The sequence below is a fragment of the Schistocerca cancellata genome, chromosome 5, assembly GCF_023864275.1.
Source record: "Schistocerca cancellata isolate TAMUIC-IGC-003103 chromosome 5, iqSchCanc2.1, whole genome shotgun sequence".
Lineage (NCBI taxonomy): Eukaryota > Metazoa > Arthropoda > Insecta > Orthoptera > Acrididae > Schistocerca > Schistocerca cancellata.
In genome coordinates, this window is record NC_064630.1 from 154138519 (window position 1) to 154715234 (window position 576716).

At 42.3% G+C, this 576716-nt stretch overlaps 4 protein-coding genes, 1 long non-coding RNA gene and 1 pseudogene across 15 annotated transcripts; 2 read left to right on the forward strand and 4 right to left on the reverse strand.

Moving 5' to 3' along the window:
* Positions 1-37484: 37484 nt before the first annotated feature.
* LOC126188885 (synaptic vesicle membrane protein VAT-1 homolog) lies at positions 37485-191254 on the reverse strand. Of its 6 annotated transcripts, none has more exons than XM_049930562.1 (8): positions 191243-191254; positions 88352-88406; positions 87617-87691; positions 86559-86750; positions 86277-86487; positions 41274-41531; positions 37869-38113; positions 37485-37795 (listed from the first exon to the last, which is right to left on the reverse strand). In XM_049930562.1, the coding sequence occupies exons 2-8, from the start codon at positions 88388-88390 to the stop codon at positions 37520-37522; spliced, it is 1296 nt and encodes a 431-aa protein (XP_049786519.1). In that variant the 5' UTR covers positions 88391-88406; positions 191243-191254; the 3' UTR covers positions 37485-37519. The 6 variants fall into 6 exon arrangements, with proteins under 6 accessions (XP_049786519.1, XP_049786518.1, XP_049786517.1 ...); XM_049930561.1 differs by lacking the exon at positions 191243-191254 and adding an exon at positions 139586-139597; XM_049930560.1 differs by lacking the exon at positions 191243-191254 and adding an exon at positions 89804-89815.
* LOC126188887 (uncharacterized) lies at positions 43372-45558 on the reverse strand. Its single transcript, XR_007537871.1, has 3 exons — positions 45504-45558; positions 44763-44837; positions 43372-43426 (listed from the first exon to the last, which is right to left on the reverse strand). It is a non-coding gene; the product is annotated as an uncharacterized LOC126188887 (long non-coding RNA).
* LOC126188886 (synaptic vesicle membrane protein VAT-1 homolog) lies at positions 124966-189901 on the reverse strand. Its single transcript, XM_049930567.1, has 7 exons — positions 189853-189901; positions 189117-189191; positions 188068-188259; positions 187786-187996; positions 183757-184011; positions 125353-125597; positions 124966-125281 (listed from the first exon to the last, which is right to left on the reverse strand). The coding sequence occupies exons 1-7, from the start codon at positions 189889-189891 to the stop codon at positions 125009-125011; spliced, it is 1290 nt and encodes a 429-aa protein (XP_049786524.1). The 5' UTR covers positions 189892-189901; the 3' UTR covers positions 124966-125008.
* A 6812-nt stretch (positions 191255-198066) lies between the features above and the next one.
* Positions 198067-310708, forward strand: LOC126187868 (synaptic vesicle membrane protein VAT-1 homolog). Of its 6 annotated transcripts, XM_049929191.1 has the most exons (8): positions 198067-198079; positions 252194-252248; positions 252900-252974; positions 253839-254030; positions 254102-254312; positions 258406-258660; positions 309998-310242; positions 310316-310708. In XM_049929191.1, exons 2-8 carry the CDS (start codon positions 252210-252212, stop codon positions 310586-310588), a joined length of 1290 nt encoding a protein of 429 aa, XP_049785148.1. In that variant the 5' UTR covers positions 198067-198079; positions 252194-252209; the 3' UTR covers positions 310589-310708. The 6 variants fall into 6 exon arrangements, with proteins under 6 accessions (XP_049785148.1, XP_049785149.1, XP_049785150.1 ...); XM_049929192.1 differs by lacking the exons at positions 198067-198079; positions 252194-252248; positions 252900-252974; ... (2 more) ...; positions 258406-258660; positions 309998-310242 and adding exons at positions 199421-199469; positions 200131-200205; positions 201063-201254; ... (1 more) ...; positions 205311-205565; positions 209239-209483; XM_049929193.1 differs by lacking the exons at positions 198067-198079; positions 252194-252248; positions 252900-252974; ... (1 more) ...; positions 254102-254312; positions 258406-258660 and adding exons at positions 199421-199469; positions 200131-200205; positions 201063-201254; positions 201326-201536; positions 205311-205565.
* On the forward strand, positions 262343-263103 carry LOC126187870 (uncharacterized). The gene is made up of 2 exons (XM_049929198.1): positions 262343-262578; positions 262650-263103. The coding sequence occupies exons 1-2, from the start codon at positions 262381-262383 to the stop codon at positions 262920-262922; spliced, it is 471 nt and encodes a 156-aa protein (XP_049785155.1). The 5' UTR covers positions 262343-262380; the 3' UTR covers positions 262923-263103.
* A 56962-nt stretch (positions 310709-367670) lies between the features above and the next one.
* LOC126189435 (5S ribosomal RNA) lies at positions 367671-367789 on the reverse strand (annotated as a pseudogene).
* Positions 367790-576716: the final 208927 nt, after the last annotated feature.

Consider the following 576716-nt stretch of genomic DNA (forward strand, 5'->3'; position numbering starts at 1 on the left):
CGAGTGTAGATTTAAGTGTCAGGAAGTCGTTTCTGAAAGTATTTGTATGGAGTGTAGCCATGTATGGAAGTGAAACATGGACGATAAATAGTTTAGACAAGAAGCGAATAGAAGCTTTCGAAATGTGGTGCTACAGAAGAATGCTAAAGATTAGATGGGTAGATTACATAACTAATGAGGAGGTATTGAATAGGATTGGGGAGAAGAGAAGTTTGTGGCACAACTTGACTAGAAGAAGGGATCGGTTGGTAGGACATGTTCTGAGGCATCAAGGGATCACCAATTTAGTACTGGAGGGCAGCGTGGGGGGTAAAAATCGTAGAGGGAGACCAAGAAATGAATACATTAAGCAGATTTAGAAGGATGTAGGCTGCAGTAGGCACTGGGAGATGAAGAAGCTTGCACAGGATAGAGTAGCATGGAGAGCTGCATCAAACCAGTCTCAGGACTGAAGACCACAACAACAGAGGTAATGGAAATCAAGATTGGTTAACGCCTGTTAGATGCGCACAGTGTAACTGTGAGGGCCATTCAGCGCCATCTAAGGAATGAGTCCCTCTGAAATGATTAGATGTAAGAATTAAGTTAATGTATCTTGTTTTCTGTCTTGTGAGTGTTTGTTCTCAAAGTGAGAGTTGTCAAGGGCGAAGCTTCGACAGAACCAGAGAGGCAAGGTGTGCAGGGCCAGAAGCAGTAGACATAGCAACGGATAATACAAAACTGCGTGGGTTGGTAGAATCGCTATCATTACAACAGGGTGTAGATTTGTCAGTCGCAAGTTTAATCGTTCCTTTTTCTGGTAAGGTATTGTGGGAGTCCCTGTAAATCTAGCTGAGATGGAAGGTTATCCTGATAAGGAATTAGCGACTGTTACAAAATTGAAACAACAGAGGAAGCTAAAACTTCATTCTACACAACATTCTAAGAATTTAAAGAAGGGTTAATTCAGAGATATGAGAAACAAAATATTGCCTGACACTATAGGGAGCAATTGGGGGTAATAACTAAGAAGAATGCGGGAACTGTGGGATAATTTGGAGATAGGATAAGGAAAATGAATGAATGTACCTCTGAATTAAGACAGGATGCAGCCGTCAATGAAATTATTTTTCAAGAAGCTGGCAGTGGGCACTCGATGCTTTTTTTTTAAGAGGATTGCATGCGGAAATTTCAAGACGCGTACGGCGAGGGGGTCCGACAGATTTGGCACAGCAGTGCTGATAGCTGCAGAGTGTGAGGGGATCTATTTATCGATTGGAATGCAGCGTAAATAGGTAATGTTTGCAGCTGGTATAAAATGGTTCAGGGGTGGACGAACGGGGCATGTATGGACGCAGTGTCGCCAGCCTGTGTCATCTGAATAAAGTAAAAGGAAATAATAGTTTCAGAAGTAGAAGACCATAGATTCTGATCTTCGCAATCGGCTACTGCACCTGATGTTTCTTGCAAATTAATGCTGCTTACACCCCCTTCATTTTCTGGTACCGTATGTGTATTATCTTTCTGTTCATTAGTTTCCATTCGCATTTTGCCTTCAGGTTCCTCTGCCTCCTCATCGCACTGTTTTTGCTTGCGAAGTGAGGGAGTGGGATAAGACAGCTCGTCCTCTGAACAACTATCAGTTATCTCCAGAGGTCGTTTTTTCGGTTGCGTTTCAGTTTCACGAGTAGTGGCACCAGGGTTTCCTTTTGTTGTTAACGGGGGAAATTGACTGTTATCGTGAAGGGAGACATCAGCTTGGCCCGCTGCGTTAACATCCTCAACCAGTTGTTCCGGCCTATTCTTTGGTAACAGATCATTTAAGGTAAGCTTCTGACGCTGTATCAAATTACTTTTAAGAACAACAGTTCGCCGCGGACATTCCTGTCTGAAGTGGCCGGTTTCGTTACATATATGACATGTAGCTTCCTGACCTGTATAAACAATTTGTGCCTTATACCCACAAACAGTTATGTGAGACGGAATATTCGTCTTAACGTCCATCTCTACACAGCGGACCCCGTTAAAACACTGCAGTTTAAAGCGAGGCGACCATCTTTCATTTGCAATTGATTTAACGTCTCCGTAGTTTGAAAGAGCTTCCTTAATCTTATCATTTTCAATTTCAATGGGAAGATTCAAGACACGAAAGGTTTTGTAATGAATGTCCGCTCTATAGATGGAAACCTTACTTTTATAACCATTTCTATGCACAAAATCTACTTCATAGCCCCACTTTCGTAACACTTTATCAACAGTCGAAGCACTGATTAACTTGACAAAAACACAGTATTTTTCCTGATCCAGTTGCCAGGTGTGAACGGTTTCAGAATTTAGACCAATTACCTGTGTAATCCAGTCATCTATTTCCAGGGATGTCGGCTGAACAGGACGGGATTCCTTGTCAAAAGCAAATACCAGAGTATTCTTCCTGAGGTTTGTAGCCATGGTTAATCCAGCGAAGCAATTTCGGTTAAACAACCGAAATTCCAAGTAGCAGCAGCAAGACGAGAAAGAGCGATCAGATCACAAGGAACAGGAACGAGCACGGAGATTAACGGACGGACGGCACTCGGCGGAGCACAAGTACAGCGATGTAAACACTGAAGTGCAGCGCAACAGTTAACAGCGGCCACTCGCGAGCGCGGCTGAAACGGAACGGCACTTACTGGGGAGATGCGCTGACCACTACGCCATCTGGACACTGTGGTCACCAGAACCTCACGGACTGTCCTAGCACACCTCCCGTGAGACGCAAATTCTCAGCTTATCCCACACACTACCGATGTGGTACCCCTGCTCATTAGCCTCGTTACTCTCGGCTATTCCCGTAAGAGTTCAGGCCCAAGCCAGTTGTGCATCTGCCGTCATTGTCATCGGGAGATGTGCTAGGGTAGTCCGTGCAGTTGTGATGCCTACTGTGTCGGGACGGCGTAGCGATCAGTACATCTACCTACTAAGCAGGAGACCTAGTTTCGAATCACAATCTGCCACAAGTTTTCAACCGCCCTGCTGATACGAGGTCTATTCACAAAGTACATTACGTTTTGGAATTAAAAATAAATAAAGTATTGGAATTTTTTTAATTATACACAGATGAAAGCCACACTTAAATACTACTTTTCTACATAGCTGCCATTAAAATTAAGGCACTTATCGTAGCGATGGACGAGCTTGGAATTTCCTTCGTCGTAAAATTCTGCCGCCTGCGCCTTCAACTACGTGGTTACCTCTTCTTGAAGGTGTGCGTCGTCATCAAACCGCTGCATAGCCAACCACTTCTTCATTGTTGGGAACAAGTAGAAGTCGCTCGGTGCCAGGTCGGGACTGTACGGCGGATGAGGTAACAACTCCCACTTAAAAGATTCGAGAACTTCACGAGTGGCATTTGCAGTGCGGGCCCGGTCGTTGTCGTGAATCTGCAAGATCTTTGAGCCCAACTTTCCCCTGCGCTTGTTTTGTATTGCTCTTCTGAGGTTGTGCAAAGTTTGGCAATACCTTTGAGAGTTTATTGTAGTGCCTCTTTCCAGGAAATCCACAAAAATCACACCTTTTCTGTCCCAAAAGAGGTAACCACGTGGTTGAAGGCGCAGGCGGCCGAATTTTACGACGAAGGAATTTCAAACCTCGTCCATCGCTGCGATAAGTGCCTTAACTTAAATGGCAACTATGTAGAAAAGTAGTATTTAAGTGTGGCTTTCATCTGTATATAATTAAAAAAATTTCCAATACTTTATTTATTTTTAATTCCAAAACGTAATGTACTTTGTGGATAGCCCTCGTACAAACCAATGCCCACTGGCAGCTAATAGTATTAATTCCTTCCCGTTGATTCATGGTGTCTGCAGGATCAAATTGGTGTCTGTTCTTTTGGACATATCTGGAAGAACAGCCACCACATACATAGCGTTCATTTTAACTGAAGACATTGAAATATCTCGAAAACTACGCATCGGATGGAAAAGTTATGATTCCAATTCTTTTGTCTGGGAGGGTAACATCCAATGATACCATACTCGACGCCTCCCCCTACCCCATGCGTGGGTGGCGGGGGCAGCTGCGAAATCTTCAATGGAAACCCCTTTTCTGTTGCATATTACGATTCTATGGTAAAATCTACATACACTTCGTCTGAAGCATTGCTTCGTTTCGCCACAGATGGCGCTGTAATCGGAGGAATAGAAATGGCTGCACAATCGTAGTTTACGACTTGCTACTCAATGGTCTTTGAATTTCCAGTGGCGTGTGAGACCCCACCTACATGATTACATGCTGCGAGAGTACAACAGGCCAGTATTTCATAACATCTAATTGGAAATCCCATTCGCAACGTTGTATTACTCCGACATATCGAACAGGGGACTACTCTATGCGACACTGTGGCCGTGGCTTGAGGCGAAAACTGCTATACTTTTTCAAACATATAGCATCAACGTCAGTGCACTTAGAGATCCACTTTTCAAAGGATCGCACACAGGACGGAATCATACCTGCGGGAATGTCAGCACAGGCATTTCTGATGCGGTCGACCATGTCTTCATGGCCTGTTGGCACTTGCTGGTACGTCTTATTTTATAAATATTCCCATAGAAAGAAATCCGGCAACCTTGTGGGTCAATTAATAGGGCCACCTCTGCCGATCTACAAACCAGTGTAAACACGCCCTAATACCTCGTGTGTTTCAACTGCGTAATGTGCTGGGCAAGTGTCTTGCTGAGAAACCACGTAGGTTGTCGAACGTTCAGGGTGACATGTTGCAGTAGTACCGGTAGTTGCTGTTCAACAGAGTTCGATATTAGCGTCCATTCAAAGTTCCGTCGATAAATTACAGACCAATGAGTTTGTTACTCATGGTGCCATACCATACATTAACTGAACAAGGACTCTGATGGTCAACTTTCCGTAACTCGTTGGGATTGTCTGCACTCCAGAAATGCATGTTATACCGGTTAACGCTACCATGGTTTGTGAATACAGATTCACCGGAAAACAGAACCTCAGCAAAGAACATGGGGGTCCTCTGCATTTGTTGAGGAGCCCATTAACGAACTGTAGCCCAGTGGTCTATGGGTAGCGTCTTTGATTCATAATCGTCTTCAGTCCCGGGTTCGATCCCCGCCACTGCTTAAATTTTGATAAATAATCAGCATTGGCGGCCGAAGACTTCCAGCATAAGAAGTCAGCCTCATTCTGCCAACGGCCTTGTCAAAGAGGGCGGAGGAGCGGATAGAGGTTCAGGGCACTCTCTTGTCCTAGGGGTGGGAAATTGCCCCTAAAGGCGGAAGAATCAGCAATGATCAACGACATGAGGATGCAGAAGGCAATGGAAACCACTGCATTAAAGACACTTAAAGTGTATCCACAGGACATGTGGCCTGTAATTGAAGAAGTGTCATGATGATCTCTCCATTGGCAAAAGATTCCGGAATAGTCCCCCATTCGGATCTCCGGGAGGGGACTGCCAAGGGGGAGGTTACCATGAGAAAAAGATTGAATAATCTACGAAAACGTTCTACGAGTCGGGGCGTGGAATGTCAGAAGCTTGAACGTGGTAGGGAAACTAGAAAATCTGGAAAGGGAAATGCAAAGGCTCAATCTAGATATAGTAGGGGTCAGTGAAGTGAAGTGGAAGGAAGACAAGGATTTCTGGTCAGATGAGTATCGGGTAATATGAACAGCAGCAGAAAATGGTATAACAGGTGTAGGATTCGTTATGAATAGGAAGGTAGGGCAGAGGGTGTGTTACTGTGAACAGTTCAGTGACCGGGTTGTTCTAATCAGAATCGACAGCAGACCAACACCGACAACGATAGTTCAGGTATACATGCCGACGTCGCAAGCTGAAGATGAACAGACAGAGAAAGTGTATGAGGATATTGAAAGGGTAATGCAGTATGTAAAGGGGGACGAAAATCTAATAGTCATGGGCGACTGGAATGCAGTTGTAGGGGAAGGAGTAGAAGAAAACGTTACAGGAGAATATGGGCTTGGGACAAGGAATGAAAGAGGAGAAAGACTAATTGAGTTCTGTAACAAGTTTCAGCTAGTAATAGCGAATACGCTGTTCAAGAATCACAAGAGGAGGCGGTATACTTGGAAAAGGCCGGGAGATACGGGAAGATTTCAATTAGATTACATCATGGTCAGACAGAGATTCCGAAATCAGATGCTGGATTGTAAGGCGTACCCAGGAGCAGATGTAGACTCAGATCACAATATGGTAGTGATGAAGAGTAGGCTGAAGTTCAAGACATTAGTCAGGAAGAATCAATACGCAAAGAAGTGGCATACGGAAGTACTAAGGAATGACGAGATACGTTTGAAGTTCTCTAACGCTATAGATACAGCAATAAGGAATAGCGCAGTAGGCAGTACAGTTGAAGAGGAATGGACATCTCTAAAAAGGGCCATCACAGAAGTTGGAAAGGAAAACATAGGTACAAAGAAGGTAGCTGCGAAGAAACCATGGGTAACAGAAGAAATACTTCAGTTGATTGATGAAAGGAGGAAGCAGAAACATGTTCCGGGAAAATCAGGAATACAGAAATACAAGTCGCTGAGGAATGAAATAAATAGGAAGTGCAGGGAAGCTAAGACGAAATGGTTGCAGGAAAAATGTGAAGACATCGAGAAGATATGACTGTCGGAAGGACAGACTCAGCATACAGGAAAGTCAAAACAACCTTTGGTGACATTAAAAGCAACGGTGGTAACATTAAGAGTGCAACGGGAATTCCACTGTTAAATGCAGAGGAGAGAGCAGATAGGTGGAAAGAATACATTGAAAGCCTCTATGATGGTTCAAATGGCTCTGAGCACTATGGGACTTAACTTCTGAGGTCAACAGTCCCCTAGAACTTAGAACTACTTAAACCTAACTAACCTAAGGACATCACACACATCCATGCGCGAGGCAGAATTCGAACCTGCGACCGCAGCCGTCGCGCGGTTCCAGACTGTAGCGCCTAGAACCGTTCGGCCACTCCGGCCGACAAAGCCTCTATGAGGGTGAAGATTTGTCTGATGTGATAGAAGAAGAAACAGGAGTCGATTTAGAAGAGATAGGGGATCCAGTATTAGAGTCGGAATTTAAAAGAGCTTTGGAAGACTTACGGTCAAATAAGGGTGAAGGGATAGATAACATTCCATCAGAATTTCTAAAATCATTGGGGGAAGTGGCAACAAAACGACTATTCACGTTGGTGTGTAGAATATATGAGTCTGGCGATATACCATCTGACTTTCGGAAAAGCATCATCCACACAATTCCGAAGACGGCAAGAGCTGACAAGTGCGAGAATTATCGCACAATCAGCTTAACAGCTCATGCATCGAAGCTGCTTACAAGAATAGTATACAGAAGAATGGAAAAGAAAATTGAGAATGCGCTAGGTGACGATCAGTTTGGCTTTAGGAAAAGTAAAGGGACGAGAGAGGCAATTCTGACGTTACGGCTAATAATGGAAGCAAGGCTAAAGAAAAATCAAGACACTTTCATAGGATTTGTCGACCTGGAAAAAGCGTTCGACAATATAAAATGCTGCAAGCTGTTCGAGATTCTGAAAAAAGTAGGGGTAAGCTATAGGGAGAGACGGGTCATATACAATATGTACAACAACCAAGAGGGAATAATAAGAGTGGACGATCAAGAACGAAGTGCTCGTATTAAGAAGGGTGTAAGACAAGGCTGTAGCCTTTCACCCCTACTCTTCAATCTGTACATCGAGGAAGCAATGATGGAAATAAGAGAAAGGTTCAGGAGTGGAATTAAACTACAAGGTGAAAGGATATCAATGATACGATTCGCTGATGACATTGCTATCCTGAGTGAAAGTGAAGAAGAATTAAATGATCTGCTGAACGGAATGAACAGTCTAATGAGTACACAGTATGGTTTGAGAGTAAATCGGAGAAAGACGAAGGTAATGAGAAGTAGTAGAAATGAGAACAGCGAGAAACTTAACATCAGGATTGATGGTCACGAAGTCAATGAAGTTAAGGAATTCTGCTACCTAGGCAGTAAAATAACCAATGACGGACGGAGCAAGGAGGACATCAAAAGCAGACTCGCTATGGCAAAAAAGGCATTTCTGGCCAAGAGAAGTCTACTAATATCAAATATCGGCCTTAATTTGAGGAAGAAATTTCTGAGGATGTACGTCTGGAGTACAGCATTGTATGGTAGTGCAACATGGACTGTGGGAAAACCGGAACAGAAGAGAATCGAAGCATTTGAGATGTGGTGCTATAGACGAATGTTGAAAATTAGGTGGACTGATAAGGTAAGGAATGAGGAGGCTCTACGCAGAATCGGAGAGGAAAGGAATATGTGGAAAACATTGATAAGGAGAAGGGACAGGATGATAGGACATCTGCTAAGACACGAGGGAATGACTTCCATGGTACTAGAGGGAGCTGTAGAGGGCAAAAACTGTAGAGGAAGACAGAGATTGGAATACGTCAAGCAAATAATTGAGGACGTAGGTTGCAAGTGCTACTCTGAGATGAAGAGGTTAGCACAGGAAAGGAATTCGTGGCGGGCCGTATCAAACCAGACAGTAGACTGATGACCAAAAAAAAGCCCAGTTATGGAAATCAGCTCCATGAAGTTGCAGTGACACGTGGTTTAGATGATAGTTACTACGATGCGGTGTTGTGACAATACTATCTACGGACGCCCCGGACTCGCGGTGTAAATGGTTCAAATGGCTCTGAGCACTATGGGACTTAACTTCTGGTACATCAGTCCCCTAGAACTTACAACTACTTAAACCTAACTGACCTAAGGACATCACACATATCCATGCCCGAGGCAGTATTCGAACCTGCGACCGTAGCGGTCGCGCGGTTCCAGACTGTAGCGCCTAGAACCGCTCGGCCACCTCGGCCGGCCGCGGTGTAATTGCGGGGCGCTTACCTTTGCATTGTTGTGAACCCGCCGCTGGTATAGCTACTTTATTAGCTTCTCCCGTAACGCGTTTGCTTCCTTTCCTTTTTCCGGTTTGTGCGTTGCCATCACACATAAAGCAGTTGACAACCTTGTAAAAGAACGAACAACATCTAGCTTTCTCCGGAAAACGCTCGGCGTACAAGGCAACAGTAGCCTCAAAATTTTTCCTACATTCCCCGTAAATCAGGATCATTTCAATTTTTTCTTTTGAGGCTGTTCTCCAAAAGAAAGATAGATGTGCAGGCAATAAACATTGCGCAAGTATCTTAATGTTTAGAGTCGCTGTCTGTTCTACGTCTACATTATACGCGAGCTCCGGTCGCAGTGTGTTGCCTGTTAAGGTACACCGTAGTTCGCTACATGGGAACGTTGCTGCGTCGAGTAACCTCCTGTTCGATATGTCGGAGGAATACAACGTTGCGAATGGGGTTTCCAATTAGATGTTTTGAAATACTGGCCTGTCCTATCCCCGCAGCATGGAAGGCGGGTTCCACGTGCCACTAAATATTCAAAGGCCATTGAGTAGCATGTAGGAAATTAGGCGCCACCTGTAGCGAAACAAGGACAAATGGTTCAAATGGCTCTGAGCACTATGGGACTTAACATCTGAGGTCATCAGTCCCCTAGAACTTAGAACTACTTAAACGTAACTAACCTAAGGGCATCACACACATCCATGCCCGAGGCAGGATTCGAACCTGTGACCGTAGCAGTCGCGCGGTTCCGGACTGAGTGCCTAGAACCGCTAGACCACCGTGGCCGGTAAACAAGGACAATGCTTCAGACAAAACATATGTAGATTTAGCGGTAGAATCTTAATCTACAATAAAAACGGCGTTGCCATTGAGTATTACGAAGTTACCCCTCCCGCCACCCACGCACGGGCTGGGGCGGGAGGTGAGTTTGGCATCATTGGATGTCCTCCTCAGAGGCAAACAAATTGGAATTATAACTTTTTTTGAGCTGGTGTGTTGTTTTCGAGATATTTCAATGCCTTAAGTTAAGTGTTATTCTAACGAAAAAGATATTGAAGTATCACAGCGGTTTTTTCACTTCGTATCGTATTTCATTTCTTCCTAACGGAACAAAACTTTTCCCGAAAACTTATTAGTTCGAAACAGCATGTGTGCTTATCGACTGGAGATAGTTTTCATTCCAAGCAATTTCAAAAGCTTGCTGATTTCCCATGTTAATTCTCTGCTCTCTATCCTTAGGTATGTGACAGCGCCACAGGTGTACACATTCCGCTTTTAACCTGCACATGCGTGCCTGTTAAACAGGCAGGCAAGCAAGCAAGCTGCCGCACATTGGCAGCAGAACGGGAAGGCGGCTTTACTCCCATTCAAGCGAAGCAACGCTAAATCCAAGCAGGCTGAAGGACGCTTGCCTGCCCGTCATCGGCTGTGCTACCTTATGTAGCTGTTTATTCTGTACGCTTTCATTGTAGTGTTATGAGAAGGGTTCGGAAGCTGATAAAAAGTCTTTTTTACCTCAGTGTCACAAGATGAGGATCAATGAAAGATATATTCGTTTTTGATTATTGTAGGTCAGAAAATGGTGGATTTTATTTGTCCTTTTTTGCTTTTTGGTGTATTTCTGGCGAAACTTTCCCGTCGTCTCCTCTATACCTCTTTTGTTAATGATAACCTTCCCTGTTACAATAAACTATGAAACCTTTCCTTAGGATTTCTATCTCTTGCTTAATAATAACAAATGAAATCTTCCCTTTGAAATTTATTCTCTTTCTCTATCTTCGCATACAAATTTAACTGCTGCTTATTAAAAGTGATTTTCTGATTATTTCGACGAAACATAGAATGTGTCGTCGTCGTGGCCCTCAGTCGTTATCTGCAATACCCAAAACTGTTCCTTACCATTTTTACTGTTACTGCATCGCCATCTGACTGCTACATTGAACTGAGACATGAATATACTTACTCTGTTTTACTATACTCTATTAGCTGCTGGTGGGCTTTAATAATAAGTGGCTGTATTTATTACCAAAGCTGACGTTATTCTTTAATAGCAAAGCTGACGTTATTCTTTAAATAATTTGACTGAAGTTACGTAATTCATAGTTAAACTTTTTCTTGACAACAATAAAATTTTGCATAGTTTTACGTTGATGGATTTTGGGATGGATTATAATTAGAAATGTAATATTGCTGGCAAAAGTTAATTATATTCTGAGTGAAATTATATTACAAACGTTCAAATGGGACTTACTTTTTACAATAATCTTACAACTAGCAACGCGCAAACATACCTTCAGTAGTCTTGAGTTTCTAAAAAAAAAATTAATTCAATAATATTAGTTCCTCTTATTATAATAGTTACTGATGTCTCTGTACATCGGTTTATAATCTCTTGTAAATCATACCTAGTGGCTGGCAGGCACACCGCTCCTCTCAACCTCTCGCTTCAGACCTGCTACCTACTCGCTTCACTTCTCGCTTACTACTGACATCCTACGAACGCTAAAGTGCGGTCTCTCCTGCCAACAATGCTTTCTGGTGCAGACAATACCTGCTACCATTACAAAATGTATCAATGCGTGGTCTTTCCCGCTCTTTTCTTAAAATGTATCCATACGCGGTCTCTCTTGTCAACAATACTTCCCTGCTACCACAGTTATTTCCAACATGACAAATATTAATTATTCCTACTTAATCCTATTAATAAAATATAAACATCTTTCATAAATTGTGATTTGACAATAAACAATAGAAATATACATGTCTTACATAACCCTCCACTGGGTTTCCTTAAAATTTTCCTACGTCGTTAAGTCATTTGGACTTTACGTAAGGAGAAAATTTGATTATATAAATATGTGTAGTAATAAGTTAATGATAGAATATTTCTTTCAACAAAGCACATACATATACTGTCATAAGAATTTGTTTTCCTAATTCTAACAAAGAGGATATTCAAGAGAGTATACATCTAAACATACAAATAATATGATTCAGTAAGTTAGAAGTGTACATCAGGTAGTAAAAGTTATTTATATTTCTAATAGTAATGGATGGCAAAAATTAGAACATAGTTCATGTTTCATTATAAATTGGCATCTATTAGTACCATTTTCAAGGAAGGAAAAAAAGAAATTGGATAGCATGGTCAAAGCACTGGCAACTGTCTGTGAATGCGCTCAAAACTCCGTTTCTTTCCCTCACATAGCACAACACCAGGATTCGCCATGTGATTCCGTCGTCTCTTTGATCCATAGTTTTAGTGTAACCAAACACTAAGTTAACCATCGAATTGCCTGAGTTTCCGCAGCTACATCAGGTACAAGTTCCAACTCCAATTGTCCATTAGTAGTGATGGTGTGCATCTTGGTATGCAAGCACCTATTGACGTACATCATGACTGTGGTGTGCATCTTGTTATGCCGACACCTCATAGAAAACATATAGATAGAAGTAACGTGGGTCACTATTCACTATGTTTGTGCTCCATAACCATGGGGATGCATAGGAATTAAGGTACAGGTGTAAGCATTTTGTCAAAAGGTTCACGGATATGGCTGATACCGTTATTACCAAATTTTACATCATCTCTTTCCTCTGTGCTCATAAAAATTATCTTACCGTATTCTTATTTTACGTTTAAAAGGACAAAGTATGTCACCTTGTGTGACTGTAGGAAAAGTTTATAGTTTTAAACAATTACATAAAAAACACATTTTCCATCTGTAGTGAATTCAGCCTAGAATACATATTACATTACGTGACGGTCAATAACATAAACAAATATTTCTGTAAGTGGAATTTACTAGTGCATTTAGGCATCAACATTTTAAATAAAATAGACAAGTACCTTTATACAAACTATGTCACTTTCTGTGACTCTAAATAAATCATAATCTGGTGTTCGTCAGTTACAAGTCATATTGTCAGCCAACTATATATTATGTTTGAGTTGTGTAGCACACATTGTCATTGTTATTTAAGAGAAAACATCTGTATTTTATGTAGAGTGCGAATCGGTATGCTGACATTTGGTGTGATCTGTTTTTCCAATGTATGTATCTAATGTAAAAGATATCATGTTCAATGCAGAAAAAATTTTTAGAATAGCAAAGTACATATAGTAAGCAATTTAATGTGGTTTCTCCATCCATAGTGCTGCGCTGCGCTGTGTCACCTGTTATCAAAATAAACCATTACTACATTATATTCCTTACATACTAATATCTTCATTCTCCTCTCTCCTTTGTACCTCGTGTCATCTCTCTGCATAGCCTATAATAAAATATTCATTGTTAAAAATCATCAGCGCACGGCATGACTTCAATATCTCTCTATATTACCTATAGCAAAATATTCGTGGTTAATAATCGTCAGCGCACGGCATGACTTCAACATCTCTCTGCTTCTGGAAAACCGCGTCAGCTCTCGGCATGACCTGTAAAGCATTTATCCACATTTCTCCATATTCAATACTTATATTATAATTAAAACTACGTTTATTTTGGTGAACTATGACAACAATGTTGCATACACGGGTTAAAGAATACATCTAAGTGCTACTACTGTATGAAAATTATTTGTAAGTGTTATACATTTACTTTTAAAGTAGCGCTGTTAATTGCTTCACTTACCTTACATAATGTGAAATAAATGTCCTGCGAGAACGCTTGTAAGACTGCTATTAATGTTCAGTGTATTTATCTGCGGTCGAATTGAGGCGACCTGTTGTGCACGTAAATAACCCATTAGTAGCTCACTGTATTCGGGCTTGCTCGAATGTGTCAAAAAGCTCATTGTTATACTCTGCCTATATGTAACCCTGTAAGAAGGTTTTTCTATTTTAAGAATTTCTTTATGTTTGACATATGATGGTTTCCTCTCGATTTTTTTGTTCTGAGTGTCTCAATGTGTACTACATTAGCGTGCGGAATATTTCGAATTCTGTACGGTCCTGCGTATAGAAGTTCAAATTTTTTACATCGTTTCTTCCCTTTGTGTGACAGATAATGGGTACGAACTAGTACTTTTGAGAGGCACCCACATGCCTTGCTCATACTGTGGCATCAAGCAGTCAGGCCTGCAAGATGAGTGGTCTGCCAAGCGAGTGGATTCATTCTTATCTGTCGAGTAACATGAACTCTAGTACTCACAATAAAGTTACAAATTATCCTCCTGTATGAATAATGCGCAACGGAAACGCACATCTGACTATCAGTAATTTACAGAACTCTGACTGTTCACTACGCACTGGCAATACCACATTTTCTTTTTTTATTTAACGGCTTTTATCAACACGTGGCCATCGCACTGAATATGAGTGGCGCACACATTATAAATTCTGGATATCATGACAAAATAGAATTCGAAGGAAAAGGCCACCAATCTTTTTCTTTTCACTATCTTATTTATTTCGATAAATTCTATAACCTAAACACACAAATTCTATAACCTACAACAATGACACATGAGAAATTCCGCCCAGTGGGCATGGCTTTACATTGGTGATTCTCTATCTTATGGTCTCGTAATCATTCAACGCTACAGTGCACTTTCTGGATAGATTGGCGGATCTTTTTGCTATATCTCACACTTCGACTCTCACAACCATCCTCACCAAACTTTCCTCCAGACCGAGCGGTACAAAAGGAACACGCATAACCCACTACCTCTGCAACTACCTAGCTACTCTCCCATGTAAACCACACATACCCAAATTACATGACATACACCACACTACAACATGGAATACAACACAATAAATAGTCACAACACAATCACTTTCAGCTTTCCCACTTCAATTAGTATTTATCCCAGTTTCACACGACACTGCCCCACTTCGTAATTCTTCTTTCCTACTATGAACTCTGGAGATATATGCACGTCTTCCTGTGCAATGCAAGCCAAGTGGCGTTGCTGGATAGATGGCTGACTCACCTTGCTTCTCTCTCAGAGTATTATACACTCCTGGAAATGGAAAAAAGAACACATTGACACCGGTGTGTCAGACCCACCATACTTGCTCCGGACACTGTGAGAGGGCTGTACAAGCAATGATCACACGCACGGCACAGCGGACACACCAGGAACCGCGGTGTTGGCCGTCGAATGGCGCTAGCTGCGCAGCATTTGTGCACCGCCGCCGTCAGTGTCAGCCAGTTTGCCGTGGCATACGGAGCTCCATCGCAGTCTTTAACACTGGTAGCATGCCGCGACAGCGTGGACGTGAACCGTATGTGCAGTTGACGGACTTTGAGCGAGGGCGTATAGTGGGCATGCGGGAGGCCGGGTGGACGTACCGCCGAATTGCTCAACACGTGGGGCGTGAGGTCTCCACAGTACATCGATGTTGTCGCCAGTGGTCGGCGGAAGGTGCACGTGCCCGTCGACCTGGGACCGGACCGCAGCGACGCACGGAAGCACGCCAAGACCGTAGGATCCTACGCAGTGCCGTAGGGGACCGCACCGCCACTTCCCAGCAAATTAGGGACACTGTTGCTCCTGGGGTATCGGCGAGGACCATTCGCAACCGTCTCCATGAAGCTGGGCTACGGTCCCGTACACCGTTAGGCCGTCTTCCGCTCACGCCCCAACATCGTGCAGCCCGCCTCCAGTGGTGTCGCGACAGGCGTGAATGGAGGGACGAATGGAGACGTGTCGTCTTCAGCGATGAGAGTCGCTTCTGCCTTGGTGCCAATGATGGTCGTATGCGTGTTTGGCGCCGTGCAGGTGAGCGCCACAATCAGGACTGCATACGACCGAGGCACACAGGGCCAACACCCGGCATCATGGTGTGGGGAGCGATCTCCTACACTGGCCGTACACCACTGGTGATCGTCGAGGGGACACTGAATAGTGCACGGTACATCCAAACCGTCATCGAACCCATCGTTCTACCATTCCTAGACCGGCAAGGGAACTTGCTGTTCCAACAGGACAATGCACGTCCGCATGTATCCCGTGCCACCCAACGTGCTCTAGAAGGTGTAAGTCAACTACCCTGGCCAACAAGATCTCCGGATCTGTCCCCCATTGAGCATGTTTGGGACTGGATGAAGCGTCATCTCACGCGGTCTGCACGTCCAGCACGAACGCTGGTCCAATTGAGGCGCCAGGTGGAAATGGCATGGCAAGCCGTTCCACAGGACTACATCCAGCATCTCTACGATCGTCTCCATGGGAGAATAGCAGCCTGCATTGCTGCGAAAGGTGGATATACACTGTACTAGTGCTGACATTGTGCATGCTCTGTTGCCTGAGTCTATGTGCCTGTGGTTCTGTCAGTGTGATCATGTGATGTATCTGACCCCAGGAATGTATACTCCTAGCTCACTCATTTGTTACATAGTTTAATTCTTAATTTCTTTGCGTGTTTTTGGTACTTGCATTGTTAAATTCATAAATTTCGGGCGTATTATAGTATTTGAGAGTTGTAGCATCGCGTTTTAGTACCTGAATAGTGTAAATTCGCGTAGTCGTCTGTCTTCTGTTTTGTTTTGAACGGCCAGTGTCGGTTGGTCACAGTCAGTGTGCTCCCTGCCGCCGTTGGATAAGCAGCTGCAGCAGCAAGTCGTATACTCCTAGCTCACTCATTTGTTACATAGTTTAATTCTTAATTTCTTTGCGTGTTTTTGGTACTTGCATTGTTTAATTCATAAATTTCGGGCGTATTATAGTATTTGAGAGTTGTAGCATCGCGTTTTGGTATCTGAATAGTGTAAATTCGCGTAGTCTCTTTCCGCCGCCGAGCAGTGTGTCAGCAGTGCACAAGTGGCAGCATTACTGCATTTACTAGGCAATCTCGTATTTTAATAACCGTTTAAATTTTGTGTCAATTTGTTTGCACTCTCTGTAGATTAGTTCAGACGTTCTTTGCACAACAGTTTTTAGCATGGATAGGGACTGTAACTGCTGTGTTCGGATGCAGGCTGAGTTGGCATCCCTTCGCTCCCAGCTTCAGGCAGTGTTGGCTTCGGTCACACAGCTTGAGGCTGTTGCCAATGGGCATCACTGTGAGGGTCCGGATTGGGGTTTGTCGGAAACGGCCAGCTCGTCCCACGCATCCCCCGATCGGGCTACAACTGTGGTTGCCCGGGATACTGCCCGCATTGAGGCTGATCCCTCACCTGTGGTAGAGTGGGAGGTCGTCTCAAGGTGTGGCAGGGGGCGAAAGACATTCCGGAGGGCTGAACGGAAGGCCTCTCCAGTTTGTCTGACGAACCGGTTTCAGGCTCTGTCTCAGGCTGATACTGATCTTCGGCCTGACATGGCTGCCTGTCCTGTTCCAGAGGTTGCCCCTCAGTCTGCAAGATCCGGGCGGTCGCAGAGGGTGGGCTTACTGGTAGTTGGGAGCTCTAACGTCAGGCGCGTAATGGGGCCCCTTAGGGATATGGCAGCAAGGGAGGGGAAGAAGACCAAAGTGCACTCCGTGTGCATACCGGGGGGAGTCATTCCAGATGTGGAAAGGGTCCTTCCGGATGCCATGAAGGGTACAGGGTGCACCCATCTGCGGGTGGTCGCTCATGTCGGCACCAATGATGTGTGTCGCTATGGATCGGAGGAAATCCTCTCTGGCTTCCGGCGGCTATCTGATTTGGTGAAGACTGCCAGTCTCGCTAGCAGGATGAAAGCAGAGCTCACCATCTGCAGCATTGTCGACAGGACTGACTGTGGACCTTTGGTACAGAGCCGAGTGGAGGGTCTGAATCAGAGGCTGAGACGGTTCTGCGACCTTGTGGGCTGCAGATTCCTCGACTTGCGCCATAGGGTGGTGGGGTTTCGGGTTCCGCTGGATAGGTCAGGAGTCCACTACACGCAACAAGCGGCTACACGGGTAGCAGGGGTTGTGTGGCGTGGGCTGGGCGGTTTTTTAGGTTAGATGGCCTCGGGCAAGTACAGAAAGGGCAACAGCCTCAACGGGTGCGGGGCAAAGTCAGAACATGCGGGGACCAAGCAGCAATCGGTATTGTAACTGTAAACTGTCGAAGCTGCGTTGGTAAAGTACCGGAACTTCAAGCGCTGATAGAAAGCACTGAAGCTGAAATCGTTATAGGCACAGAAAGCTGGCTGAAGCCAAAGATAAATTCTGCCGAAATTTTTACAAAGGTACAGACGGTGTTTAGAAAGGATAGATTGCATGCAACCGGTGGTGGAGTGTTCGTCGCTGTTAGTAGTAGTTTATCCTGTAGTGAAGTAGAAGTGGATAGTTCCTGTGAATTATTATGGGTGGAGGTTACACTCAACAACCGAGCTAGGTTAATAATTGGCTCCTTTTACCGACCCCCCGACTCAGCAGCATTAGTGGCAAAACAACTGAGAGAAAATTTGGAATACATTTCACATAAATTTTCTCAGCATGTTATAGTCTTAGGTGGAGATTTCAATTTACCAGATATAGACTGGGAAACTCAGATGTTTAGGACGGTTGGTAGGGACAGAGCATCGAGTGACATTATACTGAGTGCACTATCCGAAAATTACCTCGAGCAATTAAACAGAGAACCGACTCGTGGAGATAACATCTTGGACCTACTGGTAACAAACAGACCCGAACTTTTCGACTCTGTAAGTGCAGAACAGGGAATCAGTGATCATAAGGCCGTTGCAGCATCCCTGAATTTGGAAGTTAATAGGAATATAAAAAAAGGGCGGAAGGTTTATCTGTTTAGCAAGAGTAATAGAAGGCAGATTTCAGGCTACCTAACAGATCAAAACGAAAATTTCTGTTCCGATACTGACAATGTTGAGTGTTTATGGAAAAAGTTCAAGGCAATCGTAAAATGCGTTTTAGACAGGTACGTGCCGAGTAAAACTGTGAGGGACGGGAAAAACCCACCGTGGTACAACAACAAAGTTAGGAAACTACTGCGAAAGCAAAGAGAGCTTCACTGCAAGTTTAAACGCAGCCAAAACCTCTGAGACAAACAGAAGCTAAACGATGTCAAAGTTAGCGTAAGGAGGGCTATGCGTGAAGCGTTCAGTGAATTCGAAAGTAAAATTCTATGTACCGACTTGACAGAAAATCCTAGGAAGTTCTGGTCTTACGTTAAATCAGTAAGTGGCTCGAAACAGCATATCCAGACACTCCGGGATGATGATGGCATTGAAACAGAGGATGACAAGCGTAAAGCTGAAATACTAAACACCTTTTTCCAAAGCTGTTTCACAGAGGAAGACCGCACTGCAGTTCCTTCTCTAAATCCTCGCACAAACGAAAAAATGGCTGACATCGAAATAAGTGTCCAAGGAATAGAAAAGCAACTGGAATCACTCAACAGAGGAAAGTCCACTGGACCTGACGGGATACCAATTCGATTCTACACAGAGTACGCGAAAGAACTTGCCCCCCTTCTAACAGCCGTGTACCGCAAGTCTCTAGAGGAACGGAAGGTTCCAAATGATTGGAAAAGAGCACAGGTAGTACCAGTCTTCAAGAAGGGTCGTCGAGCAGATGCGCAAAACTATAGACCTATATCTCTGACGTCGATCTGTTGTAGAATTTTAGAACATGTTTTTTTCTCGAATATCATGTCGTTTTTGGAAACTCAGAATCTACTATGTAGGAATCAACATGGATTCCGGAAACAGCGATCGTGTGAGACCCAACTCGCTTTATTTGTTCATGAGACCCAGAAAATATTAGATACAGGCTCCCAGGTAGATGCTATTTTTCTTAACTTCCGGAAGGCGATCGATACAGTTCCGCACTGTCGCCTGATAAACAAAGTAAGAGCCTACGGAATATCAGACCAGCTGTGTGGCTGGATTGAAGAGTTTTTAGCAAACAGAACACAGCATGTTGTTATCAACGGAGAGACGTCTACAGACATTAAAGTAACCTCTGGCGTGCCACAGGGGAGTGTTATGGGACCATTGCTTTTCACAATATATATAAATGACCTAGTAGATAGTGTCGGAAGTTCCATGCGACTTTTCGCGGATGATGCTGTAGTATACAGAGAAGTTGCAGCATTAGAAAATTGTAGCGAAATGCAGGAAGATCTGCAGCGGATAGACACTTGGTGCAGGGAGTGGCAACTGACCCTTAACATAGACAAATGTAATGTATTGCGAATACATAGAAAGAAGGATCCTTTATTGTATGATTATATGATAGCGGAACAAACACTGGTAGCAGTTACTTCTGTAAAATATCTGGGAGTATGCGTGCGGAACGATTTCAAGTGGAATGATCATATAAAATTAATTGTTGGTAAGTCGGGTACCAGGTTGTGATTCATTGGGAGAGTCCTTAGAAAATGTAGTCCATCAACAAAGGAGGTGGCTTACAAAACACTCGTTCGACCTATACTTGAGTATTGCTCATCAGTGTGGGATCCGTACCAGATCTGGTTGACGGAGGAGATAGAGAAGATCCAAAGAAGAGCGGCGCGTTTCGTCACAGGGTTATTTGGTAACCGTGATAGCGTTACGGAGATGTTTAACAAACTCAAGTGGCAGACTCTGCAAGAGAGGCGCTCTGCATTGCAGTGTACTTTGCTGTCCAGGTTTCGAGAGGGTGCGTTTCTGGATGAGGTATCGAATATATTACTTCCCCCTACTTATACCTCCCGAGGAGATCACGAATGTAAAATTAGAGAGATTAGAGCGCGCACAGAGGCTTTCAGACAGTCGTTCTTCCCGCGAACCATACGCGACTGGAACAGGAAAGGGAGGTAATGACAGTGGCACGTAAAGTGCCCTCCGCCACACACCGTTGGGTGGCTTGCGGAGTATAAATGTAGATGTAGAATGTGTCAATGAAGTTTCCCCTTCCTGGGACAATGAATTCACGGTGTTCTTATTTCAATTTCCAGGAGTGTAGTTTGAATCAAGCGTCACACGGAAACATAACATGCAAAGTAATATTAAGTGCATATTCATCACACACGCGAGTCCTCAACTGATACCATGGACGAGTAATTCTCTTTATCCTTTGTTTCATACACAGATTGAGACTCACACAGTACTCACCACGTGGAAGTACTCGTCTCTAATTTCAAGTCCTGCACACGCCATTCCTTAAATATTTCAACTTATAGTACACACGCTAGTAATTCAGCTTAACTTAAGCACACGGAAGTATTTCAACTTATTGCTACACGTGGTTTCATTGTGACCGTTGGTCACTTCCGAAGATTACTACAATCCCATTAATATTACCTGCCTGACATTTAATTCTCCCCACAAAAGTTCCTGAAATAGAGAAATTATTATTTCAAACTACTCTTAAATATTCCACATGCATACCATGTCTCCACTCTTTTATCTTTACGGAGCACACCTAAGACAGGTCTTAACAGCACAAGATCCAGCGGCAGAGTGCTGAAACATGGCCGTTCTTCAGGTTCTCTCGCACCTCTGCCGAAGTGGGGGAGCACCTTGCTACCGTATTGTTCAGCCACATTTCAGGCGCTCAAAGCTCAGGTAAATTTCATCTCTTTGGTCCCACCAAAGGTGGCCAAAGGATCGTCTCAAAGATGATCATATATTCACATTCACTATCTGCGAAGAAATTGAAGAAATGTATGATATAAAAGAAATTATTCAGATAGTGAAGGGAGACGAAAATTTAATAGTCATGGGTGACTGGAATTCGAGTGTAGGAAAAGGGAAAGAAGGAAACGTAGTAGGTGAATATGGATTGGGGCTAAGAAATGAAAGAGGAAGCCACCTGGTAGAATTTTGCACAGAGCACAACTTAATTATAGCTAACACTTGGTTTAAGAATCATGGTAGAAGGTTGTATACATGGAAGAACCCTGGAGATACTAAAAGGTATCAGATAGATTATATAATGGTAAGACAGAGATTTAGGAACCAGGTTTTAAATTGTAAGACATTTCCAGCAGCAGATGTGGACTCTGTCCACAATCTATTGGTTATGACCTGTAGATTAAAACTGAAGGAACTGCAAAAAGGTGGGAATTTAAGGAGATGGGACCTGGATAAACTGAAAGAACCAGAGGTTGTACAGAGTTTTAGGGAGAGCATAAGGGAAAAATTGACAGGAATGGGGGAAAGAAATACAGTAGAAGAAGAATGGGTAGCTTTGAGGGATGAAGTAGTGAAGGCAGCAGAGGATCAAGTAAGTAAAAAGACCGGGGCTCTTAGAAATCCTTGGGTAACAGAAGAAATATTGAATTTAATTGATGAAAGGAGAAAATATAAAAATGCAGTTAATGAAGCAGGCAAAAAGGAATACAAACGTCTCAAAAATGAGATCGACAGGAAGTGCAAAATGGCTAAGCAGGGATGGCTCGAGGACAAATGTAAGGATGTAGAGGCTTATTTCACTAGGGGTAAGACAGATACTGCCTACAGGAAAATTAAAGAGACCTTTGGAGATAAGAGAACCACTTGTATGAACATCAAGAGCTCAGATGGAAACCCAGTTCTAAGCAAAGAAGGGAAAGCAGAAAGGTGGAAGGAGTATATAGAGGGTGTATACAAGGGCTATGTACTTGAGGACAATATTATGGAAATGGAAGAGGATGTAGATGAAGATGAAATGGGAGATACGATACTGCGTGAAGAGTTTGACAGAACACTGAAAGACCTGAGTCGAAACGAGGCCCCTGGAGTAGACAACATTCCATTGGAACTACTGACGGCCTTGGGAGAGCCAGTCCTGATAAAACTCTACCATCTGGTGAGCAAGATGTATGAGACAGGCGAAATACCCTCAGACATTCATTCATTTCACAGATCTCACCAAACTGGATGTAGGGATTTGTTTTGTGGGAGTGCACATGTGATCAATTGAATAAATGAATTGTCATTCTTTCCCTCACTGGTATCCGGCTTCGCTGTATTAATTGAAATTGAGTTATTTTACAAAAAAAAGTGTTGTTCTGACAAAAATTATGAAGTATGTTGTACCCATTTTCAATGTCGGGCGGTACTGTACCCTTTCACTTTATCACCAATCTCGTACTTACGTAATCTACTTACCTGCTTCTTCTGTCGCTTCCGATGATCTGCAGCTCGTTTAATGTTCGCTAGTGCCATGTCTATTATCTCACAATGACAAAGTCTACGCTTCTTTGAAAAAGTAATCGTTTCAGTAAGTTTATTCGGTGGGTCTTTATTCGTCAGTATTACAGTTGGTGAGAGCATCGTTGACTCATTAGGTAATGCATTTATTACTTCCTGAAACTGTGAAATGTATTCGTCCCATGTTGTATGCTTTCTGTGTCAATAAATTCTACAAAGTTACCCGATCTCTTTCATTATTCTTTCTGCTGGGTTAGAAGAACTGTGATATCTTGATATGTAAATTGGTGTTATGTTCTTACTCTCCAACATTTGTTTCCATATGTCTGACCTAAACTGCGGTCCGTTATCTGAAATAACCTTCTGTACATGTCCTACTATTGATAGAAAATCTCTTACAAATGCTCTTGATACTGATCTAGCTGTTGGTTTCCTTAGTGGAGAAAATGTTACAAATTTGGATGTCAGTTCTACGGCTACTAGAATAAGTATAACCTTTACTTGTTCTGCCTACAGGAAAATTAAAGAGACCTTTGGAGGTGCCCTCCGCCACACACCGTCAGGCGGCTTGCGGAGTATGGATGTAGATGTAGATGTAGATGTAGATTTGACCAAAAAGATCTACTGCTGCCACGTGTCTTAACTTACCCGGTATGATGGGATACAGTGGTGGAATATGTGATACTGTAGATGATTTAACTTTCTGACATATCTTGCAGGATGCTATAACTTTATGAATGTGTTTTTCCATATTGTTGAAGTGACAATTTTGTCGAAGAATTAGAAAGCATTTCCTAGCTCCGTAATGTGCATAGCTTAGGTGCATATACCATATCAATTTGTTTCTGATCCCTTCTGGAATGCATAAAAGCCAATTGTTGCCGTCTGGGTACGAGCGAATAAACAGAATATTTTGATGTATAGTGTAATTATGTCTGATCTTTGCGTTGCTCTTGTCTCGCCAAAGCGTTAAAATCTCTTTTAGTGTTTCATCTTTCTGCTGTTCTCTCTCTATGTCCTGTAATGCTGATGATATAAAGTTTTCGAAAGCTACTTGTTTGATGTACATAATACTGTGGTTGTTGTAGCAGAAGGTATTTTCTTTCTCTAGTCGTTCATGCTGATTAGATCTCGATAGTGCGTCGGCAACAATATTCTGCGTGCCTGGAATGTGTACAATAGTAAAGTCGAACTCATGTTGATATAATTTCCAACGGCTTAATCTATCATGCGTAAGTTTTGCTGATAATAAAAACTGGATTACTCGGTGATCGGTATATACTGTGGTGTGTCTTCCATATAGATAATGACGGAATCTCTTAAATGCCCATACTACACATAGCGTCTCTAATTCTGTTACAGAGTAATTGCGATCTGCTGGAGAAAGTATCCTGCTTGAAAACGCAATATGTTTAACGATTGTCTTACCGTCCTCCTCTACTTCCTGGAAAATATGTACTCCTAGTGCTGTAGTTGAACTATCTGTTGCAATGGAAAAGTTTTGTGTTGGGTCAGGATGCGATAACAAAGGTGCCCTTAGTAAAGCTTCTTTCAAATTCTAGAATTCAGCTTCAGCGTCTTCATTCCATGACCAAATCGTGTTTTTACTTGTGAGCTGGTATGGGTGTGTCTAACGCTTTATAATGAATGAATTTTCTAAAATAATTAAGGCCTAAAAAGCTCCGAAGTTCCTTCTTATTTGTTGGCACGTCAATATCTTTCAATGCTTGCAATTTGTCGGAGTCTGGTGCAATACCTGTTTGTGAAATGATATGACCTAGAAATTTTATTGAGGCTTTTCCAAATTCAGATTTACCGAGGTTTATAGTTATACCATTTTGCTCGAATGCATTCAGTAATTGTTGAAGGGTATGGTTGTGCTGTTCCCAGTTTTCTGCTGCGATTAGAATGTCATCTACATATGTAGTAATTTTGTTTTTAAGATCCTGTGGGAGAATTGTATTCATGCTTCGTATAAAGGCTGCAGACGAAATCGTTAGTCCAAACGGAAGTTTACAAAATTGGTAACATTCACCAAAGCAAAGGAATGCCGTATACTTTGGGCAATTTGGATGCAACTGGATTTGCCAAAATCCTGATTTGAGATCGAGGGTGGTATATATAGAGGTGCCATGAAACTTTTGCAGTAACTCTTCTAACTCTCTGTGGTCGGTCAGTTTCTGTAATGATTATTTTATTAACCTCACGTGAATCTAAAACTAAACGGAGTGATGCATCCTTCTTTTCAACGATGTGTAATGGATTTATATATTGGCTTGCTGGTGGTTCAAATATACCCTGATCAATCATTGTTCGTAACTCTTTCTTAACTGCTTCTGTGTATATATGCGGGATTGGATAGTGTTTTGCTTTTAAAGTCTCGTGTGGTTTCGCCTGAAATTCGTACATAAATCCTGTCATCGTTCCTGGAACATTGTTAAAAACTGTTTCATGTTGCACAGGAATATTTTATAATTCTGTGCACTCTGTGTCGTCTTTTGCTATACTGTCTCCAACCTTGCGTGTAATTGTCTCTAATACATGATACTCCTGTTCCTCTGCCATGTCATTATGTGTATTCGTGTATAGTGTGAGATAACAATCGTTATCTTTAGTATCAGCAATAATCACGATCCTGTGCATATTTTGTTCCACTACCATTTCACAGTCTTCCTTCTGTAATGTCATTCCTAATATTATATCAGTTGTTAAATGTGGAACTATCCAACAATTGCTGTGGAAAGTTCGCCCTGCAAAAACAAACGTTAAGTGTGTGTGTTTTTTGGCTTCAATGATTTTTCCTGGAAATGCTCCCCTAACTTTAGTTTTGTGTAACGGGAATACTGGATAATCATTATCGCTATTGCATCTGTTAAATGTGTCTTCGTTAATTACGCACATTGGTGAGCCTGAATCAATTATTGCTAAAATATTTTGTGACTTTATATTTATCTGGATTATTAGGTGGCATATAGTTTTTTGCATGATCGGTTTTCCTTGTAACAATGTGTCTCGCACGTCATCAAATGTAATGGCATTCTCTATCGTTATCTTTTCTCTGTCCTTATCCACAGTGTCGTCATTTAGAGATTCATCACAGGCTATCTCTAGTCATAAATGTTCTGACATTTTATTTTTTGGTGGGGAGTGTTGTGTGTTTTCTATGAGCTGCACTGTTCTACCGTTTTGATTATTAGCGGTAGGTGGCAGATGAAATCTTGTGTCTGGTACATTCATACGATAGCTTGGTTGTTGTGCACTGTTTGAATTTCTATGAAAATTATCATTGTAGAATGTCCTTTGCGGCCGGTGTTCGTTTTCTCTCCGTCGGTCGTCATAACTGTGGTTATGCGGCGGGGCACGCGTGTTTCTCTGAAAAGGCTGTCTTTGTTCGTTTTGTGTATTTTGCCGCTGACCCATGTAATTGTTTGCACCTGTCGCCTTTTCTTGGCGATGAGTTATGTGAAAGTTTGACCGGTTCGGAATTTCCTGTCGTATATGTGTCGTGTTATTTGGAAAGCTTTGTTGTCGTCTTTAATTGAAATGTACATTGTTATTATACTGCTGTTCATTGAATCCCTGTGTGTATTCTCGACTAAAGTTTTCAGTTTCGCTGCGAAAGCGTTTATTATGATCGTTATTGCCAAATCGTGTTTGCTCAAAATTACTATTGTTTGTCTGGTTTGCGTTATGTCGTGAAAAGTTCTTATTAACAAACGCATAATCTGCCTGGTGTACCTCTAGCAATTGCAGGATGTCTCTAAATGCGTACACGCTGTCCTTTTGCTGGCCTGTTAATAATAACACTTTCAATGCTCTGGGGAGTTTTGAAATGCACAACTTTATCTATGCGGATTGACTGTATGGCTCATTGAGGTATTGGTTTTGTTCAACCATATACTCGAAAAATTGTGTGATTGTTGGGAAAGTAGAATTCTCGTAATTTGGTAGACTAATTAGCAGACCTTTAATGCTACTCAGTGTGGTATCTGACCAATATGCTGCTAGAAATGCTTCCTGGAATGCTTCTACTGAAAAACACTGTCTAGCAATTGGTCGCATTCTTCTCGCTGGTTCCCCTTCAAGAAAACTAATAATAAAGTCTAGCTTATGTTGAACTGGCCATGATGGTGGGAGTGCCGCGTTGAGTTGTTGGATCCAGTCCAGTGGATGTATTTGCGTCCTGTCGTTTTTAAATGTTTTAAACTTTCTCACTGAAAGGAAATGCTTGTGGTCGAAACCATCATGTCTTTGTGTGTAATTATTTTCGTAATGTCGTGAATATGAATTTGTGTGTCTTTCTGCCTGGTTAAGATCTCTTACTCTCTGAAGTCTACCGACATTATATGTATTGTGCATCTGAGGCATGTCATAATGGTGTGTGTTCTATTGGAATTTATTGCTTGCAGTTGTTTCTTGTGTGTCAGCTATCCTTTGCTGTAAAGAATTTGTTTTCAGATGTAACAAATTATTACGTGATTATAGGTCTGCGATTGTTTGTTGCACATTTGTAATTTGCGTATCTTTACTATTAGAAATCTGTTGAACTGAGACTGGTGTAGTGTCATGTGATTTACTGTCATTGGTAGTATCTAACAGGTCTGTTCCCTTAGTGAGTTCGTTGATCTTTTCTGTCAATTCGTTTCGTAATTTACGATTACTTTTGGTTACTTTCTTAAAATCTGTTTTCAAATATTCTGAGTTTTGATTGATTTCTGTGTGTTCCATTCTGTCAATTAGTGTCAGAATTTCTTCTGTTAATTTATCCCTAATATTCTGGATTTCAGTGTCTGTAGAAATTTTCTCCTCAATTGTGTGTGATTGGATTTCCGTGAGTCTCTCTTGTATTTGAATATTTGTCTCCTTAACCGTTTCGATTTCTTCCGAAATCGAGTGTATGTAATTGTCCACGTAAGTTTTTCCCTGAGCAAACACTTTCCTTTCGTCGTCCTGTCGCTGTTTATTAATTGTTTGTAATAGTTCTTTTCGTTCTTTATCCTGTGATCTCACCAGTTTGCGGTGACGTATCAAACAGTTTTCTGTGTGATTGTTAAAACGTTCATCAATGTGAGCGTTTTGTTTACAAAAGTTCTCTGTCATAGTTTCTCGTATGCTAACCGCGAATGCTTCTTGTTTATCTGTTATTTCTCGAATCTTGGCGTGTAATTCTTGGTTTGATTTTTCAGCGACTACCTTGATTTGGTTTTTTAGGTCTGCTGATTCTTGTGCCCTTCTGTTAAAGTTTTGATTCATGTCTTGTCTCATTTGTAGCAAAAATGCCATTATTGGATCCGCTTCGGATTGACTTCTGTGTGTATTTGTATTCGTTGTTAAAGGTTGTACATATGTGTTTATTTGAACATCCTCAGACGAATGTAATCGTGTCACCTCCTCCGTGGTTTCGGAATTTTTGTCAATAAAACTGTGATACCTGTGTACCGTTTGAATCTGTTTCGGCACGTAATGGAGTCACACTGTTTGACTGCATTATAGTGGTTTCGTTACTGAAACTATTATGTCTGCTACGCGTAATTTGTGGCTGTGGAGCGTCTGTTGTATTTAAAAACAAATTATTTTGCACTAATGTCTCATTATCAGTTGGCATTTCTGAAGTTGATTGTTCGTCAAAAGATTCCGTATTATTCCTGCTCTCGAATGTCTGTTCACCTAATGTTTCACTACCGCGTTTTTCACACGTATTATTTCTGTCTATTCCTGAAAAGAATTTCTCGTCACTATTTTCTACACTTTTATCGCTTTGAGAACGAGTAATTATTCTGCGGGACATTGTCTATAATTAACACATGCAACAAAGTATATCACTGTTCAAAGCGGATTTAACACTGAACAAACACTTTTCAACGCAGAATCAATAGAGCAAACAGAATTGCCGATGGGCTGTGAATTAAAGGTATACAGTTTAGTGTAAGCGTTGCGCCACTTAACACTAGCTTATTCATACAATTGTCAGAGTCAGTATATTCATTTTCGCAGTAGATTCACTAAAGAGTCTTACCGATTGGATGTCGCCAAGTGAAACCTTCCCGTCGTCTCCTCTATACCTCTTTTGTTAATGATAACCTTCCCTGTTACAATAAACTATGAAACCTTTCCTTAGGATTTCTATCTCTTGCTTAATAATAACAAATGAAATCTTCCCTTTGAAATTTATTCTCTTTCTCTATCTTCTGGTAAAAATTTAATTGCTGCTTTTTAAAAGTGATTTTCTGATTATTTCGACGAAACATAGAATGTGTCGTCGTCGTGGCCCTCAGTCGTTATCTGCAATACCCAAAACTGTTCCTTACCTTTTTTACTGTTACTGGATCGCCATCTGACTGCTACATCGAACTGTGACATGAATATACTTACTCTGTTTTACTATACTCTATTAGCTGCTGGTGGGCTTTCATAATAAGTGGCTGTATTTATTACCAAAGCTGACGTTATTCTTTAAATAATTTGACTGAAGTTACGTAATTCATAGTTAAACTTTTTCTTGACAACAATAAAATTTTGCATAGTTTTACGTTGATGGATTTTGGGATGGATTATAATTAGAAATGCAATATTGCTGGCAAAAGTTAATTATATTCTGAGTGAAATGATTTTACAAACGTTCAAATGGGACTTACTTTTTACAATAATCTTACAACTAGCAATGCGCAAACATACCTTCAGTAGTCTTGAGTTTCTCAAAAAAAAAATTAATTCAATAATATTAGTTCCTCTTATTATAATAGTTACTGATGTCTCTGTACATCGGTTTATAATCTCTTGTAAATCATACCTAGTGGCTGGCAGGCACACCGCTCCTCTCAACCTCTCGCTTCAGATCTGCTACCTACTCGCTTCACTTCTCGCTTACTACTGACATCCTACGAACGCTAAAGTACGGTCTCTCCTGCCAACAATGCTTTCTGGTGCAGACAATTCCTGCTACCATTACAAAATGTATCAATGCGCGGTCTTTCCCGCTCTTTTCTTAAAATGTATCCATACGCGGTCTCTCTTGTCAACAATACTTCTCTGCTACCACAGTTATTTCCAACATGACAAATATTAATTATTCCTACTTAATCCTATTAATAAAATATAAACATCTTTCATAAATTGTGATTTGACAAACAATAGAAATATACACGTCTTACACTGGTTTATTTATTTATTTCCATATGAACCATTTTCTCTGCAAATTCATCCTCTTTGGACTGCTACTGGCTATTCTCAATTCAAATAAGCCTCAGGTCACTTCTAATACCGTTTTTCTGTAGTACTTCTGGAAGTCGAGATATTTCCCACATAAGAACTTAAAGATGCGTATTCCTCTGTAACTGAGGCAAAGTTTCTGTAACTTCATTGCGTTTCAGCCAAATTTAACTCCAGTTATACCAAGCTGAGTTACTTTTCCAGGACATGTGCGCCAGCGGGGGTGGCCGAGCGGTTCTAGGTTCTACAGTCTGGAACCACGCGACCGCTACGGTCGCAGGTTCGAATCCTGCCTCGGGCATGGATGTGTGTAATGTCCTTAGGTTAGTTAGGTTTAAGTAGTTCTAAGTGACTGATGAACTCAGAAGTTAATTTTGAACCAGGACCTGTGTTGTGTATTCCTTATGAATCTAAATTCCCGAAATGCATTTTAGGAAACACGAAGTTCGTTTTTTATTTTATGTTAGTCAGAAAACTACATATCTGAAAGAAGCAACTTTTCTTTCATACTATGCTTTCTTCGCATTATGTAGCACGCCACAAGAATGTGTTTTTTAGTATCCACTAAGCCATATTTTTTTGTGTTTCAATCAACGTTTGCCATAAATTTAGAAACCTTTATACCTGCTACTTGGCCTCAAGTCCTTAGCACGTATTTCCACATACTTGGCAGCCACCAAATCTTTGTCCTCTTTCAAAAATTTTATGGTGTGAAGAAACTGCTTGTCAAAATTACAAACATGTCTTAATATTCAGAATGAAAGTTTCACTCTGCAGCGGAGTGTGCACCGGTATGAAACTTCCTGGCAGATTAAAACTGTGTGTCGGACCGAGTCTCGAACTCCCGAGTTCGAGTCTCGGCCCGGCAGACAATTTTAAAATATCAGGAAGTTTCATGTCTTAATATATTCGAGGTTCCCATATCAGTGTCTAGCAAGGTTTTACAAAATTTACAATGCGAGATACTTATTTATTTGAAGCTGCCTCATAAACACACTAAAACTTTCCTCTGCTGGACCATGGTGACCATGCTGGACCATCGTGACTGGTGTATATATTCCCCTGTTATTAATTTCTCTTCAATATTCTGTAAGTTTGGTTTGTCCATTTTTCTGCAGTGAAACTATATCTCGAGTCATCAGTTTTCTGACTGATCCAATGCGGCCCACCACGAATTCCTCTCCCGTGCCAGCTTCTTCATCTCAGAGTAGCACTCGCAACCTACGCCCTCAACTATTGCCCGAAAGTATCTCAATCTGTCTTCATCTGGAGTCTCTATAGCTCCCTTGGAAGTTATTCCCTGATGTATTAACATAGTTGTTCCCGACCTTTCTTACACCATGGCCCCTGAGTGCAATCAGACATTAGCTAGTACCCGCTCTCCTGTCCCCCCACTCCCCCCACATATCACCAACTTTAGAACCTAAACCAAACTGTTGAATGGAAGACTTTTCTCGGAACACTTATTTTTAAAATGATGGAAGATGAATGTTATATAGTAGTAGTATGTATGTATGTATGTATGTATGTGTGTGTGAGAGAGAGAGAGAGAGAGAGAGAGAGAGAGAGAGAGAGAGAGAATGACGAAGGAATTATGGCGTGTTGCATCGCAAGTGCTACCTACAACTCCTCAGAAAGGAAAGCTAACTATCCACAGTGAGGTTACATAATTGTTACAGAACATGCTTCCCGCGCATCATTACGCCTCTCCATTGCGGCTCTTGCATGACCTGCACATTGCAACCCAATTTAAAATCAAGAAAGTTAAGATGTGTGCATTATACTTACTGCTCCTAAATTACTTCATTGCTGCACTCCTGACTTCTGAACTGGCAGAAATTGGACAACTTCAGGGTGTTGATGCGTTGTGTCTAATCATGCTACTACTACTACTACTACTACTACTACTACTACTACTAATAATAATAATAATAATAATAATAATAACACTGTGTACAGCATTATAATGGCCATGGTGCAGTTACTGCTGTGTTATTGTCTCAATTCATTTATCTGTTTCGAAGCGAGTTATGAAGCAATTTCTGAACTACTGCAGGTACTATCTACAACTTGGAGAAGACATTTTCTTCAGATATTTAGCATCTGTTACGTATATATCTCACTTTTATCATCAGCTATGTACAGGAGAAAGCGCAAAATATGTGTGTAATATGTGGACTATATGAGGAACCTGTAATCACCACATTAGTACTTCTAATTGAGAAAAAGTAGTTATTGATAACTTATACAATCAATATTACAATCTTACAAAATTGTGATATCTTTTGAAAATAATATAGTTTAGTGACAAACAACCAAATAGTGTAGTTTTTACACCTCACAAAATTTCATTTTACTCTTCACAAGGGGGGTGGAGGGGGGTAATTTACCCCCAGGTTGAGAACCACTGTCTTAACAGATGTCCTACCACCTCTTCCCTTTTTTTCGTCGGAGTTTTCCATATATTCCTCTCTTCACTATTCTGCAGTGAACCACCTCATTGCATACCTTATCAGTTCACCTAATTTGCCAACATTCTTCAGTAGCACCATATCTCATATACTTCGTTTCTCTTCTGTCCCGGTTTTTCCACAATGTTTCACTACCATATAATACTATACGCCAAACGTACAGTTATATAAAGTTCTTCCTCAATTTTAAGTCTTATGTTTGATACCAGTAGACATCTCTTGGTCAGGAACGTCCTTTTTGCCAGCGATAGTTTGCTTTTTACGTCATCCTTGCTACGATCGTCATTGGTTATTTGGCTGCCTAGATATCAGGACTTTCTAGTCGTTCTCGTTTCTGCTACTTCTCATTACTTTCTTCATTCTTCGATTTACTCTCCGACCATATTCTCTACCCACTACACTTATTCCATTCAGCAGGTCCTGTAATTCTTCCCCTTCACTGGGACAGCACTGTCATCATCGAATCTTATCACTGATATCTTTCCATCTTGAATTTTAATTCCACTCTTGAACCTTTCTGTTACTGCTGTCATTGCTCCTTCGGCATATAGACTGAACAATAGTTGCGAAAGACTATACACCAGTCTTACACCTTTTTTAATCCAAGCATTTCATTCTTGGTCTTCAACTCATTTTTGCCTCTGGGCTCTTTTACATATTGTATATTACCCATCTTTCCCTATAGCGTACCCCTCTTTACCAGAATTTCGAAAATTTGCGCCATTTGACATAATCGACAAACCCTATGAAAGGGCCTATGTTTCTTTAGTCTCTCTTCCACTATCTCCATGTCTGAATTGCCACCCTGGTACCTTTACCTTTCCTAATGCGAAACAATGCAACAGAAAATTTATGCATAACATTCTTGTCACCAACTAGGATGTATGAGGTGTTAAGCTGACTAGAGTAATTCTCGCACTTGTCGGCTCTTGCATAGTTCGGAATTGTGTGACTTTTCCCGAAAGTAAGGTAGTATATCGCCAGACTCTTACATTTCGCCGGCCGGTGTGACCGAGCGTTCTAGGCGTTACAGTCTGGAACCGCGTGACCGATTCGGTCACAGGTTCGAAACCTACCTCGGGCATGGATGAGTGTGATGTCCTTAGGTTAGTTACGTTTAAGCAGTTCTAAGTTCTAGGGGACTGATGACATCAGAAGTTAAGTCCCATAGTGCTCAGAGCCATTTGAAACTCGTACATTTCACACACCAACGTGAATAGTCGTTTTGTTACCACAATCCCACAGTGATTTCAGAAATACCAACGGAATGGTATCTATCTTTGCCTCATTTGATTTTGAGTCTTCCAACGTTCTTTCAAATTCTGATTCTAATACTGGAGCGCCTCTCTCCTATATGGGTTTCTGTTTCTTCTATCCCGTCATTAGACAAGTCTTCCCCTCAAAGATCTTCAGTATATTCTTTCAACCTATCCACTCACTCCTCCGCACTTACCAACGGAATTTTCATTGTTCTCATAATGGTAGCACTCTTGCTTTTAATTTCGCCGAAGGTTGTTTTGATTTTTCTGTACGCTGAGTCAGTCCTTCCGACAATCTTTTTTCGATCTATTCACTTTCTTCATGCAGCCATTTCGTCTCAGCTTCCCTGTACTTCTGATTTATTTCATTGTTGAGTGACTCGTATTTCTGAATTTCTGTATTTACCTGGAAATTTTTGTACTTTCTTTCATCGATCTACTGAAGTATTTCTTATGTTACCCATGGTTTCTTCGCAATTACCTTCTTTGTATCTTGTTTTTCTTTCCAAATTATGTGACTCCCCTTGTACAAAGTTCATTCCTCTTCAACTGAACTGCCTACTAGGTTATTCATTGCCGTAGTGTCTATAGCCTCTGACAACTTCAAGTGCATCTCTTCGTTCCTTAGTATTTCCGTATCCCACTTCTTTGGATACCGATTCTTCCTAACCAATCTCAAACTTCAGATTACTCTTCGTCACTACTAAGCTGTGATCCAAGTCTATTTCCTCCTGGCTACGCCTTACAAACCAATATCTGATTTCGTAATCTTTGCCTGCCTATTATGAAATATATATGAAATCTTTCCGTACCTTACCAGGTAAACCACCACCTCTTGTGATTCTTTAACAGAGTATTCGCTATTACTAGATGAAATTTATTGCAGAACTCAGTCCTCTCATTCCTAATTCCAATCCAATAGGCTCTGCAACCCTTTCTTCTACGCCTTCCCTTACAACCGCATTCCAGTTCGCCATGACTATTAGATCATCATCTCAACGTACTGTAATACACCTTCAATATGCACATACTTTCGCCATCTTCAGCTTGAAACGTCGGCACATATACCTTAACTACTGCTGTCTGTGTTAGTTTGGTGTCTGATGAGAACACACTAATTCACTCTTTACCATAACTTCCTATTCATAATTAATCCTACTTCCGCTGTACCCTTTTCTGCTGCTGTTGATGTTACTCTTTATTCGTCTGATCATAAATCCTGCTTTTCCATTTCACTTTACTGACCATTTTATAATATCACTTCCATTTTCAGATTTTCTGCCTTCCACAAAACGTTCAGACTTATGGCGTTTCACGCACGTGTGCGGGGAAACTAACTGCGAATTATTTTGTCGTAACGGTATGAGCTTTAGAAGTACCGTATTGTTTGCGTGTTTTCATTGACACTAATACAAGGCATTCTATCACTACCACTCATTTCATCACAGTCATTTAGTCAATCGTATTAAATATTACCGTGTTACGCCATACATTCACGTAAGTGAAAAGGCAATTCAAAAGCGTTTGGAGGTGTATCATCGTAATGAATTTTCCCTGTTCAGCATGGTTGGTTGTTCTAGTGGAGGTATGTACTAGAGACAAGGCAAAGTCCAGCTACAGCACACTTACGGCATGTGTCATCAGTTCAGTTCCGGTGCTTTTTTAGCCAGTATACATCCCATGAAAAAGTATCATACTTCCTTTACAGCAGCACCGATCCTCTACCACGTATCCGCGCAGCGTTCCAAGGCTCGGTAGACAGTTTCACCCCCTTGTAACGAGCTACGATATCGTCTGTATCGATGCAAGGTCACTGCAGACATCTATTGACATCCGGGTTAATTTAACTAAGATTTGCTTTATGTGTGGGGCTTTGCTGTGAACACTCAACAGTCAGCGTGTTACGTATAATTACTTATGGCTGGAACTAATTTGAAGTATGTAAAAAATTGAATAAGTAGACAACAACGAATGATTAAGTAACCTACAGCATAAAAGCTGTAGTATATCAGGAAGTGGATTGGGTCGGACACGTTCTACTGGATAACCCTTCGAAAACCAGTGTCATTGCGAGAAACATTAGAAGTGTGGCATGCTAACATTTAAGGGAAACACTATCCTAGAAAAAGAGTAAAACGTTCTGCATCTTTAAAGGCACTTCAGCTGTCAACTGTTCTAGCCGATAGACGTTTATTACGTCTCGACCTCTACCGTTCTGCTCTGCAAGAGCGTCACGAAGCTAACTGAAGGCCTAACCTCGTGTGGCCACTACAGTCCGTTGTTACATGTTATGTTGTCTTACTTTTCAACTCCACAGGTCTTGTTTTCATTTTCATTTGTATTGAAGTAAACCTGAATACCTTTTATTCCCGTATGCCTTTTACTGACGCTACGAATTTGATCGTACCAGTATGCACCTTAAAAAGGGGTGAGTGTGCAACACTGCAATCAAGGTAGATGCCCACATGATCTTATTTATCTAGATAGAGTGGAAGAAATGAGAGGAAGGGGTAGAAGATAGTTGGAATGTCGAACGACTAGAATAGAGACAAAAGCTTAAGGAACGTGCTCAAGGCTACGATACGACGGAAAGCCTTCAGTTGAAACGTCAGACACGCCAAAGAGAAAGTGGGATTACTTTACTGATACTACGTTATGAATACGAATAAAGCTGTGAGAGAATAGCTCTCAGCTTGAGTGTGTGTACACAAATACAAGAGAAGGCGGAAACAATTGAGCATATGGGATAGGAAAACTAGAATTACTTGTTCTAAGCAGTGACTAACATTTTTCGCTTAAAAATCATTTTAGCTACGACACTTAGACTGCCCTGAGAAAATTTATGTTTGCAACATGAAAGATATGCCACACCAGTGAGCTTAAACTTACAGGCTGCGCGGCCTGAAATTACTATAAGGAATGACGTTGCACAAGTAAATACTACTTTCTAACAATTAGCTCTGTTCTCATGAAAAGTTTCGACACCACTATATCACTGTACAAGAAAGAGTGAAGAACGCTATGATAAGGAGTAAAGCATTCCCATTAATTTTTAAGACTTAACTATTTCCTGTTTGAGCAACGGATATACATTAACATACGTCATGTGCAACCTACAGTCCACAAAGAAAGTAATCTGGAAAAACTTGCTGTATCGCAGAAGAATGTCTAAGATTGAGTACAGGCAGGGAAATGGATCTAGTTGAAGGAGAAAGGGAAGCAGGACTCCCTACGGGGTTTTATCACCACGAACAAGATTTGCAAATTCTTTAAGTATCCAGCATTCGCAGAGTGTCATCCATTTACCTGTTTTTCACACTCAAGGTAACTTAGCTGGGTTTACACACTGGTCTAGCTTTACATGTTAAAATTTTTTGGCCAAAAGTTAGACATGTATTACTTTGGGAGAACCGGTACAGATCTGTACCTCATGTTCAGTAAATGAGAGGTTTGTTGGGTGGGGTGTTTCACGCATAGAATCGGTAACTTCTGCTGCTAAATTTTGTTTATTATTAATCTTCATTAAAAGTGCCATTTGGCTTTATAAATTTACAGCACCGGATAATTTGCAATTGTTGCTTTAGCACCAAGAGCCATTAAAACCTTAAAACCTTAAAACTTCAGCTTATATATATTTATACTGGCAGCACTATATAGCCTGAAATTCCCAGCTGCGCCTTATCAAGGAGAGCTGACATCAGTCGTACCCTCTGGGACAGTCTCTTCTGCTTGTTCCAGATGAGGGGGTTCGACCACCGTTGGTTCCGCAGAAGACGCGGAGTCTCCCTTCGGCACTTCTGGGTCAGCTTTTTCTTTTGGCTCTTCCACTGCTCCTGGCTGTGGCTCTACCGCAGTTTGAACTTCCACAGCTGGTGTCTCCGCTGCCTTCTGCTTGACCTCCAGTATCACTTTTCCGAAGTTCTCACGGCTGCATAGTTGCGTCATACCTTCAGCCATCTGAAAGTATCCAAATGTTACAGAGGAGACTTTTTCCTAGGAAGTTTCTAAATACTTAGCACAGTGTACTCACTCTTTCGAAGGGCAGAACAGCGTGAATACAGGGCTGTATTTTGGCACTGGAGTACAGCTTAAATATTTTATTTAGGGATCGCTGCACTGCCTCCGGATGAAGGTCTAACCATATGCCAATGTTCACTCCTGCTATGCAGTAGTTTTTACTAACTACATCCGCAGATGACAACGATCCGCTATCCCATTTCGGTCGCATTAACCCCCATGATGTATATTTTGAGTATGTAGCTGTGCTGTTCGACCCTGAAAAGAATTCATTAATATACTATGTTAGAAGAGCATACAGCATGAATGCTTGCAGCCTAACTACACCTAATTTTCAAGAAACATTCTACGCTTTCAATTTATCAGGAAGGAGATTAAGCAGGAAATTGACACGGGGCTATAAACAACTAGTTCCAAACAAGTGGACGCAGCAACGGAAACAATCGTGCGTGGACTAACGCTATGGCTGAAAGGAAGACCAACAGTTATTAGTTTCGCTTGGTGCTAGCGCCCACTACTGAAAGAACAATCTGTTGAGTATAGTCTCATTCAATAATTTCATTTCATGCTCCAAATTGTTTTACCTTTCCCAATTCATGTTAATACTGTTCGTATCTTTTGTTCCATTATTTTTCTTTTAGCCTTTGAGTCCCAACAATACAGAAGATTTGAGAAAGTAACTTTTGGTATCAGTAACATCACATACAAGAAGAAATTGTCGAACAAACATTCGTGTTAACCACTGACAGTTATCAGTTACCCAATATTTTACTTTATGCATTTCAAAGCAAATTTGGTTTTGCCTAGGAAATTCCACATCTCGTTGCGGCCATGAACATGCTTTAAACTGATCATAAGCCTGAGTAAGCAAAAATGGATGTAAAATTTGTTCAATGTTTTTTCAGAACTGCATGATGCTTCAGAGGTTTCATTTCGGAATCACAGCAGAAGTAGCTACTCAAATTTACACTACAATAACTGAACGACAGGATCTTAGTCACATAGCAAAATCATTGTAGAAATACCTCATATCCCTATCTGTCAAAAGCATCAGCTGTTATACTGAAGGCACCGGTATTATTTAAAAATGGTGATCAGGCGGAAACCACCGGTACTCGAAGGATTAACGAGTCCCTGGGGAAAGGTTTGCAGAGTTCTGAAGAAGTTTTCAAAGCCCTAGTTAGACCAGTCTGACCCGTACCTGATACGACTGGTAGAAGAAAGAATATGGAAAGGAAAGTAGCACGTTTCCTTGCAGGTTCGTGCAAGACAAAAGCATCAGAGTCTCAGTTCCCGTGGCAGACGCTGCAAGATGCTTACTGTTCAGCTTCCAAGGGCGAACGTTCTTAGAGTTAACCAGTAAACTACTTCTGTATATCTTGATGGAAACTAAATGTAAAATTACAAAAGAGTTCACACAGACTTACTAACAATCTTTGTGCCCACGCATTATTCGCGCCTAGGAGAGCAACCTGGTAAATTTAGTACCCTCGGCCACACGCGGTAAGACGGCTAGCGTAATATACTGCAGATGTTTCTGTAACATGCGGTTGCACCGAGTGACGTAGTTGATCTCAACCTATTTAACCATCGAATGATATCTATTCGCTAATTTTGTCTCCGAAATAGTGGATTTTTATCGCCTGTACAGTAATTATGAACTCGTCAAAATACAACAGATCCTACAAACATGGATCACAACAGAGCCAGAATATATTCTTCGAGAATCAGGCCAAAGGAACGAACTTGCTAGTGAAGCAATCCGTTTTTCTTCACAAAAGGCTTATACGTGTCACGCCAAATGTGACAGCCTTGTCCTGGACTGTGACATGAGGACACCGACACCGCCTTAATTTAACTGTACCAGAACCCTTCCCCAATTGGGGAGGGGTGAGCCACACTTTCTGCACAGTGGCTCCAGGAAATTATTGCTGCACTGAGCTGAAACGAATGCCGGCGGACATAATAGCAACATCTATCACGTACTCATCGAATTTGTAACAGTTTTAGGAAGGTTAACACCGCTTTCCACCCTTATTGGACCACCGTTTTCTACACTGGTTAGACTACGCCGTTGTTACCTTTGACTTTAAATTCTCTATTACAGTTTCGACCTATAATCATTTTTGTAGTGGAAATTTGTGAAGATCTTACTTTTGCTGACGCCTGAACAATATCAGAGTATTGCATGTCATCACATGCTCCGTGGAGGCTACGTTACCACGTTATACTTATGAAGCTCTTCGGCGCTAAATACAACGGTCGTAATACAAAAGTTCACAGCATTTTCTACACGAGTTGGTAGGCCACGTTATCACAGATCAATTTCCTACTGAGCATACACTATTTTACAAGTTGCTAAGTGCCCTGTTCAGCAGTACAGGATTTCAAATCCTATGTAGTGTGACGGCCCTTAATTGAATCGTCTATTAGACAAGTTTCCTTTGTCGCAGATTTAGTCTGTGGGTCTTATAAATATGGACATATCCGAGTGGATGTAATTTAACCACTCACAGGACTTGCAATTTTCCACTAAAGTTACATCATTCTAAAACGATGGGTTGTAACAGTGCGGTAATTTTATTTCGTCCTCGGATACATCATGTTTATGACAGAAATATTAATACATTTAAAATCAAATTTTGTATAACTGTACCGTTTAGGAACCCCTTTATATTTTAGTGTTGACTACATGTTAGTATGCAAATGAAACGGAGCTTCGTAAATTGAAGTAGAAATTTTATGCGTTTGAAACCTGAGAACGTTGATAATTAAGGGGACAAGAGACACTGAGCATCTGAAAGTTTAGGTGAGAAAACCGGTCGATTGCGAAAACCCTTACGAGTAGAAAGCTAATCGTAAGGAGATATCGACGGCACCTAACTAGTTCACCTGGAGCCCAAAAATTAGGGGAGCTTAATTATAATCCTAACAGATATTTGACGTAAGTTATGCAGACATGGAGAGAATGATAGAGTGAAAGCAGTCTAAAGAGAAACGGTGTCCCCTTAGATTCCGTCCTAAGTTATGGAATTTCAGCTGCTCTTTGCCTGTATTGGTAGTACTTTATCGTTACCACAGCACACCCAACGTTGTGCGATGCATTGTGTCATACCAGTAACAATTCACTTTTGTCTCCAAGATAATCACTAGCAACGTGTATTATTTATGACAGTAATACTAATGCAAGGAATTATTTAACTGATATTGTAAATATCACATTGTTTTACAACGGACCTGTACCATATCAGGAGATTAAGGAAAGCGTTCTGCCATTTGAGCTATTATATTCGGAAAAGGTATAATGACCTCTTAAATTTTTGGTGTCTTATGACAGCACTACTGTTCATAGAATAGGTTCTAAAAGTAGCAACTGGCAACACGATTGTTATTAATATGTTCCTCTTTTTGTACTTACCTAGCAGTACCAACTTTCCGACAGGTTTAAGAATTTTTAAGCACTTCTCAAGGTCACTTCCACCATTGGTGTTTACCACGATATCAACACCTTCAGGGTAATCTTGCAATATTTCATTTTCATAGTTTTCATCATGACGGAATACCCGCTTTACGCCAAGAGAACGGAGCTTTTCGTGCTTTGATTCTGAAGCTGTTCCTACAACTTCCACATCGTCCACGGTCTGAGCAAGCTGGATGAGTGCCGTGCCGACACCACCTGAAATGAGACGGGAATTTATATCGAAGTAACGAAGGTACTAAAAACTGACTTCAGCGTCAGTGAGCTGAAGTAATGCAAGTAAGTATTGAGCAACAAATTCTGAGTATGCCAGACCTGGCCACAAGAACTAATACCAGAGCTTGTAATTCTGTTTTGTAGCTGGTTGTAGAATTTTTATTTATATTTAATGCGATTTACATCCAAATATTCCATACCGAAATCGCGAAGCTGATGTGTGAGTAATGCTGCACAATTAAGAGTCCTACATATCTGCTTTTTTATTTTATAGTAAAATATTTCAGTTCACTAGGTCGCTTAGTCCATTAAACGTTTTATGTTATGAACGTTAATTCCCAATTTTTCGGCAACGTTTAAGCCCACTTCTAAACACCACCATTAAAGTTATATTAACTATTACATAATCTAGGTACCACATTAGCGCAGTCGCCTTCATCTAGTGTACCTAGTTGTACTTTATCGAAGCACACCGTTAACATGATCTCATGAGTACTTAGAAAAAGCTCTTACAAAATTTTGCTTCATACTGTGCCCATGGGTGGAAGCTAATTAGCAATTTAAAATCGTTAAATAATTATTCGAAGTCAACCGCAGTGAATTTTGAAACAATTATCTTACAGGATACTCGTGCAACTTGTCCGAAGGACTTAACCCTAATGCCAAATTTAGCACTTACAATGCTTTCTCTTAAAACGTCTTACAAAACTAATTTGAATAGTTTCAATCAAATTTACCACAACGATCATTACACCATATAAACTGTCTGCATTTGCTATGCCTGTTCTTGTTTTAAACGGTCTACTTACGTTCAATTTTCGTAATTTGTCAGGCGGATTTATACTTTCCCAACACGTAACTCTGAACCAACATTTCCGCATTACCAGCCTGTTTCCATTGTTTCAACCGCCCCATCTTGAATCCTTCTGACTAATGACTGCTGCACTTCATAATTATTTTGTGGCTGTAATCTACAGCTGCGATGTTTGGTAATGACAGGTGGTAGATTACACTACCGGTTATGATGAAATGAAAATTTCGGTGGCAGGCGAACGTAATGTTGGACAATGTGTCAAATTCGCACAGTTATATTTTGTGCTCTGGCAGTCTCAGCGTGGTCACTGGTCCAGTTTTCTTCTGTGATGTCAACGAGAAAGAAAACTATTTACTATAGTTGAATCCCTTTGTCCCAGTTAATTTATGCTAGGCGTCATACCAGAATATCTCGTTCCACTGTTACGCTACGGTAGGTGTGTGTACAATCAAACACAGCGACACCACCGCACATGAAAATGGTAGTAGGCTAGCCACCTAATGATTAAGTAATCGAAAATGGAATAAAAATATGCACTAGCATACGAGAATGAGCCTAGTGAAAATTGCATCACGTAATTAAAGTTTACCTGCGACCGACTGCATAAATACTTTCTCCGCGTTCGCAAGGCATCCGAATTTATACAGGCAGAAGTAGGCCACAACGAAGTTTAGACCAAGACTGACGGCATCCTTTAGGCTAATATCTTCCGGCAGCAGAAAGCAGTACTTGCGTTGGACGTGGACAACATGCCTAAAGAGACCACCTTGCATTTGCAGACAGAGCACTTTCTGGCCCGCCTGTAACAGAATATCAGAACATTAGCTTTACTCCCGAAAATTACAGAAATGCTGGAAAAAGCGTGTCTTACCTGCAGATCGGTGACTGCATTGCCCACACGTGTTACGATGCCGGAACATTCACTGCCCATGATAACCGGGAAGAGTCTGTTCCTTATTAAACCCAAGCGCAAGTAGTGGTCAGTGAGGTTTAGGCCACAGTAATGGACTTCAACCTCGACGTGGTCGTCGCAAATAGCTTTCTGCAATGGCGCCTCTGTTACCTGCAACACGAATATGCAACTGTATTTCGAACCTATCACGATTGAACATTCGTTGGAACATTTGGAGGTTAACAGGGTCTCGAACTCAGGTTATTTGCAGAAGTAGGCAAGATTACTACTTTATAATGTTGTTGTTGTGGTCTTCAGTCCTGAGACTGGTTTGATGCAGCTCTCCATGCTGCTCTATCCTGTGCAAGCTTCTTCATCTGCCAGTACCTACTGCAACCTACATCCTTCTGAATCTGCTTAGTGTATTTATCTCCTGGTCTCCCTCTACGATTTTTACCCTCCACGCTGCTCTCCAATGCTAAATTTGTGATCCCTTGATGCCTCAGAACATGTCATACCAACCGGTCCCTTCTTCTAGTCAAGTTGTGCCACAAACTCCTCTTCTCCCCAATTCTATTCAATACCTGCTCATTAGTTATGTGATCTACCCATCTGATCTTCAGCATTCTTCTGTAGCACCACATTTCGAAGGCTTCTATTCTCTCCTTGTCCAAACTATTTATCGTCCATGTTTCACTTCCATACATGGCTACACTCCGTACAAATACTTTCAGAAACGACTTCTTGACACTTAGATCTATACTCAATGTTAACAAATTTCTCTTCTTCAGAAACGCTTTCCTTGCCATTGCCAGTCTACATTTTATATCCTCTACTTCTACCATCATCAGTTATTTTACACCCTAAATAGCAAAACTCCTTTACTACTTTAAGTGTCTCATTTCCTAATCAATTCCCTCAGCATCACCCGTGTTTAGTGGGCAAAAAGTTTCGTGCTTGCCTCCTGGAATTCATTGCGATGAAGACATTCGGAAACATTCAGTAATTTACTGTTCGTGAATACAAAGCGATTACGGGCAAGCGGCGCAGCAGCAAACTGACAACTATCACCATCTCACATTTACTGTAGTTGTAAAGTTGGAAAACTCCTACAGTTGCCCATATTTCATTTCGATGCAATTCATTCTGAAGGTTAGTGAGAGGTTATAGTGATGAGGTCTGAATTGACAACATTTGAATGAAACTGGGGTAAATAGCGTGGCAGCTCGTTGAGAAGGGAGTCCCTGTAAAAAAATACAAGTTATTCCTAACACAACATGTCACCAATTATGCCACAATTGAAGTATTGCGTCTGAGGACAAACTATTTTGCTACAACGCTGATTTACGCTTTTCCTATTCGTTTTAAGGAGACAGTAACTCATTCAGGAGCAGAGTAGCTAGTCCATTTAGTATCTACGGTTCTTGAAAGGCAGCTAATTACATAAACTCGTATGTGGCAGAAGAAACATTTTACCATTTAAGTGAAATACGGTACGTTGGTTTACCTTTATTCTGCTGATACTGCCATGCGCTGTTAGTGTGACTGACGGTACCGGACGTGTGAGGTCAGTTGAACGAATCTGCAAACATTTTTCTTATACCACTATTTGCAAACAATTAAAAATACATTATTTTATATTCGAACCGCCTGCAACTGAACGAAGGCTGTATTTGTTCTACCAGACTTTTCTACTCCATTTAGTAAGGAATCAGAGGTCGTGTACGTTCTACACAGCCACTGTGGGTGGGAGGGGGGGGGGAGGAGGAGGAGGAGGAGGAGGAGGAGGAGGAGAAGAAAGCAAAATGCGTAGGCAAAGCTAATACTGATTATTCGGTCCAAACGTAAACATTGAGGTCCATAGATAAACACTTCAGAAATTTAAGTCAGCTTCAACACATTCTTAACTATAGCGTATTTCTACATTATATCTATTGTTAGAGTTTATATGAAACTGCGTACTATCTTCGACACTACCACAAAAGTTTTGCAGGCGGCTCGAGACGCAGTTAAATGGCCCTGTAGGTTGTTTAGATACGAGCTCTACGTTCTACACTAGAATTTTTGACTACGTCAGCATTACACAACGTTAAGCCATTGAAGACACGTGGAGCTGCTAAATTAAATTATCCACAACGGAATGTTGCAGAAACAAATAACATCAATAAATAACCGATATTAAACTTCTCTGGCATAGTATTTTAAGTGAAAATTAAATATTCTGTATTGTTACATTCACGTGTCTTACCACACTAGGCGCGGTAAACTGCAGAGGGAGCAGATCCATGGCTGCCGGTAATCACCTAGAAAAACAAACCAGTCAGCGTAAGTAATGGTGAAGAATCTATTACATACTGCGTATGAGCTTTGCAGCCTCATGGTTTGTGGGAATGAATGCTGTGTGTTCCACCAATTACGGATTTGTAAAATTATGTCATGGACCTGTTCCATGAAAGCGTGTTGAATTTTGGCCGTCCAAAGCCTTGAAGGCGGGTTTTCAACAGTCCCATAACAGCAAGAACATTACCCGCCCAAGGCACACCACGTTTGAATTCTGTATTTGTACATAAATATTCTCCAGAACCATACGTCTATATCTAAAAACAACTCAAACGAAATGATGTTAAGCTGACGGACTGTCAAAGCACCTGAAGATGAGCCCCTTCGCTGAAATACATCTTGCATTTCGTGCATTTCGGTTTGTGTCGGAAGGTGGTTGTCCGGTTTGACGAAGAAACAGTTTCGTATATTTTAGTACTATGATCCAATACACAAGTCTCACACAGTGGATATCTGGGTTCTTTCAGTCACAGAAATACCTACTTTATTCCCACGTACAAGTTTTCCCATCTCTGAGTTCCAGGTTTTTGGTAAAATGTCTTTCTACTAGTACCGAGCGTAAGCAAGATAGAGATCGCGTCTCAATGTGAAGCATAAAGCCATTTCTTCTTCCAGTCAACGCTGTTTTATTCGTTTATCAATCTTATTTCGTGACGACTTGATAGTACGAATCAGTAATTCGTTAAGTGGTGTCTGTGAAACTCGTTTTCATATTATAAAATACATCATATCACACAATTTGCAATGATGCTTTGGCCTTTTGTATGATGTACAAGTGTAGGATTTTTATATCCTATCTAAAGATTGTTCTGTACCACATTAAAATGACCACACGATCGTAGCAATCTAGTCTTCCAATCGAAGAATAAAGCAGCCTAGGGAGAAGAAATAGTTTCCTCCTTTAGAAGACTTAGGTTCGTTAATTGTCAGGAAAAGGAAGCCACGAATACTGTGGCAAAATTTCGTTATCAGATATGAATACAACCAGTTTTTATTTTTCTATCATCAAGATAATCAGATCAATGAATCTTTCACTGCACTGCTACGGTATCGTAAAGCTGCCCAACAGAACAGAACTGCGAGCTGAACCTCACGATCAACTTTTTCTTACAGCTGTATTATGATCACAGTAAAATATAGCCCTACTTAGACATTTTAAGCACTTCCAAACCAAAATACCGCTAATCCAGTTTCTTAAGTGACCTTAAAATTTCAAAGACTAGCCTATACACTCCATCATAAGAGTTCATCGTAAAAAAACCAAGGCACTACGTTACATCGAAAATAATACTTACAGTGGAACTGGGCACTAAGACGCAACTGCAGAACAATGTTTCCGTGTGTACCTTTATATATCGTGCATACTGGGCGTGTCCGGGCTACGATGATTCGACGACGGGCAGTCATGTGACAGAAAACTGAGTTTCCCGTCAAAACAAGGCAACTGCCCTCTAGCGCTGAGGAAGTTACCCAGTGTACAGCGGGGTATGTGCTGTCAACGGCCGTGTAGAAGATGCACCGATTCCGTTGTAATTGAGCACGGAATTCCTACTGTATTTTTGCATCCACCTTCCATAGTGTACTGGGATGCATCTTCTGTTTTAAGGAGCAGTAATCACAAAAAATGGATAACATCTGCAATCCTGTAATGAATATGTTTTTGCTTTTTCGTCTGAAGAATTTTACGGGAGCACTACGCTTAGAAATTTAGTAATCATAGAGTGAAAGTTCTACAAGAAATGGCAGGCTATATTTCACAGTTTTGATACCGATAATTAATGTTAACTTGAATTCGACATTAAGCTGTTAGTTAGTTTGAGTAAATAATCATCTTTTGGCCATACAGATCTAAAACAACACTTTTTAGTTTACTAAAACAGTTTATTGAGACTTTGTTGCTACCGTACAGTGCATCATCCTAAGCTGTATGAGAGAATTTTACGTACTTGTGTAGTGCACTGTGTGTTAGAAACTGTGTCTCGATGAGAATATTCTTTATTTGAATAAAAGATCCTGTTCGATTTCTGTCTGTCGAATGATGGTATATGATCTGTTAGCCAAATGAAGTTGTCAGTTAAACCAGGTAGATTAAAGGTAGTCATACAGCTCATATCTTCCTTCAGCGTATATTTAGATACTTGGAACGTAGAATGGCAAGATTAGGAAAAAATTGAAACGGCATTTGATTCTCTATATAAAGACACATCGATGTGGCTTGCAGATATTCCAGATAATTCGAAGATACATAGATAGGGCGGCGTACTGCTTAGTGCATCTGCCTAGAGAGTAGGAGGCCTGGTTTCGAATCCCAGAGTTTGTACAAATTCTCATTCATTGCTTCAGTCTGCACATACACATCGTAGGTGTTGGAGACTTGAAGGTTTCTAGAACCATGTATTTTCATTTGTGTATGGCTAATAGTTTCGTGGAGCAAATCGGCGTAAAGCACTGTTTATTTCCCGACTGGGGATATTTCCACTCTACTGCAATCAGCGACTTGCTGTTGCAACGTATTTTTTTCTGAGCTATTTTGTTGAACTTGCCTGCCGCACTTTATAAATTACAGGTATGCTGCATTTGCTTAGTAGTCTATTATTACACGGGCGGTACCCGTTCGATTATAATCTATTGCAAGTAAGAGGTTTTATATGCATAAAATTCATCTCTGCAGAAGTTAACGATACTAAGATCTACATCTTCAGCAGGTGACGTCACTAGGGACGCCGCTTTAATAAGTTTGTGGAGACTAGGGATGTTCCCAGGCTATCAAAGTATCGATGCTTACCATATGAGTAGTAAAGTTCTACTCATAGGAGTATTCCAGAAGTATACAGCTACCGGTGTATCGGACCTTGGGCTAAAATAAGTTTTATCCGCTGGAAAAAATCTTGCTTCGTTTGGATTTTACGTTCGAAAAGAAAAAAAAGAGAGAACCACATTTTTGTGGGAGGTTTTGAAGCGCGTCACTCTTATATCTCAAACTCGTACGAATCGGTTCAGACTTAGCACGAAGGTAGATAAAAGAAGAGCCAAACGGAATTTTTTTATTCCGTTATATGTGTCTGTTGTCAAGATGCGTTGGTTTAAGGTCGAGCTAAATGTAACGCGTAAAACTCTTTGCGTGAACTGAATGCGTGTAAACGGTTCAAAATAGGTCAAATAAATAAAAAGTGCATACTTTGGATAAAACTGCTATCTCGCTTTCAATCTGGTTTCACGTGCCAAAAAAAAAAAATAAAAAATAAAAACCAATTTATTGGGCTTTTACTCGCGCCACCTTTGTGTTTCAAACTCGTGTGAATCGGTTCATATTTTGTAAGAAGATAGACAAGTACATGTAATTAATGGTTGTCCTCTCGTTTTGTGGAAGCTTTACCCCTTGCCACGATACAAGAAACATGGTTCGAAAGACACTAAAGAGACTTATAACGAGTTAGTCATTGCCAGAGTCAACAAAAATCTGAATCGGTTGCTGGGGTATGATAGTTTAATGTCAAAATTATGCTAGAGTAAAAGGTTGGGAACCAGAATGAAAAATGCTTCGATCACACTCAGAAAAGGCGAATATGTCCGGGGAAGAAGCAAAGATGTAAATGGTGGGAAATAGCTATTTAACTTAACAGGCAGCTTCGAAGACATTTAAATCAAAACGTCCTGATGCACTCGTGCTTTTTCACGAGTTAACCCACCTAGTTAGTGCAGTGTGCCTCTTAGCTGAATGGTGTTGGCACACCTGCATCTTGCAATTTTCAGCTCCAGGATCCTGATCCGGTGCATAAAATCCGGAAGGTTCGCCAACCAAAGTAAAGATGCCATAATGGCATGTGTCATGTTATAGATGACATCATGTATCATGTGGCTCTTCAGTTTATCCAGGCGTATTTCATGACGAAATAAGTCTCGGGTGAAAGCCTGGTGTGAGTGTACAAAGGACACAATATTTCTGCAATCGACCTTGTTGCCATCATCAGGTGTGCTGATGTACTTCCAAGGGACGGCAGGCGTGAGGTATATATCAGGTTCCCCCTCCCCTCCCTCGGGCGCTCCGTCCGCCGCCCGCGCCGCGGGCGCTCTCTCGGCCATCCGCGTCGTGGTTCGACTCCCGGCTTGTGGCCCAGCGTCTGGGTGTTCCCTCGTAGGTCCGCGCCCAGAGAGGTTTTCCGGCGGCCCTTCGGAGATTCCTCCCTCTGCCCTCGAAGTCAGTACATTCTGGGATATTTCTGTCTTCTCCTTAATCTGGGTAATGGCTGGTACTCAAGCTTGGTTAAGGGAATGGCCGCTATCACGATTCAGTTCGGGTTTTCTTACTCTGGTCTCTATAGCTTCCATGATGATACAGTCCCAATATTTCGAATCCTGAGTTAGGACCTTGGTCTCGTCATAATCCATGCCGTGAAGTTCTGACAAGAAATGCTCGGCGATTGCAGACTTATTAGGCTGTTGCAATATCGTGTGTCGTTGGTGTTCACGGCATCGGTCGTCATCAACACACCTGATGATGGCAACAAGGTCGATTGCCGAAATATTGTGTCGTTTGTACACTCACACTACGTTGTTCACCCGAAATTTATTTCGTCATCGTGTATCATGTTACATGACATGACACGATGCGTTACATTGCGGACTGCGCTGTCGAAAGTCAACACTGAGCGTGCTAAGTTCAACGTGCTGCTGAACGCTCAGAAACCATGCGACTTGTGCATACGGTACATGGGACCCAACGTGGTACACGCCATCGCAACGCGCTCCGGTGTCAGTTTCCGGAAGTTTCTTGTTCGTAAATTACACTGTTTACTAAACGGGCACGCGTAAAATTCCCACGTCAGCTCTATTAAAACGCACATTTCCTCCATTGCCCACGAAAAGGAAAGTACCATGTTCAATCAATAAGGTCAGAGGTTTATAACCGTTCCATTACAAACAGTGCGATACAAATTTGCAACACTTCTTCACATAAGATAAACATTGTTTCATCATTGCTACATTTTAGTAAAACCCCTAGGTCAGTCTTGATCACTGTCCCTGCCCAGTAGCAGAATCTTTGCAACACGTGAATTATGAAGCGTATAAGAAAAAGGAGCAAAATAGCTTTACACCAGCAGCGCAAGGTATCCTGTAGATCGAGCCAATCGAATACCCAAAGAAAGTTGAGCTTATGTTTACATAACATCAAAAATTATAGTATATACTTATATTAAATTAATAATAAAGTAACAGAACATAATAAAAACGCGAATGTGAAAGCTTTAATCGTAGCTATGTTACTAACTGAAATTTAATTATAACAAATTGTACCAAGAACAATGCGTTTTGACTGTACACTCGGTGTATTGCTGCCTCCAAATAGCATACTCTCATAATACGCAAGTTACATAGTTCTTTTGCCACGAATATGATGTTTCTCATTATTTTATTGCAACGGATTACACAGTCAACAATGGGTTTTCCAATGATTCTCAATTTGTTGGTTTTTTCTTCTTTATTGATTTTCAATTCCCCCCCCCCCCCCCCAAAGGGGGCGGGCTGGCAGCGGCTTAGTACGCTGCTCTACAGCCTACAGACTTTTTCAAAAACGGAAGAAGAAAAGAAACAAGAAAAATTGGCGATAAAACGGTGACTTAAAGTGTAAAATGGAGGAAAAATGCGGAAAGTTAAAACAGAAAGCAAAGGGGTTGGCAAAGTTAATAAAATACACAGTAACATAATAGACACACAATTAAAAAAACGTGGTGACAGTCTGGTTTCTGTTCGCAAGAGATAAAAAAATCACACCCAGCGACAGTATGATGGCCGATCGCAACACTCCCCAAAAGACACAACGCGGAACACTCACTGTAAAACACTGCACGAAAATGGTGGCACAAAGATGAAACTCCCAAGCCAAAGGCAGATGGGGGAGGGGGGGGGACCTGGAGGAGGGGGAAGAACAAGGAGGGAGGAAGGAAAAAAACTAAAAAGGGGGGGGAACCAAGGAGGGAGAGGACTAATAAAGGGGGAGAAGGGCAGACGTGAGAGGGAATGAGAGGAGGCAGAGGAGGGAAATGTAAAAGGACTCGGGGGAGAGAAGGGGGCAAAGATAGGGGAGGTGTGGAAGAAAGAGGATGGAAGGGGGGGAGAGGGATCCTGGGAAAAGGACAGAGGAAAGGAGGGGGAGTGAGGATCAGAATTGATAGGAGGGATAAATGGAGGGAGAGAGGGCATCATCCGGGAGGGGGAGTTGATGGAAGCCACCTTGGGAAAGGAGATGTAGGGTGTAGGGATGGAGGGTAGGGCGGGACACAACAGTGAAGACGTGGCAGGGGGCGGGGATGGGAGAGGAGAGGTGCAACCAGGGGGTGATGGGGTTCACGGCGGCGGGAGGTGTAGAGGATGTGGATATGTTTGAGGAATAGGAGCAGATGGGGGAAAGGAATGAGATCATAGAGGATCCGCGTGGGGGACGGGAGGCGTATACGGAAGGTGAGGCAGAGTGCACGACGCTCAAGGATCTGGAGGGACTTATAGAATTAGGGGGGGGGGGGGCAGATATCCAGGCAGGACTGGCATAACAGAGGGTGGGACAGATTAAGGATTTGTAGGTGTGGAGGATGGTAGAGGGGTGCAACCCCCATGTCCGGCCAGAGAGGAGTTTGAGGAGTCGGAGGCAGTTGTGGGCTTTGGATTGGATGGAGCGGAGATGAGGGATCCAGGTGAGGTGACGGTCAATGGTGAGGCCAAGGTAGGTGAGGGTGGGGGTGAGGCGGACAGGACGGGCGCAGACAGTAAGGGAGAAATCCAGGAGCCGGAAGGAGCGAGTGGTACAACCTACGATGATTGCCTGGGTCTTGGAAGGATTGGTTTCAGGAGCCACTGGTTACACCATGCAGCAAAAAGGTCAAGGTGATTCTGGAGAAGGCGTTGGGACCGTTGGAGGGTAGGAGCGAGGACGAGGAATGATGAGGGGGGGGCATATCTGCCGTGTACAGGAGGTAGAGGAGAGGGGAGAGGACAGAGCCCTGGGGCACACCTGCAGAGGTGTAGAAGGTGTGGGAATTGGCGTTATGGATGGAATTTGTTGGTGCTCAGAAACGGTATATATACGTATAGGCTTGAAATGAATGCCAATATGGCGCCTCACATCTTTGTGCTGAAGGGAGATGGCGTGCATATGACGTAGGTGGCGTTGTGCCATCTCATTGGTCAACGCTCAGACGCACGCTCAGAATACCTGACATGCTAGATATTGCTCTACACGTCCGGAAAGACTCCCGCAGGAGCTATTCCACGCTATGATGCCAGAAACTCGGCACGTCAACTCTCAACGTTCGCATGCACGGTCCGTGTGTCGACGGCTTAACGCAGGTAGATTTCTCACACGTATCACAAACCTATTCGCCTACATGACCACTATCAGATCTGGCTATTCTGTACAACTGCTGCTGAATCTGTGCTACTATCACAGACTTTCTGCAGCAGAGTACGACACCATCTAGCAACGTGACACACAACCACATTCATTCAATCAGTAATAAAAAAAGAGAAACAAGGAAAAGAAAGAGAAATGCTAGTAAAAGTAGGCTACCAGACTAATGAAAGGTGGCTACAGGAGCCTTTCAGTGTTGCCACTATCTATGATGTTTAAGACATTGGCTATCTTGTGAATGAGTTGAGCAAGGAGCAGAGCATCACACAATTCCAGTCGTGGAAGAGACTGTTGTTTTACAGGGGCAACCCGAGATCTGGCTGCAGCCAATGAGACCAACACACTGTTATTGGGAAGAACACATCTGACGTATACACATGCACCATGTGCCAACTGTGAAGTATCACAAAAACCATGAATTTCTAATTTAACATTCTGAGGACAAGGAATGATCTTCCTGTTAATCAAAATATCATTTAGGGAAGGCAGTTGCACACAAACAGCATTCCATTCATTAGTGGGGTTGGATGGAAGAATTTCATCCCAATCAAGGCTTAGTTACCACAAGCACAACAAGAACAATTTACATCTTATGACTGTTGGACCTAGAAGCCCCAGTGGGTCATAGATTGATGCTACTGTAGACAGGACATTGCGCTTGGTAATGTTTGAGAGCCGATGACTCTTCAGCTGCACATGGCACTGGAATGTGTCAGAGCCAGGGTGCCATAATATCCCTAACGTTTTTATGGTTTGTTCACCAGTAAGATGACAAGGCAAAGACGTTTCTCTGTCCTGCACAGGGATTTTTTCCATGACCTTGTCACTATTGGAAAACTATTTTCTCAGTGGAAACCCCCAGAAGCGAGTAGCTGAGTCAGCTGAATTGAAGTTCCTGAGCTTCAGCTTCTGTAGCTGATCCACCTAAGAAGTCGTCCACATAAAAGCTAGACATCAACACTTGTGATGCCATTGGAAACCTGTTTTGATTTTCCGAAGCCAACTGTTGAAGACAGCTCTTAGGAACAAAGGCAGCACGAGCGGTCCCATAAGTGAGCGTACACAGTCTATATTCTTGCATCGGTTCGGACAGTGATTCCCGTCATAGAATTCTCTGGAAGTTCCTCTCATCAGGATGGAGAGAGACTTGGCGATACATTTTTGCTATGGCAGCTGACAGAGCCACATGAAAGGAGCGAAATTTTATAATAGTGGAAAATAAATCTGGCTGGACAGTGGGACCAACCATCAGGATATCATTGAGAGATACTCCATTAGAAGTGGCAGCAGAGCCATTAAATACTACCCTCAACTTAGTAGTGGAGCTGCATTCTTTGAAGACAGCGTGATGTGGAAGGTAACACTTTGGACCAACAATATCTTGAGAATTAGAGATCTCCACGTGTCCCAGTTCGACATATTCATTCATGAGTGCAGCATATTCCTTCTGCAGTTTCGGTTGCCTTTTAAATCTCCTCTCAAGACGCGCCATTCTCCGAGAGGCTTGTTGTCATGATTCACCTAAGGGTTTTCAGTCAGGTTTCACAGGTAGTCGAACCACAAATCTCCCTTCTTCATCTCGTGCCGCGTGCTGCTGAAAGTGAGCCTCACATAATGAGATTTTCACTCTGCAGCTGAGTGTGCGCTGATATGAAACTTCCTGGCAGATTAAAACTGTGTGCCCGACCGAGACTCGAACTTGGGACCTTTGCCTTTCGCGGGAAAGTGCTCTACCGACTGAGCTACCCAAGCTCGACTCACGCCCCGTCCTCACAGCTTTACTTTTGCCAGTACCTCGTCTCCTACCTTCCAAACTTTACAGAAGCTCTCCTGCGAACCTTGCAGAACTAGCATTCCTGAAAGAAAGGATATTGCGGAGACATGGCTTAGCCACAGCCTAGGGGATGTTTCCAGATTGAGATTTTCACTCTGCAGCGGAGTGTGTGCTGATATGAAACTTCCTGGGAGATTAAAACTGTGTGCCGTGTGCAAGGTTCGCAGGAGAGCTTCTATAAAGTTTGGAAGGTAGGAGACGAGGTACTGGCAGAAGTAAAGCTGTGGGGACGGTGCGTGAGTCGTGCTTGGGTAGCTCAGTTGGTAGAGCACTTGCCCGCGAAAGGCAAAGGTCCCGAGTTCGAGTCTCGGTACGGCACACATTTTTAATCTGCCAGAAAGTTTCATATGAGCCTCACATATTTTATCCTGCTTACTCATCGTTTCCGTAGACAGGTCGTCTAAATCCCCAAAACTTTGCAGTTTGGAATTTGAATTGTCACCTCTAACAAAGCACGAGGTCACTGTGGAACGAGGCATGTTGCATGTAGCTGAAGGTTTCCTACCAGACAAAATCTAGCCAAATTTTGTTTCGGTCAGTGAAGGATGACTTGGTTTCACTAGCCTTTCCTTACAAGCAACATCAAAGAAAACCTCAGCACCAAGAATTAAATCTACTGCTGAATTCTAGATCAGCGAGCGGAAGATTACATGGGACACTCCAGGGCCTTTTTTGTGATATGCATTCTCATCGGCAGTATCCGGATATTTAGTAGCGGACAGTAAAATAAGCTACATCTGCTGGTATAGTCACACACTATATTTAAAAAGAGAAAAAATAAACGTTACAGACAAACTTGAGGTGTCTGCATGGCGTTTGCAAAGCACCGAAAGTGATTAGTTTTTTAGAAATATTGTAGCACAATTCCCTCTAGGAATTAATAGTAACATTTCGATATTGTTTAACGTGTCGTATCTTCTAAATATTCAGAAATGGAGACAAATAATGTGTTTACAGCAGCGTTTGCATCACATGGATGGGTGGGGTGAACACTGTGATATATTCCCAAAACACTTCAAAGACACAGTAAATCCATACAAAATAAATCAAATAAGACGGCCATACGCCGTACTTGTTTGCCCTTCCTCTCTGGTATATCTTCGTGGTACAGGATCATTACTAGACAGGATTAACGAATAGTAGATAGAACGTGTACTGCATTTCCCTGGTATGGACGCATCCCGGCTGACAGTTGCTAGAACATCCACAGTTGCCATGCAATGTAGATTCCTCACCGAAGGAGAGAAATTCGTCAATAACACCCTTATAAATACAGGTTTCGTGGTCAAGTTTGCCGATTCTGCAAGAAGCGCACGTTTCAGTGCTATTTGGACTATCCTGGTGATCACATATACAGTGTGACACTCCTAGGTAGAGAGCTTGCTAAGTAATGGAATAGTGCTGTCGCAGTGTGATGCGATTTCGAGAGAATTAGCAGGGCTCTGCGACTTGACTGCAGACATCTAGATGTAGCCTTACTCGTCAAAATAACGTAGATTCAGATGCCATATATTCAAGATTGGAAGATACGTGAATGTTGAGAATATGGAGGCCAAGCGATACTCTGACAAAAGAGGGGCTGAGAGGTGATCTCCACACCCCTGCTTCTAGGCGTTGTGAGCAAACGTATTACTACCTGCTACATAGTCTCACGAAGTGCCTGCAATTAGAAGTTTTGGGGTAATACGAAGATTTTTATCGAGAGACATTCAGCAACAGAAGATCCGCCTTTTGTTTTTCCAAAAAATATGTTAGGGCGTGAGTGGAAAGAAAAAAAAAGCGATATTATTATTGCGTTGTACATCTGTGTATGAACTGTTGAATTTTTATTGGATGAATTGTTAAAGGGGGGGGGGATATGAGAGGAAACGTGGTGTCAACCACGAAGGAGCAGCCGTCATATATTAAGGGTGTGACTCACCTTCTATTAAATTGCGGTGTAAAGGGATCGAATAAAAGTTAATTTTGCTTAAATATGTCTTCATTATTTCATATAAATTGAGCAACTGATTTAGAACAACCAGTTGCCAATGAGATGACCAGTCACTTTTCTCTCTATTTTGAAGTAGGACACTGTCTGTGCTAAACCAGGAACACGTCTGTAAGCTCTTCAAGTTAGGTGCAATTCATGCAGCGAGATGCAACATTCTTCTGTGAGCTTTGTGTGCCAATAAATAGATGCATTTGCTTTTTAGTGGGTATATTAAATTTACGTTGTTGATTCGTAGATAAAGTCCTGTGAGTAAAGTTATGGCATTGCTCTGGAGCTCAAAAATTCTGACCAACAGCCAGCCATTATTTCTGCACATTATTCGCAAAAGTTAATAGTATACAATGGAGCTACGCTTCGCATTGCTGCTCCAAAACCCGTCCCAACGTGACACTGCGTCTATTCACATGTCTATTTCTCTTTCGTATACATTTCATCAAGCCTTTGGCATTCGCAGTTAAAGTTTTCATTGCATTAGAAGGGTTGACTTTTCATTTTGCGTAGGAATTAGAATTTAGCAAATGAAATCGTATATTCCTCTTAACTGTACAGAACAGAAACTTTCTGATACACTGAAACTATTTTGCAGCCCTGCGCATTAGCGAATGTCAGTGGACCTAGATTCAAGAACAGAAAAAAGCAGTTTTACTGTCAATTACAACGAAAACAATAACCAGTAGCCCACCTTAATTTAGCTACGCAATCAACATCTACTTCTCGGTAACATCCAATACTGTGTTACTCCACACTGCGTCACCGCCACACCGTTAGCATGAACTGCACAGTCGCTTTCCGTAGCTCGCAACGGTGTGTGTTTCTCTGCTATGAAATCTCAGCCTTAGCATCCAACGACTTACCGGCCGGTGTGAACCGACGCATCCAGCTTTTGTATCGCAGAAGCGCGTCGTACAGGGATGCACATATACCGCTTTTAATCCTCCCATGCTTGCTGATGGCCAGGCCAAACAGCTGGCGCACGATACCAGCAGAATTACCAGGTGCTTTACTCACAACCATGCGAAGCTAGCCCGACCCAAGCAGGGCAAAGGAGTCTTGTTTTCCTGCCCGTCTTTCCGCTGTGCTACCCTCCGTAGCTGTTTTAGTGTTATAATTAGGACTGGGAAATTGATGGATAGTCCTTTTCTACTCGAGTATCTTAAAACAAGGCCCATAGTGATATTTATACATTTTGGTCGTTGTAGGCCAAAAAATGTTGGATTTTATCTGTTTTTTTATGCTTTTTGGGATTTTTCTGGATTATTTATTTTAGCTATGAATGACTTTATTTGCAACTTCGCCTTCTTTCGACTAGTTCTGGCTAAACTCAGTTCGAACCATCATAGCTCACCTCAAGTATATGTTTCCTGTAAGAAGCAGAACTGTCTCTCAAAATCGAGATCCTCTGCACCTAAGAACCAAAAGATGATTGTTATATTGCTACGCCAACTAACGTAAGGGTTTGGAAGTCTACTTCCTGTAACCTCAGTGTGTTTCACCCAAATACGAACCCAGTTATACCAATTTTAATTACTTTTTCCAGGACGTGTATTAAAGGTTCCCTCAATTCACTCTACGTGGTCATATTCACCAAATCCATTTTAGCGAACCGGAAGTTCGTTTTTGATACTACGTTAATCTAAAAAATACATCCCTGAAAGAAGAAGCTTTTCGTTCGTATTATCCTTTCTTCACACTACGTTGCATACCACCTGAATTTTGTATAATAATTTGGTTTAATTTTCCGCCCCATTTTCCAGGCTTTAGGTGCTTATACGCCTGTTTTAGGCTATTTTTATAGGTATTTTTAGGCAATGGGTACGACTTCAGCTTCCGAACCCTAAAGTGAGACTCCCGTTGATACACAAACGCCACTATGAAATTACACTCCGTTATGTATGTGGAAATTCACATTAAATATTGTTTATTTAAGCAAATTGTATTCTGTATTGTCTTAATCGATAGCTAATGAATATTTTATTTTCTAGAACAGATGTAAATATTTATAAAATATCCATCAGTTCTGCTACACGAGTTACTTTAACCAAAGCAAATCCTCCTAAAATATATTTCACCAATTTACCAAAATTACACAATTGAATAAATGTCGTTTGAGAGGATTAAAATCGAAAAGTTTAACCTCAAAAGAAAATGGATTGCATGTATAATATCTTGTAATTCAGATAATCCTGTACCTCAGAAATCCTCTCTGATAAAGCACCACAAAGAAAACTGTAGACTTAAACACAAAATTTTAACTCATGTTTTCTTAATTATAGTTTATGGTTTATAATTTCGATGCATTATAGCTCACTGTATTCTTAATGTCTGTACTGACTAGAATTTGAGTGAGTTACGAAGAGAAAGTTAAGCCTTTCCGCATGAAGGCGTGATCGTTGTTCACAAATTATTTTTCCTGCACAACTGAAGACTCTCTCTCGAAGCCCTCGTTGCAGGTATATTTTAATATTTTTCCTGACACACAAGAAAGCCGATGAAGACGTTGGGAGTTATTTTTCCACCAGTGTAGAGTATTTTTGTTGCTCATACAGCTTTATTTCAAGTATGAACTGACTTCATCTTCTAGAAGAGGAGAATCTTCCGCCCAATACCCAAACTTCGTCTTCTTGTAATCTCCTGCATTTGCTTTAGGCTGCTGTGATTGGGCACTAAATGTTGTTGTGGTCTTCAGTCCTGAGACTGGTTTGATGCAGCTCTCCATGCTACTCTATCCTGTGCAAGCTTCTTCATCTCCCAGTACCTACTGCAACGTACAACCTTCTGAATTTGCTTAGTGTATTCATCTCTTGGTCTCCCTCTACGATTTTTACCCTCCACGCTGCCCTCCAATGCTAAATTGGTGATCCCTTAATATCTCAGAATATGTCCTACCTACCGGTCCCTTCTTCTTCTCAAGTTGTGCCACAAACTCTTCTTCTCCCCAATTCTATTCAATATCTCCTCATTAGTTATGTGATCTACCCATCTAATCTTCAGCATTCTTCTGTAGCACCACATTTCAAAAGCTTCTATTCTCTTCTTGTCCAAACTATTTATCATCCATGTTTCACTTCCATACATGGCTACACTCCAACAAATACTTTCAGAAATGACTTCCTGACACTTAAATCTATACTCGATGTTAACAAATTTCTCTTCTTCAGTAACGCTTTCCTTGCCATTGCCAGTCTACATTTTATATCCTCTCTACTTCGACCATCATCATTTATTTTGCTCCCCAAATAGCAAAACTCATTTACTGCGTTAAGTGTCTCATTTCCTAATCTAATTCCCTCAGCATCACCTGACTTAATTCGACTACATTCCATTATCCTCGTTTTGCTTTTGTTGATGTTCATCTTATATCCTCCCTTCAAGACACCATCCATTCCATTCATCTGCTCTTCCAAGTCCTTTGCTGTCTCTGACAGAATTACAATGTCATCGGCGAACCTCAAAGTTTTTATTTCTTCTCCATGGATTTTAATACCTACTCCGAATTTTTCTTTTGTTTCCTTTACTGCTTGCTCAATATACAGATTGAATAACATCGGGGAGAGGCTACAACCCTGTCTCACTCCCTTCCCAACCACTGCTTCCCTTTCATGTCCCTCGACTCTTATAACTGCCATCTGGTTTCTCTACAAATTGTAAATAGCCTTTCGCTCCCTGTATTTTACCCCTGCCACCTTTAGAATTTGAAAGAGAGTATTCAAGTCAACATTGTCAAAAGCTTTCTCTAAGTCTACAAATGCTAGAAACGTAGGTTTGCCTTTCCTTAATCTTTCTTCTAAGATAAGTCGTAAGGTCAGTATTGCTTCACGTGTTCCAGTATTTCTACGAAATCCAAACTGATCTTCCCCGAGGTCGGCTTCTACTAGTTTTTCCATTCGTCTGTAAAGAATTCGTGTTAGTATTTTGCAGCTGTGGCTTATTAAACTGATTGTTCGGTAATTTTCACATCTGTCAACACTTGATTTCTTTGGGATTGGAATTATTATATTCTTCTTGAAGTCTGAGGGTATTTCGCCTGTTTCATACATCTTGCTCACCAGATGGTAGAGTTTCATCAGGACTGGCTCTCCCAAGGCTGTCAGTAGTTCTAATGGAATGTTGTCTACTCCCGGGGCCTTGTTTCGACTCAGGTCTTTCAGTGCTCTGTCGAACACTTCACGCAGTATTGTATCTCCCATTTCATCTTCATCTACATCCTCTTCCATTTCCATAATATTGCCCTCAAGTACATCGCCCTTGTATAGACCCTCTATATACTCCTTCCACCTTTCTGCTTTCCGTTCTTTGCTTAGAACTGGGTTTCCACCTGAGCTTTTGATATTCTTACAAGTGGTTCTCTTCTCTCCAAAGGTCTCTTTAATTTTCCTGTAGGCTGTATCTATCTTACCCCTAGTGAGATAAGCCTCTACATCCTCACATTTGTCCTCTAGCCATGCCTGCTTAGCCATTTTGCACTTCCTGTCGATCTCATTTTTGAGACGTTTGTATTCCTTTTTGCCTGCTTCATTTACTGCATTTTTATATTTTCTCCTTTCATCAATCAAATTCAGTATTTCTTCTGTCACCCAAGGATTTCTACTAGCCCTCGTCTTTTTACCTACTTGATCCTCTGCTGCCTTCATTACTTCATCCCTCAAAGCTACCCATTCTTCTTCTACTGTATTTCTTTCCCCCATTCCTGTCAATTGTTCCCTTATGCTCTCCCTGAATCTCTGTACAACTTCTGGTTTAGTCGGTTTATCCAGGTCCCATCTCCTTAAATTCCCACCTTTCTGCAGTTTCTTCAATTTTAATCTACAGGTCATAACCAATAGATTGTGGTCAGAATCCACATCTGCCCCTGGAAATGTCTTTTAGTGCCCCCCCCCCTTTCCAGGGGCACTAAATAATTGCTCAAATTAATATTGTCAGAATAGTGTTGCGATCTTATCTCTTGTTATCTGGCACATAATTACAATAATACCTACATAACCTTAGAAATTTACCTCCAGTACATATCTGTCGATCTGCTTGGTAAACACACTTTTTTCATAGTCGGTTAGCTTCCTTAATATGCGGTACTTATAGGTTAGGTACCACAAACATAGCAATTTTATACAAGGAAATGACATCCAGTTTGTACTCTAGAAAAGCACCGGCAATTTGCTTCAAAGGTTTCAGGTACTGAAAATACTTTTATATCAAAATTCAAACCTCAGAAGAGGTACTACAAGATTCAGATGAAATAAAATTACACTCCTCTTCACCGTTATCCCGCATAGTACAATGTGCTTTTAAAGCATAAAGCCGTGGCAGAATGAAATGTAAGACTATCCCCGTGTCACCCTCTAGATCAAATATGGCTTCCTAAAATGGCTTAAGAAATGTCGTAAGGTGGCCAGTTATAAGGTGGTCTTAATCTAGCAGTTTATCAGAGACGCCTTCGTTACCTAAAACACCCTTCACTTACTGAATATGAGAATGTACTGAGTGAAGCATGTCAGATTAACTATTCCAACGAGTTGAAACACACTGCTCTAAGAATCTTGAAAAGATTCTGGGAAACCAGAGTCCTAACTGAGTTAAGAGTAGCTAATACATGTGGCACATCGTATTCTAAATGCTGTTCGCTCAGAACATGCTTCAGGACGGTGTTTACAATATGAGCCACGTATGTAAGACATTTATATATGTTGAGAGCCTTGACAATATTACTATTCTTTTCTGCGACAAACTTAATTCCGGCAACATCTTCACGAGAAACACCTACAGTTTCTTAATGACCTTCCAAATTATTTAGAATGTTTGTTCCACCTTTTGGGCAGTTGGGAAACGCCTAGTACATTAATACATTTATTCGAACGCCAGTCTGAATTAATGTAGCCCACTGTCACAGGTACATAATGCACTTCTTTGTATTTTTCTGTCCATAAATCAATTGTACTTGCATAGATACGATGCATGTGCTATGTCGGGGAGCATTTTGCTATGCACTTTATTAGCTAACGTTGGACTTCCCTAGCTACTGTCACTCGAGCGGGCATAAGTCTTGTAATATCACTGAGCCATATTTTTCCTATTCTACTAAATGTTTGCCCTAAATTCAGAAAGCTGCCTCTCTCTATACTGCCAAATGGCTTCAAGTTCTTGGCGCACATTTCCACACTGTTGTCAGCCACTACGTCTTTGTCCTCCTTCAAAACATTTATCGAGTGGGGAAACTGTTGGTCAGATTTACAAACATATCAATGTAGTGAAGGTCCCAAATGAGTTCTTAGTAAATTTTTACACAGTTTGCATTGCGAGACACCTACCGATTTATCTGAAGCTGTCTTATAAACACACGAAACTTTTCTGAAGCTGGACTTGAGCTCTATTTATTTTATTTTATTTACACGTCAAGTTCCGTATTACCAAATTGAGGAGCAAATCTCCAAGGTCATGGAACGTGTCAGTACATGAAATTACAACAAAAAAGTAATAAAAGATAAAAATAAGTGTTCACGAACCTGAAAAAAATCAATCCATAAGTTTAAGTAAACGTTATCAGCAATACAATAAGAATCAGCTTAATTTTTCAAGGAACTCCTCGACAGAATAGAAGGAGTGACCCACGAAAAGCTCTTCAGTATCGATTTGAAAGCGCGTGGATTACTGCTAAGATTTTTGAATTCGAGTAGCAGCTTATTGAAAATGGATGCAGTATATTGCACACCTTTTTGCACAAGAGTTAAGGAAGTCCTAACCAAATGCAGGTTTGATTTCTGCCGAGTATTAACCGAGTGAAAGCTGCTTATTCTTGGGAATAAACAAATATTGGCAACAAGAAACGACAATAAGGAATATACATATTGAGATGCCAATGTCAAAATACCCAGACTCGTGAACAGAGGTCGACAAGAGGTTCATGAACTCACACCACTTATTTCCCGAACGGCCCGTTTCTGAGCCAAAAATATCTTTATCGAATGGGAAGAGTTACCCCAAAATATAATACCATACGACATAAGCGAATGAAAATAAGCAAAGTAGACTAATATTCGTGTCGAGGTATCACTGACTTTTGACAAAGTTCGAATAGTAAAAATGGCAGTATTAAGTCTATGAACAAGATGCTGAACGTTGGCTTTCCACGACAGCTCAGTATCTATTGGAACACCTATAAATTTGAACTGTTCAGTTTCACTAATCATATGCCCGTTCTGTGAAATTAAAACGTCAGGTTTTGTTGAATTGTGTGTTAGAAACTGTAAAAACTGAGTCTTGTTGTGATTTAACGTTAGTTTATTTTCTACAAGCCATGAACTGAGGTCATGTACTTCACTATTTGAAACCGAGTCAATGTTGCCCACAGCATCCTTTACTACCACGCTAGAGTCATCAGCAGTTACCCGTAATACTAGAGGGCATATCATTTATATAAATAAGGAACAGGAGCGACCCCAACACTGATCCCTGGGGCACCCCCCACTTGACAGTACCCCACTCAGATCTCACATCACAGCTGTTATCAACATTGTGAATAGTGACCTTTTGCTGCCTGTTGCTAAAGCAAGAGGTGAACCAATTGTGAGCTACTCCCCATATTCCATAATGGTCCAACTTCTGGAGCAATATTTTGTGATCAACACAATCAAATGCCTTAGTTAAATTCAAAAATACGCCAAGCGTTCGAAACTTTTTGTTTATCCCATCCAGTACCTCACAGAGAAAAGAGAATATAGCATTTTCAGTTGTTAAATGACTTCTAAAGCCAAACTGTACATTTGATAGCAAATCGTACTATATAAAATGATCAATTACCCTTAAATACACAGCCTTTTCAATATCTTTTGCAAACACTGATAGCATAGAAATAGGTCTGAAATTATCTACATTATGCCTTTCTCCCTTTTTATAAAGTGGCTTTACTACTGAGTACTTTAAACACTCAGGAAACTGACCATTCCTAAAGGAAAAATTACAAATATAGCTAAATACGCGGCTAACATGTGCAGCACAGTACTTTAATATTGTATTAGACACTCCATCATAACCATGAGAGTCCTTAGTCTTCAGTGATTTAATTATTGAGTCAGTCTCCCTCTTGTCTGTATCACAGAGGAGTATTTCCGACATCAATCTCAGAAAGTTATTTGCCAAGAAAGTTATATGATTTCCTGTAGAAACTAAATTTCTATTTAATTCACCAGCAATACTTCAGAAAATGATTGTTAAATACTGTACACATATCTGATTTGTCAGTAACAGAAATATTTTGTACTGCAAACTGGCTTTATATTGTTGTCCTTGTGCTGCTGACCAAACACTTCCTTCACAATTGACCAAATGGTTTCAATTTTATCCTGTGAATCAGCTATTCTATTTGCATACCACATCATGCGACCACTGGTATAGAACTTTTAAGTGTTACAGGGTTTAGGTTAGCATCTCACTTTTGTAGATCAGAAATGGAGAAAGGAGGAGTTGCCACTTTCATCAGGAACTGTCATAAATTTAAGAACACAGACATTCATAAATTTTTCCTAGAACAGCATATGGCAGCATGTGCAACAGAAGTAGGATTTCACAAAAAATCCTTCATAATATTAAGTGTATATCGGGTACCTGCAGGTAACTTTAATCTGGTCATAAACCACCTTGAAACAGTACTGGCCCATTTAACAACCAAAAACAAAGAAATAGTGGTTGCTGGTGATTTCAATGTAGATTTCCTTAAAGACTCTCCCAATAAGAACTTCTTTGAGTTAGTAACACTATCATTCAACTTGATTCCCACTGTAAAGTTCCCCACTAGGGTAGCCAATTGCTCACAAACAGCCATTGGTAATATCTTTAAAGGAAAGTACAATGAACAAAATTGTATTACAAAACCCATAGTCAATGGCCTCTCAGACCATGACATGCAGTTCCTTCTGTTAAATGTTAATACTGAACAGGATATAAAATCTGCTAAATCTGAGCTCAAGAGGGTAATCAATAAGCCAAAAATTGATTATTTTAGGACACTCCTCAGAGACGTTCACTGGACGATGTTTACAGTGCTCATGACATGAATGAAAAATATAACACTTTTGCTAATAAAGTGCTTACCTTATTCAAACACTGTTTTCCCTCAAAACTAACCAAGGTTAGAGCAAAGTCTACAAAGAAACCATGGATTATTCAAGGAATAGGGGTATCTTGTAAAGCAAAAAGAAAACTGTAACTGTCAATCCAAAACAGTTCCAATGTTGATGCTATAGCACATTACAGGAAATACTGCAAAATATTAAAGACTGTAATACGAACATCAAAGCAAATATATTACAAGGAAAAGATAGTCATATCAGATAACAAAATAAAAACTATATGGGATATAGTGAAAGAGGAGACTGGTAGAACCAGACATGAAGAGGGATAAATAGCATTAAGGATAAATGATACATTGGTCACAGACGTGTATAGTGTTGCAGAACTTTTTAACAAACATTCTATGAACTGTTACTGACAAGATAGGGTTGTCAGGTTCTGTAGATGCTGCTATGGAATACCTCAGACAAGACATTTTAAGTAACTTCCATAATATGAATTTGACCCTCACTACCCTAGCAGAAATAATATCCATCATAAAAACTTTAAAATCAAAAACATCTAGTGGGTATGATGAAATATCAACAAAGATAATTACAAAATATGATTCTGAGTTAAGTAACATATTAAGCTTACTGTGTAACCAGTCATTTATCAGTGGAATATTTCCTGAATGGTTGAAATATGCTGAAGTTACGCCACTGTTTAAGAAGGGGGATAAAGAAATAGCATCAAATTTCCATCCAATTTCACTTTTGCCAGCATTCCCAAAAATTTTAGAAAAAGTAATGTACAATCGGCTTTATAACCATCTTATCTCAAGTAACATACTGCCAATGTCACAGTTCGGATTTCTAAAGGGTTCTGATATTGAGAAGGCTATCTACACTTACAGTGAAAATGTGCTTAATTCATTAGACAAAAAATTGCAGGCAACTGGTATATTTTGTGATCTGTCAAAGGCATTTGACTGTGTAAATCACAATATCCTTTTAAGTAAATTAGAATATTATAGTGTAACAGGAAATGCTGCAAAATGGTTCAAATCTTGTATCTCTGGCAGTAAACATAGGGGGTTATTAGGAAAGAGCCATGTATCAAGCTATCAGGCATCATCCAGCTGGGAACTAATTACATGTGGGGTCCCACAAGGTTCCATTTTAGGACCCTTACTTTTTCTTTTGTATATCAATGACCTTTCCATCAGTAATATTACCAGAAGCCAAGTTATTTTTGTTTGCCAAAGATATAAACTTTGCAATAAATAGCAAATCAAGTGTAGTCTTAGAAAGGTCAGCTAATAAAATATTTGTGGACATTAATCAATGGTTCCTAGCCAATTCTTTGTCACTAAACTTTGAAAGAACACACTACATGCAGTTCAGAACTTGTAAGGGTTGTCCCAAGAGTATATGCCTAACATACGATGACAAGCAGATAGAAGAGGACAGTGTTAAATTCTTGGGATTACAACTTGATAATTTCAACTGGGAGGAGCGCTCCATAGAACTGCTGAAGTGTCTTAACAAATCTCTATTTACAATGCGAATTGCTTCGGACATAGGGGATATAAAAATGAAAAAGCTGGCATACTATGCTTACTTTCATTCCATAATGTCATATGGGATTATTTTTTGGGGTAATTCATCAAGCCAAGCTTAAGTTTTCTAGGAAAAAAAACGTGCAGTAAGAGTTATATTTGATGTGAACTCAAGGGCATCCTGCAGAAACCTGTTTAGGGAACTAGGGATACTAACTACTGCTTCCCAATATATCTATTCCTTAATGAAATTTGTCATTAAAAATATATCACTTTTTCCAACCAACAGCTCAATTCATGGAATAAATACTAGAAATAAGAATAATCTTTGCAAGGATTTAAAGTCACTTAGTCTTGTACAAAATGGTGTGCATTGTTCAGGAACACACATTTCGAATAACTTGCCAGCAGCCATAAAAAGCTTAACAATCAATGAAATTCAGTTTAAAAGAAGCCTAAAGGATTTATTGGTGGCCAACTCCTTCTACTCCATATATATATATATATATACACAAATCAGTTGGTTCAGTATATATATATATATATATATATATATACACAAATCAGTTGGTTCTGCTGACAAATGTGTTCGTTCTAAATAAGTATTTAGTAGTTGTATTACACATTTATTATCTTATAAATAAATAAAAAACTTTTTTATTTTAAATTCAGTGCATTAGTATTTGTAAAATTATTCTTTCATATAGTGATAATTAAAAATGATGACCATGCCACTTATTTGTTTGAGTTGTTTTTCTGACATGTTCTACATCCTGGAGGACCTCCTCAATATGGATCAATTGGAACGAAAGTAAATCTAATCTAATCATACTCTTTGCTTTCCTAATAACATTTTTAAGCACCTTACAATACTGTTTGTAATGGGCTACTGTAACTTGATTGTGACTACTTCTAACATTTTGATATAATTCTCGCTTTGTTCTACGTGATATCCTTATCCCACTAGTCAGCCACGCAGGCTGCCAATTGCTGCTAGTACACCATTTAGAATGTTCTAATGGAAAGCAAGTCTCAAAGAGCATGAGTAATGTGTTATGGAAGGCATTGTATTTATCATCTATATTATCGGCACTATAAACATCTTGCCACTCTTGTTCCTTGAAAAGTTTTAAAAAACTATTGCTGTTGGATTAACTTTCCTACATAGTTTGTAATTAAATATGATATTGCTTTGAGTAAAAAAGCCTTTTAGTGTTAAAATTTGTGCTTCATGATCTGAAAGGCCATTCACGCTTTTACTAACAGAATGCCCATCTAGTAATGAAGAATGAATAATTATTCTGCGACTAATATAAATTTCTAGATAATTTCTTGCCGCGTGCGGTAGCCGCGCGGTGTGGGGCGCTTTACCATGGTTCGCGCGGCTCACACGTCGGAGGTTCGAGTCCTCCCTCGTGTGTGTGTGTGTGTGTGTGTAAAAAAAAATCTCAATTTCTCCTCGATTTCCCTCTAGTTTGGTTTGTTCGTTAAGTTGCTCCCACCTTTAAGATGACTGAGCTGTAGTGAAACTGCCCATTCAAACAAATGATCGTATGGCATGGTGGCCGAGACCCCCCCCACCTGGGGTATTTCGGCCACCGAGTTGCAAGTCTTTTCAGATGATGGCACATTGGGTGAATTCCATGTCGATGGGGATGAAATGACGACGATAACACCAGCCCTCGACTGGAGAAAATCTTCGATCTGGCCGGTTATCGAACTCGAACCCTTATGCAAACACAAATTTGGGTGTTGGTGAATGACGCGACCAGCCACAAATTCTTTTTAAACGTTTTATTTTAGTGCCATAACCGATTTCGGGCTACCTCGCCCATGTTGAGATGGCTAATATTTTCAGGTGCATGGAGGTTTTGATCACCAGCATGTCATCTGCTTCCACAATACGTTCCAGTAGATGGCGGTTTGTTTTGTTGTGGTCCATGTGGTTTTCAAGGTCACTATACAATTGTTTTGGTTACAATGCAAAGACTATCATGAAGCAAAATACAAATCTATTGACCAAGGATGTAAAAAGAGGTAAGATGATGCGCAAGACGTTAACAATAAGGAAATGTTTGCATTCAAAGTATAAGTTTATTATTAAAATACAATAGGACATATTGTTTTCAGATTTTTTCCCAGTGTTGTGAGTGCAAGGGTCCTATTTGTGTTTGATTTCTGTGAACAGCCCAAGCAAATTATTTGAAAATTTTTTATTGGCTTCCTCCAGCTGCTCGTTTAGGATGTACTGAGGTGAAGTGTTTCTAGTTCCTCTAAGAGATCTGTTTTCTTTCCTTTGTTAGTGGTACGTAATATCTGTAAATCGTCATTAATGAGTGTCATTGTAAAATATGGCCCTTCAAGGTCGGAAATGTCACAGTTAATAAAATTTAACGTCCATGTGAGTGACTATTGCAGATTTATTTAAATTTTTAGTCTAAATGAGTTAATGTGTTCACAGTATCTTATAATGAAGCGTCTGTCAGTCTGTCAAAGATAAAAGCTGGTGAGTTGTCACAAATCTTGTAAATTCCTGATTTTTCTAGGCCTAGGCTGGTGCTTTTGTTGCGGTGGATAATGTATTGTTGCACAGTGTTACTGCTGTGAAAACTTATTTACACTCTTGTGCTCTTGAAAAGATTGGCAATTTGGTGTGAGGTACTTCCTAGGAAGTTCCTTTTGTGCAGCTGATTGTGAATTATGTAGGTGGTCAATTATGTGTAGCTAATAGCCATTATTTTTACCTGTAGTTCTGATAACATTGATTTCTTTCACCTTGGCAGATCAACTGAGGGGAATTTTATGTACAGGATTTAACACGGATCTGCTATAAGCCATTTTGTGCTGTGTTGGGTGGCATGAATAATTATTTATATTTACATCTATAGTGGTGCGTTTTCTATGAATTTCAAAGGTATGGTTTTTGGTTCAACCTTTTCATTCTAAGATCAAGTTTGATACCCTCTTCTGTCTGATATTCAACAGTAAATTAGATATTGGGATGAATGTTAGTCATCGCATTTGCAGGGGGTTCTATTTCATTTACTGTTCCACTGAACAAGATGATTGTGCCATCAACACACCTATTGTAATAAATCAGTTTATCTTTTAAATGGATATTAGACCTTGTTATCCTGTAGTCACGTTGGGTTGATAGTGCAACCTTTTATTAGACACAGTCCGCTGAACGGGTCCTGTGAAACTTACCGGACTCCGGCTTTCGCAAGCTGGTCTGTTTTACCCACTGTGTTTCAGTACCCATATTCTCTTTGGTTTCCTTTGCGACAAGTTGAGCTGCTGGAGTGGTTGCGGCGAAGATAGCGTCCTAGATGGAAGGAAGGAAGGAACGGTCTGTACACTTGCCGGTCCAAAACTTGCACTGCCGGCTTGTCTCACTGCTACAAAGGGGGCTACAAAGGGGGCTTAATGGCTACATTGCAGCTTTAGTTACCAATCTGAAAGCTGATGTTCGATACTAGTCATTTATTACCTGTGGCGGAGATTGTTCAGAGTACACCACGGAAAACCAATACTTCACATGTCATATCGAGCTGAATTTAAAACATCAGTACAATTATTTGTATGCATATTATGGAATGGCAGGAAAGTTCTCATGGCATGTCTAGATACTGTGACACCTACATATGAAATTTTTAATGATTGTCTCTTTACATTTCAGCTACCGATGGATGTAGCTGTCTTTAGATAAGCAACCATGTGGCATGTGTATGTTATCAGCCTCTTTTTTTTTCAGTTAATTTACTACAGAAGTTGGATGACTGACTAGGTACGTAGGCACACGAGGTAGCTCTCAGACGGGTGTGACGGACATTTATCCCCCTAACAAACTAACAACGTAATTTTGTACATCAATAATTTTTTTACATGGAAATGAATTCAATGTATTCTTTAAATATGTCGTGTTCTGTGTAAGTCTATGTAATTTATATGTAAAACAGACTGTTTCGGTCCAGAAGAAGAGACAAAATCTGTAAATTTTACTTGAGAGGGAAAGTGACAAATGTAAAGGAACAGTTGCTGCTGAACCGTGGCAGCGTGAAGACAGACGGAAGGAGCGTGGCGTTTCTTTCGAGGAAAACACATAATTTTGCGGAAAAGAAGCAGTTTTCTTTGAAGTAAACTAGGTATGTGAAAAGTGGAGAATATGATACGGACTCGGTGAAAGCAATCTAAGCCTGCAGAAACGGGCGAAACGAAGAAGTAGCCAGCAAATTATAGCATCACTGTTGCGATAAAACACAAAAATTTCGGACGAGAAGGTTTTTTTCTAAATTATTAACGGAGTAGAGCAGACAGAAGACCCAAGAGACAAGATTCAAGTACTGTGATTCAGTAGAAAATCAACACAGAAGAAGTGTTATCACGATGACGAAAGAAGACATCGAAAGTACGAGAAGAGCCCAGTCTTCATCACAAAACTCAAATATACACCGCGACTGTACAAAATAATGAAACGAATCATTTTGACAAGGGGAGAAAGGACGGGTTAATTACAGTGATTTTACGGACTGTATTTATAAAAAGTGACTATTTACTGATTTCCCCGTTTGAGGACGTGGACTGTAAACGGAATTTATGTTTATTAAAAGCATTTACCTCGAGGATCAAACCATACGTCAGATTTCATAATAAAATAGTAATAAACCGACGCTAGTGAACTAATGTGCATCGTTGTGTGGGCGTACAAGGTTGAGCTTGAAACCGCGCCCGTATATCAGTACAGCATTTGCCATACCATTTTCCTCTAGAGTTTAAAGAAGTTCTGACAGTGAAGTTTACACAGCAAGACGGCGCTCCTGAGCGGCAGTGTTAATTAACAGCTCTTTTAAAAATAATTTGCTGATTTTCGAGGTTATTCATCGTAATCTTGGTAGCTTCCTGTGGACTACAGAACAGACCTACAGTTCCTGCTATAGCTGCTGCAGAAGATACATCTCAGGTGAGGAAACTGTTAACTTCTCTGGTGGCACCCAATATTTTCAGCGCACAAGGGTCTGTTTAAATTGGAACAGAACTTTACGCAGCAGACTTTATACAAAAATAAATGTCAGTAAGGAACAGTGAAGCCGAATCAGATCAGAACAATAATAATGGATCCAAATACGACGGTCTTCCAATATACAATGCAACACTTTTTCCCCCCTCTGCCATTTTCGGTCCAAAAATGCAGAATGTTGTGGGACATTGCGGAATCTTCCCACTTTAAGTCCCTACAGTGTCAAGCTTCGATGGGTGACGGCACTATACGTCGCCCTCAAAACGGCGTCTGTAACGGAGGTGTGTTCCAAACAGGGCTGTCATTAAGTGTAACTTGACAGAAAATCAGAGCATCGTAGATATTCATTGGCGCTTGCAGAATGTCTACGGAGACGGGGCAGTTAAAAGCATGAAGAGTCGTGCGAGGGTTCTGTCATCGCAACAACGTCGCGCAATCTTGTCCGATTTCCCGCAAACCGTCTGGCCGCACATAGCTGTGACCCCCGAATGCTGGAACGTGTGTACACACTCGTTCGAGACGACTGATCACGATCAAACATATCACTACTTAACTGGACGTCTCCTTGGTACTGACACACTCGTCCTCCAGTTGGGGATACTCAAAGGTTGTTGTCGCTGGATTCCTTGCCGCCTAACATTAGACCTTAACAAAGAACCATTTGTGTGGAATTACTTTGACATTACGAGGCTGATCGTGACAGTTTTTTCTCAGACATCAACAGAAACGGGTTCTTCACCTCGAACGGGTAAAAAAACGGCAAACAATTCAATGGTGCCACAGCACGTCTTCTCTGAAGAAAAATTTGAAGCTGCTGCCTCAGCCGATAAAATCATGGCGACGGTCTTGTGGGACTAAAGAGGTTGTTCTCTATGCTGCAACAATCGACTCAAGTTTATTATGCTACACTCACGAAATTTAAGAAACGGCTTCAGGGTGTTAGTCACCACAAAAAATGCAAACGAACTTGTCGATGCCAACGCAATGCCTCACAATTTTGCGTACCAGAGAGCAGGTCATAAAACTTCACTGGACCGTTCTCCCTGACCCCTTCAGGCCGAAGCTCACACCTTCCTACTAACATCTGTTTATCCCAATTAACGATGCAGCCTGTGGGAAGAGGTATGTGGATGACAGGGACGTGATTGATGCAGCAAGGCGTTTGCTTCCACGTCGACACCAGCATACAAGCCCTTCAGTAAGGTGGCATAATGCTGCCACACTGAGCGGAGACTACGTAGAAAAATATGGTTTTGTAGTCAAAAGATTGGGAATACCATGGGATCTTTGAATCCTGAATAAAACCAACCTGCTTTCAGAAAAGCATTGGATTACTTATTGAACGCCCATCTTATATTCTATTTTATTCTCCAATCCAACATTTTCTCTGGGTGGAATGTTTTGTTCCAGTGTAATGTAACTGGACAGCAAAGTAGTAAGTGAAATATTTACTTCAACGCCCACGTGTAACTATGCGATTTAAATTTGTTTTATGAAAGATCTCTAGTCAATAATAAAAATTGACTGACACTATTCCATACCCAAAAAGGTAATCTTTCATAGTCATCACATTACACGATCTCTGCTGATCCATTGTGGACGCGGGACAGCGTTTGTCACCTAATTTAACAAGGAAAAACGCCAAACTGCAGCGCAATTTGAAAAGTTATTTTAATATCACAACCAGTTTCGGCAATTCAGTGTGCGATCTTCAGGTCGCATAAGCATCTCATTTATGCACCAGTTTCTAGCAACCGTGACTTTATTTCAAATGCTTCCTTGGAAGACCTGAAAACAATTCTTCGTAGGTAGCACCTTAAATACAACTTCACGATTTCTAGAAACTTGTGTATAAATGTGGTGCGTATGAGGCCTGGAGACGGCACACGGAATCGCCAAAACTGGTTGCGGAAACAAGAATGTTTTGTTATTTCCCTGTTAAATCACTTTGTACAAAAATAACTGTACAGAATCCAATATGTTTAACGTGTTTGAACGAGTTAAAACGTTCTTAATTTTCCACGAGAAAATCCATTGTTACATTGATGCACCACCATCTAGTCAATACAAGTATAACTTATCTAAATAGTAACATGAATATCATTGTGATTCTGTGTTTGTACCTGTCTTATAAAAGCGTTACTACCAGTGTACTTGTTCAGGGGAAGTACCTGTTTAACACAATCATTTTGGGGAAGCAGGAGCAGCTTTTGGAGATACGATTTTGTATTTTTATCGACAGTTGCCTCTGTCCACTGATATCAAGGCCGTATAACTTTATCAGACTTAGTCATACAAGCATATTAAATATTACCATACATTAACGTAACTGAAAAGGCAATTCGAAAGCGTTGAGGTGTATCATTGTAACCAAGTTTCCACGTTCAGAATGGTTGATTATTCTAGTGGAGAATTGTACTTAAGACTTGACAAAGTCCAACTACGTCACATGATATCAAAGTATCAGACTTCCTATACAGCAGCAACGATCCGCTACCACGGATCCGCGCAGCGCTGCAAGACTCGGTAGCCTGTTCCACCCCTTTGTAACGAGCTGCGAGATCACCTGTATCGAGGCACGGTTACTGCAGACATTTGTTGAGATCCGGGTTAGTGGCGGGGGGGGGGGGGGGGGGGCAGTTGGCGCGTCACATGCGACGGCCGGTGCAGAACACATCGCAGTTTCAGTTTGCTGGTTTCGCTGCCGTTACTTGCCGCAACCTGGACGGATACGAAACCAGCACATGGCTAAGTGGTTATTAGTGGAATTACAACCAATAACCGAATGCTGACTCCAGATACAAGGTTGGTACAATACTCGATTTTCTTAATACCTTAGGGGAAGGACTTGTGGCTCAAACAATATGGGCGGAACAGGTGTTGGGGGGGGGGCGTATTACTTGTGCAGATAAGCTGTCCTAGCAGATCATCTTCATGGAACAGGATATTTTAAATGCTTATATGAGACAGCCCAATGTTAACCGTACAGGTATATAAATTTGAAAAGGAAACTACACTTATTTCGGAAACACATCGCAGATTGAAGTTTTCCTGGAGAAATACTGATAGCACAGGGAAACTAAGCCTTCAGAACGGACGTATGAGGTTTATCTTGTACAAAGTAATATGAAGAGATTTAACAAAGATTTGCTTTATGTGTAGTTCCTTATGGCTCAAAATAGTTTCAATGATGTAAAAAAAATTAATGGGTAGGCAGTAACGAATGATTAACACGAAGAATAAAATCTCATGAAGTAAATCAAAGTGAATTGGGTCGTGCACGTTGTACTGTATAACGTTCCAAAACCAGTGTCATTGAAAGGTAACGGAGATGTATGGCATGCTAACATTCATGGGAAAGACTGTCCTGGCAAAAGAAGAAAATGACGTTACATCTTTGAATACAATACAGCTGTCAACTGTTCTAGCCGATGGACGTTTTTGATTACGTCTGTCGACCTGTATCGTTCTGCTCTAGAAGAGCGTCACGGCGCTAATTGAAGGCCTAACCTCTTGTGGCCACTACAGTCCGTTTCTGCACGTTATGTAGTCTTGCTTTTCAACTCCAGGTCTTGTTTTCCCCTCCATATGTACTGAAATTAAGCGGAAATAAACCTGAATGCATTTTACTCCCGCATCGGGCAAACGTGACACTACGAATTTCATAGTGCCAGTATCCCACTAAAAATGGTGAGTCTGCAACATTAGAATCAAGGTAAATGCTCACAATATATTATTTATCTAGTGAAAGTGGAAGGAGAGAGTAAGAGGTAGGGCGTTAATTGGAATGTCGAATGATTAGGAGAGTAACATACAGCAGATGAAGGAAGATGCTCAAGAACATGATACGACTGAGTGCCTTCAGTTCAAATTCCTGACACCAAGAAAAAGTGCGACAGCATTACTGATACTACTTTATTCGTGTTCATAAAGCCGCAAGAGACTTAATGCCTCTCAGCCCAAGGTTTTGTTCACACGAGTAAACACGTTCAATACAATTGAGAATATGACGTAGGAAAACTAGGTTTGTTTTAAGCAGTAACGGTAAATATTTTTCGGTTAAAAATAATCATTTTAGCTAAGATTCTCAGACTGTCTTTAGAAAATTTAATGAATCTACCAGGAAGTAGGTGCTACTCTTTTGAGATTAGAAACTTAGGCTGCGCGGCCTTAAATGTTCAGTAATGACGTAGCAGAATACTCCTACTTTCTAGTTGTTAGACTAATTGCTAAAACTGTGCTCTGTTCTCATAAGTTTTGACACCCCTGTATCATTCTACAGGAAAGACTGAAGGATGCATGGGAAGGCGTAAAGCATTCCCATTAATTTTTAAGACTAAACTACAGTTTTGAGCAACGGATACTCTAACATGTCATGTGCAACGTACAGTCCACAAAGAAAGTAATCTGAAAAATTCTGCTGTATGGAAGAAAAATGTCTGGAAGATTGAGTACAAGCAGGGAAATGGATATAGTTTGAAAAAGGGAAGCAGGAGTACCCACGAGGTTGTAGCACCACGAACAAGATCTGAAAATTATTGATGTACCCAGCATTCGCATGGTGTCATCCATTTACCTGTTTTGCACACACTAGGTAACTTACCTGGGTTTATACACAGGTCTAGCTTTACAGGTTAAAATTATTTTGCCAAACGTTATAAATGTTTTACTTTTGGAGAACCGGTACAGATCTGTACCTCATGTTCAGTAAATGAGAGGTTTGTTGTGTTTCACGCATAGAATCGATAACTTCTGCTGCTAAATTTTGTTTATTACCAAATATCATTAATATGCCATTTGGCTTTATAAATTTACAGCACCGATTACTTTACAATTGCTGCTTTAGCACCAAGATCCATTAAAACCTTAAAACTTCAGCTTGTTTATTTGTACTGACGGCACCATATAGCCTGAAATTCCCAGCAGCGCCTTATCAAGGAGCGCTGACATCAGTCGTATCCTCTGCGACAGTCTCTTCTGCTTGTTCCAGATGAGGGGGTTCGACCACCGTTGGTTCCGCAGCAGACGCGGAGTCTTCCTTCTGCACTTCTGGGTCAGCTTCTTTTGCCTCCTCCACTACTCCTGGCTGTGGCTCTACCGCAGTTTGAACTTCCACAGCTGGTGTCTGCGCTGCCTTCTGCTTGACCTCCAGTATCACTTTTCCGAAGTTATCACGTCTGCATAGTTGCGTTATGCCTTCAGCCACCTGCAAGTATCCAAGTGTTACAGAGGAGACGTTTCTATGAAGTTTCTAAATACTTAGCACAGTGTACTCACATCTTCGAAGGGCAGAACAGCGTTAATACAGGGCTGTATTTTGGCACTGGAATACAGCTTAAATATTTCATTTAGAGATCGCTGCACTGCCTCCGGATGAAGGTCTAACCATACGCCAATGTTCACTCCTGCTATGCAGTAGTTTTTACCAACTACATCCGCAGAGGACACCGATCCTGTATCCCATTTCGGTCGCATTAACCCCCATGATGTATATTTTGAGTATGTAGCTGTGCTGTTCGACCCTGAAAAAATGTCATTAACAAATTATGCTAGAAAAGCATACGGCAAACAGCTGATACAACGGATTCGACTACAAACCCTTCTAAGCCACTAAATATTTGTGTAGGAGAACCGTGTTGAGTAATAACTGGGGTACAGGATCAGGGCCGTTTATGAATACCTGCACTCTTACTACAACCAACTTTTAAGGAACACCATACGCTATCAAATTATCAGAAAGGTTAAGCAGGAAACTGACACGGGGCTACAAACAACTAGTTCCCACCAAGTTGCCGAAGCAACGGAAAGAATCCTTGCACATACTCGTCGAAGGTCACTAGGGATAAAGGGCAGGCAAACAGTTATTAATTTTCGCTTGGTCCTAGCGATCAACTAGTGAAAGGGAAACGTGCCGAGTAATGTTATTAGTACTTCAATTCATGCCCCAAACTAATTTTTTTTCAATTTATGAGGTTTATCTCTTTTGTACGATTGTTTCCTTCAACCTTTGGATCTCAACAATAGAGAAGAATTTCACAAAGTACTTTTTAGTATCGGTAACATCGCATAGGAAGAACTGCGAAACGTAAACAGACACTTGGATGAACCACTGACTGGTCAATCACCCAGAATTTTACAGGATATATTTCCACGCAAATGCGCACTTTGCTTAGACAATTGCACATCTCGTTACTGCCGCTTTAAGCAGATCATCGTCCTGAATAAGCAAAAAAAAAAAAAATGGACGTAGAATGTTAGTATTTTATCCAAATTACTTGCTACTCCAGAGGTTTCATTTCAGACTCGTCCGCCCCTGGTAGGTGAGTGGTCAGCGCGACGGAATGTCTATCCTAACGGCCCGGGTTCGATTCCCGGCTGGGTCGGAGATTTTCTCCGACCAGGGACTAGGTGTTGTTTCGGCCTCATCATCATCCTTTCATCCCCATCGACTCGCAAGTCGCCGACGTGGCGTCAACTGAAGACTTGCACCAGGCAAACGGTCTACCCTACAGGAGGCCATAGCCACACGCATTTCCTTTCCATTTCAGAACCAAAGCTGTAGTACGTAGTCAGATTTGCATTATAGCAATTTTTGACATAGTTCCCTCCAGTGGCGATCTCAGAATGATCATGAGAAACGACTATGTTGCTGTCGCATAGCAAAATATTCGCGCTCTCCACTATGAACGCTGTAAGTGACTAATACGGTGCACTACGTTCGGAGAAGTATTTCGTTGTGCCCTTAACAGTCTCATACAACAGCATCGGCTGTTTCACTCTGAAGGAACTGTTACTACCAGAATGTGATGAGGCGGAAACCACTGGTTCTCAAAGGGTTACCGAGTCTTTGGGAGAAGGGTTGCTGAGTTCTTGGTTGGCTTGGGAGGAGTGGACCAAGCAGTGAGGGTACGGGTCCCACCGGACAACGGAAGGATGGAGAAAGGTGGGCCGTGTCCCATCGAAGGCACCATCCCGGAATTTGCCTGAAGCGGTTTAGGGAAATGGAGAACCTGAATCAGGATGGCCGGACGGGGGTTGAACCGTCGTCCTCCCGAACTTCAGTCCATTGTATTAACCACTGCGCCACTTCGGCCGAGCTCTTGTTGGGAAATTTTAGTAGCCAATGCTACATGTCCGAAATAAAAGCTTCACTGCTCCCGAATAATCTGGAGTGAATTGTATTTACTAAGGCCTAGTCAACCAACACTTCAGTAAATTAGGTCTGACCTATACCTCATACGCCTGGCAGAGTAAAGAGAAAATCCAAAGGAAAACCTGTTTCTTTGCAGGTTTATGTAAGACGAAGCTATCAGATTCTGAGTGAATCTCCGGTGGCAGATGTAGCTGGATAAAATATTTCTTGTTCAGATTTAGAGGGGGAAGGCTTTTAAAAGAGTCAACCAATATACTCCTTCCTAATGCATCTCTCGCTGAGAATTATGAATGTAAAATTAGATAGTCGCGTCCCCACAGGCCTAACACCCATCTTTCTTCCCACTGATCATTCGCGACTATGACAGCAGAACTAAATTTAGTTCCCTCCGCCACACAATGAGTGTTAGCGGAATATAGGTGTTTCTTTAATATGTTACAGTGAGTTACATAGCTCAACGCAACCCATCTAATCATTGAATGATTAATATCTACACACTAGCTTGGCAGGTAGCTTTTCCGACTGCAAATTAACTTTGAACTCAGTTTGGTGTTGAACACCTAGATCCTGCAAAGAGTCTGCGAACATATGGATCTCAACGGATCCAAAACATTCCTCGAGAATCAGGCCAGAAGGACGAACTAGCCAGTTGAACATATCTGTATTTATCTTCAGCAACGCCTTCCACGTATCACGCCAAGTGTGACAGCCTTGTCCTGGATTGGGGCATGATCTGGACACTACTTCGTACCGGCACAGTCCTGGTTTATCAGTATCAGAACTCTTCCCCAATTATTGGAGAGTGGGTGCCGGACATTGGGCACGATGGATCTAGCGTATTATTGCTGCAGTAGGAGGAAGAATGCCAGCGGACACGGTACTTCACTAATTTAGAACAGGCTGAGGAAGGTTCACACTGCTTTCCACGGCCATTGGACAACCATCTCTATACTGGTCAGACTACTCTTGTTGCCGTCGACTATTCACCAGTACACTTTCGACCTGTAGTCACTTTATGGTTTACTTAGTAAAGTTATCACGCTTCAGCCCACGTCTGAACAATATCTGAGTTAAGCAAGTCATCACATGCCCCGTGGAGGCTACGTTACCATCGTCACACTGTTTTCAAGACTTATCGGCGCTATCTATAACTGTCGTAACTGAAGAGTACACAGCACCCTTCTCTAGACGAGTTGGTACGTCACGCTATCACAAACCAATTTCCGAATGAACATTATCACATTTGAACTATTTCATAAGGTTGTACGTGCCCTACTCAGTAGGGTACGATTTCCATTCCTATCTAGTACGAGGGCCCTTAACAAAGTGATCTATGACACGTTCACTGTTTCGCATATTTTGGCTGATTATTTACATAAATATGGACACATCCGAATGGATGTAACTAAACCACTCTTTCTGGTATTTCAATTTCCACGGAAGTTTTATTCTAGAGCGATGGGTTGTAACAATACGTTAATTTTAATTACTTCATCCTGGGCGGACTAAGATCAAGTTTGATAGCACTTTCTACTGTTTGAAAACCCCTTTATCATTATGACTGACTAGATATTAGTCGCCGACTGGCCTAGACAAAGCTTTTTGTGAAAGCTGTCGATCTATTTATGCTAGCTTCGTAAGTACGGAAAAAATTTTAGGCGTTTGAAATCTGCTACTGCCTGAGAATGTTGGCAAGTGGACAGGAAACACAAAGCATCTAAAAGCAAAGAAGAAGTCCATGGAAACCCCTTATCAGAAGGAAAGGCGAGGATTTATCGGCTACGACAGAGCCGAAAGGTACGGAATTTATAAATTAGGGGCAGTTTAATTTAAATAAGAACAGGCCATAGATACTTTATGTACGCTACGCAGAGACGGAGAGACAACTAGCATGAAACCAGTCTAAGGAGAAACCGTCCCCGTAGCTTCCGTCCTAATTTATGGAATTTAAGCTGCTCTCTGGCTACATCGACAGCCCTTTATCGCTATTACAGCACACCCAACGTCATACCAGTGGCAGTTCACTGGCCTCTCAACGACAATAAGGACTAGCGACGTGTGGTATTTATGAAATTAAGACTAATGCAAGAAAGTATTTCACCGATACTGTAAATAAGACTTTTCTACAACGGACCTGCACCATACCAGGAGAGAGTAAAGCATTCTGGCATGTAAGGTATTATATTGTGACAAGGTATAATGACAGCCCTATTGTTCTGAATGGAGCAAGAGGCAACACGATTGTTACTGCAATGTTTCTTTTTGTACTTACCTAGCAGTACCAACTTTCCGAAAGGTTGGAGAATTTTTAGGCACTTCTCAAGATCGCTTCCACCATTGGTGTTTACCACGATATCAACACCTTCAGGGTAATGTTGCAATATTTCGGCTTCATAGTTGTCATGACGAAATACGCGCTTCACGCCAAGAGAACGGAGCTTTTCGTGCTTTGATTCTGAAGCTGTTCCCACAACTTCCACATCGTCCACGGTCTGAGCAAGCTGGATGAGTGCCGTGCCGACACCACCTGAAATGAGACGGGAATTTATATCGAAGTAACGAAGATACTAAAAACTGACTTCAGCGCCAGTGGGCTAAAGTAATGCAAGTGAGTATTAAGCAACAGATTCTGAGGTTGCCAGACCTGGCCACAAGAACTAATACCAGAGCATGTAATTCTGTTTTGCAGCTGGTTGTAGGATTTTTATTTGTATTACTGCTATTTAGATCCGAATATTCCATACTGAAGTCGCTAAGCTGATGTGTGGGTGCAAAGCTGGACAAGTGCTAGTCCTGCATACCCGCCTTTGGCCTTTCAAGGCATTTATTTCCACCACATCCTGTCGCTTAGTCCATTAAATTGGGTATGTGTTTAATGTTAATCGCATGTAGCCGGCAGAATCCAAGACCATTTTCAATCAGTGTAATTAACGTTATTTGAATTATCAGAAATGCTACGCACATTACATGCAGTTTCCTATATCCAGTGCACCTAATTTTACTTAAAGCACACCCTTAACATCAGCTCATGAAATAGGGAAAATAAAGCTCTTCCACAATTTTCGCGTAACCGCGCATTTATGTGTCGATGCTAGTTAGCTAAAATCCTAGACAATAATACGAGGACAACAGCATTGAATGTCTTAGCCGTGTGTTTACATGATAATCGTACCTTGCCCAAAGGACTGAGTTATCCCTAATGTCTGATTTACCACTTTCTAAAATGCTCTTGAAACGGTAGTTACAAAACTTTTCAATAGTTTTAATTCACCACTGTCACCATTTGATATTCCTTTTCTTGTTCTTTCAGTTTTTGTAATTTGGTGGACCTATACGTTTTCAACACGTAAGTGAAGTGATTAACATTTTCGCATTACCAGCCTGTATGCTCTAATTGATGCGACCGAGCAACTATTGCCATGCGCCGTTTCTAGTCCTTTTACCTGACTACTGCTGCAGTTTATGAATATTTTGTCCGTATAGATTACAGCTGAAATTCTCGGTGGCTACAGGTGGTAGGTTTACTACACTACCGGTTAGGATGGAATGAAAATTTTGGTGGCAGGCGAACGCAATGGAGGACAACGTGTGAAATTCCCACATGGACGTTGTATTTTGTGCCCTGGCAGTTTCATCGTGGTCGCTAGTCCAGTTTTCTGTTGTGATGTCAACGAGGACGGAATAAGAATACCTGTATCCTCTGTCCCCGTCCATTTATGTTCGACGTCATACGAGACTGTCTCGTTCTAGTGTTACGCTACGGCAGGTGTGTCTCCATCCACACGGTCACTCCAATTCACACTTAGTGCCTGGCAGAGGGTTCATCAAATCATTTTCATACTACTTTTCTACCACTCCACTCTCGAGTGGCGCGCCGGAAGAAGGAACACCTAAATCTTTCCGCTCGAGCTCCGATTTCTCTTATTTTGTGATCATTTCTCCCTGTTCAGGTGGCTGTCAATATTTTCGCATTCGGAAGAGAAAGTTGGTAATTGAAATTTCGTAAATGGATCTCGTCGCAAAGAAAACCGCCTTCATTGCAAAGACTGCCACCTCACTTCGCGTAACGTATCAGTGACTCTCACCCGTGTTGCGCGATAACACGAATCGGGCTGCCCTTCTGTGCACTTTTTCGATGTCCTCCGTCAATCCAACCCGTTGAGGATCCCATACCGCGCGGCATTATTTCAACAGAGGGGGGGGGGGGACGGACAAGTTTAATGTATGCTGTTTCTTGCATCTTCTAAGTGTTCTGCCAACAAAGCACAGTGTTTCGACTTCCCACAATATTATCTACGTGGTCTTTCCAATTTACGTTGCTCGTAATTATAATTCCACGGTAATTCGTGCGATTTATCGTATACTCGAAATTTATCTGATTTCTTTTAGTACCCATGTGGATGACCTCGAACTTTTCTTTGCTTAGTGCTAATTGTCACTCTTCGCAACAATACAGAGATTCTCTCTGGTTTATCTTTTAATTGCAACTGATCGTACGATGATTTTACTAGACGGTAAATTACAGCGCCATCTGCTGAAAGTGTAAGGGAGCTGCTCAGATTACCACCTAGATCATTTGTGTATATCAGGAACAGCAGAGGGCCTACGACACTACCTTACGGAACGCCAGATATCACTTCTGTTCTACTCAATTTACCGTTTGTCACTACGAACTGTGACCTCTCAGAATCACAAATCCAGTCACAACTGAGACGATACTCCATATGCACGCAATTTTATTAGTAGTCGCTTGTGGGGAACGGTATCAAAAGCTTTCTGGAGATCTCCGAGTATGAAATCAGATCCGTTGACAGCAGTCATTACTTCATGGGTATTAACAGCTAGCTGTGTTGCACGAGAACGGTATTTTCTGAATCAATGTTCGTTATGTATCAAGACATTTTCTTCAAGGTGTTTCATAATGTGAGTACAGTATATGCTCCAAAATCCTACTGCAATTTTATGTCAGTGATATGGGCCTGTAAATCAATGGGTTACTCCTATTTCCATTCTTGAATATTGGCGTGACCCGTGCTACTTTCCAGTCTTTAGGAACAGACTTTTGGTCAAGCGAGCGGTTGTACGAGATTGCTAAGAAAGGCGCTATTGTGTCTGCATGCTCTAAAAGAAACCTGACTGGGTATACCGTCTGGACCGGAAGACTTGCCTTAAGTGATTTGAGTTGTTTCGCAACACCTAAGGTATTCTGGTTTCGAATTGTGGAATATTTACTTTGTCTTCTCTCGTGAAGAAATTACGGTAAACTATTTAGTACCTCCGCTTTAGTGGCACCATCATCCGAAACATTTCCATCGCTATCGCGCGGTGACAGTAGCGACTTTTGCCACTGGTGTACCTTACATACGACCAGAATCTCTAGGTTTCCTACAATATTGAAACTTTCGCTGTGGAAACTATTGAAAGCGTCTGGCATTGACGCCGGCACTAAATTTCGAGCTTCTGTGAAACTCAGCCAGTCTTGGGGATTCTGCGTTTTTCTGGATTTGGCATGCTTTTTTCGTTGCTTCTGCAACAGTGTTGAGACATGTTTTGTGTACCACGGTGTAGCAGTCCAGTCGCTTATTAACTTATGCGATATGAATATCTATTGCTGTCGATACTGTATCTTCGAATTTAAGCCGTATCTGGTCTACGGTTACATAATTAGCTTAGAAGGAATGGAGACCCACTCCTAGGAAGGCATCAAGCGAATTTTTACCTGCTGTTTTTAATGGATATATTTTGCGTTTATTTTTTAGTGGTTTTGCTTGATATGGTTTAAAGCCTCGCTACAATGACCTTGTGTTCACTAATCCCTGTATCCGTCATGACGCTCTCTAATAGATCAGGATTATTTGTGGCTAAGAGGCCAAGCGTGTTTTCGCAACCGTTTACAATTCGTGTCAGCCCATGGAATAATTGGGCCAAGTAATTCTCAGAGAAAGCATTTAGTACGGTTTCGGAAAATAGTTTCCGTCTACCACCGGCTTCGAACATGTGTTTTCGCCAACAAATCGAGGGCAGATTGTAGTCGCCAGCAATTTTAACTGCTTGAGTGTGGTACTTATTTGTAACGAGATTCAAGTTTTCTTTGAACTGTTCAGCTACTGTATATCTGAGCTGGGGGTCGGTAGAAGGAGCCAATTATTTTGGTACACTTGTTGAGGAGAACCTCTACCCATATAAATTCGCAGGAAATACCTACTACCAAGAGAGAAACGACCACCTACTTTATTTAATCCACTATTTCTTAAGACTGTTTGCGCCTCTAAGAATTTCGGCAAAATTTACCTCCAGCTTTAGCAAGCTTTCTGTTCCTATAACAATTTCAGCTTCAGAGCTTTCTATCAGCGCTTAAAGCTCTGATACTTTTTCAACACAGCTACAATTTAAAACTACAATAGCGACTATTGCTTGGTCGCTCCTCGTCGAAACGAGACTGTCGAACCTGAACAACCGCCCAGTCCACGCGCTTGCTACCCGCGTAGCCGCCTCCTGTGCGTAGTGGGCAATTGACCTATTTAGCGGAACCCGAAACCCGACGGTGAAACGTAGCCACACCATCGCAAATGCTACATGGAAGTGACACTTGCTACAATACGTTATCGAAAATGGAATAAAAATATGCACTAGCATACGAGAATGAGCCTAGTGAAAATTGCATCACGTAATTAAAGTTTACCTGCGACCGACTGCATAAATACTTTCTCCGCGTTCGCAAGGCATCCGAATTTATACAGGCAGAAGTGGGCCACAACGAAGTTTAGACCAAGACTGACGGCATCTTTTAGGCTAATATCTTCCGGCAGCAGAAAGCAGTACTTGCGTTGGACGTGGACAACATGCCTAAACAGACCACCTTGCATTTGCAGACAGAGCACTTTCTGGCCCGCCTGTAACAGAATATCAGAACATTAGCTTTACTCCCAAAAATTACAGAAATGCTGGAAAAAGCGTGTCTTACCTGCAGATCGGTGACTGCATTGCCCACACGTGTTACGATGCCGGAACATTCACTGCCCATGATAACCGGGAAGAGTCTGTTCCTTATTACACCCAAGCGCAAGTAGTGGTCTGTGAGGTTTAGGCCACAGTAATGGACTTCAACCTCGACGTGGTCGTCGCAAATAGCTTTCTGCAGTGGCGCCTCTGTTACCTGCAACACGAATATGCAACTGTATTTCGAACCTATCACGATTGAACATTCGTTGAAACATTTGGAGGTGACAGGATCTCAAATTCTGGTTACTTGCAGAAGTAACCAAGCTTACTACCTCATCTATAAGGAGGCATCAAATATGTTTGTGGAAGAATCACTCAAGAGAATAAGCAGGCAACAGGGTTAATACTGTTACTCTGTGTTTAGTGGGCAGACAAAGTTTCGTGCTTAGCTCCTGGGAGTCGTTTTCTATGAAGACATTCGGAAACGTTCAGTAATTTACTGTGCCTGAATACAAGGCAATTACGGGCAAGCGGCGATGGAAGTTATTGGGTTTGTGCTTCAAGCAGATTAAGCTACAGTTCATTTATCGCAGCAAACAGACAACTATCGCTATCTCATTTTTACTGTACAGTTGTAAAGTTGGAAAATTCACACACTTGCCCGCATTTCACTTCGATACAGGAGGGTTCTCATTTTGAAGGTTAGTGAGAGACTAGGGTGATGAGGTCTGAATGGACAGCATTTCAATAAAACTGGGGTAAACAGCATGGCAGGTCGTTGAGAAGAGAAGCTGTATTCTATCTGAGTAGTAAGTCCTTGTAAAAAATACAAGTTATTACTAATACACCATGTCGCCAATTATACCACAATTTAAGCATTGCGTCTGAGGACAAACTATTTTGCTACAGCGCTGATTTACGCTTTTTCCTATTCGTTTTAAGGAGACAGTAACTCATTCAGAAGCAGAGTATCGAGTCCATTTAGTATCTACGGTTCTTGAGAGGCAGCTAATTACATAAACTCGTATGTGGCAGAAGAAACATTTTACCATTTAAGTGAAATACGGTACGTTGGTTTACCTTTATTCTGCTGATACTGCCATGCGCTGTTAGTGTGACTGACGGTACCGGTCGTGTGAGGTCAGTTGAAGGAATCTGCCAACATTTTTCATTTTTCTTATATCACTATTTGCAAACAATAATTTGAATACATTAATTATTTTTATATTCGAACCGCCTGCAACTGAACGAAGGCGGTATTTGTTCTATCAGACGTTTCGCCTCCATTTATGAAGGAATCAGATCGTGTATGTTCTACACAGCCACTGATGAAAAATAAAACTCAAAATGAGTCGGCAAAGCTAATACTGATTATTCGGTCCGAACCAAAAGACGGAGGTCCATAGATAAACATTTAAGAAATTTAAGTCAGCTTCAACACAGAATCTTAACAGTAGCCTATTGCTACATTAGATCTATTATTGAAGTTTGTATGAAACTGCGTACTACCTTCGACACCTCACCAGTAATGATAAACGTGCTGCAGGCGGCTCGAGAGGCATGTAACACCAGAACTTTTGAACAGCAGCTAAATGGCCGTTTACGTTGTCTAGATACCCTATGATTTTCGACTAGTACGTCAGCATTACACAACGTAAAGCCATCTACGACATGTGGAGCTGCTAAATTAAATTATCCACAACGGAATGTTGTGGAAACAAATATCATCAATAAATAACCGATATTAAACTTCTCTGGCATAGTATTTTAAGTGAAAATAGAACATTCTGTATTGTTACATTCAAGGTGCCTTACCACACTAGGCGCGGTGAACTGCAGAGGAAACAGATCCATGGCTGCCGGTAATCACCTAGAAAAACAAACCAGTCAGCGTAAGTAATGGTGAAGAATCTATTACATACTGCGTATGAGCTTTGCAGCCTCATGGCTTGTGGGCATCAATGCTGTGTGTTGCACCAATTACGGTTTTAGATAGTTGTGTACCATGGACCCTGCCCCAGAAAGCGCGTTGAATTTTAGCTACCCAAAGCCGTAAAGGCGGGTTCAGAGCAGTCCCTTAATAGCAAGAGCATCACCCGCCGAAGGCACACCACGTTTGAATAGTATTTGTACATAAATATTCTCCAGAACCGTACGTCTACAACCAAAATTAAACGAAACGATTCCAGACAAAAATAACACAAGACGATTTGTGGCTGAAGGTCGTTGTCCTGTCTGACAAACAGTTTCCTATATTTCAGTACTATGATCCAATACACAAGTCACACACAGTGTATCTTGTTAACTAGGTTATTCATTCAGTTAGAGAAATACCTACTTTATTCCTATTCACTAGTTTTCCATCTCTGCGTTTCAGGTTTTTGGTAAAATGTCATTTTCCACTAATACTAAGCGTGAACAAGACTTGCTAGTGCGAGTCATGAATTTTTAAAGTGGTGCCTGTGAAACATTCGTTGCCTTCATAATCTAAAACACATCATAGCAGCACACAATTTGCAATGATGCTTTGGCCTTTTGTATGATGTACGAGTGTAGAATTTTTATATCCTGTCTAAAGATTCTTCTGTACCACTTTAAAATGGCCACACGATCGTAGCAATCTAGTCCTCCAATTAAAGGATAAAGCAGCCTAGGGAGAAGAAAGTGTTCTCCTTTAGAAGACAGTTTCGTTAATTATCAGGAAAATGAAGCCACGAATAGTGTGGCAAAATTGCGTTATCAGATATGAATACAACCAGTTTTTTTTATTTTTCCATCACCGAGGTAATCACATTTCGGAATCTTTCACTGCACAGCTATGATATCGGCAAGCTGCCTAACAAAACACTGCGAGCAGAACCTGAACTCAAACCCAGCCCCTTGCATTTAACTATCTTAGCACGTGAGGAATTTAGCAGAAAAAGTGTATCTCTGCATCAATTGATAAAGTCTGAGAATCTTAACAACTTTGTGCCTAATCACCTTATTAACACGATTTCAGAAAGCTGGACAATTCTAATGATGACCTTGACGATTTACCGTTACACCTCAACACCTATTTTAGAGAACTTTCACGATTAACAACGAGTGAACGCTTACAGTAAAAATATAGCCATACTTCGTCATTTTACGCACTTTCAACCCAAAATACCACTAATCCAGTTACTTAAGTAACCTTAAAACTCCAAGGACTAGCCTATACACTCCCTCATAAGAGCCCATCGTAATACAACCGAGACATTACGGTACATCGAAAATAATACTTACAGTGGAACTGTGCCCTAAGACGCTACTGCAGAAAAACGTTTCCGTGTGTACCTTTATATATCGTGCATACTGGGCGTGTCCGGGCTACGATGATTCGACGACGGACAGTCATGTGACGGAAAACTGAGTTTCCTGTCAAAACAAGGCAACTGCCCTCTAGCGCAGAGGAAGTGACCCAGGGTACAGCTGGGTATGTTAGTTTCAGTAAATAATCATCTTTTGGCCACACAGATCTAAAACAACACTTTTTAGTTTACTAAAACAGTGTATTGAGACTTTGTTGCTACAGTACAGTGCATCACACTAAGCTAGATGAGAGAATTTTACGTACTTGTGTAGTGCACTGTGTCTTAGGAACTGTGTCTCAATGAGAATATTCTTTATTTGAATAAAAAAATCCTGTTCGATTTCTACCTGCCGAATGATGGTATGTGATCTGTTAGCCAAATGAAGTTGTCAGTTAAACCAGGTAGCTTAAAGGTAGCCATACAGCTCATATCTCCCTTCAGCGTATATTTAGGAAGTTCAAGTCAGAAACTTGGGACGTAGATTGTCAAGATTAGAAAAAAAATAGAAACGGCGTTTGATTCTCTATATAAAGACACATCGATGTTTCAGATAATTCGAGGATGCACAGATAGGGTGGCGTACTGCTTATTGCATCTGCCTAGTGAGCAGGGGACCCGGGTTCGAATTCCAGACTTGTTACAAATTTTCATTTATCCCTTCAGTCTGCATATACACATTGTAGATGTTGGAGACATGAACGTTTCCGGAAACATATATTTTCATTTGAGTATGGCTAATAGTTTCGTAGACCAAATCGGAGTAAAGTACTGTTTATTTCCCGCTTCAGGATATTTCGAGTCTACTGCAATTAGCGACTTGCTGTTGGAACCTATTTTGTCTGAGCTATTTTGTTGAAATTGCCTGTCGCACTTTATAAGTTACAGGTATGCTGCATTTGCTTAGTGGTCTATTATTTCACTGGCGGTACCCGTTCGATTATAATCTAATGCAAGTAACAGGTTTCATATGCATAAAAATCATCTCTCGAGAAGAATGGGTTGTAGCGAAGTTAACGATACTAAGATCTACCTCTCCAGCTTTAATAATTCTGTGGAGACTAGGGATGTTCCCATGCCATCAAAGTATCGATGCCTACTCATATGAGTAGTAAGTATACTAGAAGTATACGGCTACCGGTGTATCAGACCTTGGGCTAAGATAAGTTTTAGCCGCTGGCAAAAATCTTGCTTCGTTTGGATTTTACGTGCAAAAGAAAAAGAAAAAGAAAAAAGAGAATCACATTTTTGTGGGAGGTTATGAAACGCGCCACTCTTATATCTCAAACTCGTACGAATGGGTTCAGACTTAGCACGAAGGTAGATAAAAGAGAGCCAAACGGAATTTTTTTATTCAGTTATCTGTGTCTGTTGTCAAGATGCGTTGGTTTAAGGTCAAGCTAAATGTAGCACGCCAACCTCCTTGCGTGTACAGAATGCGTGTAAACGGTTCAAAATAAGTCAAATAAATAAAAAGTGCATATTTAGGATAAAACTGCTATCTCGCTTTGAAAAATATAATTTCATTCGGGTTTCACGTGCCAAAGAATGGCATTTTATTGTGTTTTTACTCGCGCCACCTTTGTGTTTCAAACTCGTGTGAATCGGTTCATATTTTGTAAGAAGATAGACAAATACATGTAATTAATGGTCGTCCTCTTGTTTTGTGAAAGCTTTACCCGTTGCCACGATATAAGCAACATGACACTAAATAGACATATAACGAGTTAGTCGTTGCGCGAATCAACAAAATTCTGCATCGCTTGCCACGCTATGACAGTTTAATGTCAAAATTATGCTAGAGTATAAGGTTGGCAACCAGAATGAAAACTGCTTCGATCACACACAGAAAAGGCGAATATGTCCGGGACAGAAGTAAGGATGTAAAAGATGGGAAATAGCTATTCAACCTAACTGGTAGCTTCAAAGACATTTAAATCAAAACGTCCTGATACACTCGTGCTTTTTTACGAGTTAACCCACCTCCTTAGTGCAGTGAGCTGAATGGTGTTGGCACACCTGCATCTTGCAATTTACAGATCCAGGATCCTGATACGGAGCACAAAATCCGGAAGATTCGTCAGCCGTAGGACACATGTCATGATGGCATGTTTCATGTTATACATGACATTGTGTATCATGTGATTCTTCAATTTCTCTAGGCGTATCTCACGACGAAATAAATCTCGGGTGAACAGCCTGCTGTGAGTGTACAAAGGACACAGTATTTTGGCAGTCGACATAGTTGCCATCAGCAGGTGTGCTGATGTACTGCCAAGGGACGGCAGGCATGAGGTATATATATCAGGTTCCCCTTCCCCCTCCCTCGTACACTCCCTCCCCGCCCACGCCACGGGCGCTCTCTCGGCCATCCGCGTCGTGGTTCGACGCCCGGCTTGTGGCCCATCGTCTGGGTGTTCCCTCGTAAGTCTGCGCCCAAGGAGCTTTGCCGGCGGCATTTCGGAGATTCCTCACTCCTCCCTCTGCCCTCGAAGTCGTACATTCTGGAATATTTCTATCGTCTCCTTAATCCGGGTAATGGCTGGTTCCCAAGTTTATTTAGGGAATAGCCGCTGTCACGATTCAGCTCAGGTTTTCTTACTCTGGTCTCTGTAGCTTCTTTGATGATACGGTCGCAATATTTCGAAGTCTGTGTTAGGACCTTGATTTGTCATGGTCCATACCGTGAAGTTCTGCCAGGCAATGCTTGGTAATTGCAGACTTATTAGGCTGTTGCAATCTCGTGTGCCTTTGGTGTTCATGCCATCGTTATTCATCAGCACACCTGATGATGATAACAAGGTCGATTGCTGAAATATTGTGCCCTTTGTACACTCACACCATGCTGTTCATCCGAGATTTATTTCGTCATTGTGTATCATGTTACTTGACTTGACACGATGCGTTATTATATCATATCACAATTACGTCAACATGCTTTGATGTAAATGTCACTGAAGCTACCAGAAAATTCAGTCTTGCCATGACATATTCGGCTTTTGTTCTGTGTTATGACAGGAGCGTTATTCATTCTGGTGCTGGGTACATACGGCATTTTACGTATATGTTTATTTTACGTAGCCTAGTAAAAGACATTATATACTTTTATCTCTTTATTAATGATTATCGTTAAACAGAAAGGTCACCTTTGGAATCTTTCCCAAAAAAGAACGATTGCTATGAATATTTAGGATACAACTCACTCCTATTATTAGTCGTAGTTGCTCGAGCTTTCGAGAACATACACTCTATAGACGCAGATGTTGGAACGACAAGATGATACTGTTGAACATATTTGCACAAATATGGAAAAATGAATTTCATGTCTACCCATTCTGCAAATCGGTTGCGTTTGAAAGATACTAAATGTTTTGACAAAGAAATACTTCGACACCCTGATGTTCAACTTTTTTTGCGGCTGTGCGCTAGCTGCTCATGATGTTTCCAAAAGTAGAAGTCGTATTCTTGTATTACAACAGAAGATGCGGTATCTTCCTCCATTTCACTCGGACTGCTTTGTTGCTCATAAACCATACTTTTGAAATCTTTATGGCTCGCCTGCATGCTGCTGGATCTTGAGAATTCGATTTTTTAAACTTTGGATCCAATAGAGTAGCAATGGGTGCATGGTCATTTAATTCAATTAACCCATACCCATTCTTCAGCTCTCTCAGTAAAGTGTTCTTGCTTTCTTCGAGAATTGGTGAAACTGGTGTGATACGATTATGTTCTGTTAACAAACAATCAATTCCTGCCGCTTCTCCTGTGACGTATCCAAAAGGCTTTAGGAAAGCTGTGAGTCGGTTGATAGTTTCCATCTCTACAGCAGACAAGTATTCACTCACTCACTAGGATGCGATCGTAAAATCGATTCGGTGCAAGAACTTCTCTTTCCATACCAAGTATGGTAAGAGAGTACTCGGTACTGAAAGAAAAAGGCATACTGGGACAAACTCTTTGCCATCAGAATCCAACACTTGGAACAGTGGATCTGACTCTATGACATCACAGTCCAACTGAGACCAGTCAGGCTATTTATAATAGTGTAGAATCCTTGTATACTGCTCCAGAATTTGAATGAGTACAGTCTACGATGTCACATTCCAGCACAGATCAGTCAGGCAATTTTTATAACAGTGTACAATTCAGGTATAAGGCAGCATAGGGTCAGAGGCAAAGGATGTTTGTGCAGGTTCCGACCCATCTGTTGACCTTCTTTACATGTTTCTTCCCGCTCAGGCTACTATTCACTCTGAAGTGTGAGATCACTGCTTCTGCTAAGTTTGATCTCTCCACTTGCAGGAAGGGGAGGACTGTAATCTCTGCCTCGCCCAGCCCCCAACACTGCCCCCACACACCCCTGCACCAGCGCCATCCCAAGCCAACCAAACAGCCCTGACAACCACACCATATATGAGCATATGTTCTCACTGAGCTAGGCCCTCTTCCGCTCCCCACCCCTGCCCCAAGTCTACTGTGTTATGCTGAAGCAACTTACACACAATCTGTTACATTATAATTTAAACCATTCATCCCTCCACACCAGTTACCATTAAGTTCAAAATATCGAGAATTTCCACTTACAGTGTGTCTGTATGTATGGGCTCTTCATCCCATGGTGGTACATCGGAGTGTGAATGTATAGTGTAAGAGAACTCACTGTCCTCCCCTTATTTCCACTCACAATAACTGGACGGAACAAATTGTCTGGTATAAGTGTTGATTAGAATAAACAATGTAACATCAATAGGCAGCGCACCAACTGAGGATCTTGGCTTAGTTGGGAGACATACACGCCCGTCCGCTACGGGGTCTTGAAGCTACCTGCCTCAGCCGTCACAACAGCTTTGTTGAGCTGCGCCAAATGCCGTTTTGATAGCGTTTTGGCATTATTGTGTAGTGAGTGGCCCAGTTATCCTGTCTGATTGCTGAAGCCTAGTATTATTAGCAAACCTCAGTGCATAGTTCAAAACTCTGTAAGTTTTGTTGAATGATGAACGCTCTGATCTGTGTCAAAATATTTTGTGAACCAGATGCAAATGGAAATGCTTATTGATTGTGAAATTAATGTCAGAACATTAGGGTCGCCACCGTCTCTAACCATACAACTAGTCACAGGTTTGGGCGAGTCGGAAAATAAATTAATTTTATCACAGACCAAAAACTCATAAAAGTGCATACATTGTGATATAGCTTATAGGGGATGCGATGTAATTAATAGTATTACCCTTGCACTGTTCACGACAATCAAACATTTAAAATAAAATAGAAAGTGCATGAACACTGCGCATAAGATCAGCTCCCAACAACACACCTGAAAATAAGACTTAATCTAAAGCATTTGTTTTAAAATAAAAGGGGAAGTAATCACTGAACCTGTACGTGGATGGGCTAACGGGAAAGCTACGAGGTGAGTGGCTTAGGTGCGATAACGTAACCTCGGAATACAAGAGAAAATTGTGGATAAAATCATGTATTCCCAAGACATGGAATGTGAGGCCTGTATACAATTCCTGATAACATTAATTCCTAAGACATTAAAGAATAGCATCGATACATTCACCGCTAAAATTTACACCTAAAATCATTGGTATGTCATTCATACAACTGCGGTTGCCTGATAAGTGACTGCAATGGCTCGTGAAACGGAACACGTTTCGCAGTACACCCGCGTGGCCACGTGGTTTGTGGAGACGCAATTTCTAGGTATCGTGGACAAGTTGCAGCAATATCACATCACGCAATCATGAACAGTTAACATTCTTTAACACACACATGAGATCGGACAGTTAGTGATGACGGTAGCCCAACAAACTCTAATGTTCAACCACGTGGTTGGCTCCCGACAGACGAAAGGTACATAAAGCAAGGAAAATTTACGAGAAGGCAAAGCTGTTAATATTTAGAAAAATAAAAGCGTTTACAGGCACATCTGAAGGCAAACAGACATTCATACAGAAGCGGGAGCTCACTTCTTATAGATGCGACACCTTTGTGTGGCGCTCTCCTGGCGGATCCAAGTCTGCTGTAGAAATTTACTGAAAGAAAAATCTGCCAAAGTTTTGCATTCCTTGCAGCGACCAGGTAAAGTAATCTTTCAGAGTTGAAAAAAAGAGACCAAAAGCTAACAGCTCTCCTCTCGCCAAGTAACAACGCTCCACGCTGTCAGTCTAAATCAGTCGGCACACGGACCGTGCATACGAAAGTTGAGCGTTGAGCGTGACGAGTTTCTGACGTCATTGCGTGGAATAGCACTTTCGGGAGTCTTCCCTAACGTGCAGAGCGATATCTGGCATGTCAGATAGTCTGAGCGTGCGTCTGAGCGTTGACCAATGAGATGGCACACATGCACGCCATCTCCCTTCAGCACAATGTTGTGAGGCGCCATATTGGCATTCATCTCATGCCTATACGTATATATGCCGTTTCTGAGCACCAGAAAATTGAGAATCATTGGAAAACCCGTTGTTAACTGTGGAATCTGTTCCAATAAAATAATGAGAAACATCATATTCGTGGCAAAAGAATTATTTAACTTGCGTATTATGAGAGTATGCTATTTGAAGGCATCAGTACACTTAGGATGCACCCAAAACACATTGTTCTTGGTACAATTTGTTATAATTAAATATCAGTTAGTAACATAGCTGCGATTAAAGCTTTCAGCAAGGCCTAAGATAGGTAAGATCCTAGAATTGGCAATAAATTACATAATGTTGGCGTAGTGTGGTGAGTAGTGTCACCGAGTAGTGAAATTTTTATGTTTAGCCAGGGGTTCGCGACTTGCCAGTAAATAAGTTTTTTCCTAACATTCGCGTTTTTATTAGGTTCTGTCGAGTAGTGAATTTTTATGTTTGGGCGGAGGTTCGCGACTCACCAGTAGATAATTTTTGTCCCAACATTCACGTTTTTATTAGGTTCTGTTACTTTATTATTAATTTAATATAAGCATATACTATAATTTTTGGTGTTATGTAAATATAAGTTCACCTTTCTTTGGGTGTTCGATTGGCTTGATCTACAGGACACCTTGCGCTACTTGTGTAAAGCTAGTTTGCTCCTTTTTCTTTTATGCTTCCTAATTCACGTGTTGCAAAGATTCTGCTACTGGGTAGGAACAGTGATCGAGTAAGACTGACCTAGGGGTTTTTCTAAAATGTGGGAATTATGAAATAATGTTTATCTTATGTGAAGAAATATTGCAAATTTGTATCGCACTGTTTGTAATGGAACTTTTATAAACCTCTGTCCTTATTGATTTAACATGGTACTTTCCTTTTCGTGGACAATGGAGAAAATGTGCGTTTTAATAGAGCTAACGTGGGAATTTTACGCTCGCCCGTTTAGTAAACGGTGTTATTTACGAAGAAGAAACTTCCCGAAACTGCCGCCGGAGTGCGTTGCGCTCGCGTGTACCACTTTGGGGCACATGTACCTTATGCACAAGTAGCATCGTTTCTGAGCGTTCAGCAGCACATTGAACTTAGCACGCTCAACGGTGGCGTTCGACAGCGCGGTCCCTGTGCCGACGGCTTTAGGCTGGTGGCGGAAATGGCATCTTTGGGTTTTTCGAGCCACGCGGATCGTGGAAGAGGCTGGAGGGGATAAAGCGAGGCAATCTGCCGCCGGAACTGGAAGTGTCCACAGCTGTGCTCCAGTCGAAGAAGAGTGAGTTAAGCAAGACTGGAACTCGACAAGAACGCTAGAAGCCTGCTTTCTCTACACCTCCGACTGGCTCCCTGTCTCCCGGAATACACGTGGGACTGGATAGAAGACAATACCTTTGCCAATGGCGAATGGACCAAGAAGAAAGCCACCGAAAGGCAGTGCAAGAAATTCCGTCGACTTCCGGAAGTGCGACAACAGAAAGAAAAACCATCTCCCAACAAGGTGGTCATTAATCTTAAAAAATAAGGAACTGGATGAGCCAACACAAGAGGTGCTGTCCAAGGGCCTAAACTTCGCCCCAGTTCCGAGCACCCTGCCGAAACGGGACCCCATAAGTGGGGTAGAGCAAGCCATAAGGAGACTACCTGAAAAAGCTGCAGAAGAAGTAAGAAGAGACGTCTGCAAAGTACTAGACAAAGCAAAGACGCCGAAGAATAACATTTCAGCGGCAGAACGAAAGGCGCTACAGGGACTCACGGAGGACCAGGACACAGTGGTCTTGGCAGCGGACAAAGGCAAAGCCACGGTGCTGCTTAAATCGGAAGACTATTGGAAGAAAATCGACGCCCTCCTGCAAGATCTACATCTACATCTACATCCAAACTCCGCAAGCCACCTGACGGTGTGCGGCGGAGGGTACCTTGAGTACCTCTATCTGTTCTCCCTTCTATTCCAGTCTCGTATTGTTCGTGGAAAGAGGAGTGTCGGTATGTCACTGTGATCCTGCCTATAAAAGATTAAGGAAGGACCCCACTACAACAGTGACCTGCAAGACCGATGAGATGCTCAACAACTCGGGACTAGAGAAGGATATCATCAGGAAGCTATACCCGAGGGCACCGGCACCACCATGTCTCCATGGCCTCAGGTCCCAAAGGTCCACAAAGAAGGTGTCCCATTACTACCTATTTTAAACACTATTAACTCGCCGACATATGGTATTGCTAAGCATTTATCACACATGCTAAAACCCTTAGTGGGTTACGGTCTTAAACACTATTAACTCGCCGACATATGGTATTGCTAAGCATTTATCACACATGCTAAACCCCTTAGTGGGTTACGGTCCACACCATGTGAAAAACTCGGCTGAGTTTGTGAAAGTACTACAGGGAATGCGGCTGGAAAATGAAGACCTACTAGTCAGCTTCGATGTGACATCCTTATTCACACGAGTACCAGTAGAAGACTCCCTGGCTTTACTGGAAGAACACTTTGAGGAGGATATCATCAAGCTCTTTCGCCATGTTCTAACCACTATCTATTTCAAGTGTCGTGGGAAGTTCTACGAACAGATAGATGGTGTAGCTATGGGCTCTCCCCTAGCACCAGGCATAGCTGACCCACACATGGAGCACTTCGAAAAGCTAGCGCTGGACACTGCTAAACACAAGCCTAAGGCCTTCTACAGGTACGTTGATGATACCTATGTAGTTTGGCCACGTGGCAGGGACAAACTGCAAGAGTTCCATCAACACCTCAACAGCATACATGGAAATATCAAATTTACCATGGAGATAGAAGAGAACAGAAGCTTACCCTTTCTGGATATCTTGATCACAAGAAACGTGGACAGCACGCTGGGACACCAGTGTATAGAAACAAAACACACACGGACCTCTATCTAAACGCCAATAGCTGCCACCACCCTGCGCAATGCAATGCTGTACTCAACACCTAAGTGCAGAGGGCCACGTCCATCTGCGATAAGGAAAGTTTGCCAGGAGAATTGCAACACCTAAAGGACATCTTCAAGAAAAATGGATACAGTGAGACACAAATAAGGAGAGCTCTGAAGCGCTACCACAAGAAGAGAGAAGATAAACCGGATGAAGACGAAGCAAAGGGATGTGCGTTCTTGCCATACGCGGGTCCTCCGACCTCCAAGATAGCGAGAATTCTCAAGAAACATAAAGTGAAGACCATTTTCCGCGCAACAGGAAAAATCAAAGACCTTCTCGGTTCAACCAAGGATCCACTGGGGCTGACGGCACCAGGTGTGTACAAGATCGGATGCGAATGTGGGCTGCAATATATGGGACAGACACAGCGTTGCATCTCACAGCGTCGCAGTGAACACATAAGGCATGTAAGCTTGGGTCAGACCAACAAATCTGCTGTGGCGGAACATAGTATTGACGAGAAGTACATCTTTGATTTCGAGCACACAAAGAAAATATGCAGTACAAACGGATTTTGGGACTCAGTAATCAAAGAGTCCATAGAAATACGGTTACACGACAACCTAATCAACTGCGACAGTGGCTACCACCTCAGCACAGCCTGGGAGCCTGCAATCAGGAAAATCAGAGAAGAATGTTCCGTTCCACCAAGGGCCGCGGACGGAGCAGACAGAGACGGACGCCCGGACTCGAACCCTGCGCACGCGTCCCCTCCACCACCGGCCGATCCAGGCCCATCGGGCGATTCCGCGAGCGAGTGATTGGCTGGCCGCGGGAAGCGGAGAGCGGTCCAGCCTACGACCGACGATATCCCGACACTTCGCCTGAAGATGATGGAGACGCCTTCCATCGAAACGTTGCTACGAGATGACAATGCTACTCGGCTGACAACCCGTGAAGACTTCATATTTGACATTCGCCGAGAAAGCCTGCACTCGAATGGAATTGTACCAAGAACAATGCGTTTTGGTTGCATCCTCAGTGTATTGCTGCCTTCAAATAGCATACTCTCATAATACACAAGTTAAATAATGCTTTTGCCACAAATATGATGTTTCTCGTTATTTTATTACAACGGATTATGCAGTTAACAACGGGTTTTCCAATGATTCTCAATTTTCTGGTGCTCAGAAACGGCATATATACCTATAGGTTTGAAATGAATGCCAATATGGCGCCTCACAACTTTGTGCTGAAGGGAGATGGCGCGCTTGTGACGTAGGTGGCGTTGTGCCATCTCATTGGTCAACGCTCAGACGCACGATCAAACTATCTGACATGCTAGATATTGCTCTGCACGTTCGGAAAGACTCCCGAAAGTGCTATTCCACGCTATGATGTCAGAAACTCGGTACGCTCAACGCTCAAAGTTTGGATACATGGTCCGTGTGCAGACGGCTTAACGCAGGTAGATTTCTCACAAGTAGCACAAACCTCTTTGCCTACTTGACCACTATGAGAGGTGGCTATTCTGTACAAATGCTGCTGACTCTGTATGACTATCGCAGACTTTCTGCAGCAGAGTACGCCACCATCTAGAAACGTGACACAAAACCACATTCATTCAATCAGTTATGAAAAAATAGAAACAAGGAAAAGAAAGAGAAATGCTAATAAAAGTGGGCTACCAGACTAATGAAAGGTGGCTTTCAGTGTTGCCACTATCTATGATGTTTAAGACATAAGCCACCTTGTGAATGAGTCGAGCAAGAAGCAGAGCACCACACAATTCCAGTCGTGGAACAGACTGTTGTTTTACACGGGCATACCGAGATTTAGCTGCAGCCAATGAGACCAACACACTGTTATTGGGAAGAACACATCTGACGTATACACATGCACCATATGCCAAATGTGAAGTATCACAAAATCCATGAATTTCTAATTTAACATACTGAGGACAAGGAATGATCTTTCTGTTAATCAAAATATCATTTAGGGAAGGCAGTTGGACACAATCAGCATTCCATTCATCAGTGAGGTTGGATGGAAGAATTTCAACCCAATCAAGGCTTAGTTGCCACAAGCTCTGCAAGAACAATTTGCGTCGTATGACTGCTGGACCTAGAAGACCCAGTGTGTCATACACACCTGGAAATTGAAATAAGAACACCGTGAATTCATTGTCCCAGGAAGGGGAAACTTTATTGACACATTCCTGGGGTCAGATACATCACATGATCACACTGACAGAACCACAGGCACATAGACACAGGCAACAGAGCATGCACAATGTCGGCACTAGTACAGTGTATATCCACCTTTCGCAGCAATGCAGGCTGCTATTCTCCCATGGAGACGATCGTAGAGATGCTGGATGTAGTCCTGTGGAACGGCTTGCCATGCCATTTCCACCTGGTGCCTCAGTTGGACCAGCGTTCGTGCTGGACGTGCAGACCGCGTGAGACGACGCTTCATCCAGTCCCAGACATGCTCAATGGGGGACAGATCCGGAGATCTTGCTGGCCAGGGTAGTTGACTTACACCTTCTAGAGCACGTTGGGTGGCACGGGATACATGCGGACGTGCATTGTCCTGTTGGAACAGCAAGTTCCCTTGCCGGTCTAGGAATGGTAGAACGATGGGTTCGATGACGGTTTGGATGTACCGTGCACTATTCAGCGTCCCCTCGACGATCACCAGTGATGTACGGCTAGTGTAGGAGATCGCTCCCCACACCATGATGCCGGGTGTTGGCCCTGTGTGCCTCGGTCGTATGCAGTCCTGATTGTGGCGCTCACCTGCACGGCGCCAAACACGCATACGACCATCATTGGCACCAAGGCAGAAGCGACTCTCATCGCTGAAGACGACACGTCTCCATTCGTCCCTCCATTCACGCCTGTCGCGACACCACTGGAGGCGGGCTGCACGATGTTGGGGCGTGAGCGGAAGACGGCCTAACGGTGTGCGGGACCGTAGCCCAGCTTCATGGAGACGGTTGCGAATGGTCCTCGCCGATACCCCAGGAGCAACAGTGTCCCTAATTTGCTGGGAAGTGGCGGTGCGGTCCCCTACGGCACTGCGTAGGATCCTACGGTCTTGGCGTGCATCCGTGCGTCGCTGCGGTCCGGTCCCAGGTCGACGGGCACGTGCACCTTCCGCCGACCACTGGCGACAACATCGATGTACTGTGGAGACCTCACGCCCCACGTGTTGAGCAATTCGGCGGTACGTCCACCCGGCCTCCCGCATGCCCACTATACGCCCTCGCTCAAAGTCCGTCAACTGCACATACGGTTCACGTCCATGCTGTCGCGGCATGCTACCAGTGTTAAAGACTGCGATGGATCTCCGTATGCCACGGCAAACTGGCTGACACTGACGGCGGCGGTGCACAAATGCTGCGCAGCTAGCGCCATTCGACGGCCAACACCGCGGTTCCTGGTGTGTCCGCTGTGCCGTGCGTGTGATCATTGCTTGTACAGCCCTCTCGCAGTGTCCGGAGCAAGTATGGTGGGTCTGACACACCGGTGTCAATGTGTTCTTTTTTCCATTTCCAGGAGTGTAGATTGATGCTACTGTAGACTGGACATTGCGCTTGGTAATGTTTGAGAGCCGATGCCTCTTGAGCTGCACATGGCACTTCAATATGTCAGAGCCAGAGTGCCATAATATCCCTAACGTTTTTATGGCTTGTTCACCAGTAAGATGACTAGGCAAAGACGTTTCTCTGTGCTGCACAGGAATTTTTTCCATGACCTTGTGACTATTGGAACACCATTTCCTCAGTGGAACCCCCAGAAGCAAGTAGCTGAGTTAGCTGAATTGAAGTTCTTGAGCTACAGCTTGTGTAGCTGATCCATCTAAGAAGTCGTCCACATAAAAGCTAGACATCAATGCTTGTGATGCTATTGGAAACTTGTTTTGATTTTCCGAAGCCAACTGTTGAAGACAGCTGGTAGCAAGAGAGGCAGCACGAGTGGTCCCATAAGTGAGCGTACACAGTCTATATTCTTGCATCGGTTCAGACAGTGATTGCTGCCACAGAATTCTCTGGAAGTTCCTCTCATCAGGATGGAGAGAGACTTGGCGATACATTTTTGCTATGTCAGCTGACAGAGCCACATGAAAGGAGCGAAATTTTATAATAATTAAAAATAAATCTCGCTGGACAGTGGGACCAACCATCAGGATATCATTGAGAGATACTCCATTAGAAGTGGCAGCAGAGCCATCAAATACTACCCTCAACTTAGTAGTGGAGCTGCATTCTTTGAAGACAGCATGATGTGCAAGAAAACACCTTGGACCAATCATACTTTGAGAATTAAAGATTTCCACATGTCCCAGTTCGACATATTCATGCATGAATGCAGCATATTCCTTCTACAGAACCGGTTGCCTTTTAAAACTCAAGATGTGCCATTCTCCGAGAGGCTTGTTGTCGTGTTTCACCTAAGGGTTTTCAGTCAGGTTTCACAGGTAGTCGAACCGCAAATCTCCCTTCTTCATGTCGTGCCACGTGCTGCTGAAAGTGAGCCTCACATATTTTATCCTGCTTACTCATCGTTTCCGTAGCCAAGTCCTCTAACTCCCAAAACCTTTGCAGTCTGGAATTTGAATTGTCACCTCTAACAAAGCACGAGGTCACTGTGGAACGAGGCATGTGGCAAGCAGCTGAAGGTTTCCTACCAGACAAAACCCCGCCAAATTTTGTTTCGGTCAGTGAAGGCTGACTTGGTTTCACCAACCTTTCCTTACAAGCAACATCAAAGAAAACCTCAGCACCAAGAATTAAATCTACTGTTGAATTCTTGATCAGCGAGCGGAAGATTACATGGGTTCTCTAGGACCTTTTTTGCGATATGCAATCTGATCGGCAGTATCCGGATATTTACTAGCAGACACTAATATAAGCTACATTTACTGGTATAGTCGGACACCATATTTAAAAAGAGAAAAAATAAATGTTGCAGATAAACTTGAGGTGTCTGCATGGGATTTGCAACGCACCGAAGTTGATTCGTTTCTTCGAAATATTGTAGCATAATTCCGTCTAGGAATTACAGTAACATTCCGATATTATTTAACGTGTCGCATCTTCTAAATACTCAGAAATGGAGACGAATAATGTAATTACAGCAGCGTTTGAACCACATGGATGGGTGCGGTGAACACTGTGATATATTCCCACAACACTTCAAAGATACAGCAAATCCCTACAAAATAAATCAAATAAGACGGCCATAGACCGTACTTGTTTGCCCTTCCTTTCTGGTATATCTGCGTGGTACAGGATCATTACTAGACAGGATTAACGAATAGTAGATAGAACGTGTACTGCATTTGCCTGGTATGGACGCATCCCAGCTGACAGTTGCTAGAACATCCACAGTTGCCAATGCAATGTAGATTCCTCACCGAAGGAGAGAAATTCGTCAATAAGACGCGTGTAAATACAGGTTTTGTGGATAATTTTACCGATTTTGTAAGAAGCGAACCTTTCAGTGCTGTTTGGACTATGGTGATGGAGTGACACTCCTAGGTAGAGAGCCTTCTAAGTAATGGAATAGTGCTGTCGCAGTATGATGCGATTTCGAGAGAATTAGCAGGGCTCTGCGACTTGACTGCAGACATATAGATGTAACCTTACTCGTCAAAATAACGTAGATTCAAATGCCATATATCCAAGATTGGAAGATACGTGAATGCTGAGAATATGGAGGCCAAGCGATACTCTGACAAAAGAGGGGCTGAGAGGTGATCTCCACACTCCTCCTTCTAGGCGTTGTGAGTAAACGTATAACTACCTCCTACATAGACTCACGAAGTGACTGCGATGAGAAATGTTGCGGTAATAGGAAGGTTTTTATCGATAGACATTCAGCAACCGGAGATCCACCTTTTGTTTTTCCCAAAAATATGTTAGGGTGTGATTGGAAAGAAAAAAAGGCGATATTACTGTTGCGTTGTACTTCTCTGTATGAACTGTTGAATTTTTATTGGGTGAATTGTTAAAGGCGAGAATATGAGAGGAAACGTGAGGTCGTCCACGAAGGAGTAGCCCTCATATATTAAAGGTGGTTGGTGACTCACCTATTAAATTGCGGTGTGAGAGGATCGAATAAAAGTTGACTTACTTGACTTAATTCCTTTGACCCCTATGGGGGCATAGGGCAGCCAGGAGAACTCGCCATCCGTCTCTGTCTTTGGCTACTTGCCTCAATTCTGCCCAGGTCTTGCCAACTCTTTTTAATTCCCCTTCCACTGTGCCCCTTGGTCCTCCTCTCGTCCTTGCTCCCAGGGGATTCCACTCCAATTCTTTTTTCTCGATGGCTCCATCTGGTTTTCTCAAGGTGTGCCTCAACCAACCCCACTTTCTCTCTCGTATCTGGTCTTCTATAGCTATCTGGTTTGTTATTCGCCAGAGCTCCTCATTACATATTTTTTCTGGCCACCAGATATTCATGATGCGTCGAAGACATCTATTTATGAAGCTTTGTAACTGGTATGTTATCTCTTTATCCATTTTCCAGCTTTCACTGGCGTACAGAAGGACAGCCTTCACATTTGTATTAAAATACGGATTTTTGTTTTGTACTTGATATTTCTATTTTTCCATATTGGATACAATTGTATGGAGGCAGCATTTGCTTTTTTAATGCGGTTTTTCACGTCATTTCCAGCTCCACCATCTTCCGTTACTGTACTACCCAGATACAGGAATGAGTTGACAGTCTCCACCCGCTGCTCACCTATTAACAGTGGCACCTCCATCTTCCCTGAATCTACTCTCATTTCCTTTGTTTTGTCTGTATTTATCTTGAGGCCAGCAGTCTCTGCTTCTTATTTCAGCAAGTTTAATTTAGCTTTCATATCAGTTAGCCTTTGAGCTAATAAAACTATGTCGTCTGCAAAATCCAAATCCTCCAGACGTTCAAGGAACCCCCACTGGATTCCTTGTCTCCTGCCTGCTGTGATTCTTCTCATGACAGAGTCTAGAACAAGTAGAAAAAGTGTTGGTGATAAAATACAACCCTGCCGGACTCCAATTGTTACTTTTATGGGCTCTGTCATATTTCCCTTGTGGTGTACCCAACATTTGTACCCATCATATAGATCTTTTATGATGTTTAAGATCTTCTGTGGTATGCCATACTTCCGCAACACCTGCCAGAGCACTTTACGTTTCACAGAATCGAAGGCTTTTGGAAAATCAATGAATTCCAGGTACATGGTTGCTTGGAATTCTTTGCTTTGCCCTAAAATGATATTAAGAGTGTTATTAAGATCAACGCAACTGTGTTGTGCCCTAAAACCGGCCTGTTATTTACGCAGTTGCTTTTCAAGGGATTCTTTAATTCTTTTTAAAATAATTCTGGTGAGGACCTTACTGGGCACTGACAACAATGTAATACCACGCCAGTTGTTACAGTCTGACAAATTTACCTTTTTTGGGAGCTTTACCACCATACCATTTTTCCACTCCTTTGGAGATTTCTCTTCAAGCCAAATATGCTTCACCAAAGGATGTAGGATTTTAACAGTACTTTTAATATCAGCTTTTAAGAGCTCCGGTGCTATGTTGTCTAAGCCTGGAGCCTTTGCATTTTTAGTGTTTTCAAGGCAATCCTTATTTCCTCCATTTTGGGGCACTGCAAATTTAGGTCTTGAACTTCTTCGACTTCCTCTGGAACATCCCTTACCTGTTCCTCTTGGTTGTCTTCACAATTTAACAGTTCCTTGAAGTGCTCCTCCCATCTCAGTAGCTGTGCTGTTATTATTAAGCATCACCCCGTCCTTGATCTTAACTGGTCCTTCATGTCTGAAGTTCTTCATTGGCAACCGTTAGGTAATATCGTAGAGCTCTTTCATATTTCCTTGTCTTGCTGCCTCTTCTGCTAATTTTGCTTGCTCATCTATCCATTTCCTTTTATCTCGACGTAGCCATATTTTCACTTTTTTGTTCGCCTCCGTGTATTCTTTATGCGCTTCGCTCTTCTGCGCTCTTGTTTTACAAAAATTTAACTTAAGTTTTAGTTCTTTCCTGTGGCTGATTTCTTTCCATGTAGCATCGGAGATCCATTCCTTCCTTTGATGTGCCTTAAATTCTAAGATTTTTTCTCTAACATCTAAATAACTGTCTTTGAGTTTTTGCCAACATGTTTCAATTCCCTGTTCCATAAAGTTTTCTTCAGAGAGGACCTGGAATCTGTTCTGTAGTTCAAGGCCAAATCTTTCTTTGACATGGTGGTCTTTTAACCTTGCCACATCCATTTTCTTGCACCTGTGATTGAGCTTGGTTCTATTTGCCACTACCCTCACTCTGAATTCTGCCAAAACTAGGTGGTGGTCACTTACAAAGTCTGCTCCTCTTCTATTTCTGACATCTAGCAGAGAGTGTCGGAACTTGCGGCTTATGACTATGTGGTCTATTTGATTTTCGGTAACGTGGTCTGGAGAAACCCATGTTACCTTATGGCAATTACGATGTGGAAACAATGTGCCTCCAATGACTAGGTCATGTTCAGCGCACGTGTCAATCAACAGTTCACCATTTACATTTCTGATCCCCACGCCATGCACGCCCATGATATGTTCAGGCCCTTCATTTTCTGAACCAACTTTTGCATTCAAGTCACCCATTAAAATTTTTATGTCCCTAGAATTTGTTTGTCTAAGGACTCAGTTAAGCTCTGTATAAAATGCATCTTTTAATTCTCCTTTAGCTATTTCAGTAGGTGCATAGCATTGAATTACAGTGACATATCACACATTTGTTTTAAAGCGTGCGGTTATTATCCGTTCTGAGACTGCTTTCCACTCTAGTAAGCTCTTCTTGCTGCTTTTAGATAGTAAGAGCCCTACACCATTCCTATGCATCGCGTCCTCACCTGTCTGACCCGCATACAGCAACCTTTTTGTGTTTGGAATTCCACCTGCCAAGGTTTTATTTCAGGGCCTTACCCCTTAGATAGTTTGCCTTCACCACGACTACAGAACGCTATTCATCCCTTCGCAGTAAGGCCTATGTGCATCAACGTTGTCCTGGTTTCCAAGGATCTTCGGCTGTCCACATTAGGGGACTGTGTCTGCTGCCACACAATCACGGGGAGGAAAAAGAAAGGAAGGGAGTGTATAGGGTGGGACAGAACAGAATAGGACAGGACAGGACAGGACAGGACACTAGACGGGATGTGAGACATACATTCTCTGGATCCTCTATGGAGACCTGTCCGGCTTGGGAGGCCCTGCTGGTAGTTACACCACCGCCGGCATAGCCCTCCACTTCGTTGGATCACACAAAACCCCTCGCCCACACGGACAGTGTTTCGTTAAGGCGCTGACTCCTGAGGGGGAAACACAAGTTAATTTTGTTTAAATATGTCTTCATTTTTTCATATAAATTGAGAAACTGATTTTGAACAACCAGTTGCTAATGAGGGGACCAGTCACTTTTCTCTCTATTTTGAAGTAGGACACTGTGCTAAACCGGAAACATGTCTGTAATCACTTCAAGTTAGGTGCAATTCATGCAGCGAGATACAACAATCTTCTGTGAGTTTTGTGTGCCAATAAACAGAAGCATTTGCATTTTAATAGGTATATTAAATTTACGTTGTTGACCTGTAGATAAAGTCCTGTGATTAAAGTTATGGCAGTGCTCTGCAGCGCAAATATTCTGACCAACAGACAGCCATTATTTCTGCACATTATTCGCAAGAAGTTAATCGTATACAATGGAGATACGCTTCGCATTGCTGCTCCCAAACCCGTCCCAACGTGACACACTGCGTCTATTCACGTGTCTATTTCTCTTTCGTATACATTTCATCAAGCCTTTGACATTCGCCGTATAAGTTTTCATTGCTCTAGAAGGATTGTCTTCTCATTTTGTTTGGGATTCGGAATTTCGCAAATGCACTCGCATATTCCTCTACGGTAAACTGTACAAAACAGAAATTTTCTGATTCATTGAAACTGTTTTGCAGCCTTGCGCATCAGCGAACGTGAGTGGACCTAGATTCAAGAACAGAAAAACAGTAGCTTTGCTGTGAATTAAAACGAAAACAATAACCAGTAGCATAACTTTATTTAGCTACGAAATAAACATCTACTTCTCGGTAACATCCAATACTATGTTACTCCACACTGCATCACCGCCACACCGTTAGTATGAACTGCACAGTCACTTTCCGCAGCTCGCAACGGTGTGTGTTTCTGTGCTATGAAATCTCAGCTTTAGCATCCAACGACTTACCGGCCGCTGTGAACCGCCGTATCCAACTTTTGTATCGCAGAAGCGCGTCGTACATGGATGCACATATACCGCTTTTAATCCTCCCATGCTTGCTTATATCAGGCTTAACAGCTGGAGCACGATACCAGCAGAACAGCAGAATTACCAGGTGCTTTACTCACAACCAAGCCAAGCTAGCCCGACCCAAGCAGGGCAAAGGAGTCTTGTTTTCCTGCCCGTCTTTCCGCTGTGCTACCCTACGTAGCGGTTTGTTCTGCACGCCTTCATTGTAGTGTTATAATTGTTGTTGTGGTCTTCAGTCCTGAGAGTGGTTTGATGCAGCTCTCCATGCTACTCTATCCTGTGCAAGCTTCTTCATCTCCCAGTACCTACTGCAACCTACATCCTTCTGAATCTGCTTAGTGTATTGATCTCTTGGTCTCCCTCTACGATTTTTACCCTCCACGCTGCCCTCCAATGCTAAATTTGTGATCCCTCGATGCCTCAGAACATGTCCTACCAACCGATCCCTTCTTCTAGTCAAGTTGTGCCACAAACTTCTCTTCTCCCCAATCCTATTCAATACCTCCTCATTAGTTACGTGATCTACCCACCTTATCTTCAGCATTCTTCTGTAGCACCACATTTCGAAAGCTTCTATTCTCTTCTTGTCCAAACTAGTTATCGTCCATGTCTCACTTCCATACATGGCTACACTCCATTCAAATACTTTCAGAAACGACTTCCTGACACCTAAATCTATATTCGATGTTAACAAATTTCTCTTCTTGAGAAACGCTTTCCTTGCCATTGCCAGTCTACATTTTATATCCTCTCTACTTCGACCATCATCGGTTATTTTACTCCCTAAATAGCAAAACTCCTTTACTACTTTAAGTGTCTCATTTCCTAATCTAATTCCCTCAGCATCACCCGACTTAATTTGACTACATTCCATTATCCTCGTTTTGCTTTTGTTGATGTTCATCTTATATCCTCCTTTCAAGACACTGTCCATTCCGTTCAACTGCTCTTCCAAGTCCTTTGCTGTCTCTGACAGAATTACAACGTCATCGGCGAACCTCAAAGTTTTTACTTCTTCTCCATGAATTTTAATACCTACTCCGAATTTTTCTTTTGTTTCCTTTACTGCTTGCTCAATATACAGATTAAATAACATCAGGGAGAGGCTACAACCCTGTCTCACTCCTTTCCCAACCACTGCTTCCCTTTCATGCCCCTCGACTCTTATAACTGCAATCTGGTTTCTGTACAAATTATAAATAGCCTTTCGCTCCCTGTATTTTACCCCTGCCACCTTCAGAAATTGAAAGAGAGTATTCCAATCAACATTGTCAAAAGCTTTCTCTAAGTCTACAAATGCTAGAAACGTAGGTTTGCCTTTTCTTAATCTTTCTTCCAAGATAAGTCGTAAGGTCAGTATTGCCTCACGTGTTCCAACATTTCTACGGAATCCAAACTGATCTTCCCCGAGGTCGGCTTCTACCAGTTTTTCCATTCGTCTGTAAAGAATTCGCGTTAGTATTTTGCAGCTGTGACTTATTAAACTGATAGTTCGGTAACTTTCACATCTGTCAACACCTGCTTTCTTTGGGATTGGAATTATTATATTCTTCTTAAAGTCTGAGGGTATTTCGCCTGTCTCATACATCGTGCTCACCAGATGGTAGAGTTTTGTCATGACTGGCTCTCCTGAGGCTATCAGTAGTTCTAATGGAATGTTGTCTACTCCCGGGGCCTTGTTTTGACTCAGGTCTTTCAGTGCTCTGTCAAACTCTTCACGCAGTATCTTATCTCCCATTTCATCTTCATCTACATCCTCTTCCATTTCCATAATATTGTCCTCAAGTACATCGCCCTTGTATAAACCCTCTATATACTCCTTCCACCTTTCTGCTTTCCCTTCTTTGCTTAGAACTGGGTTGCCATCTGAGCTCTTGATATTCATACAAGTGGTTCTCTTCTCTCCAAAGGTCTCTTTAATTTTCCTGTAGGCAGTATCTATCTTACCCCTAGTGAGACAAGCCTCTACATCCTTACATTTGTCCTCTTAGCCATCCCTGCTTAGCCATTTTGCACTTCCTGTCGATTTCATTTTTGAGACGTTTATATTCCTTTTTGCCTGCTTCATTTACTGCATTTTTATATTTTCTCCTTTCATCAATTAAATTCAATATTTCTTCTGTTACCCAAGGATTTCTATTAGCCCGCGTCTTTTTACCTACTTGATCGTCTGCTGCCTTCACCACTTCATCCCTCAGAGCTACCCATTCTTCTTCTACTGTATTTCTTTCCCCCATTATAATTAGGACTCGGAAATTTATGGATATTCCTTTTCTACTCGTGTATCACAAGATGAGGCCCACAGTGATATGTATACGTTTTGGTCGTTGTAGGGCAGAGAATGGTGGATTTTATCTGTTATTTTTTTTTCCTTTCGGCATTTTTTCTTGATTATTTGTTTTAGCTATAAATGGCTTTATTTGCAACTTCGCCTTCTTTCGACTAGTTCTGGGTATTCTCAGTTCGAACCATCATAGCTCACCTCAAGTACATGTTTCCTGTAATAAGCAGTACTATCTCTCAAAATCGAGATCCTCTGCACCTTAGAACCTAAACATGACTGTTATATTGCTACGCTAACTAACGTAAGGTTTTGGAAGTCTACTTCCTGTAATCTCTGTGTGTTTCACCCAAATACGAATATACCAATTTTAATTACTTGTTCCAGGACGTGTATTGAAGGTTCCCTCAAATCATTCCACGTGGCCATATTCACCAAATCAATTTTAGCGAACACGTAGTTCGTTTCTGATACTATGTTAATCTAAAAATACATGCCTGAAAGAAGAAGCTTTTCGTTCTTATTATGCTTTCTTCACACTACGTTGCATACCACCAGAATTTTGTATTATAATTTGGATTAATTTTCCGCCTTATTTTCCAGGCTTTAGGTGCTTATACGCCTGTTTTAGGCTATTTTTATAAGTATTTTTAGGCAATGGATAGGACATCAGCTTCCTAACCCTAAAGTGAGACTCCCATTGATATACAAACGTAGCAATGAAATTACACTCCGTTATGTATGGGGAAATTCACGTAAAACATTGTTTATTTAAGCAACTTCTATTCTGTATTGCCTTAATCGATAGCTAATGAGTAACTTATTTTCTATAACAGATGTAAATATTTACAAAATGTCCTTCAGTTCTACTACACGAGTTATTTTAGCCAAAGATAAACCTCCTAAAATATATTTCACCGATTTAAAAAACTTAAACAATTGCAAATGGCTTATAAAGAATAATAAATGTCATTTGAGAGAATTAAAATCGAAAAGTGTAATCTCAAAACAAAATGGATTGCACGATATCATCTTGTAATTCAAATAATTCTCTACCTCAGAAATCCTCGCTGATAAAGTACCACAAAGAAAACTGTAGACTTAAACACAAAAGTTTATCTCATGTTTTCTTATTTATTGTTTATGGTTTATAATTCTGATGCATTATAGCTGACTGTATTCTTCATGTGTGTACTGACTAGAATTTGAGTGAATTACGAAGAGAACGTTAAGTCTTTCCGCATGAAGGCGTGATCGTTGTTCACAAATTATTTTTCCTGCACAACTGAAGACTCTCGCTGGAAGCTCTCTTTGCAGGTATATTTAATATTTTTCCTGCGAGAAAAGAAAGGCGAGGAAGCCGTTGGGAGTTGTTTTCCCACCAGTGTAGAGTATTTTCGTTGCTCATATAGCTTTCTTGCAAGTATGTACGACTTCATCTTCTAGGAGAGGAGGATCTTCCGCCCAATACTCAAATCATGTCTTCTTGTAATCTCCTGCATTTGCTTTAGGCTGCTGTGATTGGGCACTAAATATATGCTCAAATTAATATTTTCGGAATAGTGTTGCAATCTTACCACTTGTTATCCGGCACATAATTACAACAATACCTACATAACCTTAGAAATTTACCTCCAGTACATATCTGTTGATCCGCTTGGTAAAAACACATTTTTTCATAGTCGGTTAGCTTCCTTAATATGCGGTACTTTCAGGTTAGGTACCACAAACATTGCAATTTTATATAACGTAGTGACATCCATTTTGTACTCTAGAAAAGCACCAGCAATTTTCTTCAAAGGTTTCAGGTACTGAAAATACATTTATATCGAAATTCAAACCTCAGAAGAGGTGCTACAAGATACAGATGAAATAAAATTACACTCCTCTTCACCGTTATCCCGCATAGTACAATGTGCTTTTAAAGCATAACACCATGGCAGAATGAAATGTAAGACTGGCTCCGCCTCACTCTCTAGATCAAATATGGCTTCCTATAATGGCTTAAGAAATGTCGTAAGGTGGCCGGTTATAAGGTAGTCTTAATCTAGCAGTTTATCAGAGACGCCTTCATTATCTAAAACACCCTTCACTTACTGAGTATGAGAATGTACTGACTGAAGCATGTCAGATTAACTATTCCAACGAGTTGAAACACACTGCTTTAATCCTAGGATGCAGGGTTCCGAAAACACACATGAATGCATATGCAGGGCCTCCAAGGTTCTGCCCTAATTTAAAATTTTCCTCTTTTTATATAATCATTCTTTGGAGTTAAATTTATTTGTGTCAAATTTATTGTCATATTGAAAGATTCCTGAGATACAGTAACAGGATCTGGTGGGCCTGATTAACATTTTATTAATTTTTTTAAAAAACTCTAAGATTGAATTTTTATTAGTTATTTCCATTTATATACAACATATACAAATAATTTTATTAATTCACATATAAGTTGCAGTTTACATTTTATAACATTTATTACAACCAATTTCTTCAATTAAAACATACTCACTATTCACAATATTATGTATATAGGCAATATTTTGACAAAAAGTTGTTATTCACTGTTCACATAAAATTGCATTTTTCTTAGTTTTCTTGTTGGGAACATAACTCACCATTGTAATGTCACCTCTAAATGAAAACAAAGAGGAATGAATCGCTCTTGAGGCAGATGGTTTCATCTTTTTAGGAATTTCTGGTTTATTTTGTTTGACTGTTCCCACTACTGTAATTTGCTTCTGAAGAATCTCTTCTGCCAGCTGCACACTAGTAAAGAAGTTGTCAACAGTAATATTTTTTGATGATTCTTCAATGCTTTTAGCAAGATCTTTCACCACATTCAATCCAAGGTTTTTCTGAATAGGTTCATGGGGCTTCCTTCCCGTGTAAAGAATTCCGTCTGAAGCATATACAGATGTAGCACCACATTACCAAAATGTTTTAATGCCATACTTGGCTCGTTTAGAGGGCATATACTGGGTGGAGCTGCATCTTCCACGGAATGTGACTAGCTGTTCGTCAACTGTGAGCGAATCATTGGGAATCATTCAATTTCTACACTTGTCAAGAAATAGTTCCTATACATAGCGAACAGCTGCAAGTTTGTCATCTGCAGATCGAGCTTCACGGGTACACCTGTCATCAAATCTAATCATTCTCCTTATATCCTCGAATCTATTTACTGACATGGTGGCCTTATATGTAGGATTTGCCTTTTCATCCAAGAATAATTCTCTAATAGGGACATCCCAACTCTTCTCAACACCAGAAAGCAGTAAAAGACCAAGAAAACCCTCCATTTCAGCAAGCGAAACGTTTTTCCACGTTTTACCACGTAAAGCAGCCACTCTTCTGCCTTCAATATTTGTGCACATGATGATTTCTTCTAGTATTTCCTTGGAGATGAAATAGTCCCAGGCATCTTTGGGTTTACAGGTTTTCAAACCACGGGCTGGACCAGGTGCCTTCTTTACGTTATTATGGACAGGCGTACGAAAATTTCCAGGAGGATCTAATTTCCAAATCGTTCCATTCCGACTAATTTATGTGTGGTCTTCTATACCTTTTTGTGGTGCTTCTTCATTTTCAGACTCTGATGAAGTAATATTATCGGAAGGACTGTTATCTGCCTCAATATTCACATCTGCAGGTTCATTGGCTAATTCTTCACTACTTGCATCTTCAAAAATATTTCCTTCCTCGCAAGAATCATCTTCTTCAAACCACTGAACCACAACACTTACAAAATTAGCTGCATTTGCACGTACTGACTCTCTTGCTTTGCGTGTCGAAGCCATAGCAAAAGGCGTGTCTCTCGAACAGCAGCTTGTGCAGCACTAAACGAGTCATCCTCGTAACAATAAGGGCCTTGCAGCAACAAACAAACTACACTAACAATGAGGCTTACAAGAGCAATACAGGATAACAATTCTATGCAATAATAAAACATTTGATAGCAAAAAGATCAATAATACACCGACATCACTAATATGTGAAAGTAGTGTGTATTATTTTTTAGTTATACTGTTACTACTACAGCTACTGCTGCTGTTGGCACTTCTGTTGCTGGAAATACCACTACAGTTATTGTTGAATTAATAACTGCTCCCAAACAAATGTTGAAGACAATGTAGGCTAAAGAACATTTATCAATGTGTGAGGCCCTCTGAAGCCCTGCTTATGCATACACGGTGTATGGGTAAACGTATTGAATTATACAAAAAACTTAAAAAAGGTATCTCGTTCAGACTTGATAGGAGGAATGTCACAGTGTTAGTGAAAAAGTACCGGAAGGCAGTTTGAAATAAAAAATAAATAAAAAAATATAGAATCCTAGGGTTAAGAAACTTGAAAAGATCTTTTTGAGTGGGAAACCAAAGCCCTAACTGAGTTAAGAGTAGTTAATACATGTGGCACATCATCTTCCAAATGCTGTCGCCCAGAACATGCTTCAGGACGGTGTTTACAATATGAGCCACGTATGTAAGACATTTATATATGTTGACGGCCTTAACAATATTACTATCATTTTCTGCGACAAACTTAATTCCGGCAACGTCTTCACGAGAAACACCTACAGTTTCTTCATGACCTTCCGAATTATTTAGAATGTTTGTTCCAGCTTTTGGGCAGTCGGGAAACGCCTAGTACATTAATACATTTATTCGAACGCCAGTCTGAATTAATGTAACCCACTGTCACAGGTACATAATGCACTTCTTTGTATTTTTCTGTCCATAAATCAATTGTACTTGCATAGATACGATGCATGCGCCATGGCGGGGAGCATTTTGCTATGCACTTTATTAGCTAACGTTGGACTTCCCTAGCTGCTGTCACTCGAGCGGGCATAAGTCTTGTAATATCCACTGAGCCATATTTTTCCTATTCCACTAAATGTTTGCCCTAAATTTAGAAAGCTGCCTCTCTCGATACTGCCAAATGGCTTCAAGTTCTTGGCGCACATTTCCACACCGTTGTCAGCCACCAAGTCTTTGTCCTCCTTCAAAACATGTATCGAGTGGGGAAACTGTTGGTCAGATTTACAAACATGTCAATTTACTCAAGGTCCCAAATGAGTTCTTAATAAATTTTTACACAGTTTGCATTGCGAGACTCCTACTGATTTCTCTGAAGCTGTCTCATAAATACACGAAACTTTTCTCATGCTGGACTTAAGCTCTATTTATTTATTTTATTTTATTTATTTACACGTCGAGTCCGTAGGAACAAATTGAGGAGCAAATCTCCAAGGCCATGGAACGTGTCAGTACATGAAATTACAATATAAAAGTAATAACAGATAAAAATAAATGTTCATGAACCTGGAAAAGTCAGTCCATAAGTTTAAGCAACGCTATCACCAATACAATAAGAATCAGCTTAATTTTTCAAGGAGCTCCTCGACAGAATAGAAAGTGCGACCCATGAGGAAACTCTTCAGTGTCGATCTGAAAGCGCGTGGATTACTGCTAAGATTTTTGAATTCGAGTGGCAGCTTATTGAAAATGGATGCAGCAGTATACTGCACACCTTTTTGCACAAGAGTTAAGGAAGTCCGATCCAAATGCAGGTTTGATTTCTGCCGAGTATTAACCGAGTGAAAGCTGCTTATTCTTGGGAATAAACTAATATTAGTAACAAGAAACGACAAAAAGGAATATACATATTGAGAGGCCAATGTGAAAATACGCAGACTCGTGAACAGAGGTTGACAAGAGGTTCATGAACTCTCACCACTTATTGCCCGAACCGCCCATTTCTGAGCCAAAAATATCCTTATAGAGTGGGAAGAGTTACCCCAAAATATAATACCATACGACATAAGCGAAAGAAAATTTTCGTGTCGAGGTATCATTCACTTTTCATACCGTTCGAATAGTAAAAGTGGCAGTATTATGTCTTTGAACAAGATCCTGAACGTGGGCTTTCCACGACAGCTCACTATCTATCTGAACACCAAGAAATTTTAACTGTTCAGTTTCACTAATCATATGTCCCTTTTGTGAAATTAAAACGTCAGGTTTTGTTGAATTGTGTGTTAGAAACTGTAAAAACTGAGTCTTACTGTGATTTAACGTTAGTTTAATTTCTACAAGCCATGAACTGAGGTCATGGAATGCACTATTTGAAAACCGAGTCAATGTTGCACGCCGGCCGGATGGCCGAGTGGTTCTAGGCGCTACAGTCTGGAACCGCGCGACCGCTACTGGCGCAGGTTCGAATCCTGCCTTGGGCATAGATGTGTGCGATGTCCTTAGCTTAGTTAGGTTTAAGTAGTTCTAAGTTCTAGGGTACTGATGCCTTCAGAAGTTAAGTCCCATAGTACTCACAGCCATTTTTTTTTTGCGGTAGTCACGTTGGTTTTATAGTGCAACCTTTTGTCAGATGCAGTCCGCTGAACGGCTCCTGTGAAACTTGCGGGACTTCGGCTTCCGCAAGCTCGTCTGTTTTACCCATATTCTCTTGGGTTTCCGTTGCGACAGGTTGAGCTGTTGGACTGGATGCGGGAAGATAGCGTCCGGGATGGAAGGAAGGAAGGAAGGAAGGAAGGAAGGGACAGTTTGTACACTTCCGGCGTCGTGGCGCTCGTCTTACCATCGACCCGCAGAGACTCGTCTCTTGCCGGTCCACAACTTGCACTCCCAGCTCGTCCCGCTGCTACAAAGGGGGCTTACTGTCTACTTTGCAGCATTATTTACCAATCTGAAAGTTGATGTTAGATACTAGTCATTTATTATCTATGGTGGAGAGTGTTTGTTCAGAATACACCATGGAAAACCTATATTTCACTATGTCCTATCGAACTGAATTTAGAACGTACAATTATTTTTATGCATATTAAGGAATGGCAGGAAGTGCTCATGACATGTCTGAATACTGTGACACCTACAGATGGAATTTTTAATGATTGTCTCTTTACATTACAGCTTTAAATGAGCAAACTATGTGGCATGTGCATGTTATCAGCTTGTTTGTGTTTTTTTTAATTTAATTCGTTACAGAAATTGGATGACTGACTAGGTACGAAGTCACACGAGGTGGTACTATGAGACTAGCTGTGACGGACATTTATCCCCCTAACAAACTAACAACGTACTTTTGTACACCATTAATTTTTTTATATAGAAATGAACTCAATCTACTCTTCGAATATGTCGTGTTCTGTGTAAGTCTATGTTATTTATATGTAAAAGAATGTTTTGGTCCAGAAGATGAGATAAGATCTCTAATTTTAGTTGAGAGGGAAGTGACAAATGTAAAGGAACAGTTGCAGCTGAAACGTGGCTGTGAAGACAGACGGATGGGGCGTGGCGTTTCATTCCAGGAAAACAGTGATAATTTTGCGGAAAAGAAGCAGTTTTCTTTCGAGTAAACTCTGTATGTGAAACGCGGAGAATATAATACGGAGACAGTGAAAGCAATCTGAGCCTGCAGAAACAGGCGACACGAAGAAGTAGCCAGCAAATTATGGCATCACTGTTGTGCTAAAATACCAGAATTTAACAGGATACTATTTTAAAAAAATAACGTAGAAGAAAAGACAGAAGTCGCAAGAGACAAGATTCAAGTACTGCTGATTCAATAGAAGATCAATGCAGAAGAAATATCAAGGCGACGAAATGAGACATCGAAATCACGAGAAGGGTCCCAATAGACATCGCAAAACTAATATAAACTGAAAATGTTCGAAGAAGAAAACACGTATTATTTTGACAAGGATAAATAGGTTGGACTGAATTACAGCGGTTGTACAGACTGTATTTATAAAAGGTGACTTCACTTCCATGTTTGATGACTTGGACTGAACGGAATGAGCATTTATTAAAAACAATTACTTAGAGGACCAAGCATACATTAGATTTGATAGTAAAACTGTAATACCCCCACGCCAGTCATTTAGCGTACATCGTTATGTGAGCGTACATTATTGTGCTTGAAGCTGTGGCCATATTTCAGTCCGGCATATGCCATACCTTTTTCCTCTATAGAGTTTCAAAAAGTTCTGTCGGTAAAGTCTACACAGGAAGACGGCTGCCACCCTGAGCGGCAGTGGTTATTGTCGGCACTTTTAAAATTAATTTGCTCATTTTCGCGACTACTCATTGTCATCTTAGCAGCTTCCTGTTCACTACAGAATAACTGATCAACAGCTCCTCCGATAGCTGGAGGTGGTGAGGAAGCTGTTAACATCTCTGGTGTAACCCGCTGTTTTCGGCGCATCAGGGTCTGTTGATAATGGAACAGAAAATTACGCAGCAGACTTTATATAAAGATAAATGTCAGTAAAGAACAGTGAAGTCGAATCAGATCAGAAAAGTAACAATGGACCAAATACGACGCGCTTTCAATAAACAATGCAACACTTTTTCCCTTGGCCATTTTCGGTCCAAATTTGTTGAATGTTGTGGGACACCGTGGGATGTTCCCGCTTCAGTCCCTACAGTGTCAAGTTTCGATTGTGACGGCAACATACGTCGCCCTCAAAACGGCGTCTGTAACGGAGGTGTGTTCCAAATAGGGCTGTCATTGAGTGTAATTTGACAGAAAATCAGAGCATCGTAGATATTCATTGGCGCTTTTAGAATGTCTACGGAGACGGGGCAGTTACAAGCATGAAGAGTCGTGCGAGGGTTCTGTCATCGCAACAACGTTGCGCAATCTTGTCTGATTTCTCGCATACCGTCTGGCCGCACATAGCTGTGACCGCTGAATGCTGGAACGTGTGTACACACTCGTTCGAGACGACTGATCACGATCAAACATCTCACCATTTCACTGGACGTCTCTGTTGGGACTGACACACTCTTCCACCAGTTTGGGTACTCGAAGGTTGTGCTCAATGGGTTCCTTGTCGCCTAACATTAGACCTTTAGCAAAGGAGGACCATCTGTATGGAATTACTTGGACATTACGAGGCTGATCATGACGGTTTTTTGTCGAACATCGTGACAAACGATGAAACATTCTACACCTCTAACCGGAAAAAAACGGCATTCAATTCAGTGGTGAGAAAGCACCTCTGCTCCGAAGAAAAATTTGAAACTGTAGCCTCAGCCGGTAAAATCTTGGCGACGGTCTTGTGGGACTAAAGGCGTTGTTCTCTATGCTGCAACTATCGACTCAAGTTTATTGTGCTAACTCAGGAAATTGAAGAAACGGCTGCAGCGTGTTTTGTCGCAACAAAAAATTCAAACGAACTTTATAAGAATGCAATGCCTCACAATTCTGCGCAGCTGAGAACGGTTCACAAAACTGCATTGGACTCTTCTTCCTCATCTCCCCCCCCCCCTACCCCTTCAGATCGAGTCTCACACCTTCCGACTTACATCTGTTTCGTCCAATGAACGATGCAGTCTGTGGGAAGTGGTATGTGGATGACAGGGACGTTATTGATGCAGCAAGGCGTTGGCTTAGAGGTCGATACCAGCATACAAGCCCTCCAGTATGGTGACAATGCTGCCACACTATACAGAGACTATGTTGAAAAATGCTTTTGTACTCAAAAGATTGGGAATAACATGGTGTGTTTGAATCCTGAATGAAAGCAACCAGCTTTCAGAAACGTATGGGATTACTTATTGAACGCTCATCTTATATTCGATTTTATTTTCCAATTCAGAATTTGCTCTCAGTGAAATGTTTTGTTCCAGCGTAATCTAACTAGACAGGAAAGTAGCAAGTGGAATATTTACTTCGAAGCCCATCTGTAACTATGCAATTTAAATTTCTTTTATGAAGATAAGATTTCAAGTCAACATTAACAAAAATTGACTGAAACGATTCCATACCCAAAAAGGTAATCTTTCATAGTCATTACTTTACACAATCTCTGCTGATCTATTGTGGACGCGGGACAGCGGTTTCTCAAATAATTTAAAAAGGAAATTCGCCAAACTGCAGCGCAGTTTGCAAAGTTATTTTAATATCGCAACCAGTTTCGGCAATTCGGTGTGCCATCTTTAGGCCGCATATGCACCTCATTTATGCACCAGTTTCTAGCAACCGTGACTTCGTATTTCAAATGCTTCCTTGGAAGACTTGACAACAACTCTTCGTAGGAGCCACTTTAAATACAACCTCACGACTTCCAGAAACTGATGCATAAATGTGGTGTGTATGCGGCCTGGAGATGGCACACTGAATCGCCGAAACTTGTTGCTAAATTAAGAACTCAATTTTCGTGGCTGTTTGGCGATTTGTCCTTTTAAATCACTTTGTACAAATAATTGAAAACCTGTATAGAGTTACTACCCGTGTACTTGTTCAGGGGAAGTACTTTTTTAACACAATCACTTTGGGGAAGCAGGAGCAGCTTTAAGAGATACGATCTTGTATTTTCATCGCCAGTTGCCTCTGTCCACTGATATCAAGGCCGTATAACTTTATCAGACTTATTTAGTCATACAAGCATATTAAATATTACCATACATTAACGTAACTGAAAAGGCAATTCAAAAGCGTTGAGGTGTATCATTGTAACGAATTTTCCACGTTCAGAATGGTTGATTATTCTAGTGGAGAATTGTACTTAAGACTTGACAAAGTCCAACTACGTCACATGATATCGAAGTATCACACGTCCTTTACAGCAGGAGCGATCCGCTACCACGTATCCGCGCAGCGCTCCAAGACTCGGCAGCCTGTTCCACCCCTTTGTAACGAGCTACGAGATCACCTGTATCGATGCACGGTTACTGCAGACATTTGTTGAGATCCGGGTTAGTGGCTATGGGGGCAGTTGGCGCGTCACATGCGACGGTCGGTGGAGGACACCTCGCAGTTAATGTTTGCTGTTTTCTCTGCCGTTACTTGCCGCAGCCTGGACGGATACGGAAGTCATGTGGCGATAACTGGTTATTAGTGGAATTGCAACCAATAACCGAATGCCGACTCCAGATACAAGGTTGGTACAATACTCCATTTTCTTAACACCCTGGGGGAAGGACTTGTGGCTCAAACATGGGCGGAACGAATGTTGGGGTGGACTATTACATGTGCGGATAAGGTGTCCTAGCATCTCATCTTCATGGAACAAGAAAATATTTTGAATGCTTATATGAGATCACAACGTTAACCGTACAGGTATACAAATTTGAAAAGGAAACTACACTCATTTCGGAAACACTTCGCATTGAAGTTTTCCTGCAAAAATGATACAGATAGCACAGGGAAACGAGGCCTTCAGAACGGAAGTATGAGGTTTATCATGTATAAAGTAATATGAAGAGATTTAATAAAGATTTGCTTTATGTGTAGTTCCTTATGGCTCAAAATAATTTCAAGGCTGTAAGAAACTGAATGGCTAGGCAGTAACGAAAATTAACCTGAAGCATAAATTCTTGTGAAATATATCAAAGTGAATTTGGTCGGGCACGATGTACCGTATAACCCTTCGAAAACCTGTGTCATTAAAAGAAAAAGGAGATGTATGGCATGCTAACATTTATGGGAAAGACTGTCCTATCAAAAGAGAATAAAATGTGTTACATCTTCAAAGATACTTCAGCTATCAACTGTTTTAGCCGGTGGACGTTTTTTTATGTCTTTCGACCTCTATCGTCCTACTCCGAAAGAGCGTCACGACGCTCATTTAAGACCTAACCTCTTGTGGCCACTACAGTCCGTTGCTACATGTTATGTAGTCTTACTTTTCCACTCCAGAGGTTTTTTCTGTTTATTTCTAGTGAAATCAAGCGGAAGTAAACCTGAATGCGTTGTACTCCCGCATGCCTTGTACTGCCGGTACAAATATGATAGTGCCAGTATCCATCTTGGGTGAGTCTGCAAACTGGCATCAAGGTAGATATCCACACAATTTTATTTATCAAGGGAAACTGGAAGGAATGAGAGGAATGGGTAGAAGATAACTCGAATGTCGAATGGTTGGAAGAGAAACAACAGATGAAGGAAGATGTTGAAGAATAGGATACGACGTAGAGCCTTCAGTTCAAATGCCAGACGCACTAAGTTGGACAGCATTACTGATAGTACTATATGAACACGAATACAGCTGCAAGAGCCGTAATACCCATCAGCTTGAGGTTTTGATTACACAAGTAAACAAAGTGAAAAAATTGAGAATATGAGGTAGGAAACGAGGTTTACTTGTTTTACGCAGTAACGGTAAATATTTTCGCTTACAAATAATCATTTTTGCTAATATTCTCAGAATGTCTTCAGATAATTGAATGAATCTACGAGGAAGTAGGTGCCACTCCAATGAGCTTCCAATTATAGACTGCGCGGCCTGAAATTACTGTGACTAATTACGTTGCAGAAGAATATACTACTTTCTAATTGTCAGATTGGCTCTGAGCACTATGAGACTTAACATCTATGGTCATCAGTCCCCTAGAACTTAGAACTACTTAAACCTAACTAACCTAAGGACAGCACACAACACCCAGCCATCACGAGGCAGACAAAATCCCTGACCGCCGGGAATCGAACCCGGGAACTCGGGCGTGGGAAGCGAGAACGCTACCTCACGACCACGAGATGCGGGTTATAATTGTCAGACTAATTGCCAAAAATTGCGCTCTGTTCGCATGAAAATATGACACCCCTATATTACTGTACAGGAAAGATTGAAAGATGCTACGCAAGGCGTGAATCATTCTCTTTGATTTTTTTAAAAGTAAACTACATCTTTCAACAACTGATATTCTTTAACGTTTGTCATGTGCAACGTTCAGTCCACCAAGAAAGTAATCTGACAAAATCTTGCGGTATCGCAGAAAAATGTCCGGAATATGGAGAACAGACACGGAAATGGATGTAGGATAATCTACGTGGTTTTATCACCCCGAACAAGATTTGAAAATTCCGAAGTACCCAGCATTCGTACGGTGTCTTTCTCTTACCTATCTTGCACTCAAGGTGGCTGAACTGTACACACACTGGTCTAGCTTTACAGGTTAAATTTACTTTGCCTTAAGTTTGACATGTTTTACCTTCGGAGAACCGGTACAGATCTGTACGTCGTGTTCAGTACCTGAGAGGTTTGTGGGGTGGGGTGTTTCACACATTGAATGAGTAACTCGCTGCTCAATTTTTGTTTATTATTTAACTTCATTAAAAATGCCATTTGGCTTTGTAAGTTTACAGCACCGGATAATATGTAATTGCTACTGTTTAAAGTCTTACCACGGAGAGCCATTAAAACCATAAAATTTTAGCTCAAGTATTTGTACTGACGGCACCATATAGCCTGAAATTCCCAGCAGCGCCATATCAAGAAGCGCTGACATCAGTCGTATCCTCTGCGACAGTCTCTTCTGCTTGTTCCAGATGAGGGGGTTCGACCACCGTTGGTTCCGCAGGAGACGCGGAGTCTTCCTTCTGCACTTCTGGGTCAGCTTCTTTTGCCTCCTCTACTGCTGCTGGCTGTGGCTCTACCGCAGTTTGAACTTCCACAGCTGGTGCGTCTGCTGCCTTCTGCTTGACCTCCAGAATCACTTTTCCGAAGTTCTCACGTCTGCATAGTTGCGTTATGCCTTCAGCCACCTGCAAGTATCCAAGTGTTACAGAGGAGACTTTTCTATGAAGTTTATAAATACGTAGCACAGTGTACTCACATCTTCGAAGGGCAGAACAGCGTGAATACAGGGCTGTATTTTGGCACTGGAATACAGCTTAAATATTTCATTTAGAGATCGCTGCACTGCCTCCGGATGAAGGTCTAACCATACGCCAATGTTCACTCCTGCTATGCAGTAGTTTTTACTAACTACACCCGCAGAGGACACCGATCCGCTATCCCATTTAGGTCGCATTAGCGCCCATGATGTATATTTTGAGTATGTAGCTGTGCTGTTCGACCCTGAAAAAATGTCATTAACAAATTATGCTAGAAAAGCACACGGCAAACAGCTGATACAACGGATTCGACTACTAACCCGTCTAAGTCGTCAACTATTTGTGGAAGAGAACCGTGTTTAGCAACAAGTGGAGTACAGGATTAGGGCCCAACTTTTAAGGAACAGCGCACGCTTGCAACTTATCAGGCCGGAGATAATGCAGCAAATTCAAACACGGGGCTACAAACAACTAGTTCTTATCAAGTTGCCGAAGCAACGGAAAGATTCCTTGCATATACTCGTAGAAGGACAGTAGGGATGAAGGGCAGGCCAACCGTTATTAATTTCGCTCGGTCCTAGCGACCAACTAGTGAAAGGGAAACGTGCCGATTAATCTTGTCAGTACTTCAATTCATGCTCCAAACTAATTTGTTTTCCAATTTATGAGGTTGATCTCTTTTTGTACGTTTTTTCCTTCAACTTTCGGATCTCAACAATACAGAAAAAAGTTTTCATAAAGTACTTTTTGGAATCGGTAACATCGCATACAAGAAGGAACTACGAAACGTGAACAGACACTTCGATGAACCACTGACTGGTCAGTCACCCAGCATTTTACAGGATATATTTCAAACCAAATTCGCATTTTGCTTACACAATTCCACATCTCGTTACTGCCATGAAGACGCTTTAAGCAGATCATAGTCCTGAATAAGCAGAAATGGATCTAAAATCTGTTAGTATTTCATCCAAATTGCTTGCTACTCCAGAGGTTTCATTTCAGAATCAAAGAATTAGTACGTACTCATATTTGCATTACAGCAATTTTAGACGTACTTCCATTCCATGTCGACCTCAGGATGATCACAAGAAACGACAAAGTTGCTGTCGCATAGCGAAATATTCGCGCCCTCTATCTCTGAATGCTGTGACTGCTACGATGTACTGCGTTCGGAAACATATTTCGTTGTGCCTTTAGCTGTCTCGTACAACAGCATCGGCTGTTTCACTCTGAAACCACTGGTACTACGAAAGACGGTGATCAGGCGGAAACCACTGGTACTCAAAAGGTTAACCAGTCTTTGGGAGAAGGGTTGCCGAGTTCTTGGTTGGCTCGGGAGGAGTGGACCAAGCAGTGAGGGTATGTCCCACCGGATAACGGAAGGATGGGGAAAGAGGGGGGGGGGGGCGCGTGTCCTTTCGAAGGTACCATCCCGGCATTTGCCTGAAGCGGTTTAGGGAAATGGAGAACCTGTATCAGGATGGCCGGACGGGGGTTTGAACAGTCGTCCTGCGCCACTTCGGCCGAGCTCTTGTTCGGAAATTTTAGTAATCAAGGCTTTATGTCCGAAATAAAAGCTTCAATTCTCCCGAATAATCTGAAGTGAATTGTATTTCCTGAAGGCCTAGTCAACCAATACTTCAGTGATTAGGTCTGACCCATACCTTATACGCCTGGGAGAGTAAAGAGAAAGTCAGAAGGAAAACATAGCATTTCTTTGCAGGTTCATGTAAGACGAAGCCATCAGATTCTCAGTCAACTCCGGTGGCAGATGCTGCAGGATAAAATATTTCTTGTGCAGATTTAGAGGGGGGAACGCTTTTAATAGAGTCAACCAATATACTGCTTCCTAATGTGTCTCTCGCTGAAAATTATGAATGTAAAATTAGATAGTCGCGTCCACACAGGCTTACCAGCCATGCTGCTTCTCACTAATCATTCGCGGCTACGGCAGCCAAACGATAAATTTAGTGCCCTCCGCCACACACAGTAAGACTGCTAGCAGAATATATGTGTTCCTTGAATGTTACATTGAGTTACGTAGTTCAACCCAACGCATCTACTCATTGAGTGATGGGTATCTGCACACTAGCTTTGCAGGTAGTTTTTTCTGACTGCAAATTAACTTTGAACTAGTTACGTGTTGAACACCTAGATCCTGCAAAGAGTCTGCAAACATATGGATCTCAACGGATCCAAAACATTCCTCGAGAATCAGGCCAGAAGGACGAACTAGCCAGTTTAACATATCTGCATTTATCTTCAGCAACGCCTTCCACGTATCACGCCAAATGTGACAGCCTTGTCCTGGATTGGGGCATGATCTGGACACTACTTCCTACCGGCACAGTCCTGGTTTATCAGTATCAGAACTCTTCCCCAATAATTGGGGAGTGGGTGCCGCACATTGGGCACGATGGATCCAGCGTATTATTGCTGCAGTAGGAGGAAGAATGCCAGCGGACACGGTACTTCACTAATTTAGAACAGGCTGAGGAAGGTTCACACTGCTTTCCACCGCCATTGGACCACCATCTTTCTATATTGGTCAGACTGCTCTTGTTGCCGTCGACTATTCACCAGTACACTTTCGACCTGTAGTCACTTTATGGTTTACTTAGTAAAGTTATCACGCTTCAGCCCACGTCTGAACAATATCTGAGTTAAGCAAGTCATCACATGCCCCGTGGAGGCTACGTTACCATCGTCACACTGTTTTCAAGACTTATCGGCGCTATCTATAACTGTCGTAACTGAAGAGTACACAGCACCCTTCTCTAGACGAGTTGGTACGTCACGCTATCACAAACCAATTTCGGAATGAACATTATCACATTTGAACTATTTCACGAGGTGGTACGTGCCCTACTCAGTAGGGTACGATTTCCATTCCTATCAAGTACGAGGGCCCTTAACAAAGTCATCTATTTGACACGTTCACTGTTTCGCATATTTAGGCTGATTATTTACATAAATATGGACACATCCGAATGGATGTAACTAAACCACTCTTTCTGGTATTTCAATTTCCACGGAAGTTTTATTCTAGAGCGATGGGTTGTAACAATACGTTAATTTTAATTACTTCATCCTGGGCGGACTAAGATCAAGTTTGATAGCACTTTCTACTGTTTGAAAACCCCTTTATCATTATGACTGACTAGATATTAGTCGCCGACTGGCCTAGACAAAGCTTTTTGTGAAAGCTGTCGATCTATTTATGCTAGCTTCGTAAGTACGGAAAAAATTTTAGGCGTTTGAAATCTGCTACTGCCTGAGAATGTTGGCAAGTGGACAGGAAACACAAAGCATCTAAAAGCAAAGAAGAAGTCCATGGAAACCCCTTATCAGAAGGAAAGGCGAGGATTTATCGGCTACGACAGAGCCGAAAGGTACGGAATTTATAAATTAGGGGCAGTTTAATTTAAATAAGAACAGGCCATAGATACTTTATGTACGCTACGCAGAGACGGAGAGACAACTAGCATGAAACCAGTCTAAGGAGAAACCGTCCCCGTAGCTTCCGTCCTAATTTATGGAATTTAAGCTGCTCTCTGGCTACATCGACAGCCCTTTATCGCTATTACAGCACACCCAACGTCATACCAGTGGCAGTTCACTGGCCTCTCAACGACAATAAGGACTAGCGACGTGTGGTATTTATGAAATTAAGACTAATGCAAGAAAGTATTTCACCGATACTGTAAATAAGACTTTTCTACAACGGACCTGCACCATACCAGGAGAGAGTAAAGCATTCTGGCATGTAAGGTATTATATTGTGACAAGGTATAATGACAGCCCTATTGTTCTGAATGGAGCAAGAGGCAACACGATTGTTACTGCAATGTTTCTTTTTGTACTTACCTAGCAGTACCAACTTTCCGAAAGGTTGGAGAATTTTTAGGCACTTCTCAAGATCGCTTCCACCATTGGTGTTTACCACGATATCAACACCTTCAGGGTAATGTTGCAATATTTCGGCTTCATAGTTGTCATGACGAAATACGCGCTTCACGCCAAGAGAACGGAGCTTTTCGTGCTTTGATTCTGAAGCTGTTCCCACAACTTCCACATCGTCCACGGTCTGAGCAAGCTGGATGAGTGCCGTGCCGACACCACCTGAAATGAGACGGGAATTTATATCGAAGTAACGAAGATACTAAAAACTGACTTCAGCGCCAGTGGGCTAAAGTAATGCAAGTGAGTATTAAGCAACAGATTCTGAGGTTGCCAGACCTGGCCACAAGAACTAATACCAGAGCATGTAATTCTGTTTTGCAGCTGGTTGTAGGATTTTTATTTGTATTACTGCTATTTAGATCCGAATATTCCATACTGAAGTCGCTAAGCTGATGTGTGGGTGCAAAGCTGGACAAGTGCTAGTCCTGCATACCCGCCTTTGGCCTTTCAAGGCATTTATTTCCACCACATCCTGTCGCTTAGTCCATTAAATTGGGTATGTGTTTAATGTTAATCGCATGTAGCCGGCAGAATCCAAGACCATTTTCAATCAGTGTAATTAACGTTATTTGAATTATCAGAAATGCTACGCACATTACATGCAGTTTCCTATATCCAGTGCACCTAATTTTACTTAAAGCACACCCTTAACATCAGCTCATGAAATAGGGAAAATAAAGCTCTTCCACAATTTTCGCGTAACCGCGCATTTATGTGTCGATGCTAGTTAGCTAAAATCCTAGACAATAATACGAGGACAACAGCATTGAATGTCTTAGCCGTGTGTTTACATGATAATCGTACCTTGCCCAAAGGACTGAGTTATCCCTAATGTCTGATTTACCACTTTCTAACACTCTCTGTACCAGGCCTATTTTATGCACCCGTCCCTAGAAACCGGGCAATTTTACCAATATTAAAAAAATTACTGCATCAAATCTACTGTTTGGATTGTGGCAAATTTGGTACCATCTTGAAGCTGCACATTTCTACTTTAATTCTGAGTGAAAGAAACTACTTTACAATGCACAGCTTTAAGGTACAGTTATAGAAATCACTTAGATGTTTTAAGAATTTAGAAAAAGTCATACGAATAAGGGAATACAATTGTGATTTATTTTTAACCAAAATTGTGGCACTACATTACATGTTTCTGATAGTATACAGTATTACATATAAATTTCACACAGAATCATATTGTTTTTTAGTGTGGAAAATTTTAAAGCAAGGTTCCAGGCAGAGTGCAACGCCACACTGTTCACATTCGTATCGTGTCTCTTTGCGAGAAGCCTTGCCACTCTGTTTCTTGCTCCTGGAACTGCACACGTGACACACACGAGCAGCATACTTCTTAGTAGTTGCAGGTATGTGCTGCAAAAAATGTCTCTTTGTTAGCCGACCTACAGTTCCTTCATTTCTTGGAATGAATTCAAGTGTGTCGTCTTCAACAAGCTGAACTGCAAGCACTGTTATAAAGTCTGTTATTGTAATTTTCTTCCTGTGCACTGCATTGTACAGCCAAAATGCATTTGATACTCCCATAAGCAGCAAATGGAAATATAATTTTCGCCACCATTTCACAGTTCTGTGCTGGAACGGATTGTACTGCAGGCGTTGGTCTCCAATATCCACTCCAATTTTATTGAGGTTGTAATCAAGTACCTGAAGTGGTTTCAATACTACAGACCCATTTCTCTTAGTATGCGTACCAAATGTTGCTTGATGCCTTGTAGACAATGTATACACATCTCTCTTATCTTTCCACTTCATTGCCAATACATTATCTTTACGCCGAAAAGACATTTCGCCCTTTTTCAGCTTAGCAGATACTAAATCTTTAGGCAATCCTTTCCTGGATTTGTTCACAGTACCAACAGCTCCAGTGCCTTTCTCTGCCAGTTGCTGAAATAGCTCTGGACTGGAATAAAATCGATCTAAATACACAGTGTGGCCTTTGTTCAGCAAGCTGCTGTCAGACAACAATCGCAAAATAACCGCAGACGAAGAATTGTCAACAATATGCTTACCAGCATAAACTTCAAAATTTACAACATAGCCACTACTGGCTTCAGCAACAGCATATACTTTCAGTCCATACTTATGAGGCTTATTTTGCATGTAAACACGGAAACTCACACGACCTCGAAATGGGCAAATTCCTTCATCAATTGTCACTTTTTCTGAGGGACGATATGCCTGGATACATCGCTCCTTCAAATTATTATAATATGGCAAAACTTTGTAAAGTGGATGAAATCCATCTTCGCCTGGTTTTTTCTGATTTGAATTGTCAACAAGATGCAAGCATGACAGTATCTGAGTGAAACGCAAACGGCTCATGACATGGGGACAAAAGTTACAACTAAGAACAGGATTAGTGCTCCAATGGTCCGCAATTTTGGGCTTTTTCGAAACACACATGTGGAAAATAATACCCAAGAAACGCCTCATCTCACTTATAGTCACTGGCTTCCACGAACTCAAAACTGAATGGGGCTTCAGATTATTTCCTCTTCTTTTCTTCTGTATTGTCTGTGATGCATACAAATTTGTCTGTCTCTTGAGTTCATTTACGTCACTGTCAGTAAGGAACACTTTACTGCAATCCAGTACAGAACTCGACTCATCAATATCCACTAGTATCTGCCTGGGTGTCGTGTTGACAGGCAGAGGTCGGTAGGTGTCAACTGCAGTCCACTCACTGTCTTTCGGATACGGCACAGCTGCTGGATTTGAAGCAACACCTTCAACATCATTCTCGTCTTCATCTGAAGACAAACTGTCATCAATCTCGTCTTCTAAAAAGAATATCACATTATGTGTAACTACATACATCGTTTACACATGTTCAACAGATATGTGCGTACTGCACAATTACGTGGAAAATTCGGAAATACGTACCTTCAAACACACCATTGCATTCAGAATCGTCTGAATCACTCTCTACATTATCCAGAGTGTCGCTATGATTGATCAAATCCGCAATTTCTGCGTCTGATAAACCGCGCCGAAACATGATGACAAACAACTGAATGATATACAGACTGAGAACGCAAAGATAAGTTTTAACATGAATTACAGCGCTGCCGTGACATCTATGGACGCATTTTGTTAATAAACATCTGAAAAACGTATAGCGCTGGCCAAACCCGTAGAAATAACGTTGCAGTGTTTTGAATGAAATTAAATGTAGCGGCCCGTAAATTTTACGGGCTTGGTGATTTTCGCGCGATCCCAGGCCCGTAAATTTTACGGGCTTGGCGCTTAGAGTGCTAAAATGCTCTTGAAACGGTAGTTACAAAACTTTTCAATAGTTTTAATTCACCACTGTCACCATTTGATATTCCTTTTCTTGTTCTTTCAGTTTTTGTAATTTGGTGGACCTATACGTTTTCAACACGTAAGTGAAGTGATTAACATTTTCGCATTACCAGCCTGTATGCTCTAATTGATGCGACCGAGCAACTATTGCCATGCGCCGTTTCTAGTCCTTTTACCTGACTACTGCTGCAGTTTATGAATATTTTGTCCGTATAGATTACAGCTGAAATTCTCGGTGGCTACAGGTGGTAGGTTTACTACACTACCGGTTAGGATGGAATGAAAATTTTGGTGGCAGGCGAACGCAATGGAGGACAACGTGTGAAATTCCCACATGGACGTTGTATTTTGTGCCCTGGCAGTTTCATCGTGGTCGCTAGTCCAGTTTTCTGTTGTGATGTCAACGAGGACGGAATAAGAATACCTGTATCCTCTGTCCCCGTCCATTTATGTTCGACGTCATACGAGACTGTCTCGTTCTAGTGTTACGCTACGGCAGGTGTGTCTCCATCCACACGGTCACTCCAATTCACACTTAGTGCCTGGCAGAGGGTTCATCAAATCATTTTCATACTACTTTTCTACCACTCCACTCTCGAGTGGCGCGCCGGAAGAAGGAACACCTAAATCTTTCCGCTCGAGCTCCGATTTCTCTTATTTTGTGATCATTTCTCCCTGTTCAGGTGGCTGTCAATATTTTCGCATTCGGAAGAGAAAGTTGGTAATTGAAATTTCGTAAATGGATCTCGTCGCAAAGAAAACCGCCTTCATTGCAAAGACTGCCACCTCACTTCGCGTAACGTATCAGTGACTCTCACCCGTGTTGCGCGATAACACGAATCGGGCTGCCCTTCTGTGCACTTTTTCGATGTCCTCCGTCAATCCAACCCGTTGAGGATCCCATACCGCGCGGCATTATTTCAACAGAGGGGGGGGGGGGGACGGACAAGTTTAATGTATGCTGTTTCTTGCATCTTCTAAGTGTTCTGCCAACAAAGCACAGTGTTTCGACTTCCCACAATATTATCTACGTGGTCTTTCCAATTTACGTTGCTCGTAATTATAATTCCACGGTAATTCGTGCGATTTATCGTATACTCGAAATTTATCTGATTTCTTTTAGTACCCATGTGGATGACCTCGAACTTTTCTTTGCTTAGTGCTAATTGTCACTCTTCGCAACAATACAGAGATTCTCTCTGGTTTATCTTTTAATTGCAACTGATCGTACGATGATTTTACTAGACGGTAAATTACAGCGCCATCTGCTGAAAGTGTAAGGGAGCTGCTCAGATTACCACCTAGATCATTTGTGTATATCAGGAACAGCAGAGGGCCTACGACACTACCTTACGGAACGCCAGATATCACTTCTGTTCTACTCAATTTACCGTTTGTCACTACGAACTGTGACCTCTCAGAATCACAAATCCAGTCACAACTGAGACGATACTCCATATGCACGCAATTTTATTAGTAGTCGCTTGTGGGGAACGGTATCAAAAGCTTTCTGGAGATCTCCGAGTATGAAATCAGATCCGTTGACAGCAGTCATTACTTCATGGGTATTAACAGCTAGCTGTGTTGCACGAGAACGGTATTTTCTGAATCAATGTTCGTTATGTATCAAGACATTTTCTTCAAGGTGTTTCATAATGTGAGTACAGTATATGCTCCAAAATCCTACTGCAATTTTATGTCAGTGATATGGGCCTGTAAATCAATGGGTTACTCCTATTTCCATTCTTGAATATTGGCGTGACCCGTGCTACTTTCCAGTCTTTAGGAACAGACTTTTGGTCAAGCGAGCGGTTGTACGAGATTGCTAAGAAAGGCGCTATTGTGTCTGCATGCTCTAAAAGAAACCTGACTGGGTATACCGTCTGGACCGGAAGACTTGCCTTAAGTGATTTGAGTTGTTTCGCAACACCTAAGGTATTCTGGTTTCGAATTGTGGAATATTTACTTTGTCTTCTCTCGTGAAGAAATTACGGTAAACTATTTAGTACCTCCGCTTTAGTGGCACCATCATCCGAAACATTTCCATCGCTATCGCGCGGTGACAGTAGCGACTTTTGCCACTGGTGTACCTTACATACGACCAGAATCTCTAGGTTTCCTACAATATTGAAACTTTCGCTGTGGAAACTATTGAAAGCGTCTGGCATTGACGCCGGCACTAAATTTCGAGCTTCTGTGAAACTCAGCCAGTCTTGGGGATTCTGCGTTTTTCTGGATTTGGCATGCTTTTTTCGTTGCTTCTGCAACAGTGTTGAGACATGTTTTGTGTACCACGGTGTAGCAGTCCAGTCGCTTATTAACTTATGCGATATGAATATCTATTGCTGTCGATACTGTATCTTCGAATTTAAGCCGTATCTGGTCTACGGTTACATAATTAGCTTAGAAGGAATGGAGACCCACTCCTAGGAAGGCATCAAGCGAATTTTTACCTGCTGTTTTTAATGGATATATTTTGCGTTTATTTTTTAGTGGTTTTGCTTGATATGGTTTAAAGCCTCGCTACAATGACCTTGTGTTCACTAATCCCTGTATCCGTCATGACGCTCTCTAATAGATCAGGATTATTTGTGGCTAAGAGGCCAAGCGTGTTTTCGCAACCGTTTACAATTCGTGTCAGCCCATGGAATAATTGGGCCAAGTAATTCTCAGAGAAAGCATTTAGTACGGTTTCGGAAAATAGTTTCCGTCTACCACCGGCTTCGAACATGTGTTTTCGCCAACAAATCGAGGGCAGATTGTAGTCGCCAGCAATTTTAACTGCTTGAGTGTGGTACTTATTTGTAACGAGATTCAAGTTTTCTTTGAACTGTTCAGCTACTGTATATCTGAGCTGGGGGTCGGTAGAAGGAGCCAATTATTTTGGTACACTTGTTGAGGAGAACCTCTACCCATATAAATTCGCAGGAAATACCTACTACCAAGAGAGAAACGACCACCTACTTTATTTAATCCACTATTTCTTAAGACTGTTTGCGCCTCTAAGAATTTCGGCAAAATTTACCTCCAGCTTTAGCAAGCTTTCTGTTCCTATAACAATTTCAGCTTCAGAGCTTTCTATCAGCGCTTAAAGCTCTGATACTTTTTCAACACAGCTACAATTTAAAACTACAATAGCGACTATTGCTTGGTCGCTCCTCGTCGAAACGAGACTGTCGAACCTGAACAACCGCCCAGTCCACGCGCTTGCTACCCGCGTAGCCGCCTCCTGTGCGTAGTGGGCAATTGACCTATTTAGCGGAACCCGAAACCCGACGGTGAAACGTAGCCACACCATCGCAAATGCTACATGGAAGTGACACTTGCTACAATACGTTATCGAAAATGGAATAAAAATATGCACTAGCATACGAGAATGAGCCTAGTGAAAATTGCATCACGTAATTAAAGTTTACCTGCGACCGACTGCATAAATACTTTCTCCGCGTTCGCAAGGCATCCGAATTTATACAGGCAGAAGTGGGCCACAACGAAGTTTAGACCAAGACTGACGGCATCTTTTAGGCTAATATCTTCCGGCAGCAGAAAGCAGTACTTGCGTTGGACGTGGACAACATGCCTAAACAGACCACCTTGCATTTGCAGACAGAGCACTTTCTGGCCCGCCTGTAACAGAATATCAGAACATTAGCTTTACTCCCAAAAATTACAGAAATGCTGGAAAAAGCGTGTCTTACCTGCAGATCGGTGACTGCATTGCCCACACGTGTTACGATGCCGGAACATTCACTGCCCATGATAACCGGGAAGAGTCTGTTCCTTATTACACCCAAGCGCAAGTAGTGGTCTGTGAGGTTTAGGCCACAGTAATGGACTTCAACCTCGACGTGGTCGTCGCAAATAGCTTTCTGCAGTGGCGCCTCTGTTACCTGCAACACGAATATGCAACTGTATTTCGAACCTATCACGATTGAACATTCGTTGAAACATTTGGAGGTGACAGGATCTCAAATTCTGGTTACTTGCAGAAGTAACCAAGCTTACTACCTCATCTATAAGGAGGCATCAAATATGTTTGTGGAAGAATCACTCAAGAGAATAAGCAGGCAACAGGGTTAATACTGTTACTCTGTGTTTAGTGGGCAGACAAAGTTTCGTGCTTAGCTCCTGGGAGTCGTTTTCTATGAAGACATTCGGAAACGTTCAGTAATTTACTGTGCCTGAATACAAGGCAATTACGGGCAAGCGGCGATGGAAGTTATTGGGTTTGTGCTTCAAGCAGATTAAGCTACAGTTCATTTATCGCAGCAAACAGACAACTATCGCTATCTCATTTTTACTGTACAGTTGTAAAGTTGGAAAATTCACACACTTGCCCGCATTTCACTTCGATACAGGAGGGTTCTCATTTTGAAGGTTAGTGAGAGACTAGGGTGATGAGGTCTGAATGGACAGCATTTCAATAAAACTGGGGTAAACAGCATGGCAGGTCGTTGAGAAGAGAAGCTGTATTCTATCTGAGTAGTAAGTCCTTGTAAAAAATACAAGTTATTACTAATACACCATGTCGCCAATTATACCACAATTTAAGCATTGCGTCTGAGGACAAACTATTTTGCTACAGCGCTGATTTACGCTTTTTCCTATTCGTTTTAAGGAGACAGTAACTCATTCAGAAGCAGAGTATCGAGTCCATTTAGTATCTACGGTTCTTGAGAGGCAGCTAATTACATAAACTCGTATGTGGCAGAAGAAACATTTTACCATTTAAGTGAAATACGGTACGTTGGTTTACCTTTATTCTGCTGATACTGCCATGCGCTGTTAGTGTGACTGACGGTACCGGTCGTGTGAGGTCAGTTGAAGGAATCTGCCAACATTTTTCATTTTTCTTATATCACTATTTGCAAACAATAATTTGAATACATTAATTATTTTTATATTCGAACCGCCTGCAACTGAACGAAGGCGGTATTTGTTCTATCAGACGTTTCGCCTCCATTTATGAAGGAATCAGATCGTGTATGTTCTACACAGCCACTGATGAAAAATAAAACTCAAAATGAGTCGGCAAAGCTAATACTGATTATTCGGTCCGAACCAAAAGACGGAGGTCCATAGATAAACATTTAAGAAATTTAAGTCAGCTTCAACACAGAATCTTAACAGTAGCCTATTGCTACATTAGATCTATTATTGAAGTTTGTATGAAACTGCGTACTACCTTCGACACCTCACCAGTAATGATAAACGTGCTGCAGGCGGCTCGAGAGGCATGTAACACCAGAACTTTTGAACAGCAGCTAAATGGCCGTTTACGTTGTCTAGATACCCTATGATTTTCGACTAGTACGTCAGCATTACACAACGTAAAGCCATCTACGACATGTGGAGCTGCTAAATTAAATTATCCACAACGGAATGTTGTGGAAACAAATATCATCAATAAATAACCGATATTAAACTTCTCTGGCATAGTATTTTAAGTGAAAATAGAACATTCTGTATTGTTACATTCAAGGTGCCTTACCACACTAGGCGCGGTGAACTGCAGAGGAAACAGATCCATGGCTGCCGGTAATCACCTAGAAAAACAAACCAGTCAGCGTAAGTAATGGTGAAGAATCTATTACATACTGCGTATGAGCTTTGCAGCCTCATGGCTTGTGGGCATCAATGCTGTGTGTTGCACCAATTACGGTTTTAGATAGTTATGTACCATGGACCCTGCCCCAGAAAGCGGGTTGAATTTTAGCTACCCAAAGCCGTAAAGGCGGGTTCAGAGCAGTCCCTTAATAGCAAGAGCATCACCCGCCGAAGGCACACCACGTTTGAATAGTATTTGTACATAAATATTCTCCAGAACCGTACGTCTACAACCAAAATTAAACGAAACGATTCCAGACAAAAATAACACAAGACGATTTGTGGCTGAAGGTCGTTGTCCTGTCTGACAAACAGTTTCCTATATTTCAGTACTATGATCCAATACACAAGTCACACACAGTGTATCTTGTTAACTAGGTTATTCATTCAGTTAGAGAAATACCTACTTTATTCCTATTCACTAGTTTTCCATCTCTGCGTTTCAGGTTTTTGGTAAAATGTCATTTTCCACTAATACTAAGCGTGAACAAGACTTGCTAGTGCGAGTCATGAATTTTTAAAGTGGTGCCTGTGAAACATTCGTTGCCTTCATAATCTAAAACACATCATAGCAGCACACAATTTGCAATGATGCTTTGGCCTTTTGTATGATGTACGAGTGTAGAATTTTTATATCCTGTCTAAAGATTCTTCTGTACCACTTTAAAATGGCCACACGATCGTAGCAATCTAGTCCTCCAATTAAAGGATAAAGCAGCCTAGGGAGAAGAAAGTGTTCTCCTTTCGAAGACTTAGGTTCGTTAATTGTCAGGAAAATGAAGCCACGAATAGTGTGGCAAAATTCCGTTATCAGATATGAATACAACCAGTTTTTTTTATTTTTCCATCACCGAGGTAATCACATTTCGGAATCTTTCACTGCACAGCTATGATATCGGGAAGCTGCCTAACAAAACACTGCGAGCAGAACCTGAACTCAAACCCAGCCCCTTGCATTTAACTATCTTAGCACGTGAGGAATTTAGCAGAAAAAGTGTATCTCTGCCTCAATTGATAAAGTCTGAGAATCTTAACAACTTTGTGCCTAATCACCGTATTAACACGATTTCAGAAAGCTGGACAATTCTAATGATGACCTTGACGATTTACCGTTACACCTCAACACCTATTTTAGAGAACTTTCACGATTAACAACGAGTGAACGCTTACAGTAAAAATATAGCCATACTTCGTCATTTTACGCACTTTCAACCCAAAATACCACTAATCCAGTTTCTTAAGTGACCTTAAAATTCCAAGGACTAGCCTATACACTCCCTCATAAGAGCCCATCGTAATACAACCGAGACATTACGGTACATCGAAAATAATACTTACAGTGGAACTGTGCCCTAAGACGCAACTGCAGAAAAACGTTTTTTTTTTTTTTTTTTTTTTTTTTTTCCTTTATTGAATTTCAATTCCCCCCGAAGGGGGCGGGCTGGCAGCAGCTTAGGACGCCGCTCTGCAGCCTACAGATTTTCTGATAAAAAGCAGGAGAATAAACAATAATAAAAAACAGGCGATAAAATCGGGGACTTAGTGAGTAACAAGGTGAAAAGAAAATGGGGAAATTAAAACAAACAACAGAGGGAGGATGAAGCGAATAAAAATACATACGGAGCAGACAGGGGAAACAATAGACAATTAAAAAACACGGCGACAGTCTGGATTCTGTTCGCAAAGTATATAAAAATGCACACCCAGCGACAGCATGGATTCTGTTCGCAACACAACACTGAATAGTCACTAGAACACAGCACGAAAAGTCGGCAAAGGTGACACCACAGTCGAGAGCAGGTGGGGGGAAACTGGACAGGAGATGGGAAAACAAAAAGGGGAGGAAAGGAGAGGAAAAGCGAAGGGGCAGAAAAACGTTTCCGTGTGTACCTTTATATATCGTGCATACTGGGCGTGTCCGGGCTACGATGATTCGACGACGGGCAGTCATGTGACGGAAAACTGAGTTTCCTGTCAAAACAAGGCAACTGCCCTCTAGCGCAGAGGAAGTGACCCAGGGTACAGCTGGGAATGTGCTGCCAACGGCCGTGTAGAAGATGACCGATTCCGCTGTGACTGAGCACGGAATTCCTACTGTATTTTTGCATCCACCTTCCATAGTGTACTGGGATGTATCTGTAATCATCAAAAAGGGATAACATGTGCAATCCTGTAATGAATATGTTTGTGCTTTTAGGATTGCAGAATAGGGTGAAAGTTCTACAAGAAATGGCAGGCTATAATGCTCAGTTTTGATACTGATAATTAACGTTAACTTGAATTCGACATTAAGCTGTTAGTTAGTTTCAGTAAATAATCATCTTTTGGCCACACAGATCTAAAACAACACTTTTTAGTTTACTAATACAGTGGTGGTGGTGGTGGTGGTGGTTAGTGTTTAACGTCCCGTCGACAACGAGGTCATTAGAGACGGAGCGCAAGCTCGGGTTAGGGAAGGATTGGGAAGGAAATCGGCCGTGCCCTTTCAAAGGAACCATCCCGGCATTTGCCTGAAACGATTTAGGGAAATCACGGAAAACCTAAATCAGGATGGCCGGAGACGGGATTGAACCGTCGTCCTCCCGAATGCGAGTCCAGTGTGCTAACCACTGCGCCACCTCGCTCGGTCTAAAACAGTGTATTGAGACTTTGTTGCTACCGTACAGTGCATCACACTAAGCTAGATGAGAGAATTTTACGTACTTGTGTAGTGCACTGTGTGTTAGGAACTGTGTCTGGATGAGAATATTCTTTATTTGAATAAAAGATCCTGTTCGATTTCTATCTGCCGAATGATGGTATGTGATCTGTTAGCCAAATGAAGTTGTCAGTTAAACCAGGTAGCTTAAAGGTAGCCATACAGCTCGTATCTCCCTTCAGGAGAAGTTCAAGTCAGAAACTTGGGACGTAGACTGTCAAGATTAGAAAAAAAATAGAAACGGCGTTTGATTCTCTATATAAAGACACATCGATGTTTCAGATAATTCGAAGATGCACAGATAGGATGGCGTACTGCTTATTGCATCTGCCTACTGAGCAGGGGACCCGGGTTCGAATTCCAGACTTGTTACAAATTTTCATTTATCCCTTCAGTCTGCATATACACATTGTAGATGTTGGAGACATGAACGTTTCCGGAACCATATATTTTCATTTGAGTATGGCTAATAGTTTCGTAGACCAAATCGGAGTAAAGTACTGTTTATTTCCCGCTTCAGGATATTTCGAATCTACTGCAATCAGCGACTTGCTGTTGGAACGTATTTTGTCTAAGCTATTTTGTTGAAATTGCCTGTCGCACTTTATAAATTACAGGTGTGCTGCATTTGCTTAGTGGTCTATTATTTCACTGGCGGTACCCGTTCGATTATAATCTAAATCAAGTAACAGGTTTCATACGCATAAAAATCATCTCTCCAGAAGAATGGGTTGTAGCGAAGTTAACGATACTCCAGGTGACGTCACTGTGCACACCGCTTTAGTAAGTCTGTGGAGACTATGGATGTTCCCATGCCATCAAAGTATCGATGCCTACTCATATGAGCAGTACGTATACCAGAAGTATACAGCTACCGGTGTATTGGACCTTGGGCTAAGATAAGTTTTAGCCGCTGGAAAAAATGTTGCTTCGTTTTGATTTTAGGTGAAAAAGAAAAGAAAAAAAAGAGAGAATCACATTTTTGTGGGAGGTTTTGAAACGCGCCACTCTTATATCTCAAACTCGTACGGATCAGTTCAGACTTAGCACGAAAGTAGATAAAAGAGAGCCAAACGGAAGTTTTTTATTCAGTTATCTGTGTCTGTTGTCAAGATGCGTTGGTTTAAGGTCAAGCTAAATGTAGCACGTAAAACTCCTTGCGTGAACTGAATGCGTGTAAACGGTTCAAAATAGGTCAAATAAATAAAAAGTGCATACTTAGGATAAAACTGCTATCTCGCTTTAAAAAAATATAGTTTCATTCGGGTTTCACGTGCCAAAGAATGGCATTTTATTGTGTTTTTACTCGCGCCGCCTCTGTGTTTCAAACTCGTGTGAATCGGTTCATATTTTGTAAGAAGATAGACAAATACATGTAATTAATGGTCGTCGTCTTGTTTTGTGAAAGCTTTACCCGTTGCCACGATATAAGCAACATGACATTAAATAGACATATAACGAGTTAGTCGTTGCACGAGTCAACAAAATTCTGCATCGGTTGCCACGCTGTGACAGTTTAATGTCAAAAATTATGCTATAGTATAAGGTTGGCAACCAGAATGGAAACTGCTTCGATCACACACAGAAAAGGCGAATATGTCCGGGACAGAAGTAAGGATGTAAAAGATGGGAAATAGCTATTCAACCTAACTGGCAGATTCAAAGACTTTTTAATCAAAACGTCCAAATACACTCGTGCTTTTTTACGAGTTAACCCACCTCCTTAGTGCAGTGAGCCTCATAGCTGAATGGTGTTGGCACACCTGCATCTTGCAATTTACAGATCCAGGATCCTGATACTGAGCATAAAATCCGGAAGATTCGCCAGCCGTAGGACACATGCCATGATGGCATGTGCCATGTTATAAATGACATCGTGTATCATGTGATTCTTCAGTTTCCCCAGGCATATGAGGAAATAAATCTCGGGTGAAAAGCCTGGTGTGAGTGTCCAAAGACACAATATTTCGGCAATCGACCTTGTTACCATCATCAGGTGTGCTGATGTCCTGTCAATGGACGGCAGGCGTGAGGTATATATCAGGTTCCCCGTCCCCCTCCCACGGGCGCTTCCTCAGCCGCCCGCGTCATGGTTCGACTCCCGACTTGTAGCCCAGAGTGTGGGTGTTCCCTGGTAAGTCCGCGCCCAGGAAAGTTTTCCGTCGGCGCTTCAGAGATTCCTCCCTCTGCCCTAGAAGTCAGTACATTCTGGGATATTTGTATCTTCTCCTTAATCCGGGTAATGGCTGGTACCCAAGTTTGGTTAAGGGAATAGCCGCTGTCACGATTCAGTTTAGGTTTTCTCACTCTGGTCTCTATAACTGCTTTTTTGACACAGTCCCAATATTTCGAAGCCGGTGTTAGGACCTTGGTTTATCATAATTCATACCGTGAAGTTCTGCCAGGCAGTGCTTGGTGATTGCAGACTTATTATGCTGTTGCAATCTCATGTGCCGATGGTGTTGACGGCATCGGTCTTTATCAGCACACCTGATGATAGTAACATTGTCTATTGTCGAAATACTGTATCCTTTGTACACTTAAACCAGGCTGTTCACCCGAGATTTATTTCGTCATCGTCTATTATGTTACTTGTCTTGACACGATGCCTTATATTACATCATATCGCACAAGCGCGAATATGTCATCATGTTTTGATTTAAGTGTCACAGAAGCTGCCAGATAACTCAGTCTTGCTCAGGACATATTCACCTTTTGTTCTGTGTTATGACAGGAGTGTTATTCATTCTGGTGCTGGGTATGTACGACATTTTACTTATTTGCTTATTTTACGTAGCCTAGTAAAACATATTATATACTTTTGTCTCTTTATTAATGATGATCCTTAAACAGAAAGGTCACCTTTTGAAATGTTTCCCAAATAGAATGATTGCTATGAATATTTAGGATACAACTTACTCCTATTCTTAGTCGTAGTTTCTCCAGCTTTCGGGGACATACACTCTGTAGTCACAGATGTTGCAACGACAAGATCATACCGATGAACATATTTGCACAAATACGGAATAATGAATTTCATGTCTACCCATTCTGCAAATGTGTTTATTTGAAAGCTACTAAATTCTTCAGCTCTCTCAGTGAAGTGTTCTTGCCTTTTCCAAGAATTGGTGATACTGGTGTGATACTATTATGTTCCGTTAACAAACAATCAATTCCTGACGTTTCTCCTGTGACATATCCAAAAGGCTTTAGTAAAGCTGTGAGTCGGTTGATAGTTTCCATTACGCCGATGACAACAATGAGGCTGCCCCTTCACCACAGTCACATTGTCGATGGGCTTCGCTAGTATCAAGAGACAGGTATTTGTAACTCGGGAGGTAAGTGATGCTGAGACCTGCTTTAATAATGTAATCTCGTCTTATACTACTTTGCCCCTGTCGCCTCTTGGAAGAGTGAAAAGAAGGGAACTCATTTTTCAGGAACATAGACAGGTACTTTTAATTATTAAAATGAAAATATCTGTTAATTTGAAGCCACAATTCCCTAGGACAGTGATAGCCTGGCACTTTAACATTTGGGTTGTTAATAAATTTGTGGTTCCGGATTTTTTTGGTTTGCCACTAAGGTTTCCATGCAGCACCCCAGATAAACCCAGTGGAGTGTATTTGGACTCCTCCTGAGCATCTGGAACTGATGCGTTTCCTAGGTGGCGAGAGCCAATCTTAGCACAGAGGGAATGACTCATTTTCAAAAACTTGATGGCAAGTTTGTAGAGAAACCACCTATCGACGATGATGAACTGAACTCGTGTTTGATAGGATTCGCAGCCTGCTTGTTCGAGGAGTTTATCTGACTGTGCCACTAATGTTCTACATACATCCAATGATAAGAACGTCGTACTTCTCTACAAGAGTGCTGTAGAGTGAAATAGTGGACATAATATTTTTCAGTGGAGTATACCAACGCGAGGGACGCTCCACAGAGAACTAACGCATCTGCTCTTCATGCACTATCTTCCAGCTGACTCACCAGGTTAGTAGATATGGAAGGTGGCATTCTGCCACTGTTTGAATCACCCATAACGTCATCGATGACGTCATCAACAACGCCATCGATGAGACACTGGCAGAAATTCCAATTTTGGTGGGAAATTCAAAAATATCCTATCTGCATTCATGTGTTTTCTATCGAAGCAGGGTTGTTCTCCTACGTATTAATCGCTTGGAAATTTAAAAATCCCAATGGCGACAGAGGCATACTGGGACAAACTCTTTGTCATCAGAATCCAAGACTTGGAGCAGTCGAACCGACTCTATGACATCTCAGTCCAACTGAGACCAGTTGGGTTATTTATAATAGTGTAGAATCCTTGTATACTGCTCCAGAATTGGAATGAGGACAGTCTATGATGTCACAATCCAGCACAGGTCAGTCAGACAATTTTTATGTAAGTGTACCATTCAGGTATAAGGCAGTATAGCGTAAGAGGCAAAGGATGTTTGTGCAGGTTCCGGCCTATCTGTTGACCTCCATTACATGTTTCTTCCCACTCAGGCTACTATTCACTCAGAAGTGTGTGATCACCGCTTCTGCTATGTTTGATCTCTCCACTTGCAGGAAGGGGAGGACTGTAATCTCTGCCTCGCCCTGCCCCCAACACCGCCCCCACACACCCCTACACCAGCGCCACCCCAAGCCAACCACACAGCCCTGACAACCACGCCGTCCATGAGCGTATGCGCTACTCCTCACTGAGCTTGGCCCTGTCCCCCCCCCCCCCCCCCAAGTCTACTGTGTTATGCTGAAGCAACTTACACACACACTGTGACATTATAATTTAAACCATTCACCCCTCCACACCAGCTACCATTAAGTTCAAAATGTCGAGAAAGTCCACTTAGACACGTCTGTAAGCACATTCTCTTCCTCCCATGGTCGTTGGAGTTAGAGTGTACAGCGTGAGAGAACTCACCGTCCTGTCCTCCCCTCATTTCCACTCACAATAACCGGACGGAACAAATTATCTGGTATAAGTGACGATTAGAATAAACTTTGGAAAGTGCATAGGCAGTGCACCAACTGGGATCCTTGGCTTAGCTGGGAGACGTACACGCCCATCCGCTACGGGGTCTTGAAGCTACGTGCCTCAGCCGTTACAACAGCTTTGTTGAGCTGCGCCAAATGCCCTTTTGATAGCATTTTTGCATTCCTGTGGAGTGAATGACCCCAGTTAACCTGTCTAATTGCTGAAGCCTAGAATTATTAGTAAGTTTTATTGAATGATGAATATTTACACGGCAGTTCATCATCAAGTCGGCCACGGACCAGCCGCAGTGGATACACCGGTTCCCGCGAGATCACCGAAGTTAAGCTTTGTCGGGCGTGGTCGGCACTTGGATGGGTGACCATCCAGCCACCATGCGCTGTTGCCATTTTTCGGGGTGCACTCAGCCTCGTGATGCCAACTGAGGAGCTACTCGACCGGATAGTAGCGGCTCCGGTCAAAGAAAACTATCATAACGACTGGGAGAGCGGTGTGCTGACCACACGCCCCTCCTATCCACATCATCAATTGAGGATGACAAGGCGGTCGAATGGTCCCGATGGGCCACTCGTGGCCTGAAGACGGAGTGTGTGTGTTACTCATCATCAAGTCTAATGACCGACATCAAGTATACTTGTGTACACCTTCTGTCAGGCGCGTCTTCTACACTCAGTGGAGTGCAGGTGTTGTTGTCGAGGTCACAAGTGGATAGCCGTGATTGGCCAGACCACCACAGAACAAGTGAACTCAAAGCAGCTGGATTCATACCACGTGATAAGTCGTCAGCAGGATTGTCCTCTGATTTGACGTGTCTCCAGTCTGCAACTGAACTCAGTTCCTGGATTTCAGAGGCTCTGTAGGCAACAAAGATTTTCCAGTGACCAGGACTACACTGCAGCCAACAGAGAACTATTTTGGAGTCCGTCCACAAATGAATGTTGTAACTAACCTCGTTCTACGGCTTATTACGTTATTATTGGGTCGACACAGACTCCGTGCAACTCACTTGGATACTTCTTTCTATTAAACTACAGCATAGGCAAATGGTCGTCGTGCGGCACCTGTGAATAAATCGTGTAAGACAGCCGTGTACTGGTTGCGTTCTGTGTAAGTGGCATGAAGCGCCTTTGAGTCTACAAAACGTAGCGCTCTGATCTGTGTCCGAATATTTTAATGAACCAGATGCAAATGGAAATGCTTATTGATTGTGAAATTAATGTGAGAAGATTAGGGTCGCCACCGACTCTAACCGTACAACTAGACAAAGGTTTGGCCGAGTCGGAAAATAAATTAATTTGATCACAGACCAAAAACTCATAAAAGTGCATATGTAGTGATATCGCTCATAGGGGATGCGATGTAATTAATAGTATTACCCGTGCACTGTTCATGACAATCAAACATTTAAAATAAAATAGAAAGTGCATGAACTTGGTGCATAAGATCAGCTCCCAGGAACACACATGAAAATAAGACAATCTAGAAGCATTTGTTTTAAAATAAAAGGGGGAAGTAATCACCGGACCTGTACGTAAGGAAACGCGTTGGATGTGCTAACGGGAAAGCTGCGAGGTGAGTGGCTTAGGTGCAAAAACGTAACCTCGGAATACAAGAGAAGATTATGGACAAATTCATTTATTCCCAAGACATGGATGTGAGGCATGTACACAATTCCTGATAACATTAATTCATAAAACATTAAAGAAAAGCATCGATATATTCACCGCTATGATCTACACCTAAAATCATTCGTTTGAGTCATACATACAACTGCGGTTGCCTGATATGTGACTGCAATGGTTCGTGAAACGGTACACGTTTCGCAGTACACCCGCGTGCCCACGTGGTTTGTGGAGACGCAATTTCTAGGTATCATGGACAAGTAGCAGCAATATCACATCACGTAATCATGAACAGTTAACATTCTTTAAAACACACATGAGATCGGACAGTTAGTGATGATGGTAGCCCAACAAACTCTAATGTGCATACGGTACATGGGCCCCAACCTGGTACACGAGATCGCAACGCACTGCGGCGGCAGTTCGGGAATTTCCTTGTTCGTAAATCACACTGTTTACTAAACTGGCTCGCGTAAAATTCCCACGTTAGCTCTATTAAAACGCACATTTTCTCCATTGTCCTCGAAAAGGGAAGAGTACAATGTCCAGTCAATAGGGACACAGACTCACAAAAGTTCCATTACAAACAATGCAATACAAATTTGCAATACTTCTTCACATAAGATAAACATTATTTCATCATTCCCACATTTTAGTAAAACCCCTAGGTCAGTCTTACTTGATCACTGTTCCTACCCAGTAGCAGAAACCTTGCAACACGTGAATTACGAAGCGTAAAAGAAAAAGGAGCAAAATAGCTTTACACAAATAGCGCAAGGAGTCCTGTAGCTCAAGCCAATCGAACACCCAATGAAAGGTGACCTTATAGTTACATAACATCAAAAATTATATACTTATATACTGGGAGATGAAGAAGCTTGCACAGGATAGAGTAGCATGGAGAGCTGCATCAAACCAGTCTCAGGACTGAAGACAACAACAACAACAACTTATATTAAATTATAATAAAGTAACACAACCTAATAAAAATGCAAATGTTAGGAAAAAAATTATCTACTGGCGAGTCGCGAACCTCTGCCCAAACATAAAAATTTCACTACTTGGTGATGATACTGACCACCCTACACCAACATTTTGTAGTTTATTGCCATTTCTAGGATCCTACCAATCTTAGGATTTGCTGACAGCTTTAATCGTAGCTATGTTACTAAATGAAATTTAATTATAACAAATTGTACCAAGAACAATGCGTTTTGGTTGCATCCTCAGTGTATTGCTGTCTTCAAATAGCATACTCTCATATTACGCAAGTTAAAAAATTCTTTTGCCACGAATATGATGTTTCTCATTACTTTATTGCAGCGGATTACGCAGTTAACAACGGGTTTTCCAATGATTCTCAATTTTCTGGTGCTCAGAAACGACGTATATACGTATAGGCTTGAAATGAATGCCAATATGGCGCCTCACAACTTTGTGCTGAAACTAGATGGCGTGCATGTGACGTAGGTGGCGTTGTGCCATCTCATTGGTCACGCTCAGACGCACGCTCAGACTGTCTGACATGCTAGATACTGCTCTGCACGTTCAGAAAGACTCCCGAACGTGCTATTCCACGTTATGACGTTAGAAACTCGGTACGCTCAACGCTCAACGTTCGGATGCACGGTCCGTGTGCCGACAGCTCAATGCAGGTAGATTTCTCACAAGTAGCACGAACCTCTTTGCCTGCTTGACCACTATGAGAGGTGGCTATTCTGTACAACTGCTGCTGAATCTGTACGACTATCGCAGACTTTCTGCAGCAGAGTACGCCACCATCTAGTAACGTGACACAAAACCACTTTCATTCAATCAGTTATGGAAAAAGAGAAACAAGGAAAAGAAAGAGAAATGTTAGTAAAAGTCGGCTATCAGACTAATGAAAGGTAGCTACAGGACCCTTTCAGTGTTTCCACCATCTATGATTTTTAAGACATTGGCCACCTTGTGAATAAGTTGAGCAAGAAGCAGAGCACCACACAATTCCAGTTGTGGAAGAGACTGTTGTTTTATAGGGGCAACCTGAGATCTGGCTGCAGCCAATGAGACCAACACACTGTTACTGGGAAGGCAGTTGCACACAAACATCATTCCATTCATCAGTGAGGTTGGATGGAAGAATTTCATCCCAATCAAGGCTTAGTTGCCACAAACGCTGCAAGAACCATTTACATCTTATGACTGATGGACCTAGAAGCCCCAGTGGGTCATAGATTGATGCTACTGTAGACAGGACATTGCGCTTGGTAATGTTTGAGAGCCGATGACTCTTCAGCTGCATATGGCACTAGAATGTGTCAGGGCCAGGGTGCCATAATATCCCTAACGTTTTTATGGCTTGTTCACCAGTAAGATGACAAGGCAAAGACGTTTCTCTGTCCTGCACAGGAATTTTTTTCCATGAACTTGTGACTATTGGAACCCCATTTCCTCAGTGGAAACCCCCAGAAGCAAGTAGCTGAGTCAGCCGAAATGTAGTTCCTAAGCTTCAGCCTCTGTAGCTGATCCTCCTAAGAAGTCATCCACATAAAAGGTAGACATGAACGCTTGTGATGCTATTGGAAACCTGTTTCGATTTTCCGCAGCCAACTGTTGAAGACAGCTGGTAGCAAGAAAGGCAGCACGAGCGGTTCCATAAGTGAGCGTACTCAGTCTATATTCTTGCATCGGTTCAGACAGTTATTCCCTCCACAGAATTCTCTGGAAGTTCGTCTCATCAGGATGGAGAGAGACTTGGCGTTACATTTTTGCTATGGCAGCTGACAGAGCCACATGAAAGGAGCGAAATTTTATAATAATGGAAAATAAATCTGGCTGGACAGTCGGACCAACCATCAGGATATCATTGAGAGATACTCCATTAGAAGTGGCAGCAGCGTAATCAAATACTACCCTCAACTTAATAGAAGAGCTGCATTCTTTGAAGACAGCATGATGTGGAAGGTAACACCTTGGACCAATAATACCTTGAGAATTAGAGATCTCCACGTGTCCCAGTCCGACATATTGACTCATGAGTGCAGCATATTCCTTCTTTAGATTCGGTTGCCTTTTAAATCTCCTCTCAAGATGCGCCATTCTCCGAGAGGCTTGTTTCGTGATTCACCTAAGGGTTTTCAGTCAGGTTTCACAGGTAGTCGAACCACAAAACTCCCTTCTTCATGTCGTGCCGCGTGGTGCTGAAAGTGAGCCTCACATATTTTATCCTGCTTACTCATCGTTTCCGTAGCCAAGTCCTCTAACTCCCAAAACCTTTGCAGTCTGGAATTTGCATTGTCACCTCTAACAAAGCACGAGGTCACTGTAGAACGAGGCATGTGGCATGCAGCTGAAGGTTTCCTACCAGACAAAACCCAGCCAAATTTTGTTTCGGTCAGTGAAGGATGACTTGGTTTCACCAACCTTACCTTACAAGCAACATCAAAGAAAACCACAGCAGCAAGAATTAAATCTACTGTTGAATTCTGGATTAGCGAGCGTAAGATTACATGGAACACTCCAGGACCTTTTTTGTGATATGCAATATGATCGGCAGTATCCGGATATTTACTAGCAGACACTAATGTAAGCTACATCTGCTGGTATAGTCGCACACCATATTTAAAAAGAGAAAAAATAAACGTTACAGACAAACTTGAGGTTTCTGCATGGCTTTTGCAACGCATCGAAAGTGGTTCGTTTCTTCGAATTATTGTAGCATAATTCCCTCTAGGAATTAATTGTTACATTTCGATATTGTTTAACGTGTCGCATCTAATTACTCAGAAATGGAGACGAATAATGTGATTACAGCAGCGTTTGCATCACATGGATGGGTGGGGTGAACACTGTGATATATTCCCAAAACACTTCAAAGACACAGTAAATCCACACAAAATAAATCAAATAAGACGGCCATAGACCGTACTTGTTTGCCCTTCCTTTCTGGTATATCAGCGTGGTACAGGATCATTACTAGATAGGATTAACGAATAGTAGATAGAAAGTGTACTGTATTTGCCCGGCATGGACGCATCGCGGCTGATAGTTGCTAGAACATCCACAGGTGCCAATGCAGTGTAGATTCCTCATCGAAGAAGGAGAGAAATTTGTCAATAAGATACATGTAAAACAGGTTTCGTGGTTAATTTTACCGATTTTGTAAGACGCGCACGTTTCAGTGCTATTTGGACTATCGTGGTGATCACATATACAGTGTGACACTCCTAGGTAGAGAGGTTGCTAAGTAATGGAATAGTGCTGTCGCAGTGTGATGCGATTTCGAGAGAATTAGCAGGGTTCTGCGACTTGACTGCGGACATCTAGATGTAGCCTTACTCGTCAAAATAAGAATGATTCAGATGCCATATATTCAAGATTGGAAGATACGTGAATGTTGAGAATATGGAGGCCAAGCGGTACTCTGACAAAAGAGGGGCTGAGAGGTGATCTCCACATCCCTCCTTCTAGGCGTTGTGAGCAAACGTATTACTACCTGCTACATAGTCTCACGAAGTGACTGCAATGAGAAATTTTGGGCTAATACGAAGGTTTTTATCGAGAGATATTCAGCAACAGAAGATCCGCCTTTTGTTTTTCCAAAAAAATATGTTAGGTAGTGATTGGAAAGAAAGAAAGGCGATATTACTGTTGCGTTGTACATCTGTGTATGAACTGTTGAATTTTTATTGCGTGAATTGTTAAAGGTGAGAATATGAGAGGAAAAGTGGTGTGATCCACGATGGAGTAGCCCTCATATATTAAGGGTGGTTGGTTACTCACCTTCTATTGAACTGCGATGTGAAGGGATCGAAAAAAGTTAATTTTGCTTAAATATGTCTTCATTATTTCATATAAATTGGGCAACTGATTTAGAACAACCAGTTGCTAAAGAGGGGACCAGTCACTTTTCTCTCTATTTTGAAGTAGGACACTGTGCTAAACCGGAAACACGTCTGTAAGCACTTCAAGATAGGTGCAATTGATGCAGCGAGATACAACATTCTTCTGTGAACTTTGTGTGCAAATAAACAGAAGCATTTGCATTTTAATAGGTATATTAAATTTTCGTTGTTGACCCGTAGATAAAGTCCTGTGAATAAAGTTATGGCATTGCTCTGCAGCTCAAAAATTCTGACCAACAGACAGCCATTATTTCTGCACATTATTCACAAGAAGTTAATTGTATACAATGGAGATACGCTTCGCATTGTTGCTCCCAAACCCGTCCCAACGTGGCACGCTGCTTCTATTCACGTGTCTATTTCTCTTTCGTATACATTTCATCAAACCTTTGGTATTCGCAGTCAAAGTTTTTATTGCACTAGATGGGTTGTCTTCTCATTTTGTTTGGGATTCGGAATTTCGCAAAAGCAATCTTATATTCATCTAAACTGTACTAAACAGAAACTTTCTGATACATAGAAACTGTTTTGCAGCCCTGCGCATCAGCGAACGTGAGTGGACCTATATTCAAGAACAGAAAAACAGTAGCTTTGCTGTCAATTAAAACGAAAACAATAACCAGTAGCATAATTTTATTCAGCTACGAAATCAACATCTACTTCTCGGTAACAACCAATACTATGTTACTCCACACTGTATCACTGCCACAGCGTTAGTATGAACTGCATAGTCACGTTCCGTAGCTCGTAACGGTGCGTGTTTCTCAGCTATGAAACTTCCGCTATAGCATCCAACGACTTACCGGTCGGTGTGAACCGCCGCATCCAACTACAAATTATTAGTTTTGTAAGATATAGAATTTTTTTGCGATAACCACTTTGTAAAACATGTTTTTTCTCTTATCATTTTTTTTGCTTTTGTGGATTGTGCATTGTAATGTTCTGTTTTATAATACTGATGTTATTTTCATGTTCTTTTATAATTGCTGTGGCACCTTTGCTGTTTTCATAAATTTTCGCTTGTTAATAAACAGTCATAAATTTTCCTGTGATCAGTTGGCTCTTGCAATGAGCAAATACTGGTGAACTCCTTAAGGGTAACAACCAGAAATTGTTTTCATATTAATGACACAGGAACCATTGTTTTTACTTGCTGACCGAATTAGGTCTACACTATCTTTTAAATAGGTGTCACAGATTGTGTCCTTTTTTCTGTTTGAAATTAGTAGATTTTAAAGATTTGTTGAAATTATTGTGTTTTAGCAAGTAGCTGGTGACGTTTTGCCTTTTCTTTACACTTTTGGTTTAAGTAGGGTGTGAGAAGCCTGCTTGGGAATGTCCTAGCATGGCCAGAAAATTCCCTGCACAGTCTTTTCCCTGAGCGTTGGGGTTATGAAAGGTCTCTGTTGCATTCCTTTCATGTTTAATTTCTTAAATCTGTTGTCATTTACGGCATAAATTCCTCTTATAAATTTACTGTGGCGTTTCTGACTATCTGGGAGGAGACTGAGTCGTGGAACGTGTTACTTTTACACATAAACAAGAACGATCTGTCACACTACTACACTTTAAAACACAGTTTATATGTAACTCATGTCACACAGTCTCATACGGAACCTACATCCGCTTTCTTTTATATACTGTATATGATAAGATACTGTCATCCCCCTTCCCTTCTGTGTGAGAGGATGAATGAGCAAATGTATTTCTAGTTGCATGCTTGAGGGTAGCAGACAAGCCTGTCTGCTAGAGAACAGTAGGACCAACGTCGGAACAGGTAGCTACGCTTTCTAAAAGCAAAGAGGTTTCTATCCTTAGTATTGCCCTGTCCGTCCGTTGTCATGTTGGTATAGGAAGCTGCCCCTCTGGCCACTTCCGTTTGTATTTGTGAGCCACCCCTCAGGAAGGGACCAGTCAGTCAGTCCGTGGCGAGCGCCTGAAGTGGTAAGATCTCCGGCTAAGCGCGTGTCTGCTAAGTCCGTAGGACAATGGATTTCTTAAGTTCAGCCTAACTGAAAATTTAATCACCTTTATTTCAGGTTTAGCTCTAAAATATCTAATGTTATCTTAAATTGCAGCGCAGTGTAATTCTCGTGTGAAGTTCAGATTATTTTCCGGTAGTTGCTTTGTCACTACTTTGTGAGTAAAGTGGAACCACGTGTTGATCAGTAACTCTAACTAAGATCAATCTTAAATGCGAATGCTTGTGTGATTATAACGTCTCATCTTGACAATATTTTTCAGTATAGCAACTTTTCTTTATGTTCAACCCACGTGGGGTGTACTTTGCGAGACCAGTACCACGTGCTTATATAACTGTTTGACCCGTCAGGTTAACAGTAAGACGTTAGTAACCAGTTCGAGGTTTTTCTTTTGTAAATTGCTTTTCCATCTAATTTATTTTAATTCTCAAAATTATTGTGGAGTTACACTCTTTGTGTAAACCAAGTTGACCACGTGAAGCAAGTGATGTAATCACCAAAGTAGCCCTCAGCTATTCTTTGCGCCAAGATTTCACAGAGTTAATATGAATTTAGTATACCAGTGTGTGGTAATTACATGACGGACAGGATTGTGCTATTTGAATCTGTTGGTAGTGGTTAATTTTCTCTTGCATACGTTTCGACGTTCTTTGTATGTTGTTTTATGAATGCAGTGTTGTATGCAGTCTCCCGATCTTGCCTCCATATTTGATGTGTTCCGTAAGATTGCAAACTCACATTTTCACAGTCCTAAATAAGGCACCAGCTCAGTTATAACTCACGTATAAAATGCTGAAATTTCAATGATCAATGTTAAAATAAATTTCCAAATATAAACTGATTTATTTCCTTTTATTTAAATTCACTTTTATATATATATATATATATATATATATATATATATATATATCACCGGTTGTCATATGACTATTAAAAGATTATAATTAATGTTAGTCTGGTTGGGAATTTGGTAAGCTAGACTGGATACCTGGTGAAACAGTTGCGCAGTAATGCAAGGTTAACTTCCCCAGACAGCTCACAGCTTTTAACCCGCTTTTATTGTCCGTCAGTACCGCTTTCATCATAACAAATTAAAGCAACAAACTTACACATGGCGACCCTGTTCTGTGATTCCGCTAGACTCTGGAATCTCTGAAACGTTAGATTGCGAGCGTGTTATAATCTTAATTTTTTTTCCCTACAGCGCTCAAACAACTTTTGCGTTGTTTCCGAGCAGACTTTCAAAAGATTCACAGCGTTGTTGATCGGCGTTGTGTTGTTTGTCTTGTTTTGTTTTCTATATTTGTGTGTTTTATATGTTTGTGTGTTTTTTTTCTCTCTTGTAAATTCCACTATTTCGATCAAAGATAAAAATTTGTTTTGCGTGTGAAAAAGTGCGTACTAGGTTGGGTATCTTTCGTGTGACTGTCGTAATTTTTGGGGGAGACATTTATTTTGATTAGTGTGTCGCGTACCGGGTATAAATTGCACTAATGCAGACACGTAACCAAGCTAAAAGTAAGCGGTCCGACAACTTAAGCAACATGGACCAAGGGGATAATTTGATTTCGAATGTTAATGCGTCGGACAGTTCCGAAAATACAATGGGAAATACTTCAGATGACATGAAAAACAGGACGAACAGGCTCACAGCAGAGCCAGAAATAAATTTGCCTCCTACTAACCAAATTGATTTGGCAGAACTCATGAAAGCCTTATTGCAACAAAATAAAGAAAACGCACAGAAATGTGAAAAATCGATCCGCGAGCTAGGCGAACAAATGACGCAGAAATCTGAAAAATCGATCCGTGAGCTAGGCGAACAAATGACGCATAAATCAGAAAAATCGATCCGAGAGCTAGGCGAACAAATGACGCAGAAATCAGAAAAATCGATCCGAGAGCTAGGCGAACAAATAGACAAAAACTAATCCAGCAGACAAATAAAGTCGACAAGTCGATGCAGAGAGTGTCCGATGATATCTCACAAAGAATAAACAATCTGGCAAGTGAAATAAAAAGTGATATTATGAAAGAATTATGCCGTACATTTGAACAAATCGATGACCATCTGCAAGCCTTAGAACAGGGCAAGCGGAGTGGCGATGCCGAATCTAAAGAGAGCGAAGAACAGCTACTTAGGAATTTCCAAGCGCTGAGAGAAGAATGCCAAAGGGAACACCAGCAGGTACTCTCGAGGGTCCAAGAGGCGGAAACGCATTGTCCCACATCCGTTAGCAACACAATAGCGGACAACAGTCTAGCGATTCACGCGCTGGAACAGCAAGTAGAACAATTGAAGCAGACTGGGGCGGAGGACAAGAGACAAATACATGATAAGATTGCGGCATTAGCGGACATTGTAGGCACGATGAAGCTGACGGAAAGCGAGAACAATTCTACACCGGTAGCGGCCACAGAGACCGAAGAAGTGCGTTCACTTCTTAGATTTCAGAAGGGACAGCTCGAAGTGAACAGGCAGCACAAAGCTGTAACAGGCGAATTACAAGAACGCGTGGCGCATCTGGAAAACCGCATGGCGTGTGACTCCGAACTCGCCAATAGCACTAAAAATAGCCGTACGAACAGTGCAGAGAGGGACTCCGGCCACGAGGGAGATTTTGACGACAGGAAAGAATGTATTTTGAGGGGCAGACATGAGACGAATAAAAACATACAAGGGCCTCGCCGGAAGGAAATGCGGGGATTTGATTTCAAACATTTCCTTATGGTGAGAAAGTTTGAGATATTCCGAAATTCGCAAAAAGGAATACATCCACGTGCATGGCTCGAGCAATTTGAGTTTTGTCTTCCCCCGACTGGGCAAGTTCACATAAGATAGAATATATGTGTGGCTATTTGGAAGGCAAACCGGCGATTCGCATGAGGTCGGCAGCGCGTCACTGCAACTCCACTTGGGAGTTTCGACAAGCATTTCTGTCCGCCTATTGGTCGGAAGCGGCACAAGATAGGGTCAAACATGGCATAATTATGCTGCCAAATATGAACCAGTCTTGTTTCGGCAGCCCTGAACGCCTATTCGACCACATGCTGCAGGCAAATCAATTTTTATACGACCCATACGGGCCTGCGGAACTAATTAGGATATGCATCACCAAATTGCCGATGCACTTGCGGCACGTCATTCTTGCGGGACGATGCAAAGAGGACGTGGAAACGTTTAAAACACTTCTCCAAGAGTTGGAATATAATACAGCAGAATGCCCGCCTAATCAGGCACAAAGTTATTACGGGGCACAGCAGCGCGATCGCAGTCGTGGCTGTAGTACTAATCAACGGCGTGACTGGTCGTCGCGACGCGAACGGAACAATAATCGGGACAGGCCATATAGAAACTGGGGTAACAGTCGCGAACACAGGTGGAACAACGGAAATGATCGAGGACGTGGACAAGATCGTGAACGCTACAGGTACGGCAACCAGAATCAATACTACGACGAATACGGTGGGAATAGGACTGTAGGCGGAGCACCTCATGATGTTGAAATTCGGCCAGCTAACCCTAGACATAATCCAGCAAATGGAAATGAACAAAACCGGCAATGACAAACGATCAGCGCAGAAGGTGCCCAATCGGAACAAATGAGCGACATGGCAAATGAGTAGAAAGGACAGTGAGAAGTAGAGAGGACGGTGAGGAGAAAGAATTGATTAGTTTAAATTTGTGACATATGCATTTTGAATAATATGTTGGTAAAAGTATTGATAAAGATGTTTCTATGCGATTGATTGAAGTGATGTTTTTAAATTTTTTTCTTTCCTTGTGCAATTAGGATTTAGGTTGGTTCAAAGGTGAAGATAGAAGGTTTCTTTGTGAACGAGTGAAATGCTGTTTATGTTTTTTTCTGTAAATTGAAACGAGTCGCTCCTGAGAGAAGCAAGGTCTGTGTTGAATTAATGCGAAACTCAGGGGAATATCCGATCTGTGGGTATTATGGATCTGGCAAACCTAGGTCCCCAACTGTTAGTAGCCGTGTTTCCGATTTTCTGCTTTCAGTGCTACTATCTATCTATTACTGTTCTATATCTGTCAGTATAAATGAGGTTCTCTTACTATAGTATGCGTGTTGTATAAATATTTTAAGATAGGAGAACTCTGAGAAAGGAATGAGTAAATCTGGAATCTTGAAAACAGGATGCAATAATACGATTGTTAAACCACTGGCTTCCCAATATGCGATGATATGTTAATATTGATGATATATGTCTTTTTTGTTCCTTATAGCTGAGTACGTAAAGTGCTGTCTGTGGATTTCGTAAGTATATTGATTCCCTACAAGGTGAAAGAAGAATTGTGGTTTGTGTAAGTTACGTCGCCCTGAAATATTATTGTGGCAGTCAAATACCAGCAGTTTTCCAGCAAATGGAGAATGGAACGGAAATGTGGATCCTTTTTGTAGTCTTGATTGATGTTGAGCCAAAGCCTGAAAAATTATTCTGTGTTGATACTTGTCCTAGAAAAGCGACGTTTATGTGTTTTGCTGATGCTGTGAGCATTACAGCCTACTGTTTTCGCTGGTGCGGGATGCACTGCAGCCTATATGATTTGTACTGAGGAAATTTCCCTCTTGAAGGTAGAGGAAGAGTAAATAATTTTGATTATGAGACCGAAGGAAAGCTTGGTTTAGGGTAATAAGGATGAAGAAAAACATTTGTCATTTAAACAACAGGAGGATTCGGATTTTTTGTGTCTGTTGTGAGTTCAACATGTTAAGATGAAACTGTTTTACAGAATAGAGGAGACCACGATTTTGCTATTCATGAGAAATGAATCCAGAATAACCACCACAGGCGAAATAACTGATTTGGAAGCGAAAGGTACCTTAAATAATGAACGAAATCGCAGCAAAATAGGAAAAAATTGTAATATAAACCGCAAAAAAAAATTAACCTTCTCAGAGTCATCTGCGTGATTAACTCTTGTGATAACGTAATTTTAGATGAAATTGTCTTACTGTTTTATGTATGAATATATGAGTATGATAAATGTATAATTGTGAGTCTCTTATCAGGTGTGTCAACTGGTATAAATGTTTTGACGTGTAAATAACTATTGTTCTTTTTACTGTGTATGTTTAAGGAAAGTTTCTCCATATTTATCATGTGACAAGACGTATGCCGAGAGCGTCAGGAAGAGGACGAATTAGAACAATGTTGTAGTGGTGTAAACACTTTGTTGAAGTAGCATTGAAGTAGCTTGTTAGATTAACTAGTAGTGGATAGAAGTAAAATTTTGAGTAATGCATGTTTATGGGTAGTTAGTTTGTAGAATAGACAACAGGTGTGCATGTGTGTGTGTAAATAACATGTGAACCCTATGCTGTCCTGACCTATACTTGCGCAAGGCATAATCCTATTCATTTTAGTGAATTAATAAGTAGCATTTGATTTATTAAAACACAAGTGAACCACATAGTGATGTGGATTTAGGTATTATATTGTCAGTTCATTTAATTTTTATTTTTATACTGTCAAGTCATTTCACTTTTATTTTTTATATTGTCAAGTCATTTAACTTTTAATTTTATATCGTCGATTCATCTAACTTTTTTATTTTTAAAAAAAAAGAAAGAATAAGTCTCACTTTTGTTCTTAAAAATTGTGAAAGACAATACTAAGTGGTATTATGTATGACATTGTGTAATCACATAAGTATGATAAAAAAATTTCTGTGAATGCAGTTGAGAACGTGAAAGCGAACCGGCTAAACTCTTACGAGACAGCGGGAACAGCCGGACTAGTTGTAAACTGGCGGGTTTCCCAGCAGGACACGCTGTCAACTGGGCCACTTCGGGAGCGCGGTCGACAACAAAAGAAGGGCACGCGACAAACACTTTCCCTTGCACCTGGAGCTAATGGGCGGCTGCCCCGTGCGACCCTTCCTGGAGGCGATGACCTGAGATGGGCGAGCGGTCCACCGAGCGGAAATCCATCTGCTGGCAACGCACCACACGCACGCGACCGTGACGAGACGGCCGCGGTGAAACAACACAAGGGGCGTGGAGCCTTTTGACAGGTACTGTCCAGAGAAACTTGTAGACGTCAACGACGCCTATCGACATTTCCTGACGAATGCCTACTGTCAAGCGACAGTAAATCATGGTTCGATGTTCTCTGGTCGCTAAGGGTGGCACAAAAGAAGAGCCATTAAGTGTCATCCTTGCCCAGGAATATCAAACCGGCGAGCCAATTGAGGATAACTCAAGAATGTAACAACACAAAGGGCGTGGAGCCTTTTGACACATACTGTCCAGAGAAACTGGCAGACTTCAACGACGCCTATCAACATCTCCTGACGGATGCCCACTGTCAAGCGACAGTAAATCATGGTTCGATGTTCTCTGGTCGCTAAGGGTGGCACAAAAGAAGAGCCATTAAGTGTCATCCTTGCCCAGGAATATCAACCTGGCGTGTCAAACGAGGATACCGCACGAATTTGACAACAAAAACATGGAACCAAATGGAGATGCACGTGACACGGGTCACCAAGAGAAACTTCATGAGAGGGCAGAGACGGCGGGATTGCACGCAACAGATGGACAAAAATCCCTACTGACAGCTACGGCGACGAACGCCCCCCTCCCCCGCCCCTTATATTTTGCCTCGGAACAGTGGAAGTACTGAGTGTGTCAGTGAACGGTGATTATACGGTTCTTAGTCCAGTGCATATACGTGTGTTTCTGTCACAGAAACTTTGACTCGTGTGTTTTGCAGGGGTTCGACTTATTGGTGTTTATTAGACTGACTCTTGTATTTTGCAGGTGTTCTATTTATTGTTTTTTTTAGACTTTGACTCTTATATTTTGCAGGTGTTTTATTTATTGGTGTTTTTTTAGATGTTGACTATTGTACTGTTTTATTGATCGATGTTTGTTCTTGTGTGATGTATTAGATTTGTGATATTTTGTTTCGCAAATTCATTCAAGTGGCATTGCTTCGTTTATCAGTCAGATAGCTATTCACTCTCTTTGGACTGTGATCGATTAGCCTTTGCATGGGGCATATTTATAGTGAGGAACCCCGTAAGGGTAACAATCACATAATTATTGTAGTTTCAGTATAATGACACAGTGCTCATTGTTTGCTAACTAATTGAAATATAGTAGAGTGATTAAATTAGTGCCACATAGTTATTTTAATTCTACAAATTATTAGTTTTGTAAGATATAGAATTTTTTTGCGATAACCACTTTGTAAAACATGTTTTTTCTCTTATCATTTTTTTTGCTTTTGTGGATTGTGCATTGTAATGTTCTGCTTTATAATACTGATGTTATTTTCATGTTCTTTTTTAATTGCTGTGGCACCTTTGCTATTTTCATAAATTTTCGCTTGTTAATAAACAGTCATAAATTTTCCTGTGATCAGTTGGCTCTTGCAATGAGCAAATACTGGTGAACTCCTTAAGGGTAACAACCAGAAATTGTTTTCATATTAATGACACAGGAACCATTGTTTTTACTTGCTGACCGAATTAGGTCTACACTATCTTTTAAATAGGTGTCACAGATTGTGTCCTTTTTTTCTGTTTGAAATTAGTAGATTTTAAAGATTTGTTGAAATTATTGTGTTTTAGCAAGTAGCTGGTGACGTTTTGCCTTTTCTTTACACTTTTGGTTTAAGTAGGGTGTGAGAAGCCTGCTTGGGAATGTCCTAGCATGGCCAGAAAATTCCCTGCACAGTCTTTTCCCTGAGCGTTGGGGTTATGAAAGGTCTCTGTTGCATTCCTTTCATGTTTAATTTCTTAAATCTGTTGTCATTTACGGCATAAATTCCTCTTATAAATTTACTGTGGCGTTTCTGACTATCTGGGAGGAGACTGAGTAGTGGAACGTGTTACTTTTACACATAAACAAGAACGATCTGTCACACTACTACACTTTAAAACACAGTTTATATGTAACTCATGTCACACAGTCTCATACGGAACCTACATCCGCTTTCTTTTATATACTGTATATGATAAGATACTGTCATCCCCCTTCCCTTCTGTGTGAGAGGATGAATGAGCAAATGTATTTCTAGTTGCATGCTTGAGGGTAGCAGACAAGCCTGTCTGCTAGAGAACAGTAGGACCAACGTCGGAACAGGTAGCTACGCTTTCTAAAAGCAAAGAGGTTTCTATCCTTAGTATTGCCCTGTCCGTCTGTTGTCATGTTGGTATAGGAAGCTGCCCCTCTGGCCATTTCCGTTTGTATTTGTGAGCCACCCCTCAGGAAGGGACCAGGCAGTCGGTCCGTGGCGAGCGTCTGAAGTGGTAAGATCTCCGGCTAAGCGCGTGTCTGCTAAGTCCGTAGGACAATGGATTTCTTAAGTTCAGCCTAACTGAAAATTTAATCACCTTTATTTCAGGTTTAGCTCTAAAATATCTAATGTTATCTTAAATTGCAGCGCAGTGTAATTCTCGTGTGAAGTTCAGATTATTTTCCGGTAGTTGCTTTGTCACTACTTTGTGAGTAAAGTGGAACCACGTGTTGATCAGTAACTCTAACTAAGATCAATCTTAAATGCGAATGCTTGTGTGATAATAACGTCTCGTCTTGACAATATTTTTCAATATAGCAACTTTTCTTTATGTTCAACCCACGTGGGGTGTACTTTGCGAGACCAGTACCACGTGCTTATTTAACTGTTTGACCCGTCAGGTTAACAGTAAGACGTTAGTAACCAGTTCGAGGTTTTTCTTTTGTAAATTGCTTTTCGATCTAATTTATTTTAATTCTCAAAATTATTGTGTACACTCTTTGTGTAAACCAAGTTGACCACGTGAAGCAAGTGGTGTAATCATCAAAGTAGCCCTCAGCTATTCTTTTCGCCAAGATTTCACAGAGTTAATATGAATTTAGTATACCAGTGTGTGGTAATTACATGATGGACAGGATTGTGCTACGAACGTATCTTCTTTTGGTGAAAATTTGAATCTGTTGGTAGTGGTTAACTTTCTCTTGCATACGTTTCGACGTTCTTTGTATGTTGTTTTATGAATGCAGTGTTGTATGCAGTCTCCCGATCTTGCCTCCATATTTGATGTGTTCCGTAAGATTGCAAACTCACATTTTCACAGTCCTAAATAAGGCACCAGCTCAGTTATAACTCACGTTTAATATGCTGAAATTTCAATGATCAATGTTAAAATAAATTTCCAAATATTAACTGATTTATTTCATTTTATTTAAATTCACTTTTATATGTATATATATATATATATCACCGGTTGTCGTATGACTATTAAAAGATTATAATTAATGTTAGTCTGGTTGGGAATTTGGTAAGCTAGACTGGATACCTGGTGAAACAGTTGCGCAGTAATGCAAGGTTAACTTCCCCAGACAGCTCACAGCTTTTAACCCGCTTTTATTGTCCGTCAGTACCGCTTTCATCATAGCAAATTAAAGTAACAAACTTACAGAGTCTTCTTTTCCTGCCCGTCTTTCCGCTGTACTATCCTACGTAGCGGTTTGTTCTGCACGCCTTCATTGTAGTGTTGTAATTAGGACTCGGAAATTGATGGATTGTCCTTTTCTACTCGTGTATCACAAGATGAGGCCCACAATGATATGTATACATTTTGGTCGTTGTAGGCCAGAAAATGGTGGATTTTATCCGTTCTTTTTTTTTCTTTTCACCATTATTCCTGGATTATTTATTTTATCTATGAATGGCTTCATTTGCTACTTCTCCTTCATTCGACTAGTTCTGGCTATTCTCAGTTCGAACCATCGTGGCCCACCTCAAGTATATCTCATTCTGTAAAAAGCAGAACTATCTCTAAAAATAGAGATCCTCTGCACCTAAGAACCTAAAGATGACCGTTATATTGCTACGCCAACTAACGTAAGGTTTTGGAAGTCTAGTTCCTGTAACCTTAGTGTGTTTCATCCAAATACGAACCCAGTTATACCATTTTAATTACTTTTTCCACGACGTGTATTGAAGGTTCCCCCAATTCATTCTACGTGGCAATATTCACCAAATCCATTTTTGCGAACACTAAGTTCGTTATTGATACTACGTTAATCTAAAAAATACATGCGCGAAAGAAAATGCTTTTCGATCGTATTATTCTTTCTTCACACTACGTTGCTTACCATCGGAATTTTGTATTATAATTTGGTTTAATTTTCCGCCCCATTTTCCAAGCTTTGGGTCCTTATACGAGTTTTTTAGGCTATTTTTATAAGTATTTTTAGGAAACGGATAGGACTTCACCTTCCGAACCCTAATGTGAGACTCCCGTTGATATATAAACGTAGCAATTAAAATACACTCCGTTATGTATGTGGAAATTCGCAATAAAATATTGTTTATTTAAGTAACATATATTCTGTATTGCCTTAATCGATAGCTAATGAGTATTTTATTTTCTATAACTGATGTAAATATTTACAAAATATCCTTCAGTTCTACTACACGGGTTATTTTAGCCAAAACAAATCCTCCTAAAATATATTTCACCAATTTACCAAACTTAAACAATTGAAAATGTCTTATAAAGAATAATAAATGTCGTTTGAGAGAATTAAAATCGAAAGGTTTAATCTCAAAACAAAATGGATTGCAAGATAATAGTTTGTAATTCAAATACGAGATCCTCGCTGATAAAGTACCGCAAAGAAAACTGTAGACTTAAACACAAAATTTTAACTCATGTTTTCTTATTTATTGTTTATGATTTATAATTCTGACGCATTATAGCTGACTGTATTCTTAATGTGTGTACTGACTAGAATTTGAGTGAATTACGAAGAGAACGTTAAGTCTTTCCCCATGAAGATGTGATCGCTGTTCACAAATTATTTTTCCTGCCCAACTCAAGACTCTCGCTGGAAGCTCTCGTTGCATGTGTATTTTAATCTATTTCCTGCCACAAGAGAAAGCCGAGGAAGCCGTTGGGAGTTACCACAGTGTGAAGTATTTTCGTTGCTCATATATCTTTCTTGCAAGTATGTACTGACTTCATATTCTAGGAGAGGAGAATATTCCACCCAATAGTCAAATCTAGTCTTCTTGTAATCGCCTGCATTTGCTTTTGGCTGCTGTTACTGGGCACTAAATATATGCTCAAATTAATATTTTCAGAATAGTGTTGCGATCTTACCACTTGTTATCCGGCACATAATTACAATAATACCTACATAACCTTAGAAATTTACACCCAGTACATATCTGTCGATCCGCTTGGTAAACACACATCTTTTTATAGTCGGTTAGCTTCCTTAATATGCGGTACTTACAGGTTAGGTACCACAAACATTGCAGTTTTATATAACGTGATGACATCCATCTTGTACTCTAGAAAAGCACCGGCAATTTGGTTCAAAGGTTTCAGGCACTGAAAATACATTTATATCAAAATTCAAACCTCAGAAGAGGTACTACAAGATTCAGATGAAATAAAATTCACTCTTCTTCATCTCCTCTTCCCGCATAGCACAATGTGCTTCTAAAGCATAAAACCGTGGCAGAGTTAAATGTAAGACTGGCTCCGCGTCACCCTCTAGATCAAATATGGCTTCCTTAAATGGGTTAAGAAATGTCGTAAGGTGACCGGTTATAAGGTGGTATTAATCTAGCTGTTTATCAGAGACGCCATCGTTACCTAAAACACCCTTCACTTACTGAGTATGAGAATGTACTGACTTAAGCATGTCAGATTAACTATTCCAACGAGTTGAAACACACTGCTTCAAGAATCTTGAAAAGAGATCTTTTTAAGTGGAAAACCATAACCCTAACTGAGTTAAGAGTAGCTAATACATATGGCATATCGTCTTCCAAATGCTGTTCGCTCAGAACATGCTTCAGGACGGTGTTTACAATATGAGCCACGTATGAAAGACATTTACATATGTTGAGAGCCTTAACAATATTACTATCCTTTTCTGTAACAAACTTAATTCCGGCAACGTCTTCACGAGAAGCACCTACAGTTTCTTAATGACCTCCCGAATTATTTAGAATGTTTGTTACAGCTAGTACATTAATACATTTATTCGAAAGCCAGTCTGAATTTATGTAGCGCACTGTCACAGGTACATAATGCTCCTCTTGATATTTTTCTGTCCATACATCAAATACGATGCCTGCACTATGTCGGGGAGTATTTTGCTACGCACTTTATTAGCTAACGTTGGACTTCCCTAGCTACTGTAACTCGAGCGGGCATAAGTATTTTAGTATCCACTGAACCACATTTCTCCTATTCTACTAAATATTTGCCCTAAATTTAGAAAGCTGCCTCTCTCTATAAAGCCAAATCGCTTCAACTTCTTGGCGCACATTTACACACCGTTGTCAGCCACCAAGTCTTTATCCTCCTTCAAAACATTTATCGAGTGGGGAAACTGTTGGTCAGATTTACAAACATGTCAACGTACTCAAGGTCCCATTTGAGTTCTTAGTAACTTAATACACAATTTGCATTGCGAGACACCTACCGATTTATCTAAAGCTGCGTTCGGTAGCCGCGCGGTCTCGGGCGCTTTGCCATGGTTCTCGCGGCTCTCACGTCGGAGGTTCGAGTCCTCCCTCGTCATGGGTGTGTGTGTGTTGTCCTTAGCGTAAGTTTGTTTAGGTTATATTAAGTAGTGTGTAAGCCTAGGGACCGATGACCTCAGCAATTTGGTGCCATAGGAAATTATCACAAATAAAAAAAAAAAAAAATTACAATTTCTCCCCGATTTCCCTCGAGTTTGGTTTGTTCGTTTAGTTTTTCCCACCTTTAAGGTAACTTAGCTGTAGTGAAACTGCCTACGCAAACAAATGATCGTATGGCATGGTGACCGAGAGACCCCACCTGGGGTATTTCGGCTGCCGAGTTGCAAGTCTTTTCAGATGACGGCACATTGGGTGACTGTCGTGTCGATGAGGATGAAATGATGATGACGATAACACCAGTCCTCGAGTGGATGAAAATCTTCGATCTGGCCGGTTATCGAACCCGAGCCTTTATGCAAACATATACTTGGGTCATATTAACAGAATTTTCCGTCGGTTCTTGGTAGAACAACATTATAATAAATGAAAAGCACCAGTTTGCTTTTGTTCTACAATATTACTTTTATTGCTAACCAGATTTCGGCTTACAAGGCCATCTTCAGACAGACACTGGCCGTACACCACTGGTGATCGTCGAGGGGACACTGAATAGTGCACGGTACATCCAAACCGTCATCGAACCCATCGTTCTACCATTCCTAGACCGGCAAGGGAACTTGCTGTTCCAACAGGACAATGCACGTCCGCATGTATCCCGTGCCACCCAACGTGCTCTAGAAAGTGTAAGTCAACTACCCTGGCCAGCAAGATCTCCGGATCTGTCCGCCATTGAGCATGTTTGGGACTGGATGAAGCGTCGTCTCACGCGGTCTGCACGTCCAGCACGAACGCTGGTCCAACTGAGGCGCCAGGTGGAAATGGCATGGCAAGCCGTTCCACAGGACTACATCCAGCATCTCTACGATCGTCTCCATGGGAGAATAGCAGCCTGCATTGCTGCGAAAGGTGGATATCCACTGTACTAGTGCCGACATTGTGCATGCTCTGTTGCCTGTGTCTATGTGCCTGTGGTTCTGTCAGTGTGATCATGTGATGTATCTGACCCCAGGAATGTGTCAATAAAGTTTCCCCTTCCTGGGACAATGAATTGACGGTGTTCTTATTTCAATTTCCAGGAGTGTATTTCATCTACTGTGCTACTGAACAAGATGATTGTGCCATGAACATACCTTTTGTAATAAATCAGTTTATCTTTTAAATGAATATTAGACCTCGTTATCCTGTAGTCACGTTGGGACGATATTGCAACTTTTTGTCAGATGCAGTCCGCCGAAGGGTCCTGTGAAACTTGCCCGACTTCGTTTTCCGCGAGCTGGTCTATTTTACCCACTGTGTTTCGGTACCCATATTGTCTTGGGTTTCCGATGCGACAGGTTGAGCTGTTGGACTGGATGCGGCGAAGATTACGTCCGGGATGGAAATAAGGAAGAAAAAGGAAGGAAGGGACAGTTTGTACATTTCCGGCGTCGTGGCGCTCGTCTTACCATCGACCCGCAGACACTCGTCTCTTGCCGGTCCACAACTTGCACTGCCGGCTCGTCCCACTGCTACAAAGTGGGCTTAATGGCTACTACGCAGCATTAGTTGCCAATCTGCAAGTTGATGTTAGATACTAGTCATTTATTATCTATAGCGGAGATTGTTCGGAATACACCATGGAAAACCAATATTTCACTAAGTGCTATCCAGCTGAATTTGAAACATCAGTACAATTATTTGTATGCATATTAAGGAATGGCAGGAAAGTGCTCATGGCACGTCCAGATACTGACACCTACATATGGTAATTTTAATGATTGTCTCTTTACTTTACAGCTACCGTTAGATGTAGCTGGCTTTAGATGAGCAGCCAAGTGGCATGTGTATGTTATCGGCCTTTGTTTAGTTAATTCATTCCAGAAGTTGGATGTCTGACGAGGTACGTAGGCACAGGAGATGGTACTATGAGACTGGCTGTGACGGACATTTATCTCACTAACTAACAACGTACTTTTGTACATCATTAATGTTTTTATATGGAAACGTATTCTTTAAATATGTCGTGTTCTGTGTAAGTCTATGTAATTTATGTGTAAAAGAGAAGCCGGCCGGTGTGGCGAGCGGCTCTAGGCGCTTCAGTCTGGAACCGCGCGACCGCTACGGTCACAGGTTCGAATCCTGCCTCGGGCATGAATGTGTGTGATGTCCTTAGGTTAGTTAAGTTTAAGTAGTTCTAAGTTCTAGGGGACTGATGACCTCAGATGATAAGTCCCATAGTGCTCAGAGCCATTTCATCCTTTTTTTTTTTTTGTAAAAAAGAGTGTTTTGGTCCAGAAGAAGAGATAAAAATCTGTAAATTTTAGTTGAGAGTAAAGTGACAAATGTAAAGGAACAGTTGCTGCTGAAACGTGGCAGTATAAAGACAGACGGAAGGGGCGTAGCGTTTCATTCGTGATAAATAGTGATAATTTTGCGGAAAAGAAGAAATTTTCTTTGTAGTAATACTCGGAAGCTGTAGCGTGGCGAATATAATTATAACATGGAGACAGTGAGAGCAGAATGAGTATTTATTAAAAGCAATTACTTCGAGGATCAAAGTGTACGTTAGATTTGATAGTAAAACAGTAATAACCCGACGCCAGTCATTTAGAGCTCATCGTTATGTGAGTGTACATTATTATGCTTGAAGCTGTGGCCATATTTCAGTCCGGCATATGTCGTACCTTTTTCCTCTATAGAGTTTCAAAAAGTTCTGTCGGTAAAGTTTACACAGCAAGACGGCTGCCACCCTGAGCGGCAGTGGTAATTGACAGCTCTTTTAAAATTAATTTGCTCATTTTCGCGACTACTCATGGTCATCTTAGCAGCTTCCTGTTGACTACAGAATAAGTGATCAACAGCTCCTCCGATAGCTGGAGGTGGTGAGGAAGCTGTTAACTTCTCTGGTGGCACCCGTTGTTTTCGGCGCATCAGGGTCTGTTAACATTGGAACAGAAATTTACGCAGCAGACTTTATATTAAGATAAATGCCAGTAAAGAACAGTGAAGCCGAATCAGATCAGAACAGTAATAATGGATCCAAATACAACGGGCTTTCAATAAAGAATGCAACACTTTTTTTCCCTCGGCCATTTTCGGTCCAAAAATGCTGAATGTTGTTGGACATCGTGAAATGTTCCCGCTTCAGTCCCTATAGCGTCAAGTTTGGATAGGTGACGGAACTATACGACGCCCTCAAAACTGCGTCTGTAACTGAGGTGTGTTCCAGACAGAGCTGCCACTGACTGTATTTTGACAGAAAATCATAGCATCGCAGGTATTCAGTGGCTCTTGCAGAATGTCTATGGAGACCTGGCAGTTAAAAGTATGAAGAGTTGATTATACTAGCGCCGACTGAACCGACGCACATTCCCTATCAGAGGGGACACAGGTCAGACGTGTTAAACATGGCACTCATCAAGGGCATTACATCGACACTCAACGTTGCCGTTGAAAACGATCTGCCCTCAAACCACCAACCTGTAATACTATACATTGAGGAAACACTGCAGCACATGGAACAACGCAGGATGCTGGACTACGGGCGTGCGAATTGGACATTGTTCTAGGAAACGCTCGATAGCCACATCCCACCCATACACGAAATTAATGAAACAGCAAAAATTGACGAGGCAGTAGAAACCCTCACTAACGCCGTCCAGGACGCAATGGCAGTCACCATACCTGATCGCACCTCACAACAACGCAGTGCGGCCCTGCCCCAGGAAATCCTGGGCCTAATCTCAGCGAGGAATCTCCTCAGGAGACAATGGCAGCGTACCAGGCGTCAGTACTTCAAACGGCACATTAACAGGCTACAGGGAATCATACACGGTAAAATACAAGCACATAGAACACAACAGTGGAACCAAAAACTCGAAGGGCTGGACACCGCGCGACGTGGCGCGTGGCAACTAGCCCGACACTTCACCAGGGAGAAAATATATACCCCAACGCTTCAAGGGCCTGACGGACCTGCATACTCAGCGGAAGAGAAAGCAGAACTAATGTCCCGCACACTCGCAGCGTCATTCACACCGAACCTGGTACAGTTAGAGCCAGTGTTCACACTTGCTACTGACCAGGAGGTTACATGCATTTTAGCCCAACCATCGCGCGACGACATTCGACATGCTAGCACAGCCGAAGTCTCCTGGGCTATAATGCATTCCGCTGCTAGGAAAGCCCCTGGTCATGATGGCATTCAAACCGTGTCCTCCAGGAGTTCACGGATAAAGCTACTGAATACCTAATACACATAACGAATGCCATACTAAAACACCAACACTTCCCCGCCTTTTGGAAGACGGCCAAGGTCCTCATGTTCAGGAAGCCAGTAAGAGACCACAGCCTCCCACAAAATTACCGACCCATCAGCCTTCTGAGCTCGCTCAGTAAGATTGTTGAGAAGGTGATTCTCAAACGCATCACTAGGCACTGCATAACAAATGACATCCTGAGACCGGAGCAATTCGGCTTCAGGAATCACCACTCCACAACACAACAACTCTTACGGGTCGTTGAACATATAACACATGGCTTCAACACAAACAAAGCAACAGGGGCGGTGTTCCTGGACATCGAAAAGACTTTCGACCGTCTGTGGCACAACGGCCTCATTCGGAAACTGAGCGACGCGGGATTCCCCGACGGGCTGGTGCGTCTAATACACTCATACCTCACAGACAGGAGTTTCAACACTGACGTGCAGGGAAAACAATCAACACGACACGGCATACACGCGGGAGTACCCAGGGGAAGCATCGTAGGGCCCCTACTGTTTAACCTCTACATAAACGATCTCCAAACCACACACAACACAACGATGGCAATCTACGCGGATGACACAGCCGTCCTCGCGCAAGATTGGAAACCATCAAACATTACGTCACGCTTACAGACTGCGCTCAGAGTGGCTGAGCCTTGGTTGGAGAAATGGCGTGTTAGAGTAAACGTCGACAAGTGCGAAGCCGTTCTGTTCACTGGAAGACCGCAGCAACTGCGCAAACACCGATACTGCAGACCAGTAACTCTACATGCACGCCCAATACGTTTCCGTGAGAAAGTCAAATACCTCAGTGTCTGGCTGGACCGGAAATTACTCTGGGGGGGGGGGGGGGGGACACCACATACAACACACGACCAACCGAGCAAGCGCGAGGTTCAAACAGCTCTACCCTATGCTCAACAGGCGTAACACACTGAACAGAAGGGTGTCGAGGTCCATGTACATAACACTTATTCGACCCCTGATGTCGTACGCATCTCCTGTCTGGGGATACGCTGCGCCTATACGCCTGCCCCGTCTACAGCTCATACAAAACAAAGTAATCAAAATCATAAGCAATGTTCCACGATACACACGCATCGCGGACCTTCACCGGGAATAACGACTCGAGACTCTCACAGAGGTAATCCAAAAACTCACCACAAGACTATACAGAAACTCAAGACATTCGCAGAACCCGTTTATTCTGAATCTGGGGAACTACGACCACGACCATAGATGGAAACATAAAGCACCAAAAGACATACTTGTAAGGACCTAACATCTGTGGCCAGGCACACGCAAACAACAGTACGGGTGAGCCCCTGTTAATCAGACGCCATTACTGGATATCCAGCTGGAACACACTGCCGAATAACTGGCACCACGCAGGGAAGCCGTACCGTACACTGCATGCAGACAAGCTCCACACATATCCCACACAGTGAGATGACCTATGGCCGATCTCGCATCTCTTCAAATTGCTACCCTCACTCGCGTTTCGTCCACTATCACCTGATGGACCGTGTTAATCCGTAGTCTTACCCAGACGCACGGATAACATCACAGCCTAGCAGCCTGTGATCCACTTACTAGATAACTAATATGTTGACGGAGATGACAGTAGAACTTTTGGTCTGGTCACCACGTTGGTTCGGGCGTGGAGCGGCCCCATCTCTATTTGAGTCGTGCGAGGGTTCTGTCATCGCAACAACGTCGCGCAAACTTGTCTGATTTCTCGCAAACCGTCTGGCCGCACATAGCTGTGACCACTAAAATGCTGGAACGTGTGTCAAACTCGTTCGAGATGTCTCATCACGATCAAACATCTCGCTACTTAACTGGACGTCTCTGTTGGTACTGACACTCTTCCACCAGTTTGGGTACTCTAAGGTTGAGCTCATTGGGTTCCTTGCCACCTAACAGACCTTTAGCAATGGAGGACCATCTGTGTGGAATTACTTAGACATTACGAGGCTGGCCGTGACAGTTTTTGTCGAACATCGTCACAGACGATGAAACGGGTTCTACAGCTCAAACAGGAAAACAAATATGGCAGTCAGTTCAGTGGTGCCAAAGCACGTCTTCTCCGAAAAAAATGTTGAAGCTGCTGCCTCAGCTGGTAAAATCATGGCGACGGTCTCGGGGGACTAAAGAAGTTGTTCTCTATGCTGCAACTATCGACTCAAGTTTATTGTGCTACACTCAGGAAATTGAAGAAACAGCTTCATCGTGTTTGTCGCCACAAAAAATGCAAACTATCTTTCCGATGACAATGCAATGCCTCACAGTTTTGCGCAGCCCAGAACAGTTCACAAAACTTCATTGGACTGTTCTTTCTCACCCCCACCCCCTTCATCCTTCAGGCCGAATCACACACCTTCCGACTTACATCTGTCCCGCCCAATGAACGATGCAACCTGTGGAAAGTAGTATGTGGATGACAGGGACGTGATTGATGCAGCAAGACGTTGGCTTCGACGTCGACACCAGCATACAAGCCCTGCAGTAAGGTGGCATAATGCTGCCACACTGAACGGAGACTACGTTGAAACATATGTTTTTGTAGTCAAAAGATTGGGAATAACATGGTGTGTTTGAATCCTGAATAAAAGCAACCTGCTTTCAGAAAACCATTGGATTACATTGAACGCCCATCATATATTCGATTTCATTCTCCAATTCAGAAATTTCTCTGGGTGGAATGTTTTGTTCCAGCGTAATTTAACTTGACACCAAATTAGTAAGTGGAATATTTACTTCAACGCCCATCTGTAACTATGCGATTTCAATTTGTTTTATGAAGATAAGATTTCAAGTCAACATTAACAAAAATTGACTGACACGATTCAATACCTAAAAAGGTAATCTTTCGTAGTCATTACTTTACACGATCTCTCCTGATCCATTGTGGACGTAGGACATCGGTTTGTCAAATAACTTAACAAGGAAAAACGCCAAACAGCAAAAAAAGTTCAAATGGCTCTGAGCACTATGGGACTTAACATCTGAGGTCATCAGTCCCCTAGAACTTAGAACTACTTAAACCTGGCTAACCTAAGGATATCACACACATCATGCCCGAAGCGGGATTCGAACCTGCGATCGTAGCAGTCGCGTGGTTCCGGACTGAAGCGCCAACAACCGCTCGGCCACCACGGCCGGCCAAATAGCAGCGCAATTTGAAAAGTTATTAAAATATCACAATTCAGTGTGTCATCTTCTGGCCGCATATGCACCTCATTTATGCACCAGTTTCTAGCAACCTTGACTTCATATTTCAAATGCTTCCTTGGAAGACTTGACAACTCTTCGTAGGGAGCACCTGAAATACAAGGTGCATTCAAGTTCTAAGGCCTCCTATTTTTTTTCTAATTAGCTACTCACCCGAAATCGATGAAACTGGCGTTACTTCTCGACGTAATCGCCCTGCAGACGTACACATTTTTCACAACGCTGACGCCATGATTCCATGGCAGCGGCGAAGGCTTCTTTAGGAGTCTGTTTTGACGACTGGAAAATCGCTGAGACAACAGCAGCACGGCTGGTGAATGTGCGGCCGCGGAGAGTGTCTTTCATTGTTGGAAAAAGCCAAAAGTCACTAGGAGCCAGGTCAGGTCAGGTGAGTAGGGAGCATGACGAATCACTTCAAAGTTATCACGAAGAAACTGTTGCGTAACGTTAGCTCGATGTGCGGGTGCGTTGTCTTGGTGAAATAGCACACGCGCAGCCCTTCCCGGAAGTTTTTGTTGCAGTGCAGGAAGGAATTTGTTCTTCAAAACATTTTCGTAGGATGCACCTGTTACCGTAGTGCCCTTTGGAACGCAATGGGTAAGGATTACGCCCTCGCTGTCCCAGAACATGGACACCATTTTTTCAGCACTGGCGACTGGCGGTTACCCGAAATTTTTTTGGTGGCGGTGAATCTGTGTGCTTCCATTGAGCTGACTGGCGCTTTGTTTCTGGATTGAAAAATGGCATCCACGTCTCATCCACTGTCACAACCGACGAAAAGAAAGTCCCATTCATGCTGTCGTTGCACGTCAACATTGCTTGGCAACATGCCACATAGGCAGCCATGTGGTCTTCCGTCAGCATTCGTGGCACCCACCTGGATGACACTTTTCGCATTTTCAGGTCGTCATGCAGGATTGTGTGCACAGAACCCACAGAAATGCCAACTCTGGAGGTGATCTGTTCAACAGTCATTCGGCGATCCCCCAAAACAATTCTCTCCACTTTCTCGATCATGTCGTCAGACTGGCTTGTGCGAGCCTGAGGTTGTTTCGGTTTGTTTGCACAAGATGTTCTGCCTTCATTAAACTGTCGCACCCACGAACGCACTTTCGACACATCCATAACTAAAAAAAATGGTTCAAATGGCTCTGAGCACTATGGGACTCAACATCTTAGGTCATAAGTCCCCTAGAACGTAGAACTACTTAAACCTAACTAACCTAAGGACATCACACACACCCATGCCCGAGGCAGAATTCGAACCTGCGACCGTAGCAGTCCCGCGGTTCCGGACTGCAACGCTAGAACCTCTAGACCACCGCAGCCAGCCACATCCATAACTCCATCACCACATGTCTCCAATTGTCGATGAATTTCAATTGGTTTGACACCACGCAAATTCAGAAAACGAATGATTGCACGCTGTTAAAGTAAGGAAAACGTTGCCATTTTAAGTATTTAAAACAGTTCTCATTCTCGCCGCTGGCGGTAAAATTCCATCTGCCCTACGGTGCTGCCAATTCTGGGACGTATTGACAATGAACGCGGCCTCATTTTAAAACAACGCGCATGTTTCTATCTCTTTCCAGTCCAGAGAAAAAAAATCGGAGGCCTTAGAACTTGAATGCACCTCGTACAACCTCACGACTTCCAGAAACTCATGTATAAATGTGGTGCGTATGCGGCCTGAAAATGGCACACGGAATCGCCGAAACTGGTTGCGAAAATAAAAGTCTCAGTTTTCATGGCACTTGGTTATTTGACTGTTAAATCACTTTGTACAAAAAAAAAAAAAAAAAAAAAAAAAAAAAAAAAAAAACGAACTGTACAGAGGCCAATAGGTTTAACGTGTTTAAAGGAGCTAAAACACTCTTAATTTTACACAAGAAAGCCCATTGTGACACCACCATGTAGTCAATACAAGAATAACTTGTCTAGATAATTACATGAATGCCATTTTGATTGTGTGTTATATAAGCGTTATTCAGGGGAAGTGTGTTTACCAGAATCGTTTTGGGGAAGCAGGAGCAGCTTTTACAGATACTATTTTGTATTTATATTGACAGTTGCTCTGTCCACTGATATCAAGGCAGCATTACTTTATCAGACTTATTTAGTCATACAAGCGTATTAAGTATTACTATTCATTAAAGTAAGCTTTATTATTCTAGTGGAGAATTGTACTTAAGACTTGACAAAGTCCAACTAGGTCACATGATATCGAAGTATCAGACTTCCTTTACAGCAGCAGCGATCCGCTACCACGTATCCGCGCAGCGCTCCAAGACTCGGCAGCCTGTTCCACCCCTTTGTAACGAGCTACGAGATCACCTGTATCGAAGCACGGTTACTGCAGACATTTGTTGAGATCCGGGTTAGTGGCTATGGGGACAGTTGGCGCGTCACATGCGACGGTCGGTGGAGGACACCTCGCAGTTAATGTTTGCTGTTTTCGCTGCCGTTACTTGCCGCAGCCTGGACGGATACGGAAGTCATGTGGCGATAACGGGTTATTAGTGGAATTGCAACCAATAACCGAATGCCGACTCCAGATACAAGGTTGGTACAATACTCCATTTTCTTAACACCCTGGGGGAAGGACTTGTGGCTCAAACATGGGCGGAACGAATGTTGGGGTGGATTATTACATGGGCGGAACGAATGTTGGGGTGGACTATTACATGTGCGGATAAGGTGTCCTAGCATCTCATCTTCATGGAAGAAGAAAATATTTTGAATGCTTATATGAGATCACAATAACGTTAACCGTACAGGTATACAAATTTGAAAAGGAAACTACACTCATTTCGGAAACACTTCGCATTGAAGTTTTCCTGCAAAAATGATAGATAGCACAGGGAAACGAGGCCTTCAGAACGGAAGTATGAGGTTTATCATGTATAAAGTAATATGAAGAGATTTAATAAAGATTTGCTTTATGTGTAGTTCCTTATGGCTCAAAATAATTTCAAGGCTGTAAGAAACTGAATGGCTAGACAGTAACGAAAATTAACCTGAAGCATAATTTATTGTGAAATATACCAAAGTGAATTTGGTCGGGCACGATGTACCGTATAACCCTTCGAAAACCTGTGTCATTAAAAGAAAAAGGAGATGTATGGCATGCTAACATTTATGGGAAAGACTGTCGTAGCAAGAGAAAATAAAATTACGTGTTACATCTTCAAAGACACTTCAGCTCTCAACTGTTCTAGCCGATGGACGTTTTGATTATGTCTTTCGACCTCTATCGTCCTACTCCGAACGAGCGTCACGACGCTAATTGAAGACCTAACCTCTTGTGGCCACTACAGCCCGTTGCTACACGTCATGTAGTCTTACTTTTCGACTCCAGAGGTCTTTTCTGTTTATTTCTAGTGAAATTAAGCGGAAGTAAACCTGAATGCGTTGTACTCCCGCATGCCTTGTACTGCCGGTACAAATGATAGTGCCAGTATCCATCTTGGCTGAGTCTGCAAACTGGCATCAAGGTAGATGTCCACACAATCTTATTTATCAAGGGAAACTGGAAGGAAAGAGAGGAATGGGTAGAAGATAACTGGAATGTCGAATGGTTGGAAGAGAAGCAACAGATGAAGGAAGATGTTCAAGAATAGGATACGACGTAGAGCCTTCAGTTCAAATGCCAGACACACTAAGTGGGACAGCATTACTGATAGTACTATATGAACACGAATAAAGCTGCAAGAGCCTTAATACCTATCAGCTTGAGGTTTTGATTACACAAGTAAACAAAGTGAAAAATTGAGAATATGAGGTAGGAAATCAAGGTTTACTTATTTTATGCAGTAACGGTAAATATTTTCGCTTACAAATAATCATTTTAGCTTATATTCTCGGACTTTCTTCAGATAATTTAATGAATCTACGAGGAAGTAGGTGCCACTCCAATGAACTTCCAATTATAGACTGCGCGGCCTGAAATTACTGTGAAAAATTACGTTGCAGAAGAATATACTACTTTCTAATTGTCAGATTGGCTCTGAGCACTATGGGACTTAACATCTATGGTCATCAGTCCCCTAGAACTTAGAACTACTTAAACATAACCAACCTAAGGACAGCACACAACACCCAGCCATCACGAGGCAGACAAAATCCCTGACCCCGCCGGGAATCGAACCCGGGAACGGGAAGCGAACCCGGGAACGGGAAGCGAGAACGCTACCGCACGACCACGAGATGCGGGCTATAATTGTCAGACTAATTGCCAAAAATTGCGCTCTGTTCTCATGAAAGTGTGACACCCCTATATTACTGTACAGGAAAGATTGAAAGATGCTACGCAAGGCGTGAATCATTCTCTTTGATTTTTTTAAAAGTAAACTACGTCTTTCAACAACTGATATTCTTTAACGTTTGTCATGTGCAACGTTCAGTCCACCAAGAAAGTAATCTGACAAAATCTTGCGGTATCGCAGAAAAATGTCCGGAAGATGGAGAAGACACGGAAATGGATGTAGTTGGACAAAGGGAAGTAGGATAATCTACGTGGTTTTATCACCCCGAACAAGATTTGAAAATTCTGAAGTACCCAGCATTCGTATGGTGTCTTTCTCTTACCTATCTTGCACACTCAAGGTGGCTGAACTGTACACACACTGGTCTAGCTTTACAGGTTAAATTTACTTTGCCTTAAGTTTGACATGTTTTACCTTCGGAGAACCGGTACAGATCTGTACGTCGTGTTCAGTACCTGAGAGGTTTGTGGGGTGGGGTGTTTCACACATTGAATGAGTAACTCGCTGCTCAATTTTTGTTTATTATTTAACTTCATTAAAAATGCCATTTGGCTTTGTAAATTTACAGCACCAGATATGTAATTGCTACTGTTAAAAGTTTCACCACGGAGAGCCATTAAAACCATAAAATTTTAGCTGAAGTATTTGTACTGACGGCACCATATAGCCTGAAATTCCCAGCAGCGCCGAATCAAGGAGCGCTGACATCAGTCGTATCCTCTGCGACAGTCTCTTCTGCTTGTTCCAGATGAGGGGGTTCGACCACCGTTGGTTCCGCAGGAGACGCGGAGTCTTCCTTCTGCACTTCTGGGTCAGCTTCTTTTGCCTCCTCTACTGCTGCTGGCTGTGGCTCTACCGCAGTTTGAACTTGCGCAGCTGGTGCGTCTGCCGCCTTCTGCTTGACCTCCAGAATCACTTTCCCGAAGTTCTCGCGTCTGCATAGTTGCGTTATGCCTTCAGCCACCTGCAAGTATCCAAGTGTTACAGAGGAGACTTTTCTATGAAGTTTATAGATACTTAGCACAGCGTACTCACATCTTCGAAGGGCAGAACAGCGTGAATACAGGGCTGTATTTTGGCACTGGAATACAGCTTAAATATTTCATTTAGAGATCGCTGCACTGCCTCCGGATGAAGGTTTAACCATACGCCAATGTTCACTCCTGCTATGCAGTAGTTTTTACTAACTACACCCGCAGAGGACACCGATCCGCTATCCCATTTAGGTCGCATTAGCGCCCATGATGTATATTTTGAGTATGTAGCTGTGCTGTTCGACCCTGAAAAAATTTCATTAACAAATTATGCTAGAAAAGCACACGGCAAACAGCTGATACAACGGATTCGACTACTAACCCTTCTAAGCCACCAACTATTTGTGTAAGAGAACTGTTTAGCAACAAGTGGAGTACAGGATTAGGGCCGTTCATGAATACCTGCACTCCTAGCACGCCCAACTTTTGAGGAACAGCGCACGCTTGCAACTTATCAGGCCGGAGATGATGCAGCAAAGTCAGACACGGGGCTACAAACAACTAGTTCCCACCAAGTTGCCGAAGCAACGGAAAGAATCCTTGCACATACTCTTAGAAGGACAGTAGGGATGAAGGGCAGGCCAACCGTTATTAATTTCGCTCGGTCCTAGCGACCAACTAGTGAAAGGGAAACGTGCCGATTAATCTTGTCAGTACTTCAATTCATGCTCCAAACTAATTCGTTTTCCAGTTTATGAGGTTGATCTCTTTTTGTACGTTTTTTTTTCCTTCAACTTTCCGATCTCAACAATGCAGAAAAGAGTTTTCATAAAGTACTTTTTGGAATCGGTAACATCGCATACAAGAAGGAACTACGAAACGTGAACAGACACTTGGATGAACCACTGACTGGTCAGTCACCCAGCATTTTACAGGATATATTTCAAACCAAATTCGCATTTTGCTTACACAATTCCACATCTCGTTACTGCCATGAAGACGCTTTAAGCAGATCATAGTCCTGAATAAGCAGAAATGGATCTAAAATCTGTTAGTATTTCATCCAAATTGCTTGCTACTCCAGAGGTTTCATTTCAGAATCAAAGAATTAGTACGTACTCATTTTTTCATTATAGCAATTTTAGACGTACTTCCATTCCATGTCGACCTCAGGATGATCACAAGAAACGACAATGTTGCTGTCGCATAGCGAAATATTCGCGCCCTCTATCTCTGAATGCTGTGACTGCTACGATGTACTGCGTTCGGAAACATATTTCGTTGTGCCTTTAGCTGTCTCGTACAACAGCATCGGCTGTTTCACTCTGAAACCACTGGTACTACGAAAGACGGTGATCAGGCGGAAACCACTGGTACTCAAAGGGTTAACCAGTCTTTGGGAGAAGGGTTGCCGAGTTCTTGGTTGGCTCGGGAGGAGTGGGCCAAGCAGTGAGGGTTATGTCCCACCGGATAACGGAAGGATGGGAAAGAGGGGGGGCGTGACCTTTCGAAGGTACCATCCCGGCATTTGCCTGAAGCGGTTTAGGGAAATGGAGAACCTGTATCAGGATGGCCGGACGGGGGTTTGAACAGTCGTCCTGCGCCACTTCGGCCGAGCTCTTGTTCGGAAATTTTAGTAATCAAGGCTTTATGTCCGAAATAAAAGCTTCAATTCTCCCGAATAATTCGAAGTGAATTGTATTTCCTGAAGGCCTAGTCAACCAATACTTCAGTGATTAGGTCTGACCCATACCTTATACGCCTGGAAGAGTAAAGAGAAAGTCAGAAGGAAAACATAGCATTTCTTTGCAGGTTCATGTAAAACGAAGCCATCAGATTCTCAGTCAACTCCGGTGGCAGATGCTGCAGGATAAAATATTTCTTGTGCAGATTTAGAGGGCGAACGCTTTTGAAAGCGTCAACCAATATACTGCTTCCTAATGTGTCTCGCTGAAAATTATGAATGTAAAATTAGATAGTCGCGTCCACACAGGCTTACCAGCCATGCTGCTTCTCACTAATCATTCGCGGCTACGACAGCCAAACGATAAATTTAGTGCCCTCCGCCACACACAGTAAGACTGCTAGCAGAATATAGGTGTTCCTTGAATATGTTACATTGAGTTACGTAGTTCAACCGAACGCATCTACTCATTGAATAATGGGTATCTGCACACTAGCTTTGCAGGTAGTTTTTTCTGACTGCAAATTAACTTTGAACTAGTTACGTGTTGAACACCTAGATCCTGCAAAGAGTCTGCAAACATATGGATCTCAACGGATCCAAAACATTCCTCGAGAATCAGGCCAGAAGGACGAACTAGCCAGTTGAACAGATCTGCATTTATCTTCAGCAACGCCTTCCACGTATCACGCCAAATGTGACAGCCTTGTCCTGGATTGGGGCATGATCTGGACACTACTTCGTACCGGCACAGTCCTGGTTTATCAGTATCAGAACGCTTCCCCAATTATTGGGGAGTGGGTGCCGCACATTGGGCACGATGGCTCCAGCGTATTATTGCTGCAGTAGGAGTAAATGAATGCCAGCGGACACGGTAGCAGCATCTATCACGTACTTCACTAATTTAGAACAGGCTGAGGAAGGTTCACACTGCTTTCCACGGCCATTGGACCACCATCTTTCTATATTGGTCAGACTATTCTTGTTGCCGTCGACTATTCACCAGAACACTTTCGACCTGTAGTCACTTTATGGTTTACTTAGTAAAGTTATCACGCTTCAGCCCACGCGTGAACAATATCTGAGTTAAGCAAGTCATCACATGCCCCGTGGAGGCTACGTTACCATCGTCACACTGTTTTGAAGACTTATCGGCGCTATCTATAACTGTCGTAACTGAAGAGTACACAGCACCCTTCTCTAGACGAGTTGGTACGTCACGCTATCACAAACCAATTTCCGAATGAACATTATCACATTTGAACTATTTCACAAGGTGGTATGTGCCCTACTCAGTAGGGTACGATTTCCATTCCTATCTAGTACGAGGGCCCTTAACAAAGTCATCTATTTGACACGTTCACTGTTTCGCATATTTAGGCTGATTATTTACATAAATATGGACACATCCGAATGGATGTAACTAAACCACTCTTTCTGGTATTTCAATTTCCACGGAAGTTTTATTCTAAAGCGATGGGTTGTAACAATACGTTAATTTTAATTACTTCATCCTCGGCGGATGAAGATCAAGTTTGATAGCACTTTCTACTGTTTGAAAACCCCTTTATCATTATGACTGACTAGTTATTAGTCGCCGACTGGCCTAGACAAAGCTTTTTGTCAAAGAGCTTTGGATCTAATTATGCTAGCTTCGTCAGTACGGAAAAAATTTTAGGCGTTTGAAATCTGCTACTGCCTGAGAATGTTGGCAAGTGGACAGGAAACACGAAGCACCTAAAAGCGTAGAAGAAGTCGATGGAAACCCCTTATCAGAAGGGAAGGCGAGGATTTATCGGCTACGACAGAGCCGAAAGGTACGGAATTTATAAATTAGGGGCAATTTAAGACAAATACGAACAGGCCATAGATACTTGATGTACGCTACGCAGAGATGGAGAGACAAATAGCATGAAACCAGTCTAAGGAGAAACCGTCCCCGTAGCTTCCGTCCTAATTTATGGAATTTAAGCTGCTCTCTGGCTACATCGACAGCCGTTTATCGCTATTACAGCACGCCCAACGTCATACCAGTGGCAGTTCACTGGCCTCTCAACGACAATAAGGACTAGCGACGTGTGGTATTTATGAAATTAAGACTAATGCAAGAAAGTATTTCACCGATACTGTAAATAAGGCATTTTTCTACAACGGACCTGCACCATACCAGGAGAGAGTAAAGCATTCTGGCATGTGAGCTATTATATTCTGACAAGGTATAATGACTGCCCTATTGTTCTGCATGGAGCAAAAGGCAACACGATTGTTACTGCAATGTTTCTCTTTTGTACTTACCTAGCAGTACCAACTTTCCGAAAGGTTGGAGAATTTTTAGGCACTTCTCAAGATCGCTTCCACCATTGGTGTTTACCACGATATCAACACCTTCAGGGTAATGTTGCAATATTTCGGTTTCATAGTTGTCATGACGAAATACCCGCTTCACGCCAAGAGAACGGAGCTTTTCGTGCTTTGATTCTGAAGCTGTTCCTGCAACTTCCACATCGTCCACGGTCTGAGCAAGCTGGATGAGTGCCGTGCCGACACCACCTGAAATGAGACGGGAATTTATATCGAAGTAACGAAGATACTAAAAACTGACTTCAGCGCCAGTGGGCTAAAGTAATGCATTTTCAATCAGTGTCATTAACGTTATTTGAATTATCAAAAATGCTACGCATATTACATGCAGTTTCCTAATTCCACTGCACCTAATTTTACTTGAAGCACACCGTTAACATCAGCTCACCGCAATAGGGAAAATAAAAGCTCTTTGCAATTTTCGCGTAACCGCGCATCTATGTGTGGATGCTAGTTAGCTAAAATCCTAGACAATAATACGAGGACAACAGCATTGAACTTCTTAGCCGTGTGTTTACATGATAATCGTACCTTGCCCAAAGGACTGAGTTATCCCTAATGTCTGATTTACCACTTTCTAAAATGCTCTTGAATCGGTAGTTACAAACCTTTTAAATAGTCTTAATTCACCACCCAACGACAATTACACCAGATATACTGTCTCCATTTGATATTCCTTTTCTTGTTCTTTCAGTTTTTGTAATTTGGTGGACCTATACGTTTTCAACACGTAAGTGAACTGATTAACATTTTCGCATTACCAGCCTGTTTGCTCTAATTGATGTGACCGAGCAACTATTGCCATGCGCCGTTCCTAGTCCTTTTACCAGACGACTGCTGCAGTTTATGAATATATTGTCCGTATAGATTACAGCTGAAATTCTCGGTGGCTACAGGTGGTAGGTTTACTACACTACCAGTTAGGATGGAATGAAAATTTCGGTGGCAGGCGAACGCAATGCATGACAACGTGTGAAATTCCCACATAGAAGTTGTATTGTGCCCTGGCAGGTTCGTCGTGGTCGCTAGTCCAGTTTTCTGTTGTGATGTCAACGAGGACGGAAAAAGAATACCTGTATCCTCTGTCCCCGTTCATTTATGTTCGCCGTCATACGAGGATGTCTCGTTCTACTGTTACGCTACGGCAGGTGTGTCTCCATCCACACGGTCACTCCAATTCACACTTAGTGCCTGGCAGAGGGTTCATCAAATCATTTTCATACTATTCTACCACTCCACTCTCGAATAGCGCGCGGGAAACAGGAACACCTAAATCTTTCCGCTCGAGCTCCGATTTCTCTTATTTTGTGATCATTTCTCCCTGTTCAGGTGGCTGTCAATATTCTCGCATTCGGAAGAGAAATTTGGTAATTGGAATTTCGTAAATGGATCTCGTCGCAAAGAAAACCGCCTTTATTGCAAAGACTGCCACCCCACTTCGCGTAACATTTCAGTGACGCTCACCCGTGTTGCGCGATAACACGAATCGGGCTGCCCTTCTGTGCACTTTTTCGATGTCCTCCGTCAATCCAACCCGTTGAGGGGGGGGGGGGGGGGGACGACATGTTTAATGTATCTTGTATGTGTTCTGCCAACAAAGCGCAGTCTGTTTCGCCTTCCCACAGTATTATCTACGTGGTCTTTCCAATTTAAGTTTCTCGTAATTATAATTCCTCGGTAATTCGTGCGATTTATCGTATACTCGAAATTTATCTGATTTCTTTTAGTACCCATGTGGATGACCTCTGACTTCTTTGCTTAGTGCTAATTGTCACTTTTCGCAACAATACAGAGATTCTCTCTGGTTTATCTTTTAACTGAAAGTATAAGGGAGCTGCTCAGATTACCACCTAGATCATTTATGTATATCAGGAACAGCAGAGGGCCTACGACACTACCTTACGGAACGCCAGATATCACTTCTGTTCTACTCAATTTACCGTTTGTCACTACGAACTGTGACCTCTCAGAGAGAATCACGAATCCAGTCACAACTGAGACGATACTCCATATGCACGCAATTTTATTAGTAGTCGCTTGCGGGGAACGGTATCAAAAGCTTTCTGGAGATCTCCGAGTATGAAATCAGATCCGTTGACAGCAGTCATTACTTCATGGGTATTAACAGCTAGCTGTGTTGCACAAGAACGGTATTTTCTGAATCCATGTTCGTTATGTATCAAGACATTTTCTTCAAGGTGTTTCATAATTTTTGAGTACAGTATATGCTCCAGAATCCTACTGCAATTTTATGTCAGTGATAAGAGCCTGTAATTCAATGGGTTACTCCTATTTCCATTCTTGAATATTGGCGTGACCCGTGCTACTTTCCAGTCTTTAGGAACAGACTTTTGGTCAAGTTAGCGGTTGTATGCGATTGCTAAGAAAGGCGCTATTGTGTCTGCATACTGTGAAAGAAACCTGACTGGGTACACTGTCTGGACCGGAAGACTTGCCTTAAGGGATTTGAGTTGTTTCGCAACACCTAAGGTGTTCTGGTTTCGAATTGTGGAATATTTACTTTGTCTTCTCTCGTGAAGAAATTACGGTAAACTATTTAGTAACTCCGCTTTAGTGGCACCATCATCCGAAACATTTCCATCGCTATCGCGCGGTGACAGTAGCGACTTTTGCCACTGGTGTACCTTACATACGACCAGAATCTCTAGGTTTCCTACAATATTGAGACTGTTTCGCTGTGGAAACTATTGAAAGCATCTCGCATTGACGCCGGCACTAAATTTCGAGCTTCTGTGAAAGTCAGCCAGTCTTGGGGATTCTGCGTTTTTCGGGATTTGGCATGCTTTTTTCGTTGCTTCTGCAACAGTGTTCAGACATGTTTTGTGTACCACGGTGTAGCAGTCCAGTCGCTTAACTTATGCGATATGAATATCTATTGCTGTCGATACTGTATCTTCGAATTTAAGCCATATCTGGTCTACGGTTACATAATTAGCTTAGAAGGAATGGAGACCCACTCCTAGGAAGGCATCAAGCGAATTTTTACCTGCTGTATTTAATAGATATATTTTGCGTTTATTTTTAGTGGTTTTGGTTGATATGGTTTAAAGCCTCGCTACAATGACCTTGTGTCCACTAATCCCTGTGTCCGTCATGACGGTGTCTAATAGATCAGGATTATTTGTGGCTAAGAGGCCAAGCGTGTTTTCGCAACCGTTTACAATTCGTGTCAGCCCATGGAATAATTGGGCCAAGTAATTCTCAGAGAAAGCATTTAGTACGGTTTCGGAAAATAGTTTCCGCCTACTACCGGCTTCGAACATGTGTTTTCGCCAACAAATCGAGGGCAGATTGAAGTCGCCAGCAATTTTAACTGCTTGAGTGGGGTACTTGTTTGTAACGAGATTCAAGTTTTCTTTGAACTGTTCAGCTACTGTATATCTGAGCTGGGGGTCGGTAGAAGGAGCCGATTATTTTGGTACACTTGTTGAGGATAACCTCTACCCATATAAATTCGCAGGAAATACCTACTACCAAGAGAGAAACTACCACCTACTTTATTTAATCCACTATTTCTTAAGACTGTTTGCGCCTCTAAAAATTTCGGCAAAATTTACCTCCATCTTTAGCAAGCTTTCTGTTCCTATAACAATTTCAGCTTCAGAGCTTTCTATCAGCGCTTAAAGCCCTGATACTTTTTCAACACAGCTACGACAATTTACAACTACAATACCGACTATTGCTTGGTCGCTCCTCGTCGAAACGAGACTGTCGAACCTGAACAACCGCCCAGTCCACGCCAGACAGCCCTTGCTACCCGCGTAGCGGGCACCTGACCTATTTAGCGGAACCCGAAACCCCACGGTGAAACGTAGCCACACCATCGCAAATGCTACATGGAAGTGACACTTGCTACAATACGTTATCGAAAATGGAATAAAAATATGCACTAGCATACGACAATGAGCCTAGTGAAAATTGCATCACGTAATTAAAGTTTACCTGCGACCGACTGCATAAATACTTTCTCCGCGTTCGCAAGGCATCCGAATTTATACAGGCAGAAGTGGGCCACAACGAAGTTTAGACCAAGACTGACGGCATCTTTTAGGCTAATATCTTCCGGCAGCAGAAAGCAGTACTTGCGTTGGACGTGGACAACATGCCTAAACAGACCACCTTGCATTTGCAGACAGAGCACTTTCTGGCCCGCCTGTAACAGAATATCAGAACATTAGCTTTACTCCCAAAAATTACAGAAATGCTGGAAAAAGCGTGTCTTACCTGCAGATCGGTGACTGCATTGCCCACACGTGTTACGATGCCGGAACATTCACTGCCCATGATAACCGGGAACAGTCTGTTCCTTATTATACCCAACCGCAAGTAGTGGTCTGTGAAGTTCAGGCCACAGTAATGTACTTCAACCTCGACGTGGTCGTCGCAAATAGCTTTCTGTAGTGGCGCCTCTGTTACCTGCAACACGAATATGAATATTTCGAGCCTATCACGATTAAACATTCGTTGAAGCATTTGGAGGTGACAGGATCTCAAATTCTGGTTACTTGCAGAAGTAGACAAGCCTACTACCTCATCTAGGAGGCATCAAATATGTTTGTGGAAGAATCACTCAAGAGAATACGCAGGCAACAGGGTTAATACTGTTACTCTGTTTAGTGGGCAGACAAAGTTTCGTGCTTAGCTCCTGGGAGTCATTTTCTATGAAGACATTCGGAAACATTCAGTAATTTACTGTGCCTGAATACAAGGCAATTACGGGCAAGCGGCGATGGAAGTTATTGGGTTTGTGCTTCAAGCAGATTAAGCTACAGTTCATTCATCGCAGCAAACAGACAACTATCGCTATCTCCTTTTTACTGTACAGTTGTAAAGTTGGAAAATTCACACACTTGCCCACATTTCACTTCGATACAGGAGGGCTCTCATTTTGAAGGTTAGTGAGAGGCTACGGTGATGAGGTCTGAATGGACAGCATTTGAATAAAACTGGGGTAAACAGCATGGCAGCTCGTTGAGAAGGGAAGCTGTATTGTATCCGAGTGGTAAGTCCCTGTAAAACATACAAGTTATTACTAATACAACATGTCGCCAATCATGCCACAATTTAAGTATTGCGTCTGAGGACAAACTATTTTGCTACAGCGCTGATTTACGCTTTTTCCTATTCGTTTTAAGGAGACAGTAACTCATTCAGAAGCAGAGTAGCGAGTCCATTTAGTATCTACGGTTCTTGAAAGGCAGCTAATTACATAAACTCGTATGTGGCAGAAGAAACATTTTACCATTTAAGTGAAATACGGTACGTTGGTTTACCTTTATTCTGCTGATACTGCCATGCGCTGTTAGTGTGACTGACGGTACCGGTCGTGTGAGGTCAGTTGAAGGAATCTGCCAACATTTTTCATTTTGCTTATATCACTATTTGCAAACAACAATTTAAATACATTAATTATTTTTATATTCGAACCGCCTGCAACTGAACGAAGGCGGTATTTGTTCTATCAGACGTTTCGCCTCCATTTATGAAGGAATCACATCGTGTATGTTCTACACAGCCACTGATGAAAAATAAAACTCAAAATGCGTCGGCAAAGCTAATACTGATTATTCTGTCCGAACCAAAAGACTGAGGTCCATAGATAAACATTTAAGAAATTTAAGTCAGCTTCAACACAATCTTAACCGTAGCCTATTGCTACATTAGATCTATTATTGAAGTTTGTATGAAACTGCGTACTACCTTCGACACCACCACACCTATAATGATAAACGTGCTGCAGGCGGCTCGAGAGGCATGTAACACCAGAACTTTTGAACAGCAGCTAAATGGCCGTTTACGTTGTCTAGATACCCTATGATTTTTGACTAGTACGTCAGCATTACACAACGTAAAGCCATCTACGACATGTGGAGCTGCTAAATTAAATTATCCACAACGGAATGTTGTGGAAACAAATATCACCAATAAATAACCGATATTAATCTTCTCTGGCATAGTATTTAAAGTGAAAATAGAACGTTCTGTATTGTTACATTCAAGGTGCCTTACCACACTAGGCGCGGTGAACTGCAGAGGAAGCAGATCCATGGCTCCCGGTAATCACCTAGAAAAAACAAACCAGTTAGCGTAAGTAATGGTGAAGAATCTATTACATACTGCGTATGAGCTTTGCAGCCTCATGGCTTGTGAGCATCAATGCTGTGTGTTGCACCAATTACGGTTTTAGACAGGTTATGTACCATGGACCCTGTCCCAGAAAGCGGGTTGAATTTTAGCTACCCAAAGCCGTAAAGGCGGGTTCTGAGCAGTCCCTTATTAGCAAGAGCATCACCCGCCGAAGGCACACCACGTTTGAATTGTGTATTTGTACATAAATATTCTCCAGAACCGTAAGTCTACAACTGAAAATAAACGAAACGATTCCAGACAAAAATAACACAAGACGATTTGTGGCTGAAGGTCGTTGTCCTGTCTGACAAACAGTTTCCTATATTTCAGTACTATGATCCAATACACGAGTCACACACAGTGTATCTTGTTAACTAGGTTATTCATTCAGTTAGAGAAATACCTACTTTATTCCTATTCACTAGTTTTCCATCTCTAGTGCGAGTCATGAATTTTAAAGTGGTGCCTGTGAAACATTCGTTGCCTTCATAATCTAAAACACATCATAGCAGCACACAATTTGCAATGATGCTTTGGCCTTTTGTATGATGTACGAGTGTAGAATTTTTATATCCTGTCTAAAGATTGTTCTGTACCACTTTAAAATGGCCACACGATCGTAGCAATCTAGTCCTCCAATTAAAGGATAAAGCAGCCTAGGGAGAAGAAAGTGTTCTCCTTTAGAAGACTTAGGTTCGTTAATTGTCAGGAAAATGAAGCCACGAATAGTGTGGCAAAATTCCGTTATCAGATATGAATACAACCAGTTTATTCTTCCATGACCGAGATAATCACATTTCGGAATCTTTCACTGCACAGCTATGATATCGGGAAGCTGCCTAACAAGACACTGCGAGCAGAACCTGAACTCAAACCCAGCCCCTTGCATTTAACTATCTTAGCACGTGAGGAATTTAGCAGAAAAAGTGTATCTCTGCATCAATTGATAAAGTCTGAGAATCTTAACAACTTTGTGTCTAATCACCGTATTAACACGATTTCAGAAAGCTGGACAATTCTAATGATGACCTTGACGATTTACCGTTACACCTCAACACCTATTTTAGAGAACTTTCACGATTAACAACGAGTGAACGTTTACAGTAAAAATATAGCCATACTTCGTCATTTTACGCACTTTCAACCCAAAATACCACTAATCCAGTTTCTTAAGTGACCTTAAAATTCCAAGGACTAGCCTATACACTCCCTCATAAGAGCCCATCGGAATACAACCGAGACATTACGGTACATCGAAAATAATACTTACAGTGGAACTGTGCCCTAAGACGCAACTGCAGAAAAACGTTTCCGTGTGTACCTTTATATATCGTGCATACTGGGCGTGTCCGGGCTACGATGATTCGACGACGGGCAGTCATGTGACGGAAAACTGAGTTTCCTGTCAAAACAAGGCAACTGCCCTCTAGCGCAGAGGAAGTGACCCAGGGTACAGCTGGTTATGTGCTCCCAACGGCCGTGTAGAAGATGACCGATTCCGCTGTGACTGAGCACGGAATTCCTACTGTATTTTTGCATCCACCTTCCATAGTGTACTGGGATGTATCTGTAATCATCAAAAAGGGATAACATGTGCAATCCTGTAATGAATATGTTTGTGCTTTTAGGATTGCAGAATAGGGTGAAAGTTCTACACGAAATAGCAGGCTATAATGCTCAGTTTTGATACTGATAATTAACATTAACTTGAATTCGACATTAAGCTGTTAGTTAGTTTCAGTAAATAATCATCTTTTGGCCACACAGATCTAAAACAACACTTTTTAGTTTACTAAAACAGTGTATTGAGACTTTATTGCTACAGTACAGTGCATCACACTAAGCTAGATGAGAGAATTTTACGTACTTGTGTAGTGCACTGTGTGTTAGGAACTGTGTCTCAATGAGAATATTCTTTATTTGAATAAAAGATCCTGTTCGATTTCCATCTGCCGAATGATGGTATGTGATCCGTTAGCCAAATGAAGTTGTCAGTTAAACCAGGTAGCTTAAAGGTAGCCATACAGCTCATATCTCCCTTCAGCGTATATTTAGGAAGTTCAAGTCAGAAACTTGGGACGTAGACTGTCAAGATTAGGAAAAAAAATAGAAACGGCGTTTGATTCTCTATATAAAGACACATCGATGTTTCAGATAATTCGAAGATGCACAGATAGGGTGGCGTACTGCTTATTGCATCTGCCTAGTGAGCAGGGGACCCGGGTTCGAATCCCAGACTTGGTACAAATTTTCATTTATCCCTTCAGTCTGCATATACACATCGTAGATGTTGGAGACTTGAACGTTTCCGGAACCATATATTTTCATTTGAGTATGGCTAATAGTTTCGTAGACCAAATCGGAGTAAAGTTCTGTTTATTTCCCGCTTCAGGATATTTCGAGTCTACTGCAATCAGCGACTTGCTGTTGGAACGTATTTTGTCTAAGCTATTTTGTTGAAATTGCCTGTCGCACTTTATAAATTACAGGTGTGCTGCATTTGCTTAGTGGTCTATTATTTCACTGGCGGTACCCGTTCGATTATAATCTAATGCAAGTAACAGGTTTCATACGCATAAAAATCATCTCTCCAGAAGAATGGGTTGTAGCGAAGTTAACGATACTAAGATCTACCTCTCCAGGTGACGTCACTGTGCACACCGCTTTAATAAGTCTGTGGAGACTAGGGATGTCCCCATGCCATCAAAGTATCGATGCCTACTCATATGAGCAGTACGTATACCAGAAGTATACAGCTACCGGTGTATCGGACCTTGGGCTATGATAAGTTTTAGCCGCTGGAAAAAATCTTGTTAGTTTGGATTTTACGTGCAAAAGAAAAAGAAAAGAAAAAAAAGAGAGAACCACATTTTTTTGGGAGGTTTTGAAACGCGCCACTCTTATACCTCAAACTCGTACGAATCGGTTCAGACTTAGCACGAAGGTAGATAAAAGAGAGCCAACTGGAATTTTTTTATTCCGTTATCTGTGTCTGTTGTCAAGATGCGTTGGTTTAAGGTCAAGCTAAATGTAGCACGTAAAATTCCTTGCGTGACTGAATGCGTGTAAACGGTTCAAAATAAGTCAAATAAATAAAAAGTGCATACTTAGGATAAAACTGCTATCTCGCTTTCAAAAATATAGTTTCATCCGGGTTTCACGTGCCAAAGAATGGCATTTTATTGTGTTTTTACTCGCACCACCTTTGTGTTTCAAACTCGTGTGAATCGGTTCATATTTGGTAAGAAGATAGACGAATACATGTAATTAATGGTCGTCCTCTTGTTTTGTGAAAGCTTTACCCGTTGCCACGATATAAGCAACATGACACTAAATAGACATATAACGAGTTAGTCGTTGCACGAGTCAACTAAATTCTGCATCGGTTGCCACGCTATGACAGTTTAATGTCAAAATTATGCTAGAGTATAAGGTCGGCAACCAGAATGGAAACTGCTTCGATCACACACAGAAAAGGCGAATATGTCCGGGACAGAAGTAAGGATGTAAAAGATGGGAAATAGCTATTCAGCCTAACTGGCAGCTTCAAAGACATTTAAATCAAAACGTCCTGATACACTCGTGCTTTTTTACGAGTTAACCCACCTCCTTAGTGCAGTGAGCCTCATAGCTGAATGGTGTTGGCGCACCTGCATCTTGCAATTTACAGATCCAGGATCCTGATACCGAGCATAAAATCCGGGAGATTCGCCAGCCATAGTAAACATGCCAGGATGGCATGTGTCATGTTATAAATGACATTGTGCATCATGTGATTCTTCAATATCTCCAGGCATATGAGGAAATAAATCTCATGTGAACAGCCTGCTGTGAGTGTACAATGTACACAATATTTCGGCAGTCGACCTTGTTGCCATCCTCAGGTGTGCTGATGTACTTCGAAGGCACGACAGGCGTGAGGTATATATCAGGTTCCCACTCCCCTCCCTCAGGCGCTCCGTCCGCCGCCCGCGCCGCGGGCGCTCTCTCGGCCATCGGCTGCTGGACATACCCCAATGCCACAATGGCGGATGAGGAACAGCATCCCGCCGTGGATACCTTGCCTTTCTGGCCCATACCTGCTTGCATGCTTGCGTTTTACACCTATCTCCGGTCTAGCGGTTCTGGCGCTGCAATCCGGAACCGCGGGACTGCTACGGTCGCAGGTTCGAATCCTGCCTCGCGCATGGGTGTGTGTGATGTCCTTAGGTTAGTTAGGTTTAAGTAGTTCTAAGTTCTAGGGGACTTATGACCTCAGATGTTGAGTCCCATAGTGCTCAGAGCCATTTGAACACCTATCTCCAGACTCTAGGATTACAAGAACACATGTACTCTCACATGGTTTGCCAGAATATTATACCATTTTCGCGATACTTCTCGTTATCAACCACTTAGCAATACCACTTGCATAGCAGTATCATTCGCACAGTTTAGTTCCGAAGATACAGACTGGAGATTATATCTCTAGAAACCCGAAACTTTAGCGAGGTGGAGCGTGCTGTAAACCAATGAGGAACTTAAAACTTACCTTGTCTGTGAAGACCTGTACATAAAAACTCGAAAAAAAAATTGACGAAACTGATACTTCCACTCGCGAATACTGATGCTGGTGATATAACAGATTCCAAATCATCCTTATGATTTACAGACTCAACCAAGGTGTTTCTCGTGTCTAGAGTATGAGCAAACGTCTCATCCACCAGTCTTTCACCTGCTAGATGCACACAACACACATCACCCTCAAGAAAATAAAGACTGGAAATCTGCAGAAGCAGTCAACTGGAAAATTTACATGGGAGAAAATAATGGTCCAGGGTAAACACACATCCATATAGAATCTTCTCAAATTTCCACCAAGAACACATGCGATCCCGAAGGCCATGTAACAAGGTACTCGATGTCGAAATCCATTTCGGGTGAACAGCTTGGTGTGAGTGTAGAAAGGACACAATATTTCGCCAATCGACCTTGTTGCCATCATCAGGTGTGCTGATGAAGACCGATGCCATGAACACCAACGGCACACAAGATTGCAAGAGCCTAATAAGTCTGCAATCGCCGAGCATTGCCTGTCAGAACTTCACGGCATGGATTACGACGAGACCAAGGTCCTAACGCAGGATTCGAAATATTGGGACTGTATTATCAAAGAAGCTGTAGAGATCAGAGTAAGAAAACGTGAACTGAACCGTGACAGCAATAATTCCCTTAACCAAGCTTGGGAACTAGCCATTAACCGGATTAAGGAGAAGATAGAAATATCCCAGAATGTACTGCTTTCTAGGGCAGAGGGAGGAATGTCTGAAGCGCCGACAGCAAACCTTCCTGGGTGCGGACCTACCAGGCAATATCCAGACGCTGGGCCACAAGTCGGGAGTCAAACCACGACGCGGATGGCCGAGAGAGCACCCGCGGCGCGTGTGGCGGACGGTGCGCCGGAGGGAGGGGAGGGGAAGGGGGAACCTGATATATACCTCACGCCTGCCGTCCCTTGAAAGTACATCAGCACACCTGATGATGGCAACAAGGTCGACTGCCGAAATATTGTGTACATTGTACACATGAGATTTATTTCCTCATATGCCTGGAGATATTGAAGATTCACATGATGCACAATGTCATTTATAACATGACACATGCCATCCTGGCATGTTTACTATGGCTGGCGAATCTCCCGGATTTTATGCTCGGTATCAGGATCCTGGATCTGTAAATTGCAAGATGCAGGTGCGCCAACACCATTCAGCTAAGAGGCTCACTGCACTAAGGAGGTGGGTTAACTCGTAAAAAAGCACGAGTGTATCAGGACGTTTTGATTTAAATGTCTTTGAAGCTGCCAGTTAGGCTGAATAGCTATTTCCCATCTTTTACATCCTTACTTCTGTCCCGGACGTATTCGCCTTTTCTGTGTGTGATCGAAGCAGTTTCCATTCTGGTTGCCGACCTTATACTCTAGCATAATTTTGACATTAAACTGTCATAGCGTGGCAACCGATGCAGAATTTAGTTGACTCGTGCAACGACTAACTCGTTATATGTCTATTTAGTGTCATGTTGCTTATATCGTGGCAACGGGTAAAGCTTTCACAAAACAAGAGGACGACCATTAATTACATGTATTCGTCTATCTTCTTACCAAATATGAACCGATTCACACGAGTTTGAAACACAAAGGTGGTGCGAGTAAAAACACAATAAAATGCCATTCTTTGGCACGTGAAACCCGGATGAAACTATATTTTTGAAAGCGAGATAGCAGTTTTATCCTAAGTATGCACTTTTTATTTATTTGACTTATTTTGAACCGTTTACACGCATTCAGTCACGCAAGGAATTTTACGTGCTACATTTAGCTTGACCTTAAACCAACGCATCTTGACAACAGACACAGATAACGGAATAAAAAAATTCCAGTTGGCTCTCTTTTATCTACCTTCGTGCTAAGTCTGAACCGATTCGTACGAGTTTGAGGTATAAGAGTGGCGCGTTTCAAAACCTCCCAAAAAAATGTGGTTCTCTCTTTTTTTTCTTTTCTTTTTCTTTTGCACGTAAAATCCAAACTAACAAGATTTTTTCCAGCGGCTAAAACTTATCATAGCCCAAGGTCCGATACACCGGTAGCTGTATACTTCTGGTATACGTACTGCTCATATGAGTAGGCATCGATACTTTGATGGCATGGGGACATCCCTAGTCTCCACAGACTTATTAAAGCGGTGTGCACAGTGACGTCACCTGGAGAGGTAGATCTTAGTATCGTTAACTTCGCTACAACCCATTCTTCTGGAGAGATGATTTTTATGCGTATGAAACCTGTTACTTGCATTAGATTATAATCGAACGGGTACCGCCAGTGAAATAATAGACCACTAAGCAAATGCAGCACACCTGTAATTTATAAAGTGCGACAGGCAATTTCAACAAAATAGCTTAGACAAAATACGTTCCAACAGCAAGTCGCTGATTGCAGTAGACTCGAAATATCCTGAAGCGGGAAATAAACAGAACTTTACTCCGATTTGGTCTACGAAACTATTAGCCATACTCAAATGAAAATATATGGTTCCGGAAACGTTCAAGTCTCCAACATCTACGATGTGTATATGCAGACTGAAGGGATAAATGAAAATTTGTACCAAGTCTGGGATTCGAACCCGGGTCCCCTGCTCACTAGGCAGATGCAATAAGCAGTACGCCACCCTATCTGTTCATCTTCGAATTATCTGAAACATCGATGTGTCTTTATATAGAGAATCAAACGCCGTTTCTATTTTTTTTCCTAATCTTGACAGTCTACGTCCCAAGTTTCTGACTTGAACTTCCTAAATATACGCTGAAGGGAGATATGAGCTGTATGGCTACCTTTAAGCTACCTGGTTTAACTGACAACTTCATTTGGCTAACGGATCACATACCATCATTCGGCAGATGGAAATCGAACAGGATCTTTTATTCAAATAAAGAATATTCTCATTGAGACACAGTTCCTAACACACAGTGCACTACACAAGTACGTAAAATTCTCTCATCTAGCTTAGTGTGATGCACTGTACTGTAGCAATAAAGTCTCAATACACTGTTTTAGTAAACTAAAAAGTGTTGTTTTAGATCTGTGTGGCCAAAAGATGATTATTTACTGAAACTAACTAACAGCTTAATGTCGAATTCAAGTTAATGTTAATTATCAGTATCAAAACTGAGCATTATAGCCTGCTATTTCGTGTAGAACTTTCACCCTATTCTGCAATCCTAAAAGCACAAACATATTCATTACAGGATTGCACATGTTATCCCTTTTTGATGATTACAGATACATCCCAGTACACTATGGAAGGTGGATGCAAAAATACAGTAGGAATTCCGTGCTCAGTCACAGCGGAATCGGTCATCTTCTACACGGCCGTTGGGAGCACATAACCAGCTGTACCCTGGGTCACTTCCTCTGCGCTAGAGGGCAGTTGCCTTGTTTTGACAGGAAACTCAGTTTTCCGTCACATGACTGCCCGTCGTCGAATCATCGTAGCCCGGACACGCCCAGTATGCACGATATATAAAGGTACACACGGAAACGTTTTTCTGCAGTTGCGTCTTAGGGCACAGTTCCACTGTAAGTATTATTTTCGATGTACCGTAATGTCTCGGTTGTATTCCGATGGGCTCTTATGAGGGAGTGTATAGGCTAGTCCTTGGAATTTTAAGGTCACTTAAGAAACTGGATTAGTGGTATTTTGGGTTGAAAGTGCGTAAAATGACGAAGTATGGCTATATTTTTACTGTAAACGTTCACTCGTTGTTAATCGTGAAAGTTCTCTAAAATAGGTGTTGAGGTGTAACGGTAAATCGTCAAGGTCATCATTAGAATTGTCCAGCTTTCTGAAATCGTGTTAATACGGTGATTAGACACAAAGTTGTTAAGATTCTCAGACTTTATCAATTGATGCAGAGATACACTTTTTCTGCTAAATTCCTCACGTGCTAAGATAGTTAAATGCAAGGGGCTGGGTTTGAGTTCAGGTTCTGCTCGCAGTGTCTTGTTAGGCAGCTTCCCGATATCATAGCTGTGCAGTGAAAGATTCCGAAATGTGATTATCTCGGTCATGGAAGAATAAACTGGTTGTATTCATATCTGATAACGGAATTTTGCCACACTATTCGTGGCTTCATTTTCCTGACAATTAACGAACCTAAGTCTTCTAAAGGAGAACACTTTCTTCTCCCTAGGCTGCTTTATCCTTTAATTGGAGGACTAGATTGCTACGATCGTGTGGCCATTTTAAAGTGGTACAGAACAATCTTTAGACAGGATATAAAAATTCTACACTCGTACATCATACAAAAGGCCAAAGCATCATTGCAAATTGTGTGCTGCTATGATGTGTTTTAGATTATGAAGGCAACGAATGTTTCACAGGCACCACTTTAAAATTCATGACTCGCACTAGAGATGGAAAACTAGTGAATAGGAATAAAGTAGGTATTTCTCTAACTGAATGAATAACCTAGTTAACAAGATACACTGTGTGTGACTCGTGTATTGGATCATAGTACTGAAATATAGGAAACTGTTTGTCAGACAGGACAACGACCTTCAGCCACAAATCGTCTTGTGTTATTTTTGTCTGGAATCGTTTCGTTTATTTTCAGTTGTAGACTTACGGTTCTGGAGAATATTTATGTACAAATACACAATTCAAACGTGGTGTGCCTTCGGCGGGTGATGCTCTTGCTAATAAGGGACTGCTCAGAACCCGCCTTTACGGCTTTGGGTAGCTAAAATTCAACCCGCTTTCTGGGACAGGGTCCATGGTACATAACCTGTCTAAAACCGTAATTGGTGCAACACACAGCATTGATGCTCACAAGCCATGAGGCTGCAAAGCTCATACGCAGTATGTAATAGATTCTTCACCATTACTTACGCTAACTGGTTTGTTTTTTCTAGGTGATTACCGGGAGCCATGGATCTGCTTCCTCTGCAGTTCACCGCGCCTAGTGTGGTAAGGCACCTTGAATGTAACAATACAGAACGTTCTATTTTCACTTTAAATACTATGCCAGAGAAGATTAATATCGGTTATTTATTGGTGATATTTGTTTCCACAACATTCCGTTGTGGATAATTTAATTTAGCAGCTCCACATGTCGTAGATGGCTTTACGTTGTGTAATGCTGACGTACTAGTCAAAAATCATAGGGTATCTAGACAACGTAAACGGCCATTTAGCTGCTGTTCAAAAGTTCTGGTGTTACATGCCTCTCGAGCCGCCTGCAGCACGTTTATCATTATAGGTGTGGTGGTGTCGAAGGTAGTACGCAGTTTCATACAAACTTCAATAATAGATCTAATGTAGCAATAGGCTACGGTTAAGATTGTGTTGAAGCTGACTTAAATTTCTTAAATGTTTATCTATGGACCTCAGTCTTTTGGTTCGGACAGAATAATCAGTATTAGCTTTGCCGACGCATTTTGAGTTTTATTTTTCATCAGTGGCTGTGTAGAACATACACGATGTGATTCCTTCATAAATGGAGGCGAAACGTCTGATAGAACAAATACCGCCTTCGTTCAGTTGCAGGCGGTTCGAATATAAAAATAATTAATGTATTTAAATTGTTGTTTGCAAATAGTGATATAAGCAAAATGAAAAATGTTGGCAGATTCCTTCAACTGACCTCACACGACCGGTACCGTCAGTCACACTAACAGCGCATGGCAGTATCAGCAGAATAAAGGTAAACCAACGTACCGTATTTCACTTAAATGGTAAAATGTTTCTTCTGCCACATACGAGTTTATGTAATTAGCTGCCTTTCAAGAACCGTAGATACTAAATGGACTCGCTACTCTGCTTCTGAATGAGTTACTGTCTCCTTAAAACGAATAGGAAAAAGCGTAAATCAGCGCTGTAGCAAAATAGTTTGTCCTCAGACGCAATACTTAAATTGTGGCATGATTGGCGACATGTTGTATTAGTAATAACTTGTATGTTTTACAGGGACTTACCACTCGGATACAATACAGCTTCCCTTCTCAACGAGCTGCCATGCTGTTTACCCCAGTTTTATTCAAATGCTGTCCATTCAGACCTCATCACCGTAGCCTCTCACTAACCTTCAAAATGAGAGCCCTCCTGTATCGAAGTGAAATGTGGGCAAGTGTGTGAATTTTCCAACTTTACAACTGTACAGTAAAAAGGAGATAGCGATAGTTGTCTGTTTGCTGCGATGAATGAACTGTAGCTTAATCTGCTTGAAGCACAAACCCAATAACTTCCATCGCCGCTTGCCCGTAATTGCCTTGTATTCAGGCACAGTAAATTACTGAATGTTTCCGAATGTCTTCATAGAAAATGACTCCCAGGAGCTAAGCACGAAACTTTGTCTGCCCACTAAACAGAGTAACAGTATTAACCCTGTTGCCTGCGTATTCTCTTGAGTGATTCTTCCACAAACATATTTGATGCCTCCTAGATGAGGTAGTAGGCTTGTCTACTTCTGCAAGTAACCAGAATTTGAGATCCTGTCACCTCCAAATGCTTCAACGAATGTTTAATCGTGATAGGCTCGAAATATTCATATTCGTGTTGCAGGTAACAGAGGCGCCACTACAGAAAGCTATTTGCGACGACCACGTCGAGGTTGAAGTACATTACTGTGGCCTGAACTTCACAGACCACTACTTGCGGTTGGGTATAATAAGGAACAGACTGTTCCCGGTTATCATGGGCAGTGAATGTTCCGGCATCGTAACACGTGTGGGCAATGCAGTCACCGATCTGCAGGTAAGACACGCTTTTTCCAGCATTTCTGTAATTTTTGGGAGTAAAGCTAATGTTCTGATATTCTGTTACAGGCGGGCCAGAAAGTGCTCTGTCTGCAAATGCAAGGTGGTCTGTTTAGGCATGTTGTCCACGTCCAACGCAAGTACTGCTTTCTGCTGCCGGAAGATATTAGCCTAAAAGATGCCGTCAGTCTTGGTCTAAACTTCGTTGTGGCCCACTTCTGCCTGTATAAATTCGGATGCCTTGCGAACGCGGAGAAAGTATTTATGCAGTCGGTCGCAGGTAAACTTTAATTACGTGATGCAATTTTCACTAGGCTCATTGTCGTATGCTAGTGCATATTTTTATTCCATTTTCGATAACGTATTGTAGCAAGTGTCACTTCCATGTAGCATTTGCGATGGTGTGGCTACGTTTCACCGTGGGGTTTCGGGTTCCGCTAAATAGGTCAGGTGCCCGCTACGCGGGTAGCAAGGGCTGTCTGGCGTGGACTGGGCGGTTGTTCAGGTTCGACAGTCTCGTTTCGACGAGGAGCGACCAAGCAATAGTCGGTATTGTAGTTGTAAATTGTCGTAGCTGTGTTGAAAAAGTATCAGGGCTTTAAGCGCTGATAGAAAGCTCTGAAGCTGAAATTGTTATAGGAACAGAAAGCTTGCTAAAGATGGAGGTAAATTTTGCCGAAATTTTTAGAGGCGCAAACAGTCTTAAGAAATAGTGGATTAAATAAAGTAGGTGGTAGTTTCTCTCTTGGTAGTAGGTATTTCCTGCGAATTTATATGGGTAGAGGTTATCCTCAACAAGTGTACCAAAATAATCGGCTCCTTCTACCGACCCCCAGCTCAGATATACAGTAGCTGAACAGTTCAAAGAAAACTTGAATCTCGTTACAAACAAGTACCCCACTCAAGCAGTTAAAATTGCTGGCGACTTCAATCTGCCCTCGATTTGTTGGCGAAAACACATGTTCGAAGCCGGTAGTAGGCGGAAACTATTTTCCGAAACCGTACTAAATGCTTTCTCTGAGAATTACTTGGCCCAATTATTCCATGGGCTGACACGAATTGTAAACGGTTGCGAAAACACGCTTGGCCTCTTAGCCACAAATAATCCTGATCTATTAGACACCGTCATGACGGACACAGGGATTAGTGGACACAAGGTCATTGTAGCGAGGCTTTAAACCATATCAACCAAAACCACTAAAAATAAACGCAAAATATATCTATTAAATACAGCAGGTAAAAATTCGCTTGATGCCTTCCTAGGAGTGGGTCTCCATTCCTTCTAAGCTAATTATGTAACCGTAGACCAGATATGGCTTAAATTCGAAGATACAGTATCGACAGCAATAGATATTCATATCGCATAAGTTAAGCGACTGGACTGCTACACCGTGGTACACAAAACATGTCTGAACACTGTTGCAGAAGCAACGAAAAAAGCATGCCAAATCCCGAAAAACGCAGAATCCCCAAGACTGGCTGACTTTCACAGAAGCTCGAAATTTAGTGCCGGCGTCAATGCGAGATGCTTTCAATAGTTTCCACAGCGAAACAGTCTCAATATTGTAGGAAACCTAGAGATTCTGGTCGTATGTAAGGTACACCAGTGGCAAAAGTCGCTACTGTCACCGCGCGATAGCGATGGAAATGTTTCGGATGATGGTGCCACTAAAGCGGAGTTACTAAATAGTTTACCGTAATTTCTTCACGAGAGAAGACAAAGTAAATATTCCACAATTCGAAACCAGAACACCTTAGGTGTTGCGAAACAACTCAAATCCCTTAAGGCAAGTCTTCCGGTCCAGACAGTGTACCCAGTCAGGTTTCTTTCACAGTATGCAGACACAATAGCGCCTTTCTTAGCAATCGCATACAACCGCTAACTTGACCAAAAGTCTGTTCCTAAAGACTGGAAAGTAGCACGGGTCACGCCAATATTCAAGAATGGAAATAGGAGTAACCCATTGAATTACAGGCTCTTATCACTGACATAAAATTGCAGTAGGATTCTGGAGCATATACTGTACTCAAAAATTATGAAACACCTTGAAGAAAATGTCTTGATACATAACGAACATGGATTCAGAAAATACCGTTCTTGTGCAACACAGCTAGCTGTTAATACCCATGAAGTAATGACTGCTGTCAACGGATCTGATTTCATACTCGGAGATCTCCAGAAAGCTTTTGATACCGTTCCCCGCAAGCGACTACTAATAAAATTGCGTGCATATGGAGTATCGTCTCAGTTGTGACTGGATTCGTGATTCTCTCTGAGAGGTCACAGTTCGTAGTGACAAACGGTAAATTGAGTAGAACAGAAGTGATATCTGGCGTTCCGTAAGGTAGTGTCGTAGGCCCTCTGCTGTTCCTGATATACATAAATGATCTAGGTGGTAATCTGAGCAGCTCCCTTATACTTTCAGTTAAAAGATAAACCAGAGAGAATCTCTGTATTGTTGCGAAAAGTGACAATTAGCACTAAGCAAAGAAGTCAGAGGTCATCCACATGGGTACTAAAAGAAATCAGATAAATTTCGAGTATACGATAAATCGCACGAATTACCGAGGAATTATAATTACGAGAAACTTAAATTGGAAAGACCACGTAGATAATACTGTGGGAAGGCGAAACAGACTGCGCTTTGTTGGCAGAACACATACAAGATACATTAAACATGTCGTCCCCCCCCCCCCCCCCCTCAACGGGTTGGATTGACGGAGGACATCGAAAAAGTGCACAGAAGGGCAGCCCGATTCGTGTTATCGCGCAACACGGGTGAGCGTCACTGAAATGTTACGCGAAGTGGGGTGGCAGTCTTTGCAATAAAGGCGGTTTTCTTTGCGACGAGATCCATTTACGAAATTCCAATTACCAAATTTCTCTTCCGAATGCGAGAATATTGACAGCCACCTGAACAGGGAGAAATGATCACAAAATAAGAGAAATCGGAGCTCGAGCGGAAAGATTTAGGTGTTCCTGTTTCCCGCGCGCTATTCGAGAGTGGAGTGGTAGAATAGTATGAAAATGATTTGATGAACCCTCTGCCAGGCACTAAGTGTGAATTGGAGTGACCGTGTGGATGGAGACACACCTGCCGTAGCGTAACAGTAGAACGAGACATCCTCGTATGACGGCGAACATAAATGAACGGGGACAGAGGATACAGGTATTCTTTTTCCGTCCTCGTTGACATCACAACAGAAAACTGGACTAGCGACCACGACGAACCTGCCAGGGCACAATACAACTTCTATGTGGGAATTTCACACGTTGTCATGCATTGCGTTCGCCTGCCACCGAAATTTTCATTCCATCCTAACTGGTAGTGTAGTAAACCTACCACCTGTAGCCACCGAGAATTTCAGCTGTAATCTATACGGACAATATATTCATAAACTGCAGCAGTCGTCTGGTAAAAGGACTAGGAACGGCGCATGGCAATAGTTGCTCGGTCACATCAATTAGAGCAAACAGGCTGGTAATGCGAAAATGTTAATCAGTTCACTTACGTGTTGAAAACGTATAGGTCCACCAAATTACAAAAACTGAAAGAACAAGAAAAGGAATATCAAATGGAGACAGTATATCTGGTGTAATTGTCGTTGGGTGGTGAATTAAGACTATTTAAAAGGTTTGTAACTACCGATTCAAGAGCATTTTAGAAAGTGGTAAATCAGACATTAGGGATAACTCAGTCCTTTGGGCAAGGTACGATTATCATGTAAACACACGGCTAAGAAGTTCAATGCTGTTGTCCTCGTATTATTGTCTAGGATTTTAGCTAACTAGCATCCACACATAGATGCGCGGTTACGCGAAAATTGCAAAGAGCTTTTATTTTCCCTATTGCGGTGAGCTGATGTTAACGGTGTGCTTCAAGTAAAATTAGGTGCAGTGGAATTAGGAAACTGCATGTAATATGCGTAGCATTTTTGATAATTCAAATAACGTTAATGACACTGATTGAAAATGCATTACTTTAGCCCACTGGCGCTGAAGTCAGTTTTTAGTATCTTCGTTACTTCGATATAAATTCCCGTCTCATTTCAGGTGGTGTCGGCACGGCACTCATCCAGCTTGCTCAGACCGTGGACGATGTGGAAGTTGCAGGAACAGCTTCAGAATCAAAGCACGAAAAGCTCCGTTCTCTTGGCGTGAAGCGGGTATTTCGTCATGACAACTATGAAACCGAAATATTGCAACATTACCCTGAAGGTGTTGATATCGTGGTAAACACCAATGGTGGAAGCGATCTTGAGAAGTGCCTAAAAATTCTCCAACCTTTCGGAAAGTTGGTACTGCTAGGTAAGTACAAAAGAGAAACATTGCAGTAACAATCGTGTTGCCTTTTGCTCCATGCAGAACAATAGGGCAGTCATTATACCTTGTCAGAATATAATAGCTCACATGCCAGAATGCTTTACTCTCTCCTGGTATGGTGCAGGTCCGTTGTAGAAAAATGCCTTATTTACAGTATCGGTGAAATACTTTCTTGCATTAGTCTTAATTTCATAAATACCACACGTCGCTAGTCCTTATTGTCGTTGAGAGGCCAGTGAACTGCCACTGGTATGACGTTGGGCGTGCTGTAATAGCGATAAACGGCTGTCGATGTAGCCAGAGAGCAGCTTAAATTCCATAAATTAGGACGGAAGCTACGGGGACGGTTTCTCCTTAGACTGGTTTCATGCTATTTGTCTCTCCATCTCTGCGTAGCGTACATCAAGTATCTATGGCCTGTTCGTATTTGTCTTAAATTGCCCCTAATTTATAAATTCCGTACCTTTCGGCTCTGTCGTAGCCGATAAATCCTCGCCTTCCCTTCTGATAAGGGGTTTCCATCGACTTCTTCTACGCTTTTAGGTGCTTCGTGTTTCCTGTCCACTTGCCAACATTCTCAGGCAGTAGCAGATTTCAAACGCCTAAAATTTTTTCCGTACTGACGAAGCTAGCATAATTAGATCCAAAGCTCTTTGACAAAAAGCTTTGTCTAGGCCAGTCGGCGACTAATAACTAGTCAGTCATAATGATAAAGGGGTTTTCAAACAGTAGAAAGTGCTATCAAACTTGATCTTCATCCGCCGAGGATGAAGTAATTAAAATTAACGTATTGTTACAACCCATCGCTTTAGAATAAAACTTCCGTGGAAATTGAAATACCAGAAAGAGTGGTTTAGTTACATCCATTCGGATGTGTCCATATTTATGTAAATAATCAGCCTAAATATGCGAAACAGTGAACGTGTCAAATAGATGACTTTGTTAAGGGCCCTCGTACTAGATAGGAATGGAAATCGTACCCTACTGAGTAGGGCACATACCACCTTGTGAAATAGTTCAAATGTGATAATGTTCATTCGGAAATTGGTTTGTGATAGCGTGACGTACCAACTCGTCTAGAGAAGGGTGCTGTGTACTCTTCAGTTACGACAGTTATAGATAGCGCCGATAAGTCTTCAAAACAGTGTGACGATGGTAACGTAGCCTCCACGGGGCATGTGATGACTTGCTTAACTCAGATATTGTTCACGCGTGGGCTGAAGCGTGATAACTTTACTAAGTAAACCATAAAGTGACTACAGGTCGAAAGTGTTCTGGTGAATAGTCGACGGCAACAAGAATAGTCTGACCAATATAGAAAGATGGTGGTCCAATGGCCGTGGAAAGCAGTGTGAACCTTCCTCAGCCTGTTCTAAATTAGTGAAGTACGTGATAGATGCTGCTACCGTGTCCGCTGGCATTCATTTACTCCTACTGCAGCAATAATACGCTGGAGCCATCGTGCCCAATGTGCGGCACCCACTCCCCAATAATTGGGGAAGCGTTCTGATACTGATAAACCAGGACTGTGCCGGTACGAAGTAGTGTCCAGATCATGCCCCAATCCAGGACAAGGCTGTCACATTTGGCGTGATACGTGGAAGGCGTTGCTGAAGATAAATGCAGATCTGTTCAACTGGCTAGTTCGTCCTTCTGGCCTGATTCTCGAGGAATGTTTTGGATCCGTTGAGATCCATATGTTTGCAGACTCTTTGCAGGATCTAGGTGTTCAACACGTAACTAGTTCAAAGTTAATTTGCAGTCAGAAAAAACTACCTGCAAAGCTAGTGTGCAGATACCCATTATTCAATGAGTAGATGCGTTCGGTTGAACTACGTAACTCAATGTAACATATTCAAGGAACACCTATATTCTGCTAGCAGTCTTACTGTGTGTGGCGGAGGGCACTAAATTTATCGTTTGGCTGTCGTAGCCGCGAATGATTAGTGAGAAGCAGCATGGCTGGTAAGCCTGTGTGGACGCGACTATCTAATTTTACATTCATAATTTTCAGCGAGACACATTAGGAAGCAGTATATTGGTTGACGCTTTCAAAAGCGTTCGCCCTCTAAATCTGCACAAGAAATATTTTATCCTGCAGCATCTGCCACCGGAGTTGACTGAGAATCTGATGGCTTCGTTTTACATGAACCTGCAAAGAAATGCTATGTTTTCCTTCTGACTTTCTCTTTACTCTTCCAGGCGTATAAGGTATGGGTCAGACCTAATCACTGAAGTATTGGTTGACTAGGCCTTCAGGAAATACAATTCACTTCGAATTATTCGGGAGAATTGAAGCTTTTATTTCGGACATAAAGCCTTGATTACTAAAATTTCCGAACAAGAGCTCGGCCGAAGTGGCGCAGGACGACTGTTCAAACCCCCGTCCGGCCATCCTGATACAGGTTCTCCATTTCCCTAAACCGCTTCAGGCAAATGCCGGGATGGTACCTTCGAAAGGTCACGCCCCCCCTCTTTCCCATCCTTCCGTTATCCGGTGGGACATAACCCTCACTGCTTGGCCCACTCCTCCCGAGCCAACCAAGAACTCGGCAACCCTTCTCCCAAAGACTGGTTAACCCTTTGAGTACCAGTGGTTTCCGCCTGATCACCGTCTTTCGTAGTACCAGTGGTTTCAGAGTGAAACAGCCGATGCTGTTGTACGAGACAGCTAAAGGCACAACGAAATATGTTTCCGAACGCAGTACATCGTAGCAGTCACAGCATTCAGAGATAGAGGGCGCGAATATTTCGCTATGCGACAGCAACATTGTCGTTTCTTGTGATCATCCTGAGGTCGACATGGAATGGAAGTACGTCTAAAATTGCTATAATGAAAAAATGAGTACGTACTAATTCTTTGATTCTGAAATGAAACCTCTGGAGTAGCAAGCAATTTGGATGAAATACTAACAGATTTTAGATCCATTTCTGCTTATTCAGGACTATGATCTGCTTAAAGCGTCTTCATGGCAGTAACGAGATGTGGAATTGTGTAAGCAAAATGCGAATTTGGTTTGAAATATATCCTGTAAAATGCTGGGTGACTGACCAGTCAGTGGTTCATCCAAGTGTCTGTTCACGTTTCGTAGTTCCTTCTTGTATGCGATGTTACCGATTCCAAAAAGTACTTTATGAAAACTCTTTTCTGCATTGTTGAGATCGGAAAGTTGAAGGAAAAAAAAACGTACAAAAAGAGATCAACCTCATAAACTGGAAAACGAATTAGTTTGGAGCATGAATTGAAGTACTGACAAGATTAATCGGCACGTTTCCCTTTCACTAGTTGGTCGCTAGGACCGAGCGAAATTAATAACGGTTGGCCTGCCCTTCATCCCTACTGTCCTTCTAAGAGTATGTGCAAGGATTCTTTCCGTTGCTTCGGCAACTTGGTGGGAACTAGTTGTTTGTAGCCCCGTGTCTGACTTTGCTGCATCATCTCCGGCCTGATAAGTTGCAAGCGTGCGCTGTTCCTCAAAAGTTGGGCGTGCTAGGAGTGCAGGTATTCATGAACGGCCCTAATCCTGTACTCCACTTGTTGCTAAACAGTTCTCTTACACAAATAGTTGGTGGCTTAGAAGGGTTAGTAGTCGAATCCGTTGTATCAGCTGTTTGCCGTGTGCTTTTCTAGCATAATTTGTTAATGAAATTTTTTCAGGGTCGAACAGCACAGCTACATACTCAAAATATACATCATGGGCGCTAATGCGACCTAAATGGGATAGCGGATCGGTGTCCTCTGCGGGTGTAGTTAGTAAAAACTACTGCATAGCAGGAGTGAACATTGGCGTATGGTTAAACCTTCATCCGGAGGCAGTGCAGCGATCTCTAAATGAAATATTTAAGCTGTATTCCAGTGCCAAAATACAGCCCTGTATTCACGCTGTTCTGCCCTTCGAAGATGTGAGTACGCTGTGCTAAGTATCTATAAACTTCATAGAAAAGTCTCCTCTGTAACACTTGGATACTTGCAGGTGGCTGAAGGCATAACGCAACTATGCAGACGCGAGAACTTCGGGAAAGTGATTCTGGAGGTCAAGCAGAAGGCGGCAGACGCACCAGCTGCGCAAGTTCAAACTGCGGTAGAGCCACAGCCAGCAGCAGTAGAGGAGGCAAAAGAAGCTGACCCAGAAGTGCAGAAGGAAGACTCCGCGTCTCCTGCGGAACCAACGGTGGTCGAACCCCCTCATCTGGAACAAGCAGAAGAGACTGTCGCAGAGGATACGACTGATGTCAGCGCTCCTTGATTCGGCGCTGCTGGGAATTTCAGGCTATATGGTGCCGTCAGTACAAATACTTCAGCTAAAATTTTATGGTTTTAATGGCTCTCCGTGGTGAAACTTTTAACAGTAGCAATTACATATCTGGTGCTGTAAATTTACAAAGCCAAATGGCATTTTTAATGAAGTTAAATAATAAACAAAAATTGAGCAGCGAGTTACTCATTCAATGTGTGAAACACCCCACCCCACAAACCTCTCAGGTACTGAACACGACGTACAGATCTGTACCGGTTCTCCGAAGGTAAAACATGTCAAACTTAAGGCAAAGTAAATTTAACCTGTAAAGCTAGACCAGTGTGTGTACAGTTCAGCCACCTTGAGTGTGCAAGATAGGTAAGAGAAAGACACCATACGAATGCTGGGTACTTCAGAATTTTCAAATCTTGTTCGGGGTGATAAAACCACGTAGATTATCCTACTTCCCTTTGTCCAACTACATCCATTTCCGTGTCTTCTCCATCTTCCGGACATTTTTCTGCGATACCGCAAGATTTTGTCAGATTACTTTCTTGGTGGACTGAACGTTGCACATGACAAACGTTAAAGAATATCAGTTGTTGAAAGATGTAGTTTACTTTTAAAAAAATCAAAGAGAATGATTCACGCCTTGCGTAGCATCTTTCAATCTTTCCTGTACAGTAATATAGGGGTGTCACACTTTCATGAGAACAGAGCGCAATTTTTGGCAATTAGTCTGACAATTATAGCCCGCATCTCGTGGTCGTGCGGTAGCGTTCTCGCTTCCCGTTCCCGGGTTCGCTTCCCGTTCCCGGGTTCGATTCCCGGCGGGGTCAGGGATTTTGTCTGCCTCGTGATGGCTGGGTGTTGTGTGCTGTCCTTAGGTTGGTTATGTTTAAGTAGTTCTAAGTTCTAGGGGACTGATGACCATAGATGTTAAGTCCCATAGTGCTCAGAGCCAATCTGACAATTAGAAAGTAGTATATTCTTCTGCAACGTAATTTTTCACAGTAATTTCAGGCCGCGCAGTCTATAATTGGAAGTTCATTGGAGTGGCACCTACTTCCTCGTAGATTCATTAAATTATCTGAAGAAAGTCCGAGAATATAAGCTAAAATGATTATTTGTAAGCGAAAATATTTACCGTTACTGCATAAAATAAGTAAACCTTGATTTCCTACCTCATATTCTCAATTTTTCACTTTGTTTACTTGTGTAATCAAAACCTCAAGCTGATAGGTATTAAGGCTCTTGCAGCTTTATTCGTGTTCATATAGTACTATCAGTAATGCTGTCCCACTTAGTGTGTCTGGCATTTGAACTGAAGGCTCTACGTCGTATCCTATTCTTGAACATCTTCCTTCATCTGTTGCTTCTCTTCCAACCATTCGACATTCCAGTTATCTTCTACCCATTCCTCTCTTTCCTTCCAGTTTCCCTTGATAAATAAGATTGTGTGGACATCTACCTTGATGCCAGTTTGCAGACTCAGCCAAGATGGATACTGGCACTATCATTTGTACCGGCAGTACAAGGCATGCGGGAGTACAACGCATTCAGGTTTACTTCCGCTTAATTTCACTAGAAATAAACAGAAAAGACCTCTGGAGTCGAAAAGTAAGACTACATGACGTGTAGCAACGGGCTGTAGTGGCCACAAGAGGTTAGGTCTTCAATTAGCGTCGTGACGCTCGTTCGGAGTAGGACGATAGAGGTCGAAAGACATAATCAAAACGTCCATCGGCTAGAACAGTTGAGAGCTGAAGTGTCTTTGAAGATGTAACACGTAATTTTATTTTCTCTTGCTACGACAGTCTTTCCCATAAATGTTAGCATGCCATACATCTCCTTTTTCTTTTAATGACACAGGTTTTCGAAGGGTTATACGGTACATCGTGCCCGACCAAATTCACTTTGGTATATTTCACAATAAATTATGCTTCAGGTTAATTTTCGTTACTGTCTAGCCATTCAGTTTCTTACAGCCTTGAAATTATTTTGAGCCATAAGGAACTACACATAAAGCAAATCTTTATTAAATCTCTTCATATTACTTTATACATGATAAACCTCATACTTCCGTTCTGAAGGCCTCGTTTCCCTGTGCTATCTATCATTTTTGCAGGAAAACTTCAATGCGAAGTGTTTCCGAAATGAGTGTAGTTTCCTTTTCAAATTTGTATACCTGTACGGTTAACGTTATTGTGATCTCATATAAGCATTCAAAATATTTTCTTCTTCCATGAAGATGAGATGCTAGGACACCTTATCCGCACATGTAATAGTCCACCCCAACATTCGTTCCGCCCATGTAATAATCCACCCCAACATTCGTTCCGCCCATGTTTGAGCCACAAGTCCTTCCCCCAGGGTGTTAAGAAAATGGAGTATTGTACCAACCTTGTATCTGGAGTCGGCATTCGGTTATTGGTTGCAATTCCACTAATAACCCGTTATCGCCACATGACTTCCGTATCCGTCCAGGCTGCGGCAAGTAACGGCAGCGAAAACAGCAAACATTAACTGCGAGGTGTCCTCCACCGACCGTCGCATGTGACGCGCCAACTGTCCCCATAGCCACTAACCCGGATCTCAACAAATGTCTGCAGTAACCGTGCTTCGATACAGGTGATCTCGTAGCTCGTTACAAAGGGGTGGAACAGGCTGCCGAGTCTTGGAGCGCTGCGCGGATACGTGGTAGCGGATCGCTGCTGCTGTAAAGGAAGTCTGATACTTCGATATCATGTGACCTAGTTGGACTTTGTCAAGTCTTAAGTACAATTCTCCACTAGAATAATAAAGCTTACTTTAATGAATAGTAATACTTAATACGCTTGTATGACTAAATAAGTCTGATAAAGTAATGCTGCCTTGATATCAGTGGACAGAGCAACTGTCAATATAAATACAAAATAGTATCTGTAAAAGCTGCTCCTGCTTCCCCAAAACGATTCTGGTAAACACACTTCCCCTGAATAACGCTTATATAACACACAATCAAAATGGCATTCATGTAATTATCTAGACAAGTTATTCTTGTATTGACTACATGGTGGTGTCACAATGGGCTTTCTTGTGTAAAATTAAGAGTGTTTTAGCTCCTTTAAACACGTTAAACCTATTGGCCTCTGTACAGTTCGTTTTTTTTTTTTTTTTTTTTTTTTTTTTTTTTTTTGTACAAAGTGATTTAACAGTCAAATAACCAAGTGCCATGAAAACTGAGACTTTTATTTTCGCAACCAGTTTCGGCGATTCCGTGTGCCATTTTCAGGCCGCATACGCACCACATTTATACATGAGTTTCTGGAAGTCGTGAGGTTGTACGAGGTGCATTCAAGTTCTAAGGCCTCCGATTTTTTTTCTCTGGACTGGAAAGAGATAGAAACATGCGCGTTGTTTTAAAATGAGGCCGCGTTCATTGTCAATACGTCCCAGAATTGGCAGCACCGTAGGGCAGATGGAATTTTACCGCCAGCGGCGAGAATGAGAACTGTTTTAAATACTTAAAATGGCAACGTTTTCCTTACTTTAACAGCGTGCAATCATTCGTTTTCTGAATTTGCGTGGTGTCAAACCAATTGAAATTCATCGACAATTGGAGACATGTGGTGATGGAGTTATGGATGTGGCTGGCTGCGGTGGTCTAGAGGTTCTAGCGTTGCAGTCCGGAACCGCGGGACTGCTACGGTCGCAGGTTCGAATTCTGCCTCGGGCATGGGTGTGTGTGATGTCCTTAGGTTAGTTAGGTTTAAGTAGTTCTACGTTCTAGGGGACTTATGACCTAAGATGTTGAGTCCCATAGTGCTCAGAGCCATTTGAACCATTTTTTTTAGTTATGGATGTGTCGAAAGTGCGTTCGTGGGTGCGACAGTTTAATGAAGGCAGAACATCTTGTGCAAACAAACCGAAACAACCTCAGGCTCGCACAAGCCAGTCTGACGACATGATCGAGAAAGTGGAGAGAATTGTTTTGGGGGATCGCCGAATGACTGTTGAACAGATCACCTCCAGAGTTGGCATTTCTGTGGGTTCTGTGCACACAATCCTGCATGACGACCTGAAAATGCGAAAAGTGTCATCCAGGTGGGTGCCACGAATGCTGACGGAAGACCACATGGCTGCCTATGTGGCATGTTGCCAAGCAATGTTGACGTGCAACGACAGCATGAATGGGACTTTCTTTTCGTCGGTTGTGACAGTGGATGAGACGTGGATGCCATTTTTCAATCCAGAAACAAAGCGCCAGTCAGCTCAATGGAAGCACACAGATTCACCGCCACCAAAAAAATTTCGGGTAACCGCCAGTCGCCAGTGCTGAAAAAATGGTGTCCATGTTCTGGGACAGCGAGGGCGTAATCCTTACCCATTGCGTTCCAAAGGGCACTACGGTAACAGGTGCATCCTACGAAAATGTTTTGAAGAACAAATTCCTTCCTGCACTGCAACAAAAACTTCCGGGAAGGGCTGCGCGTGTGCTATTTCACCAAGACAACGCACCCGCACATCGAGCTAACGTTACGCAACAGTTTCTTCGTGATAACTTTGAAGTGATTCGTCATGCTCCCTACTCACCTGACCTGACCTGGCTCCTAGTGACTTTTGGCTTTTTCCAACAATGAAAGACACTCTCCGCGGCCGCACATTCACCAGCCGTGCTGCTGTTGTCTCAGCGATTTTCCAGTCGTCAAAACAGACTCCTAAAGAAGCCTTCGCCGCTGCCATGGAATCATGGCGTCAGCGTTGTGAAAAATGTGTACGTCTGCAGGGCGATTACGTCGAGAAGTAACGCCAGTTTCATCGATTTCGGGTGAGTAGCTAATTAGAAAAAAAATAGGAGGCCTTAGAACTTGAATGCACCTTGTATTTCAGGTGCTCCCTACGAAGAGTTGTCAAGTCTTCCAAGGAAGCATTTGAAATATGAAGTCAAGGTTGCTAGAAACTGTTGCATAAATGAGGTGCATATGCGGCCAGAAGATGACACACTGAATTGTGATATTTTAATAACTTTTCAAATTGCGCTGCTATTTGGCCGGCCGTGGTGGCCGAGCGGTTGTTGGCGCTTCAGTCCGGAACCACGCGACTGCTACGATCGCAGGTTCGAATCCCGCTTCGGGCATGATGTGTGTGATATCCTTAGGTTAGCCAGGTTTAAGTAGTTCTAAGTTCTAGGGGACTGATGACCTCAGATGTTAAGTCCCATAGTGCTCAGAGCCATTTGAACTTTTTTTGCTGTTTGGCGTTTTTCCTTGTTAAGTTATTTGACAAACCGATGTCCTACGTCCACAATGGATCAGGAGAGATCGTGTAAAGTAATGACTACGAAAGATTACCTTTTTAGGTATTGAATCGTGTCAGTCAATTTTTGTTAATGTTGACTTGAAATCTTATCTTCATAAAACAAATTGAAATCGCATAGTTACAGATGGGCGTTGAAGTAAATATTCCACTTACTAATTTGGTGTCAAGTTAAATTACGCTGGAACAAAACATTCCACCCAGAGAAATTTCTGAATTGGAGAATGAAATCGAATATATGATGGGCGTTCAATGTAATCCAATGGTTTTCTGAAAGCAGGTTGCTTTTATTCAGGATTCAAACACACCATGTTATTCCCAATCTTTTGACTACAAAAACATATGTTTCAACGTAGTCTCCGTTCAGTGTGGCAGCATTATGCCACCTTACTGCAGGGCTTGTATGCTGGTGTCGACGTCGAAGCCAACGTCTTGCTGCATCAATCACGTCCCTGTCATCCACATACTACTTTCCACAGGTTGCATCGTTCATTGGGCGGGACAGATGTAAGTCGGAAGGTGTGTGATTCGGCCTGAAGGATGAAGGGGGTGGGGGTGAGAAAGAACAGTCCAATGAAGTTTTGTGAACTGTTCTGGGCTGCGCAAAACTGTGAGGCATTGCATTGTCATCGGAAAGATAGTTTGCATTTTTTGTGGCGACAAACACGATGAAGCTGTTTCTTCAATTTCCTGAGTGTAGCACAATAAACTTGAGTCGATAGTTGCAGCATAGAGAACAACTTCTTTAGTCCCCCGAGACCGTCGCCATGATTTTACCAGCTGAGGCAGCAGCTTCAACATTTTTTTCGGAGAAGACGTGCTTTGGCACCACTGAACTGACTGCCATATTTGTTTTCCTGTTTGAGCTGTAGAACCCGTTTCATCGTCTGTGACGATGTTCGACAAAAACTGTCACGGCCAGCCTCGTAATGTCTAAGTAATTCCACACAGATGGTCCTCCATTGCTAGGCGGCAAGGAACCCAATGAGCTCAACCTTAGAGTACCCAAACTGGTGGAAGAGTGTCAGTACCAATAGAGACGTCCAGTTAAGTAGGGAGACGTTTGATCGTGGTGAGATATCTCGAACGAGTGTGTACACACGTTCCAGAATTTTAGTGGTCACAGCTATGTGCGGCCAGACGGTTTGCGAGAAATCAGACAAGTTTGCGCGACGTTGTTGCGATGACAGAACCCTCGCACGACTCAAATAGAGATGGGGCCGCTCCACGCCCGAACCAACGTGGTGACCAGACCAAAAGTTCTACTGTCATCTCCGTCAACATATTAGTTATCTAGTAAGTGGATCACAGGATGCTAGGCTGTGATGTTATCCGTGCGTCTGGGTAAGACTACGGATTAACACGGTCCATCAGGTGATAGTGGACGAAACGCGAGTGAGGGTAGCAATTTGAAGAGATGCGAGATCGGCCATAGGTCATCTCACTGTGTGGGATATGTGTGGAGCTTGTCTGCATGCAGTGTACGGTACGGCTTCCCTGCGTGGTGCCAGTTATTCGGCAGTGTGTTCCAGCTGGATATCCAGTAATGGCGTCTGATTAACAGGGGCTCACCTCTACCGTTGTTTGCGTGTGCCTGGCCACAGATGTTAGGTCCTTACAAGTATGTCTTTTGGTGCTTTATGTTTCCATCTATGGTCGTGGTCGTAGTTCCCCAGATTCAGAATAAACGGGTTCTGCGAATGTCTTGAGTTTGTGTATAGTCTTGTGGTGAGTTTTTGGATTACCTCTGTGAGAGTCTCGAGTCGGTATTCCCGGTGAAGGTCCGCGATGCGTGTGTATCGTGGAACATTGCTTATGATTTTGATTACTTTGTTTTCTATGAGCTGTAGACGGGGCAGGCGTGTAGGCGCAGCGTATCCCCAGACATGAGCTGCGTACGTCATCAGGGGTCGAATAAGTGTTATGTACATGGACCTCGACACCCTTCTGTTCAGTGTGTTACGCCTGTTGAACATAGGGTAGAGCTGTTTGAACCTCGCGCTTGCTCGGTTGGTCGTGTGTTGTATGTGCCCCCCCCCCCCCCCCCCCAGAGTAATTTCCGGTCCAGCCAGACACTGAGGTATTTGACTTTCTCACGGAAACGTATTGGGCGTGCATGTAGAGTTACTAGTCTGCAGTATCGGTGTTTGCGCAGTTGCTTCGATCTTCCACTGAACAGAACGGCTTCGCACTTGTCGACGTTTACTCTAACACCCCATTTCTCCAACCAAGGCTCAGCCACTCTGGGCGCAGTCTGTAAGCGTGACGTAATGTTTGATGGTTTCCAATCTTGCGCGAGGACGGCTGTGTCATCCGCGTAGATTGCCATCGTTGTGTTGTGTGTGGTTTGGAGATCGTTTATGTAGAGGTTAAACAGTAGGGGCCCTACGATGCTTCCCCTGGGTACTCCCGCGTGTATGCCGTGTCGTGTTGATTGTTTTCCCTGCACGTCAGTGTTGAAACTCCTGTCTGTGAGGTATGAGTGTATTAGACGCACCAGCCCGTCGGGGAATCCCGCGTCGCTCAGTTTGCGAATGAGGCCGTTGTGCCATAGACGGTCGAAAGCCTTTTCGATGTCCAGGAACACCGCCCCTGTTGCTTTGTTTGTGTTGAAGCCATGTGTTATATGTTCAACGACCCGTAAGAGTTGTTGTGTTGTGGAGTGGTGATTCCTGAAGCCGAATTGCTCCGGTCTCAGGATGTAATTTGTTATGCAGTGCCTAGTGATGCGTTTGAGAATCACCTTCTCAACAATCTTACTGAGCGAGCTCAGAAGGCTGATGCGTTGGTAATTTTGTGGGAGGCTGTGGTCTCTTACCGGCTTCCTGAACATGAGGACCTTGGCCGTCTTCCAAAAGGCGGGAAAGTGTTGGTGTTTTAGTATGGCATTCGTTATGTGTATTAGGTATTCAGTAGCTTTATCCGTGAACTCCTGGAGGACACGGTTTGAATGCCATCATGACCAGGGGCTTTCCTAGCAGCGGAAGGCATTATAGCCCAGGAGACTTCGGCTGTGCTAGCATGTCGAATGTCGTCGCGCGATGGTTGGACTAAAATGCATGTAACCTCCTGGTCAGTAGCAAGTGTGAACACTGGCTCTGACTGTACCAGGTTCGGTGTGAATGACGCTGCGAGTGTGCGGGACATTAGTTCTGCTTTCTCTTCCGCTGAGTATGCAGGTGCGTCAGGCCCTTGAAGCGTTGGGGTATATATTTTCTCCCTGGTGAAGTGTCGGGCTAGTTGCCACGCGCCAGGTCGCGCGGTGTCCAGCCCTTCGAGTTTTTGGTTCCACTGTTGTGTTCTATGTGCTTGTATTTTACCGTGTATGATGCCCTGTAGCCTGTTAATGTGCCGTTTGAAGTACTGACGCCTGGTACGCTGCCATTGTCTCCTGAGGAGATTCCTCGCTGAGATTAGGCCCAGGATTTCCTGGGGCAGGGCCGCACTGCGTTGTTGTGAGGTGCGATCAGGTATCGTGACTGCCATTGCGTCCTGGACGGCGTTAGTGAGGGTTTCTACTGCCTCGTCAATTTTTGCTGTTTCATTAATTTCATGTATGGGTGGGATGTGGCTATCGAGCGTTTCCTAGAACAATGTCCAATTCGCACGCCCGTAGTCCAGCATCCTGCGTTGTTCCATGTGCTGCAGTGTTTCCTCAATGTATAGTATTACAGGTTGGTGGTTTGAGGGCAGATCGTTTTCAACGGCAACGTTGAGTGTCGATGTAATGCCCTTGATGAGTGCCATGTTTAACACGTCTGACCTGTGTCCCCTCTGATAGGGAATGTGCGTCGGTTCAGTCGGCGCTAGTATAATCAACTCTTCATACTTTTAACTGCCAGGTCTCCATAGACATTCTGCAAGAGCCACTGAATACCTGCGATGCTATGATTTTCTGTCAAAATACAGTCAGTGGCAGCTCTGTCTGGAACACACCTCAGTTAAAGACGCAGTTTTGAGGGCGTCGTATAGTGCCGTCACCTATCCAAACTTGACGCTATAGGGACTGAAGCGGGAACATTTCACGATGTCCAACAACATTCAGCATTTTTGGACCGAAAATGGCCGAGGGAAAAAAAGTGTTGCATTCTTTATTGAAAGCCCGTTGTATTTGGATCCATTATTACTGTTCTGATCTGATTCGGCTTCACTGTTCTTTACTGGCATTTATCTTAATATAAAGTCTGCTGCGTAAATTTCTGTTCCAATGTTAACAGACCCTGATGCGCCGAAAACAACGGGTGCCACCAGAGAAGTTAACAGCTTCCTCACCACCTCCAGCTATCGGAGGAGCTGTTGATCACTTATTCTGTAGTCAACAGGAAGCTGCTAAGATGACCATGAGTAGTCGCGAAAATGAGCAAATTAATTTTAAAAGAGCTGTCAATTACCACTGCCGCTCAGGGTGGCAGCCGTCTTGCTGTGTAAACTTTACCGACAGAACTTTTTGAAACTCTATACAGGAAAAAGGTATGACATATGCCGGACTGAAATATGGCCACAGCTTCAAGCATAATAATGTACACTCACATAACGATGAGCTCTAAATGACTGGCGTCGGGTTATTACTGTTTTACTATCAAATCTAACGTACACTTTGATCCTCGAAGTAATTGCTTTTAATAAATACTCATTCTGCTCTCACTGTCTCCATGTTATAATTATATTCGCCACGCTACAGCTTCCGAGTATTACTACAAAGAAAATTTCTTCTTTTCCGCAAAATTATCACTATTTATCACGAATGAAACGCTACGCCCCTTCCGTCTGTCTTTATACTGCCACGTTTCAGCAGCAACTGTTCCTTTACATTTGTCACTTTACTCTCAACTAAAATTTACAGATTTTTATCTCTTCTTCTGGACCAAAACACTCTCTTTTACAAAAAAAAAAAAAAAAAAAAAGGATGAAATGGCTCTGAGCACTATGAGACTTATCATCTGAGGTCATCAGTCCCCTAGAACTTAGAACTACTTAAACTTAACTAACCTAAGGACATCACACACATCCATGCCCGAGGCAGGATTCGAACCTGCGACCGTAGCGGTCGCGCGGTCCCAGACTGAAGCGCCTAGAGCCGCTCGCCACACCGGCCGGTTTCTCTTTTACACATAAATTACATAGACTTACACTGAACACGACATATTTAAAGAATACGTTTCCATATAAAAACATTAATGATGTACAAAAGTACGTTGTTAGTTAGTTAGTGGGATAAATGTCCGTCACAGCCAGTCTCATAGTACCATCTCCTGTGCATACGTACCTAGTCAGACATCCAGCTTCTGTAATGACTTAACTAAAAAAAAGGCTGATAACATACACATGCCACTTGGCTGCTCTTCTAAAGCCAGCTACATCTAACGGTAGCTGTAAAGTAAAGAGACAATCATTAAAAATACCATATGTAGGTGTCAGTATCTAGACGTGCCATGAGCACTTTCCTGCCATTCCTTAATATGCATACAAATAATTGTACTGATGTTTTAAATTCAGCTGGATAGCACTTAGTGAAATATTGGTTTTCCATGGTGTATTCCGAACATTCTCCGCCATAGATAATAAATGAGTAGTATCTAACATCAACTTGCAGATTGGCAACTAATGCTGCATAGTAGCCATTAAGCCCACTTTGTAGCAGTGGGACGAGCCGGCAGTGCAAGTTGTGGACCGGCAAGAGACTAGTGTCTGCGGGTCGATGGTAAGACGAGCGCCACGACGCCGGAAATGTACAAACTGTCCCTTCCTTCCTTTTTCTTCCTTATTTCCATCCCGGACGTAATCTTCGCCGCATCCAGTCCAACAGCTCAACCTGTCGCATCGGAAACCCAAGACAATATGGGTACCGAAACACAGTGGGTAAAATAGACCAGCTCGCGGAAAACGAAGTCGGGCAAGTTTCACAGGACCCTTCGGCGGACTGCATCTGACAAAAAGTTGCAATATCGTCCCAACGTGACTACAGGATAACGAGGTCTAATATTCATTTAAAAGATAAACTGATTTATTACAAAAGGTATGTTCATGGCACAATCATCTTGTTCAGTAGCACAGTAGATGAAATAGAATCATCTGCAAATGCCACGAGTAACAATCATCCCAATATCTAATTTACTGTTGAATATCAGACAGAAGAGGGTATCAATCTTGATCTTAGATGAAAAAGGTTGAACCAAAGAGCATACCTTTGAAATTCATAGAAAACGCACCACAATAGGTGTATATATAATTAATTCTTCATGCCATCTAACACAGCACAAAATGCTTACAGCAGAACCGTGTTAAATCCTCTACATAAAATTCCCCTCAGTTGATCTGCCAAGGTGAAAGAAATCAGTGTTACCAGAACTATAGGTAAAAATAATGGCTATAAGCTACGCATAATTGACCACCTACATAACAAAATTAAATTTACTAAATCACCTGCAGTTAATTCACAATCAGCTCCACAAAAGGAACTGCCTGCATGCATTCCCTTCCTAGGAAATACCTCACACCAAACTGCCAATCTTTTCCAAAGCACATGAGTGTAAATAAGTTTTCACAGCAATAACAGTGAGCAACAATACATTATCCACAGCAACAAAACCACCAGCCTAGGCCTAGAAAAATCAGGAATTTACAAGATTTGTGACAACTGACTAGCTTTTATCTTTGACAGACTGACAGACGCTTCATTATAAGATACTGTGAACACATTAACGCATTTAGACTAAAAATTTAAATAAATCTGCAATAGCCACTCACATGGATGGAAAATTTTATTAACTGTGACATTTCCGACCTTGAAAGTTTATATTTTACAATATGGACACTCATTAATGACGACTTACAGATATTATGTACCACTAACAAAGGCAGGAAAACGGATTTCTTAGAGGAACTAGAAATATATCTATGCACACCCTCAGTTCCATTCAATACATTCTAAACGAGCAGCTGGAGGTAGCCAATAAAAAATTTCCAAATAATTTGTTTGGGCCGTTCACAGAAATCAAACACAAATAGGACCCTTACAGGTCACAACACTGGAAAAAAACGGAAAACAAAATGTCCTACTGTCTTTTAATAATAAACTTATACGTAGAATGCAAACATTTTCCTATTGTTAACGTCTTGCGCGTAATCTTTCCTCTTTTTTGGTCAATAGGAGATTTGTATTTTTGCTTAATGACAACCTTTGCATTGTAACCAAAACAAGTATATAGTTACCTGGAAAACCACACGGTCGACAACAAAACAAACCGCCATCCACTGTAACGTATTGTGGAATCAGATGTCGTGATAGTGATCAAAACCTACATGTACCTGAAAATATTAGCCGACTGAAGATGGGCGAGGCAGCCCGAAATCGGTTATGGCACTAAAATAAAACGTTTAAAAATTATTTGTGGCTGGTTGCATCATTCACCAACACCCAGGTATATAATAAATGAAAAACACCAGTTTACTTTTTTTCTACAATATTACTTTTATTGCTAACCGGTTTTCGGCTTACAAGGCCATCTTCAGACATGTCTGAAGATGGCCTTGTAAGCCGAAATCTGGTTAGCAATAAATGTAATATTGTAGAACAAAAGCAAACTGGTGCTTTTCATTTATTATTATAATGTTGTTCTACCAAGAACCGACGGAAAATTCTGTTAATATGACCCAGGTATATGTTTGCATAAAGGCTCGGGTTCGATAACCGGCAAGATCGAAGATTTTCTCCACTCGAGGACTGGTGTTATCGTCATCATCATTTCATCCTCATCGACACGACAGTCACCCAATGTGCCGTCATCTGAAAAGACTTGCAACTCGGCAGCCGAAATACCCCAGGTGGGGTCTCTCGGTCACCATGCCATCCGATCATTTGTTTGCGTAGGCAGTTTCACTACAGCTCAGTTACCTTAAAGGTGGGAAAAACTAAACGAACAAACCAAACTCGAGGGAAATCGGGGAGAAATTGTAATTTTTTTTTTTAATTTGTGATAATTTCCTATGGCACCAAACTGCTGAGGTCCTTACACACTACTTAATATAATCTAAACAAACTTACGCTAAGGACAACACACACACCCATGACGAGGGAGGACTCGAACCTCCGACGTGAGAGCCGCGAGAACCATGGCAAAGCGCCCGAGACCGCGCGGCTACCGAACGCAGCTTTAGATAAATCGGTAGGTGTCTCGCAATGCAAATTGTGTATTAAGTTACTAAGAACTCAAATGGGACCTTGAGTACGTTGACATGTTTGTAAATCTGACCACTCGATAAATGTTTTGAAGGAGGATAAAGACTTGGTGGCTGACAACGGTGTGTAAATGTGCGCCAAGAAGTTGAAGCGATTTGGCTGTATAGAGAGAGGCAGCTTTCTAAATTTAGGGCAAATATTTAGTGGAATAGGAAAAATGTGGCTCAGTGGTTACTAAAAGACTTATGCCCGCTCGAGTTACAGTAGCTAGGGAAGTCCAACGTTAACTAATAAAGTGCGTAGCAAAATACTCCCCGACATAGTGCAGGCATCGTATTTGATGTATGGACAGAAAAATATCAAGAGGAGCATTATGTACCTGTGACAGTGCGCTACATAAATTCAGACTGGCTTTCGAATAAATGTATTAATGTACTAGCTGTAACAAACATTCTAAATAATTCGGGAGGTCATTAAGAAACTGTAGGTGTTTCTCGTGAAGACGTTGCCGGAATTGTTTGTTACAGAAAAGGATAGTAATATTGTTAAGGCTCTCAACATATATAAACGTCTTTCATACGTGGCTCATATTGTAAACACCGTCCTGAAGCATGTTCTGAGCGAACAGCATTTGGAAGACGATATGCCATATGTATTAGCTACTCTTAACTCAGTTAGGGTTATGGTTTTCCACTTAAAAAGATCTCTTTTCAAGATTCTTGAAGCAGTGTGTTTCAACTCGTTGGAATAGTTAATCTGACATGCTTAAGTCAGTACATTCTCATACTCAGTAAGTGAAGGGTGTTTTAGGTAACGATGGCGTCTCTGATAAACTGCTAGATTAAGACCACCTTATAACCAGTCACCTTACGACATTTCTTAACCCATTTAAGGAAGCCATATTTGATCTAGAGGGTGACGCGGAGCCAGTCTTACATTTAACTCTGCCACGGTTTTATGCTTTAGAAGCACATTGTACTATGCGGGAAGAGGAGATGAAGAAGAGTGAATTTTATTTCATCTGAACCTTGTAGTACCTCTTCTGAGGTTTGAATTTCGATATAAGTGTATTTTCAGTGCCTGAAACCTTTGAAGCAATTTGCCGGTGCTTTTCTAGAGTACAAGATGGATGTCATTACGTTATATAAAACTGCAATGTTTGTGGTAACTAACCTGTAAGTACCGCATATTAAGGAAGCTAACCGACTATAAAAAGATGTGTGTTTACCAAGCGGATCGACAGATATGTACTGGACGTAAATTTCTAAGGTTATGTAGGTATTATTGTAATTATGTGCCGGATAACAAGTGGTAAGATCGCAACACTATTCTGAAAATATTAATTTGAGCATATATTTAGTGCCCAGTAACAGCAGCCAAAAGCAAATGCAAGCGATTACAAGAAGACTAGATTTGAGTATTGGGCGAAATATTCTCCTCTCCTAGAATATGAAGTCAGTACATACTTGCAAGAAAGATATATGAGCAACGAAAATACTTCACACTGTGGTAACTCCCAACGGCTTCCTCGGCTTTCTCTTGTGGCAGGAAATACACTCCTGGAAATTGAAATAAGAACACCGTGAATTCATTGTCCCAGGAAGGGGAAACTTTATTGACACATTCCTGGGGTCAGATACATCACATGATCACACTGACAGAACCACAGGCACATAGACACAGGCAACAGAGCATGCACAATGTCGGCACTAGTACAGTGTATATCCACCTTTTGCAGCAATGCAGGCTGCTATTCTCCCATGGAGACGATCGTAGAGATGCTGGATGTAGTCCTGTGGAACGGCTTGCCATGCCATTTCCACCTGGCGCCTCAGTTGGACCAGCGTTCGTGCTGGTCGTGCAGACCGCGTGAGACGACGCTTCATCCAGTCCCAAACATGCTCAATGGGGGACAGATCCGGAGATCTTGCTGGCCAGGGTAGTTGACGTACACCTTCTAGAGCACGTTGGGTGGCACGGGATACATGCGGACGTGCACTGTCCTGTTGCAACAGCAAGTTCCCTTGCCGGTCTAGGAATGGTAGAACGATGGGTTCGATGACGGTTTGGATGTACCGTGCACTATTCAGTGTCCCCTCGACGATCACCAGTGGTGTACGGCCAGTGTAGGAGATCGCTCCCCACACCATGATGCCGGGTGTTGGCCCTGTGTGCCTCGGTCGTATGCAGTCCTGATTGTGGCGCTCACCTGCACGGCGCCAAACACGCATACGACCATCATGGGCACCAAGGCAGAAGCGACTCTCATCGCTGAAGACGACACGTCTCCATTCGTCCCTCCATTCACCCCTGTCGCGACACCACTGGAGGCGGGCTGCACGATGTTGGGGCGTGAGCGGAAAACGGCCTAACGGTGTGCGGGACCGTAGCCCAGCTTCATGGAGACGGTTGCGAATGGTCCTCGCCGATACCCCAGGAGCAACAGTGTCCCTAATTTGCTGGGAAGTGGCGGTGCGGTCCCCTACGGCACTGCGTAGGATCCTACGGTCTTGGCGTGCATCCGTGCGTCGCTGCGGTCCGGTCCCAGGTCGACGGGCACGTGCACCTTCCGCCGACCACTGGCGACAACATCGATGTACTGTGGAGACCTCACGCCCCACGTGTTGAGCAATTCGGCGGTACGTCCACCCGGCCTCCCGCATGCCCACTATACGCCCTCGCTCAAAGTCCGTCAACTGCACATACGGTTCACGTCCACGCTGTCGCGGCATGCTACCAGTGTTAAAGACTGCGATGGAGCTCCGTATGCCACGGCAAACTGGCTGACACTGACGGCGGCGGTGCACAAATGCTGCGCAGCTAGCGCCATTCGACGGCCAACACCGCGGTTCCTGGTGTGTCCGCTGTGCCGTGCGTGTGATCATTGCTTGTACAGCCCTCTCGCAGTGTCCGGAGCAAGTATGGTGGGTCTGACACACCGGTGTCAATGTGTTCTTTTTTCCATTTCCAGGAGTGTAGATTAAAATATACATGCAACGAGAGCTTCCAGCGAGAGTCTTCAGTTGGGCAGGAAAAATAATTTGTGAACAGCGATCACATCTTCATGGGGAAAGACTTAACGTTCTCTTCGTAATTCACTCAAATTCTAGTCAGTACACAAATGAAGAATACAGTCAGCTATAATGCGTCAGAATTATAAATCATAAACAATAAATAAGAAAACATGAGTTAAAATTTTGTGTTTAAGTCTAGAGTTTTCTTTGTGGCACTTTATCAGCGAGGATCTCGTATTTAAATTACAAAATATTATTTTGCAATCCATTTTGTTTTGAGATTAAACCTTTCGATTTTAATTCTCTCAAACGACATTTATTATTCTTTATAAGACATTTTCAATTGTTTAAGTTTGGTAAATTGGTGAAATATATTTTAGGAGGATTTGTTTTGGCTAAAATAACCCGTGTAGTAGAACTGAAGGATATTTTGTAAATATTTACATCAGTTATAGAAAATAAAATACTCATTAGCTATCGATTAAGGCAATACAGAATATATGTTGCTTAAATAAACAATATTTTATTGCGAATTTCCACATACATAACGGAGTGTATTTTAATTGCTACGTTTGTATATCAACGGGAGTCTCACATTAGGGTTCGGAAGGTGAAGTCCTATCCGTTTCCTAAAAATACTTATAGAAATAGCCTAAAAAACTCGTATAAGGACCCAAGGCTTGGAAAATGGGGCGGAAAATTAAACCAAATTATAATACAACATTCCGATGGTAAGCAACGTAGTGTGAAGAAAGAATAATACGATCGAAAAGCATTTTCTTTCGCGCATGTATTTTTTAGATTAACGTAGTATCAATAACGAACTTAGTGTTCGCAAAAATGGATTTGGTGAATATTGCCACGTAGAATGAATTGGGGGAACCTTCAGTACACGTCGTGGAAAAAGTAATTAAAATGGTATAACTGGGTTCGTATTTGGATGAAACACACTAAGGTTACAGGAACTAGACTTCCAAAACCTTACGTTAGTTGGCGTAGCAATATAACGATCATCTTTAGGTTCTTAGGTGCAGAGGATCTCTATTTTTAGAGATAGTTCTGCTTTTTACTGAATTACATATACTTGAGGTGGGCCACGGTGGTTCGAACTGAGAATAGCCAGAACTAGTCGAATGAAGGAGAAGTAGCAAATGAAGCCATTCATAGATAAAATAAATAATCCAGGTATAATGGTGAAAAGAAAAAAAAAGAACGGATAAAATCCACCATTTTCTGGCCTACAACGACCAAAATGTATACATATCACTGTGGGCCTCATCTTTTGATACACGAGTAGAAAAGGACTATCCATCAATTTCCGAGTCCTAATTACAACACTACAATGAAGGCGTGCAGAACAAACCGCTACGTATGATAGCACAGCGGAAAGACGGGCAGGAAAAGAAGACTCTGTAAGTTTGTTACTTTAATTTGCTATGATGAAAGCGGTACTGATGGACAATAAAAGCGGGTTAAAAGCTGTGAGCTGTCTGGGGAAGTTAACCTTGCATTACTGCGCAACTGTTTCACCAGGTATCCAGTCTAGCTTACCAAATTCCCAACCAGACTAACATTAATTATAATCTTTTAATCGTCATACGACAACCGGTGATATATATATAAAAAAGTGAATTTAAATAAAAGGAAATAAATCAGTTTATATTTGGAAATTTATTTTAACATTGATTATTGAAATTTCAGCATATTAAACGTGAGTTATAACTGAGCTGGTGCCTTATTTAGGACTGTGAAAATGTGAGTTTGCAATCTTACGGAACACATCAAATATGGAGGCAAGATCGAGAGACTGCATACAACACTGCATTCATAAAACAACACACAAAGTACGTTGAAACATATGCAAGAGAAAGTTAACCACTACCAACAGATTCAAATTTTCACCCAAAGAAGATACGTTCGTAGCACAATCCTGTCTGTCATGTAATTACCACACACTGGTATACTAAATTCATATTAACTCTGTGAAATCTTGGCGAAAAGAATAGCTGAGGGCTACTTTGATGATTACACCACTTGCTTCACGTGGTCAACTTGGTTTACACAAAGAGTGTAACTCCACAATAATTTTGATAATTAAAATAAATTAGATCGAAAAGCAATTTACAAAAGAAAAACCTCGAACTGGTTACTAACGTCTTACTGTTAACCTGACGGGTCAAACAGTTATATAAGCACGTGGTACTGGTCTCGCAAAGTACACCCCACGTGGGTTGAACATAAAGAAAAGTTGCTATATTGAAAAATATTGTCAAGACGAGACGTTATAATCACACAAGCATTTCCATTTAAGATTGATCTTAGTTAGAGTTACTGATCAACACGTGGTTCCACTTTACTCACAAAGTAGTGACAAAGCAACTACTGGAAAATAATCTGAACTTCACACGAGAATTACACTGCGCTGCAATTTAAGATAGCATTAGATATTTTAGAGCTAAACCTGAAATAAAGGTGATTAAATTTTCAGTTAGGCTGAACTTAAGAAATCCATTGTCCTACGGACTTAGCAGACACGCGCTTAGCCGGAGATCTTACCACTTCAGACGCTCGCCACGGACCGACTGAATGGTCCCTTCCTGAGGGGTGGCTCACAAATACAAACGGAAGTGGCCAGAGGGGCAGCTTCCTATACCAACATGACAACGGACGGACAGGGCAATACTAAGGATAGAAACCTCTTTGCTTTTAGAAAGCGTAGCTACCTGTTCCAACGTTTGTCCTACTGTTCTCTAGCAGACAGTCTTGTCTGCTACCCTCAAGCATGCAACTAGAAATACATTTGCTCATTCATCCTCTCACACAGAAGGGAAGGGGGATGACAGTATCTTATCATATACAGTATATAAAAGAAAGCGGATGTAGATTCCGTATGAGACTGTGTGACATGAGTTACATATAAACTGTGTTTTAAAGTGTAGTAGTGTGACAGATCGTTCTTGTTTATGTGTAAAAGTAACACGTTCCACTACTCAGTCTCCTCCCAGATAGTCAGAAACGCCACAGTAAATTTATAAGAGGAATATATGCCGTAAATGACAACAGATTTAAGAAATTAAACATGAAAGGAATGCAACAGAGACCTTTCATAACACCAACGCTCATGGAAAAGACTGTGCAGGGAATTTTCTGGCTATGCTAGGACAGTCCCAAGCAGGCTTCTCACACCCTACTTAAACCAAAAGTGTAAAGAAAAGGCAAAACGTCACCAGCTACTTGCTAAAACACAATAATTTCAACAAATCTTTAAAATCTACTAATTTCAAACAGAAAAAAAGGACACAATCTGTGACACCTATTTAAAAGATAGTGTAGACCTAATTCGGTCAGCAAGTAAAAACAATGGTTCCTGTGTCATTAATATGAAAACAATTTCTGGTTGTTACCCTTAAGGAGTTCACCAGTATTTGCTCATTGCAAGAGCCAACTGATCACAGGAAAATTTATGACTGTTTATTAACAAGCGAAAATTTATGAAAATAGCAAAGGTGCCACAGCAATTAAAAAAGAACATGAAAATAACATCAGTATTATGAAGCAGAACATTACAATGCACAATCCGCAAAAGCAAAAAAAATGATAAGAGAAAAAACATGTTTTACAAAGTGGTTATCGCAAAAAAATTCTATATCTTACAAAACTAATAATTTGTAGAATTAAAATAACTATGTGGCACTAATTTAATCACTCTACTATATTTCAGTTAGTTAGTAAACAATGAGCACTGTGTCATTATACTGAAACTACAATAATTATGTGATTGTTACCCTTATGGGGTTCCTCACTATAAATATGCCCCATGCAAAGGCTAATCGATCACAGTCCAAAGAGAGTGAATAGCTATCTGACTGATAAACGAAGCAATGCCACTTGAATGAATTTACGAAACAAAATATCACAAATCTAATACATCACACAAGAACAAACATCGATCAATAAAACAGTACAATAGTCAACATCTAAAAAAAACACCAATAAATAAAACACCTGCAAAATACAAGAGTCAAAGTCTAAAAAAAACCAATAAATAGAACACCTGCAAAATACAAGAGTCAGTCTAATAAACACCAATAAGTCGAACCCCTGCAAAACACACGAGTCAAAGTTTCTGTGACAGAAACACACGTATATGCACTGGACTAAGAACCGTATAATCACCGTTCACTGACACACTCAGTACTTCCACTGTTCCAAGGCACAATATAAGGGGCGGGGGAGGGGGGGTTCGTCGCCGCAGCTGTCAGTAGGGATTTTTGTCCATCTGTTGCGTGCAATCCCGCCGTCTCTGCCCTCTCATGAAGTTTCTCTGGTGGCCCGTGTCACGTGCATCTCGATTTGGTTCCATGTTTGTGTTGTCAAATTCGTGCGGTATCCTCGTTTGACACGCCAGGTTGATATTCCTGGGCAAGGATGACACTTAATGGCTCTTCTTTTGTGCCACCCTTAGCGACCAGAGAACATCGAACCATGATTTACTGTCGCTTGACAGTGGGCATCCGTCAGGAGATGTTGATAGGCGTCGTTGAAGTCTGCCAGTTTCTCTGGACAGTATGTGTCAAAAGGCTCCACGCCCTTTGTGTTGTTACATTCTTGAGTTATCCTCAATTGGCTCGCCGGTTTGATATTCCTGGGCAAGGATGACACTTAATGGCTCTTCTTTTGTGCCACCCTTAGCGACCAGAGAACATCGAACCATGATTTACTGTCGCTTGACAGTAGGCATCCGTCAGGAAATGTCGATAGCCGTCGTTGACGTCTACAAGTTTCTCTGGACAGTACCTGTCAAAAGGCTCCATGCCCCTTGTGTTGTTTCACTGCGGCCGTCTCATCACGGTCGCGTGCGTGTGGTGCGTTGCTAGCAGATGGATTTCCGCGCGGTGGACCGCTCGCCCATCTCAGGTCATCGCCTCCAGGAAGGGTTGCACGGGGCAGCCACCCATTAGCTCCAGGTGCAAGGGAAAGTGTTTGTCGCGTGCCCTTCTTTTGTTGTCGACCGCGCTCCCGAAGTGGCCCAGTTGACAGCGTCTCCTGCTGGGAAACCCGCCAGTTTACAACTAGTCCGGCTGTTCCCGCTGTCTCGTGAGAGTTTAGCCGGTTCGCTTTCACGTTCTCAACTGCATTCACAGAAATTTTTTTATCATAGTTATGTGATTACACAATGTCATACATAATACCACTTAGTATTGTCTTTCACAATTTTTAAGAACAAAAGTGAGACTTATTCTTTCTTTTTTTTAAAAAAATAAAAAAGTTAGATGAATCGACAATATAAAATTAAAAGTTAAATGACTTGACAATATAAAAAATAAAAGTGAAATGACTTGACAGTATAAAAATAAAAATTAAATGAACTGACAATATAATACCTAAATCCACATCACTAATGTGGTTCACTTGTGTTTTAATAAATCAAATGCTACTTATTAATTCACTAAAATGAATAGGATTATGCCTTGCGCAAGTATAGGTCAGGACAGCATAGGGTTCACATGTTATTTACACACACACATGCACACCTGTTGTCTATTCTACAAACTAACTACCCATAAACATGCATTAATCAAAATTTTACTTCTATCCACTACTAGTTAATCCAACAAGCTACTTCAATGCTACTTCAACAAAGTGTTTACACCACTACAACATTGTTCTAATTCGTCGTCTTCCTGACGCTCGCGGCATACGTCTTGTCACATGATAAATATGGAGAAACTTTCCTTAAACATACACAGTAAAAAGAACAATGGTTATTTACACGTCAAAACATTTATACCAGTTGACACACCTGATAAGAGACTCGCAATTATACATTTATCATACTCATATATTCATACACAAAACAGTAAGACAATTTCATCTAAAATTACTTTATCACAAGAGTTAATCACGCAGATGACTCTGAGAAGGCAAATTTTTTTTTACGGTTTATATTACAATTTTTTACCCATTTTGCTGCGATTTCGTTCATTCTTTATGTTACCTTTCGCTTCCAAATCAGTTATTTCGCCTGTGGTGGTTATTCTGGATTCATTTCTCATGAATGGCAAAATCGTGGTCTCCTCTATTCTGTAAAACAGTTTCATCTTAACATATTGAACTCACAACAGACACAAAAGATCCGAATCCTCCTGTTGTTTAAATGACAAATGTTTTGCTTCATCCTTATTACCCTAAACCAAGCTTTCCTTTGGTCCCATAATCAAAATTATTTACTCTTCCTCTACCTTCAAGAGGGAAATTTCCTCAGTACAAATCATATAGGCTGCAGTGCATCCCGCACCAGCGAAAACAGTAAGCTGTAATGCTCACAGCATCAGCAAAACACATAAACGTCGCTTTTCTAGGACAAGTATCAACGCAGAATAATTTTTCAGGCTTTGGCTCAAAATCAATCAAGACTACAAAAGGGATCCACATTTCCGTTCCATTCTCCATTGCTGGAAAACTGCTCGTATTTGACTGCCACAACAATATTTCAAGGCGACGTAACTTACACAAACCACAATTCTTCTTTCACCTTGAAGGGAATCAATATACTTACGAAATCCACAGATAGCACTTTACGTACTCAGCTATAAAGAACAAAAAAGACATATATCATCAATATTAACATATCATCGCATATTGGGAAGCCAGTGGTTTAACAATCGTATTATTGCATCCTGTTTTCAAGATTCCAGATTTACTCATTCTTTTCTCAGAGTTCTCCTATCTTAAAATATTTATACAACACGCATACTATAGTAAGAGATCCTCATTTATACTGACAGATATAGAACAGTAATAGATAGACAGTAGCACTGAAAGCAGAAAATCGGAAACACGGCTACTAACAGCTGGGGACCTGGGTTTGCCAGACCCATAATACCCACAGATCGGATATTCCCCTGAGTTTCGCATTAATTCAACACAGATCTTGCTTCTCTCAGGAGCGACTCGTTTCAATTTACACAAAAAAACATAAACAGCATTTCACTCGTTCACAAAGAAACCTTTTATCTTCACCTTTGAACCAACCTAAATCCTAATTGCACAAGGAAAGAAAAAAATTTAAAAAAATCACTTCAATCAGTCGCATAGAAACATCTTTATCATTATTTTTAACAACATATTATTCAAAATGCATATGTCACAAATTTAAACTAATCAATTCTTTCTCCTCACCGTCCTCTCTACTTCTCACTGTCCTTTCTACTCATTTGCCATGTCGCTCATTTGTTCCGATTGGGCACCTTCTGCGCTGATCGTTTGTCATTGCCGGTTTTGTTCATTTCCATTTGCTGGATTATGTCTAGGGTTAGCCGGCCGAATTTCAACATCATGAGGTGCTCCACCTACAGTCCTATTCCCACCGTATTCATTGTAGTATCGATTCTGGTTGCTGTACCTGTAGCGATCACGATTTGTCCACGTCCTCGATCATTTCCGTTGTTCCACCTGTGTTCGCGACTGTTACCCCAGTTTCTATATGGCCTGTCCCGATTATTGTTCCGTTCGCGTCGCGACGACCAGTCACGCCGTTGATTAGTACTACGGCCACGACTGCGATCGCGCTGCTGTGCCCCGTAATAACTTTGTGCCTGATTAGGCGGGCATTCTGCTGTATTATATTCCAACTCTTGGAGAAGTGTTTTAAACGTTTCCACGTCCTCTTTGCATCGTCCCGCAAGAATGACGTGCCGCAAGTGCATCGGCAATTTGGTGATGCATATCCTAATTAGTTCCGCAGACCCGTATGGGTCATATAAAAATTGATTTGCCTGCAGCATGTGGTCGAATAGGCGTGCAGGGCTGCCGAAACCAGACTGGTTCATATTTGGCAGCATAATTATGCCATGTTTGACCCTGTCTTGTGCCGCTTCCGACCAATAGGCGGACAGAAAGGCTTATCGAAACTCCCGAGTGGAGTTGCAGTGATGCGCTGCCGACCTCATGCGAATCGCCGGTTTGCCTTCCAAATAGCCACACATATATTCTATCTTATGTGAACTTGCCCAGTTGGGGGAAGACAAAACTCAAATTGCTCGAGCCATGCACGTGGATGTATTCCTTTTTGCGAATTTCGGAATATCTCAAACTTTCTCACCGTAAGGAAATGTTTGAAATCAAATCCCCGCATTTCCTTCCGGCGAGGCCCTTGTATGTTTCTATTCGTCTCATGTCTGCCCCTCAAAATACATTCTTCCCTGTCGTCAAAATCTCCCTCGTGGCCGGAGTCCCTCTCTGCACTGTTCGTACGGCTATTTTTAGTGCTATTGGCGAGTTCGGAATCACACGCCATGCGGTTTTCCAGATGCGCCACGCGTTCTTGTAATTCGCCTGTTACAGCTTTGTGCTGCCTGTTCACTTCGAGCTGTCCCTTCTGAAATCTAAGAAGCGAACGCACTTCTTCGGTCTCTGCGGCTGCTACCATTGTAGTATTGTTCTCGCTTTCCGTCAGCTTCATCGTGCCTACAATGTCCGCTAATGCCGCAATCTTATCATGTATTTGTCTCTTGTCCTCCGCCCCAGTCTGCTTCAATTGTTCTACTTGCTGTTCCAGCGCGTGAATCGCTAGACTGTTGTCCGCTATTGTGTTGCTAACGGACGTGGGACAATGCGTTTCCGCCTCTTGGACCCTCGAGAGTACCTGCTGGTGTTCCCTTTGGCATTCTTCTCTCAGCGCTTGGAAATTCCTAAGTAGCTGTTCTTCGGTCTCTTTAGATTCGGCATCGCCACTCCGCTTGCCCTGTTCTAAGGCTTGCAGACGGTCATTGATTTGTTCAAATGTACGGCATAATTCTTTCATAATATCACTTTTTATTTCACTTGCCAGATTGTTTATTCTTTGTGAGATATCATCGGACACTCTCTGCATCGACTTGTCGACTTTATTTGTCTGCTGGATTAGTTTTTTGTCTATTTGTTCACCTAGCTCTCGGATCGATTTTTCTGATTTCTGCGTCATTTGTTCTCCTAGCTCTTGGATCGATTTTTCTGATTTATGCGTCATTTGTTCGCCTAGCTCGCGGATCGATTTTTCAGATTTCTGCGTCATTTGTTCGCCTAGCTTGCGGATCGATTTTTCACATTTCTGTGCGTTTTCTTTATTTTGTTGCAATAAGGCTTTCATGAGTTCTGCCAAATCAATTTGGTTAGTAGGAGGCAAATTTATTTCTGGCTCTGCTGTGAACCCGTTCGTCCTGTTTTTCATTTCGTCTGAAGTATTTCCCATTGTATTTTCGGAACTGTCCGACGCATTAACATTCGAAATCAAATTATCCCCTTGGTCCATGTTGCTTAAGTTGTCGGACCGCTTACTTTTAGCTTGGTTACGTGTCTGCATTAGTGCAATTTATACCCTGTACGTGACACACTAATCAAAATAAATGTCTCTCCCAAAAATTACGACAGTCACACGAAAGATACCCAACCTAGTACGCACTTCTTCACACGCAAAACAAATTTTTATCTTTGATCGAAACAGTGGAATTTACAAGAGAGAAAAAAAAAAAAACACACACACATATAAAACACACAAATATAGAAAACAAAACAAGACAAACAACACAACGCCGATCAACAACGCCGTGAATCATTTGAAAGTCTGCTCGGAAACAACGCAAAAGTTGTTTGAGGGCTGTAGGGAAAAAAAATTAAGATTATAACACGGTCGCAATCTAACGTTTCAGAGATTCCAGAGGATAGCGGAATCACAGAACAGGGTCGCCATGTGTAAGTTTGTTACTTTAATTTGTTATGATGAAAGCGGTACTGATGGACAATAAAAGCGGGTTAAAAGCTGTGAGCTGTCTGGGGAAGTTAACCTTGCATTACTGCGCAACTGTTTCACCAGGTATCCAGTCTAGCTTACCAAATTCCCAACCAGACTAACATTAATTATAATCTTTTAATCGTCATACGACAACCGGTGATATATATATATAAAAGTGAATTTAAATAAAAGGAAATAAATCAGTTTATATTTGGAAATTTATTTTAACATTGATCATTGAAATTTCAGCATATTAAACGTGAGTTATAACTGAGCTGGTGCCTTATTTAGGACTGTGAAAATGTGAGTTTGCAATCTTACGGAACACATCAAATATGGAGGCAAGATCGAGAGACTGCATACAACACTGCATTCATAAAACAACACACAAAGAACGTTGAAACATATGCAAGAGAAAGTTAACCACTACCAACAGATTCAAATTTTCACCCAAAGAAGATACGTTCGTAGCACAATCCTGTCCGTCATGTAATTACCACACACTGGTATACTAAATTCATATTAACTCTGTGAAATCTTGGCGAAAAGAATAGCTGAGGGCTACTTTGATGATTACACCACTTGCTTCACGTGGTCAACTTGGTTTACACAAAGAGTGTAACTCCACAATAATTTTGATAATTAAAATAAATTAGATCGAAAAGCAATTTACAAAAGAAAAACCTCGAACTGGTTACTAACGTCTTACTGTTAACCTGACGGGTCAAACAGTTATATAAGCACGTGGTACTGGTCTCGCAAAGTACACCCCACGTGGGTTGAACATAAAGAAAAGTTGCTATATTGAAAAATATTGTCAAGACGAGACGTTATAATCACACAAGCATTCGCATTTAAGATTGATCTTAGTTAGAGTTACTGATCAACACGTGGTTCCACTTTACTCACAAAGTAGTGACAAAGCAACTACCGGAAAATAATCTGAACTTCACACGAGAATTACACTGCGCTGCAATTTAAGATAGCATTAGATATTTTAGAGCTAAACCTGAAATAAAGGTGATTAAATTTTCAGTTAGGCTGAACTTAAGAAATCCATTGTCCTACGGACTTAGCAGACACGCGCTTAGCCGGAGATCTTACCACTTCAGACGCTCGCCACGGACCGACTGAATGGTCCCTTCCTGAGGGGTGGCTCACAAATACAAACGGAAGTGGCCAGAGGGGCAGCTTCCTATACCAACATGACAACGGACGGACAGGGCAACACTAAGGATAGAAACCTCTTTGCTTTTAGAAAGCGTAGCTACCTGTTCCAACGTTTGTCCTACCGTTCTCTAGCAGACAGTCTTGTCTGCTACCCTCAAGCATGCAACTAGAAATACATTTGCTCATTCATCCTCTCACACAGAAGGGAAGGGGGATGACAGTATCTTACCATATACAGTATATAAAAGAAAGCGGATGTAGATTCCGTATGAGACTGTGTGACATGAGTTACATATAAACTGTGTTTTAAAGTGTAGTAGTGTGACAGATCGTCCTTGTTTATGTGTAAAAGTAACACGTTCCACTACTCAGTCGCCTCCCAGATAGTCAGAAGCGCCACAGTAAATTTATAAGAGGAATATATGCCGTAAATGACAACAGATTTAAGAAATTAAACATGAAAGGAATGCAACAGAGACCTTTCAACTGCTTTGCCCTGCTTGGGTCGGGCATAGCTTGGCTTGGTCGTGAGTAAAGCACCTGGTAATTCTGCTGTTATCGTGCGCCGGCATGGGAGGATTAAAACCGCTGTATGTTCATCCCTGCCGGTCAGGGTGGCCGTGCGGTTCTAGGTGCTACAGTCTGGAACCGCGCGACCGTTACGGTCGCAGGTTCGAATCCTGCCTCAGGCATGGATGTGTGTGATGTCTTTAGGTTAGTTTGGCTTAAGTGGTTCTAAGTTCTAGGGGACTGATGAAGTCAGAAGTTGAGTCCCATAGCGCTCAGAGCCATTTGAACCATTTTGTGCATCCCTGTACGACCCACTGCTGCCGTACAAAAGTTGGATGCGGCGGTTCACACCGGCCGGTAAGTCGTTGGATGCTATAGCGGGAGCTTCATAGCTGAGAAGCACGCACCGTTGCGAGCTACGGAAAGTGACTGTGCAGTTCATACTAACGCTGTGGCAGTGATACAGTGTGGAGTAACACAGTATTGGTTGTTACTGAGAAGTAGATGTTGATTTCGTAGCTGAATAAAGGTGTGCTACTGGCTATTGTTTTCGTTTTAATTGACAGCAAAGCTACTGTTTTTCTGTTCTTGAATATAGGTCCACTCACGTTCGCTGATGCGCAGGGCTGCAAAACAGTTTCTATGTATCAGAAAGTTTCTGTTTAGTACATTTTAGATGAATATGAGATTGCTTTTGCGAAATTCCGAATCCCAAACTAAATGAGAAGACAACCCGTCTAGTGCAATAAAAACTCTGACTACGAATACCAAAGGCTTGATGAAATGTATACGAAAGAGAAATAGACACGTGAATAGACGCAGCGTGCCACGTTGGGACGGGTTTGGGAGCAACAATGCGAAGCGTATCTCCATTGTATACAATTAACTTCTTGTGAATAATGTGCAGAAATAATGGCTGTCTGTTGGTCAGAATTTTTGAGCTGCAGAGCAATGCCATAACTTTATTCACAGGACTTTATCTACGGGTCAACAACGAAAATTTAATACACCTATTAAAATGCAAATGCTTCTGTTTATTGGCACACAAAGTTCACAGAAGAATGTTGTATCTCGCTGCATCAATTGCACCTATCTTGAAGTGCTTACAGACGTGTTTCCGGTTTAGCACAGTGTCCTACTTCAAAATAGAGAGAAAAGTGACTGGTCCCCTCTTTAGCAACTGGTTGTTCTAAATCAGTTGCCCAATTTATATGAAATAATGAAGACATATTTAAGCAAAATTAATTTTTTTCGATCCCTTCACATCGCAGTTTAATAGAAGGTGAGTGACCAACCACCCTTAATATATGAGGGCTACTCCATCGTGGATCACACCACTTTTCCTCTCATATTCTCACCTTTAACAATTCACGCAATAAAAATTCAACAGTTCATACACAGATGTACAACGCAACAGTAATATCGCCTTTTTTTCTTTCCAATCACAACCTAACATATTTTTTGGAAAAACAAAAGACGGATCTTCTGTTGCTGAATATCTCTCGATAAAAACCTTCGTATTAGCCCAAAATTTCTCATTGCAGTCACTTCGTGAGACTATGTAGCAGGTAGTAATACGTTTGCTCACAACGCCTAGAAGGAGGGGTGTGGAGATCACCTCTCAGTCCCTCTTTTGTCAGAGTACCGCTTGGCCTCCATATTCTCACCATTCACGTATCTTCCAATCTTAGATATATGGCATCTGAATCATTCTTATTTTGACGAGTAAGGCTACATCTAGATGTCCGCAGTCAAGTCGCAGAACCCTGCTAATTCTCTCGAAATCGCATCACACTGCGACAGCACTATTCCATTACTTAGCAACCTCTCTACCTAGGAGTGTCACACTGTATATGTGATCACCACGATAGTCCAAATAGCACTGGAACGTGCGCGTCTTACAAAATCGGTAAAATTAACCACGAAACCTGTTTTACATGTATCTTATTGACAAATTTCTCTCCTTCTTCGATGAGGAATCTACACTGCATTGGCACCTGTGGATGTTCTAGCAACTATCAGCCGGGATGCGTCCATGCCGGGCAAATACAGTACAATTTCTATCTACTATTCGTTAATCCTGTCTAGTAATGATCCTGTACCACGCAGATATACCAGAAAGGAAGGGCAAACAAGTACGGTCTATGGCCGTCTTATTTGATTTATTTTGTGTGGATTTACTGTGGCTTTGAAGTGTTTTGGGAATATATCACAGTGTTCACCCCACCCATCCATGTGATGCAAACGCTGCTGTAATCACATTATTCGTCTCCATTTCTGAGTAATTAGATGTGACACGTTAAACAATATCGAAATGTAACAATTAATTCCTAGAGGGAATTATGCTACAATAATTCGAAGAAACGAACCACTTTCGATGCGTTGCAAAAGCCATGCAGAAACCTCAAGTTTGTCTGTAACGTTTACTTTTTCTCTTTTTAAATATGGTGTGCGACTATACCAGCAGATGTAGCTTACATTAGTGTCTGCTAGTAAATATCCGGATACTGCCGATCATATTGCATATCACAAAAAAGGTCCTGGAGTGTTCCATGTAATCTTACGCTCGCTAATCCAGAATTAAACAGTAGATTTAATTCTTGCTGCTGTGGTTTTCTTTGATGTTGCTTGTAAGGAAAGGTTGGTGAAACCAAGTCATCCTTCACTGACCGAAACAAAATTTGGCTGGGTTTTGTCTGGTAGGAAACCTTCAGCTGCATGCCACATGCCTCGTTCTGCAGTGACCTCGTGCTTTGTTAGAGGTGACAATGCAAATTCCAGACTGCAAAGGTTTTGGGAGTTAGAGGACCTGTCTACGGAAACGACGAGTAAGCAGGATAAAATATGTGAGGCTCACTTTCAGCAGCACGCGGCACGACATGAAGAAGGGAGATTTGTGGTTCGACTACCTGTGAAACGTGACTGAAAACCCTTAGGTGAATCACGAAACAAGCCTCTCGGAGAATGGCGCATCTTGAGAGGAGATTTAAAAGGCAACCGAATCTGTGGAGGGAATATGCTGCACTCATGCATGGATATGTCGAACTGGGACGCGTGGAGATCTCTAATTCTCAAGGTATTATTGGTCCAAGGTGTTACCTTCCACATCATGCTGTCTTCAAAGAATGCAGCTCTTCTATTAAGTTGAGGGTAGTATTTGATTACGCTGCTGCCACTTCTAATGGAGTATCTCTCAATGATATCCTGATGGTTGGTCCGACTCTCCAGCCAGATTTATTTTCCATTATTATAAAATTTCGCTCCTTTCATGTGGCTCTGTCAGCTGCCATAGCAAAAATGTAACGCCAAGTCTCTCTCCATCCTGATGAGAGGAACTTCCAGAGAATTCTGTGGAGGGAATAACTGTCTGAACCGATGCAAGAATATAGACTGAGTACGCTCACTTATGGAACCGCTCGTGCTGCCTTTCTTGCTACCAGCTGTCTTCAACAGTTGGCTGCGGAAAATCGAAACAGGTTTCCAATAGCATCACAAGCGTTCATGTCTACCTTTTATGTGGATGACTGCTTAGGAGGATCAGCTACAGAGGCTGAAGCTTAGGAACTTCATTTCGGCTGACTCAGCTACTTGCTTCTGGGGGTTTCCACTGAGGAAATGGGGTTCCAATAGTCACAAGTTCATGGAAAAAAATTCCTGTGCAGGACAGAGAAACGTCTTTGCCTTGTCATCTTACTGGTGAACAAGCCATAAAAACGTTAGGGATATTATGGCACCCTGGCCCTGACACATTCCAGTGCCATATGCAGCTGAAGAGTCATCGGCTCTCAAACATTACCAAGCGCAATGTCCTGTCTACAGTAGCATCAATCTATGACCCACTGGGGCTTCTAGGTCCATCAGTCATAAGATGTAAATGGTTCTTGCAGCGTTTGTGGCAACTAAGCCTTGATTGGGATGAAATTCTTCCATCCAACCTCACTGATGAATGGAATGCTGTTTGTGTGCAACTGCCTTCCCAGTAACAGTGTGTTGGTCTCATTGGCTGCAGCCAGATCTCAGGTTGCACCTATAAAACAACAGTCTCTTCCACAACTGGAATTGTGTGGTGCTCTGCTTCTTGCTCGACTTATTCACAAGGTGGCCAATGTCTTAAAAATCCTAGATGGTGGAAACACTGAAAGGGTCCTGTAGCTACCTTTCATTAGTCTGATAGCCCACTTTTACTAACATTTCTCTTTCTTTTCCTTGTTTCTCTTTTTCCATAACTGTTTGATTGAAAGTGGTTTTGTGTCACGTTACTAGATGGTGGCGTACTCTGCTGCAGAAAGTCTGCGATAGTCGTACAGATTCAGCAGCAGTTGTACAGAATAGCCACCTCTCATAGTGGTCAAGCAGGCAAAGAGGTTCGTCCTACTTGTGAGAAATCTACCTGCGTTGAGCTGTCGTCACACGGACCGTGCATCCGAACGTTGAGCGTTGAGCGTACCGAGTTTCTAACGTCATAGCGTGGAATATCACGTTCGGGAGTCTTTCTGAACGTGCAGAGCAATATCTAGCATGTCAGACAGACTGAGCGTGCGTCTGAGCGTTGACCAATGAGATGGCACAACGCCACCTACGTCACATGCACGCCATCTAGTTTCAGCACAAAGTTGTGAGGCGCCATATTGGCATTCATTTCAAGCCTATACGTATATACGTCGTTTCTGAGCACCAGAAAATTGAGAATCATTGGAAAACCCGTTGTTAACTGCGTAATCCGCTGCAATAAAGTAATGAGAAACATCATATTCGTGGCAAAAGAATTATTTAACTTGCGTAATATGAGAGTATGCTATTTGAAGAAAGCAATACACTGAGGATGCAACCAAAACGCATTGTTCTTGGTACAATTTGTTATAATTAAATTTCAGTTAGTAACATAGCTACGATTAAAGCTGCCAGCAAATCCTAAGATTGGTAGGATCCTAGAAATGGCAATAAACTACAAAATGTTGGTGTAGGGTGGTCAGTATCATCACCAAGTAGTGAAATTTTTATGTTTGGGCGGAGGTTCGCGACTCGCCAGTAGATAATTTTTTTCCTAACATTTGCGTTTTTATTAGGTTGTGTTACTTTATTATTAATTTAATATAAGTATATACTATAATTTTTGATGTTATGTAACTATAAGGTCACCTTTCATTGGGTGTTCGATTGGCTTGAGCTACAGGACTCCTTGCGCTATTTGTGTAAAGCTATTTTGCTCCTTTTTCTTTTACGCTTCGTAATTCACGTGTTGCGAGGTTTCTGCTACTGGGTAGGAACAGTGATCAAGTAAGACTGACCTAGGGGTTTTACTAAAATGCGGGAATGATGAAATAATGTTTATCTTATGTGAAGAAGTATTGCAAATTTGTATTGCATTGTTTGTAATGGAACTTTTATGAGTCTGTGTCCCTATTGACTGGACATTGTACTTCCCTTTTCGAGGACAATGGAGAAAATGTGCGTTTTAATAGAGCTAACGTGGGAATTTTACGCGAGCCAGTTTAGTAAACAGTGTGATTTACGAACAAGGAAATTCCCGAACTGCCGCCGCAGTGCGTTGCGATCTCGTGTACCACGTTGGGGCCCATGTACCGTATGCACATTAGAGTTTGTTGGGCTACCATCATCACTAACTGTCCGATCTCATGTGTGTTTTAAAGAATGTTAACTGTTCATGATTACGTGATGTGATATTGCTGCTACTTGTCCATGATACCTAGAAATTGCGTCTCCACAAACCACGTGGGCACGCGGGTGTACTGCGAAACGTGTACCGTTTCACGAACCATTGCAGTCACATATCAGGCAACCGCAGTTGTATGTATGACTCAAACGAATGATTTTAGGTGTAGATCATAGCGGTGAATATATCGATGCTTCTCTTTAATGTTTTATGAATTAATGTTATCAGGAATTGTGTACATGCCTCACATCCATGTCTTAGGAATAAATGAATTTGTCCATAATCATCTCTTGTATTCCGAGGTTACGTTTTTGCACCTAAGCCACTCACCTCGTAGCTTTCCCGTTAGCACATCCAACGCGTTTCCTTACGTACAGGTCCGGTGATTACTTCCCCCTTTTATTTTAAAACAAATGCTTCTAGATTGTCTTATTTTCATGTGTGTTCCTGGGAGCTGATCTTATGCACCAAGTTCATGCACTTTCTATTTTATTTTAAATGTTTGATTGTCATGAACAGTGCACGGGTAATACTATTAATTACATCGCATCCCCTATGAGCGATATCACTACATATGCGCTTTTATGAGTTTTTGGTCTGTAATCAAATTAATTTATTTTCCGACTCGGCCAAACCTTTGTCTAGTTGTACGGTTAGAGTCGGTGGCGACCCTAATCTTCTCACATTAATATCACAATCAATAAGCATTTCCATTTGCATCTGGTTCATTAAAATATTCGGACACAGATCAGAGCGCTACGTTTTGTAGACTCAAAGGCGCTTCATGCCACTTACACAGAACGCAACCAGTACACGGCTGTCTTACACGATTTATTCACAGGTGCCGCACGACGACCATTTGCCTATGCTGTAGTTTAATAGAAAGAAGTATCCAAGTGAGTTGCACGGAGTCTGTGCCGACCCAATAATAACGTAATAAGCCGTAGAACGAGGTTAGTTACAACATTCATTTGTGGACGGACTCCAAAATAGTTCTCTGCTGGCTGCAGTGTAGTCCTGGTCACTGGAAAATCTTTGTTGCCTACAGAGCCTCTGAAATCCAGGAACTGATTTCAGTTGCAGACTGGAGACACGTCAAATCAGAGGACAATCCTGCTGACGACTTATCACGTGGTATGAATCCAGCTGCTTTGAGTTCACTTGTTCTGTGGTGGTCTGGCCAATCACGGCTATCCACTTGTGACCTCGACAACAACACCTGCACTCCACTGAGTGTAGAAGACGCGCCTGACAGAAGGTGTACACAAGTATACTTGATGTCGGTCATTAGACTTGATGATGAGTAACACACACACTCCGTCTTCAGGCCACGAGTGGCCTATCGGGACCATTCGACCGCCTTGTCATCCTCAATTGATGATGTGGATAGGAGGGGCGTGTGGTCAGCACACACCGCTCTCCCAGTCGTTATGATGGTTTTCTTTGACCGGAGCCGTTACTATCCGGTCGAGTAGCTCCTCAGTTGGCATCACGAGGCTGAGTGCACCCCGAAAAATGGCAACAGCGCATGGTGGCTGGATGGTCACCCATCCAAGTGCCGGCCACGCCCGACAAAGCTTAACTTCGGTGATCTCGCGGGAACCGGTGTATCCACTGCGGCTGGTCCGTGGCCGACTTGATGATGAACTGCCGTGTAACTATTCATCATTCAATAAAACTTACTAATAATTCTAGGCTTCAGCAATCAGACAGGTTAACTGGGGTCATTCACTCCACAGGAATGCAAAAATGCTATCAAAAGGGCATTTGGCGCAGCTCAACAAAGCTGTTGTAACGGCTGAGGCATGTAGCTTCAAGACCCCGTAGCGGATGGGCGTGTACGTCTCCCAACTAAGCCAAGGGTCCCAGTTGGTGCACTGCCTATGCACTTTCCAAAGTTTATTCTAATCGTCACTTATACCAGATAATTTGTTCCGTCCAGTTATTGAGTGGAAATGAGGGGAGGACAGGACGGTGAGTTCTCTCACGCTGTACACTCTAACTCCAACGACCATGGAAGGAAGAGAATGTGCGTACAGACGTGTGTAAGTGGACTTTCTCGACATTTTGAACTTAATGGTAGCTGGTGTGGAGGGGTGAATGGTTTAAATTGTAATGTCACAGTGTGTGTGTAAGTTGCTTCAGCATAACACAGTAGACTTGGGGGGGGGGGGGGAGGGGGGGGCCAAGCTCAGTGAGGAGTAGCGCATACGCTCATGGACGGCGTGGTTGTCAGGGCTGTGTGGTTGGCTTGGGGTGGCGCTGGTGTAGGGGTGTGTGGGGGCGGTGTTGGGGGCAGGGCGAGGCAGAGATTACAGTCCTCCCCTTCCTGCAAGTGGAGAGATCAAACATAGCAGAAGCGGTGATCACACACTTCTGAGTGAATAGTAGCCTGAGTGGGAAGAAACATGTAATGGAGGTCAACAGATAGGCCGGAACCTGCACAAACATCCTTTGCCTCTTACGCTATACTGCCTTATACCTGAATGGTACACTTATATAAAAATTGTGCTGGATTGTGACATCATAGACTGTCCTCATTCCAACTCTGGAGCAGTATACAAGGATTCTACACTATTATAAATAACCCGACTGGTCTCAGTTGGACTGAGATGTCATAGAGTCGGTTCGACTGTTCCAAGTCTTGGATTCTGATGACAAAGAGTTTGTCCCAGTATGCCTTTGTCGCCACTGGGATTTTTAAATTTCCAAGCGATTAATACGTAGGAGAACAACCCTGCTTCGATAGAAAACACATGAATGCAGATAGGATATTTTTGAATTTCCCACCAAAATTGGAATTTCTGCCAGTGTCTCATCGATGGCGTTGTTGATGGCGACATCGATGACGTTATGGGTGATTCAAACTGTGGCAGAATGCCACCTTCCATATCTACTAACCTGGTGAGTCAGCTGGAAGATAGTGCATGAAGAGCAGATGCGTTAGTTCTCTGTGGAGCGTCCCTCGCGATGGTATACTCCACTGAAAAATATTATGTCCACTATTTCACTCTACAGCACTCTTGTAGAGAAGTACGACGTTCTTATCATTGGATGTATGTGGAACATTAGTGGCACAGTCAGATAAACTCCTCGAACAAGCAGGCTGCGAATCCTATCAAACACGAGTTCAGTTCACCATCGTCGAAAGGCGGTTTCTCTACAAACTTGCCATCAAGTTTTTGAAAATGAGTCAATCCCTCTGTGCTAAGATTGGCTCTCGCCACCTAGGAAACGCATCACTTCCAGATGCTCAGGAGGAGTCCAAATACACTCCACTGGGTTTATCTGGGGTGCTGCATGGAAACCTTAGTGGCAAACCAAAAAAATCCGGAACCACAAACTTATTAACAACCCAAATGTTAAAGTGCCAGGCTTTCACTGTCCTAGGGAATTGTGGCTTCAAATTAACAGATATTTTCATTTTAATAATTAAAAGTACCTGTCGATGTTCCTGAATAATGAGTTCCCTTCTTTTCACTCTTCCAAGAGGCGACAGGGGCAAAGTAGTATAAGACGAGATTACATTATTAAAGCAGGTCTCAGCATCACTTACCTCCCGAGTTACAAATACCTGTCTCTTGATACTAGCGAAGCCCATCGACAATGTGACTGTGGTGAAGGGGCAGCCTCATTGTTGTCATCGGCGTAATGGAAACTATCAACCGACTCACAGCTTTACTAAAGCCTTTTGGATATGTCACAGGAGAAACGTCAAGAATGGATTGTTTGTTAACAGAACATAATAGTATCACACCAGTATCACCAATTCTTGGAAAAGGCAATGACACTTCACTGAGAGAGCTGAAGAATTTAGTAGCTTTCAAATAAACACATTTGCAAAATGGCTAGACATGAAATTCATTATTCCGTATTTGTGCAAATATGTTCAACGGTATGATCTTGTCGTTGCAACATCTGTGACTACAGAGTGTATGTCCCCGAAAGCTGGAGCAACTACGACTAAGAATAGGAGTAAGTTGTATCCTAAATATTCATAGCAATCATTCTATTTGGGAAACATTTCAAAAGGTGACCTTTCTGTTTAAGGATCATCATTAATAAAGAGACAAAAGTATATAATATGTTTTACTAGGCTACGTAAAATAAGCAAATAAGTAAAATGTCGTACATACCCAGCACCAGAATGAATAACACTCCTGTCATAACACAGAACAAAAGGTGAATATGTCCTGAGCAAGACTGAGTTATCTGGCAGCTTCTGTGACACTTAAATCAAAACATGATGACATATTCGCGCTTGTGCGATATGATGTAATATAAGGCATCGTGTCAAGACAAGTAACATAATAGACGATGACGAAATAAATCTCGGGTGAACAGCCTGGTTTAAGTGTACAAAGGATACAGTATTTCGACAATAGACAATGTTACTATCATCAGGTGTGCTGATAAAGACCGATGCCGTCAACACCATCGGCACATGAGATTGCAACAGCATAATAAGTCTGCAATCACCAAGCATTGCCTATCACAACTTTACGGTATGGATTATGACAAACCAAGGTCCTAACACCGGCTTCGAAATATTGGGACTGTGTCAAAAAAGCAGTTATAGAGACCAGAGTGAGAAAACCTAAACTGAATCGTGACAGCGGCTATTCCCTTAACCAAACTTGGTTACCAGCCATTACCCGGATTAAGGAGAAGATACAAATATCCCAGAATGTACTGACTTCTAGGGCAGAGGGAGGAATTTCTGAAGCGCCGACGGAAAACTTTCCTGGGCGCGGACTTACCAGGGAACACCCACACTCTGGGCTACAAGTCGGGAGTCGAACCATGACGCGGGCAGCTGAGGAAGCGCCCGCGGGAGGGGGAGGGGGAACCTGATATATACCTCACGCCTGCCGTCCATTGGCAGGACATCAGCACACCTGATGATGGTAACAAGGTCGATTGCCGAAATATTGTGTCTTTGGACACTCACACCAGGCTTTTCACCCGAGATTTATTTCCTCATATGCCTGGGGAAACTGAAGAATCACATGATACACGATGTCATTTATAACATGGCACATGCCATCATGGCATGTGTCCTACGGCTGGCGAATCTTCCGGATTTTATGCTCAGTATCAGGATCCTGGATCTGTAAATTGCAAGATGCAGGTGTGCCAACACCATTCTGCTATGAGGCTCACTGCACTAAGGAGGTGGGTTAACTCGTAAAAAAGCACGAGTGTATTTGGACGTTTTGATTTAAATGTCTTTGAAGCTGCCAGTTAGGTTGAATAGCTATTTCCCATCTTTTACATCCTTACTTCTGTCCCGGACATATTCGCCTTTTCTGTGTGTGATCGAAGCAGTTTCCATTCTGGTTGCCAACCTTATACTGTAGCATAATTTTTGACATTAAACTGTCACAGCGTGGCAACCGATGCAGAATTTTGTTGACTCGTGCAACGACTAACTCGTTATATGTCTATTTAATGTCATGTTGCTTATATCGTGGCAACGGGTAAAGCTTACACAAAACAAGACGACGACCATTAATTACATGTATTCGTCTATCTTCTTACAAAATATGAACCGATTCACACGAGTTTGAAACACAGAGGCGGCGCGAGTAAAAACACAATAAAATGCCGTTCTTTGGCACGTGAAACCCGAATGAAACTATATTTTTTTTAAAGCGAGATAGCAGTTTTATCCTAAGTATGCACTTTTTATTTATTTGACCTATTTTGAACCGTTTACACGCATTCAGTTCACGCAAGGAGTTTTACGTGCTACATTTAGCTTGACCTTAAACCAACGCATCTTGACAACAGACACAGATAACTGAATAAAAAAATTCCGTTTGGCTCTCTTTTATCTACTTTCGTGCTAAGTCTGAACTGATCCGTACGAGTTTGAGATATAAGAGTGGCGCGTTTCAATACCTCCCACAAAAATGTGATTCTCTCTTTTTTTTCTTTTCTTTTTCTTTTGCACGTAAAATCCAAACGAAGCAACATTTTTCCAGCGGCTAAAACTTATCTTAGCCCAAGGTCCGATACACCGGTAGCTGTATACTTCTGGTATACTTACTACTCATATGAGTAGGCATCGATACTTTGATGGCATGGGAACATCCCTAGTCTCCACAGACTTATTAAAGCGGTGTGCACAGTGACGTGAGCTGGAGAGGTAGATCGTAGTATCGTTAACTTCGCTACAACCCATTCTTCTGGAGAGATGATTTTTATGCGTATGAAACCTGTTACTTGCATTAGATTATAATCGAACGGGTACCGCCAGTGAAATAATAGACCACTAAGAAAATGCAGCACACCTGTAATTTATAAAGTGCGACAGGCGATTTCAACAAAACAGCTCAGAAAAAATACGTTCCAACAGCAAGTCGCTGATGGCAGTAGATTCGAAATATCCCGAAGCGGGAAATAAACAATACTTTACTCCGATTTGGTCTACGAAACTATTAGCCATACTCAAATGAAAATATATGGTTCCGGAAACGTTCAAGTCTCCAACGACTACCATGTGTATAAGCAGACTGAAGGGATAAATGAAAATTTGTACCAAGTCTAGGATTCGAACCCGGGTCCCCTGCTCACTAGGCAGATGCAATAAGCAGTACGCCACCCTATCTGTGCATCTTCGAATTATCTGAAACATCAATGTGTCTTTATATAGAGAATCAAACGCCGTTTCTATTTTTTTCCTAATCTTGACAGTCTACGTCCCAAGTTTCTGACTTGAACTTCCTAAATATACGCTGAAGGGAGATACGAGCTGTATGGCTACCTTTAAGCTACCTGGTTTAACTGACAACTTCATTTGGCTAACAGATCACATACCATCATTCGGCAGATAGAAATCGAACAGGATCTTTTATTCAAATAAACAATATTCTCATTGAGACACAGTTCCTAACACACAGTGCACTACGCAAGTATGTAAAATTCTCTCATCTAGCTTAGTGTGATGCACTGTACTGTAGCAACAAAGTCTCAATACACTGTTTTAGTAAACTAAAAAGTCTTGTTTTAGATCTGTGTGGCCAAAAGATGATTATTTACTGAAACTAACTAACAGCTTAATGTCGAATTCAGGTTAACGTCAATTATCAGTATCAAAACTGAGCATTATAGCCTGCCATTTCTTGTAGAACTTTCACCCTATTCTGCAATCCTAAAAGCACATACCCAGCTGTACCCTGGGTCACTTCCTCCGCGCTAGAGGGCAGTTGCCTTGTTTTGACAGGAAACTCAGTTTTCCGTCACGTGACTACCCGTCGTCGAATCATCGTAGCCCGGACACGCCCAGTATGCACGATATATAAAGGTACACACGGAAACATTTTTCTGCAGTTGCGTCTTAGTGCACAGTTCCACGGTAAGTATTATTTTCGATGTACCGTAATGCCTCGGTTGTATTACGATGGGCTCTTATGATGGAGTGTATAGGCTAGTCCTTGAAATTTTAAGGTCACTTAAGAAACTGGATTAGTGGTATTTTGGGTTGGAAGTGCGTAAAATGACGAAGTATGGCTATATTTTACTGTAAGCGTTCACTCGTTGTTATTCGTGAAAGTTCTCTAAAATAGGTGTTGAGGTGTAACGGTAAATCGTCAAGGTCATCATTAAAATTGTTCAGCTTTCTGAAATGGTGTTAATACGGTGTTCAGACACAAAGTTAAGAATCTCAGACTTTGTCAAATGATGCAGAGATAAATTTTTTTCTGCTAAATTCCTGACGTGCTACGATAGTTAAATGCAAGGGACTGGGTTTGAGTTCAGGTTCAGCTCGCAGTGTTCTGTTCGGCAGCTTCCCCATATCATAGCTGTGCTGGGAAAGATTCCGAAATGTGATTATCTCGGTGATGGAAAAATAAAAAACTGGTTGTATTCATATCTGATAACGAAATTTTGCCACAGTATTCGTGGCTTCCTTTTCCTGACAATTAACGAACCTCAGTCTTCTAAAGGAGGAAACTATTTCTTCTCCCTAGGCTGCTTTATCCTTTAATTGGAGAACTAGATTGCTACGATCGTGTGGCCATTTTAAAGTGGTACAGAACAATCCCTTAGACAGGATATAAAAATCCTACACTCGTACGTCATACATAAGGCCAAAGCATCATTGCAAATTGTGTGCTGCTATGATGTGTTTTAGACTATGAAGGCAACGAATGTTTCATAGGCACCACTTTAAAAATCCATGACTCGCACTAGCAAGTCTTGTTCACGCTTAGTATTAGTGGAAAATGACATTTTACCAAAAACCTGAAACGCAGAGATGGAAAACTAGTAAATAGGAGTAAAGTAGGTATATTTCTAACTGAAAGAATAACCTAGTTAACCAGATACACTGTGTGTGGCTTGTGTATTGGATCATAGTACTGAAATATAGGAAACTGTTTGTCAGACAGGACAACGACCTTCAGCCATAAATAGTCTTGTGTTGTTTTTGTCTGGAATCGTTTCGTTTAATTTTGGTTGTAGACGTACGGTTCTGGAGAATATTTATGTACAAATAAAGTTCAAACGTGGTGTGCCTTCGGCGGGTGATGCTCTTGCTATTAAGGGACTGCTCAGAACCCGCCTTTACGGCTTTGGGTAGCTAAAATTCAACCCGCTTTCTGGGGCAGGGTCCGTGGTACATAACCTATCTAAAACCGTAATTGGTGCAACACACAGCATTGATGCCCACAAGCCATGAGGCTGCAAAGCTCATACGCAGTATGTAATAGATTCTTCACCATTACTTACGCTGACTGGTTTGTTTTTCTAGGTGATTACCGGCAGCCATGGATCTGTTTCCTCTGCAGTTCACCGCGCCTAGTGTGGTAAGGCACTTTGAATGTAACAATACAGAATGTTCTATTTTCACTTAAAATACTATGCCAGAGATGTTATTTATTGATGATATTTGTTTCAACAACATTCCGTTGTGGATAATGTAATTTAGCAGCTCCACATGTCTTAGATGGCTTTACGTTGTGTAATGGTGACGTACTAGTCAAAAAGCATAGGGTATCTAGACAACGTAAACGGCCATTTAGCTGCTGTTCAAAAGTTCTGGTGTTACATGCCTCTCGAGCCGCCTGCAGCACGTTTATCATTATTGGTGTGGTGGTGTCGAAGGTAGTACGCAGTTTCATACAAACTTCAATAATAGATTTAATGTAGCAATAGGCTACGGTTAAGATTCTGTGTTGAAGCTGACTTAAATTTCTTAGATGTTTATCTATGGACCTCAGTCTTTTGGTTCGGACCGAATAATCAGTATTAGCTTTGCCGACGCATTTTGAGTTCTATTTTTCATCAGTGGCTGTGTAGAACATACACGATGTGATTCCTTCATAAATGGAGGCGAAACGTCTGATAGAACAAATACCCCCTTCGTTCAGTTGCAGGCGGTTCGAATATAAAATAATTAATGTATTTATATTGTTGTTTGCAAATAGTGATATAAGAAAAATGAAAAATGTTGGCAGATTCCTTCAACTGACCTCACACGACCGGTACCGTCAGTCACACTAACAGCGCATGGCAGTATCAGCAGAATAAAGGTAAACCAACGTACCGTATTTCACTTAAATGGTAAAATGTTTCTTCTGCCACATACGAGTTTATGTAATTAGCTGCCTCTCAAGAACCGTAGATACTAAATGGACTCGCTACTCTGCTTCTGAATGAGTTACTGTCTCCTCAAAACGAATAGGAAAAAGCGTAAATCAGCGCTGTAGCAAAATAGTTTGTCCTCAGACGCAATACTTAAATTGTGGTATAATTGGCGACATGCTGTATTAGTAATAACTTGTATTTTTTACAAGGACTTACCACTCAGATAGAATACAGCTTCCCTTCTCAACGACCTGCCATGCTGTTTACCCCAGTTTTATTCAAATGCTGTCCATTCAGACCTCATCACCGTAGCTTCTCACTAACCTTCAAATTGAGAACCCTCCTGTATCGAAGTGAAATAAGGGCAAGTGTGTGAATTTTCCAACTTTACAACTGTACAGTAAAAAGGAGATAGCGATAGTTGTCTTTGCTGCGATGAATGAACTGTAGCTTAATCTGCTTGAAGCACAAACCCAGTAACTTCCATCGCCGCTTGCCCGTAATTGCCTTGTATTCAGGCACAGTAAATTACTGAATGTTTCCGAATGTCTTCATAGAAAACGACTCCCAGGAGCTAAGCACGAAACTTTGTCTGCCCACTAAACACAGAGTAACAGTATTAACGCTGTTGCCTGCGTATTCTCCTGAGTGATTCTTCCACAAACATATTTGATGCCTCCTTATAGATGAGGTAGTAAGCTTGTCTACTTCTGCAAGTAACCAGAATTTGAGATCCTGTCACCTCCAAATGTTTCAACGAATGTTCAATCGTGATAGGTTCGAAATACAATTGCATATTCGTGTTGCAGGTAACAGAGGCGCCACTGCAGAAAGCTATTTGCGACGACCACGTCGAGGTTGAAGTCCATTACTGTGGCCTAAACCTCACAGACCACTACTTGCGCTTGGGTGTAATAAGGAACAGACTCTTCCCGGTTATCATGGGCAGTGAATGTTCCGGCATCGTAACACGTGTGGGCAATGCAGTCACCGATCTGCAGGTAAGACACGCTTTTTCCAGCATTTCTGTAATTTTTGGGAGTAAAGCTAATGTTCTGATATTCTGTTACAGGCGGGCCAGAAAGTGCTCTGTCTGCAAATGCAAGGTGGTCTGTTTAGGCATGTTGTCCACGTCCAACGCAAGTACTGCTTTCTGCTGCCGGAAGATATTAGCCTAAAAGATGCCGTCAGTCTTGGTCTAAACTTCGTTGTGGCCCACTTCTGCCTGTATAAATTCGGATGCCTTGCGAACGCGGAGAAAGTATTTATGCAGTCGGTCGCAGGTAAACTTTAATTACGTGATGCAATTTTCACTAGGCTCATTCTCGTATGCTAGTGCATATTTTTATTCCATTTTTGATAACGTATTGTAGCAAGTGTCACTTACATGTAGCATTTGCGATGGTGTGGCTACGTTTCACCGTGAGGTTTCGGGTTCCGCTAAATAGGTCAGGTGCCCACTACGCACAGGAGGCGGGTAGCAAGGGCTGTGTGGCGTGGACTGGGCGGTTGTTCAGGTTCGACAGTCTCGTTTCGACGAGGAGCGACCAAGCAATACTCGCTATTGTAGTTGTAAATTGTCGTAGCTGTGTTGAAAAAGTATCAGGGCTTTAAGCGCTGATAGAAAGCTCTGAAGCTGAAATTGTTATAGGAACAGAAAGCTTGCTAAAGCTGGAGGTAAATTTTGCCGAAATTCTTAGAGGCGCAAACAGTCTTAAGAAATAGTGGATTAAATAAAGTAGGTGGTAGTTTCTCTCTTGGTAGTAGGTATTTCCTGCGAATTTATATGGGTAGAGGTTATCCTCAACAAGTGTACCAAAATAATTGGCTCCTTCTACCGACCCCCAGCTCAGATATGCAGTAACTGAACAGTTCAAAGAAAACTTGAATCTCGTTACAAATAAGTACCACACTCAAGCAGTTAAAATTGCTGGCGACTACAATCTGCCCTCGATTTGTTGGCGAAAACACATGTTCGAAGCCGGTGGTAGACGGAAACTATTTTCCGAAACCGTACTAAATGATTTCTCTGAGAATTACTTGGCCCAATTATTCCTTGGGCTGACAGGAATTGTAAACGGTTGCGAAAACACGCTTGGCCTCTTAGCCACAAATAATCCTGATCTATTAGAGAGCGTCATGACGGATACAGGGATTAGTGAACACAAGGTCATTGTAGCGAGGCTTTAAACCATATCAAGCAAAACCACTAAAAATAAACACAAAATATATCTATTTAAAACAGCAGGTAAAAATTCGCTTGATGCCTTCCTAAGAGTGGGTCTCCATTCCTTCTCCGCTAATTATGTAACCGTAGACCAGATATGACTCAAATTCGAAGATGCAGTGTAGACAGCAATAGATATTCATATCGCATAAGTTTATAAGCGACGGGACTGATACACCGTGGTACACAAAACATGTCCGAACGCTGTTGCAGAAGCAACGAAAAAAAAGCATGCTAAATCCAGAAAAACGCAGAATCCCCAAGACTGGCTGAGTTTCACAGAAGCTCGAAATTTAGTGCCGGCGTCAATGCGAGATGATTTTAATAGTTGCCACAGCGAAACAGTCTCAAAATATTGTAGGAAACCTAGAGATTCTGGTCGTATGTAAGGTACACCAGTGGCAAAAGTTGCTACTGTCACCGCGCGATAGCGATGGAAATGTTTCGGATGATGGTGCCACTAAAGCGGAGTTACTAAATAGTTTACCGTGATTTCTTCACGAGAGAAGACAAAGTAAATATTCCACAATTCGAAACCAGAATACCTTAGGTGTTGCGAAACAACTCAAATCCCTTAAGGCAAGTCTTCCGGTCCAGACAGTGTACCCAGTCAGGTTTCTTTTAGAGCATGCAGACACAATAGCGCCTTTCTTAGCAATCTCGTACAACCGCTCGCTTGACCAAAAGTCTGTTCCTAAAGACTGGAAAGTAGCACGGGTCACGCCAATATTCAAGAATGGAAATAGGAGTAACCCATTGATTTACAGGCCCATATCACTGACATAAAATTGCAGTAGGATTTTGGAGCATATACTGTACTCAAACATTATGAAACACATGACTGCTGCCAACGGATCTGATTTCATACTCGGAGATCTCCAGAAAGCTTTTGATACCGTTCCCCACAAGCGACTACTAATAAAATTGCGTGCATATGGAGTATCGTCTCAGTTGTGACTGGATTCGTGATTCTCTCTGAGAGGTCACAGTTCGTAGTGATAGTCGGTAAATTGAGTAGAACAGAAGTGATATCTAGCGTTCCGTAAGGTAGTGTCGTAGGCCCTCTGCTGTTCCTGATATACATAAATGATCTAGGTGGTAATCTGAGCAGCTCCCTTATACTTTCAGCAGATGGCGCTGTAATTTACCGTCTAGTAAAATCATCGTACGATCAGTTGCAATTAAAAGATAAACCAGAGAGAATATCTGTATTGTTGCGAAAAGTGACAATTAGCACTAAGCAAAGAAAAGTTAGAGGTCATCCACATGGGTACTACAAGAAATCAGATAAATTTCGAGTATACGATAAATCGCACGAATTACCGTGGAATTATAATTACGAGCAACGTAAATTGGAAAGACCACGTAGATAATATTGTGGGGAAGGCGAAACAGACTGCGCTTTGTTGGCAGAACACATACAAGATGCAAGAAACAGCATACATTAAACATGTCCGCCCCCCTCTGTTGAAATAATGCTGCGCGGTATGGGATCCTCAACGGGTTGGATTGACGGAAGACATCGAAAAAGTGCACAGAAGGGCAGCCCGATTCGTGTTATCGCGCAACACGGGTGAGTCACTGATATGTTACGCGAAGTGGGGTGGCAGTCTTTGCAATGAAGGCGGTTTTCTTTGCGACGAGATCCATTTACGAAATTCCAATTACCAAATTTCTCTTCCGAATGCGAAAATATTGACAGCCACCTAAACAGGGAGAAATGATCACAAAATAAGAGAAATCGGAGCTCTAGCGGAAAGATTTAGGTGTTCCTGTTTCCCGCGCGCTATTAGAGAGTGGAGTGGTAGAGAAGTAGTATGAAAATGATTTGATGAACCCTCTGCCAGGCACTAAGTGTGAATTGGAGTGACCGTGTGGATGGAGACACACCTGCCGTAGCGTAACACTAGAACGAGGCATTGTCGTATGACGTCGAACATAAATGAACGGGGACGGAGAGGATACAGGTATTCTTATTCCGTCCTCGTTGACATCACAACAGAAAACTGGACTAGCGACCACGATGAAACTGCCAGGGCACAAAATACAACTTCTATGTGGGAATTTCACACGTTGTCCTCCATTGCGTTCGCCTGCCACCGAAATTTTCATTCCATCCTAACCGGTAGTGTAGTAAACCTACCACCTGTAGCCACCGAGAATTTCAGCTGTAATCTATACGGACAAAATATTCATAAACTGCAGCAGTCGTCAGGTAAAAGGACTAGAAACGGCGCATGGCAATAGTTGCTCGGTCGCATCAATTACAGCAAACAGGCTGGTAATGCGAAAATGTTAATCGGTTCACTTACATGTTGAAAACGTATATGTCCACCAAATTACAAAAACTGAAAGAACAAGAAAAGGAATATCAAATGGACAGTAGATTTGGTGTAATTATCGTTGGGTGGTGAATTACGACTATTTAAAAGTTTTGTAACTGCAGATTCAAGAGCATTTTAGAAAGTGGTAAATCAGACATTAGGGGTAACTCAGTCCTTTGGGCAAGGTACGATTATCATGTAAACACACGGCTAAGAAATTCAATGCTGTTGTCCTCGTATTATTGTCTAGAATTTTAGCTAACTAGCATCCACACATAGGTTACGCGAAAATTGAGGAAGGGCTTTTATTTTCCCTATTTCGGTGAGCTGATGTTAACGGTGTGCTTTAAGTAAAATTAGGTGCACCGGATATAGGAAACTGCATGTAATGTGCGTAGAATTTTTGATAATTCAAATAACGTTAATTACACTGATTGAAAATGGTCTTGGATTCTGCCGGCTACATGCGATTAACATTAAGCACATACCCAATTTAATGGACTAAGTGACAGGATGTGGTGGAAATAAATGCCTCGAAAGGCCAAAGGCGGGTATGCAGGACTAGCACTTGTCCAGCTTTGCACCCACACATCAGCTTAGCGACTTGAGTATGGAATATTCGGATCTAAGTAGCAGTAATACAAATAAAAATCCTACAACCAGCTGCAAAACAGAATTACATGCTCTGGTATTAGTTCTTGTGGCCAGGTCTGGCAACCTCAGAATCTGTAGCTTAATACTCACTTGCATTACTTTAGCCCACTGGCGCTGAAGTCAGTTTTTAGTATCTTCGTTACTTCGATATAAATCCCCGTCTCATTTCAGGTGGTGTCGGCACGGCACTCATCCAGCTTGCTCAGACCGTGGACGATGTGGAAGTTGTGGGAACAGCTTCAGAATCAAAGCACGAAAAGCTCCGTTCTCTTGGCGTAAAGCGGGTATTTCGTCATGACAACTATGAAACCGAAATATTGCAACATTACCCTGAAGGTGTTGATATCGTGGTAAACACCAATGGTGGAAGCGATCTTGAGAAGTGCCTAAAAATTCTCCAACCTGTCGGAAAGTTGGTACTGCTAGGTAAGTACAAAAGAGAAACATTGCAGTAACAATCGTGTTGCCTCTTGCTCCATGCAGAACAATAGGGCTGTCATTATACCTTGTCAGAATATAATACCTCACATGCCAGAATGCTTTACTCTCTCCTGGTATGGTGCAGGTCCGTTGTAGAAAAGTCTTATTTACAGTATCGGTGAAATACTTTCTTGCATTAGTCTTAATTTCATAAATACCACACGTCGCTAGTCCTTATTGTCGTTGAGAGGCCAGTGAACTGCCACTGGTATGACGTTGGCTGTGCTGTAATAGCGATAAAGGGCTGTCGATGCAGCCAGAGAGCAGTTTAAATTCCATAAATTAGGACGGAAGCTACGGGGACGGTTTCTCCTTAGACTGGTTTCATGCTATCTGTCTCTCCATCTCTGCGTAGCGTACATCAAGTATCTATGGCCTGTTCGTATTTGTCTTAAACTGCCCCTAATTTATAAATTCCGTACCTTTCGGCTCTGTCGAAGCCGATAAATCCTCTCCTCTCTTCTCCTTCCCTTCTGAGAAGGGGTTTCCATGGACTTCTTCTATGCTTTTAGATGCTTCGTGTTTCCTGTCCACTAGCCAACATTCTCAGGCAGTAGCAGATTTCAAACGCCTAAAATTTTTTCCGTACTGACGAAGCTAGCATAAATAGATCCAAAGCTCTTCGACGAAAAGCTTTGTCTAGGCCAGTCGGCGACTAATATCTAGTCAGCCATAATGATAAAGGGGTTTTCAAACAGTAGAAAGTGCTATCAAACTTGATCTTAGTCCGCCCAGGATGAAGTAATTAAAATTAACGTATTGTTACAACCCATCGCTTTAGAATAAAACTTCCGTGGAAATTGAAATACCAGAAAGAGTGGTTTAGTTACATCCATTCGGATGTGTCCATATTTACGTAAATAATCAGCCTAAATATGCGAAACAGTGAACGTGTCAAATAGATGACTTTGTTAAGGGCCCTCGTACTGGATAGGAATGGAAATCGTACCCTACTGAGTAGGGCACGTACCACCTTGTGAAATAGTTCAAATGTGATAATGTTCATTCGGAAATTGGTTTGTGATAGCGTGACGTACCAACTCGTCTAGAGAAGGGTGCTGTGTACTCTTCAGTTACGACAGTTATAGATAGCGCCGATAAGTCTTCAAAACAGTGTGACGATGGTAACGTAGCCTCCACGGGGCATGTGATGACTTGCTTAACTCAGATATTGTTCAGACGTGGGCTGAAGCGTGATAACTTTACTAAGTAAACCATAAAGTGACTACAGGTCGAAAGTGTTCTGGTGAATAGTCGACGGCAACAAGAATAGTCTGACCAATATAGAGAGATGGTGGTCCAATGGCCGTGGAAAGCAGTGTGAACCTTCCTCAGCCTGTACGTGATAGATGCTGCTACCGTGTCCGCTGGCATTCATTTAGTCCTACTGCAGCAATAATACGCTGGAGCCATCGTGCCCAATGTACGGCACCCACTCCCCAATAATTGGGGAAGCGTTCTGATACTGATGTACCAGGACGGTGTCGGTGCGAAGTACTGTCCAGATCATGCCCCAATCCAGGACAAGGCTGTCACATTTGGCGTGATACGTGGAAGGCGTTGCTGAAGATAAATGCAGATATGTTCAACTGGCTAGTTCGTTCTTCTGGCCTGATTCTCGAGGAATGTTTTGGATCCGTTGAGATCCATATGTTTGCAGACTCTTTGCAGGATCTAGGTGTTCAACACGTAACTAGTTCAAAGTTAATTTGCAGTCGGAAAAAACTACCTGCAAAGCTAGTGTGCAGATACCCATCATTCAATGAGTATATGCGTTGGGTTGATCTACGTAACTCAATGTAACATATTCAAGGAACACATATATTCTGCTAGCAGTCTTACTATGTGTGGCGGAGGGCACTAAATTTATCGTTTGGCTGTCGTAGCCGCGAATCATTAGTGAGAAGCAGCATGGCTGGTAAGCCTGTGTGGACGCGACTATCGAATTTTACATTCATAATTTTCAGCGAGACACACATTAGGAAGCAGTATATTGGTTGACGCTTTCAAAAGCGTTCGCCCTCTAAATCTGCACAAGGAATATTTTATCCTGCAGAATCTGCCACCGGAGTTCACTGAGAAACTGATGGCTCCGTCTTACATGAACCTGCAAAGAAATACTATGTTTTCCTTCTGACTTTCTCTTTACTCTTCCAGGCGTATAAGGTATGGGTCAGACCTAATCACTGAAGTATTGGTTGTCTAGGCCTTCAGGAAATAAAATTCACTCCCGATTGTTCGGGAGAATTGAAGCTTTTATTTCGGTCATAAAGCCTTGATTACTAAAATTTCCGAACAAGAGCTCGGCCGAAGTGGCGCAGGACGGCTTTTCAAACCCCCGTCCGGCCATCCTGATACAGGTTCTCCATTTCCCCAAACCGTTTCAGGCAAATGCCGGGATGGTAGCTTCGAAAGGACACGGCCCCCCCCCCCTCTTTCACCATCCTTCCGTTATCTGGTGGGACATAACCTCACTGCTTGGTCCACTCCTCCCGAGCCAACCAAGAACTCGGCAACCCTTCTCCCAAAGACTGGTTAACCCTTTGAGTACCAGTGGTTTCCGCCTGATCACCGTCTTTCGTAGTACCAGTGGTTTCAGAGTGAAACAGCCGATGCTGTTGTACGACACAGCTAAAGGCACAACGAAATACGTTTCCGAACGTAGTACATCGTAGCAGTCACAGCATTCAGAGATACAGAGGGCGCGAATATTTCGCTATGCGACAGCAACATTGTCGTTTCTTGTGATCATCCTGAGGTCGACACAGAATGGAAGTACGTCTAAAATTGCTGTAATGAAAATATGAGTACGTACTAATTCTTTGATTCTGAAATGAAACCTCTGGAGTAACAAGCAATTTGGATGAAATACTAACAGATTTTAGATCCATTTCTGCTTATTCAGGACTATGATCTGCTTAAAGCGTCTTCATGGCAGTAATGAGATGTGGAATTGTGTAAGCAAAATGCGAATTTGGTTTGAAATATATCCTGTAAAATGCTGGGTGACTGACCAGTCAGTGGTTCATCGAAGTGTCTGTTCACGTTTCGTAGTTCCTTCTTGTATGCGATGTTACCGATTCCAAAAAGTACTTTATGAACACTTTTTTCTGCATTGTTGAGATCCGGAAGTTGAAGGAAAAAACGTACAAAAAGAGATCAACCTCATAAACTGGAAAACAAATTAGTTTGGAGCATGAAATGAAGTACTGACAAGATTACTCGGCAAGTTTCTCTTTCACTAGTTGGTCGCTAGGACCAAGCCAAATTAATAACTGTTGGCCTGCCCTTTATCCCTAGTGTCCTTCTACGAGTATGTGCAAGGAATCTTTCCGTTGCTTCGGCAACTTGGTGGGAACTAGTTGTCTGTAGCCCCGTGTCTGACTTTGCTGCATCATCTCCGGCCTGATAAGTTGAAAGCGTGCGCTGTTCCTCAAAAGTTGGGCGTGCTAGGAGTTCAGGTATTCATGAACGGCCCTAATCCTGCACTCAACTTGTTGCTAAACACAGTTCTCTTACACAAATAGTTGGTGGCTTAGAAGGGTTAGTAGTCGAATCCGTTGTATCAGCTGTTTGCCGTGTGCTTTTCTAGCATAATTTGTTAATGAAATTTTTTCAGGTTCGAACAGCACAGCTACATACTCAAAATACACATCATGGGCGCTGATGCGACCTAAATGGGATAGCGGATCGGTGTCCTCTGCGGATGTAGTTCGTAAAAACTACTGCATAGCAGGAGTGAACATTGGCATATGGTTAGACCTTCATCCGGAGGCAGTGCAGCGATCTCTAAAGGAAATATTTAAGCTGTATTCCAGTGCCAAAATACAGCCCTGTGTTTACGCTGTTCTGCCCTTCGAAGATGTGAGTACACTGTGCTACGTATTTATAAACTTCATAGAAAAGTCTCCTCTGTAACACTTGGATACTTTCAGGTGGCTGAAGGCATAACGCAACTATGCAGACGTGAGAACTTCGGAAAAGTGATTCTGGAAGTCAAGCAGAAGGCAGCAGACGCACCAGCTGTGGAAGTTCAAACTGCGGTAGAGCCACAGCCAGCAGCAGTAGAGGAGGCAAAAGAAGCTGACCCAGAAGTGCAGAAGGAAGACTCCGCGTCTCCTGCGGAACCAACGGTGGTCGAACCCCCTCATCTGGAACAAGCAGAAGAGACTGTCGCAGAGGATACGACTGATGTCAGCGCTCCTTGATATGGCGCTGCTGGGAATTTCAGGCTATATGGTGCCGTCAGTACAAATACTTCAGCTAAAATTTTATGGTTTTAATGGCTCTCGGTGGTAAAACTTTTAACAGTAGCAATTACATATTATCCGGTGCTGTAAACTTACAAAGCCAAATGGCATTTTTAATGAAGTTAAATAATAAACAAAAATTGAGCAGCGAGTTACTCATTCAATGTGTGAAACACCCCACCCCACAAACCTCTCAGGTACTGAACACGACGTACAGATCTGTACCGGTTCTCCGAAGGTAAAACATGTCAAACTTAAGGCAAAGTAAATTTAACCTGTAAAGCTAGACCAGTGTGTGTACAGTTCAGCCACCTTGAGTGTGCAAGATAGGTAAGAGAAAGACACCATACGAATGCTGGGTACTTCAGAATTTTCAAATCTTGTTCGGGGTGATAAAACCACGTAGATTATCCTACTTCCCTTTGTCCAACTACATCCATTTCCGTGTCTTCTCCATCTTCCGGACATTTTTCTGCGATACCGCAAGATTGTTAGTCCAAGTCCTCAAACATGGAAGTAGTTACTTTTTTATAAATAGTCTGTACAACCACTGTAATTCAATCCGACCTATTTCTCCTTGTCAAAATAATTCGTTTCTTCTATTTCGAACATCGCAGTTTATAGTAGTTTTGCGATGACTACTGGACTCTTCTCGTACTTTCGAGGTCTAATTTCGTCGTCTTGATATTTCTGCATTGATCTATTGAATCAGCAGTACTTAAATCTTGTCTCTTCTGTCTTCTCTTCTATGTTAATTTTCTAAAAAAATAGCATCTTCTTAAATTCGGTTATTTTTAGCACTACAGTGATGCCATAATTTGCCTACTACTTCTTAGTTTCGCCCGTTTCTGCAAGCTCAGATTGCTTTCACTGTCTCCGTATTATATTCTCCACGTTTCGCATACCGAGTTTACTTCAAAGAAAACTGCTTCTTTTCCGCAAAATTATCAGTTTTCCTGGAATGAAACGCCACGCCACGCCCCTTCCGTCTGTATTCGCACTGTCACGTTTCAGATGCAACTGTTCTTTGCATTTGTCACTTTCCTCTCAACTAACATTTACAGATTTTGTCTCTTCTCGACCAAAACTCTTTTACATATAAATTACATAGACTTACACAGAACACAACATATTTAAATAGCAGATAGAATTCAATTCTGTATCAAATTAATGAACAAAAGTACATTGTTAGTTATGGGGATAAATGTCACAGCCAGTCTCATAGTGCCACCTCGTGTGCCTACGTACCTAGTCAGTTATCCAGCTTCTGTAATAAAGTAATTTCAAAAAAGGCTGAGAACATACACACTCAGGGGCTGTGGGCTGATAAGCCGCACCACCAAATCACATACCACAGAAACGAAAGGGAGAAACAGCCGGATGGATCTTAAAGATATGATCTTTGGCTTGAAAAGAAAAACCCGTATTGATTTTTGGAACGTGAGGGCATTGAGAGGCAGGGAGACTAAGACAGGTCGAAAAAGAGATGGGAACTATCGACTAGCTATATTGGGACTAAGTGAAATAAGGTGGCCAGAATTTGGGAATTCCAAACACAAAATGGAGTGTTGCTGTATGCGAGTCAGACAGGTGAGGACGCGATGCATAGAATGGTGTAAGGCTCTTACTATCTAAAAGCAGCAAGAAGAGCTTACTGGAGTGGAAATCAGTCTCAGAACGGGTAATAACCGCACGCCTTAAAACAAATGTGCGATTTGTCACTGTATTTCAATGCTGTGCACCTACTGAAATAGCAAGTATTAAAAGCATTTTATACAGAGCTTAACGGAGTCCTTGGACAAACAAATTCTAGGGACATAAAAATTTTAATGGGTGACTGGAACGCAAAAGTTGGTTCAGAAAATGAAGGGCTTCAACATATCATGGGCGTGCATGGCGTGGGGATCAGAAATGTAAATGGTGAACTGTTGATACACTTGCGCTGAACATGACCTAGTCATCGGAGGCACATTGTTTCCACATCGTAACTGCCGTAACATAACGTGGGTTTCTCCAGACCACGTTACCGAAAATCAAATAGACCACACAGTCATAAGCCGCAAGTTCCGACACTCTGTTAGATGGCAGAAATAGAAGAGGAGCAGACGTAAGTGACCACCCCCTAGTTTTGGCGGAATTCAGACTGAAGATAGTGGCAAATAGAACCAAGCTCAATCACAGGTGCAAGCAAATAGATGTGGCTAGGTTGAAAGACCAACAGATCAAAGAAACATTTCCCTTTGAACTACAAAACAATTCCAGGTGCTCTCTGAAGAAAGCTTTATGGAACAGGGAACTGAAACATGTTGGAAAAAACTCAGTTATTTAGATGTTGGAGAAAAATCTTAGAATTTAAGGCACATCAAAGGAAGGAATGGATCTCCGATGCTACATGGAATGAAATCAGCCACAGGAAAGAACTAAAAGTTAAGTTAAATTTTTAAGACAAGAGCGCAGAAGAGCGAAGCGCATAAAGAATACACGGAGGCGAACAAAAAAGTGAAAATATGGCTACGCCGAGATAAAAGGAAATCGATAGATGAGCAAGCAAAATTAGCAGAAGAGGCAGCAAGACAAGGAAATATGAAAGAGCTCTACAATATTACCTAACGGTTGGCAATGAACTTCAGACACGAAGGACCAGTTAAGATCAAGGACGGGGTGATGCTTAATACTCAATAGGCACAGCTACAACGATGGAAGGAGCACTTCTTCGAATTGTTAAATTGTGAAGACAACCAAGAGGAAAAGGTAAGAGATGTTCCAGAGGAAGTCGAAGAAGATCAAGACCTAAATTTGCAGTGCCCCAAAATGGAGGAAATTAGGATTGCCTTGAAAACACTAAAAAATGCAAAGGCTGCAGTCCTAGACAACACAGCACCAGAACTCTTAAAAGCCGATATTGAAAGTACTGTTCAAATCCTACATCCTTTGCCGAAGAGAAATCTCCAAAGGAGTGGAAAAAAATGGTGTGGTGGTAAAGCTCCCAAAAAAGGGAAAGTTGTCAGAATGTAACAACTGGCGTGGTATTACATTGTTGTCAGTGCCCAGTAAGGTCCTCACCAGAATTATTTTAAACAAAATTAAAGAATCCCTTGAAATGCAAATGCGTAAAGAACAGAACGGTTTTAGGGCACAACACAGTTGTGTTGATCTTATTAATACTATTAGAATCATTTTAGAGCAAAGCAAAGAATTCCAAGCAACCGTGTACCTGGCATTCATTGATTTTCAAAAGGCCACGATTCCGTGAAGCCGGCCGCGGTGGTCTAGCGGTTCTGGCGCTGCAGTCCGGAACCGCGGGACTGCTACGGTCGCAGGTTCGAATCCTGTCTCGGGCATGGGTGTGTGATGTCCTTAGGTTAGTTAGGTTTAAGTAGTTCTAAGTTCTAGGGGACTTATGACCTAAGATGTTGAGTCCCATAGTGCTCAGAGCCATTTTTTGATTCCGTGAAACTAAGTGCTCTGGCAGGTGTTGCGGAAGTATGGCATACCACAGAAGATCTTAAACATCATAAAAGATCTATATGATGGCTACAAATGTTGCGTACATTACAGGGGAAATATGACAGAGCCCATAAAAGTAACAACTGGAGTCCAGCAGGGTTGCATTTTATCACCAACACTTTTTCTACCTGTTCTAGACTCTGTCATGAGAAGATTCACAGCAGGCAGGAGATGAGGAATCCAGTGGGGGATCCATGAAGGTCTGGAGGATTTGGATTTTGCAGACGACATAGTTTTATTAGCTCAAAAACTGACTGATATGCAGGCTAAATTAAACTTGCTGAAAGAAGAAGCAGAGAATGCTGGTCTCAAGATATATACAGGCAAAACAAAGGAAATGAGAGTAAATTCAGGGAACTTGGAGGTGCCACTGTTAATAGGTGAGCAGCGGGTGGAGACTGTCAACTCATTCCTGTATCTGGGTAGTATAGTGACGGAAGATGGTGGAACTGGAGATGACGTGAGAAACCGCATTAAAAAGGCAAATGCTGCCTTCATACAATTGTATCCAATATGGAAAAATAGAGATATCATGCACAAATTAAAATCCGTATTTTTAATACAAATGTGAAGGCTGTCCTTCTGTGCGCCAGTGAAAGCTGCAAAATGGATAAAAGGATAATTTCCCAGTTACAAAGCTTCATAAATACTTGTCTTCGACGCGTCATGAATATCTGGTGGCCAAAAAAAAAAAAAATGTAATGACGAGCTCTGGCGAATAACAAACCAGATACCTATAGAAGACCAGATACGAGAGAGAAAGTGGGGTTGGTTGGGGCACACCTTGAGAAAACCAGATGGAGCCATCGAGAAAAAAGCATTGGAATGGAATCCCCAGGGAGCAAGGAAGAGAGGAGGACCAAGGGGCACAGTGGAAGGGGAAGCAAAAAGAGTTGTCAAGACCTGGACAGAATTGAGGCAAGTAGCCAAAGACAGAGATTAATGGCGAGTTCTCCTGGATGCACTGTGCCCCCATAGGGGCCAAAGGAATTAAGTCAAGTAAGTTACCTTTTATTCGATCCCTTCACACCAATTTAATAGAAGGTGAGTCACCAACCACCCTTAATTTATGAGGGCTGCTCCTTCGTGGATGACATCACTTTTCCTCTCATATTCTCGCCTTTAACAATTCACCCAATAAAAATTCAGCAGTTCATACAAAGATGTACAACGCAACAGTAGTATCGCCTTTTTTTCTTTCCAATCATACCCTAACATATTTTTTCGTGGATGACATCACTTTTCCTCTCATATTCTCGCCTTTAACAATTCACCCAATAAAAATTCAGCAGTTCATACAAAGATGTACAACGCAACAGTAGTATCGCCTTTTTTTCTTTCCAATCATACCCTAACATATTTTTTGGAAAAAACAAAATGCGGATCTTTTGTTGCTGAATGTCTATCGATAAAAACCTTCGTATTACCCCAAAATTTCTCATCGCAGTCACTTCGTGAGACTATGTAGGAGGTACGTTTGCTCACAACACCTAGAAGAAGAGGCATGGAGATCACCTCCAAGCCCCTCTTTTGTCAGAGTATCGCTTGGCCTCCATATTCTCACCCCTCACGTATCTTCCAACCTTGGATATATGGCATTTGAATTTACGTTATTGACGAGTAAGGCTACATCTAGATGTCTAAGTCGCAGAGCCCTGCTAATTCTCTCGAAATCGCATCACACTGCCACAACACTATTCCATTACTTAGAAGGCTCTCTACCTAGGATTGTCACACTGTATATGCGGTCATCACGATAGTCCAAATAGCACTGAAACGTGCGCTTCTTACAAAATCGGTAAAATTAGCCACGAAACCTGTATTTACATGCGTCTTATTGACGAATGTCTCTGATTCGGTGAGGAATTTACAATGTATTGGCAACTGTAGATGTTCTAGCAACTGTCAGCTGGGATGCGACCATACTAGGCAAATGCACTACACGTTCTATTTACTATTCGTTAATCCTATCTAGTAATGATCCTGTACCACTCAGATATAGCAGAGAGGAAGGGCAAACAAGTACGATCTATGGCCGTCTTATTTGATTTATTTTGTATTGCTCAAATGGCTCTGAGCACTATGGGACTTAACTTCTAAGGTCATCAGTCCCCGAGAACTTAGAACTACTGAAACCTAACTAACCTAAGGACATCACACACATCCATGCCCGAGGCAGGATTCGACCTTCGACCGTATCGGTCGCGCGGTTCCAGACTATAGCGCCTTTAACCGCTTGGCCACCCAGGCCGGCTATTTTGTATGGATTTGCTGTATCTCTGAAGTGTTGTGGGAAAATATCACAGTGTTTAACCCACCCACCCGTGTGATGCTAACGCTGCTATAATCACATTATTCGTCTCCATTTCTGAGTATTTACAAGATGCGACACTTTAAATAACATCGGAATGATACTATAAATTCCTAGACGGAATTATGCTGCAATATTTCGAAGAAACGAATCACTTTCGGTGCGTTGCAAACACCATGCAGAAACCTCAAGTTTGTCTGTAACGTTTATTTTTTCTCTTTTTAAATATGGTGTGCGACTATACCAGCAGATGTAGCTTACATTAGTGTCTGCTAATAAATATCCGGATACTGCCGATCAGATTGCATATCGCAAAAAAGGTCCTGGCGTGTCCCATGAAATCTTCCGCTCGCTGATCCAGAATTTAACAGTAGATTTAATTCTTGCTGCTGAGGTTTTCTTTGATGTTGCTTGTAAGGAAAGGTTGGTGAAACCAAGTCATCCTTCACTGACAGAAACAAAATTTGTCTCGGTTTTGTCTGGTAGGAATCCTTCAGCCATATGCCTCGTTCTACAGTGACCTCGTGCTTTGCTACAGGTGACAATTCAGATTCCAAACTGCAAGGGTTTTGGGATTTAGAGGACCTGTCTACGGAAACGATGAGTAAGCAGGATAAAATATGTGAGGCTCACTTTCAGCAGCACGCGGCACGACATGAAGAAGGGAGATTTGTGGTTCGACTACCTGTGAAACCTGACTGAAAACCCTTAGGTGAATCACGAAACAAGCCTCTCGGAGAATGGCGCATCTTGAGAGGAGATTTAAAAGGCAACCGAATCTGTGGAGGGATTATGCTGCACTCATGCATGGATATGTCGAACTGGGACGCGTGGAGATCTCTAATTCTCAAGGTATTATTGGTCCAAGGTGTTACCTTCCACATCATGCTGTCTTCAAAGAATGCAGCTCCACTACTAAGTTGAGGGTAGTATTTAATGGCTCTGCTGCCACTTCTAATGGAGTATCTGTCAATGATATCCTGATGGTTGGTCCCACTGTCCAGCCAGATTTTTTTCCATTATTATAAAATTTCGCTCCTTTCATGTGGCTCTGTCAGCTGACATAGCAAAAATGTATCGCCAAGTCTCTCTCCATCCTGATGAGAGGAACTTCCAGAGAATTCTGTGGCGGGAATCACTGTCTGAACCGATGCAAGAATATAGACTGTGTACGCTCACTTATGGGACCGCTCCTGCTGCCTTTCTTGCTACCAGCTGTCTTCAACAGTTGGCTTCGGACAATCAAAACAGATTTCCAATGGCATCGCAAGTGTCGATGTCTAGCTTTTATGTGGACGACTTCTTAGATGGATCAGCTATGGAAGCTGAAGCTCAGGAACTTCAAACCCAGCTGACTCAGCTTCTTGCTTCTGGGGGTTTCGCTGAGGAAATGGTGTTCCAATAGTCACACGTTCATGGAAAAAATTCCTGTGCAGGACAGAGAAACGTCTTTGCCTTGTCATCTTGCTGGTGAACAAGCCATAAAAACGTTAGGGATATTATGCCATCCTGGTTCTGACACATTCCAAGCGCAATGTCTTGTCTACAGTAGCATCAATCTATGACCCACTGGGTCTTCTAGGTCCAGGAGTCATAAGACGTAAATTGTTCTTGTAGCGCTTGTGGCAACTAAGCCTTGATTGGGATGTAAATTCTTCCATCCAACCTCACTAACTTCCCTAAATGATATTTTGATTAACAGGAAGATCGTTCCGTGCCCCCAGTATGTTAAATTAGAAATTCATAGTTTTTGTGATACTTCACAGTTGGCATATCATGCGTGTGTATACTCTCAGATGTGTTCTTCCCAATAACAGTGTGTTTGTCTCATTGGCTGCAGCCAGATCTCGGGTTGCCCCAGTAAAACAGCAGTCTCTTCCACGAATGGAATTGTGTGGTGATCTGTTTCTTGCTCAACTCATTCACAAGGTGGCTAATGTCTTAAACATCATAGATAGTGGCAACTTTGAACGGGTTCTGTAGCCACTTTCTGGTAGCCCACTTTCACTAGCATTTCTCTTTCTTTTCCCTGTTTCTCTTTTTTCATAACTGATTGAATGAACGTGGTTGTTTGTCATGTTGCTAGATGGCGGCGTAGTCTGCTGCAGAGTCTGCTATAGTCGTACAGGTTCAGCAGCTGTTGTACAGAATAGCCAACTCTCATAGTGGTCAAGTAGGCAAAGAGGTTTGTGCTACTTGTGAGAAATCTACCTGCGTTAGGTCGGTGGCAGAAATGGCATCTTTGGGATTTCCGGGCCACGTGGATCGTGGAAGAGGCTGGAGGAGAAAAAGTGAGGCAGTCTGCCGCCGGTACGGTTAGCGTCCACAGCTGTGCTCCAGTCGAAGAAGAGTGAGTTAAGCCGTCGGCGCACGGACTGCGCTGTCGAACGCCAACGTTGAGCGTGCTAAGTTCAACGTGCTGCTGAACGCTCAGAAACGAAGCGACGTGTGCATACGGTACATGGGCCCCAACATGATACACGCGATCGCAACCCATTCCGGCGGCAGTTTGAGGAAGTTTCTTGTTCGTAAATCAGACTGTTTACTAAACGGTCGAGCGTAAGATTCCCATGTTAGCTGTATTAAAACGCACATTTCCTCCATTGTCCACGAAAAGGAAAGTACCATGTCCAATCAATAGGGACACAGGCTTATAAAAGTTCCATTACAAACAGTGCGATACAAATATGCAATACTTCTTCACATAAGACAAACATTATTTCATAATTCCCACATTTTAGTAAAACCCCTAGGTCAGTCTCACTTGGTCACTGTTCCTACACAATAGCAGAATGTTTGCAACACTTGTAGAAGCGTAAAAGAAAAAGGAGGAAAATAGCTGAACACAAGCAGCGCAAGGTGTCCTGTAGATCCAGACAATCGAACACCGAAAGAAAGCTGAACTTATATTTACATAACATCAAAAAATACAGCACATAATTATACTAAATTAATAATAAAGTAACGGAACCTAATAAAAACGCAAATATTAGGAAAAAAAATTATCTACTGGTGAGTCGCGAACCATCGTCCAGACATAAAGACTCACCATCCTTCACCAATATTATGCAATTTATTGCCATTTATAGGATCTTACCAATCTTATCACTTGCTGAAAGCTTTAATCGTAGCTATGTTACTAACTGAAATTTAATTATAACAAATTGCAGCAAGAAAAATGCGTTTTGGGCGCATCCTCAGTGTATTGCTGCCTTCAAATAGCATACTCTAATAATATGCAAGTTAAATAATTCTTTTACCACGAATATGATGTTTCTCATTACTTTATTGCAACGGATTACGCAGTTTACAACGGGTTTTCCAATTATTCTCAATTTTCTGGTGCTCAGAAACGGCGGAGATGGCGTGCATGTGACGTAGGTGGCGTTGTGCCAGCTTATTGGTCAACGCTCAGACGCACGCTCAGAATATCTGACACGCTAGATATTGCTCCGCACGTTCGAAAAGACTCCTGAACGTGCTATTCCACGCTATGACGTCAGAAACTCGGCCGCTCAACGCTCAACGTTTGGATGCACGGTCCGTGTGCTGATGGCTTTAGACTGACCGCGTGGCGCGCTGTTACTTGGCGAGAGGAGAGCTGTTGGCTTTTGGTCTCGTTTTTCAACTCTGAAAGATTACTTTACCTTGTCGCTGCAAGGAATGCAAAACTTTGGCATATTTTTCTTTTAGTAAATTTCTATAGCAGACTTGGATCCGTCGGAAGAGCGCCACACAATGGTGTCGCATCTATAAGAAGTGAGCCCTCGCTTCTGTATGAATGTCTGTTTGCCTTCAGCTGTGCCTGTATACGCTTTTATTTTTCTAAATATTAATAGCTTTGCCTTATCGTAAATTTTCCTTGCTTTATGTATCTTTCTTCCGTGGAGAGCCAACCACGTGGTTGAACATTAGAGTTTGTTGGGCTGCCATCATCACTAACTGTCTGATCTCATGTGTGTTTTAAAGAATGTTAACTGTTCATGATTGTGTGATGTGATATTGTTGCAACTTGGCCACGATACCTAGAAATTGCATCTGCACAAGCGACGTGGGCACGCGGGTGTACTGCGAAATGTGTACCGTTTCACGAGCCATTGCAGTCAGTTATCAGGCAACCGCAGTTATATGAATGACTCACACCAATGATTTTTAGGTGTAGACTATAGCAATGAATATATCGATGCTTTTCTTTAATGTTTTAGAAATTAATGTTATCAGGAATTGTGTAATGCCTCACATACATGTCTTGGAAATAAATGAATTTGCCCAAATTTTCTCTTGTATTCCGAGGTTACGTTTTTGTACCTAAGCCACTCACCTCGTAGCTTTCCCGTTAGCACATCCAACGCGTTTCCTTACGTACAGCTCCAGTGATTACTTTTCTCTTTTGTTTTAAAACAAATGCTTTAGATTAAGTCTTATTTTCAGGTGCGTTGCTGGGAGCTGATCTTATGCGCAGTGTTCATTCACTTTCTATTTTATTTTTAATGTTTGATTCTCCTGAACAGTGCACGGGTAATACTATTAATTACATCGCATCCCCTATAAGCTATATCACAATGTATGCACTTTTATGAGTTTTTGGTCTGTGATCAAATTAATTTATTTTCCGACTCGGCCAAACCTTTGTCTAGTTGTGCGGTTAGAGTCGGTGGCAACCCTAATCTTCTCACATTAATTTCACAATCAATAAGCATTTCCATTTGCATCTGGTTCATTTAAATATTCGGACACAATTCCGAGCGCTGCGCTTTGTTGACTCAAAGGCGCTTCATGCCACTTACACAGAACGCAACCAGTACACGGCTGTCTTACACGATTTATTCACAGGTGCCGCACGACGACCATTTGCCTATGCTGTAGTTTAATAGAAAGAAGTAACCAAGTGAGCTGCACGGAGTGTGTGCCGACCCAATAATAACGTAATAAGCCGTAGAACGAGGTTAGTTACAACGTTCATTTGTGGCCGGACTCCACAATAGTTCTCTGTTGGCTGCAGCGTAGTGCTGGTCACTGGAAAATCTTTGTTGCCTACAGAGCCTCTGAAATCCAGGAACTGAGTTCAGTTGCAAACTGGAGACATGTCAAATCAGAGGACAATCCTGCTGACGACTTATCACGTGGTATGAATCTAGCTGCTTTGAGTTCACTTGTTCTGTGGTGGTCTGGCCAATCACGGCTATCCACTTGTGACCTCGACAACAACACCTGCACTCCACTGAGTGTAGAAGACGCGCCTGACAGAAGGTGTACAGAAGTATCCTTGGTGTCAGTCTAAGACTTGATGATGAACTGCTGTGTAAATATTCATCATTCAACAAAACTTACAGAGTTTGGGCCTATGCACTGAGATTTGGTTCAAATGGCTCTGAGCACTAAGGGACTTAACTTCTGAGGTCATCAGTCCCCTATACCTTAGAACTACTTAAACCTTACTAACCTAAGGACATCAATCACATCCATGCCCGAGGGAGGATTCGAACCTGCGACCGTAGCGGTCGCGCAGTTCCAGACTGTAGCGCCTAGAACCGCTCGGCTACTCCGGCCGGCCACACTGAGGTTTGCTAATAATACTAGGCTTCAGCAATCAGACAGGATAACTGGGCCACTCACTCCACAGGAGTGCTAAAACGCTATCAAAAGGGAATTTGGCGCAGCTCAACAAAGCTGTTGTAACGGCTGAGGCAGGGAGCTTCGAGACCCCGTAGCTGACAGGCGTGTATGCCTCCCAACTAAGGCAAGAGCCCCAGTTGGAGCGCTGCCTGTGCACGTTATAAAGTTTATCCTAATCAACACTTATACCAAACTATTTCTTCCGTCCAGTTATTCTGTGTGGAAGTAAGGGGAGGGGAGTGAGTTCTCTCGCACTACACACTCACACTACAATGTACCACCAGGGGAGGAAGAGCCTCGCGTACAGACATAATGTAAGTGGATTTTCTCGACACTTTCAACTTAATGGTAGCTGGTGTGGAGGGGTGAATGGTTTAAATTGTAATGTCACAGTGTGTGTGAGAGTTGCTTAAGCATAACACAGTAGACTTGGGGGAGGGGTGGGGAGGGGAAGAGGGCCAAGCTCAGTGAGGACATATGCTCATATATGGTGTGGTTGTCAGGGCAGTGTGGTTGGCTTGGGATGGCGCTGGTGCAGGGGTCTGTCAGGGCAGTGTTGGGGGCAGGGCGAGGCGGAGATTACAGTCCTCCCCTTCCTGCAAGTGGAGAGATCAAACTTAGCAGAAGCAGTGATCTCACACTTCAGAGTGAATAGTAGCCTGAGTGGGAAGAAACATGTGAAGGAGGTCAACAGATAGGCCGGAACCTGCACAAACATCCTTTGCCTCTGACCCTATACTGCCTTATACCTGAATTGTACACTGTTATAAAAATTGCCTGACTGATTTGTGCTGGAATGTGACATCGTAGACTGTACTCATTCCAATTCTGGAGCAGTATACAAGGATTCTACACTATTATAAATAGCCTGACTGGTCTCAGTTGGACTGTGATGTCATAGAGTCAGATCCACTGTTCCAAGTGTTGGATTCTGATGGCAAAGAGTTTGTCCCAGTATGCCTTTTTCGCCACTGGGATTTTTAAATATCCAAGTGATTAATACGTAGGAGAACAACCCTGCTTCCATAAAAAACACATTAATGCACATAGGATATTTTTGAATTTCCGACCAAAATTAGAATTTCTGCCAATGACTCATCGATGGCGTTGCTGATGACGTTATCGATGACGTTATGGGTGACGCAAACTGTGCCAGAATGTCACCTTCCATATCTACTAACCTGGTGAGTTAGCTGGCAGATAGTGCATGAAGAGCAGATGCGTTAGTTCTCTGTGGAGCATCCCTCGCGTTGGTATACTCCGCTGAAAAATATTTTGTCCACTATTTTACTCCTCAGCAGTGTTGTAGAGAAGTATGACGTTCTTATCATTGGAGGTATGTGGAACGTTAGTGGCACAGTCAGATACACTCCTCGAACAAGCAGGTTGCCAATCCTTTCAAACACGAGTTCAGCTCACCTTCGTCAAAAGAAAGTTTCTCTACAAACTTTGCACATCAAGTTTTTGAAAATAAGTCAATCCCTCTTTGCTACGATTGGCTCTCGCCACCTAGGAAACGCATCACTTCCAGATGATCAGGAGGAGTCCAAATACACTCCACTGGGTTTAACTGGGGTGCTGCATGTAAACCTCAGTGGCAAACCAGAAAAATCCGGAACCACGAGCTTCTTAAAAACCCAAATGTTAAAGTGCCAGGCTTTCATCGTCCTACGGAATTGTGGCTACAGCTTAACATATATTTGAATTTTAATAATTTAAAGTACCTCTCGATGTTCCTGAAAAATGAGTTTACTTCTTTTCACTCTTCCAAGAGGCGACAGGGGCAAAGTGGTATAAGACGAGATTACATTGTTAAAGCAGGTCTCTTCATCACTTACCTCCTCGGTTTCAAATACCTGTCTCTCGATACTAGCGAAGCCCGTCGACAATGTGACTGTGGTGAATGGGACAGCCTCAGTATTGTCATCGGCGTAATCTCCTTAATAAGCAGCGAACATAACTCCACTATTTTGCTCCGTATCTAGGACGCCTTTATTCGTGATGCAGTTTATGATTTCTCCAATCAAATTGAAAGGTATAGCACTAAAAAGCCCCATGCACCTTCGTTTGGCTTGTATAAAAGTTAGTCGGATTGCCACATATAATGGTGCTTATCAGTGACGTCCTTCAGCAGCTCTCGTTCGTTGACGTTTAATCGTTGCAAATTGACCGTCTTTCCGAAAAGCCCTTGGAGGTGCTACACTATCGCTTGTTGGTTCATCGACATTATGAACACAAATCCCTCGTTCATTCCACTGTTCACTACTTAGAGACGTTATTATTCAAGTAAATAAAAGAAAGTATTCGGTACTTTTCTTTCGGTACCGAGTACTCATAGTAACGAATCGTTCTTACCATACCTGGTATGGAAAGAGAAGTTCTTGCACCGAATCGATTTTACGCGCGAATCCTAGTGAGTGAGTGATTACTTGTCTGCTGTAGAGATGGAAACCATCAACCGACTCACACCTTTAGCCTTTTGGATATGTCACAGGAGAAGCGCCAGGAATTGATTGTTTGTTAACAGAACATAATAGTATCACAACAGTTTCGCCAATTCTCGAAGAAAGTAAGAACACTTCACTGAGAGAGCTGAAGAATAGGTATGGATTAATTCAATTAAATGACCATGAACCCATTGCTACTCTATTGGATTCAAGGTTTAAAAACTCGCATTTTCAAGATCCAGCAGCATGCAGGCGAGCCATACAGATTTCGAAAGTATGATCTATGAGCAACAAAGCAGACCGAGTGAACTGGACGCATCTTCTGTTGTAACAAAAGAATACGACTTTGACTTTTGGAAACATCATGAGCAGCTAGCACACAGCCACAAAAAAAGTTAAACATCAAGGTGACGAAGTATTTCTTTGTCAAAACATTTAGTATCTTTCAAACGCAAACCATTTGCAGAATGGGTAGACATGAAATTCATTATTCCGTATTAGTGCAAATATGTTCAACAGTATCATCTTGTCGTTGCAACATCTGTGTCTACAGAGTGTATGTTCCCGAAAGCTGGAGCAACTTAGACTAAGAATAGGAATCAGTTGTATCCTAAAGATTCATAGCAGTCGTTCTTTTTGGGAAACATTCCTAAAGGCTACTTTCTGTTTAAGGATCATCATTAATAAAGAGATAAGAGTATATAATGTGTTTTACTAGGCTACGTAAAATAAGCAATAAGTATGTAAGTAGGCTGTTTAGGTTTTCTTATTGGTAACGCCCCGAGCGCTCTGTATGAAAATCACTGGCTGTGCTGTGTGCAGTCTGTGGCTAGTTTGCATTGTTGTCTGTCATTGTAATGTTGGGCAGCTGGATGTTAACAACACGTAGCGTTGCGCAGTTGGAGGCTAGCCGCCAGCAGTGGTGGATGTGGGGAAGTGAGATGGCGGATTTTTGAGAATGGATAATCTGGAGGTGTGTCCATCAGAAACAGTTCATTTGTAAGAATGGATGTCATGAACTGCTATATATATTATGACTATTAAGGTATATACATTGTTTGTTCTCTATTAAAATCTTTCCTTTGCTAACTATGCCTATCAGTGGTTAGAGCCTTCCGTAGTTTGAATCTTTTATTTAGCTGGCAGAAATGGCGCTCGCTGTATTGCAGTAGTTCGAGTAACGAAGATTTTTGTGAGGTAAGTGATGTGTGAAACGTATAGGTTAATTTAGTCAGGGCCATTCTCTTGTAGGGATTACTGAAAGTCAGATTGCGCTGCGCTAAAAAAATATTGTGTATCAGTTTAAGCACAGTCATGTATAATTTTTCTAAGGGTACGTTTCAAGTAAAATGTCGTATGTAGCCAGCACCAGAATGAATAACGCTCATGTCGTAACACAAAACAAAAGGCGAATATGTCCTGGGCAAGACTGAGTTATCTGGCAGCCTAAGTGACATTTACATCAAAACATGTTGACATATTAGCGCTTGTGTGATATTATGTAATATAACACATTGTGTCACGTCAAGTAACATGATACACGATGACGAAATAAATCTCAGGTGAACAGCGTGGTGTGAGTGTAGAATGGACACAATATTTCGTCAATCGACCTTGCTGCCATCATCAGGTGTGCTGATGAAGACCGATGCCGTGAACACCAACTGCTTACGAGATTGCAACAGCCTAATAAGTCTGCAATCGCCGAGCATTGCCTGTCAGAACTTCACGGCATGGATTATGACGAGACCAAGGTCCTAACGCAGGATTCGAAATATTGGGACTGTATTATCAAAGACGCTGTAGAGATCAGAGTAAGAAAACCTGAACTGAATCGTGACAGCGGCTGTTCCCTTAACCAAGCTTGGGAACCAGCCATTAACCGTATTAAGGAGAAGATAGAAATATCCCAGAATGTACTGCCTTCTAGGGCAGAGGGAGGAATCTCTGAAGCGCCGACGGCAAACCTTCCTGGGCGCGGACCTACCAGGCAACACCCAGACGCTGGGCCACAAGCCGGGAGTCGAACCACGACGCGGATGGCCGAGAGAGCGCCCGCGGCGCGGGCGGCGGACGGAGCGCCCGCGGGAGGGGAGGGGGACCCTGATATATACCTCACGCCTGCCGTCCCTTGGAAGTACATCAGCACACCTGATGATGGCAAAAAGGTCGACTGCCGAAATATTGTGTCCATTGTACACTCACAGCAGGCTGTTCACATGAGATTTATTTCCTCATACGCCTGGAGATATTGAAGAATCACATGATACACAATGTCATTTATAACATGAAACATGCCATCATCCCATGTCTACTACGGCTGGCGAATCTTTCGGATTTTATGCATAGGATCTGTATCCTGGATTTGTAAATTTCAGAATTCAGCTCAGAGGCTCACTACACTAAGGATGTGGGTTAACTCGTAAAAAAGCACGAGTGTATAATGACGTTTCGATTTAAATGTCTTTGAAGCTGCCAGTTAAGTTTAATAGGTATTTCCCATCTTTTACATCCTTATTTATGCCCCGGACATATTCGCCTTTTCTGTGTGTGATCGAAGCAGTTTTCATTCTGGTTCACAGCCTTTTACTCTAACGTAATTTTGACATTAGACTGTCATAGCCCGGCAACCGATGCAGATTTTTCTTGACTCGTGCAACGACTAACTCGTTGTATGTCTCTTTAGTGTCATGTTGGTTGTATCGTGGCAACGGGTAAAGCTTTCACAAAACGAGAGGACGACCATTAATTACATGTATTTGTCTATCTTCTTACAAAATAGGAACCGATTCACACGAGTTTGAAACACAATGGTGGCGCGAGTGAAAATCCAATAAAATGGCTTTTTTTTGGCACGTGAAACCCGAATGAAACTATATTTTTGAAAGCGAGATTCCAGTTTTATCTTAAGTATGCACTATTTATTTATTTGACTAATTTTGAACCGTTTCCACGCATTCAATTCACGTAAGGATTTTGACGTGCAACATTTAGCTCGACCTTAAACCATCGTATCTTGACAATAGACACAGATAACTGAATAAAAAAAATATGTTTGGCTCTTTTTTTATGTACACTCTTTGACATAAAACTTGACCGGCGGCCGGCCGCTTCAGAGGCTAAATCCGCGCCGATCGCGACATGGGACAAAGAAACTGGCCAACTCGCTAATTCTCTAAGTCCGGTTATCTGCACAATCTGGCAACACTGTAGACTGCGGCACTTCCTGGAGGAAAACTTGTCCCAAGATAGAGAGACTCTAGGCTGATTACGCCTGTGGTCTAGCGGTAGCGTGCGTTGTTTCTGTTCATAATGTCAGTGGATCGAGAGCAGCTGGCATAAAATATTTTTATAGCCTCTTCTGTCTGAATGCTGAAGACGTGAATGTAATGGTAGCGCAGATTCAATCTATTTCGCTTTGTGACACACCGATATCAAAATTTTATCTAGTAACGATTTTGCGGCAGATTTCCTGCAGACTGTCCTCCTCTGGACGCCGTATGCGGCAAAGCTCCGGGATCCATTTGCTGGCTACTGGCAGCGGCCGTGGCGACAGCAGCGGCGCTGCACTCCCCCGTTCTTTATCGAAAGCGCCTGCTACCGCTCATCGCTTTTGATGATTTGAAACGCTTTATTATTAAATGTTGCTCCACAGAAAATTTCTACAATTTCCATTCACGCTCAAAAGCATAGGAGACAGACGCCCTGATTAGTAGGCGGGTAATCGGCAAGAGCTGAGTATGGCCCGAAATTAATTTTATAGACTGGGACGAAATTAAACCACCTCACTACATTCGATGAATTTATAAATGCTTCATACCTCGTTTCTTTTCCTTTCAAACTTAATTATTTGTGCAACTTTTGGTCAATGATTGGATGTTTTCGTCAAGCCAGAGTGAGCGTCTGTGGTGTAAAATGTATTACAGTTCTTGTTTCATTCCTTATGGTAAGTCTATGCGATAAACTGTGTGAATACCTTGCAATGCATGCTCTGTAACAGTGCAGGCACACTGCACATTTGGAGTTCCATGTATGGGTTCATGAAGTATTTATTGTTGATCGGAAGTGATAGTTAATGTCATCAGATTTAAACCAGAAAAATTTGTCGTTTTGAAGGTTTCAGAGAACGGAAAGGAATTGCTAACGCCGGTGTTAGAAAACGTCTACAGTTAAACGCTATTGCAAAAATTTAGAAGATGTGAACTATATTAATGAACATGTGCACTTCATAAACAACCTTCTGACATGTTAGACCTATATGACGAACAAAGCTCAAATTTATATCGTTGACAGTCGGTTTGAGTCTTTTCAGGACCTATTTTACAGTGAAGCACCTTGGAATTTGCAAAGCAGAAATCCATGATATTAACTTAATTTACTAAGTCGAAATCGGACGAAGATTGATGTTTAAAGGCATTCTTCAGATTTCGCATAAGAAATGTTTACTAGCAGTTTGCAACTCCATTAATTAAAATGGAAAATAAAATGTTTTAGTCAGCGGCTTCTACCGTGATTCGAACTTATAGTACAAGCACTGCAACGCACAAGGGAACCTCTGAGCTAACGACACACTGGCGGCCAGAGGCGGACTATAGTCACTGCGATGTTGCCTGAGCCTCAAAACGCAACCTTAAACACAGAAACAGAGGAGGTGGAGATTACTGTTTTAACGTCCCGTCGACAACGATGTCATTAGAGACGGATCACAAGCTCGGATTAGGGAAGGATGGGGAAGGAAATCGGCCGTGCCCTTCCTAAGGAACCATCCCGGCATTTGCCTGAAGCGATTTAGGGAAATCATTGAAAACCTAAATCAGGATGGCCGGGCGCGGGATTGCACCATCGTCCTCCCGAATGCACACACAAACAGGTGTTACTTATGTGAAGAACGCCGTTCTTGGAGTCCAGAAATTAAATATACTTTCTAATTGTGTCATCTTGCAGTGGATTATATCGTACGAGTCTTCGATGTGGAAAACGAATGTTAAGTGAATTTAGCGAGGTAACGCCGACCTACACCCGGAAGTAAATGCACTATCAGAGTGTTGACAAATACTTGCTACGACGCTGCCATTTCTCGGCTCTCTGACGAGGCAGCTCTTCAGCGAAATGCTTGCCGTGATTCTCCGATACGGTTCTTCAGAGTGGAGACGCGCGCGCACGTTTGGTTTTTATGCGGCGTTCTCCCCTGGTGGTTTCTGACGTCGCCTTGTGGGCTATGTATACATATGAGACATTCAATTATCATTAATCCAGAATGATACAAGTTTCAGCTTCCGGCGTGGAAGAAGGCTGTTGACGCCGACATTATATCATTTCAACGTAGGGAAAGCAAAACGGATCATTCAATGTTTCTCATTCAACATAAAGCATGTGAGATAAATTTCCGTAACGTTCATAATCATCTAAAAATACAAACGAAGTAAAAATACACCGGAATCTTATTCGAATTGAATATAATGTAAGATACCAAACGCTTTGCACCTCGATGTCGAATTTGTCCACTTGCAATCGTTTGCAGCATGCACATAGATTGTCATGATTACCACGAGAATGAAGAAATATGTTGGTAAGGATGGAAGCAAGAAGAGACGCAGTCAACAAATATTCTATTCCTCATGGCATTCATTTCATTTGACACGTAAGAAGAGGTAAAGCGGGAATTTACTTTCGTTAACACGAAAGATATGCCGCACATATTGATAACGAGGAAGTCTGCGTCTTCATACGTTTCCTCCTTGAAATCTGTATGCTCTATTATATACTAAGTAGCCCGATCATTGTTTCAGTAATGTGACCCTCTTGTTTGACCCCGTAACGATGAACAGATTCCAAATGCATGTCTCTGCGTGAAAGTAGCTGTTCGAACCCTTCCTGGGTTGTTTTTTGTGTTTTATTGCTTGGAATTCCTGAAGCAGACCACTGTGCCTTCCCCCCTCGTGGGTTAGGTCTCAAAACTTAACCGCTTTGTGTCCAATGGCATAATTTATTCATACAGTATCAGCATAAGACTCTTGCGAGTGAGAGAATGACAATAACAATCGTAACAAGAACAAGCAAATAATGAATGATGTTTATTCCAACGCAGAAAGAGAATGGCTTTAAATATAAAAATCTATATCTATATCCATATCTATTGATCTTTGAGTTGGCACAATGAAAATATATTCTTAGCATTTAGTTACTGAATTTAGTTCTGGATGTTTGCAGAGAAAAGGAAAAGTCGGTACTTCTCGCTAGTGTAATATAATGTGAACCAGCAACTACCCTTTCCTTAGAACACGACTCAAGCAGGTCCTCAAGTAGGCACTGCTGCACTCTGTTCCCTGACATTGTTCTAATGACGGTTAATGCAGATAGTTCCGATTATGAAATACAAAACGTATTGCAGGTTAGTTCCTAGGATAGTAACATTAAATTTGCGTTGTAGACGGCACATGAACGTGACGACTATCCATATTACTCATCAATATAAAAAGACAGTATTTTGGGAATTTAGCAGGATTACTCAAAATGAATTCTGAAATTGGGTGACTGACCGCACAGGTGCTAAACGTCGTCAAGAGTATACGATGTCCTAATCGCATTAGGAATATGAAGATCGTCTTCGACAGCTCGCAACTTTCACATAGCTAACCCCACCCTACTCCAGACAGCTCTCGGTGGAGTTGCACTACGTTGCCGATGTTATGGAAGGCCTTCAAACCGACAACAGACCACATATTGAAAAATACAAGCGAATTCTCTTGCAGCGTAAGCTTATTGTAACTAATCTAAAAATTATTGGAGAGGAACATTGTCCTATTCAAAAAAGTAAAATGTTACACACTGTTGACGTCAAACGGACATTATCTATGTCCTGTCTTGTGTCCTACTCATCTATAATATCAAGTGTACTATGAAAATGATTATATATAATGGATTATAAGGTAATGCATTGATACCAGATGGTGGGGGCCGGCCGATGTGGCCGTGCGGTTCTAGGCGCTTCAGTCTGGAACCACGTGACCGCTACGGTCGCAGGTTCGAATCCTGTCTCGGGCATGGATGTGTGTGATGTCCTTAGGTTAGTTAGGTTTAAGTAGTTCTAAGTTCTAGGGGACTGATGACCTTAGAAGTTAAGTCCCATGGTGCTCAGAGCCATTTGATCTATTTACCACAAAATGACATTAAAAATTTAAGTTATTCACGAGCAGCTAGTTGAGAATATGTATGAACATTAAATGACACGACGAACCGTCATGTTCTGCATATGGATTCAAACCCAGCTCATGCAGACTAAGCAAAGATTTCGTGACTGACGGAAACTAACAGTCATTCCTGATCAGGCATACAGAGAGTGATATACCTCGATTTTAGACAGTATCAGTTAGCAAATATCAACTTTAAATTGCATAACGCAAACATTTTTAACAGACGCGAATTCCTACCCAGCATCTATTGTCCCTGTTAACGAACTACGAGAGATGTTAAATATTGCTTCTTCACAAGTAACTTACTTGAAATGCCGTGAGGTAAAGCTGTGTGTTGGACACGGATTCGAACCCGAAACCTAATCGGATTGCTATCGAAGCACAGTCAAATGTGACATATCGGAATTTCGCGGCAGTAACTAGATGTTATAACTGAAATGACGAGACGAAAAATTAATTTTTTCCTTCCCAGGACTCCAACCCGGCACCTATCGCTGTTATATTCTAGAGAAAACTAACGTTAAATATGGGTTTGTTGCACCAGCAGTGACATGTGAGCATGTTTGAACTGAAATAATATGACGAAGAGTTCAGCGCTCACTGGGAATAGAGCCCCACACATATCGTTGTTGACTACACACAAAGAGACGTCAGCTACCGAATTTTTCTCCACCAGCTGCTCAGAATAGCATCTTGAACTTACAGTCATCTCGCAAATAGTTCTGTGTCTCACTGGGAGTTAAAAACGTCAGATATCGTTAGTGTGACAGCGAATGAAAATACATTAAAAATCAAAATTATTATCCACCAGCAGACAGGTGTTCTCATGCTAGAGCTTGATAATACATAATTAAATCTTTAGTGCCGGGCCAGGATTCGATCCCATTCACGCATAATATGTGAAGGTGTTGAGGAATCTGCAGTTTTGAACAAACAACAAATTGTAGCCGAGCTGTATTGCCACGAAGGGATCAAATTCCGCGTTAAGGGCGGTCTGAGTTGCATTCCCAGTTCATAACCAATTTTATCGACATACAGAAGCTCAAATAAAAGATGGAATAAGTGTCCTGTGACCATACATAGCGTTTGTGTCGTCACTTGAAATAAATAACTAGTATAAGAAAGGTTACTGGTGGTAGAGTTTCTACATGTCGCCACTCCAGACTTTATTTTGGTTCAACCTACCGTCTACTTGGTAAAGAAGGAATATCATCTTTAATGTGAATTTTCTGACCACGCAGCCATTATATCTCCTTCACTTGGTGTAGCCAGGAGAGAATGGAATCTGTCTCTCCCTATCTAAAATCATTGACAGAAGTGGGAATCGAACCCAGACCATAGGTATAACAACCTACCATCCGTCCAACAGACCACGAAATCCTCTTCTCTGCGAGTCATTTTTCTATCGTAACGCAGTTGCGCCACACTGGATGAGAATTCTGACACACAGGCTCCCTGTAGTAATTTGCAGCATGTTCAGTAAATTCATTTACTTGGTTGACCGAATCACCATGAACTAGCTGCCTCGGCTACCCAGTGCATACATTCGACTATTTTGTAATCACAGAAATAAAATCACGTTACTGCCACCTACACACAACTGCCAACATTGTAGGAAGCAGAAGTTTAAATAAGAAGTGTTCCTTTTCACTTGAGCTATTCTATTGCGCTATCTGTTACTAGAAAACGTCGTTCAGTCCAAAAGAAAAGCTGTAACTGTTTGTCTCTCAGAAATCAAGGCATGGCCATATGCATAATCTCACAGTGCTGTGGAATCCAAAAGTTCTGGAGGAATAGTTGCCGAGCTCTGGAGCTGTTGTAGTCCCGCGTCAGCTTGTAGCATAGATAAGATGTCGCGAGTTCGAATACATTCAGTGCTACATTTTTTAAAACGCAATTCTGCTCTCTGCTGAAGTTATCAATCTAATGGAACTTTGAACAAATTCCCTTCACTTCTCAACCCAAAGTAGTCGCATGTGGAAAAAGGACTAACTACTGTGACATTTTGTCCTATTCAGGTTTAATAGACAGCAGGCAGCAGATGCATCTCGAAGATGTGCAGGGAGAGCGCATCGTGCCATAATATGTCAGAAAAGTATTTTCTACATTAGCCGTCGTGTGGTAGTGATATTTTATTCTTCTTCAAACTTTGATTGACAGCTTTAACTCAGAACAAATTTTCTACATGCATGTAATCAATAAACTGCATGTGCATTGTCAGACTGTCATAGGTAACATCAGAGAATTCGCATATATCGTTGATGATTAATTTCTCTCTCATGTTTACTATTGTTTTAACAACACTAAAGGAAACCTTACGAAAATTGTGCACTGTATTATAAGAAATGAAATAAAACTAACGATGATAACCTTACGACGAAAGTATCTGTACACAAGCATGCCTCTATCGACACGAATTAGTAAAATACTACTCACTTAGATTTTGATAGGGTCTGTGTTTAATTGGTATGCTGTGTCATACTCAAGAGGTATGCAAATGTGGCATTTCATAAATATAGTTACGTATTCCTAGAAACCCAAAATTCGCTTGTCAGCAGCGGAAAGAGGCGTTACCTGTTGTGCAGCATTGTAAGTTTTTCAACATTGCACTATGAGCTGAAAGCATTTTCTTGCGATTTCCGTATTGATGTTTGATCTGACTGCTTGTAGCTCTTTCACAGAAGGGATAAAAACGTTTCAGTCAGTGAGACTGGAACTGCGAACCGTAACAGACGCTGTTTCACATGTCAGCACGTTACCACAGAGCTGGCGAGGGGGTATGGGTCTCAGTTTCCTATTACGACGGCAATAGTAACTAGAACTCATAAACCGCTATTTAAAGGTCGAGATTAGTTGCGATTTCCACCTGCAACGACTTTCTTGGGCTGAAAACCGTAAATTTTCAATCTTTTGTTACCCTTCAAGCTATAATAACTCAGATTATTCAATGGAAATGACAGGTAAAATCAAGTGAACTTTGAGGCTTAATTCCGTGCACACCAGGAAGTAACTCGTCGATCACAGAGTTGCCAAACATACGTTGCCTTGTTGCCAAATCTCAGTTACAGTACCAGCAGGAAGAAGACGAACCGATGTGATCCTACAGCGGTCTGGGAAGTGACCATAGCTGGTGTCTCCAAGTCGCGGCTGCTACGGCCTGGAATACGTAATGCGTCTGATTCGCTTTCTGTAACTAGGTTTAGGGACTGGAGCGTAGTTACTAATAATACTCAGAACTGACTGCAAACTGAGCATCATAAATCAGTAACTCTCATTGTTGTTTTTATATTTCTTTCGTAAGTGCACTCAAAACTAAGAAAGTCATTCACAGGCGTTTTCGTGCCTCGCCGATAGTCGAGCAGAACATACAAATAAAAATAAAAAAGAATGTGTGTGTGTGTGTGTGTGTGTGTGTGAGAGAGAGAGAGAGAGAGAGAGAGAGAGAGAGAGAGAGAGAGAGAAATAAAAAGCAATGAGAGAGTGTGTAAAAAATTGTTGTAAAGAAATTGAATCATGGTATTTAAAGAAATCTTTCATTAAAATGACACGTTCCACATCATTACGAAATGTCGTATTCATGATCTATGGAACAAGAGTTAATCTAATGTAATGTAATCTAATCTAATCACATCATATTGATTATTAGCCATGAAGAGTCATGAACTACCGAAAGTTTTGCCAATACCAGTAACCAAATCTAAACTTGAAAATAAAAGACGACAATTTTTGTAATAAACCGTGACTCCTATCAAGACCCTTTCATCCCTGTTATCTAACCACGAAAGATGTCTGATATACCTCCATTCTGAAGTAACAAAGTGTGCATGCATTTAAAGATGAAGTGCATGATGTGAAGTTCTGTGACGGAGATACGAACCCAACACGTAATCCGATTGTTAACTAAGAAAAATCAAATGTTACGTATCGGTTTTTCTTACGAGCCGCTAGGTGTCTGAATCTAAAATAAGGATACAAACTTTTGTGCCTAAGCGACAATCGAACTGCACACCTACCGCGCATCCACGAATATAGCTTAAGTATCAGTTGCTTACTCATGAACAGTAAGATGTGTGCGTGTTTGACCAGAAATAACGACACCTGTTGCGATTGTTGGCAACACATGAACAGACATTGAAATTGCGCGTTAATTTTCACTAGCAGGTGGGTGTGCACTTGATAAAGCTAGAAATGAAATTATGAATATTTTTGTACTGGATCAGGTTTCAGACCCACATACTTACCTTTGGAAGAGAGCTAGAGAAGATTGCAGTCTTGGGAACAGGAACGAAATGACTGAACTATACTGTTCCGAGAGATTCAGATCCTCGAAAGAGGAGATACGAATTCGAATCACAGTCCAGCACCAAATTTTTAAACGTCTCTAGTTCAATCAAGTACAAGTAAAATAAGAGCCCTGTCCCTTTAAATGGCTATCGGTTCATCAAATAAAATAAAATTTCCTAATGTAAGTAAGTTTACTGGCGACTTTATTTCTGTTTACCATGACTTCCGCTTTGTCATTTCCCAACGAAAACTGGCTCTGCTCAGTTGGTTATGAAGGAACGTGATGTTTAATGCGGATTCTGGATTATAACGTCTTTCTCTTGAGGTTACCAGAGGTAAAATAAATCTGTTTGTGCCTCTTAAAAGTAAATGCCTGAACCCACGCATTGCATCTGTGATAGCTCGTTCCACCAGACCATTGTGGCCACATTACCCAGCCCCAGGAGTGTGCTGTAACGGATGATGTGCTTAGCTTACAAAATTAGTCACGGTGGAAAAAATGCGAGTCTATTAAATGGTCAAGTAGAAGCAAGCTTCTGACGCAGAGATTATGCTATTCTCATGTCAGCAGGATGTAAAGACTCTTCTAGGCATCATAGGCTGGATGTGAAGCCATTTTGATTTTTCACAAATTCAGCAAATTTCTTAGTTCGAGAAAATCCACTGTGAAGTGTGAAGTTGCCGGATAATTCGATTATTACTGTTATTATTAATATCATTTTATTCATACTGCTGCTGTAACAAAAGTGCTTGAACATCATTTAGTATCTTTTGGTCACTATAGAAGTAGTTTCCCAAGAACAGGTTCTTTCCCTGTCTACGGAATCCTTTTCATGTTAATATCAAACACCAGCAATTACTCGTAGATTACATTAAAACTAAAGTAATTGACGAAGACGTTACTTGGTAACAAAAACGCACTGCCTTTCTTCATTTACTTTCGCCTAGAAGTGGCTATCGAGTACTGACAAACCAAAAGGCAAGAGATCTTACTGCCTTTCGATATACGTTGCTGTTAGTTCTTCCACATGATTTGGTCGACATGACCTGTTTCAAGTAGTGTATGACAGACAGTGTTTTAGAAAATCTATTGTTTCCCTTTGCAATAAACAGAAGTATTTTCATTCTAAGCTGTCCAAGTACAAAATTTTCGCAATATTAGTGCACATTTAATATTCGCTTCTATAATGTATAAAAGTATTTCACAGTCGCAAAACTCGCATCCGAAACGTTGACCTTACACTTAGTCGCTGACCATAAATTCTAGCTCAGAGTGACACCAGTTTAAATAACCTAATGTAGCGAAGACTGTTTGCCAGTGCTCTTTCTCACCGGAAAATACGCAATTGACTCATTTGGCTCCATAAGTACACTGTAACAGTAATTTCTGTGTGAAATTTGTCAATAAGCTTTCGCCTTCCAACCGGCAAAATACGGAAGAGTACAGCCGGTAAACAAATCACAAATCACGATTTAGTGCCGATAAGACGATTTCTTTAAACATTGTCGAAGCTGAGGGAATTTATTTTCTGCTTAAATCGTCTTAAGCAGCAACGTTCACAGATATCTCAAATAGGAAAAAGCTGAATATCCAGGTACGAAGGTTGTAAAACAAACTTCCCACAGTTTGTGTCAGGTTGATCTTTTCGTCTGATAACACTGCTTAAGTATTTTGTCTAAGAGGTATCACAAGTAGTATCCCTGTAGCTGTGGGAATCATTGGTTGAAAACGAGTTTAACACCAATGGGTACAGTGCTGCTATATTTTCAAAATTATTATCAACTTAAGTCTGAGTTCATCCACAAACTGAGGCGTATTTATAATATTGAAGCTAGACTGTGTATCCTTGTCTTTCTTGAGTGGTCACTGGAAGGCGTTTACACACACGTATACAATACTATGAATACTTCGAACGCTATGGTTAACGTTGCTCTCATAAACTACTTTTTTTTTAAATTCTTCTGGGTCTTAAGCGAGCAATATGTGTTGCAGATACAGTCTCAGACCAAAAAATTGACCGCCGAGTCGTTCACGTAAGGTGGACAATACAGTCATGCTCCTCTCAGAATTCTATGTCTGGCAATATGCTCGATCTAGCAACATGTAGACTGCGGCACTTCCCAGAGGAAGTCTTGACACCAGTCTTAGTACATTACTCTAGACTACGACCGTAGTCTTGAGGTTAAACGCGAGACCAGCTAATATGATATTGTAGATTCGCTTGAATTACACTCATAGCTTCAGCACCGAGAGGAAAGGGGCGATAAAAATTCTGTCGATATGTGCTTTCGGTCGCCAGACGTCATATTAGCTGGTCTCGCGTTTTACCTCAAGACTACGGTCGTGTTCCATCAGCGGTACGAATAAAATGATATTAATAATAACAGTAATAATCGAATTATCCGGCAACTTCACACTTCACAGTGGATTTTCTCGAACTAAGAAATTTGCTGGATTTGTGAAAAATCAAAATGGCTTCACATCCAGCCTATGATGCCTAGAAGAGTCTTTACATCCTGCTGACATGAGAATAGCATAATCTCTGCGTCAGAAGCTTGCTTCTACTTGACCATTTAATAGACTCGCATTTTTTCCACCGTGACTAATTTTGTAAGCTAAGCACATCATCCGTTACAGCACACTCCTGGGGCTGGGTAATATGGCCACAATGGTCTGGTGGAACGAGCTATCACAGGTGCAATGCGTGGGTTCAGGCATTTACTTTTAAGAGGCACAAACAGATTTATTTTACCTCTGGTAACCTCAAGAGAAAGACGTTATAATCCAGAATCCGCATTAAACATCACGTTCCTTCATAACCAACTGAGCAGAGCCAGTTTTCGTTGGGAAATGACAAAGCGGAAGTCATGGTAAACAGAAATAAAGTCGCCAGTAAACTTACTTACATTAGGAAATTTTATTTTATTTGATGAACCGATAGCCATTTAAAGGGACAGGGCTCTTATTTTACTTGTACTTGATTGAACTAGAGACGTTTAAAAATTTGGTGCTGGACTGTGATTCGAATTCGTATCTCCTCTTTCGAGGATCTGAATCTCTCGGAACAGTATAGTTCAGTCATTTCGTTCCTGTTCCCAAGACTGCAATCTTCTCTAGCTCTCTTCCAAAGGTAAGTATGTGGGTCTGAAACCTGATCCAGTACAAAAATATTCATAATTTCATTTCTAGCTTTATCAAGTGCACACCCACCTGCTAGTGAAAATTAACGCGCAATTTCAATGTCTGTTCATGTGTTGCCAACAATCGCAACAGGTGTCGTTATTTCTGGTCAAACACGCACACATCTTACTGTTCATGAGTAAGCAACTGATACTTAAGCTATATTCGTGGATGCGCGGTAGGTGTGCAGTTCGATTGTCGCTTAGGCACAAAAGTTTGTATCCTTATTTTAGATTCAGACACCTAGCGGCTCGTAAGAAAAACCGATACGTAACATTTGATTTTTCTTAGTTAACAATCGGATTACGTGTTGGGTTCGTATCTCCGTCACAGAACTTCACATCATGCACTTCATCTTTAAATGCATGCACACTTTGTTACTTCAGAATGGAGGTATATCAGACATCTTTCGTGGTTAGATAACAGGGATGAAAGGGTCTTGATAGGAGTCACGGTTTATTACAAAAATTGTCGTCTTTTATTTTCAAGTTTAGATTTGGTTACTGGTATTGGCAAAACTTTCGGTAGTTCATGACTCTTCATGGCTAATAATCAATATGATGTGATTAGATTAGATTACATTACATTAGATTAACTCTTGTTCCATAGATCATGAATACGACATTTCGTAATGATGTGGAACGTGTCATTTTAATGAAAGATTTCTTTAAATACCATGATTCAATTTCTTTACAACAATTTTTTACACACTCTCTCATTGCTTTTTATTTCTCTCTCTCTCTCTCTCTCTCTCTCTCTCTCTCTCTCACACACACACACACACACACACACACATTCTTTTTTATTTTTATTTGTATGTTCTGCTCGACTATCGGCGAGGCACGAAAACGCCTGTGAATGACTTTCTTAGTTTTGAGTGCACTTACGAAAGAAATATAAAAACAACAATGAGAGTTACTGATTTATGATGCTCAGTTTGCAGTCAGTTCTGAGTATTATTAGTAACTACGCTCCAGTCCCTAAACCTAGTTACAGAAAGCGAATCAGACGCATTACGTATTCCAGGCCGTAGCAGCCGCGACTTGGAGACACCAGCTATGGTCACTTCCCAGACCGCTGTAGGATCACATCGGTTCGTCTTCTTCCTGCTGGTACTGTAACTGAGATTTGGCAACAAGGCAACGTATGTTTGGCAACTCTGTGATCGACGAGTTACTTCCTGGTGTGCACGGAATTAAGCCTCAAAGTTCACTTGATTTTACCTGCCATTTCCATTGAATAATCTGAGTTATTATAGCTTGAAGGGTAACAAAAGATTGAAAATTTACGGTTTTCAGCCCAAGAAAGTCGTTGCAGGTGGAAATCGCAACTAATCTCGACCTTTAAATAGCGGTTTACGAGTTCTAGTTACTATTGCCGTCGTAATAGGAAGCTGAGACCCATACCCCCTCGCCAGCTCTGTGGTAACGTGCTGACCTGTGTAACAGCGTCTGTTACGGTTCGCAGTTCCAGTCTCACTGACTGAAACGTTTTTATCCCTTCTGTGAAAGAGCTACAAGCAGTCAGATCAAACATCAATACGGAAATCGCAAGAAAATGCTTTCAGCTCATAGTGCAATGTTGAAAAACTTACAATGCTGCACAACAGGTAACGCCTCTTTCCGCTGCTGACAAGCGAATTTTGGGTTTCTAGGAATACGTAACTATATTTATGAAATGCCACATTTGCATACCTCTTGAGTATGACACAGCATACCAATTAAACACAGACCCTATCAAAATCTAAGTGAGTAGTATTTTACTAATTCGTGTCGATAGAGGCATGCTTGTGTACAGATACTTTCGTCGTAAGGTTATCATCGTTAGTTTTATTTCATTTCTTATAATACAGTGCACAATTTTCGTAAGGTTTCCTTTAGTGTTGTTAAAACAATAGTAAACATGAGAGAGAAATTAATCATCAACGATATATGCGAATTCTCTGATGTTACCTATGACAGTTTGACAATGCACATGCAGTTTATTGATTACATGCATGTAGAAAATTTGTTCTGAGTTAAAGCTGTCAATCAAAGTTTGAAGAAGAATAAAATATCACTACCACACGACGGCTAATGTAGAAAATACTTTTCTGACATATTATGGCACGATGCGCTCTCCCTGCACATCTTCGAGATGCATCTGCTGCCTGCTGTCTATTAAACCTGAATAGGACAAAATGTCACAGTAGTTAGTCCTTTTTCCACATGCGACTACTTTGGGTTGAGAAGTGAAGGGAATTTGTTCAAAGTTCCATTAGATTGATAACTTCAGCAGAGAGCAGAATTGCGTTTTAAAAAATGTAGCACTGAATGTATTCGAACTCGCGACATCTTATCTATGCTACAAGCTGACACGGAACTACAACAGCTCCAGAGCGCGGCAACTATTCCTTCAGAACTATTGGAATCCACAGCACTGTGAGATTATGCATATGGCCATGTCTTGACTTCTGAGAGACAAACAGTTACAGCTTTTCTTTTGGACTGAACGACGTTTTCTAGTAACAGATAGCGCAATAGAATAGCTCAAGTGAAAAGGAACACTTCTTATTTAAACTTCTGCATCCTACAATGTTGGCAGTTGTGTGTAGGTGGCAGTAACGTGATTTTATTTCTGTGATTACAAAATAGTCGAATGTATGCACTGGGTAGCCGAGGCAGCTAGTTCATGGTGATTCGGTCAACCAAGTAAATGAATTTACTGAACATGCTGCAAATTACTACAGGGAGCCTGTGTGTCAGAATTCTCATCCAGTGTGGCACAACTGCGTTACGATAGAAAAATGACTCGCAGAGAAGAGGATTTCGTGGTCTGTTGGACGGATGGTAGGTTGTTATACCTATGGTCTGGGTTCGATTCCCACTTCTGTCAATGATTTTAGATAGGGAGAGACAGATTCCATTCTCTCCTGGCTACACCAAGTGAAGGAGATATAATGGCTGCGTGGTCAGAAAATTCACATTAAAGATGATATTCCTTCTTTACCAAGTAGACGGTAGGTTGAACCACAATAAAGTCTGGAGTGGCGACATGTAGAAACTCTACCACCAGTAACCTTTCTTATACTAGTTATTTATTTCAAGTGACGACACAAACGCTATGTATGGTCACAGGACACTTATTCCATCTTTTATTTGAGCTTCTGTATGTCGATAAAATTGGTTCTGAACTGGGAATGCAACTCAGACCGCCCTTAACGCGGAATTTGATCCCTTCGTGGCAATACAGCTCGGCTACAATTTGTTGTTTGTTCAAAACTGCAGATTCCTCAACACCTTCACATATTATGCGTGAATGGGATCGAATCCTGGCCCGGCACTAAAGATTTAATTATGTATTATCAAGCTCTAGCATGAGAACACCTGTCTGCTGGTGGATAATAATTTTGATTTTTAATGTATTTTCATTCGCTGTCACGCTAACGATATCTGACGTTTTTAACTTCCAGTGAGACACAGAACTATTTGCGAGATGACTGTAAGTTCAAGATGCTATTCTGAGCAGCTGGTGGAGAAAAATTCGGTAGCTGACGTCTCTTTGTGTGTAGTCAACAACGATATGTGTGGGGCTCTATTCCCAGTGAGCGCTGAACTCTTCGTCATATTATTTCAGTTCAAACATGCTCACATGTCACTGCTGGTGCAACAAACCCATATTTAACGTTAGTTTTCTCTAGAATATAACAGCGATAGGTGCCGGGTTGGAGTCCTGGGAAGGAAAAAATTAATTTTTCGTCTCGTCATTTCAGTTATAACATCTAGTTACTGCCGCGAAATTCCGATATGTCACATTTGACTGTGCTTCGATAGCAATCCGATTAGGTTCCGGGTTCGAATCCGTGTCCAACACACAGCTTTACCTCACGGCATTTCAAGTAAGTTACTTGTGAAGAAGCAATATTTAACATCTCTCGTAGTTCGTTAACAGGGACAATAGATGCTGGGTAGGAATTCGCGTCTGTTAAAAATGTTTGCGTTATGCAATTTAAAGTTGATATTTGCTAACTGATACTGTCTAAAATCGAGGTATATCACTCTCTGTATGCCTGATCAGGAATGACTGTTAGTTTCCGTCAGTCACGAAATCTTTGCTTAGTCTGCATGAGCTGGGTTTGAATCCATATGCAGAACATGACGGTTCGTCGTGTCATTTAATGTTCATACATATTCTCAACTAGCTGCTCGTGAATAACTTAAATTTTTAATGTCATTTTGTGGTAAATAGATCAAATGGCTCTGAGCACCATGGGACTTAACTTCTAAGGTCATCAGTCCCCTAGAACTTAGAACTACTTAAACCTAACTAACCTAAGGACATCACACACATCCATGCCCGAGACAGGATTCGAACCTGCGACCGTAGCGGTCACGCGGTTCCAGACTGAAGCGCCTAGAACCGCACGGCCACATCGGCCGGCCCCCACCATCTGGTATCAATGCATTACCTTATAATCCATTATATATAATCATTTTCATAGTACACTTGATATTATAGATGAGTAGGACACAAGACAGGACATAGATAATGTCCGTTTGACGTCAACAGTGTGTAACATTTTACTTTTTTGAATAGGACAATGTTCCTCTCCAATAATTTTTAGATTAGTTACAATGAGCTTACGCTGCAAGAGAATTCGCTTGTATTTTTCAATATGTGGTCTGTTGTCGGTTTGAAGGCCTTCCATAACATCGGCAACGTAGTGCAACTCCACCGAGAGCTGTCTGGAGTAGGGTGGGGATAGCAATGTGAAAGTTGCGAGCTGTCGAAGACGATCTTCATATTCCTAATGCGATTAGGACATCGTATACTCTTGACGACGTTTAGCACCTGTGCGGTCAGTCACCCAATTTCAGAATTCATTTTGAGTAATCCTGTTAAATTCCCAAAATATTGTCTTTTTATATTGATGAGTAATATGGATAGTCGTCACGTTCATGTGCCGTCTACAACGCAAATTTAATGTTACTATCCTAGGAACTAACCTGCAATACGTTTTGTATTTCATAATCGGAACTATCTGCATTAACCGTCATCAGAGCAATGTCAGGGAACAGAGTGCAGCAGTGCCTACTTGAGGACCTGCTTGAGTCGTGTTCTAAGGAAAGGGTAGTTGCTGGTTCACATTATATTACACTAGCGAGAAGTACCGACTTTTCCTTTTCTCTGCAAACATCCAGAACTAAATGCTAAGAATATATTTTCATTGTGCCAACTCAAAGATCAATAGATATGGATATAGATATAGATTTTTATATTTAAAGCCATTCTCGTTCTGCGTTGGAATAAACATCATTCATTATTTGCTTGTTCTTGTTACGATTGTTATTGTCATTCTCTCACTCGCAAGAGTCTTATGCTGATGCTGTATGAATAAATTATGCCATTGGACACAAAGCGGTTTAGTTTTGAGACCTAACCCACGAGGGGGGAAGGCACAGTGGTCTGCTTCAGGAATTCCAAGCAATAAAACACAAAAAACAACCCAGGAAGGGTTCGAACAGCTACTTTCACGCAGAGACATGCATTTGGAATCTGTTCATCGTTACGGGGTCAAACAAGAGGGTCACATTACTGAAACAATGATCGGGCTACTTAGTATATAATAGAGCATACAGATTTCAAGGAGGAAACGTATGAAGACGCAGACTTCCTCGTTATCAATATGTGCGGCATATCTTTCGTGTTAACGAAAGTAAATTCCCGCTTTACCTCTTCTTACGTGTCAAATGAAATGAATGCCATGAGGAATAGAATATTTGTTGACTGCGTCTCTTCTTGCTTCCATCCTTACCAACATATTTCTTCATTCTCGTGGTAATCATGACAATCTATGTGCATGCTGCAAACGATTGCAAGTGGACAAATTCGACATCGAGGTGCAAAGCGTTTGGTATCTTACATTATATTCAATTCGAATAAGATTCCGGTGTATTTTTACTTCGTTTGTATTTTTAGATGATTATGAACGTTACGGAAATTTATCTCACATGCTTTATGTTGAATGAGAAACATTGAATGATCCGTTTTGCTTTCCCTACGTTGAAATGATATAATGTCGGCGTCAACAGCCTTCTTCCACGCCGGAAGCTGAAACTTGTATCATTCTGGATTAATGATAATTGAATGTCTCATATGTATACATAGCCCACAAGGCGACGTCAGAAACCACCAGGGGAGAACGCCGCATAAAAACCAAACGTGCGCGCGCGTCTCCACTCTGAAGAACCGTATCGGAGAATCACGGCAAGCATTTCGCTGAAGAGCTGCCTCGTCAGAGAGCCGAGAAATGGCAGCGTCGTAGCAAGTATTTGTCAACACTCTGATAGTGCATTTACTTCCGGGTGTAGGTCGGCGTTACCTCGCTAAATTCACTTAACATTCGTTTTCCACATCGAAGACTCGTACGATATAATCCACTGCAAGATGACACAATTAGAAAGTATATTTAATTTCTGGACTCCAAGAACGGCGTTCTTCACATAAGTAACACCTGTTTGTGTGTGCATTCGGGAGGACGATGGTGCAATCCCGCGCCCGGCCATCCTGATTTAGGTTTTCAATGATTTCCCTAAATCGCTTCAGGCAAATGCCGGGATGGTTCCTTAGGAAGGGCACGGCCGATTTCCTTCCCCATCCTTCCCTAATCCGAGCTTGTGATCCGTCTCTAATGACATCGTTGTCGACGGGACGTTAAAACAGTAATCTCCACCTCCTCTGTTTCTGTGTTTAAGGTTGCGTTTTGAGGCTCAGGCAACATCGCAGTGACTATAGTCCGCCTCTGGCCGCCAGTGTGTCGTTAGCACAGAGGTTCCCTTGTGCGTTGCAGTGCTTGTACTATAAGTTCGAATCACGGTAGAAGCCGCTGACTAAAACATTTTATTTTCCATTTTAATTAATGGAGTTGCAAACTGCTAGTAAACATTTCTTATGCGAAATCTGAAGAATGCCTTTAAACATCAATCTTTGTCCGATTTCGACTTAGTAAATTAAGTTAATATCATGGATTTCTGCTTTGCAAATTCCAAGGTGCTTCACTGTAAAATAGGTCCTGAAAAGACTCAAACCGACTGTCAACGATATAAATTTGAGCTTTGTTCGTCATATAGGTCTAACATGTCAGAAGGTTGTTTATGAAGTGCACATGTTCATTAATATAGTTCACATCTTCTAAATTTTTGCAATAGCGTTTAACTGTAGACGTTTTCTAACACCGGCGTTAGCAATTCCTTTCCGTTCTCTGAAACCTTCAAAACGACAAATTTTTCTGGTTTAAATCTGATGACATTAACTATCACTTCCGATCAACAATAAATACTTCATGAACCCATACATGGAACTCCAAATGTGCAGTGTGCCTGCACTGTTACAGAGCATGCATTGCAAGGTATTCACACAGTTTATCGCATAGACTTACCATAAGGAATGAAACAAGAACTGTAATACATTTTACACCACAGACGCTCACTCTGGCTTGACGAAAACATCCAATCATTGACCAAAAGTTGCACAAATAATTAAGTTTGAAAGGAAAAGAAACGAGGTATGAAGCATTTATAAATTCATCGAATGTAGTGAGGTGGTTTAATTTCGTCCCAGTCTATAAAATTAATTTCGGGCCATACTCAGCTCTTGCCGATTACCCGCCTACTAATCAGGGCGTCTGTCTCCTATGCTTTTGAGCGTGAATGGAAATTGTAGAAATTTTCTGTGGAGCAACATTTAATAATAAAGCGTTTCAAATCATCAAAAGCGATGAGCGGTAGCAGGCGCTTTCGATAAAGAACGGGGGAGTGCAGCGCCGCTGCTGTCGCCACGGCCGCTGCCAGTAGCCAGCAAATGGATCCCGGAGCTTTGCCGCATACGGCGTCCAGAGGAGGACAGTCTGCAGGAAATCTGCCGCAAAATCGTTACTAGATAAAATTTTGATATCGGTGTGTCACAAAGCGAAATAGATTGAATCTGCGCTACCATTACATTCACGTCTTCAGCATTCAGACAGAAGAGGCTATAAAAATATTTTATGCCAGCTGCTCTCGATCCACTGACATTATGAACAGAAACAACGCACGCTACCGCTAGACCACAGGCGTAATCAGCCTAGAGTCTCTCTATCTTGGGACAAGTTTTCCTCCAGGAAGTGCCGCAGTCTACAGTGTTGCCAGATTGTGCAGATAACCGGACTTAGAGAATTAGCGAGTTGGCCAGTTTCTTTGTCCCATGTCGCGATCGGCGCGGATTTAGCCTCTGAAGCGGCCGGCCGCCGGTCAAGTTTTATGTCAAAGAGTGTACATGTGTGCTAAGTCTAAACCGATTCGTACGAGTGACGAGCTTCAAAACCTCCCACAAAAATGTGGTGTTCTCCTTTTTTTCCTGTGAAATTCAAACAAAGCAAGATTTTTTTCTAGCGGCTAAAACTTATCTTACCCCAAGGTCCGATACACTGGTAGCTGTATACTTCGGGAATACTCCTATGAGTACAACTTTACTACTCATATGGTAGCCATCGATACTTTGATGGCATGGGAACATTCCTAGTCTCCACAAACTTATTAAAGCGGTGTGCCCCGTGACGTCACCTGCTGAAGAAGTAGATCTTAGTATCGTTAACTTCGCTAGAACCCATTCTTCTGAAGAGACGATTTTTATGCATATAAAACGTGTTACTTATTGCAATCGAACGGGTACCGCCAGTGAAATAATAGACCACTAAACAAATGCAGCACACGTCTAATTTATAAAGTGCGACAGGGAATTTCTACAAAATAGCTCAGATAAAAATACGTTCCAACAGCAAGCCGCTGATGGCGGTAGTCTCGAAATATCCCGAAGCGGGAAATAAACAGTACTTTACTCCGATTTGGTCCACGAAACTATTAGCCATACTGAAATGAAAATATATGGTTCTATAAAACTTCAAGTCTCCAACACCTACGGTGTGTTGGCCTAAATGCAGACTGAAGCGATGAATGCAAATATGTACCAAGGGTGGGATTCGAACTCGAGTCTCCTGCTCACTAGGCAGATGCAGTAAGCAGTACGTCATCCTATCTTTGCATCTTCGAATTATCTGGAACATCTGCAAGCCATATCGATGTGTCCTTATATAGAGAATCATACGCCGTTTCAATTTTTTCCTAGTATTATCAGTCTATGTCACAAGTATCTGACTTGAACATCCTAAATATACGCTGAAGGAAGATATAAGCTGTATGGCAACCTTTAAGCTACCTGGTTAAAATGACAACTTCATTCGGCTAACAGATAACATACCGTCATTCGGCAGACAGAAATCAAACAAGATGTTTTATTCAAATAAAGAATATTCTCATTGAGACACAGTTCCTAACACACAGTGCACTACGCAAGTACGTAAAATTCTCTCATACAGCTTAGTATGATGCACTGTACAGTAGCAACAAAGTCTCAATATACTGTTTTAGTAAACTAAAAAGTGTTGTTTTAGATCTGCATAGCCAAAAGAAGATTATTTACTCTAACTAACAGCTTAATGTCGAATTCAGGTTAACATTAATTATCGCTATCAAAACTGTGAAATATAGCCTGTCATTTCTTGTAGAACTTTCACCCTATGATTATTAAATTTCTAAACGTAGAGTTCCCGTAAAATTCTTCAGTCGTAAAAGCACAAACATATTCGTTACAGGATTGCAGATGTTATCCATTTTTGATGATTACTGCTCTTTAAAGCAACAGATACATCACAGAACACTATGGAAGGTGGATGCAAAAATACAGTAAGATTTCCGTGTTCAATCACAGCGGAATCGGTGCATCTTCTACACGGCCGTTGACAGCACATTCCCCGCTGTACCCTGGCTCACTTCTTCTGCGCTAGAGGGCAGTTGCCTTGTTTTGGTAGGAAACTCAGTTTTCCGTCACATGACTGGCCGTCGTCGAATCATCGTAGTCCGGACACGCCCATTTTGCACGTCATATAAAGGCACACACGGAAAAATTTTTCTGCAGTTGCGTCTTAGTGCACAGTTCCATTGTAAGTATTATTTTCGATGTAACGTAATGTATTGGTTTTATTACGATGGAATCTTATGATGGAGTGTGTAGTCTAGTCCTTGTGATTTTGAGGTGACTTAAGAAACTGGATTAGTGTTTTGGGTTGGAAGTGCGTAAAATGATGTAGGGCTATATTTTACTGTAATCTTAATACAGCCGTAAAAGTTACTGAAAGCGTTTACTTTTTGTTAATACTGAATATACTCCAAAATAGTAGGCGTTGAGGAGTAACGGTAAATGTTCCGGGTCATCAGTCAAATTGCTCAGACTTTTGGAATCGTGCTGATACAGAAAGTTAAGATTCTCAGACTTTATGTTAAATGACGCGTCGATATAAGCTCTCTGGTAAATTCTTTACGTGCTACGGTAGTTAAATGCAAGGGGCTGGGTTTGAATTCAGGTTCAGCTCGCAGTGTTCTGTTAGGCAGCTTTCCGATACCATACCATAGCTGTGCAGTGAAATATTCATTGATGTGATTATCTCGGTGATGGATAATTAAAAACTGGCTGTATTCATATCTGATAACGGAACTGTGCCACACAATTCGTGGCTTCATTTTCCTCACAATTAACGAACCTCAAAGTCTTCTAAATTAGGAAACACTTTCTTCTCTTTAGGCTGCTTTATTCTTTAATTGGAGGACTAGATTGTTACGATCGTGTGGCCATTTTAAAGTGGTACAGAACAATCTTCAGACATAAAATAGAATGCCCTACACTAGTACATCACACAAAAGCCCATTGCGACATTGCAGTATGTGTACTGCTATAATGATGTATTTTCTAATATGAAAACCACGAATGTTTCTCACGCAGCACATTAAAAATTCAAGACTCGTTCTAGCAAATGTTGACGAAATATGACGGACAAACGAATAAAACAGATTTGAGTGGAAGAAGAAATAGCTTTGTTTCGCATTGCTACGCGATCTCGATCTTGTTCACGCTTAGTATTAGTGCAAAATTACATTTTACCAAAAACGTGAAACGCAGAGATGGAAAACTAGTAAATAAGACTAAAATAGATATTTCTGTAACTGAAAGAATAACCTAGTTACCCAGATACCCACTGTGTGTGGCTTGTTTTTTGGATCATAGTTTTAAAATATTGGTAACTGTTTTTTGATCAGGCAGGACAACCACCTTCAGCCACAAACCGTGATTTTTATGGAAATGCACGATGTATTTCAGCGAAGGGGCCCATCTTCAGGTTCTTTGACAGTTCATGTCACCTTTAAACCATGTCGTTTATATTTAGTTGTAGACGTATGGTTCTGGATAATATTTATGTGCAAATAGACAATTCAAACGTGGTGTGCCTTCGGCGGGTAATGCTCTTGCTGTTAAGGGACTCTTAAAAACCCGCCTTCACGCATTGGGTAGCTAAAATTCAACCCGGTTTCTGGGACAGTCTATGGTACATAACCTTATAAAACCGAAATTGGTGGAACAAACAGGGTTTATGCCCGAAAAACAGAGCTGCAAAGCTCATACGCAGTATGTAATAAATTCTTCACCATTTCTTACGCCAACTGGTTTGTTTTTCTAGGTGATTACCGGCAACCATGGATCTGCTTCCTCTACAGTTTACTGCGCCTAGTGTGGTAAGGCACCGTGAATGTAACAATACAGAATATTTAATTTTCACTTAAAATACTATGCCAGAGAAGTTTAATATCAGTTATTTATTGATGGTATTTAGTTGCTTCCGCAACATTCCGTTGTGGATAATTTAATTTAGCAGCTCCACATGTCTTAGATGGCTTAACGTTGTGTAATGCTGACGTACTAGTCAAAAATCATAGTGTAGACTGTAGAACTCGTATCTAGACATCCTACGGGGCCATATAACTGCGTCTCGAGCCGCCTGCAAAAGTTTAACACCAATGTCGGTGTGGAACTGTCCAAGGTAGTACGCAGTTTCATACAAACTTTAACGATAAATCTAATGTAGAAATACGCTACGGTTAAGATTCTGTGTTGAAGCTGACTTGAATTTCTTAAATGTTTGTTTATGGACCTCGGTCTTTAGGTTCGGACCGAATAATCAGTATTAGCTGTGCCGACGCATTTTGCGTTTTATTTTTCCCCAGTGGCTGTGTAGGACATCACGACCTTTGATACATTAATAACTGGATGCGAAACGTCTGGTAGAACAAATACCGCCTTCGTTCAGTTGCAGGCGGTTCGAATATAAAATAATTAATATATTTTTAATTGTTTGCAAATAGTGGTATAAGAAAAATGTTTGCAGATTCGTTCAACTGACTTCACACGTCCGGTACCGTCAGTCACACTAACAGCGCATGGCAGTATCAGCAGAATAAAGGTAAACAAACGTACCGTATTTCACTTAAATGGTAAAATGTTTCTTCTGCCACATACGAGTTGATGTAATTAGCTGCCTTTCAAGAACCGTAGATACTAAATGGACTCGCTACTCTGCTTCTGAATGAGTTACTGTCTCCTTAAAACGAATAGGAAAAAGCGTAAATCAGCGCTGTAGCAAAATAGTTCGTCCTCAGACGCAATACTTAAATTGTGGTATAATTGGCGACATGGTGTATTAGTAATAACTTGTAAAAAATACAAGGACTTAACACTCAGAATACAGCTTCCCTTCTCAACGACCTGCCATGCTGTTTACCCCAGTTTTATTCAAATGCTGTCCATTCAGATCTCATCACCGTAGCCTCTCACTAACCTTCAAAATGAGAACCCTCTTGTATCGAAATGAAGTGCGGGCAAGTGTGTGATTTTTCTAACATTTACAGCTATACAGTAAAAATGGAGATAACGATACTTGTTTGCTGCTGCGATGAATGAGCCGTAGCTTAATCTGCTTAAATCACAAACCCAATTTCCATCGCCGCTTGCCAATAATCTCCCTGCAGTCAGGCACAGTGAATTACTGAATGTTTCCGAATGTCTTCATAGAAAATGACTCTGAGAAGTTGAGGAAACTTTCTGTTCACTAACCACAGAGTAACAGTATTAACATGTTAGCTGCGTATTTTCTTGACTGATTCTTCCAGAAAACGTATTTGCTGCGTCTTTATAGACAAGGTAGTACTAAGCTTTCCTACTTCTGCAAATAACCTGAATTTGAGACCCCGGAACATCCAAATGCTTAAACGAATGTTTAATCGTGATAGGCTCGAAATAGTTTCATATTCGTGTTGCAGGTAACAGAGGCGCCACTGCAGAAAGCTATTTGCGACGACCACGTCGAGGTTGAAGTACATTACTGTGGCCTGAACTTCACAGACCACTACTTGCGGTTGGGTATAATAAGGAACAGACTGTTCCCGGTTATCATGTTCCGGCATCGTAACACGTGTGGGCAATGCAGTCACCGATCTGCAGGTAAGACACGCTTTTTCCAGCATTTCTGTAAGCTTTAGGAGTAAAGCTAATGTTCTGATATTCTGTTACAGGCGGGCCAGAAAGTGCTCTGTCTGCAAATGCAAGGTGGTCTGTTTAGGCATGTTGTCCACGTCCAACGCAAGTACGGCTTTCTGCTGCCGGAAGATATTAGCCTAAAAGATGCCGTCAGTCTTGGTCTAAACTTCGTTGTGGCCCACTTCTGCCTGTATGAATTCGGATGCCTTGCTAACGCGGACAAAGTATTTATGCAGTCGGTCGCAGGTAAACTTTAATTACGTGATGCAATTTTCACTAGGCTCATTCTCGTATACTAGTGCATATTTTTATTCCATTTTCGATGACTTAGTCATTAGGTGGCATGCGTACTACCATTTTCATTGCGGTGGTGTCGCTGCGTTTGATCGTACACACACCTACCGTAGCGTAACAGTGGAACGAGATATTCTCGTATGACGTCGAGCATAAATTAACTGGGACAAGGAGGGGATTCAGCTATTCGGTATAGTTCTTTCTCGTTGACTCACAGTAGAAAACGTGGCCAGCGATCATGCTGAAACTGCCAGGACACAAAATAAAACTATGTGCGAATTTGACATGTTGTACATCACGTTCGCCTGCCACCGAAATTTTCATTTCATCATAACCGGTAGTGTAATCTACCACCTGTCATTACCAAACATTGCAGCTGTAGATTATAGCCACAAAATAATTATGAAGTGCAGCAGTCATTAGTCAGGATTCAAGATGGGGCGGTTGAAACAATTAATGGAAACAGGCTGGTAATGCGGAAATGTTAGTTCAGAGTTACGTGTTGGGAAAGTATAAATCCGCCTGACAAATTACGAAAATTGAACTTAAGTAGACCCTTTAAAACAAGAATAGGCACAGCAAATGCAGACAGTTTATATGGTGTAATGATCGTTGTAGTAAATTAGATTGAAACTATTGAAATTAGTTTTGAAAGACGTTTTAAGAGAAAATATTTTAAGTGGTAAATTTAGCATTAGGGTTAACTCCTTTAGACAAGTTGCACCAGTACTCTGTAAGATCATTGTTTAAAAATTAGTGCGGTTGACTGCGGATAATTATTTAGCGATTTAAATCGCTAATTAGCGTCCACCCATGGAACAGTATTAAGCAAAAATTTGTTAGAGCTTGTTCTAAGTATTCCTGAGCATATGTTAACGGTATACTTCGATGAAGTACAACTAGGTACATAGGATGCAGGCGACTGCGTTATTGTAAGTAGAATTGGTGATAATTCATATAACTTTAGTGGTATTCAGAAATGGTCTTAAGCGTTGCCGACAGATTGGGAATTAACGTTCATCACAATACGTTTAATGGACTAAGCGACCTGGTGAACTGAAATATTTTACTTTAAAATAAGATATGCAGGACTCTTAAATGTACAGAATTACTCACACATCAGCTTCGCGATTTCGGTATGGAATATTTGGATGTAAATCGCATTACTTCAGCTTGCATTACTTCAGCTCACTGACGCTGAAGTCAGTTTTTAGTATCTTCGTTACTTCGATATAAATCCGTCTCATTTCAGGTGGTGTCGGCACGGCACTCACCCAGCTTGCTCAGACAGTGGACGATGTCGAAGTTGTAGGAACAGCTTCTGAATCAAAGCATGAAAAACTCCGCTCTCTTGGCGTAAAGCGGGTATTCCGTCATGATGAAAACTATGAAAATGAAATATTGCAACATTACCCTGAAGGTGTTGATATCGTGGTAAACACCAATGGTGGAAGCGATCTTGAGAAGTGCTTAAAAATTCTCCAACCTTTCGGAAAGTTGGTACTGCTAGGTAAGTACAAAAAAGAGGAACATATTAATAACAATCGTGTTGCCAGTTGCTACTTTTAGAAGCTATTCTATGAAGAGTAGTGATGTCATAAGACACCAAAAATTTAACAGAAGTCATACCTTTTCCGAATATAATAGCTCAAATGGCAGAACTCTTTCCTTAATCTCCTGATATGGTACAGGTCCGTTGTAAAACAATGTATTTACAATATCAGTTAAATAATTCCTTGCAATAGTATTAATGTCAAATAATACACGTTGCTAGTGATTATCTTGGCGACAAAAGTGAATTGTTACTGGTATGACACAATGCATCGCATAACGTTGGGTGTGCTGAGGTAACGATAAAGTACTATCAATACAGGCAAAGAGCAGCTGAAATTCCATAACTTAGGACGGAATCTAAGGGGACACCGTTTCTCTTTAGACTGCTTTCATTCTATCATTCTCTCCATGTCTGCATAACTTAGGTCAAATATCTGTTAGGATTATAATTAAGCTCCCGTAATTGTAATTCCGTTACTTTGGGCTCCAGGTGAACTAATGTTAGATGCCGTCGATATCTCCTTAACATTAGCTTTCTACTGGTAAGGGTGTTTGCAATCGACCGGTTTTCTCATCTAACCTTTCAGATGCTCAGTGTCTCTTGTCCCCTTAATTATCAACGTTCTCAGGTTTCAAACGCATAAAATTTCTACTTCACTTTACGAAGCTCAGTTTCATTTGCATACTAACATGTAGTCAACACTAAAATATAAAGGGGTTCCTAAACGGTACAGTTATACAAAATTTGATTTTAAATGTATTAATATTTCTGTCATAAACATGATGTATCCGTCCAGGACGAAATAAAATTACCGCACTGTTACAACCCATCGTTTTAGAATGATGTAACTTTAGTGGAAAATTGCAAGTCCTGTGAGTGGTTAAATTACATCCACTCGGATATGTCCATATTTATATAAGACCCACAGACTAAATCTGCGACAAAGGAAACTTGTCTAATAGACGATTCAATTAAGGGCCGTCACACTACATAGGATTTGAAATCCTGTACTGCTGAACAGGGCACTTATCAACTTGTAAAATAGTGTATGCTCAGTAGGAAATTGATCTGTGATAACGTGTCCTACCAACTCGTGTAGAAAATGCTGTGAACTCTTCTTACGACCGTTGCATTAAGCGCCGAAGAGCTTCATAAGTATAACGTGGTAACGTAGCCTCCACGGAGCATGTGATGACATGCAATACTGATATTGTTCAGGCGTCAGCATAAGCAAGACATCTTCACTAATTTCCACTACAAAATTATAGGTGGAAACTGTAATAGAGAATTTGAAGTCGAAGGTAACAACGGCGTAGTCTAACCAGTGTAGAAATCGGTGGTCCAATAAGGGTGGAAAGCCGTGTTAACCTTCCTCAATCTGTAAAAAAAAAAAAAATTCGGTAAGTATGTGATGTTGCTATTATGTCCGCCGGCATTCGTTTCAGCTCAGTGCAGCAATAATTTCCTGGAGCCACTGTGCAGCAAACGTGGCTCCCACTCCCCCAAATTGGGGAAGGGTTCTGGTACCGTCAAGTTAGGGCGGTGTTGGTGTCCTCATGTCACAGTCCAGGACAAGGCTGTCGTATTTGGCGTGACACGTAGAAGCATTTTGTGAAGAAAAACGTATTGTTTCTCTGGCCTGATTCTCGAAGAAAACATTCTGGCTCTGTTGATATCCATTTGTTTGTGGGATCTGTTGTATATTGACGAGTTCATAATTACTGTACAGGCGATAAAAAACCCACTATTTCGGAGACAAAATTAGCGAATAGATATCATTCGATGGTTAAATAGGTTGAGATCAACGTCACTCAGTGCAACCGCATGTTACAGAAACATCTGCAGTATATTATGCTAGCCGTCTTACCGCGTGTGGCTCAGGGTACTAAATTTACCAGGTTGCTGTCCTAGGCGCGAATGATGGGTGGGCAGAAAGATTGTTAGTAAGTCTTTGTGAACTCCTTCGTAATTTTACATTTAGTTTCCATCAAGATATACATAGGAAGTAGTTTACTGGTTAACTCCTGTAAGAACGTTCGCCCTTAGAATCTGAACAGTAAGCATCTTGCAGCGTCTGCCACGGGAACTGAGACTCTGATGCTTTTGTCTTACACGAACCTGCAAAGAAACGTGCTACTTTCCTTTGGATATTGTTTCTTCTACCAGTCGTATCAGGTACTGGTCAGACTGGTCTAACTAGGGCTTTGAAAACTTCTTCAGAACTCTGCAAACCTTTCCCCAAGGACTCTTTAATCCTTCAAGTACCGGTGGTTTCCGCCTGATCACCATTTTTAAATAATACCGGTCCCTTCAGTATAGCAGCTGATGCTTTTGACAGATAGGGATATGAGGTACTTCTACAATGATTTTGCTATGTGACTAAGATCCTGTCGTTCAGTTATTGTAGTGTAAATTTGAGTAGGTACTTCTGCTGTGATTCCGAAATGAAACCTCTGAAGCATCATGCAGTTCTGAAAAAACATTGAACAAATTTTAGATCCATTTTTGCTTACTCAGGCTTATGATCAGTTTAAAGCATGTTCATGGCCGCAACGAGATGTGGAATTTCCTAGGCAAAACCAAATTTGCTTTGAAATACATAAAGTAAAATACTGGGTCACCGACAGCTGTCAGTGGTCAACACTGTGTTTACGTTCGACAATTTCTTATTGCATGCGATGTTACTGATAAGTTAATTTGTGAAGAAAAATTCTGTATTGTTGGGACTCCAGGCAAAAGAAATGATGATACGAAGATACAAACAGCTTTAACATCAATCGGGAAAGGTAAACAATTTGGAGCATGAAATGAGATCTTTGAATGCGACTATACTAGAAAGGTTGTTCTGTCAGTACTGGGCGATAACACCAAACGAAATGAGTGACTGTTGGTCTTCTTTTCATCCGTAGTGTTGTTTCATGCACGAAAATTGTTGCCGTTGCTGCGTCCACTTGTTTGGAACTAGTTGATTATAGCCCCGTGTCTTACTTTCCTGCATAATCTCCTTCCTAATAAATTGAAAGCGTACAATGTTTCTTAGGTGTAGTTCAGCTGCAAGCATTCATAAACGGCCCTGGTAACTGTACGCCACTTGTTACTCAGCACGGTTCTCTTGTAGAATAGTGTCTCAAACGGGTTAGTGAACCCGTTTGTATCAGCTCTTTGCCGTATGCTTTTCTAGCATAATTTGTTAATGACTTCTTTTCAGGGTCGAACAGCACAGTTACATACTCAAAATATACATCATGGGGGTTAATGCGACCTAAATGGGACAGCGGATCGGTGTCTTCTGCGGATGTAGTTGGTAAAAACTACTACATAGCAGGAGTGAACATTGGCATATGGTTAGACCTTCATCCGGAGGCAGTGCAGCGATCTCTAAATGAAATATTTAAGCTGTATTCCAGTGCCAAAATACAGCCATGTATTCACGCTGTTCTGCCCTTCGAAAAAGTGAGTACACTGTGCTAAGTATTTAGGAACATCCTAGGAAAAAGTCTCCTCTGTAACACTTGGATACTTGCAGGTGGCTGAAGGCATGACGCAACTATGCAGACGTGAGAACTTCGGAAAAGTGATTCTGGAAGTCAAGCGGAAGGCAGCAGAGACACCAGCTGTGGAAGTTCAAACTGCGGTAGAGCCACAGCCAGCAGCAGTGGAGGATCCAAAAGAAAAAGCTGACCCAGAAGTGCAGAAGGAAGACTCCGCGTCTTCTGCGGAACCAACGGTGGTCGAACCTCATCTGGAACAAGTAAAAGACACTGTCGCAGAGGGTACGACTGATGTCAGCGCTCCTTGATAAGGCGCAACTGGGAATTTCAGGCTATATAGCGCAGTCAGTACAGATACTTCAGCTAAAAATTTATGGTTTTAATGGCTCTACATGGTAAAACTTTTAACAATAGCAATTGCATATTATCCGGTGCTGTAAACTTAGAAAGCCAAATGGCATTTTTAATGAAGTTTATAATAAACAAAAATTGAGCAGCGAGTTATTCACTCAATGTGTGAAACACCCCACCCCACAAACGTCATGTAGTGAACATGACGTACATACATGTATCGGTTCTCCGAAGGTAAAACATGTCTAACTGTAGGCAGAGTAAATTTAACCTCTAAAGCTAGACCAGTGTGTACAGTTCAGCCACCTTGAGTGTGCAATATTGGTAAATGGAAGACGCCAAGCGAATGCTGGGTACTTCAAGAATTTGCAAATCTGTTTCGTGGTGATAGAACCCTATAGGTAATTCTGTTCCACTTTCTGCAGCTGGATCCATTTCCCTTCCTGTACTCAATCTTCCAGACATTTTTCTGCGATACAGCAAGATCTTCCACATTTCTTTGTGGACTGTAGGTTGCACATGACATATGTTAATGTATATCCGTTGCTCAAACAGGAAATAGTTCAGTCTTAAAAATTAATGGGAATGCTTTACTCCTTGTCATAGCGGTCTTCGATCTTTCTTGAACAATGATATAGGGGTGTCGAACCCTTCCATGAGAAGAGCCCAGTTTTGGCAAGTAAGTCTAATTGTTGGAGAAGAGAGGTATTTACTTCTGCAACGTCATTACTCGTAGTAATTTCAGGCCACGGAGCCTGTAATTGTAAGCTCATTGGCGTGGCATATACTTCGTGGTGCAAACATTAGATATTCTCAGTAGTTGCTAAAATGGTTTTTAAGGGGAAAATGTTCGTCACTGCTTAAAACAAGTAACTAGTTTTTCCTATAAATATGCTTGTCTCCGCCTACTGTTGTATTTGTGTACACACACTTTGAAGCTGAGAGATATTAAGTCCCTCGCGGCTTTATTCGTGTTCATAAAGCAGTATCAGATATGTAATCCCACTTTCTCTGTGGTGTGTCCGATATTTCAGCTGAAGGCTCTGTCATATTGTGGTCTCGAGCGTCTTCCTAAAACTTTTGTATGTTTCTGTTCTAGTCATTCGACATAAGTTATCTTATACCAATTCCTCTCATTCCTTCCAGATTGGTGGTAGTGATGTTCAGTCGCAATGAGGCACTGTTAAGTGGGGCATTTCTCAAGGGTCGGTGCTGGGGCCACCGCTGTTTATTTATGTCAATGATATGCCTTCTAATATTACAGGTGATGCAAAAATATTTTTTTTTCTGATGACACCAGCATCGTAGTGAAGGATCTTGTGTGTAATATTGAAACAGTATCAAATAATGTAGTTCATGAAATAAGTTCGTGGCTTGCGGAAAACAATTTGATGCTAAATCTCAGTAAGACTCATTTTTTTTGTAGTTTCTAACTAACAATTCAACAAGAACCGATGTTTTGATCAGACATAATGGGCATATTATAAGCGAGACGGAACAGTTGAAGTTCCTAGGCGTTCGGATAGATAAGCTGTTGTGGAAAGCCCATGTCCAGGATCTTGTTCAGAAACTAAATGCTGCTTTATTTACCATTAGAACAGTATCTGAAATACGTGAATTCAACACGAAAAGTAGTCTACTTAGCATATTGACATACGCATATGTCGTATGGTATTTTTGGGGGTAATTCTTCTGATTCAAAAAAGGGTATTTTTGGCTCAAAAACGGGCAGTTCGAGCTATATGTGGTGAAAGTTCGAGAATCTGTCGACCCCTATTCAATAGTCTGGGAATTCTGACATTGCCCTCACAGTATATATTTTCTTTAATTTCGTTTGTTAGCAATATTAGCATATTCCCAAGAGTTACCAGCTTTAAATCAGTTAATACTAGACAGAAATCAAATCTGCATGTGGAATGCACTTCCTTGACTCTTGTGCAGAAAGTAGTGCAGTATTCTGCTGCATCCATTTTCAATAAGCTACCGCAAGAACTCAAATCTTAGCAGTAGTCCAAACACTTAAGTCTAAACTGAAGAGTTTCCTCATGGCTCACTCCTATTCTGTCGAGGAGCTCCTGGAAGAGCTAAAAAATTAAGCAAATTCCAGTGTTACATTGATTTTCTTTATTTAAACTTAAGACTTGTCGCCTGAATGTTTTTATATTTCATTTTATCTGTTTCTACTATCGTGTTATAATTTCATGTATTGACTCGTTCCATGACCATGGAGATTTCTCCTTAATTTGGTCCCACGGAACAATAAATTGTGTGGACACTTACCTTGATTAGTGTTGCACACTCACCCCTTTTTAAGGTGGACACTGACATTATCAAATTCTCGCCGTCGGTACAAGGCACGGGGAGTACAAGGCATTGAGGTTTGCTTCTGCTTAATTTCAGTACAAATGGAGGGGAAAGAGACGTCTGGATTTCATAAGACAACATGACGTGTAACAACGGACTGTAGCGGCCACACGAGGTTAGGCCTTCAGTTAGCTTCGTGACGCTCTTGCACAGCAGAACGATAGAGGTCGAGACGTAATCAATAACGTCCATCGGCTAGAACAGTTGACAGCTGAAGTATCTTTAAAGATGTGGCACTTAATTTTATTCTCCTTTGCTAGGACAGTCTTTCCCATAAAAGTTAGCATGCCACACTTATTTTTCTTATAATGGCAGTGGTTTTCGAAGGGTTATTTAGTAGAACGTTCCCGACCCGATCCAGTTCCTGATATACTACAGCTTTTATTCTTTAGGTTACTAAATCATTCGTTGCCCGCAACTTATTCAATTTTTTTACATACTTCCAATTAGTGTGAGCCATAAGCAACTATACATAACACCCTGACTGCCGCGTGGCCACAGCAAAGCCCCACACACAAAGCAAATCTTTGCTAAATTAACCCGGATCTCAACACATGTCTGCAGTAACCTTGCATCTATACAGACTATCTCGTAGGTCGTTACAAAGTGGTAGAACAGACTGCGGAGACTTGGAGCGCAGCGCGGGTACGTGGTGGTGGATCGGTGCTGCTGTTAAGGAAGTCTGATACTTTATCATGCGATGTTTACTGGCTTAAAAAAAGAGCACCGAAACTGAAAAATGTTCACACATGCCTTAACAATGTGCTGTAGTTGGATTTTGCCATGTCTTTAGTACACACCTCCACTAGAACAATCATTCTGAACAGGGAAACGTCATTACAATGACACACCTCCAAACGCTTTTGAATTGCCTTTTCACTTAGGTGAATGTATGACGTAACACCGTAATATTTAATACGGTTGTATGACTAAATAACTGTGACTGAGTGATACTGACGTAATGCCATGCATTAGTGGTCAATGAAAACAAACACCTAACTTCTAAAGCTGATACCGTTCCGCCAAAATAGTTCACAATTTGTTTGCCGCACAGTAGGTGGTCAAATGGCCAGTGAACCGGATGCACACACATTGCCCTAACTCTTACGGGAATCGATAAAGCCGCGAGTAAGTAGTGTAATGGGCAGGGGGACTACGAATATAGTGCGGGACAAGAAGTTGGTAATGTGGGCCTCACAGGAGGCATGCCAGAAATAAATCCCTGCAGTTGCATTATCCTGTGTGTCCTTGGTGGCTCAGCGTCTGCCAGGTAAGGAGATTCCAGGTTCGAGTTCCAGTCGGGGCACACATTTTCAACTGTCCTTGTTGACGTATATCAACGCCTGTATGCAGCTAAGCTTATTCATTTCATCGTATTGATTAAATTGTAAATTCATCTTAACGAGCTGCACGTTCAATGATGGTATCTGTTCTTTCGGACATGTCCGGAAACATACCACATTCATAAACACTTATGTCAAATGAATTGACTAAGTAAATTGATCTATTAACTACAACCTTCCCATCCAGTGAATTGCCCCAGCCTTTCCCTCACCACGTACAGGGTGTTTCAAAAATGACCGGTATATTTGAAACGGCAATAAAAACTAAACGAGCAGCGATAGAAATACACAGTTTGTTGCAATATGCTTGGGATAATACATTTTCAGGCGGACAAACTTTCGAAATTACAGTTGTTACAATTTTCAACAACCGATGGCGCTGCAAGTGATGTGAAAGATATAGAAGACAACGCAGTCTGTGGGTGCGCCATTCTGTACGTCGTCTTTCTGCTGTAAGCGTGTGCTGTTCACAACGTGCAAGTGTGCTGTAGGCAACATGGTTTATTCCTTAGAACAGAGGATTTTTCTGGTGTTGGAATTCCACCGCCTAGAACACAGTGTTGTTGCAACAAGATGATGTTTTCAACGGAGGTTTAATGTAACCAAAGGACCGAAAAGCGATACAATGAAGGATCTGTTTGAAAAATTTCAACGGACTGGGAACGTGACGGATGAATGTGCTGGAAAGGCAGGGCGACCGCGTACGGCAACCAGAGGGCAACGCGCAGCTAGTGCAGCAGGTGATCCAACAGCGGCCTCGGGTTTCCGTTCGCCGTGTTGCAGCTGCGGTCCAAATGACGCCAACATCCACGTATCGTCTCATGCGCCAGTTTACACCTCTATCCATACAAAACTCAAATGCGGCAACCCCTCAGCGCCGCTACCATTGCTGCACGAGACATTCGCTAACGATATAGTGCACAGGATTGATGACGGCGATATGCATGTGGGCAGCATTTGGTTTACTGACAAGGCTTATTTTTACCAGGACGGCTTTGTCAATAAACAGAACTGACGCATATGGGGAACCGAAAAGCCCCATGTTGCAGTCCCATCGTCCCTGCATCCTCAAAGTACTGGTCTGGGCCGACATTTCTTCCAAAGGAATCATTGGCCAATTTTTCAGATCCGAAACGATTACTGCATCACGCTATCTGGACATTCTTCGTGAATTTGTGGCGGTACAAACTGCCTTAGACGACACTGCGAACACCTCGTGGTTTATGCAAGATGGTGCCCGGCCACAATCGCGCGGCCGACGTCTTTAATTTCCTGAATGAATATTTCGATGATCGTGTGATTGCTTTGGGCTATCCGAAACATACAGGAGGCGGCGTGGATTGGCCTCCCTATTCGCCAGACATGAACCCCTGTGACTTCTTTCTGTGGGGACACTTGAAAGACCAGGTGTACCGCCAGAATCCAGAAACAATTGAACAGCTGAAGCAGTACATCTCATCTGCATGTGAAGTCATTCCGCCAGAAACGTTGTCAAAGGTTTCGGGTAATTTCATTCAGAGACTAAGCCATATTATTGCTACGCATGATGGATATGTGGAAAATATCGTAATATAGTTTCCCAGACTGCAGCGCCATCTGTTGTTGACAATTGTAACTACTGTAATTTCGAAAGTTTGTCTGTCTGAAAATGTACTGTTGTCCCAAGCATATTGCAACAAACGGTGTATTTCTATCGCTGCTCATTTAGTTTGTATTGCCGCTTCAAATATACCGGTCATTTTTGAAACACCCTGTAGAAAATGTGAAAAGACTCAATCTCTACTGGAGAGGAACGATGTCACAATATGAAATTGAATTCAGTGTCAATTATTGAGCAGAGCATATACTTATCAATTATAAGATTCAATTTTCAGGTGTTAAATCTCTACTTGTCAGGAAAAGCTCACATCCGGAAACTACATAACCTAATTAATTAAACACACTGCTGAAGACAGGAGGTGGTATGTTGTTGGAAGGTTTTTGTGCTCACCTTGATGTGCAGAGATCAACTAAGATAGTTAACAGTATTACTACCAGAGGATGTCCCACGGCTGCCCCCCCCCCCCCCCCAAACCACACCTGTCACCCATTGCCCATTACTACTCTCAGAAAAATTGCCATCAGAAGATTGTCAGCCTGTGCAGGAGGGCAAGGATCTCACGATCTCACGACACGAAATTAAAATGAATGTCAATATGTTGATGCATATTCATTAATCAGTTTGCGGGAGACAAGGGCTCCCTCACTTCGATAGAGCTCGCATCTGCACAGCCAACAATCACTTCTCATAATGTAATAACTGTAAGTATGAAGAAATAGAATGAAGTACGGTATACCAGCCGCTGTTTGGGATCGCCCACATTAGTCTCTGTCTTGAGGGCACCACTACGAAGATCAAAAACCAAACAATTTCCTAATTACAGAGGATATTAAATACCGCAGACCGTGGAACGGATGTGGCCTCGGTTCATCTCGTGGCCCCAAACAAAGCATCAAATGGCCGCACTGTGTTGATCGGGAAATCCCTAATTTGCTGCCTGTCTCTCTCTACCAGATGGCTATTTCCTGTTTGCGTATGAGAACCAACGTCCCAAAAACACACAAATCTTATCTCTCGTCAGAAACTATTTTCCACATGCTGGCACAATTGAGTGCTCAGAGGTTAGACGGTCACCAAGCAGTCAATCGATCAATCTACATGGAGGAGGAGAAGAAGAATCATCCTACACATACACACACCATATTCAATCTTCTCAAGCAACACGTCCCCATTTGCCACTGTGCACCCACGCCCACGCCTCTCCCCCCTCCCGCCCACACGCCTCTCCCCCCTCCCGCCCACACGCCTCTCCCCCCTCCCGCCCACACGCCTCTCCCCCCTCCCGCCCACACGCCTCTCCCCCCTCCCGCCCACACGCCTCTCCCCCCTCCCGCCCACACGCCTCTCCCCCCTCCCGCCCACACGCCTCTCCCCCCTCCCGCCCTCACGCCTCTCCCCCTCCCGCCCACACGCCTCTCCCCCTCCCGCCCACACGCCTCTCCCCCTCCCGCCCACACGCCTCTCCCCCTCCCGCCCACACGCCTCTCCCCCTCCCGCCCACACGCCTCTCCCCCCTCCCGCCCACACGCCTCTCCCCCCTCCCGCCCACACGCCTCTCCCCCCTCCCGCCCACACGCCTCTCCCCCCTCCCGCCCACACGCCTCTCCCCCCTCCCGCCCACACGCCTCTCCCCCCTCCCGCCCACACGCCTCTCCCCCCTCCCGCCCACACGCCTCTCCCCCCTCCCGCCCACACGCCTCTCCCCCCTCCCGCCCACACGCCTCTCCCCCCTCCCGCCCACACGCCTCTCCCCCCTCCCGCCCACACGCCTCTCCCCCCTCCCGCCCACACGCCTCTCCCCCCTCCCGCCCACACGCCTCTCCCCCCTCCCGCCCACACGCCTCTCCCCCCTCCCGCCCACACGCCTCTCCCCCCTCCCGCCCACACGCCTCTCCCCCCTCCCGCCCACACGCCTCTCCCCCCTCCCGCCCACACGCCTCTCCCCCCTCCCGCCCACACGCCTCTCCCCCCTCCCGCCCACACGCCTCTCCCCCCTCCCGCCCACACGCCTCTCCCCCCTCCCGCCCACACGCCTCTCCCCCCTCCCGCCCACACGCCTCTCCCCCCTCCCGCCCACACGCCTCTCCCCCCTCCCGCCCACACGCCTCTCCCCCCTCCCGCCCACACGCCTCTCCCCCCTCCCGCCCACACGCCTCTCCCCCCTCCCGCCCACACGCCTCTCCCCCCTCCCGCCCACACGCCTCTCCCCCCTCCCGCCCACACGCCTCTCCCCCCTCCCGCCCACACGCCTCTCCCCCCTCCCCCCACTTTAAAAACTTCACCGATGTCAACTGTTAGAGAACTTGATAAGATATTACCATATCTGTCTCTTTGATATATCAGAAATAAATACTGTCTGTGTGTTGATTTCGAGCATATGTGGCGACCCTATTAAATGTTGACGTGTTGGTCCATTGGAGTGGGTGGCCAGTGATCGAAGTCTCAATGTCGCTTGCATAGACCTGTGTAAATTTTTGTTACCCATACTGCAGGAGGACCATATGCCACAGACTATCAATCACAAGACATGGTTCCTGTGTCGTTCTTTCATAAGCAAGTTAATCCAATGTTTTTCTGTTGTAACACATCCAAGCAGTGTATAGCTACTGCTTTGTACACCACCATACATTTTGTTTTTCTATTATGAGTTTGAAGTCTGTGTCAAGTGCTAAGCAGCATTAACACATTTCAAACCATTGGCTCACTCTGAATGCAGATTATCACATGGTGAAAGTTAATCTGCTCTCACGACACAAGGACAGTTAACATTAAAAACTAAGATGGTGTTCCTTACCGACAAAAATGTGAAAGATATCTCAATATATGGAAAAATGGTTCAAATGGCTCTGAGCACTATGGGACTTAACATCTGTGGTCATCAGTCCCCTAGAACTTAGAACTACTTAAATCTAACTAACCACACAACACCCAGTCATCACGAGGCAGAGAAAATCCCTGACCCCGCCGGGAATCGAACCCGGGCGTGGGAAGCGAGTCAATATATGGAATCTGGAAGAGTTTGCGGTATTGTGGAGTATTTACAAACAGCTACCCAAGGATGATGACCTCTACATTTAATCTCACCTTCCACAGTGATGGGGTAGCAGATGTCTCGGTATTCTGTTTTTGAAGATACCCCGAGCATTGATTCCTCATATTGGTGGTGCATATTGCACACAGGTATGTGATCGCTGTTTCAGTGTCCTATATGGTAGTCATCCTGACCATCAAATCTTTAGACACTGAGTCTTTCGTATTTATGATCTACACATGTGGAACAATGGGTATTCTGCATGATGTAAATCTTAGAGCACATATATTGTTCACTAACAGTTTCAGTCCCACCAGTAGAGATACGGAATGACTGTCATACACTCAGAAGAGCATATAAGTACTCATCCCTCCAGATTTTTTACCGTACTTTCATCAGTTTTACTTATTTTCCATTAATTTTTGTAACTTTACCAGTTTTTCAATAATTTCAATGCAATTTACTCAATTACTTGAGGTCCAGACCACCACTCTCGATGAGTCGTCATGTCAACAAAACGTCTCATGTTGATCTAATGATGCTACCAGCCAATGACATTGCAGCATGCTTCTCAACTTCTGTATTGCTGCTAAGCCACCCCTTTGATTACTCTGCGAGGGTCGCATACATGTGAACATGTTGCAAACCCTGTTACACTACTTATATCATATGACAGAAATGCTGTTTCTTAGTGTAGGAAATAACCATCAGCAAAGAGGACATCCCTTAGCTGAAACACATTACAAATTGGATAAGATTTTGTTACGATTTCTCATCTCCCTCTATGTGGATAAGAGTCACTACATATTCTCGTATTTGTGGGATAAAGTCGGAGATTCAAAGGGCACTCTGCCCTCTATTTCTAAATGAGCTACCCCTTCATTGAACCTATCGGCAAAGGACGAGGAGCAACACTCTAGATTGCATCTCTCTAGGCATCTCGTAATTCTTCTTCTGTCTTTAACCAACATTGTTTCAGAGTTTGTTTTTGACTGTTCAGAAGTAGGAAGGTACTATACCCACTGCATTCAATGTCTCGTGAAGGAACAGAACGAGCTGAGTTCCACATATCAATACACTTTCGCAAAGAGTATAACATGTGCTCAGAACTTGTACTGACTGACGCTAGTGATATGGACCGGTATTCTCATTCCAAAACTGTAACTGCCCAGCAAGAAGAATACGAGAAGTTGACATGGAAGCGCTGGGGACCAGGGAAACAGTAATTTGTGGACAGCGATAAGATGGCCTGAATGTGCTAAGCTGTAGTCTCTACTAATCACAACTATACAGTGTCAGTTAGCAAATACCTTACAGAACAGTTGCAGCATAGTTTTTTCCAACATTCTGCTGCATGACTGTTCAGGTAATAGGGATACAAAAACGTTGAAACGTCCCCTTAGAAAAATCAGTGAATTACTGTGCTGATAATCCCCTTATGTTATTTGATTTTCAAACAGCTGAGCGAAACTGAACGTACTCGGACATTCCTCTCTTTACTTATTCTGATCATCACTAAACTGACACACAATATTTTTAGCGCAACGCACTCTGACTTTCAAAAATCCCTACAAAAGAATGGCCCTGACTAACAATAACCTATAGCTTTCATGAATCACTTACCTCACAAAAAATCTTCATTACTCGAACTACTGCAATACAGCGAGCGCCAATACTGCCAGGTAAATAAGATTCTAACTACTGAAGTCACTAACTACTGATAGGCATAGTTAGCAAATGAAAGATTTTGATAAAAACAATGTATTTACCTTACTAGTGTTCAAAAGTCATAACATATATATCAGTTCATGACATTCAGTCTTACAAATTTACTGTCTCTGATGGACACACGTCCAGATCATCCGCTCTCAAAACTCTGCCATCTCTCTCCCCACATCCACCACTGCTGGCGGCTCACCTCCAACTGCGCAACGCTACGCGCTGTTAACAGCCAACTGCGCAACACTACAATAGCGAATATTCCAACAATGCAAACCAGCCACAGACTGCACCCAGCGTAGTCAGTGATTTTCATATAGAGCGCTACATGGCGTTACCAACATAAAAACCTAAACAGCCTACTTACAACGTTGACCGCTGTTTTTGAGCTTTCGTGGAACAACTATTTGCCTCTAAACTGACATGGATCTGTATTACAAGATGATATAAAGTAGATCGAATAATCGATTGAGAGGGGTTGTAATGATGTATGATTTAATGATGGGCTGATATTGCATTCTAGAGACAGGGAGATTTTGCAGCAGGACACTTATCACACATTTAACCATTTTTTTCCGTTGTTCTCTCAGCTCGTAACAGTTGCTTGGTGTAACCTGTGTTCAACTCGTATAGATTTGTGTGTGCTGTGTGTGACTGACAAGGGAACCTCCCCATCGCACCCCCCTCAGATTTAGATATAAGTTGGCACAGTGGATAGGCCTTGAAAAACTGAACACAGATCAATCGAGAAAACAGGAAGAAATTGTGTGGAACTACGAAAAAATAAGCAAAATATACAAAATATACAAAATATACAAACTGAGTAGTCCATGCGTAAGATAGGCAACGTCAAGGCTAACGTGAGCTCAGGAGCGCCGTGGTCCCGTGGTTAGCGTGAGCAGCTGCGGAACGAAAGGTCCTTGGTTCAAGTCTTCCCTCCAGTGAAAAGTTTAATTTCTTTATTTTCGCAAAGTTATGATCTGTCCGTTCGTTCATTGACGTCTCTGTTCACTGTAATAAGTTTAGTGTCTGTGTTTTGCGACCGCACCGGTAAACCGTGCGATTAGTAGACGAAAGGACGTGCCTCTCCAATGGGAACCGAAAACATTTGATCGCAAGGTCATAGGTCAACCGATTCCTCCACAGGAAAACGCGTCTGATATATTCTATACGATACTGGTGACGGCATGTGCGTCACATGACAGGAATATGTTGTCGACCCACCTAACTTGTACACTTGGCGAATGGGTAAAAAGATTCTTCTACCTTACCCGATTTCGATTTTCTTGTGGATGTGATAATCACTCCCAAAAAAGTGATGAAAACATAAGAGTTTGTCACATAAACTGAAAATAAAAAATTAAACTTTACACTGGAGGGAAGACTTGAACCAAGGACCTCTCGTTCCTCACCTGCCCACGCTAACCACGAGACCACGACGCTCCCGAGTTCTGATTATCCTTGATGTTGCCTATCTTGCGCATGGACTACTCAGTTTGTATATTTTGCTTATTTTTTCGTAGTTCCACACAACTTCTTCCTGTTTTCTCGATTGATCTGTGTTCAGTTTTTCAAGGTCTATCCACTGTGCCAACTTATAACTAAATCTGAGGGGGGTGCGATGGGGAGGTTCCCTTGTGAGAGCGCTATCAACCCGCAATTGTTAATAGAAAACCTCTCGATACCACAGTCAGCAGAGGACTTCCAACGCATGTGTCATGAATCATGCCCACCAAATCGATGGACACACCATTTCAGCTCCCTCTATTACATGAAAGAATATGTATGCGAAGTGCTACATTCTCCTTCCACCTCTTGGACATAAATCAAGTCTTTAGTTTCATAAATACTGTGACCCTAAGCTAGTGACAAGGGTTTGTCAGATACTGCAATCCCGGTGTATATGTTTGCTTCACCAACGTCGTGTGTGGAAGAGACTGTGTTCTGTTCAAGGAGTCCTAGCAGCATGGTGTGTAATTCCACATGTCAAACACCACTGCTAGGCGTTTGTCTATTTTCTCATAAGTTGTCGCTGTTTTATGCGTTTTCCGTTGCTGGCTGTCATTTAATAAGACTAATGTATGCATAGCACAATTTCCAAACTGTAAATGGATGTAAACAGTGGCTGCTCTATACCTCCGGAAAGCTATATAGCCGGCCGGTGTGGCCGTGCGGTTCTAGGCGCTTCTGTCTGGAACCGCGTGACCGCTACGGTCGCAGGTTCGAATCCTGCCTCGGGCATGGATGTGTGTGTGGTCCTTAGGTTAGTTAGGTTTTAGTAGTTCTAAGTTCTAGGGGACTGATGACCACAGATGTTAACTCCCATAGTGCTCAGAGCCATTTGAACCATTTGAAAGCTATATAGTACATGCACCAGAAAGAATCTATATTTCAAATTTTCCTTTGGTGTAGAACTTATAGTTTTATGATCTCAGAATTTTGCTCAATAGTGAGTGGGATAGAAAAATTGCGGGTGAATGCATATCATGTGTTGGAAATATATTTCCTGCATTGGAGTATTAACAGCATTTCATTCCACACAACTAACATATCGGAAACCGCACTGCTTTTACATTATAGCATGCTTAAGTACAGAATCATATAGTCCTAGGAGTGTGTGTTTATGATCTACCATCATTTCTGTCTTCCTAGTATCTTCTCGGTAGGGAATCCAGACCCCACAACAGTTCAACAGAATTAATAGCACATGTGAGTTATATAAAATGTTTCGAACTCCTTCCATCTGGAGCTCTATTGTGCATAAATAATACATTTCTTCTTCTTAATCACGTATTATATCACCTCAACTCTCTCAAATGTATCAGGCTCATATCTACACTCCTGGAAATTGAAATAAGAACACCGTGAATTCATTGTCCCAGGAAGGGGAAACTTTATTGACACATTCCTGGGGTCAGATACATCACATGATCACACTGACAGAACCACAGGCACATAGACACAGGCAACAGAGCATGCACAATGTCGGCACTAGTACAGTGTATATCCACCTTTCGCAGCAATGCAGGCTGCTGGATGTAGTCCTGTGGAACGGCTTGCCATGCCATTTCCACCTGGCGCCTCAGTTGGACCAGCCTTCGTGCTGGACGTGCAGACCGCGTGAGACGACGCTTCATCCAGTCCCAAACATGCTCAATGGGGGACAGATCCGGAGATCTTGCTGGCCAGGGTAGTTGACTTACACCTTCTAGAGCTCGTTGGGTGGCACGGGATACATGAGGACGTGCATTGGAACAGCAAGTTCGCTTGCCGGTCTAGGAATGGTAGAACGATGGGTTCGATGACGGTTTGGATGTACCGTGCACTATTCAGTGTCCCCTCGAGGATCACCAGTGGTGTACGGCCAGTGTAGGAGATCGCTCCCCACACCATGATGCCGGGTGTTGGCCCTGTGTGCCTCGGTCGTATGCAGTCCTGATTGTGGCGCTCACCTGCACGGCGCCAAACACGCATACGACCATCATTGGCACCAAGGCAGAAGCGACTCTCATCGCTGAAGACGACACGTCTCCATTCGTCCCTCCATTCACGCCTGTGGCGACACCACTGGAGGCGGGCTGCACGATGTTGGGGCGTGAGCGGAAGACGGCCTAACGGTGTGCGGGACCGTAGCCCAGCTTCATGGAGACGGTTGCGAATGGTCCTCGCCGATACGCCAGGAGCAACAGTGTCCCTAATTTGCTGGGAAGTGGCGGTGCGGTCCCCTACGGCACTGCGTAGGATCCTACGGTCTTGGCGTGCATCCGTGCGTCGCTGCGGTCCGGTCCCAGGTCGACGTGCACGTGCATCTTCCGCCGACCACTGGCGACAACATCGATGTACTGTGGAGACCTCACGCCCCACGTGTTGAGCAATTCGGCGGTACGTCCACCCGGCCTCCCGCATGCCCACTATACGCCCTCGCTCAAAGTCCGTCAACTGCACATACGGTTCACGTCCACGCTGTCGCGGCATGCTACCAGTGTTAAAGACTGCGATGGAGCTCCGTATGCCACGGCAAACTGGCTGACACTGACGGCGGCGGTGCACAAATGCTGCGCAGCTAGCGCCATTCGACGGCCAACACCGCGGTTCCTGGTGTGTCCGCTGTGCCGTGCGTGTGATCATTGCTTGTATAGCCCTCTCGCAGTGTCCGGAGCAAGTATGGTGGGTCTGACACACCGGTGTCAATGTGTTCTTTTTTCCATTTCCAGGAGTGTACAATACACCAATAAGGAGTGCTAAACTCCTCAACATGCAAACATCTAGAGAGTTCATGTGTAACTATATGGGTGATGTAGTAATATTGGTGCAGAACAGTCTTCACAGAACGACAGTTACATGACTGGAATGAGAATACCAGTCTATATCACTAGCATCAGTCAGTACAAGTTTGGAACACAGGTTATATTTTTTGCAAAAGCAATATATCTAAGTGTGTTGATTATGTGGAACTCAACTAGCTCTTGAATTTAGCGAGTATAATACCCTGCTACTTCTGAAAAGTTAAAAATAAAATCGGAGACAATGCTGCATGGAGGGTTGGTTAAAGACAGAGGAAGAGATACGAGATGCCTAGAGAGAGGCCATCTAGAGTTTCGCTCAGAATCATTTGCCAATGGGTTCAATGAAGAGGTAGCTCATTTCGAAATAGAGGGCAGAATGCAAGATCTTTGAATCTCCGATTTATCCCATAATGCGAGAATACTTAGTGACTCTTATCTACATAGGGGGAGATGGCGAATCGTAATAAAATCTTATCCAGTTTGTAAAGTGTTTCAGCTAAGGAACGTATCTTTCGCACCTCCTCTCTGCTGATGGTTATTTCCAACACTAAGAAACAGTGTTTGTGTCATCTGATCCACATGTATATGACCCCCACAAAGTAGTGGAGGCGGTGGTTTAGCAGTGATACAGAAATTGAGAACCATTTTGCAATGTCATTGGCTGATAGCATCACGAGTTTGACGTGATATGGCGGAGGGCACTATTCGCGCCAAAGTCATATCCCTTATCCCCCCCCCCCCCCCCCCCCTCTGTTCGACTCGTGGATGGCGCGAGGGAAAAACGACTGTCTGAACGCCTCAGTACGAGTCTAATTTCCCTTATCTTTGAATGGTGATCACTGCGCAATTTGAAAGTTGGTGGTAATAATATATGCTCTATATCCTCGGCGAATATCGGATTTTTGAATTTAGTTTGCAGCCCCTTCCCTTTAGCGCGTCGTCTATATGCAAGTGTGTTCCACTTCAAACTTTCTATGAGATTTGTAACGCTCTCGCGGTGGCTAAATGTACCAGTCACGAATCTTGCCGTTCTTCTTTGGACCTTCTCAGTCTCTTGAATCAGACCCAACTGGTAAGGGTCCCATTCAGACGAACAATACTCTAAGACTGGACGAACTAAAGTATTGTAAGAAATTTCCTTTGTTGAAAGACTGCATCGCTTCAGGATTCTACGAATAAACCGTAATCTAGAGTTCGCCTTACCCGTTACTTGTGTAAGCTGATCGTTCCATTTGAGATCATTTAGAAAAGTCACACAAAGATACTTGACGGATGTTACCACTTCAAAAGACTGGGCATTTATTTTGTACTCGTACATTAATGGGGATATTCACTTTGTTATACGCAGTAGGTTACACTTGCTAATATTGGGAGATAACTGCCAATCATTACGCCACGCATTTATCGTCTGCAAATCGTCATTGATTTTTTCATAACTTTCGTGTGATACTACTTTCCTGTAGATTACAGCATCATCGGCAAACAGTCTAATGCTGTTGTCAATACCATCAACCAGATCGTTTATGTAAATCGTAAAAAGCAGCGGACATATTACGCTGCCCTGGGGCACACCTGATGTTACGCTTGTTTCAGTTGAAGTCCCCCCATTCAGGACGACGTACTGCTCTCTGTCTATTAGAAAAATTTCTATCCAACCGCATATGTCATCGGATAGACCGTACGCCCACTTTTTGGAGCAAGCGACAGCGTAGAACTAAGTCGAACGCCTTTCGAAAGTCGAGGAATATGGCACCAACCTGGGAGCCGGTATCTAGAGCCTGTTGTATATCATGCACAAAGAGGGCCAGCTGTGTCTCGCGTGACCGCTGTTTCCTAAAACCGTGCTGGTTTCTGCAGATGAGCTTCTCAGAGTCTAGAAAGGTCATTATGTCTGTACACACAATATGTTTCATGATTCTACAACAAATCGATATCAGTGAAATTGGTCGGTAATTATGTGCATCAGATTTTCTATCCGTTTTATACATTGGCATGACGTGGGCCTTCTTCCAGTCCCGTGGAACTTTCCGCTGTTCCAGTGATCTCTGATAGCTGATGGATTAAATGGCTCTAAACACTATGGGACTTAACACCTGAGGTCATCAGTCCCCTAAAACTTAGAACTACTTAAACCTAACTAACCTAAGGGCGACACACACATCCATGCCCGAGGCAGGATTCGAACCTGCGACCATAGCGGTCGCGCGGTTCCAGAATGAAGCGCCTAGAACTGATCGGCCACTTCGGCCGGCCAGATGATGGATAAGAATGGTGCTATATTTGTAGCGTAGTTAACATAAGATCTTACGGGGATACCGTCTGGGCCGGATGCCTTCCTGGCGTCTAAGGGTCTTAACAGTTTTACAATCCCAGATGTACTGAACACTATGTCAGCCATGCTTGCGTTTGTTCGATAATTGAAAGGGGGAATGGTGCTTCAGTCCTCTATCGTAAACGAGTTTTTGACAGCTTGGTACTTGAGGTAAATTTCTAAGGTTACTTGATTTAAGTGCTGGTTAGCTAGGGGGAAGATTCCAACATTATTCTAAAAATGTTATTTATGGATTCTTCCGTCGCTTCTTGATAGAACATTTCCATTTTGAGGGTTGAATAACACTTAGGCGATTTTTTTGTTCTACTGATTTTTATTTTTATGGACAAGTTTTCGGCTTATTAGGCCATCTTCAGATAACTACTGGCTAATGTTTAAAAGGAGCTTATGTTCTTACGAACCAAACATTTTGGACTAAGATACAACGCACTTACATACGATCTTTAGTTGTGGTATTGTCTTTGGAATTGTCAAACGGATCTTTTGACTTTTTGTTTTGTAAAACTGTTCTTTACCATAATAAATCACATTTTATGATTTGTCAGTACCATGTATGACAACAACTAGAATTATTTAGAATATTCATTGTTACAAAATTACAATTTTTTGTATTTGTTGTGAACAGTTGCACTGGACAGTAATTGTTGGTTGTACAACAGCGATGTTTTCTTTGGGGGTTACATTTTCTTATTAGAAAAGTTGTGCTTTAATAAATACTAATTATTACATTGTTACAGTTGAGTTACAGTTAGGAATGTAAACACATAAGGGATATTACATTATACTGAGGTGTGAATTTGTTTACTATTGGGACACTTTGTGGTTAGTAGCAGGTTTACTGTATTGTGTAAAGTTTAAGAGTGGTAATATGCTCAGTTGCAATTGGTGATTTAGAAAAAGCTGGGGATTTAGGGCTAAGTTTTTGTTAATTTCAAGTGCCTCTAGTAGGCTGAGCTTTCTGCCTTTGTTGGCTATATGTAGCACTTCTGTGTGTGTTAGATATTTGTGTCCTTCTATGAGCACATGTTCAGCAAAGGTGGAGTCTGATTGATTTAATCTCCAGCTGCGTTCATGTTCAGTCAGCCTTGTTGATATGTCCCAGCCCGTTTGACCAATGTACAGTTTGTTGCAGTCAGTGCAGGGTATTTTGTAGACCCCAGTGTTGCTTAGCTTATCTGTTTTGTCCTTGCTATTGAATAGGAGATTAGCTGTAGTGCCTCTTACATAAAATGATGTTTTGTAGTTTTGGGATTTCAGTGTTTTGGCTAGTTTGTCTGATAGCTTACCTAGATGTGGAATAGTACACCAGTTGGGTTTTGGTGTGGTTGTTATTGTAGAGGGGGCATAAATGTGTTGCAAGATTTTCCTTCTTTGTTTCTTGTGCAGGATTTTGTCAACTAATCCAGGGTTATAGCAGGGTTATATGCAATATATTTAATGGTGTCTACTTCTGTTTGGAAATTTTGTTGGTATGGATGTGAGGCGATGCACCACGGAATGGAAGGCTGCATGTTTGTGTCTTATTGGGTGTTGTGAACATGAGGTTATTACTGTGTCTGTTGTTGTGGGTTTTCTATAAATTTTGGAAGTATGTTTATTTGTGGTGATATCTATGATAAGGTCTAAAAAGTTAATGGATTTTTCACCTAGCTCCATGGTGAATTGTATGTTTTTGTGAATTTAGATGTTCTAGGAATGTGTGTCAGTTGTCTGTTTGTACCTGTCCACATACACAGTACATCATCTACATATCTGTATCAGTATTTAATATTATTACTGAGGGGTTCATTTTCTAAAACTGTGTTTCGAAATTGTCCATGAATATTTCAGTTAAAAGGGACTGAGAGGGGACACAATTGCCAATCCTTCTAGCTGTTTGTAAAGAAGCACCTTCGAATTGGAAATAATTTTGTTTCAGACATATTTGGGTAGTAAAATTTATGTCTTCTACTTGTACTGGGTTGACACATGCTCTGTATAATAGTTCTGTCGTAATATCAAGGCATTCTTGTGTAGGTATGTTTGTAAATAAGCTTCTTATGTCAAAGGATACTAGTTTTGCACTACTTGGTGTTGGAAGGACTTTAATTTTGTTGACAAGGTCCACTGAGTTTACAATTCCAAAATTAGATTTGAATTTTGTTTTAGTTTTGATACAAGAATGTAATTGTTTGGCAGTTTTGTAGTTTGGTGCAGTGTAGGTTGGGACAAGTGGTCTTAGAGGATGGTCTTCTTTGTGTAGTTTAGGAAGTCCACACAGTTTAGGAGCTGTTTGATTCATGATGATCAAATATTTAGCTTCATAATCGTGTATTATATTTTTACAGGACTTGGTTAAGCTTTTAATTTTATCATTAAAGGTTTTTGTGGGGTCTTTGTTAAGGACACGGTAGGTATTGGGTTTGAGGAGTTGTTTCACTTTTTCAACATATTTACTTTTGTTCAGGAGGACCAAAGTATTACTTTTATTTCCCCTTACAATAATTGTTTTGTTTTGGGTGATTTTCGTCTTTAGGTTATTCAGTGTGTTGTGGTCACTAGATTGAGTTGTAATAGTGTTACATTCGAGCCATTTTTGTATTTCACGCCTTACTAAGAGTTTGGTTGCAATGTGGTTATTTATACTGTATTCTATATCAACTTTTAATACATCTAACTGCTTAGTGGAAGGTTTATGATGAGGAGCATATTTGAAACATACAGAAAACAGAGCAAACGCTCTCCAAATGTGGTGGTGACTGAATACAGTCGAGTACAGTGCTATATTATGGCTGCCAATCAGTGCATTTGTGCTGTGTGTTGGCAGCTGTGCTACATTTGCAAGCAATTTTGGAACACAGAACGAGAGGTTATGCCATGATCGCATGGATCGATCTGACATAAAATCGGTAGAATTGCGAAAAATGACGAGGGAATATGTATAAATTGACCGAATATACATCGAAATGCGGGGAAATTGAGGAAGTACTTGCGTATCTTCTGGTTCGCGCCGAACAATTTGTACATGGGAACAAGTATGCAGCAGCAAGAGGAATCCGACGAATCCGAGAAATCGTCGACTTCGAAGCGAAGGCAATCAGGGTGGCAGTCAGTTTTTTTTCGGTCGAGGCAGCATTATACTGTATGTCTATTGAGGTACCAGTGATACACGCGGGTTGACTACTGTATTTGTTGCTTTTCAGGATGACACAGAACCATCCGCCTCTAAATTTAGTTGCATCTGCGTTAAAGGATAACAGAGAGCGGACGGGGTGCTCGATTGAGATGGAGCTGTAACGAGGTACGATGCATTCTAGAGAGGGAGAAGTTGCTGCTGGTCAGTTTTTCCACTGATCTGTCAGGATGCATCAGTCGCGTGACATAGCCTGCGTTCGACTCGTAAACAGCCACGTGTTCTGTGTGTTATTTAAAGCAGTGTCTACTTGCGATCGTTAACGGTAAACCTGCCGGTCATCAGAGGACTTTCATCTCATGTGTGATGAAACGTGACACATTCTTCTAAACGGAGGTTGATTTATGCGATGTACTCTATCCCCCTGTCGCATTTTGGCTGTAAAATCGAGACTTCAGCTTCATAACTAAGTCAGCGATTGGTGTTTGTGAGGCACTTCAATCCCCGTGTGCACATCTGCCTGCCATGTGTGCTGTTTACAGAGTTAGTCACGGATTGACTTGTAATTTTCACATGTCGGACGCTGCTGGTATGCGTTTGTCTGTTTCCTTGTAAGAGGTATTCGCCGCTACTAACGATCATTTTACATAGGGCTGATGCACGCATAGTATAATTTCCGAACCGTGATCGGATGTGGACAGTGGGCGCTACAAATCTCTGGAAAGCTATATTGTACTCGTATCACACAGAGCCAATGTTTTAAGGAAGTAGTTTTTTCGTTTTACAGTTCAATAACATAGTTTATCGTAGAGCAACCGGAAAGAAGGATGTATGTCCTGCGCTTGAAATATATTTCTTACATTGGAATATTAACAGCGCTACATTCCAAACGACTGATAGGTTGGAAACGCAAGCGATCTAACATTATAGCCCGTTTTAAGTGCAGAACGTTGTAGCCTTAGGAGTGCATGTGTTTATGTTCTCTCTTATCAATACCTTCTAGATACTGATCCTAGACTCTAGAAAAATACTTTAGAATTGATAATTTGGTTGATTTACGTAAAATGCGTCGAACTCCATCTGTCTGGAGCTCCATCGCGCATAAAAATCATCCGTTTCTCGTTCTTCTTAACCGTCTGCTATTACATCACGACACTTTGAAATCTGTTGCTATACACCGATAAGGAGTGCTAACCTCCTCGACATGGGCGCATCTCGAGAAATCTTATGCAGTTGGATGGGTGAGGACTCGGCAAGCTCCATTCGTTCACGAGACATGGAGTGTAGAGGCCTGCTTCTGCTTAGTTGCAGATTAAATCGATGACGGTGCTGCAGGGCGGGTTGGTCAATGACAGTGTGCGGAGGGTCTTTCAATCTCAAAATTTTACCTTAAGACAGCGAGAATGCTCTGTGACTTCCATACGCAGAGAGATAGATCGTAAATTAAGCACTATGATCGATGTGTTAGATATATGTAGAACACTGTCTGATGTACTTTAATGATGAATGTGTTCGAGAATTTACAATGAATGGATGTACTGCACAGTCATCTATCCGTGTTCACAATGATACTCGCAAAGTTGAGAAGAGGTGGTTTAGCTATGATATTCAAATTGGGAAACATGCTGTCGCATCATTGGTCAGTGTTGAAATTACTGTAAAATTGCTAAAATTGTGCGCACTATCAACTGTGATGCTTATTATTAGAGTACATTGATGGTGTCTTTCCCATCCCATCCGTCCATTGGCACACTGTTGGTTACAACATAATGATTGACTGACAGCGCTTGTTTGAGTTGGAGAAGGAGTTTTGTGGGGGATGACACCTTCTGGGGAAGGCTAGCACCGAAAAAGTGATCGTGTACGTGACTGAAGTATGAGGAATCAGTTCAAATGGAACATAGAGGCATCAGCTATTCGTTCAATGTGACAGATGAGTGTAAATGTAGTTTGGAAACCCACGCCAACGCCGTAAAACTCTTCTAATTTCCTTATGTTGTAAATGACTTTTATTTAAAATCATCCAGCGTGTGCGATGTTATGGTAACAGCAGTAACAAATATGGTTTACACAGTGAGACACCTAAAGGTAGCCCAATTGATCTATCATCCCTCCAAAATTCAAACTTCCCGCCAGGGGGGCTTGGCATGGGGTGTGGCACATTCCAGCAACCTTGGGTAACGGTACTCGCGTCATCAGCTGACGTCATGGCAGTCATCTTCAATGATGTCAATCACGTCATACGTCTTAATGTCAGTTTAGAATCTGACACAGACCTCGAAATCATGTTAGAAAAACAAAATGTTTGGCAGTGTACAAAGCGTGTTAGAGCCAAACAATGAGACAGGGCCACAGGGAGCGTCTCTGGCGGCTTACAGTATGGTCTGTGGGATACGGTCATCCTCCTACAGTACAGGTGATGGAACTTTAAACTTGTCTGTGCAGTTGATCAATACCGGTACATGTAATAGGATCGTCACATGTGCTCGATGCCTGCACACATGCGATATTTGTTTTCGATGTATGGGAGGAGGGAGATGTGGTAAAAATCTTATCTATGTATCTATCGGATTAAGTTAGTTGAGCTTTTATAGTTCATAACTTTTCTCTGATGGATGGTACTGAATAACGAAGATAGCATGTTGGGGGGATAGTTGTGAATGGACGCCGGCCGCGGTGGCCGTGCGGTTCTGACGCTGCAGTCCGGAACCGCGGGACTGCTACGGTCGCAGGTTCGAATCCTGCCTCGGGCATGGGTGTGTGTGATGTCCTTAGGTTAGTTAGGTTTAAGTAGTTCTAAGTTCTAGGGGACTTATGACCTAAGATGTTGAGTCCCATAGTGCTTTGAGCCATTTGTGAATGGACATGGATCTATAGTATTTGTATGTACACTCCTGGAAATTGAAATAAGAACACCGTGAATTCATTGTCCCAGGAAGGGGAAACTTTATTGACACATTCCTGGGATCAGATACATCACATGATCACATTCACAGAACCACAGGCACATAGACACAGGCAACAGAGCATGCACAATGTCGGCACTAGTACAGTGTATATCCACCTTTCGCAGCAATGCAGGCTGCTATTCTCCCATGGAGACGATCGTAGAGATGCTGGATGTAGTCCTGTGGAACGGCTTGCCATGCCATTTCCACCTGGCGCCTCAGTTGGACCAGCGTTAGTGCTGGACGTGCAGACCGCGTGAGACGACGCTTCATCCAGTCCCAAACATGCTCAATGGGGGACAGATCCGGAGATCTTGCTGGCCAGGGTAGTTGACTTACACCTTCTAGAGCACGTTGGGTGGCACGGGATACATGCGGACGTGCATTGTCCTGTTGGAACAGCAAGTTCCCTTGCCGGTCTAGGAATGGTAGAACGATGGGTTCGATGACGGTTTGGATGTACCGTGCACTTTTCAGTGTCCCCTCGACGATCACCAGTGGTGTACGGCCAGTGTAGGAGATCGCTCCCCACACCATGATGCCGGGTGTTGGCCTTGTGTGCCTCGGTCGTATGCAGTCCTGATTGTGGCGCTCACCTGCACGGCGCCAAACACGCATACGACCATCATTGGCACCAAGGCAGAAGCGACTCTCATCGCTGAAGACGACACGTCTCCATTCGTCCCTCCATTCACGCCTGTCGCGACACCACTGGAGGCGGGCTGCATGATGTTGGGGCGTGAGCGGAAGACGGCCTAACGGTGTGCAGGACCGTAGCCCAGCTTCATGGAGACGGTTGCGAATGGTCCTCGCCGATACCCCAGGAGCAACAGTGTCCCTAATTTGCTGGGAAGTGGCGGTGCGGTCCCCTACGGCACTGCGTAGGATCCTACGGTCTTGGCGTGCATCCGTGCGTCGCTGCGGTCCGGTCCCAGGTCGACGGGCACGTGCACCTTCCGCCGACCACTGGCGACAACATCGATGTACTGTGGAGACCTCACGCCCCACGTGTTGAGCAATTCGGCGGTACGTCCACCCGGCCTCCCGCATGCCCACTATACGCCCTCGCTCAAAGTCCGTCAACTGCACATACGGTTCACGTCCACGCTGTTGCGGCATGCTACCAGTGTTAAAGACTGCGATGGAGCTCCGTATGCCACGGCAAACTGGCTGACACTGACGGCGGCGGTGCACAAATGCTGCGCAGCTAGCGCCATTCGACGGCCAACACCGCGGTTCCTGGTGTGTCCGCTGTGCCGTGCGTGTGATCATTGCTTGTACAGCCCTCTCGCAGTGTCCGGAGCAAGTATGGTGGGTCTGACACACCGGTGTCAATGTGTTCTTTTTTCCATTTCCAGGAGTGTAGTTTGGAGAATCACCACAGTGCAGTAGCAAAATCCACGTCCTTCCCCCAGTCCCTGTATTGTCTTTTATACTACTTTGTGTTGCAGGAGCAGGCTTCGTTTCCATCGAATGGTCAAAACACAGTTCTGTTGCAGTTACTCAGCTTTGCCTGTTTCTACACGGATTGCAGGAGGTGGTAGATATAGTTTTCTCTGACCCCTACTCACTTCCAACTTACACTGGAATGATCACGTGTGCAAAGCTGCAGGGATGGTAGTGTAGGGTCTGAGGGGGCAGTTGCAGGGTGCATTGGGGCTACCTAAAATGAGGCCGTAATTTTACTGTAGCACGTTGGTTCGAGAAAGGTGACTCATTTCGAGTTACGTGAGTGACATAAATATGATTCACTAGTGGCTGTAATCATTAATGGAATTCTTCATAGGATCCTACACATGTATGTGCTGGAATGTAAAGACTTGATTCAAAATCTCAGACAGTATTTCTAGCGGATAACGTGGCATTAGAGAGCTGAAAAGCTTGTGTACATTGCTTATGACCTCAATCATCACACCATTTACTACTGTTTGTGATCCTTCTCAATCAATCATTGCCTATAGCCCAGTGGATATATCACTGACCCTCTGACATTGCATCGAGACAGAATGTGTTACAAATACTGGGGAAATATCTAGCAGCGGCTACGTGAGGGAGTTGCAAGTACCGGTTTCATACCATGTTCCTTAGCCGAATCGCTTTCAAAATGCGGTAATTTTATTACAAGCTTGCACCGTCGGCGATGTGTTGGTCTGATTCTATACACTCCTACGATAATTGTCTCTGTATTTGACTGGAAAAACCAATTCATTCGGAGGTAATGCCATACCTCGATTTATAAAGCCAGTATAGCTTTTGACATGGATGCTTGTGTGCACATGTAGAAACATGACCGCTTGTGACAGTAACATACAGTAGTTGTTGGGATTGGTTTTTTTAGCATATGACAGTTAGTAAGACGATTAAACCTCTCTTTCTAAGACATGGTGGTAGCACTCGCAGGAAGAACTTATGAGACATGTCCAACCATTGTTGATTTTTGGTCAGTATTATTAGGTATTGCCAACGATCAGTTATTGACGAAGTATTCTACTTATTAGTAGGGGTGCATGATAGGTTCACTCTGAGCATCAGGCTTTTAAAGTATGTGTTTGTGTTCAGACACTTGCAAAGGAAGGTATGGATCTGGCGTCGAGTACCATGATAGCAAAGGGAAGGGTGTGTCAAGTCATAAGAACAGTACTGATATTTCTGTTTACAGAGCCATAGCTGTCAAGAGGGTGTATTTCCGATACTTCACACATTCTCGAATGTCGTCCAGCTGAGACCACGGTCTTAACATTTAGTTGTAAGTACAGGGATAAAATACAGGGCTATTACAAATGATTGAAGCGATTTCATAAATTCACTGTGACGCCATTCATTGACATATGGTCACGACACACTACAGATACGTAGAAAAACTCATAAAGTTTTGTTCGGCTGAAGCCGCACTTCAGGTTTCTGCCACCAGAGCGCTCGAGAGCGCAGTGAGACAAAATGGCGACAGGAGCCGAGAAAGCGTATGTCGTGCTTGAAATTCACTCACATCTGTCAGTCATAACAATGCAACGACACTTCAGGGCGAAGTTCAACAAAGATCCACCAACTGCTAACTCCATTCGGCGATGGTATGCGCAGTTTAAAGCTTCTGGATGCCTCTGTAAGGGGAAATCAACGGGTCGGCCTGCAGTGAGCGAAGAAACGGTTGAACACGTGGGGGCAAGTTTCACGCGTAGCCCGCGGAAGTCGACGAATAAAGCAAGCAGGGAGCTAAACGTACCACAGCCGACGGTTTGGAAAATCTTACGGAAAAGGCTAAAGCAGAAGCCTTACCGTTTACAGTTGCTACAAGCCCTGACACCCGATGACAAAGTCAAACGCTTTGAATTTTCGGCGCGGTTGCAACAGCTCATGGAAGAGGATGCGTTCAGTGCGAAACTTGTTTTCAGTGATGAAGCAACATTTTTTCTTAATGGTGAAGTGAACAGACACAATGTGCGAATCTGGGCGGTAGAGAATCCTCACGCATTCGTGCAGCAAATTCGCAATTCACCAAAAGTTAACGTGTTTTGTACAATCTCACGGTTTAAAGTTTACGGCCCCTTTTTCTTCTGCGAAAAAAACGTTACAGGACACGTGTATCTGGACATGCTGGAAAATTGGCTCATGCCACAACTGGAGACCGACAGCGCCGACTTCATCTTTCAACAGGATGGTGCTCCACCGCACTTTCATCATGATGCTCGGCATTTCTTAAACAGGAGATTGGAAAACCGATGGATCGATCGTGGTGGAGATCATGATCAGCAATTCATGTCATGGCCTCCACGCTCTCCCGACTTAACCCCATGCGATTTCTTTCTGTGGGGTTATGTGAAAGGTTCAGTGTTTAAACCTCCTGTACCAAGAAACGTGCCAGAACCACGAGCTCGCATCAACGATGCTTTCGAACTCATTGATGGGGACATGCTGCGCCGAGTGTGGGAGGAACTTGATTATCGGCTTGATGTCTGCCGAATCACTAAAGGGGCACATATCGAACATTTGTGAATGCCTAAAAAAACTTGTTGACTTTTTGTATGTGTGTGCAAAGCATTGTGAAAATATCTCAAATAATAAAGTTATTATAGAGCTGTGAAATCGCTTCAATCATTTGTAATATCCCTGTATATGTGTCGATTTCTTTGTATGATGATTCTACCTGTGCTTGCTCAGCCCACAGCGCCAGTGATCTGTACAGAGGTGATTCACGTTTGCCATTAACAGTAGGAGCTGTCTGACTGGAGAGGCCTGTTGGAATGTAGGAATGTAGATGAATTAACTGTGTTGTACTCTAGACGACCGAATAGCGAACTAATACTTAGTATGTGTTGGATAGCATTTGTGATCATGTGGAAATCAGACAAGATTGAATGTGGAGGTGCATTTGTGCTGGATCGTCATTCCCTCCCATGTAAATTGTTTGGCTGACTGCTTCTGCACGTTTCGCGCCTTTATTTAGTTGAGAGAAGATCGATTGTGGTGTGTGCATCCAGCATGCAGAAGACATGTTTGCCAGTTCTCCAGACATGAGAAACACCTCAGTCGACTTTGTAATTTATAGGGGTGATTTGGGATTTGCTACATCAGCGACATCGGTATTTGTGAGTGGAAATATCAGTTTTCTCTATTTTTTTCGACTTTCCGAGTAAATTTCTTTGCAGATGTGATAAGTTTCTGGTTAGTCAGTGGTTTACAGCATGCTCCACCTAGCTAAAGTTTTGGGTGTGTAGAGAAATAATTTCCAATCTATATCTTTGGTATTATATCACGTGAGCGGTACTGCTATGTAAGCGATATTGATATGTGTTTGATATTGAGAAGTATCGCGAAAATGGTATGATATTCTAGCAAGCCAAGTGAAATTTAATATGTTCTTGTAATCCCAGAGTCTGGAGATGGGTGTAGAAAAGCAAGCAAGCAAGCAGGTCCAGACCAGAAACAGTAATGTGTTTGTGCCAAGGGGGGAAACAAGGCTGAATTTGTAGACTCACTCTGAGAGTGACTTCGATCCACTGACGGCACTCTGGTCATGCATTGGGGGTGGATGCCCACTCAATGTCACGGTAAATACCTAGTGCCGTGAGTATATGTATTGTGCTGTCTGTCTTTGCAGTATATGTAGGAATGATGTAAAAGGGCTGACTTTGTATGGTGCAGGATATGAATTGCCTGTTAACTAAATCGATGTGGTATGTGGTGATATATTGATGGGTCAGGGATCGGTTTTTCATTCTAATATTCAAGCTCCTGTCCTCGGTGGGAGAGCAGTGTAATTGAGTAAGAGTCTTTCTGTGTTTGACGATATGTAAGGTCACTTTGGATGGTTTAATTATTGGTGCAATATGGCTAGCTGTGTAAAATAGTTTTTTTGCCACTGAAAGTCACATCTGCAGAAAGAAGAAAAAAGGCAGATGGTACGGTATTAATAATTCGGCGGATAAATTCGATAAGAGCCAATCATATTGCTAGATTCATTCAAAGTCATCCTTTGTGTTGGGATGTAGGAACGTCTGCAAACTGATTAGAACAAGATGGAGGCAAGGTATGTATCGAAAGTTCGGAGAAAGCATGTGTTCAAAGACAAGTTAAAGCATACCATCCATCTCTGGTGGGGATTCCATCAATCATCCACCACTGTGGCATTAGGACATCTCCAGACCTGTAGATGTAGGATACCAAAAATTCATGACATTTTTTCTCTTCTGTATGACAGTGCTTCGAATTCTGTTTGCGTAATTGTTATGAATCACCCCCGTCTGTGCTTAGACAGTGATCTATTTCCTAACAAGGAGAAAGCTTTTGTGATTAAGGGTGTTTTCGCAAGTGTGCACAGGTTTTTAGCTGTGTGAACGTTTTACGTTTCTGAGTGGTATATTGTCAGCAGGACGAACATTCCAGCGTGAAGTGTGAGCCACACTGGGTATGCAGGCATGGCTAGACACAGCTCGCATGTGAGGAACAGAGGACCCCGTGATATTCTGGTAACGATCTCTGCAGTGTCTGCGAGGGTGAGTCGCTAGGCAATTAGGTATTCACTGGACCGCAGGTAGAGAGAGGGTTCACACGCGTGCATGGCCCCGAGGATGACTTGGTGCATATTTAGATAGATGGACATGTGAAATCAGTATAACACAAACTCTCGCACTGGCTCAGACTGGCTGGCGGTTGATGGTAGTTCAGAAGCGTTTTTTACATGCACTGTGTGTTTGCACACTGGATTTTTCCCCTTCTGTGAACGTTAGACATGTAATATGGTTTGAGAATTTAGCAGTTGTTTTGGTGTTTGTTGTATTATTTTTGTTAATGCGTGTACAGTGCATGATTTCGAAAGTTGACGATTAGCAAGCGTGTTTGGGGGTCTTTTTGATGGAGTCGATGCTCGCGCACCCTTGGCATGTCTGCGCTCTGCAAAAGGGTCTTCGCTTGCGTGAGGTCGCATCAGCAATGGTGCCTAGGTGATCACGTATTTCGAGAGGAATTTCTGAGGTGTTAAGTATGAATGGGATGCCGCCACCTCATGCTTGAGGGACCCGAACAGGCACCTGTGCAGGGCTTGGCAGTTGATGGCTGCATCACTTAACATGGGCTGCCACTAGCCTCCTGTGGGGTCCAGTGGACAGCGAGCAGCTGGCGGCATCTGCGCGTGTCTGTTGCATTATTTTGCGATCGGTTCTCTGGTTGTGCTATGTGTTATTTGGACGGTTTATGAGTTGATTTCGTGTCTGCACATCAGTGTACTGCATTATTTAGGAGCAGTTTGCATGCCAGTACTGAAATTATTTTGGTAATTTAGTAGTTGTTTGTGTGTCTGCAGAGCATTTTTAGGAGTAGTTTACAGGTCTGTGGGCTGTGTGGTGTGACCCCAAGCATGTCAGAGTGTTTTTTTGTATCAGTGTGATAAATATACTATTTCAAATCCATCCCTAAATAAAAGTTCCAAAATAAATAAAGTTCACTCCTTCTCTCCAGCAGCCCAGCTCATGTTGAGTCATTTTTCCCACCAGACAGTCATCTTGGGTTATGTCATAAAATGGATGACAGGACCCCCTGGGTTTAGTAGTGTGTTCTAGGTCCATACCTCGTGGTGACCACACTGTTTCCTGCCATTTTCCCCCACTGTCTTGGATTACGTGACGGAATGGACAATAGCGTTCTCTGGTGTCAGTACTGTGTACTAGGCCTGAACCTCATGGTGAACACACTGTTTCCATCCATCTGGGATAACAGTACTTACTTCATCTGCTGACGTCATGACCGCCATCTTGGATTACGTCACGGAATGGAGGACAGCGCCCTCTGGTGACAGTACTGTGTACTAGAGCAGTTGGACTCCAGACCTCATAGCGAACACACTGGATGGTAGTACTGCCTCTAATTGTTAAAATAAAGACTTTTATACAGCACAAGTCGAGTCCTCTCCCCACAAATCCCTAGGAAGAGGTTGCAGTTGGGTGACTTAGGTTAGTGGAGGTGTCCTTTGTTTCCTGCCATTTTGTTAGTTTAGTGGAGGTAGCATTGTCCTGATAGAATTGGAACTTCTTGCCAGGGGGCATGGCAGGGGGGCATGGCACTTTCTTGCCATCTTGGATAGTGGTAATTGTGTCATCAACTAACACCACGACCGCCATCTTGGATGACGTCATCAACTGACTCAGTTGATGACGTCATTGCCGCCATCTTCGATAACGGTACTTTGGGGCAGAACGCAGGTTGCCCCAATACTAATGCCTGCCCTCATGCAGCTGAGAGAGCAATCCAACGCATTCTGAATCCTGATGTGGAGTTGCTGGACCACCAATTGTACAGTACTGAGCTAGCTCCAAGTGGTTTTCGCCTTTTTGGTTCAATAGGTACAATGGATAGAGGTTAAGCGATGATGTCTAGAAAAATGATGTTACCTGCAATGTTGCTTTACCAATAAAATGTTTCTATTTAAAAAATTCGGTGCGCAGATGTTCCTAGAACGCGAACGCATCTTCTACAAATTTGTACGTTGCTCCTGGCCCGAGAAGTTCGATGTATGGGCCTCCACCATTATGCTCAATCGGGACAACGGTTTCCAACTGGACGTCACATGGGATCCTGTCACTGGAAAACTTTGTGCTCAGCGTAGCGGACGTCTTGCAGCGATTCTACAAAATGAAGACCATCCCGCCATGAGGAGAAGAGGTCTTATAGAGGTGAATCCTTAGTAAGCAGTATGAGTTGGCTAGTACTCCTTCCCTGAAAAACTTCCAGAAGATACTTTCCAGATCCCAATATAAATAAATTTTTAACCTATCTACAGATTAAGTAACAAATCTCATAATATTGCTTTTTATCTACGATAGCAAATAATTTTCATGGCGCTAAATATTCATAAATTTTATTATACTGTCGTCACCACTGTCCAGATAGCACAAAAAGGTTGCACATATCATCTTATCCACATTTATTTCTCTAACAGTTTGGAAAATGAGATTGAAGTGGTGTAACGTGCTAAATCCCATTTACTTCTCTGTTTTTATCACCCTATATTTAATATAAAATACGTTTTTAGTTTAATATAACAGAATATACTGCTCCGTTTCCGGAAATGTCACATCTTTGGAATGTATGGTGGTGGTGGTAGGGAGGGGGGGGGGAGAAGGGGGATGGTGATAGTATAAACAGTAACACAAATATGATTCGTGGGAGAAAACATGAAAAGATTCCATGCAAATATTTCACATAAGTTGCAATCTGTAACTGTGATTTATTGTTTGTTCTGGGGTAACTCGTCTGTAATAAACCAATGTAACATATGTTTTGACGAAAACTGTGAAGCCATCACGTCATGAAATATATTATTCTGACCGGTAACTATGTTTTCAATAAAATAATCTAAAATCATTTTGTGGCTGGTTGCTGCTGTACTGACCAACAGTTTGTGTCACATAACAGCCAGGGCCATCTATCATGCCTTTATTTGAAGAAAAAGAAATACATAAAAGTAAAACGATTTCGAGAAAAACTGCCATTTTCTCTTCAAAGGTAAAAGAGTGCACAGCTATATATACGATTGGCTTCTGTATACGCCACATTGTAACGTGCATGGCACCAATAAATTACTCACCTATGTCGGTGAGCTAGACAATTTAATTATAATTTTTATTATTTCATTTAGGCAATTCAGTTAATACTAATATATTGTGAATATTGACACTACTTCATGATCTATTTGTAGGTACTAGTGTGGTACAATAAGTGTGCGTCTGTGACGATGAAACCAATTGAGATGTCGATAGATCATTTCTTTATTTTTCATAAAATTATATTCACGAACCTGCTTCTCCATGAGAATATCTCCAAAGCTTTGAGTTTAATATTTTTCAGGTGCTGACAAATTTACTCTACACTTCGAAAACATTTCGGTAAAATGTCCTCAAATTCATACAGCGAATAATTAGTATTCCACGGTTTTAGATTCGAAAAAATTCAAGTTAGCTTTATTAGTTACCCCGGAAAATGATACTGTATAACATTACGGAACGAAAATATGCAAAGCATACCAGCCCTCTTTCTCTTTACATCACCCTTTTTTGACGTCTGCTTTGAAAGCAAAGTTATGTGTAGCCCTTTAAGCAGTTCTCTGGTATTGTTCTCCCAGTTTATTATCAAATTGTAATCTCAAGAATTTTACACAGTCACCCTATTCTATCTACGTATCATCATATATTATAGATATGCTGGATGGAAACCTCTTGCACGTTCTGAAGTGCATATATCTTGTTTTTCAAATTTAATGGGTACAAACGTTTATAACTGTTCATAAAACGTTCATTAATAACTATTTCTTAAACTTTACACGATTTGCTATTTATCGCAATGTTTCCATCATCTGCAAATGTTTGTGATGAAAGGTCATTAAGTTAGGCCTATACATGAAGAAAGGGCCTTAAAATGGAAACTTGAGGGAGACTACACGTAGTTACTTCCCATTTGGATGAAGAATGATAGCTCAAAGCAGGTCTCTTCCCTGTTGATGCCATTTGTTTCCTGTTAGACACGACCATTTTGCAGAATTTACTGCACCATCACAATATACTAATTTACATAAATCAAGTGCGTTCTCATTGCATCTGTAAATACTTTAGTTGTATCTAGTCCCTATCATTTTGTTTACGATACTCTACTGTTGTTAATCAGTATTTATGATGAAATAGACCAGCATCAAAAGCTAAATGAAACGCATGACTTCTTCAAGAAGATTTACCGTACAGCTCAAACCGCGCATGGTAGAAGATGTAAATGGCAATAGCATTAGTGAAAGAAATTAACAATAGTTAGCTGGATACAACACTGGGAAGCAGTGCACTACGAAGGATGTAACACCAAGGAAGACAACAATTGCGTGGAATCACACGCGTAACCTGAAATTCTGTTCAGTGAAACCGAAAATGCCATCAGGCGTTTGAAAAATAACCAGTCAACGGGTACAGGCGGTATATCCAGATAAATACTGACTGTGATGGTAGAGGAAGGCAAGCGTGCCTTACGTTCAGTACTGTATGTATTATGGCGTGGAAAACTGGAAAATGGGATAAAGACTGGACTACGCCTGCTCTACTTCCTCTCCACGAAACAGGATCAGTTAAGGACTGCTCCAGTTGTACGACTATAGAGCATTAATCTCGCATGCTAATAAATTCCTCCTGCATATAATGAATCAGCGCCAAAGGAAATTCCTGCAGTCCTACATCCTTTCAGAATAAACAGATTTTGTGGCGGGAGAAGGTACTCAAGAGGCGATCTTTAATTTGAGGCAGAGAGCTGAAAAATGTCTTTAGTTCTGTATTCCTGCCTTCATTTATTTCCTAGATTATAAAAGAACTTTGATATGCCGTTTGGGATAAGTTGAAGCGTGTGCTCAATAAGTTAGAGGTTCCAAAACACCTAGTATCATTACTAAAAGGTGTTTATGACTGTCATACTACAAAAATAAAGGTAGATGCATGCTCGTGATAAGCGGGGATTCCGATCTAGTCCTAGCCGTGCACAAATTTTCATTGTCGTCTTTCCATTGCACAGCTGATGGGTGTCCATATTCGCAACTGCGAATATATTTCATGTATTTCATAACGGCTGCAATCGCTGCAGTGCCTTTTCTTTCAGATATGCATGCACGTCCGATGGAACATTGCATAGTAATTCGGAATAACAAGGGCACAGAAATATCGTATAAAAGTGGATGGTGAATACTCACAGTTTTTAGACGCGACAATTGAAGTCAAACAAGGGTGTATACTGTCACCTCAACTCTGTAACGTCTATGCAGAGTTTTGGAAATTTGTGGTAAAATCTTATGGGACCAAACTTCTGAGGTCTTCGGTCCCTAAGCTTGCACACTACTTAGTCTAACTTACGATAAGGACAACACACACACCCATGCTCGAGGGAGAACTCGAACCTCCGACGGGGGAGAGCCGCATGAGCGGTGACAAGACGGCTACCGCGCGCGGTTACGTATAGTATGTCGTCAGGAAAGCACTGAATGTCTGGATTGTGGAGTTTCAATTGCCGGCAGGAAAATAAATAAACTACGTTTTGCAGATGATGCTACCCTCATTGCAGGAAGTGCTTAAGACCTTAGGGCTCTGGTCGTCACAGTGAAAACTACTAGCCTAAGTTTCGACCTAGAGATAATCATAAAAAAACAGACTAATGACTATTAATCGCTAAGGTTTACATCAAATTCATCTTACAGCAGGCTTAAAGGATCTGAAGGTAGTGAATGATTGTGTGTACCTAAGATCGCTGATCAGTTACACAGGAAAGGTCGATAATGATATAAAACGAAGACTCGTCCCTAGCCGAGCAATAACGGTTCAGCTCACTAACATCCGGCAGCACAGGTCAATATTCAAAACAACGAAGTTGCGCTTGGTGGAATCATTGGTGTTTATTGTGTTCTTGTACGGTTGTAAGACCTGGACCGCGAAAGTTAGTGATAAGAGCCGAATTGATGCCTTCGAGATGTGGTTTTGGCGAAAGATGTTACTTGTACCATGGACAGAAAGGAGAAACAATTCTTCCATTACAGAAGAACTTAGGATCACAAGAAGTTTATCTTCCCTTGTCAGCCAAAGATACTTCCAGTCTATTGGGCACATTATGAGAACAGTAGGGGATAATTTAGAGAAACCAACTTGCAAGGCAAAATCGAAGGCAGAAAACAACGAGGAAGAGCAGCAAGCAGATGGTTGGACCAAGAAAAGATTATCAGCCAACCTCTTAACGTTACAACCGAGCGAGGTGGCGCAGTGGTTAGACACTGGACTCGCATTCTGGAGGACAACGGTTCAATCCCGCGTCCGGCCATCCTGATTTAGGTTTTCCGTGATTTCCCTAAATCACTTCAGGCCAATGCCGGGATGGTTCCTCTGAAAGGGCACGACCGACTTCCTTCCCCATCCTTCCCTAATCCGATGAGACCGATGACCACGCTGTCTGGTCTCCTTCCCCAAACGACCCAACCAATCTTAACATTACAGATTATCAGCCAACCTCTTAACATTATAGATGCCTGTAGACGGAGACATCTAGTCGAAAATTCAATTACTTAAGAAATGAATGACCAATCAGGACGACTGTTCTTGAGAACAAGCGCGCGTATGAACATGGCGATCTAGTACTAGAAGGTCTAGCAATCTTTTAGATGACCTAATTGCGGATACTTATTATCATTATACTTGAAGAGAGTGAAACTGCGCTGTTTGCGCAACATAGAGACAAGTTCAAATTTTCGCTGCGGCAGGATTCGAACCTATGCGGGTAGAACCCATTGGATTTCAAGTCCAACTCCTTAACCGCTCTTTTTTTTCATTTATTTCGATGTAGTTCCTTGCGTGTGGTCTGGGCGGACGTCACAAGACATCCGTTCAAGTTGATCGTTGATTCCTTGACTCTGTTTTTTAATTACAGAGAGCACAAAGCTCCCATACCGAACACGCTGAGCTACCGTGCCGGCTTACTATTTGATTAGTGTAGCAGATGTTTGCTGTAGGGCAAGATGGATAATCTACACTCCTGGAAATGGAAAAAAGAACACATTGACACCGGTGTGTCAGACCCACCATACTTGCTCCGGACACTGCGAGAGGGCTGTACAAGCAATGATCACACGCACGGCACAGCGGACACACCAGGAACCGCGGTGTTGGCCGTCGAATGGCGCTAGCTGCGCAGCATTTGTGCACCGCCGCCGTCAGTGTCAGCCAGTTTGCCGTGGCATACGGAGCTCCATCGCAGTCTTTAACACTGGTAGCATGCCGCGACAGCGTGGACGTGAACCGTATGTGCAGTTGAAGGACTTTGAGCGAGGGCGTATAGTGGGCATGCGGGAGGCCGGGTGGACGTACCGCCGAATTGCTCAACACGTGGGGCGTGAGGTCTCCACAGTACATCGATGTTGTCGTCAGTGGTCGGCGGAAGGTGCACGTGCCCGTCGACCTGGGACCGGACCGCAGCGACGCACGGATGCACGCCAAGACCGTAGGATCCTACGCAGTGCCGTAGGGGACCGCACCGCCACTTCCCAGCAAATTAGGGACACTGTTGCTCCTGGGGTATCGGCGAGGACCATTCGCAACCGTCTCCATAAAGCTGGGCTACGGTCCCGCACACCGTTAGGCCGTCTTCCGCTGACGCCCCAACATCGTGCAGCCCGCCTCCAGTGATGTCGCGACAGGCGTGAATGGAGGGACGAATGGAGACGTGTCGTCTTCAGCGATGAGAGTCGCTTCTGCCTTGGTGCCAATGATGGTCGTATGCGTATTTGGCGCCGTGCAGGTGAGCGCCACAATCAGGACTGCATACGACCGAGGCACACAGGGCCAACACCCGGCATCATGATGTGGGGAGCGATCTCCTACACTGACCGTACACCACTGGTGATCGTCGAGGGGACACTGAATAGTGCACGGTGCATCCAAACCGTCATCGAACCCATCGTTCTACCATTCCTAGACCGGCAAGGGAACTTGCTGTTCCAACAGGACAATGCACGTCCGCATGTATCCCGTGCCACCCAACGTGCTCTAGAAGGTGTAAGTCAACTACCCTGGCCAGCAAGATCTCCGGATCTGTCCCCCATTGAGCATGTTTGGGACTGGATGAAGCGTCGTCTCACGCGGTCTGCACGTCCAGCACGAACGCTGGTCCAACTGAGGCGCCAGGTGGAAATGGCATGGCAAGCCGTTCCACAGGACTACATCCAGCATCTCTACGATCGTCTCCATGGGAGAATAGCAGCCTGCATTGCTGCGAAAGGTGGATATACACTGTACTAGTGCCGACATTGTGCATGCTCTGTTGCCTGTGTCTATGTGCCTGTGGTTCTGTCAGTGTGATCATGTGATGTATCTGACCCCAGGAATGTGTCAATAAAGTTTCCCCTTCCTGGGACAATGAATTCACAGTGTTCTTATTTCAATTTCCAGGAGTGTATATTGCTATTTAAATAGACGTCGTTGTTTAACGTTGTTACCAAGAATCTCTAAAAGAACTTCACCGATTTACTTCAAAGTTTCGGATAGACGTGGTCTACGTCATATTTAATATATATGATATGTGTGTGTATGAGTATATATAACATATAAATGGACGCTGATGACCGCGCAGTTGAGCGCCCAACAAACCCAAACATCATCATCATATAAAGGGCAACGTTATTACCAAGAATTTCGAAAATTTCTTGACCACTTTACTTTGAGTTTTTACACGATACTCTAATAAACCTTCGGACTGACAAAGGCTACATATTTTTTCAGGCACACTCATATATATATATATATATATATATATATATTTATATAAGAGTATCGCGCAAAAATCTCAAGTAAATCATTCAAGACCTTTTCGAGATTTTTGCTCATAATTTTTGAAAAATACAACCTGTACCTGTGTCCTGAATGAATCAACAATATTTCGAGATTTATATTATTGATTCATTCAGGACACAGGTACAGGTTGTATTTTTCAAAAACTACGAGCAAAAATCTCGAAAAGTTCTTGACTGATTAACTTGAGATTTTTGCGCGATACTCTAATAAACACCAGACGGATATAGCCTCGGTATTTTTGAAACAACAGTGTTCATATTTTATTTTAAAATTAGCTGCAAGAAAGAAAACGCTGTACTGTGAAAATTTGCGATTTCGTTTTCTTTCTTGTAACCATTTTAACTGCAAGAGCAGGGTGTTTCATCCTTTAAACAAATTGTTTCTCCCACACATATTCTTTCTCTTTACATACAATTTTACACAAAACTTGTATACCTAACTATGTGCTGTTTTCTTTTCTTCCTCGCACACGGTTTTAACGGAAGACGAAATTTATTTTTGTCTCGTAGCCTTAGGATTAGAATACTACTGCGGAATCTGAAACTACAGAAACTTAGTAATCTTACTCGATTACAGGTTAAAACTATGCGAAATATTGTCATTGAAGCTACTATCCTCACAGATGCAGCAGCAGGAGAGTTCTCTCATACCCCGTACATCGATGATCCCAACCAGTTTACCCATTTATTTTAACCCCTTTGACTACGAACGGGACAAATGTGTCCCACAATAGGTTATCGGAGAACCAGTGGTGACTTGTTGCATGTTATTGCTAGTGTCAATGTCCCACTGGCAAATGGAAGCCCACTAACAGTTAGCAAAATTCTTGTAATTATAGATTGAGCATGTAGGTTGTGCTGTTCTAAAATTTCGTTGTTAACCTTTTTTACCGTATTGACACTTCAAATTAGTTCGCACCTACAAATAGACAATCCAGTTACCTAATCCACAAAGCGGGCTGCGCCCGGTCCTTCCCGATACATCGCGTCAATGACCTGCAACCACGAATTGACGTTTGGCACATCACAAACGAAGCCCACATTGTGTTGTTTGTTGTTGTGGTCTTCAGTCCTGAGACTGGTTTGATGCAGCTCTCCATGCTACTCTATACTGTGCAAGCTTCTTCATCTCCCAGTACCTACTGCAACCTACATCCTTCTGAATCTGCTTAGTGTATTCATCTCTTGGTCTCCCCCTACGATTTTTACCCTCCATGCTGCCCTCCAATACTAAATTGGTGATCCCTTGATGCCTCAGAACATGTCCTACCAACCGATCCCTTCTTCTGGTCAAGTTGTGCCACAAACTTCTCTTCTCCCCAATCCTGTTCAATACTTCCTCATTAGTTATGTGATCTACCCATCTAATCTTCAGCATTCTTCTGTAGCACCACATTTCGAAAGCTTCTATTCTCTTCTTGTCCAAACTATTTACCGTCCATGTTTCACTTCCATACATGGCTACACTCCATACAAATACTTTCAGAAATGACTTCTTGACACTTAAATCTATACTCGATGTTAACAAATTTCTCTTCTTCAGAAACGCTTACCTTGCCATTGCCAGTCTACATTTTATATTCTCTCTACTTCGACCATCATCAGTTATTTTGCTCCCCAAATAGCAAAACTCCTTTACTACTTTAAGTGTCTCATTTCCTAATCTAATACTCTCAACATCACCCGACTTAATTTGACTACATTCCAGTATTCTCGTTTTGTTTTTGTTGATGTTCGTCTTATATCCTCCTTTCAAGACACCATCCATTCCGTTCAACTGCTCTTCCAAGTCCTTTGCTGTCTCTGACAGAATTACAGTGTCATCGGCGAACCTCAAAGTTTTTATTTCTTCTCCATGTATTTTAATACCTACCCCGAATTTTTCTTTTGTTTCCTTTACTGCTTGCTCAATATACAGATTGAATAACATCGGGGAGAGGCTACAACCCTGTCTTACTCCCTTCCCAACCACAGCTTCCCTTTCAAGTCCCTCGACTCTTATAACTGCCATCTGGTTTCTGTACAAATTGTAAATAGCCTTTCGCTCCCTGTATTTTACGTCTGCCACCTTTAGAATTTGAAAGAGAGTATTCCAGTCAACATTGCCAAAAGCTTTCTCTAAGTCTACAAATGCTAGAAACGTAGGTTTGACTTTCCTTAATCTTTCTTCTAAGATAAGTCGTAAGGTCAGTATTGCCTCACGTGTTCCAGTATACATCTTGCTCACCAGATGGTAGAGTTTTGTCAGGACTGGCTCTCCCAAGGCCGTCAGTAGTTCCAATGGAATGTTGTCTACTCCGGGGGCCTTGTTTCGACCCAGGGCTTTCAGTGCTCTGTCAAACTCTTCACGCAGTATCCTATCTCCCATTTCGTCTTCATCTACATTCTCTTCCATTTCCATAATATTGTCCTCAAGTGCATCGCCCTTGTATAGACCCTCTATATACTCCTTCCACCTTTCTACTTTCCCTTCTTTGCTTAGAACTGGGTTTCCGTCTGAGCTCTTGATGTTCATACAAGTGGTTCTCTTTTCTCCAAAAGTCTCTTTAATTTTCCTGTAGGCAGTATCTATCTTACCCCTAGTGAGATACGCCTCTACTTCCTTACATTTGTCCTCTAGCCATCCCTGCTTAGCCATTTTGCACTTCCTGTCGATCTCATTTTTGAGACGTTTGTATTCCTTTTTGCCTGCTTCATTTACCGCATTTTTATATTTTCTCCTTTCATCAGTTAAATTCAATATTTCTTCTGTTAGCCAAGGAGTTCTACTAAACCTTGTCTTTTTACCTACTTGATCCTCTGCCGCCTTCACTACTTAATCCCTCAAAGCTACCCATTCATCTTCTACTGTATTTCTTTCCCCCATTCCTGTCAATTGTTCCCTTATGCTCTCCCTGAAACTCTGTACAACCTCTGGTTCTTTCAGTTTATCCAGGTCCCATCTCCTTAAATTCCCACCTTTTTGTGGTTTCTTCAGTTTTAATCTACAGTTCATGACCAATAGATTGTGGTCAGAGTCCACATCTGCCCCTGGAAATGTCTTACAATTTAAAACCTGGTTCCTAAATCTCTGTCTTACCATTACATAATCTATCTGAAACCTGTCAGTATCTCCAGGCTTCTTCCATGTATACAGCTTTCTTTTATGATTCTTGAACCAAGTGTTAGCTATGATTAAGTTGTCCTCTGTGCAAATTCTACCAGGCGGCTTCCTCTTTCATTTCTTAGCCTCAATCCATTTTCAGCTACTACGTTTCCTTCTCTCCTTTTTCCTACTACCGAATTCCAGTCACCCATGACTATTAAATTTTCGTCTCCCTTCACTGTCTGAATAATTTCTTTTATTTCATCATACATTTCTTCAATTTCTTCGTCATCTGCAGAGCTAGTTGGCATATAAACTTGTACTACTGTAGTAGGTGTGGGCTTCGTATCTATCTTGGCCACAATAATGCGTTCACTATGCTGTTTGTAGTAGCTTACCCGCATTCCTATTTTCCTATTCATTATTAAACCTACTCCTGGATTACCACTATTTGACTTTGTGTTTATAACCCTGCAGTCACCTGACCAGAAGTCTTGTTCCTCCTGCCACCGAACTTCACTAATTCCCACTATATCTAACTTTAACCTAACCATTTCCCTTTTTAAATTTTCTAACCTACCTGCCCGATTAAGGGATCTGACATTCCACGCTCCGATCCGTAGAACGCCAGTTTTCTTTCTGCTGATAACGACATCCTCTTGAGTAGTCCTCGCCCGGAGATCCGAATGGGGGACTATTTTACCTCCGGAATATTTTACCCAAGAGGACGCCATCATCATTTAACCATACAGTAAAGCTGCATGCCCTCGGGAAAAATTACGGCTGTAGTTTCCCCTTGCTTTCAGCCGTTCGCAGTACCAGCACAGCAAGGCCGTTTTGGTTATTGTTACAAGGCCAGATCAGTCAATCATCCAGACTGTTGCTCTTGCAACTACTGAAAAGGCTGCTGCCCCTCTTCAGGAACCACACGTTTGTCTGGCCTCTCAACAGATACCCCTCCGTTGTGGTTGTACCTACGGTATGGCTATCTGTATCGCTGAGGCACGCAAGCCGCCCCCCCAACGGCAAGGTCCATGGTTCATGGGGGGGGGGGGGGGAAGCCCATATTAAGCACCTGTAATGTGAGCTACTAATTTGGAAAGATTCTGACTACTGACGTGTTTCTGTTTTCAGTATGTCTTCTAGGTTTTGCGCAGTCGTCTTCAGAAACCCTGGAAGTACTTACGAATAATCCCGTATTTCTATCCCCTACGCCCCGAACCCCTTCGAAACGGAACGGCGGGAAATATTATTTTATGTTACTACTTCTGACTAAAACATTAAAATATCCATGCATTAATGTTTTTGAAGTAAAATTGGTAATCAAAGTGTAACACCTATTTTCGACCTATTTTGTATCTGTATCGATATTTCTATGTCAGTTTGTAGTGTTGCTTATGTAGAGTGTTGTATCTATCATGGAGCTTCTTTGACTATGTATATATGTTTCAGTTATGTGAAACTTTTGAACGTTGTTGTTTAAATTATGCTTGTGGATTTAAATAACTAATGGAATACTTGTTATGTAATGTACTGTAAATGACTTGGTCCGTAGATACGGAACACAGGGTTAATGTAAAAGATGAGGGGAGACCCCGCAGCTACAGAAGTAGTCTGGCGGAGTGGAAAAGGTATGGTTGGCGCGCAAGTGGCAACTCATCCATTGTGACGGGTAAGGATTCTGATATGAACAGTGCTGTGGTTAACACCTTACTAACAGTAACGGATCATTGGGGCTCATATTCCTGGAGTTTTGAGGCCAGAAGAGCTTAAGAGCAGTATTTATGGGCCTCGGATGCTGCATTTGGTGATACCATTGGTTTTTGGCCCTATAAATATAATCCCGACTCCAAGAAGATATGTTAACAGGGCGAGGCCAACAGTATTGCTATGACTGCATCGCCGCCAGGTCAACAGCCACTGCAAATTATGCCACCAGTACCACCAGCCTTCCACTTAATTGTTTATATTTGGCACTCTGTAAATGGACCAGGTATTTGTGAAATTTGGTTGATTTTATAATAATAATTATGGCGTTGCTAAAAATTCTATCTTACAACCGTGATTATCTCAACTCGCATACTTGGACAGTAATCCTATCATAGTGAATTTAATTCCGAGTGTCCTACTTTATTCTGAGAAAGTGGATGAATTTGAATTTAATGTTGTGTTGTCATTTGCACAGCCAATTATATTTTTGAGTAGGTCAAAAGACTGCATCTTTGTTATTTAAAGAGTTATAGTTTGTTGAGCTTTATTTAATTAACAATTAGTGCTAAGAATACTTACCATTTCTGATATATACTGGTATAGTTTTGTTAACGAGCATGGTTCTCAAACCATGAAAGTTTAACGGTCCTCATGTACTAGGCTAGTTAGTTAATGAAGCAATGCAAAGGCTCCTTCAGAGCCAGTCTAGTTAGATCTGCAATCTGTTTAGTTGCTTCAATCCGACTTTAAGAAAGTCTGGCAATTAAAATTGCTACACCACGAAGATATCGTGCTACAGACGCGAAATTTTACCGACGGGAACAAGATGCTGTGATATGCAAATGATAGCTTTTCAGAGGTTTCACACAAGGTTGCTGCTGGTGGCGACATATACAACGTGCCGACATGGGGAAAGTTTCCAACCGATTTCTCAAACACAAACAGAAGTTGACCGGCTTTGTCTGGTGAAACGTTGTTGTGATGCCTCGTGTAAGGAGGAGAAATGCGTACCATCACGCTTCCGACTTTGATAAAGGTCAGATTGTAGCCTATCACGATTGCGGTTTATCGTATCGCGACATTGCTGCTCGCGTTGGTCGAGATACAATGACTGTTAGCAGAATGTGGAATCGGTGGGTTCAGGAGGGTAATACGGAACGCCGTGCTGCATCCCAACGGCCTCGTATTACTAGCAGTCGAGATGACAGGCATCTTATCCTCATGGCTGTAACGGATCGTGCAGCCACGTCTCGCTCCCTGAGTCAACAGATGGGGACGTTTGCAAGACAACAACCATCTGCACGAATAGTTCGACGACGTTTGCAGCAGCACGGACTATCAGCTCGGAGACAATGGCTGCGGTTACCCTTGACGCTGCATCACAGACAGGAGAGCCTGTGATGGTGTACTCAACGACGAACCTGGGTGCACGAATGACACAACGTCATTTTTTCGGATGAATCGAGGTTCTGTTTACAGCATCATGATGGTCACATCCGTGTTTGGCGACATCGCGGTGAACGCACATTGGAAGCGTGTATTCGTCATCGCCATACTGACGTATCACCCGGCGTGATGGTATGGGATGCCATTGGTTACACGTCTCGGTCACCTCTTGTTCGCACTGACGGCACCTTGAACAGTGGACGTTTCATTTCAGATATGTTACGACCCGTGGCTCTACCCTTCATTCGATCCTTGCGAAACCCTACATTTCAGCAGGATAATGCACGACCGCATGTTGCAGGTCCTGTACGAACCTTTCTGGATACAGAAAATGTTCGACTGCTGCCCTGGCCAGCACATTCTCCAGATCTCTCACCAACTGAAAACGTCTGCTCAATGGTGGGTCACTACTCTTGATGAACTGTGGTATCGTGTTGAAGCTGCATGTGCAGCTGTACCTGTACATGCCATCTAAGCTCTGTTTGACTCAATTCCCAGGCGTATTCATCCGAAAAAATGACGTTTTGCCATTCGTGCAGCCAGGTTCGTCCTTGAGTACACCATAGCAGGCGCTCCTGTCTGTGATGCAGCATCAAGGGTAACCGCAGCCATGGTCTCCGAGCTAATAGTCCATGCTGCTGCAAACGTCGTCGAACTGTGGTTGTTCTGAGTACTGATTTCTCAGGATCTATGCACCAAAATTGCGTGAAAATGTAATCACATGTCAATTCTAGTATAATGTATTTGTCCAATGATTACCCGTTTATCATCTGCATTTCTCTTGGTGTAGCAATTTTAATAGCCAGAAGTGTATTTACTGTGTTATTTATTCGAATGCAAATTGGTTAATGCACAGGTATAGAGACCCTGTACTAAGCAATGAAGTAACAGAGTATGATCATTAGTAGACCTCTGATTTAAATTCAGAAGCATTTCAAGCTTTACCCTATTCCGAATTGCTACTAGTTTAATGTGTGACCGTAATTGGTTTTATAAACTGTTGCACCTAGTTCATTTGAGGTACGTCTTGTTGAGAGTTGCTGTTTACTATCATATTGGCCATTTCTTTATCTGACTTACTAGTTAGTAGCACATTTATCAGCGAGGTTAGGTTACTGTGTTGTAGTGTGAACAGATATAAGGAAAGAGTTTAGTGTGCGTGTCAAGGAAGGTTATTTTAGCCTTACCACTGCCTTCTGCTTTATCATTTTGCTTGTATCAAGAATGCCTAATTAGGCTGGCGACCGGTTTTAATATATAATGTTACAAATTGCTTTTGTGCTGGGAAAACGACTGTTCCTGGCCTTTTTACTGTTAGTTATACTCTGCTGGAGGGTTTCGGAAACGAATCCAAATTTGATTGTTCTGTTTCCATTAGGTTATCTCATGGCCACGACTAACAAAAATTCCTCGTAGAGGTATAACGTTAGCATCGATTGCCCTCGAAGGTGGTCGGTGGTAACGTTACAAAATGGTTAAGCGCCTTCAGTTCCCAGTCACAGTTTCGTTGGCTCTAGTGATAGGGGCCTGCCGAGGTGGCCGAGTGGTTCTAGGCGCTACAGTCTGGAACCGCGCGACCGCTACGGTTGCAGGTTCGAATCCTGCCTCGGGCATGAATATGTGTGATGTCCTTAGATTAGTCAGGTTTAAGTAGTTCTAAGTTCTAGCGGACTGATGACCTCAGAAGTTAAGTCCCATAGTGCTCAGAGCCATTTGTATCATTTCTAGTGTCAGGGGGGAAGAGGTGGTATGCAGAGAGGGGTGTGGAATGGACGTAGAGAAGGTCAGTAGGAGATGGGCAGAAAGAGGAGGGAGGGTGAGGTGGTGGAGGTAGGGGGAGGAGGAGATGGACAGAGAGACGGAGAAAAGCATATCAGTACGTACATCCAATCCTCAGACATATTTTGCAATTCTGAAGCGTTACCGGGTTTGCTAGTATATAATACGTACAAGAACCAAGAATGAACAATAATATTGGAAAACCAAGAACGAAGTGCTTGAATTAAAAAGGATATAAAATGAAATGTAGTCTAAAGAAAGGTTCAAATCGGGATTAAAATTCAAGACCAAAGGATATCAGTGATAAGATTCGCTGGGACAGTGCTATCCTCAGTGAAATGAGATGATCGTGTGGCATTTTATTCTGTAGGGACACCATCTTGAGTTGTTAGGCCACCACTTAGGCGACTTGCGTGTCGATGTTGATGAGGACGACCCAGAACCCTGTCCCAGAGAGGATAAAATATCCGGGGTATCCGAGAATCAAACACGAGCCCCCTTCATGGTGGCCGGGAGCTCTAACCACTCAGCAACGGAGGTGGACAAAAAACTTGAGGCTGACACTCGTAGCAACAGTAAAGAGGAAATGCGTTTATATTCCCTCCCATCAGCCACCGTGCCCGGTGCCATCTTGGATTGCAAGACTTACACAAGCCCTGTTGAGTGCAATGATCACGTTAATTAGTACAGAATATGGATTTCATAAAAAATTTTTGCTAAGAACAGTGAGCTCATGAAAAAAATAGTTAACTGCCACACCGGTATTCAAACACGTAGCCCATCATCGGTGGCATCGGATATGGAGGACAAACAAATAAAATGCATAAATATCGACGTCTATAACATAAGAACATTTCAGGTATATTAGAGCAGAAATGCATAGTTCGCAACACGACGTGGCATGGTCTCGACTAATGTCTGAAGTAGTGCTGGAGGGAACTGGCACCATCAATCCTGCAGGGCTGTCCATAAATACGTAAGAGTGCGATGGTGGAGATCTCTTCTGAACAGCACGTAGCAAGGCATCCAAGATATGCTCAAGAATGTTCATGTCTGGGGAGTTGGGTGGCCGGTGGAAGTGTTTAAACTCAGAAGAGTGTTCCTGGAGCCACTCTGTAGCAATTCTGAACGCCTGTCCTGCTGTAATTGCCCAAGTCCGTCGGAATGTACAATGGACATGAATGGATGCAGGTGATAAGGCATGATGCTTATGTACTTGTCACCTGTCAGAGTCGTATCTATACTTACCAGGGGCCCATCACTCACCTTGCACGTGCCTCACACCATTACTGAGCCTCCAACAGCTTGAAAAATCCGCTACTGACATGCAGGGTCGATGGATTTATGAGCTTGTCTCCATACCCGTACACGTCCATCCGTTCGATACAATTTGAAACGAGACACGTCCGATAAGGCAATATGTTTCCGGTCATCAACGGACCAATGTCAGTGTTCACAGGTCCAGGCGAGGCGTAAAGCATTGTGGAATGAAGTCATCAAGGGTACACTAGTGGGTCTTCGGCTCCGAAAGCCCATATCGACGATGTCCCGTTGAATGGTACGCACGCTGCTTGTTGATGGCCCAGCATTGAAATCTGCAGCAATTTGCGGAAGGGTGGCACTTCCGTCACTTTGAAAGATTCTCTTCAGTCGTCGTTGGTCCCGTCTTCCAGGATCATTTTCCAGCCGTAGTGATGTCGGAGATTTGATCTTTTACCGGGTTCCTGAAATTCACGGTACACTCGTGAAATGATTATATGCGAAAATCTCCACTTCATCGCTGCCTCGGAGACGCTGCGTCCCATAGCTCGTGCGCTGACTATAACACCACGTTAAAACACACTTAAATCTTGATAACCTGCCATTAAAGCAGCAGTAAATCTAACAACTACGCCAGACGCTTGCCTTGTGTGGGCATTGCCTACCGCAGTACTGTATTATGCCTGTTTACATATATCTGTATTTGAATACGCTTGCCTATACCAGTTTTTTTGGCACTTCAGTGTAGTTATGATGTTAAAATTTATGTTAATCGGGCCGGCCGGTGTGGCCGAGCGGTTCCAGGCGCTTCAGTCTGGAACCGCGCGACCGCTACGGTAGCAGGTTCGAATCCTGCCTCGGGCGTGGATGCGTGTGATGTCCTTAGGTTAGTTAGGTTTAAGTAGTTCTAAGTTCTAGGGGACTGATGACCTCAGATGTCAAGTCCCATAGTGCTCAGAGCCATTTGAACCATTTTTTTGATGTGGATCCAGAAAACACAGAGACCCTTACATATTTAAGTTCCATCTCTAACCCCATCTCTCTGATTACAATAGCTCCCATCATCCATCTTACCTTTGTGGTACATGGGTTGTCGTGTGTACATTTCGTAGCAGTCAGACACTAAACGGCAACACTTCTTCATCATATTGGGCACTACTGTCATGGGATGAAAACATGGAACTTGTGTGCAGAGAGTCTTAATATATTAATCATCTCTTGTTACGATTGAAATCACGTCTATATACATTTTTGATGTACAGTCTCTGTGTATATTAAATAATGCGCTTCGTGAAACAGTATATAAAGGTAGAATATTTGAAGTATACAAGGATAGAATAAGTAAAGATCTAAAACTGTGGCAAACAATACTCTGGGTAAGAATGTCATTTTGCAACAAAATCTGTCTCTGCCATATAACGAGGTTGTCAACTTGTGCCTTGATCTTATAGTGAACCAACTTACGCTGATGGAAAAAGAATCGCAACACAAAGGCCATGTCCTACGTGAGTGACAGAAGCGAGAAACAGCGAGCGACTTCTGGCTACGCGACATTCCAGCGACAATCAGCAGCATCGGGCGAAAAGCTTTAGTGTCCAGCGTGCGAGCGACCATGTCGTGCTACAAGATGGCTGCTTAGAGCCAACCAGCTATTTCTATAAAATGGCATCCCTAACCTGTAGAATACTGTAGCTCGAGAGTAAGGATACAGAATTTGGTTTACTTAAGATAATAAAGCGAAAAGAAAATGCGTTGCATGAAATTTATAAAGGGAGGATTCTCCATGAAGAATTTCATAAATGTCACCAACTACGAAGATCACCAGACAAATTCTTCGAATACACATGAATGAGCAGAGGAGCATTCGACTATCTCGTTAATAAATTAAATACGAATGCTTTTTTACATGATCAAGAACTTTTAACAGCCAATAAATGTGGAGGAATGACTGCTACATGACTAATCGCAACACAAAGGCCATGTCCTACGTGAGTGACAGAAGCGAGAAACAGCGAGCGACTTCTGGCTACGCGACATTCCAGCGACAATCAGCAGCATCAGGCGAAAAGCTTTAGTGTCCAGCGTGCGAGCAACCATGTCGTGCTACAAGATGGCTGCTTAGAGACAACCAGCTAAATACAAACATAAGTAAACAGACTGGTACCACAGAACCAAAGCAAGCTGTGGTGTTGGGGTAGCGTATACAGTTCGTGATTGGATGTTGGGAAGAGGTCGTGGGTTCGATTCCGAGATTTTTCTGACTCAGTTACAATCTGTATACTAAGTTTTATGCATACTGTTTACACTGCATCGCTAAGTATATTTTTAAGGTCTTCCCAAAGAACTTGATCGTCACACCTATCCCAGTATATCACATACATTTAATTCCTAATAAATTACAATGAACCATGAAATTTTACAGATATTTGATGTTGTGAACGTAATTCATCAGCAGTCAATGTTAAGGCCAAGCGTTTCAATTACTCTAAATAGTCTGTAAAAGTAAAAATGGCTCTGAGCACTATGCGACTTAACTTCTGAGGTCATCAGCCGCCTGGAACTTAGAACTAATTAAACCTAACTAACGTAAGGACATCACACACATCCATGCCTGAGGCAGGATTCGAACCTGCGACCGTAGCGGTCTCTCGGTTCCATACTGCAGCGCCTAGAACCGCTCGGGCACTCCGGCCGGCTGTAAAAGTAAAGCTTACAAAATTTTTGAAAAGAAAGTCAAACGTTTTGTGTGATGATTTGTCTAAAAGTATGAAAAAAAAAATATTAGGGAAACGTTTGGTGCACCTCTTTTTCTGTTCATGATTTCGAGCATCATTCAAAGGCATGTAGAACGTTTCTCTGATCTACTTATTTCTTTTACACAAATCATTTCATAAAATATTTGATTTCTTCCATTTTTGAATTTCAAGTTTTATTCAGAAAGCGTGATCTTACTGACTCCTCGTTTGCCTTCCTAACGTACTTGATTCGAAGGAAGCATTTTTGAGATTTAAATACCGCACCAATGTATCTTTTTATGAGCAAAATAGCTAGGTCTTGAACAGATGACATTTTTGACACTTCATTTACAGCAGCTTTTCGTGAAATATTTGGTTCGATTCCCGGAGGGGTCAGGGATTTTCTCTGCCTCGTGATGACTGGGTGTTGTGTGCTGTCCTTAGGTTAGTTAGGTTTAAGTAGTTCTACGTTCTAGGGGACTGATGACCATAGATGTTAAGTCCCATAGTGCTCAGAGCCATTTGAACCATTTTTTTTTTTTTTTGAAATATTTCAATTTTTCCTCAGCTTATTAATTAAGTTTTCATTGATTACCCTGATTACTTTCAAGTAGTTAAATATTTTCATGCCAAAGTAGACCTCATGCTGGTCACTTTGATACCCCGTTTACCTGTTTCTCTCCCTTTGTTTGGCTATGAAAATTTGGACAAAACCTCATGGTGTAAGTTATAGGGAGTCTTGTTTTCGCTCTGCTCACGCGTTTACAAAAACGTATCGAGTTAATCATATGACAAAATAGTCCTTACTGCGTCCTATCATTTCCAAAATTCGTTGTTTCTATATCTTGAACCTTTTATGAGATACGACGATTTTTACGACCACTTGATTGCCTAAGCGCAGAAAAAAGTTCGGACGCACTGCGAGCGACCCGTCCGCGGATATAACAACCAATATCTCAAGAGTGAAAAGAGATATCATTCCGGTCTCAACTTTAAATACATTTAGATATGTTGGTTACATTTCATACACAATAATGTATGGCCTGAAATGAACTATAAGGAAAGTCTACACAATGTGATTTTACGTCTGCAAATTTTTAAAAATTTCGTGCAGCCATGTACTCAATTTCGTGCAGCGCAGTAACTATGACAAATAACGAAGATAAATTCAGACCTTTATCGTTTAAAGATTGTAACCTCCCCACAAAAATCATAATAAAAAATGAAAATGAACCATGAACCAGGTGTAACCTCCCCTCGGAAATAAGAATTAAATGAATTTTAAATATTGTAACCTCGGAACAAAATTGGCTCCCATTTATAATCTCTGTGCAGAAATGCATTCACATTTAATGTTCCCACAAAATTCTTATCTCATTTAATGTTAAGTTCGAAACAGAAAAACTCCTAAACCCAAAAATAATAAAAAAAGGAAAATTCAGTAACCTGGCTAATTTTGTGACGACAGCAGCGCTGCGCCACGGCCCTGTATTCTGAATAAAAAAGCAAAAATTCTTACCTCAATAAAAACTGCGAATATATCTGCTCTTACCTAAAAAAATTTCGGCACAGCTCCGTGCAAGGCTGGCCTATGCTTTGTGACTCGTGAAAGGAATTAATTATTTACTGGATAAAATCTTTAAATTGAAATGAATGTTTTTTTTAAAAAAATACTTTATATTATAAAAATTATTATTGGGGCCTTTTTTGAAAGAAATTGGATGACAGTTAACATACATTACTAGATATGCGCAAGGCTGCTTCTTTACCTTCTACAATAATTCCCATCCTCCAGAGTCCCGACCAGAGCAGACTGCCGACACGCGCAGACACGCGCCGACTACTGCCGACTCACGCAGACTACTGTCGACTACTGCAGACTCACGCAGACTACTGTAAATTAGCAACAACTAACTACATACTGCTCTCTGGTCAGAGACTCTTCTAAGTCTTGCCTGTTGCAGGCAGCGCATACATCGCATACCTCTTACAAGATATCAAGCTGTAGGTTGCGGAAGAATCGAATTGTTTCACCGAATAGTTTTCTTAAAATCTGATATTAAGTAATTCACAGCTGCCGTCACGTCCGCTCCACTGCCTTGCCGAGAAGACACGTGGCTGTCGCTTTCTGTCGCACGTGCTGCAGCGACGAGATTGAAACACGTTTGAATTCAGACGTCGCCAGTTTCAGCGGGAGACAGGCAACGACACAGATGTCGCTCATATAGGACACTTCCGTTACTACACTTGCGGCTGTGTTTTGTGGCCTGAAGCTGTCGCGTGTTGTCGCTCGCTTCTGTCGCTCACGTAGGACACGGCCTAAGAAGGAGTTGTGCGAAAGTTGGTGTTAGTTAGGAATACCTTTATGGTGACATCATGCCTCACTGAGTTTGAAAGAGGTCGTGTATTGGGGCTATGAGAAGTTGGATGTTCCTTCTGCAATACTGCAGAAAGACTTCACAGAAATGTAGCCACTGTACATGATTGATAGCAATAGTGGTCACGAGACTATAAGATAGAAGGAAGACTGGGCTCCTGATGGCCACATGTCACTACCGAGAGGGAAGACCGTCGTGTTCGGCGTATGGCTCTGGCGCGTTGTACTGCATCTGAAGCAGCGATTTGACAGAAGTTGGCACAACAGTGACACAATGAACTGTTATAAATCGGTCGCTTCAAGGGCAGCTCCAAGGCAGGCGCCCTTTAGCGTGCATTCCACTGACCCCAAACCACCGCCATTTGTTACTTCAGTGGTGTCAAGCGAGAGCTCATTGGAGGGCAGGGTGGAGGTCTGCTGTGAGGTCCAATGAAAGCTGGTTCTGCCCCGGTGCCAGTGACGGCTGTGTGTTAGTTAGGAGGTCAGCTGAGAGCCAGCAACTACACTCCTGGAAATGGAAAAAAGAACACATTGGCACCGGTGTGTCAGACCCACCATACTTGCTCCGGACACTGCGAGAGGGCTGAACAAGCAATGATCACACGCACGGCACAGCGGACACACCAGGAAACGCGGTGTTGGCCGTCGAATGGCGCTAGCTGCGCAGCATTTGTGCACCGCCGCCGTCAGTGTCAGCCAGTTTGCCGTGGCATACGGAGCTCCATCGCAGTCTTTAACACTGGTAGCATGCCGCGACAGCGTGGACGTGAACCGTATGTGCAGTTGACGGACTTTGAGCGAGGGCGTATAGTGGGCATGCGGGAGGCCGGGTGGACGTACCGCCGAATTGCTCAACACGTGGGGCGTGAGGTCTCCACAGTACATCGATGTTGTCGCCAGTGGTCGGCGGAAGGTGCACGTGCCCGTCGACCTGGGACCGGACCGCAGCGACGCACGGATGCACGCCAAGACCGTAGGATCCTACGCAGTGCCGTAGGGGACCGCACCGCCACTTCCCAGCAAATTAGGGACACTGTTGCTCCTGGGGTATCGGCGAGGACCATTCGCAACCGTCTCCATGAAACTGGGCTACGGTCCCGCACACCGTTAGGCCGTCTTCCGCTCACGCCCCAACATCGTGCAGCCCGCCTCCAGTGGTGTCGCGACAGGCGTGAATGGAGGGACGAATGGAGACGTGTCGTCTTCAGCGATGAGAGTCGCTTCTGCCTTGGTGCCAATGATGGTCGTATGCGTGTTTGGCGCCGTGCAGGTGAGCGCCACAATCAGGACTGCATACGACCGAGGCACACAGGGCCAACACCCGGCATCATGGTGTGGGGAGCGAGCTCCTACACTGGCCGTACACCACTGGTGATCGTCGAGGGGACACTGAATAGTGCACGGTACATCCAAACCGTCATCGAACCCATCGTTCTACCATTCCTAGACCGGCAAGGGAACTTGCTGTTCCAACAGGACAATGCACGTCCGCATGTATCCCGTGCCACCCAACGTGCCCTAGAAGGTGTAAGTCAACTACCCTGGCCAGCAAGATCTCCGGATCTGTCCCCCATTGAGCATGTTTGGGACTGGATGAACCGTCGTCTCACGCGGTCTGCACGTCCAGCATGAACGCTGGTCCAACTGAGGCGCCAGGTGGAAATGGCATGGCAAGCCGTTCCACAGGACTACATCCAGCATCTCTACGATCGTCTCCATGGGAGAATAGCAGCCTGCATTGCTGCGAAAGGTGGATATACACTGTACTAGTGCCGACATTGTGCATGCTCTGTTGCCTGTGTCTATGTGCCTGTGGTTCTGTCAGTGTGATCATGTGATGTATCTGACCCCAGGAATGTGTCAATAAAGCTTCCCCTTCCTGGCACAATGAATTCACGGTGTTCTTATTTCAATTTCCAGGAGTGTAGCTTGTCTGCGCGCTAGACACACTGGGTTTACACCTGGAGCCGTGGTCTGGGGCGCAATTTTGAATGACAGCAGTAGAGCTCTTGTGGCTATCACATGCATGCAGACTGCAAATCTGTACGTCAGTCTGGTGACTTGACCTGTTGTGCTGCCGTTCTTGAACAGTATTTCAGGGGGTGTTTTCCAACAGGATAGCGCTCGCCCGCATATCACGCTGTTGTAACCCAGCATGCTCTACAGAGTGTCGACGTTATGCCTTCACCTGCTCGATCACCAGATCTGTCTCCAGTCGAGTACGTATGGCACCTCGTCGGACGACAACCCTAGTGTCATTCACAAACAACTTTAACCGTTCCTGTATTGACCGGCCAAGTGCAACAGGCAAGAAACTCCATCGCACAAACTGACATCCGGTACGCAAGGCATGCACGTTTACATGCCTGCATTCAACATTCTGGCGGTTACTCTGGTTATTAACTTACCAGCATTTCACATTTGCAATGGCGTATTTGGCGCTTACAGAGTTAATCATTTAAATATCTCACGTAGAGAAATGACTCGCGAATTTTCATTACTTTACATTAATTATTTTTTTGGTATTGCTACTTTTTTCGTCAGTGTATCTTGTCAAATTTAGTCAGTTTTACATACAAGAAAACGGAGACACCTCTAATCCAAACCTACTCGATTTAAACACTGTTTAAGTTCTGTACATAATCATTTTTGTAATTTTTCTGTTAATTAAGGGCGTTCCAGTTTGTTTCGTCATGTATTTCTGTTACTTCTAGTATATTCAGTAATCTACATTTTTCTTCCTCGTGAAGAATGGTTATGTTTTTAGCTACGTCATTAAAACAATCCTTCCGCTCTCTTAAATGAACACTAAATGATGAGGGACTGGATTCAATAACATTAACATGTTCTCTAAATCTTGTTTTGACGTTTCTCGCTGTCTGCCCAACAACAAGCTTATCACAAGTACTACATATTATTTTATGTAGTCAAGACATGTCATACGCCTGATCCGACAGTATTCACTGTTCTGAAATCAATTTGCAGTCCAGGAATGTGACCACAATATGGTGAAACTATAAAGTCATCTTTTTTTCATTTGCTTACTCTTTTCTAGTGTGACATAAACTCTATTTCTAGTTTGCTCCTTCTGTTTCTTGGCGTATAACGTCAAAACTAGTGTTGGATCAAAGTCATTATTTGATGCTGCCTTTTGAAGTATATGTAATTTAGTGTTAATATTTGCCACACCTGAAGGATATTCGGTTATCCTGTCAAACCTGAGCAGAAATATGCCTCTTTATGGGAATGTGGATGACAACAGCCGTTGTGAGTTATACAATAAGACGTAGTAGGGTTTCATTATACTCTGAACAGATGTGTACCCTCTTCTGTTTTGACCTTCAGATTCAAAAAATTAACACTCCCCTTGCCCTCATGCTGTATGATGATGGTGATAGCCTTGTGTAACGTATTAAACCGTTGGTAACGTGTATCACCTTTCTCAAGAAAGCTTACGAGCAGGACAAATGTGTTGTCTACATTACGGTGATAGTATAGTACTTTTTTTGGTCACGTTATCCCGAAGTTCAAAAAATTTCATCTACATCTACGTACATACTCTGCAATCCACCATACGGTGCGTGGCGGAGGGTACCTCGTACCACAACTAGCATCTTCTCTCCCTGTTACACTCCCAAACAGAACGAGGGAAAAATGACAGCCTATATGCCTCTGTACGATCCCTAATCTGTCTTATCTTATCTTTGTGGTCTTTCCGCGAAATGTAAGTTGACGGCAGTAAAATTGTACTGCAGTCAGCCTAAAATGCTGGTTCTCTAAATTTCCTCAGTAGCGATTCACGAAAAGAACGCCTCCTTTCCTCTAGAGACTTCCACCCGAATTCCTGAAGCATTTTCGTAACACTCGCGTGATAATCAAACCTACCAGTAACAAATCTAGCAGCCCGCCCCTGAATTGCATCTATGTCCTCCCTCATTCCGACCTGATACACGTTGTGTTTCAGCGACACTCGGTGTGGGCCGTCAGTAGTACGTCTTGTTGTTCACCAACAAGGCACATGTCGACGGTAGAATTCTCATTCGAATGCAACATAAATTTACCTTGTAGTTGCGCAGTGTCCGAACAGTAAATCAGCCTTTAAGAGAGACATAGAAAGATAAGAAACTGCAGCAGCCGTGCTGGAACGGAGAGTTAGTGCCTCTGTGTTATTAATGACCGAGCCGAGAGGAGGCATTCGCAGTAAAACGATCTTTCTTGTGGGTCCGACCTCATTGATAACTGCCAGTATGGAAGTTACAAGCCAGGACTTTCGTTGCCGATGTGTTTCGGTGCCGCCTCGCTGTTTCCGTTGCGCTGTGTGACTTAATCGTAAAGATCGGCAGTTTCCTAGCGCCATTTAAGTTAAATGAGCGTTCCGGTAACTCGATGATGCATGTGAGTACGGTATCTGGTCTTGCAATCTAGAGCATGCTTTCGTTGCGGGCGCAAGTGTTCATGCTAATACCGTCCCTCTCCCTACCCCCCCCTCTCTCTCTCTTTCCCCCTCCCCCTCACTAGCCCTCCCCTCTATTTCTTCCTCGCATTCTTCCATGCTTCTGCTCACTCTACCACTGATTCATCTCTCTGATTTTTAACAGTCAGGGAGAGAGGCGGCCCAGTGGTTACCGCAATGGACTCGTATTTTGGCGGAAGACCATCCAGATTTACATTTTCCTTGGCACCCCTGAATCACTTAAGGCGAATTATGCCATTGTTCCTTTGAAAACATACGGTCGATTTCCTTTCTCATCCTTGCCGTAGTTATCTCCAACATTCTCATCGTCAAATGGTAGTTGAATCGCAATCTTCCTAACATACCCTCCGGACACTACATTAATTTACTGCTGCCACTTTCATCTTGTGTCTTCTCGTTACAAAAATAGATAAAAAACGAACAGACCTTGAAGATGCAACGGTACAGAGCCCCTAGGCGTCACCGTATGCGGATATGGAGGGGCATGTGGTCAGCAAACCATTCTCCTACCTGTTGTCAGTTTTCGTGACCGGTACGGCTACTTGTCGAACAAGTAGTTGCCCAGTTCGCCTTGCAAGGGCCGGGTACAATCCGCTTGCCAACAGCGCCCGGCAGATCCGGACGGTCACCCATTAAAGTGCTATCCCAGCCCGACAGCGCTTAACTTCGGTGAACTGACAGGAACCGGTGTTACCACTGAAGAACGGCCGTTGGCTGTAACAATACACACCTGAAGAAAAGCAATTATTCTCAGAAATGGTGTCTAACGGTTATAAGCCAACAGGAATTTTACTCATACAGAGATGGCACGTTGATGTAAAGATGAAAAGTAGTGTTATAATGGTACATATTTTATAAAAATGTTTTATACATGAACTATATTTTAAATTGCTATCTCACATTGTGCAGGGGCTTCTTTTACAATTTCCAATTACATAATTGTTAACTATAATCCTTCGCTTGCAGAGAAACCGACCAATCAAGTCAAATCACATGTCGACTTTGTTGCTTTCCCCTAAACCAAATCTGTTTCACTTCTTGAATAGCACACATTTGTTAATGTATGTCATATATTCTAGCGAAAAACCTGTTCTAAGTTGCAAATTTTACTTTTTTATTCACTCAGTGACTAGTTTCGGGGCGAGACCCATATTCATATCATCGTAACACAGTCAAAAATGGTATTTCCGAAGTTGTGAAAACCAAGTGCAACGAACAGTTGAAGTGCGTACAGCGAGAGCTTATTGGAGGGCATGGTGGAAGATTGTTGTGTTTTCTGATGGAAGATGGTTCTACCACTGTGCCAGTGACGGCCGTGTGTTGGTTAGTAGGAGGCCAGCTGAGGGCCTGCAACCAACCTATATACGTGCCAGACACATTGGAGTTATGGTCTAGGGTGCGATTCCATACGACAGCAGGAGCACCCTCGTGCTTATCCCACGCACCCTGAATGCAAATTTGAACGTCAATCTGGTGATTCAACCTATTGAGCTGCCATTCATGAACAGCATTTCAGGTGGTGTTTTCCAACAGGATAACATTCGTCCACATACCGCTGTTGTAATCCAACATGCTCTACAGAGCCCTGACATTGTAAGTAGGCTGTTTAGGTTTTCTTATTGGTAACGCCACGTAGCGCTCTGTATGAAAATCACTGGCTGTGCTGTGTGCAGTCTGTGGCTAGTTTGCATTGTTGTCTGCCATTGCAGTGTTGGGCAGCTGGATGTGAACAGCGCGTAGCGTTGCGCAGTTGGAGGTGGGTCGCCAGCAGTGGTGGATGTGGGGAGTGAGATGACGTAGTTTTGAAAGCGGATGATCTGGACAGAGACAGTAAATTTGTAAGACTGGATGTCATGAACTGATATATATATATATATATATATATATATATATATATATATATATATATATATATATATAATATGACTTTTGAACAATACTAAGGTAAATACATTGTTTTTTCTCTATCAAAATCTTTCATTTGCTAACTATGCCTATCAGTAGTTAGTGCCTTCAGTAGTTTGAATTTTTTATTTACCTGGCAGTAGTGGCACTCGCTGTATTGCAGTAGCTTGAGTAACGAAGATTTTTGTGAGGTAAGTGATTTGTGAAAGGTATAGTTTAATGTTAGTCAGGGCCATTCTTTTGTAGGGATTATTGAAAGTCAGACTGCGTTGCGCTAATAATATTGTGTGTCATTTTAGTGTTGATCAGAATAGGTAAAGAGCGAAATGCGAAATGTCTGAGTACGTTCAGTTCTGCTCAGCTGTTTGAAAATCAAATAATGTAAGAGGTTTATCAGCACAGTCATTCATCAATTTTCCTAAGGGGACGTTTCAACATGTTGGCTATACCCACTCGATCATCAGATCTGTCTCCAATCGAGTACATGTAGGACATCATCAGACGACAACTCGAGCATCATCCACATTGACAGACCAAGTGCAAGACTGGCATGGAACTCCATCCCACAAACTGACAACCGGCACCTGTACAACACAGTGAATTCCCGAAATTTAATTACTCTACATTAATTATTCTTTGGTGTTGTGATCTTTTTCCATCAGTATATGACACAAATAACTACGTTTCTCCACTCCAGTCTGTCCTCTTGTAGGGAAGCAGCTTACTCACGCCGTATAGAATTCACATCAGTCTTTCCATTGTGTGCCAGCCAGTCCTCTGTAACTAGCTCTGACGTCATAAATGTTGCGCAATACTTTAAAAATCAAGTAAATAACCTGAAACGTTTCTAGCATGTCAGGAGTAATACTAAATCAATATGTGTTAAATATTAGTTCAATAACTTTAACCATTTTCGAAATTAGGACGTTTTTCTGTAAAAATCATTGGCGCAACAGAAAAGAGCTACAAACTTAAAAATTTATTTTTAGATTCCTTTTTCATAATAATTTAGTTGAAACAGTATTGTGGATCTCACAAATTAAAATTTTAGTTGAAATTCATGATTTTCTGGTTTTGTCTTACAAAATTAAGGAAGCAAGATAGATTAAGTAGGCGAATAAATAAAGCTAGGATGTTTAAATTTAAGTAGAAGGGAGATCCACTATAATCATAAAGATGTGAGAAGTTTCAACAGAACAACTATAAAACTATAGCTATAGCGTATCTCCAAAGAGCAAGTTCAGAGCTCGTCTACTGCGTGTAGTGTAATTAAATTAATTCTCTCGCCCAAAATATTTGACTTAGCCACGTCAGACTTTTATTATGATTACTTACTTGTGTGCTGATTGCACATTTAAATTGAGAACTTCATCGGCCATCAGCAAAGGAAGCAATGATTTATTCGATAACTTAAAGTGGTGCATTACTAGCCCAGCGGCTAGTCGGGAGAGCGTATTTGATCAGGCGTTCCCTTAACCGTCCGCACCGCGGCTTTATATGTAAGAACGCTGCGCGAGGAAGGAAGGTCCCAGTTCTCTCCAGACGCTGATTAGTGCACCACCTGTGCCGGGAGTCGCGTTGCGTAGGTATCATTGCTATAAACAGCCTCGGATGCTGTAATAAGTTACTCGGGATACACGTAACCATGAAATCGTTTTCGAGTGAAGTGTTAATTCTGGGATGACTTTATTGATCTATCTTCAGTTTGCGTATGTCGTATTTTCACGTGCCGCCGCGGGAGAGACATTCTACCATTATTTAGCGTGGCGTTTGATGAACATTATCATCAAATTATGACGAAAATTCACTTAAACATTTAATTTGAACAGTTATAGTTGCATCAGCGCATTACACTCTGAACTGCTCTGGTAGTTGGATTGTGTGGAAACTTTTTGGTCTGTGACTTTCAGAATATAGTGAACATTTTAGAGAGAATGATTTTTGATTATGAATCCCAGACAATATTCTAATTCAAAAAATGGTTCAAATGGCTCTGAGCACTATGGGACTTAACAGCTGTGGTCATCAGTCCCCTAGAACTTAGAACTACTTAAACCTACCTAACCTAAGGACATCACACACATCCATGCCCAAGGCAGGATTCGAACCTGCGACCGTAGCAGTCGCGCGGTTCCGGACTGCGCGCCTAGAACCGCGAGACCACCGCGGCCGGCCAATATCCTAATTCCTCAGAGCTATAAGCCGTAGCTATAAATGTATTTCTCAGATGAAGTGGGCACTAGGAATTCTAATTACAGGCTTCACGTTTTGCTAATCACTTTCTGGTTGCCAATATTGTAGTTAGAGAGCCAGTGTTGAGAACAGCAAACAACAGCATTAAATAAATAAGAGGAACACATTTAATAACAATTATTCCACCCACCGCCCCACACTCTGACAAATTTATCTCTCTCCTACTGACAGCCAGTATGTGTCTATTCATTGCTCGTTGAACAAGACTCAATTTTTTTAGCGGTTATTTCGTTAAAAGCCGCAACTGAGAAATGGTAAAATACACTGTGAGTGAAGTCTCCTATATTTTAGAGGACATCGGTATCTGTTTTGAAAACCATGTTGTTTACCAAAATCCTTGTAGGCAATTCTTACACTTATTTTAACTTATTTCGCTCTGGATGCAGCCTTTGTCCTCAGCTGTTCTAAAATAAAAATTTACTCATTTTTTCAGGGACTCCATCATCAGTTTATACTGTTTTAGCCCCAACATGTTCGTTATACATTATTTTTGTCTTGTTGGAATTGATTACCATTAGCTTACTTCTAAACTTGCTCCATTAAATTCTCCTATTCAGCATTAAAATTTGACTCGTCTTGGAGAAAGCTGCACATTGTCATCGGAAAACCAAAGGTGGTTCAGATATGTTCCGTAAATAATTCATCCATCATGATTCATTCACGCGATCAGGATTAGATTGGATTGTTTGGGGAAGGAGACCAGACAGCGAGGTCATCGGTCTCACCGGATTAGGGAAGGACGGGGAAGGAAGTCGGCCTTGCCCTTTCAAAGAAACCATTCCGGAATTTGCCTGGAGCGATTTAGGGAAATCACGGAAAACCTAAATCAGGATGGCCGGACGCGGGATGAACCGTTGTCCTCCCGAATGCGTGTCCAGTGTGCTAGCCACTGCGCCACCTACGCGATCAGGCCCAGTGGGCCGCGCGCCGTCACAGTTAGAGCTCTCCATCTGATTCTGTCTTCCATAAATAATACATCTTTTATCCCGGTCATCAATATCATGACTGGTGTGATGGGGCCGCCTCGAATTCGTCACCTGCACCAACTCAATTGTTTGTTCAGTATATTCAAATTTCTGTATTTTCCTACAATTTTTACCGTCTATAGGTCCCTCAAGTACCATGGAAGTTATTATTTGAAGTCTTAACACATGTTCTGTCGTCCTATCCCTTCGTCTTGTCAATGTACTCTACATTTCCTGTCCTCACCAATTTCGCAGGAAATCTCCTCGTCATTATCAGTCCATATAATTTTCAACATCCTTCTATCGCACCACATCTTAAACGCTTCGATTCTCGTCTTTTTTAGTTTTCCCACAGTTCATGATTCCCTTCCACACCATGCCGTTCTCCAGACGTATAGAACGTATAGAAATTTATTCCTCTAATGAAGGCCCATGTTTGATACCTATAAATACTTTTTGGCCAGGCATGTGCTAGTGCACGTTTTTGGCCTCCTTACTCTGTCCGTCATCTGTTAATTTGCCCTGAAGGCAGCAGAACTCCTTCACTTTGTCTTTACCAATATGGTATACGAAACGGAAAATATATTTTTTTAACATAATCCATTATGGAGTCGAGGTAGCAGTTGTCGTTATACTGGTTATCACTGTTAGCATTCAACCGCGATTCTTATACATATATTTTAACAACGCGTTTCAAGAGACAATGCTCTCATCATCACGTTGTAAAGTCTATGTCATGAAATTAAACGGACTAAAAAGACAAAATACCATCACAAATAGTTGGGAAGTCCATAGAGTAAAACAGAATTAAAAGTATATTGAACTGTGGGTCCTCGTCTTACATTGAAATTGTTGACACAAGTCGATGGCCGTCCCATAGCTACCTAATATGCTGTCGCACTGTGCAGGCTCGGGAGCTGTTGTGGACTGATGTGCCTAGGTGTTGTGGCGTGGTTACAGCCGTGTGCTTGACGGTAACGCTATGCTATTGGGTGCCTTATTTCCTTATTGCATTGGTCTGCCATCGTTAGCCTCTCGCAACTCCGTCAGTGACATGCTACAAGTTTAAAGTCGCGTACCTACCCTAAAATAATTCTAAAAACCCGCTAAAAAATCTCATTTCTTTAAAATTATCTTGTGCATTTAGAATATTGCTTTGTTTCTTTTCATGGATAGCTATCTCGAATTCCTCTAGTAAATCAAGTTTCCTCCCTTTCTTTTCTATATGCAATATTTCTACGTTGTCTTCTATGCTATTAAGGGGATATATGAAACAGGCCATCGCGGTTGAATGCTAACAGTCATAACCGGAAAATATATCGTTTTTGCTTAGCGTAAACAATAGCATCGTACCTTGCGAGATGAAGAGGTGACAAAAACCAGTTTAAAAGAATCACGGGCAGTTTCCCAGCTTCATCTCAAAAACATTGTAACACAAACATTTAAGGCACTAAAACATACAATATAAATCTTACTCCATAATACATGCATCCTTTGCACAGCCTTCTCTGAGACAAAGATGACGTGATACTGTCCGTTATGTCTTCAGGCGACAGAAATCACTATCATATCCACAATGAACAAAGATTTATCACGTCTGAAGATGACGGGATAAAAAAAGTAGGAAAACTAGAAAAGCCCTTGCATTCACTATAAAAATATATGCAAACATAAATACGGTTGATTTAAAATAAGCAATTAATAAATCAGTTCATCTCTATTTAAGTTATCAAAGCAGACTACTCTCTAACGCACGCAAACACATACAGACTATATTGATTATGAAAATAGAAATGATGAAGACGTAAAAGGTCTCCGGAGCAATGAGGTACTATGTACTGACGCGCAGATCTTACGATTCTTTCCATTCGGCCGCGACGAAAATGAATCAACCGCTTTACCCTGGAAATGGAATGCTTAGCCCAAGAAAGTGATGGGTGGTCCTTAAGGAAGAAATAAAGTGGCAGTCGTCCAGTAGCACGAAACGAAATGCTCCAGAGTTCTCACGTCCTAAAAAGGCAACATTCGAGACAAGCATCGTCGACTGAATGCATGTAATTGTTTTGCCGTGAAACCGGTTACGGTAAAGTATTCTTGGCTGCGCGCGAGACACTCAGTTTCATCAGCGATTATCACATTTTTCGGTGGACGCGTAAAAAGAATTCAAAGAAGTCGCTCTGGAGAAGATTATTGGCTTTCGGTACACAATAAAATTGTTCTCCAAGTTTGTTTTACTGGGAAGATATCGATCAAACCGAAATGCCCATCAATCCACACTCAAGTGGTATCCATTAAATTGGCCTTCCGAGATTGTTTTATTTCTTTGCGTACCTCGAAGAGAAAATCAAACGACAGGCTGAGAAAGAGACACAGCTTACAAGGAACCTCTTGTGTGCGAGGTCGCAAGTTAAATCTTTGGCAAGGCTGATCTGAAATGGTTGTGTTAGCAATTATGACAGCATAAATATTAGCTGCTAGTGACTCACCATCTGCATCAAGAGGGCGACACAAAATGAATGTCCGGAAGGCGCAGAAGTCAACCTTCTATGGGATGTGTGTACCACACTTCACCAAATGGACATCGCCAGCATCCAAGAAATGTTCAAAACAAACCATTAACTTGCACGATTAACACGGAATGAAAAATAGCGCGCCGCAGTGAACACAAAGGTTCGTACCATCAAGATAGAAGTCGAACTCCTTGGGAGTTCAGGTAGGTACTAACTCTTAGAGAATGAATATAGAATCATAATGGTGTAGCGAGATGATGGGAACTGATCGAATGTGATGGCGTGTAACCGAATGCGAATTAGTCTGTAATGGAGCTTACCATGAAACTGACCATCCTTTACAGCGTAGGTGCAGATAATGCGATAATATATTTTATAGGCACGGAGAAGATAGACATTCAGAGGCTGAATCTGTCCAGTGGTTCCAGCTGGTATGAACTGCAAAAGGCAAATGCAAGTTATTTTGACCAACTATTGGTCAAAGTCAGTGCTCATACCATACTTGTAGTTCTCTTAATCTACAAATTTTCGGGCCGATTTCGCAGCTTGATGTGCATCGTCATGTTGACACTTTAATTGAAATTTCGTTATCTTACCTCTTATAATTTTATAGGACCGTTTGAAGCTGTACAACCATCCACTACTTCCCTTGAAAACAGTGTAGTCTATGACGTCCGCAATTTGAAGTGCGTGAGATAGAAGGTCGTTATCACGCACACCCTGTAAATTGTATCGAGCATCCTTGAATCGCGCAAACACCAGTTTTTGTAACAAGTGCGCCTTATCCTCCTTGAATATTAGTAGGTTTTATTATGCTCTATATGGTCATATTGCTACAGACTTATTCGAAATCTGTGTATAATTATTTTTTACTATGCAGCGTATGATCTTCCATGTACATGATTGTGTTGAGTACCTCTCCTTGGACAACGATTTTCTTTTTCTACATTTCAGTGGAGACGGGACTTTTGACTCCCTATCCGACAAGGATAATGAACTACACGGCTCGACACCTGTTTCAATAACACTTTCACTTTTTAAGCTCGTATCGTCATCTTTGTACTCCTCATGTACGCTGTCCGCACAGTCGTGCGTACACGACACCACACATTCCACTAACTCCCCCACTTCTTCCTCACTCTGCGAAATTCCTTGTGTTCCTTTCTGACGAAATGTCAGCTTCGGCAACTGTTGTAAATATAATGCAATGTTTGCTTTGTTTATCACTGCCATTGCTCTGCTTTGTATCAACATAACTAGCACTGCAGCACTGTTGTTACACGTCGACTAAGCAGTTCAACTACACCTCGTAGCCTCATCATTAAATATCTCCAGTCCCACCCCCCGCTGCCATTAGCAGCCAGTATTGTGGTTGCATGGTAGGCAATACGTGGGGCGTCGAATGCCGTAAACATCATTGACCTTTTGCGACCTCGGACTCAAAGACTTCTTTGTTAGACTCGTAACAAAAAACGCGGGACTATGGACATCTCGATAGGAATGTGCATGGTGGGATCTAGGATCCTTTTAGACTTCGTTGCTGTTGTAGTCTTCAGCCCGAAAACCAGTTTGATGCAACTCTGCAAGCTACTGTATGCGGTGCAGGTCTCGCCATTTTCAAATAACTACTGCAAGCTACGCCCATTTTAGCCTGCCTGCTGCATTCATCCCTGCAAGTTTTACACCCCACACTACCCCCCAGTGCAAAAATGAAAATTTCTTGATATTTCAGGATATGTCCTCTCTACCGATTCCTTCTTTTACTCAAGTTTTACCATAAATATGTTTTTTTCCTTACTTCGATTCAGTACCTTCTCAGTACGTGGCGCAGGTGATACGCACTCGGCTAAATGCAGCCGGTCGCTGCGTTCGCTGTCTGATACGGCAGATGGTGTTAAGCTTCGTTTACGCTGGGGCAACATCTTGCAACATTATGGCATGCTACGGAAATGTGGAATGCATCGTCTTGTAGTATGCTACAAAAGGCAACATCTTGGGGCTTACGTTGCATGCGGCAAGTCAATTTATATCAAAGCAGCAGAATTTGTGCCACACTGAATCGGTCTTGCAGGAGAATGGGGGATAAAGTGATTGCGGCGACTGCTTACTTGGTCATCGCACATGCAGCTAATAATGGAAATGAAAATAAACGGAAAAGGAAACGATGGTGGAAGAGAAAAAGATGGCTCACGAATGAGTATACTAGACGATCTAGCAGCAGATGATGGTGCATTATTTAGTAATTTTACGAGAATTTCCAATGAAGACTTCCAATTATTTACTACAGTTAACTACACCTGTTATTCTAAAGAAAGATACCGATTGCTAAGACATTATTTCACCAAGAATTCGACAGGGCATCGCATTACGATTTTTAGCCACTGGGAATTCGTGCAAGTCATTAATGTACTTATTCAAAGTATTCTGCTATTTCGTCATAGTGCCAGAAGTATGTGGAGCTATTTCATCAGTGTTGAAGAATTACATAAAGGTAAGTACAGAACATTCAATACTCACTTTATTCAAATATTTTTTTATTTTCATTTTTAAATAAGTTATAAGCGAAATTAAATAAATGGTACAAAGTGTTTCACTTATTTCCTAAATCGCAAAAATTGATGGAGCTCTTCTGATATGCCTGGTACTTCATCAACTTCTTCACTCTCACCAGTATCATTTTCAACATATATAAATTTGCAGTTAGCTTCTGGACAGCTTATTTATGCACTGTTTTCCGATACGACAACCCGTAATGATGTGATGCTGGCAGTTTTCTTGTCATACTCCCTCAACGCTGCTTTGAATAGAACATTTCCAATGACGTACTTCACATATGTTTGTGTCGTCGGGGGAAATTTTCTCATTTCATTCGCGATGAACTCTCCATACATACTCCATTCATCTCTGTTGTTAACAGTTCTTAAAATCTGGTAATCTTCCTCAGCTCTAGCATCGCTCTCCGTTTCCTGAGCTATTCTTTTTTTTGGGTTCAGTAATTCTCTTTCACTGTGTTTCTTCATGAGACATAGTTGGTATTTGAGGCACATTTTCGTCAGAAGGCTTACTAGCATCTTCATCTTTTGTTTCTGTGTCTTCATTCTGAAAAAAGTAGGGACAGTAATGATAATGTTTTTCTTTTCAGATTCCAAAGGATACTGAAGAATGGAAGAATGTTGCCAAAAATTTCGAATGAAGTGGAACGTCCCTCACATTGTAGGAGACGTAGATGGAAAACATGTGCAAATTATATGTCCTACCAATACTGGAATCGAATATATTAACTACAAAAAAAAGAAACATTTAGCATCACCCCTATGGCGATTGCAGACGCAAATTACTACTTTCAGTACGTACATATTGGTTGTCAGGGTCGCATATCAGATGGAGGAGTTTTTAAGACCACTTCGTTTCATAAAGCGTTAACGGGAAATAAATTAAACATGCCTCCCCCAGAATCTCTTACAGGAAGAGAAAATGTGACTCCATATGTTTTAGTAGCGGACGAGGCATTTCCATTGACCACAAATATAATGAAACCATATGCTGTACAGTTACCAACGTCGGGGGAACGAAAATTTAATAACTGATTTTCTCGCGCACGATGCATTGTCGAAAACGCTTTCGGAATAATTTCCTCTGTTTTTAGACTATTTAGGAAGACATTGTTACTTAAAGTTGATAATGCTGAAATAGTTACAAAAGCTTGTACGTATCTCCCTAATTTTTTAAGGTAAAGTGCAACGTCCAGAACAGTTTATTCATCTCCAAGTAGTTTAGGTACAGAAGACCTAGATAATGGTGTGATTACTCTTCGAGAGTGGAGAGGAGCTACTCGCAACCTTACAGGCTTAAGTAATTTATCAAAGGTACCTGGAAGACCTTCCTGTGGTGCACAGGCAGTACAAGAGGAATTCAAAGAATATTTTATGACACGACCTGGAAACGCTGAGGAGCAACAGTAGCATCATCCTGCATCAATATATATTAATTATCTTCTTACTACAGTGTTTATTCATTTAGGTAGATAAATAAAATTATCTAGATGAACTCAAACTTTTTAGTTACTTTCTTCCTACAAACTTGTTTGTGTGATTAATGTAGTAAAATGAATTTTGAGACTACTGTTTGCAACTGTCGATTACATATTTATTCGAAAGCATTTGGAAGAAGGCACTATATTTAGCCTATTCATTACAACAATTTAGAAACTTCAGACTTTCTAAGAACAGAACAAAATTTCCTATTTTACAAATATACTTATTGATAATTTTGTTGCCGTGGATTGGTATACTCAGAACTCAGTTAAAAAATATGAATAGTTATTGAAATCGAGATAATTACAATTGAGCTGTCCATTCCTGCACGTTGATCTATAACATCTAATACGAATTTTAATGATTCATATGCGAATCATTTTTTCCGCATTACCCGCTGAGCCACTTTTTTTATTCGCCACACGCGTGTGTTCGCGATGAAACGCACTTCTCAGATTTTTAATCTTCTTCCTCACAGCGTTCTCGTCGTATTCATATTTTTAAGCAAAATTTCGTATAACGTCTCTTTTCACAACATTATTTTTATAATTGCTTTCACGTACATGCCACGGAACCTCAACTTGTCTGTAGTCCTCTTTGAACGCTAAATACTCCTCGTTCGACCACTCCATATTTTCGAATTTACCGCTGCTGCACAGAAAATGTCGCACGCGAACCCACTCGGCTCGGCAGCTTGCGGCATGACACACGGTGTTGTCTATGCCGCACGAATCATGCGACAAAGTGCGTCATGTAGCATGCGGCACTGTTGCGTACCACAATGTTGCAAGATGTTTGCCCCAGAGTAAACGAGGCTTTATTGGGGTTATCCGTAGGTACTGGCTACCTGCAAAGCGATTTCGTTAAGTGTTCACGATGTATTTACTTTTCATCTACTCATATAATTTTCAGCGTTCATCTGTAGTATCACATTTGAAAAATTTCTATTCTCTTCTTGCCTAAACCATTTATTGTCCACGTCATTTCCCTACCAGGCTACACTCCACACAAATATCTTCAGAAGAACTTCCTAACACTTAAGTTTATATCCGGTGAGAACAAATGCCTCTTTCTCAGAAACTTTTTCTTGCTATTGGCAGTCTGCATTTTATATTCTTTCTAGTTCGACCATCATCAATTACTTTGCCGCACAAATTGCAGAACTCTTCTACTATTTTTAGTGCTTCATTTTCCAACCCAGTTCGTCGTACAGGTGAAATGTGCTGGGTTGAATGCAGCCGGCCTCTGTGTTTGCTGTTTGGTGAGGCAAGTTATGTTATTTGAGCTATCCGTAGGCACTGCCTACCTGTAAAATGATTTCGTTAAGTACTAGCAATTTAGTTACATTTCATGGTCAAATTTTCATTGAAACTGCTACGAGCGCCGTGAATGAAATTGTATTCCAGGTACGTTTTTCGTTCATTATCTTATGAGGTCAGAATCCATATTGAGTCCGAAAAATGATTCAGTCAGTTCAGTCGTTCTTCCATTCAGTTTAGTTTATTATACGTTTTATATCGTGTACAGAATTTCGTATGATGTCTGCATATCTTGCGTACTTGCCACGTGTCTCTGTGCTACTAAGAGATCATGTATTACACTTTTCGCTTGATTTTTGAATTATGTGACGTCGAACGTAAAAAAAAATTTCCTCCTGTCTTTTCATCTTTCCTGGCCATTAGGTAGGTACTTAAGTGCAATGGCAGAACATTTATTCTGCCGTCGTTACATGATCGAATGTTGCGAAACACAATCTTTGTCTCTGATAACTGATGAACTTCTTAAATTTTGTCTAATATTTCATATCGCAGATAACATTCTAAATATTCTGTATTCCCGTTTTACTTCATGTATTTTACAGCAAATAAGCTAGGTTCTGATGTTGCTGCAAGTTGGAGAGTCGTTGTTCGTGATTCTACAGGACTGTTATTTGACTGTTGTAATTACAATTGCCCTGTGACCATCGGTAAGCTGAGTTGGAACAACACATTCACTGTTGCTGGCGTATTAGATATGAGTTTTCTTATTCACTTGTGTTCAATATACTCATGCTATGCCTACTATGTTTCCGTTGCTCGATTACTGTGTGTTCTGCTCAGTTAAGTTTCATTTGTCTTGTTACAGACAGATGGCTTTCATAAGTTTATTAGACGGGTCTTTACTTTATCTATTGTCAGCAATAGCTAGTTCAAAACAGAGCATGTTGGGTTTTACTTGCACTATTAAATTAATTTTAAAACACAGCAGACACCTTTCAGAGTTCATCTTGTAACCGCTTGTCAGGATACTATCCATATGAGTCAACTGCTTTTCGAAATCCTTTGTCGTCTCTGACACAATTACATGGTCATTGGAAAATCTAAAAGTTTTTGTTTATTTTCCCTCCCGCTTGAAATTTTCCTTGGTTTCCTGTTCCTTTTTTCCCTGTACTGCTTCCTCAGTAACTTTTGGGATAGGTTACAGCCTTTTCTCACTCCCTTCTCAACAACTGCTTCCCTTTCATGTCCTTCGACTCTTACAACAGCAATCTCATTTCTGTACAAGTTACGAATAACCTTTCGCTCCTTGTGTTTTATCCCCGCTGCTTTAGAATATCAAAGAGAGTAGTCGAGACAATATTGTCAATAGTTTTCTCTCCATATACAAATGCTATACATGAAGGTATGCCTTTCTTTAACTTTAATTCTAAGTTAAGTCGTGCGGTCAGCATTGCCTCCCGCGCTGCTATATCCAAACTGGTCTCCCCTGAGGTCGGCTTCGACCATTGTTTCCATTCTTCTGTAAGTAAATTGAGCCAGATAGAGAGCATTATTTAATTATTTAGCTGTGGATTTTTATATCAACGTAATTAATGCACAGGTTGCATATTATCTGATTTATTTTGACTGGTCTAACTCGTCAAATACGTGTATCCTAAGATATTCACCACCCTAGTAATCACAAATGTAACGTGCTGTACAGTGAATATCTCAGTATACTCGCATTTGACGAGTCAAACCGGTCAAAATAAACGAAACAATTCGCGACCAGTGGGGGTTTAGCTGTACATTGATTACAACGGTCTCTGTGTCCTCTGCAGGAGAAGTCTGCGCTTGCTTACAGCCTCAAAATATCAGTGCAATAAGGCCCTCTCGTGCACACACCCAGGAATTCACCGTGTTTTATCGCTACAGTCATAATAACAAATGTTTTAGAAGAGGCATGATATTTAATATCGAACCTAAAACTGAGAAACAGTAGTTACAGAAAGAGACAAAACGATAACAAGTGTGGCAGAAAAAAAAACACAGTTTACATTTGATTCGGAAGATAAAAATAGTAAGGACAGTTTACAAATAATGTGTCCAGAAATTTCGTGGATGCATCTTTAATGGATATAAATCCACACGATGAAGGGAATCTAATTCCCTGAAACACGTAGTGGAAAGAACAATGAACGTGAGTAGTTAAAGTTGTCTGTATTTCAGGCTGATAATCATAATGATCACGGTTGCAACTAACACAAGATGTTTGTTTTTAAAGGAAAGATCTTACGGGTTGGATAGACTCAGACTACTGGCCGTTGCTGCAGTGGATGTTAAAGAAGAGCGGGGAAAGGCAGAAACAGAACAACATAGAGAATCAGAGAAATGCAAGTAACGATAAGATAATTACAGAAGGAGGGCAGCGCTACCCGACTGGAAACGCGAAATCTGTTTATCAGTGTTTGAGAACGGTTTTATTTTATAGGACGGTGCAGCCAAGACACTTTGTCATTCAGGTCTTTAATCATGAAATGACCAGTAATGTTCCTGGTACCTCACCGCATTCAGTGCTTACTGGTTTCGTTTTTATCTTTACACAGCTATGCAACGACCCCTACAATACAACAGACAATAATTGAACGTGTGTACCATCTGATGATGAGTTGCTAGGCAACTTGAAACCGGTCATAGTACAATAAAAATTCAACCACCACAAAAGGCGACTAGTTGCAGTTATTCCTGAAAACTTTTGATCTCTATTACCACTATCTCAGAAAACTACTCTACAAACAGCATAAGGTGGTACTTTTTGTGCCATTGTAGCTCCCGTTTTTTTTCCTGTTCCAGTGGCAAAAAGTATGCGCAAAGAATGATAGTAACCCTCACTGTAAGTTCGGGTCTGTTCACTATTATGACCTCTTCTGTACTGTGACTGATCTTTAAGTGGTCCCAAAATTTTCCTTAGTATCCTTCTTTCTGTAACTTTCAGTTCTTCTGTGGTCGTATTTGTGCTCATACTTAGTTCTGTTGTATAAAGTGATTCTCGGAGAATTGCTATAGAGTAATGTCTGATTTTAGCATTGAGGGATATTGATCCCTTATTATGTACATTATTAGTGGTATAGTACGCTGTTTTCATCTTATTAACTCTTGCTTTACTGCCTTCGTTCTTAGAAATGTCTTGTTCGGTTACTTCCTCTAGATACTTGAAATTACTAGTTCTCTCGGTATTTCCATATTTAGTTTTCATTACCTTGGAGGCCGCCTTAATGTTTGTCATAAATTTGGTTTTCTCAAAGGAGATTTGCACGGCAGCTTCTTGAGCTTGCTCTTTCAGCAATTCTATTTTCTAATGGCTGTTTGGATTGAGCCTGAAAAAAAAAAGCTAGGTCGTCTGCAAGTGCTAGACAGTCCATTTGTAGGTTGCCCTTTTGTAACCTAGTCTAGTTCCCACGTTGATTCAAATGGTTCAAATGGCTCCGAGCACTATGGGACTCAACTTCTGAGGTCATCAGTCCCCTAGAACTTAGAACTACTTAAACCTAACTAACCTAAGGACATCACACACATCCATGCCCTAGGCAGGATTCGAACCTGCGACCGTAGCAGTCACGCGGTTCCAAACTGAAGCGCTTAGAACTGCACGGCCACACCGGCCGGCAGTTCCCACGTTGATTGGGTTTCTCCTAATGAGATTCTCCATTATATTATGAATTTTTCTAGAACACGAAGACAGCGAGGGTACTGTCTGAACCCAGAGTTGATCTCAAGATTTCGAGAAAGTTCACCTCTAAATTTCACCTTAGAGTACGTGTTTGTTAGCGTTTTCTTAATTCAAGTTGTGCTTTTACTACGAGTATCTATGCCCAATTCATTTCAAGGTGTGACTTCCAACCGACTGAATCATAGGCTTTCCAGAAGACAATAAAGGCGATTTCGAAAGTTTCTGATCTTCTTTTCACATACATTATTATTGTCCTTAAGCTGAGACTCTGCTCTGAACATGATGCAATATTTTTAAAACCACACTGATATTTACCGATTTGAGGACTGAGTTGTTGTTCTCTCATAGTTACGAATGATTTTTATAAGATTTTGTAGGCAACTGGCATGAAAGAAATGCCTCGTAGTTGTTCGCATCGGTTTTGTCACCTACTTTGTGCAGTCTAGTCTTCAGAAATTTTGTTCTGTTACGTAAATATTTTGGACGATTTCGGTAAACTTGTCAAGAAACTTGTTATTTGAATATTTCCGAAGTTCCGCAATTGTGGAATCCTCCCAAGATGCTTTATTGTTTTGAAAGGATTTGGTGACATCCTTAATTTATGCTTTCGTTGGTATTTGCGAGTCCGGATACTGAGTTTATTCTTGCACAAAGTCAAATTTTGATTTTGGACTTTCGCAATTTAATAAATTTTCAAAATACTTTGCTAACATGTCACAGTTTTCGATTATTATGTACTGTTTTCCCAGTATGGGCTTTAAAGCAGAGGTGTGGTAGACAATGTTTGCTTAAAGTCCTTTTAAAGTTTTTAGAAATTTCTGGTATTGTTCATTTCGAAGTCGTGATCTACTTGTTGTAATTGGTTTTCCTCATAACTTCTTCTAGTATTTCTGATCAGTTTGGCTGTTCTCTTCGTAGTTTCTTATCTTTATTTCATTTTTGCCATGCATTTTACCTTCTTGTAACTGTTTCATCACAATCGAAATTATACCACGCATGCCTTTTTATTTTGGTGAAGAGAACTGTTTCTTGTGCTGTTTGAACAAGATATTATTTCATTTGTTCCCAAATCTCTGCGTTTTTGGATTCCAGTTTATCCCTAAAGTTTCTTCTTTGTTTGAGTTTTTAAATGAGATATTTCAGAGTCTTTTGTTTGGCTTGTCTTTTGGTAATTCTTGGTTGGAATTGAACTTTGATTTTGGATAGATAGTGATCAGAGTCCACATCAGTATTTCTTGTTGCATTAAAATTATGGATTTCTTGGGAGGATCATCTGGATATTGCAATATGACCTATTTGAAATTCACCTAAACTGGAGTTTGGATAGCTCCATGTTTTCTGTTTTCTGGGGAGATGCTTAAAAGGGGTGGATTTTGTTACTAGGATGTTTGCTCTGCAGAGTTATATTAGTCTTTCTTCGTTCTTATTGGTCCCTTTGAGAGATGAATAGTTCCCAACAATGGTCCTGGCTTTTTTCCTCTCTGCCCGATTGTGCATTAATGTCCGCTGCAGTATTATAGATGATTTCTTTGCAATTTCTGTGTTAATTTCTTCAGGTTCTTCCCAAAATTTATCTATTTCTTCTCTTGGGAATATACATAATGAACGTAATGAAAGTACGAATGTAAGTTGTAGAAGCATGGTTGACGACAGATGGAAGTTTGGGTTGACCATGTGGCGCGCTCGGGTAGCCTAATTGTTACGCGACCACTCGCGATAAGTAGGCAATCTGGGTTCGACTCCCGGGCCGGCACAAAGTTTCGTTGTTGTCATTCCATTATATAGTTGATGGTTGTCCATATTGGCAACTGCGAATACATTTCATGAAGAGGAGATTCATGATGGGAAGCACGTGCGATACACCGCTGAGACATTTCGGCTAAACGTCTGACATAAAATGTGGTAGAACACTGTCTTGGAACATGAAGTCTCCCCTGTCTTGCTCCGTTATACTCCATGTTCTGATACGCCAGCCCCCTCTTGGTTCATTTTGCAACCACGTCATGGCGTGCATTACGAATCGAAACTTGCGGACCAGTATTAAACGTGCACTTGTCGTACTCTGTCTCCATCAAGTGCAAGCTATCGACAATTTCCATAATTTTCTTCAACAGGAGAGAAACAGCTGCTTTCTCGGCATGGACTATAGTCGATATTTCGTGAGGTCGGACTTCTGTAGACAAATAGACCATTGAAGCGTGAACGTTTAATATATTCTAGCATGACTCTGTTACAGACATCTCAACTGCTTAAAATATTTATTTTGAGAAATAACCGTACGATACGAATCAAAGAGGTAGTCTATGGTTATATGAACATAATTATTGCAAAACAAATTTTTAAATGGCTTACACAACGCTGCACTTCATGTTAGACACTGAAATACACACATTTGGATAGCGCATGCTAGCGTTTTCATAATTTTAGCGACGTGTTCCATGGTGCTGTATAAAAACATAATATTTTATAAATGACGAAAATTCCGCCTAATTGTTATTATTTACTAAAATTGAACGACTTATTTCTATCAATTAAAATTTTATTTAGGTCCTGCGTGACACATTCAACAACTAGAAAGCACCAATACAAAAACCTTTCTTTTTTTCCTAATACTAGTCATGGGTAACCTTTGTACTTCTCCTTCTCATTAAAGAAGTTATTAAGGAAAAAGAAAATTATACCTCTACTGCAATTTCACACCCACTCCGTAAATGTGATCGACCCAGTGTTTGAAGGAACGACACATTATATTATTTTTAGACACCTATAATACAAATTCTCTCCTTTGTTCATGGTCATGCTTCAATCAAGCTAAAGCTTTCTAAACCTAACGACGAATCAACCCACTCTCGTCGGCCGCGCTTCAAAAAGACCATCATAGCTGCGTAAATATTTGATTAGTATTAATTTCAGGGCGATTACTGAGGCATCTGACACAGGCAGGGAGGACACACTGCCCGCCTCATGGTGGAGCCGTGTCCTGGGCACGGTAGCCAGTTGGTCACGCTACGCCTGCCGAAGCCTGCGCCTCTGCTCGCTTTCTTCCTGGTTTCCGGCGGCGGCCATCTACGTCAGCTATTAAACATAAGCTGCGGGACACATTCACTTGTGTACCGACATTTGGATCAAATGACAAAAATTCAAGGTGACTGCAAATTAGTAGACGGTCGCACTAACAGTGAACACAACTGCATGATCATATCACAATCAGGAAGTGATGGAAGTTTGAAAATATTGTGAAAAAACGCACTGATCTTCATTTGACTTTCTGTCTCTTCCATAAATCTACCCGTTAAGGGCCCCCGACTGACAGATAATACTCAAGAAGAGTACGAAAGAGGGTTTTTTAGTTACCTTCTTTTACGTCTGCACCTACATCTATACTTCACCGCAGTGAAAGGCGTACTTCCAACTGTTCTTACGTATTGTTCATCAATCTGGCATCCTTAGCAGGTAGGGCTCATAGAAGGGATAGAGAAGATTCAACGAAGAGCGGTGCGTTTCGTCACGGCATCGTTTAGTCGGCACAAGAGCTTCACTTAAATGTTCAACAAATTCCAGTGGCAGACTTTACAAGAGAGGCCTTGTGCAACACGGACAGGCTTACTATTGAAATTTTGAGAGGGCAGTTTTCGAGAAGAGTTAGAATCTGGTACAGGCATACGTATTCAAATGCAGATATATGTAAACAGAATACGGCGTTGCGGTCGACAACGCCTATATAAGACAACAAGTGTCTGGCGCAATTGTTAGAACGGTTACTGGAGTTACTATGGCAGGTTATCAAGATTTAAGTTAGTTTGAACGTGGTGTTACAGTAGGCACACGAGCGATGGCACACAGCATCTTCCAGGTAGCGATGAAGTGGGGATTTTCCCCTATGACGATTTCATGAGTGTACCGTAAACATCAGTAATCGGGTAAAACATAAAATCTCCGACATCGCTTCGGCCGGAAAAAGATCCTGCAAGAACGGGACCAATGACGGTTGAAGAGAAACTTTCAAAGTGACAGAAGAGCAATCCTTCCACAAATTTCTGCAGTTTTTGATGCTGGGCCATCAACAAGTGTCAGTGTGCGAACCATTCAACGATACGTCATAGATATCGGTTTTCGGAGCCGAAAGCCGACTCGTTTACACTTGATGACTGTACGACACAAAGCTTTACGTCTCGCCTAGGCCCGTCAACACCGACATTCGACTGCTGATGACTGGAACGAGTCTCGTTTCAAATTGTACCGAGCGGATGGACGTGTACGGGTAAGGAGACAAGCTCATGAATCCATGGACTCTGCGTTTCAGCAGGGGACCGTTCAAGCTGGTGGAGGCTCTTTAATGGTGTGGGGCGTGTGCAGTTGGAGTGGTATGGGACACCTGATACGTCCAGATACGACTCTAACAGGAGACACGTACGTAAGCATCCTGTCTGATCGCCTGAATCCACTCATGTCCATTGTACATTCCGACGAACACGAGCAATTCCAGCAGGACAATGCGACACCCCACACGTCCAGAATTTCTATAGAGTGGCTCCGAAACACTTTCCTGAATTTAAACGCTTCCGCTGGCCACCAGACTCTCCAGATATGAACACTGAGCATATCTGGGATGCCTTGGAGCGTGCTGTTCAGGAGAGATCTCCACCCCTCGGACTCTTGCGGATTTACGGGCAGCCCTTCAGAATTCATGGTGTCAATTCCCTCCAGCACTACTTCAGATATTAGTCGTGTCCATGTCACGTCGTGTTGCGGTAATTCTGCGTGCTCGAGGGGGCCCTACACGATATTAGGCAGGTGTACCAGTTTCTTTGGCTCTTCGGTGAACTTATTCCCGCTTACATCTTGTGAAAAGACCACGACGAGAAAATTCGAGAAATTAGCGCAAATGATTCTAACCGCACGCCATTTGCAAGTGGAACAGGAAAGAGGGGATCAGTTATTGGTTGTAGAAGTACCCTTCGCTATACACTGTTGTGTGGCTGGCGGTGTATGATGTAGATGTACCACTTATTAAGGTTTCCAAAAGTGATACGTAAGGGTTTACAGTATAGTTTTCGATTCCTCACTTCATTCTGGTTGTCTGAACTTTATAAGTAGGATTTCATGAGCCTGTTGACGTCTTCCTTCCAGTGTCTTTCAGTTCAGGCTCTTCAGCATCTCCGTGACGCTCGTCTACGGGTCACACAAACCTGTGACGAATAATGCTGCTCTTCTTTGTACACGTTCAATAAACCCTTTTTTTGGTATGGGGCCATCGAGCGAGGTGGCACAATGGTTAGCACACTGGGCTCACATTTGGGAGGGCGACACTTCAGAACTGCATCCGATGATCGTGATTTAGTTTTTCCACGATTTCCTTAAATCGCTCGAGACAAATGCCGGAGTGGTTCTTTTTCATGGAGGTAAAAAAAGAGAGGAAGTTGCATTACGTCACAAACTCAAAGCCGATGTCCACCACCTTAACTAGCCCAAAACATGACGTTCACCGCATTCATACCTCACAGTTCATCGCAACGCGGTGACAGTTCGCCACGATGTCACTCTGACTGTGTCGTATTACTAGAGCAAATATGCATTCAAGAACAGAAAAACGTTCGAAATTGCCTCCCTGACACTGTGTTATTTTTGTAAGCTCTATAATTTTTAGTGTTTAAAACAGTTATTTCGCGCATACGACAGAAATAACGAACAAGAAGCACTCGTAATTAGTTGTCTGCTAATACTTTGGGCTGCTTAAAATGGCGCCCACTCTGGCTTCAAATCAACGTACACCATAAGTCTGTGGTGCCACCTTCCCTCTTTTTTTATCTCCATATTCTTTTGAAAGGCACAGCCGATTCTTTTCCCATCAGCAAACAAGCTGAACTTGTGCGCTGGCTGTAATGACCTCGTTGTCGACGGGACGTTAAACCCTAATCGTTCTCCTGTCTTCCCTGCGGTATGGGACCGACATATCTGAGCAATATACCAGAATTACACAAGTGGCTTTGTAAGCAATGTCCTATTTCCACTGACTGCATTTCCGCAGTATTCTTCCAATACACGAAAACTCGACACCTGCTGTACCTACGACTGTAGACATGTGATCAATGCACTTTATACCCTTCAAATTTTTACACCCAAGTCTTTGTGTGGATTGACTGATTCCAAATGTGATGCATTGATATTACAGTCGCAGTGCGTTACTTTTTCGTGTTTTGTGAAGTGCACACACCAAAAAATTTAAAGCAAGTTGGCAATCTTTGCACCACTTTGACAACTTACCATGGCCTAACTCAGCAACTGTGTAGCTTTTCTCATACAGTACTTCATCTCTTCGTATTGGCCAACTCTGGGCCACGCTCTTTCAACTATACTTTCCCTTAATCTTGAGCCTGGGCTTTCACCTTAGCCCAGTATTTCCACCCTCCTTTTATGTGCTGTTCTTCCTCGTTTCAGTCCATGTTTTGCCAGGTTTTAATTTTGGCTTTCCTTGGAAAGCAATGTTTATTCGTGATTGCAATGTGTTTATACACATCATCTAGTCTTATCCTCACTTCTTGCAGGTCTTTTCCTACCATCGCGATCCACCCCTGCCTGGTTTTCTTGTCGAAAAAAGTAACGGAAGATCCGATTGCTCAGCTTTGAATGCGTCATACTAGCAATGTGGCCATGGGAAAACAATATTCTTGCAGTCACAGTTGGTTAGCTGGGAGGAGTTTGGCTCTGTCCACTCTGTCTGTTGATTCCCCTAATTTTACTTCTAGTACTCTGTTTGCTGACTTGTTGTGTGTATAAATTTAGTTTCCTCGAAGGAGATCTGAAGGCTCGCGTATGCAGCTTATGTCTTCAGTTCATTAATTTGTGCTGCTCGTCATCTGCAAGGGCCAGGCAGTCAACTGTCAAAGACATGTTCCTCTAGAGAAGCGGGAATGGGTGCATGTGTTGTCCATAGCGTAAGTTAGCTTAAGTTAGATTGAGTAGTGTGTAAGCTTAGGGACCGATGAACTAAGCGGCCGGCCAGAGAGGCCGAGCGGTTCTAGGCGCTTCAGTGGAACCGCGCGACCGCTACGGTCGCAGGTTCGAATCCTGCCTCGGGCATGGCTGTGTGTGATGTCCTTAGGTTAGTTAGGTTTAAATAGTTCTAAGTTCTAGGGGACTGATGACCTCATATGTTAAGTCCCATAGTGCTCAGAGCCATTTTGATGATGTAAACAGTTTGGTCCCATAAGATCTTACCACAAATTTACAAATTTTTCTAGCGAAGCCTGACTCCACATAATAACCTTCGTCACTCATTCCTGTTCACCAACAGCGGATCACTTTTTGATGTACACAGTTGAAAAGTAGTGGCGAAAGTCAATTTCGTTGCACGACTGCCGACCTGATTTCAAAATCTTTTCCGTAAACATCATTTTGAGGTACTGTCTGTGCGATAACAGCACTTGCTTTGTTATCTAATCTAGATTCTTAGAGAATTTCGAGAAGAGTTATTAGTCATTCGGTCAAAAAAATGGTTCAAATGGCTCTGAGCACTATGTGACTTAACATCTATGGTCAGCAGTCCCCTAGAACTGAGAACTACTTAAACCTATCTAACCTAAGGGCATCACACAACACCCAGCCATCACGAGGCAGAGAAAATCCCTGACCCGCCGGGAATCGAACCCGGGAACCCGGGCGTGGGAAGCGAGAACGCTACCGCACGACCACGAGATGCGGGGGTTATTCGGTCAACTGAATCATAAGCACTTTTAAATTATACGACGGTCACTACGAGTTTTTTACTTCAACATTTCAAATAAGAGGGAGTACATGTGAGATTCATGATCTGTTTTGCAGATGAACGTCCTCCCCAAACCCTCCTTATCATTCACCCAGCTGTGAGTCCAACTGTCTGCTTCGTTTTCGAACGAATCTTGTAAGTTATTAAGAGAAGAGAGATGGCGCGATAACTATTTACGTCCATACTATCACCTTTCTTACGAAGTAGGTGAATTTTGAGGAGGACCACTCAGATGGAAGTCCCTCAGTTTGGCAGTTGTTGCTGATTATCACAGTTGTAACGGATCGCCTACCGCCTCCGTTGATATTTGTTTTAATTCCCAAGTATGTGGTCAGATTATTAGAATTTTAATAACCAGTACGGCTGGTAGGTCAAACGGAGTATAGGTGAGGGGCATTTTATGCATATTAGTAGTGGAAATTATGACGTTGCAGAAGCCTTTTAAAAACTTTCAACAGCCCACACAGCATAAATTCGTCTTGATTTTTGACTACCGGTTTGAAGGATATAACTGTCATCTTTTGGTCTTCAAAAAATTTCTGTTACAAAACGTGTTCATTGTAAGAGCCTCATGCCATGTTGTCATAATTGTGGCATTATACATTTACAACGAATTTATTTCTGACAAACATTTGTATAATGCGCTATACTTTATGCAGCATAATGACAACATGGCATGAGGTTCTTATTCACAATGAATACGTTTTGTAAAAAAAAAAAGAAAAAAAAAGTTCTTAAACACCAGAAAACCGGTTGTCAAAACTGAAGACGAATTCATGCGATCTTGGCTATCGAAACTTTTTACCAAGTAAAACAGTTCGCTCCATCTAATTTTTCAACATGAGAAAATTCAATCAAAAGTCTTTTACACTCCTGGAAATGGAAAAAAGAACACATTGACACCGGTGTGTCAGACCCACCATACTTGCTCCGGACACTGCGAGAGGGCTGTACAAGCAATGATCACACGCACGGCACAGCGGACACACCAGGAACCGCGGTGTTGGCCGTCGAATGGCGCTGGCTGCGCAGCATTTGTGCACCGCCGCCGTCAGTGTCAGACAGTTTGCCGTGGCATACGGAGCTCCATCGCAGTCTTTAACACTGGTAGCATGCCGCGACAGTGTGGACGTGAACCGTATGTACAGCTGACGGACTTTGAGCGAGGGCGTATAGTGGGCATGCGGGAGGCCGGGTGGACGTACCGCCGAATTGCTCAACACGTGGGGCGTGAGGTCTCCACAGTACATCGATGTTGTCGCCAGTGGTCGGCGGAAGGTGCACGTGCCCGTCGACCTGGGACCGGACCGCAGCGACGCACGGATGCACGCCAAGACCGTAGGATCCTACGCAGTGCCGTAGGGGACCGCACCGCCACTTCCCAGCAAATTAGGGACACTGTTGCTCCTGGGGTATCGGCGAGGTCCATTCGCAACCGTCTCCATGAAGCTGGGCTACGGTCCCGCACACCGTTAGGCCGTCTTCCGCTCACGCCCCAACATCGTGCAGCCCGCCTCCAGTGGTGTCGCGACAGGCGTGAATGGACGGACGAATGGAGACGTGTCGTCTTCAGCGATGAGAGTCGCTTCTGCCTTGGTGCCAATGATGGTCGTATGCGTGTTTGGCGCCGTGCAGGTGAGCGCCACAATCAGGACTGCGTACGACCGAGGCACACAGGGCCAACACCCGGCATCGTGGTGTGGGGAGCGATCTCCTACACTGGCCGTACACCACAGGTGATCGTCGAGGGGACACTGAATAGTGCACGGTACATCCAAACCGTCATCGAACCCATCGTTCTACCATTCCTAGACCGGCAAGGGAACTTGCTGTTCCAACAGGACAATTCACGTCCGCATGAATCCCGTGCCTCCCAACGTGCTCTAGAAGGTGTAAGTCAACTACCCTGGTCAGCAAGATCTCCGGATCTGTCCCCCATTGAGCATGTTTGGGACTGGATGAAGCGTCGTCTCACGCGGTCTGCACGTCCAGCACGAACGCTGGTCCAACTGAGGCGCCAGGTGGAAATGGCATGGCAAGCCGTTCCACAGGACTACATCCAGCATCTCTACGATCGTCTCCATGGGAGAATAGCAGCCTGCATTGCTGCGAAAGGTGGATATACACTGTACTAGTGCCGACATTGTGCATGCTCTGTTGCCTGTGTCTATGTGCCTGTGGTTCTGTTAGTGTGATCATGTGATGTATCTGACCCCAGGAATGTGTCAATAAAGTTTCCCCTTCCTGGGACAATGAATTCACGGTGTTCTTATTTCAATTTCCAGGAGTGTATTTGTAGAAGCCACGCTGTCTGCTGTGGGGCTGGTGGAATTAGCTGGCTCTCTACAGTGAGTATCACGACACCGGAGCTACAATGCGCTGGCAGCTAAACAAAACTCTGCCGCCTCGACTGAAGAAAGCGAAATCCATTCTAATAAGGTTATAGACTGAGGAGAAAACTCATGGGATAGCGATTTGCAGATGGCGGAAGTACCACGTACACAACGTATAAAATAGCAGTGCATTGGCAGAGCTGTCCCCCCCCTTCCATCCTCTTTTCTCCCCACCTCCCCTCTCTCTGCCCCCTTCTCTACCCCCGAGTTCTTTTTCATTTCCCTCCTCTGCCTCCTCTCATTCCCTCTCGCGTCTGCCCTGCCCCTCTCCCCCTTTATGAATCCTCTCCCTCTTTGATCCCCTCCCCCCTTCTCGTTTTTTCCTCCCTCCCTCCTTGTTCTTCCCCCTCCTCCAGGTCCCCCCCCCCCCCATCTGCCTTTGGCTTGGGAATGTCATCTTTGTGCCGCCATTTTCGTGCAGTGTTTTACAGTGAGTGTTCCGTGTTGTGTTTTTTGGGAAGTGTTGCGAACGGCCATCATACCGTCGGTGGGTGTGCTTTTTATCTCTTGCGAACGGAAACCAGACTGTCGCCATGTTTTTTAATTGTGTGTGTACTATGTTACTTGTCTGATTCCTGTGTCTTTTATTAACATTGCCAACCCCTTTTGCTTTCTGTTTTAACTTTCCGCATTTTCCGCCACTTTACACTTTCAGTCACCGTTTTCTCGCCTGTTTTTCTTGTTTCTTTTCTTCTTCCGTTTTTAAAAACAAAGTCTGTAGGCCGTAGAGCACCGTACTAAGCTGCTGCCAGCCCGCCCGCTTCGGGGGGAAAAGAATATCAATAAAGAAAAAAAAAAGCGGAGCTGTCATTTGTACTCAGGTGATTCATGTGAAAAGGTAACCGATCTGATTATGACAGCACGACGGGAATTAACAGACTCGGAACGCGGAATGGTAGTTGGAGCTAGACGCATGGGACCTTCCATTTCGGAAATGGTTAGCTAATTCAATATTCCGAGATGTATTGGGTCAAGAGTGTACCGAGAATATCAAATTTCAGGCCTTACCTCTCACCATGGACAACGCAGTGGCCGAAGGCCTCCACTTAACGACCGAGAGCAGTGACGTTTGCGTAGCACTCTCAATGCTACCACAAACCAATACTGCGTGAAATTACCGCAGAAATCAATGTGGGTCGTACGACGAACGTGTCCGTTAGAACAGTGCGGTGAAATATGGTGTTAATGGGCAGCAGACGACTGACGTGAGCACGTTTGCTAACAGCACGACATCGCCTGCAGTGCCTCTTCTCGGCTCCTGATCACATCCGTTGGACTCTAGACTACTGGAAAACCGTAACCTGGTTAAATGAGTCGCGATTTCCGTTGGTAAGAGCTGATGGTAGGTTTCGAGTGTAGCCCTGATACCACGAAGCCATGGATCCAAGCTGTCAACAAGACACCGTGCAAGAAGGTGGTGGTTGCATATTGATGTGGGCTGTGTTTAAATGGATCATTGACGGGAAATGGTTATGTTCGGCTACTTGGAGACTATCAGCAGCCATTGATGAACCTCATGTTCCCAAACAACGATGCAATTTTTTATAGATGACGATGCGTCAGCCGCGCGGGATTAGCCGAGCAGTCCGAGGCGCTGCAGTCATGGACTGTGCGGCTGGTCTCGGCGGAGGTTCGAGTCCTCCCTCGTGCAAGGGTGTGTGTGTTTTTCCTTAGGATAATTTAGGTTAAGTAGTGTGTAAGCTTAGGGACTAATGACCTTAGCAGTTAAGTCCCATAAGATTTCACACACATTTGAACATTTTTGAACGATGCGTCATGTCACCGGTCCATAATTGTTCGCGATTGGTTTGAAGAACATTCGGGGCAGTTCGAGTGAATGATAGCCCGACGTGGTACCCATCGAACAATTATAGGACATAACCAAGAAGTCAGTTCGTGCACAAAATCCTACGCGGGCAACACTTCCACAATTATGGACGGCTATAGAGGCAGCGTGCCTCAATATTTCTGCAGGGGACTTCCAACGACTTGTTGACTCCATGCCACGTCGAATTGCTGCATTACGGCGGGAAAAAGGAGTTCCGACACGATATCGTGAGGTATCTCATGACTTTTGTTCAAAATGTTCAAATGTGTGTGAAATCTTACGGGACTTAACTGCTAAGGTCATCATTCCCTAAGCTTACACACTACTTAACCTAAATTATCATAAGGACGAACGCACACACCCATGCCCAAGGGAGGACTCGATCCTCCGCCAGGATCAGCCGCACTGTCCATGACTGCAGTGCCTTAGACCGCTCGGCTAATCCCGAGCGGCTCATGACTTTTGTCAACTCAATGTATCTTCAGTTCTTAATTGTATCCATGTCAGATTATGCACCAGGCCGTTACAGATATGTATTTTATTAATGAACACGAACTTTAAGTAGAAGCGGAATGTTACGGCGTAGTGACTGTACAATGAAAGCAGAATAGATGAAGAATTCGCTAAAGTGTTTCTGCTTCATTGACTCCTAGTCTGGTGAATATCGAAGTATGCGCCCCTTACTATGGTTATTTAATGGAGTTTAATCTGAAATGATTATTTAATTCTGTGTAAAGCAAATATTACAATGAAGAAATAGATGTTTGTTTATTCCTTGGAAATCCTAGATATTCCATCCGAGTTAAGATTTTAACAGTCGTGTGTGGGTGCGAACTCTAAATCCCACGTGGCAGATGCGAATAAGTTCTCTGGGCTTAATCGACATTGAAAATAGCATTTGTTGGGGATTTAATTTAATTTAGATCTCTTCTGTGGTCACTTGCATGTCGGTCGATCTAGAGCTTTAGTACATGAGGTACGCGGAGGTGGACTCTCAAATCTCACAAGTTACAATTCAAGACCTACCGATAGGCTAATCGCAGCAAGGTTGCCTTGTTTCCTATATTCTCCCACATTTCGGCAAATGCCAAGTCTCCGCTTGGTGTCTTGTTGTTCCTTAGCGAATCGTACGATCTGTTTAAATTCTTCTCTTGTAGGAGATGACAAATCTCTATGGATGATGCAATTTTGTCATATGATAACATGGTTGGAGACCGTGGCTGTTATTTGAAAACAAATGTTGATGATGTTTTGGCACACACCAGTATTTACTTCTACAAGGGGGTGATCCGAAACTAAGGTTACAATGCCTGCAATGAAACGTGTACATTTTATTTCATACAGCCAATACAGCCAAATGATAGTACGTACATTAGGTTATTTTTCGACATAAACGCCATATCGATTTCCGCAACTGTTGCTTCGTGGGATGAGTAAACCCTTCTAGAAAAAATCCTGTCCCTGTTTGTTCAGCTACGTTCACCAAGTGAGGTGGTGAAGTGGTTAAGACACTGGACTCACATTCGGGAGGACGACGGTTCAACCCCGCGACCCGCCATCCTGATTTCGGTTTTCCGTGATTTCCCTAAATCGCTTCAGGAGATCTGAAGTGCACGGCCGATTTTCTTCCCCATCTTTCCCTAAACCGATGGGACCATTGACCTCGCTGTTTGGTCCCCTCCCAAACATCAACCAACCAACCAGCTATGTTGTCGTGAAGTTTTTCATCTCCTCGTGTGAAGCGAATCGTGTGCCTCCTAGGTGCTCCATCAACTGAAGTCGTTCGGAGTGAGGTCCGGGCTGTAGAAAGGGTGGTCGATGATATCCCAGCGAAACTACTTCAACAGCGTGTCGGTCTAATTGACTGATTGTCGTGAAGGAAGACGATGCCCTCGGTGAGAACTCCTGGCCGTTTCCTCCTGATTACTTCTCTCAGTTTCAGCCGAAGTTAGTTGTTTCGTCCACAGAAATCGAATAACTCAGCGGATTTCTTCGAGAGACTAGTTTTCCAAATGAGTCATCATTTGTGTTTACCTACAACTAGTGCTGTAGATGGCGGGTGGCTGAAACTCTGCACAGCTGCCAGCTGCCTGTATCACATAATTTCTCTATAACAGAGGAAACACCAGTTACACTACTGGCCATTAAAATTGCTACACAAAGAAGAAATGCAGATGATAAACGAGTATTCATTGGACAAATATATTATACTAGAATTGACATGTGATTACATTTTCACGCAATTTGGGTTCATAGATCCTGAGAAATCAGTACCCACAACAACCACCTCTGGCCGTAATAACGGCCTTGATACGCCTGGGCATTGAGTCAAACAGAGCTTGGATGGCGTGTACAGGTACAGCTGCCCATGCAGCTTCGACACGATACCACAGTTCATCAAGAGTAGTGACTGGCGTATTGTGACGAGCCAGTTGCTCGGCCACCATTGGCCAGACGTTTTCAATTGGTGAGAGATCATGAGAATGTGCTGGCCAGGGCAGCAGTCGAACGTTTTCTGTATCCAGAAAGGCCCGTACAGGACCTGCAACATGCGGTCGTGCATAATCCTGCTGAAATGTAGGGTTTCGTAGGGATCGAATTAAGGGTAGAGCCACGGGTCGTAACACATCTGAAATGTAACGTCCACTGTTCAAAGCGCCGTCAATGCGAACAAGAGGTGACCGTGACGTGTAACCAATGGCGCCCCATAATATCACGCCGAGTGATACGCCAGTATGGCGATGACGAATACACGCTTCCAATGTGCGTTCACCGCGATGTCACCAAACACGGATGCGACCATCATGATGCTGTAAACAGAACCAGGATTCATCCGAAAAAATGACGTTTTGCCATTCGTGCACTCAGGTTCGTCGTTGAGTACACCATCGCAGGCGCTCCTGCCTGTGATGCAGCGTCAAGGGTAACCGCAGCCACGGTCTCCGAGCTGATAGTCCATGCTGCTGCAAACGTAGTCCAACTGTTCGTGCAGATGGTTGTTGTCTTGCAAACGTCCCCATCTGTGGACAAAGGGATCGAGACGTGACTGCACGATCCGTTACAGCCAAGCGGATAAGATGCCTGTCATCTCGACTGCTAGGGATACGAGGCCGTTGGGATCCAGCTCGGCGTTCCGTATTACCCTCCTGAAACCACCGATTCCATATTCTGTTAACAGTCATTGGATCTCGACCAACGCGAGCAGCAATGTCACGATACGATAAACAGCAATCGCGATAGGCTACAATCCGACCTTTATCAAAGTCGGACACATGATGGTACGCATTTCTCCTCCTTACACGAGGCATCACAACGTTTCACCAGGCAACGCCGGTCAACTGCTGTTTGTTTATGAGAAATCGGTTGGAAACTTTCCTCAGGTCAGCAGGTTGTTGGTGTCGCCACCAGCGCCAACCTTGTGTGAATGCTCTGAAAAGCTGATCAGTTGCATATCACAGCATCTTCTTCCTGTCGGTTAAATTTTGTGTCTGTAGCACGTCATCTTCGTGGTGTAGCAATTTTAATGGGCAGTAGTGTGTATAGGCCTTGTAACTTTAGTTTCTGATGACCCCTTGTACATCGCTATTAATGGGACGTAAAGGAAGGGAAATGATACTGAAGCGTAGCACACCCTCCGTCAGACACCTTACGGAGTACAGAAGTACAGAACATTTAGACGTCGCAACGCACCCACACCAGCGCCAGGCCAGGACAACGGCGTGTGTTGGCGTCCTTTCAGATGCACCGCGCGGCGGGCTGCCCCGCCTATCCAGAGTCGGAACACGTAGCTCATTACTGGGTCGGCGGGCGGCGGGCTTTTAATTGAATTGTCCGGCTGTACCGGCTGAGCCGCGCAAGTTACGGGCCGGTGGATACCGCGTGGTCGCGCCGTACAAAAAGGTGGAGCCGCCTGCCATTACCGGGGCTGGCCGCGCGCCACACATACACCCTACTCCGCTCGTGGCCAGCCGGTTCCGAGCGACAGCTGCGCTGGCTCGTACAGACGCTTCGCATGCTGGAACACATCGATCATTACGGGATTTGAATATCAGGAAGTATTAAAGGAGAGGTCGACAACGCAGTGATTATGTAACGTATCGTCTCAGAGCCTTGCGGAAACGAATTTTCGTACTGTTGTACTGTCCAGTATGTTAGATCGACACAACACGGCCGGCCGCGGTGCCGGACGGTTCTAGGCGCTTCAGTCCGGCACCGCGCGACTGCTACGGTCGCAGGTTCGAATCCTGCCTCGGGCATGGATGTGTGTGATGTCCTTGGGTTAGTTAGGTTTAATCAGTTCTAAGTTCTAGGGGACTGATGGTCCCGTAGTGCTCATAGCCATTTGACACAGCACGGTGGTAGTTTCTTGTAACGGAGATCACATAAGACGATTCCGTTCCACTTAGGTAACGGTTGCCTCCTTGTGGGCAACCACTGAGCAGAAATTGGAATTTCGCTAAGTTTAACGTAGTCTTGTCTCTCCTGGATACGCTTAACGCGTGCACAAACGTTTGTGACTGGCCTCGTATCAGAGGTTTTCCAGACAGCAGTAGATACCTTTTTGGTAGTTAAAATGTAAATAACTTTTTCGTCGGCAATCTTCTGACTGCTTTGATGCGCCCTCCCGCGAACCCCTTTCCCGTGCCAGCCTCTCCATCTCAGTACAGCACTTGCACAGAACGTCCTCAACTATTTGCTGGATGCATTCCACTCTCTGTCTCCTACTACAGATTTTACGATCTACGGATCCCTCAGGTACTGTGGAATTTATTTACTGGTGCCTTAAGACATGGCCTATTATCCTGTCCCTTCTTCTACCTGTTCCTTTCCTCACTGATTGTGCCGAGAAGTTCCTCATTGTTTATCTAATCAGTCCACCTGATTTTAAACATCCTTCTGCAGCGCCGCGTCACAAAGGCTTCGATTATCTTTTTTCCGGTTTTCCCACTAGACCATGGTTTCCGAAACTGTGTTCCACGGAACATTGGTGTTCCGGGAAGTGAGTAAGTGCTCCTCGAAGATCTGACAGAGCATGGCGGTTTTTTCGGACATTCTCACGGTATGTCATTACCCTTCAAAATAAGTAAGGTGTTCCATCAAAGTACAAGGATTCTCAAAGTATTCCATCAGAAGAAACCTTTGAGAAGCCCTGGGGGTTGATCTTCTGGACACGCCGACTGTATATTCTAGACTGAACGGAGCTGGTGTTCGCAGTTGGATATTTGGTGAGATTGTTGTTCACTATCATTATTGACACGCTACGTGTAAGAAATTTCAATCAGGAGATATTAGCATTACCATTTGCCCTCTTAAATTGCTAAGATTTTGCGTCCTGCTTTGGTGATGAGTTGTAAGCCTGAGTTGTATACAATCGCGCAGTATAAAGAGACTCAGAGGTCGATTACTTTTCATAAGTTGGAAGGAAGCTCGTTACAGGACCGTGTCCTAGTTATTCAGTGTAATGCCCTATGCCGTGAGTCACTCATCTTTTTCTCATAACGCATTGTTGGAATTCTCATACATGTATAGATATCTTGCATATCTGTGATTGTAGGAAATTGGACTCAAGTTCGTGCGTATCATGAAGCTCACGTGGCATATATGTGTTGTTTGATTCTTTTGCAATTGATTCAGCATTGTGATTATTCATTTATGCGCTCCTCAGTCATTTGATTAATTTTCATGCATAATACTGAAGCACATGTTCCGACGTCATCTTGGCTATTCTGTTGCCTATCAGTTCAGTTTCCTTTATCAGTTTAGTGATTATTTTTAACAGATATTGAAATTGTTCAATAACACAGTTTCTCTCATGAATTATTAATAAATATTCTGCTCTCTGCACGTATAATTTCCAGGTTTTGTAAGGTGAGTTTCACCGATGGCGCCGGGACGGAGCTTTAGTGAGGCTGATTTTTGTAATATTTACATTTATTTTCTCATTCAATAATCGCTGCTGAATATGGTGGTCATGTGTTCAGCTTCTGCAATAGTATGTGTAGATTTCGTTTTTGGTCGACGTCTCTACTAAGTCACCTTAGTAATGTGTTTTCTATGCTAGATGATTTTCAAATGGTTCAAATGGCTCTGAGCACTATGGGACTCAACTTCTGAGGTCATCAGTTCCCTAGAACGTAGAACTACTTAAACGTAACTAACTTAAGGACATAAAACACATCCATACCCGAGGCAGGATTCGAACCTGCGACCGTAGCGGTCTCGTGGTTCCAGACTGTAGCGCCTAGAACCGCTCGGCCACTCCGGCCGGCGATCATTTTCAGTGTAAAGTATTGTGCTTACAGTCAATAGGCACCGTCCCATAGCAATTCTGAGAGGCTGTTATGAGTTTTTACACAGCTTTTTCAGTTCAGTTTCACAAGCAATGCATATGAATTTTCCGTTGGACAGAATTTCTGTAAGCGAGAGCTGTTTAGTTCTCTTCTTCTGGTTAACTGGCAGTCATACAGTGTTTGAAAGTTGACTGTTGGGTCATGGAGATTCACATAATGGAGCACAGCTTCAATCTATCAGGGCTTAGTGTAACTATTCATTGATAGTAGTCCAAGCACAACACATTTTGCGGACAGTGAAAGGTTCTCGTTCCAGTGGACGATTGTGATGTCTTTTGCGTGCAGCCAGATAGCAACATATGATACCATACGATATTACAGCGCCTGTGTTATTTCGAATTATGACGCATGCATGCATGTCCGAAGGAACAGGAACTGCTGTGACTGCAGCCGTAATGAAATACATTAAACTGCGTGAATTATTTGCAGTTGCGAATAAGAACAACTATGATCTAAATAATGGAATGACGACAGCGAAAATTTGTGTCGGACCAGGACTTGGATCCGGACAAGGAACTTAAACTGCCGTGGTCTTTCTAAAGGAACAGTTCCGGCATCAACCGGAAGTGCTCTGGAGAAAATATGAAAAATATAATTTTTTCCTATATGGGTCCACAGCCTCAATGTATCATTTAATTGATGGAATCATTTTATCCATCCCAGGCTGTCAGTTTTATTCCCTTAGCGCACCATGCATACAAATTACATTACTGACCAGTTTCCGCCTTAGGCTATTATCAGACGTCCGCAAATAATACGAGATGCACGGAAAAATAGTTAGGACATATTAATGGATAACATTACGCTGGCGCATTTCAATTGTTGTCAGCTTACAAGAACAACTTTCATAGCAAGTCATGTAGGCAAAAACCTTATTAACAGGTAGCTTACTATCCCTTGCACATTCGTTTGGCAGCATTTGGTGTACTTTTTCGCACTCATACGTACATGTAACTGTTACAAATCGCTTGGAACATGCATAAACCAAAGGGCGTCCTAAGAATTGTCATATTGCTGAGACAAAATTACACTACTGGCCATTAAAATTGCTACACCAAGAAGAAATGCAGATGATAAACGGGTATTCATTGGACAAATATATTATACTAGAACTGAAATGTGATTACATTTTCACGCAATTTGTATGCATAGATCCTGAGAAATCAGTACGTAATAACGGCCTTGATACGCCTGGGCATTGACTCAAACAGAGCTTGGATGGCGTGTACCGGTACAGCTGCCCATGCAGCTTCAACACGATACCACAGTTCATCAAGATTAGTCACTGGCGTATTGTGACGAGCCAGTTGCGCGGCAACCACTGACCCGACGTTTTCCATTGGTGACAGATCTGGAGAATGTGCTGGCCGGGGCAGCAGTAGAACATTTTCTGTATCCAAAACAGTCCGTACAGGACCAGCAACATGCGGTCGTGCATTATCCTACTGAAATGTAGGGTTTCGCAGGGATCGAATGAAGGGTAGAGCCACGGGTCGTAACAATCTGAAATGCAACGTCCACTGTTCAAAGAGCCGTCAATGCGAACAAGAGGTGACCGAGACGTGTAACCAATGACACCCCATACCATCACGCCGGATGATACGTCAGTATGGCGATGACGAATACACGCTTCCAATGTACGTTCACAGCGATATCGCCAAACACGGATGCGACCATCATGATGCTGTAAACAGAACCTGGATTCATCCGAAAAACTGACGTTTTGCCATACGTGCACCCAGGTTCGTCGTTGAGTACACCATCGCAGGCGCTCCTGCCTGTGATGCAGCGTCAAGGGTAACCGCAGCCACGGTCTCCGAGCTGATAGTCCATGCTGCTGCAAACATCGTCGAACTGTTCGTGCAGATGGTTGTCGTCTTGCAAACGTTCCCATCTGTTGGTTCAGGGATCGAGACGTGGCTTCACGATGCGTTACAGCCATGGGGATAAGATGCCTGTCATCTAGACTGCTAGTGATACGAGGCCATTGGGATCTAGCACGGCGTTCCGTATTACCCTCCTGAACCCACTGATTCCATATTCTGCTAACAGTCATTGGATCTCGACCAACGCGAGCAGCAAAGTCGCGATACGATAAACCGCAATCGCGATAGGCTATAATCCGACCTTTATCAAAGTCAGTAATCGTGATGGTAAGCATTTATCCTCCTTACACGAGGCATCACAACACCGTTTCACCAGGCAACGCCGGTCAACTACTGTCTGAGTATGAGAAATCGGTTGGAAAGTTTCCTCATGTGAGCAGGTTATAGGTGGCGCCACCGTCGTCGACCTTGTGTGAATGCTCTGAAAAGCTGATCATTTGCATATCACAGCATCTTCTTCCTGTCGGTTAAATTTCGCGTTTGTAGCACGTCATCTTCGTGGTGCAGCATTTTTAATGGCCAGTAGTGTATCTTCAGAGGGAGCTGCAGTCATATGATCATAGTCTTGCGTATATGTAGTTAATTCTTATCAAACTATTATCACTGAATAGTTTCCTTAATTCTGTGGAGGTTATTTTCCGCATATCCTTCACCAATAAACGACAAATAGCGATGTGGCGCAGTTCTCAACACAGAGGAGTGCATGCAGCGGGCCACACCGTTGCCGAGCATCAGTTTTAGACGAGACGATTGACGAGCAACATGAATGTGTCCGTCCCCAGTCAGCAAAATCTTAAGAAACTCGTGAAATGCAGTAGAAACACGGAGCAATGACAGCAGTCAGAAGGTAAGCCGTTAACAAAACATTTAGTTTCTGCCAGTCCATGGCACCCAAATCATAGACGTCAAGCCTACTAGACCCTTTTGCTGGCGCCCTACATAAAATTGTCAGGGTCAACTGAAGAATGGGATGCAACCCGTCGGCTTTGTCCAATGACGTCATAGTTTACTCATAGATATTAATGTCTTTATTTTCGAGCCATAGATAATAAATCCGCTTTCTTCTGTGGAAAGGCGTCGGCGTTGTAAATTGAAATAAATGAATGTGTTTTTTTAAAATACAGAACTGCACATCGTGCACGATTTTTGTCGCTTGTATTAATTGAAATAATTTGTTCATTCCTATTCATTCGGACTTGTTTTCATTAGTAGTAGTACGAGATATTTTGGAAGAATTGTTTTTGATTCGGGACAATTTTTGCTTTTTGATTTTCTTTTGTAGGTATGGATTCATCTATTCCTATGAATGTGAAAGACTTGAAGCAGGATTCGTCAACTGCAGCAAGGAATACTAATTTCACAGAGGCTGCTTTCTTTCGACTTCGCTAGAACTAGTATTACTACGATATTCTTGAGTCCGTACTAGTACTATCGAAGGGGAAAAGAGCGACATACGAAACATTTGTATCCCATACTTCAGTGGACCGATATAGGTCAATTGAAGAATAGGATACTGGTGCTAGCGAAGACGAATAAAGCGACATACATAACGTTGGGATACTGTACCTCAGTTGAACTAGGAAGGTAGTATTCTGTTTTGCAGGTCGTTGAAGTACAGGATACAAATCTTTTTTCGCCTTTTCTAGCTCTAGTATCGCATTCTTCAGCTAACCTGCATAGGTCAACTGAAGTACCGGATACAAAATTTGCCGTCGCTAGTACTATGATAATTTTCAGTCGATACAACTATTATCGAAGGCGAAAAAAAAATTGTATCCCATACTTCATTTGACCTATATAGATCAACTGCAGCATGGGACACAAATTTTATGAACGTCGCTTTTTTTCGCCTTCGCGTAGTTCACCTGAGGTATAGGATGCCAATCTACATCTACATCTACATAGATACTCTGAAAATCACATTTAAGTGCCTGGCAGAGGGTTCATCGAACCACCTTCACAATTCTCTATTATTCCAATCTCGTACAGCGCGCGGAAAGAACGAACCACCTTTATTTTTCCGTGCGAGCTCTGATTTCCCTTATTTATCGTGGTGATGGTTTCTCCCTATGTAGGTCGGTGTCAACAAAATATTTGCGCATTCGGAGGAGAAAGTTGGTGGTTGCAATTTCGTGAGAAGATTCCGTCACGATAAACGCCTTTGTTTTAATGATTTCCAGCCCAAATCCTATATCGTTTCAGTGACACTCTCTCCCATATTTCTTGGTAATACATAACGTACTGCCCTTCTTTGAACTTTTTCGATGCACTCCGTCAGTCCTATCTGGTAAGGATCCCATACCGCGCAGCAGTATTTTAAAAGAGGACGGACAAGCGTAGTGTAGGCATTCTCCTTAGTAGATCTGTTACATTTTCTAAGTTTCCTTCCAATAGAATGCAGTATTTGGTTAGCCTTCCTCAAAACATTTTCTATGTGTTATTTCCCATTTAAATTGTTCGTAATTGTAATTCCTAGGTATTTAGTTGAATTTATGACCTCTTCTTTTGACTGATTTATTGTGTAACCGAAGTTTAACGGATTTCTTTTAGCACTCATGTGAATGACCTCACATTTTTAGTTATTTAGGGTCAACTGCCAATTTTCACACCATTCAGATATCTTTTCAAAATCGATTTGCAATTTGTATTGATATTCTGATGACTTTATTAGTCGATAAACGAAGCGTAATCTGCAAACATCCTAAGACGGCTGCTCAGATTGTCTCCCAAATCGTTTATATAGATAAGAAATAGCAAAGGGCCTGTAACACTACCTTCGAGAACGTCAGAAATCCCTTCTATTTTACTCGATGACATTCCATCAATTACTACGAACTGTGACCTCTCTGACAGGAATCACAAATCCAGTCACATAACTGAGACGATATTCCATAAGCACGCAATTTCACTACAAGCCGCTTGTGTGGTACAGTGTCAAAAAGCCTTCCGGAAATCCAGAAATATGGAATCAATCTGAAATCCCTTGTCAACAGCACTCGACACTTCATGCGAATAAAGAGCTAGTTGTGTTTCACAAGAACTATGTTTTCTAAATCCATGTTGACTGTGTGTCAATAGACTGTTTCCTTCGAGGTAATTCAAAATGTTCGGACACAATATGTGTTCAAATATCCTGCTGCATATCGACGTTAATGATATGGGCCTGTAATTTAGTGGATTACTCCTACAAACTTTCTGGAATATTGATGTGACCTGTGCAACTTTCCAGTCTTTGGGTACGGATCTTTCGTCGAGCGAACTGTTGTATATAATTGTTAAGTGTGGAGCTAATGCATCAGCATACTCTGAAAGGAACCTAATTGGTATACAGACTGGACCAGAAGACTTGCTTTTGTTAAGTGACTGAAGTTGCTTCACTACTCTGAGGATATTTACTTCTACTTCACTCATGTTACATACGTCGAATTTTTCGTATTCGATAGCTTTAGTATCCTATTCTTCAGTTGACCTATATAGGTCAACTGAAGAATGGGAAACAAATTTTACGAATTTCGGTCTTTTCACCTTCGCTATTGCTATTATGAACTTGCGAATTTGTATCCAGCACTTCAGTTGACACACATGGGTCGACTGTAGAGTAGGATACTAGTACTAACGAAGGCGAAAAAGTCGACATACGTTAAATTTGTTTCCCGTACTGCAGTTAACCTGTACAGATCGACTGAAGTTAACGATACAACTCTTATATGTCAGACGAGGTATTCCATGCTAATGTTACTTCTGTTGTATTTTTCTTTCTTTTTTGCACTAGTATCCCATTCTTCAGCTGAGCTATATAGGTTAAGTGAAGAATAGGTTTCAAAGAAACGATATACTTTACATCATGTTCGAAGTGTGAATACACGTTGTATGTCTACCATCTGTTTTCTCTGTCATGCATTCCTTTGTTTCTCAACATTTGTCTTTGCTGTAAATCTTGCTTCTGACGTCAGTGGCCAAAGCCGACGGATTGTATCCCATTCTTCAGTAATCCCAATTATCACAGACATTGTAAGTAGGCTGTTTATGTTTTCTTTATGGAAGTAGGCTGTTTATGCTTTCTTATTGGCAACGTTACGTAGCGCTCTGTACGAAAATCACTGGTTGTGCTGTGTGCAGTATGTGGCTAGTTTGCATTGTTGTCTGCCATTGTAGTGTTGGGCAGTTGGACGTGTACAGCGCGTAGCGTTGCGCAGTTGGAGGTGAACCGCCAGCAGTGGTGGATGTGGGGAGAGAGATGGCGGAAGTTTTGAAATTGAACTGCTATATATATTATGATTATTAAGGTAAATACAGTGTTTGTTCTCTATTAAAATCTTTCATTTGCTAACTATCCCTATCAGTAGTTAGTGACTTCCGTAGTTTGAATCTTTTATTTAGCTGGCAGTAGTGGTTGATTTAGCTGGCAGTAGTGGTGCTCGCTGTATTGCAGTAGTTCGAGTAACGGAGATTTTTGTGAGGTAAGTGATTTGTGAAAGGTATAGTTTAATGTTACTCAGGGCCATTCTTTTGCAGGGATCTTTGATAGTCAGATTGCGTTGCGCTAAATAATATTGTGTGTCAGGTTAAGCACAGTCGTGTATAATTGTTCAAAGGGGACGTTTCATATGTCGACCCTTAGGCTAGGATACCTCACTGGAATCTTCTGATTTTTTCTTGTAGTTTGTGTATTTAGTGTAGCTTTTGTTTATTGCTAGCGCGTAATTGTAGAGAGAATCTCCTTTGTAGTTGCAGTCTTTCATTGTTGTACTGTAAAACAGTTGTGGCATGCATGTAGATTTGCACCAAGTATTTCGCAGCTGCGCTTGTAATTAACTACATATTATTTTCAGTGCTATGTTAACGTGTTCTCTTATTTTTGCTCTTCAAATTGTGTTTTTCTGTGTTTTCGTGTGAAATATTGTCACAATAATGGCGTGTGAAAAACGTAACACTAGGCTCCAAAGTAAACTGAGAAATAATAGTGACGACGAGCGTAGCTTATCAGCACCACTGTGTAGTGAATTAACAGACGTTCCAAGTAGTAATTTGGTAATTGTGTATAGGGAAATGGAGCGGGCGGCAAATAATGGTGTAGACAGTGAAACAGGTTGTGAACAGGGAAGCATTATCGATCGATCGGTCGGCAACAGCTCGCCTCAGGAATCCGAAATGACAGGACACAATTTTACAAATACTGTAGATTCAGGTTTTGCGTCCTCACCGTTTTCTCATATAAGTCAATACACATTTTCAGCTTGTCAAAATGTGAATGTTGCTGGTGCAAATGCACTGCCGAAAAGCGTAGAGGAACAGATTCCAGACACTAATGCATTGTTATTACAACTAATGCAACAAATGGAACAAAATCAGAGACAAACACAGCAACAGTTAGACACAATTGGACAAAATCTTCAAAAGTTAGACACAATGGAACAAAATCAGAGACAAACACAGCAAAAGCTGCAAAAGTTAGACACAATGGAACAAAATCTTCGGAAGTTAGACACCACACTTGAACAAACACGTGAAGATTTAACTACTGAGTTACATAACATTGAATCGAAATATCAAAAAGTCTGTAATGACGTAAAAACACAAATTTGTGAGCATTTTCAGCCCATTTTTTCGCGGCATGAAAATGCGTTACAGAATCACGAAGCAGCCATAAAAGAACTGCAAACTATTGTTCATGAAAATCATGAGACCTTGCAAGCTAAAATGGACTCAGTTGCATCTACCGATTCGGTTACGCAACTTGCAAAAACTCAGGAAAACTTAAAGGACACAGTAGATACTCTGAAAATTGGTTCAGAAAGACACATGGAGGAAATTAGTTCATTATCAGAGAAAGTAGTTGAACTTTCGGATCAGCTAAATAATTTATCTGCGAAGGTAGATGATAATCTGAATGACACAAAACCGGTAGTCTTTAATGACACAGAAGAGTGCGAACAAATTAGGAAACTGAAACAAAATCTGAATCAAATTAATACGCAACACCAAAGAGAAATCCGGGAAGTACAAGATCAGCTGACACAGGTAATACAAGAATTACATATTTCAGAGAACACTCGCGCTCCAACACGGGAAGAGGAACTTAGAAATACGGAAAAGCCACAAAATAATAACACAGGGCATTTCGGTAATTATGAAAGAAATTGGCAAGGTACACCGAATTTTGAGATGGAACCGCCGACACGACATAACAATGACCGATATGCTACTCGCCGACACGATGATTTTGACTATAAGCTGTTCATTACTACACGTAAATTCAAAACGTTTAAGAATTCTGCCAACGACATTCATCCACAAGCGTGGCTCCATCAATTCTCTCATTGTCTCCCTCCCAACTGGTCATTGGAACACAGGTTAGAATTTATGTGTGGCTACTTAGAGAATGAACCAGGTGTAAGAATGCGATCGGTCATTCACGATTGTCACAGTGAAGGAGATTTTTATCATGCCTTCCTATCTGAATTTTCCAGTCTTGTGAAATATTTTGAAGACATGTTGCACAAGAATCAATACCTGTCAAACCCATACAGCCCCTCAGAACTCATCCGCATTTGCTTAATCAAACTGCCTGAACATTTACGACATATTATTTTAGCAGGACGTTGCAAAGACGACATTGAAGCTTTTCAGGGACTGTTACAAGAATTAGAAATTGACACAGACAGTCGCAGGATGCGAAAACAGGAAAACAATCACTACAGGTCACATCCGTCACAATTCCGTGACGACAGAAACGATAACTGGACGCGACAAGGCTATTCTCATAATGTAAATCGTGACCAAAACAGACACCACCCGTATGACAACCGTTGGCAGAGTAATAGTTACAGAGAAAGATCGCATTTCCGTAGTAATGAATATGACAGAGACACTCATAGAAACAGACAATATGGGAACCAAAACAATTATTATTACGGGAGTCAGAATAACTTTAGACGCAACGGTCCAGCACGCAGTTACAATTCAGGGAGAAATTCTCCACCACTTAACCGACAAGAAAGAAGCTACAGGAACTACCGACATGACGACAGACGATATGATCGTAACGACAGACGTGAATTCCATCAGAACTGGCGAGCTTTAAACAGAGCTGGGCCCTCTCGGCAAGGCGGATTTGTGGAAGTTAGGCCTCCTAATCCCAGTAACGGCGCGCGGCAACAAAGAGACAGACAATGACTCGCACCGCAGGCATACACGTGCGCCGGCTGGCTCCGAGAAAAATAACTTTATATCTGGTACTGCTAATGAGATTTTAATGCAACATTTTGGTTCACTTGAAAATACATTCTGAATGAAAGTACTTTCTGAGAGATACCAGATGACACAGTGGTTAGTTTATGTGACAGCTACACGATTATATCACGACGTTACTAATGAGTGACAATTTACAATGTTGCTTTTGCGGTGTTTCTGTTTTATATCTGCACTGTTTTTCTGTATTATTCTGGAAAGTAAAACATGTTTTAGTAGTAACTTTTGTGGTATAGCTACAAGGAGACAGCCTTTTCTGTAGCACAACAATTCGTTACAGGACAGTACTTTCTTCATCACGGCAATAAGCGTAATAAGTATGATATCTATACGCAAAGCATTTCGCTTTGTTTATCATGAGGTCAGTACATTGACTTCTGCAGAACTTAGCTTTTGGAGGACGATAACTACGACACTTCCACACAGATTATCTTACAGCAAGACGCATATTTAGCGCTACAGGACACGTATTTGAGTGATTAATTTTGTACTGAAAACATTTATTTTCAAAGATATTTGAAATACAATGATACAAAGGTTTTCCGTAATACATTTCATTCCATTCTTGCAATCTGTAACACCTGAGGGTATAATTACAATAATCCTCAGGGGGGTACACGCCTACTTTGTGTATCATGTGTTTGGCAAGCACAAGGAGCCCTAGCTAATATGGTATTTGCTTATACAATTTAACGCATCGGTACCATATTTCTCTAACACATAAATTACACAGCTATCTGATCATTTAACTGAGAGATAAACATGTTTTTTACTACGGCAGTGACAGATGTTTACGTAATTACACCGTTGGGTAACTTCACACTTAGGAAATTGTATTTTGTCTGTACTGTGTGAACTGTTCATATTTTTTCGGAACCATTGTGATACTATGAGAGCTTTGAATGATGTATTTGGTATGAGATCATGATTTTTAAATTACGTTTGAGGTAGATGACACTATTGACATGAGCAGAGAATTTTCTTTAGGTTTTGAAATTATTGCAGAAAGCTACGACGATTTTGAAATTTGACTGAGGTGTTATGATGTTATTTTTACGACGACGATGTGTATTATGCTGTTGAGGTATGATTATGTCAATAAGATGGTGCTACCATATATGACGAATGTGATTATGTGTTTATATGTATATGAATAATGAATAGAAGTTAGGGACTCTTGACTTGTGAAAAAGGATGTTGGAAACCAAGAATCGTACTTTAAGAGTTATGAAATGTGTGTAAATGCGTGAATGTATCACAATGCCGGCGAAAATTTTTTGGACACTGTTATATTCATAAGATTTTGTTTCTACACATTTGCAACGTAAATTCTTGACCTGTGAAATATTTGATATGAGACTGTCACTGTAGCGGAAACTCCTGCCGTAAATATTTCCGTAAGAAAGTTAAGTGACCACCTGCACGTGCATCGTCGGCACACAGCTGTGTCAGACACCTGGAGAACAAGCCATTAGGGTGTGCCTTTCTGGAAGCACAGGTAGAAAAAAAAAAAAGGGAGGCCGTTGTCCTCGCTATTGACGTTTCCTTGTTGAAAGCATACTGTGGAGCTCGTAATTTATGATATTTACTGAAATGCCTAATGAAATGACGAGAAATATTTTTACATCTGCACACCTGATTACGACAAGCGTCTTTCTACGAGAGTTGAGAGAATTTCTACTAATTTATGAAATGTCACATGACTATTGAATGATATTTTTATGCTTTGCTTTTCGTAGTTGCTTATTTCACTTGATATCTGGTTTCCAGCTGTGTTGCAGCATTGCTTTTATAAAATAAAATGCATTTGCTAATGTGAACACTTTCTGTCAACAGATCTATTAAATAATAATTTTGTAATCCACATTCTTTAAAAAAGGAGCACTTGGAAAGGAAAGAACAATAAGAAGGAACTAGTAACAGTAACACATAATTTTCTTTTCAAGTACATGGTAATATTTCTTTTTACAATAAGCTGTTGTGGTGCACCACTTTAATTACATAGACATTAAGATGTGAATAGACATTTCCCTTGTCTGCATTGTTGTTTTTACTGTAATATTTTTTCTGCTTGAGCTATGTCATGTTTAGGTATAAGTTGCTGCTGTTTGCCAGGCATAGTGTTATTGAATTTAACTTTGTATTACTCTGTTAAGCTTTTCTTGTTGCTGCACATTGGCTCATATTAGTTGTAATTTTGCATTTTGTCTGTTGATTTAGATTTACTGCTGCTTGCTTTGCAAATTGGCATTTTTTGTCATTGCTGTTTGTGTTGATTTGTTGTATGCTGCTGCATTGCCTCGTCCCTTAGTTTAGCATCTGAGCTCAGTAGATTTAAGTTAGCTTAAGAGGGGGCAGACTATATAAGAAACTAACTATGATGACTTGGAAGAAATGTATTGAGAAGCTATATGAAAATGGTTTGGGCAAAAAAAAGGATACTGTACAGTGGAAAAAACTATTTTTGACAGAGGATGTGAACAGAATACAGAAGGCAGGCTTAGATAGGACTTTTGGGAATAATGATGAATGAAGGGAGATCTCCAAGAAGCAAAGAAAGTTTTGTTTGCAAAATACTGCAAATAAACCAAATGTTACATTGAAAACGAACCCTGTCCTTTCCTTTTGTGTTATCCCAGGATGTGTTTGTGTACCCTTGTGTATTTGTTTTCTTCCTGTCTCTGTGTAGTTTCATAGAATTTTTTCTTCTAATACTAAGCTATATTCACTATGATGAGGAATACTGTTATCCTCAAATATAATTGGCATTAATAATATGTTATTTACCTTATAAATATGCTTAGACATTATTTATTCTGTTTTGTTTTAATGCTCATGTGTAAAGTTGATGTTTCAAAAGTTATTCTGATCGTTTATGTATTTACTTACGTCATAATTCCTGTAACACTGATGTATATGTTTATTTCTATTCTGTTGTAAAGCCTGTACTACAAATGTTATCTGTATTGTTATGTTCTTTGATGATGTATTTTGTACCTTTGTAATTGTATTCTCATGTTATAAAATTGTAATTGACACCAGTTCATCGTATTATTAACTTGTAAGTTCCATTTCACTGCACACGTTTCTGTTGGTCATAGTAATGCACAATATGTGAGAAGTTGGGACTGTTAGTTTTTGCACGTGTGTTAATAATTCAGCAAGGGACTGGATAACAGCATTGCTGGTTCTAAGGACACTTCCAAAAAACTTTGTGAGTGCACAAGTGGTGGTTATGGACTTGCTCTATTATCCGCAAGACTCTTCAATGGTGATTGTGCACCTGCACAGTCACAACAGATGGCTGCTGGCCATCTCTACAAGGACTACAGTGGGTCTACACCTTTGATGACAAACCAATAGCATTATTTCTACAAGGACTACAGTGGGTCTGCACCTCTGGTGGCCCACCAATACCGTAATCTCTACCAGGACTACAGTGGGACTGCTCTGTGATGACCTACCTACCAATCTTCTTCAAAACGTCGAATGACTCTGCTGTGGGTTTGCTCTGTTGTGGCCCATTACCTATCTGCATGTCAAGAGTCAGCACAGTCTTTCCATTGGAAGGACAACACTACTTCTTCAAGACTGCATGGAAATCCACTACTTCCGTGTGCATTGTCTTTTACTGCCCAGACTTTGAAAAAAAAAACACTGAAATTTTACTGTGATGAACAATCTGGACTGTCTTTATGGGCTGTGAGAAAATTTTAGCTTTTGACCAACATTGTATAAATAAGTGTGTGCATTTGATATCTTTCTTACTGTAATTATGAAAAATTTTTCAAATCTGTATTGGCCACTGCCCAAAAAAATTTGTAAAATTTTTTTTGTGGGGAGCGTGGGGGCTATGTAAGTAGGCTGTTTATGTTTTCTTTATGGAAGTAGGCTGTTTATGTTTTCTTATTGGCAACGTTACGTAGCGCTCTGTACGAAAATCACTATCTGTGCTGTGTGCAGTATGTGGCTAGTTTGCATTGTTGTCTGCCATTGTAGTGTTGGGCAGCTGGACGTGTACAGCGCGTAGCGTTGCGCAGTTGGAGGTGAGCCGCCAGCAGTGGTGGATGTGGGGAGAGAGATGGCGGAAGTTTTGAAATTGAACTGCTATATATATTATGATTATTAAGGTAAATACAGTGTTTGTTCTCTATTAAAATCTTTCATTTGCTAACTATCCCTATCAGTAGTTAGTGACTTCCGTAGTTTGAATCTTTTATGTAGCTGGCAGTAGTGGCGCTCGCTGTATTGCAGTAGTTCGAGTAACGGAGATTTTTGTGAGGTAAGTGATTTGTGAAAGGTATAGTTTAATGTTACTCAGAGCCATTCTTTTGCAGGGATCTTTGATAGTCAGATTACGTTGCGCTAAATAATATTGTGTGTCAGGTTAAGCACAGTCGTGTATAATTGTTCAAAGGGGACGTTTCAACATATATAATGAATATGAACGTCTCCAACAAAGCAGTTACATTGAGGGTAATTTGATTTTGCAAAACAGTCGCTCGGACTGTATATCACGGGTTGACTGAAACAATTTCTAAAGGAGATGGCTAAACGTTGTAATGTTGTAACTGCAGGAAAATGGGAGTGCTGCAAATCATACATTCTACAACCAAGTTTATATACCAAGTGCACTTCCGCATCCGCCGTGGTATCATGGAACACGTTTTCTACACATATACTGTACCGTAACAAATAACACATTTTTCTAAGAATTTCTAACACATTGTAGACGGACTTCAAACACAAAGTTGTTTCTTTGTCCCAAAACTAATTTGCCATTTAAATCACAGGAATCGTAAGAAGTGTTGTTATTTACGGGATGAAATGTGATTTGAAATTGTAACTTCTGCTGGTGTGTAATTAAGTAAGGTCGATCAACTTTACATAATTTTTGTGTCAGTGCAGTTCGTATTCTCAGTCTCAGTACATAAGACCATATATACTTGGCCATTTGTCTCCCTAGCACCGCATCGATAGACATCACAGGAATCAGAGCTGCTAACATTTTGATTCCACTCGCTGCCGTCTTTGTCCATCTAACGATACTGAGTGCAACAGACCTCACTGTATAGTCCTTATTGTTTAATACCTGGTTTCACCTCTATGATAAATGATTTAAACCGATAAGTATTACTTGTTCATGACCTCTCAAGCTGCAGTGTTCTCGTGGTCTGGCCACGACGGATGCAGAAGGCCCCACACACGAGGCAAATCACAATATCGCCTGCAATCGTTTGCTCACACCGACCTCGCCACGCACGAGTGATTTACCGCGGTATTTAAACCAGTACTACGAACGCCGCTATGTCGGGAAATTCTGTTATGGAAAATGAACTGTTATGTTTAGCAGCAGTGGCTGTTTATTTGTGTTTGTCGACTGTGACTCGTAAAAAAGATTTGGAACCTACTAAACTTGTTTGAGACCGCTATTCTCGGGAACTGCGATCTCTCCTCTTCACTTTAAAAAACTTATTGAATGTTGATCTTATGGAATTCCATTTTCCTGGAGACATATTTGGGTCTCATCTTTATCTTCGATAAGGACAGAAGCTGAAATAATGAATTAAAATCTGTGCCAAGAATGGGACTTGAACCCGAGTTTCCTGCTTATTAGGCAAGTGAGTTATTCCCCACCACCCTGACGTTCTAGCTTGCACACCTGAATAGAAAGTGTCTATTATTTTGCGTCTATCTTATTTTCCTCATTTTGCTGATTCTCCTGTCTTATTTTTTGCTATGTTCCAAGTATTTTTTACTATGTTCCAAGTAGTTCTTTTCTAGTTGCCGGAGAAAATTATCTATCCTTCAAAACTCTAGACATTCTCGAAGGCGGTGGATCACACCCCTAACCTACTATCTAGATGTTGTTCTGTTGTGATTTCCCTAAAGCGGCTATTGCAAACGCGGAGATGGTTCCTACGAAAGGGCACGCCGTTTGCCTTCTCTGCCGTTTGTCAATCTACATCTACATCTACATCCATACTCCGCAAGCCACCTGACGGTGTGTGGCGGAGGGTACCCTGAGTACCTCTTTCGGTTCTCCCTTCTATTCCAGTCTCGTCTTGTTCGTGGAAAGAAGGATTGTCGGTATGCTTCTGTGTGGGCTCTAATCTCTCTGATTTTATCCTCATGGTCTCTTCGCGAGATATACGTAGGAGGGAGCAATATACTGCTTGACTCCTCAGTGAAGGTATGTTCTCGAAACTTTAACAAAAGCCCGTACCGAGCTACTGAGCGTCTCTCTTGCAGAGTCTTCCACTGGAGTTTATCTATCATCTCCGTAACGCTTTCGCGATTACTAAATGATCCTGTAACGAAGCGCGCTGCTCTCCGTTGGATCTTCTCTATCTCTTCTATCAACTCTATCTGGTACGGATCCCACACTGCTGAGCAGTATTCAAGCAGTGGGCACTTTGTGAGCAGCATGTTAAGCCCTAAGCTTCCTTTTTTCTTTTTATAATATATACATTTTCATTCTTTGATGATTTTGTCTAAAAATTTTCAGTTCAGTTTGGAATTTGATTATCTGTAATCATTGATTTCCTTTGATGCTTATTCTGTATGTCTGATGAAATCTTCCGGGGTTTTCAGCCGAGTAATGATATTGTCTTTTCGCAAGGTTTCCACGAGTTGACTACCAATCATCTTCACGAGAAGTAAAGATGACAAGTTGGAAACAACTCGAAGCGCTGCGACAACACTACGCCGTGACTCGGCTGATAACGCTGGAAGATGCCACCAATAAAATTCGCCGAGAGAGCCACATTCCCATTCTGTATGATATTGTCATTCTATTTGTAGCCCAGGGAGCAGGAGCATTTAATCTGCTTACATATATTAATCTATTAGGAGAGCAGTTATCAAAGTATCTATGTTACAGTGTCTATTACATTCGCCTCGCGTGGTAGCCGCGCGGTCTGGGGCGCCTTGTCACGGTCCGCACGGCTCCCAGCGTCGGAGGTTCGAATCCTCCCTCGGGCATAGGTGTGTGTGTTGTCCTTAGTGTAACTTACTTTAAGTTATATTAAGTAGTGCGTAACCTTAGGGACCGAAGACCTCAGCAGTTTGGTCCCATAAGATCTTACAACAAATTTCCAAACATTCATCTTTAATGGAATATCGTCTCAGTTATGTGACTAGATTTGTGATTTACTGTCAGAGAGGTCACAGTTCGTAGTAACTGACAGAAAGTGATCGAGTAAAACAGAAGTGATTTCTGGTGTCGCCCAAGTTAGTGTTATAGGCCCTTTGCTGTTCCTTATCTATATAAGCGATTTTGGAGACTATCTGAGCAGCCGTCGTCGGTTGTTTGCACATAACTGTGTCGTTTATCGACTAATAAAGTCATCAGAAGATCAAAACAAACTGCAAAACGATTTAGTAAAGATATCTGAATGGTACGAAAAGTGGCAGTTGACCCAAAATAACGAAAAGTGTGCTAAAAGGAACTCGTTAAACTTCGGTAACACGAGAAATTAGTATAATGTAAAAGCCGTAAATTCAACTACATACCTAGGTATTACAATTACGAAGAATTTAAAATGGAAGGAACACATAGGAAATGTTGTGGGGAAGGCTAACCAAAGTCTGCGTTTTATTGGCAGGACACTTAGAAAATGTAACAGACCTACTAAGGAGTTGCCTTTACTACGCTTGTCAAAGAAAGGCAGCACGTTTTGTATTAATGCGAAATATGGAAGAGAGTGTAACAGAAATGATACAGGATTTGGGCTGGAAATCATTAAAAGAAAGGCGTTTTTCGTTGCGACGGAATCTTCTGACGAAATTGCAACCACCAAGTTTCTCCTCCGAATGCGAAAATATTTTGTTGACACCGACCTACATAGGGAGGAACGAGCACCACGATAAAATAAGGGAAATCAGAGCTCGTACGGAAAGATATAGGTGTTCATTCTTTCCATGCGCTATACGATATTGGAATAATAAAGAATTGTGAAGGTGGTTCGATGAACCCTCTGCCAGGCACTTGAATGTGATTTGCAGAATATCCATGTAGATGTAGATGTACATGGCAACTGTGCCGTGTATATTCTCCACGTCTGTATTTCGCAAATACACGTTGAAGTAATATTTACACAATCGCTCTGAAATCACGATATGTCTACAAATATATTATCAATAGAAAGTGCTGCTGGTTCCCATAACTCTTATCGTAAACTGTATGGGGCAAAGATAGAATGAAATATAAGGGACGTAATTAAAACTCTACAATAGATATGCTCTAAAAATTTTTAATTAATGATCTCAGTCTACTTAGAATTTAAAAAGTTCAGTCATACTGTTTGTTTCATGAATAACTGAAAATAACCAGATGGAGGGCAATATGTTGAGACTGATACAGTTTACTTCCCATAAATTTCTAGCTCTACACCACAAGCTTAAAAATGCTGATCATTGCCAAATTTAAGAGTATCATTGTTTTTATATTGGTATATCTCCTTGCCCCCCCATGAACCATGAACCTTGCCGTTGGTGGGGAGGCTTGCGTGCCTCAGCGATACAGATAGCCATACCGTAGGTGCAACCACAACGGAGGGGTATCTGTTGAGAGGCCAGACAAACGTGTGGTTCCTGAAGAGGGGCAGCAGCCTTTTCAGTAGTTGCAGGGGCAACAGTCTGGATGACTGACTGATCTGGCCTTGTAACACTAACCAAAACGGTCTTGTTGTGCTGGTACTGAGAACGGCTGAAAGCAAGGGGAAACTACAGCCGTAATTTTTCCCGAGGGCATGCAGCCTTACTGTGTGGTTAACTGATGATGGCGTCCTCTTGGGTAAAATATTCCGGAGGTAAAATAGTCCCCCATTCGGATCTCCGGGCGGGGACTACTCAAGAGGATGTCATTATCAGGAGAAAGAAAATTGGCATTCCACGGATCGGAGCGTGGAATGTCAGATCCCTTAATCGGGGAGGTAGGTTAGAAAATTTAAAAAGGGAAATGGATAGGTTAAAGTTAGATATAGTGGGAATTAGTGAAGTTCGGTGAAAGGAGGAACAAGACTTCTGGTCAGGTGCCTACAGGGTTATAAACACAAAATCAAATAGGGGTAATGCAGGAGTAGGTTTAATAATGAATAGGAAAATAGGAATGCGGGTAAGCTACTACAAACAGCATAGTGAACGCATTATTGTGGCCAAGATAGATACGAAGCCCACACCTACCACAGTAGTACAAGTTTATATGCCGACTAGCTCTGCAGATGACGAATAAATTGAAGAAATGTATGATGAAATAAAAGAAAATATTCATATAGTGAAGGGAGACGAAAATTTAATAGTCATGAGTGACTGGAATTCGTCAGTAGGAAAAGGGAGAGAAGGAAACGTAGTAGGTGAATATGGATGTGGAGCTAAGAAATGAAAGAGGAAGCCGTCTGGTAGAATTTTGCACAGAGCACAACTTAATCATAGCTAACACTTGGTTCAAGAATCATAAAAGAAAGTTGTATACATGGAAGAAGCCTGGAGATACTGACAGGTTTCAGATAGATTACATAATGCTAAGACAGAGATTTAGGAAACAGTTTTAAATTGTAAGACATTTCCAGGGGCAGATGTGGACTCTGACCACAATCTGTTGGTTATGAACTGTAGATTAAAACTGAAGAAACTACAAAAAGTTGGTAATTTAAGGAGATGGGACCTGGATAAACTGAAAGAACCAGAGGTTGTACAGAGTTTCAGGGACAGCATAAGGGAACAATTGACAAGGAGGGGGGAAAGAAATACAGTAGAAGAAGAATGGGTAACTTTGAGGGATGAAGTAGTGAAGGCAGCAGAGGATCAAGTAGGTAAAAAGACGAGGGCTAGTAGAAATCCTTGGGTAATAGAAGAAATATTGAATTTTATTGATGAAAGCAGAAAATATAAAAATGCAGTAAATGAAGCAGGCAAAAACGAATACAAACGTCTCAAAAATGAGATCAACAGGAAGTGCAAAATGGCTAAGCAGGGATGGCTAGATGACAAATGTAAGGATGAAGAGGCTCATCTCACCAGGGGTAAGATAGATACTGCCTACAGGAAAATTAAAGAGACCTTTGGAGAAAAGAGAGCCACTTGTATGAATATCAATGGCTCAGATGGAAACCCTGTTCTAAGCAAAGAAGGGAAAGCAGAAAGGTGGAAGGAGTATATAGAGGGTCTATACATGGGCGATGTACTTGAGGACAATATTATGGAAATGGAAGAGGATGTAGATGAAGATGAATTAGGAGATATGATACTGCGTGAAGAGTTTGACAGAGCATTGAAAGACCTGAGCCGAAACAAAGCCCTAGGAGTAGACAACATTCCATTAGAACTACTGACAGCCTTGGGAGAGCCAGTCCTGACAAAACTCTACCATCTGGTGAGCAAGATGTATGAGAGAGGCGAAACACCCTCAGACTTCAAGAAGAATATAATAATTCCAATCCCAAAGAAAGCAGGTGTTGACACATGAGAAAATTACCGAACTATCAGTTTAATAAGTCATGGCTGCAAAATACTAACGCGAATTCTTTACAGACGAATGGAAAAACTAGTAGAAGCCAACCTCGGGGAAGATCAGTTTGGATTCTGTAGGAATATTGGAACACGTGAGGCAATACTGACCTTACGACTTATCTTAGAAGCTAGATTAAGGAAAGGAGAAACCTACGTTCTAGCATTTGTAGACTTAGAGAAAGCTTTTTACAATGTTGACTGGAATACTCTCTTTCAAATTCTGAAGTTGGCAGGGGCAAAATACAGGGAGCGAAAAGCTATTTACAATTTGTACAGAAACCAGATGGCAGTTATAAGAGTCGAGGGGCATGGAAGGGAAGCAGCGGTGGGGTAGGGAGTAAGACAGGGTTGTACCCTATCCCCAACGTTATTCGATCTGTATATTGAGCAAGCAGTAAAAGAACATAAGAAAAATTCGGAGTAGGTATTAAAATCCAAGGAGAAGAAATAAAAACTTTGAGGTTCACCGATGACATTGTAATTCTGTCAGAGACAGCAAAGGACTTGGAAGAGCAGTTGAACGGAATGGACAGTGTCTTGAAAGGAAGGTATTAGATGAACATCAACAAAAGCAAAACAAGGATAATGGAATTTAGTCGAATTAAGTCGGGTGATGCTGAAGGAATTAGATTAGGAAATGAGACACTTAAAGTAGTAGATGAGTTTTGCTATTTGGGGAGCAAAATAACTGATGATGGTCGAAGTAGAGAGGATATAAAATGTAGACTGGCCATGGCAAGGAAAGCGTTTCTGAAGAAGAGAAATTTGTTAACATCGAGTATAGATATAAATGTCAGGAAGTCGTTTCTGAAAGTATTTGTATGGAGTGTAGCCATGTATGGAAGTGAAACATGGACGATAAATAGTTTGGACAAGAAGAGAATAGAAGCTTTTGAAATGTGGTGCTACAGAAGAATGCTTAAGATTAGATGCGTAGTTCACATAACTAATGAGAAAGTACTGAATAGGATTAGGGGAAGAGAAGTTTGTGGCACAACTTGACTAGAATAAGGGATCAGTTGGTAGGACATGTCCTGAGGCATCAAGGGATCACCAATTTGGTATTGGAGGGCAGCGTGGAGGGTAAAAATCGTAGAGGGAGACCAAGAGATGAATACACTAAGCAGATTCGGAAGGATGTAGGTAGCAGTAGGAACAGGGAGATGAAGAAGCTTGCACGGGATCGAGTAGCATGGAGGACTGCATCAAACCAGTCTCAGGACTGAAGACCCCAACAACAACAACATATCTCCTTGAAGTAAGTTGTAACTACTCCTTCGACTTCACTTTTCAGAGTAGTTGGTGTTCCCGGAATAACTCAGAATTCTAGCGTCAAGTCCATAACGTGCAAAGTTGTCTTCACCTGTTTGCCTCTGCAGCTTACTTCATTCCTAAAAATCCAGTATTTTTGGGCGAATTAATGTTGTCATTCATTGAGTAAACAAAGGGTCATTGTAAGTCTAGGTTCGTGCTACGTCCGCCCCTCGGCCTGCCAAAGCTCTTCGAAGCGCTTCTTTACTGTTTTATCCGTTTGTTAGGAAAATTACACTTGATTCTCAATTATTCACAATTATTGGACGTGCTCGTCGAATGTTCTTTTGAAGCTAGCAGTTCCTAAGAGATAATGCAGAGCTACAGACAGTGTCCATACTCTTAGATTTCACAGTCTCAGGTACAACAATACTTCGTACTGAACAATAAAGCTATAGGATTTAGTCAAAATTTTAAAACCTATTGCTGCACTTCGTTCCCTGCCTTTATTACTTGTAAGTTTTTCAGAACTTTAAGAGCGTCAACGGATCTCTTTTTATTGGTGGTCCCATCTGCCTGACCATCGCACTGAGTTTATTCTCTTTAGCACTTTAGCGTAACGTTCGAAATACGAAACAGCTGCCGGCCGGAGTGGCCGAGCGGTTCTAGAAGCTACAGTCTGGAACCGCGCGACTGATACGGTCGCAGGTTCGAATCCTACCTCGGGCATGGATGTGTGTGATGTGCTTAGGTTAGTTAGGTTTAAGTAGTTCTAAGTTCTAGGGGACTGATGACCTTAGAAGTTAAGTCCCATGGTGCTCAGAGCCATTTGAACCATTTGAACAAAACAGCTTTTTAAATCATATCTCCGCAGCACGTTGCAGGCTTTCAAATAAAATAATGAAATGAGTGTGGTGGCCCTCAGCTACGTACTCTCCGACTCAGAGTTGCAATATTAAATGTTGTGGCTGGTTTCGTTGTCTATGGGCTGGGATACGTAGTTGCCGCATTACAGGCGAAATACAGCTGAGTCTACAGTTGTTGTTGTTGTTGTGGTCTTCAGTCCTGAGACTGGTTTGATGCAGCTCTCCATGCTACTCTATCCTGTGCAAGCTTCTTCATCTCCCAGTACGTACTGCAACCTACATCCTTCTGAATCTGCTTAGTGTATTCATCTCTTGGTCTCCCTCTACGATTTTTACCCTCCACGCTGCCCTCCAATACGAAATTGGTGATCCCTCGATGCCTCAGAACGTGTCCTACCAACCGATCCCTTCTTCTAGTCAAGTTGTGCCACAAGCTACTCTTCTCCCCAATTCTATTCAATACCTCCTCATTAGTTATGTGATCTACCCATCTAATCTTCAGCATTCTTCTGTAGCACCACATTTCGAAAGCTTCTATTCTCTTCTTGTCCAAATTATTTATCGTCCATGTTTCACTTCCATACATGGCAACACTCCATATCAATACTTTCAGAAACGACTTCCTGACACTTAAATCTATACTCGATGTTAACAAATTTCTCTTCTTCAGAAACGCTTTCCTTACCATTGCCAGTCTACATTTTATATCCTCTCTACTTCGACCATCATCAGTTATTTTGCTCCCCAAATAGCAAAACTCCATTACTACTTTAAGTGCCTCATTTCCTAATCTAATTCCCTCAGCATCACCCGACATAATTCGACTAAATTCCATTATCATCGTTTTGCTTTTGTTGATGTTCATCTTATATCCTCCTTTCAAGACACTGTCCATTCCGTTCAACTGCTCTTCCAAGTCCTTTGCTGTCTCTGACAGAATTACAATGTAATCGGCCAACCTAAACGTTTTTATTTCTTCTCTATGGACTTTAATACCTACTCCGAACTTTTCTTTTGTTTCCTTTACTGCTTGCTCAATATACAGATTGAATAACATCGGGGATAGGCTACAACCCTGTCTCACTCCCTTCCCAACCGCTGCTTTCCTTTCATGCCCCTCGACTCTTATAACTGCCATCTGGTTTCTGTACAAATTGTAAATAGCTTTTCGCTCCCTGTATTTTGCCCCTGCCAACTTCAGAATTTGAAAGAGGGTATTCCAGTCAAAAGCTTTCTCTAAGTCTACAAATGCTAGAAACGTAGGTTTCTCCTTTCCTTAATCTAGGTTCTAAGATAAGTCGTAGGGTCACTATTGCCTCCCGAGTTCCAATATTTCTGCGGAATCCAAAGTGATCTTCGCCGAGGTTGGCTTCTACCAGGTTTTCCATTCGTCTGTAAAGAATTCGAGTTAGTATTTTGCAGCTGTGACTTATTAAACTGATAGTTCGGTAATTTTCACATCTGTCAACACCTGCTTTCTTTGGGATTGGAATTATTATATTCTTCTTGAAGTCTGAGCGTATTTTGCCTGTGTCATACATCTTGCTCACCAGATGGTAGAGTTTTGTCAGGACTGGCTCTCCCAAGGCCGTCAGTAATTCCAATGGAATATTGTCTACTCCCGGAGCCTTGTTTCGACTCAGGTCTTTCAGTGCTCTGTCAAACTCTTCACGCAGTATCGTATCTCCCATTTCATCTTCATCTACATGCTCTTCCATTTCCATAATATTGTCCTCAAGTACATCGCCCTTGTATAGACTCTCTATATACTCCTTCCACCTTTCTGCTTTCCCTTCTTTGCTTAGAACTGGGTTTCCATCTGAGCTCTTGATATTCATACAAGTGGCTCTCTTTTCTCCAAAGGTCTCTTTAATTTTCCTGTAGGCAGTATCTATCTGACCCCTGGTGAGATAAGCCTCTACATCCTTACATTTGTCCTCTAGCCATCCCTGCTTAGCCATTTTGCACTTCCTGTCGATCTCATTTTTGAGACGTTTGTATTCGTTTTTGCCTGCTTCATTTACTGCATTTTTATATTTTCTCCTTTCATCAATTAAATTCAATATTTCTTCTGTTACCCAAGGATTTCTACTAGCCCTCGTGTTTTTACCTACTTGATCTCCTGCTGCCTTCACTACTTCATCCCTCAGAGCTACCCATTCCTCTTCCACTGTATTTCTTTTCCCCGTTCCTGTCAATTGTTGCCTTATGCTCTCCCTGAAACTCTGTACAACCTCTGGTTCTTTCAGTTTATCCAGGTCCCATCTCCTTAAATTCCCACCTTTTTGCAGTTTCTTCAGTTTTAATCTACAGTTCATAACCAATAGATTGTGGTCAGAGTCCACATCTGCCCCTGGAAATGTCTTATAATTTAAAATCTGGTTCCTAAATCTCTGTCTTACCATTATGTAATCTATCTGATACCTTCTAGTATCTGCAGGAGTCTTCCATGTATACAACCTTCTTTTATGATTCTTGAACAAAGTGTTAGCTATGATTAAGTTATGCTCTATGCGGCTATCGAGACGAATCCAGTGACGTGTAACAGTAATGTCTTTGAAGGTCAACAAAGGTCAAAAAGGTGGCATGAACGTCCATTTACAGAAAGTGTTCTAAGTGATGACCATTGGTATCAATGCTGTGCTGCAATCTTCTTGTCATGGATTGAGTGGTATTCCTTATCACGTCGGCGCTTATCGAAGCACATGCTCTGACAATTCTCTCTCTCATATCGTGCAAGTAGTAAATATTCGAATACGGTGTATCCACATAACGTGCCATTGACATGTAAACACCATTCGACAGTTTCGCAATACAACACTAATAGGAACAGTAAGCGAATGTGAATGATGTATTCCTTCGAAGAACAAGTCGATATGCTTCTCATTTACGGAGAATGCAAACGAAATTCACTGAGAACTAGAGACTTACACGCTGAAAGATATTCTCAACGTACTCACCCTACACGTCGTACATTTAAATATATGTGTAATAAGTTGAGAACAAGTGGATCTTTAACGCATTGTAAAAATACCTGGCAAAGGAAAGTTACTAACGAGGAAACGGAAATTAGTACTCTTGCCACTGTGGTTCGAGATCCTTGTGTTAGTTCGCGTCAAATCGTAAGGGAATCTCGTATGATCCAGAGTAGGTTCTGCATTGCCATAAATATCATTCTTACCACATCAGTCTCCACCAAGAATTAACTGTTACGGATTGTATGCGTCGTGTTGAATTCTGCCGATGGGCTCAACCTCAGATTCAGAGGGATGACACATTTATTAATTTGATTTTATTAACTGACGAGGCTACATTCAGGAACGATGGAAATGTTAATCTGCATAACATGCATTATTGGGCAACTGAAAATCCATGTTGGCTGCGGCAAGTTGCACACAAAGAACCGTGGTCGGTGAATGTATGTATGGTGTGGGATTCTGGAGGACAGAATTATAGGCCACTATTTCATCGAAGGCAATCTTAATGGTAGGAAGTACACCACATTCCTGCAAGAAACATTAGATCTGTTATTGGAAGAAATGCCTTTAGGAACAAGGAACAGAATGTGGTATCAACACGATGGATATCCGGCACATTTTTGGCTCGAAATGAGTTGCAGAGACAATTCCCAAATCGTTGAATTGGACGCAGAGGAGATGTGTCGTGGCTGGCTCGTTCGCCATACTTGACGCCTCTGGATTTTTTCTTGTGGGGATTCGTAAAAGACATTGTTCATAAAGACATTCCAACTACACCTGAAGATGTGGGAGAGAGAATTGTCAGAGCATGTGCTTCGATAAGTGCCGAAGTGATAAGGAATACCACTCAATCCATGATAAGCAGATTGCAGCACTGCATTGATACCAATGGTCATCACTTCGAACACCTTCTGTAAATCGATGTTCTTGCCACAATTTTGACCTTCATTGACCTTCAAAGACCTTACTGTTACACATCATTAGATTCGTCTCGATAGCCACTATCAGAAAATAAGTACCAAACTATAGCATCCCATTAAAAAAAAAAAAACAAAGTTGACCTTCATTTCTCTGAAGCAACCCCACCTAGCAACAAAAAAACCAACGGCATATTATGGCCCCTGTTGTCCCATGCAACTTTTATCCCACAAATTTTTCGGCTCCTGTCATACTTTCGAAGTTATTCTTCGTGTCAATAATTAGTGACTAACCCTGTATAATACGGAACTGTTTCTTGAATAGCCTGTACAGTACCTTCAGTAACTAACTAACTATTGAACACAACTTATGGCGGATCGTCAGCCACAGCCTCTGTCGCAACATTTGCTTACATCTAAGCCCTTTCATTGTATAGATGATGTTCCAGTCCTAATGAAGACTGAGCTTTGACCTGGGTAAAGGAGGTAAATGATTAGCATTATTTTACCGCTGAAGGATTTCTAGAATCATCTTCAATTATTTTAACATAGCCAAGTAGTTCACTTAAGCGATCGCTTTCCATTTTAGTTTTCTTATCTTTTAGCCTTCATGCTCCGTTAGTTTTGGTCGACAGCGAGCCCTTGTCGTCGGTGACGCCGGGACTTATCCTCGGTAGCTCCAGCCTAGTAACGACACTTCTAACGGTTTTAAAAGGACGGAAACACAATCGGAATATGGTCGAAGGAGGTATGTCCGAAATATCAATTGAACAAATGTTGTTTCTGTAGTTGCACACCCGAAATCTAATGGGTCAGTGAGAACGCTATGAAAACATGAGATGACAATTAACCTAACCTAACCTAACCTAACCTAACGATAGCGCTTCTTTTCCTATAATTATAATAAATAAATCATCGATATTAGTAAAGATATAATTTATGCTGTGGACGGACTACCAAGAAAACCAACTGATTCAGCACAGGTCATAAACGGAGGTGACCAGATTAAATGGTGACTGACTTGCAGTGAGCAGACTGTGCTGTAAGACGTGAGCAGTTGAGAGTGAGCTCCCGTGAGAGGTGTGCAGTCGTTCCACCTTCAAAAAGATAGAAGGAATCCAGGGTATGACTCGATGATTGGGACTTTGGTTTTTCGAGTGAATTACTTTGTAAATTAAAGCGAAACACTTCTGGTGTAAAAAACTATCTTTAGTAATTGCAGCAAGCTTAAGACGGCGAAACCAATAGAACTGATTTTAACTGAAGTGCGTAGCAATTATGACTCCGTTACTAATGTCCTGACAATATTTCGCTTCGTGCACAAAGTTTTGACAGATGAATGAACCACACGAACTTACTACTGTTAGTGAAATGTTAGGTAGTGCCCACATAGAAATTCTTCCAATCCATAAGTGGCACACAGCATACCAGTGCTTAAGAGTATTGGTTAAAAGCAGTCTTGGCTGCAGTTTTAGTTTTTTTTATTTTCCAACGACGCGTTTCGCCTTATTTAGGCATCTTCAGGTTATCTTTTCTAGATGGACGCGAGAGGCACCAAGATCTGCATAACGCGTTCCCGTTCTCAGGAGCGAGTAACAGAGTAAGAGGGGGGCTCAGGTAGTAAGCATAATGCTTACTACCTGAGATGAAAAGATAACCTGAAGATGCCTAAATAAGGCGAAACGCGTCGTTGAAAAATAAAAAACTAAAATTGCAACCAAGACTGTTTTTAACCAATACTGTAGTACCCACATATTCATGAAGTAATAGAATATATGAAAGGATCTTTAACATGCGTTAAAGTAATGCAAGATTATAATCAAGACGTTCAACCATTCTAATACAACATATAAGTGTAGCTGGCTCTTCTTTAGCAGAGAAAACTCTTGCAACGCAGGTGTAAAATGCTGTTTCACAAATACTAAGTTTATCTGGTGCCTTCACATGCTGGCAATGTTTGGTCCTTTTATCATTTCCCTCTGACACAACTACTCGCTGCCTCTGGAAAAGGGAGAAGGTGTTATTTTTGTTTATTCGCCTCCGAACAGTCTGCTTTATTTCCACTCTTCCTTGTAAATGTAAGGGGGTTGGGCAAAAAAATATGGAAATACCGGAAACACTTCACATTTCCATGCCTAACACGGTGTATTAAAACAGTTTGTATTCAAAACAGTTCCCAGTAGCATCAGAATTGCTAAATACAAGTCCTGTATAGTCTTCAAGGGAATCTTGTACCATTCTTCCTGCAAAATAGTGGCAAGTTTAGGTAACGATGATGGAGCGACCACGCGCCCTTATGTCCAAAGTAGACCAAAAAGGTTCAGTAATGTTGAGATCTGGTGTCTGTAATGGCCTGAGGTGTTCCGCCAGCTCACCCTTCTCCTCACAAAACTAGTCTTGGAACAGGGGGGCCTATCCTCTTGGAACACGCCATTACCTTTGGAGAACAAACAATGTACCATGGGATGGACCTGGTGTTTCAAAATGGTCACATAATCCTTTGTAATGCGACCTTACTGATAACTATGGTGCCCATGGAATACCTTGATATGGCTGCAAAAATTTTCACCGACCACCTGCCATGTTTCACTCTTGGGGCGTAACATCGGCCACAGGTTCGAAACACTGTGAAACACGACTCATCCGATCAAAATGGCTTTCCTCCGTTGCACCGTAGTCCAGGTTTTAGGGCTTCGGCATTACGTTTACCCATTATGGGCATTTGCTTCACTGATGACTGGTCTTGGAATTACAGCTTTTCCTGCAATTCCTTGCTTATGGAGCTCGCTTCGTTTTGTTTCGCTGCTGACAAGGTTCACGAGTTCGACATTCATTTCTGCAGTGACTTTCGCATATGTTGTCCTCTTCCTTCTCGTCACAGCCCTCTTCGATGACCGTCTGTTTACAAGATCACTTGACACACACTTTCGTCTGCGTTGCGACTTAACGAATGACGTTTTTCCACTTTTCCTGTATGCAGTATAAATCTTCGACACGGAGCCTCTTGGAACACCAAACACGTGGGCTCCCTCGGTTACGGAACCACCCATCATACGAGCAGCAACAACTCGCCCACTTCGCTAGCTGCCGGGCGCATGCTATCCTTTGACAAGGTTTCATCTTTGTATGGAGCTGAGGAATTCTCCACGGGTCAACCATGTAGCGTTGTGGAGCGCAAAGGACGACAAGTTCTGTACTACAGGATTCCGCCAACTTTCAGCATCTTGCTGATCTAAGTGTAGCATTTCGTGTCTTGATTTACTTGTATTTGTGTCTGGTGGGGCAACGTTTAACAATTAACCTCTTGATATGTTTGAAAGTTAGCTGCTATAGTTAAACAACGTTGCTCAAACTCTGTACGTCATTTACTGTAAAACAAATGATAAGGCATTTCATTTCTCCTCGGCTTTCTGTGGTCTTTCATTGTCTGATTGTTGCAAAGTAAGCACACATGTTTCTGTGTACTATATCTTTAGATAAATATAAAACATTTTTTGGAAATTTGTAAGTGGAATTTAACTATAGTATTAAACCTTATCCTACTCTATAACCATAATTTTATATGAATATTTGTATCTTTCTTTTCAGAGGTCGTAAAGATGGAATTGGTGACCCATTGAAGTATATCTTTTACGTATGAACCATGTTAGGTTGGTCGGTCAATTTTCTTCGAACAAAGACTTCGGCAGTCACTTCAGTGGCTTGATATTAATAGGAGGTAACCCGATAATTACATGAATACGTATTTACATCTTTTCGCAGTGATAATTAATTTTAATTTATCTACTTTTTTTTGCGTTTCCCTTGCCCGTCAAGGAATTGCATAATAATCAGTATTTTTATTTGCCGTGACGTTCTGAGAAAAGTTTTCATGAAATCAGTATTTTTATTTGCCGTGACGTCCTGAGAAAAGTTTTCATGAAATCAGTATTTTTATTTGCCCTGACGTCCTGAGAAAAGTTTTCATGAAAGGCCTCTCTCTTTGCAGAAGAAGTTTCAGCATGCAGGGTTACGAGTGTCAAGTAGACAGATGAAAATGCCATCCCAGATGACCCCAGAGGTCTGTATTTTGTCCCAAAAATAACCTCTTTCAAGGAGCACATGTTTAAAGAAAGTAACAGAAGCACAGTAAAAAAATGGAGGGATCATCCGCCTTTGAACGTAATAGCAAGAATCGCGGAGTACGAAAGAGCCAACTCTCGATATAGTCAGAACTGCAATACAAACTGCAACACATCTCTCAAATTTCTCTGCAGTTCAAACCTACATTATACTGGCTGAAAATTGCATGCAATGAAGAAACTATTGTACCTGTGTACTATTAATTCAACTGATGGCAACGTATTTCCAACAAGCAGTGCTCTTATCGGCTACTGACGTGAATAAAGGATAAACGGGCTCAAGCAGACTGAGCATGAAGGTCACAAAATTGAGAAACGATTTCAGGCCGGAAACTATTAAGGAGAATCTTGAGATTAATTAATTCCAGATATTATTGAACAAATGCGCATCGCAGTTCAAGAACAGTACATACATATGCCCTTCAAGGGATCCCATGGAAATATAACACCGCATACTTTCAAATACAGAATGTTTACGTCATATGCCTTCAAGTCCCTGTAATACCGTTGGTGAGTAAGAAAGCAAAATGGAAAGCGACGAATATCTGCACATGAATCGGTCAATATTAGATACTAAGCCTCACTCTGTCAGACGCAGACGTAAACCAAAGGCAAAACTTTGCTTCCAGTAAAAACACTTCTGCAAAGCTGAGAAAAAAACATGCAATATAGAATTAAGCCAGTCCAACGCCATCAAGGAACGCTCTCACCAAGACTCCCGAATACCGCAGCTTAGGAATGCCCATCTCAACAATACACAAAACAATAACGTCTGAACTTAATAAGCAGGACGATGTTAGAAGCTGCAGATGGCGATCACATGAAGGAGCAGATTAAGAGAAAGTGCTTGTCACATGGGCCTATTTGAACTGAAATTAGTCACCTAGCCCCCTTATTGGTCAACAGGGTTCCGTGCTCAGAATTCAGCTTGCAGATATGCTTTCCCACGCAATCAAAAATGTCTCTTCGCTAGAAGATGAGAGCGTTGAATATATAGCCTTTAAGCCACGAATATGCTTAGCAATCATACATGATATGAAAGGCGTTTCTGACAGATGGTTTTCAACATACTGATTAACATTTCAATGCAACGACATGCGTTAGGTAGGAGTAACGCCACCTACATTCTGTACGTAAGGAAAGATTACTCAGTGGGTTTCTCGTTAAAAAATCACAGTTCAGTTATAATTGTTTTTTAGAAAATAATGTTATGCGTCGTTACGAAGAAGAACTGTCTATCATTCCACGGTATTGATGTTCACGTTGGTCGGGTCCCACGATTATTATACGAATATGGACTCGATTGGTTGAGGAGGACCAACGCGAAGCAGGATCCCAACGGCCCCATGCGATTAGTGCGCGAGAGGACATACATGTTGTTCACTCCGCCATGCAGGATAATACCAGTGGGGAAGTGGGCTTGTTTCCATCGAGATAAGTAGCCACATCGACAGTATTAGACATTAGAAGTACCACGAACTGTCACCTTGGCGACCATAGCTGCATCTTCGCTTGATGCTGTAGCAAAGATAGCCGCGCCTAAAATAGTGGACAATGGGGAAATACCGGACACAGAGTGGCATTACGTCGTCTTTTCAGAAACAACACTACAATAGACGTATTGTTGTGCACAGGCTCTGAAAAGGATGAAGCCCAAGAAATGGCGTGATGGTATGGGGGGCCATTGGGTGCACAACATGATCACACCCGGTTCACAGAGCTGGTGATTTGGACAGCAGGGGCTACATTTCGGACATGTTAACGTTAGTGGCTGTGCTCCATGTTCGAGGTCTCCATGGCGTCATTTTCATCAATATAATACAAGACTGCATACTGCTGGTGCTGTCCTAACCTATCTCGATACAAAGGTGTTAAAATGTTGCTTGCACCAGCAAATTCTCCAGGTCTTTCGGACCGTGGACACATGTAGTCATAAATTGCTGAGAGGCTGGCACTCTACCGCTTGCTAGCCACGACTATTGTTGAACTCTGGCATAGAGTTGGAGCAGCATGGAAAGACGTACCATTATTTTTTATCCAAGCGCAATTCATCTCGATGTCCATCTGGGTTGGAGCCATTGGTGTTGCCACAGATGGCAGCTGTACGTACGAAATGTCGCACTCTGTACATCCCAAAATCACCAACAATTTCAGTAATGTGTTGTTCATACTACACTGTTTTTTATTTTTATTTATTTATTTATTGCCCCGCTGAGTCATCAGTCTTCTGACCGGTTTGATGCGACCCGCCACGAATTCCTCTTCATATCAGAGTAACACTTGAGCGGTACGTCCTCAATTACTTGTTGGATACATCCCAGTCTCTGTGTTCCTCTGCAGCAGTGGTAGTCAACTTGGTCCCTAGAGCCTACTACTGTGCGTTCCAGCTTTCATGGTTGGCTGTAGGCGCTGTAGGCACTAGAGGTTTTAGAAATATTTTCATTATGTTTTCATGAAATTTTCTTATAAATTATTTGGTACGTACTTATTGTTATATGTTTTAACTTGCTATAACTCTGTTTTATAAATTTTACATAGTAAAGGTACTTTCCCATTTCATAAATCACCATTTTGTGGAACAGGTGTGTGGTTACCAAATCATACTATACGCATTATCAGAGGAATGAAAGTGGGCGGTAGGTAAAATAAGCTTGGCAGCCCCTGCTCTACAATTTTTGCCCTCCACAGCCCCATCTACTTCCATGGAGGTAATTCCCTGATGTCTTAACACATGTCCTATCATCGAGTCCCTTCTCGTTATCAGGGTTCCTTTCTTCGTCGATTCTGAAGAGAATCTCCTCCTTCCTTTCCGTAGCAGTCTACCTAACTTTCAGCACTCTTTTATACCACATCTCAATCTTTTCAATTGTTTTCTGATCTGGTTTTACTACAGTCTATGATGTACTGTTGTTGTTGTTGTTGTGATCTTCAGTATAGAGACTGGTTTGATGCAGCTCTCCATGCTATTCTAACCTGTGCAAGGTTCTTCATCTCCCAGTACCTACTGCAACCTACATCCTTCTGAATCTTAGTGTATTCATCTCTTGGTCTCCCTCTACGATTTTTACCCTCCACGCTGCCCTCCAATACTAAACTGGTGATCCCTTGAAGCCTCAGAATATGCCCTACCAACCGATCCCTTCTTCTAGTCAAGTTGTGCCACAAATTTCTCTTCTCTCCAATTCTATTCAGTACCTCCTCATTAGTTATGTGATCTACCCATCTAATCTTCAGCATTCTTCTGTAACACCACATTTCGAAAGCTTCTATTCTCTTCTTGTCTAAACTATTTATCGTCCATGTTTCACTTCCATACATGGCTACACTCCATACAAATACTTTTAGAAACGACTTCCTGACACCTAAATCTATACTCGATGTTAACAAATTACTCTTCTTCAGAAATGCTTTCCTTGCCATTGCCAGTCTACATTTTATATCCTCTCAACTTCGACCATCATCAGTTATTTTGCTCCGCAAATAGCAATACTCGTTTACTACTTTAAGCGTCTCATTTCCTAATCTAATTCCCGGAGCATCACCCGATTTACTTCGACTATATCCCATTATTCTCGTTTTGCTTTTGTTAATGTTCATCTGAAATCCTCCTTTCAAGTCACTGTCCATTTCGTTCAGCTGCTCTTCCAATGTCATCGGCGAAACTTAAAGTTTTTATTTCTTCTCCGTGGATTTTAATTCCTACTCCAAATTTTTCTGTATACGCTCAATAGTTACAAATGGTTCAAACGGCTGTGAGCACTATGACTTAACTTCTGAGGTCATCAGTTGCCTAGAACTTAGAACTAATTAAACCTAACTAACCTAAGGACATCACACACATCCATACCCGAGGCAGGATTCGAACCTGCGACCGGAGCGGTCGCTCGGCTCCAGGCTGCAGCGTCTAGAACCGCTCGGCCACTCCTGCCGGCCATTAGTTACAGTTTCGTTATTTATTATCATCCTGGCGCATTTTTAACGTCCTGCAGTGTAGGTTAAAATACTGTTACGAGTATATATTCATTGTGCTTCAGGCGAAAAAGATAGGAGTGTCACCAATACAAATTCGTGACAGTAACCGCAATGGACCTATGTTTTAAATTAATTTTTTTTGTTTCGTCTTAATTTTTATAAGTTAAGAGATCGTTAGAAGTTTTTGAAGAAACTATATACTTTTGAATCACGTTGCACCGCACTGTATGCAGCGCCGTGTCCCCCTGACCGCGGCATCAGCACCGCGCCCCTGGGAACCCGTGAACAAAGCGGCTTCGGCCGGAGGGGCGCGCGCTATCTGTCACGCACGAGCCGCGACGTTCTCTCCTCCTCCAAGGTGGACGAGGTTAGTGGCAGGGGAGAGGGAGGGACCACCCAGGGGCCGGCCCGGTATTAATTGCGTGTTTATGCCGCCGCCGCCGCCGCCGCCGCCGCCGCACTCAGGGCGCTCTGCTCAGCTAATGAGCGCTAAGACTCCTGCTCGGCAAATGGGCTGTTTTGTATAACCGTGTTCTGATAACCCCTAAAACTGGCAAGTTGTAAAACGAGACAAATAAGTTTGTGCGCTCCCGTCTGTGGTGCAGGTAGGTTTCCCTCCTCGAGCGTCTATATTACCAAACGACTAACCCGGTGCGCGGTCGCCCTCCTCCATTCTCAGATTGGCTGCCCAACGGCTTCCAGAGCCAAGCGAAATTTGATTTTCAATACTACACACAACTATCTACCGAATTTAAAAATTTAAAATGTTTTCATATTCTGCCAACGGCTTTCCCGCAGTGGTAACACCGGTTCCCGTTAGACTGCCAACGGATTTGTGGCCGTGGTAACACCAGTTCCCGTCAGATCACCGGAGTTAAGCGCTATCGGGCTTGGCTAGCACTTGGATGGGTGACCGTCCGAGTCTGCCAAGCGGTGTTGGAAAGTGGAGTACACTCAGCTCTCGTGAGACTACAGTACTGGCCATTAAAATTGCTACACCAAAAATAAATGCAGATGATAAACGGGTATTCATTGGACAAATATATTACACTAGAACGGACATGTGATTACATTTTCACGCAATTTGGGTGCATAGATCCTGATAAATCAGTACCCAGAACAACCACCTCTGGCCTTAATAACGGCCTTGATACGCCTGGGCATTGAGTCAAACAGAGCTTGGATGGCATGTACAGGTACAGCTGCCCTTGCAGCTTCAACACGATACCACAGTTCATCAAGAGTAGTGACTGGCGTATTGTGACGAGCCAGTTGCTCGGCCACCATTGACCAGACGTTTTCAAGTAGTGAGAGATCTGGAGAATGTGCTGCCCAGGGCAACAGTCGAACATTTTCTGTATCCAGAAAGGCCCGTACAGGACCTGCAACATGCGATTGTGCATTAGCCTGCTGAAATGTAGGGTTTCGCAGGGATCGAATGAAGGGTAGAGTCACGGGTCATAACACATCTGAAATGTAACGTCCACTGTTTAAAGTGCCGTCAGTGCGAACAAGAGGTGACCGAGACGTGTAACCAGTGGCACCCAATACCATCACGCAGGGTGATACACCAGTATGGCGATGACGAAAAAACGCTACCAATGTGCGTTCACCGCGATGTCGCCAAACACGGATGCGATCATCATGATGCTTTAAACAGAACCTGGATTCATCCGAAAAAATGACGTTTTGCCATTCGTGCACCCAGGTTCGTCGTTGAGTACACCATCGCAGGCGCTCCTGTCTGTGATGCAACGTAACCGCAGCCATGGTCTCCGAGCTGATAGTCCATGTTGCTACAAACGTCGTCGAACTGTACGTGCAGATGGTTGTTGTCTTGCAAACATCCCCATCTGTTGACTCAGGGATCCAAACGTGGCTGCACGATCCGTTACAGCCATGAGGGTAAGATGCCTGTCATCTCGACTGCTAGTGATACAAGGCCGTTGGGATACTGCACGGCGTTCCGTATTACCCTCCTGAACCCACCGATTCCATATTCTGCTAACAGTCATTGGATCTCGACCAATGCGAGCAGCAATGTCGCGATACGATAAACCGCGATCGCGATAGGCTACAATCCGACCTTTATCAAAGTCGGAAACGTGATGGTACGCATTCCTCCTCCTTACACGAGGCATCACAACAACGTTTCACCAGGCAACGCCGGTCAACTGCTGTTTGTGTATGAGAAATCGGTTGGAAACTTTCCTCATGTCAGCACGTTGTAGGTGTCGCCACAGGCCCCAACCTTGTGTGAATGCTCTGAAAAGCTAAATATTTGCATATCACAGCATCTTCTTTCTTTCGGTTAAATTTCGCGTCTGTAGAACGTCATCTTCGTGGTATAGCAATTTTAATGGCCAGTAGTGTAATTGAGGAGCTAGTTGTTCGAGAAGTAGCGGCTCCGCTCACGAAAACTAACAATGGCCGGGAAAGCGGTGTGCTCAACGCATGGTCCTCCATATTCCCATCCAGTAACCCCGAACAGCTGAGGATGACACGGCGGTCGGTCGATACCGTTGTGCCTTCCGAGGCCTCTTTGGACGGAGTAGCTTCATACTCTGCTCATTAAGGGGTATGTTCTTATGTTAAAGATTTAACACAGAGAGAAAAGTACTTCCTCGAGAAACTTGAGGCAGCATAGCTCACGGCGCGCAAATTAGGCAGACTATATTCAGACAATGTTACAATATTTGAGAATGAGAGCGTTTAGCGACTTCCAACAAAGTTTAAACATAATGTCAAACCTTTTCTAAACTTTTTCTACTTACATCCTTAACGTCAAATATTTAACACAGTAATTCATTTGTAAATTAATCAGACGTTTGAAACTGTTTTATGCATTGGAGCTCTAATCTTTAAGGAATAGTCTTCTAGAAGCGGTCTCTGTTGTTTCATAATGATCATACTATGTATGTAGAATGTATTGCGAGTCTAGCACAAGCACTTTGTTGAACTGACTATCTAATACGGGAGAACTCGCAATTTTTATGTGATGAGAACCATAATGTTTAGCTAGTAACATTTATACCAGTTCTGAACGGCATAAACATACACTACACTGCGCACTACGTCCATCTATAAAGCATACATCATCCGAATGAACTCTAGGTCAGCCGATGTGCCACCTTACGGAAAGGCCAATAGTCATATCTGCAGACATTCACACACAGTGGCTGGAACAAAACGAGGATGTCAGTTACTCTGTTGTGGTATGTGTCCACAGCTTCTATAAACTTTGTAAATGATATCAACTTCCTTTCAGCTGTTAGAATTTTATTTTACGGTTGCAATTTCGGCATTAAACCATTTTCAAGCACGAGATTTTGAAATATAGGTTTACGTTAGGCAGGGATAAATCGAAATCTTATACTTGAAAATGGCTCAATTCCGAAACTGAGCCGGCCGGGGTGGCCGAGCGGTTCTAGGCGCTTCAGTCTGGAACCGCGCGACCGTCTACGGTCGCAGGTTCGAATCCTGCCTCGGGAATGGATGTGTGTGATGTCCTTAGGTTAGTTAGGTTTAAGTAGTTCTAAGTTCTATGGGACTGATGACCTCAGAAGTTAAGTCCCATAGTGCTCAGAGCCATTTGAACTGAAACTGCAATCGTGAAATAAAATTCTGGCAGCTGATAGCAAGATGACATCATTTAAAAAATGAGGGTGGTTGAAATAATTATAATAGTACAACTGACTGTATATACAGGGGGGAGGGGGCGGCAAATAAAAGGGGCCCGCAAGACATAGCAGATGTTGAAAGTGACCGCCGTTTATCTCTTTTCATTTTTGGGCCCTGGCGAGCAAATTGCTGATGGTGGATTGAAACTGGTCTGCTGCAGTCTTATCCGAAATGTTCTGCTGCAGTTCTTGAAGACTCTGATGGCTGTTGCGATACACCTTAGACTTGAGAGGTCCCCACGCAAAGTAATCGCACACTGATAGATTAGGTGACATGGGTGACCAGCTAGGGCCACTACCAGACGGCCTGTCAGGCGTGAAGATTGTATAAATCTGCTCCAAGGTTCGGCTGGCTGTATGGGCAGTTGCTCCATCCTGTTGGAAGTAACTGTAGGTCTTTTCCTCCTCTGTTAATGCTGCCACAAATTCACTCCCAATAGCATACACTCGTCTGGGTCACGTTTATTGGGCCCACCCTGCACAAGTGGTGGCCTAAGCTAGTTTGGTTTAAAATGAAATTAATTGTCTCACTCAGAAGCCATAGAATTTGATACACATACTAGCCCTATATTATTACTGATTAAAACAAATGACGTAAAATGAAAAATTCGTCATACATGAAAACGTAGAAGATAAAATTATGTAATTATTGTTCGGCAGCATTACATTTAATGAGCTACACACACACACACACACACACACACACACACACACAAACACACACACACAGATATAGTACTAACGAATAATATGATTTCATGGATCCACGAGTTTACAAGAAAACACTAACTTCTCAAAAATAAATGTGAAAATGCAGCCCGAAAACATGTGTACCAGTTGTCAAGTTCTAACTCAGGACCTGGTGCAATTATCGGTCTATGAGAACATTTCACAGATCGTGGTAGATATGCACACATGCCGTATAATAGTGAACTGTTAAAAATAATAATTTCGTGTGCCCTGGTGAACTCTTTCGCTGCACGCTATCTTAGCGACTTGCTTGATCCTAAACTACCCTTTTAATCCTAGTAATGGCAATCAGTAAGTCTGATCACATCAAATTTAAAAATATTTCTTGTGCGCAAAATTGCAACTTGGTGGTTTCGAAATTTCCTCTGCTTGATTTTTAGCGAGTGTATGCTTTTATGGAAATTACCAGAAAACTGCAGTAACCATTTTGAGAAATTGTTAACTTTGTGATAGGTTCTGTAGGTGCAGTGGGTAATAATAGTGATTTATGAGCGGCAGCTTCACACATGTTTGTTAAAAAACAAAATCAATTTTAAATACTGTTCTGATGTAATCTGAGATTGCTTAGAAGTATCTGACAATCTGTACTACTGGTGGAGCTACATTTACACATTCACTAATTTAATTACTGATTTAAAACTAAGAAAAAAAATATCACCAGACTGATACAGTAAACTATGCTCCTGCGTGACTTAATGAAAAATGAGAGATTTCTTAGTAATTATTAATTAATAAAGATATAGGATGTATAAAAGTAATTTTCATAGCTGGATTAAAAGTTCCATACGACAAAAGTTGGCAATGTGAGTCGATCTTGGTTTTGAAAAGGAACGCACTTGTTTTTTTATTCGTCAGTTTCAGGCAATGTTTTGACTCTTGTCCTCTTGGTTTTACCGTCGAAATTTTATCCAGGATTATTTATAAGTACCTCTGGGCTTTCTGAAAACTGCGTGAAAACTATCAGACTATAGAAAACATACACATGTCAGTGAATACAGCATCTCTCCATGTTTTTAACTCACATCAAAGGTGCTTAATATGGGCACCATTTGTGATGAGGCAAATGACTTTACTCGTATGTAATTCACTGAAGTCACCGATACCAGCAACCCACTTTGAAAATATGTTCGCTGGGCTGTCTACCTGCAGGCGTGAACTGATTCGACGCAGCATTACGGAGTGGAAGATTTGTCTACACGTTCTGACACACCTACCCCTAAATGCAAGTACGCCAAGGCACGTATTACGACGAATCGAAACTTTTCTGTATGCCATGCAGTTAAGCGCAGAATTGAAATTCTGGAGGTACTCGTGAACTACCCAGTATTGTAGGGCTCCAGCTTCAAGGCGCGCACAGCGTGAGCAGGCGCATTAAATACAGAGCGTAACTGCGGGTGCTGTTCATACTCATACCTTTCATACACTGATACAATTGCAAGTACGCGATTGTTGCCTCTAGTAGTCGCAAAACTGTATGAATATAGGAAAGGGAAGGACAAGAAACGAAAGGAAAAAAAAAGAAAATTTTACATAGGCTCCGCAGAGCTACATCGTTGCATGGTGTTGGTACAGTGACAAGGCAGAACATTATGACCACCTACATAATAGCCTGTATTTGGCACAGATAACAGGGCGATGCGTCGTGGCATGGAAGCAATGAGGTCTTGGTAGGTCGCTGCAGGGAGTTGGTAACACTTCTACACACACGAGTCACCTAATTCTCCGATGGGGTTTCGATCTGGCGAATGGGGCACCAGCACGTCAATTGGAACTCGCCACTGTGTTCCTCGAACCGTTCCATCACCCACCTGGCCTTGTGACTATGGCCCATTATCTTCTTGCCTGAAAGGGTGTACGTGGTCTGCAGCCAGTTTACGATACTCCTTGGCCGCCATGGTAACTTGCACGAGCTCCAGTGGAACCATGGATGCCCATGTGAATGTTGTCCAGAGCATTGTGGAGCCGTCGCCAGCTTGTTTCTGTACCGCAGTACAGGTGTGAAGGAGCTGATCCCCTGGATGACGACAGATTTGCGCCCTCCCGTCAGCATGATGAAGAAGATATAGGGATTCATCAGACCATGCATCGTTCCGCCGCTGGGCCGAAATCCAGTGCCGATGGTATCGTGCACATTTCAGTCGTAGCTGTCAATGTCGTGGTGTTAACATTGGCACATGCATCGGTCGTCGCCTGCAGAGTTTCGTCGTTAGGAGTGTTCCGTACACTGTGTGTTCAGACACACTTGTAGTCTGCCCAGCATTAAAGTCTGATGTTAGCTCCGCGACAGTTCACCGCCTGTCCTGTTTTAGCAGTTTGCCCAGCCTACGACGTCCGGCATCTGTAATGAGGGGCCGGCCGGAGTGGCCGTGCGGTTCTAGGCGCTACAATCTGGAGCCGTGCGACCGCTACGGTCGCAGGTTCGAATCCTGCCTCGGGCATGGATGTGTGTGATGTCCTTAGGTTAGTTAGGTTTAATTAGTTCTAATTTCTAGGCGACTGATGACAGAAATTAAGTCGCATAGTGCTCAGAGCCATTTTTTTGTAATGAGGGGTGGCCGCCCGACCCCAAGACGTCTCGACTTGGTTTCACCACATGTTGAAGACACTCACCACACATTCCTCCAACACCTGACAAGTCGGGCAGTTATCAAAATGCTCGTGCCGAGCCTCCGGGCCATCACAATCTCAGATAGATCGCACCCCTTCCTCATTCTACACCCGGGCAGCACACACACTACATGCATCGTTCCAGTATCTGAATAGCAGTCATTCCTCGCCAGGTGACGCTACTATCGCCTGGACGGATTTATATTGATGGTAGGTCGGTGGTAATAGTGTTCTGGCTGATCAGTGTATGTCATGAGTCCCTTACGAAGTTAGATATATGAGAAAGAAATAATTTTCTTCGTAAATCTCGAACTAAAAGAGGGTCAAGAAGTTTCCGTTCGAAGGCCACACTAACCCCTTGCCTTTATGTAAGCGCTTATATACCCGCATCGGAGTCACTACGGATTGCATTACATATACGCCGCAGCAATGCCTTCATACTGAAACTTTTTGATTGCCCCTTATAAATAGAGCTCTTCATACCTGAAACTTCGTGGCAGATTAAAACTGTGTGCCCGACCGAGACTCGAACTCGGGACCTTTGCCTTTCGCGGGCAAGTGCTCTACCACCTGAGTTACCGAAGCACGACTCACGCCCGGTACTCACAGATTTACTTCTGCCAGTACCTCGTCTCCTATCTTCCAAACTTTACAGAAGCTCTCCTGCGAACCTTGCAGAACTACCACTCCTGAAAGAAAGGATATTGCGGAGACATGGCTTAGCCACAGCCTGGGGGATGTTTCCAGAATGAGATTTTCACTCTGCAGCGGAGTGTGCGCTGATATGAAACTTCCTGGCATATTAAAACTGTGGGCCCGACCGATACTCGAAACATCCCCCAAGCTGTGGCTAAGCCATGTCTCCGCAATATCCTTTCTTTCAGGAGTGCTAGTTCTGCAAGGTTCGCAGGAGAGCTTCTGTAAAGTTTGGAAGGTAGGAGACGAGGTACTGGCAGAGGTAAAGCTGTGAGTATCGGCCGTGAGTCGTGCTTCGGTAGCTCAGGTGGTAGAGCACTTGCCCGCGAAAGGCAAAGGTCCCGAGTTCGAGTCTCGGTCGGGCACACAGTTTTAATCTGCCAGGAAGTTTCATATCAGCGCACACTCCGATACAGAGTGAAAATCTCATTCTCTTCATACCTATTTGCAAAGGATGTTATTTGGTTAGTCGCTAATAAGAAGAACGAACGTCGGACAAAAACATATTGTTAAGGATATCGCTAGGTTAGTTGCTTCTTTGGGATAATCCAACAGTTACAGACTGCACAACAGTACGGTGATAGAGTGGCGTTCTGATGAACACATAATGGTATGGGAATCCAGGAGAATGAGGTAGCCGCTTAAGTGGGAATAAACGCGTTTGAGTAGTAGGATGGGGTAAGATGCCATACCTACTGTACTGTTACCTAGTTGTTGAGGCGAAGAATCAACTGTAATTCGGCAGCCAATAGCAAGGCCTTGCGATTTCTCCATCCTTCTAAGAAGAAAAGACGAATAGTGTAGTACTTGTCGTACATTTCTTTCAATGAAAAAAAATTATAACCGACTTTGTTTTATGGGTGATTATTGGAAAGGAGAGGGGATGTTTGGTCTGGTGTATGTGAGAGCCTGTATGCTATTTTAGATAACTACAGGACTAGTGTAGTGCACATTTGTAACTGTCATGTGCTTGCAATGGCGTCGGAGGTGCGGGCAGCTTTAAATGCCAGGATGATTGTTTCTGGACCAGGACGGCGTGTGCAGGCCGGTGAGTTGTGTTCTACCAGTAAAAGGCGTGTGCGGAATCAAAAGAGCTCAGTCATTACTAACATTCTCCATTCTGCTAGATTCTCGTGGAGAGGCTGGTGACGGCACCTCGGCGTGTGTGGGCAGCCAGACAGCGTTTACTGCCTCAGCGTGACAGCTGGTGGCGTGCTTGTCTCGCGGCAGTGCGAGTATGCAAGGCACTGTTGCTGCCTCAGCGGAAGGCCGTGGCTGATTAAAAACAAGGTAGCCGCCTTACGCCACAGTGGTGGCCTTAGGAAGAATCCGTCCCCTGAATCTCAGGCTGCTGCTAAATCTGTAAATCTCTTAAAATAACATAGTGGTATTTATATTCTGTCATACTTTTATTTACAATCTCCACAGTGATTGTCTTTCTTTCTTTATTCACTCCATCACATCGCTTCTTAACATACGATACTTCATAAGTACAAAAACCCATCTTTTCAGGAGGAAGAAAAACCTTCTAAATACCTTTCGTTAAGGGCCTAGATTGATGGTTCTTGACAGGTAGGCAGGTAGTTGTCCGCTCTTCATAGACATATTCTACGCAACTGTGGACCAGGGTTAAGATGATACTTGAGGACGAGATTCCTAGTTCCATGATCCTATACTGGTATCTGCTGCGGTATTACTGAATATGTTGGAACATGCTTTCCATGCTAATATGCCCCTTCTGTGTGGCAATAAGCTCGTTGTGAAAACCGAGCGTGGTGGGATCCAGGGTATTATCCAGGTAAGTCGGGTTGGTAGCTGGCAGTATTTCTAAAGATTATTGGACAAATTCAGCTGTGGATGCATTAAGTTCACAGCCATACCATTGATTGAAGACGAGAGGTCAGTTCCGACGCGTCATACTCTGTACCAATCACTAGTCTCCCACTCTACCATAGTTCTCAGCGTTCTGCCCACCCCTTGAATGATCCTTCTTGTAGCAAGTAGTGATAAATACAACTGGGTCATAGGCTGAGTATGCCCAGTGAGATCCTGCTTTTGGAAATATGGCTGTGTTGCGAGTATGTCCTTTGGGCATCCATCATCTGCATCTGTCCCTCCTAAGAAACAACTCTATCCTGCATGTCTCCGTGACAGTTGGGAGCACCACAAAAGAAACGTGTGCAAAAGGCCTGTACACCGAACCTACTGCAATTACTCCAATTCTACACCACGTGCCAAATGTGAGTTCCTTCCTCTCCCAAATTTCTGTCTGAACCTACAGACTGAAAATACTTCTAGCTATACTACACTATATTCCACAAAAAATCGTTCATGATCATCTGAAATTTATTGCAGAACAAAGTAGAACCCCGAAGTTAGTATGCTAATAAGACACCAGAATCATTTCAGATAAACAATACATATGATGCCCCAAAATAGCTGTTGACATACAACATTATTACCTCCAAAGTACATCTCAAGTAAAATACATGCACATATAAAGTAAAGTCTAACTCAACAAAACCATTCAGAAAAGAATGCACCTGATAAAACTGCAAAAATTTTAAAACTCTGGGTCCTGATGTGTAACATAATATTCATGTAGATTGTACCGGAGCTGTCTGCTCTACAAGCTGTGTCACCTTCGCCTTCCTGCCTCCTCCCACCTTTTTTTTAACTGTCGCTGGTAATGCCAGTAAAGTGCCAGCGCACCCCAAAAGGTAAGGATACACCAAGCAAACATGGCTGTCACATGAGTAGGAAGTTGTAGCTTCACTTTCAATGGTGAAGTAATCTCATTTACTTGATATGGACCGTGATAAGAAGTAAAGAATATTTTTGTCTTTCCCTCCTGTGTGTATGGGCTCGTTAACATCACCGACTTTCCTACACGAGCCGGCCCGTGTGGCCGAGCGGTTCTAGGCACTTCAGTCTGGAACCGCGCGACCGCTACGGTCGCAAGTTCGAATCCTGCCTCGGGCATGGATGCATGTGATGTCCTTAGGTTAGTTAGGTTTAAGTAGTTCTGAGTTCTAGGGGACTGATGGCCTCAGAAGTTAAGTCCCATAGTGCTCGGAGCCATTTGAACCATTTGTCCTACACGGTACCCAGGTAATCCAGTATTCCATCGCGCATCTTTTCCTGACATACTACGGCCTTTGTGTTTGCTTTTTCTACTTGATTCTATATCTTGCATAAAGTTCTTTCGAAATTTTGTACTGATTCGCCATTCTTCCGTACTTTCGCATGATGATGACATTTTTCCGGCAATGTACGACCTTGTATAGAGGTAGGCCCATACTTTCATGAAACTTAGAATTACATCCTGCGACAAAGTATGATAAAAGCATATTCCAGTCGTTATGATGAATGTTTATATAACGACTTAACATCTTCTCTATTGTCTGATGAACTCATTCTGATCTTTCATTCACTTGCAGATGTAATGCTCCTGTCCTTAACTTGTGAATGCGCAATAAGTTTCAAAGCTGCTTCATTAACCCTAACATGAAATTGGTGCCATGATCCATGATTAATGTCTCTGGACTGGACCACCAAACTCTAACAACCAATTGTTTGCCATTGCCTGAGACACTGTGTCTACTTGCTGATTTGGGATAGCCTCAATTCCCACGCACCACAAAAGGTTGTGTGTTATTGTCAGTACATAGCGACTTCCTGTCAGTGTTTCGCCGTAAGGACCTACGACATCTCTGCTAATCATTTCAAATTGTTTAGTAGCTTCCGGTAGTTTTCGCATTGGAATGCACTGATGGTTCAGTTCAACCCGCTGTGCTGTATCCAGTTCTTCACGTAGTGTCCTAATATCTTGTTTATGTGCTCAGCCATTCCGTGGTTCTTCAACCCGTATGACACCTAACACATGTGTCTCAGTAATTCCTGCAGCATAGCCGAGGTCCAATTTGCGTCTCCTTAGAATCTGTTGTGCACAATAAAGGGTCTGGTTGCATTTCAAATAGTTTACTGTCTTTGTCAGTTGCTTGTGCTGTCCTCCATTCTGCAGTGGTGTGACCCTCTCTTCATAAAACACAAACGTTTCAACTCAGGTAATTTACATTTGCATGTATTCTATCTGGTAGATAGATTACAGAAATGTAGTTTTAAATTCAGAAAGAGTTTTTCATCTAATCATTACGCCAGCTGACCATCGCAAAGCTTCTCCTGACAAATGGCTTCATACGGAAGAAATTTTCTCTCGTTATGACCATGCGTTTAGCAAAACATCCTCAAAATCATTCCAAAACTCTAATGGGTGAATTTGTTTGTCTGGATCAAAACATAAAAACTGACGACATCCGACGAAAAGGGCGTCAAGTGAAGCACAGTAGTACTACAAGAACTACTGCGGTTACTCTATTTTCTATGTTAATAATACTAGTATTTAATTCCTTTATTTGTGGTTCTACTGCTTTCACTCTGCCAGAAAATTTTGTATTAACATCCTCACATAATTTCACAGTCAGATTTGACTTTCCTAATATCCTGTTGACAAGCATTTCCCTTATTATTTACTTCTTCAAATCGGTTAGAGCAAAGTTTGGATTCATTACCTATTCTTTCTGACAACCGTCCTTCTATAAGATCATCTGCATCTTTGAAATCTTTGCGAACTTCACCAATTTCTATTTTGAATGTACCATGCAATTTAGTTACTACTTTGATTTGCAGATCATGGTGGTTACAGTAATTTTTATAAATGGTTCAAATGGCTCTGAGCACTATGGGACTTAACTGCTGAGGTCATCAGTCCCCTAGAACTTAGAACGACTTAAACCTAACTAACCTAAGGACATCACACACATCCATGCCCGAGGCAGGAGACCGTACACGGTCGCGCGGTTCCAGACTGTAGCGCCTAGAACCGCTCGGCCACATCGGCCGGCAATTTTTATAATTAAAGTTATTCAGTTTTGAGGTTCTTTTCATCCTGTAGTTCTGTACTACTAGATTCAATCTTAGTGTTAAATTCTTTATTACTATCCTTTAGCTCTTTACTTCCACATTTGATCTTACTGTTCAGCTCTTTATGAAACGATTCAAGTTCAGGAAATAGTAATTGCATTCAGTTTGGTGTCTGTCCTTGCCACTTGGTATTTCCACCAGTTTTAAAGGAGTTTCTAGAATTCCCTGACTTTGTTGAATTTCAGAAGTATTGAACTCAGTTTCATTATCTGATAACTCTATTAATCCTACATTTTTCTGTTTTTACTTCAATTATCTCATCATCATAAATTGGTTCTAACTTCGCAGTAACACTGAAATTTACATCTAATTCTGACTTGGACAAATCACCTTCAGATTTTGGATTTCTTACTCGTTAATTTCAGTTTCTAGGTCCGAGGAGTCATCTTCAGAGACTGGTTCCGTCTTAACTTTCACAGTATCCTTATAATTATTTCCATTCTTAAGAGCCTAAACTAAACAAATAATTTAAATACTAACTACTAAACAACTAAACAAATAATTTAAATATTCTTGACTTAACTTAATTGCTTGACCTTGACGAGCAATGCTGGTGCTGTGTACCATCAAACATGATGTGGCATGTTGCAAAATAATGCAGGCAGCAGCAGGAGTTCTGATGGTGAGGATGGCGGCGGGTATCGCCTATTGCAGTTAACTCCAAGGGAGAGCTAGGCATGGGTGAGTGAGCGCAGTAGCTTGCAGATAACTTGCAGGACCACCAGTTCCATGATGAGGCACTGTATTTTTGTAACCTCAGCGCCGGTGGTAGGCACGATGTAGTGTCGTCTTCTTATCTCTTTCCATCACATTCAAGTTTATTGAAGTTGACATTCGCAGTTCAGTTTCTACACTCGCGAGCACATCTTAACACAGTTTTAATGGTTTTGGCACATTTCGATCGGTATCGTGTTAGTGTCTACGAAGTTCCCTGTTTCATACCGATCACTTTCACAGCTCAGTTTCCTGGCCGATGCACCGTACGTGGGGCGGCGGATGGATTATCGTAGCCGCTTACAAGAGCCTGAAAACTATTTTTATGGTCAGCCAGAAAGCGATGGAGAACATACTGACCATAATTTGCCGTCGAAAGTCCACATTATTCTTGCGCTCACTGAAAGAAAATGTTCCTACTTGTTATTTACTCTGCGGGATCAGGAACTATGACTATAAGTAAAAGTTTTGATTTCCAACTGATAGATATATTCCGTATAAGTTCACAAGCACAATATAAAATAACATTCCTAATAATAATAGTAATGACCCTATCGGACAATATTAACAGTTCAGAGATGATATCTACAGAAAGATCCAAGATCCAAGTAAAATAGTCTAGAGCTCTGACTTCTGATCATCGAAGTTAATCGCTCACCTTAAAAATGGAAAATAACCTCGCCACTTGCCACGCGGTTTTGTCAGCATTGCGGGCGGGTGGTCTAACCCCACTTTTATTTTATTTTCGTAAGACATTGCTTGGTATCTTTCATTTCTTTTCGTATGATATTGTTTTGTAACCTCATTTTTACGTTACACCGATGGTTTTCCTGTGTGTTGTAATATCACTGGCAAGAGAATACGCACGCTGCTACAATATTTATTTTGTCTAATATCCAGCGTCCTCTCTTCATCCGCTCCATATTCAAAAATAATCTCTGTAAGTATAAATGTGTGGATGTATGTGCAGAAATCTGCCAATGAGAGAGCAGACACTTTCTTGTGCTCCTCGTGGTGTAGTGTTAGGGCATTTCCCGTTCTTTTTCTCCCATGTTATTGGGTATGAGATCCTCACCCATTCTTAAAAAAAAAAAAAAAAAAAAAACTTCACGACAACTGCCACTAGTTGGCTTTTCTGAATGGCATTCTCGGCTCCAGAGGCAACCTGCTATGCATAGCTGTTCCTTGCAACATACTTTTGTACTATTTCCATTTCAGTTAATGAGGGCACTTAAATTCTGTTAGAAAATCACTTCATTAATTTCATTAAATGTCCCGGAAATATTTCTTATTAAGAATCATGGACTTTTTCCATAAATTTTCATGACTGACGCTTGAATTTAAATTATTACCTTGTTCAGACCAGTACTGACTATGTGCCTGAAGCATTAGTATTTCTTTGATTGAGAATCTTTCTGTTTTTATTTAAAACTAGTGTATTCTCCAATTTACGAACATAATTATGCCGATATAAATTAACTGGAACACAAGCAACATTGCAAACAATGTAAAGAGATTCTAGCCGTTTGTGAAGTATGTTAGCGGCAAGAAACAATCTGCACTATAGCAATGGAGATACTATCGAAGACAGTGCTGCCAAAGCAGAGTTACTAAACACAGCCTTCCGAAATGCCTTCACAAAAGAAGACGAAGTAAATATTCCAGAATTCGAATCGAGAACAGCTGCCAACATGAGTAATGTAGAAGTAAATATCCTCGGAGTAGTGAAGCAACTTAAATCACTTAATAAAAGCAAGTCTTCTGATCCAGACTGTATACCAATTAGGTTCCTTTAGGAGTATGCTGATGCATTAGCTCCACACTTAACAATCATATACAACCGTTCGCTCGACGAAAGATCCGTACCCAAAGACTGGAAAGTTGCACAGGTCACACCAATATTCAAGAAAGATAGTAGGAGTAATCCACTAAATTACAGGCCCATATCATTAACGTCGATGTGCAGCAGGATTTGAGAACATATATTGTGTTCGAACATTATGAATTACCTCGAAGAAAACGGTCTGTTGACACACAGTCAACATGGGTTTAGGAAACATCGTTCCTGTGAAGCACAACTAGCTCTTTATTCACGTGAAGTGTTGAGTGCTATTAACAAGGGATTTCAGATCGATTCCGTATTTCTGGATTTCCGGAAGGCTTTTGACATTGTACCACACAAGTGGCTCGTAGTGAAATTGCGTGCTTATGGAATATCGTCTCAGTTATGTGACTGGATTTGTGATTTCCTCTCAGAGAGGTCACAGTTAGTAGTAATTGACGGAAAGTCATCGAGTAAAACAGAAGTGATTTCTGGCGTTCCCCAAGGTAGTGTTATAGACCTTTTGCTGTTCCTTATCTATATTAACGATTTTGGAGACAATCTGAGCAGCCGTCTTCGGTTGTTTACAGATGACGCTGCCGTTTATCGACTAATAAAGTCATCAGAAGACCAAAACAAACTGCAAAACGATTTAGAAAAGATATCTGAATGGTGCGAAAAATGGCAGTTGAACCTAAATGACGAAAAGAGTGAGGTCATCCACATGAGTGCTAAAAGGAACTCGTTGAACTTCGGCAACGCGATAAATCAGTCTAATCTAAAAGCCGTAAATTCAACTAAATACCTAGGTATTACAATTACGAGCAACTTAAATTGGAAGGAACACATAGAAAATGTTGTGGAGAAGGCTAACCAAGGACTGCGTTTTATTGGCAGGACACTTAGAAAATGAAACAGACCTACTAAGGAGACTGCCATTACTACGCTTGTCAAAGAAAGGCAGCACGTTTTGTATTAATGCGAAATATGGGAGAGAGTGTAACAGAAATGATACAGGGTTTGGGCAGGACATCATTAAAAGAAAGGGGTTTTTCGTTGCGACATAATCTTTTCACGAAATTCCAATCACCAACTTTCTCCTCCGAATGCGAAAATATTTTGTTGACACCGACCTACATAGGGAGGAAATCAGAGCTCGTACGGAAAGATATAGGTTCTCATTCCTTCCGCGTGCTAAACAAGAATAATAGAGAATTGTGAAGGTGGTTCGATGAACCCTCTGCCAGGCATTTAAATGTGATTTGCAGAGTATCCGTGTAGATGTGGATGTAGATAAGGAGATTGATGAATCTGTGCGATGAGTCTCCTGAAGAAGCAAGGTCGAAGTATTGCCTTCAGTAATCAACTCATAGTCTTGATGCGTATTTTCATGAATCTGAGTGCAGGATTTGAAGTTGTTTCTTATGGCGTGAGAACCTTTGTGTGGCCCAGCCACCATCTGTGAATAAAGTAAAGATATCTTGAGCACAGGCTTTTCTGCTGAGTAGAATAAGTGATTCTACACAGAATGAACCCCAATTTGTATCATGTTTTGCAGATAATATGGTAGTTACAGAAGTTATTAACTTTAGTGTGAAGACTTTGACAATGACTTCAGTCACTCTGTTGCTCAGTCTCTGAAGGCATTCATGCTGGTTCTCCCCATCAGTGTTATTGAAGCATATTGATCGCATACAGGTAAGGGACTAAATAATGTTACCATGGGTTTGAGATAAGTTCATGTGTTTCATGTGGGATCTTGATTATTACAATAAATCGCCAGTTTTAATCAAAGTTACGTGCGAAATATTTGCCCTCATCATGCATTCCATATGCTGTAGATGTTCCTCCAAAAAGAAACAAATCAAGTCCTTTTAGACCCAAATAATATTTAGTGAGGTTTCATGTAATGAGGGTACATGAAACGTTCATAACGTCTCGACGTAGTCAAACCGTTCACAGGGACTTAACTGCTGCACAATAAAAATCAAGCATTTGATGATGTTTGTAAATCGTTGTTAATTGTCGACGTTGCACGCAAGATAGACAAGAGTGAGACAAAATATAAATAAATTACTTTCTTCCTCTCTTCATTATGCTAGGGCAAGTACCAAAGTCTACCGCTAGATGAAAGCTGGCATAACCACTCAAACATAGTAATTGGCAGTCTTCACGGATTAATTACCCTTAAATTGCGAGATAGAATCTAAACAATAATGGTAGTAGATACAATCTAAACAACAATGGTAGTACGCTTCCATGATGACACCGTTCCATTTGTGTGAATACAGTATCTGTTGTGGCTGGTGACGGTTTAACGAAATAATTAGTATTGAAAAATAGTGCAACTCTTTGAAATAAACTAAAGTCAGTCAGCGCTATGAGGACTCCAGCCAAATCGGTACCAAGTCTGGAGCCTACGTTGTGAACAGTGAGGACGTATGTCTGGTGACCACACAGCCGGAATACTGGAATGACTTTGTGTCGCTGAGCGGGCTATTTTATCCTGCTCCGGAGATCACGGGCTCACGCAGCATGATCGAATGTGATGCAACGGATGCTTGCTCGCTGCCGGCCGATGTAGCGACGCCAGATGTGGTAGTGAGTAGATATTAGGTATCAAAAGTGCTGAATTCAGCTCGAAATACACTTCTGTCTTCACTATTTTTAGGTTCACATGAATTTTATTTTGCGTGCTGCCGTTGACCTGTGCAAAATTACAATTCCTTGGATACTACGTTTCCCAGCGCACTTACTTCTCTATCTGGTATCTCCTTGTTTCGTGTTTATAAAACACACACTTCGGATTCACTTGTCTACTGATTCTGCACACAATCACTGTGTGACCGACGTACGTGTTAATTGATATCGGAAAATATATAGTCTATTTAAAACTTCCTGTATAATCAGAAATTACGAGGGCTATTCGGAAAGTAAGTTCCGATCGCACGCAAAATGGAAACCATAGTGAAAGTCGAATGAAGCTTTGCACAGATGCGTTGGGCAATGTCTATAGTGTATCCGTCGATCGCGTCACGTCATTCTTTTCAGTTCCGAGCGCACAGCGAGCTCGTAAAGATGACTAGAAAATAGCATCTCCCACTAAGTATGAGGGCGTGGTGAGAGATTTCGTCATATATCATGCAGCCTGCATAATATAACTGTTATGAATTTCCTTCTTCGTGAGAATTCTCGACTGAACTCTGCGGGAGCAATGAACGTGTTCCTGCAGCGTTTTAGATGGAAATTGCTTATCACCCACAATACAGCCCGTCATTGGCTCGCCCTGAGTTTCATCTCTGTTCACACGAACCGCTAACTATGAAGACAACATTTTGACAGTCAACAAGCTGTAGACCAGAGAAGAGAAATGGCGAAAAGCACGGGAGGCTGCCTCCTATGACGAAGACATTCGAAAGTTGGTAGAACGCTACGATAAACGTCTACATCGGGCCGGTGACTATCTAGAGAAGTAGGTGGAAGGTGTAGCTAGCTGTTGCAAATAAAACATTTTTCATTTTCCCAGCGGTCCCATTTCGCGACCGATCGGACCTTATTTTCCGAACTGCTCTCGGCTTTCTGAAGACTGTCGTATTTGTGGATTTTTTATTATCGACCTTCAAACTTAATACAAACTTTGTTTGGATTAAAAAAGGAATAGTGTCATTCATATTCTTTGCTTAATATAATGTGTGTATTGTAATGCCTGGCGCTATATTCTTCGCTTAAAATACTCTGCGTATAGGGCAGTGACTGCAATATTAAGTGTAGAAATAAGACTTACTTCAGAAGTGGTTTATGAATACATACAAAAACTGTTACTCGACACACACACGCACTCAAATGTCGGGCACATGGCATCAACATGTAAGTGTGTGTTAGTGTATAAACACGAAACAAGAAGTTGATATCAAAAAAATGGGATTAAGTGATTTAAGTTCTATCGTTCTTGAAATTTTCGAGGTGATACCTTCTGGGAAAAGGAGAAACCGATGAACTACATTCATTCATTGTTGTTGGGACTCAGACTCGACCTACTAGATGGGAAAATGGTTGATATGGGCTTGTACTAACTGGGAGCAACGGTTCCTGTTGCGTTTCAAATCGTCACTGCCATTTGTTTTCTGTCTCTGTCGGTAGCGATCCTTCTAAGGTCACTGTTGTTACGCCGTACGTGACTAGAACGGTACGTCATTCTTTGTAGGCACGTTGGACAGTGCAGTTTGATATTTCAACAAATCGAGCAGCTTTATTCACTCTGTATTATGGTTACGTTTAAACGCGACGCTCCTGTCCTTTCATTCTGTCACGTCTGCACGTCGATCCATATTACTGTGACGATTTGGTACTACCTACTAGCTTATACACACTACTTCATTACCGTGACTTGGTGAGAGATTGAGGGTCATAGTACAGTTATACCCCATCTACATGGCTCCAAAGTGACCACTGTGTTCTTTCTAGGAGTGCCTAATATTTTGCCCGGTGGGTTGATATTTATGACTGGTTGAAACAATTCTTAGTTGATAAGGAGCGATACAGTCGTTTCTATAGTAAGCTAGTGCAACGATAGATAACTGGGGCAAGAGATGCACGACTGTCTCTGAGACTGATGTCAGGGATTTGACAACCATCTGGGTGAGCACTAGATTTGTTCCCCACTTGCTCAGTACCAAGCATCAATCAAGCAGCATGCAGCACAGTCGAGAGTCCTGGAGTAACGTATGACCGAGATTCGTCTTTCATGTAAACTCACCTCACAGTGAATAACATCTGCTCTAACAGATCTAACTGGATTCGTAGAAGTGAAGTAAATGAAGCATAGGGATGAAACCAAAGACAATACAGTGATTTGTTTTTTGAGTCATCAGTTCTCCGATTGGTTGTTGCAACACGCCACGATTCCTCTCCTGTGCAAGCCCTTTCATCTGAGAGTAGCATTTGCACCCAATTTCCACAATTATTTTGTTGGAGGTATTACAATCTCTTTACAAATGGTTCAAATGGCTCTGAGCACTATGAGACTTAACTTCTAAGGTCATCAGTCCCCTAGAACTACTTAAACCTAACTAACCTAAGGACATCATACACATACATGCCCGAGGCAGGATTAGAACCTGCGACCGTAGGGGTCGCGCGGTTCCAAACTCAAGCGCCTAGAACCGCTCCGGCACCCCGGTCGGCAACCTCTTAACAGTTTGTGCCCTCTACAGTTCCCTCTAATACTATGAAGTTATAACGTAATGTTTTAATACGTGTCCTACCATTCTGCCCGTTCTCGTTTCAGTGTTTTCTGTATGTTCATTTCATTGCCGATACTGTGAAAAACACTCTCGTTTCTTACCATACTAGTAATTTTCAACGACCCTTCCTAGCACTACATCTCAAATACTTCGATTCTCTTCTTTTCCAGTCCACGTTTCACTGCCATACAATGCTGAGCTCCAAATGTAAATGTTCAGAATTCTGTTCCTCAAATTCAGGGCAATGTTTGATACTAGTAGACTTCTTTTGACCATGCACGCCCTATTTTCCTGTGCCAGTTTGCTTTTTATGTCGTCGTTGCATCTTTCGTCATACACTGTTTTGCTTCCGAGGTATCAGAATTCCATAACTTCGTCTACCTTATTGTGTTAAGTTCATCATTTCACTTCTGCTACTCCTCATTACTTTTATCTTTCTTCCTTTTCTCTCACTCCATATTCCGTATTCAGTGGACCATTCTTTCAACAGATCCTGTAATTCTTCCTCATCTTCACTGAGGACAGAAATGTCATCAGAAAATCTTATCATTGATATTCTTTCACTATTAATTTTAACCCCATTGCTAAACCGAATGTATCTTTCATTTTCAACATAGATTCTTCGATATACAGGTTGAAAATTTGGAGGAAAGACAGCATTCCTGTCTTACACCTTTACTAATCCTAGCACATCTTTCTGGGTATTCGTTTTTGGTCTTCCATTCTTACTGTCCCTTCTTGGTTGTTCTTCTTCTTCTTCTTATTATTATTATTACACACGTTGCAGGCCTTTATCAGAACACGCAAAGTATTTATGACTACGTGTTCTTCATGTCTTTCTTCGGTCCACTTTGGTTTCTGGGCTTTAGGTGCTGTCTTCTCTGACATTACTTAGCACTTGAGTATTTTGCATCTATAGACGCTTTTGTCTCTGGTGTCCGCTGAATCTACCTGTGCGTTTTCCAGATCAATTTTGACATGTGCCATCCAAGTCGTAGTGGTTTTGAGCCTATGTTTGTATCTGAATATTCTGTTGGTGAGTCTGGTTTCTGGGAGTCTGCTGATGTGGTCGTAGAATTTTAGTCGCCTTTTTCTGATGTCCGCTGCGAGGTTGGACAACTTCTCTGTGGTGTTCTGGATTGAAGCCTGTATTCTTCGTCTGTGAGTTTTGGCCCAATAATTTTCCTGATAATTTTTCTTTCCTCTGTGAGGATCGCCTCTAGTGCGCCCTTTGTGTGTAGCGTCAGTGTCTCGCAGACGTATAGCACGACAGGTTTGATTACAGTATTGTAGTGACGAATTTGGACGGAGGTGGACAGACATTTTTAGTTGTACATACTCTGTGTTTTGTTATAAGGCTCTTTTCATCATCAGTAAACTGGTATTCTGCGTGATTTTCTCCTTTCCTGTCGATTCAAGCACTTCCCCTAGGTGTTTAAAATGTGTTCCTCTGTTGATCTTGCCATGTTTTGTGTTTAAATTCAGTATGTTGAATTTCGTGCAGAAGAACTCTGTTTTTTGGAAGGATATCTGCAGCCCTACTTTTTCTGCGCACTCTTTGAGTACTTCTACCTGCCTGATTGCTATGGTTTCGTTGTCTGCAAGTAGTGCCAGGTCGTCCGCGAAGGCTAAACAGCCAACTTCCAGTTCATCCTTGGGTCGTCCTAGTCGCACTGGCTTCCAGTATCCTTGTAATTTCAGCTCTTTCTCCGATTCCTTAATGACTTTGTTCAACACTAGGGCCGGTCCTGATCTCAAAGGGTTCAGAGATTTCCCCCTTAGTTTCACTTTTGATGTCGTGTTTGTCAGTGCCTGTTTGATCAGTTGCAGTGTCTTGTTGTCCAAACCATGTTCGTATAGAATGTTGAACAATAACTGGCGGTAAACGGAGTCATACACTTCCTTAAAGTCAACGAAAGTGCATATGACTGGTGTATTTCTGAGGGCTTTGATTTTCAGCATAGTTTTCAAAAAAATGGTTCAAATGGCTCTGAGCACTATGGGACTTAACATCTGTGGTCATCAGTCCCCTAGAACTTAGAACTACTTAAACCTAACTAACCTAAGGACATCACACACATCCATGCCCGAGGCAGGATTCGAACCTGCGACCGTAGTGGTCACGTGGTTCCGGACTGAAGCGCCTAGAACCGCACGGCCACACAGGCCTGCCATAGTTTTCAAATTGAAGATTTGTTGTGTGCAGGAGCGACCAGATCACCAGGTCGGAAGCCCGCCTGGTACTCGCCGATCTTGTGTTCCAGCTGGTCTTGTCTCCTTTTGAGTAGGTATGCTGAAAGGATCCTGTATGTGACTTGTAGTAGGGAAATGCCCCTGTAGTTGTTTTCGCCTGTGCAGTCGCCTTTTATATGTAATGGATGAATCAGGGAGCATTTACATTCATCTAGCAGCTTTTCTGATGTCCAAATGTCTGTGATAACCTGTGTGCGTTCTCTAAGTGAGTTTGGTCCCACGTTTTTCAGTAGTTCGGCCACTATACCATCTTCACCAGATGTTTTGTTGTTTTTGAGTTTGAGCATGTGTCTGTGGACCTCCTCTTGTGTCGGGAGAAGTGTATCTGTGTTCTTCTCTGTCGGTTCTTCTTCTATGAATCTCTCTGTGGGTTGCCGGCCGGGGTGGCCGAGCGGTTCTAGGTGCTACAGTCTGGAACCGTGCGACCGCTACGGTCGCAGGTTCGAATCCTGCCTCGGGCATGGATGTGTGTGATGTCCTTAGGTTAGTTAGGTTTAAGGAGTTCCAAGTTCTAGGCAACTGATGACCTCAGATGTTAAGTCCCATAGTGCTCAGAGCCATTTTTTTTTCTCTCTGTGGATTCTGGGCAATTCAGAAGTTCTGAAAAATACTGTGCCAGCATGTTGTAGTTATCCTTATTTGTCAGTGCTAATTTCCATCAATTTTCCTGAAGGAGAGGTTCGGTGGTGTGTATCCTCGGATTTGCCCTGCAAACGTCCTGTAGTAATCTCTTGTGTTGTAGTCACGGAAGTTGTCCTCTATGGAGTCCAACTGTTCTTTTATGAATTTTCTGTTGGCTTGTCTGATAATTTTTGCCGTTGTTTTTCGTGTTTCGTTTAAAGCCTGTATTTCGCTATTGTATTTCTGGTATACAACTTTCCTCATGACGAGTGCATTGCTACATCTACATCTACATGGTTACTCTGCAATTCACACTTTAAGTACCTGACACAAGTTTCATCGAACCATTTTCATACTACTTCTCTACCATTCCACTCTCGAATGGCGCGTGGGAAAAAGGAAAGCCTAAGTCTTTCCGTTCAAGCTCTGATTTCTCTTATTTTATTATGATGATCATTTCTTCCTACGTAGGTGGGTGTCAACAAAATATTTTCGCATTCGGAAGAGAAAGTTGGTGCTTGAAATTACGTAAATAGATCTCACCGCAAAGAAAACCGCCTTTGTTTCAGTGACTGCCACCCCAACTCGCCTATCATATCAGTGACACTCTCACCCCTATTACGCGATAACACGAAACGAGCTGCCCTTCTTTGCACTTTCTCGATGCTCTCCGTCAATCCCCCCTGGTAAGGACCCCATACCGCGCAGCAATATCCCAGCAGAGGACGGATAAGTGTAATGTAGGCTGTCTCTTTAGTGGGTTTGTCGCATCTTCTAAGTGTACTGTCAACAAAGCGCAGCCTTTGTTTCGCCTTCTCCACTATATTATCTATGTGGTCTTTCCAGTTTAAGTTGCTCGTAATTGTAAATCCTAGGTATTTAGTCGAATTGACAGCCCTTAGATTCGTGCTATTTATCGTATACCGAGAATTTATAGGATTTCTTTTAGCACCCATGTGGATGACCTCGCACTTTTCTTTGTTCAGTGCTCATTGCCACTTTTTTCACCATATATGAATTCTCTCTAAATCATTTTGTAATTGGAACTGGTCGTCTGATGATTTTACTAGACGGTAAATTACAGCGTCATCTGCAAACAATCTAAGGGGGCTGCTCAGATTATCACCTAGATCATTTATATAAATCAGGAACAGCAGAGGGCCTATGACACTACCTTGCGAACGCCAGGTATCACTTCTGTTCTACTAGATGATTTATCGTCAGTCACTACGAACTGTGACCTCTCTGAGAGGAAATCACGAATCCTGTCACACAACTGAGACGATACTCCATATGCACGCAATTTGATTAATGGTCGCTTGTGAGGAACGGTATCAAAAGCCTTCTGGAAATCTAGGAATATGCAATCCCTTGTCGGCAGCAGTCATTACTTCATGGAAATAAAGAGCTAGCTGTGTTGCACAAGAACGATATATTCTGAATCCGTGTTGGTTATGTATCAATAAGTCATTTTCTTCAAGGTGATTCATAATGTTCGAGTACAGTATATGTTCCAAAATCCTACTGCAAATCGAGGTCGGTGCCCCACCAACGGTGTTTGGTATTCTTCTTCCGAGGAATGAGAACTTGAGCTTTTTCTATGATTTTTCGATGTAAATTTTGCCAGTCATTTACATGTTCTTTTTCCCAGGCTTCTTTCACTCCAGATTCTGCGATATTCTGTGTGTCAAATTTTGATAAGGTAGTTTTCTTACTGACTTTGATACGGGTGAGGTAATGATCCGAGTCGATGATGGTTCCCCTGTGTACCTGCACAATGTGGATCCCTTTCCGTTCTGGGTACGAGATTGCCTCATGGTCGATTTGGAACTCACCTAACTGCTGGGTTGGTGAGCGCCAGGTTTTCTGTTTCCTGGGGTCTTTTCTGAAGCTGTGAGCCGTGTGCCATTTTTTTTAGTAAATTTATTAATTTCCGACTGTTTTTCTGTGTTGTTTTTCTCTGCCGATCTGTGCATTAAAGTCGTCCAGAAGGAGTTTGACGTCATCTCTGGGGACTTTGGGCATCGGCGGTCGAGCAGAATTTTTCTGTGGCCTGTGGGTCTTTCTTGTTACTTTGGTTATCAGGGGCGTGTGCGTTGATCAATGTGTACTTTTTGTTGGCGCACTGAGCCCGTATAGTCATCAGTCGGTTGTTTACTGGTGTAACTTCTTTTATGGACTCGACTATGGTCTTGTGAACCATGAAGGCCATTCCCAGTAGTGGAGCGCCTTTGGCAACGTGCCTTTCAGTTTTGCGTTTGAAGATGCAGTATTTGCCGTAGTTCGCGGTGTCTTCGGCTGTGATACGTGTCTCCTGGAGCGCAAGGATTAGAATCCTCTGTCTATCGAGTTCTGTCATCAGGTTGTGCAGCTGTCCAGGCTGTATGAGTGTGTTAATGTTGAGAGTCCCTAAGTACGTTGTTGTCTTGAGTGGGAGTGTACCAGAGAACTCCGATTTTCTCTGTATTCGTGGAAGCCAGGGTCCCCCAGAAACTAAATGCCCGTTAGACGTCTGTTGGCGGATGGAGTGGTTACCACCTGGGGTATTGCTGTTATTACTTGCACGAGCCATGGTTGCTTGCAAGCAATGGTGTCCAGTGGTTTCCCACCAGGTTTGTTAGAACCAGGGATTGTCAGCTCCTGGAGCACATGATGCAGCCGCACCTCTAGGTGAATAGACGCTGACCATATTGCAGCTTGCACCAAGTCAGACGCAGCATGGATTTTTGTTGTCATTTTGGTCCGCGGGTGGTATTTTAATTTCTCACCTACCCTGCATATCTGCCGCGCATTCCCTTATACGCCACCTGGGGACGCGCCAGATGGGGGTTGACGACCCCACACTGATTCTTGGTTCTTATACATAAATTACCCATCTTTCTGTACAGCTTTAATCTACTTTTCTGAGAATTTCAAACATCTTCCACCATTTTACATTGTCTAGCGCATTTTCTACGTAGACAATTCCTATGAAGGTGATATTAGACGAAAAAACCTTTCCCTCAGTGGTGCTCAGATACCCTAATAGCTGGAGCGACTATTAGCGAGAAGTGGGAAGTACTGGTTCAAGTCTTGGGCTGGTGTAGATTTGCATTTGTCATCACATATTCGACACATTACAGGTTCAACATTTTTGAACTGTTTTCACTGCACGTCACTACCTCTTCATTTCATTTCAGCGAATCTAACTGAAGTCAGAGAAATCAAGAACATTCGAAAATTACATGTGATAGTCTGGTCGAGAACGAGGCCATCACAGACGCACGGCAAGCTCGGACTCGGATGAATGGGAAAGGAAATAGGACGCATACTTTTCAAAGGAACCGTACCGGAATTTTTCTTAAGCGTTATTACTGTATATTGATAATTTTTACTTATGGACCGTCTGACAGCAACTGAATAAAACACAATTTTAGTGCCATACGCGTTTCGCCTTTATTTTCTGCAAGGCATCATCAGTGGCCTGGAATATGTATAAATGTTTGCTATTTAATTTATATTTTTGTCACTAGCCGGCCGGTGTGGCGGGGCGGTTCTAGGCGCCACAGTCTGGAACCGTGCGACCGCTACGGTCGCAGGTTCTAATTCTGCCTCGGGCATGGATGTGTGCAATGTCCTTAGGTTAGTTAGGTTTAAGTAGTTCTAAGTTCTAGGGGACTGATGACCTCAGAAGTTAAGTCTCATAGTGCTCAGAACCATTTGTACCATTTTTTGTCACTGTACCTATAGGTTATAAACAGTTCTGGTGGTTGGTATTTCCTATTAAGTAGTAATGTTTTGAACTGTACTTACAGGTTGCGTGGACAATTTCTTACATATTACGCTCCTGTTGCATTTTTGGTGTTGTTCTTCTTCTTATGAACGCCAGTTTGCGGTTTTTTTCCCACATTCCACAGCACTACGAACTGAACGCTTGTTTCAATGAAAAGTTTTGGTTTCTGTTGCCGACTGTCAAATATTTTTGCCAAAGATCGAATGTTATTGCCAAACTTTCGAGTGTAATTATTGAAGTATCTGTGATCTGTTCGTGTATGCATTTGTGTGTGTGTGTTTGCATATGTGTGCGTGTGTGTGTTTCTGTGTGTGTGTATGTTTTGGTGTGACAGATTTTTTTCTTAAGCGATTTAGGGAAAGAAAGAATGGCCCAAGTTGATTGACGAAGAAGTGAACAGTCGTCGACCCTAATGTGAATGCTTTACCCATGTGCTACCTCGCTCAGTATAGCTATATCGAGTGAGCACAGTGCACTGTTGAAATGAACGTCACTCGTAAGTGATTCATCTTTATGTTTACGTTCGCTGTACCATTCAAGACGTGATGGTGTAAGTAACTTTCCTCGAGGAATTACGCTGTATACACTGTCAGAGCTAGCGTTAGCCAGTCGACTTCTTTGGTGGAGCGATCTACCCCAGCTTCCCAGGACCATGGCCGAATGATGTCACTTACTGCGTACAATGATGATACGAATTAGCTTCTGAAATTCGTGGATGGCCTTCTGAGAATGTGTGCCTCTAAACATACACGTAAGAAGACTATTTACCACTACATGTTTGTGTCTCCAGCAGCAGGAGAAATATACTTAGGGGAGGCGAGCATCCGCTGGTGACATCAGCACCCAGACCGCGACACAAGTAGTACAAGGCAAACGGCGCAGACGACGGGAGTTGCAAGGACAAAGCCGCATCACTGTGCCACACAAAAGCACATCACACCTTTCTCTCTTTTCTGTGTTTTTAGGGTTCCTTATCTCAGTATGTAAAAACGGACCCTTGTAGGATCGTTTCGTTGTCCATCTGTCTGTCTGCTAGACTTTTGAGAACTATTTTTCTCAAGAATGAGTAGACGTATCAAGTTCAAATTTATGTTACATACTAAGGTCTATGATTCCTTGGCGATGTAAAAATTTTAGGCTTATAAGTCAGTGCAATGAAAATATGCGGCCATTTCTGCTACGTATTTTCATACTCGAAAACTCACTCACCAAAACCTATGGGGTGCTTCCCGTTGACCTAGAATCATAAAGTTTGGCAAGAAACAAGATTTCAAAGTAGAAGTAAAGGGAAAACTCCTAAATTGCTAATTTGTCATTATATCGTATGAAAAAAAATTTCTTCATTCATTACCCGATTTCAATCTTGAAACTGAAACTTTGGCGTAAGGTTTGGAAACCTTGGGATCAATATCTTGCCAATATCAATGTCGACAACAGACAAAAATCGTCGATGTCCTCGATTCTCGGAATGGATAAACTATCTATATACATAATTGCGCGAGTCTTACTCGTGCCTGGGCATTCTTTTCTATAGATTACGATGAGATGGAACACAAGTATTATTATTAATCAGCCGTATGACAACGTGACAGATAAAAACCCCTTTAAGTTTTTTATATGCGTACAGTTTTTAGTACTGTTCGAGCATGTTTTTTAATGTCATTAATACTCCTTCCACTTGGCCAACACCTCGGTCATTTCTTACCTTTTCGAATGCAGCCAAGGGCTTCATGGGCCATCTACTACTATCCATGCATATGGCTACAAGTTCGCCTACGTCCATTTCATTTTTACTATCTCTTAATCACATCCTCCACTTCAGCCCGATGTCCTGATCCATTTTTTTGTATTCCTGTCTGTTCTAGCAATTTCTATAAAGCATCTCTTCACTGATCGCTTAGCAAACCTCAACTTCAGGGATTTTTTTTCGCTGCGTAAGTATACTGCTCACAGCCATAAGTTGGGTTGGGGTTGTTTTGGGAGAGGAGACCAGACAGCGGGGTCATCGGTCTCATCGGAGTAGGAAAGGAAGTCGGCCGTGCCCTTTCGAAGGAACCATCCCGGCATTTGCCTGGAGCGATTTAGGGAAATCACGGAAAACCTAAATCAGGATGGCCGGACACGGGATTGAACCGTCGTCCTCCCGAATGCGAGTCCAGTGTGCCACCCACTGCGCCACCTCGCTCGGTCCCATAAGTCATATCTGTAATGCATGTTCGTTACAATGTTTTCAAATCAGACATTCTTGCTCTGCATCCACTCATTCTCTTCAGCAGCCAAAGGTACAGATACTCATTAACTGAGTCTATGACTTCAGCCCTAACTTGCACAATTTTACTGTCGATGTGTTACTTCATCTAATCTTAGTCACATTATAACGGATGCTTAAGCCAGTATTCTTTAGACAATAGAAGTTTCCCTGCACTTCTAGCAAACAGAACAGTGTCATCGCCAAAATGGAGGAGTTAAATATCTTCTATTAACACACACTTTCTGTGTTATTTATTTACGGTTTATGGATAGAAAACTTTCTCTCTGACTTCTAACAATACTTTTGGCTTGATCGTTTTTCAGTTCTAAATTGTCAACTGTCGTGATGAAGGTGAATGCGAGATGCAGTTCTGATTTGTATATTTTTCTGTACAATAACATAGTTTGAAATTGCTTTGTTGCTCAAAGATTGTTAGTACACATTTTGTTGGACTGAAACAAAAGTTTTCTCAAAATCTATACATCCCCTGCAAGCCGCTAAGTTATTTGTACCTACTGCTCCGTCGTTAAGGACTCGATCTACTTCTAGAGGCGGTTTGTTCCATCGTTTGATTAAACTCCAGTGTACTTTATAAGAGGTAGAAAATTGTTTTCTTGAATGTTTAGAATAATAACGAAAGGAATCCGCAGCTAAATTTTGCTTTTTTCACTCTGTAACGGTTTTCAACAAAAATCTAATACCATTTAGAAAAAAGTAGTATTGTCTTGTCTTACTAAAAACATATATTTCTCGCCGTAAGCTGGTGTAAAACATATTGCTTCTTCTCAAGTCACGAGTGGTGTTCTAAAGTTTGCCCCTATGAATTCCATTCGCAGTGTGTAATAACACATGAAATTTGAAAGCTCTACATACAACGACACTGGAGTGCGAATCACGGCTGTAACACTATCAGTGCCTAATTATATTGAGAATTAACTGTTTACTGCTAATGGAAGTGTAGTACTGCAACTGAAGTTCTACTGCTTCTATGGAGTACCATAATATTCTTTAAAACCTTCAAGTGTTCAGGGGTAAAATATAGGGAGCGAAAGAATATTTAAAACTTGTACAGAAACCAGATTCCAGTTGTAAGAGTGGAATCAAGGCCGTTACTAGTGCCAGAGGTGGTTGTTCTGGGTACTGATTTCTCAGGATCTATGCACCCAAATTGCGTGAAAATGTAATCACATGTCAGTTCTAGTATAATATATTTGTCCAATGAATACCCATTTATCCTCTGCATTTGTCTTGGTGTAGCAATTTTAGTGGTCAGCAGTGTATGATAACCATGATCAAATTGGAACAGGCTGCAGTAATTAAGCAGAGGCGGTACGTGGGGAGCTACAACAAACTACTCTTTAGACTGAAGGCTACATTAACAGCAGTACTTCCCCAAGTGATGGAGCTCTTATTGCCGTTTGGATTTATCGCCTGTGACGACAGCTAGTATGCAACAGTTTGTTTCATACGTTGTCGTCACAAAAACGAACTTTTTAATCACCGCATCAGCCATTCCCACCAATTCCTTAATCCCACTGGACGGTCGTCGTTCTCTCTCTTCATCGTGAACGCTATCACGTTCTGAGTGGAACGCTCGCAGTCTCACCTACAAGCAATGAATCACTGACAGATTTGACGATGTATACCTACTACTCTGATACTTCGCATATCCAGGAATTAAGTATTGCCCGAGCCTTACTAAGGCGACCGCTCCGTTTCAGCATGAATTACTTGAAGCTTACCCGAAGGATTAGCTGCAGACACGAAATATTGTTGGAATTTCACAACGAGAACCATTACTATTCTTTTCATCTTCAGAAACACCTATCGCCACTCGTCCACAGTTTACAATTAAACGCCAAAGGCGTATAACTCTAAACAGCAACCAACTGTGCATACCGCATGCTCACAACAGCAATCACACAGCGATGCTGAGAGGATTCATCAACAGAAGCCTTTTTTACGGAGTATATAGCTTACAAAAACTAATCATTTTTGTACACAAGTTAATTATGCCGGTGTCAGGAGAAACCTAACAGACGAGTTTTCTGCCAGTTCACCCTCCGCCAGACACGCTTTACACACACGAGAGGAGGGGCGCCGGTACGTGTGTTGTGCTGCCCCCGCCTCCGCTTTTTGCTGCGGGCCGGCGGACCAGAGGTATCGGGTAATAAAAGTGAAAGCAGCCTCGGAGGGCTTTGTTTACTCTCCGGGCCTCTACCGCCCGCCCGCCCCACCAAACGTATTCCACAGACACTTTCCTTCCGCCCGTCGAGCAAGCTTCTGAGACGTCGAGAAGTCTGTGACGGTAAACACGAGGTACGACGGGCGTTCAATAAGTAATGCAACACTTTTTTTTCTGAGAGCAGATTGGTTTTATTCAGGATTCAAATGCGCCATATTATTCACCACTCTTTTGGCAGCAAAACCTTACTTTTCGACATAGTCTCCGTTCCGTGCGACGGTCTTATGGGACTTTACTGGGAGGACTTGTATGCCCCTAGGGTACCACTGTAACAGTTGACGCTGGAGCCAGAGTCTTGCTGCAACAGCCAGCCGTGGTGGCCGAGCGGTTCCAGGCGCTTCAGTTTGGAACCGCTCTGCTGCTACGGTCGCAGGTTCGAATCCTGCCTCGGGCATGGACATATCTGTGATGTCCTTAGGTTAGTTAGGTTTAAGTAGTTCTAAGTCTAGGGGACTGATGACCTCAGATGTTAAGTCCCATAGTGCTCAGAGCCATTTGAACCATCTTGTTGCAACAATAGTTTCCCCATCATCCACCTACAGCTACCCACGGAGTGCATCCTTCATTGGGCCATACAGATGGAAGTCGACAAGTGCGCAATTCGGGCTGAAGGGAGGGTGAGGAACAACAGTCCAATGAAATTTTGTCAGCTCCTCTAGGGAGCGAAGACTCATATGAGGCCTTGCGTTGCCGTGGAGAAGGAGAAGTTCGTTTGCATTTTTGTGGCGACGAACACTCTGGAGTTCAGTTTCCTGAGGGTAGTATAGTACACTCGTTGCACTTTGAGGGAGGCCATCAAACAGAGTAATCCCTTTTAAGTTCCAAAGACCGTTGCCATGACGTTACCTGCTGAGGGTGCGGCTGTGAGAGATGGTGTCGCGCCACTCCACGGATTGCCGGTTTGTTTCCGGTGCGAAGTGACGAAATCACGTTTCATCACCTGTCACACTGCTTGACAAAAAATTGTCTCCATCATCCGCGTAACGCGCAAGCAGTTCCGCACAGATGGTGCTTTGTTGCTCTTTTTGATCTTCTGTTAGGCGACGAGGAAACCAGCTGGCACACACCTTTGAATACGCCAAATGGTGGACGAGTGAGTCAACACTAACCAGTGGTGAAGCGAAGTGTTGGACTGTGATCTGTCGATCACCTCGAATGAGAATGCCCGCAAGTTCCAACATCGCAGGAGTCATAGCTGTGTGCGTCCGGCCGACACGCGGGAGATTGGACAGGTTTGTGCGACCTTGTTGCCATGATGACAGACGCTTAGTCCAACGACTCACCGTGCTTTTGTTCACTGCCAGATTTCCGTAGACAGTCTGCAAGCGCCTGTAATATCTGCGATGCTCTGCTTTTCGGCCAAAAGAAACGATACGACAGCTCTCTGCTTGGGACGCACCTCGCTTACAGACGCCATTTTGAAGGTTACGTATAGCCTACGGCCGCCACCTAGGGATTAGATTAGATTAGATTAGATTTACTTTCATTCCAATTGATCCGTAGTGAGGAGGTCCTCGAGGATGTGGAACATGTCAGAAAAACAACAATACATGACAAATATTTACAACTAAAACAAATAAGCTAATGTACCATTCCACAGGTCCCAAGTGGAATGATCGTCATTTTTTTTAATGAACACTAAGAGTCATTTTACAAATACTAATGCACTGAATTTAAAATAAAGAAGTTTTTTATTTATTTACAAGGTAATAAACATGTAATACAACTACTGAAGTACTTATTTACAATGAACACATTACTGCACTGAAATGGTGCAGAAGTTAGATTATACTTACACACAACCACACACACACACACACACACACACACACACACACACACACACAGACACAGACACACAAATTTTCAGTGAACACATTACTGCACTGAAATTGTGCAGAAGTTATGTTGTACTTATCTACAAATCAGTTGGTTTTACTAAGAACATCATGAAACTACAGGGGCTGAAGCAGGAATATTCCACGATGTCCCACGACAAATTCTGCGTTTTCGAACCGAAATTGGCGCGGAAAAAAGTATTTGCATTACTTTTTGAATGGCCCTTGTACATCAAAAGTGAAAAGACATCAATATATCCTTGGCTCTGTCGCATATTGTTCAGTTGTAGGGATCCTTTATCCTCACAAGCAGCTGTTAATTGGAGTGTAGAGACCCTTGCTGGTTCATGTTATGTACCCGAATGACCTGTTGGAGAACATTGATATTAATCTCACAGTTTTAACATCTGCATCTACATCTACATGGTTATTCTGCAATTCACACTTAAGTGCCTGGCAGAGGGTTCATCGAACCATTTTCATACTACTTCTCTACTATTCCACTCTCGAATAGGGCGTGGGAAAAAGGGACACCTAAATTTTTCCGCTAGAGTTCTGATTTCTCTTATTTCATATTGATGATCATTTCTCCCTATGTAGGTGGGTGTCAACAAAATATTTTTGCATTCGGAAGAGAAAGTTTATGATTGAAATTTCGTAAATAGATCTCGCCGCAAAGAAAACCGCCTATGTTTCAGTGACTGCCACCCCAACTCGCCTATCATATCAAAGACACTCTCACCCCTATCGTGCGATAACAAAACGAGCTGCACTTCTTTGCATTTCTTCGATGTCCTCTGTCAATCCTACCTGATAAGGATCCCATACCGAGCACCAGTATTCCAGCAAAGGACGGACAAGTGTAATGTAGGCTGTCTCTTTAGTGGGTTCGTTGCATCTTCTAAGTGTTCTGCCAACAAAGCGCAGTCTTTGTTTCGCCTTCCCCACAATATTATCTATGTGGTCTTCCCAATTTAAGTTGCTCGTAATTGTAACTCCTAGGTATTTAGTCGAATTGGCAGCGCTTAGATTCGTTCGATTTAAAGTATACCCAAAATTTATCGGATCTCTATAACCCATGTGGATGACCTCGCACTTTAATTTGTTTAGTGCTAATTGCAACTTTTCGCACCATACGGAAATTCTCTCTAGATCATTTTGTAATTGGAATTGATCGTCTGATGATTTTACTAGACGGTAAATTACAGCGTCATCTGCAAACAATCTAAGGGGGCTGCTCAGATTATCACCTAGATCATTTACATAAATCAGGAACAGCAGAGGGCCTATGACACTACCTTGCAGAACGCCAGATATCACTTCTACTCTGCTCGATGATTTACCGTCTATCACTACGAACTGTGACCTCTCTGAGAGGAATCACGAATCCAATCACACAACTGAGACGATACTCCGTATGCACGCAATTTGATTAATAGTCGCTTGTGAGGAACGGTATCAAAAGCCTTCTGGAAATCTAGGAATATGGAATCGATCTGAGATCCCTTGTCCATAGCACTCATTACTTCATGGGAATAAAGAGGTAGCTGTGCTGCACAAGAACGATATTTTCTGAATCCGTGTTGGTTATGTAGCAATAAGCCATTTTCTTCAAGGTGATTCATAATGTACGAGTACAGTATATGCTCCAAAATCCTACTGCATATTGAGGTCAGTGATATGGGTCTGTAATTCAATGGGTTACTCCTATTCCCTTTCTTGAATATTGGTGTGAGCTGTGCTACTTTCCAGTCTTTAGGAAGAGACCTTTTGCCAAGGGAGCGGTTGTATAAGATTGTTAAGAAAGGCGCTATTGTGTCTGCATATCCTGAAAGAAAAGCCTGACTGGTATACCATCTGGACCGGAAGACTTCCCTTTCTTAAGTGATTTGAGTTGTTTCGCAAAACCTAAGATATCTACTTTTATGTCACTCATGCTAACAGCTGTTCTGGTTTCGAATTCTGGAATATTTACTTCGTCTTCTTTCGCGAAGGAATTACGGAAAACTGTATTTAGTAACTCTGTTTTAGTGACACCATCATCGCTAACATTTCCATCGCTACCGCGCAGTGATGGTATTGACTGTTTTTTTGCCACTGGTGTACTTTACATATGACCAGAATCTCTTTGGATTTTCTACCATATTTTGAGACAATGTTTCATTGTGGAAACTATTAAAAGCATCTCGCATTGACACCCGCACTAAATTTCGAGCTTCCGTGAAACTTAGCTAGTCTTGGGGATTTTGTGTTCTTCTTTACAGGTGATGCAGTTATCCATAAAGAAGTACTATTTGAAAAAAAAAAGCAGAAATATCCGAAAAGAATTTGATAGGACTACAAAGCGGTGCAAAGGTTGACATATTACGTTAACTTTCAGAACAATCAGACTTCACGACACACAAAAAACGTAGTGTACTACGACTACAATTTCAGTGACTGACCATTGGTATCAGTCATCTCATACAAATGCCTGGCTGTAGCAACATTTGTATTTATGGGATCGATCGTAGGTAACGCAGGCAGCAGACTTCACTTCATTGGTGGGATATTTCGGAAATGAAGTCACTCTATAAAGGAGATTGCTTACTTACACAACGCATGGTTTATTCATCCTGTATTTTTAAACAGTGTGTCTGTGTTATGAGTGGAACAGGGAATTGTATCTATGCTTTATAGATCTAGAAAAGGCATATGACCGGTTTCCTAGGAGGAAGTTATTGTCTGTTCTACAAGATTATGGAATAGGAGGCAAACTTTTGCAAGCAATTAAAGGTCTTTACATGGATACTCAGGCAGCAGTTACAGTTGACGGTAAATTGAGTTCATGGTTCAGAGTAGTTTCAGGGGTAAGACAAGGCTGCAACCTGTCTCCACTGTTGTTCATATTATTTATGGATCATATGTTGAAAACAGTAGACTGGCTGGGTGAGATTAAGATATGTGAACACAAAATAAGCAGTCTTGCATATGCGGATGACTTAGTTGTGATGGCAGATTCGATTGAAAGTTTGCAAAGTAATATTTCAGAGCTAGATCAGAAATGTAAGGACTATGGTATGAAGATTAGCATCTCCAAAACGAAAGTAATGTCAGTGGGAAAGAAATATAAACGGATTGAGTGCCAAATAGGAGGAACAAAGTTAGAACAGGTGGACGGTTTCAAGTACTTAGGATGCATATTTTCACAGGGTGGCAACATAGTGAAAGAACTGGAAGCGAGGTGTAGCAAAGCTAATGCAGTGAGCGCTCAGCTACGATCTACTCTCTTCTGCAAGAAGGAAGTCAGTACCAAGACTAAGTTATCTGTGCACCGTTCAATCTTTCGACCAACTTTGTTGTATGGGAGCGAAAGCTGGGTGGATTCAGGCTACCTTATCAACAAGGTTGAGGTTACGGATATGAAAGTAGTTAGGATGATTGCAGGTACTAGTAGATGGGAACAATGGCAGGAGGGTGTCCACAATGAGGAAATCAAAGAAAAACTGGGAATGAACTCTATAGATGTAGCAGTCAGGGCGAACAGGCTTAGATGGTGGGGTCATGTTACACGCATGGGAGAAGCAAGGTTACCCAAGAGACTCATGGATTCAGCAGTAGAGGGTAGGAGGAGTTGGGGCAGACCGAGGAGAAGGTACCTGGATTCGGTTAAGAATGATTTTGAAGTAATTGGTTTAACATCAGAAGAGGCACCAAAGTTAGCACTGAATAGGGGATCATGGAGGAACTGTACAAGGGGGGCTATGCTCCAGACTGAACGCTGAAAGGCATAATCAGTCTTAAATGATGATGATTATGATGATGATGGTGTCTGTGTTACATGTTTGTCTTGACCCGTTTCACCACAGCTGTGGCAGCCGCAATGGCCGTTTGTTTAATTTTGAATTTCCGTGACTGTCTAACAATTTTAGCTGCAGATTTACAATAAATGCAGCATGTTATTGTGACTGTAGTACTTCTCTGAGCCTTGCGAAGTGAGTTTTTAGGCTTTTTGATATTTCTTATTGCATCTCTCATATTTTAGCTGTTTTCCTCAAACTCGCTCACCAATTTTAGCTGTTACTCGTTTGTCAACACAAGTTCCGGAAGTATAGAACAGAAACTTTGAAAAATAATTTGGCATGTTAAATCCTAGTGTCCTAGTAATAGTATTTGTCGCTAAATAGAGCCAGAAGACTACAACATAATAATTGTGAAAGAATTATTAGGAAGAAGAAATAAATAAATAAATAAAAATTAATAAGCCGCCAGTATGCATAATATACAAAATTCTGAGATCACAACAGCTACAAAATTAAGTGATAACATTTTTCTGCAGAAATAACATTCGGCAAACTCCTTTTTTGACTACGTGAAATAAGACAAGTAATGCTCTGTTCTGACAATATGAAATAAGACAACAAATGCTGACTGCTAATTTCTTCATGTTTACAGTAATCGCTTGGACTGCCACAAAGAAAACTGCTGAATCTTCGAACTTCGGTGAAACCAATAATTAATTGTCATCTGATTTATTCAACATTTTTGTCTCTGTGGAATTAGCGATTAAATCTCTCGGATTAGATTTATTCATAAGTTGTCCGTTTTAGTTATTTCCGCAGAGATAAGATTGCCTGAATCCAGCATTTTTGTCATAACTGAAATACATTGTTTTTGCCGTGGAAGCACCAATTCCGTGTGGTCAGTGTTTTTGTTTACCCATGTGTTGTTGTTGCTGTTGTCTTCAGTCCTGAGACTGGTTTGATTCAGCTCTCCATGCTACTCTATCCTGTGCAAGCTTCTTCATCTCCCAGTACCTACTGCAACCTACATCCTTCTGAATCTGTTTAGCGTATTCATCTCTTGGTCTCCCTCTACGATTTTTACCCTCCACGCTGCCATCCAATACTAAATTGGTGATCCCTTGATGCCTCAGAACATGTCCTACCAACCGATACCTTCTTCTAGTCAAGTTGTGCCACAAACTCCTCTTCTCCCCAATATTATTCAATACCTCCTCATTAGTTATGTGATCTACCCATCTAATCTTCAGCATTCTTCTGTAGCACCACATTTCGAAAGCTTCTAATCTCTTCTTGTCCAAACTACCTATCGTCCATGTTTCACTTCCATACATGGCTATACTCCATATAAATACTTTCAGAAACGACTTCCTGAGACTTAAATCTATACTCGATGTTAACAAATTTCTCTTCTTCAGAAACGCTTTCCTTGCCACTGCCAGACTACATTTTATATCCTCTCTACTTCGACCATCATCAGTTTTTTGCTCCCCAAATAGCAAAACTCCTTTACTACTTTAAGTGTCTCATTTCCTAATCTAATTCCCGCAGCATCACCCGACTTAATTCGACTACATTCCATTATCCTCGTGTTTCTTTTGTTGATGTTCATCTTATATCCTCCTTTCAAGACACTGTCCATTCCGTTCAACTGCTCTTCCAAGTCCTTTGCTGTCTCTGACAGAATTACAATGTCATCGGCAAACCTCAACGTTTTTATTTCTTCTCCATGGATTTTAATACCTACTCCAAATTTTTCTTTTGTTTCCTTTACTGCTTGCTCAATATACAGATTGAATAACATCGGGGACAGGCTACAACCCTGTCTCACTCCCTTCCCAACCGCTGCTTCCCTTTAATGCCCCTCGTCTCTTATAACTGCCATCTGGTTTCTGTACAAATTGTAAACAGCCTTTCGCTCTGTGTATTTTACCCCTACCATCTTCAGAATTTGAAAGAGAGTATTCCAGTCAACATTGTCGAAAGCTTTCTCTAAGTCTACAAATGCTAGAAACGTAGGTTTGCCTTCCCTTAATCTAGCTTCTAAGATAAGTCGTAGGGTCAGTATTGCCTCACGTGTTCCAACATTTCTGCGGAATCCAAACAGATCTTCCTCGAGGTCAGCTTCTACCAGTTTTCCCTTTCATCTGTAAAGAATTCGGGTTAGTATTTTGCAACTGTGACTTATTAAACTGATAGTTTGGTAATTTTCACATCTGTCAACACCTGCTTTCTTTGGGATTGGAATTATTATATTCTTCTTGAAGTCTGAGGGTATTTCACCTGTCTCATACATCTTGCTCACCAGATGGTAGAGGTTTGTCAGGGCTGGCTCTCCCAAGGCTGTCAATAGTTCCAATGGAATGTTGTCTACTCCTGGGGCCTTGTTTCGACTCAGGTCTTTCAGTGCTCTGTCAAACTCTTCACGCAGTATCATATCTCCCATTTCATCTTCATCTACATCCTCTTCCGTTTCTATAATATTGTCCTCAAGTACATCGCCCTTGTATAGACCCTCTATATACTCCTTTCACCTTTCTGCTTTCCCTTCTGTGCTTAGAACTGGGTTTCCATCTGAGCTCTTGATATTCGTACAAGTGGCTCTCTTTTCTCCAAAGGTCTCTTTAATTTTCATGTAGGCAGTATCTATCTTACCCCTAATGAAATAAGCTCTACATCCTTACATTTGTCCTTTAGCCATCCCTGCTTAGCCATTTTGCACTTCCTGTCGATCTCATTTTTGAGACGTTTGTATTCGTTTTTGCCTGCTTCATTTACTGCATTTTTATAGTTTCTCCTTTCATCAATTAAATTCAATATTTCTTCTGTTACCCAAGGATTTCTATTAGCCCTCGTCTTTTTACCTACTTGATCCTCTGCTGCCTTTACTACTTCATCCCTCAGAGCTACCCATTCTTCTTCTACTGTATTTCTTTTCCTCATTCGTGTCATTTGTTCCCTTATGCTCTTCCTGAAACTCCATACAACCTCTGGTTTAGTCAGTTTATCCGGGTCCCATCTCCTTAAATTCTCACCTTTTTGCAGTTTCTTCAGTTTTAATCTACAGTTCATAACCAATAGATTGTGGTCAGCGTCCACATCTGCCCCTGGAAATGTCTTACAATTTATAACCTGGTTCCTAAATCTCTGTCTTACCATTATAAAATTTATCTGATACCTTCTAGTATCTCCAGGATTCTTCCATGTATACAACCTTCTTTTATGATTCTTGAACTAAGTGTTAGCTATGATTAAGTTATGCTCTGTGCAAAATTGTAGCAGACGGCTTCCTCTTTCATTTCTCTCTCCCAATCCATATTCACCCACTATGTTTACTTCTCTCCCTTTTCCTACTCTCGAATTCCAGTCACCCATGACTATTAAATTTTCGTCTCCATTCTTTACCTGGATAATTTCTCTTATCCCATCATACATTTCATCAATTTCTTCATCATCTGCAGAGCTAGTTGGCATATAAACTTGTACTACTGTAGTAGGCGTGAGCTTCGTGTCTATCGTGGCACAATAATGCGTTCACTATGCTGTTTGTAGTAGCTTACCCGCACTCCTATTTTTTTATTCATTATTAAACCTACTCCTGCATTACCCCTATTTGATTTTGTATTTATAATCCTGTATTCACCTGACCAAAAATCTTGTTCCTCCTGCCACCGAACTTCACTAATTTTCACTATATCTAACTTTAACCTATCCATTTCCCTTTTTAAATTTTCTAATCTACCTGCCCAATTAAGGGATCCGATCCGTAGAACGCCAGTTTTCTTTCTCCTGATAACGACGTCCTCTTGAGTAGTCCCCGCCCGGAGATCCGAATGGGGGACTATTTTACCTCCGGAATATTTTACCCAAGAGAACGCCATCATCATCTAACCATACAGTAAAGCTGCATGCCCTCGGGAAAAATTACGGCTGTAGTTTCCCCTTGCCTTCAGCCGTTCGCAGTACCAGCACAGCAAGGCCGTTTTGGTTAGTGTTACAATGCCAGATCAGTCAATCATCCAGACTGTTACCCCTGCATCTACTGAAAAGGCTGCTGCCCCTCTTCAGGAACCACACGTTTATCCGGCCTCTCAACAGATACCCCTCCGTTGTGGTTGCACCTACGGTGCGGCCATCTGTATCGCTGAGGCACGCGAGCCTCCCCACCAACGGCAAGGTCCATGGTTCATGGGGGTACATACGGTCATATAGTGCCAGCCCCAAGGTTAAAGTTCGATAAACAGAATACTCACAGTTCTGGCAATTACATTGAAGAGCCAAAGAAACTGGTACACCTGCCTAATACCATGTAGGGCCCCCGAGTGCACGAAGAAGTGCCGCAACACGTCGTGGCATGGACGCGACTAATGTCTGAAGTAGTGCTGGGGGGAATTGATAGCATGAATCTTGCAAGGCTGTCCATAAATCCGTAAGAGTGTGAGTGGGTGAAGATCTTTTCTGAACAGCACGTTGCAAGGCATCCCAGATATGCTCAGTAGTGTTCATGTCTGGGGAGTTTGGTGGGCAGCGGAAGTGTTTAAACTCAGAAGAGCGTTTCTGGAGCCACTCTGTAGCAATTCTGGAAGCGTGCGGTGTCACATTGTCCTGCTGTAATTGCACAAGTCCGTCGGAATGCACAATGGACATGAATGGATGCAGGTGATCAGACAGGATGATTATGTCTGTGTCTCCTGTCAGAGTCGTATCTGTATCTATCAGGGGTACCATATGACTCCAGCTGCACACACTCTAGGTGACATGCAGAGGCCATGAATTCAAAAATGGTTCAAATGGCTCTGAGCACTATGGGACTTAACTTCTAAGGTCATCAGTCCCCTAGAACGTAGAACTACTTAAACCTAACTAACCTAAGGACATCACACACATCCATGCCCGGGGCAGGATTCGAACCTGCGACCGTAGCGGCCGCGCGGTTCCAGACTGTAGCGCCTAGAACCGCTTCGTCACCCCGGCCGGCTCCATGGATTCATGAGGTTGTCTCGATACCCATTCACGTCCATCTTCTCGATACAATCAGAAACGAGACTCGTTCGACCAGACAACGTCTTTCCAGTCGTCATCAGCCCAATGTTGGTGTTGACGGGCCCAGGCGAGGCGTAAGGCTTTGTGTCATGCACTCATCAAGGGTACACGAGTGGGACTTCGGCTCCGAAAGCCCATATCGATGATGTTTATTTGATTGGTTCGCACTCTGACACTTGTTGATGACCCATCATTGAAATCTGCCGCAATTTGCCGAAGTGTTGCACTTCTGTCACGATGAAAGATTCTCTTCACTCGTCGTTGGCCCCGTTCTTGCAGGATCTTTTTCCGGCCGCAGCGATGTCGGAGATTTGATGTTTACCGTATTCCTGATATCCACGGTACACTCTTGAAATAGTCGTGGGGAAAATCCCCACTTCATCGCCACCTCAGAATGCCCAGTCCCATCACTCGAGCGCCGGCTGTAACACCACGTACAAACTCACTTAAATCTTGATAACGTGCCGTTGTAGCAGCAGTAACCGATCTAACAACTACGCCAGACACTTGTTGTCTTATATAGGTGTTGCCGACCGAAGCGCCGTATTCTGCCTGTTTACATATCTCTGTATTTGAATAAGCATGCCTATACCAGTTTCTTTAGCAGTTCAGTGTATTATACAGAGTAATATTGAACAGTCTGAAAAGCTTATAAGGATGTTGCAGGATAGGTTGTGCTGAGAAGTCGCTGAAGTTAGTCAATCAGGCAGTTCTGCGCCTTAATGCAAGCGACCCGCCAGAGACGGTCTCGCCAAATGTGTTCTTCGTTTGGTTCAAAAATGGTTCAGATGGCTCTGAGCACTATGGGACATAACCTCTGAGGTCATCAGTCCCCTAGACTTAGAACTACTTAAACCTGACTAACCTAAGGACATCACACACATCCATGCCCAAGGCAGAATTCGAACCTGCGACCGTAGCAGCAGCGTGGTTGCGGAGTGAAGCGCCTAGAACCTGGATGACTTTGCATGCAAGGTAACATGCAGCATCCTCACTACCAACAAATCCTCAGTCCTTTCGCTAATTTCACTTGATACCCGTTCGATCGATAAATATAGATGTGTGACTGAGCCAAATGCTAGAGTTACTGCATCTACCTGACTGCATTGACCCATGGTTTTCGAGATGGCGTGTGAAAAAATCGTAGGTGATGTTTCGTACGACCGGTCACGTGGAGGAGGTCATTGTGTACGAGATATGGTACCTCATTACGCTTGAGCTCAGAAAATGTTCTAAGATTCTGCAACAGATGCATGCGAAGGGTATTGTCGATCACTTCTGCTTCTCGTCTTGTCATTAGATATTACCTGTGTTTCCTTCCAACCACTGAGCACATGTTTTTGTTCAAAGGATTTACTGTATTTTATGCTTAGAAGAGGAGCTAACTCAGACGCCAATTCTGTATGGACCACGACTGAGATTCCACGGAATCCTGGAGCTTTGTTCACTCCGCACGAATTCAACTGTTTGTCAACTCCACTAACACTTATATCTATTTCAGTTATCTTTGAAATTCTGCGATAGTTAAATGGGAGCTTTACCCTTGGATTTTCCTTTGTAAGAAACATTTGAAAACTGAATTCAACGTTTCTTCTTTTGCTTGGCTACCCTCCATTTAAGTTCTTGTGCTATTCATTAATGTGTGGATACTAACTTTAGTGCCTTTAACAGCCTTTACATATAAACGGAATATCATTAACTTTTGTCAGACATTTTTCGATAATATTCTGCTGCAGAAGTCGTTGAAAACTTCATGTATTCCCCTCTTTACGGCCAAATGTGTCTCATTCAGCATCTCTCTATCTATAGCCCTATGTTTTGTTTTACACCTATTATGTAGTAGTCTCCCTCTCCCTCTCTCTCTGTCTCTTTAGAACTTCTTTATGGTTACTAAATACGACAGAGAGAGCCTCCCGTCATTTTTTATTTATTTCATTTTACATACCTAATTCTGTGCGACCAAATTCAGGAGCAAATCCCGATGGTCATGGAACGAATCAGTACATGAAATCCACATCAGAAAAATTAATAATAGACAGTTATAAAATTTACACGAACCCTATCGAGAGGACAAGTTGCTGAGTGTATATTAGACAAATCAACAGTATAAAACAGGAATTAGTTTAATTTTTCTTTTTTTTTACCTATGGCTCCCTACAGAATGGAAGGAGGGACTCATGAGGAAATTCTTCAGTTTAGACTTAAAAGTATGAGGATTCCTACTATGATTGTTTAATTCTTGCGGTAGCTCGATGAAGACGGCTGCAGTTGAATATTGTACGCTTTTCTGCAAAAGAGTCAGGAGGTGCGATGAACATGTAGCTGCATGTATGCCTAGTGTTAACTAAGTGAAAATTGCTAATTCTTGAGAATAAACACACATTGTGAACAACAAACTAGGTCAAAGAAAATATACATTGAGAAGCCAATGTCAGAATTTTCAGAATTTCCTGACTCCTGAACGGGGCTCGACAAGAAGTTTGCGAACTTACTCCACATATTTATCACTCCACATATGACTCCAACTGCCCGTTTTTGAGTCAAAAGTACTCTTTGTGAATGGGAGGAGTTACCCCAGAATATAATTGCGTATGTCACAAGCGCAATAAAATAAGAAAAACAGACTAATTTTCGGGTAGGACTGTCACTTATTGCAGATACTACTCTAATGGCAAATATAGCAGCCATTAGTTTTTGAACAAAGTATTAAACATGGGCTTCCATTGACAGCTACTATCTATCTGAACACCTACGAATTTAGTTTTTTTTCCAGACCCACTATCATATTTCCACGATTTGTAGTCAAAATATCTGTGTTAGAATACGTGAAAATTATGTGTTACAGTATTTTAGCTTTAATTATTTTCTACAAGCCATGCACTTATTTCTTGAACTGTAGTATATGATACATTGTCTACGACGCACTCAGAATCCTTCACTACCTAACTAGTGTCATCAGGAAACGGAAATATTTTAGATCAACTGTCGTATTAAAAGAAATACCATTTACACATTAGTGGTCCCAGCACTGACTGCTGTGCCCCCTCCCCCTCTCCAATTATATGTACCCCAATCAGACTCATAGCCTTTTTCATTTCAGTGGACAATGACCTTTTGCTGTCTGTTTTTAAAATATGAGAGGAGCAAAGAACGAGCTGCTCCTCTTATTACATAATGTGCAACTCCTGCAGTTAAATTTTGTGATCAGCACAATCAAATGCATTAGTTAAATCGAACAAGAGTGTTCGCAACTTTCTGTTTAATCAGTCCTGTGTCTCACAGGGAAAAGATAACATGTTTCAGTTGTTAGGCCACTTCTAAAACCAAACTTTACGTTTGATAGCCAACTATTTCAACTGAAATGATCATATTTAATAACTTTTGCGGCCGGCCGGGGTGGCCGAGCGGTTCTAGGCGCTACAGTCTGGAACCGCGCGACCGCTGCGGTTTCAGGTTCGAATCCTGCCTCGGGAATGGATGTGTGTGATGTCCGTAGGTTAGTTAGGTTTAAGTAGTTCTAAGTTCTAGGGGACTGATGACCTCAGAAGTTAAGTCCCATAGTGCTCAGTAATTTTTGAATAACTTTTGCAAAAAATGATGGCATAGAAATAGGTCTAAAGTGCCTACATTACCCGTTTCTCTTTGTTTACAAACCGGCTTCACTAATGACAAGGGAATCTCCCCATCTCAACCACCCCAGATTTAATGGTAAGATGTCCAAATGGATAGCCCTTCATAATCTGAACACAGATCAAGCATGAAAACAGGAAGAAGGTTACTGAACTGTGAAAAAAGAAGCAAAATAGAAACAGCGAACGGTCGAAGCTCAATATGCGCAACATCCGGCGTCTTGTTTGTGTGGTCTCGGTGTTCGACTTCAAAGGGGGAGATCGGTGTTCAAACCCCCTCGTGCCCCGTATTCCGTTTTGGAAGTTTCCACTATTGAATTCCTTTGCTGTAAAATAGTACACATCCGTTTATTTATTGTTTTAAATTCTGTAAGATGTCTACACTGCGTCTCGCCTGCTCTACTAATCATCACATTTACTTGAGACGCTTATGTATTCTTACCACATGACTCATATTCTTTAATGTATAATATGATAACTGCAAAGGCTACAGAAGGGGGACAGACACGTCAGTGGGATCGGGATGTTAGTAATTCTGCGAAAAAAAAAATCGGGCGCAAGGGAAGTTTAAACATAGATCTCCCGTTTGCAGTCCAACATCGTGACCTCACAGTCACGACCACCTGATTCTTGCTATTCGCTCGATGTTACACATCTCGAGATTCGATCGTTTGCTGTTCCCGTTTTTCTTCTTTTTTCACAGTTCAGTACACGTTCTTCCTCTTGTCATGCTTGATCTGTGTTCAGCTTTTGACGGGATACCCAGTGGGCCATTTTACCATTAGATCTGAGGGGGGTGCGATGAGGAGTTTCCCATGTGAGTGCTTTAAATCGTTCAGGAAACAGGTCGTTCCTAGAGGAAGAATTGTAAATGTGAACAAGTACTGGGCCAACCTATACAGCACAGTAATTTATCATCCTGCTAGGTACCCCATCATATGCGTGAGAGTTCTTAGGCTTATTGACTTAGTCTCCTCCTTGTCAATATCACAGAGGTGTATTTCAGATGGCAGTCTTGGAAAGCCATTTTCTAAGAGAGTTGTGTGATTCCCTGCAGAAACTATGCTTCTATTTGATTCACCTGCTATATTCAGAAATTAATTGTTTAATAGATCTGATTTATTAAATTTTCCTTGAAACGTTCCAGTTTCATCATTGTCTACGATAATGATGGAAGCTGAAGATGTGAATTGAAGTTTGTGTTAAGGAGGGCACTGGACTAGGATAGTCTGTTCAGCTAAGTTAGCTACAATGCTGTGGCGGTGTAATGGCTCGCATGTCTGCCCAGTCAGCAAGGAGATCTGGATTCAAGCTCTAGCCATAGCACAATTTTTAATTCATTTCTTCGTCTTCCATCATTACCATACATATATCTGACTTATCAGTATCATAATATTTTTCTACTTAGTGATTTTATATCCTCGACTTTGTAATGTCAGTTAGACACTTTACTACTGACCAATGTTTTAATTTTATTCTGAGAATTTGCTATTATATTTTCATACTAATTGGTTTTAGCCTTCTAATGAAATTTTTTACTGTTTGTTATGGGTTACTTCAGCTCGATTGTGACTAATTCTAAGAGTGTAGGATAGCCGAAATTTCTGACATTTTTGTATAATAACCACTTTGTTCTACATGATGGCCTTAACCCACTACTCAGCGATCCAGCTTGCCTCTTAGTACCATTGCCCTGTTTTAAACGTTCCAGTGGAAAGCAGTTTTCAAAGAGCATGTACTGAGGAATGTTTTATATTTATCGTCTGAGTGAACAGTACTGCAAACATCCTGCCATCTTGATCTTTAATGAGGTTCGAAAAGATCTGTTGCCACTGAATTAACATTTCTAAATAGTTTGTAATTACATTTAACGTATGTGTGTGCGCAAATTCCTTTTAGTATTAAAATGGGTGCACCGTACTCTGAAAGGTCATTTACCGTGTCTCTAACGAAATATACGTCAAAAATGAAAAAAAATGTTGCTACGGTTATGCTACTGTTGACCTGCATTCTTGTTGGAAAGATCGCAGTTTGCATCAGATGATATGAATTTAGAGGATTTTCCAACATTCTGTTTGTTGGACAATCAGAAAATTAATATTAAAGATACCGCATGCAACTATTTATTGCACTTTCTGTAAAGTGAACCAAAAATTGACTAGCTTAAACAAAACTTTCCTGAAGAGTTACGAAACCAATAGATAAGTACTCGTATAATTAAAAATTTAGTTTCATTAAATTCAATTGCTCCTGCGCAACTTTAGTGACCTATCCAGTGCAGTGTTTTTATATATCAATAAATTCAAATGGAATATCGTTTTTCAGTTACATGGCCACACCTCAACTCCCCAAAGAGCTCCTCGAAAAACAGCCAGCTAATCTATATCTCAGTACAGACAGCCTCTCTAATTATAACATTATGTGAGTGATATTCTGCTACACCAATGACATCAGAATCAGCATCTATAAACAGTTCATTACCTTTTTGTCTAATACCTCTTATATTTAGATGAAATGTGCCGTGTCTTTTGTTATCTAAACACCAGACATGTTTTGAACGTGGCTCCTATGTTAGAGAGACTTTCGTTAAACAGAGATACCTATCACCTGACTTCAGTCATCTCTAACATCAGTTACTACAGAAATATTACTATGAACGATCGCAGCCCTTCCTCCACTAGAACGCCACCTATAAGTTTTGTCATGAACTGTTCTACGAGGTACATGCACTGATCAGCCATAACATTATGCCCACCTACGCAATAGCTGGTTTGTCCACCTTTGGCACGGACAATAGCGGCGACGCTTCGTGACATGGAACCAATGAGGGCTTGGTAGATCTCTGGAGCGAGCTGGCTGCACATCTGCACACATAAGTCACCTAACTCCCGTTAATTCCGGGGACGAGGGTGACGAGCTGTGACTCCACGCTCTATCACATCCCAGATGTGTTCGATAGCGTTCAGATCTGGCGAGTTGGGGGGCCAGCACGTCAACTGAAACTCGCCACTGTGTTCCTCGAACCATTTCATCACACTCCTGGCCTTGTGACATGGTGCATTATTTTGTTAAAAACGCCACTGCCGTCGGAAAACATGATCGTCATGAAGGAGTGTACGTGATCTGCAATAAGTGTGCCATATGGTACCTTGCACGAGCTCCACTCCACCTGTGGATGCCCACGTGAATGTTCCCAAGAGAATAGTGGAGCCGCCACCAGGTTCTCCGTCTTGCATTACAGTTGTTCAGGATCTCCCCTGGAAGACGACGGTTTCGCGTCCTCCCAGCGGCACGATGAAGACGGTATCGGGGTTCAGCGGACCATGCAACGCTCCGCCACTGTGCGAACGTCCAGTGTCGATGGTCACGCGCCCATTCAAATCGTGGTGTTAATATTGGCGCATGCGTGAGTCGTCGGCTGATGACACCCATTGTTAGGAGTGTTTTGCCCATCTCTAGTTCAGATACACTTGCACTCTGCCCAGCATTACAGTCTGATGTTAGTTCCTCCATAGTGCGTCATCTGTTCTCTTCTACCAGTCCATCCAGCCTACGACGTCCGACATCTGTAATGAGGGGTGGCCACCCAACCCCACGACGCCAGGACGTGGTTTCACCCTGGTTTCGCCACATGTTGAAGATACGCACCTCAGCACTCCTCAAACACCTGGCAAGTCGTGCAGTTTCCGAAATGTTTGTACCCAGCCTTTAGGCCATCACAGTCTGCCCTCGGACAAACTCCGATAGGTCGCATGTCTTTCCCATTCCACACACAGACAGCGTGCTCACTAAAGCTACATCCACCCTGCGTGTGTCTATCTAGCCGTCATTCGTCGCCAAGTGACGCTGCTATCACCTGGATATCGATAGTAGGTCGGTGGTCATAATATTCTAGCAGGTCACTGAATCTATCAAGTGCATGGTCAAGTATTTCTTATAAGCCTAAGCCAGTGGTCGTTTGCATGCTACTGTCCAGAGCTATCGGTAAATGTTTCCAATTACTAACTGAAATGTGATACTACTGCCTCCTTTTCTAGTTTAGTGAACGCATAAATATTTCTACTTGCTTTAGCTGTCTTTTGTACTGTGGTAATCATTGTTGCTACAACTGCCTCATGGTCACTGATAAAAGATTCAAACTGGACATCGTAAAAGAGGACACGTGAGTTTGTTACAATTAGATCAAATATATTTCCATCATCAGTGAACTTCCGAACTACCTGTTGTAGGCAGTTTTCGGAGAACACATTTAGTATTATTTCGTATGATGTCCTGTCATGCCCAAAACTTACGGAACCGTAATTATCTCAACTCATTGCTGGATGATTAAATTCTGCTCTGATTGTGACTGTGATTGGGGAAGAAACGTACCAGCGAACTGATGTTTTCTCTCAACTTTTCAGTTGCACATGGGGTGAGTTTGGTGGTCGATAGAAAATTCCAGTGATAAATTTATGCCCACCGTGATTCTAGAGCTTGTACAAAAATTTTCGCATGCAGCTTTAATTTCTGTCCAGGAGGATTTGGATTCCTTGTCTATTGGTAAAAATTAATATTCTCCCTCCATTTCGCATTAGGCTGTTCTTCCGATACACACTTTAATTTTCACCAACCCCCCACCCCCCTCGGCCTTCATTTTCGGTTTTAACCACTTTTCTACCTATTGTTATGTGGGCTTTGTGCCTTTTAAGAGCACTTCACAAAACAACCAAAAACTATTATTTCGACATACACTAAAATTTTCCCCCAAAATCTGCCCTGAGCGTTTAAAAAAATCCTTATGTGTACCATACACACAATCAGTTACCTGGATAGCAGTCTCTGATTTGTAGGTTATACCTGCCCCATTTAGGGGAACCCTAATGTTCTGAACCCTACCGCGCAAGTCTAGAAAGTCACAACCTAGCTTGTCACAGACCTTAGAATTCTCGGTTTCACATTTTCCACTCGATTGAGATGCATGGGGCCAATGCTGCAGATTTTGAGCTTCGTCGAAATTCCATTAGCAGGGCTGGTCTTCTCAATCCCCTCTACCAATCACTAGAATGGTCTAAGTATGGCCTCGGAGCCCAGACTACTGGCATTTGTTTCGACGTACGCCACAGTCTACAGTCAGTTGACACTGATCCCTCAATGGCCGCCCGAACATTGTCTTCAATATGTTGAATGAGGTCTCTGCCATGTACAATGAGTGTACATGGTCATCCTTCCCATCCCTTGCTATCTCCCCTTGTCCAGTTATTAGCCATACATTTGAACTGTTGACACAGGACACAGCAGTTTTCCTAACAAGTGAAGTTAGTCTCATCGTTTCAGGTTTGGTTTCGGTGCTAGACAAAGCCTAGGTCTTGTCACTTAGAGGGATAGTTGCAAAAGCTTGAGTTCTGTTTGGTCCCTGCCTCCCTTTTACAGAGTCACTGAAGCAGCTACACTGCCTCACAGTAAAAGTGAAGCACTCTGAAGAGGGGGGTTAAAAGGGAATGTGACGTTATGTCATGGATTGCAAAACTGAGCCACATTTACAACAATGTTTGAAGTACGTGCCCACTTCTCAGATAATGTTGCTCCTCCTCTGATCTGGATGCATGCCCTGATTCGATTAGGAAGGGCGTCTTAAATCCGTTGTATGTTCTCCTGAGATAAGATGCCTCACAATCGTTCTAACTGTCCCTTTGTATCTTTGATAACGGTACTGCAATGGAATTGATATCCGAGCTGCTCACATTCCCTCTTAACCCGTGAAGTTTAGTCTCGTTTTCACCCCCCTCTTCAGAGTGCTTCACTTTTACTGTGAGGCAGTGTAGCTGCTTCAGTGACTGTAAAAGGGAGGCAGGGACCAAACAGAACTCAAGCTACTGCAACTATCCCTCTAAGTGCCAAGACCTAGGCTTTGTCTAGCACCGAAACCAAACCTGAAACGATGAGACTCACATGTTAGCCGGCCGGGGTGGCCGAGTGGTTCTAGGCGCTACAGTCTGGAACCGCGTGACCGCTACGGTTGCAGGTTCGAATCCTGCCTCGGGAATGGATGTGTGTGATGTCCTTAGGTTAATTAGGTTTAAGTAGTTCTAAGTCTAGGGGACTGATGACCTCAGATGTTAAGTCCCATAGTGCTCAGAGCCATTTGAACCCACACATGTTCTAATGATGACAGTTCTGGGATCCTTGCTGGCCACAGAAGGACCTCAACATCACACAGACAGTTCACAGATACACGTTCCATGTGTAGACAGCCATTGTTCTATTGAAAAATGACACCACGATACGGTCGCATGAGAGGTAACACATGGCGATAAAGGATGTTCGGAAGACACCATTGTGCTACCAGAGTTTCCTAAATCTGTACCAGCGTGACCTGACGTAAGACTCGATGGTTCACCACACTATGACACCAGCGTAACACCACTCTGATCTCCAAAACATCGGAAGAATGAGACCTGTTCCCAGGTCGCTATCATATACGTCGGTTGTGGTAACCAAAACCAACTACGGGAACGCCTTGGGCTGCGGATCGGAGCCGCCAGGCGGGGAAGCCGCCGGCGGTGGAGCACGCACCACCGGGTAAACACAGGACGAGTCGGGCGACAGACCAACGACAACTGACAACAACCGACCACGACCGACTATGACCGACACAACAAGGAAGAGATAAACAACGGAGGCTTGTGGAAACCACAACACCAAACACCAACAGGAAATCCACTCAGAACCAGAGCCAGGCAAATGTCAACAACGAGCAACGACCAGAACTTTGTACCGCCGAGATAGAAACGAAATCCAGAGTGAGTACCAGACTGGCTGGACTAGGTTTTTTTTTCTTTATTGTATTTCAATTCCCCATCGGGGCGGGCTGGCAGCAGCATATGCGCTGCTCTTCAGCCGAAAGACATAGAACAAACAATAGAAGACATTTAAAAATAACAAAGGAGAGAATATGGTGAACATAGATATAAAAAAGGGGGAACATCATGGAAGGCAATAGACAAAAAACGGGGTGATCGTAAAATGGAGATAAAAAAACTGTTAAAACTGTTTAAAAGTAGCACACACAAAAAGCCACATACTGCGACAATTAAAAGAACACAAGACACAGTATGACTGGAGCATAAAAGGTATCGACAGATGGCGTAGCACATAACAAACACTGACGGCGAACCTCAAGGCAGTACATAATTAAAATCACACCTCTTGACGCACAGGAGAAACAGCACTAAACACAACACTGATGTAGCACACTGACGATGATCAAAACAGAGGATCTGCCAGGCGCAAGGAGATGAGGGAGACTGGAAGAAGGGAGAGATGGGAAGAGATGGGAGAGATGAGCGGGGGGCGCGCTGAAGAGGGCCAGGTAAGGAGGGATGTGGGATGGAAAGAGGCAAGTATGGGGTGCAAGGTCTCTGGGGAGAGGGGGGGAAGGAGGAAAATCCGCTCTGGGAGAGGGAGGGAAGAGGAAAAAAGGGGGCCCCGGGGTGGGGGTGGGGGGAACAAGGCCAGGTTATAGTTGGAAGGAAAGGTAGATGTCACGGCGAAGTTCGTCATCCGGGAGGGGGAGGCGTTGGAAATTGCCCTGATGAAGGAGATGGAGGGTGTGGAGGTGGAGAGAGGGAGGGATACAGCGATAGAGGCGCAGCAACGGGCGGGGGTGGAGAGGAAGGAGGAAACCAGAGGGTGGGGGGGATCAAGCCTGCGGACGATGTAAAGAAGGATGCGGAGATGTTGGAGGAACAGGAGGAGGTGGGGGAAGGGGATCAGTTCATAGAGGAGCCATGTAGGGGAAGGAAGGCGGATACAGAAGGCAAGGCGGACGCATGGCGTTCAAGGATTTGGAGGGCCTTATAAAAGCGTGTGGGGGTGGAGATCCAGGCAACGCTGGCATAACAGAGGATAGGACGGATGAGGGATTTGTGTAGTTCTATGTTGTAGGGGACTGATGAGCTCAGATGTTAAGTTCCATAGTGCTCAGAGCCATTTGATTCTGATGATACACACAGATGTGAAGGGGTTTCGATGAGCTTGGTGCACAATGTGGTGATCCTCAGAATGAATTTTCAGTCTGCAGCGGACTGTGGGCTGATGTGAAACTTCCTGGCAGATTAAAACCATGTGCCTGACCGACACTCGAACTCGGGAACTATACCTATATCAGGGAAGTACTCTACCCACTGTGCTACACAAACACGACTCAAAGAGCGTTCTGACAGATTTGCTTCCGCCAGTACCTGATCTCCTACCTTCCAAACTTCAGAGAAGTTCTGCTGCGAGCCTGGCAGCACTAGCACTCCTCTAAGAAAAGATATTCCGATTAGCTAGCTCTGACATTATTGTGGCTAGGAGACCACAACAGGTAACGCAGGACAGACTCTCACTCTTACAGTAAACTACAGGGCGATTCATTACGATGCACAGGGTGCCTTCAGTGTCGCGTGGCAACCAGAACCTCCATACGCAGCATGTCTGGAAACTGACTTCAGCAGCAATATTATTTCCTGATTCATATGAGTTTTTAGCTAACTAAGGCAAGTGAGTCACAGTGATCTTCAAGGCACGCGTTAAAATTAAGAACACTTCGAGACTTTGCTTTCAAATGAGCTTTTTGCGTTCTTTAGGTAGTAGAACATACTATGTGCAGTTACATCTGAATTGTACTTCTCTCCTATTAAGGAATGGGTAGGTGGTATTAGAGCAGTTAAAATCTTTGTTAGAATTTATTCTAATTTAACTTATAAGGGACAATGGAAAACTGACCGTTGTGGCCGAGCGGTTCTAGGCGCCTCAGTCCGGAACCGCGCTGCAGCTATTGTCGCAGGTTCGAATCCGGCCTCGGGCATGGATGTGTGTGATGTCCTTAGATTAGTTAGGTTTAGGCAGTTCTAAGTCTAGGAGACTGATGACTTCAGATGTTAGGTCCCATAGTGCTTAGAGCCATTTGAACCATTTTTTGACAATGGGAAAGTTTCGGTAGCCACGCGGTGTAGCCGTGCGCTTCCCCTCATCTCCCCTCATCGGAGGTTCGAATCCTCCCTCGGGCATGGGGGTGTGTGTTGTCCTTAGCGTAAGTTAGTTTAAGTTAGATTAAGTATTGGTCCCATAGAACTTACCACAAATTTCAATTTCAAAAGTTTCCGTTTGAAGGCCACACTAACTCCTTGACTATATATCGGTGCTTATATACCTGCATCGGAGGTGCACTAGGTTGCATATACGCTGCACCAATATCCCCAAACGGAAACCTTTTTATCACCCCTCAGACAGGATGAGTCAGAAGGAAAGGTACATGATCTAAGGGGTGATAGTAAGTTATTAGTGATTCTGGACGAAAAAAATCTCATATGAACATATATCCTGTTCTTAGCTGTTTCTGAGGAAAGTAATGAAAACAATGAGGGACAGGGTAAATGCAGGTGACAGTAAATAAAACTTTGTGATACAATGTTTTGTTTAATTGTGTACATTCTTTCACAAAAGATATTCATAAAGTTCGCCAACTGCAGTGCACTTTTCAGCTCTTGTAGACAGCTGCAGTGTTGCTGATCTGAAATCATTCGTAAGGTCCTTTACCTGAGTACACGCATGTAAAATACGAGGGCGAAGTTCCTCCTTTGTGTTCACTCTGTGCTTGTAGACTTCGCTGTTAATCCAACCCCACAGACAGTAATCTAAGCGAGTGCCCTCAGTGGCCAAGAAATTGCCCAGGATACGTTTCAGTGGGGTACTATTTCACTGGCCGTACGAAATATGCAGGAGTTCCGTCGTGTTGAAAATACATACGATATCGTGTTGCCGAAGAGATAGCCTCCAAGTATTCTGGTAACACATTCTGACCGAAATCAAGAGATCGTACTTCATTAAGACGGTTATCTAAAATAACTGGCCCGATGAGCTGGTCATCAATAATAACCACACCACACGTTCACTGAGAAACATCGCTGAAAATTTGTTTCCACAGTAGCGGGCAGATTTTCATCTGCCCACACGTGAGAGTTGCGCGTACTGTTGATGCCGTTTCCGGTGAATGTTGACTTTTCAGTGAACAAAATACGTGGTGTACATCGTTCATTTCCAATGATCCACTACAAAATTTCATTACTTTGGCATTATCTTCCACAAGCAGCTGTTGCACACTCTGACGATGATACAGATGCAGATCCTGTCCAAGCATCGTGCGCATCACTCGTGTTTCCGCAATACCAAGCTGTGAGGCAGTTGTTCTAGAGCTGGTAGTTGCACTGCGTTCTACCATTTCAAAAATGTTCTCAACTTCACTAAGATCTTGTTGGAAGGCACTTCCAGATACAACATGTACGCTGTGATCAGTACAACGCTCACGCAATTTGCAAACAACTCGTACACAGCCCGCTAGCCGGAATTTTGTGATTAGGAAATCGTCGTACATATTCGTGTACAGCGGTTCTGAAATTCCCATTTCAAAAGCCGTATTCAAAAATCGTGTCACAATTCTCCACATGTGTGTGGAACTGTAGTATTATCACTATACTGACCCGTAGTATTTTGACGGTACACATAACAACACTGTAGCACTCTGGTGCAACATTATAGTACTCAGGTAAACAACGTGTGCACTTACAGGACTAGTGCCGCCCCTCCCCCTATGTGCAGTTGAAATGCGCATTGAAATGACCAGGAAAGACAACTCTACGTACACTGATGTCGCTTTGGTTGTATTGTAATGTCGTATTGTGTCTGGAAATGGAAAAAAAAGCTAAATAAATATTTCCTTGCCTGTGAATAGATGCGAAGTGACAAAAGTACAAAATCCAATAAACTGAGAGAATCGTCGTATCGGCGATGCAACAAACAAAAGAAAATAGAATGTTCATTGTTAACCCTCATTGTGTAAACACTATGATACTATTAAAATTTACTTCTGCTCGAGTCCTTCGAAGAATAAGACCCAAACTTGTACGCTAACACTTTATTATGAGGACGGAAAGGTCTGTCTACATCTACATCTACAGCTACATGGTTACTCTGCAGTTCACACTTAAGTGCCTGGCAGAGGGTTCATCAAACCATTTTCATACTACTTCTCTACCATTCCACTCTCGAATGGCGTGTGGGAAAAAGGAACGCTGAAATATTTCCGTTCGAGCTCCGATTTCTCTTATTTTGTTATGATGATCATTTCTCCCTACGTAGGTGGGTGTCAACAAAATATTTTCGGATTCGGAAGAGAAAGTTGGCGACTGAAATTTCGTAAATAGATCTCACCGCAAAGAAAACCGCCTTTGTTTCAGTGACTGCCAACCCCACTCGCGTATCATATCAGTGACACTCTCACCCCTATTGCGCGATAACACGAAACGGGTTGCCCTTCTTTGCACTTTTTCGATATCCTCCGTCAATCCTATCTGGTAAGGATCCCACACCGCGCAGCAATATTCCAGCAGAAGACGGACAAGTGTAATGTAGGCTGTCTCTTTAGTAGGTTTGTCGCATCTTCTAAGTGTTCTGCCAACAAAGCGCAGTCTTTGTTTCGCCTTCCCCACAATATAATCTCTGTGATCTTTCCAATTTAAGTTGCTCGTAATTGTAATTCCTAGGTATTTAGCCGAAATGACAGGCCTTAGATTTGTGCGATTCATCGTATACCCAGAATTTATCGGATTTCTTTTCTGCCCATGTGGATGACCTCGCACTTTTCTTTGTTTAGTGCCAACTGCTACTTTTCGCACCATACAGAAATTCTCTCTAGAGCATTTTGTAATTGGAATTGATCGTCTGATGATTTTACTAGACGGTAAATTAAAAAAAGGTTCAAATGGCTCTGAGCACTATGGGACTTAAGATCTGTGGTCATCAGACCCCTAGAACTTAGAACTACTTAAACCTAACTAACATAAGGACATCACACACATCCATGCCCGAGACAGGATTTGAACCTGCGACCGTAACGGTCACGCGGTTCCAGACTGAAGCGCCTAGAACCGCACGGCCAGGTAAATTACAGCATCATCTGCAAACAATCTAAAGGGGCTGCTCTAATTGTCACCTCGATCATTTATGTAAATCAGGAACAGCAGAGGCCCTAAGACACTACTTTGCGGAACGCCATATATCACTTCTGTTCTACTCGATGATTTACCGTCTGTCACTACGAACCGTGACCTCTCTGAGAGGAAATCACGAATCCAGTCACACAACTGAGACGATACTCCATATGCACGCAATTTGATTAATAGTCGCTTGTCAGGAACGGTATCAAAAGCCTTCTGGAAATCTAGGAATATGGAATCGATCTGAGATCCCTTGTCGACAGCACTCATTACTTCATGGAAATAAAGAGCCAGCTGTGTTGCACAAGAACGATATTTTCTGAATCCGTGTTGGTTATGTATCAATAAGTCATTTTCTTCAAGGTGATTCGTAATGTTCGAGTACAGTATATGCTCCAAAAACCTACTGCAATTTTACTCCAAAGCCCCTGAAAATCCTCCTACTGCAAATTGAGGTCAGTGATATGGGTCTGTAATTAAATGGGTTACTCCTATTTCCTTTCTTGAATATTGGTGTGACCTGTGCTACTTTCCAGTCAGGAACAGACCTTTCGTCAAATGGGCGGTTGTATATGATTGCTAAGAGAGGCGCTATTGTGCCCGCATACTCTGAAAGGAACCTGATTGGTATACCATTTGGACCGGAAGACTTGCCTTTCTTAAGTGGTTTGAGTTGTTTCGCAACACCTAAGATATCTACTTTTATGTCACTCATGCCAACAGCTGTTCTGGTTTCGAATTCTGGAATATTTACCTCATCTTCTTTCGTGGAGGAATTACGGAAGACTGTATTTAGTAAGTCCGTTTTAGTGGCACCATCATAGATAACATTTCCATCACTATCGCGCAGTGACGGTTTGACTGTTTTTTGCCACTGGTATACTTTACATACGACCAGAATCTCTTTGGGTTTTCTACCATATTTTGAGACAATGTTTCATTGTGGAAACTATTAAAAGAATCTCGCATTGACGTCCGCACTAAATTTCGAGCTTCCGTGAAACTTAACCAGTCTTGGGGATTTTGCGTTCATCTGAATTTGGCATGCTTTTTTCGTTGCTTCTGCAACAGTGTTCTGACTTGTTTTGTGTACCATGGTGGATCACTCCCGTCTCTTAGTAACTGATGCGGTATGAATCTATCTATTGCTGTCGATACTCTATCTTTGAATTTGAGCCATATCTGGTCTACACTTACATAATTAGCTTGGAAGGAATGGAGACTCTCTCTTAGGAAGGCATCAAGCCAATTTTTATCTGCCGTTTTAAATAGATATATTTTGCGTTTATTTTTAGTGGTTTTGGTTGATATGGTTTTGAGCCTCGCTACAATGACCTTGTGTTTACTAATCCCTGTATCCGTCATGACTCTCTCTATTAGATCAGGATTATTTGTGACTAAGAGGTCAAATGTGTTTTCGCAACCATTTACAATTTGTGTGGGCTCATGAACTAATTGTTCAAAGTAATTCTCAGAGGGAGCATTTGGTACAATTTCGGAAGATGTGGCCAGCCGCAGTGGCCAAGAGGTTCTAGGCGCTTCAGTCTGGAATCGTTGTTGCAGGCTCCAATCCTACCTCTGGCATGGATGTGTGTAATGTTCTTAGGTTAGTTAGGTTTAAGTAGTTCTAAGTTCTAGGGGACTGATAACCTCAGACATTAAGTCTCATAGTGCTCAGAGTCATCTGAACCATTTTTGGGAAGATGTTTTCTGTCTTCTACCGTTTTGAACATGTATTTTCATCAACAAATCGAGGGTAGATTGAAGTCTCCACTGTATGAGTGGCGTACTTATTTGTAGTGAGAAAGTTTTCTTTGAACCGTTCAGCTATTATATCATCTGAGTCGGGAGGTCGGTAGAAGGAGTTATTATTTTGGGCCGGCTGTTGAGTATAACCTCTACCCACAGTAATTCGCAGGAACTATCTATTTCAACTTCATTACAAGATAAACTACTACCACCAGACGCAAACACACCACCACCTACTTTATTTAATCTATGAGGTGATAATTTCTGTTTGTTATGTCAGAGTATAATTATTGTTCGTTAACATAAAATAACAAGTTTTATTTAATGTTCATATGTGTCTAAAGCACATTTTCATTGCTATTTTCAGTGTGGCAAATGTAGGTTAATCGTTGGCCGCCATTGCTGCAACATTCTCTAAATTCACCTAAAGCTGGGCGCGGCGTCCAAATATTCGCTAAAAACTGGCTTCATTAATCAAGAGAAGCAAAATTTGCAAGCAATACAAGCACATATGGTCAGAATTTTAAATTATTTTAGGCGCACCAGGACGCAGCCAGCCGCATATGTTAAACAACGACGCAACGCATTCTCGTTTACTATCTTCAGCTACTTATAAATGTTTTCTAGGTCATCAGCATCCATACATGCAGAAACATATTCACCCTAAAAATCAGATAGCTCATGTTCTCCTATTTAATATGTTGTTTAAGACCATAGTCATCGTCACACTCTTATGACGGTAGCCACATCTTTAAGCAAATAATAATTATCGTGAGGCGCTCGACTTTAACTACGTGTACTATTACTTGAAATGGACATCATTCTCTTAAGAGGGTTGTATACACCTCGTACGAAAATTACACATACGTTTTTAATAAGTTGGGATAGATTACAATGTGAGTGCTGGTGAAGAAGGACATGCTACGGCCGGCCGAAGTGGCCGAGCGGTTCTAGGCGCTACAGTCTGGAACCGAGCGACCGCTACGGTCGCAGGTTCGAATCCTGCCTCGGGCATGGATGTGTGTGATGTCCTTAGGTTAGTTAGGTTTAAGTAGTTCTAAGTTCTAGGTGGCTGATGACCTCAGAAGTTAAGTCACATAGTGCTCAGAGCCATTTGAACCATTTTTTTTTTTTTTTTTTTTTGACATGCTACTGCCAGCCGTAATTTTCAAACAGTTATATGTCGGATACAGTTAAGAAAAGAGCATATGTTCATTTGAAGTTTTTTGCTCAGAAACACAAATACTGTCATCCCTCAAAGCATATACCCTTTCTCCTGACTCACCCTGTGTGTCAAACATCTTCTCCCTTCCCATTCACTTCCAATATCCAACCAAATGTCTAATTGTATTTGCGCTCCTTTCAAGCAACTACAGTGCCTCTTCCAAAAGTTCCACGAATAATTTTCTTAAAGAGGTTTATAGCTTTTTAATTTACGAAACCTTAAAAATCTTCGAGTTACCCTATTTCTCCACCTACGCATTGCTGCCAACGTTCGCAGACTCCGCATAAGCTTCCTGGAAAGCATCATCGGGAATCTCTTCAGGGCAGTTCATTGACAAGCCTCTTTCACCCCGTCCAGCAACCCGCTGCTTACGATAGTACTCGAAAATTCAGGTCTCGTCGCCTGTCACTATTCTGTCCGAAACAATAGGTTCATTTTCGCGGCGTTCGAACACCTCGCGAATTTCAGTCCACTAGTTTCTTTCTGTTCATCGGTCACCACTTTTGTGCCATCTGTGCTCCCACCATTCGCATCCGTAATTTGTCTCTCAAAATGCCACAAACATTCGATTTCGGCATATTGAAAATTTACTGCTATCATTGTTAGGCTGAGGTGTCGATCCCCGTTCTAAACTTTTTGTACTTTCCGAACATTTTCGTGTATGAGGGACATTGATGGACGTCGAAGCGCTTGTCCTTAACGTTTTTTCGGTGTTCCCGAAGGATCTTGTGTCACTCGTAAACTGTAGGCAAAGACATGGCTTTAACCCCGAGGGCTTTCAAAATCAGGCCTATCGTGCCTGATTCCGCCTTTTTTATTGCGTATTGGTGCTCAGTTAACTGCTACATCTTGAATCTCGACGCGTCACTAAAACACACAATTCACGAAACACGTGCGTCACTGTGTCACTGTCCTGAACTCCGTATAGTAGCAATAGAGAAGACAGTACATAAGTTACCTTACCTCCCACCTGCAATTGTGGTCAAAAAGCTGGTACATTTTAAAGCATGATACAATCTACAACACAGATTTTTATGAAAATAAATTGTAAGAGGTCCATGACTGAGGAATTTATTGCTAGCGCACTCGATCAGATGTAACTTCAATGGTTTGCTCACGCGCTGCCTGCGATATGTAAGTTACTATAGAATAGCGGACCAGGGAGCAGTGTCGGCAGCAGCAGGAGTAGTAGTATCGCAGTCGGGCGGTTGGGTCAGTCCTCTCGTAGAGAGCAGCCGTGTCCTGTATGGAATTACCAAGGCCGGTAGTGGAGAACGATGGCGGTGACTGAGCGATGTAGTGTAAGGCAAAAGCAAAATAATTGTTATTTATTGCCGCGCGCATATGTTAATTGCTACAATTGATTTTGTTATATCAAAGTCACACGTAAATATTTTTCAATAACTTTACAATAATAATCTTTCTTATAAAGATAATTTTTGACAGTCATTCTTCTGAATTTAAATTTTTTACTAATTTCTCCTATCCATAGTCATGCCAACTATCGTAAATAAAATCAGTTGTTTTTCATACATAACAAAATCTAGTGGCCAGCATTGCACTGGGGTTGGCCACAAAAATGTCTTGTAGGGGCAGATATATACGCGTTATCCGGCGATGTCACTGAGATAAGAATTTTCAGTTTATTCAGAATGAGTTTTCAGGACTATGACGCAGCACTGCTGACGTCCAGATTTACCAGTTTAGATTCACAGTCAGTTAATTATTGAAAAGCTATATATGAGTCACATTTTATTGGGAGGTTAGTCACTTTTTTACTGCGAGGTTACGGAATTTATCTGTTGGGAGGGAGGTTACAAAATGTTGAGGCTATGTGACTATAATGAGTACACGTGAACTTTTCGTGTCATCTTTTTAGCGTTGTTGGTAACGATGAGAGAGAAGAGACAGAGTGTAACCCAGTGGAGTCACATAGCCTACATCTCTGGAATAGCACCAAGGGAGCAACATAGTTTTACGTCTTAAGTCGAAGGACGGATCATCATCGTTACTGTTGTGTGTCCTCGTTCGATGAGACACTGTGGAGAGGTTTGAAATACAATCCAAGACAGTGATGTAGTTTCATGGTCAGAAAGTTTACGCCAATCCATCTCCCTTTCTAGCAGACCACTAAGAATCTAACCGGCTACCTCGGAATCCAGCGCCACCAAAAAGGCGTGCCCTATCGATCCAGCTGTATGGTCGGTTATAGGCAAGTCTGTAATGATGCGCTTAGCACATTATAATAACTAAAACGAGTCGTGTGGCACACGTGTGAATCTGCAGAGGGTTCCAACTGGATCGTCAGCCACGCGAAGCTGACCAGTAACTTCTCTGCCCTGTGTTCTGGGTGCGTTCCGAGTACGGAGCGGACCGTCAGCGGGACCCCTGGGACCGGCCGGCAGCTGGTCGCCACATGGGCGCATCCAAAAGCCTCAGGACTCTATGAGAGAGACGGTGCCGCTGTCACACTGCTGCCGACGGGCCTAAATGTCTTTCCGCTTTCCTGTCTGCGAGTGTAGTTCCACGAAGAGGAGAAACAAGCAGCTCGAAAGAGACACAAGCAGCTCGAGTGACAGTTTTCTCATTCTTCCTTACGTTGTCTCGTGGTCACGGGATTCGCTTTTTGGATCAACATTTATCACTTTTGTCCCAAAGCGTCTTTTGGGAACGGATATGCTGGGTAGTCCATTGATAGTGACTGGACCAAATATCTCACGAAATAAGCATCAAACGAGAAAACTACAAATAACGAAACTTGTCTAGCTTGAAGGGGGAAACCAGATGGCGCTATGGTTGGCCCGCTAGATGGCGCTGCCATAGATCAAACGGATATCAACTGCGTTTATTTTTTTAAATAGGAGCCCCCATTTTTTATTACATATTCGTGCAGTACGCAAAGAAATATGAATGTTTTAGTTGGACCACTTTTTTCGCTTTGTCATAGATGGCGCTGTAATAGTCACAAACGTGTAAGTACGTGGTATCACGTAACATTCCGCCAGTGCGGACGGTATTTGCTTCGTGATACACTACCCGTGTTAAAATGAACCGTTTACCAACTGCAGAAAAGGTCCGTATCGTGTTGATGTATGGCTATTGTGATCAAATTGCCCAACGGGCGTGTACTATGTATGCTGTTCGGTATCCTGGACGACATCATCCAAGTGTCCGGACCTTTCGCAGGACAGTTACGTTATTTAAGGAAACAGGAAGAGTTCAGCCACATGTAAAACGTCAACCAAGACCTGCAACAAATGATGATGTCCATGTCGGTGTTTTAGCTGCTGTCGCGGCTAATCCGCACATCAGTAGCAGACAAATTGCGCGAGCATCAGGAATCTCAAAAACGTCGGTGTTGAGAATGCTACATCAACATCGATTGCACCCGTACCATATTTCTATCCTCTACGAATTGCATGGCGACGACTTTGAACGTCGTGTACAGTTCTGCCACTGGGCACAAGATAAATTAAGGGACGATGACAGATTTTTTGCACGCGTTCTATTTAGCGACGAAGGGTCATTCACCAACAGCGGTAACGTAAACCGGCATAATATGCACTATTGGGCAACGGAAAATCCCCGATGGCTGCGACAAGTGGAACATCAGCGACCTTGGCGGATTAATGTAGGGTGCGGCATTATGGGAGGAAGGATAATTGATGCCCATTTTATCGATGGCAATTTAAATTGTGCAATGTATGCTGATTTGCTACGTAATGTTCTACCGATGTTACTACAAGATGTTTCACTGCATGACAGAATGGCGATGTACTTCCAACATGATGGATGTCCGGCACATAGCTCACGTGTGGTTGAAGCGGTATTGAATAGCATATCTCATGACAGGTGGATTGGTCGTCGAAGCACCATACCATGCCCCGCACGTTCACCGGATCTGACGTCCTCGGATTTCTTTCCGTGGGGAAAGTTGAAGGATATTTGCTATCGTGATCTACCGACAACGCCTGACAATATGCGTCAACGCGTTGTCAACCCATGTGCGAACATTACGTTCAAATGGCTCGGAGCACTGTGGGACTCAACTGCTGAGGTCATTAGTCCCCTAGAACTTAGAACTAGTTAAACCTAACTAACCTAAGGACATCACAAACATCCATGCCCGAGGCAGGATTCGAACCTGCGACCGCAGCGGTCTTGCGGTTCCAGACAGCAGCGCCTTTAACCGCACGGCCGCTTCGGCCGGCACGAACATTACGGAAGGCGAACTTCTCGCTGTTGAGAGGAATGTCGTTACACGTATTGCCAAATGCAACGAGGTTGACGGGCATCATTTTGAGCATTTATTGCATTAATGTTGTATTTACAGGTAATCACGCTGTAACAGCATGCGTTCTCAGAAATGATAAATTCACAAAGGTACATGTATCACATTGGAACAACGGAAATAAAATGTTCAAACGTACCTACGTTCTGTATTTTAATTTAAAAAACCTGCCTGTTACTAACTGTTCGTCTAAAATCGTTTGCCATATGTTTGTGACTATTACAACGCCATCTATCACAAAGTGAAAAAAGTGGTCCAACTAAAACATTCATATTTCTTTACGTACTACACGAATATGTAATAAAAAATAGGGGTTCCTATTAAAAAACGCAGTTGATATACGTTTGAGCTATGGCAGCGCCATCTAGTGGGCCAACCATAGCGCCATCTGGTTTCTCCCTTCAAGCTAGACAAGTTTCGTTCTTTGTAGTTTTTTCGTTTGATGCTTATTTCTTGAGATATTTGGCCCGGTCACGGTCAATGGACCACCCTGTATAACAAGCTTATCTTTGCTGAGTGTCTCTGTGCTCCGTTTCTTTGGTCTTGCTTGTCGTCTTCACCAACCACACGAGGCCCCCTTCGTGATCTAGTGGTGAACGTCGCTGGCTTGCTAGCGTGGATGTCCCGAGCTCGATTTCTTGTGACCACTTAAGATTTTTCTACAGTGGCAATGTCTCACATGGGGTCTACTCACCTTTGTTACCAAATGAGAACCCGCAGAGAAACTGAAAAGTAAGCCGCCGAAGTGGGGTCGAATAGAAGGGATTGCACAACACTTATTTACCATCGACGTGCAGACTGCATCAGTGCGCCTGAGCTGCTTTCCGTACGTGCCAATACCACCGACGACAGTCATCTCACATGTCCTCGGTGAGTGGCTTAACACCGATCTGTTGTTTGTGATGCTCTCTTACACAGTCCCTCAAAGTTTCTTGATGCTGCGTCCATGGCGTGGATGGATTGCTGAGCTTTGGTCACACTCTGCGACGTACACAGTTGCAGATCGCAGCACCATTCAATAGACTTGGGCTGCATTTTTAGTGGAATTTTTTTACGACATAGATCTTGGGCGTTTCTGTCATTTGGGGGCTGGGATTCGTTAATTGCTTATCTGTTCCCGTACTCCCACTCCTGAGCCCTCAAAGAATAACTCAATTCCGACCCAGTGAAATGTCCATCAAAAGGGGCCTAATATTCATGTCCTCCAATATGCGCAACGGATATTTAATTGAAACATCCAATTTATGACCCTAAATTTGTCTCTGACTGCACGTTGAATAAAGTTCTGTCCCACGTTAAACCGGGAGAAGTTTGTGTAATTTCCGGCTTCCGCGGAACTGACATCAGAATGATGCACAACTTCTTGCGACCACGAAACTCGGTGGTAGTCGGTCAATGAAGAACTTGGGAGAGTGCATCCGCAAAATAACGACATAATTTAACACGATCGCTTCATAAATCCTCAGGAAACATACAATACTGTGTGAGATCAAAACTACACATACTACATGGCTAATAAGTAAAATGCATCACACAGACATTCGTAACATTTGATGAAAGCTGCTTTATGCTATGGATCGTAAAACAAAATCCCATAAGTGGCAGATAGATAGGCATCAGTATCTCGTGTTAAAATAAGCGAGTTTATTGCGTTAAAGATTACGACACAACCAATAGCAAGCTTCAATGCTTCGCTAAAGAAAATATTGCAAGTTCTTAAGAAGCCAATGTGAGTGCAGAGAGAACAATTTGAGAAGACTTTATGAATTCGAAGGTAAAATTCTAAGGGGTTGGAAAAATGCGCAGGCCATTCACAATCACACGGAGGGCCGTGGGACGGATGCCCAGAAGTATAGGTCTATATCACTGACATCAATTTGTATTAGAATTATGGAACATGGATTATAATGGCATATTACGACCTTTTTGGAGAACAAAGCCCTCTTCCGAAAACAGCCATCCATTAAAATTCAGCTCGCAATGTTCGTTCATGAGCTGCAGAGAGCTATAGATGACAGCGCCCAGATTAATGTCACGTTCAGTGCATTACCGAAGGAATTCGACACAGGTTCGCACTGTCGAGTTCTCACCAAAATTCAGTCCTATCGAGTATCGAATTGGAGTTTCGACTGAATACATAACTTCATGTCAGCTTGAACGTAACACGCCATTCTCAAAGAGCCACAATTATGGTATGTAAATATAGTTTTCGGGAGAACTCGGTGGGATAGATCACTGGCTTCAAAGAAGGATTAACCGTCCGAGATAACCTAAAGTGGAACAACTATGGGAAACTAATTGTAAGAAAACTATATGCCAGACTGAGATATACTGGAAGTAACCTAGGCAAATGAAATCCACCAACGAAAGGACTCGCTAAAAACATTTGTTCGACAGATTTTGAGTATTGCTCTTCAATTTAAAATCCCAACTACGAATGGTTAACAGAGGAGATAGAGGATGTCCAAAGAAGAGGAGCACATCTGACAATGTCCGTTTTGTAAACAGGAGATTCTCACGTAAGGGTTCATTAATTTCCAGACGCTACAAAATAGGCGTTTTTCTTTATCACGGAGAGGTTTATTGATGGACTTCCGAGTGTGTGCATTCCACAAAGACTCTGGCAACATATTACTTCGTCCCAAGTACATCTCGCGTTACAATAAAAATGGGAAAATAAGGTAAAATTGAGCTCATATGGACACTGACAATAGTGTTCCCAATGCACTGTATACCGGAATAGGAAAGGGGAGTAAATTGTAGTGGTACAAGAATTACACTCTGCGACAGACCGCAAGTTGTTTCTCAGAATACTGATATAAATGTAAAGTAGGTTAAACAACGCTGAAACTAAAAACAGTGTGGTATATATGAGGACAGTGACAAGAGAACATTAGAAATGTTCAGTCATTATGTCTGTGACGTGGAAGATAAAAGATGTTGCTGATATCACCGGAATATAGAAAATCTTCAACTGAATAATTTGTTCTCTAAGACTCTCGTTGGGTTAGAAAAGCCACCGGCATTCCGTCATCTGGCCGAGAGCAGCAGGTGGAGTTGAAAGCCTGTACCTGTAGAAGCAAATGGAATGCGAAGTTGCAATATTCGCCCGCAAAGTTACGAACGGCCAGAAAGGCAGACCACTTCGGCAGAAACCGGTTGGGGGCCACGCCTCTAAATGTGCAACACTTTCCGGTACCGCTGCGCTATATCATAAAAGAATTGCAGTCCCAGGGGGGCAGGTTTCCTGTTCGCGATGAGGTAAGTACCCCTGCAACTTTTCATCTCGTCTACCTCGCCAAATCGCCTGCAATTTCGTCGTACAGTCCACCGGCAGTGGAGCCGCTGTCTGGGCAGCTACAGTAATGTTCTTAGACAGCTTGTTGCGAACCATCTTAGATGCTGCTAGGGTAGTCTTTCTCGAGTAAAGAAGGGTACACGCCTGTGATCGAAGCGTAGAAGACAAGAGCGATTTATTGCTCTATAAGTTGATTCTACTTTACTCCTGCTAACAGTGCACGAGAAAAAAAAATTCTACATGAACACTATTTTTTGATCTCTGTCAGGGTACTATTAAAATTTTGCCGTGTGTTGTTAACTGCTGAGGGTCACTAAATGCTTAACCCCACACAGACAACGAGATTGTTCGAGACTGGTGATCACAGAAAAATAAAGCATTACGAGTCATAAACTGGAAGGAATAAAAGGAACAATAAAGAATCATTTGCCGTCACCAAAGAGATTATTAGAGTAGAAGCACAAGATCAGATTGCACAACGACGTTGAAGAAACCGGCTGCGTAGTTTTTAAGGTTTCCATCCCGGCATTCACTTTAAGCTATTTGGAAACTCATGGAAAGCTGAAATCTAGGTGGACGAAGGGGACTTTGAACCTCGCATCTAGCGTATGCGAGGGCAATGTCTTCTATATTCTTCTTATTTAAATGACACACTTCATGCTTTTTTGAGATACATGTATGATTATGCGATAATGAGCGAATAAATAAATAGGTAATAAGATTCTTGCAACGCTACTAAGAAAATTTTCTCCCATTAGTCCAACGCGTCGTCTGAAAAATTGTTACAGTTTAACACATATTTCATAGGTAGACGAACCGGAAGTCACAGTTGGATTAGTGCTGTAGATCCTAAACTTTAATCGTCCCCATGCACTTGTCCACTCCCACGATCAAGCGATGCGACACCACTTGTAGTAAGATAATAAGGTTGTAGCATTAGATCTTACAGCTTTTATCTGTCGCAGATCTATGATTCCTAAGTTTGGATGTATATTAAATTTTCTTCTAGTTACCCGTTCTGATAAAGCTCCCATACTGCGTCACCTATCTGTCGCAGTGAAAATCTCGACTATAGGCTGGTAGCGCCTGTAAGATATTAATGTGCAGGAAGACCAGAGCTGGTCTTGGTCTTCTTACACACAATAGCTGCCTGTAAGGCTCCTATAATCAGGAATGATAGGCCCCAGAACGTGCAAAACTTCCTGTCTTAAGAAGGAAAAAGGCTTAAACAACAGTGAATACACTATAGGCCATTAAAACTGCGACACCAGGAAGAATAGCAAATAACGAAATTTTACTTATTATGCGGATACAGTGTAGTAAAAATAATACACTCATTTCAGAAAAAACAAAACACCTTGAACGCTGTAAGCTCCCCACAAAAATATTGAAAAGAAAAATATTTAAATGTGAATACTCATTGTACTAAGTGTAACCTCCCCACAAAAATTTTGTAAAAGGACAATAATTAAAAATGTTAATGGGAATCGTATTAAACGTAACCTCCCAGCAAATTCTTACAAGACAATACAAATGTTAATGTGAATGGAGCCAAGTGTGATTTCCCAGCAAAAAATAAAAACAAAAGTCTATGATAATGAAAACGTGCCAAAAGTTATTTCCCCACAAGATTACAGAATAATAATGACCCAAATGTTGTTGAGCCCCCACAAAACATCGTTAAATGGAAATAAAAGCGACTGTACCTTCGCTACAAAAATATTGACAAATAATGGCCCATTGTGAACCCCACACAAAAATTGAGAAATGAACATTCAATTGTAATGATTTTTTTCTTTTTAATAACGATTGCTTTGAAAACAGAATTATTATTGGAGCATTTCTTGAACAAATTAATTACAATTACAATACATTATTAGCTGAGCGCAATGCTGCTTCATTACCTTATTTAACAATATACCTCGTCCTGAATCGTGACCAGAGACCCATGTCGACGCCGGCTGACTCCTCACTCGCGACTCCGACACGCAACTGCTAACTCGCAACTGCTACTACATGCTCTCACGACTCGCTACGTACCACTACTTCCTCGCAACTGTACACTCGCGCGGTCAAGCGCAGACTAGCAACGATAAACAACTCTCTGGTCAGAGATTCTGTCATGCCTCGCCATCGCTGCTAATACATACGTGTTTCAACGCCTAGAGATAGGACGTTCATATTCGCAAGACATGTACATTAGTATGTTCTGCAGAAATGATTAGCATTTCAGTCACCTCAGTTCAGCGTGTGTCCTGTTGCCCAGTAGGTACAACGGCCCACTTGGGCCCTGATAACTTGTTCCATGCGTAATGGTATCGACGTGTACAAGGCGCAAATGGCGTCCTGTGGTATATCCATCCATGCTGCATTCACCTAGTTCCAAAGTTCATCTGTGGTGGTTGGCATTGGGTCACAGCGCTGCACCCACCATTTCACCGTATCCCACCCACTTTCAGTTGGCGGCAAATCTGGTGATCTGCCGGGCCAGGGCAAAGGGCTGTCATCTTGTGACACCAAGAAGCGACGTGTTCGTGCAACAACATGTGGTCGTGAATTGTCTTCTTTAAAAATAGCGTCTGGGGTGCTGTGCAGAAAGGGTGTGGCTACAGGTCGCAGGATGTCATTCGCGTAGTTCACATTGATCACAGTGCCTTGGACACGCACCAACTGTGATTTGTGGCTGTACCCAGTAGACCCTACACCGGAAGGCATCGAGTTGGCACTGTATGTCTTGTGCGAATGTAATCGCTGTGATGCTGCTCCCTGTCCGCGGAGAACCAAAATGCGGCCATCATTTCCAAACAAACAGACCCTGGATCCGTCCGAAAACACTATCTTATGCCATTCCTGTCCCAGTCACGTTCCACACACCGTTGCCGTTCGGCATGTGTCTGCACATTCGTTAAAGGTTGGCGGAGACGTGGACGACGCGCACGTAACTCATGCCGTAATAAACGGCGACGAACTGTTACCTCTGATAGTATACGATGTCTTTACGCTGTTCCGCCGTTGCGCCAGAGCCGGCCGTGGTGGCCAAGCGGTTCTAGGCGCTTCAGTCCGGAACCGCGCGACTGCTACGGTCGCAGGTTCGAACCCTGCCTCGGGCGTGGGTGTGTGTGATGTCCTTAGGTTAGTTAGGTTTAAGTAGTTCTAAGTTCTAGGGGACAGATGACCTCAGATGTTAAATCCCATAGTGCTCAGAGCCATTTGAACCACTTGAACGTTGCGCCAGAACTGAGGAGGACGCAGATTTGTCCTACAATACCATTCGGATGAGGTGTCGATCTTCTCGGTAGGTGGTCTGGATAGTGCGACCTGACCAATCTCGTCGTCTTCTACGGCTTTCCGTGACCCATTCTGTACACACCCGTTGCACTGCCAAAACACATGAGCAGCAATTTACCGGATGGATGCATCACATTCTCTCATGCCAATAATACGCCTTCTTCCAAACTCACTGATCTGACGGTACCGTTCGGGGCATCCTGCACGTCTGCTCAAGTCACACTGATCTATCGCCTTCGGTTTATAGCGACAACGGGAGCCGCAGGCACGTTTTACCGGTAGGTGGTGTTGCGCCGCGATATCGATGTTGGTGTTGAACCCGCGGACCGACATTGTCCAAATGCTAACCATTTCTGCAGAACAAACCAACGTACATGTGCTGCGAATATGAACGTACTATCTCTAGTCGTTCAAGGTGTTCTGTTTTTTCTGAACATGAGTGGACATGAGGGGTTTTTGGTGTAAACAGAGTGTGAACTTCTGTACACTGAGATGCCACCTCTGGCAGCAGCTATCGCTGTCGCTAACCTGGCTGGACATCAAGTCGAACTGAGGTAGGATGATAGGTACGATTACGTCATTACAGCTGGCTTCAATTCTATGGCAGCGTTCATCAAAATTAGTTTTTGGGGAGTGCCTCGACAACACATCACCAGATGTTTTCCATGCGTGAGACATATGGGGAACTTGCAGGCTAGGGCAACAATTTAACACCCTGTGTATTGACGTGAGTCCCAAGAGAGCACCCAACACGAGGTCTTCCGTTATCTTACTGAGACACAACGTCAAGGAAAGCTCGAAGATAGGGCACAAGCACGACTTCACCTCATAACAAATGTGGTCAAGTTGCCGAATACACGAACTAGAGGTGACAACTGTGTATCGAGAGGTACCGTTATCATCTGGCCAGGTGATCGGCCCATTTGACGACGATGAATACACGCTGATAACAGTTGTTCTCCTCGAAGTTTCCCAAACGCATATGTTGTAACACCCATTTTGTATCTGTATCGATATTTCTATATCAAATTGTAGTATTGCTTACGTATAATGTTGTATCTGTCATGGAAATTCTTTGACTATGTATGCATGTTTAAGTTATGTGAAACTTTCGAACGATGTTGTTTAAATTATGCTTGTGAATTTAAATAACTACCGGAACGATTGTTTTGTAATGTACTGTTAATGGCTTGGTCGACAGTTAGGGAACATAGGGTTGAATGTAAAAGATGTTGGGAAGCCCCGCAGCTACGGAAGTAGCCTGAAGAGTGGATGACGTGTGGTTGCCGCGCAAGTAGCAACTCGTCCTTCGTGACGGGTAACAAGTCCGGGCTGATAAGTGCTGTCGTTAGCAACACGCTAGTAGCAGCGGATCATTGTGGCTCATATTTTTGGAATTTTGAGGCCAGAAGAGCTTAAGGGCAGTATTTGTGGGCCTCGGATGCTGCATTTGGTGATACCATTATCATGGCATAGTTTTTGGCCCTATAAACATATTATTCAACGCCAAGAAGATCAGTAATAGCGCGAGGCTAACAGTACTGCCACGAATGCATCGCCGCCAGGTCAACAGCCACTGCAAATTACGCCACCAGTACCACAAGTCTTCCTCTAAATTGTTTATATTTGGCACTCTGTAAACGGGCCAGGTATTTGTGAAATTTGGATGATTTGAATAATAATCGTGGTGTTGTTAAGAACTCTGTCTTATACCCGTGATTATCCCTAATCATAACCTGGACAGGAATCCTATCCCAGTAAATTTAATTTCAAGTGTCCTAATTGGATATGAGAAAGTGGTTGAACTTGAGTTTAATGTTGTGTTGTCATTTGCGCAGCCAATTATAATTTTGAGTAGATCAAAAGACTGCTTATGAAAGAAAATTTGTTATTTAAAGAGTTATAGTTTGTTATGCTTTCCTTAATTGGTAATTAATGATAAAAATACTTACTATTTATCATACAGGTTGGTGTAGTTTTGTTAGTGATCATGGTTCTCCTAACCATGAAAGGTTAAGGGCCCTCGTGTACTAGGCTAGTTAGAAGGAACGCAAAGGCTGCTTCAGAGCCAGTATAGTTACATTTGAATTCTGTTTAGTTACTTCAAACCAAGTTTAAAAAAGAACTGTTCACAGTGTTATCTATTCTAATGCAAGATGGTTAATGCACAGGCATAGAGACCCTGTACTAAGCAATGAAGTTATAGATTATGATCATTAGCAGACCCCCTGGTTTAAATTCAGAATCATTTCAAGCTTTTTCCCTGTCCAGTATTGCTACTAATTTTATGTGTGTCGGTAACTGTTTTTATAAACTGTTACACTTAGTTCATTTAAGGTACGTGTTGCTGAGAGGCATATGTTACTGTTCACTGTTTCATTGGCCATTTATTTGTTAGTAATGCATTTATCTACAATGTTAGGTTACCGTGTTGTAGTATGAACAGATATAAGGAAAGAGTTTAGTGTGTGTGTCAAGGAAGGTTAGGTTAGCCTTAACACTGCCTTCTGCTTTATCATTTTGCTTGACACAAGAATGCCTAATTAGGTTGGTTGGTTGGTTGTTTGTGGGAAGAGACCAAACAGCGAGGTCATCGGTCTCGTCGGATTAGAGAAGGATGGGGAAGGAAGTCGGCCGTGCCCTTTCAAAGGAACCATCCCAGCATTTGCTTGGAGCGATTTAGGGAAATCACGGAAAACGTAAATCAGGATGGCCGCACGCGGGATTGAACCGTTGTCCTCCGGAATGCGAGACCAGGCCTAATTAGGGTGGCGACCGGTTTTAATATGTAATGTTACAATTTGCCTTTGTGCTGGGAGAACGACTATTGCTGACCCACCTGTTTACTGTTGGTTATACTTTACTGGAGTGTTCCGGAAACGAATCTTAGTTTGAGTGATCTGCACTCCTGGAAATGGAAAAAAGAACACATTGACACCGGTGTGTCAGACCCACCATACTTGCTCCGGACACTGCGAGAGGGCTGTACAAGCAATGATCACACGCACGGCACAGCGGACACACCAGGAACCGCGGTGTTGGCCGTCGAATGGCGCTAGCTGCGCAGCATTTGTGCACCACCGCCGTCAGTGTCAGCCAGTTTGCCGTGGCATACGGAGCTCCATCGCAGTCTTTAACACTGGTAGCATGCCGAGACAGCGTGGACGTGAACCGTATGTGCAGTTGACGGACTTTGAGCGAGGGCGTATAGTGGGCATGCGGGAGGCCGGGTGGACGTACCGCCGAATTGCTCAACACGTGGGGCGTGAGGTCTCCACAGTACATCGATGTTGTCGCCAGTGGTCGGCGGAAGGTGCACGTGCCCGTCGACCTGGGACCGGACCGCAGCGACGCACGGATGCACGCCAAGACCGTAGGATCCTACGCAGTGCCGTAGGGGACCGCACCGCCACTTCCCAGCAAATTAGGGACACTGTTGCTCCTGGGGTATCGGCGAGGACCATTCGCAACCGTCTCCATGAAGCTGGGCTACGGTCCCGCACACCGTTAGGCCGTCTTCCGCTCACGCCCCAACATCGTGCAGCCCGCCTCCAGTGGTGTCGCGACAGGCGTGAATGGAGGGACGAATGGAGACGTGTCGTCTTCAGCGATGAGAGTCGCTTCTGCCTTGGTGCCAATGATGGTCGTATGCGTGTTTGGCGCCGTGCAGGTAAGCGCCACAATCAGGACTGCATACGACCGAGGCACACAGGGCCAACACCCGGCATCATGGTGTGGGGAGCGATCTCCTACACTGGCCGTACACCACTGGTGATCGTCGAGGGGACACTGAATAGTGCACGGTACATCCAAATCGTCATCGAACCCATCGTTCTACCATTCCTAGACCGGCAAGGGAACTTGCTGTTCCAACAGGACAATGCACGTCCGCATGTATTCCGTGCCACCCAACGTGCTCTAGAAGGTGTAAGTCAACTACCCTGGCCAGCAAGATCTCCGGATCTGTCCCCCATTGAGCATGTTTGGGACTGGATGAAGCGTCGTCTCACGCGGTCTGCACGTCCAGCACGAACGCTGGTCCAGCTGAGGCGCCAGGTGGAAATGGCATGGCAAGCCGTTCCACAGGACTACATCCAGCATCTCTACGATCGTCTCCATGGGAGAATAGCAGCCTGCATTGCTGCGAAAGGTGGATATACACTGTACTAGTGCCGACATTGTGCATGCTCTGTTGCCTGTGTCTATGTGCCTGTGGTTCTGTCATTGTGATCATGTGATGTATCTGACCCCAGGAATGTGTCAATAAAGTTTCCCCTTCCTGGGACAATGAATTCACGGTGTTCTTATTTCAATTTCCAGGAGTGTGTTTCCATTAGGTTATCTCACAGTCACTACTTCCAAAAATTCCTCGCAGAGGTATGACGTTAGCATCAAAGCCGTTTAAGGTGGTCGGTGGTACAGTTACAATGTCTATCGTGATGTTCAAGTCGGAACTGAGACCCATCTGAGAGCTCTCGTGTGCCGGCCGCTGTGGCCGAGCTGTTCTAGGCGCTTCAGTCCGAAACCGCGCTGCTGCTACGGCCGTAGGCTCGAATCCTGCCTTGGGCATGGATGTGTGTGATGTCCTTACGTAAGTTAGGTTTAAGTAGTTCTAAGTTTAGGGCACTGATGACCTCAGATGTTAAGTCCCATAGTGCTCAGAGCCATTTGAGCCAAAACTCTCGTGCCCGGTGTTGTCGTTAGTCTTTAGACGTGCCACTGTCAGAGGGCCTTTCTCTGCTACCACGGCAAGAGAAATCGTACCAACGGTAGCCGTACTGACAGCACATGATGCTCCACACGCCATCTCACTGTCCGTGCGGATACATGTCTTGGTGCAGACAAGCCCATTTCCTGACTCACGGTACGTGACAAAGCGGTGCGATTCTGCACGGGCGAAAGAATGATGTGTTGGGTCTTGCGGGTCGATAGTCGCCTAGAGCGGTTGAGAGTCGGCATAGCGTTGGGTGTGGCTCTGATAAACCTATCGATTCCATATTCAGTGACAATCGTGGAATCGCGACGAGCGCGAACTGCAGTATCGCGGTACGGTAAACCGCAATCTCAATAGGCCACGACCCTGCTGCTGTTGAATCAGATGCGTGGTGATAGACGTTTCTCCTAGTTACACGAGGCATCGCATTATCTTCTCATAGATAACTGACATTCATATGCGAATTCTGAGTGAGAAATCTGGTGTATAATCACCCCTTACACGCAAGATGTATATGATGTTTGAAATTAATTATAACACGGTCTAGATCGCAAGGCACGTTTATTAAAACCAATGTTGCTGGAGAATGGCTGTGCATGGTGCAGAAACCGCTCAATGACGGTAATCACTAGGTCTGAAGATGATCATGTGATGATCGAAACTGGTCACCTTTTAATAAACGTGCCTTGCGATCCACACTGTTTTATACCTAATTTCAAATACGAGTATTACTTTTTGGTCACTAACTTTCTCCAGCAATACTTTCAAAAATAACTATATAACGTTACTCCGACATAATTTGTGAGGTAGCACTGGAATGCTAATCATTTGCGTATCCAGCCATGTAGTACATTTCGTGCTAATTTGGTGTTTGTGGCATGCCATCCTTATGGTGTTGCACTTTTAATGGCTAATCAGAGTACAGTCCTGACCATTTCATTTATTGGTAAGAGAACAATCTTTCGCCTGGCGACTGGGAAAGATCGTCACGCAAAGTGGCTATAATGTCTTCAGACTTTGTATTGATGCCCTGCGTGATTGTTAAGCGTAGTGTAGACCTGATGTACGATATCAGTGCATTTGACCGTGGAGAGTTCGTCGGTGTGCCATACATAGAATACTCCTTCGCGGAAGTGGTGCAGGCACTGCTCGCGCTTTTCACGTACCATCGTGTCATGGTTTTACCTCGACCGCTACCACCAAAGTCAGCCGTGGGTAAGAGTAAGTGATGAAACGGGGGCGCCGAGACTATTAGGGGTTGTAAAAGCAGATAGAGAGGCTGCAGCGCAGCAGATTAATCGCCAGTTGAGTTCTCGACACCATAATATTCAGCGAACATCCATGTTGTCCAAAACCACTTCTCCAATACAGGAAACAGAGGCTACAGCCGCACGTATATGTACGATATCTGCACATCGCACGTCACAGGTATTAACGTTGTGCTAGAAAACCATACAGAGCTGTTTTTATGGGCTGAAGCAACGGCCTCTAGTTCATCTATCATCACTCGCAAACCTACCTTCGGACCGCCGACATCAAATGGTCCCCTTGAAACGTCCCCTTTGAAAAATTATACAAGATTGTGCTTAAACTGACACACAATATTTTTAGCGCAACGCAATCTGACTTTCAGAAATCCCTACAAAAGAATGGCCCTGACTAACATTAATCTATACCTTTCACAAATCACTTACCTCACAAAAATCTTCATTACTCGAACTACTGCAATACAGCGAGCGCCACTACTGCCAGCTAAATAAAAGATTCAAACTACGGAAGGCACTAACTACTGATAGGGATAGTTAGCAAATGAAAGATTTTAATAGAGAACAAACAATGTATTTACCTTAATAGTCATAATATATGATATCCAGTATTACAAACTTCAAAACTCCGCCATCTCTCTCCCCACATCCACCACTGCTGGCTGCTCACCTCCAACTGCGCAACGCTACGCGCTGTTCACATCCAGCTGCCGCTGCCCAACACTACAATGGCAGACAACAATGCAAACTAGCCACAGACTGCACACAGCACAGCCAGTGATTTTCATACCGAGCGCTACGTAACGTTGCCGACAAGAAAACATAAACAGCCTACTTACACCCCTTCAGCACCACACAGACGACATGGACACCACTTTATCACTCTCTCATTCTGTCGGAATGAATTGAGGAAAAGGTGGTTGTTTGTGTGTCCCCTGGTACTGTGACTTCGTCTTGAGCATATCTGAGCGCCCTCGTGCGCAGTGTGTGCTGCTTGGAGCTGATCCCGCCAATCTCCAAAGCTGTCTGCTGCCGTGAAGACGTCACGGATCAGGATGGCTCAGCTACGTACTGTCAATGTTTAAGGGTGTCTATGACACGACGCTTCGCCGCCCACGTCGCAGAGAAAGGGATTGCTGCATCCCGAAATGCGTCTGTTAATTATTAGCTACTCCCAACAGACTGACCATGTGCAAGGTGCATGTGTATATCCAGAAGTGCACTCATTATGCACGTGTACACTAGATCATGAATACTGAGTCACCAAGATCATTTCACTATGAGGAAGCTGTCTTCGATTAAAGTACTCGTCAGTGACTTAAAGCTGAGATCAATAATAGCTTGGTTCAAATGGCTCTGAGCACTATGGGACTTAACATCTGTGGTCATCAGTCCCCTAGAATTTAGAACTACTTAAATAACCTAAAGACATCACACACAGCCCGCATCTCGTGGTCGTGCGGTAGCGTTCTCGCTTCCCACGCCCGGGTTCCCGGGTTCGATTCCCGGCGGGGTCAGGGATTTTCTCTGCCACGTGATGGCTGGGTGTTGTGTGCTGTCCTTAGGTTAGTTAGGTTTAAGTAGTTCTAAGTTCTAGGGGACTTATGACCACAGCAGTTGAGTCCCATAGTGCTCAGAGCCATTTGAACCATCACACACATCCATGCCCGAGGCAGGATTCGAACCTGCGACCGTAGCAGTCGCGCTGTTCCGGACTGAGCGCCTAGAACCGCTAGATCACCGCGGCCGGCAATAATAGCTTACACTAACTCAAACATGAATATATTAGAGTAAAACAGACTAACGGTCTCTAGAATCTCCCTGCTAGAGTTAACACACACACACACACACACACACACACACACAATTATTTATATACACGGTGTTTTACTAAATTTGTTTGCCTCTGTAAGTTATGAAGTAATAGACGAAGGAAATATTTATTGCATTAGGTCATCATAAGAAACGTTACACTGTCTGCGGAGCTATGAACATAGTTTATTGTGTTATTATCCAAAGAGTTACAGCAAAAAGATACAATTTTTTGAATGGAACAATAGTTGTTTCTATCATCCACTGGAATCAGTAACACCAGCTGTGTATAAATCAATTTAAATTACATTCCTATCACCTTTAGTTTGGGAGCTACAACCCTGGAAAGTTTCAGGGCAGATACCGCACACGCTGCGCGTAAGGCAATGCGCCTTCTAAATGTGGTGCGGCCGAGTTGTAACGTCGCCGGTGTCACAGGGAGCGACAAGATTCGTCGATGCGCTGTTAGACTGCCGACTGTCGCCACACACGGCCGTATACCCGACAGTTCGAGCCACACAAACAAAAGGGGCTCAATATACCACAGTTACTGACATCGGTTGAAGATGGCATACACGAACAACGAGTACGTTGACATGTTGCTGATGCTCGGCGAGTGCCGACACGATACCACTGAAGCAGCCATGGCGTACGCCGTGAGATATCTTAGGCGAAGAGCTCCGGCAGCCAACACGTTCTTACGTGCCGAACAACGACTTCGGGAAACAGGCATTATCATGCGCCGCAGTAACAGACGAAGAGCTGCAAGAAGTGAGGAGACGGAGGTGTTTGTTTTAGCTGCAGTACACCACTATCCTCATGTGAGCTTACGAGCCGTTGCTGCAGTCGCTGGTCTCACATCTGTGTGGCTTATAGTACACGGCCACAGGTTTCACCCGTACCGCATGTCACTGACCCAGGAGCTGCATGGGAACGATTTCCGTGCGAGAGTTACATTCTGTGAATGGGCGATGCGCAATTTCACCCTGGAGTCTTTACAAGGTGTTATGTTCTCTGATGAGTCCACGTTCACAAATTATGGTGCAGTGGATCGCCGTAACGTGCACTACTGGTTCGCAGACAATCTTCGGCGAGTACGACCTGTTGACCGTCAACGAAGGTGGTCTATTAATGTATGGTGTGGAATCCTTGGGGATGAAATCATCGGTCCACACTACTTCCCAGGTACACTGACAGGTGAGTTATATGGCGCGTTTATAGTCGACGGTTTGGGTGCTCTCTTTGAACATGTGTGTCTACACACGGGAGTCCATATGTGGATGCAGCACGATGGTCACCCAGCCCATTCTGCGCGTGCTGTTGTGGAAGAAATAAACACCAGGTTTGCAGGAAGGTGGTTGGGGCGCCATGGTCCTCATTCGTGGCCCGCAAGGTCGCCCGATTTAACACCATTAGATTTATTTTTGTGGGGATATCTAAAGGATCGTTTTTATGTCACTGAGCCCCCTTCCCCACATGATTTAAAACGGCCCATCGAGGACGCATGTTGCTCCGCGACACCGGCGATGTTACATCTCGTCCGCAGATCCTTTAGAAGGCGCATTGCATTGTGCATTCAGGAACATGGACACACATTTGAACATCTCATTTAAATCAACTTCCCACCGCCAGAGCATCCATCACCCACCACACAGCCATGTATTATGTACAGCGTGTAGTGTCTGCTGCCGAGTGGTCTGAGGCGCTGCAGTCATGGACTGTGCGGCTGGTACCGGCGGAGATTCGAGTCCTCCCTCGGGCATGGGTGTGTGTGTTTGTCCTTAGGATAATTTAGGTTAAATAGTGTCTAAGCTTAGGGACTGATGACCTTAGCGGTTAAGTTCCATAAGATTTCACGCACATTTGAACATTTGGTATCTGCTCCTGCAGCTTTGAAGGGTTGTAGTTCCCAAACTAAAAGTGATAGGAATGTAATTTAAATTGATGTATACACAGCTGATGTTACTGATTCCAGTGCATTATAGAAACAACTATTGTTCCATTTAAAAATTATACCTTTTTGCTGTAACTCTTTGGGTAATAGCCGGCCGACGTGGCCGAGTGGTTAAAGGCGCTACAGTCTGGAACCGCACGACCGCTACGGTCGCAGGTTCGAATCCTGCCTCGGGCATGGGTGTGTGTGCTGTCCTTGGGTTAATTAGGTTTAAGTAGTTCTAAGTTCTAGGGGACTTACGACCACAGCAGTTGAGTCCCATAGTGCTCAGAGCCATTTGAACCATTTGAGCCATTCTTTGGGTAACAACTCAATAAACTATGTTCATAGCTCCGCAGACAGTGTAACGTTTTTTATGGTGACCTAACGCAATAAATATTTCCGTCGCCTATTACTTCGTAGCTTACAGAGGTAAACACATTTAGTGAAATACCCTGTATATATTATACACACCCTGGCAGAAAAAAATCATACGAACGAGATTTTCACTCGATCAGTTTAAATCAAATAGTTGTACAACGTATCCATAATACATGCGAATCTCCATTTTCTCCCGGAGTATTTTACAACAAAATATTTCAAAGGCCACAATATTTTGGCCATCGATCGTGTCGCTATCCTCAGCTGCGTTAATGAACTGACCGTTCGGTCTTCGTCGTGGTCAGAATAATCGTTGTGGCTTCCCTGTTTTGAAGGTTGAGTGTAAGACCTTAGATTCTCCTAGTAAATACATGTCACAAGACGAAAGGCAGTACATGATTAGAGGCTGGAAATTTTCAGGAGAAGGAGGGGTACATTTATAAAAAAAACGTCGAAGTAATAAAGAAATTAAAAAGCTGTATTTTAAAGAAGAATGGATCGTTTAAAGACCAGTTATTACTTAGTAGCAGGTCAAGCTACGTCGTATGCGGCAGTTTCCCATGTCTCCGGCGCCCGGATCTTTCTGTTCGCAGACCTCTGCGACTGACGGCGTCTACTGCGTACGCGAAGTGTTCCAGCAGGTAGGAGACTCCAGAGAACTGGTGGAACGGCTGCAGCATTAAGGTGGCGCTGCAGAAGAGCTGGTTGCTCTTGCGGGTGTACAACGCTGTATCATCCGCTTACAAGGCGATCTGCATGTAGGCAATGTTTGGTAGGTCCGAGGTACATGCCGTGTGCAGCACAGGCTCAAGTACCAATCTCCGTGGCACTCCTGCCCCGATTTTTTTTTTTTTGTGGTTTTAGGGCGCAAAAAAAATGTTATTGTTTGTGGAGACGCTTTTCTGGGTGCGCATGTGGAAGGCTTTTAGTAGGTTCTCGTGTCATGTGAAGCCTCTCAATACGAAGAGGTTGCGTAGCAGCCATTCGTGCCACACGAAATCCGATGCGAGGAACTCGTCTATTAATAATAATAACGAGCGCATGGCATTGGTGGCCGGGAGACCCCTCGCGTGGCGGTTCGGCCGCCGCTCCACAAGTTCTTTAACGCCACTGCGGCGACTTGCGAGTGAATGAGGATGAAATGATGATGAAAGACACACAACACCCAGTCATCTCGAGGCAGAGAAAATCCCCGACCTCGCCGGGAATCGAACCTTTTTTTTTGTAACCATGTATATTTATTTAATTATATTAACAAAGACACATTTAAAAAAAGTTATTTTGTTCTATTAACTTATTATATTCCTAGTGTTGGTTAATATTACTGTAATTTTATAGGTTTTAGTTTTTATATTTTTCCTTTTTCATTTTTCTCTTATTGTTGTTCCTTAAACCCTTTTATATGACCATTTGTCTTTGTTTTTGGGAAGGGGGGGGGGAGACATTGCAGGACAGGCATAACAGTTTATATTTAGCATCGATGCATTGATTTTGCGTTCATGTTTCTGTATGTGATGCACTTGTGATGCCACAGGCACATTGTGTATTCTGGTTTGATATCTTCCTCTAGTTTACACTGTTAGGTGGGACAGTATGAGGGAAACATCACCAAGATAGGTGGAGCAGAAGTGGAAGAAACTTTTTTACATATACTACAGATTATACATAAATTGAAGAAGAGAGAAAATTTTGTCATATTATATAAGAGAAGCAGAAAGGAGAGTGTGAGTAAACAATAGAATTTTATAGGCACAAAGTAAAGGAAATCAATTAAATTATTATTATTATTATTATTATGAGTAGTTGGCACTTTCCACTAATTAATGCTTGTCTCCTAGACAATATAGTACAAATAATGAAAAAAATCAATTACAAAAAAAAAACTAGTAGTACTACTGGGCATACTTTTGACACTGTTTTGGCTGCGAGCATGACAGATGTTTGGTGAGAAGCACTTTGTATCACTGATTTCACTAAGAAGAAACACTTTATACTACTATACTTCACTATTTGATGCGAGAAGAGAAAGCACTTTATCTTTTGTGTTGCACTTGTTCACTATCACTGCACACGTTATTCTTGTGGTGAGTGTGGTGAGGTGGCTGGTGGCGGTGCTGAGGGTCACAGGCTGGGAAGGACTCTGGCGATTGCTGTCTGCAGTGGAATCTGCAGGAAGTTTTTGAAGTTCTCGCGGTAGCACCTGTGCTGCTGGGCCGTCTTGTTCTCCTCCCAGAGTTCCATCAGGAAGGCCAGCTGGTCGGTCTGCCTCCGCTCTACGATGGCGTGTGCCGTCATGGCGAGGATCCAGAGAGTCGCCAGTCGCTTGGGCCGTGGAAATGGGTTGCAGTCTGGGGCGGCGATTGCTTCCCCTGTGATGCTTCCCGCGCCGTTCTGTTGATGTGGGCCACCATCTGCTGGCACGCTTCCCATATGTTGATGGCATTCCCGCAGGTGAATCGGTGCTCGAGGGTGTCGGTCATGCCACATACGTCGCACTTGTCACTTGCTACGAGTTTTATCTCCGCCAGTCTTTGGTTGGTTGCTACCGTTCTGTTAACTATTTTGTACCATGTCTCCTTCGTATGTTCAGGCAACACGTTTTCCGAGACGTTTACCCATATTTGTTTCCAATTGTATTGCGGGAGTTTGTATTCAATTTTGTTTTTTGCCGGCTTCCCCCTGAGGGCCCAGTATATTCTCTTGGCTGTTCTGTGGCTGGGGTTCGCCACGGTGTCCAGAACGTAACTTTTGTTGGCGTAGTGCAGCCTGACGTGTCGCATTCTGAAGGGAATGTGCCTCGTGTCGACCGGCGCTTCTTGTGATGCGGGCCTGTATCTTCCAATTATCTTGGCTGTGACGCTGTCAGGGTTTTTGTCCTGGATGGCGAGCGTTCGTTTTAGTAGAAGGGCTGCACATTTGGTTTTTATATCAGCTAGACCTAGTCCCCCTTCTTTCCTTGGCAGCGAGCACGTTGCTTGCGCCACTTTGAATATATTTCGACGCCACAACAGGTAGTACACTGCGCTCGTTAGTGCTCGAGCAATTTCTGTCGGGATACTTAAGATTTGTGCCAGGTACCATGCTTTCGACAGGATCGTCGTGTATATTAGTTCTGTTTTCTGGTGGATTGTTAGCTTCCGCTTTGCGTGCTGTCTGGAGAGACCTCTTTTGGTGAGTAGCACGACCCTCCAGTTGTATGCGGCCATTCTAAGTGGACAAGACTGTATATTTATTCCAAGAACTTTATGGCTTTCTGCTATTTTATACCACTGGCTGTCCCCGGGACCCCGTGCACGGGAAGCGAGAACGCTACCGCAAGACCACGAGCGGCGGACAACTTGTCTATTAATACTGCTGCAAGCAGGTACCGGCGTTCCAGTACTTCGAGCGCTTCGTCTACCAGGCGAAGGAGTTGGTGGATTCTAACATTCCCTTTGCGAAATCCAAACTGTTCATCTGGGAGGTGTTGTTCAGCCCTAACGCAGTTCATCAGGGGACGGAGGCGAGTGTCTGACGTCTCAGAGGTTGTTTATATCCCCAGACCTCGCCCCTTCTTCACGGTATCCCGCCTACCTCTAGGTGTGTGACAGGGATAGAATCTATACAAGTGGGTATGAAAGCAGACCAGTAGAGATCGGTGTTGTGAGTTTGGCGTAGAGGACCCTGTGTCAGTATCTTCAGCTGTTGTGTACAGCCATTGCATTAGTTTTGCGCGATCGGTCTGAGACTTTAGCAGTAGTCCGCCGAGCTCTCGACTTAGAATTGGGATCGACTGAAGCTATTTCTGTGTGAAATATTTGAGCGAATCACTATTGGTTTTACTACCACTGAACGTAGTTGAAAATGTGATCGGACTGAACACTAACTTGGAACTTGTGAAGCCGAGTTTGTAAACATTACTGATTTGGTTACATGCTATCAAACTTGTAATAAACACTCATGAGTAGTAGTTTGTGAACATACACTCCTGGAAATGGAAAAAAGAACACATTGACACCGGTGTGTCAGACCCACCATACTTGCTCCGGACACTGCGAGAGGGCTGTACAAGCAATGATCACACGCACGGCACAGCGGACACACCAGGAACCGCGGTGTTGGCCGTCGAATGGCGCTAGCTGCGCAGCATTTGTGCACCGCCGCCGTCAGTGTCAGCCAGTTTGCCGTGGCATACGGAGCTCCATCGCAGTCTTTAACACTGGTAGCATGCCGCGACAGCGTGGACGTGAACCGTATGTGCAGTTGACGGACTTTGAGCGAGGGCGTATAGTGGGCATGCGGGAGGCCGGGTGGACGTACCGCCGAATTGCTCAACACGTGGGGCGTGAGGTGTCCACAGTACATCGATGTTGTCGCCAGTGGTCGGCGGAAGGTGCACGTGCCCGTCGACCTGGGACCGGACCGCAGCGACGCACGGATGCACGCCAAGACCGTAGGATCCTACGCAGTGCCGTAGGGGACCGCACCGCCACTTCCCAGCAAATTAGGGACACTGTTGCTCCTGGGGTATCGGCGAGGACCATTCGCAACCGTCTCCATGAAGCTGGGCTACGGTCCCGCACACCATTAGGCCGTCTTCCGCTCACGCCCCAACATCGTGCAGCCCGCCTCCAGTGGTGTCGCGACAGGCGTGAATGGAGGGACGAATGGAGATGTGTCGTCTTCAGCGATGAGAGTCGCTTCTGCCTTGGTGCCAATGATGGTCGTATGCGTGTTTGGCGCCGTGCAGGTGAGAGCCACAATCAGGACTGCATACGACCGAGGCACACAGGGCCAACACCCGGCATCATGGTGTGGGGAGCGATCTCCTACACTGGCCGTACACCACTGGTGATCGTCGAGGGGACACTGAATAGTGCACGGTACATCCAAACCGTCATCGAACCCATCGTTCTACCATTCCTAGACCGGCAAGGGAACTTGCTGTTCCAACAGGACAATGCACGTCCGCATGTATCCCGTGCCACCCAACGTGCTGTAGAAGGTGTAAGTCAACTACCCTGGCCAGCAAGATCTCCGGATCTGTCCCCCATTGAGCATGTTTGGGACTGGATGAAGCGTCGTCTCACGCGGTCTGCACGTCCAGCACGAACGCTGCTCCAACTGAGGCGCCAGGTGGAAAAGCCGTTCCACAGGACTACATCCAGCATCTCTACAATCGTCTCCATGGGAGAATAGCAGCCTGCATTGCTGCGAAAGGTGGATATACACTGTACTAGTGCCGACATTGTGCATGCTCTGTTGCCTGTGTCTATGTGCCTGTGGTTCTGTCAGTGTGATCATGTGATGTATCTGACCCCAGGAATGTGTCAATAAAGTTTCCCCTTCCTGGGACAATGAATTCACGGTGTTCTTATTTCAATTTCCAGGAGTGTACGTTGGTAGAATTGACTGTCATATCGCATATTAATTCTCCTTAAGTCTTCAAAGGTCAATTCCAATATTTCGTACATTGCGTACGGTCGTTTGGATTTAGTGTCCAATCTCAATGGAAAGATAGACATGAAAAGAACTTCTAAACCGTCTGTCACCTATAAAAATTGTGAGCGCAGCGACTAACTACATTATCATATATTTCTAAAGGTGCAACTATTACACTTTCTCCTATCATATTTTTGGTACTATCGAACGTAATTACACTGCAACTCGTAATTCCCGTTTGTTCGAAACTGAGGTGTAAGTAGCTTCTACTGCACAGTGTATGCAAAAGTAAAGTTACATGCAATATTGAGTTTCACTAAACTAAATAACAGATGCAACATAAAGACATTTTACGTTTTTAAGCAGTTTGCTGCATAAGAAAAGAATAGCAGGTTCACTGTGAACACTTTAGTGCCTTACAGATTTCACAAACAAAAAGGCTTGAATGTCGCGTGTTTGTAGTAATTGCAGAATGAATCCGATAGGAATTATTCAAGTCTTTCGCTCGTCACATCCACTTCATCATATCACCTTTTCTCAGAGTTTTACTAATTGCTAACGCAACTGGTACTCAATTCGTCTTTGCAGTATTAAGTCCCAGTATCCAACAGCATTTTATCAGCCTTGTAGATAGGCAGCAGTTTTAACACATACACTCCTGGAAATGGAAAAAAGAACACATTGACACCGGTGTGTCAGACCCACCATACTTGCTCCGGACACTGCGAGAGGGCTGTACAAGCAATGATCACACGCACGGCACAGCGGACACACCAGGAACCGCGGTGTTGGCCGTCGAATGGCGCTAGCTGCGCAGCATTTGTGCACCGCCGCCGTCAGTGTCAGCCAGTTTGCCGTGGCATACGGAGCTCCATCGCAGTCTTTAACACTGGTAGCATGCCGCGACAGCGTGGACGTGAACCGTATGTGCAGTTGACGGACTTTGAGCGAGGGCGTATAGTGGGCATGCGGGAGGCCGGGTGTACGTACCGCCGAATTGCTCAACACGTGGGGCGTGAGGTCTCCACAGTACATCGATGTTGTCGCCAGTGGTCGGCGGAAGGTGCACGTGCCCGTCAACCTGGGACCGGACCGCAGCGACGCACGGATGCACGCCAAGACCGTAGGATCCTACGCAGTGCCGTAGGGGACCGCACCGCCACTTCCCAGCAAATTAGGGACACTGTTGCTCCTGGGGTATCGGCGAGGACCATTCGCAAGCGTCTCCATGAAGCTGGGCTACGGTCCCGCACACCGTTAGGCCATCTTCCGCTCACGCCCCAACATCGTGCAGCCCGCCTCCAGTGGTGCCGCGACAGGCGTGAATGGAGGGACGAATGGAGACGTGTCGTCTTCAGCGATGAGAGTCGCTTCTGCCTTGGTGCCAATGATGGTCGTATGCGTGTTTGGCGCCGTGCAGGTGAGCGCCACAATCAGGACTGCATACGACCGAGGCACACAGGGCCAACACCCGGCATCATGGTGTGGGGAGCGATCTCCTACACTGGCCGTACATCACTGGTGATCGTCGAGGGGACACTGAATAGTGCACGGTACATCCAAACCGTCATCGAACCCATCGTTCTACCATTCCTAGACCGGCAAGGGAACTTGCTGTTCCAACAGGACAATGCACGTCCGCATGTATCCCGTGCCACCCAACGTGCTGTAGAAGGTGTAAGTCAACTACTCTGGCCAGCAAGATCTCCGGATCTGTCCCCCATTGAGCATGTTTGGGACTGGATGAAGCGTCGTCTCACGCGGTCTGCACGTCCAGCACGAATGCTGGTCCAACTGAGGCGCCAGGTGGAAATGGCATGGCAAGCCGTTCCACAGGACTACATCCAGCATCTCTACGATCGTCTCCATGGGAGAATAGCAGCCTGCATTGCTGCGAAAGGTGGATATACACTGTACTAGTGCCGACATTGTGCATGCTCTGTTGCCTGTGTCTATGTGCCTGTGGTTCTGTCAGTGTGATCATGTGATGTATCTGACCCCAGGAATGTGTCAATAAAGTTTCCCCTTCCCGGGACAATGAATTCACGGTGTTCTTATTTCAATTTCCAGGAGTGTATCTGTATGGAGCACCAATACGAAAGCCTATCATCACGTTTGCCATCATCATCTTGTCGCTAGACTTATACTGCGCAAAGACACTCCTTCCATTTGCACCATCCTCCTCCCCTCCTCCTCCCCCCCCTCTCCCTCCCCTCCTTTATTTAAGCGGATCGTCGGTTCACAGCCTGCCTCCTCGTCTCTCACTTTCCCTGCGTGTTGCTGCCTGGATGTCCATGCGATCATTAGTTATGGCTGGCTATCGTCCGCAAGTATCATAACATGGCTTCTTCATTCCATCGGCTTTGCATAAGTAGAAAGCTTGTTTTTATTCTCGTTCGTATGTCTGTATTTTAAATCCGGTCTTTCCGGCTTACGCCTAACGCGGGTCCTTCTTACAGCCGGACAGCGACCACAGACTTCCCTTCCCGTTTGCATGTCGAAGGCTGCGGCGTAAGAATCAGCGGGCAGCGCTTTCTGCACGCTCCTTAGTACCTGAAACTGCCTCCATCTAGATGCTCCGCTTCCTACACAAACTGACCGCAGGAGACACTACTTCTGCATTTTTATGTGCTCTACCGACTTTTTCATTTATTGGGTTTGTGAACATTGAAAGCTGTAGACACTTTATGTGTACACTCCAGGACAAAATACTGCACTGCAACAAAACTAGCGCAGTTGTCAAATTCTGCCAAAGGAAGTCCACAATTCTCTGTAATTTATCCCTAACAGACATTTTTGGTTATTTGGCAAGTGACCTTAGCTTTCAAGTTCCTATTAGACGATACGTTTCTCCAATAAATAAGGCAAAAGAATACTCTGTGTATCTCGTCGGGTGGGGAAGGAATCATCCTTCAAATGAGGCATCATAGCGTTCAACTACGCTCATTTGAATCCTGTAGGAAGAGTGCAGATTTATACTCCTCCGCTTGCAAGAAGCAACTGATTTTGGAAGCAATCACTGTACGTAGTAACTGAGATCGCCAGCGGCATACAGGGCACATCGCTCGATTCTGCCTTCCGTTTACCTGTTACGGCGTTATGAATGCACACGGAAACTGAGAAGAGACCAATTGCATAAGAGGCCACCATCTCAAATTTTTAACCGGAAACGTCTACATGGTGCACTGCTCTTCTCTTGCAGTGTCTGCTACTGAAATTAGATGCGTATCTGTGAGAATGTCACTCGTACTAAACACACGTGTGACGGAATGCTCTGCTCTTATTTGGCTCTTCTCTGTCTCCTCTATCTACCCTACCTACCATACTGGCAAGCAGTAGTCAAGAAGCTGTCGAAGGAAGGTTTGGTAAGCTGGCTATACCATATGCGAATTTTATTTCGTCAACATCCTTCCAGTGAAATTCAATCTGCCATCTGCTCTTCCTACAACTAGTTTGTTTTATTTTCACTTTAAGTCGCTTGGAACCTGTGCTTCAAAAATTGTTCAAATGGCTGTGAGCACTACGGGACTTAACTTCTGAGGTCATCAGTCCCCTAGAACTTAGTACTACTTAAACCTAACTAACCTACAGGCAACACATTCATCCATGCCCGAGGCTGGATTCGTACCTGCCACCGTAGCGGTCGCGCGGTTCCAGGCTGTAGCGCCTAGAACCGCTCGGCCACTCCGGCCGGCGAACCTGTGCTCATGTAGCTTATAACACAAGCACAGTTTTACATACATCAGATTCTGGTTCATCCTGAAACTTGCCAGTTGTAGTTGTCAACTTCCAATTTCTCATGTTTTACGCGCCTCTTAATTTGCAGGTAGTTTTTGCTGTGGTTAACAGTGCCCACTTGTCGAAATCTGTAGAACAATCACTCTTGGTTCTGCTGTGGTAGTTTATCATAACGACATATTTTGGGATGAGCGGTAGCTCGACCATTGACAATTCAATACACACAGTGAGGACAGCATGGTCTGTGGTTTTGAAGAAGGAACCAAGATTCTGTTCTGTTCTTGCATGTGGAATGATGTGACTCGTGATGAGGAAGCGTGGTTGCTCTGAGATGCATTGAGATAGAAAAGAGAGTGGTAGGTGATTACGACCTGGGTTTGTGTGTGAAAACTTATGAAGAGAACTGCGACCTGCGTTTTTGTGTGCACAAGCGGCGCAAGATAAGGTAATATTTACTGCAAATGCATCACTTGGCATACCATGGTAATGCAAGGCGTTCACGTCTGCACTGATTGTGAACCATTATGAGTGATGTGGTGAGGCATGCAGTTTCGATTAGTGTGGGCCAGATTTGTTTTCTCTATGCAGTTAATTTGATTTGCAACTGAGCCGCGAAAATCCTTTCATAAATCACCTAATGATTATTCGCACATTCTTTGGTTTATGAATATTTTGTGAGCGAAGTCTTTGTCCTGACGGTGAACTGCCACGACGTGGTTCTTGTAACACTAATTTTGTTCTTTCATGTAAAATGACTGTATCTCTGGGTTAGAAAAATCATATTCAAAAATGTCAGATTTGTTCTAGAGAACTGTTTTGAATCACACTTACAAGGCATCCATGCTCAGTGCAGATGTTTTACCTGTACCGATGGGATGTATTAAACTTTTACAAGATGAAATAGTAGTTCCGCTGTTAGAAAACTTAATCATGAAACTGAAGTAAACATTCCTTACGCCCGGTTAAACCACTGCGCGAATTAAATATTGCCTGTGTTAACCTATTCACGAAGTGAAGTCAGGACCACGTTATAATATTATTTTCATGGGTCAACATCCATAGAGAAAAAAAGGAATTTTAATCAGGGCAATTTTCTGTAGTCATTTCAGTTTCCACTCGCATTGAACTGCAGCCAAGCCACTTTACAGTCCACAGTAATTACACAGATCATACAACTTGCAAAATCTTGGTCATAGTAGAATATCCAGGAGTAATATTTATTAGCATACATCAATAACAAAAAACATTCAACTTGCGCCATGCAAACCACTGCGTTTACACTCTTTTCAGCGGGTCTATGGCCCTGTGGCCTCCATTCTACTTTGAAACTGTTGGTAGCATAACTTACTGCCAACAGGCCCGCGAGGCGCTGTAATTTGCGCTCTCCGAAATATTGCGCCTAAGCTAACCTTTTCCTATCTTAAACAGTGGTGCCGATACAATACATACTCCGCAAAGCACCATGCGGTGTATGGCAGAGGATGCCTTATGCCACCGCTAATCATTCCTTTTCCTGTTCCTCTAGCAAGTGGAGAGAGGGAAAACGATTGCCTGTGTGCTTCTGTAAGGGCTATCATTTCTTTTTATCTCTTCTTCGCAGTCCTCACACAAGATATACATTGGTGGCAGCAGGACCCTTCTTGAGTCTGTTGAAAATGCTGATTATCTAAACTTTCCCAACAACGTTTCACGAAAAGAACTACTTCTCCTTTCGATTAGAGTTCATGGACCTTTTTCGTAATACTCGATGTTAGTCGAACCTACCAGTATCAAATCTAGCAGCTCGTTTCTGAACTGCTCCTATGTCTTCCTTTAATTCGATGTGGTGGGAATCCCAAACACTAGAGCAGTACTGCCCTACAACCGACCCTACAAGCTCGTTCCATTTCCTATCGATAGATATTTAATCGACGTGACTGATTCAAGCGCTACACCACTGATTCTGTATTTGAATATTACAAGATTGTTTTTCCTCCTCATCTACATTAACTTACGTTTTCCAAAATTTAGAGCAAGCTGCCATCCTGCACACCAAACAGAAATTCTATTCAAGCCATTCTGTATCCTCCTATAGCCACCCAACGGCAACACTTTCCCGCACACTACAGTGCCATAAGCAAACGGTCGCAGACTGCTGCTCACCCTAGCAGTCGGACTCTTTCTTTGTAATACAGAGAACAAGGGCGATATTATCACACTTGCTTGAAGCACTCCTGACGATACCTCTGTCGCCGATTAACACTCGCTGTCACAGACTACGTAATGGCTGTTTAAGGAACCATTTGCACTGGAGCACGGACGATATTTAATTTACTGAACTTAGATTATATGTATCGATTTTTTAAGACAAGAGAAAACAAAGCAAAGGAATTAACACCGCTCTCTTGTCGCAGCCAGTAGGCATCGGGCGCTAATGACCATAGCAGTTTTGCGCCCCAAAACCAAAACAAAAAAAAGCTCTCTTATGTCATTCGTTGTCCTAGAAGGACGTAATGTTATGTGTGGCTCCACAGTTAGCCATATTGATACTTATTTGCAGAAAAGAGGCGCAGAATTAATAAGTCGCTCTCATTTGTGAATTATCTGCAATTATTTACCTAGAATTTTACGTAAGTGTCATTCATATCGTAATGTATATGCTGAAATGAATACATGCTTTATTTAATGGTACGCTTTTCTCTGTTTTAGTAGTTTTAGTCACCCCATTGTCATGATTGAAGCTGAGGTCAGATCTCAGACTTTGTCTACAAAAAATATGTAATCAGCCCTGGCTACGTTCCGTACATCTTCGGACGTGTGAAGCTCGATAAATTCACGGCGTAAATTGCATTTAGGGTTTATTGTGTCACCTCAATGAACAATGCTACGTAAGATTTTATGAAACATTAAGAAATTCAATTCCAATCTTAAAGGCGAAACAATCTTTAATCTCTCAATTACTTATCCAAACAATTATTATTATTACAATTTATTATTATTATTTTATTTTATTTTTATTTGTTAAAGGTGCTACACTGGTGTGCAAAATTTAAGGACCAATATAATTTTCGCATTATGTATCACTGCCAAGTAATATAGCTTGATGGAACTTGGACCATGTATAGAAAGAACTACTGCAGTGTAGTACAGTAGCTAACTTAAAGAAATACACAATGAGACGAACAGAAATGACACTTTTATTCCAAGACTGCAATCACGTTCAGGTCACCGTGTTTTATAGTGGTACATTACCAAAAGCGGGACGTGAATCTTAATAGGGTGCGTGATCACCACGGACGGCAGTGCATGCTCTGCAACGTATTCCAGTGCTGGGCAAAACGTTGGAAAAGAGTTCTGGTCGTAGGGTGTTCCATCCCACGAGCGGCTCGGTTGACAAGTGCTGGATGGTCGCTGGACCGTGTGAACGTACTACAGTACGTCTCTACTCCCCCTTCCTCACAACGATCCCATTAAATCTGGGAACGAGCAGGCCAGCTCATTCGCTGAAAATCCTCTCTTTTGAAGAGCTTCACCACATTCGCTGTTCGATGCCCTCGCACGTTATCGTTAATAAAAATGAAATGAGGGCCGAATACACCACTGAAAATACGCAGTGGGAAAGGAGAAAATTGTCACAGTAATGTTGACTGGTAAATGTTCCGTGTCCAAAGATTTGGAGGTCATTATGCCTAAGCAACATTGTCTCGCTGGACCTTCAAAACGATCATGAACGACAATTCTGGACGTACCCTAATATGGCGTGAAGTGGGGACACGTAGTGTTCCCAGGAATACAGTCGAACGTATCGTTAGGGAGGTTCAGGTGTTATGGTGTGGGGAAACATAAAATTACATGATCATACTGACCTCCAACTCTTTGAACACGATACTCTCGCGGGTCAATGTCTCTGTGACACTGTAATCCTTCCCCACGTCCGTCTTTCCAGGGACGCATTCGGCCCTGACTTTATTTTTATTAATGACAATGCGGGACAGCATCGAACAACGAAGGCGTAGGAGCACTAGGAACGAGAGGATATTCGGTGAATGGACTGGCCTGCATCCCCACCCCCTACCCGCTCCCTCCCCCGACGTAAATACCGTCGAGCACGTGTTGGATGCGTTGGGGAGACTATTTCAGCACGTCCACATACACCAACGACCATCTAGTAGTAGGCTAAAAATGGTTCAAATGGCTCTGAGCACTATGGGACTTAACATCTGAGGTCGTCAGTTCCCTAGACTTAGAACTACTTAAACCTAACTAACCTAAGGATGTCACACACATCCATGCCCGAGGCAGGATTCGAACCTGCGACCATAGCAGCAGCGCGGTTCCGGACTGAATCGCCTAGAACCGCTCGGCTAGCAGTTGGCAACCGCGCTGATAGAGGAATGGAACGCTCTACCACAAGAACTCAATTACCACGCTTGTAGTCAGCTTGGAAGCACGTTGCAGAGTACGCATTCCTGTCCGTGGTGACCTCACACGCTATTAAGAACAATGGAAACCTTTTTTAATGCCCAGGGGACCATCACAAATCGTGATGACTTCATAGTAATTATTGCCTTTGAATAAATGTGTCACTTCTGTTCGACTCGTTGCGTTTCTTTCAGGTACCTACTGTAGCAGTTATTTCTACGTGAGTTGCAAGTTTCATCGAGCAACATTACTTGGCAGTGACACACGATGCGGAAGCTACTTTTGTCCTTCAGTTTTGCACACCATCGTATTACTTAAAGAATTCGAGTGACTGACAGATCTGAGAATCTATTTTGTGCTCGGACCTTCGGTAACAGTCTTCAGTGAAACACTGTATCAAACGTTTTCCGGATATCTAGGAGTATGGTGTCTGTCTGTTGCCCTTCATCTACATAAATTTACATTACGAATTGATTCACGATAAATAGACTCCAAGCCAGTGCCGAAGGGTGAGAAAAACCTGAGCAAAGCATACAACGTTAGTCTACGGAAGCTACAGCTTCATTCCTGGAGAAGCGCAGTGCCCAGCTTTGAAAGCGGGTGTCGGCGCGGAAGCGGCCGGATGCGCGCCTCCAGCGTCCACCACCACCGCTCCGTCATTCTTCCTGGAAGGCGACAGCGGTGCCTCTGCCACAACCAGTGCTGGAGAAGCCGTCTGGTTCCTCTGGCGGCCCTCACATTAGCCTAGTCATGCACTTCCTCCGAGTTTCCTTTCCATGCGGCACACAAGGCTCAAGTGGTGGAAGTGAATTTAGTCTTCTGTTCAGAGGGCCAGATTCTAGAAACTACAGGTTTCTAGAATCGGTCTTTTACTGTGTACCGAAATGTACGCTCCCATGAATCTTCGCAAAAAGCTAAAATTGTATTCGAATTCTGGACACAACATGTAGCAGCTTGTAAATACTCTAATGAGCCAAAACGTAATCGTCACCTGCTTCGTAACGGGTTGCTCCACCTTTTGAACACGAAACCGCAGCCATTCTGCTTTGTCTTGGTTTCGACAAAGCCTTAGTAGGTTACAGAGGGCTATCACGCCTTCGAACAGGTCACACAGTTCCTGTACGCGACCACTAGCTTCCCAGACGTTTTGCCGGCCGTAGTGGCCGAGCGGTTCTAGGCGCTTCAGTCTGGAACCGCGCGACCGCTACGGTCGCAGGTTCGAATCCTGCCTCGGGCATGGATGTGTGTGATGTCCTTAGGTTAGTTAGGTTTAATTAGTTCTAAGTTCTAGAGGACTGATGACCTCAGATGTTAAGTCCCATAGTGCTCAGAGCCATTTGAGCCATTCCCAGACGTTTTCCACCGGTACAGACCAGGGGAATTTGGTGGCCACGACATCAACTTGAATTCACTATAAGCCTCCTCAAACTACTGTAGCATGAGTCTAGTTTCGTGAAGTGGGCAGTTATTCTGTTGGTAGATGCGAAGGCAATCAGGGAAGTCATCAAGCATGAAGGAATACAGGTAGTCCGCAATGATGTCCATATAGTCCACCATAGATCCCATGTAAGTCCAGATTTATATCACCCATAGCACAATACTCCCCCCACCTGCCTGGATCCGCGGCGTTGTGCACGTTTCGAGAAGCCTTTTGCCTAGTGTCGTCGTATACCGACACGACCATTGACCTACTGTAACAAAAAATATTATTCATCCGACCAGGTGACATGCTTCCATTGATCCACGATCCAATCTCAATTATCACGTGCCCACTGTAACCTTAGCTGGCAATGTAATTGGGTCGACATGGCAACAAGTAAGAAGCATCTTGAAACTTCCCTGGCAGATTAAAACTGTGTGCCGGACCGAGGCCCGAACTCGGGACCTTTGCCTTTCTCGGGGAAGTGCTCTACCAAATGAGAAACCCAAGCACGACTCACGCCCCGTCCTCACAGCTTTGCTCGTCTCCTACCTTCCAAACTTTGCAGAAGATCTCCTACGAACCTTGTAGGACTAGCACTCCTAAAAGAAAGGATATTGCGGAGACATGGCTAAACCACAGCCTGGGGGATGTTTCCAGAATGAGGTATTGGCAGAAGTAAAGCCGTGAGAACGGAGCGTGAGTCGTGCTTGGGTAGCTCAGTTGGTAGAGCACTTCCCCGCGAAAGGCAGAGTTCCCGAGTTCGAGTCTCTGTCCGGCACACAGTTTTAATTTACCAGGACAGTTTCGTATCAGCGCACACTCCGCTGCCGAATGAAAATCTCATTCAAGAAGCATCTTCCCTGGAGCCCTTTGTTCACCGATATGCTCTTTATGGTCTGCTCCAAAACGCTTGTGCCTGTACTAGTATTGTACTCTGTCATTTGCCATAGATCGCCGTCTATCCTGCTTTATAGAGTGAGCAAGCCACTGAACTTTATTTTCTGCGATGATGCATTGATGCATGAACGTATACCTTGTCTAAGTGAGGTTTCACATTCCTTCAACCGCTTTCCGTATATGCTTACGACAGTAGCACGAGAACAACAAACCAGCATTGCCATTTCCGTGATGCTTGTAAGTCCCTTATGGCAGTGCATTTCCCCATTTTCAGCTTCTATTGCCGTTGGAATGAGTCACCATTCATTGCTGCTCCATTTACATGATTTCCTTACTGTGTCACCTGGTGGCGTTAAATACAATAACATTACGTAATATGACAATATGTTATATTATTAATAACATAAAACATTATCATAATATATTGCGTTTTATATTATATAATAGGTATAATGAATAGTATATAATACAGTACTGGCTATTAAAATTGTTACACCACGAAGATAATGTGCTACAGACGCGAAATTTAACCTACAGGAAGAAGATGCTGTGATATGCAAATGATTAGCATTTCACAGCATTCACTCAAGGTTGGCGCCACTGGCGACACCTACAACGTGCTCATTTGAGGAAAGTTTCCAACCGATTTCTCATACACAAACAGCAGTTGACCGGCGTTGCCTGGTGAAACGTTGTGATGCCTCGTGTAAGGAGGAGGTCGCCGAATTGTAGCCTATCGCGATTGCGGTTTATCGTGTCGCGACATTGCTGCTCGCGTTGTCCGAGACCCAATGATTGTTAGCAGAATATGGAATCGGTGGGTTCAGGAGGGTAATACGGAACGCTGCGCTGGATTCCAACGGCCTCGTATCACTAGCAGTCGAGATGACAGGCATCTTATCCACATGGCTGTAACGGATCGTGCAGCCACGTCTCGCTCACTGAGTCAACCGATGGGGACGTTTGCAAGACGACCACCATCTGCACGAACAGTTCGACGACGTTTGCAGCAGCATGGACTATCAGCTCGGAGACCATGGCTGCGGTTACCCTTGACGCTGCATCACAGACAGGAGCGCCTGCGATGGTGTACTCAACGACAAACCTGGGTGCACTAATGGCAAAACGTCCTTTTTCGGATGAATCCAGGTTCTGTTTACAGCATCATCATGGTCTCATCCGTGTTTGGCGACATCGCGGTGAACGCACATTGGAAGCGTGTATTCGTCATCGCCATACTGGCGTGATGGTATTGGGTGCCATTGGTTACACGTCTCGGTCACCTCTTGTTCGCATTGAACAGTGGACGTTACATTTCAGATGTGTTACGACCCGTGGCTCTACCATTCATTCGATCCATGCGAAACCATACATTTCAGCAGGATAATGCACGACCCCATGTTGCACGTCCTGTACGGGCCTTTCTGGGTACAGAAAATGTTCGACTGCTGCCCTGGTCAGCACATTCTCCAGATCTCTCACCAATTGAAAACGTCTGGTCAATGGTGGCCGAGCAACGGGTGCGGCTCGTCACAATACGGCAGTCACTACTCTTGATGAACTGTGGTATCGTGTTGAAGCTGCATGGGCAGCTGTACCTGTACACGCCATCCAAGCTCTGTTTGACTCAATGCCCAGGCGTATCAAGGCCGTTATTTCGGCCAGAGGTGGTTGCTCTGGGTACTGATTTCTCAGGATCTATGCACCCAAATTGCGTGAAAATGTCATCACATGTCTGTTCCAGTATAATATATTTGTCCAATGAATACCCGTTTATCATCTGCATTTCTTCTTGGTGTAGCAATTTTAATGGCCAGTAGTGTATAATGTATTACATTTTATATTATGTAATAGGTAAATGAATAGAATATAATAATAATATTTAGTCATTATATTTTGCCTCATCAGAAAATATTTCTGTGTTTTACCTCCTCCTGTGTAATTTCGTGCACACTTTCTGATAAAATTAGTATGGTATACAATAAATATTTTACAAGAGTGGCTCCTCAAGCAGTTTTCCAGCAGCTTATTTATTAGGGTATCAAAAATACTTCCTGTCGTTATTTTGATTTTCCTGCATGTTTTAATAGGAAACTAGACTTAAATGCACTTACACCGCAAGTGTGCGACTTATCACGCCGCCTATGCGTGGAAAGAGAGTGCAGGCACGTACAGTGGCCTATCTTCTGGTGGTTGTCTATCATGGTGGTAGCGCGTTGAGCACGTCTGGAGCACCTGACAAAGTGCTGCTTACAGTGTACCTATATTTGTTGCTCACAATGTGCTTAATGATACCAGTTGCATTAGGAGGTATGGTATATTAACCTGTCTTAGTTCTTTAATGTTTTTTTAAATAATTTTTGTGTCTGGTGTTTTCACTAAGTAATTGGCTCTCTGCTTTAAATCGATCTGAAGATGATTTTTCAACAACTCAATCTGTTTATGTGACTGCTCCTTTATATGGCAGTCAACACAGGTGGAGTCATACTATTATGTGTATATACGTGTTTAACACAAGAACAATCTTTTAACCAATGCAGTTAAAGCATTACCAGACAGTAATCCGAGCTAAGGTCAGTCACTGGTATGTTCCTCTCGTTTCTCCGTCAGTACTTCCACGGCGTCACACAAAATCATTACCGTGGCTGCGTGTAAGTCGACCGTATCTTCTGACAGCGTTAATGCCACACCTCACATTTTATTAACATACATTTTCTAAATTTTCAATATGTAAATTAATATCAGAATTTGCCGCTGGATTAAGTGCCCCATTGATTTAATTCTTTGGTTGCAAAAATACTATGAAAAGGAATTAGTTCAGAAAAGTATTGTGCTCGTCAGGCTACCATTCGAGAGACGCATGTTTTGCTATTGGGAAACCCTTCGTGGTGTTCACGTGATCAGAGTGTGACAGGCAGATGGAGACACCGTGCTAGAGCGACGCCAGCCGGGCAGGCAGACGAGAGAGAGAGACTGGAGAGGCAACAGCGATTGGCGTGCGGACACAGTCAGGAATATGTGCTCAGAGCTGAACATTTGTAAAGATCACATTGAGGGAACAAGAAAGGAGCGAGAATCACGGCAGAATAACAGAGAAAGTATCTCGTTCATTCAATATCTGCCAAAGAGTCTAATATTATTAACAAAGATGCAATTGGTACTAGCTCTGTACGTTAACAGTTGTGATATGCTGTCAGTGGTACAACTTCAAGAACTATTTTTATCTTTAATGGAATTTTCTGTCGGTGTTTACCAGAACTTGATAACAATATTAAAAATTGTTTTCCTTTTTAATATTCAGTGTTTATATCTCCACAATCTGAAAAGTACTTTTTTGAAAATGTTGCTGGCACTTGCAATGTCTTGTATTTTGTATTATTTATGATTTTGTGAGCAAACAACACAGCCAAAACTATACGTGTTAAGATGTAGGCTGTTAACAGTGGTAAGGGAGAGTCTATGAGAAAGAGAGTAATTTCATATAAAACATGGTATATGAAGCGGTTTATTCATATTAGTTGATAGTTGCACAATAAGCGGGGAATCTCTAATTTCAGATTCTCGTTAACAGTCACTTTGTGAGAATATGTCCATGTAAACAGTGGTATGTTCCAAAACCATGGCTATTACAGAAGTAAGTGTGGTGTGTTCTGGCCAGGAAATTGCTTTCAGGGACGATGTGGGTAACTACGACCCAGATAAAGATCCTGCACAAGTCCCTGAAGGTAAATGAGCTTCAAAAGTAGTTGCTAATCAGGTAAATGTGAATAATTCTTTAAGCAGCTAAACAGTGTTAACTTGAGTCCCATGTCATTGGTCACATGAATTTACGTGGCAACGTGATGCCAGAAATGTTAAGGGCCATCCTTAACATTTTGTGCTGTACTAAGACGACAATAGAATTTATTTTATACTGCACTTATTCATAGATTCATTTTTGAGGTTGTTACGTTTAATTATTTCAAAAGCTGGTAATGTGGATCTTAGCACGATAAATTGAAGCAATTAGGACCTTTTGAATTAGTATTTTTGAGAAGTCTCACCCCAATGTTTTGTTGACTCACACAGAAAGTAAACAGTGATAATCAGTGGTTACTCATACCAAGTGCACTTAGTTTCCAGTTAAACAAAATTAAGTACCGATTCATGTATCTTTAAGAACAAAATGTTGGATCTAATTTACGATGTTAAAAATATATCGTTAATCTAGAAACATTTGAAAACAGTTACTTACCTGAATAAAGAAAATCACAATCGATGTACTTGAAATATCTCACCTACGAGATTGTATTGATCTCAAAACAGACAACCTGCCGCATACCATTTTTGCAGCCGAAGTCTTGCTACTGTTTCAGGACAACTAAAGAAGGCAACATCTGATTGAAAACAATTCTACTCCAAGAATGTTAATCGCGTACTGTGGTCGTTTGCGCTCTTGAAAGAGAGTTGTTTTCATGCAGTGAAGCATTCCTTCCCTGTCGTAAACTGAGCTTCCTGCCGTCACCCCAAGCAGCGCCCGCGGCCGTGGGCAGAATCCAGTCACTCTTATTAGCGGTCTGCAGAGCGCGAGGCAGAGTCACTTGGAAACATTGGCAGTCCTGGATCAATCATTTGCACTGCTACATTGTTAAATCAGTCGAGAAAATTCTCGCCAGCCTCGCTTTCATTCGCGAGATTGGCATAAAATTGTCACTACTTCTGTACCGCTAATACACTGTCGGAAAAAAAACAGCAACACCAAAAAATAATTAATGTAGAGTAACGAAATTTTAAAATGGATATGTCTAGGTAACGTACCGAGTGATCAAAAAGTCAGTATGAATTTGAAAACTGAATAAATCACTGAATAATGTAGATAGAGAGGTACAAATTGACACATATGCTTGGAATGACATGGGGTTTTATTAGAATCAAAAAAATACAAACGTTCAAAAAATGTCCGACAGATGGCGCTTCATCTGATCAGAATAGCAATAATTAGCATAACAAAATAAGACAAAGCAAAGATGATTTTCTCTACAGGAAATGCTCAATATGTCCACCACCATTCCTCAACAATAGCTGTAGTCGAGGAATAATGTTGTGAACAGCACTGTAAAGCATGTCCGGAGTTATGGTGAGGCATTGGCGTCTGATGTTGTCTTTCAGCATCCCTAGAGATGTCGGTCGATCACGATACACACTTGCGACTTCAGGTAACAAAAATCATGCCACAACGACATGCACATATACAGATGGCGGAAGTATCACGTACGCGAGGTATAAAAGGGCAGAGCATGGGGGAGTTTTCATTTGTACTCAGGTGAAAAAGTTTCAGACATGATTATGTCCTCCTTGCTCCTTCCATCATGGGTTATTTTGCCGCTTACGTAGCTACGCGGAATGGTAGTTGGAGCTAGACACATGGGACATTCCATTTCGAAAATCGTTGGAAATTTCATTATTCCGAAATCCACGATATCGAGAGCGAGTCGCGAATACCAAATTGCAGGCCTTACGTGTCATCACGGACAACGCAGTGGCCGACGGCCTTCACTTGACGACCGAGAGCAGCAGCGATTGCGTAGAGTTGTCAGTGCTAACAGACAAGCAACACTGTGCGAAGTAGCCGTAGGGATCGATGTGGGACGTACGACGAACGTATCAGTTAGGACACGCAACGATATTTGACGTTAAGGGGCTATGGGAGGACAACTAAAGCGAGTGTCTTTGCTAACAGTAAAACATCGCCTGCAGCGCCTCTCCTGGCTCGTGACCATACCGGTTGGATCCTAGAATATTGGCGGACCGTGACTTGGTCAGATGAGTCCCTATTTCAGTTGGTAAGAGCTGATGGTAGGGTTCCAGTGTGGTGCGGACCTCACGAAGCCATGGACCCAAGTTGTCAACAAGGCACTGTGCAAGCTGGTAGTGCCTCCATACTGGTATGGGCTGTGTTTGCATGGAATGGACTGGTTCCTCTGGCCCCACTGAACCGATCATTGACTGGAAATACCGGGTGATCAAAAAGTCAGTATAAATTTGAAAACTGAACAAATCACGGAATAATGTAGATAGAGAGGTATAAATTGACACACATGCTTGGAATGACATGGGGTTTTATTAGAACCAAAAATATACAAACGTTCAAAAAATGTCCGACAGATGGCGCTTCATCTGATCAGAATAGCAATAATTAGCATAACAAAGTAAGACAAAGCAAAGATGATGTTCTTTACAGGAAATGCTCAATATGTCCACCATCATTCCTCAACAATAGCTGTAGTCGAGGAATAATGTCGTGAACAGCACTGTAAAGCATGTCCGGAGTTATGGTGAGGCATTGGCGTCGGATGTTGTCTTTCAGCATCCCTAGAGATGTCAGTCGATCACGATACACACTTGCGACTTCAGGTAACCCCAAAGCCAATAATCACACGGACTGAGGTCTGGGGACCTGGGAGGCCAAGCATGACGAAAGTGGCGGCTGAGCACACGATCATCACCAAACGACGCACGCAAGAAATCTTTCACGCGTCTAGCAATATGGGGTGTTTTTTTTCTTTTGTTCTAATAAAACCCCATGTCATTCCAAGCATATGTGACAATTTTTACCACTCTATCTACATTATTCCGTGTTTTATTAAGTTTTCAAATTTATACTGACTTTTTGATCAGCCGGTACTTAAGTGATTAACATTGCAAGATCTAAGGGTAATGTAAGCACAAGATAAGCCATTAGAAATGTGAAATGCTGGCACATTAATAACCGGTATAACCGCCAGAATGTTGGATGCAAACATGCATGCATTGTGTTGAACAGGTGCCGGATGTCAGTCTGTGGGTTGGAGTTCGATGCCTGTTGCACTTGGTCGGTCGATAAAGGGATGGTAAATGCTGGTTGTAGATGATGCTGGACTTGTCGTCTTCGGATGTCCCGTTTGGAGACAGATATGGTGATGGAATAGGCTAAGACAACATGTCGCTCTATAGAACATGTTGGGTTACAACAGTGGTACGTCAGCGAGCATTATCCTGTCGGAAACACCCCCCAGAATGCTGTAATGAATCGCAGTACAACAGGTCGAATCACCATATTGACGTACAATTGTGCAGTCAGGCTGCTTGGTATAGCCACGAGAGCTCTCCTGCTGTCATACGAAATCGAACCCCGACCATAAATCTTGATGAAAGTCAACTGTGTCTAGCACGCAGACAGGATGGTTGCCGGCTCTCAGCTGGCCTCCTCATGACGAACACATGGCCACCACTGGCTCTGAGGCAAAACCAACTTTCACCAGAAAACACAACACACCTCCACCTTGCCCCACAAAGAGCTCTCGTTTGACTCAACTGAAGTCACAAGTGGCGGTGGTTTGGGATCAGCGGAATGCACGCTACAGGGCATCTGGCTCGCAGCTGTCCTTGAAGTAACTGATTTGTGGCAGTTCGCTGTGTCACTGTGGTGTCAAATTGCTGCTGCAGATGCAGTACGATGCGCCAGAACCATACGCCGAACTCTATGATCTTCCCATTCAGTGGTGTCATGTGCCGTCTTCCTGCGTCCGTACCTTCTCGTGACCACAGCTGAGAAATCGTGTACAGTAGCTACATTCTTGCCTAGGTCTTTCTGAAATATTGGAGAATGAACGTGCAGGTTATCGTAGCCCTGTTACACGATCTTATTCAAACCCAGTGACGCTCTGATAATGACGTCTTTATCGTCTTAAAGATATTTAAACTAACATTATTAGCTCACTACGTCCAGTCTCAGAGGTAACTAACGCTCAGAACCGTTACAGCGTGTATTTAAAGCAAACCTGATATACATCCTCAAAGTGGCGCTACTAGAGCGAAATCTGAATAGACATAATTTTTCAGATGTAGAAACACGCCTACCAACTTTCGTTCATGTTGCACAATTCCTTTTTGGTATTGCGATTTTTTTCCCCGTCGATCTGATCACTCGACTGGTAAACGTATTTCCTTGAAATTTACAAATAACCTTATGAATTATTTTTCTATTAAATCAAGATGAATAAACACGTCATACAGTATCATTGGGTGCAATTCTTTTACAAATCTCCTTTCCCATTTTCTCCAATAATATTTTACAGTTCTTTCATCCCAAACAGGATCTTGAAACATTTCATGATTTGCACATAGAAGCACAGGAGTTTTAGTTAAAACAAAATCAGATTTATATGTAACTTGAATATTTGTATTATTGCCTGAAAAAACACATTTTAATGTTTCATAACTTCCAATGTCAAAATTTGGATCGTCGATTACAATTAGTCTTTGTAGAGCACATTCTTGAAGTCCAAAATTAACAAATTTATTATTTTTGTTAAACCAACCAGCATTAATTAAAACACTTGAACACACTCTTACAAAAGTTGATTTGAAACTATTAGGTGCACCTATTAAAGAAATAAAATTTCTTTTACCATTTGTACGATTTAATACATTAAAAATATTTATTACAAATTCAGCTATTCAATCATAATCATCATTGAACTGGAATTCTAAAAGTTCATACATTAAATAATAAGATTCTTCTCTTGTAAAATAAAATTCATTAAATTCACAACTGTGAGCTTCAAAATAAACACATTTAGCTTTTAAAATAAAATTATACAATTCTTGAATTGACATTTTCATAGTTAATGTTTGGACATGTTCTATTACATTTGACAATACTTGATAAGACAAAGTACATTAAGTAGGTTCTGAAAACCATTGATTAGTTATATGAATTTTATTAAGTGGACAACATATATTTTTACTTATCAATTGGACAAATTCTTGAAAGGTTTTTCTACGATTTTTACGTTATCCTTTTGTGTAAGTAGTAATTGATCTAAAGTTTTCTGTGATTGTGTTACAATCGTTTTTACTGCTTGACCCAGAAGGTCCGTCTGATCGTTAGGATTGCAAAATAGTCTTATGTCTCGTATGCGAGATTTCTATTGTGTTAGTTTGCTCAGTTTCTTCATTTTCTCCACATCGTGCAATTGCAATGTGAAATGATACGGTTTTATGGACTTCTCTTTCCAAGTACACTGAATGTTGTGCTTGGAGTTTACTGCTTAGATACTTGAACAAATTGGATTTTTTTGCGTGTCTCCTGCTTTGGCGACAGTGACAAATTTTGGTTTTCTCAGTTCAGCCACTAATTCTCTGCCGTAGAGACATCGGCAGGTTCCGTATGGTCTTTTGCAATTGTGCAAGATGTGGATGTGTGATCTTGTGGCTTCTTCAAAACAGACGTACCAAAGTCTGTTTCGTCGAAGCTTGTTTTCGTAAAGCAAGTTTGCAAATCGTACAAAATGTTTTCTATGTCGTGCAAAGGTAAGTGCATCGAATACGTGGTGCGTAATATCGTATTATGATTTTTCATAACAGCAGTAGTCAATAACTTTTCTGAACTGCTCGTCAAGACTCGATAAATAACCCAAAATTGAGATTTCAAGTTTTTTGGCAAAGTTGTTAAAAAGTGAGCAAATTTATTAGACCAAAAATCTTTGTCAATACCTATACGAATTTCCATTAAAATTGGAATTATAAAGTTTTTAAGTTCTCCTGTCAATTTTTCTTCTAACAGTACCTTTTTTCGGCGAGGTTGAGCAGATGATATTTTATCTATTTCAATATCATCAGCAATTTCTTCAATTGCTTTACGCTTTTTAGGAGCGCTAGTTACAATAGGTGATTGTTGTTGTTGTGTATCATCTTCATCAGATACAAACAGTAAGGCGTCTTGATCTTGTACAGATGAGTCAGTCATCTGTAAAAGATCATACATAGACTTAAGAACCTTGTGGTGTACTTCTAGTTATATTATTTGTAAATACAGTTTCAAAACGCCATTTGAACATAGGTTTTAGACATATGTTACACCACAATGTATCTTTCTGGTTATACAATGTATGAAAGAATTGAACTTTAGATAATGTTTTACATTCATTGAAAAAATGATCATATTTTTGTTGTATAGGTGGTGGCAAAAAAGTATTGGCGTTACCAGTATACTGACTGATAAGTGTATGAGATGCTATCATTATAGATATAATATCTTCATCACAAATTTCATTTAGGTAACAATTTTGACAAACAGCTTGTATTTGTCTAGGATTTAACCATCTGCCACTGTGACCTATACAAGAATTAATTACAGAGTTAAAGTGCACAATTTTGTAACCAGCATTTATAATGATTATAGCATTTTTCCACAAGTTTTGCCTATCGCACCAACCCCATGGAATGTCTTTAAAATCATTGGCTGTGAGCGCTATGGGACTTAACATCTGAGGTCGTCAGTCCCCTTGAACTTAGAACTACTTTAACCTAACTAACCTAAGGACATCATACACATCCATGCCCGAAGCAGGTTTCGAACCTGCGACCGTAGCGGTAGCGCGGTTCCAGACTGACGCGCCTAGAATCGCTCGGCCACAGCGGCCGGCTTAAAATCATTGTTTACTTCATGTAAGTATTTGAAAAACACAGCAAATTGACGAAAACGTGAATCATCCCAATTAAATTCTTTTTAAGTTCTTGAATTGTCCAACTACCTGCTGTAGTATACGGGTAATTTAAGATAGTATGTAAAAAAAAAAAGTGTGTGAAATCCTATGGGACTTAACTGCTGAGGTCATCAGTCCCCAAGCTTACACACTACTTAAGCTAAATGAAACTAAGGACAAATACACACACACCCATGCCCGAGGGATGACTCGAGCCTCCGCCGGGACCAGCCGAGTATGTAAAACATTTGGATATTTTAGATATGTTAAATACGATCCTCCTGCAGATCGAATCATTTCTTCTTCGTATACTTCAGCTTTGTGAACATAGGTGTTTAACTGTTCATCTACACACTGTTTATAACCAGGTTTAGTAGCACTCAATACTCTCGGTTGGTTTACAAAAGATATTTGTCTTATCCCTTGTATGTCTTTTTCATGCAATGGCACTGGTAAGTCACTAAATAAACAACACACGTCTAGTCTTTTGTCGTTTGGATTACGAAATCGAAGCCAATTTGGGTTCGCTTGTAAGTATTCTGGATATAAAGATGTACCTAAATCAGTTAGTAGAAATTCGTTGTCTGAAGAGTCTGTTAATATTTCTATATCACTGTCCGAAAATGATGATGAACTGTCATCACTCATACCTTCAGTGTCGATGGAGATGAGACGTGTAGAAAACAGCTCGACGACTTTCAGAATGACGTGTAGACTAATGTTCCGTGACCGTCAAGACTGTCCAGCGACCGTAAAAGTGCCCATTGTGTCCCTGATTAAATATTCATCCCAGCGGAAAAAACTTCAGATAACTTGCTACAGCAGCAGCAGCAGAAACAGTAACAGCGATCACGTCCGGCATAGGTGCGTGCACATATGCGCGATTGTAGTTGCTGCTGCTGCTGCTGCTGTAGCAAGCTATATGAAGTTTTCCGCTAGATGTTGATATTTATTTTGTCGGTTTGTTTTAATGCAGTTTAGTTTGTTTGGTGTTGTAGTAGTGTCAATGTGGAAAGAGTTAGGTCTTTTATTGGAGTTTTTTCTTTTTTATGAGTTAATTGTACTTTTGTTGTATTGGGTGTATGTACAGGAAAAATGGTAGGCTCCTGACAACTTCCGCTTATAATCTTTACCAGTTGCAAAGTAACGTTAACCTTTCAAAGTGCAAAATGAAAAGAGTCACACAAAAACAGAATGCTTCTATTTTTCACGGAAACAAACGTAATTTATAGGCTTCAGTTAGTCCTCGCCAAGTCTGTCTCGTTCATGAAACATTACCGTCTAACTAGTTACTGACTTCGCAGACTCATATGACAAATCTGCGAACCGACCACACACAAGCATACAAAACTGAAACCCTCCCCGAGGTAACAGGATAACGCTTGACGAGATTTTTACGACCGCACATAGGAATGTAGTTTCGAGTCTTGCAGTCGTTCCGTATTTAAGAAGCAGCTTGATTTATGACGAAGGATTACTAGCTCCCGCCTTTAGTAAGTCCTCTTCCGCTCCAAAGGGCACACGACTTGTCTGCACACGCGCGCGGTATTCCAGCCGACTTCTTCTTTATTTCACGAATTCCGTGAAATTCTTCTCACATTTAGCCGTTTCAGCCAACAGCCACAGGCACAGAAAGGCTCTTCCGACTGGTGAGTGCCTGCCCCGCCAATAGCACCCTTCAGCATGGAGTTGCATCCTACCGGGTATTTTCAACGTTAATTTCCAGCAAGTGCTGGAAAACACCATAAATCATAAAAAAAAACTCACTAGTCCTTGTGCCTGCATAGTAGGCCCCGACAACGACTAACTTAGGACTACGGGAAGTCTAATATATCATCTCGGCGCTGGACAAAACCCACTTTCACTACGTACCAGAAACCGACTCTGGTGTCCACAACAGTCGAGAACGGGCCTAAGGACACTGCCAAGAATGATGTACAGTAGATGTCGTGGTTATTGCGCTCGTAAAGTATTAACAAGAAATATTATCACTGTGAAAGTGTATAACACTGTCAACTAAATGACACGCACAACACCGTTGCTGTTTTGCATTTTTTTTAAAAAATTCATTACAGGCCAACTAAGGATCACTTCAAAATAATCATTTATTTCTATTTCCCTCTAAACCTCTTTCATTTCTTTCAGAATAAGCTCTTTTCGTCTCATCTGACCATTTGACACCAGCTGTTATTCTGTTTGTTTCAGCTACCTGAAGACCTTTGAATTTCTTGGCTCCTATCCGAATTTGTCTCTGTAGAGTAAGGTCTCCTGTTCAATATACATTTCTTCGTAGTCCATATTTGATTTCCATCCCTGCCCCTGTTCTCTGTCTGATTCCTTATTTTGGAAGAATGCGTGAATCTTCTTTTTGAGTCTGTATTCCTTCATAGTCTCTAGATGTCCTCAGACTTTAATACGTCTTTTCCTTATCTCTTTATTTTAGAGCAAAATGAGTATATTTCCTCATTTATTCTTTATTGGGCCTAATATTTTTCACCGGGTTCTTGTTTCTGTCTTTTACAAATCTTCTAATGCCATTTTACATCTAGACAAAAGTTGTGTTTCAGACCCATAGATGACATGTTGGCAGCGCGATAGACTGCATTAATAACTCTGACAGTGCTGTGAGCCCTGTGTAAGAGACTCTGTGTGGCTGGTAGGACTCTAGTTGGGAGTGTATAGTCAGCAGTGATGGAGGTTGGAAGTTGATAGTTGACGGTAATGGGGGTTAGAGGTTTGACGTTTTAGCGCGAGCGTACGGTCTGGACGTGTGTCCGTCATGGAAATGTAAGACTGTTGATGATAATACAATTTTTTAGAACTGGATGCCACGTACGATTACATAATGTCACATTATTAAGGTAAAATTTGCTATATACATTGTTTGCTATGTAACAAAATCTTTCCTTTGATAACCACAAGCCTATTAGTAGTTAGAGCCTACAGTAGTTAGAATTTTTTATTTAGCTGGCTGTATTGGTGCTTTCTGTATCGCTGTAGTTCGTGTAATGAAGATTTTCCATGAGGTAAGAGTCGTACGAAATGCATAGTTTATTGTTAGGTTTTCTTATAATTCAAGGCCATTCTTTTGAATTAATTATTTGAGCAGTCAGATTGCGTTTGAGTTGTATTTGTCAGGCATGATTCTGTAGGTCAGATATGAAATGATAAAGGCAAGCGAAGTGACAGTACATTCAGTTTCACTCAGCAGTTTCAGTAAAAATTTTATGTAAAGAAGTTTCAACTGTATTATAATGCTCTAATTTAACATCTTTACAGAAACACTTTTTATACTGGCTTCTCAATTCCATGTATGTTCTTTTCATTTTTTTCAGTTGTGGTTTAATTGCTTCTTTTTTACTTTTTGTGTTTATATTTTCACATAGATATTTATACTTGACTGTTTTATTGATGTTGCCATAATTTTTTTTAAAATTTTTGGTCAGTTACGTTCTTTGCTCATGTAATCTCTTTTTTCAAAAAATATTTGTAGACCTGCCTTGTCAGCAATTTCCTTCAGAAGTTCTACTCTTTTCTTTGCATTCTCTGAGGTTCCATCGTTTATTACGTTATCGTCTGCAAAGGCTGAAAACATGTTATTGCTTCTTTGGACCCACCAAACTTCATGCAGTTATTCTTCCTTTATTTTACTTTCTCTTATAAATTTTTCCAGCACAAAGTTGAATAATAATGCTGACAAATGGTCTCCTTCTCTGACTCCTAATACAATTTTGTACAGACTGAAAGCTGTTCCAAGAAATTTAGCCAAATGCCTTAAGCGTCTGCCTATTGAGCCATATGCCTTTTTAAAATAAAAAATATATAGGAGCTGTGTTTTTATTACATATTTTCATACACCTAATTATTTGTTTAATGTTAACAGTTTGCTCTGGACGGTATCAGAGGCTCCTAAATCCACTTGATACTCTTCAATTTGTTTATCTTATTAAGGATTTGTCCAGAGGAGCTTTCGATGAGATTTGTATTCAAGAAAAGTAATGAAATTCGCCTGTAATTATTGATGTCTGTTTTGTCCACGTTTTATAAAAGCGATAAATTTATGCAACCTTCCAGTTTTATTTTATAGTTATGACACATAGATCTTCACTAGCTCTTAGAATTTCTGATGTGAGGCGATCTTCATCTGGGACGTTTTAATTCTTTGGTGTAATTTTTAATCATATCAGTGCTTGGTAGTTTTGAATTTTAATTTGAACATTATCAAGGAATTCCAGTTGTTTGGTCGGGTTTTTCAATAGCTTTCCAAAATACACTGCCAGTAATTTACAATTTTCCTCAGTGTTAAGTGTGAAATCCCATTTCTTTTCCTGAAGTATAGCGACTGCGAAATGTACCCAGACATACAGTTCTTGAATGTTTTGTGACAGTCTCTTGTATTACATTTTTAAGTGTTCTTCTGTAGTTTCAAGTTTCTCCTTTTCAAAAGCGTCTCTTTTGTGCCCTAATAATTTTATTTGCTCGCTGCTTCACAAACTGACAGATTTTCCAACAATACTTCTTGTGTTTCCGCTATACTAGTTGCTCTAAGTTTTCTTCTTCTGTCTAAGTGCTCCTCCGCCTTTATTATTACACCACCTGAGCTTTCTTTGCTTATTCTCTGGAGGTATTTCAGACGCAGTATATTTAATTGTTCGTAAATTTGATAGCATCGATATCCAGTTCCTTGAGCATCTTTTGAAAATTGTTTTGATTTTCCTTTAAAGTTCCTTTATTAATTCTCTTAGTGGTACTGATTTGTTTCATGGCTTAATGCTTTGCGATAAAAAAATCTCAAATGGATCTCAGTTGGGAAGTGATCTGAATCGACTTTCATTCCTCTCTATGACTCCAATTTTCTTGGTTTATCGTAACTTTTATCTGGAGATGGCAACATGATCAATTAGAAATTCTACCAAGTTAGGGTTTAGTGGTGTTCATGTATTTTGCTTTCTAGGTATTTTTTGATGCCTGAGGTCATGATTTTAAAATCAGATGACTTGCATGTATCTGCTAATCTTGAGCAATTTGAGTTAGTTCTATTATGAGCTCGATTGTTTCCAATACTTTTTCGGAATGATTTCTCCTTACCCAGTTTGGAACTGAAGTACCCTTTCATGATTAGTATGTTGTCCTTATGAACTTTCGACAGCCTCTTTTCCACATCCTCCCAAGTGTTTTCTACTTTGTTTCGGCTCTCCTTTTTGTCTTCATTTGTTGGTGAATGGCAGGTGGGTATTGAGTAATATTTACTCTGGTATTATTGTTAAATCAGAGTATCTTTCACTGAAGGATTCAACCAACAACATTTCGGATTATACTTTTGTGAACTTCGAAGGCTCATACCTCATTTCTTGGGTCGCTGTAGTAGGATGCTGTTGCTGTTCGAAAAGTTTATCATTTGTTTGAATTTCCCAACTGCGTAGAGGGAGTTAATATTTATTTGTAAATTTATATTTCCTCTCAAATTTCAATTTGAGATTACAGAGCTTTTCAGGATACCACAACTGTTCCTTTCGTGATAGTGCAGACACTCCAGAATCCGAAAGTCTGCTTGCGCTGCTTTCAGGAGTAGCGGATTGGCCACGTGAAGTAATATTTGCATTTTCATCACACATCATATTTATCTTACTTTTGTGATGTGGGTGGACATTGTCTATCAGAGTTAAAACTAAAGGTATTAGTCTCTGAGCGTTCTTTTCACGTTGCCCTAAAATGGGGTACAGACGCTGAACATAACATTGCTCCATCCGAGAACAGACATGTCCGGATTTTAATTTCTATGTTTTACGTTAAGACCAGGGCTCTGTGTTCCACTAGTTCCACCGTGTGGACTGTCTTCATCTGTGCACTCGCTGCCGTTGAGGACTTCACCCTGTATCCCTGGTAATGGATCCTTATACGGTTCCGTCACCTGGGCCAGATGATCCATCTTTTTTTTTGTTTGTTTGTTTTTTTATGAGATTTGTTAGACCTCCCCGTTCTCCTTCCCTATTTCTTGAGAGACGGGTCCTGGGCTTGCGACCGCCAACCGGGGAGTCATTTACTGCAAATAATTTTGTGAAACATGCGAACATCTGAACTAAATTAAACATAAGCTGCTTGTAGTAACAGAACAAGAATGAACACAGTCCATTTCCCTGCTCGGAAAGTATAGAATACAATGCAAAGTAAACCTATGAACGTCAAGAACACTGTATCTAGGAGAAGCATTTCTGTAAGTAGTGCTGTGCTCCGCAGGTTAGAAAAACGAGAATAGCTAAAGGAAGGACAGAGCGTATTGTTTAATATGTAGTCGACATCAAGATCACAAGAATGGAGTGCATTGCACTTGGAGGAGGAAGAGGAAGAATATTGGTTGTGATGTCTTGAAAGAGCCATTCCAGCATTCACCATATTAACATAGGCAAACTGCGAACATTTCAGCATCGAAAAAAGAAAGGAAGGCTAGAGTCGTTAGAGAAGGAGCAAAAGCTATGGATGAGGAAGGATAGAGAACTAAATCGCTATTATCGGTTTCAAGGGAAACGTCTCCGCAGTTGCCTTAAGCGATTTAGGGAAAACCTAAAATGGGGTGATCCAACAGAAATCTTAACTGTCGTCCTCTAGAATGTGTGCCCACACCACAGTGCCGCCTCGCTGTTCTAAAAAGAATCTGGAGCTGATAGAGGAGAAAGATTATGATCAACACAGGGAATCGATCAAGCCAAGTGGACAGACGTAGCTCAGTTGTATAACAAGTAACCGAGAGGCGGCTTTCTCGGGACACTCAGTGTTACCAAGCGTTCTCTGCATTCATCTACTCGTGGAATTCGGTAAATGTTCTGTCTTACTTCTGTGTAATTGCGATTGGCATAGTTAATATACATGGTGTTAATTTTAACTTGAGGTAGTTAAATATCTCTAAAACGATGCATAATCGAAAACAATGGTCTAGGTGAAAAGTTAATATTGGTAAAGGGACATCTGTATGTGTTACAACTGGCCACCACCTAACTACCCCTCCTGAGTTAGCGGGATCAACTTTGTATTTTCAAATTGGAGCCCCCCCCCCCCATTTTTATTGCATATACAGATTATACGCCAAAAAATACCTATGATGTAGTCAAGCCATTGTTTCCCATTCGTGATAGACGTCGCTGTAATCGACAAATATGAAGCATGCCTGTTTTTTCAATTAAGAACCGACGCATTTTTTACGATGCAATTTAAAGCTTCGTGTTCTGACAGTTGATATTTTTGTTAGAAATTTACTTTAGTGCCTCAAATTTGATTGTTTAGTACAATATGGTTAGCCATTTCAATGTCTGGTTAGAAACTACGTCTAGCGTGATCCAGCAACAATGAAGTGAATGTAATAGTTTTCTGTTCCCATCGACATGCTTGACATCTGTACGTCCCCTTATCTCTCACCGTTGAGGTGTTTGATTTCGGTGAGACCCCTTGCCTCTCACCACTGGGGTGCTTGATTTCGATGAATGTGCGTGGTAGATGCGTTTGTCACTATCACTTCACTGACATTTTACCTTACTACGATGGTTGTGGTTCTATCCTGCCGGTAGCCGAGTAGCGGCCATCGCGAGAGTTACGGCGGTTGGACGGAAACACACACCGAGACCAGCTAGCCTGCTGGCGGGGTTCCAGGGCGGACACCGAAATCAGGCATTCCCACTGTTTGGGGACTCGCCACAGTCAACCCCATACAAAACTACAGTACCAAACACGTAGTTTATTTGCCAGAAATTTCAACGTCTAGTCACATTATTTGAACTGTAAAATCACATTTGCAACACTCAAGTAACGTTTCGACATCAGTGTAACCTCCACAACACAAAGATTTACATGAAACGTATTCCCAGTTGCGAATACGAACAACAATCAGCTGCATAAGGGAATGATGACTGTGAAAATCTGTGCCGGACTGAGACTCGAACCCGGATTTCTTGCTATACGCGAGCGATCGCCTTAAGCGATTTAGCTATCCGTTCACGAATCACGGAAAGACCCTAACTTCTACATGTCGTCATTCCTGCGTCACAACCTGTTCTCGTACAAACCGTAGGTATTTCTGGCGTAGAATCCGAATATGCAATCAAAATGGGGGTTGTTGTTGTTGTCTTCAGTCCTGAGACTGGTTTGATTCAGCTCTCCATGCTACTCTATCCTGTGCAAGCTTCTTCATGTCCCAGTACTTACTGCAACCTACATCCTTCTGAATCTGCTTATTCATCTCTTGGTCTCCCTCTACGATTTTTACCCTCCACGCTGCCCTCCAATGCTAAATTTGTGATCCCTTGATGCCTCAGAACATGTTCTACCAACCGGTCCCTTCTTCTTGTCAAGTTGTGCCACAAACTCCTCTTCTCCCGAATATTATTCAGTACCTCCTCATTAGTTATGTGATCTACCCATCTAATCTTCAGCATTCTTCTGTAGCACCACATTTCGAAAGCTTCTATTCTCTTCTTGTCCAAACCATGTTTCACTTCCATACATGGCTACACTCCATACAATTACTTTCATAAACGACTTCCTGACACTTAAATCTATACTCGATCTTAACAAATTTCTCTTCTTCAGAAACGCTTTCCTTGCCTTTGCCAGTCTACATTTTATATCCTCTCTACTTCGACCATCATCAGTTATTTTGCTCCCCAAATAGCAAAACTCCTTTACTACTTTAAGTGTCTCATTTCCTAATCTAATTCCCTCAGCATCACCCGACTTAATTCGACTACATTCCATTATCCTCGTTTTGCTTTTGCAGATGTTAAAATGGGGGTTACCCATTGGAAATACAAAGTTGACCCTGTCCACACAGAAGGACTGCTAAGGAGGTGGCTCTAAGCACTATAGGACTTAACATTTGAGGTCATCAGTCTCCTAAACTTAGAACTACTTAAACCTAACTAACCTAAGGACATCACACACATCCACGCCCGAGGCAGGATTCGAACCTGCGACCGTAGCGGTCGCGCGGTTCCAGACTGTAGCGCCTAAAACCGCTCGGCTATTCCGGCCGGCTTTTACGAAAAAAAATGGTTCATATCGCTCTGAGCACTATGGGACTTGACATCTGAGGTCGTCAGTCCCCTAGACTTAGAACTACTTAAAGCTAACTAACCTAAGGACATCACACACATCCACGCCCGAGGCAGGATTCGAACCTGCGACCGTAGCAGTCGCGCGGTTCCGCACTGAACCGCTAAGAACAGCTCGGCCACAACGGCCGGCTGATATTTTACGACCGTGACTGTTTCTTCACAAGTAATTATCACAAATAAGACCGCTGGCACTCGCAATCACGCTGGTTACAATCACAGACAGCCTTCCTCTAAACTACCATTAACTTTTCACCTACAGCATTTTTTGTCGTACAATGCATCGTTTCCAGATATTTAGTTGGCACAAGTTAATACAAACATAGTGTATAATGGTTCTGATACCAACCGGTGACTGCTTACAACTTACAAGATTGAGTTTTGCATTAATACAAATCTGTTCAAAAATTTGTTGGTGAAGCAGGAGAAGCTGAGAAACAAACATTAATATTCTCTTGTTGCATCAACAATCGCGCTGAGGGATTTCCCGCATGAAGCAGCTGACTTCACTTTCATTGGTCACATATGGCCGCCGACATTGAACAAGCGACGCAGGCCGGCGACTCCTGCATCCAGATCAGGCGGAAATTGCGCAACGTTTCACGTCGTGACCCACGTCAGAGTTCCCCTGGGAGTGTGTGCACTTCTATTCTGGACCGTCCCAGAGAGCAATGTGGCTGTTGATGCTGGATGCTCTCTCGCCTTTTCCATTTATGGCTCAGATGTCGACTACGATCACGTGAACTGTGATCCGAGCTACGCCCACTACGTCTGCTGCTGAGGGAACTCCACACACCATACCATTAGACAATGGCCTGCGTTGTGTGTCACCTATGTTTAATTAGCTTAGTATCATTTAACATATGACCACCACAACATTCCAGCCAGCGACTAATTTCTAAGTGGAGGGGTTTAATCAGGAAATCATCTTAGGTAGATAACTAAGACGATACGCGGAATGACGGTAGAGGAAGTCCTGACATACTTCCACACCACTTGCTTGTCTACCTTGGTCAACAGGCACAGCACGTCATAGCTGCTACGTGGCAGCAGGCACCACACATGCTTCATCTCCTGGGCCTGGCTTGGAGTGCCCAGAGCCCACACACAGCCTATATTATCACGCACGGTGACTTGATCGAACCCACAAATTCTGTCGTATTCCCAGGTAGATCTGATATGCCCTTGTTCGAAAAAGACGGTGTCAAATATTCGAAATCATAGTCGGTCATGACCACCACTGCTTCGAGCTAAAACACAAGCGGCCTCATGGCTACTGTGGCGTGGAGATATATTCGAGGTTGCATACACCACGTTTGCTCTAAAACCAGAAGAAGGAGACCTCGTCCTAATCGATTTTGTGTCGGAATGCTCTGTTCTGCTCATACACAGAACATCAAGAATCATAGAAAATAACCCGGCCACACCGGCAGCGGTCTTGTTCGGCAAATTCAGACCAGAGTCTGAAACAGCGCCCATCGACAACACATAGATTTCATTTAAACTCTGCTACATTTAGAAGAGCTACATAATAGGAAGCACCCTCAATCGCAGAGGGAAGACTGCAAAGAAAAACCAGTCGAGAGTACCATTCACTCAAAATTTCCGCAGTACCGTTGGAACGTCGTACGGTAAACTGTCTCCGCACTTTCTTTTATCACCAGAAACCTCCAGCACTTGGTACAACGTTGCTAACAGGACGATATCGATCAATGAAAACTAGCAGGCGTACACCTGATCAGGACAGACGCCTGCGACACATACAGTGATTCAGACACTCTCGAGCACATGAGTCTGTGTCGAATGGTTGCAGACGTTTGGGAAACTAGTGAACTAACATTCAGCCTGAAAAACAGAACTGCGTCGAACCATTTCGCCGCAACAACAATCACGGCACCAGCCGCATTCCCTGCCTGCAAGAGATCTGCTACCACATGGATAGCCGCCAACACAGCGCATTCCATCTTTCACCTGCGACACACTCAGAAATTACAATTTCTAACTTATCTATGGGACCAACATGAGAAAACAAGGAAGACACCAAATTATGAATCAATTTTTATGAATTTTTTAATTATTGCATTAGGGAAAACCTTTGATCAATACTGTACCGAATGTCGCCAACCGACAGGCTCAACAAACCGTTTAACAATAAGAACCGAGCGACCGGCTCCTATCAAGATTAAGACGCAGCAACACTGCGCCTCAAATCGGGAAGGAAGGAAAGTGCAGCAGACGGTGAACGAGGCAAAACCTCTGCACGGAATCGGCCTTCCATTAACACAGAGCCACAATGGACTGTTGTTGTTGTTGTGGTCTTCAGTCCTGAGACTGGTTTGATGCAGCTCTCCATGCTACTCTATCCTGTGCAAGCTTTTTCATCTCCCAGTACCTACTGCAACCTACATCCTTCTCAATCTGCCTAGTGTATTCATCTCTTGGTCTCCCACTACGATTTTTACCCTCCACACTGCCCTCCAATACTAAATTGGTGATCCCTTGATGCCTTAGAACATTTCCTACCAACCGATCCCTTCTTCTAGTCAAATTGTGCCACAAACTCCTCTTCTTTCCAATTCTGTTCAATACCTCCTCATTAGTTATGTGATCTACCTACCTAATCTTCAGCATTCTTCTGTAGCACCACATTTCAAAAGCTTCTATTCTCTTCTTGTCCAAACTATTTATCGTCCATGTTTCACTTCCTACAGAGTTTCAGGGAGAGCATAAGGGAACGATTGACAGGAATGGGGGGAAAAACACAGTAGAAGAAGAATGGGTAGAAGTAGGTAAAAACACGAGGGCTAGTAGAAATTCTTGGGTAACAGAAGAAATATTTAATTTAATTGATGAAAGGAGAAAATATAAAAATGCAGTAAATGAAGCAGGCAAAAAGGAATACAAACATCTAAAAATGAAATCGACAGGAAGTGCAAAATGTCTAAGCAGGGATGGCTAGAGGACAAATGTAAGGATGTAGAGGGTTATCTCACTAGTGGTAAGATAGATACTGCCTACAGGAAAATTAAAGAGACCTTTCGAGAAAAGAGAACCACTTGTATGAATATCAAGAGCTCAGATGGAAACCCTGTTCTAAGCAAAGAAGGGAAAGCAGAAAGGTGGAAGGAGTATATAGAGGGTCTATACAAGATCAATGTACTTAAGAGCAAAATTATGGAAATGGAAGAGAATGTGGATGAAGATAAAATGGGAGATATGATACTGATTGAAGAGTTTGACAGAGCACTGAAAAACCAGTGTCGAAACAAGGCCCCAAAAGTAGACAACATTCCATTAGAACTATTGACTGCCTTGGGAGAGCCAGTCTTGACAAAACTCTACCATCTAGTGAGCAAGATGTATGAGACAGGCGAAATACCCTCAGACTTCAAGAATGGACTGTACCAAGTGTAAAATTATTTCCAGTTCGGGGTGCTGAATTAGCTTCATAAGAGCGGAGTAGCGTTTTTGATTAGTAATCAATACGTCCTCGGTCCCGGGTTCTAATCATGCCACTGCTTAAATTTTGATTAATAATCAACATTGGCGGCCGAAGACTTCGTGCATAAGAAGTCACCCTCATTTTGCCAACGGCCTTGTCAAAGAGGGTGGAGAAGCGGACAGAGGTTCAGGGCATTCCCTTTTCCTAGGGATAGGAAACTGCTCCTAAAGGCAGCAGAATCAGCAATGATCAACGGCTTGAGGATGCAGAAGGCAATGGAAACCACTGCATTAAAGCAAGTGTGTATGCACAGGACATGTGGTCTGTAATTGGAAAAGGTTCATGATGATCTCTTGATTGGCAAAAGATTCCGGAATAGTCCCCCATAAGGATCTCCGGAGGAGACTGTCAAAGGGGAAGTGACCATGAGAAAAAGACTGAATAACCAACGAAAGAATAATGTCCTAAGAGTCGAGGCGTGGAATGTCAGAAGCTTGAACGTCGTAGGGAAACTAGAAAATCTGAAAAGGGAAATGCAAAGGCTCAATCTACATATAGCAGGGATCAGTGAAATGAAATGGAAAGAAGACAAGGATTTCTGGTCAGATGAGTATAGGGTAATATCAACAGCAACAGAAAATGTTATAACGGGAATAGGATTCGTTATGAATAGGAAGGTAGGGTAGAGAGTGTGTTACTGTGAACAGTTCAGTGATAGAGTTGCATTTATCAGAATCGACAGCAAACCAACGCCAACAAAGATAGTTCAGGTATACATACCGACGTCGCAAGCTGAAGATGAAGAGATAGAGAAAGTACATGAGGCATGAAAAGGGTAATATCTTACGTAAAGGGAGATGAAAATCTAATAGTCATGGGAGACTGGAATGCAGTTGTAGGGGAAGGAGTAGACAAAAAGGTTACAGGAGATTATGGGCTTGGGACAAGGAATAAGAGACGAGAACGACTAATTGAGTTCTGAAATAAAATTCAGCTAGTAACAGCGAAAACTGTTCAGGAATCACAAGAAGAGGAGGTATACTTGGAAAAGGCCGGGTAATATGGGAAGACTTCAGTTAGATTACATCATGGTCAGACAGAGATTCCGGAATCAGTACTGGGTTGTAAGGCCTATGCACGAGCAGATATAGACTCACATTATAGTAGTGATGATGAGTAGGCTGAAGTTTAAGACATTAGAAAGAATCAATACGCGAAGAAGTGGGATACAGAAGTACTAAGGAACGACAAGATACAGTTGAAGCTCCCTAAGGCTATAGATACATCATTGAAGAGGAATGGACATATCTAAAAAGGTCCATTACAGAAATCTGAAAGAAAACAATAGGATCAAAGATGGTAACTGCAAAGAAACCATGGGTAACAGAAGAAATAATTCAGTTGATCGATGAAAGGCGGAAGTACAAATATATTCCGGGAAACTCAGGAATACAGAAATACAAGTCGCTAAGGAATAAAATAAATAAGAAGAGCAGGGAAGCTAAGACGAAATGGCTGCAGGACAAATGTGAAGACATCGAAAAATAAATGATTGTCGGAAGGACAGACTCAACATACAGGGAAATCAAAACAACCTTCGGTGACATTAAAAGCAAGGGTGATACATTAAGAGTGCAAAGGGAATTCCACTATTAAATGCAGATGAGAGAGCGGATAGACGGAAAGAATACATTGAAAGCCTCTATGAGGGGGAACGTTTGTCATATGTGATAAAGAAGAAACAGGAGTCGATTTAGAAGAGATTGGGGATCCAGTATTAGAATCAGAATTTAAAAGAGCTTTGGAGATCAAATAAGGCAGAAGGGATACATAACATTCCATCAGAATTTCTAAAACCATTGGGGGAAGTGGCAACAAAACGACAATTCACGTTGGTGTGTAGAATTTACGAGTCTGGCGACATACTACCATCCACACAGTTCCGAAGACTGAAAGAGCTGACAAGTGCGAGAATTATCGCACAATCAGTTTAACAGCTCATGCATCCAAGTTGCTGACAAGAATAATACACAGAGCAATGGAAAATAAAATTGAGAATGTACTAGATGACGATCAGTTTGGCTTTAGAAAAGGTAAAGGCACGAGAGAGGCAATTCTGACCTTGTGGTTGAAGCAAGACTAAAGAAAAATCAAGACACGTTCATAGGATTTGTGTACCTGGGAAAAGCGTTCGACAATATAAAATGGTGGAAGATGTTCGAAATTCTGATAAAAATAGGGGTAAGCTATAGGGAGAGACGGGTAAAATAGAATATGTACAAGAGCCAAGAGGGAATAATAAGAGTGGACAACCAAGAACGAATTTCTCGAATTAAAAAGGGTGTAAGACAGGGATGCAGTCTTTCGCCCCTACTGTTCAATCTTTACAAGCAACGATGGAAATAAAAGAAAGGTTCAGGAGTGGACTTAAAATTCAAATTGAAAGGTTGTCAATAATACGATTCGCTGATGACATTGCTATACTGAGTGAAAGTGAAGAAGAATTACATGATCTGCTGAATGGAATGAACAATGTAATGTGTACAGAATATGGATTGAGAGTACCTCGAAGAAAGACGAAAGTCATGAGAAATATCAGAAATGGGAACAGCGAGAAACTTAACATCACGATTGATGGTCATGGAGTAGACGAAGTTAAGGAATTGTGCTACCTAGGCAATAAAATAACCAATGACAGACGGGGAAGGAGGACATCAAAAGCAGACTAACAATGGTAAAAAGAACATTCGTGGCTAAGATAAGTCTAGTAGTAGCAAACATAAGCCTTAATCAGAGTTAGAAATTTCTGAGAATGTACATCTGCAGTACAGCATTGAATGGTAGTGAAACATGGACTGTGGGAAAACCGGAACAGAAGAGAATCGAAGCATTTGAGACGTGGTACTACAGACAAATGTTGAAAATTAGATGGACTGATAAGGTAAGGAATGAGGAGGTTCCGCGCAGAATTGAAGAAGAAAGGAATATGTGGAAAACACTGATAACGAGAAGGGACAGGATGATAGTACATCTTTTAAGACATGAGGGAATGACTTCCATGGTACTAGAGGAAGCTGTAGAGGGCAAAAACTGTAGAGCAAGACAGAGATTGGAATACATCCAGCAAATAATTGAGGACGTAGGTTGCAAGTGCTGCTCTGAGATGAAGAGGTTGGCACAGGAGAGGAATTCGTGGCGGGCCGCATCAAACCAGTCAGAAGACTGATGACCCAAAAAAAAAAGATAATAATTTAGTAACAAAAGTTTATTAAAAAACAGTGGAGTCGTTGTCGTAATGCGGAAACTGGGCGATTTATCTGACGTCCAAAAGGGAATGGCCATTGGCTTTCGGGCCAGAGATGGAAGCGTTTCCGAAACGGCGAAGTTTGTAAACTGTTCGCATGCCGCTGTGGTTGAATATATCGTGCATGGCAAAATGGCGCTATGCAAAATCAGTGCCGTGGTAACTGCGGTGCACCACGGGCTACAGAATAGGGGTGAATGACGGCTGCAGAGATGTGTGCGGGCGAATAGACGTGCTAGTAGTGAGCAGCTGACCACGCAGAAGAACCAAGGGGCTAACTACTGCGTATGGACCGCAGGAGGCTCATGGTTCTTGCACCAATGATCTATTCATTGACAAAGGCTGGAATTTGCGCGCCAATACCGCAACTGGACGTGTTCTAAGTGGCGACAGGTGACCTCTTCAGATGAATCGCGTTTCGTGCTCCATCAGACAGATGGCCATTCGCGCGTAATGTGTGAAACGTCTGAAAGGAAACACACTGCTGCAGTCGTCGGAAGGGTCCAGACAGGGAGTGGGGTGGGGGACGTTATGATCTGGGGAATGTTTTCATGGCATTCCGTGGCTGATCTCGTCATTCTGGAAGGCACTGTATTTTTTCCTCGGCACGATGGCATTCACCAGCACGACAATGCAAATTACTATCAGTCCTTTACAGGTATAAATCCTGTGCACAATCCAAAATTTTATCTATGCTGCAGACGTAATTAAGGAAAAATTATTTTAATTTCTTGTTAATGTCATTTTATTTTTCTGTCAGCACCATTAGTAGCATAAGAAGTTGAATACTTTTTTGGCTACATAAAAAACTACATTCTAAGCGAGAGTGTAGTTATATTGTGAGTAATGGAGAAGAGTTTTAATCAAATTGCTGTATTTACAAAATTTATTGATGTTTTCAAAGTGCATTCGCTTAATATCGAGGAACATCATCAGCGCGGAAGCGTATTCTGAGGCCGTATGCCATGTAGCTTAACAACTACCTAACTAGCGTCTGAAGATGAATGTTGCCAACGATACCTTTTGCACATTTTTCTGCTGTTAATATTTCGTGTAATTAATATTTTTTCTGTAAGTGTAGAACGCACAGAGAATGTTATTTCCTGTGATATCAATGAATGGAAACCTACAAAGTAAGATAAGCCTCTGACATTTCTTTTTCAAGCAGTAGAATACAGAAAAATGCTATATTGTTGATGAAAGACCATTAAGAAGGCAGATGGTAAATCAGTTAGGAGACGTATCATTATTGTATGGAATATTCTGTAGAGACCAAGAGAGGAAAACTCAACCGATGAAATGGTGCTCGCCAGTATCTCTACGTAAGAAGAGTCAAGGAACTTCAAAATTATCAAGTAAGGATGACCAGTCTTTTGAGTTAGTTGATAAATGTCGTACAATTTGCAGAATAATATACGACCATCGAAAAAAGAGCTGGAATGAGTTTTATTTTTCGTTTCTTTGATATGAGTGAAAGTTGTAAACAATATAAACAACTATAATCGCCGATTAACTGTTAAGCAAAGCCATCTTGGTGAAAATAAACACAGGTTACACCCTTTCCTCGTCTGCCCAGTGGTGCCCGAAAATATAGAACCTGACCAAAATGTCATTTGACGTGTATCGGTTGAAGACGCCTTCATAGCGGTCAAGTTCCTCTTGTGGTATTCAGATGGGTTCTTAGTAGTTAGTTTACGCGGAGATGACGTCATTGCTCACTGGAAAGGAACTCAAAGTGCCGAGAGTTGTTTGATATAAAACGTGTTCCGTGAAGGACTGAAGCTACATTTCTTCTTTCACCAGCTGCAGATTTCGTAATAGTCTGAACTAAAGATGTCTACTGCCGTGAACATTACAATATTAAACATCTTCGTTTTCCTATTCTGTTTCATCCACTGTCACCTGGATTTGTCAAATTTTAGCAAATAAGTAGGCAAAATGTTGAATTTTGTTTCAAACTTTTTTTTCACAGAAGTGAGTTATGGAACATCACGATGTAAACACTGGATTGCCGTTCCGCCTTTCAAATGACTAATATTGAACTATGTACTAATAACAATGAAAAACAGATTTCGTTACTACCTAACAAGGCCCTAGGCCTAGATGGCAACCGGTGAAAGTGTATTATCCGAAACAAGATATTATTAATGTCCATTTAGATACAGTGTCTTGAAAGGAGGATATAAGATGAACATCAACAAAAGCAAAACGAAGATAATGGAATGTAGTCGAATTAAGTCGGGCGATGCGGAGGGAATTAGATTAGGAAATGAGACACTTAAAGTAGTAAAGGAGTTCTGCTATTTGGGGAGCAAAATAACTGATGATGGTCGAAGTAGAGAGGATATAAAATGTAGACTAGCAATGGCAAGGAAAGCGTTTCGGAAAAAGAGACATTTGTTAACATCGAGTATAGATTTAAGTGTCAGGAAGTCGTTTCTGAAAGTATTTGTGTGGAGTGTAGCCATGTATGCAAGTGAAACATGGACGATCAACAGTTTGGACAAGAAGAGAATAGAAGCTTTCGAAATGTGGTGTTAAAGAAGAATGCTGAAGATTAGATGGATAGATCACATAACTAATGAAGAGGTACTGAATAGAATTGGGTAGGAGAGGAGTTTGTGGCACAACTTGACTAGAAGAAGGGATCGGTTGGTAGGAAATGTTCTGAGGCATCAGGGGATCACCAATTTAGTATTGAAGGGCAGCGTGGTGGGTAAAAACCGTAGAGGGAGACCAAGAGATGAATACACTAAGCAGATTCAGAAGGATGTAGGTTGCAGTAGGTACTGGGAGATGAAGAAGCGTGTACAGGATAGAGTAGCATGGAGAGCTGCATCAAACCAGTCTCAGGACTGAAGACCACAACAACAGATACAGATTACATGTTACTCTACGTTACAGGTTTAGTAACCAACCCTTAGCGCAGAAAGACGTTAAAATTGTCGCAACGTACGAATATAGACTGGCAGACAAAAGACGGGAAGCTTCCAGTATGGGAAGAGCTGGAAAATGGGGAGAGGGGGGAGGAGGAACTGAATGAAACTTCATGGTTTGACACGGTATTACTCGTAGATTTCATTTCGGTAATTACAAAATCGAGACAAATTTACAAAGTACTTGGCAGTATGAAACTATTTATCAGTATGAAGTTGCATCTTTTCTGGTGCGGATGCATTCACTGATTCTTTTCGGATGGACGTCACAAAACCATTGTATCCTCTCCTGAGGGACGCCGGCCCACAGCTGTTGTATCTGGTCCTTGATATCATGGGTGGAGGCACTAGGACGGAATTGACTTCCGATCTGGTCCCACCACATGTTATGTCGGAGACAGATCTGGGGATCTTGCTGGCCATGAGCGTATATCTACATCACACAGACGCTTCATAGAGACAGGTGCCGTGTGTGAAGGAGCGTCGTCCTATTGAAGAATGGCACCACGATACTGTCGCATGAGAGGCAACACTTGAGGGAGCAGGATGTGCGTGACGTACCGTTATGTCATCAGAGTCTCCTCAGTCGCTATTTGCTGTGACATGTAGTCATACCCGACGGCTCTCCACACCTGACGCCAGGTGAAACGCAGCTGTTCTACCCAGGTCGCCGACGTACTCACCGATGTTATCACCCGAGATCGTGATGTAGAACCGTGATTCATCACTGTACAGTCGGTACCATTCGTCAACAATCCGACTTCGCAGTCATTGCACCACAGCAAAATCAGCCGTTTGTCTTGTAGCGTTAATGGCAGCTTACGCATAGGACGGTGATTCCCCACTCCTGCTAGTCTTTGACCAATGGTACGGAATGACATATCATGTTCAAGGGTGGCACGTACTTGTTCTCCGATGACACATGAAGAAGTGCAGGGGCTATGGTCTGCTTATTGGCCAACATAGCGATCGTCCATTGTGGCGCTCATTCGTTGTCGATCGCAGCCTCGACGATGAGTACCCCTGCCGTCACGTTACTATGCAGTCCAATATCAGGTCAGCGTCACACTCGAATGCGCCACAAATCTGGATATTCCACGATTCTATAGGCCGGCCAAATGGAGACCCCTAATGGAGTTCCTTTCAGACACTACCAGGTGCTGATAACGTTGTCTCAAACGAGTACGCAGGATGCCAGTGTCCTTCACAGTGATCACTGTTGCTGTTCATGCCCCTTGTATTCCCTACCAGGCCTGGTAACAACACTAAAGACGAACAATACTAATAGACTCTGGAACCTGTTCTACCAGTCACAGGAAATTATACCTCTAACTGTTTACATACCCACCGATGGTGTGTTCGTGTACGATGTTATTTTGCTGTCCGACCATGTTTTCAGTCTTTTTGTCAGAAGCGTAGCATCCTTTGCCAGTAGGATTAATGAGTTACGAGTGGAGCCTGTCACGTCATATAAATACTTATAAGTAACAGTGTAGAAGAATACGAAGTGAGATTATTTCCTATGCGCAGTTGTTTGAGAAACAAATTGCAGGAGTTAGTTAACGAGAAGAAGCGTTAATGGCAGTTTTCTCTATGAGAGGGACTGGACAAAGAACACTGGTAGACTTATACAATACAAAAGTGTGGGGTTCATACTGTTAGCGGCCGTTTGTAATTTGTAAACCTGCAAAGGGTCATGTACTTTTTAATTAAACCTGCGTGCAACAGGTTAAATTAATTAGAAAAGAGTGGCCCTATGGAAACATAAGTCATGGATCAACAGCATAGCAATATATATTTAATAAAAGGTGATCGTCTGAAATGAAAGAGGATTCCAAATCTTCTGCTGTTTAAATACACAAATAGAAATTTAAATACAAGATCTAACTGAAATATAGAAACGCCAAGGACACAGAAAGAATAATCGATTAACATGAGAGATTCGAATGTCTTGGCAAAAAAACTCCACCCGAACAGGCCATGAAGGCCCAACGGTACCGACCGACTGCCGTGTCATCCTCAGACCACAGGCATCACTGGATGCGTATATGGAGGGACATGTGGTCAGCACACCGCTCTCCCAGCCGTATGTCAGTTTACAAGACCGGAGCCGCTACTTCTCGATGAAGTAGCTCCTCAGGTTGCCTCACAACGGCTGAGAGCGCCCCGCCTGCCAACAGCGCTCGGCAGATCGGATGGTCACCCATCCAAGTGCTAACCCAGCCCGACAGCGCTTAATTTCGGTGATCTGACGGGAACAGGTATTACCACAGTGGCAAGGACGTTGACGTTTTGGCAAAGACCAGAAGGTAATGGGAACCGGTGAGGTTGTCATCTAATAAATGAGCTATGAAAGTACAGATTCGCGTTGCCTGTTCAGTGACTGTTTGATTACGTTGAAATGCTAGTTAACTGAAGCATGCTTACCACATCAGTGATGAAGTATGAATGAGGTCCCAGACTCTTCTTGAAATTACAGGGCCGGCAACAGTTACTTGCTCCTATTATCGTGCCACCACATCATCTCTGTGCCTCGTCACCCGTTCGCCGAAGCTCGCATAATGTCACCAAATTCTGCAAAACGTTGAGCGGAAGAATGCATGTGCTATGATCTGCTGCTGATTGCTGTTGGGGTGGAAGAAGTGCTTCCTGATTGCCTACAAGAGAATAAATCTTTACTCGCTGACTGCCGAAGAAGAAAAGATTCCTGCTTGCTTTCTAGGCTAAAACCAACAAATTCCCGAGTTAGTAACAGTTTTGGAGTGTTAACCTGTAGAAGGAGACAGTTCTTAATAATTCTGTCTGGGATCCCCTTAATGCAGTTGAGTTTCCCACCAGTCAATACGCTGGGTCCGACGTTAGGATTTTCTGGAAACTAGTGTTCAGCTTGTAATGGTCGCCTGGTCGTAGATATTGCTAATTGCTATAATCGCACTATTTCACTCCCATTTACGGAGCTTGTTAGCACTTGATGTTAGGTTGGCGCCATTACAATGCATTGTAGTAATCACTGCTGCTTGCTGGATCGCTGCTGTGTCTCGATGTTGATGCTGGCTCTAAATCTGGTTGTCTAGGGTTAAAAACATGAGATCCCGTGTTTTGTTTTATGTGCTTTTGATGATAAAGGATGAACGAAACCAACAAATATGTAAACTTCAAATATTTATTTCTCTGGCGGCCATCTTAATTCCACTGTCCACCAAAGACTATGACACAACACAACTTCCTTTACATGTTCTTTGCATTGTTTATCCACCTCAAACAATAACACACTAACACACTGTACCAAAGTGACATTCCGACTGCTTCTCGACCCTTCTTGCTGCTCGTATTTATAACATTGTCAAAGAACTACTAAAAAGAGATATAGTTTACAAGTCACATGTACATCTGTTATCCTAATTTGTGCAGAAAAGTTATTGATTTGCATCGAGTGACATAATTTAACATGTTATTAAAATGACAGACAGATTTGTTGACTTGACAGACTAATTCTTTGTTACAAAAAGTCCGTTTTTTATAAGTTTGTCAATTGACTTCTCTAATTTGCATAAATAAGTAATTAACATGAATTATTAAGAAATACATTGGTTTTCGTCTAAAACAGGATTGATTTCGTGAATACTAAGTGAAACCGCTCCTAGTGAACAAATAGGTTTCACTGGGTGATTTTTATTTAAGGAGATCCAAAATACCTAAGTTGTACACTATTTTTCGTACTTCATATTAATTATTTAAGATGAACTCAGTGTTTTTACATGATGACATTTGCTGTATCAGTGATCAAGTGATATTAACTTTTGTGTGGGTTAGTTATTCAGTATAATTTAATGGGTTGACTGTTTATGGAGACATGTTACGCAATCATTGTTAACATACACAATAACTTTTCTATAATCATAAATACTCGTTAAACTGGTTGAATTTGGAGGGTATCGCATACTTCGGTACAGTAAAGCCTTTAATATGTTCCGTTACAAGCTCCACCCCTCTGCTCAATGAGGACTGTTAACCAATAAGAGGTTCCCCTGCAAGTTTTCAGCATGTGGCTGGGATGCTGGGATACCCTCAGGAAGTGGGGGTAGGGAGGGGGGGGGGACAGGGGTTGCAGGGCTCCCTCTCACGGTATAACGAAATCAAAATGACTGCCGTCCGACTCCACTCTCTTCTGAGAAGGGCTTTCCATTGTGAAAACGAAGTTCTTTTTTTCGAGAGCTATAGTAGGTTGGTTAAATCTGCGAGTCGGCCTTGATATCTGATCTTCTCAAAAAGGCGGTCGAACCACACATAATGTGAAGAGTACTTAGTGAAACGCTATGCGGCCAGCAGCAGGATAGACGCAAGGCCCAGCCAGTGCCACGACTCGCCCGTCTTGGATGTGGAGCCATGCTGTGGACTCTCAACGTTTCTCATCCCTGCGGACCTCACGAGACATCGCCGTCATCGTTCACAGGGAGAGTTTCTGTCTGGGATTCGCCAACACCAAGAAAATTACCGAAATAATTGCATGCAACTTCCACCACGACATATAGATCGAAGTAAAATATTAATTGAAAAACTCTGCACTCACTGAGGTTCCTTATGACACTCAGTTAGCATATAAGGGAAAAAAAAGGAACAAGGATCCTGCTTGGTAACAATGTCTGGGGGCAATGAGGACACAACTTTAAATGATTGTTATTTAAATAAATTTTATCAATCAAATCACATTCAGTTGTGCTGCTGGGTTAGCCGTTAATACTTTCTACCAATGAACAGTCTTACTTCAGTGCTGTGCATACGATGGGACTTGGAGCCGACGACGAAACTGTGTTGCTGGAACTGCTTCTGTTGTTGAAGACGGTAGCATCTTGTAGAGCCACGGCTAATCACAGGAACGGGCAATCGTAATTAATACAGCCTCTTCCGCCCGTCCACTGTCCGTACTCCTGCTCTAGACACCTGGCCGGCGCGAGTACATGATGCCCCCGAAAATGGTACTCTCTACTGTGAGAGCGTTAACACTACACTTTCGCACACTACAAGCGCTGGAATCCGTCTCCCTCTCTCTCCACGCTCTCCGCGCTAGTCGATGCAAATAACAATTCCTTTGGCTTTTTCCCAGAGCTTATAAGTTCCACAGTAAGAGAAAGATAAATACAATGAAACGCCAACAGACTTCTACCTAAATTTACACATACAGTGAAGCAATGTCCTTGCTTAATAAACGAAAGCATTTAATTTACAAATATTTACACACAGTTCAGAAAAAATTATATATCGGTAGCAGGTGCCATGCATCCTGCATTTCCAGTGTTACATACTGCTACAAGCATGAGCATTAATCAACTAACATCGATCGAACTCAAACCAAATGAATTTAAATAAAATATTAAAATGAAACTTGAGACGAGTCTCACCAGTAAAAGACTGTCACGTATCGGTACCAGACAGGACCACCAAGAGATATCGAATTGACACAGAAAGGGCATCACGAATGATGAATGGTTTGTTATCAAAAGTGGGTTATAAAGAAATGTTCAGAAATCTCAAATGACAGAAGCTGGGAAAGAGAATGCGAATATCTCGCAAAAAATTAAGTAAATAACTTTCAAGCAATGAATTTCAGAGTAGAATTTACGACTGTTCTACAAATACCGAAAAATTAGCTCTTCCTCGTGCAAAAAGGTAATGAGTTTAAGTTTCATAAGTGAAGCTGGAAGAAAACTTTGAATATTTCATAATTAAATGCGCTCAGACACACACTTTAGTGTGCTTCGTAGATTATAGATTTAGATGAAAATTTAGTAGCAAAAGAAGTTTGGAGACGGACTGCAGATTATCATTGTAAGTGATATTCCAGGGTATTCATTCAGAACGAGTAAATATGTCGAGCTGCGGTTTTCGCTAAGTTATAGCGGACAATGTGGGGAATTTTCTGACGTACGTGAGTGATTTTTAACGTTTATAGCTGCCACTTTACGATAGTGTTATTTTTATGGAAGTATAGACTTTTTCTGTAGCATTAGAAACATCCTTGGACGAGGACCTCAGCAATGTAACATGTGCGGAAGATGATCGGATAGTGACAAGATAACAGCGCCAGAAACCTGAAACTACTGTGCCGTAGTCGAAAGAGATGTCTTAGAAACGTCAGCCCTCCTGTACCAAATGTAAGCAAATAAGTAGCTCACTTACGGTTGCTGTTTTTATTACTATAACCGTCACACGAAGTACTGAAATTGTTGACATTGAGCATTGGTACATGCTACAAAGCGAGTCTAGACAAATCATAGAGCACGTGTGTACAATGGTTCGTGGTACACATCATTTAATGTGAGATCAGGAGTCATGGGTATTTGTTTGAAGAGACCGAGCGAGGTGGCGCAGTAGCAGTATACCCATTCGTCCCGTTTTTCCAGGAGAGTCTCGTTTCTTTTTTCTTCTTTTTTCAAATCATCGTGCTGCCCCAAAAGTCTTTTGGGGACGCTCAAATGTCCAACGTTTTGTGATTCCTCTTGCTAAAGTATTTTATGTTACTGAATGTTTGATTTGCAATTTACTGTACAAGTATGCGGTAGGGGCGCCTCTTATACAACTTGCTCTATGGTCATTATTTACAGTTAATGTTTTGCACTGTTGATAGTACCGATTAATGATAAGTTTTATTTCTGTTTTAGATTGGTCTCGTAGATAGTAAGAAATTCCGTTTCCGTTGTGGTAAGCTATCTGAAAACGCTATAGTGGACACGTTACAATTTTAAATCTATACAAACTCTGTTTAATCATGCCAAGACGAAAGTATAATTTTAAGAGAAATATAAAAAATGAGTTTCCTTCTATCACTGGTGGCAGAGAAACTGTAGAATGTACGTAGCGCGAATCAAACTATGTGGAAGGTCTGACGGTGTGAATCGCGTTAAGACGAATAAACATCGCATGAGTTTTCTAACGAAAAGTGCAAATAAAACTTGAGTGACTACTGTGTAAACTTAAAAGTAGTTACGGAAATGGATAGGCAGTTGGTAGAACAAAAAACATTCGCTTACCACAGTACAATGCATAACCATAGCTTTAGTAATTGGACTGCACTACAGAAGTTGCTAAAAAACTTTTCAGTCCTAAATTCATAGGAGGCACACAAATTTAGTGCAATCATTTCATATGTTGTTACATCGCACGCAGCTCATCAGGATTTAATGAACTGAAAACTGCTCGATTCATTTCTGTAACGATCGGTACGTCGAATCGTTTGGATTTTTTCCTCTCCCTGTCAGGTATTTTCACTCTGAAAATGGTATAGTGATGAAAGTACTCGACTTGCTTGATTTATCTGGATAAACATCAGATTTACTTCAGAATTCTGTGCTGGAGATTTTCAAGAAATAGGAACTTGAGGAAAAGGTCATTGTAGTATCTGCGGACAACACTAACGGCAATTTTGATGGTAAACAGAGGAAAGGACAAAACAATTTGTTATGTAAATTGCAACAAAAGACAGTGAATAATATTATAAGTATTGTCTGTCCAGCGCATGTGATGCACAGTTCCTTACAAACTGGCTCAAATTGGTTACCCATCGACTGCTAGTTTAAAGAAAACAAAATTTACCAACATTTCCACATATACACAGTAAGGGTTAAATCTCTCAAGCCATTCTGTAACTTTACTGAAACTGGATACAAAACTGTACTCGGGCACAGCGAGACAATGTGACTATCTCTGCTAACAATAATAGAAAGAATTATACAGATATTTCCTGCTTTGAAATCCTATCCTTCTCTCTCTCTCTCCCTTTTTTTTTTTTTTTTTTTTTTTTTTTTGCACGTATCCTGTTACCTTTAAACTATTCTTTGAAAACTCTTTGTCTATTGTGCTTCTACTCTTGTCAGCTAATTATAACCATTCTCCACAATATCTAAATATGTTGAGAATCAACATCACAATAGTGAAAGAGTGTATGTACAAGTTAACGAAGTATTGAACAAATAACAATATAGAAAGTCTGAAACGTTTCTCATGTCTGCTAAGCATAATCAACAAAAAAAGCTGGAAGTAGAGGAGGAAATTATTTCAGAACTTCATATTTACCTTGACATTCTCTATGACTCTTGCACGGAGTAGATTAATGGTGTTTATCATTTCTTTTAAACCACTTCATTGGTCGCTCTTTGAAAAGCAGCAGCTACAGTGGAAGGACATTCAAACACTTAACGCTTTTGTTGAAAGTGAACAGAACTCTGTCCAAACAGGTATCGGAAGGCCCAACACTACCTACCGACCGCCGTGTCATCCTCAGACGATAGGCGTCACTGGATGCGCATACAGAGGGGCATGTGGTCAGCACACCTCTCTCTCGGTCTTTGTCAGTTTTTGTGACCCGAGCCGCAACTTCTGTCAAGTTGCTCCTCAATTGGCCTTACAAAGGCTGAATGCACCCCACTTGCCAACAGCGCTCGGCAGACCTAGATGATAACCCAGCCAAGTTTTAATGAAGCCCGACAGCGCTTAACTTCGGTGATCTAACAGGAACCGGTGTTACCACTGCTGCAAAGAGGTTGGCTCTGTTAAAAGCACTGTACCAAATTTTTCTGTTGACGATGACGAACTTTCTGATGAATTTTCCTTTGTACAGAACTTCATAAAAAGTGAAGGAGGAGACAATGAAAGTATGAAAAGTTGTGTAAAATTTTTCCCTATTTCAGTAGCAAAAACATCAACATGAAAAACAAGATTCATTTGGTGGAGTTTTGTCTGGAAATTCCTAGGTCAAATGCTGCTGTGAAACGTGTGTTTTCCTTGGAGAACTCTTTGTGGTCAGATGAAAAAAAATGAAAGTTAAAAGAGTGAAGACCTTGCTCTTGTCAAATCAAACTTTGTGGGGGAGGGGGGAGCGTTTTATGACAAAATCTTAACAGAAAATACCCTTCTTAATTACATACAAAAAGTGAAAAAAATACGGTGACAGAGCGACAGAATAATTGTAAAAAGTCATTTAGGGTTATTTGATTGCATGATGCAAAGGTAAACTTCTATGTTCACTAATTTTTTCGATTACAATTTGTGTCCCTTTTCTTCTTAGCTCTACCAGGTTTTTCTCTAAACCCTTTAAAATATCCCTTTTTTAAAATAAAAATGAAATGGGCACCCTCACAATAGTTGGCACACTGGACTCGCATTCAGGAGGACAACGCTTCAGATTCGCGTCCATCCATCCAACTTTAGATTTTCCGTGATTTCCCTAAATCGACCCAGACAAATGCCGTTATAGTTCCTTCGAAAGGTCGCTGCCGATTTCCTTCGCCATCCATGCAACAATCCGAGCTTTCACCACGTCTGAAATGACATCGATGTTGATGGAACTTTGAACCATAATACTACTGCCTTTTCTTTGAAGACCTATTATTTTAATGTTCTCCATTAATATAAGTTCAAAGGTGTTATGTCCGATGAACGTACATACCATTCTGTGTTTTCCCAAACGACAGATCCAGCAACCACGAAATGTTCTGTTAAGGTCTTAGTTATCTGTGTGGAATGGGAGGGAAATCAGTCTTTTGGTACCACATGGAATATCTTACGGTCTTGGGGCGTCTTCCCATAACTGCAGCACCGTATATGTTTATAATTGAAGATACTTATGGTTATTTAAAGACCCATCAATAAAACAGGGACCAACGACGTTATTCTGGAGCAGGCCGGGCCATACGTTTGCTCACCAAGCTCGTTGTTCAACTACTTACCTCAGCCATCGTGAATTTTCAGCTGACCAGCAGTGCATTTTGCGGAGATTCATTTCCTCGTGACATGCAAATGGTGCTTCCTCCCTAAACGAAATCTCGCAGATAAACGCCGCGTCACTTCGCAGTTTCCGTAGATATCATTCAGCGAACTGTAACCGACATAAAGTTGTTGATTGAGCGAAATACTGAAACTATGTAATGCATCCCCCCCCCCCCCCCCCCATGAACCATGGACCTTGCCGTTGGTGGGGAGGCTTGTGTGCCTCAGCGATACAGATAGCCGTACCGTAGGTACAACCACAACGGAGGGGTATCTGTTGAGAGGCCAGACAAACGTGTGGTTCCTGAAGAGGGGCAGCAGCCTTTTCAGTAGTTGCAAGGGCAACAGTCTGGATGATTGACTGATCTGGCCTTGTAACAATGACCAAAACGGCCTTGCTGTGCTGGTACTGCGAACGGCTGAAAGCAAGGGGAAACTACGGCCGTAATTTTTCCCGAGGGCATGCAGCTTTACTGTATGATTAAATGATGATGGCGTCCTCTTGGGTAAAATATTCCGGAGGTAAAATAGTCCCCCATTCGGATCTCCGGGCGGGGACTACTCAAGAGGATGTCGTTATCAGGAGAAAGAAAACTGGCGTTCTACGGATCGGAGCGTGGAATGTCAGATCCCTTAATCGGGCAGGTAGGTTAGAAAATTTAAAAAGGGAAATGGATAGGTTAAAGTTAGATATAGTGGGAATTAGTGAAGTTTGGTGGCAGGAGGAACAAGACTTCTGGTCAGGTGACTACAGGGTTATAAACACAAAATCAAATAGGGGTAATGCAGGAGTAGGTTTAATAATGAATAGGAAAATAGGAATGCGGGTAAGCTACTACAAACAGCATAGTGAACGCATTATTGTGGCCAAGATAGATACGAAGCCCACACCTACTACAGTAGTACAAGTTTATATGCCAACTAGCTCTGCAGATGACGAAGAAATTGAAGAAATGTATGATGAAATAAAAGAAATTATTCAGATAGTGAAGGGAGACGAAAATTTAATAGTCATGGGTGACTGGAATTCGAGTGTAGGAAAAGGGAGAGAAGGAAACGTAGTAGGTGAATATGGATTGGGGCTAAGAAATGAAAGAGGAAGCCGCCTGGTAGAATTTTGCACAGAGCACAACTTAATCATAGCTAACACTTGGTTTAAGAATCATGATAGAAGGTTGTATACATGGAAGAGCCCTGGAGATACTAAAAGGTATCAGATAGATTATATAATGGTAAGACAGAGATTTAGGAACCAGGTTTTAAATTGTAAGACATTTCCAGGGGCAGATGTGGACTCTGACCACAATTTATTGGTTATGACCTGTAGATTAAAACTGAAGAAACTGCAAAAAGGTGGGAATTTAAGGAGATGGGACCTGGATAAACTGAAAGAACCAGAGGTTGTAGAGAGTTTCACAGAGAGCATAAGGGAACAATTGACAGGAATGGGGGAAAGAAATACAGTAGAAGAAGAATGGGTAGCTTTGAGGGACGAAGTAGTGAAGGCAGCAGAGGATCAAGTAGGTAAAAAGAAGAGGGCTAGTAGAAATCCTTGGGTAACAGAAGAAATATTGAATTTAATTGATGAAAGGAGAAAATATAAAAATGCAGTAAGTGAAGCAAGCAAAAAGGAATACAAACGTCTCAAAAATGAGATCGATAGGAAGTGCAAAATGGCTAAGCAGGCATGGCTAGAGGGCAAATGTAAGGATGTGGAGGCTTATCTCACTAGGGGTAAGATAGATACTGCCTACAGGAAAATTAAAGAGACCTTTGGAGATAAGAGAACCACTTGTATGAACATCAAGAGCTCAGATGGAAACCCAGTTCTAAGCAAAGAAGGGAAAGCAGAAAGGTGGAAGGAGTATATAGAGGGTCTATACAAGGGCGATGCACTTGAGGACAACATTATGGAAATGGAAGAGGATGTAGATGAAGATGAAATGGGAGATACGATACTGCGTGAAGAGTTTGACAGAGCACTGAAAGACCTGAGTCGAAACAAGGCCCCCGGAGTAGACAACATTCCATTGGAACTACTGACGGCCTTGGGAGAGCCAGTCCTGACAAAACTCTACCGTCTGGTGAGCAAGATGTATGAAACAGGCGAAATACTCTCAGACTTCAAGAAGAATATAATAATTCCAATCCCAAAGAAAGCAGGTGTGGACAGATGTGAAAATTACCGAACAATCAGTTTAATAAGCCACAGCTGCAAAATACTAACACGAATTCTTTACAGACGAATGGAAAAACTAGTAGAAGCCGACCTCGGGGAAGATCAGTTTGGATTCCGTAGAAATACTGGAACACGTGAGGCAATACTGACCTTACGACTTATCTTAGAAGAAAGATTAAGGAAAGGCAAACCTACATTTCTAGCATTTGTAGACTTAGAGAAAGCTTTTGACAATGTTGACTGGAATACTCTCTTTCAAATTCTAAAGGTGGCAGGGGTAAAATACAGGGAGCGAAAGGCTATTTACAATTTGTACAGAAACCAGATGGCAGTTATAAGAGTCGAGGGACATGAAACGGAAGCAGTGGTTGGGAAGGGAGTGAGACAGGGTTGTAGCCTGTCCCCGCTGCTATTCAATCTGTATATTGAGCAATCAGTAAAGGAAACAAAAGAAAAATTCGGAGTAGGTATTAAAATCCATGGAGAAGAAATAAAAACGTTGAGGTTCGCCGATGACATTGTAATTCTGTCAGAGACAGCAAAGGACTTGGAAGAGCAGTTGAATGGAATGGATAGTGTCTTGAAGGGAGGATATAAGATGAACATCAACAAAAGCAAAACGAGGATAATGGAATGTAGTCGAATTAAGTCGGGTGATGTTGAGGGTATTAGATTAGGAAATGAGACACTTAAAGTAGTAAAGGAGTTTTGCTATTTGGGGAGCAAAATAACTGATGATGATCGAAGTAGAGAGGATATAAAATGTAGACTGGCAATGGCAAGGAAAGCGTTTCTGAAGAAGAGAAATTTGTTAACATCGAGTATAGATTTAAGTGTCAGGAAGTCATTTATGAAATTATTTGTATGGAGTGTAGCCATGTATGGAAGTGAAACATGGACGGTAAATAGTTTGGACAAGAAGAGAATAGAAGCTTTCGAAATGTGGTGCTACAGAAGAATGCTGAAGATTAGATGGGTAGATCACATAACTAATGAGGAAGTATTGAATAGGATTGGGGAGAAGAGAAGTTTGTGGCGCAACTTGACCAGAAGAAGGGATCGGTTGGTAGGACATGTTCTGAGGCATCAAGGGATCACCAATTTAGTACTGGAGGGCAGTGTGGAGGGTAAAAATCGTAGGGGGAGACCAAGAGATGAATACACTAAGCAGATTCAGAAAGATGTAGGTTGCAGTAGGTACTGGGAGATGAAGAAGCTTGCACAGGATAGAGTAGCATGGAGAGCTGCATCAAACCAGTCTCAGGACTGAAGACCACAACAACAACATGTAATACATTGTAATGTAGTATTCGCAGGACACTCTATTGTCTGACCCCACTCGCACAGTCAGGGTGCCCCGTATGGCAAGTACAGGGTGATCAAAAAGTCAGTATAAATTAGAAAACTGAATAAATCACGAAATAACGTAGACAGAGAGGTACAAATTGACACACATGCTTGGAATGACATGGGATTTTATTAGAACCAAAAAAAATACAAAAGTTCAAAAAATGACCGACAGATGGCACTTCATCTGATCAGAATAGCAACAATTAGCATAACAAAGAAAGACAAAGCAAAGATGATGCTCTTTACACGAAATGCTCAATATTTTCACCATCATTCCTCAATAATAGCTGTAGTCGAGGAATAATGTTGTGAACAACACTGTAAAGCATGTCCGGAGTTATGGTGAGGCACTGGCGTCGGATGTTGTCTTTCAGAATCCCTAGAGATGTCGGTCGATCACTATACACTTGCGACTTCAGGTAACCCCAAAGCCAATAATCGCACGGACTGAGGTCTGCGGACCTGGGAGGCCAAGCATGACGAAAGTGGCGGCCGACCACACGATCATCACCAAACGACGCTCGCAAGAGATCTTTCACGCGTCTAGCAATATGGG

Bases quoted from the DNA above. Each gene is read 5' to 3' on its own strand.
- LOC126188885 (XM_049930562.1), bottom strand. From the start codon at position 88,390: ATGGATCTGTTTCCTCTGCAGTTCACCGCGCCTAGTGTG. The intron at 87,692-88,351 runs GTAAGGCACCTT...AAATGTTGGCAG, and splicing joins AGTTCACCGCGCCTAGTGTG to ATTCCTTCAACTGACCTCAC. The intron at 86,488-86,558 runs GTAAGACACGCT...ATTCTGTTACAG, and splicing joins ATGCAGTCACCGATCTGCAG to GCGGGCCAGAAAGTGCTCTG.
- LOC126188886 (XM_049930567.1), bottom strand. From the start codon at position 189,891: ATGGATCTGCTTCCTCTGCAGTTCACCGCGCCTAGTGTG. The intron at 187,997-188,067 runs GTAAGACACGCT...ATTCTGTTACAG, and splicing joins ATGCAGTCACCGATCTGCAG to GCGGGCCAGAAAGTGCTCTG. The intron at 125,282-125,352 runs GTGAGTACACTG...GGATACTTGCAG, and splicing joins CTGTTCTGCCCTTCGAAGAT to GTGGCTGAAGGCATAACGCA.
- LOC126187868 (XM_049929191.1), top strand. From the start codon at position 252,210: ATGGATCTGTTTCCTCTGCAGTTCACCGCGCCTAGTGTG. The intron at 252,249-252,899 runs GTAAGGCACTTT...AAATGTTGGCAG, and splicing joins AGTTCACCGCGCCTAGTGTG to ATTCCTTCAACTGACCTCAC. The intron at 252,975-253,838 runs GTAAACCAACGT...TTCGTGTTGCAG, and splicing joins GCAGTATCAGCAGAATAAAG to GTAACAGAGGCGCCACTGCA.
- LOC126187870 (XM_049929198.1), top strand. From the start codon at position 262,381: ATGCGACCTAAATGGGATAGCGGATCGGTGTCCTCTGCGGATGTAGTT. The intron at 262,579-262,649 runs GTGAGTACACTG...GGATACTTTCAG, and splicing joins CTGTTCTGCCCTTCGAAGAT to GTGGCTGAAGGCATAACGCA.